Source organism: Lepidochelys olivacea (genome assembly GCF_965140295.1).
Source record: "Lepidochelys olivacea isolate rLepOli2 genome assembly, chromosome: 1".
Classification (NCBI taxonomy): domain Eukaryota; kingdom Metazoa; phylum Chordata; order Testudines; family Cheloniidae; genus Lepidochelys; species Lepidochelys olivacea.
Window position 1 is genome coordinate 50,505,278 of NC_140411.1, and position 565,880 is coordinate 51,071,157.

The 565,880-nt window shown below is 42.7% G+C and overlaps 2 protein-coding genes across 6 annotated transcripts; one reads left to right on the forward strand and one right to left on the reverse strand.

The window, feature by feature from the left end:
* Positions 1-4,903: 4,903 nt before the first annotated feature.
* STARD13 (StAR related lipid transfer domain containing 13) lies at positions 4,904-480,146 on the reverse strand. 3 transcript variants are annotated; one of them, XM_084616651.1, is made up of 18 exons: positions 480,066-480,146; positions 378,023-378,942; positions 330,689-330,835; positions 318,460-318,618; positions 275,894-275,927; positions 58,142-58,213; positions 55,709-55,790; positions 39,462-39,525; positions 32,016-33,400; positions 29,853-30,026; positions 26,293-26,452; positions 22,078-22,276; positions 17,631-17,838; positions 16,357-16,471; positions 15,351-15,572; positions 9,880-10,097; positions 6,961-7,137; positions 4,904-5,368 (listed from the first exon to the last, which is right to left on the reverse strand). In XM_084616651.1, the coding sequence occupies exons 2-18, from the start codon at positions 378,779-378,781 to the stop codon at positions 5,251-5,253; spliced, it is 4,293 nt and encodes a 1,430-aa protein (XP_084472777.1). In that variant the 5' UTR covers positions 378,782-378,942; positions 480,066-480,146; the 3' UTR covers positions 4,904-5,250. The 3 variants fall into 3 exon arrangements, with proteins under 3 accessions (XP_084472777.1, XP_084472779.1, XP_084472778.1); XM_084616653.1 differs by lacking the exons at positions 275,894-275,927; positions 318,460-318,618; positions 330,689-330,835; positions 378,023-378,942; positions 480,066-480,146 and adding an exon at positions 227,770-227,791; XM_084616652.1 differs by lacking the exons at positions 275,894-275,927; positions 318,460-318,618; positions 330,689-330,835; positions 378,023-378,942; positions 480,066-480,146 and adding an exon at positions 178,148-178,412.
* A 49,269-nt stretch (positions 480,147-529,415) lies between these two features.
* RFC3 (replication factor C subunit 3) lies at positions 529,416-546,889 on the forward strand. 3 transcript variants are annotated; one of them, XM_084620906.1, is made up of 9 exons: positions 529,416-529,543; positions 532,573-532,710; positions 534,756-534,823; positions 537,692-537,789; positions 539,191-539,372; positions 539,765-539,901; positions 540,024-540,122; positions 543,492-543,561; positions 546,569-546,889. In XM_084620906.1, the coding sequence occupies exons 2-9, from the start codon at positions 532,642-532,644 to the stop codon at positions 546,758-546,760; spliced, it is 915 nt and encodes a 304-aa protein (XP_084477032.1). In that variant the 5' UTR covers positions 529,416-529,543; positions 532,573-532,641; the 3' UTR covers positions 546,761-546,889. The 3 variants fall into 3 exon arrangements, with proteins under 3 accessions (XP_084477032.1, XP_084477030.1, XP_084477031.1); XM_084620904.1 differs by lacking the exon at positions 529,416-529,543 and adding an exon at positions 529,561-529,777; XM_084620905.1 differs by lacking the exon at positions 529,416-529,543 and adding an exon at positions 529,565-529,730.
* The last annotated feature ends 18,991 nt before the right edge of the window (positions 546,890-565,880 follow it).

A 565,880-nucleotide genomic window follows, 5' to 3' on the forward strand; every position in this document is an offset into this window, starting at 1 on the left:
GTAAAGCAGTAAGTAAGCACCTAGCCAGCACTTGTTCTGCGTGCCCAGTGGGATGAGCAGGTGCTGCTGATAGGGCCACTGATCTATGGTGCCCCCTTTTAAAACTGATAACGCTAATTTGGCATGCAGGCTGTCAAGGAAAGGGAGTCATTCTTACCATGCTCAAGAAAAGAGTAGGAATTGCTTGAGGAGGGACAGATGGCCATTCAGCCACTTTATGCCCATAAATTGCAAGGGGGGGTCAGGCAAGTGCTAGCAAATCATCACTTGTGCCTATTGTATGAGCTGTATTTCAGTGTTTTCTTTGAGCAGCTGTGAACAGGTGCAAAAGGCACTGCAGCGTCTGCAATTGCAGGGTTTTGTGATTGGCTTTGTTGTGCTTCTGCAGACTCTCATGTTTTGTTTACAAAAAATGAACTCTGGCTGGTGTCTGCTGCTGTGAAGATAACATAGTGAGGCTTTATATATGGTGGCGCTGAGGAAGGAGATTTTGGGGGCTTGTTAGATTGGTTCCCTGCTTGCAGCAGAAATTGGTAATGCAGAATCAGGTATTTTCTTTGTTATTTACAAATTGTACACAAGACTGTTTTCTTAAATAGAGGTGGCAACAAACTGCTCAGGCAAAGACGTCAGGTACAGCACTGCTGCTGTGTTCCAAGCTGCAGCTGTCTTTGGCCTGTGACCCCCCCCCCCCGCCCCCGGCTTTAGGACTCAACTAAAACTCAGGAAGATCAAAGGCCAGCCCCTCAAACATATTTAAGCGCCGAAGTACTTTGAGGAGCTGGGCCAAAGTGCTTAAGCACATCCTATGCCCCTTTTCTTCCCTCAGCCCCTGACCTTTACGTTGTCTGGGAATGTGTCCTGGCCCTCAACCTGCCTTGCGTGGAGCTCCTCTAAAATAAAAAGGAAGCGGAGGGCAGGCCTACGCGAGGAAACCCTACACTGATTCTGCTGCCTGCACCAATGCAGCTGCACCGCTGTAGCAGGTCTGGTGAAGACGCTCTATGCTGACGGGAGAGCGCTCTCTGATTGGCATAATTACTCCACCTCCGTGAGAGGCGGAAGCTATGTTGGCGGGAGAGTGTCTCTTGCTGACTTAGCGTTGGTGTGAACAGTGCTTAGGTCTTGTCGCTCGGGGGGGGGGGGGGCCTTTGAATGACATACGTTAGATCAACTTAAGTGGCAGTGTCGACCTGCCGTGAGAAATGGCTAAAGGCTCAACAGACATGATAGTTTTAACTCCCACAAATCCTTAATGACTCCCTGCATAGCACTTTAAACTGTTCCTATGGAGTGTTTAATCCTGGATGCGTCTACTTCATTCACATCATTAGCACCGTTGCTATACCAGTATCTTGTGAAAGCAAGGGCATTTATGAGGAAACCAGTAAGGGAGGAAGCAGGTGTGAGCGAAACAATGAGAAGCAACATTAGTTAATCCCATATGTTTCGTGGTGAAGTCAAAGAGTGCAGCCAACAACCTGCAGCCTGGGCAAGCAGGGGCTGTGCTACTATCATGCGTGGCGTGGTGAAAAAAGGGAAGTCAGAGTGGGGCCCTAATCCAGCATCTTAAGCAGGAGAGGTGAGACATCTGTGTCAGGCCAACCTCTGTGGGGCTTGGAACTTTGCTTCCTATGAAGCCCTGTCCCTCCAATGCTTTCCTTAGCTCCACTCCTGCCTGCCCTAGGTCTTTGACAGCCCTAGGTGGCAGGAACACATATTAATAAGAGGAGTTCTTTGGTTACTTGCAAGGTTGAGTATTGTATTTTAAAGAACAGATGCAGCCTAAGATTCTTAGGACTGGAGCCGCGGGGGACTTAGCCTCATTGTTGCCTTGCCACATAGTGGAATATGGAGCCCCATGTTTAGCCAATCAGGCTCCTGCTACATTGCAGGGGAGAGTTACGTGCCCAAGAACGGGATTCCCAAAAGCCAGCATGCTGTGCAGAGAGCTGCTACTAGGAAATGTGGAGGTGAGGGGATGAGGCAAAATCCCTGTCCTTTAAAGGGATTGATGCTCCGCCCTCGCTGTGTACCCTACCACTTAGTGAAATCTAGAGCCCTGCAGTAGGCTGGAGGGAAGCGCTTCCCTCTAGGTGGGCTTTGCACCCGTCAGCCCTCTGCTGGAGTTACAGGACTGGGTGCTTTCTCACAATAAAATGGTTGGGTCCCCCTTATAACCTTTAGCCCAGCGGTTAGGGCATTGACAGCCAGGGCTCCCACATCCTGGACGAATCTCACCTGTTGAAGCTGTGCAACTTTGTATAAGTAATTAAATATTCATGGTCCCACAGTGAGAGTAAGAATGACACAGTAGCCCAGTGGTTAGGGCACTCATCCGAGAGGTGGGAGATCCAAGTCCCTGCTCTACATCAGGCAGGGTGGGGACTTCAACACTGTGCTCTAACTACTGGGTTAATGGTTATGGGGAGAAGAGGAGGGGGCGGGAAAATCACCATAATTTTGTGTAAGGGCTGAGAAACCTAAGACATTAGACTCACTGGTACTGAAGCCCTCTAGGCATTCCACTAGCAAGGCTCACATCACTGTAGCTCTCATGGTGTGTGAGCACTGGCCGGGAGGGAGCTGCTCCAGGTTTGTTTCCAGTTCCAACATAGAAATAATGAACACACAGAGGTAAAGGAACTCTGAAGCTTTAATGTATGCAAATTTATTCACCTCTGCAATTACTTATCTACGACTGATACCAAAAAATGAGGTAAAAATATGAGGTATTAATATGAGTATAATATTTCAAAATGTGGTTGTCATATTGTATTCCAAATGGCAGCATAACACTTAATACAACATACTGTAGTGTCTGACTGGTAGACATGTGCCTTAAGGCACATTTTAAAAGAAAATGTATTTAATCAGTATATGGCTAAGAGAAGCTGCAAGTACAGCTGCAAAGCTTCTGTTCCCCCCTAACCAGGAGGGGTCCTCTACCATTTTTGTAATTATAATAGGGGGCTTTTGGCAACTCCTCCAACTGATTATCCCCGGATAAGACAACCTGTCCTGGTTTGCTACATTTCTCTTCCACAAATTATTTGTTTCCAGTGTCTGGATAATTCTGTGTTGATTAATACACAGGCAGTCTTGTATTCACTTCTGTAAGCTCATGTACGATAAGGGCATTGAACTCTCATGCTTCAGGGAATAGGCTGTGCCGGGGGTTCAGAGACAGCAAAAATGTCCCTCTCCATGTAAAATACTGCTCAGGTGGCTATGTGCCTTATGAGGGGGCATGCCTTCTTGAATCTTACAGTAGTAATAGTACAGTAGTGATAACAGCTGACAGCAGGACACTGATCTTGATTCACCAATGATCTAATCTGGGATGGAAAATCATATGTTCTTGAACCACCATCACTGGAAAATGACAAGTCAGAATGGCAGGATTGGTTACTGTGGCATACAGCTGTCTTATGATATTTGGAGGCATATGAAGGTATCTCGGTACTCATATCTCTCTAATACTTCTTAATAATATAATTGCACATTGCTGACAACAAACACAACACAACAGATGTAATCTAAGCAGATTCAAAGTACTCGCAGAGTCACTGTGTGAAGCCATTACTCCAGCACCACGGAATCATGATATAAATCTCAGTAGCTACTAGTAGGATGATAAATCTCATAGATTAAAACTCACAATAAATGTAGGTAGAATTCATTTAAAGAAGTGAACTAAAACACTGGTTATGAATGACCAAACTGGCTAATGCAGCAATAAATAAAGTCAAGGTGAACAAATATCTGAGTAATGAAGGAGTGCTGTATTAATAGACCTGTGCTTTTTTTTAAACGGAGTCATGTATATAATTACATTTTTGATCTTATGTTAGTTTAAAAAAAAAAAACAACAAACAAAAACCCTGTATCATAGCTAACAAACATTTTTAAAGCATTCTTCCACTTAGTCCCTGAAAATGAAATGGTCCAGTAGATTTTCTCCTGCTCCCATTGTTGTCAACAGAAGCAGAATGGGTGCCACAGCTAAGATCAGTGCAGTGCATACAATGAAAATGTTCGCACTTCCCAAAAAGGCTATTTTCCCAAGAATTAGTTACTCTTTATAGTGAAAATATATGTAAAGGTGTGATATTTAGCTGCACATATGGGTCCATCTCTGGTGGAAACTCTGCTTTGGACTTTGGTTAACAATTAAATATCTTGACAGAAGAAGGAAAGAACAGCTCCCTAAGTACACACTTAGCCAGAAATCTAAAAGAAAGGTTTCAGAGTGGTGGCCCTTAATAACTTGCCAGTTTGACTCCAGAGGAACAGATGAACAGTTAAGGTTACCCTCTGCAACGTTCCTTTGAACTGCCCTAGACTTAATAGAGGAAGTCGCTTTACTACTACAAATGGTGAGGTCCTCTAACTGCAAATACTTACTTAGTTGTTTAAGGCAACAGACAAGTTTTCAAGAGCTATCACGGAATAGTCACAAACTTCCTACAGCTTATTGTAAATGGTCTTCAAAATGTGCATACCAGTTACAATGTCCATGTTAGTGTTTTTTGGTGATAGTGAACCGCCGTTCATTATTTTTAAACACACAGTTATCCCCTCTAAACTCCCTACATCTATTTCTATGTACCTTCTTGTAGTTTACACACCCCCACACACAACAAAAACGAGAACAGCCAATCATCCATTTTTCTGTGAGATATCACACAGATTATGTCACATAGCCTTGCGATAATAACAAACACAGCTTATGTAGCTGTGAAACACTGAGAAACAAGCAACAAGAACAGGTCCATATAAGGTCAAAATTGATGCAGATGATTTCTTCTAGAAAGCACTAAATTATATACAAAATAATTACTTTACATATACATATATAGATATATATATAATATACATAGATAAGTATATACATACTGTACATGGTTTATTTACAATTAAAATATGCTTCTTAGAAGCTTTTAAATATCAGAATTTTGCAACACACAAGTAATGGTAATAGTCTAATTTTAAAGTAACAATGATAAAAGCTTTTAAAAAAAGGTTTTTTTCAGTAATTGAAATTAACATACAAGGGATGGGGCAATAGGTGGGTGAAGTCTCTGGAATGAGCAGGCCTTCCTGTGAAATCCCTGTTTTGCCACTGTACAGACATCAGGTCAGACTTCTATTACAGAGAATGCTAAAACCTTACTCAAACCTTTGCTTTGGGTCTTTCTGCTGTCTACCATACTCTGCTTTAGGTTCACACATTCCTGGAATATTTCCTCAGATTTTGGTTTCTGGTCCCTCAGCAATGAGAGGTTGAAATGAGTTTCTGATCCTGGCAACTTCTGATGCACACAAATGTCCAAAGCCCTTGTTGTACCACTCTGGGGAATGGCCTCTGAAAGAAAACAAAATTACTGAAAAACTGCTTCATAGGAGTGGGATTCCCATGTGATACCCCAGCCTCACTGAAATCCCACAGTGCTGTTGAAGAACCTGATATGCTTTATCATCATCACTACCATCACCAGTGAACTTTGAAGACTCTTCTGTGCTATATTCAAATTTACATTTCACTCTTATGGTAATGTCAGCTATACAGTGGTATCCGTGGGATGGAAAGATGAGGTTGGCAGGTACTATTTCTCCCCCTCAGCAGTGCTGGCTGTTGTGAACACATCAAATTGGTCCTCTTATTGTTACATTGGCTGCCCATGGATTATCAAATTAAGGTCTCAGGCCTTATCTTCAAGATGCACAATGGCCCAGGGTATCTAAGAGATCTCCTAAAGCTCCATAATGGAGCGTGTCATTGACAGCTTTGCTCCTCTGGGACAATTGAACTCTCCACAATAAGGATAAAGCTTGAATGTATGGTAGACAGAACTTTCTTAGGGACTGGTCCAAGAAATGGAATGAACTCCTCCAGGAATTAAGGACCATCACAAACCTCACCACCTTCCACTCCAAGTGCAACATTTCTTTAACTTTGCCTTATCTAAAAATATATTGTGATATATTAAAAATTATCCAAAACCATAAACATGCCACTGCAAACAATTCATGAGGGAACAAATACATGACAGATGTTAGTCACGTTGCTTAATGTACTATTGAAATGTGCTCAGATACTATGGTGATAAGCCCAGTATAAAAAGCTACGTAGAATACAATTTGTGCTCCATTATTGCCAGACCTGCAGGAAATAAACCCTACATTGAACAATGAACTATGATGGCGCTACCAAAGACTTTTCTTATATGTTAAAAGAGCCTTTCTGCTATAAAATGTGATTCTGCAGAAATGCATACTGGGATTCTCTGTTTGCCTCTCAATTATTTCTACTGTGTTTGGCTTAGAAATTTTTTGTTTTCTTGTAACTGCCATCCCTGCAAATTCAATCTGGTTCTTTCATTTTTATACATCATAACCAATAACAGTTCTCCAGGCCAAGTTAGATCCCCACTTGCTCATGGGCAGCCCCATGATTTTCAGACTAAGTCCCCAGTGCAAACCCACACGACCTTCAGTAGTTTTGCATAAACATAACTGGGTAGAACTTAGTAAACAATGCTGCTAATGAACCACACTAAGAAACAGGATCTGTCTCTCACGGTCTTAGCACTGCAGGTCTAACAGGAGTAAACAGAAGTAAAGCCATATTTTTGTCACTAATGTGAGAGGCTATGCCCCTGAATAAGTACCAAGAGCAGATCTGTTCAGGAAGAAGGTACCATTTTCAGGAAGAGAACAGCACTTTAGTTCTTATCTTGCTTCACTCATCTTTTAAAAGTAACATTATTTCAGAAAATGCATTAAATCCCTATAAACTACTGACACTGACTGCATACAGGAAATAGTACAGTTCTTGTATTACTACTAGGAACACATAACTGCCTTTTCTTGGCTAACCCTGCTGAACTAAGCTTAGAGATTTTTGGTTTATTGACGGGATGTCACTGATCTGCTCTCGGCAGATATGGTACTTACTTCAGATCAATTCTACAGACGTGCGTCAGTCTGGATTTTCCTGAGCCACAAGGCTCTATTAAATACTGAGAATCCATCACAATTGCTCGTACACCTCCTATCAGAGGAGCTTCTTCATGTTCCACAGAGATGGCCACTAGTGTGCACACTCCCTTTGGCAAATCTGTCTTCCATGTCCTGTCACAAGACATTTAAGAAAGAAAGTAGAGAAAGAACGAAAGCTCTGAGCAGAGCAGAAAGCAAGAGCTAGACTCTGAAAGTCTGGTTGATTCACAGATTCATGGTTTTAAGTAGGGCTGTTAAACGATTAAAAAAAATCACAACGTATCGCAGGATTAAAAATAGTCACGATTAATCGCAGTTTTAATCACACTGTTAATAATAGAATACCCATTTAAATTTATTATAAATATTTTTTGTTTTCCTCATTTTCAAATATATTGATTTTAATTACAACACGGAATACAAAGTGTGCAAGACTCACTTATTATTTTTTATTACAAATATTTGCACTGTAAATAAGATAAACAGAAGAAATATTATTTTTCAATTCACCTCATACAAGTACTGTAGTACAATCTCTTCATTGTGAAAGTGCAACATACAAAAATGTAGATTTTTTTTAACATAACTGCACTCAAAACTAAAACAATGCAAAACTTTAACACCTACAAATTGAAGCATGAAGGGACATACAAATGTTTAGTGTATCTGCATGGAAATACCTTGCAACGCTGGCTACAAAAGTGCCATGCAAATGCCTGTTCTCACTTTCAGGAGACATTGTAAATAAGACACAGGCAACATGATTTCCCCTAAAAGTAAATAAACTTGTTTGTTTTAGTGATTGGCTGAACAAGAAACAGGACTGAGTGGAGTTGTAGGCGCTAAAATTTTACATTGTTTTGGTTTTGAGTGCAGTTCTGTAAAAAAAATTCTGCACTTCCACAATAAAGAGATCACACTACAGCACTTGTGAGGATCAATTAATGTTGAGCCTTTTGACATCCTCTGATGAAAGGTATTATATAAGTGCAAAGTACTGTCTATCAATATTTTCCTTCTCTAAGGCTCACATTCATTCCAAAACATAAAGTCAGACATATGCGTTCTTCCACATATCCCATTTATCATTTTTAGAAACATTTTGATACCTTTCAATGATAGCCCTGAATTTAGAAAGTGTAAAATGAACATTTTGAAGGCGAGATGGAAGTTAGCAGTCTTGTACAGTGAATAACTCACTTCTCTAGAGGTTAATAATTTCACTGAACTCAGTTGCTGCCAATCAAGGTGCATTAATTAGGACAGGCAATCTGATTGGTTAACATAGCTCCAGCCTCAAATCAAAGGCTGTAAATAACAAGCCTACTGCTTGGTCTCTCCTACCTGTTTTCAGTGCATCATAAACCAGCCAGGATTCCCTTTTTTGATATATATATTTCAGCCAGTGATATACAACGGTGTTGCTGAGCCATCCTGGCTAGGTTAATGACGAGAATGAAAACTTTTTCTCAAGATTTTGTTTGATTGATGTGACTGCACTGTGGGTGTTTCAGGAACATAAAACACTGTGACGTATGGTGAACTGAAAGGAAAATAATATGACCCAGAATAAAGGCGGTTAAAAACCTCCCCAACTGCTGCTACACAATCTTCTTGGGGCAAGGAGGGGAAACCCACAGTGGACCAAATTAATCTCTGGTGTAAATGAAATGAAGTTCATAGAGTTATGCCAGGGAGGAATTTAGCGCAGTCAGTAAATCTTGGGCAGGCAAAGGAAAATGTGTAATGTAAGGTCTAATATTTTCTGATCATAAAGAAATTACAGAAAGTATTTTTAAACTTCTCTTAGGAATTCCAGTAGTTCTTTCCTTTATACCAATAATGTCTGCAAGTTATTCTGTGACAGAATACAAAAGTTAACAATAAAAGGGATATATTGAGATAATTATATTTCATTGGGCTCTTCTATTACCTTCCATCATTTTTCTCCCTAATGCAATTCTGATTTGCTGGATCATTTCCTTTGTCAAAGCTGCATATCACTTCAGTGGAATATCATTCCAATAAGAGAAAGCAGAGGCCCAGAACAATAATGCACACAATCAATCAAAAGGAAACATTCAACAGCTGATGGCTGAGTTAGGGACAGCTCTTCTGTAGCTGAAATCTTTCTACACAGCATTCCAGCTTTTTGCCCTGATGAGTGGGCCAAGAACCAACCATTAAGGTTTCAAAGGGCGGGTGCATTTAAGAGGGTTTTCTGTTTATCGGTTGTGTATGAGCAGAGTTAAGGCTGTTTTTGGAATGTCCAATTTACACACACACATTTATTTGAGATGCTGCATGAACAGGGAGGATATATGAATATGGATCTACCTTCCATTCGTAGTTCATTTCCATACTTTTAAATATTTAGCTTTTTTTTAAAAAATGGTAGCATTTCTTGGTCTACAAATGTTCCAGCTTTAAATGTTATCTCGTAACCTTGACTTAAAGGTATTAGTATTTTTTCTACTAAACAGCTGGCTCATCAAACTCAAAGAAAATGAGATATTCACGATTCTCCAAACAGCATGGCAAAAGCAGGAGAAAAAACAATTGGGTTTTATCTGCATTATTTTGAGAGCAGCTATTTTCAGGCACCTGGCCTAAGGAATGAACAATATTTATGTTCTGATACATGGGTTCTGCAAGACTGTTGCTCAAATGTCATTGAGAAAAAGATCAGTATGCTCTAAGCACATAGTTTTAAATGCACTTTGAGAAATAAAATATTACAGTCTGTATGTAGATGACATAGTATACTTAGTGTATAAATGTTAAGGAGAAAGCTATATAAGACCAGATCTTTCTAATAACAGAAGCTCCTTGTGGAGAAGTCAGAGGCTAGAAGGTTGCCTTTAGAAAGTTTACCTTAGAACTACAAAGTCTCTGCCAGGATGGGGTGCCATGCTGTTCAATACATACTGGTAGATTTCTGTTTGCTTATCCAGAGTTTCTACGACCTTCCATTGCAAGAAGTCCTCATCCCAAAGGTGACGTTCTCTTACAACTCGATTCAGTACAACTGATGGAGGCGCTTCAACTTCCACTGAAGCTTTCCAAAGCCTGAGTGGGTTGCCATCCCCAACCTTCAGTAAACAATAAAGAAAAAATGGAAATGCTGGATCTGTGAATATGTTCTCGGTATGGACTGCTTAAAGAATTTCCGGTGAGGACTCAGAGCTCAAGTTTAAGATGAAGTTTCACAGCATTTACATTTACAGGCGTGTTCAATGTTATTTGTGTATATAGAAATCTACATGTGCTAACACTTAACAGAAAAATGAGACAGTAGGTTAAACTCTGTTCTCGCAACAACGTAAATCTGGATGAACTCCTCCAATGGCACTGGCATTACTCTCTTTATACTGGTGGGACTGAGATGCCAATTCGGCCCAAAGTTCCTACCTCAAAGATATTACGTGGAACGTGGGATTTTTCCTGAAGAGGTCATAGAATGTTTGAAAAATAGCTGGTAAGAGGGGCTGAAGAAAGGGTAGGTGATATACAATATGATTAGAATAAGACTGATTTCTTGGCCCAGTACCCGAAACTCTGATTGCCCTGAAAGAGTCCCATGTTCAATCTGAAACACTTGGGCAATCTGAGGTGATGCTGTGCACAGAGGATTAGCCCTTTTGGCTAAACTGTGGAGTTGCATTAATAAGAATTTTCAAGAGTAATTGACATGGTGACTCATTCTTGTGTCTGGATGGATAAAGGTTGTTCTTTCTGGGGCCCCAAAAGTAGTAAAATAGCTTTTATAGCAAAAAATCTGCTCTTAGCCCTCGGGTTCTGTTATTTGATACAGCTCTGTAGTGCGGAGAAAACCACAGAGAGCCCAAGATCATAGAAAGGTTGGGCTGGAAGTGACAGCCCCAGTGCTGTGGCAGGATCAAATAAACCTAGACCATCCCTGACCAGTGTTTATCCAACCTGTTTCAAAAACCTCCAATGATGCGGATTCCACAATTTCCCTTGGAAGCCTACTCCAAAGCTTAACTACTCTCATATTTAGAAAGGTTTTCCTAATATCTATCCTAAATCTCTCTTGCTGCAGATTAAGCCCATTACTTCTTTTTCTACCTTCAGTGGAGATGGAGAACAATTGATCACAGTACTTTTTATAAAAAGAACAGGAGTACTTGTGGCACCTTAGAGACTAACAAATTTATTAGAGCATAATCTTTGTGGGCTACAGCCCAGTTCATTGGATGCATAGAATGGAACATATAGTAAGAAGTTATATATATATATATATATATATATATACACACACACACACAGAGACAGAGAAGGTAGAAGTTGCCATACAAACTGTAAGAGGCTAATTAATTAAGATGAGCTATTATCAGCAGGAGAAAAAAAGTTTTGTAGTGATAATCAAGATGGCCCATTTAGACAGTTGACAAGAAGGTGTGAGGATACTTAACATAGGGAAATAGATTCACATATGAATGTATATATATATATCTTCTTACTATATGTTCCATTCTATGCATCTGATGAAGTGGGCTGTAGCTCACGAAAGCTCATGCTCTAATAAATTTGTTAGTCTCTAAGGTGCCAGAAGTTCTCCTGTTCTTTTTGCGGATACAGACTCACACGGCTGTACTCTGAAATCTGTCCTTTTTATAACAGCCCTTTAACAGCTCCCCCCTCCCAGTCTTCTTTTCTCACAGCTAAACATGCACTCTTTTAACTTTTCCTAATAGGTCAGGTTTTGTCAACTATTTATCATTTTGGTTGCTCTCCTCAGGATTCTCTCCAATTTGTTGACATGCTTCCTAAAGTGTGGCACCCCGTATCAGACACAGTGCTTCAGATGAGACCTCACCAGGGCCAAGTAGAGTGGGACAATTACCTTCCATGTCTTACATACAACACTCATTTTAATATAGCCAAGAATGATATTAACCTTTTTTACAGCTGCATCACATTGTTGATTCATATTCAATTTGTGATCTACTATAACCCCAGGTCCTTTTCAGCAGTACTACCACCTACTCAGTCATTCCCCATTTTGTAGTTGAGCATTTGTCTTTACTGAATTTCATTTTGTTGAATTCAGACCAATTCTCCTATTTGTCAAGGTAATCTTGAATTCTAATTCTGTCCTCCAAAAGTTCTTGCAACCCCTCCCAGCTTGGTGTCAGATTTTAAAAGCATACTCTCTACTCCGCCATCCAAGTCATTAATGAAAATATTGAATAGTACTAGACCTAGGACTGACTCTCTGCAGGACCCCACTAGATACGCCCTCCCAGTCTGACAGCAAACCATTGTTAACTACTCTTTGAGTACAGTCTTTCAACCCGTTGTGCACCCACCTTATAGTAATTTCAGCTAGACCATATTTCCCTAGTTTGCTTATAAGAACATCATGTGGGACTGTATCAAAAGCCTCACTAAAATCAAAGATATACCATGTCATGCTTCCCCCCAATCCACTAAGCCGGTAACCCTGCAAAAGAAGGAAATTAAGTTGGTTTGGTATGATTTGTTCTTGACAAATCCATGCTGGCTATTCCTGACAACCCTATTTTCCTTAGGATGCTTACAAATTGATTGTTAGGCTGACTGGTCTATAATTCTCTAGGTCCTCTTTGTTCCCTCTTTTAGAAACAGGTACTATGTTTAACCTTCTCAAGTCTTCTTGGACTTTACCCAGGAGTTCTCAAAGATAATTGCTAATAAGAACATAAGAATGGCCATACTGGGTCAGACTAAAGGTCCATCAAGCCCAGTATCCTGTCCTCTGACAGTGGCCAATGGCAGGTGTCCCAAAGGGAATGAACAGACAGATTATCATCAAGTGATCCATCCCCTGTCACCCAATCCCAGCTTCTGGCAAACAGAGGCTAGGGACACCATTTCTGCCCATCCTGGCTAGTAGCCATTGATGGAACTATCTTCCATGAATCTATCTAGCTCCCTTTTGAACCCCATTATAGTATTGGCCTTCACAACACCTTCTGGCAAAGGAGTTTCAGAGGTTGGCAGTGCGTTACATGAACAAATACTTTCTCGTGTTTGTTTTAAACCTGCTACTTACTAATTTCATTTGGTGGCCCCTTGTTCTAGTATTATGAGAAGGAGTAAATAACACTTCCTTATTTACTTTCTCTATACAACTCATGATTTTATAGACCTCTATCATATCCCCCCTTAGTCGCCTCTTTTCCAAGCTGAAAAGTCCCAGTTTTATTAATCTTATTAATCCCCCATATTTGGGGATATGGGATAGCACAGTGGTTTGAGCATTGACCTGCTAAACCCAGGGTTGTGAGTTCAATCTTTGAGGGGGGTCACTTAGGGATTGGGGGCAAAAATTGGGGATTGGTTCCGCTTTATCTTTTTTGATTTAGTTGGGGATTGGTCCTGCTTGAGCAGGGGGTTGGACTAGATGACCTCCCGAGGTCCCTTTCAACCCTGATATTCTATGATTCTCCTTATATGGAAGCCGTTCTATACCCCTAATCATTTTTGTTGCCATTTTCTGAACCTTTCCCAATATATCTTTTTTGAGATTGGGCGACCACATCTGCATGCAGTATTCAAGATGTGGGTGTACCAGGGATTTATAAAGGGACAATATGATATTTTCTGTCTTATTATCTATCCCTTTCTTGATGATTCCCAACATTCTGTTCACTTTTTTGACTGCTGCGGCACACTGAGTGGATGATTTCAGAAAACTAGCCACAATGACTCCAAAATCTCTTCCTTGAGTGGTAACAGCTAATTTAGACCCCATCATTGTATATGTATAGTTAGGATTATGTTTTCCAATATGCATTAAATTTCATCTGCCATTTTGTTGCCCAGTCACCCAGTTTTGTGAGATCCTTTTGTAGCTCTTCGCAGTCTGCCTGGGACTTAACGATCTTCAGTAGTTTTGTATCATCTGCAAATTTTGCCACCTCACTGTTTACCCCTTTTTCCAGATCGTTTATGAATATGTTAAATAGGACTGGGCCCAGTACAGATCCCTGGGGGACACCACTATTTACCTCTCTCCAATCGGAAAACTGACGATTTATTCGTACCCTTTGTTTCCTATCTTTTAACCAGTTACCAATCCATGAGAGAACCTTCCCTCTTATCCCATGACTGCTAATTTTGCTTAAGAGCCTTTAGTTAGGGACCTTGTCAAAGGCTTTCTGAAAATCTAAATACACTATATCCACTGGATCTCCTTTGTCCGAATGCTTGTTGACCCCCTCAAAGAATTCTAGTAGATTGGTGAGGCATCATTTCCCTTTACAAAAACCATGTTGACTACTTCCCAACAAATTATGTTCATCTATGTGTCTGACAATTTTGTTCTTTATGATAGTTTCAACCAATTTGCCCGGTACTGAAGTGAGGCTTACTGGCCTGTAGTTGCCAGGGTCACCTCTGGAGCCCTTTTTAAAAATTGGCGTCACATTAGCTATCCTCCAGTCATTTGGTACAGAAGCTGATTTAAATGATAGGTTACAGATAACAGTTAGTAGTCCTGCAATTTCACATTTGAGTTCCTTCAGAACTCTTGGGTGAATTCCTTCTTGATTCCAAGATTGCTTCAGCTCATTTCTGAAGTGTCCTATAATGAATTTCATCCAGCCCTACCAACTTGAATATGTCTATCTTATCTATATATTCTTTAACCTGTTTTTCCCTATTTTGGCTTGCATTCCTTCCCCTTTGTTAATATTAACTTCCCCTTATTGTAATGGGGAAAGCCTCCATCTGAATAGAGTGGTGATAAAATTATCCTAAAATCATAGATATAACATTTTCACAACAACTGTGCAGGACTACCCTGGTAGAACAGGCAGGAAGCTATACTGTATCTACATTAACAAAGTATTCCACCCCCCACCTTCCAAATCTCATCAAGCTTTAGCAAACCTCTCTACTGTGTTCCAGTAACCTGTTTGCAGGAGGAGAAGGAGAAGGCCAGGAATGTTACCCATCCCCTTCTCAAAAAACTCACTCAAGTAATACAATCTATTTTTCCCTCTTTTCTTCTCTCTATCTTTTCATGGTTTGCTTTATCACTTCCTCTGCCTGTTGGTTTGAGACCTTACTATGGCTTCTGTGTGCCCACTTCCAGGAATATCATACAAAGATCACTGCCATGTTACATTTCTATTAACTATTTATTTATATAGTAAGTTTTAACAGGATTTTTCCCCCCTAAAGAATTTTACCTGCCTGTAGAAGATTTAAAAAATAGTAAAGGCATTTATTCAGCCATGTAATGAACCAGTGGGTCCTATGGGTAGAAATGGGTAGATTAGATTTTTTTTTTAATTTGTTTTGTTTTTTACTTCTTCCACATCTCTTGAAATTACCTTTTTGTAGGCGAGTTCTGTGTTCTCTATGCTAGAACAGGTGACCCATCCTTTGAATTTCTCTTTTGCTTCTTTCTGAAGGTTCTGCATCAGACTTTCAAGGTACATTTGGTAATTTCCTCCTTCTTCATCCATTTGCTTTCCTAGTTCCTCCACTGTTGGACAATGCACTTCAGCCTCCACATAGGAATTCCGAGATTGGGTTGCCATCTCATGGGGGACCTGTTCCAAAGAAAGCAGGTAAAACTTAGAGGTAGAGGCTTGTTTTGAGAACTGCCCTTTAAGAGAAGCAATCTCTAGCACAATGTATTATCCTGCACACAAGCACAATGAATCTATGAAAGCAGACACCCACTGCTATCTGTGCCTACTGTTAATCATGAGACATCAAGATATGAAAATGAAATAGCCAATGTGTCTGTGTACCACAGCTCTCTACTGGATGGTCTACTCTCTCCATTGTATGTCAAAAGCCCTTTAGTGCTAATGACGATTCTCCTTTAGCTCAAGACGACTAGTGAGGACTTTTGGAGCAGGAGGGTACAAGTTTTATCTCCGAAACGGCAAGCACCAGTGCACGTAGTTCAGTAATCACTGTGTAGTCCTAGGCAACCGCAGCTTTGTTACACTACATACAGAACAAAGTATGTAAGCTCCCTTTTGGGTTTTTTTAAAAGTAAGATACTAAGAGCATATAACTAATTCAATGTTAAAACAACAAATTCTGATATACAGTAAAATTTGTTAACCCAGAATTTTGGGCTGCAAACTCCCCAAGGATAATAAACCAATGGTGCTAATACCTGCATCTCTGAAAAGGTAGAAGGAGACAGTCATAAAGAAATGAGAAATAAACTTCAGCTGCAACAAGCTTATAAATAAGTTAGGAACCATCGCCCTCTAAGCTAAAATGAGAGCGGAAATGTAAGTCTAAACTGTAAATATTTCAAAGGCTGCTCTATTATGTACTGTGGTCTCCATGAATAATGCTGAGTCTTCCACTCACCTCAAAAAGTTTGTTGCATTCTATTATCATGTGGGCAAGTCCCTGAGTAGCTGCCAGGTTTTCACTGAGGTCCTTCTGATCTGGCTTTCCTGTTGCATATTTTTTCTGTATTACTCTGTAATTGAATTCAGTGTCTCAGGTACCATCTTTTTAATATGGAAGTAAACATAATGGCACAATGTTCTCCTGGTCACAGAGAAAATCCTTTTACATTTACATTTCTCAGAGATCATTCAGACCATACAAAACCTTTTTTTTGATTCCAAAGGAGAAAAGTGTTTACCTAAAAAGTGTTTAACTCAAGCCAAAGTTAAAAGCAGGAATGGTTAAAGATGCTGTATATTGCATATGATACATTGTTCAACAGACCCTCAACAAATACGCCCAGTATTCTACCCTGTCATCATTTAAAATGCTTGGCAAGGGACTGGCTACAAGGAGACTTTTCCAGACCCATATACCTGAGCAGATTCAAAATATGGTCATAGTAATATCTTTGGCAGGGATGGGAAGGGAATGCAGAGGGGACATTTAGATGGGCCACCAATGTTTGGATGGCTCTAAGCCCTGTTTAATCTATATTCACCATGTTATGAACCACAGGAACATGGCCTGAAATGAGCTCCATTTTCCAGTTAGCAGAATGCTACTCAAGTATACACAAAGCGAGTCATTGGCAGAGCTGGGATTAGAACACAAGCATTCCATGCTTATCTCTCCTTTCCATGATGCCTCTTTTAATAATGATTTGGGTGAAGTTTAGGGTTGCACAGGATTTAAGCCACAACACACCCATTGACTTTGACAGGAATTGTGTGCCTACAACCTTGTACCATGCACTGAAAATGTGCTTGTTAAAAGCCCTGCCCTATCTTCTGTGGGCCTATCTTCTGCACACTGAAGTCAATGGCAAAAGTCCAATTGATTCCAATGGCAACAGAATCAGGCTTGGTGCCTTCAAAAGCCAAAACTACCCCTACAAAACATACTCACGCCCACTGAATTTACAGATGAAAATGGGCATTTACTTGTGCAAGAATTAAATGACTTTCTCTAATATGTAAATGCCCCTTTGGCTCTGTAATGCCTTCTCAAAGAATGCATACCCAAATCTTGAGGTGCAATATTCAACAGTCACCTTTGAAAATTTGACCCCAAATGTTGGTCTAAACATCAAAAGCATCATTTTGTTTCATGCTAACAAAATATTATTTAAGTTTTAAACTCCAGCCCTTTCTGTAAAAGATAAGGGGACAGCCAAGACAGTTACTTACCTTGGTGAGCTTTCCTTCTTTAATATATTAAGGTGGAAAAGGGAAGGGGCCAGACACACAGCAACATTCATCGGAGTCATTTGATTCTCTTCTACAGAGGAAACGTCACTCAGGAAACACAACAGAGTCTGCAAAACCTCCCTGTTTTCGTCTGACATCAACATGATGGCTGCCTGCACAGCCAGAAGTCTCTGCTCTTTGGGAACATCTGAGGAAAATCAAGTGTCATTCAATGGGATTAATCATAACATCTTGTAAAGACACTGGAACATGATAAAGTCAACACAGGAACTTGGACTGTGGGGACTACTTTTTTTGGAGGGGGAAAACACCTTTTAAATGTCAGACTATGAAAACCTGAGCTTTTCTTTCTTACATATTCTGAGCTTGCTCGATCCTACTTTTCCATGTTTTGGAAAGTGAATACCTATCTGTACTAAAGAGGACTGAGTCCAAACTTTTAAGCTCTATTATATTTTTTATCTTTCCATAGTGCATAGCCTGTCTGGCCTATTTTACTACCCTTCTCTGTCCCTGAGGAGATGGTTCTCTAAGAAGGAGATCATACTTCATTTAGAGTTTATGATGTGAGAACAGTACTTCATGCCATAGCATTAAATGCTATTTTCTATGATTTTTCTGCCCTTGGGAGAGCAGTTCAAAAAGCATTAGGAACGCTTGGGAAAATGCTTGCACTTATGTCCTGAACCTAGGAAGAGTTTAATGAAAGTAGTAATGGATATGCTTTTATAGCATCTTGGACAGAATCATTTCTAAAGCTTCCATAAGTTTCCTCAGGTTGGAACTCCTCTGGGTGTTTAATACATTATATATAACCCTATGAAAGAAGAGCAAAGCCTGAGTTACCATTGATGCAACAGTGAGCTATTAAGTTCTGTCTCTTAGCTCACGCAAACACTTTATTCAAACAGGTTTCAGACAAAAAATGGCAAATTGATATAGTACAACCCTGACTTTCTAGAGGTGGCAAGGGACACAGGAAACCTTCAGAAAACTCAGAGGAATCTTTGGTAAGTCTGTGCAATGTGTCATCCCTCCCTCCTGGATTCTGGCACATAATGAAGAACACAATACAACCCTGAGGGACTTCACTTCAGTTAACTGGGAGTTTTGGTTAAGCAGAGTAACATAAACCACTGCTATGCCAACTATAGGGTAACTGAGCACAATCTGAACTGTGATATGCTCATCCCCCTGCAATCACAGAAATCAACCATTCTGGATATATCAACTCAGCTCCTCAAGTGTCCCAGCTCCTCAAGTTCTTGCCAGTATGTCATGGGGAGAAGAATCCTTCCCAACCCCAATTTTGGTGATTAAGTAAACTACATGCATATAAACACAAATTCCCAAAGTTAAGTATCTATCTAACCCAGGGGTGGGCAAACTTTTTGGCCTGAGGGCCACATCTGGGTATGGAAATTGTATGGCGGGTCATGAATGTTCATGAAATTGGGGGTTGGGGTGCAGGTGGGGGTGAGGGCTCCGGCTGGAGGTGCGAGCTCTGGGGTGGGGCCAGAAACGAGGAGTTCAGGGTGTTGGAGGGGGCTCCGGGCTGGGAGTTGGGATGTGGAAAGGATGAGGGCTCTGACTGGAGGTGTGGGCTCGGGTGGGGCCAGGGATGAGGGGTTTGGGGTGGAGCAAAGGGGTTTGGAGTATGAGAAGGGGCTCCGGATTGAGGCAGGGGTATGGGCTCTGGGGTGCAGGAGGGGCCTCCAGGCTGGGGCAGGGGGTTGGGTGCGGGGGAGGGGGCTCCAGGCTGGGGGGTTTGGAGTATGCGGGGAGTGCAAGGGGCGGTGGTGAGGGCTCCAGCCGGGGGTGCAGACTCTGGGCTTGGGATGAGGGGTTTGGGGTGCAGGAGGGTTCTCCGGGCTGGGATTGAGGGGTTTGGAGGGCGGGAGGAGGATCAGGGCTGGGGCAGAGGGTTGGGGTCCAGGAGGGGGTCAGGGAGCGCAAGCTCCAGACAGCACTTACCTCAAGCAGCTCCCGGCGGCAGCAGCATGTCTCCCCTCTGGCTCCTACGTGGAGGTGTGGCCAGGTGGCTCTGCCCGCTGCCCCGTCTGCAGATGCCACCCCTGCAGCTCCCATTGGCCAGGGTTCCCAGCCAATGGGAGTTACGGAGCCAGCGCTTGGGGTGGGGGCAGCGCGCAGAGCCCCCTGGCTGCCCCTATGCATAGGTGCTGGAGAAGGACATGCCGATGCTTCCGGGAGCTGCGCAGAGCTACAGCACATGCAGAGTGGGGCAAGCCCTGAACCCCGCTCCCCAATGGGAGCACGAGAGCCAGATTAAAAGGCCTGATGGGCCAGACACGGCCTGTGGGCCATAGTTTGCCCACCCCTGATCTAACCCCACACTTTATGAGCTACCGCAGGTACTCAAGTAACTGTTCATTTTTATTTATTTTTTTGATCCAGAAAGGTTGGTTCGTCCAGTCCTGACTGAAGCAGAGAAATATAAATGTTGTTGAATGTATGGAGGAAAAAATCCTACCTGTTTTTAATCTAAACTTTGTTTCTCAATATGTAGGAAAGCCCACCTGTTTCCTTGTTACTGCTTTGTTTTAAACAAATCCATATGGAAGTCCTTGTGAGCTCCTTAAAGTTACTCACACAGTGCAAAGAAATCCTTCCTAGAGCCATTTCTTCTTCTCCCAGCAGTACAGGCTTAAGCTCTTTAGCCTTACTATGCCCTGGAATTAATTTATTCCCTATATATACTGTACATGGAGGCTTTACTATCATTTTCTCAAATGACATTTTATAACCACAAGAATATGGTAAAAGGCTGATCCATAAAATGGAATATCACAACTTCCTTCTTTAAATCTTTTCTCTATGTGCTGTACTAGAGTATTATGGGACCAGCTTTAGTTATAAATAAAATACATCTGACTTCCCAAAAACAGAAGCTCCTACAAGGCCTAGCAACATCCTAAAAGGAGATTTTTTTTTATTGGTTTTGTAGTTTTATATGAGTTTCCACACTCATATGTGCTTTTTAGAGACGTGGGCATTCAGATGTGACAGTTGACTGGCCTTCCCTCCTGTGTTAACACAGGAGCATTCCCAGTTTTCATCAAACCATGGCTATAACACATACTTTTATTAAAAGGTCACTGTGAGAACATAAAATATGGCCCTGGAATTAGATATATCCTCTACTTAGCCTGCTATTTTGGTGATGCAAGTAATTATGGGAGCAATTTTATTGGTGCAAATAATTACAGGTGCTTTTTATAAAGGCTATGAAATGTGCCTGAAGTTCAGTGTGACCCTGCAGCTTCTGGGCATGAAAGCAGAGAGAGGAAGTATGGGTCAACGATTAGGTCACTAGTCTAGGACTAGTGAGACTCAGATTCAATTCACTGCTCCCCCCGGACTTCCTGTGTGACCTTGGTCTCACTGTGTTTCACTTTGTCTCTCTCCATTTCAGCCCCTCACCTGTGAAACAGGGATAACAGTATTTCCATGCCTCATAGGGGTGTTGTGAGGATAAATACATTAAAAATTGTGCGGTGCTCAGATACTATGCTAATGGAAGGAGGGGGGGCATACGGGTACCTTAAATAGACTTCTGAAAACTGGGCTCATACGGTATTTTAAAATACCTTCTCTCTTATCAGTATCACCTGAAATTCTGACAACAGAACATTTTAAGTTGTTAATTTACTTTTCACTATTTCCACTGTTTGTTTACTTTTGACTCCCCCCCCCCTAATTTGGACAATTAGACTAGAATGGTCAGTTTCACTTTCTGGCTCACATTCACTGGTATCTTTCTGATATGTTTGAGGTTCAGACATTGCTGAGGAATGAAACTAAAAGAAAAATCCCTTAAGGTTTTCTTCCACTATTAGCTCTCTTAACAGGACTTAAGTTTGGGATCTAAACTACGGGACTAGAGTACATATAAATGTTAGCAGATATAATGAAAATGCAAACCCTCAAAAGCTATATCCTCATGAAAATTCATTTCATATTAATGTTCTCATTTTTAAGGCCAAGCTGCCATCCTCTCCACATTCAAAAGACTTTTACCAAGATGAAGTGAGTCAGTACTTTTTAAAAAAAATATGATATTATAATATAAACTGTTTCAGGTTATTTCCTCCTCTGGCTTTCCCTGTGCATCTATCTCATCTTCTCTGGGTGCTTCTTTTTGAATGGAAGGCTGTGATTTTCAAAGCTGCATGTGGGATTTGGACACCCAATTTCCATGACAGTTACGGGAACTGCATGCCCAAATCCCATTAGGTAGCTTTGAAAATCTCAGCCAAAGCCTCTAGTAGCAGGGATTGTCTTTATTTTGTGCTGTGTACAGCACCAATCACATTTTGCCTGATCCAAAGCATTTGAAGTTAACTGAATGAATCAGGCCCATGGTTGACACTTCAGTAACATTCAGAATAACCATCATTTTACTTACATTGATAGATATGGAGAAAGGTTTCTCCTAGCTTACTGGTGAGAAGAGGTTCTGGCAAGTCCCTGAAAAACTGCTTCACCATATCTGCCACATCATAGGCTGATTGGTCTTCATAGCTGACGTTCTCAGGGGAGCTCTCGTTCATCTGACGCAGGGCCTGGATTCGGGACTTCACTCCTGATTTTCGAAACAGACCCACCTAAACCAGGAGCCACGTTGGGTTGGTTAAACAGCCATTTCTTTCAAGTATTTCTTACAAGAGGCTTTGCTTACTGAGGAAGTTGTGTTATTTGTTTTACTATTGTAGCTAACAAGATTTCATGCAACTGCTAGATTCTTACATTAATGGAAATGCCAGTAGACTTGTTCACAAGAGAAAACATAAATAGCTACATACTCTTGCTGTGGGACTATAACACCTAATAATTCTTCCCTATTATACCAAATCACACACCAAAAGGTCAGAATGTATGTGGGTATGATAGCGCCTAAAAATTGTGAACCAGTTCCTTAGCTGGCGTAAATGGGCAGAACTAGTTGACTTTAATGGAGATACACTGATTTACCCTTGCTGAGAATCTGGCTTATAATGTCTATCTATTTTGAAGATTAACAAAATGCTAGGATCTTCAGCTAAGTAATATATTACATGTCAAGAGACTGAGACATCCTGGTAGGAGTAACACCCAGATGCTAAATCTATTTTTCCCCTTCCTGTTCTCTGCTCCCCGAAGTTTCCTAAAATTCCACTGAAAAAACTAGCAGTTACAAAGCAGAGACCACAGATGGATTATCTGTGTAGAGACTAAGGGTACGTCTTCACTACCTGCCGGATCGGCGGGTAGTGATCGATCTACTGGGGATCGATTTATCGCATCTCGTGTAGACGTGATAAATCGATCCCCGAATTGATGCCTGTACTCCACCTCGGCAGGAGGAGTAAGCGGAGTTGACGGGGGAGCCGCCACGGTCGACTCACTGCCGTGAGTACGACCAGGTAAGTCGAACTAAGATACTTCGACTTCAGCTATGTGAATAGCATAGCTGAAGTTGCGTACCTTAGTTCGAAATCCCCAGTGTAGCCCAGGCCCAAGATACATTTTTATCTTGTTTGCTTTCTATTCTGAAGGAAGTGGTGATTCTTAAAATGAGCCCTGTTAGTGCCTTCAGAGCAGTGTTGTCCTTTTACAGTAGTTCTCGGAAGTGGAATTCCCCTGAGGTGAATTCCTGAGCATGAACCACATATTTATTCCCAAGTGAGTTTCTGTTGTTCCATTTGGGAAGTATTCCTGTTGTTTTTCTTCAGTTTATAGGAGAAGAGGTGAAATACTGAGAAAATCTATAAAAAGAATAAAGTGGGCATATTTTGGGCTTTAAATTATAAAGCTTGCTTCCTCATTGCCTGTTGTGTATAGCTAGTTATTTGTTTTGTTAACTTGGAGTCAAGGTTACTGGACAGCATATCCCACCCACCAGCTCCAACCATGAAAGGAACTAAATATGCAGTTCAGTCATGCAACATCTTTTGCTTAATTTTGCAGCCTCCATTCCAAGACCCATGTAGCTCCATCCTCATCCTGAACAATTAATGGATGCTCTTGAAGTCCTTCCATGTTCAATGGTCATATACTGAAACGTTTTGATGATTAATATAGAGATGATGTGGCTTTCGTAAATTAAACTGTACGTAGTTCTGTGCATGCTGTGTATTAGTTTGTAAGTGGAATACAGTGTCAGATTGCAAATAGTGGTTTTGAGATTTTTCTGTTATGTCTAGGAAAAGTTATATAAGTGAGTTATGTCTGTGATGTTTGCAATCTGAATTTATATGTAGAAATTACAGAACTGAAATCTGCACTGTGTGCACATTGGTGGATTATGTTTATATTCAGAGGTAAAGCTGCCCTTAGATCTGACAGTGAAATACAAGGAAGCGTCTGGCTCTTCTCATCTGGATTGTCCATCATTTCTTCTCTCCCTTTTGAATGCTCACCCAGCCTGGTATATTGAATGTACTAGACTCATGGCCACGATTGTTTCTGTTCAAAGTATAAAGCTCTGCAGCGTGCTGGACAAATGTGAAGCAAAACCTCTGTGTTTGGGGCAAAGGCTCCTTGCTGGCATAAACAACCTTTAAAAATTCACAGCTACTCTAGAATCGGAGGTCAGACATCAAATATCATCAAAACAATCTCCTGTTGCCTGACATCCAGTTACTGCTAATCTCTACTATTGTGTAATGATGTTACTCCTATTTCCCTTTCTTTGGAAAAATGCTCAATTCTCAAGAGAGGGTAGTTCTTAGTTTCATAAAAGCAGGTGTTTCAGGCTCTCTTCAGTATTAGAGATAAAAGAAAAGGAGGACTTGTGGCACCTTAGAGACTAACAAATTTATTTGAGCAGAAGCTTTCGTGAACTTTGTTAGTCTCTAAGGTGCCACAAGTACTCCTTTTCTTTTTGCGAATACACACTAACACGGCTGCTACTCTGAAACCAGTGTTAGAGATGTATCCTGTAACTACAAGGGATCCATAAACACACAGACACCAACGGATTTACACTAGAGATTAATTTATCCCACTCTCTTTATTTTCTTCATGTGCTGTGGATAGTCTATTCTGCAAGTGCACAGTTGATGTAGGATAGAAATAAAAGCTCAGCCAACAAAGAAAGGTACAGAGACTTCTCTTTGTCAGGGTTGTATCTGAATAATCATTTTCAATCCTTAATGGCCTGGATTTCCTTACTTCATCTCAGAACAGTCACAACTATCCCAAGTGCCCATAGCCATACTTTACAATTATATAAACAACTGCAACTCTGTTAAATACATGCAGTGGCAGACCCAGAAGCGCAGGGCTCTAGGCTGGCTCCCTACACGCACAATGAAATACCTCTAATTAGCCATTGTACAGGGAGGTGCTGGAAGCTGCTTAGGTCTCTAACGAATCCAGTGGCCAGGCATTAGCTGATTCTGAATTAGATGGGATAAGGAGAGGAGGTGTCAAGTGCAGAAGCTGAATTAACAGAACATTTGAAATCCTGTATCTGGGTTTGCGTGCAAGTCTCTGCACAAATATGTTTTTAAATGTTCACAGTCTGGAAGCACTTTGATGTTAAACCTTTCCCTCTACCTTTACCTTTTATTTAATATTTCCTCAATTCTACCATTAGGAGAGCGGAGCTGGCTTTCTCCTGTTGCTCGGACACCTTCCAGTGGCCTCTTGAAGCAGAAACTTGAACGTGTCATAAGAGATGCTGTTCCTGGCCGGCTGGATTCTCTCTGTTGCTTTTTCTGGTCTCTGTCCTGTTTTCCTTTGTTTTCTACTTTCTTCCACTGTTACTCATCATTCTCCCAGTTGTCTCTGTGGTTCTATTTTGCTCTCTGTTCCCTTTCCCTTCCCTTCCCTCTGTTCTCCTTTTCGCTCTCCTATACATATTTCCATTCCCCCAACTCCACTACTTAATCCAGCCCTGCTTCACCTCCTTGCTCTCTGCTCCCCAATTATTTCACTCTCACTATACAAGCCCTGATACCATGGTGATGGGCGCTGAATGAGAACTTAGCTACAGAGAGTTGTGGTATGATTTCCTCCCTGCCCCTAGTTATCTTCCCATTTCTGCCCACAGTGCCGAAACTCTCATTAGGCCATTCCCACAGCAACAGATCCACTCCTGCAGCAAGCACAGTGTCACAAGCAGAGCAAGAAGCAGAAACTCTGGTAAATTCAGAAGTGGGCCTTGGGGCGTGTGAGAAACATGCTACTCCAATGTTAAAACTGGGCAAGCATTGTTGCAATGCAGAACAAAACATCAACTTGCTCTCTGAGCTCTCTGGACACAATATATGCTGTGAGCATGTATCATAGAATCACAGATGATCAGGGTTGGAGGAGACCTCAGGAGGTCATCTAGTCCAACCCCCTGCTATGTATGTACATATACATAGAGCTCTGTCTTTAGGGGAGGAACAATAAAGATATAATAGCTATGTCCCTTGGATAGTGAGTTAATACAGCAACAAAATGGGTGTTAGTAATATGTCAGTCATTGTCCAGTGCTACCATAACCTGCACAGTGCTCTAGAATGGTGTGGCGTTGATGTGGGCTGGCAAAGTAAAATGTTTATACAGTAAAACCATTTCAACTGGCTTGATGCATAGCCTGACTATGGAAAAACCCTTTGAAATTTAGCCAGGAATGTAAAGTCCATACCTGATCTAGACAATTGCTGCGTAAGTAGCGCAGTGCTTGTTGCATGCTCTGTGGAAGGGGTTGCCCCGTCCTCTGGACATGAACTATCAAAGGCACACCAAAGACATTCTTGTCCTTGTAGTCAGGAACTTTCATCCTCTTCATGAACTTTGGTACAGACCTGGAATTCACACCATTAGCATTAAACCGTGAGAGTACTTACATGATCCTACTGGCTAACATTGCTGAGGGAAGCCAGTAGCTCTGACGGCAGCTGAATAACTGGTAAAGACAGCTGAATAAAAGTTTCCTTTCTAATACATGATATATGAATCCTTTAAAGTCTGCACATGCTATGGTCTTCTTGAGAGCCTTTACCAGCAGATTGCCTGTGGCTGTATGCTTGCCTTCAAAATGTCTGGCATGGACGGGCATGAGCAGCACAACAAAACATAGTGGAAGATGTATCTGAAAGAGTGCAAGTTCATTTCTTTAATGTGTCCAATGATTTCTATGATATCAGCTTTGTGATTTAGCATTTCTGTGGTCCAGTAATTTACAGTAATAAATTACAGAGAGAAATCATTATGTGGCAAATGCATCCCTGATGTAACTCAATTGATTTCTGGTCATGTAGATTAACTAAACTTGGTGAACTTTCTTTCTCCCATAAATGATGGTGGAAAAGAGACCAAGAGGCCAGATTCCCTTTTGTGGGAATCTTTGCTTCAGTAGTGTTAAAACATGGATAAACATGGCTGGAGGTTTCGAATTTTGTGTGAGAAGGAGTTAATATTTGGATCTAAATGATCCACTGGAGGAGTATGGAAAACACCACCACAGCTACTTGTAATTCCAATTGTCTACAATGCTGAGCATGAAAACTTAGGCCCAGATCCAAAAAGGAACTTAAGTGTTGTGATGCTCAGCAACCTAACACCTAACTTTTAGCCACCTAGAAAATCACAGGAACACCAATGAGATCCACAAAGCCTAAGGCAGGTGCATAGGCTCTCTGTGCAATGAATGGGGAGAGAGAAGTGCCTAAGAATGCAATCCACAAAAGCCAGCAGGTTACGTGGGGCGCCACCTAGATGCCAACCAGAGCACTCCCCCATAGATAGATGCTTAACTGTGGGTTGCAGGGAGACTCCGATCTCTGGTTGCGATAGCCAGGAACACTTCTCCTGGAGTCAGGAGGCTTAGGCACCTAAGTCATTCCTTGTGAGAATGAGCGAGGCAGGTGCCTAACTCCACGCAAAATGGCTGGAGGAGGAGGTGCCAAGTGACTAGAGCACTCTCCTGGGATGCGGGAAACCCCTGCTCAAATCTTTTCTCCCTGTCAGGAAGAGAGGGGAATTGAACCTGGGTAAGTGCTTTAACCACTGGGCTAAAGATTTTAAGGTGGGTGCTACCAACACCACATGCTCATCCTCATCCAGACAGATTTGGAATGGGAACTGATCCAGTAGGTGGCCTCTGCTGCACTGGGCTCCATGGGTGAGATCCTTCGTGGATTGCTCTGCGGGTTAGACAGGCATACAGTGCCTAGAGTGAGATAGCAACATGCATGCTCTGAAGCAGAAACTTAGGCTTCAAAGGAGCTTTTGCAGCAAAAATTTAGGCACCGAGTAAGTTTACGCATCTACAGGGTTAAGCGGCAGCTGAGCAGGATTTTTGTGAATGGCAGTGGGGCCTAAAAATGGGACTTAGGTGTCTAAGTCTGGGTTTTAGACAGCTGAGTATCTCTGTGGATCTGGGCCTTACAGATCAATTACGTGATCATTGAAAATATTTGTCAGGGGAGAGGGCTCCTTTGCGCAAATCAGCAAGTTCCAGAAACTGCTGAGTTCTAATCACAGCTCTGATACAGAGTCTCCTCCTGTGGCCCTGAGTAAGTCCCTTAGGGCTAGATTCCCAAAGGAGAATTAGCCATTATAATGCCAAGCATTTCAGTGCCTAACTTTTAGGCACCCTGCCCCAGCTCTGAGTTAGGTGCCAAGGCTCCTTATACAAGGCATGGGGAGAGTTAGGACCCTAAGACTGGGATTCACAAAAGCCAGCACGCTCAACAGGGAGTTCCCTAAACCAACCAATACCAGATGCTGACCAGAGGGGTATGTCCTAAATCCCATGCCGCTCAGAGAGTTAGTGTCTAACTCTGGGTTGGAGGGAGTCACCTATCTTTGCTTAGGATCAACAGCCATAAACCCTCTCCTGGAGGTTTCTTTCAAGAAAGGTGCCTAACTTGCTACAAAATGGCTGGAGGAAAAGCCCTTAACCTTTGACCCATTAGGGCACTCAGCTGGGATGTGGGAGACTCTTCCCTCTGCCTGAGGGAATGAGATTTGAACAGGGGTTTTCTCACCTCTCTGCGGATGCCCTAACCATTGGACTATAGAATCATTCACTCCCCCACTGAATATTTATGTATTTGTACACTGTGGAACAGCTTCAACAGGAGACATTGAGGAATAGCCCTATACCAGGATCCCCCATAGCCCAGTGGCTAGCACACTTATTGGGAGAGGTGGGAGAACCAAATGCACAGCTCTTCTCCTCATCATGCAGAGTGGGGGAATAGACACAGAGTCTCCCACATCTCAGCTGAGTTCCCTGACCAGTGGGATACATTTTATAAAAGAGGCTGCCACCCCCGTGCCTCATGCTGTCTGTTTTGTGGTGCATTAGACAGGCCTTGAGAATACTGTTGGATTGGGCCCCACAGCTGAGCTAGGCAGGGGAATGCCTAGTTGCAGCATCCCTGTAGGATCTAGGCACCTGGGCACCTAGACTAAGGTAGCTGTGTGCATTTCCAGAGGCAGAAACTTAGGCAGCTAGGGGACTTTTAATGGTGGAAATTGAGATGCCGATGACCTTTAGGCTCCTCCAGGGTTAGCCAGCAGTTGAGCAGTGGTGCTGACATTTTAGTGTTCGGCACCTAAAGAGGGAGTTAAGTCCTTTTGTGACTCTAGCTTTCTCTCATCTCTCTTTCTCCATCTGTATCTTTGGAGATACCTTAATTATTTTGCCAAGCTCAGAGAGGCGTTTGTGAGGATTAGTTAATGTTTGTAAAGTGCTTTGAAGGTGCAAAGCACTGTCTCACTGCGAAGTATTATTATTATCATTATTAGACTAATGTTTCTGCATATATGGGAGAATAATATTTTCTAGATGACTTCCACCTACCCACTGCTAATTGCTTCTTTTTAATATTAAAAACAACAAAAACAAACTTGTATACTTGATGAAAGCTGCTTCTTTCAAACCACAACTTTAGTTTTAGAGAACCTTATTTTAAAATTTCCTCTTTGTAATTATTCACTCCTACTCTTCTTGTTTATTTTTCTGGCTGCTATTAGAGAGAGGGTGGGTGTCTAGTGGTTAGAGCAGGGAGGTGGATCAGACCTCTTGGGTTCTATTTCTGGCTTTGCCACTGACTCACTATATAACTATGGACCGAAATGCACTTTCTGATTCTCAGATGAAAGGGGCTAGGTTAGTGGAATGATAATAATATAATTGGGAGAAACAATTTCCTTCTAAATATATCTGTTTTGTGAGACACATAATGCACTTACCATGTCCAGCCATGTTTGTTTGACATGCAGTATTTTTCCATGATGGCAGTAAGGCGAAGTAAGGAAAATTTTTGCAGTAGATTCAGTTGGGCTGCTGATTGATTACTGAGCTGTAGCGATGCTGCGGAGTGGCTCGGGCCATGAGAGATCTGGAAACTATGCCAGCGTAATCGCCTTCAGCAAAAGAAAGGAGGAAAGGAAAATGAAGTTAAACCGTGCCACAATTAAGAAAAATGTGATGATATACAGTATTTGTCAATGTAAAATCAGTGATTTCTTGTGAAAAGGACTGTTCTTGGGGACAGAGAATGCAGTGCCTAGCTTCTGTGAGGCTCTAGGAAGCCTGATCCAAGGCCCACTGAAGTTAATGGAAAGAATCCAATTGATTTTAACGAGCTTTGAATCTGACCCAAGATACTTCCTTTATATACCGACTCATTTTATATACTGACTATTGCAGATAACTCATTTGCATTTCCTTTGCATTTCTTCTTCAAGGTATGAACTTTGGCCCAAATTCTGCAAACATTTAGGCATGTGCTTAATATGTGAGTAGTCTCATGTGGAATTCAACACAGTAGTAAGCAATATGGCTGGTTGTAAGTAATTGAAGTGTTAAGCCCTTTGAACGCATATCTGGATCTGTATGTGTTCTTACCCATAGATCAAAAAACATAGGGCCAAATTCTGCTCTTGGTTACAGCAGCATAAATCCAGAGTAATTCAAATGACTGATACCAGAATGTAAGCGATAGCATAGGAGTCCCTCAAAATAGTCTAAGTGCTAAGTTTCTTTCCTTTCGTGACCAGTTGTTTTAGTACACGGTGTTTAGTAAGCAGTTCCCAGGTATACATTCCATAATCTGTAAGAGTATGTGGGTATCTTTTCTTTTAAATTCACTTTCCTGCCTCCTGGATCCTCTCCCACATGATATGTTTTAGTTAGTAACTGTATCCCCTGCTTTGTGGGTTGGACAAAGGCTGCCTAACTGAAGCCATCTCTGACAAAACCTCATGTGCTTGTGGGGTAACCAGTGATGCTTTCATAGGCATGTACAGTGTCACTTGAATGCATCCGATGAAGTGAGCTGTAGCTCACAAAAGCTTATGCTCAAATAAATTGGTTAGTCTCTAAGGTGCCACAAGTCCTCCTTTTCCTTTTGTGAATACAGACTAATATGGCTGCTACTCTGAAAAGTGTCACTTGAGTGAGTTTTCAGTGTTAAGAGAACTATACAGAAATGAAAGCAAAGGTAGGTGTGAGAGGGTGCTGTTTGGGTATAAATAAAACTCAAGTATCTCAAAGCTTGATTTTTTGTGTGGTGTCCAGTGCTGTAAAGAACAAACAGGAGATTTCAAAGATTTCTCATGTTAATTGTTGAAAACAAAATAAAAACAATGGTCCAGTGGAACCTTTGTGGGTGAGCACATGGAAGCGGTTGGCCTCGGAGCACAGAGTGCATAGCACCATGCCTGGCAGCCACACTCCCATTGCACGTTCAGACACCCCCACCCCCGGCAGTGCAGCTTCACAAAGTCCCTTATTCAGGCCTGTGTCTTCAGGGCACAACTGAGCCTCTTCTCTCAAATTCACAAAATTCATTAATAATGCAAAATGATTTTCCAAACACTCGGTGTCACTCAGGGTGGTCCAGCCTTACATTTCCATTAACAAATACATTGGGTGTTAACCAACTAGGATGGGCTTTGGGGTAAACTGTAAATTCTACATAAGAGCACAGGGCCACTTTTTCAAAGCGGACTCTAATTTTGTGCATGAAAATTTGGTGCCTGCCTCTGTTTGCACAAACTGATGGGCACATTTTAGAGGCCAGTTTGAATATACATCCCATTGTGAATATGACACCATGTTTTTTTAACTAAAATACATTGTGGAAGAAAGTGTGCACTGTAGTTTGCTCTATTACGATGACTCTGCACCTTTTTCATACCAGGGCCCCCTTCTCCTAGAAGTCACCTTTTTATCTAGCTGGGTCCCCCCTCCCAATTTAGCAATATGGGCAAGGAAGGGTGATCATGACCCTTTGACACCTGTTCACAATGCTCAGATAGTGTGCCCCTGCTTTATTATATCGTTTTTCACAACCTATCCCATTAATAATGAAAAACAGAAGGAATTATTTAAGGAATTATGCTACCAACCTGTTTGGTCTGGTGAGAGATGCCCCTACACCAGAGTCTCTCCTGTCCCTAATACCAGTGGTTTCTGATTCATTGAGAGATGTTCCATCTCTGTCCATATCACTGGGTGTAGTACGACCATCAGAAACAGAGTTCCCCTCAAAGTCTAATGTGATTTGGGTGGGTGACTGGAATGGCAGCGATGCAGATTCCCCAATCAATAAATCATTGCTTTGCAGCTCTGGCTGTAAATCCTTTGACCAGTGGTTTACAACCTCTTTAAGTCCATTGACATGCTGCAAAATGTCATCTAAATGAGGAAAAAGGTCATCTTTTTCCAAGTCCAAAAGGTCTCCAGTGCTGGCGTACAAGTGGGAACCTGGCACGTTGTCATAAATACTAACTCTACTTTCTTTAGGACAGCAAGCCATGAGTCTGGGCTCTTTAGGAGTAGAGCACTTCTGTTTGCCCAAAGAGATGCTGCCTGTCCTCCAGTTTACACTATTACTGTTGTCAGTAGGTGAGAGACTTTCAATGGAAAGTGCCTTTGGAAAAGTTCCAGGTTTGTGGTCCTTGGGAATATGCACAACCAGGTTCTCTTGGGAGTGAAATTCATTTTTACAGTTTTCGTCTACTTGTCTCAGGGCTGTTCCAGCAAGAACATCCAGGTCCTCCAGGTACATACCACCTCGCTTGTTTGTTTCATAACACTTGCGTTCCTTAAAACATGGCGTGCTCATGCCACTGCTGCTGTTTTCTGACTGACTACTGTCACTGCTGGACTTGGCAGAAAAGGAAAGTCCTCTTTTGGCTGCATCTTGGGTTAAGTTTTGGAGGTCTCCATTCACTATCTGCATATAGTGCATGTCCTTTAAGGATTTTGGCTCATGTTGAAGAATAGGTCCGCTTATCTCTAAGACACCCTTTAGTTTTCCGTGTGCACCTCTAGGCTTTAGCGTCTCCATGCGCTTTAGAAAGGTCTTGGCTCTCGTTCGTGTTGGTTTCTCATTCTTAAGGTTACAGGAGTAATCTGTGATCTCCTTTGGAATCTCGGAGAGGGTACAGCTGATGGGAGTGGTGTAACGTGTAAGTGTGTTTTCTAGACTATGCTGTCCTGAGCAGTCACATATCTCCCTGATAGTACTGTTGATACCAGACTGATGCCGACTGTCACTTCCCCCACTGCTCTCGCTGTGAATAGACGAGACCTCAGGCTCACTTAGATCAGTAAGGACGCTCTCACTGCTAGGGGTGTTTTTCATTTTAATGTCCCCTGAAGACTCATGTCTATCTGATCGGTGAAGGAAAGTGTCAATGTCGTCCACCCGAGACCATCTTCTGCTTGTCCTTTGGAAAGTCCATTTATTACTGATGGCACAGAAGTCTTCTTCATCTGAGTCTTCACTCTGGAAAACAGCATGTTACACTTTGTTCAACAATGCACTTTTTTTTCCTTTTCTGATTACATTGTAACAAATATGAATCCTCTGCTCATACAGTGAAAGCCATAGATGGCAACTTGGCTCTAGAAGACTGCAGTCTGTTCTTAGCATAATGGATATCATCAGCTCTTTTACTGCAGCCTTTCTCATTCCAGAGCAAAGACTCTGCAATTAACATGCTACCATAGAAGGAATAAGGCCCTGTTCCTGCCTTATAGAGCTCACGAATGGACTATGTGCCCATGCAGGGCCTGTTGACTTCAGCAGGGCTTTGAGCAGGCACAAGCAGTCTGCCTGCGCTCTGCGCAATGCAGGATTGCGGCCTAAGCAGTTTTTTAAGAATACGGGGGCAGGGGAGGGGCTTCCTCACAGCAGTGTTGGCTGGACAAATACATTAAAGATTATGAGGTTATGAGATGCTACAGTAATAGGGCCATGTGCATACCTCAAGCAAACTATCCCCCCATCATATTTTGTTTTGCTGTGAGAAGTAAACAGATATTTGCAATGGCAGCAGGAAAACCTAGTTAATCATCTGAATTAACCTGTAGGAAGATTAAGTCTTCAGTTAAATTTGTTCATTTATACACACATACCCTCTAGACAAAAACAAATATTTAGAGATAAAATACCAAGCACGATAAACTATGGCAACAATGTAGTAACCGAATAAAATAAAATAAAAATCATTAAAATAAAAAGATGCAAAGGTCAATATGAGATTCTGCTACTCAGTTGTCCCAGACAAAACGGATACACTGTCAGCATGGGCCATGCAGTTTTTTGTTTAGCTCACTACTCACTAAGCCAAAGCCCACTAAAGTCAATTAGCATCTTTCTATTGACTTTGAACCAGTCCCATACCAAGCTATTCCTGTACAGTTGTTTTAAAGTAGAACAAACTAACTTCACCTATATGACATCGAAACAGTCGTCTTATACTCCCTCATTCCTGGAAGCAGCAGTAAGGCAGTAAAATATAACAGGCTGTCAGACTAAAACAAGGCATAAACTAAAAAGACTATTTTGGGATTGGAAAATTCTCATTTTAAAAATCTATTCTTAGCAGTATTTTTATATGCCATTCTGATAGTAAAGTTGTATTATCTCCCATCTAGAACCTGGCTGCTTAATCTAGTTAGAAAATGTAAAATAATTTGTAAAATACATCTTAAATAAAACTGAAGTTTGAAAGATGTGCATTGTGATGTAATCAGTAAAGTGGCAGATCGCCCTAAAGCCATATTGTTGTTGTAAGCTTTTGCTAGGCCATCACTTAAAGCTTGACACATCAATTTTAGATCTTGTCCAAACTGTAAAATAAAATAAAGCTGCTAAACCAGAAAAGCTGGTTTGATTCATTTCTATATTATGTATAACAAGTAGCACACATTTCTTCTACAGCTGACATGAGTTCACAGGAGTAAATGCCTAAGTTCTGCAGCTAGGGACAACAAACAATTAAGCAGCTGGAGAAGCACTAGAAAAAGAGCTAGAAACCGCTGGTCCTGTTTTGGTCATCTTTTCTGCAGGAAAAGGGACGGACTGTTTGACAGCTATGCCTTCTGGTTCTGTGTGACAGTTGTTACTGAAGGGGGAATTCATGGGGAGGAGGACTGAAAACAAGTGAGGCACTTATAAAATCCACATATTATGGCCTTACTAGGGCCACAACGGGAATATTTAAAAAAAACATTAGGGTAGATATTTTAAATATTTTAACCATTATTTTATAAGAACATAAGAACGGCCATACTGAGTCAGACCAAAGGTCCATCTAGCCCAGTATCCTGTCTTCCAACAGTGGCCGATGCCAGGTGCCCCAGCGGGAATGAACAGAACAGGTAACCATCAAGTGATCCATCCCCTATTCCCAGTGTTACGCCGACAGACCCCGGCCGTTGGCATTGAACCTGGGACCTCTGGAGCTACAAGCCATATGTCTCTTAGCTAAGGCTATAGCAGATTCATTTACCTCTAAGTGGTCTCGGTGCCACTAGAGCGGACAGACCACACCCAGGAGGTGTGTGGGTTACACTAGCTTCTGGCAAACAGAGGCTAGAGACACCATCTCTGCCCATACTGGCTAATAGCCATTCATGGACCTATCCTTCATGAATTTATCTAGTTCTTTTTTGAACCCTGTTATAGTCTTGGCCTTCACAACATCCTCTGGCAAAGAGTTCCACGGGTTGACTGTGCGTTGCGTGAAGAAATACTTCCTTTTGTTTGTTTTAAACCTGCTGTCTTTAGTGACCCCTAGTTCTTGTGTTATGAGAAGAAGTAAATAACACTTCCTTATCTACTTTCTCCATACTAGTCATGATTTTATAGACCTCTATCATATCCCCCCCTTAGTTGTCTCTTTTCCAAGCTGAAAAGTCCCAAACTTATTAATCTCTCCTCACATGGAAGCCGTTCCATACCCCTAATAATTTTTGTTGCCCTTTTCTGAACTTTTTCCAATTCCAATAGATCTTTTTTGAGGTGGGATGACCACATCTGCACGCAGTATTCAAGATGTGGGCATACCATGGATTTATACAGAAGCAATATCATATTTTCTGTCTTATTATCTATCCCTTTTTTGATGATTCCCAACATTCTGTTAGCTTTTTTGACTATCGCTGCACATTGAGTGATGTTTTCAGAGAACTATCCACAATGACTCCAAGATCTCTTTCTTGAGTGGTAACAGCTAATTTAGATCCCATCATTTTATATGTATAGTTGGGATTATGTTTTCCAGTGTGCATTACTTTGTATCTGTCAACACTGAATTTCATCTCCCATTATAAAGCAGTCCACTGCCTAGATGCTGAGGGCCCTCTACCACACAATAATAAAATGGTAAGCTACACTGCAAACATAATAAAAGACATTGGGGCAGATCCTCGGCTGGTAAAAATTGTGAGAACTCCATTGAAGTCATTGGAGCTATGACAATTTACACCAGATGAGGGTCTAGTCCCTTTGTCTTAAAACCCAAAGAAATAAAGCTAAAGTGGTAGAAACAATGCGCAAGAGAATTAAGGGAGATGGGGACTGTAACAGGAAAGGGCAGTAAATATGAAGCCAACAATGTTTCTACCTAAAATATCCTTTGGAGGACAAAAAGCTTAAAGATACTTTTAAACAGTGGCTAGAGATGAACAATGAACATGAACAGTGGTGGAGAATGAATTCCACATCCCACTACAACAGAGCCAGGATTACTTGCTAACTAGAGCTGGCTGGGAAATGGATTCTTCTTCCCGGAACTTTGCAATGAAAATGAGAAAAAGTTTTGTCGTGTTGAAATTTTCTATGGAAAATTGTCAACTTTCCTTGAAAAATCAAAACCACAAAAATTTTGATTCTGTAATGTCACCTTGGTTCCTCATGAGAGGTTCCTGCAGAAGGCAGCTAATCCAAAGGCTAATTTTTATCTGTCCAAATCACTTAAGGGAATATTTTCAGCACAATATACGAAGATTTATCTGTGCAAATCTCACTGAAGTTAATGGAAACTGAATTACTAAATCCCCCACATAGCATATGTATCTCTTCGAGTGATGTGTGGTTGGGTGGGTGGAGGCGGGGAGAGTGAGTGGAACAAGCTTTCACCCAGATTAGCTTTCCCGATAATGCTGTTTGGCAGCTTGCTTAGCTGTGTTTTCATGAATCTGTCAAGCAGCTGCAGACTAGAACTGTGCAAAACGTTCATGTTGAACCTCAGAACCGGGTAATAGTAGGCTGCTTTTGTGTTCCAGTAAGACAGCTTATTGTAAAGGCTATTTGTACAGACAGCATTTAGACCACAGGAACATTTCCCAGATCTGTCGTCGTTGTGTGGAGACTCAGTTATAAGCTCTTCCACGCATTCTTATTGTCCAGTCTCTCCGTCCCCAGTTTCCCACCCAGGCCCCAATATTACTTTGACTTCTAGTCCTCCTCCCCACCCCTCATATTTCTTTGTTCCCACAATTTCCTCTGCTCCAGTCATCCTGCATGCCTGCTGGCCCAACTCTCATTCCCTGCCCCTCCACATTCTCCTGTTCTCTCATCCTCTCTTGCCTCAGACACCTATGGGGGAACGAGTTTACATTGAGCGTTGGTTGTCTAGCTTCTGTTGCGCTGAAATGGTGACTAAGTTTACAAGGGCACTTCCACTTGTCAAGGCTGTAGGGAAATAGTGGCCATGCTAAATAAGGGAAGCCTGTGAGTTCAGTTCCATTCAGAACAATGGGAGATGGTGGCTATCTTCAGTAACAACAAAGATAGTGAGAAAATCATTGTCTCTTCCTGACATAAAGAGCAACTTTAAAAAAAAAAGCCAACCCCCACCCCCAAACCACCACCTAAAATCATGGGGTTTGCAATAATATCACAAGAGTGGCGGTCTCTGCCTCTGAAGAGGCAAGGTTGTGGGGGTGGGGAAGGAGAAGGGCCAGTTGTCCACTCACCAAAGACCCCAAGAAGTGATAGGGGTCAGTTGGCCACTCCTTGAATGTTTTAGGATGAGAGGAGAGAGGTGGGAATTTTAAGTTAACCAAAAAATGACGACAGAAGGCATCTGCACTGAACCTGGCAGGTTTGGCACAGCGACGAACTGCATCTACACAGATTTTGGTGGTGCAGAAACCCCTACACCCCCTGTGAATAGAACCCTAAATTGCCAATCTCCACTTTCCCTTTTGCTGATCTGGAATGGATGCAGGGAAAAAGGCAGGAAGTAACATTGCAACAATTTTTAAATAGCATAGCCAGTGTTCATCCATGTTTTGTTTTTTCTATTCCCTCTCTTGTTTAAGCTGCAATGTCTTTGATAAAAATAAGAAAAATGAAACCACCTGAAGCAGCGAAATGGTGCAATGGGCTTAGTACATTAGGTTTTCACCAATGGAGACTTGGGTGTGTATTTCAACACTAAAATGAATTTGGATGAGCTGAGTCTCTTCCTATAGCACACATTTGTCCACATCATAAAGCCGCCACACTGTTTGGTGGACTGGCACTCTCTGTTCTAGAGAGACCAGAACAGGGATTTAACATGAAGGTTACATACACTTATCAAAGGCAGGAAAACCCCTGCAAGTTTGAAGTTGGAAAAAAGGATGGGACCTCACTGGCGTATACACAGTTTGGAAGAGAATGGCCAGAAAGGATGGTGGACAGGCTGTTTGATGAATGTCGCACACAAGAACAATCTGGTATGAATAGAAGGTAAGAAAATGTCCGGACAGCTTCTGTCTGAATTCCTTTGCACAGACAGCAGGATAGAAAGAGATTAAACTGCCAGTGGTATCAAGAGGAGCACCTCATATGGGCAGTTTTCGAAAGTGTTAGACAAACACTCTGAGGGGAAAAAGTGATATATAGCGATATCTCTCAGAACCAATGATTTCCATCATATGGTGTTGCTTATAAAGTACCCCTGCGCCAATGTCATGAGTAAATTAAAAAGCTCAACTGTTATGCTGGAGCCATCACAATTTTTTAAAAATCAATAAGCATTTTTTGCATTCCTTATCGAAACCCTTTGAGCCTTAAATATTGCCTGTGTTATACAAAGAGGTTGTAAGTACGGCATGGTTTATTTTCATATTGTTAACTGGTAGTAAGTCAGCATGAGAAATAAGGAAAGCTATTGTTTATACAGAAGCTTCCATTTTTTCCTGGAAGGATTTTCCATTATGTGATCACATGATATGGGCAAATGTGACAACACATTATAATACCAAGGCATAATTCCCTTTTCCCCTTGACTGGAATTGAACATATATAACATTTAAATTACTGCTTGTGTCCATGTAAGTCTTTTAACACTGACCCTGCTGTACTATTCACAGCTATTTATTTTTAATTCATATTTAAAGGCCCTGATCAGGAAACCATCCCTATTCAGGATAGCACTTAAAAACATGCTTAGAGTTAAACATGCTTAACTTAAACTTAAGTGCTTTCCTGATTTGGGGCCTGATTGCAGGAGCTCTCATTACAATGGTAAGAACAAAGCCCAGAGGTTTTCATAATGTTTACTTGCCTTTTTCCTTTGGAAGTTCACATCGAGTTTCATTGAGGCACACTTGTTCAATGTGTTCAGTCGTCTAGAGGTAAAGAAAAATCCAAAGATTAGCATCCCACTAATTCAAGGGCATGACTTCTCATGATTTCAAAAGATCCTCTCACCTGCTTGTGGGGTTGTAACTTTACACAGCAGGATTCACTACACTTATTTCACTCCATGCTACAGACTTGTGAATCAGAAGGGCATGTCACCGCTGTCACTACCTAATGTCTAGCTCTTTATCCACACACCACAAAACACTTTATAAAGGCTATAAAGATCATTAAACCCATTTTACAGCTGGCTTAAATGAGGCACAGAGTGAAAATGTGACTTGCCCACTGTGTGTGTAATGTTATCATTCTAAAACCCCTAACGAATGTTATGAGATCCCAAAGGATGTATTAGAACCACAAAAAGTGCATTTAAGATTTGATTCCTCACTTTAGGCATTTAGGGCTAGATCCACAAAGGGGACTTAGAGTGAGAATTGCAAAGCCTAACTTTTAGGCACCCTGCCACCTAGAAGAATACTCAATTCTGAGCTAGGCTCCCAGGCTCCCTATACACTGCATAGGAGAGTTAGTTGCTTAAGAATGGGATTCACAACAGCCAGCATGCTGAGTGGGGAGCCACCTAAGCCTTGCCCCTTAAAGGATGTTTGGCACCTAAAAGAAGGTGCCTCCCTCTGCTTGGGATTCACAGCTGTGAACCCTCTCCTGGAGTTAAGCACCTACGCCAGGTCTGTCCTTTCTTGGAAAAATTGAGGGAGGAGGAGGAGCTGTCACCATGCCCCACTTATACTCACTAGCCTAGCACTTAGAGTCTATCTAAATAAAGTTGCTATGGCGTTATTATCACTTCAAAATGGAATAAGCCAGTACACTCCTGCAAAATCAGCTCATCTCTCTGTGTGGCTGAACCAGGTAGCTCACTGAGAGACTCAAGTTTTTAGAGGTGAACTCCTGATCTGATATTCAGCGCTACTGAGAATGTGCAATTCTCTCTGAAATTGCTCAGCACCTCAATCAAGTCATCAATCTTTAACTCCAGAAGTCAGCAAGAGAATGGGCACTGGAGAGGTATCTGCTGAAAAGCCGAGGGACAGCATAAGCTTTGTGTCTCCACACACCTCAAGAGGTGATTTTGCCAGCAACTTTCTAAATACTTTAAAAAGGAGCCCTATGCTCATCAGCTATTTGCAACTGATGGAGAGGAGAAATTGGAGTAGAAAGAGGAAACATTCCAGATTCAAGGGGCAAAGTCTTTCCTTGCCATCAGTACAATGTGATATGCACTTGAAGAACAAATGAGCAAATAATTATACATGGGAGAAGGGGAAGTAGGATCCTACAGACAGTGGCTTATATTCAGGTACCCCACTGAATTCTATGGAATTGCTCAGGTCTAACCAAAGGCACAATTTGTCTCAATATTTTAAAAGGGGCCTCCAGCTCCCTTGTGGAAAGATACTGAAATCATTTGGTCAAACAAACAATGAAAACAAAAGCAATTCGTTTTTCACTGACCCTATCAGAACACAAGGATTATTTCAGTACTGAAGCGGAAGAGTTGATCTCATTACTTAGCTGGACTGGAGACAGAGAAAGCTACAGTATTATCATGACTGCTTTCTGAACCCACTCCATCAAAACACAGAACTACCTTCTAATAGGAACCAGGAATTCAACCCCTGCTTTTAGATTTAGCCATCTATAAAATAATGACATGCTTTCTGGGGTTCTTCCAATATGGTGAAAAGATTCTGCTGGTGAAATTAGAGGACCAATTATCAGATTTATTAGTTTTCCTGTTACTGGCATCTGAAATTAAATCCAGTCTGTTTGAACTTCTCACACGCTGTTGATGTGCCAATGGCAGCAGACAGCTTTCCCCATCTGCTTATATCCGTTATGTGAATGATAACCAAACCTTCACAGAAACAAAAGGCTGTGACGACAAAAAGACTGTCACTGATGTCCTGATCAAAGAGATAGAGGCCACTGAAATGCTACCTACACTTTCATGTCACTGCCTCAAGTCATGGGAGAGGGCTGTATATTTAGAACTTTAACAAAACATGACATCTGAGCTTGAAGGAAAGACAGTAAAATCCATGCCAAATAAACAATCCAGAGTTTAGCTCAGGATGGTTGGGCTTTTAAAAAATATTTATCAAAACACTTGTCAGGAAAGCTGCACAGAATTTGGGGAAAGCTTGCAAATCATACTATAAAAACAGCAACACTGACGTCAATTTAATGTGTCCTTCACAGCACAATGGCAGCGCAATTTGAATCATCAACGTCATATGTCTCTGATACAGTACCTACGCATTCAATATTTGTTGTTCCTGTCTTTTATACTGTAAGCTCTTCAGACTCAGGAACTGTCTTCCTTTTGTGACATGCACAGCACCAAACAGTGATTAATAAATAAATAACAATATCGTACAGCAGAAGCCGTGTAATTGGAAGCCCAGTGGGTGGCCTATTGTCCCACTTAAACAGCCTTCCAGATTATCCTCAGACATCCTTAAAGTGGCTTGGAACTGTATTAACTCCATTTGGGTCTGGGCTGCAGCTGCTCAGTAGCAGCTGCAGGGGAACCCAGCCAATGGCATACCAAGGTCACGCAGAAGCTATGCTGCCAGGAGGCACTAAGTGCAATTGAATAGCATGGAGGGGTCAGCCACCTATGCCCCTGCAGATCTGGGGCACCCTTTACTGTGACACCTTTATCTCCAAGATACATGGGTTTGAGAGAACTCAGTCCCCCAAACTCTTGTGACTTCTCAAGGGGACGATCTGCAGGAAACTTTGCCAGCAGCCTAGCCTCCTATTATAAGAATTATGGGTTAGTCTATGGGAGGAGGACAGCTGATCCTGTGTTAGGAGACTCTGCATAGGAGCCAAGGACTGAACACTGAGGACACTGTGCTGCTGTAGCACGTTTGGTGAAAACATGCTAGGCCGATGGGAGAGCGCTCTCCTGTCGGCATAATTACTCCAAATCCTTGAGAGGCGGAAGCTATGCCGGTGGGAGAGCGGTGCGGATGGTGCTTAGGTCAGTGTAACTTGCATTGCTCAGGGGGTGGCTTTTTCACAGCCCTGAGGGACTTAAGTTACACAGCTTAAGTGGTGGTACAGACCTGCCCTGAGTGAGGTTCTCCCCAGAGGTGGTGCGGGAAAGCTTGCACTGCCAAGGACCCTGCTGTACTTGTTCAATGGCTAAACACAAGATTTAGTTTTCCAGTGTTATCAATCCAGCACTTTCTAGGAGCTCTAACATAGAAGATTGAGGTATTCAGACTTTACAATATGCTGTATGTTCCTTGGGCTTGATTCAGCCCTCACTGTAATTATTAGGAGCCTGTCTATTGCCTTTAATGGGAACTGGATTGAGCTTTTTTTTCCCCAAAACCCAAGTTTTAAAAAAATCTGGAATTCTGTAATAACACCGTAGAGTATTGAGTATATAATATACATTTAAAAAATCCTCACCAGTATAATAATCTATATATAGTTCCCCTTGGAGCAATTACAAGCTATGAAATAGAGAATAACTATGTAAAGAATGAATGGCCCCAGTTGAATATATTGAATTATAATAATAAATATATAATGAATTATATATTGAATTCAAAAATATTGAATTCAATAGGGGCTGGTGAGTGCTTCACACTTTTGAAAATAAGGGCACTTATTTAGGGGCCTAAACAGTGGTCTAAGATTCAAAAATTGCACACATGTGAAAAAACTTGTTCAATATATTTGCATGAAAAACAATATGTTAAAAGAATGTTTAACATATGAACATATTCATAACATATTAACATATAAACATATGTTTATATCAAGTTGCAGTGGGGAAGGTTTAGATTGGATATTAGGAAAAACTTTTTCACTAAGAGGGTGGTGAAACACTGGAATGCGTTACCTAGGGAGGTGGTAGAATCTCCTTCCTTAGAGGTTTTTAAGGTCAGGCTTGACAAAGCCCTGGCTGGGATGATTTAGTTGGGGATTGGTCCTGCTTTGAGCAGGGGGTTGGACTAGATGACCTTCTGGGGTCCCTTCCAACCCTGATATTCTATGATTCTATGATTCTATGTTATTCAGGTTGCAAAGTCAAGCATTTAGGTGCTAGAGTGTGCAACCTAAATAATGTTCTTTTAAAGTAGTTTATTTGCACATTATTTCCTAGAGTTTTTTTAAAGGAAAAAGGTAAAAACAGAGTATTACACACAGCTGTAACAGCCTCCACCATGCCTCACAAGCAAGTTTTGAATGCTGAATTTTCACCACTGAAGTATATACTTATGCCATTTGAGCGATAGGACTAATTTCAGATGGCAGTAGCAGGAGAAATCTGTTATCTCTCACTGAGGGACTGTCCACTGGGGCCAGGTGGTGGGTCCAGGAGTTGGTTGGGGAGAGCCAGGCCCAGAACACATCAGCTGAGAGAGATCCTGCTCCACCATTGGGCCCATGGAGCCATGTGATGAGTTAGGGGGAAGGCAGGTGGAACTTGGCCTGGCTCTTTCCCTCCAACAGCTGCTCTGAAAGTTCAAACATCTTCCCAAATCAGGGTCCATTGTTGCTGCTTTGGAAGTAGGCCCAGCCACAGAACGTTCATGTTCAATTACCATTTTGGCTATCTGACAAATCTTGCCTCAGGAATGCAAATGAGAGAAAGGAAACGATGATTTCGTACCATTTATATCTCAATAACGCCTGAATAAAATTTCATGGGACGAAGAAAAGGTACTTCTCTAACCTGAGGGCTTTCCCCCTGCCAAATTTCAAAGGCATGTTGCAAACAACAGAGGTATTAGACTAGCTCAAAAAGAAAACCACGAGAATTTATAAAATGTGAAGTGTTAGGCTTTCTGACTAGAGGTTGCTACTAGCTACCCTATAAGAGAAGTGCTTTCTTTGTGGTGTCTCTCATATTCTCTTTTACACTATATTATAACACAAAAAACTTTGTTAAAATAAGGTTAAAGGGCTGACTTCTGTCCACAAAAGCTGAGAAATTCAGAGCCTAAGCTTGAGCGGTAAAAGTCTGTTGGAGAGGGTTCAGAGTTCAAACTCTGCTCATTTTAAAGCGCTGTTCTGATAATTCAGCTTCAAAGTTACACTGCAAATGAAAAATCTATGTAGTTGAGTTAAATACCTCACTAATCAGTCTAAAGGTTTGGTCATGCATTCTTTTGAAGTCAGTGGGAGTTTTGGGTGTCTAAGGAATGTGAGATTGGGCCCTATGAGGGACATTCAGCACATACAAATAATAGTTGACTTTTTTTGTTTTCCAGCTTTTTCCTACATGACACCCCAGCATGCATCTTGTAGTAATGCCCCAGCCATCACACACCACGGAGAGGGTCTGGAGCTTGCCTACGGCGGTCAGATAAGCTATGGGGGGGTTAGAGTATATCGCATAGTTTTGAAAAATGTGATTAGACAGCTAATAAAATACAGATGCTTGTAAGTATGTGACTTGCCAGCACAATTCGTTGTTCCCGTTGAGCACACTCATTCATATGGGCCACCGAATACGGGGAAGTAAAAACTGACCCTTCCCCTGTCCCTCAGAGGTCCCACTAGGTCAGTATAACAATTAAAATATTGATAGTAATGATCTCTTGTTGGGTATGAGGCCTCTCCGTTTGGAGAAATTAAGTACAGCTATGGGCCAGCAAGGTTCCGTTTGCCCGAATTTAACACAGAAACTTGTCAGAAATGTGTGTCTATGTATGGACCATGGGACATAAATATTGACAGCCAGATGCACCCAACGGCTCTCAACTAAGAACTGATCATATTACAATGAATATCTGGGATCTGAAAAGATATCCTTCCAAACAATTTAACCTTTGACAGAATAATGGTTCTGCCCCTGCCTGTATGGTAGATACAGTGTTACTCTCCCATACAACTATGGATTAGACCAGTGGTGCCCAAACTTTTTCTGTCGCTCCCCTCTCCTTACCAGTAATGGAATCTGTCTGCCCCCCTCCCCCCGTTACGCACAGCGAAGGCTTCCACAGCAGAGGGGCTTGGGCTGAAGGTGGAGCTGGGGGCAGAACTGGGGATGGGGAAGGAGCTGGGGCTAGAGATGGAGGCAGAGCAGGGGGCGGAGTGGAGCTGGGGCTGGAGGCAGAGCAGGGGGCGGAGTGGAGCCGGGGCTGGAGGCAGAGCTGGGGGCGGAGTGGAGCTGGGGCTGGAGGCAGAGCAGGGGGCGGAGTGGAGCTGGGGCTGGAGGCAGAGCTGGGGGCGGAGTGGAGCTGGGGCTGGAGGCAGAGCAGGGGGCGGAGTGGAGCTGGGGCTGGAGGCAGAGCTGGGGGCGGAGTGGAGCTGGGGCTGGAGGCAGAGCTGGGGGCGGAGTGGAGCTGGGGCTGGAGGCAGAGCAGGGGGCGGAGTGGAGCTGGGGCTGGAGGCAGAGCTGGGGGCGGAGTGGAGCTGGGGCTGGAGGCGGAGCTGGGGGCGGAGTGGAGCTGGGGCTGGAGGCAGAGCAGGGGGCGGAGTGGAGCTGGGGCTGGAGGCAGAGCTGGGGGCGGAGTGGAGCCGGGGCTGGAGGCAGAGCTGGGGGCGGAGTGGAGCTGGGGCTGGAGGCAGAGCAGGGGGCGGAGTGGAGCTGGGGCTGGAGGCAGAGCAGGGGGCGGAGTGGAGCTGGGGCTGGAGGCAGAGCTGGGGGCGGAGTGGAGCTGGGGGCGGAGTGGAGCTGGGGCTGGAGGCAGAGCAGGGGGCGGAGTGGAGCTGGGGGCGGAGTGGAGCTGGGGCTGGAGGCAGAGCAGGGGGCGGAGTGGAGCTGGGGCTGGAGGCAGAGCTGGGGGCGTAGTGGAGCTGGGGCTGGAGGCGGAGCAGGGGGCGGAGTGGAGCCGGGGCTGGAGGCGGAGCAGGGGGCGGAGTGGAGCCGGGGCTGGAGGCGGAGCAGGGGGCGGAGTGGAGCCGGGGCTGGAGGCGGAGCAGGGGGCGGAGTGGAGCCGGGGCTGGAGGCGGAGCAGGGGGCGGAGTGGAGCTGGGGCTGGAGGCAGAGCAGGGGGCGGAGTGGAGCTGGGGCTGGAGGCAGAGCAGGGGGCGGAGTGGAGCCGGGGCTGGAGGCGGAGCAGGGGGCGGAGTGGAGCTGGGGCTGGAGGCAGAGCAGGGGGCGGAGTGGAGCTGGGGCTGGAGGCAGAGCAGGGGGCGGAGTGGAGCTGGGGCTGGAGGCAGAGCAGGGGGCGGAGTGGAGCCGGGGCTGGAGGCAGAGCTGGGGGCGGAGTGGAGCTGGGGCTGGAGGCAGAGCAGGGGGCGGAGTGGAGCTGGGGCTGGAGGCAGAGCTGGGGGCGGAGTGGAGCTGGGGCTGGAGGCAGAGCAGGGGGCGGAGTGGAGCTGGGGCTGGAGGCAGAGCTGGGGGCGGAGTGGAGCTGGGGCTGGAGGCAGAGCTGGGGGCGGAGTGGAGCTGGGGCTGGAGGCAGAGCAGGGGGCGGAGTGGAGCTGGGGCTGGAGGCAGAGCTGGGGGCGGAGTGGAGCTGGGGCTGGAGGCGGAGCTGGGGGCGGAGTGGAGCTGGGGCTGGAGGCAGAGCAGGGGGCGGAGTGGAGCTGGGGCTGGAGGCAGAGCTGGGGGCGGAGTGGAGCCGGGGCTGGAGGCAGAGCTGGGGGCGGAGTGGAGCTGGGGCTGGAGGCAGAGCAGGGGGCGGAGTGGAGCTGGGGCTGGAGGCAGAGCAGGGGGCGGAGTGGAGCTGGGGCTGGAGGCAGAGCTGGGGGCGGAGTGGAGCTGGGGGCGGAGTGGAGCTGGGGCTGGAGGCAGAGCAGGGGGCGGAGTGGAGCTGGGGCTGGAGGCAGAGCAGGGGGCGGAGTGGAGCTGGGGCTGGAGGCAGAGCTGGGGGCGTAGTGGAGCTGGGGCTGGAGGCGGAGCAGGGGGCGGAGTGGAGCCGGGGCTGGAGGCGGAGCAGGGGGCGGAGTGGAGCCGGGGCTGGAGGCGGAGCAGGGGGCGGAGTGGAGCCGGGGCTGGAGGCGGAGCAGGGGGCGGAGTGGAGCCGGGGCTGGAGGCGGAGCAGGGGGCGGAGTGGAGCTGGGGCTGGAGGCAGAGCAGGGGGCGGAGTGGAGCTGGGGCTGGAGGCAGAGCAGGGGGCGGAGTGGAGCTGGGGCTGGAGGCAGAGCAGGGGGCGGAGTTGAGCTGGGGCTGGAGGCGGAGCTGGGGCTGGAGGCGGAGCAGGGGGCGGAGTGGAGCTGGGGCTGGAGGCGGAGCAGGGGGCGGAGTGGAGCTGGGGCTGGAGGTGGAGCTGGGCTGGAGGCAGAGCAGGGGGCGGAGTGGAGCTGGGGCTGGAGGCAGAGCAGGGGGCGGAGTGGAGCTGGGGCTGGAGGTGGAGCTGGGGCTGGAGGTGGAGCTGGGGCTGGAGGCAGAGCAGGGGGCGGAGTGGAGCTGGGGCTGGAGGTGGAGCTGGGGCTGGAGGCGGAGCAGGGGGCGGAGTGGAGCTGGGGCTGGAGGCAGAGCAGGGGGCGGAGTGGAGCTGGGGCTGGAGGCGGAGCTGGGCTGGAGGCAGAGCAGGGGGCGGAGTGGAGCTGGGGCTGGAGGCGGAGCAGGGGGCGGAGTGGAGCTGGGGCTGGAGGCAGAGCAGGGGGCGGAGTGGAGCTGGGGCTGGAGGCAGAGCAGGGGGCGGAGTGGAGCTGGGGCTGGAGGCAGAGCAGGGGGCGGAGTGGAGCTGGGGCTGGAGGCGGAGCTGGGGCTGGAGGCGGAGCAGGGGGCGGAGTGGAGCTGGGGCTGGAGGCGGAGCAGGGGGCGGAGTGGAGCTGGGGCTGGAGGCGGAGCAGGGGGCGGAGTGGAGCTGGGGCTGGAGGTGGAGCTGGGCTGGAGGTGGAGCTGGGGCTGGAGGCAGAGCAGGGGGCGGAGTGGAGCTGGGGCTGGAGGCGGAGCTGGGCTGGAGGCAGAGCAGGGGGCGGAGTGGAGCTGGGGCTGGAGGCGGAGCAGGGGGCGGAGTGGAGCTGGGGCTGGAGGTGGAGCTGGGGCTGGAGGTGGAGCTGGGGCTGGAGGCAGAGCAGGGGGCGGAGTGGAGCTGGGGCTGGAGGCGGAGCTGGGCTGGAGGCAGAGCAGGGGGCGGAGTTGAGCTGCGCCTGGGGATGAGTTGGTCTGGGGGAAGAGTGGGGCTGGGTGGCACTCCCACCCCGTCTCCCCATGGGGTCTGGCCTGGGCCCCACTGTGCAGCCCCTGAATGTTCCTCTGTGCCCCCATAGAGGGGCATGCCCCACAGTTTGGGGACCACTGGATAAAAACAAACAACAAACAAACGACAAACAAAAAATAAACAAAAAACCCTGTGAAAAAACAGGTGGGTTTTTTATTTTCTGGTTAAAATAATATACAGAGCATGATTAAAACCATAACCTTTAAATATAACCATGTGGTGCAGGCCTTGGACTATACCAGAGTCCAGAACACAGCCCAACGTTATGGTGGATCGACGACACACCTCGCCAGCTGCTACCTTATTCTCCAGAATCTCATCTTCCATTTCAAAAAAGGTCTCTAACTGTTCCGGTTGCAAACAAATCCTCAAAAATATGAGCAGGGTGTGACCTCTGCATGGATGTTTTTGTGAGTCTGCACAGAGCTCGGAACAGCAGCTCTGTAAATGATCTGCCTCATTCATCTCAGTGAGGTGTTAACTCAAACGCCCAATGATCATAATTTAAATGTCAGCACTGTTAACTATTTCATTCCTCATGTAAGAAAGGAGAGGCAGGGTCATATACCTGCATAATTTACTGTGAGTGAGGCCATGTTTTGGTGCCACAAATAGGTGGCATTTGGGTGATACCACCACCACTTTGTTTCTCCCATCAATCAAGAATGAACCTAGATATAGGAGCCTGGAAGACTCCATGGGCACATTCAAGCCCCTCTGATGGAGAGCCAAGCTCAAGGAGCCCAATGGAGCTCAGAGAGCAGCACAGTCTTATGCTGAACATCTACGTAATCTACTGCGAGCAGCATCTCATTTTGGTGACTCTCATGAGCAGAGCTTATTTTGTGGGTGGAGTAGACAAGCACCACTAACCTTTCCCCCCAGATTTGACCCCGGATTATACTGAAACATGCCTTCCTTCATGCCAAACTGGAGTAGTGGGCTTGATTTATGTGTGTTTGTGGGTGGACAGAGGCAGGGTTCAATAGGGAGTGGAAGGAGAAATCCTTTCTACCAGGCTCTGGAACAGCAGGGGTGCTGGTCTGCAGCCGCTCACACTCCCCTGCACTATGGAGAATAGGATTCACAGAGAGTGCACCCACACGTGAGCTGGGATCTAATTTCTAGCTCTGACAGACATACACACACTAGCTTCGACTGAGCTAGAGCACTAAAAAGAGAAGAGAAGTGTAGCTGTGGTGGCATGAGCAGTGTGATGAGTGAGCTGCCTGGGTAAATACCTCGGTTTCCAGGCAGGATTGTACTCAGGGTGGCTGGCCCTTCCTACTGCCTGTGCCGCTGCAGTTACTCTTCTGTTTCTAGCCTGCCAGTGCCTGTACGTCTACCCGAGATGGATATTCCATCCCCAGCTCGAGTGTAGATGTATCTTGAGGGACCTCATCCACTGGCTTCTCCCAAAGCCTGCTCTGAAGTCCCCTGCCGCAGACTCATCAGTCCTTGCATGCATATCACCCCATGTGCAGTGGGTTTAAGATGTCTGGAACCAAGAATCACTTCCAGGCTTAATGTGATACTGAAATTATGAAAGCTGCAGTTTCATGTAGTGGACCCTGCCTTATTATGGGCCTGATGCTCCCTTGTACCCACCCAGCTGGAGAGAAGCAGAACCCAGGCCAAATGGAGCACGGGAGAAGGAAAAGGGGAGCAGTCAGTGCCTTTGCAGTGTCATTTCCCTGCCCCACCCAAAGTCCTTTTCCAGGACTGCCACAAGATAGGTGCTCCGCAGCAGGTGAGGGATTAGGGTGGGGCACAGCGGAAGCTGTGTGTGGTACACTCCCTACAGGCAAAGAACAAAAAGCGACACAAACAGAAACACATTAACTCTCTGGCAAGGGTGGAGCTGTGAGCATCTGCAACTGGGTGTTTATACAGCACCTAACGTAACCCACACACCTCATGGGAGCTATCCCAGAGTGCTCCATTGTGACCGCTCTGGACAGCACTCTCAACTCAGATGCACTGGCCAGGTAGACAGGAAAAGGCCCACGAACTTTTGAATTTCAACTTCCTGTTTGGCCAGTATGGCAAGCTGCAGGTGACCATGCAGAGCTCATCAGCAGAGGTGACCATGATGGAGTCCCAGAATCGCAAAAGAGCTCCAGCATGGACCGAACGGGAGGTACGGGATCTGATCGCTGTTTGGGGAGAGGAATCCGTGCTATCAGCATTCCGTTCCAGTTTTCAAAATGCCAAAACATTTGTCAAAATCTCCAAGGGCTTGAAGGACAGAGGCCATAACAGGGACCCGAAGCAGTGCCATGTGAAACTTAAGGAGCTGAGGCAAGCCTACCAGAAAACCAGAGAGGAAAACAGCCGTTCCGGGTCCGAGCCCCAAACATGCCGCTTCTATGATGAGCTGCATGCCATTTTAGGGGGTTCAGCCACCACTACCCCAGCCGTGTTGTTTGACTCCTTCAATGGAGATGAAGGCAACACGGAAGCAGGTTCTGGGGACGAGGAAGATGATGATGATGAGGTTGTAGATAGCTCACAGCAAGCAAACGGAGAAACCGGTTTTCCTGACAGCCAGGAACTGTTTCTCACCCTGGACCTGGAGCCAGTACTCCCCGAACCCACCCAAGGCTGCCTCCTGGACCTGCCAGGCGGAGAAGGGACCTCTGGTGAGTATACCTTTTAAAATACTATACATGGTTTAAAAGCAAGCATGTTTAATGATTAATTTGTCCTGGCATTCGCGGTCAGTACAACTACTGGAAAAGTCTGTTAACGTGTCTGGGATGGAGCGGAAATCCTACAGGGACATCTCCATAAAGCTCTCCTGGATGTACTCCCAAACCTTTGCAAAAGGTTTCTGGGGAGGGCAGCCTTAGTCCATCCACCATGGTAGGGCACTTTACCATTCCAGGTCAGTAGCACGTATTCGGGAATCACTGTAGAACAAAACATTGCAGTGTATGTTTGCTGGCGTTCAAACAACATCCGTTCTTTATCTCTCTGTATTATCCTCAGGAGAGTGATATCATTCATGGTCACCTGGTTGAAATAGGATGCTTTTCTTAAGGGGACATTCAGAGGTGCCCGTTCCTGCTGGGCTGTTTGCCTGTGGCTGAACAGAAATGTTCCCTGCTGTTAGCCACGGGGAGGGGGAAGGAGGGAGGGGCTAGCCACACGGTGGGGGGAGGCAAAATGCGACCTTGGAATGAAAGCACACGTGCTGTGTATGTAATGTTAACAGCACGGTTTACCATGAAAGAGTGTACCCATTGTTCTATAAAATGTGTCTTTTTAAATACCACTGTCCCTTTTTTTGTCTCCACCAGCTACATGTGTTTCAAGGATCACAGGATCTTCTCCTTCCCAGAGGCTAGCAAAGATTAGAAGGCGAAAAAAACGCACTCGTGATGAAAATTTCTCTGAGCTCATGCTGTCCTCCCACACTGACAGAGCACAGATGAATGCGTGGAGGCAGACAATGTCAGAGTGCAGGAAAGCACAAAATGACTGGGAGGAGAGGTGGCGGACTGAAGAGAGTAAGTGGCGGGCTGAAGAGAGGGCTGAAGCTGAAAGGTGGCGGCAGCGTGATGAGAGGAGGCAGGATTCAATGCTGAGGCTGCTGGAGGATCAAACTAATATGCTTCAGTGTATGGTTGAGCTGCAGGAAAGGCAGCAGGAGCACAGACTGCCGCTACAGCCCCTGAGTAACCAACCGCCCTCCTCCCCAAGTTCCATAACCTCCTCACCCAGACGCCCAAGAACGTGTTGGGGGGGCCTCCAGCCACTCCACCCCAGAGGATTGCCCAAGCAACAGAAGGCTGGCATTCAAAAAGTTTTAAAGTTTTAAACTTTTAAAGTGCTGTGTGGCCTTGTCCTTCCCTCCTCTACCACCCCTCCCGGTGCTTCTCTCCTCCACCACCCCTCCTGGGCTACCTTGGTAGTTATCCCCCTATTTGTGTGATAAATTAATAAGGAATGCATGAATGTGAAGCAACAATGACTTTATTGCCTCTGCAAGCGGTGATCAAAGGGAGGAGAGGAGGGTGGTTAGGGTACAGGGAAATAGAGTGAACCAAGGAGCGGGGGGCTTCATCAAGGAGAAACAAACAGAACTTTCACACCGTAGCCTGGCCAGTCATGAAACTGGTCTTCAAAGCTTCTCTGATGTGCACCGCGCCCTCTTGTGCTCTTCTAACCACCCTGGTGTCTGGCTGTGCATGACCAGCAGCCAGGCGATTTGCCTCAACCTCCCACCCCGCCATAAACATCTCCCCCTTACTCTCACAGATATTGTGGAGCGCACAGCAAGCAGTAAATAACAGTAGGAATATTGGTTTCGCTGAGGTCTAACTGAGTCAGTAAACTGCGCCAGTGAGCTTTTAAAAGTCCAAATGCACATTCCACCACCATTCTGCACTTGCTCAGCCTGTAGTTGAACAGCTCCTGACCACTGTCCAGGCTGCCTGTGTATGGCTTCATGAGCCATGGCATTAAGGGGTAGGCTGGGTCCCCAAGGATACATATAGGCATTTCAACATCCCCAACAGTTATTTTCTGGTCTGGGAATAAAGTCCCTTCCTGCAGCTTTTGAAACAGACCAGAGTTCCTGAAGATGCGAGCGTCATGCACCTTTCCCGGCCATCCCATGTTGATGTTGGTGAAACGTCCCTTGTGATCCACCAGAGCTTGCAGCACTATCGAAAAGTACCCCTTGCGGTTTATGTACTCGGCGGCTTGGTGCTTCGGTGCCAAGATAGGGATATGGGTTCCGTCTATAGCCCCACCACAGTTAGGGAATCCCATTGCAGCAAAGCCATCCACTATGACCTGCACATTTCCCAGGGTCACTACCCTTGATATCAGCAGATCTTTGGTTGCGTGAGCTACTTGCATCACAGCAGCCCCCACAGTAGATTTGCCCACTCCAAATTGATTCCCAACTGACCGGTAGCTGTCTGGCGTTGCAAGCTTCCACAGGGCTATTGCCACTCGCTTCTCAACTGTGAGGGCTGCTCTCATCTTGGAATTCTTGCACCTCAGGGCAACGGAAAGCAAGTCACAAAGTTCCATGAAAGTGCCCTTATGCATGCAAAAGTTTCGCAGCCACTGGGAATCGTCCCAGACCTGCAACACTATGCGGTCCCACCAGTCTGTGCTTGTTTCCCGAGCCCAGAATCGGCGTTCCACCACATGAACCTGCCCCATTAGCACCATGATGCCCACATTGCCAGGGCCCGTGCTTTGAGAGAAGTCTGTGTCCATGTCCTCATCGCTCACATCACCACGCTGACGTCGCCTACTCGCCTGGTATCACTTTGCCAGGTTCTGGTGCTGCATATACTGCTGGATAATGCGTGTGGTGTTTAATGTGCTTCTAATTGCCAAAGTGATCTGAGCAGGCTCCATGCTTGCCGTGGTATGGCTTCTGCATAGAAAAAAGGCGCGGAACGATTGTCTGCCGTTTCCCTGATGGAGGGAGGGGTGACTGACGACATGGCTTACAGGAATTAAAATCAACAAAGGGGTGGCTTTGCGAGAAACTGAATGGCCCCCTCAAGGATAGAACTCAAAACTGGGTTTAGCAGGCCGTTGATTTCACAGGGGGAGGGAGGGAGGAGAAAATGAATAAAAAACAAATCTGGTCTATTTCTTGTTTTGAGCCACTTCATCTATCTTTATACATCTTGCTGGCAGCAGACTGTGCAGTACGACTGCTAGCCATCATCATCTCCTGGGTGCTCGGCAGAAGATGGTGCAGTATGACTACTGGCCATCGTCTTCTGCTAGCTGCAGATTAAAAGACAGCGCACTGCCGGTAGGACTGAATCGCCAAGAGACGAAACAAGGGAAATGACCTGGCTGAGTCACTCCCATGTTTGCCTAGGCGCCTGGTTAAAAGAGCACCCAGGACTACGTCGACAACGGCTACCAGTCATACTGCACTGTCTGCTGCCAAAAGGCAATAAACTGCTGCTGTGTAGCAATGCAGTACTGCGTCTGCCAGCACCCAGGTGACATACGGTGATGGTTAGCTGAGAGGGCTCCATGCTTGCCATGGTATGGAGTCTGCAGAGGTAACTCAAGAAAAAAGGCGCAAAACGATTGTCTGCCCTTGCTTTCACGGAGGGAGGGAGGGAGGGAACGGGGGCCTGACGATATGTACCCAGAACCATCCGCGACAATGTTTTAGCCCCATCAGGCACTGGGATTTCTACCCATAATTCAAAGGGCGGCAGAGACTGCGGGAACTTTGGGATAGCCACCCACACTGAAAGTCGACGGTTGCCTCGGTACTGTGGACACACTCCACCGACTACACGCACTTAGAGCATTTGTGTGGGGACACACACAATCAACTGTATAAAAACGCTTTCTACAAAACCGACTTCTATAAATTTGACCTAATTTCGTAGTGGAGACATACCCTTAGAGAGAAAGAGATTAATGAGTCTGCTCATATGGCTCATATGGCTTTTAGCTCATGCAGCAGAGGCTCATGCATTTAGCTCCAGAGGTCCCAGGTTCGATCCTACCGCTGATGACCAGGGTCTGTTGGTGTTACACTAGCACAATGGGGTCCTGGTCACTGACTAGGGCTCCTAGGTGCTGCAGTACTATAATTAAATAACAACAGGGAGCCAACGGCAGCATAGCAGCACGCGAGCCATCCTTGCTGTCAGAGGGAAGAAGGTTCTGTGCAATGGGGTTTCTGCTGGTTTGTAGTAGTCAGGGGCAGAGTTACCCATGTGTTACTCACACATAGATCCCTAATTTATGCTGGGTTTGCTGGCACTGTTCTTTCCAAAAAGCAGCCAGCCTCACTCCAGTTGATGAGATGGGCTGATAAATTTGGGCCCTTTTTAAATCTTGTGAATTTTCAGAGAGCAAACTGGCCCCTGCTGTAGGATTTTTTGGGAGAGAAATGAATCCAGGTTTCTAGCATTTATTTTGGAAAAACTACAGATTATGCCCATTTAATTGACAAGGACAAACAAACATCTCTTAGGGTAGGCCACTACTTTCAAAACAAAAATCCACAAACATTCTTAAGATACCAAAAAAAGAAACAGTGGATGTTATTTACCTGCAAAGGGGTTCTACAAGGTCCTTGTCGAGAAAGTCATGATCTTTCTTTACAGCCACAATGTCAATAGGAAACTGGGAATCTGTAAAAAGGAGACGTAGCATTAAACCAACTACGTTTTATTCAAATGGAAACAGTTTATTTCAAAGATGCACTGCATGTGTTTTATCAGCAGAAATGGTGTATCGCTTATTTAACTTGGCCTTCGTTATTTCCCTGTATGACATCCAGAGCTAGTTTGGTCACTTCACATTATTTTATTTTTTATATTAAAAGGGGAGTTGACGGTCCTGTGAACCACAGAGAGCAATATGTTTGGCTCTGGCTATAAGAAGATATTAGATGCTTAGAGTTTCTACCTGATCACTATCCCCCAAAAATGAGATCTGAGCATTACCACAACACTTTCATCATCTACATGGGCAGTAGGCCATCCACTTCCATCCTAGCGAGTTAGTGAAATATTTGCTAGACAGACTTTACCATGCAGTAAAAATGGCTTGATTATTTTGTTAGCACACACAATAACAAAGAGTTTAAACAAAGGGTAACTCAAGCAACACGAGAAGTGAGCTGACTATACTAGTCACCTCAAATATTAGTCTGAAATTTAAAAACAAGATGGAAATGATGGAAACTGAGAATTGTAATGAAAAGTTACTTGGGTGCACACAGATTACTGTGCCTTGCATGGTGACAGGTTTCAGAGTGGCAGCCGTGTTAGTCTGTATTAGCAAAAAGAACAAGGAGTACTTCTGGCACCTTAGAGATTAACAAATTTATTTGAGCATAAGCTTTCGTGAGCTAAAACCCACTTCATCAGATACATGCAGTGGAAAATACAGTAGGAAGATATAAATACACACACAGAGAACATGAAAAAATGGGTGTTGCCATAAACACTATAACGAGAGTGATCAATTAAATTGAGCTGTTATCAGCAGGAGAAAAAAACCATTGCTGGCACATGATGGCATATATCACATTGGTAGATGTGCAGGTGAATGAGTCTCTGATAGTGTGGCTGATGTGATTAGGTCCTATGATGGTGTCCCCAAATAGATATGTTCATAGGACCTAATCACATCAGCTACACTATCAGAGGCTCTTTCACCTGCACATCTACCAATGTGATAGATGCCACCATGTGCCAACAATGCCCCTCTGCCATGTACATTGGCCAAACAGGACAGTCTCTACGTAAAAGAATAAATGGACACAAATCAGACATCAAGAATTATAACATTCAAAAACCAGTTGGGGAACACTTCAATCTCCCTGGTCACGCGATTACAGACCTAAAAGTCGCAATATTACAAGAAAAAAACTTCAGAAACAGACTCCAACGAGAGACTGCTGAATTGGAATTAATTTGAAAACTGGACACTGTTAAATTAGGCTTGAATAAAGACTGGGAGTGGATGTGTCATTACACAAAGTAAAACTATTTCCCCATGTTTAATTTCCCCCCCTACAGTTCCTCACACATTCTTGTCAACTGCTGGAAATGGCCCACCTTGATTATCACGACAAAAGGTTGGGGTTTTTTTGATTATCACTACAAAAGGTTTTTTTTCCTCTCCTGCTGGTAACAGCTCACCTTACCTGATCACTCTCGTTACAGTGTATATGGTAACACCCATTGTTTCATGTTCTCTGTGTATATAAAATCCCCCTACTGTATTTTCCACTGCTTGCATCCGATGAAGTGAGTTGTAGCTCATGAAAGCTTATGCTCAAATAAATTTGTTCGTCTCTAAGGTACCACAAGTACTCCTTTTCTTTTTGTATATTTTGTGTTTTCTTTTCCATAACAATTATTTTTCTTTCTTGGATTTCTGAGTGTCCCATCTCCCATCAGTGTGTTAAAAGAACTGAGCTCTGAATCTTCAGCCTCCTTGTCTCTCCTTTCCTCCCTTGTTCCTCCCAATTCACTCATTATGATAAGTCTAACTAGAAGTTATGTCTAAATTTAGGCTGTGATCCGCAAGCAGCTCTGTGCTCGTGAAGGGATTTGTCTGAGCAGAGTAATTTGCAGAAGCAGGACACTGGATACATTATTGTGAATGCCAAGCATTTAACATCATGAGTCGGGCCCCCAAAATCATCAGCTGGCCTTAAAAATTAATCAGTGTTCTTTTTATTTACATCCTGGTTTTTGAACTTTGGGGCTCATTCAGGCCACATTTTCAAGCTTTTCTCTGCAAACATGAGGGCTAGAAACGTACTTTAAAAAAAATGAAAGCTGAGATTTTCACATATTCACATGACTCCAGGAGCTGGCTATCTAAGAAAAAACACAAAATATTGCGAGATTCAGGATAAAAATCAAAACAGTTGGCAACGCGGTAGACTGTAAACATTTTAGACCAGGTCTGTGTCTGCTGAGATGCCCAATACACTTTAGAAGGAATAGAAATAATAACAACATACCCTCATAGAGCTGAGCATATTGTGGAAATCCAGCAGCTCGTAACCAGTCACACGCTTTATTTGCTTCGATTTCTGAAAAGTAAGAGAAAGGAGAATAGGTTCATCCTTGATCCACACTGTGCTGTTTTGCATCAGGAGTTATTTTAATTACAAGGAAGAAACAAGAGAATTTAATGTTCCTTTTGAGTGCCTATAACACTTTTAAATTTAACTGTTATTAAATTTAACTGTTATTATTACGTGGCATCAAACAAACAGATGTCTAGGAAACATACCCACAACACTTTGGAGATTTCAAGCACAATGGGCCAAATCATCACCCTTAGATCAATACTAGAGACGACTGTCTCCACCCAGAGGGCTGATAAGCCAGCTCTGTGGCATTGTTTCCAGTTCTCCACTGGGACCCTACAGAGGGCACTTTGCATGCTCAGGGGTTGGGGAGGAGAGATTGGGCAGCTGGAAGTCGGGCCAGAGAGAACACACAGCATCCCTCCTCTGGCCCCACATACCTTACCAAGGAAAGGAAATGCAGACTCGGGAGTATTTCCTTTTCCATGGAGCTCTCCAGGAGTCCTGAGAACCACTGCAGGCTCTGGCAGCACAGCTCCAATACAGACATGCTGTCAGGGAGCCACACCAGGGACCAGAGCCCGAGCAGAGGAATAGCGATGGCCTCTTCCTCTTCACAGGGTTGGCCCTCATACCCAGGGGATCATCTGCCAGGTTTGTGGGCAGGTCCTACTCTCTTGTGGGGGGAGGGAGGGGAGAAGAAGCAGAACCCTGCCCACCTGGTCAGATAACCTGGGCCCCCTTCCAGAGCGTTTAGTGTGGGAGGGGCTGATCTGTTCTGTATGAGTGCTAAGTAGCAATGAAAAATTAAAGTCTTAATACAAAAATATAATATCAACTATAGGACCCTCTTTTCAGGCAAAGAACCAATAAAGGCCTGCAACCATACGATGCAAATATTCCCACCAAGCCAGGGGGGACTACCCGTGTGTGGAAATATGTACAGGATAAGGGCCCCAAGGGACAGGCAAGCATATCCAGTGCTTTTGCAAAATCTGGATGCATGTTGGCTCCAGGGAGTAGATTTCTATGCCTGTTGCCATATAACTTGAGAGTGCAAACACCAGGGTTTGGCACATGCAGATTTTGTAGATACAATTTAAGCAGCCAGGATAGAAAATCTGGCCCCCACAATGTCTATTAAAGACAGCAGAGGTGGTTGGACTGGAAAAAGAAAAAAATCAAAAACAGACTCTGCTGCTCTTCTGAATGTCCTACCATGAATGCTAAAACCAGGTGTAAATCTGTTTCATACTGAAGTGCATAGTTTCCATCTTGCAGACAGTGGGCCAAATTCACCCCTGGTTTAACTCTGGTCAAAGCAATTGAATCTGGCCTACTGAAGCTCATTGAACAGCCTGCTTGGGAAAATGTGTATATTTGAATATACAGTACAGTATGTGACCCAGACACCCTTTTGCTCCTCTGACTACTGACTCACACCAGTAGTTGTTACCGAAATATCAGTTCAGGATAAAAGGCCTGCTTGTTGAAAGCACAATTTCCCAAATATAATTGGATGGTCAATAACAGATCTGCAATGTACAGGATCATCAGCAGTGCTGCAACCAGTGGTGAGCTGGAGCCGGTTCACACCGGTTTGCTAGAATCGGTTGTTAAATTTAGAAGCCCTTTTAGAACCAGTTGTTCCACGAGGGACAACCGGTTCTAAAAGGGCTTCTAAATTTAACCGGCCAAAACTGGCGCCTTAGGCGCCGACTCCATCCAAGGGGAAAATTTGGTGGGTGCAGAGCACCCACCGGCAGCTCCCCGCCCCACCCCAGCTCTCCTGGATCGCATGCCCTGATTCTCATGGGTGACTTTAATTTTCCTGATATTTGCTGGGAGAGCAATACAGCGGTGCATAGACAATCCAGGAAGTTTTTGGAAAGCGTAGGGGACAATTTCCTGGCGCAAGTGCTACAGGAGCCAACTAGGGGGGGCGCTTTTCTTGACCTGCTGCTCACAAACCGGGAAGAATTAATGGGGGAAGCAAAAGTGGACGGGAATCTGGGAGGCAGTGACCATGAGTTGGTTGAGTTCAGGATCCTGACGCAGGGAAGAAAGTTAAGCAGCAGGATACGGACCCTGGACTTCAGGAAAGCAGACTTCGACTCCCTCAGGGAACGGATGGCCAGGATCCCCTGGGGGACTAACATGAAGGGGAAAGGAGTCCAGGAGAGCTGGCTGTATTTCAAGGAATCCCTGTTGAGGTTACAGGGACAAACCATCCCGATGAGTCAAAAGAATAGTAAATATGGCAGGCGACCAGCTTGGCTTAATGGTGAAATCCTAGCGGATCTTAAACATAAAAAAGAAGCTTACAAGAAGTGGAAGGTTGGACATATGACCAGGGAAGAGTATAAAAATATTGCTCGGGCATGTAGGAATGATATCAGGAGGGCCAAATCGCACCTGGAGCTGCAGCTAGCCAGAGATGTTAAGAGTAACAAGAAGGGTTTCTTCAGGTATGGTGGCAACAAGAAGAAAGCCAAGGAATGTGTGGGCCCCTTACTGAATGAGGGAGGCAACCTAGTGACAGAGGATGTGGAAAAAGCTAATGTACTCAATGCTTTTTTTGCCTCTGTTTTCACTAACAAGGTCAGCTCCCAGACTGCTGCACTGGGCATCACAAAATGGGGAAGAGATGGCCAGCCCTCTGTGGAGATAGAGGTGGTTAGGGACTATTTAGAAAAGCTGGACGTGCACAAGTCCATGGGGCCGGACGAGTTGCATCCGAGAGTGCTGAAGGAATTGGCGGCTGTGATTGCAGAGCCATTGGCAATTATCTTTCAAAACTCATGGCGAACCGGGGAAGTCCCGGATGACTGGAAAAAGGCTAATGTAGTGCCAATCTTTAAAAAAGGGAAGAAGGAGGATCCTGGGAACTACAGGCCAGTCAGCCTCACCTCAGTCCCTGGAAAAATCATGGAGCAGGTCCTCAAAGAATCAATCCTGAAGCACTTGCATGAGAGGAAAGTGATCAGGAACAGCCAGCATGGATTCACCAAGGGAAGGTCATGCCTGACTAATCTAATCGCCTTTTATGATGAGATTACTGGTTCTGTGGATGAAGGGAAAGCAGTGGATGTATTGTTTCTTGACTTTAGCAAAGCTTTTGACATGGTCTCCCACAGTATTCTTGTCAGCAAGTTAAGGAAGTATGGGCTGGATGAATGCACTATAAGGTGGGTAGAAAGCTGGCTAGATTGTCGGGCTCAACGGCTCAACGGGTAGTGATCAATGGCTCCATGTCTAGTTGGCAGCCGGTATCAAGTGGAGTGCCCCAAGGGTCGGTCCTGGGGCCGGTTTTGTTCAATATCTTCATAAAGACCAATTGGAAGATTGGGCCAAAAGGAATCTGATGAGGTTCAATAAGGATAAGTGCAGGGTCCTGCACTTAGGACGGAAGAACCCAATGCACAGCTACAGACTAGGGACCGAATGGCTAGGCAGCAGTTCTGCGGAAAAGGACCTAGGGGTGACAGTGGACGAGAAGCTGGATATGAGTCAGCAGTGTGCCCTTGTTGCCAAGAAGGCCAATGGCATTTTGGGATGTATAAGTAGGGGCATAGCGAGCAGATCGAGGGACGTGATCGTTCCCCTCTATTCGACATTGGTGAGGCCTCATCTGGAGTACTGTGTCCAGTTTTGGGCCCCACACTTCAAGAAGGATGTGGATAAATTGGAGAGAGTCCAGCGAAGGGCAACAAAAATGATTAGGGGACTGGAACACATGACTTATGAGGAGAGGCTGAGGGAGCTGGGATTGTTTAGCCTGCAGAAGAGAAGAATGAGGGGGGATTTGATAGCTGCTTTCAACTACCTGAAAGGGGGTTCCAAAGAGGATGGCTCTAGACTGTTCTCAATGGTAGCAGATGACAGAACGAGGAGTAATGGTCTCAAGTTGCAGTGGGGGAGGTTTAGATTGGATATTAGGAAAAACTTTTTCACTAAGAGGGTGGTGAAACACTGGAATGCGTTACCTAGGGAGGTGGTAGAATCTCCTTCCTTAGAGGTTTTTAAGGTCAGGCTTGACAAAGCCCTGGCTGGGATGATTTAACTGGGAATTGGTCCTGCTTCGAGCAGGGGGTTGGACTAGATGACCTTCTGGGGTCCCTTCCAACCCTGATATTCTATGATTCTATGATTCCTCGGCTCTGCCTCTGCCTCCTCTCCTGAACGCGCCGTCCCACTCTGCTTCTCCGCGCCCACCCCCCCCAGGCTTCCTGCGAACCAGCTGTTCGCGCAGGAAGCTGGGGCAGGCTGAGAAGCAAGCGGCGGCTTCCCGCTCAGGCCCAGGGAGGCGGAGGTGAGCTCGGGCTGGGGGGCGCGAGGAGGACTGCCTGAGCCGCAGCAGAGAACCGGGGAAGGGGGCACGCAGGGGAACCGCTCCCTGCCCCAGCTCACCTCCGCCAGCCTCGGCCTGAGCGGGAAGTCGCGGCCTGCTTCTCAGCCCTCCCCGGCTTCCTGTCTAACAGCTGATTCGCAGGAAGCTGGGGTGGGAGGCGGAGAAGCAGAGCGGGGCGGTGTGTTCAGGGGAGGAGGCGGAGCGGAGGTGAGATGAGCTGGGGCCAGGCGCAGGATGGGGAGCTGCCGGTGGGTGCTCTGCACCCACCAAATTTTCCCCGTGGGTGCTCCAGCCCCAGAGCACCCAGGGCGTCGGCACCTAAGATGCCACTTTTGATGTGATCAGTGGGGGAGCGGCCTCCCCCCCTTCTTCCCCACCTAGCTACGCTCCCCCGCCCCTAGGAGCCAGAGGGACCTGCCGGATGCTTCCTGGGTGCTGCCCCAGGTAAGCACCGCCGGGACTCCCCACCTTGCTCCCTGGCAGGTGCCTCTGGCTCTTAGGGGTGGGGTGGGCACCCACTACAGTGGCCCACAAGACTCTCCTGCCCAGTTCTGGGGGCAGTCAGGGGACAGGGGAGGGGGGTGGATGGAGCAGGGGTCCTGGGGGGGCATCAAGGAACACGGGGGGGGGGTTGGATGGGGCAGGAGTCAAGGGGGGCAGGGTAGGGCAACGACCCTCTCGTGGGGTGAGGAGGGAACCCGTTGTTAAGATTTTGGCAGCTCATCACTGCCTGCAACTGATTCTCTGCCTGGTCATTTTACTTCATTTGCTTTGACATTAATTCATGTCACAGCCCTCTAACCCCCAAAAGCTTTTGCGAGTACACTGAGTTCATACAACTATTCAAAAGAACATAAAACAAGGCTCTTTTTGCTGCACATCTGCATGCTGAAAGTGCACTCTCTCTATTATGTTCCAATGTGACAGAATATTTTCGTTCAGTATTTGGAAAAAAGACAAGGGCTGTTACTTTCTTGGTCTGTTAAATACAGTTTCATGAAACACAAATTATTTGATCCTCTTGGAAAATATATTTCACAACTCACAACAGCTGCGTAGTCAAGTTTCATCTGCACTGGAAGAACAACAAGAAGAAACTGTGTGTAATGGAGAAATCTGCAGCTAGTGTCCCTATGGGCTTCTCAGATTTCAATCTGTTTTTGAGTTTCTACTCCAAGTGTGGCCTGCCAGGAATTTTCTTGTGGCCCAAGTGAAGGTCATGTGGTCTAAAGCAGAGATGTATGAATGTCTGCAAGGTATAACTAATATAGTGAATTTTGCCTTTCTTTCTCTTTGCAAATTGTTTACATGCAGATTGCAATTTTCTTGAATGCATCCATTACCCAGAAAGATTGGCAGAACCATTTCTTGGTCTCTTGCTCCTTGGTGAGCAGCTTGGTGCAAGTATTCCAAGTATAGTCTGCGTGGACGATCATCTAGGACACAGTGGGCTGTGAATTTCGATGCAGCACTGAAGAAGGGCTGCATAAATCACACCACCCCAGGAGCAGCCCTGGGGAGAAACTAGAACTCAGACAGCCTCTGCAATTCCTCCGCTGCTTTTCTCTTGCCTTGGGCAGGGAAGAGGTGATAATTTGGTGGTGGCTGGACCCAGCCCAGCAGCATATTATGACACTGTTCAAAGTGGCTCATTTGCACCGGCCAGTGTTGCTGAGGATTCACCATTCCCTGTTCCTCCTAGCCACCCCCATTACCTGCTCCAGGGATATGTAAGCAGGCATGCAGCACCTGCTTACTCCTCTGCAGGGGCTGACGGGGAGTCCTTATTCCCCTCCCTCCCCCTGGATGAATATGTAGTCCAATATATCATCTAGCCCCTAGTACAGCCCAGTTCCACCACTGGATTAATATAATGGTTAGAATAAGCTCCCTTGTGAAAATGCTCTGAGACAGCAGGTTTAACATTCATTTTCCATGAATATTCTTTAATATTTGCTTAAAATTTCCTAGTTCTGTTAATTTATTGGCTCTAACATTAGTGAAGACTCCTCTGGGAAGGGGCGAGCAGAGAGCTACAATGAATTCCTTAAAAATGTCAACGGAAATTTATAGAAACAATGTTTTGCAGCATTGGCCCAGCTCTATTCCCACATCCAGCCTCTGATCTATTGACTAGCGCAGGTGTGAGACCCAGATTGCAGCAGCTGTGCTATATTCAAAAGGCAGAGAGGATCAAAGCCAGACAGGAAAAAGACAAAGGAACCCTGGGACCTTGCATAGCAGTAAGAATAAATCAGATACCCAACAGAAATTAAAGGCTGGAAATAGGGTGGTGTGTTTCCTTGGAAACAAAGCCAGAAGTGTCCCCGTTTTTGTAATAAAGAGGAATTCTTTCCAGAATGTAGATTTCTCTGTAAGAAAAGCTACTTGTAAGAGGCTGGTAGATGCTACGAAGGAGAGAGAGGGCAATTCTGCTGAGTTATGCGAGGCCAGGGGAGTTTCATTAGCTCGAATGCCCAGTATAAAAGGTTTTGCACATCCCTTGCTTGGAAAGGAAGAACTAAGGCAGGAGGGCTTGCAGGGGACACGCTTAGAAACAGCCAGCCAGCAACGAGGAAGCTTAGGCTATGGTTTATATTTGGTTATTCCCAGACTGAGAATAAAGGAAACTCCAGGAGTTTTGAACGCACGCACATATGTGTGCTGTGATGGGGGGAGGGGAACCCTGCTCATTTACTCGACTCTATATTCTGCAGAGAATCCATTAATAACATGCTTTGCAGCTTTCCACACAAGCGTGTCTTTGACCAGGCACTGAGTAAGTGAAATAGTTAATAACAATGAATGATATAATAAATTAGCCACAAACAGTGACGAATGTAAATATGTAGCTAATGTTATTTTTCAAAAGAACTGAACTTGAAATAATCATGCAAATTGACAGGAAACAAGTTTCACTAAGTTCGTATGTTGACAGAAAAGGGAATTCTGTCACTAAGTGTTCAGCCCCGGGAATTACACCTGTTCTGTGGCATAACAGAGGAGTTTATCTCCAGCTATGACAGTGAAAGCTTCTTTGTGCTGTCCCACCAGTATGCCTCTGTTCTGCTCTAGGAGGTCTGACTCTAGGAAGAGAGGATAGATCACTCTTCAGGTCCATCAATCCTAGGCTTCTTTACTGAGTGCCATCAATCAAAAGGGCCACCAAACAGCTATCCGATGGGAACTACTTTTGGTAGTTTGACACTGTAGTATCAACCAATGCTACAAGGAACAGCTGACATACAGGTGAAAGACTTCTCCTATCACAACCCTCCATAACACCTAGGCACCAGTCATTACATTTGAATTTCTCTGCTCTTTAAAACAAACAAAACTAACCCCCCCAGACTGCTCCTCCTTTGAGTGAAAGGGAGCAGGAGAGCTCCTGAATCTCTCTCCTGGAGAACACTACCCTCTCATGAAAAGATAACCCGAATGAATTCATTTTTCTGCGAGGGACTTCTGAACAGTGCTACATCATAGACCATTAATATTGCTTACCAAGGTCTCGCTACTTCATTCCCTTCTCTCAACATTTTTATTCACTTTCCTCTTTTCTATCCTCCACCTCTGTCTCTTCCGCTTCTCCACTTTCTCCTCAATTCCTACTACAACTTTTATTTAACCTTGCGGTACTCACTGAAGCAACCCACCAAACTGCAATAATGAACAGGAGCAATAACGGGGTACATAATCACCTTGCCTACTGTGTTATTGACACACTTTTGCTTGTGCTTGATAAAATTTATCCTTCCAGTAGGCTGAATTGATTTTCATTCCTTTGCCATCACCATCACTCATGCTCATTTACTTTCTTAACATTTAAAAAAACAACAACATACCTTACCCATTATATTTGACCTCGTTTAAATCTAATTTTAATGGATTTAAAGCATGTTATTTAGCAACTTTTAACATTTTAAATCAAGTTTTTAGACAGGAGCCAGTTTTTCCATGAATAACTGTAAGAGAATCCCTTTGGCAGTTACACGCAGGCTTCATGGAAAGAACAGGCCTCCCCTTAACATCCCAAATTTGGAAATAAAGTAGTAAGTTAGTTACAGCGCATAGGTATTTCTGCTTGCTAAGTCTGATGCAATGTCATGCATTCAACACATTTAATTCTTGGTCCTGAGTTCTCATGCCTTTGGCTGAGAAACAACCATGGCACTGCAGAAGCAATTCATTCAATAGCGACACCTCCAGTTTATTCAGGAGTAGCAACTGATATGTTTAAAATGGAGGCCACTCAATTGTCTAAAGCACTCTTCTGAGATGTGGGAGACCCCTATTGAGATCCTGTCTTCTCCTCAATCAGAGAAGGGAAATTGACTAGTCACTGGGCTAACAGTTATAAGGTGGGTGCTCTTCTCGTCCAGATTTTGAATGGCACCTGACCAGGTATGCAGCCTCTGCACTCATATACTTGATTGGGCCTCACACCTGTGTTAGGGAGAGGAGCGCCTATCTTCCCTGGTTTGTGATTCACTCTGGACCTCTGGTGGGAGATAGGTGTCCAGATGCCCAGAGGGAGGCAGCAGAGCTCATGCTCAGCGACAGAAATTTAGGCGCTGAGAGAACTTTTACCCTGAAAATTTAAGCACCAAGTGAGTTTAGCTGCCTAGAGGGTTCAGTGGGAGTTTTGTGAATCTCAGTGGAGCCAAAACTAGGATTTAGTCACCTAAACAGAGATTTGGGCACTTAAGTACATTGTGAATCCAGGTGTCCGTTCCTCACAATCTTTAATGTATTTATCCTCCCAACATGACTGTAAAGTAGCGAAGTATTATTATCCCTATTTTACAGGACAAATGGGGCACAGAGGGCCAAGTTTTCAGTTATTGAGGTACCTAAAGATTCACATAGATGCTTAGAGGGATTCTAATAGCACCTAAACAGGTTAGTACCTATCTCCCATTTAAATCAATTGGGGATGACCACCCAGGCCCCTATTCTCAAAGGTAGCGAGGTGCCTAACTCCAATTTAACTCAAGTGCCATCTGAGCCAAATGACTTGCCCCAGTTCATGCAGGATGTCTGTGGCACAACACAGACTTGAACCCAGGTCTCCTAAATGCTGGAATAGCACCCTATCCTCTAGCCCACCCTCCTTCCCATCACATAGGTGTTGATTGTGGAAAAATAAAAAGATCCTCAGGATTCCCTTATAGGAAAGCCCCATACAACTTAATAAAGAATGTTACATTTTCTATGGAATGTTTAAACTATGCTATAGAATTCTATGACAGGGATATACTTCTTTAAATTCTATCTATAAGATTTTTTTAAATTCTACACAAAGGATATCATTCTCTATTAAATTACTTAAGTTTTTACAGTCATTTCCATAGAACCCTAATGGTTTATCCCTATTAAATTCTATTCTACAAGGCTTTTCCATAAGGCTTCCAACAATAATCCAGTGGTAACTGGGTGATGAACCTGTAAAATTACCATTTACAGTACAATTCTAGTACAAATAAAACAAAACATAAGCATAGATTGAAATGTATATGGTTTTACTACACCATAGTGCCCACTCTTCTTTACATCCAGATAAGAAGGTTTTCAAAGGCAGAATTGTATTCAACTGATTTTATATTGGGGGGAGGGATAGCTCAGTGGTTTGAGCATTGGCCTGCTAAACCCAGGGTTGTGAGTGCAATCCTTGAGGGGGCCGTTTAGGGATCTGGGGAAAAATTGGGGATTGGTCCTGCTTTGAGCAGGGGGTTGGACTAGATGACCTCCTGAGGTTCCTTCCAACCCTGATATTCTATGATTCTGTATTCTGTTGTATAATTACTGTTAGAACCAAGGTTATGCTTTGCAAGTGGGGAACAAATAAAGCTGTCAAAGCATGATTTTAATAGATCATAAATGCTTTCTGCAGAATATTGTGCTGCCAGTAATAGTACAATAAAATAAGGCTTTTTAAATTACTGATGCTGAAAATAATTTAAATGTCACTATAAAAATCCTTTCAAGCTTAAGAACAATGTCAACAATTCTTTGCTTTGTAGGCCTTCACATTTGTCAGAAATGGGCAACAAGAATGATTATGGATATGGAAAAAAACTTCAATATTATGTGAGACTGAAAAAAATTGAGGCTGTTTACCTTAGAGAAGAGACAAAAAAGAGGACCACGATACAAGTAGGCAAAATAATGAATGATATAGAGAAGTAGAGTGGGAAATTCTATTCACTCTGCCTCAGAACACAAGGACAAGGGGCTATTAAGCGAAAGTGAGAAGTGTCAAAGTCAAACTGATAAAAGGAAATACTTTTTCACACAGTGCACAATTAGCCTGTAGAACTCATTGCCACAGAACAGACATTCATGGATTCCAAGGCCAGAAGGGACCCTTGTGATCATCATTGAGCTGAAGAGCTGAGTGGGGTTTAAAAAAAGAAAAGTTGTATATTATATGGATAAGAAAACTGTCCAGAGTTAATAGGGAATGTAGAAAAAAACATCAAGCATTTTGGAAGGGATATAAACTCATGCTTCAGGGTATAAGACAACCTCTAGTAATTGGAGGGGGGATGTGGCGATTTGGGAATCTATACACATTTATTAATTCTGGTTGATCTCGTGAAGTGGGTATTATGAAATGGCTGTGTCATTGAATGCCTATGTAAATGTGGAATCTACCTTTGCTGACTAGACCTGCAGCAAGTACCCAGCAAACTGCAGATAATGGGGTGTACTTATCTATGGACTACTTGTTCACTGTTATGCTCCGTGTGTTATGCTCAGCAAAGACAAGGTACTTCTGCCTCTTACTTGAAGACAGGGGGAAGAAGAGAGAGTGGGAAATTATCCAAACACAGAACAAGAGAAACCAGGTGACCACTCACTGGGTTACAGAAGGATTCTCAGAGGGGACTTAGAGAGTGACACCCATGAAGTTATGGGCAGGAATAGAATCATATGCTTTGCAGCTTTCCACACAAGCGGGTCTTTGACCAGGCGCTGAGCAAGCGAAATAGTTAATAACAATGAATGAAATAATAAATTAGCCACAAACAGTGACGAATGTAAATATGTAGCTAACGTTATGACACCATGTTTTTTAGCACATGAAACAAAATGTACACTAGAACAGTAGGTACTAACTCCAGCCCACGGAATGCTCTGAAGTGGTGAAGAAACTGAGGCAGGGAAATAGCTGTTATTTTGTATGATATGTACTTCCTTGGGCTTTATCTGTTAAGCATAGAACAGCAATTGTGTAAGACTTCTGAGCAAAGTGCCTCTCTGAGTTATATGGCTCACAACTGCCACATTCCTCCTGAAAGAGTAAAACTGTAGCCAAGAAGTTTACACCTGTGGTAGGATTCTGGGAGAGGTTGCATTTAAGAAATGCAGGAGTCTGAAGGGTCAGCACTAAGCCCAGAGGCTAGGCAGCTGGATAGCAGGTTCCAGCACCTAGGAGGGGTGTTATATGAAAGGTCTGAACCCCAAGAGTGTTCCTAGAGATACGAAGATTGGGGCAGTGACTGGATTCTGTTCAGGTTCAGGGAGGCTTAAAACATGCAGGGATCCAGAAGATTGGCCTCCCCTCACAGTAATTTGGTGGACAGCCAAGAGCGGGAACTCAGCTAGGAGCTGTAATGGAACTAGGGGGAAATTTTTGCCAGGCAGGTTATCCTATACCAAGCTGTGCAATTAATGGATTTTTCAGACAAGTAAAAAAAATTGTTTTGAGTCAAACTGAAAACAATTAAAAAAATATTTTAACAAATCAAAAAGTAACAAATAAATTTGGTTTCGAACAAAACATTCTGTTTCAACAAAATTGAAATGTTTCATTTTGATTTTGACCATTTAAAATATTTTGATTGTTTTTAAACTGAAAATAAAATGGAAATTTTGAAAGAAAGAGTAGTTTCAAACCAAAAATATCAAAAAGTTTTGATTTTTTCATATTTGTTTTTACCAAAACTATTTGGTGAAATTGACATGAATTTGCTAAATGTTTCAGTGTCAACAAATCTGCATTTTCCTGCAAAAATGTTTCACACAACAAAACTTTCCCAGCACTAACTATACCTATATCTATATATGCACAGACACATATATATAGATATAGATAAACACACACACTCAAGCTGATACTTCCCACTACTGGAGACAGGACTGCATGGCCCATTCGTCTGACCCAGTGTGACAATTCCTTTGTTTCCCATAATAGGCCATGCAGAATTTGCTTAAAGGGGACACACTTGTGTCCAGCGTTCGTTTGTTTTTTGTTTTTGTTTGCTTGTTTTTACCATGCTCTCATCTAGACCTTCTCGGACCTAGATCATGGTTAGATAGTAGTAAAAAATGCCTGTATGGGATCTACCCTAGTGCTGTTACTATTGTTAAAACTGATGGGGCTTCATGAATGAATGATAATGCAAGAGCGGGAGAATTGCTAACACTCCTGTAGGAAAGGCTTTTGTGCACGTTACTCCACTGCACTCTGAGACTGCTGGCTAAAGACAACTGTTAGAAGAGCAACTGTTAGAAGCAGTATGGGAGTGAGACACAATCAAAGACCTCAAAAACACTAAATTACCTGAAGGCCTCCCAACTAAGTGGAAATATCATCCCCATCAAGCATCAGTCATTGTCTTCAAGTACCTTTAGGTCTAAATTGGTTGCCTAGGAGACTTCCTGATTATGCAGATTCCCCAGCTAGATGAAAAATCCCTGTGTTGAGATATATAGTAAATGGATGTGGGAGGGGATTTTCAAAGGAATCTAAAGGAATTAGGCACTTAAATCCCACTGAAATTGAACAGGATTTTGGCAATGAACTCTGCTAGGCGTCTTTGAAAGTCTCAGCCCATAATATGCAGTGACAAGAAAACAGTTTACAAAGCACAGTGATCTCCAAAGTCAGGTCAGATAGCTCTGTTTTATCTAAATTACGTGGTTTAGTTAGAGGTTAGAAACAAGGGGATTCAGATCCACCTTTATACATCCCTCATCTTAGATATATTGGAATTGGAAAAGGTTTAGAAAAGGGCAACAAAAATGATTAGGGGTATGGAATGGCTTCCTTTTGAAGAGAGACTAATAAGACTGGAACTTTTCAGCTTGGAAAAGAGACGACTAAGGGGGGATATGATAGAGGTCTATAAAATCATGACTGGTATGGAGAAAGTAAATAAGGAAGTATTATTTACTCCTTCTCATAACACAAGAATTAGGGGTCACTAAATGAATTAAAAGACAGCAGGTTTAAAACAAACAAAAGGAAGTATTTCTTCACACAACGCACAGTCAATCATGGAACTCTTTGCCAGAGGATGCTGTGAAGGCCAAGACTATAACAGGATTCAAAAAAGAACTAGATAAGTTCATGGAGGATTAGTCCATCAATGGCTATAAGCCAGGATGGGCAGGGATAGTGTCCCTAGCCTGTTTGCCAGAAGCTGGGAATGGGCAACGGGGAATGGATCACTTGATGATTACCTGTTCTGTTCATTCCCTCTGGGGCACCTGGCATTGGCCACTGTCGGAAGATAGGATACTGGGTAGATGGACCTTTGGTCTGACCCAGTATGGCCATTCTTATGTTCTTAACTTTCGAATTACCCAGGGAAGAAGTGTGTAATTTAAATTCTTATCACCATATTAATTACTGCCTGATTATACACATCATTGGTCTGTAGATATGCAAATTACTTGTAGGCAATCAGATATGTCAGAGAAATGCTTTATCCATATGAGGTGGTCTTCACACTGTGAATTTATATTAAATGTCAAGAACTCAGATAATATTTTAGATTACAGTCTGAGGAATTCATAAACAAAATCAAAAGGAGTACCTGTGGCACCTTAGAGACTAACAAATTTATTTGAGCATAAGCTTTTGTGAGCTACAGCATCCGATGAAGTGAGCTGTAGCTCATGAAAGCTTATGCTCAAATAAATTTGTTAGTCTCTAAGGTGCCACAAATACTCCTTTTCTTTTTGTGGATACAGACTAACACAGCTGCTATTCTGAAACATAAACAAAATCAGTTGTTTATCATAAATTAATATTCAATTAATTAATTTTGTCTAGTGTCAAGTAAGATGGAAGGTACTTTACAGTATAAGAAAAAGATACACTAAACGGCACTTAAAGAAGAACTACAATATGTAAGCCAGAGGGACAGATCTTCAGCGGGTGTGAATTTAACATGCGGTGCTGAGTTCTCAGCCGGTGTAATCAGCGTCATCCCACTGAAGTCGATGGAACTATGCCGATTAACACCAGCTGAGTATCTGGCATTGTATAGTAGGGTTCAGTATTCCTTTATTAGCCATTATTTTTAAAAAGCCTATCATCAATAAGCAATCCAGCCACCTTAGATTCTGAAAGACATCCCTGGTACGAAAGCAGCCACATGATTTCTCTCTGATTCGGACTCACTATACTGTCTACAGGAGCTGTCATTATCACCATTAAATTATATCTACAGTATTAACATTTCATCATGCCCCAAGACTGTTAGTGGAGAATAATTTATAAAAACCTAAATTAACATAATTAGGGAACATCTGCTTAATTTAAATGACTGCCTTTTTCTTAGTTTCTGGGAGGATTAAACATCAAACACACACCAGTGTTTAACAGTTTTGTTTCAGCTGTTATTTACTGTACTTGTATTACTAATCAGAACTGCCAGAGTATCTTCTCATCAATACATAAAGAAATGAAAAACCAATAACACTAAGATTAAACTTAAATATTAAATGGAAAAAACACCCAATAAAGCTATAAGCCTGATCCAACACCCATAGAAGTTATGGGAGTTCTTTTACGAGCATCAGAGCCCATGTTAATGTAATATTAAGGGGGTGGCTCCACTACGGGTGCTACAGTGTCATAGCTATGGCACTGCGGCTGGGCCACTTAGTGCCATAGTGTGGACACTTGCTACAGAGACAGAAGGAGTGGTTTCCATTGCTGTAGTAAATCCACCGGTCTGAGAGGTGCTAGCTAGGTCGGTGGAAGTGGTGTCTGCACCGTAGCTCAGTTGGTTTAACTACATCTCTCAGGGGTGTCAATTTTTCACTCCTATGTGCAAAATAGCTAGGTCAAGCTAAGTTTTAGATGTAGACTAGGCCTAAAGCTACACAGGTAAGCCCTACAAAGTCAAGAAATGCCTAAGTTACAACTGAGCACACAACCTTAATTGCCTTGTGTGTATAAGATAAAGAACCATTCTGGTTTTGCCTGGGATTGTGTTATTGGAGATATAGTGTGTAGTCATGTAATTAATGGCTGTCGACTAAATTCTGCCCTCTTTTCTGTTTGTGCGACCCCATTCTAGTCAGTGGAGTCACACTACAGTAAGTTTGAGAATAATTTAGTCCACAGCCTTTAATTATGTGACCCTATTTCATTACTAATATAATTCCAGGCAAAATCTTAGATTCCTTTCATTTTAATTTGAGGTTAACTATCACTAATACCAAAAAATTCTCCCTCTTCCACACCAAACAACAAAAAACCCAGCCTTAAGAGTGTGTTGTTCAAGATGTTGGAAAGCTTTGAAAAATCCAAATTGAGGTTGTTTTATTAACCCTTCCAAAATAACACATTAAGTTACCAAAGGAACCTTGACACTGACCTGATACAACTATGCTGTGAACTAGAAACTCAGAGACAACCTTAGCCATCCACCACATCACTTCATCTCAGTATTGACCACAGACCTTACTCTTAATTATGAGTAGATTTTAAAAACTACCTATTAAGATAAAAAAGATGAGCTTTAGGGCCAGATTTTTAAAGTTATTTAGGTGCTTATTTGTGTCTGTATGTGCCTAAATACCATTAAAAATCTGGCCCTTGGACTCTAACATAGGATGACGAAGGGAAGTCAGAGTTGGGTTACAAGATTTGGAGTACTAGATATATTCTACACTGTTCTGAAACTATATATCTAAATGCTGACCCAACAAGTGAGGACTAAGACTAGGGTACAAAACAGAATATCATCATTAGTCAATTGAAACTCGGGAGCTAGAAGTTTAAATTAGAAAATTTCTAGCATTTGTCTTCACATAAATCAGTTTTGTTTACTCAGTTGTTTTTGTCATGGAAATTGAAGTTTGATACAACAGCTGCTTACACAGAAATACATATGAACAGTGAATACTCAGACTAATATGATTGCCACACACAGGCTGTGCATAAACTTTCACCCATCCATGCTATTTGCAAATGGGGAACAGACTAGTCAGCTACCATAGTTATAGCTATTATGGTTTTAGCATTTTGGCTAAAGGTTCTAGTCTCCTTTCCATACTCATGTGCAGATACTTTTAAAGGCAACCAGTGCGGGTTATAGGCTCCTATAAAGATGAGAACAGACTCCTAAATCTCTAACTTTTATATAAATTCAGGGTTTCCCGCTTGCACCTCATTTAGATCCATTCATAGCCACTAAAACACCAATAGAGTAACTGTGCCCTATATGCCTTTGCTAAATTCAGAAAATTTCTGAGTATCTGTTACACTGACACTTCTCATTTCTCAGCCTTGTTACACCAAGGCAACACATGGAAGCCAGATTCATAGGAACTCTTTAATTACTTGCCAGTAATCACTGCCAGCAATAAAGCAGAATTAGCAAAGAACTAATTCTCTCACCACCCAGGAACAGAACACTTGGTAACTGTTATTTTTTAACTATGAGCAGAAAAGAAATAAATTGCTTTTGTGCCAAAACACCATGGACAAGCTCACTTTAAAGTTAGGTGTTGCAATCATCGCTCCATACAGCTGGATCCTCCCTTCAGCAATGTGCATGTATTACCACCGGGGAAGACATCAGGAAGGATGGAGATCTGCCAGTGGCTGCCCCCTGAAGGTGCAGTAAACTGATTCTGTGGGCTCAACAGGAGGGGAAGTAGAAATAGGAAGACACAAAGATCCTATTTTCATGCAAGTGTCTCTAGCAGTATAATGTGAGGGGAAGGGATACAGACCCTGGTACGTTTAGTTTGCTTGCTCACACCCAATATAATCTCACGGCCTGTTAGGGAGTGATGGGAAATCAGTTTCATAGTCTCAGTCTTTCTCCCAAAGGATAAATGTCTCAGTCATGGGCAGTGCCAGTACAATGGGCACCTTTGGTGGTAGTCCCAGCAGAGGCTAAGCACTGAATAGACTTTCTCTTGCCTAAAAGTGTTCCCTGCATGTAAAGGTTGAGGTATGTTGGCAGAACAGCCAGCAGAAGCTTGCATTGACACTGCCCTTGCAAGTGCTTCTGTTGTGTATAATTAGAGCACTTACATTTCCAGGGCTGCCCACATCTTAAACAATCAGATATTCCCCATAAAATATTTTAAAAACAATTAAAAGGCAATGAAAATAAGAGATGAATAGAATTGAAAATATGCCACTCTGGGCAAAGTGTCCCTATCGGAGCTTACGGATTGCACCATCAGGAAAAGAGATGGATGGTCCATTGATCAGGGTGCTAGCATGGGACTGAGGAGATCAAGAGTCAATTCCCTGATCCACCACAGGCTTGCTGTGGGAACCTGGGCAACTCACTTATTCTCTCTATGCCTTAGCTCCCCATAGGTAATGGCGGGGGAGGAAGGGGAGTAACAGTCCTTCCCTACCTCACAGGGAAGGGGATAAATGCATTAAAGATTGGAAGGTGCTCAGCTACTACAGTGACAGGGGGCCATACTGCTACCTAAGATGGATAGACAGAGAAGTTGGCATGGTCACTTAATACCTTTCTGGTCACCTCAGAGGCAGTTCCTCTGCATTTGTCTTCCATGGCTGTAGTCACAGTATGCTGCAGACCTCTTGAGGGCTCCATGCCACTGAGGCATTTGGTCCATAGTTAAACTAGTGCTGCAGTACTTTAAAAAAAAAAACAAAAACACACACCCCAAACAAAAAAAACCCTTAAAGTTTACTTCCTGTGACAGATGTATTGTACATGGAACTATTTAACCTATTCTATTGGTACAAGTTTAATGACTCATTCTGAACTACGTTCTGCTTTCTGATAATTTAGTAATTGGTCACTAACGGATTTTTTAAAAAGTCACTACATGTTCAAGAGTTTTAGCTTTGGCTTAGTTTAATCCAAGATAAAGGCTAGTTGAGTAAAAAAATAAATAAAGATCATGAGCTTTTATAAATATTGACACGAGTGCCCAAGGGCATGCTTGAAATATTTCCTCCAGACTTTACAGCGTTTTTGGAACGCATACATTTTAACACTTGTTGCTTGTTCAGCGTGTGCTACGTGGTTACACAGAGATCAGCATCAATATTTTCCAGCTTTGGGAACATCCATCATCCCTCCCAGCAGAGTCACAGAAGTTATGCGCCTAATTCAGAAAAATGAAGTGTTTACGGTCTACTCAGTTTCAGAATATGTTTCCCGATTTTCTCCAGCCCTCGCAGTATGTTGCTGATGGGTTTGGAACGTACTCCCACTGAACAGAAGCTGCTTTGTGCTCCCCACTGAAGGAACGCATGCAATTATAATGCCATACTGTATTTTGGCAGTAAAAGTTGGAAATAAATTTACAGTGGATTGGAGGGATGAAAGGCAATCTGCCTGATAATATAATTCTGCCGAGTTTTAAAATGGTGTGATTAAAGAGGGGAAGATAAATGGTTTTGTGGTTAAGGCAGTGTACTGGGACTCAGAAGTTTTGGATCCAGTTCCCATCTCTGCCGCTGATTTCTTGTGCAACATTGGGGAAAATGTTTAATTTCTTTTTCACTTAGGAAAAATAAAAATGGGAACAACAATAGCTGCTTATGCCATGAGGATATTGTGAGGATACATTTTTTAGATTGAATCCGGGGCTGTGCTGAGCACGAGCTCCTAGCCATCTTTACATATTCTCCGATTCATGGGGCTGCTCTAACTTAAAGGGGCCAGAGCAGTCCCCAAGGACTGTTCTGCTGCGCTCCCAGGATCACTAGAGTGCTCTCTTCTCTCCCCACAATACTCCTTACATGGAACAGGGTGGCGGTGGGGGCTCTACTGGCTTTATGAAAAGTAAATTGCTTATTGCAACTCCTTGTTTCTTTGGCAAATTTTTACTTTTGGAACATAAAAACAGCCACACTAAGTCAGACCTGTGACCCATCTAGTCCAGTATCCTGTCTTCCAACAGTGGCCAATGCCAGGTGTTTCAGAGGAAATGAACAAAAAAGGCAATCATTGAGTGATCCATGCCCCGTTGTCCACTTCCAGCTTCTGCCAGTCAGGGGATAGGGATACTCAGAGCATGGGGTTGCATCCCTGACCATCTTGGCTAATAGCCACTGATGGATCTGTTCTCCATGAACTTATCTAGCTCTTTTTTGAACCCTATTATAATCTTGGACTTCACAACATCCCCTGGGAACAAATTCCACAAGTTGACTGTGCATTGTGTGAAGAAACAGTTCCTTTTGTTTGTTTTAAACATGCTGCCTATTAATTTCATCTGGTGACCCCTAGTTCTTGTGTTATGTGAAGTAGTAAATAACAATTCCTTATTCTCTTTCTCCACATTAGTCACAATTTTATAGATCCCTATCATATCCTCCTCATAGTCGTTTCTTTTCCAAGCTGAAAAGTACCAGTCTTTTTAATCTCTCCTCATATGGCAGCTGTTCCATACCCCTAATCATTTTGGTTGCCCTTCTCTGTGCCTTTTCCAATTCTAAAATATCTTTTTTGAGATGGACGGCCAGATCTGCATGCAGTATTCAAGGTGTGGGCATACTGTGGATTTATATAGTGGCATTATGATATTTTCAGTCTTATTATCTATCTGTTTCCTAATGGTTCCTAGCATTCTGTTCGCTTTCTTGACTGCCGCTGCACATTGAGTGGATGTTTTCAGAGAGCTATCCACAATGACTCCAAGATCTCTTTCTTGAGGGTAACAGCTAATTTGGACCCCATCGTTTTTTATGTTTAATTTGTGTTATGTTTGCAATGAGCATTGCTTTGCATTTAACAACACTGAATTTCATCTGCCATTTTGTTGCCTAGTCACCCAGCTTTGTCGTTTTGTGCAGTCTGCATTAGACTTAGCTATTCTGAGTAATTTTGTATCATCTGCAAATTTTGCTGTCTCACTGCTTACCCCTTTTTCCAGATCATTTATAAATATGCTGAACAGCACTAGTCCCAGTAAAGGTCCCCTGGGAACCCTGTTATTTAACTCTCTCAATTGTGAAAACTGACCTATTTATTTCTAGCCTTTGTTTCCTGTCTCTGAACCATTACTGATCCATGAGAAGACCTTTCCTCTTATCACATAACTGCTTACTTTGTTTAAGAGCCTTTGGTGAGTACACTATATCCATTACATCACCATTGTTCATATGTTTGTTGAACCCCTCAAAGAATTCTAATACATTAGTGAGACATGATTTCCCTTTACAAAAGCGATGTTGACTCTTCCTCAACAAATCGTGTTCATCTCCATGTCTGATAATTCTGTTCTTTATGACAGTTTCAACTGATTTGCCTGGTACTGAAGTTAGCCTTACTGACCTGTAATTGCCAGGATCGCCTCTGCAGCCTTTTTTTAAAAATTGGTGTCACATTAGCTATCCTCCAGTCATCTGGAGATAAGCTATGACCAAAACATCATAATATGTACAAGTTCTCCATCTATTTACAGGCATGACAGAATGTGTGGGGACATGTGCCTCTTCCAGAAGCACCACATTGTCCAAAGGGTAACATTCCAGATATGATGTTCCATTGACTGACTGACCCTGACTTCGGCATGTCTTTCCTGGATTTACTGATTTTAAGGGTGGCAGACAGGAGGCTCTGCCCTTATGCCTCCTCAGGCCACAAATCAAGGCAGTTGCTAAAAGAAGATTAAAAATTGATTCTGAAAAAACCATAGCCTAAGGGTATGTCTACACTGCAATATAAGCCCAGGGTTACCAGACCCTGGATTTGTTAACCTAGGGCTTGAGCATCTGCTTTCATTTGTAACCTCAGTTTAGGAATTGTTGAACCCTGGGTCTCAACCTGGGGCTCCAGCATTATGTGGGTCCAAGTCCAACCACCTATATTCCAGACTTCCTAGTGCCCTGGCAAAATGTGGCCATTCTAGCCCTTTGTTTGTGGTGCAGTGTGGGAAAACATGACTGTCCACCAAATTTGACTGTCCAGAAAACAAAGAAAGTCAGCCCATGGGACTGAGAGAGATTTCTGGTGGACTCCCAGAGCATGAGTCCAGAGTGGCTGTGTCTATATCGCAAAGCAACAAGGCTTGAACTCTGGGTCCCGGCTTGACTGAGTCTTGGACTGTTCACCCTAGGGGGTCCTGGGACCCTATGTTGAGCCCTGAGTTAGCATGATTTGTTTGTAGATGGAAAGGGGGGTAGAAAAAGGAATGGTCTAGTGGTTAGAGCATTTGGCTAAGACTTGGGAAATGTAGGTTCAATATCCTAGTCTACCACAGATTTCTTGTGTGATCTTGGACAAGTCACTTAACCTCTCTGCGTCCGAGTTCTCCATCTGTTATTTTCCCCCCCTCTATTTGGCACTGGTGAGGCCACATATGGAGTACTGCGTCCAGTTTTGGTCCTCCCACTACAGAAGGGATGTGGACAAATTGGAGAGAATCCAGTGGAGGGCAACAAAAATCGTTAAGGGGCTGGGGCACATGACTTAAGAGGAGAGGCTGAGGGAACCGGTCTTATTTAGTCTGCAGAAAGGAAGAGTGAGGGGGGATTTAATAGCAGCCTTCCACTACCTGAAGGGGGGTCCCAAAGAGGATGGAGCTCGGCTGTTCTCAGTGGTGGCAGATGACAGAACAAGGAGCAATGGTCTCAAGTTGCAGTGGGGGAGGTCGAGGTTGGATATTAGGAAAAACTATTTCACTAGGAGGGTGGTGAAGCACTGGAATGGGTCACCTAGGGAGGTGGTGGAATCTCCATCCTTAGAGGTTTTTAAGGCCCAGCTTGATAAAGCCCTGGCTGGGATGATTTAGTTGGGGTTTGTCCTGCTTTGAGCAGGGAATTAGACTAGATGACCTCCTGAGGTCTCTTCCAACCCTAATATTCTATGATTCTATGACTTGAGCCTGAGTTCAAACCTTGGGCTTACACGGTAGTGCAGACAAACACACACTAGTCTCAGGGTATAATATATATCAGGTTTCAGAGTAACAGCCGTGTTAGTCTGTATTTGCAAAAAGAAAAGGAGTACTTGTGGCACCTTAGAGACTAACAAATTTATTTGAGCATAAGCTTTCGTGAGCTACAGCTCACTTCATCGGATGCATAAGCTTATGCTCAAATAAACTGGTTAGTCTCTAAGGTGCCACAAGTACTCCTTTTCTTTTTGTGAATATATATCAGAACACTTCCTCCAGTCACTATTTGCTGATTCAGGTTTTCATAACCAGGAACATACAAACTTAACAAATATTGTCACTTGCAAGCTCTAATTCCTAGGAAAGAACTTCTTCAGAAAACCAACCATTGCAAATGTTGTGATGAATTTTGCCAGGGAGTGCCAAGTTTTAACATTTCTCATAATGTTTTTCATTTGTCTTCTCAATGAAGAAGAAAAATATCATCTGGCTCTCATTTAAATTCTCAATAGACCTTAAAAAGGAAATTCCAAACAAAACTTTATTCATACACCTACAAGTTATGTTAAATGATGCTAAGGGCTTCTCTTAACCCAGTAACTGCCAGGAAATTCAGAACTAACAAGTATGCAGTATGCAGCTAATGGGAGTAGGGGTACTGGAACAATTTTTATAGTATGGGTGCTGAGAGCCACTGAACCAAACTGTAATCCGTGTATATAATGGAAGTCCCTCCAAGCTGCCGCACCCCCTGCACCTTAGTTCCAGCACTTATGGCTGGAGCTCTGTCCGTAACACACCTCTTTATGCCTCACTGTTGCAGGGGCCTCAGAACAGTGGGTGATTTTACTTACCAGATTTCAGTGGGACTAGTCACATACTTAAAATTAAGCATATGCTTATATCTATCTTGCTGAATCTGGTCCTTAATGCATAGTTATCATTTTGTCATGTAGTTTGGTTGCTTATATATTTTTAAATGTATACACAGGACAAGTGTATATTTCTAGAGATAAAGAGATCTGCCTTAAACAACTGTGACCTTAACCAAGCCATTTCATGTTTCTGTGTCTCACTTTCTCTATTTGCAATTGGGGATAATGATACATACCCACCTTTGCAAAGTGATTTGAGATCTATTGATGCAGAGTACTATATAAGCACTAAGTATTGTATGTAGACAGTATATATTCCCACACAAACGGTGCCATTAACTTTGAATTAGGGTTGCTAGATCTCAGAACCCACCAATGCAAACCATAAAAAGCAATGAAATAAGCACTTACATCATTCACCTCATCCACTCCCCACTCTCCAATTCATCTTCTCAACCTCAATTACCTGCCTTCCACATGATGAACGAATCACATTTATTGTGATAAATACATTGCATGTATCACCGTTTCTCCTGGACTCAGTGCCCCACATACATTTTACCCAAGGATTTTTTAAAAAATATTTTGAACCTATGAGCTGCTTGAAACATTTATTTTTAAAAACTGCCAGAGAAGTGTTTCCTTTTCCCTATAAGATGTTGAGCTTCCCCTGCCAAAGACACTAGTCTAAAGCTCAGGCCAAACTGGTTTGATTCTAGACTAGTGTTGAGTTTAAGGCCCATCTTCTTGTAACCCTAGAGAGTAAGGGATCCCTTTTTTCCACAAGTCTTTTGTTTCTAGACTTTACAGTTTGCTTTGATATCTCACAATCATCTGTCAACGTATGCTGCAGATCCCAATGTGACTGGGGGTATAATGTGACTGAAGGGCTGATGCACAGTTCTCTTATAATTTATACAGAAACAATGTAACTGATGTGAATCTGTCTATTTCAGTCCTATAACTGTTACTGATGTCCTTCCTCCCGCATTCTTTTCAGTTTGTTTGTTACACCTTCTGCAGTTGCGGGTTCATCTTATCTTAAATTTTGGACTGTAGTCTCTTTGGGCAGAGACTGTCTGTTACTATATGCTTGTACAGTACCTAGCACAGTGGTGCCCTGATCTTGCTTGGGGTCCCTGAGCAGTAGCTACCTCAATAAAAATAATAATTAGGGCTGTCAAGCGATTAAAAAAAATTAATCGCACTGTTAAAACAATAATAGAATACCATTTATTTAAATAGTTTTGAATATTTTCTACATTTTCAAATATACTGATTTCAATTACAACACAGAATATAAAGTTACAGTGCTAACTTTATATTATTATTTTTGATTACAAGTATTTGCACCGTAAAAACAAAAGAAATAGTATTTTTCAATTCACCTAATACAAGTACTGTAGTGCAATCTCTTTATCATGAAAGTTGAACTTACAAATGTAGAATTATGTACAAAAAATAACTGCACTCAAAAACAAAACAATGTAAAACTTTAGAGCCTGCAAGTCCACTTAACAAATATTGTCACTTGCAAGCTCTAATCCCTAGGAAGGAACTTCTTCAGGAAACCAACCATTGCAAATGTTGTGATGAATTTTGCCAGGGAGTGCCAAGTTTTAACATTTCTCATGTTTAACATTTCTCACTTCTTGTTCATCCAATCATTCAAACAAGTTTGTTTACATTTGCAGGAGATAATGCTGCCCGCTTCTTGTGTACAATGTCACTTGAAAGTAAGAGCAGGCATTCGCATGGCACTGTTGTAGCCGGCATTGCAAGATATTTACATGCCAGATATGCTAACATTCATATGCTAACGTATGCTAACATTTGTATGCCCCTTCATGCTTTGACCACCATTCCAGAGGACATGCTTCCATGCTGATGATCTCTTGTAAATGTAAACAAACTTGTTTGTCTGAGTGATTGGCTGAACAAGAAGAAGTAGGACTGAGTGGACTTGTAGACTCTAAAGTTTTACATTGTTTTTGAAATCAGTTATGTAACAAACAAACAAAAATCGACATTTGTAAGCTGCACTTTCATGATAAGGAGATTACACTACAGTACTAGTATAAGATGAATTGAAAAATACTATTTCTTTTGTTAATCATTTTTACAGTGCAAATATTTGTAACAAAAATAATATAAAGTGAGCAGTATACACTTTGTATTCCGTGTTGTAAGTGAAATAAATATATTTGAAAATGTAGAAAAACATCCACAAATATTTAATACATTTCAATTGGTATTCTATTATTTAAAAGTGTGATTAATGGTGATTAATTTTTTTAATCACCATTAATTTTTTTGAGTTAATTGCGTGAGTTAACTGCAATTAATTGACAGCCCTAATAATATGATGATGAACTCTAGAAGTGGTAGGCTTAACTACTGCAGTTACTATCAATTCTATCCGGAAAGATCTTTATCTAAAAGTATAACCAACAGTAACTATCATCTTTTGCTGATAAGCAGAAATAAAAACAAGTTTACTGCTCACAAGTATGTATATCCAAGCAGCAAATATGTCCTGTATAGTACACTTCCACTGTAGTACCATGCTTTATAACCACAACACCATCTCTAGTTCAAGACTGTATAGGATAGGAGGAATCTGATTTGGAAATGACATCTCACTTCTTTTACAGGCTGTCACTTTCTATTATGCTGTTACCAGGGCCAATGTTAGATTCGCTGGGGCCCAGGGCAGAAACTAAGGAGTGGACCCCACACCACCTCCTACCGCCTGGGGCTGAAGCCGAAGTCTGAGCCCACTGCCTGGGGCTGAAGCCTGAGTGGCCTATCATTGTTGCTCATCCCCCCACCCCAAAAATGTTCCTCTGCAACATTCCTCCCTCCCAGAGGGTCATGCTCCATACCTTAAAAACCTCTGCTTTAGTGTGATTTATTTCCACTTTTTGAGATTAAATTACTGTAATATTCACATTACATTTACCCTCAGTGACTCTGTAGATATGATGTAACTTAGCTTCACAGAGACCCCTGTGGCATGGGGCCCCGGGCAACTGCCCTGATTGCTACCTCCTAACACCAGCCCTGGTTGTTACCTTCACACAGCTCCGCATTTTGGGACATCATTTGCAGCCAGAATGATGAGATAATTTAGCAGGATGTGGTAAGATCCATAAATGTAAATCTGAAATGCACCATCTACTAAAATTAGGATGGGGAAGTTATTGTTTTAATTTAGTTTATGAGATTGTCAGCAGTTAAAACAAGTAGATGTTAATACTTCCATGCACAATTTAATAATCTATTTTAGCCATTTTTCATGTGCCCATCATTATAGTGCCAATATGAATAAATGCTGCAACTTGTAATACAGGTAGCTGTAAAAGCAGTTGTGAACTCTCTCCTAACAAAACACAAGGATAAACAAATGTCCAACTTCTAGGCCTCTTCAGAGGAAATGCCTTAAAATGAATATTGTTCTTAGGAGATGCTGAGGAAATACTTAACTTAAGCAATGGTGACTGAAGCATAGTGCATATCCTAGGGATTAATGAGCAGCTTGGAGGAGTTGATGGCCTAAATCACAACCTCAGGTCATTAACCCTCAAATGGTTATTAATCCCCAGGAAATGCTTCATATCAAGGACATTAATCCTATTATAAACTGGAAGGTGGGGACGGGGGGGAGAAATAGGTACACATTGTATTTATGGGAGATGCATTCTCAAAAAGTACAGACAGATCATTTTTAGGAAGTTGATGGTGTGCCCATTAACCAGCCAGATTGCTTGAATTTTCTCTTAACTTTCTGTTCCATTTCTAAGGTAGGTTGCCCCTCTGCAGGGCCTCAGAATATCAGCAAGAGGGACTTGCAAAGAACAATTAAATCAGGGACTTAGCAGGAGTCCAAATAATAAGATGAATAGAAACGTACACCATTAAAAAGGTATTTATAGAGTTTTGTTTTGACCTGTGTATACCTGAATCGTCACTGCTTTATTTCAGAATAAAAATAGAAACTTTACTGCAACTGATTCATGTGTTATTTCATGGTGAAGGTAACTTTGGATTGAAGGGCAAAGCAGGACAGGTAAATATTTCAGATAGTTAACCTTTGTCTTATTACAGATATCTAGGGTCCAGGTCTCTCATTAAAGTTAATGGTAAAACCTCCATTGACATCAATGGGAGACATACTGGGTACTAGTAAGAACAAAATCTTCTGGTTTTGGTAGTCTGTACTGATGGCAAAAGGAGAGGCAGAAGATGGGAAGGGTGAAGATGGCCACAATGCACTCCTCCATTCCAGGCTTGCTGGGGACTTGGGCAAGTCCCCTGCATAAATAAGAGTGGCCGGTCAAGGCAGCTGGGGCAAGTCAGCCACAGCAACTTCCCAGCCAGGCCCCCTTCTTCCTGGCTACTCTCCCTGTGTTGGGCCCCCAGAGGGTTACAGCACAGGGGCTATGACGAGGGCAATATGCTCTGATGCTATCCTTCTATGCAGGGTGGAGTTGTCCAGTGCTTGGATCCACCATGTCTATGGCTGCTTTACAATCGGCATTGATCTGGGTGGATGCGTTTCTCTTATATTTTGTGTGGTTAGTTAGTTGTCAGGCCTGGAATTCAGAGCACTTGGGGCATTTTCCAGGTTCTGCAAATGATTTACTCTGCAACTTCGGAGGAATCACTAAGTGTCTGAGCCTCACTCTATCTATAAAAGGGGCATCACAACACCCACAAGGGACATTTTGAGCCTTAATTAATTAATAATGTTTGCAAAGAGTTTGGAGATCAATACTATAAGAGTCTTAAATATTCCAGCTCATTTTTTATTGTGATAGCAAAGACTGTGACCACATGAAATTGTTCCCTCTGCTCTAAACTAAAAGTACAAAGTAGAACTTTGTTGCATAGTAGAATCATTCTGATTGCATTCTTGTGGCTGATCTCGCACCCCCAATTATGTAGCTGTCCAAATTAAGAGAAGAAATCATTAAAAAAATCTTCAAAGATTTATAATGCAGTAATACATCATACTGAATAAAAAGTAAGAACAAAGAGGATATTCACTGCATGTCATATTTTTCTTCTTTTGACAACTTCTGCATTGAAAAGCCAAGGCTTAGAATTTTACCAATTTTTATTGTTTGATTAAATTCCATGTAACCTGGTGGTACCAGCCAAATACATCCTTGTTAAATAGAATTTATGTAAATATTATCCCAATTAAGAGTCTCTACCTAGTTATCTGTAACATACCCATCACTATGATATCCAAAAGGCAAATTCATTGTTATTTTCCAACTAAATTAGTTCCCTGGGAGAAATCTATGAAATGAAATTCTCAAATAAGTGAAGTATAGAAAACTATACGTACAAATACAACATTATGAAAAAAGCATTATACATTCTGAATACATCTAAATCTCATACAACATATATGTCCTGATTTAGTGGCGCATACAGAACCTACATTTATGTAGCTATACTAAGAAAAATGAGTTGCACATTGTACACTGAAATATGTCTAAATCTTTCTGGAATGAAACATTCCTGGTTTTTACATCATTCTTAACAGTGACTACCCAGAGACGCATTGCATACAAGTAATTCTAAAGATGATGTTATTTGGCACTACTGCTTTAAACATGGCTGGTAAGCCATAAATCAGATAAATCCAGCATCTAGGCACTAAATTGTCCTCTCCACTTGTAGCTTCTACCTCACTTATTATAACTTTATTGCTTTGATATTTTACAAAATTTTTGATAACAGTCTGGCCCTCACCCTCACCGCCAATCCTGGAATGCAGTTAAGTACGCACTTAAATCCAACCTTGTTTCTTCAGGATACATTAGATCCCATTGACTTAAATAGGGGTTAAGCACATATTTAAATGCTGTCCTGAAAAGAGATGCTTTCCTGAACCTGGCCTTAAGCACAGGCTTAAGTCCTACTGAAATCAATGGAATTTAAGTGTAAGTACATGCTTAACTTTAAGCATAAGTATTTGATGAACTCAGGCTACAAGGAGAGCACCATGTCATGGACAAAAGAGGTGCATTTTCTAAACAACATCCCCCTCCACTTCCCTCCTGCTTTCCACACAATGTTTCACTCCCTATTTCTTGGTTCTACTCCTGTCCCTCCAAATGCAGTTTCATGGTCTCCATATCCACATCTCTCCCACTAATGGTTTATATTCCTCAACTAGGACCACAGAATAAGGCATGGGCAGTCAGAGCTAGACCTGGAAACCAAGCATAGAACAGGATTAGGTCAGGAAAGGCACAGGAGCAATCACAGCTGCACTTGTGTCAAGCAACTAGCAATTTGTCACTGCTGCTGAACTTAAACAGAGACTTGTAGGCTCCCTGCAGCTAATTGGGTGGTCCGACCAATCAGGTGATTCTGCCTCAGCCCAGCTGGGCTCATTAGTTGGCCTAAGGGCTCAGCCAGCTAACAGGAGGCTCAGGTGAGGGAACTCAGGTCCATAGTTCCTGACAACTGGTCCTTCTCCAGCTTCTTTTCTTCATCTATACTAGTGACTGGCTTCTGAGTTTGGGGCATCAGAGACTATCAAGACATTGGAGCCTTCTTTCCTTGGTTGGTTACCTGGCTCTTAGACATATACACTTATCATACATGCAAACATGTTACAGTCATCTAACTCGGAAAGTTTGGGCTGACATTACTTCTATTAATTTCCCATAATGTTACTAGTTCAAAAAGTGGGGTGGACTCTTAGCCCTCCCCAAAATTAAGATCCTTCATTTTACTTAGCAAAATAATTGGCTTTATCCAAGAGCTCTGAAATAATCACCCTGTATTAATATTTATTCTTAGACAAATCTGGAACTCTAAAACAACCCTGAAAAAATACATTAGTAGGCTACACCTGACTGAACTGGGTGATTTGGTTTAAAACCAGCCAGGTAGCAAATTTACTGATCTATACACAAGTAGACTTTTTTTTATGATACAGTTCCAGCTCTGTTCTGAGACAGACCGTTCAGCTGAACAGTCTTCAGTTGCTGCTGCTGGACCATACTGCTTACTTTTCCAGTCCTTACGTTTATCTACTTCTGGATTTCCCCATCTGTGGCCATTCAGCAGAAATTTACTAAAATTCTCATCTACTTTTTCTGCAAACATTACCCTGCATTCCTTCTCCCTTCCTATAACTAACAAATTCTGGTGTAGCAACATTTACATTGATGCTGATGGAAATGGTCACATTTTACCCAACATCACATTTTGAAAGGGTTTGCTGGAGGGTAACATCATCTGCAGAGTCAAGATAGTTAACTCTCATTTAATCTAATTCACAGGAAAGTTCTGCCTACGCCATATGACTGTGAATTTGTATGGATGAGAGATTTATATTACTCTGAGTTTCTGGAACCAGAAGAGTATGTTCTGGGCAAATAAAAAGATGAGAATATACTTTTAAGTTAAATTTAGAAGAGAACTTTTCTCATTCATCAAATGATTTAATGTTTATTAAACAGTTTCCTTCCCTGTGAGGCTGCTTGGATTCTGTGTAACCATGACTCCACTTAAGACATGATGATGCACTGGATTAGGTCTGCTGCAAAAGGGAAAAAGTTGTGACAGGCATATATCGCAATTCTAAATAGTTAACCCATGATTATACCAAAGATCAGAGGACAAGATGATAATCATCCCTCAAAAACTGCACTATGAACAATAGACATTTTTTGCCTGATACTGGGCAGTGCATTATTCAATGAGACAATTCAAAGAGTAAGTTGTGTGACGGGGCAAGGCCAGATGGCTATAGAAAAGTAGTGGGAGATAGATATATTAGCTCCAGGCTAAACAAATCCTTGGTACCAGGATAAGTGAAATGGCAGCTGCTCCAGGTTAATTAAGAAACCTGGGGCCAATTAAGAACTTTCCAGAAGGCAGGGAGAAGGCTAGGTTGAGTGGGACACCTGAAGCCAATCAGGGGCAGGCTGAAACTAGTTAAAAGCCTCCCAGTTAGTCAGGTGGGTGTGGATGCCAGGAGCTGTGGGAGGAAGTTGTGCTGTTGGAGAGGCTGAGTAGTACACACCATATCAGGCACAAGGAAGGAGGCCCTGAGGTAAGGGTGAAGTGGAGCTTGAGGAAGTGAGGGCTGCTGTGGGGGAAGTAGCCCAGGGAATTGTACGTGTCATGTTTCTAGAAGGTCAGCTACCATAGCTGATACTATTAGGGTCCCTGGGTTGGAGCCTGGAGTAGAGGGTGAGCCTGGGCTTCCCCCATCCACCTTTGCCCCCTGATTAATCACTGAGACTGGGAGACAACAAAGACTGTGCAAGGAAGGATAGCTTCTCCTCACCTCCCTCGCTGGTTTAGGATGAAAATGGCTCAGTAGACTGTGACCCTTATCTCTAGAGAGAGAAGGGTTATGTGCAGGGTCACAGTCAGCCTCTGAGGCTAGCGAAATCCGCCAGGAAACACGAGACCCACGGGGGCAAGGACAGAGCTTTGTCACAGTTGCTACATAACATGAGTAAAAATGTCTGAAATTAGCCTTAAATAGGGTATTTATTTATATTCATATATTGAAAAACAAGTTAAATATATAAAGAACTACAGATAGTTCATGGATAATGATGATTGACTTTTAATCTGCTTTTTGCAAAGAAAAATCCTTCTCAAACTGTATATTTACAAACAACTCATAGAATCATAGAAGATTAGGTTTGGAGGAGACCTCAGGAGGTCATCTAGTCCAATCCCCTGCTTAAAGCAGGACCAACCCCAACTAAATCAACCTAGCCAGGGCTTTATCAAGCTGGGCCTTAAAAACCTCTGAGGATGGAGATTCCACCATCTCCCTAGGTGACCCATTCCAGTGCTTCACCCCCTCCTAGTGAAATAGTTTTTCCTAATATCCAACCTAGACCTCCCCCACTGCAACTTGAGACCATTGTTCCTTGTTCTGTCATCTGCTACCACTGAGAGCAGCCGAGCTCCATCCTCTTTGGGATCCCCCTTCAGGTAGTTGAAGGCTGCTATCAAATCGCCCCTCACTCTTCTTTTCTGCAGATTAAATAAGCCTCTCCCTCAGCCTCTCCTTGTAAGTCATGTGCCCCAGCCCCCTAATCATTTTCATTGCCCTCTACTGGACTCTCTCCAAATTTGTCCACATCCCTTCTGCAGTGGGGGGCCCAAAACTGGACGCAATATTCCAGATGTGGCCTCACCAGTGCTGAATAGAGGGGAATAATCACTTCCCTTGATCTGCTGGCAATGCTCCTACTAATGCAGCCCAATATGCCATTAGCCTTCTTGGTAACAAGGGCACACTGTTGACTCATATCCAGCTTCTAGGCCACTGTAATCCCCAGGCCCTTTTCTGGGGAACTGCCAATTACCCAGTCATTCTCCAGCCTCTACAGTACATGGGATTCTTCTGTCCTAAGTGCAGGACTCTGCACTTGTCCATCTTGAACCTCAGATTTCTTTTGGCCCAATCCTCCAATTTGTCTAGGTCACTCTGGACCCTATCCCTACCCTCTAGCGTATCTACCTCTCCCCCCAGCTTAGTGTCATCTGCAAATTTGCTGAGGGTGCAATCCATCCCATCATCCAGATCACTAATGAAGATGTTGAACAAAACCAGCCCCAGGATGAACTCCACTTGATACCAGCTGCCAACTAGACATCGAGCTATTGATCACTATCCGTTGAGCCCAACAACCTAGCCAGCTTTCTATCCATTTTATCATCCATTCATCCAATCCATACCTCTTTAACATGCTGGCAAGAATACTGTGGGAGACCATATCTAAAGCTTTGCTAAAGTCAATGTATATCACGTCCACTGCTTTCCCCATATCCACAGAGCCAGTTAGCTCATAATAGAAGGCAATCAGGTTGGTCAGGCATGACTTGCCCTGGGTGAATCCGTGTTGACTGTTCCGGATCACCTTCCTCTCCTCCAAGTGCTTCGGAATGGATTCCTTGAGGACATGCTCCATGATTTTTCTGGGGATTGAGGTGAGGCTGACTGGTCTGTAGTTCCTTTCATCTGGAACTTCCCCGGATCACCATGATTTTTCAAAGATAATGGCCAATGGCTCTACAATCACATCAGCCAACTCCCTTGGCATCCTCAGATGCATTGCATCTGGCCCCATGGACTTATGCAAGTCCAGCTTTTCAAAATAGTCCTTAACCAGGTGGTGGGCAACCTGCGGCCCATCAGGGTAATCTGCTGGTGTGCCGCGAGACAGTTGGTTTACATTGACCGTTCGCAGGGAAGTGGCATGGGCGCAGTGACGTGCTGGCCGCCGCTTCCCACAGCTCCCATTGGCTGGGAACGGCGAACTGCGGCCACTGAGAGCTGCAGGCAACCATGCCTGCGGACAGTCAATGCAAACAAACTGTCTCATGGCCTGCCAGTGGATTACCCTGATGGGTCACGCGCGGCCTGCGGGCCACAGGTTGCCCACCACTGCTTTAGCTCCTTCACACTATACACTATACTAAGTTAATCTTTCTAGGTCCTGATACCTTGGAAACTACCACCTACCATACAAAAAGAACAGCTTAGACATATAAAGAGATTAGGGTGACCAGGTGTCTCGCAGCCCACCAGCAGATTACCCTGATGGGTCGCGTATGGCCCACGGGCCACAGGTTGCTCATCACTGCTTTAACCTGTTCTTTCACCACAGAGGCTGCTCACCTCCTCCCCATACTCTGCTGCCCAGTGCAGCAGTCTGGGAGCTGACTTTGTCTGAGAAGACAAAGGCAAAAAAAGCATGGAGTACTTCAGCTTTTTCCACATCATCTGTCACTAGGTTGCCTCCTCCATTCAGTAAGGGTCCCACACTTTCCCTGACATTCTTCTTGTTGCTAACATAACTGCAGAAACCTTTCTTGTTACCCTTCACATCCCTTGCTAGCTGCAACTCCAATTGTGCTTTGGCCACCCCTGCACACCCAAGCAATATTTTTATACTCCTCCCTAGTCATCTGTCCAAGTTTCCACTTTTTGTGAGCTTCTTTTTGTGTTTAAGTTCACCGAAGGTTTCTCTGTTAAGCCAAGCTGATTGCCTGCCATATTTACTATTCTTTCTGCACATCGAGATGGTATGTTCCTGCACCCTCAATAAGGCTTCTTTAAAATACAGCCAGCTCTCCTGGACTGCTTCTCCCTCATATTAGCCATTTAACTGTTTAAAGACATTGAGATTTAAAGAATGGAAGAATAGTTTCAGTCTTTTGAATTAGTTAATATTTATATTATACTACAGTAGTACTAATTATCATTATACTGTCATGGTGGTGTTACTATTTCTAGAGTGTTTCTTGCAACTAAGAGCCTGAGCAGAACGGCACAGTTCCCAAACGACCTTTAGAACATGAGCATAGAGATTCCACACCTCCCCACTTCCTTTTCTCTTTGTTTTCTTTCATTTAAAAATGCCCAGTATGCTTTGCAAGGTTTTAGATAATGTCACATATGAAAAGATAACATCATCTGTCCTCTGCAAAGTAGGCAGGCTATGAAACTATGCAATAGATCTACCTCAAAACATGTGAGAGGGCGCAGTTTACCACATTTCACTTCACGGATACTGGGCTTGAGTGTCTCTGAACACAATTCTTGCCCTCCAATGAAGCAAATTAGCTCCTTTCCTTTATACCTGTTGACTTGATTTACAGCTTGTCCTAGTGATATAACTATGTGTGCAATGAATAGACTTGGACTAGTTTTTTGCAGTAAATTACAAAGCAAAACAAGAGAGACAACTGTCCCTGTTGTTGTTTTCCACTTCATTTGTGACACAGCCTTTGGCTATGTCCTAAGATAGTTCCGGAAGGAAGAGTTTTAATTAGCTTCATTAAAAGGATCTGCACCTCCTGCACCGATCTGAAGGGTCAGTGGTCATTTGTGTGGGGGCGGGGAGGGAGGGATGGGAGGAGAAATGCAAAGGCCTGGATCAGACACTTGGCAATAGGGCACATGCTAGGAACACTTAAGAAGACAGTGTCAGGAAAGGTTTGCTATTTGGGAGCCAAAAAGGGATCAAGACAGACTACTCTGCTCCCTTTAAATGGGATAAGATGGTCAGCCTAAGCCCTTCTTTGAAGAGGGCAGCAGGACTAAATGCACTGGTAGCACCTCAGGCTTTGGGAGAGAGCCAGCACCCACCGTAAGCTGGCAGTAGTGTCCCACCCACCTCCTAAAGGGAGAGCTCCAGGAGAAAGCCTCCTTGTGCTCCACAGGAGCACATTCCCTAATTGTCAGCGTGAATCCACTGGTAAGCAGTTCATGGTACAGATAGGAGCATACAAGCTAGTTTCAGATCCCTTCAGCTGGGCCACCAGGGTAAAGCTGAGAGGAGCCATATGTTGGACAATGGGTGTGCTGCACCCAAGTTGGCTTTGGGTATTTATTGACCGTCACCTCCCCAGGAGTAGCCCAAAGCTGGGAACAATAGCTCTGAACACAGCAGACCCATGAAAGGATGATGCAGCTGGAGTTCCCAACCATTATATTCTAAAGGCCAAGGCAAGTTTGCCTCCAGGAGAGGGACAGATCTGACGGGACAAGCCAAGATGCAAGTCCTAAGAAATTTTAAAGAGTAAGATTATTCCTGACCCACATCTACTGGGCTACTACCCTGTGGGCTTTCATTAGGAATTAAAATGTGTATCTTTTTTTCATAACTGCCTAGATTGATCTATAACCACTTAGTGAGTTCTTAAGGTATTTAGACCCTTCCTTTTCTGTCATTCCTAGCAAAGATTATTTTACTATTAGATATGTCTGAGAGTGTTTGCTAGGAATCCAAAAGGATTTAGAAAGCCCTAGCCCCTAAACAGGATGACACCCTTCTCTTTCCAGGAAGCAGGATCATACCACTTCTGTCTTCTGTCAGCATGATTGGTTTCTCATACTTCTAATTCAATTAAAAAATCCCCTGGTCTTCAAAAACTTTCATGAACTCACTCCACTATGATCTCAGACCCACCTAATCCTCCACTCCATTTTTGGATACATTTTATCCTCTCCTCACAACTGTTCGGTAGGGAGGGTGGTTCTTCAACTTGTGACTGGGCCCCTCCACCACTCCCACTTGAAGTAACTGAATCATCTCTATTTAAGCGTTGCCTTCACATTAGTGATGGGGTCAAAACTGGAAAATGTGGATCTGACTCCAGATATGAAACACCTTGATTTGGGGGGAGGGGTGAAAAGGAGGGGTGTGAGTCAAAGGTTTTGGTTTGATCACTGTAAAGACAGGGGACATTTGCAAAATTTGGATTCAGATCCAAATTTTGCACATGTCCAATATTTGGAGACATTTAGACTCACCCTTGTGGGCTCTAACCCAGCCTTCTTTCTTTAGCTTAGTATGTGTGACTCTCTCAGTAAGGCATTTGTGTTTGTACAAACATTGTTATATAAAAACCAAATAGTATAGCAGCTTGTCAGTTAAATTCCTCACTCACCCATGTCTTTTATGTATGAACATTCTACAGCTGGAAAATTCCACAAACCACTATACACAGCGAGCTGAGTTGAATTTTGAAATATGTAGCTTAACCCACCTCAAGTTTCCTGACGGAATAACAAGGGTCTTTCTTTGTATCACTATCCTCATCTATTCAGAAAGGTTATTTTGCTGTCGGTTTCAGAGAAGAGCATCAAGGAGCTTTTTAAATTAATGCTTTGAGCTTTCAGGTTCTGATGATGTTCAAAGCGCATGCCCCCAAGGCACCCTAAGAGTACAGGGCATTGCTCATACATCTCATGTTGGTGCTCACTGTTCTCTTCTCCAGGGGAACCTCCTGCCCCCTGTGGATTATGCAATAACTGCACATATTGTGAAAATACAGTAAAAGTCTCTCTAGATAAATAATAAAATAAACAGCTATATTTTTACTAGTGTTCTCATCAGTAACTTACAATTGTCTGGTGTGAAAATATCACAGATTGTGATCCTGGACACTATCTCGTGCCAGCCTTTACAAACAGATGGGAAAATTCTTCGCTGAAACAGTTCTCCCCTGAAATCTCATGATTTCAGTAAAAGATGCACGTAAGTTATTATTAATTGAGACCTGACAATGATTTTGGTGCTTTTCTACTTGAACATTGAGACCGACATAGTGCCTCTCCATGTGTGTAATTTAATTTTAGACACAGGCATTGCGATTTAGACACACAATACACTAGGGATAAAATCTTTAAAAGTGCCTAAGTGACTTAGGAGGCTAAGTAGCTTCTAAGTGCCTAAATTACTTTTGAAATTAGGACTTTGACTCATAAGTCACTTGGCATCCCAGGTGTATTGTGGGTCTCAGAATATGATAATGAGCAAGTACAGATTAGATAGCATCCATTTTGAGTCTGCACAATCTAAAACCGATTTTAAACAAGTTTGTCTGCCATATGTGAGTGCAAAACATGTCCCTCATTGTAATACTTTAGTGGGACTAATGTTTAGGCAAAACAATGCTGAGACGTTGATTTCCATTGATTTTGTAGAATTACGGCTTAATTTTAATTCAATATAGTTTTTTGTATCTCATTTCCTAGGCATTTTCATAATTATGGTATACATTTCCACAAGTGTCCACTAATGGTGGGTGATGCAGTTTTTGGGTCCCCTAGTTGAGATTCTTAAGGGCTGATTTTCAGAAGAGCAAAGAACCTGCAATTCCAAAGAGTTAAATTATAGTGGTTGGCAGTCAGCACCTCTAAAAGACAGGCAGCCAAAATGGATACAATGTTTTGATGATTTGGACCCATACAATTTAGAGACCCTTTGACAATTTCATAACCTCATTAATAGAAAAACTGCTATTTTTCAAAATTAAACTGTTTCTTTACAGTGTGAAAAAGCCTAGGCCCAAGTTATGATTTTTGTATCTCTATAATGGTGGCAGAGAGATGAAGAAGCTCAGCACAACATCTTCTGACTTTATCATTCAATTTAATGTATGGGTCATTCCTTATTATTAAATACTAGTTTTGCTTGCAAGACGTGTAATAGTCCTAACCCGTTCTGTCTCAAAGATAGATCAAGGTTGCAACAGCTCAGGTTGAATGTATGCAGTGGTATGAAGTAATATATAAAGCCAAGAGACATTTCAGGGTCTAAACTTTCACTGATTTTATACACATTTTAATGTATTTTAAAATGATACATACACACAAATTTATAATTCTTTTAGTAAATGAGCTATAAGGGTATATAGTGTTAATAAAAATGTTAAGATATCAGTGAAACAGCCTATACTAAAACAAATGCTATTTTATCAGAGTAACATATTAGTGTAACATTTACCATTGTACAGTGGTCTAGTTATTCACTGTGCTTGATCAGCTCCGACCAAATTCTTCCCCGGTGACTCCTCTATCAGCGCTCGCATACCATGGTGCCAGGCATTTGGAAACTAGGAGGCTAGCATAAGGCTATGATCCTCTATTCCAGTGGTCTTCAAACTTTTGTAGTGGTGACCCCTTTCACACAGCATGCCTCTGAGTGTGACCCCCACTTATAAATTAAAAACACTTGTTATATATTTAACACCATTATAAATGCTGGAGGCAAAGCAGGGTTTGGGGTGAAGGCTGACAGCTCACGACCCTTATGTAATAACCTCGCAACCCCCAGTGTGAGAGCTCCTGCATAACACAGACCATAGAACCTCATCCACTTATTTCTACATCAAGCCCATAACTTCAGATGGAGCTTGAGCATCTCTCTTAGAGATATCCAATCTTGGTTTAAAGATTGCAAGTCCCATGAAGGACAGAACCTCAGCTTTCATTAATTAAAAAACAAACAAACAAACTCTAGCCCTTTTCCTTGTGCAGCCAACCTTGAAAATGTAAATGTATCTAAACCAATTATGATGGTGAAAAGGAACAAGCAGCTGTGGGTTCCATTTCTGCAAGAACCTGCAGATCCTTCCCATCAACTCATGCCCTTTTTAATGTAAAAGGAGTCAGTTAAGTTTGGCTTTGTCATAAATATAAAGGGAAGGGTAAACACCTTTAAAATCCTTCCTGGCCAGAGGAAAAACCCTTTCACCTGTAAAGGGTCAAGAAGCTAGGATAACCTCGCTGGCACCTGACCAAAATGACCAATGAGGAGACAAGATACTTTCAAAGCTGGAGGGAGGGAGAAACAAAGGTTCTCTGTGTGATGCTTTTGCCAGGAACAGAAAAGGAATGGAGTCTTAGAACTTAGTAAGTAATCTAGCTAGATATGTGTTAGATTCTGTTTTGTTTAAATGGCTGAAAAATAAGTTGTGCTGAATGGAATGTAGATTCCTGTTTGAGTCTTTTTGTAACTTAAGGTTTTGCCTAGAGGGATTCTCGATGTTTTGAATCTGGTTACCCTGTAAGGTATTTACCATCCTGATTTTACAGAGGTGATTCTTTTACTTTTTCTTCAATTAAAATTCTTCTTAAGAACCTGATTGCTTTTTCATTGTTCTTAAGATCCAAGGGTTTGGGTCTGTGTTCACCTATGCAAATTGGTGAGGATTTTTATCAAGCCTTCCCCAGGAAAGGGGGTGTAGGGTTTGGGAGGATTTTGGGGGGAAAAGACGTTTCCAAGTGGGCTCGTTCCCTGTTATATATTAGACGCTTGGTGGTGGCAGCAATAAAGTCCAAGGGCAAAAAGGTAAAATAGTTTGTACGCTGGGGAAGTTTTAACCTAAGCTGGTAAAAATAAGCTTAGGGGGTTTTTCATTCAGGTCCCCACATCTGTACCCTAGAGTTCAGAGTGGAGAAGGAACCTTGACAGGCTTGGATTGCAAAGAGTCGGTTCACCAACCCCAAAATCCCTAGGCCAACCATTTGCACAGGACTGTGCTCATGGAGAAGAGCTGGTGACACTTGTTGGACAGGTGAATTGTTTTGGAGACTGCCGAAAAATGCTAGTGTCAGCTCAGATTGTTGACTTTCAGTCCTCTCTAAGGCTGGAACTAGACCAACTGCTACCCATGCATGCAGATGCCGAGCTATAGGTTGGTCCTGCTTTTGCCATACTCACAGCAGCTCCTCCTAGGAGCACACTACTCCTGCATCCCCCAGCAGTGCTGCTGGGGTGGCTGTGAGATGCACCATGCTGTCCTCACACTTCTACCCACACACTGCTGGCCACTCTAGATACAAACAAAGAGGAGGTGGAGCTGAACAGCAGTTGCCCTGAATGGGAGTCCTGCAGCCCACTTCTTCTCTCTCCCCCCCCCACCCCATTCTCACCTGCCCAGCCCCAGCCAAGAGTTTAAAGAGCCAGTTATTGGGAAGGACCCTTGAGCCCCATCCCAAAAAAACCCAGAAGACAACCTATACTGCTACCTGCCCCCGCACCAAGTCAGCTAAAGGACACCACCAGCAGTCAGGGGAGACCCACCCATGTAAAGAACTAAAGGAGACTCTTTCCCCAATCAACCACTCAACATCCTAGCAGAAGGGACTCTCTCCCCACTCTACTAACCACCCCACAGCCCAAGGCTGCAGGACGCACATCTGTCACTGATAGCAGGTGAAAAGTATACAGAACAACTAGTGAAATCGTTACCCCTGAAATTTTGTGGGGTGAGGGGAGAAATATGCACAAATATTATTACTTGTAGTCCAGTAGTACCCAGCTGCCACAACTGGGATCAGGGCCCCATTGTGCTGGTGCTGTACTAATAGTGAGGGACAGTCCTTGCCCTGAAGAGGTTACAATCTCAATAGGTAAGGCAGACGAAGGATGGGAGGGAAAACAAAGGTGCAGAGACTTATCAAAGGCAGAAAAAGAAGCCTGATCTCAGAGTCCCAATCCAATACAATCCCATCTTTAATTTAGATGACTTTTCAAACACTTGGTACAATAATGCTAATTACAATGGGCCTGAGCTTCAACTACACAGCAGCCAATGGAGCTGTCGATTTACCCCAGCTGAGGAGTTGTCCCAACAAGTTGGTGTAAAATCTGCAACTGCCTTGTAGAAAAATGAAGATCCATATTGTGCTGAACCCCGTTGCCAGGAAAGCTTGTTGCTGAGCTGTTTTAAGCCAAAATATTTTTAAAATGATTTCATATTGTGGTCTCTGACTTAGCATGGCAAACAGCCTTTAAAAGCCACAGTCTCAGACCCAGTGTCTTTGTCACGGCTTGCCATCCATCCCAGTCTTTCTTCTCTCTTTTTTTCAGTGTTATCCGTGAAAACAAAATACAGAAGAAAACCAGAAATCAAGCATTTGGCTGAGCACAATTCCATCTTTAAGGCATACAGTAAAAAGTGTGGGTTTTCTCTGACTGTGCACTTCTCATAATTTAGCTGAAGATAAATATTTAGATAATAACTAATAGGATGTGTAATTGCCAGGAACAATTATATTTAAAGAATGCTAGAGATGTTGAGCCTTGTTTTTTCTGCTGTGTTTTGACAACCAGTTCTCACCAGATGCACTCTTCAATGGTGTGTAAATAAAACCATTGTAATAATTTGTAAATTGTTAATATTAAGATTGTATATACGATTATGCTTTGTTTCCAGTTCCTCTATCACATTTAGCTTTGAATAGAAATAATTTCTTTTTGGCTAAACATTTACTTTTACATTTATTTACTCTTTCACAACCAACATTGTGATTTTTTCCATGCTGCCTCCTGTGCATGGGACACCCTCCCTAAATTAATCTGTAAAGTCATTATACGCTTCTTCCTAAGAGCTGAAGATAGAGAAATTCAGACTGGAAATAAGAAGCAAATATTTAATAGTGAGGGTAATTAACCATTGGAACAACTTACCAAGGGTTGCAGTGGATTCTTCACCACTGACTATTTTTAAATCAAAATTGGAGACTTTCCTAAAAGATACGCTCTAGTTCAACCAGGAATTAATTCAGGGAAGTCCTATTGTCTGTTATACAGGAGGTCAGACTACACCACAGTGGTCCCTTCTGGCCTGAAAATCTATGAATTTCCCATTCCCTTCTGCTGTGATGCCTACCAGAAATCAACTGTCTAATGGTGGCTGGGCCAGGGCAGAAGGCAAAAAAGAAAAAAATGAATACAACAAAAACCAAGAAAAAAATACTAAAAGCAAATCAAAATAACCAAATAGTATTTTACACAAATTGGAACCTCCAAGTTCTGCACTTAACTGGCCTGTGTACTCACATAAACCTATTACTGTTACCCATGTCTTCCCCCTTCCTCCCTCTTGTTTATCACACTTACTTGTGCTCCGTGTAAGCTCTTCAAGGCAGAACCAAGTCCTCCTACATGTTTGTACAGCAACAATGGGACCTTGATCCTAACTGGGGCCTTTGCACACCATAATATTATTAATAAATAAAGAATTGGTATGACACACCTCTAGGCATAAGTGGAAAGAAGGAGTCTTGTGGTTAGGCAGACAAGGTGGGTGAGGTAATATCTTTTATTGGATCATCTTCTGTTGGGGGGGGGGAGAGAGAGAGAGAGAAAAGGTTTTGAGCTTACAGAGAGCTCTTCAGAAACATATGCAGAATGTCACAGCTAAATACAAGGTGGAACAGATTGTTTAGCATAGGTAGTTAACACTTGTTTCAACGGACCATTCAAGATGAAGTGGCCCATTGTGGTTAGAGTAGGGAGCTGGGATTCAGGTCACCAAGACTGGCTGTATTCACAACTCTACCAGTCTCACTCTGTAACCTGAGGACATGTTTAAACCTTTCTAAACCTCAGCTTATCCATCTGTAAAATGAGTAATATAAAGTACCTACTTCACAGGGGTTCTGTGCGGCATTATTAAAAGAGCTTTAAAATCTTTGGATGAAAGACTGTATAAAGTATAGAAGTAGAATTATAACAAGAAATCAGTATATAAATATATTTTCCATTATAACGCATACTTTTGATACATTAATCTTCGTCAGGTTCATAAAATACCACAAAGAGCAACTCCAAAGGACTCAGTGTTAGAATTATGTTTTCTACCTCAGAGGAATGATCTTATTTAGAGTCCAGAAAAGATGAAAGCATTTCTCAAAAAGAAGAATGTGTAAGGTGCTGCAACGCTGAATTAGATTGTATATTCTGCTACATCAATAAGTGTGATAAATGGTGGGGAGGGGGGGAAGACTCCCTTTTATGGACACCCAGTTAACTATAAAATCCCTGTTAGTAGATGTTCTCTACTTGCTTTACCTGTAAAGGGTTAAAAAAGTCCATAGGTAAAAGGAAGGGAGTGGGTACCTGACCAAAAGAGCCAATGGGAAGGCTAGAACTTTTTAAAATTGGGGAAAAAACTTCCTTTTTCTGCCTGTTGTTCTCCAGAGAGAGGGGACAGAGCAGACAGGGCTGGAGCTATGCTGTAAAAAGCTGTGGGCCAGGTATGAAAAATCACCAGATCATACCTAGAAACTACTCATTTGAAACCCCAGATATGTAAGTAGATCAGGAAATGTTTAGGAAGATGCAATTAGGTTTCTCTCTTATTTCTTTATGGCTTGTGGACTCCTCTGTGCTAACCCCAGGTGCTTTTGTTTTGCTTGTACCTTTAAGCTGGACTTCAGGAAAGTTATTTTAATGCTTAATTCTTATTAGTGGTTCTTTTTAAAATCTAGCAATAGTCTGAGTTTAGATGCATTTTCTTTTTTTGTTTTTAATAAAATGTATCTTTAAGAACAGGATTGGATTTGTGTCCTAAGAGGTTTGGGCACATCTTGTTTAATTAGCTGGTGGCAACAGCAGATTTCCTTTGTTTTTCTTCTCAGCTCTTCCCTGGGGGGGGGGAGGGTGAAAGGGCTTGAGGTACCCCACAGGAAGAAATTCCCAAGTGTGCCTTCCTGGGTTCTAAAAGGGTTTTTTTTGCACTTGGGTGGTGGCAGCATCTACCCAGCCAAGGTCAGACAGAAACTGTAACCTTGAGACTTTAATACAAGCCTGGGAGTGGCCAGTATTAATTTTTAAAATCCTTGCGTGCCCCCACCTTCTGCACTCAAAAGTGCCAGAGTGGGGAATCAGCGTTGACAGTAAGAAAGTAGTTGCCATGGTGACTGACATCACACTTCCAATTAGAGCAAAAGCTCTGTCTTATATAAAAACACACACATACTGATATGCTATGTGACCTATTGCAACTAGCAGCGGCTTCAAAGGAAAATATGTTTTTACAAAAGAACACATTTTCCCAGGCTTGATATATTCTTGTGTAAGAGCATTTTATGAAATTTTAGCCAAGTTATACTTTGTTCAGTTGCCTTTGTCGTCATTTCTTTTTTTACTGGAAATGAAGCAACGTTGGAAAATAATTGCTTTCAGTGAAAATTAATGCCCTCTTTCAAAATGATTTCAGACAGTGGACAATTGGAAAAAAAAAAAACCAACACCACTATTAAAGCACCAGAGGCTTAACCAAGAATATGGATAGGATTTGAAAGTTTGGGTTTTTATATTCTGTTAAACATATTAGATAGATTAGGGTTGTCAATTGATTAAAAAATTAATCATGATTAATGCATGATTAAAAAATCACAATTAATCGCACGGTTAAATAGAATACCATTTTACATATTTTTGGATGTTTTCTACATTTTCAAATATATTGCTTCCAGTTACAACACAGATACAAAGTGTACAGTGCTCACTTTATATTTATTTTTTATTAAAAGTATTTGCACTGTAAAAAATAGTATTTTACAATTCACCTATTACAAGTTCTGTACTGAAATCTCTTTATCATGGAAGTTGAACTTACAAATGTAGGATTATGTACAAAAAACTGCATATTCAAAAATAAAACAATGTAAAATTGTAGAGCCTGCAACTTCACTCAGTCCTACTTCTTGTTCAGCCAATCAAGTTTGTTTACATTTGCAGGAGACAATGCTGCCCGCTTCTTGTTTACGTCACCTGAAAGTGAGAACAGGCATTCGCATGGCACTGTTGTAGCTGGTGTCACAAGATAGTTACGTGCCAGATGCACTAAAGATTTGTATGCCCCTTCATGCTCCAACCACCATTGCAGGGGACATGCGTCTATGCTGATGACGGGTTCTACTTGATAACAATCCAAAGCAGTTTGGACCGATGCGTGTTCATTCATTATCTGAGTCAGATGCCACCAGCAGAAGGTTGATTTTCTTTTTTGGTTGTTTGGGTTCTGTATTCTCTGCACTGGAGTGTTGCTTTTTTAAGACATCTGAAAGCATGCTCCACACCTCATCCCTCTCAGATTTTGGAAGGCACTTCAGATTCTTAAACCTTGGGTTGAGTGCTGTAGCTATCTTTAGAAATCTCACATTGGTACCTTCTTTGCGTTCTGTGAAATCTGCAGTGAAAGACTTCTTAAAATGAACAACATGTGCTGGGTCATCATCCGAGACTGCTATAACATGAAATATATGGCAGAAAGCAGGTAAAACTGTAGGGGACATACAATTCTCCCCCAGTTCAGTCCCACATTTCATTAATGCATTATTTTTATAATAAGAATCAGCAACATGGAAACATGTCCTCTAGAACGGTGGCAGAAGCATGAAGGGGCATACGGATGTTAAGCATATCTGGCACATAAATACCTTGCAATGCAAGCTACAAAAGTGCCATGCAAATGCCTGTTCTCACTTTCTGGTGACACTATAAATAAAAAGAAGGCAGCATTATCTCTTGTAAATGTAAGCAAACTTGTTTGTCTTAGCGATTGGCTGAACAAGAAGTAGGACTGAGTAGACTTGTGGGCTCTGAAGCTTTACATTGTTTTGTTTTTGAGTGCAGTTATGTAACAAAAAATTTACATTTGTAAGCTGCACTTTCATGACAAAGATTGCACTACAGTACTTGAATGAGGTGAATTGAAATATACTACTTCTATTGTTTATCATTTTAGTGCAAATATCTTTAATAATATACACGTTGATTTCAGTTACAACACAGATTACAATATATATAAAAATGTAGAAAAACATCCAAAATACTTAATAAATTTCAACTGGTATTCTATTGTTTAACAGTGCAATTAAAACTGCGATTAATCGCGATTAATGTTTTTAATTGCAATTAATTTTTTGAGTTAGTCGCACGAGTTAACTGTGATTAATTGAGAGCCCTAATATATATGTGTGTGTGTAATATACATATGGACAAATTCTGCTTTTGTTTGCACGGGTGTGAATGGTAACAGAATTTGGCCAACAATACTTATATTCGGCACATTATTTTGATTTTAATTAAAGTCTAAATTCTACCACTCTATTAAAGATTAAAACCTTATACCAAGAGGAATCCCATTGATTTCAATGGGGCCACTCACAGAGTAAAGTACTATTCATGATGAGTAAAGATGACAGAATCTGGCCCACAGTGTGTTTTTAATCTCTAGTCTTGAGTTTAGTTTAGAATTGTTTGCAAAATATATTTCACACGTCACTATGTGCATCTTTCAGCAGAAGTGGAGATTTCCAATTTAGACATACAGAATTCCACTCTTGACACAACTAAATAAAGTCCAGGTTTTCCAGCAATGTAAACCCAATAATGTCCCAAATTCCTTACCCACTTAAGCAAAAAACCATGGAGAATATTTTTACTCTTTGGGTACCTCCTCATGACTCCCTAAATTACTCCTCATGTTCACCCAACTAAAGCCCAGTCTGTGCTCAGCCAACTGGAGCTGACAGATATTTTTCTAATTTTGATGTCATAGCAACCAGGCCTGTGGAATTAAGACAGCACTATAGCTGTCTGCTGAATCTGAGTCAAGAAGCTAGGATGAATAATATAAATGTACTACAGCCATGGTGTTTCTACAGCTGTATTAAAGGTCTGGCAGTGTTTTTTTTAATTTTCAGGACCCTATTTTTATGGCTTGATTTTTTTGAAGGATGATGATTTTTAACAGTTTTTTTTTTCAAATAAAGCAGTTTAGCTCTTTTTAAAAGGCCTGATACAAATCCCATGGACATACTACCATTGACTTTAATTGGCTTTGGTTGAGGCCCTTAATTTTCAGAAGGGTAAAAAAATTAAGTTAACTGGTTCTGGTACTTTTTGATGTATTCTCTGAAGTGCAGAATGGCTGTATTTTCCCAAATGATTAGCTTAGCATATGGAATAGTAGCTTTGGGTATATAAATGACAACAAACTAAATAAAATAGTGTCTTTCTTCAGAGGTTTCAGTAATGAAAAGATTGGCAATTGTATCTGATTACTAACCATATGCTAATATGGTATATGTACTAATTAGTCAAGTTTCTACAGTCCTTTGAAGATGTAAAGCACTGTATAAGTGTTAAACATTATTATGTGCCTATGTTCTGTGCTCATTGGCTGAGAAAAACAGGGGAAATACACATCATAATTTTCATTTAAATTTTGTAATTCTTACTTACTCCTTGTTAAGAGATTGCATATTCTGATAAAGCTCAGATTTCTTCATAATTTAGAGGACAGAGCTGCATAAATAGCTCTTTCATTTCTGCTATTCTACACAGCATCCTCTTATTTGAAAACTGCTTGAGTTCACTAGCTGCTGGGGGGAGCATACACATTTACAGCAAGCAAAGATATGTCCAGCTTTTCCAAACAAGCAAATTATCATCATTTTCCTCTCAAAGGAAAAAGGGCGCCATGCTCCCCTTTGACTCCATGACAGCCCTATGAATCCCTGCCAGGGGCAGACACGAAGGAAGGAGTGATGGCTCCACGACATGCTCAACTGGGTTGGGAGAAGAGGCAAAGCCCTTTCCTGGGGTCTGAGCTCAGTGGGTGGGAGAGAGTGTAAAGGGAGGGTGTAGGCAGGACAGGGGTCTCAGGAGGAGGTAGCAAGGGGGGGAAGGAGTAGTGGTTAGAGGAATGGAGGAGTACTGAATGGGAGAGGATTGAAGGGGGACACTGACATATCTAGCCTGCAGCTGCTGTGTAGAAGGGAGAGGGGCTGCTAAAGGCAGCACTAAGGGAGAAGCTACTGGCTGAGGGGATTGGGAGGAGTTTTTGGAGGTATGGTGGGTTAGGGCCATGCTGGTGGCCAAGGAGCACGGGGTGATGCGGGGGGGGGGGGGGGAAGAGATCCAGTCTTAGTGAGCTGGGAGGGAGGTTTGGCTAGTGGCCGAGCTATTGCTGGGATTACTGAGCTGTCAGGGCAGCTCTGCTGGGAGGTTCAAAGAAGCAGCTGCTGGCTCAGCCATCTCAGCGGGGAGGTGGTGAGAGGCGACTGGGGCGGTGGTTCCTCCAAACACCCCCTGAAAGTAGGCCTGATGTGACAATTGTATGACACTTTTTAATGTTCTAATTTAGTGCTCGTGGAAGGCAATGGATTGGCAGCTTCCATCCTCTAATCAGAACAAGTAGAGCACAGGCAGCGACACATGCCACTGACACTCTTTTACAAATTTCAGGGTAGCAGCCGCATTAGTCTGTATCCACAAAAAGAACTGGAGGACTTGTGGCACCTTAGAGACTAACCAATTTATTTGAGCATAAGCTTTCGTGAGCTACTCCAAGCCTGGCACGAAGGACCATCTCTAATAGGGAAAGGTTAGTTCAGTCTTCCTTCCCATTCACTGTTAGGCCTTTCTGCCAAGACTGCTAACAAGGCTGCTCATGTGATAGTGGATTTAGTCATTTGGAGCCCCCATCCATTAGGGGCTAGGCTGAAACCACCAACTCATTTCTCATAAACCACTCAACAGCTGTCAATCAGTAATCCCTTCCAGCTCCATTGACCTGGGGAAATTTTTTACCTGTAGGTGAAATGCTGTATCTCATTAGCAATGCCTTCAGCCACCCATTGCATACACAGATTTAGTAGAAGCTGTTACAATATTGAAGATTTGATTTAAACACACAAAAGCTAGAAAATTCAGGACTCCTAACCTCAATCCCTGTTTGTGCCTCACCATAGAACAGTTCTTCAAACAAATAATGGATGCTTTTAACTTGTCTTAATGTGTTGCAACGGATGGAAACTGAGCCTTAATAATGACAGGTTTCAGAGTAACAGCCGTGTTAGTCTGTATTCGCAAAAAGAAAAGGAGTACTTGTGGCACCTTAGAGACTAACCAATTTATTAGAGCATAAGCTTTCGTGAGCTACAGCTCACTTCATCAGATGCATATCGTGGAAACTGCAGCAGACTTTATATATACACAGAGAATATGAAACAATACCTCCTCCCACCCCACTGTCCTGCTGGTAATAGCTTATCTAAAGTGATCATCAGGTGGGCCATTTCCAGCACAAATCCAGGTGTTCTCACCCTCCACCCTTCCACACAAATTCACTCTCCTGCTGGTGATAGCCCATCCAAAGTGACAACTCTTTACACAATGTGCATGACAATCAAGTTGTTGACAATCAACCTGGATTTGTGCTGGAAATGGCCCACCTGATGATCACTTTAGATAAGCTATTACCAGCAGGACAGTGGGGTGGGAGGAGGTATTGTTTCATATTCTCTGTGTATATATAAAGTCTGCTGCAGTTTCCACGATATGCATCTGATGAAGTGAGCTGTAGCTCACGAAAGCTTATGCTCTAATAAATTGGTTAGTCTCTAAGGTGCCACAAGTACTCCTTTTCTTTGAGCCTTAATACTAACTCTCCTGGCTTATTCCTGTTTAAGTCAGAATCCCGTTTTAACTTTTTGGTTGTTTAATTAAAGCAACGCCCTAGCAAAAACCAACTGCTTGGATGGCCTGAATATTATACCAATGCACTTTTCATTAGATGACCTTACTTTTGAGTTTAAGAAACCTTGGGTTACCATTGGGTTTGGCTGGAAGTCTTGCTTGTGAAGATTATGATCACATAATATACAAAGCCTGCTTGATCTATGCATGAGTTTTAACTAAATGTTCAGACAAAGGGCTGTCAACCCTCCAGATTGTCCGGGAGTCTCCTGGAATTTAATCTTTAATTGAAGATGATGTCATTTGATGAAACCTCCAGGAATACGTCCAACCAAAAACAGGCAACCCTAGTTCATACTGAGTGGTAATCGACTTAACACCATTAAATTTACTAAACTTGGTAGATTGGGGAAACTTGTAAAGGTTTACTGGAGCTTTTAAAGTTTCACAAACAGTCATCCTTTTCATAAGATAAGAAAATGTCATGATTCTTGTTAACACTTATAAAAGCATGTGTACATGTACTTTATAGTGAAAAACTAAACAAACAAACAACCTAAAACAACAAACCTCCTCATACAGAGATTTCCTTTCTGAAATGGCTTTGCTGTTGCCATATATTTCATACACAAAGAGATTCAGTGGCATATTACATAAGATCTCAGTTTTCAGCCCAGTCATGTTTTACAAGTATACTCAACTTGTCTGTTTTTAATAATTCTTTGCCTTAGCCTGATAAGAAAACAAGAGAAAGCTGTAACTCTTACCCCTTGTCATATCCTTTCCCCACACTATGTCATGAAACACAAAAGGATAAACTTTAACTAGTCAAGTAATGGTTGCGATAAAGTGATGATGTGCCCAAAGTACAGGTACAATATGTTCCAAAACATTTCGCTTGTAAAGAGTAGCCATCTTAGATGTTGGCAGAAGAATACTTTATTTTAGGGGAGTGGGTGTCTTGCTCTATAAACAAACTGTTTTAAGTGGTGGTGGGGGTGGGAGGGGGAGAATAAACACAGGGAAATAGTTTTACTTTGTGTAATGACACATCCACTCCCAGTCTTTATTCAAGCCTAAGTTAATTGTCACAAAGTTCAGCCACCCAGTTTGCTGTGACATTATCGGGGTACTGTTCCTGATGGCTTGTAGTCCATCTGTGTGTGGAATGTTGGTGTAGAGGGCTTCTACATCCATAGTGGCTAGGATTGTGTCTTTGTCCTCACCCATAACTATTTCACATTTGGGGACAATGTATACCTTCAAATCAGCGGCACTGCTATGGGTACCCGCATGGCCCCACAGTATGCCAACATTTTTATGGCTGACTTAGAACAACGCTTCCTCAGCTCTCGTCCCCTAAAGCCCCTACTTTACTTGCGCTACATTGATGACATCTGCATCATCTGGACACATGGAAAAGAAGTTTTTGAGGAATTCCACCGTGATTTCAACAATTTCCATCCCACCATCAACCTCAGCCTGGACCAGTCCACACAAGAGATCCACTTCCTGGACACTACGGTGCTAATAAGCAATGGTCACATAAACACCACCCTATACTGGAAACCTACTGACCGCTATGCCTACCTACATGCCTCCAGCTTTCATCCAGACCACACCACACGATTCATTGTCTATAGCCAAGCTCTATGATACAACTGCATTTGCTCCAACCCCTCAGACAGAAACAAACACCTACAAGATCTCTATCAAGTGTTCTTACAACTACAATACCCACTTGCGGAAGTGAAGAAACAGATTGACAGAGCCAGAAGAGTACCCAGAAGTTACCTACTACAGGACAGGCCCAACAAAGAAAATAACAGAACGCTACTAGCCATCACCTTCAGCCCCCAACTAAAACCTCTCCAACGCATCATCAAGGATCCATAACCTATCCTGAAGGACGACGACTCATCACTCTCAGATCCTGGGAGACAGGCCAGTCCTTGCTTACAGACAGCCCCCCAACCTGAAGCAAATACTCACCAGCAACCACACACCACACAACAGAACCACTAACCCAGGAACCTATCCTTGCAACAAAGCCCATTGCCAACTGTGTCCACAGATCTATTCAGAGGCCACCATCATAGGGCCTAATCACATCAGCCACACTATCAGAGGCTCATTCACCTGCACATCTACCAATGTGCCAGCAATGCCCCTCTGCCATGTACATGGGCCAAACTGGACAGTCTCTACGTAAAAGAATAAATGGACACAAATCAGACATCAAGAATTAGAACATTCAAAAACCAGTCGGAGAACACTTCAAACTCTTTGGTCACTCAATTACAGACCTAAAAGTGGCAATTCAACAAAAAAACACTTCAAACACAGACTCCAAGGAGAGACTGCTGAATTGGAATTAATTTGCAAACTGGATACAATTAACTGACTCTTCAATAAAGACTGAGAGTGGATGGGTCATTACACAAAGTAAAACTATTTCCCCATGTTTATACCCCCGCCCACACTGTTCCTCACATGTTCTTGTCAACTGCTGGAAATGGCCCACCTCGATTATCACTACAAAAGGTTTCACACACACCTCCACTCTCCTGCTGGTAATAGCTCACCTTTCCTGATCACTCTCATTACAGTGTGTATGGTAACACCCATTGTTTTATGTTCTCTGTGTATATAAAATCTCCCCACTGTATTTTCCACTACATGCGTCCGATGAAGTGAGCTGTAGCTCATGAAAGCTTATGCTCAAATAAATTTGTTAATCTCTAAGGTGCCACAAGTACTCCTTTTCTTTTTGCGGATACAGACTAACATGGCTGCTACTCTGACACCAGAGAAAGAAGCTTCATTTTCTATTTTTGCTGTTCTTTTCTCCTCTCTTTTGGGTGTTTTTTTTGTCTTCTAGGAAACGGGATCAAACCTTAACAACCTCAAACATCTTAACTAACTTTTTCTCTTTTCCTCCTATAGGGAAAGTGGTTCCCATCTAAGAGACTATTGATAAAGGGTTTTTTCTTTCTAAAGACTCTCCACAGTTAAAAGAAAACAAGGGATGTTGTTAAAATGAAAACCTTACTTAACATTTTACATTTCAAATGCTTTAACCTTTTCCTCCCCTTTTCTGTATCTTCAGTAAAAGGTTTAAAAGATTTTTAGTGCTTCAGACTGCCATGGTACTAAGCATGCTGATATCTCCGTATACCAAAACCTGAACCTGGTTTAAAAAAAATTTAATGTTGGACAGTTACTCTCTTATGCTTCTCTTTTCCATGTGGAACATAGGGCCTTCTCCACCACTTGCCATATTTGGTTTCCTGCTGCTGTCTTAGCTTCTTCCCATATCATTTTGATAGCTTTCTATTTCTGTTGTGTGTTTCCATGTTTTCCTTGATCTACTTTGTCACTTCTTGCCCTCGGGGATCCAGTCCAACACCTATCTTGTTATGTTATTCTTGTCTTGCCTCCATGTATGTCCTAGCTCTTTTCGTTCCATAAATTTCCTGTACTATTGGTTTCTGTTTCATCCTCTTCCAGAGTTCTTTGTTTGTTTTTTCTGGCCATCCGATATGGAAGATTTCTATATGCAGCATTTAGGAAAACTTGGAGTTTAGATAGTAAGGATCTAATAAGACTCCAAGTTTCAGTGCCATATAGTAAGACCAACTTTACAATGGTGTTAAAAGATTCAAAGTTTAATTTGCAAGGCAAGTTTTCTGTTTCTCCAGATTGGCTTTAGAGTTATGAAAGCATGTCTGGCTTTCACGTCTTTGTCTGTTCCAGCTGTTGTACTTATAATGAGGCCAATATGTGAAATATCAGAACTCTTCTATGTTAGTCCTAGAAAGTATTATTAAAGTCCCCTGTTGGATGTTCATTCTCATAGTTTTCTCTGTGTTGATTTTCAACCCTACTAATTGTGCACAGGCCTGGAAATCACTCGTTTTGGCTCGCGTGTCTATAGGGGTATAAGATTACAAGTTGTCGTCATCTGTTAAATCAAGGTTGGACAGTTACAGGGTCATGTTAACACCTGTGTCTCGCTGGGCCTATATATTCCCAGGGCCGTCCTTACCCATACGCAAAGTACGCAGCTGCGTAGGGCACCAGGAAACTTGGGGCACCACATTTCCTGGTGCCTTGCGCAGCTGTGTGCTGCTCCAGCTCTTGCCCAGGGCCCCCGCCTCTTCCCTGCCCCCGCTCCCCTGAGCTCGGCAGCCAGGCCTGCACCCACCGGCAGCAGGAGTGCAGCGACCCAGCCTCAGCCACGCCACCGGCGAGTGCTGTGGGGTGGTTCCCAGCTGTCCCCCCAGCCAGCCCCTCCCCTCCCCCCCAGCAGAGGCCTGGGGCCTGCCCCCACCGTGCTCCGCAGAGGCCTGGGGCTCCCCCTGTAGGGGGGCTGCGTAGGGCCCCAGAATTGCTAGGGACGGCCCTGTATATTCCATCAAAATTAATACAACAGTGGATGAGGTGAAGATGAACCCAAACTCATAAAGGGAAAAAACTATCAATGCAGGTATAGTTAACTCTGCCTCAGGATGGGGGAAATAGACTACATGACCTCTTGATGTCCCTTCCAGCCTAAACTTCTCTGATTCTATTTATACTCTGCCAGTGTAAACTGTCATTGCTCCATGGAAGTCAGTGCTGAAAATCTGGCGGTATATATTAAACCAGGGCTGGAAAATAATGATCAGACACCTACTAGCCAAAGAAATCAACTTAGTATCCAGAGGTCAATACATAAAATCATATTAGCAAACAAAGAGAAACTGGTAATAAGCAGCATGTTACAAATATTTAGACAGAGGGGGTAAGTTATCCAAGGCACCTGGCTAAAGAACTCCCCAGGCACCTGGGTAGCACAGTGACAGAATCTAGACAGAAAGAGGACCAAGGCCAACACTCTGGGATTCCTATCAGGGTGCAGTTTCTGGACACTCCTAAGGAGTCCTACCTCTAGCTAGTAGGTGCCTGATAAATATATGAAGCCCCCTATTCCTCTCTGGGGTAGGAAGAAGGTGGGAGCTTTTCCTCTCTCTCTCTCTCTTTCCCCCCCACCCCCAAGCTATAGCCTCCTGAATGGTTTGAATGGGTATGTATGGGAACTGAGTGTATGTGGGGCAATCCACTACTTCACTCTTTCCCCAGCCTTCTGTTTTGCTACTTCTTTCCTGCCAGGTATACTTTAGCAGAGGACCTTGTGGTGAGATTACTGGGAATAAAATAAAATAGCGCTGACATTTAAAAAGGCTGATTTTGCTTTTTTTTTTTTTTCCACTTTTACTTTTGTTCATCTTTGAAAATAGCAGCACTCTGTTTGAGAGTAAGTGCATGTACCACTCAACTCCTATTCTCGTTTCATTCTATAAAAATGTTTGTACTGGATTCCTGTGATATTAGAGCAAGTGCCTATGGATCTGGCTGCTATATAACCCACACTGTGACTGTATAGCAGGGACAGAGCCAAGTGAGGAAACTATGATGTGGGAACAATTGACTTAAATGCAAATACCAGGAAGGCAGGCAGACAGCACCATCAATAAAAAGACATTAAGATGTGGCAAAGAAATGATGTTAAGGTGAATCTGAGTTGTTTCTAGGATGCTTGTCAAAATCTAAAATGAATAAAGAAAAACCAGGAATTATGGCTATTTTAACAAATGTCAGTATTGGCCTGTATCATCTCAGTGCATGGGATTGCCACAGTGTAATGCAGCTATTTAAGAAATCCTTGCATATTGAAAACAGACTTTGTTCCATGCATAGGAAATCAGACCGCCTCTCTCTCCAAACAGCTGTGCATACTGTATGTGGCACTCCCACAAAAGGCTATGTAGAATGTTATCAATTTCCATTTCTTCTCTTTCCTCCAGACTTCTGCAATAATTTCCAAAATGTATCCCATGCACTGCTGGAGAAAGGCTAAGCTAGTGAAAGAGATGGGCTTGTCGAGACCCAAAACGAAGAGGAGAAAGATGACATTTTATTAAGAAACCAACAGAAAGATCCACATGATTGTCAGGGATGGTCAGATCACATTTAAAACTGCCAAAAACCTAACCAGAACAGGATGTCAGGGTTACTGTAAAGGATTCACTTTTTTTCCATTTGTCCCGATAATCAGTCTTTGTGCCCCCTCCCCCTAAGTAAATGAAATCAATCAGCAGGGATTTCTGTAAAATACATAAAACAGTCATCTTCCAGACTCTACCAGAAGATAAATGATTCCAGACATTGGACTGCAGCCATTTTCCCACACATGCTACAATGTTTTGTCATCCATATTGGGCCATAATGTTGGAGTGTTTTTTTTTCTTCTTTTAAGTCTACAGCCAACGCTTCCACTACTGGCATGGAGCAGGCAGTACATTAGAACTATTGCAACAAGTTATTTTTCTGTACAAATTGTAATAGAATTGTCAAATTCCAAATAAAACAGCTTCCTAGCGTCTTGCTTGGAACTTTCATGCACCTCTGCTATTGCTAATGTAACCTTATTATTCCAAATTGGAGCCTCAAAAACCTTTTGGAATTAGGCAGACCAGACCAAACAAACCACCAAATTGAATGGAACACATACCTAGTGCAAATAGTGCAAGCCCAAGTGAAAGCGTATCAACATCAAACAATATAATTGCTTATAGCATCATATACAGTGCTTCATACGAGGGATGGAAGCTCTCAGAAACATATGACAAAAGGTGCTATGCAACGTGCATTTTAAAAATATTCTGATTATTGTTTTTAAGCAAGTCCTCTGTAAACAGTAAAATATATTTTGTGAAGCACTATAGGATTTCTTCTGCTTTAAGAAATGTGGAACAACATTCTACCCTGAGTTAAATCAGGAATAGTTTTCTGTGGACTTACTCCTGATTTTGCACCAATATAAATAAGGGCAGAATTTAGCCCCAGGTGTTTATACATTGTAGTTCTAGCTAGTCTATAGTTATTTGGGTGAGAACTCTCTCCTCCTCTCCAACAATAGTATTCTTGTCTACCCCCTTCAGCTCACATCTGGGACCAAGCAAGCTTTTCATCAAAGATGCCTTTCAGAAAGATTACAAAATAATTCTTGTTCACTACAGGAGGTGACCTTCAGTTAATTAAACAAAATCCCCCCTTCTGAAGTGGAGGATACTAGCAATTTGAAAGTTTGTTTGCAAGTTTTTTTTAAACAAGCCATCTCAAACAGATAAGCCTCTTAACATCTTTAAAGTAATTCAAACCTTTTAAGTAAAAGATAGGCTACGAAGGAGATAGGACTGTTTTCAAAGCTGAAAAGCTCCTCAAAACAGTGTTAACTGTTGTACTAAACACCCTTACTACAATATTTAAACTACTGTCTACAAATATCCTTAGACTTCACTGTACCTTTGAACCAAAATCATTTTCTTCTGTACTTCATTTTCTGGTTTCTTGAAACCTGCTTCTCAGATTCTGACAGATGGCTTCTCTGTCACTGAGTGCAGCTTCCTCCTCGTTATTTTGCCAGCTAATGTTTCCACGATGCTTAGCTGTTGTCTGTGGGGCTGTGCTCTACATCATTTCTCGTCTGATCAATGCTCTGCTTGGTTTTAGGTTGGTTTCTAGTCCCGCCTCCTGCTCTTGAAGAAACGAAAACTCACAGCTGGATTTTCTATAAATCATCCCTTTAAACACTAGTTGTACAACTATGGCAAATACTACAGGAAAAACCTGCTGCTCCATCTCAAACTTGAAAAACAATTCTTCTTCTTAATGGTGTATACATGAAAGTCAATCATGTATTAAAATCACTAATACTGGAAAATAGTGGCCAGATCATTGTGACCTTCAAGGTTTAGGAACTAATTAATGTAGCACAGTACTCTGCTCTATTCCAGTGGGAGGATATGGCAAAATACACTGCTTCAGTGAATTGTATTATATAATGATCTGCTCAGAATCAGAGGCTGCCGTTCTTAAGAGATAAATTTACACATACAATGCAAAGTACTTTTGACAGCCATTATATTGGATATGCTCTTATTCCCTACCACTAACAAGACTGATTAAACCAGAGGATATACTGTATATGCTGGAAGCTCCAGCTGTAAGGAACCCTTACCATCATATTGACTCAGTGTGGGCAGAGACTCTTTACTTTTCTTGTGCAGCACTGAACACATTATCAATGCTTAACAAATAACAGAATACAGTATGTGCTACCACTTAATTAGCACTACAGCCTATACGCCAAAGGACAAAAGAAATCAGCTCTTCAGTTCATATCAATACTCTACAATATCTTAATTTTCACCAACTCCTGTCAAGAGAAAGTGCTACTGAAACAAAGAATTAGTGCAGAGACCTATGTTAGCCACCAGGTATAGTCTGAATGAAAAAATAAATTCAGCTAGACCAGGGGCCTCAAACTTTTTCATACTGTAGATCACTTTTTTCCACAGAGAGAATGTCTGATGGCCCATCTCTCCCTCCTAATCCTATTGCATAAACTACCTCTATTAGCAATTGAAGAATGGCCCTGTGGAAACTGCAGCAATTGTTTGTAATCCACTGTTTGATGTACCCTATTTGCCCTCCACTCAGTTAGGATCAATAGTAGGTGAATTACCCACAAGCAGCTATAGGTAGCCCTTTAGCTCAAGTAGTAACTGTCTATATTACAATGTTGAAGGTTTGGCATTCAACCCTGCTTCTGGCCCATGATGGACATTGCCACATTTCTATGGAAGTACTATTAAGAAAGAGGAGAGGAAAGTGATCAGGAACAGTCAGCATAGATTCATCAAGGGCAAGTCATGCCTGACTAATCTAATTGCCTTCTATGACGAGATAACTGGCTCTGTGGATGAGGGGAAAGCAGCGAACGTGTTATTCCTTGACTTTAGCAAAGCTTTTGACACTGTCTCCCACAGTATTCTTGCCAGCAAGTTAAAGAAGCATGGGCTGGATGAATGGACTATAAGGTGGATAGAAAGCTGACTAGATCGTCGGGCTCAACAGGTAGTGATCAACGGCTCCATGTCTAGTTGGCAGCCGGTATCAAGTGGAGGGCCCCAAGGGTCTGTCCTGGGGCCGGTTTTGTTCAATATCTGCATTAATGATCTGGAGGATGGCGTGGACTGCACCCTCAGCAAGTTTGCAGATGACACTAAACTGGGAGGAGTGGTGGATACGCTGGAGGGTAGGGATAGGATACAGAGGGCCCTAGACAAATTAGATGATTGGGCCAAAAGAAATCTGATGAGGTTCAACAAGGACAAGTCAGAGTCCTGCACTTAGGACAGAAGAATCCCATGCACTACTACAGACTAGGGACCGAATGGCTAGGCAGCAGTTCTGCAGAAAAGGACCTAGGGGTTACAGTGGACGAGAAGCTGGATATGCGTCAGCAGTGTGCCTTTGTTGCCAAGAAGGCCAATGGCATTTTGGGATGTATAAGTAGGGGCATTGCCAGCAGATCCAGGGACATGATCGTTCCCATCTATTCGACATTGGTGAGGCCTCATCTGGAGTACTGTGTCCAGTTTTGGGCCCCACACTACAAGGAGGATGTGGAAAAATTGGAAAATGTCCAGCGGAGGGCAACAAAAATGATTAGGGGACTGGAACACATGACTTATGAGGAGAGGCTGAGGAAACTGGGATTGTTTCGTCTGCGGAAGAGAAGAATGAGGGGGGATTTGATAGCTGCTTTCAGCTACCTGAAAGGGGGTTCTGAAGAGGATGGATCTAGACTGTTCTCAGTGGTAGCAGATGACAGAACGAGGAGTAATGGTCTCAAGTTGCAGTGGGGGAGGTTTAGGTTGGATATTAGGAAAAACTTTTTCACTAGGAGGGTGGTGAAACACTGGAATGGGTTACCTAGGGAGGCGGTGGAATCTCCTTCCTTAGAAGTTTTTAAGGTCAGGCTTGACAAAGCCCTGGCTGGAATGATTTAGTTGGGAATTGGTCCTGCTTTGAGCAGGGGGTTGGACTAGATGACCTCCTGAGGTCCCTTCCAACCCTGATATTCTATGATTCTAAGAGTTTAAGGTTTTTTTAGTTTCCTTGAACATGATTGCATAGATGGAAACTGAGGTCAGCCAGCACACTGGGACCAGTAAGCTCTACACGAACCACCAGTAAGTGCTTCATATACCACAGTTTGGAAACCATTAAGCCAGGCACCTATTCACATACTGATCTTCCGGGAAGGCTTGGTAGAATATTAGGAGACAACCCGTGCCTGCCGATAGTGTGGGGGGAGGAGTGAGGGCACCAGGCTTCAGCAGTGTTACTGAGCATGCTCGGTCCATGTAAGCATGCTCAGTACAAGCAAAGCAGCAAATCTGGTGGAGGCTGATGACCCTGCATGCCCCCCCACGCATCCCCTGATAAAGCTACTGCTTTGTCAGTGGGCAGCCATAAGACAAGTGCTGAGGGCACTGGTCCAAAAAGCTGTGATTTAGATTTGAAGTGCTGCAGCTATAGGGCACTCCTGTGGATGGACTGGCTGATCCATGCCAATAACATGACGACGGAGCAGTGCATATATTGAAGGGAGGCAACACCATCCCTATCCCATATTCGTAGATGTAAAGAAAAACCTTTTTAATAAACTTTCTAGGGCCATTGTGTGTGCAATAATTATCTGTCAAAATACATGGGACTGATTAAAATTATTTGCTTTACCTTTAAAATGTACTTGAAGTTACATAAATGAGACCAATCAGTAGTAAATACCCATTGGAATAATATTTACAGAATTAAAAAACTAATGTTAAAACAGAGCAGATTAAAGGCTTGCTCCCATATTGTGACATCCTTTGTCTACACCCAGGACTGGGTACTGACCTTCAATTGAGAATGTTCTGAGCTTGCCTCCTTACCCACCAGTTCAAATCTGGCCTCTGTAAACAGCATCTACTCAATGTAGCTGTTGTGATTAGGTGCAGAATGAGAGATGGCCTCTGAAATCCTGTTCTTCACTAATTTATAATTCTAGCAAATGAGGACCAGGATTTTAAATGAAACTGGAACTTAACTGGCAGATAGTGTACAGAGCAGGACATTGGTATACTATGCTTTGTTGGTCTGTTCTACCTAAAAGGCCAGCTGTGGTTTATGGGTTGTCCTCAGGATCAGTCCAAGGTAAAGCTCATGGCAATAGTTCAAGCTTGAGGTGATGAAGATGTGGCTCACTGCACAGGTCAGCAGCTAAGAAGAATGAATGTATGTATCTCTTGCCAGCTGAAGTTTACACTGATTCCTGTCCACTGGAGTCCAGGAGAAGATACAAGTCCAGTAGAAAATAGAGGTTGTGTATCACCTTTACAGTATGAGGCAGATATTAGAGCTCGTTGAAATTTATCAATCAAAAAATTTAGTGGTGGAAAAATGGGATTTCATTGAAAATGAAATTCTCCACAACGAAAGGTAATTCTGGATTACATTTTGACACAAAACAAAACCTTTCATTTCAGTTTGCAAAAACCAATTTTTTTCAAAATTTCACATTTTTGTTGTTTCTTTTTGCCACTGAATGCAAAGAAATGAAAAATGTCTACAGTTTGGGGTCCTCCCCCTAAATATACAATTTTCCCTTTCTTTTTTACCTTTCTCCACTCTGTAACTTTTCCAAAGTTGGAGAAGTTTTGAAAAGCTACAGAGTTGAAGAAGGGGGCAAAAAGGGGAGCTGGAAAATAGAGGCATCTTTCAGACACTCTGTCACATTCACCGGCAAAGAAGAAAAAAGGGAAGAAAGTGGGAGACAAAATCTGAAATTTTGAAAAAAAAAGTGTTTTGGTTTTCGAAAACTCGGTTGAAATGAAAATTTTGATTAAAAATCAAACCATCATGTTCATTTCAAATTTTACAGTCAAGTAGAGATTGACTGAACATTGTTGAAAAATTTCACAGGAAAATATGGGTCTTTGGCTACCAGTCATAACAGACCTCCCTCCCCTTAGCTGAGGGTAAAGGTCCCATCTCCCTGCTCCCATCAACTAACAGCACTGTTGTGCCAGAGGGCTCTTGCGGGAGCTAGCTAGATTTTTTTTTTAAATCACTCACAGTCTCAATGTCTATGTAAAGTAGGACAACAGTACTATCTACTTTAGATAAAGAGATATAAACTGGGATGCATTTGCATTTTTGATATTATAAAATTTGTACTGTGAAGGATTAAAGTATGCACAACACATCCCTTGCCAAAACTCCACATTTTTTCAAGACCTCTCATTTTTTATTTCCTGTATTAATTTGTGCCTTTCAATTATTTGTCCTGCTGGGAAAAAAAGAACCCATGGTGGGTTTTTTTTTTTTTTGGCATATCTCTATGTCACATGTAGTCCCTTTACCAATCAATATAAATGTTTTCTAACTCTAAATTCAGCAGCTTGAGTCTGGCATATGAAAGTTAAATGGCTTCTCTCCGCTTTACACATCATCCTTCAGAACTACTACCGCAAAGCCTGCATGATTGCTAAAATAAAAGAGACAAGACTGCAAGATTTGCAAACCACTTCCATCAGAGACATCCGATACACAAAATGAGTCACTAAAACTGCAGAATGTAGTAAAACTGTAAGTAAATTCTATGGCAACTTTTCTTGCATGCGGCCACTAGGAGCCTTTTCTTGCAGCCACAGCCTTCTGGGTGGTTATTGGTGCAGGGGCAAAGAAGTGGAGATACAAAAGCTGGAGGAGTAGGTAGCCAGTGAGTTTCTCAACTTCCCAGAGGCATTGGGCTTCAGCCCTGGGGTGGCAGGCTCCAGCCACGGGGCTTTGGGCTCTGTTCCCCAAGGTCACTACCCCTCCCCCCCACTGCCTTCCCTAGTGCCCCATTACCCCTGGCTTCCGCTGCCTCTGTGTCCACCTCCCCATCCAGGGCTCAATTTGTCCCCAGGATTGACAGGGCTGAGTAAGTCTGCTGTGAAAAGTGATATTTGTGTTCGTTAAAAAAAAAAAGCAACTAAAAAAGCAAAAGAAACAATAAGAAAAAAGACAAGAATTTGCAATGCACCTTATCTGTGCTTCTGTTCTGTTTAGGTCCAGTAAAGAACAGAGACAACTGTACATTCTTTTTTTTTTCCAAACTCAATAATAAAAAAAAAGTCCTACATAAATAAATTACAATGATTTGGGCATGTATATGTGCATATTTATTTGTTTTTCCTAAAGTTAATTAAGTATTTTAGGAAAAATGGTCAGGGCGGCCACCAAAACATTTGTTGTGAGAACCCCTGCTCCCAAGGCCTAAAATATCACTTAAGGTATTTAAATGACATGAGCTAGTTTAATTTGTAAATGTCAGAGCATAATAATTTGAGAGAGCTGATCCAAATGCTCTACAGAGCTCAGGGACAAAAACTCTTGGAAGTGTTGTATGATTCAAACATTTTTGAAGGTACATATTCAAATGTTAATTTCTGGTTTGCTCAAGGGGATAAACATATCTTGCTCACAGCAAAAAGTTAATTGGGTGTCATGAAAATCAGTAATTAAAAACCACCACAAAAAAGTTCCGCATCAGCATCTGTCCTCAAGACCCCAATGCACTAAGGGGCTGGCATGGTATTGCAGTTGCCAAGAAACTGCATCTAGTAAAGTTATCTTTTCTATTGTGAGGAAAGTTGGAATTCAAGAGCCATATGCAAATGAAACGTGTGATGACACCAATCATAAACCTAACTATGGCTTAAAACTTAAGCCTGATATATCATCATCAGTCATCCTAAAGCAATTAACACACAATATGCAATTCTCTTCTTCTACCACTGAAGTGAAGCTGCCTCTGGTGTGAAACAGGCCTGCTATTTACCATATGCAGCAATGCTGCACAACAGTGTAGGATAGGAAGTTAAAAACAATGTATCCAAATTAAACCGTAAGGGAAATACAGGTAGTCAGAATGTAATTACTCCTACTCCTGCACAAAGTACTGGGGGACCTTTAATAGTCTGAAGTAGCTGTCCAATTGCAACACCTGTAGAAGCACAATGCTCCCTAAACACCCCACTGGACATTAGTTCAGAGCTACCTAGAAAAGTAGCCGCCTCATGAATTAGCAACAGTAGCACCTCAGGTTTTCTTTGAGATGCTTGCACCAAGTACTGCGATAGCCGGCTCTTGCGAAATCTGAGCAGATCATAGCCCATGCTGATATTTCCTCATTCTCCACCCACAGCAGAACTACAGTTAATGATGCATCATTGATTGTGCAATATCCCTAAACACTGATTTTTAACAGTAGCTTCTTGCTGCCTCAGGCTGTAAATTTGATATTATTTATTTATCTAATGAGTCTACTCTATTCCGGAGTATTGTGTATTAATACATATATAAATAAATATGGCATTGCCTTATCTAGTCAAGAGCTCCAGAACTTATGGTATCTTAAAACAAACGTTTCCTTAAGATGTGATCAAAATATATTTCCAGAGCATAAATTCCAATGCAGAAAGGTTTTTATTATGGCTAGTAAGTATTCTAGACTGCTAAACCCCTTGCAGGAAGAGCTCAGCACTTCAGGACTCAGATCTGAAGTATGCATGGCCCTAAATACTCCATGGCAGCTCTAACAGTGTACTGTACTTGCTTTTAAAAGTTCTTAATCATACTTAGTGAGACTGGAACCAATACTGCTTGCGTAAGATCAGCTACTCAGTTGCACTCATAATCCTAATAGAGAAGTCGTTGAACCTATATGACACCAACATTTTCCGGTTCTTCCCCTCTCACAACTTGATAATCCTATTAAAATCTCAGCTTTCACAATACTGCCACACACATAGGACCTACCGCCCTCTGCTATGACAAAAGCAACCCTGAGCTAGGCTAACAATTTACAGGACCTCTTTAAGAACTCTCACCAACTGGAAACTACCATGTGCCCTTGAGAGATTTCAGCATGGATTTTCATGGAAACAACTCATCACGTACAGAGATTATGTATAAAAACAGGAAAATACTTGCTCTTTGAGAACATGGTCCTACTTCAGTCTTTAAAGAGAAAATCTGCCGACAGAGTAATCACATAAACATTCATTCTGACAAATTGCTTACACTGTAACTTTATGATGTAATAATGATCCCATCATGGGTTTATTTTAAACAAGCATCTGTAAGAAGAGAACAAATGTCTGGGTTACCAGTAGTGCCGATTAGGAATTTTCTGACAAAATATTTATCTGTAAAAAAATATCCATTAGCTGAAACAAACTTTTTGTGGAAATATTCCAATTTCAACTAAGCTTTCATTGGAAAGGTTTCTGAAATCCAGGATGGAATTTCTAATCAAAACCATAGAAGGAGACCAAAACCCCATAGTAACCCACTATTGAGGGCACTCTGCTGGGATGTGGGAGATCTTGCTTCAAGTCCCTGCTCTGAATCAGGCTGAGCAGGGACTCCAGCCTGGATCTCCCCCATCCCAGTTGACTTATTCTGGGCTGGGACTTGCTCTTTTTTGTGAATGTATGCACACATGTGGAAAAAACCTTGAAAGATCTTAGTTTCATCCCGATGTGGAACAGGAAAATATTTGAAATCTTGAAAATTTTCACAGGATGGAAAAACCATTTCCTGCCCAGCTCTAGTTGTCAGTGAATGAGTGATTCCTCCAAACTCATGTTGACTGAAGACATAGGAAAGGAATTTGGTGTGTGCTTATTTCATAACTTATGATCTTTTCTTTAAAAGAAAATATTACATTACTTGCAGACCCTCTGCATTTTATTGGAGGTAGACAAAGTTTCCTATGCCTGTGGTATGACCTTTCACAAACTAATAGAATATTTGATTTTTATTGGTAATCTATATTATTGACATATTTGTTGTCTTCAATCACAAGCATGCATTCAGACACCCCCCCCCAAAGATTTGCTAATTATATTTCTTTTTCAATGATCTTTCAGTTTTCCTTTCAATCTGCTTTAAAGGCAAAAATAAAAAACTGACCGAGCTCTAGCACCAGAAAAGTATTGATTTTCACTAAAATGTTTCATCTAAAATAAGTCTTGCTTTAAAAAAAACTTAACTACATACTCTAGAACTACAGAAATAGGTGTCATGCCATCATTTATAACTGCTACAGCCAACTTACAAGACCTCACCGTAATCTAAACATTAACAGACTGAAAGAACCTTTGGGGAAAGAGTTTGAAGAGCTGTATGAACAGTTAGGCACAGGGAGATTTTACTTCATTTATATCACTTTCCTACCTTAGATTTTCACAAACAGGAGTGATGTCCATAAGAACGTCAAGTCACATTAGCCTTTCCCTGCTCATGTCACCTTTCACTCTTGGGAAAGGCACAACGTTTTATTTTCAGTGTAGTTGTAGCCATGTTGTCCCAAGATATTAGATATTAAAGAGATAAAAATGGATGAGGGGCCTTTTATTATAACATGGCCTTTTAATGCCATCAAACTTTTTAGAGAGACAAGATGGGTGAGGTAATATCTTTTTTTGTACCAACTTCCTGTTAAGTTTGACTTCCTCTTTCTTCATTTTGTCGAGTTTCCATTTCAGACTGTAAAATTCTATAGCTACCATTGATTTTTGGAACATTGCAAACAATGGAACATAGAGAATTTTGTAGTTTGAAATGGAAACTCCACGACATGAAGAAAAAAGGAAGTCAAACACGGGAAGTTGGTCCAATAAAAGATATTACCTCACCCACCTTGTCTCTCTAAAAAGTTTGATGGCATTAAAAGCTCACACTGTAGCTTTACTTTCAAAAATTAGTCTTTAGAAAAAAAATTTAAACCAAATACCAAATATTCCACAGCCAATGGAAAGAGGAAGGATGATCCAGAATTTAGGATATAAGCTAGGATGTGGGAGACCTGCACTCATTATCCCGCTCCACTATAGACTTCCTGTGTGTAGGCAAGTCACTTCACCGGTCGGTGCCTCAGCTCCCCCTCTGCAAAATTAGGATAATACTTCCCTACCTGACAGGGATGTTGTGAGAATAAATACATTAAAGATTGTGGAATGTTCAGATACCTGGATGATGGGGGTCATATAGGTACCTAATATAGACAGCTGAACCACAATCCATAGACATGGTACCCAATGCTACAATCCATAAGAGACTTTATTGGTCAACACTCCATTTTAAGCATTAGGAAATAGAAATGCTTTTGAAACCGAGAATAATATTCTAATAATTTCAGGGGCACCTAGTGTTCCTCTTTATAGAAAACCTGAGCAACTATGCTGAAGCCAAACTACCGTCATATAGGGGAGCTTGTTTGACTTTATAAGTTAAACAGGGGCAGACTTGAACACAAGACCTCCAATGGAAAAGCCAAGTATTGCAGAAAGTGGGATGGATGACCTAGTAGGTGGCACTCGTTCCTCTAATTTGCATTAAACCAATGCCTCAGCACTATGATAATGGATATTGATACTGAAATTGGTGTGTGAAGACAAGGAATAACTTCGAACTCCAATGCCTCTTGTGTGATCCACAGTTAGAAAATATAGCAATCCTATAGTGCATAAAAAACTAAATTTTAAACACAGCTTCCTTAGCCTTAGTGCATTTACCATTAACTTGTACCTAAATTACACTGACGCTACACCCTTCACCATGATAAAATGACAAGTATAAGCATTTCTAGTATCTCTTCTTGGATGTATTGCTAAAAGATATGATCTAGTTCAGCTCGAAGTTATGGGTTTGCCCTAAAAAAAAAAACAAAAAAAAAAAACCTATAAATTCTTCTCAAAGAATCTCATATACATGTAAATATGGGTAGACAGGATAATTATAATGACTTAAATTTAGAATGTGTTCTCCCTGTATCAGACTATTGTTCAATTTTCTGGCTCTAGCACACAAATTAACCACAACTTTCTCTTTCTGCCCTTATCTTTGCATACTTTTTGGATTCTCCCAAGGAAAGACTTACAGGCTAACAACAACTTCTCTCTTATTTTACCATAGACAACTAAAAACAAGGAAGAGAACAGGTGCCATCATGTTAACTGGCTTAATCCCACATCAGTTCTTCAGGTACAGTCTTTGTTCCAAGTAGAGTAACCTAATGGGCTTATCCAACTTAACACTATTAACACTAAAGCAAGGTGTTTTCAATGACATGCAGAGACAGTTCCTCCTACCTCTCATGAAATATTTGTCAGTAAGCCCCATTTATACTCTGGTGTGTTTGTAATCACTGCTGTTATAAACTGTGGACAATCTAAAAGTGAAAAGGCAGAATAAGCCTTGTTATGTGCTACGTACTGAAAACGTAGAAGTTGAACTGGACATTGCCAGTGTTCTGCTTATAGCACTGATCTTCACCTGGCAGTTAAAGGACAATAATCAAAAGGAAATCAAGACTTCATTCTCAGCATCCCTTCAGGTTCATAAGTGGTGACAAAGAATTTTCTTGTAATGATATAGATTATACTACAAAAAGACAAGGAGGACTTGTGGCACCTTAGAGACTAACAAATTTATTTGAGCATAAGCTTTCATGGCTACAGCTCACTTCATCGGATGCATACAGTGGAAAATACAGGAGGGAGATTTTATATACACAGAGAACATAAAACAATGGGTGCTACCATACACACTGTAACGAGAGTGATCAGGTAAGGTGAGCTATTAGCAGCGGGGGGGGGGGGGGGGGAAGGGGAACCTTTTGTAGTGATAATCAAGGTGGGCCATTTCCAGCAGTTGACAAGAAGTTCTGAGGAACAGCGGGGGGAGGGGCGGGGAATAAACATGGGAAATAGTTTTACTTTGTGTAATGACCCATCCACTCCCAGTCTCTATTCAAGCCTAAGTTAATTGTATCCAGTTTGCAAATTAATTCCAATTCAGCAGTCTCTCGTTGGAGTCTGTTTTTGAAGTTTTTTTGTTGAAGAATTGCCACTTTTAGGTCTGTAATCGAGTGACCAAAGAGATTGAAGTGTTCTCCGACTGGTTTTTGAATGTTCTAATTCTTGATGTCTGATTTGTGTCCATTTATTCTTTTACGTAGAGACTGTCCAGTTTGGCCAATGTACATGGCAGAGGGGCATTGCTGGCACATGATGGCATCTCTCACATATACTAGCAACCCGAAATGCCCTTCACACCTCCCACCCCCACGTTTATCTTCTAGTGTTATTTGAGAGACTTATGTTCTTGGGAGCCTATATCAATCAGCTTTAACAATGATCAAATAATATTAAGAAAAAATGTGTACTGGTGACACCCAGTTTTCCCTCAGATCCATTTATAGGTTAAAAGATACCTGCAGTTTGAACTGTTGTCCACTAGAGGCCGTGAAGAGCTTATATTCTTTCATAACCAGGATTCTGAGAACCAAAGAAACAGGAAGACACAAGAAATGCTCTCTCCAAGCACTAAACATTTCCATACTAACAGCATGACACATTGTTGGCAGCTACCTACTCTCATATGTGCAGGAAGGTTCAAGGGTGCTCTGGATGAGAATATAACAGTATGGTGCAGCTGGTATTAAAGAAGCTCCCCTTTCTAGACAAGACACATTTTAAGGAATGAGCAGCCATGTGTAATTGGCCACTTTTAAAATAAATGATTCCTTTTGAACTAATTATATAAGGCTACTGCAGCCTTCAAGGAGGGTGTAAAAATAGTTAGGATTTAACAAGAGCAGGTTGAGCCAGCTTCAGTAGAGCACTATAGTAACAACAATACATACGCATAATAATTGAAGTGAGGGTTGACCTCCTGGGAAGATTCCTGAAGATGTTTTTATAGTATCCAATGGCAGAAGAGTATGTGCACTGGGGAAAGAATAGGTACCAATGAATCAGAAGAATGTAAACAATATATTCAAAGATAGCAGTCTCAGATGGACTGCCAAAAAAGGGGATATCACATGAAGAGAGGCTGCAAAGGCAAACAAGAAGGAAGCAGATGAGAACCCTCAGGCAATGGGAGAGAACTAGAACAGCTGGAGGATGTAGAAGGAAGTCAGATGCTGCACACATGACTGAATGGGACTTTAGTCAAATATAACTTGAGGGCAAAAATGACACATTGCAAAAATTCAAACAATAATAGGTTGAACATGATACACTGTTCCTGATGAAAAAAATAGCAAACAAACAGGGCATGTGAAGGTGGGTGGCTGGAGAAAACAGAGTAATTGAAACAAGATCCCCAAATAAATCTTATCAAACCAACCCATTAGCAACAAAACAGGCCGCTCCCCATGCCCAGAAAACTGGAACATCAAGTTGTTATATCTGCATAGAGTTGTGTGTGCATGGTACTGTCCAGACAAACGGACACCAACCCAAGGAGCTTATGATCTATGGGCACAATCCTGCAGTATGCTAAATGCCTCCTTGGAGAACTGGGTACCCTCAATTCCTTTTGAAGACAATGAGAACCAACAACAACAAAATCTGCCTTTACAACAGACCCTTTTCAGGATTACATGGGCCAGGTCTACATTAGGAGCTTTGCCAGTACACCTATGCTTATATATTATACCAGCAAAGTGCTCCAAGTATGGATGCAACGTATACTGGCAAAACTGGTCTTTTGCTGGTGTAGCTTATTCCAGCCCCTCAAATGAAATAAGCTATACTGGCAAACGTGCAGTATTGCTGGGATAACTGTTTCCACATGCTTTTGCCAGCATAGCTACGTGGATCAGGATCACACCTCATCAAACCCCTGACCAACTGAGCTATGCCAGCAAAAGTTTGTAGAGAGACCCGACAGCTGAACATCTGAGGTCATTTCTGGGGATCAGGCCATTATTGGGATATGTTATTGAGAGATAATATTACAAACTGACTTCAATAGGAGTTGGAGGAGCACAGCACCTGGCAAGCTTGGAGTATACAATCTATGTTGATGCATTTTCAGAAACTTTGTTACAGATAAATTAGAAATGATTAGGTATAAAAGTAGTTCAGATTATTCCTTTCAAATGTGCATTAACTTGCATTTCTAAACACTGAATTTCATCTGCCATTCCGTTGCCGACTCTCCTAGCTTAGTTACGTCCCAGTGAAGTTCCTCAGTCTTCTCTGGTCTTGAGCCACCTAATAATTTGGTGTCCTCTGCACACATTGTCACTTCGCTGCTCACTTTCTCCAGATCATTCATAAATATACTAAATGACATTAGTCCTAACATAGAATGTTGGGGCACTCCGCTAATAACTATTGGCCATGATGAAAACTGCATTTATTCTTAGTCTTTGTTTTCCATCTTAGAAAGTTTCATTTCCATGACATTATTTTGTCTCTTAGACCATGAGTAATAAATTCCCTTAGTAGTCTCTCTTGAGAGACTTCATCAAAAGATCTAAAAGTCCAAATAAATATAATACTGTCTTAACTCCATTTGTGAAGATGGTGAATTTTTATTTGCTAGGTTTGATTAATCTGCTAGCAGAATAAAGATGTAGGAAGTTGCATGAACATTTATATATTTAGAAAAGGGTCTAAAAATATTGAGACAGAGTCTCAGCTCATGCTAACTGCTGATTTACACCAGATGAGGATCTGCGTCATTATCTCTTATTGACTTGTAAGTACCTCAAAACTATGGCCTGGACCCTGAGAATGAGCACAGGTGTTCAGGTACTATGTAATCCAATTAAGGCTCTTTAAAAGAAAATTATTTTTCTGATGTCACTGAAGTTACACTTAATGGGTTTACAGTTATTAGGCAGTGTGGAAAGTTTGCACTTAGCAGCTTGCTGCCAGAAATGGAGCAAAAGACAAGCACTGAAGTCCTTGTGAATCCCACAGCTGTTGTGATTTTTCCATATGAGGGAGGAACAGTTGCCTAAGGCATTTCAGAGACATGCAAGAACACATAAAGAGTATATTAATATTGGAAGTGAATTTGCAATTATTGAGCGCAGATGGTCAGTCCACATGGTGAATGAGCCTTAAACCATCCCTATTTAAGACTATGGCAAATGATAAAACAAGCCCAATTCACAAAAATAAACCCTTTATGTTAATAGGGTATAATTAAACATACCTATTTTCATTCTGTGCTAAAGAGCTCAAACCAGATTCTGCTCTTAGTTACACTTGCATACATCCACATCAACTGATCAACTGTTAATATGGACTTGACTCAACCTGTATGACAGAGTTAAGAATCTAGCTCCTCTTTCTGTCCCCAACAAAAAGCCTACAAATTAACATTAATCTGGCTGAAGTAAGTAATATGAACATTAAACAAAATACATAACTATTGTATCATTAAGAAATGTAAGGGTCAATTTCTGCCCTCAGTTATACCCATTCAATCCCACCGAATCCATCAGTTGCACATGTGTAAGTGATGGCAGCAGAATTTTTTTTTTTTTTTAAACACATCCATCATGAATACAGCAGTATCTGGGACTTTGTTCAATATTGCTAAGTAGTGATGCAAGAATCTGTAACTGTGGCTTGCAAATCAGAGTTACAGTCATTACTATTATAGACATCTATATGATGTCCTTTACCATAGTAGCGCTCTTCTATAAGCTTTAAACTGAGACTTTAACAAAGTGTCATGTTCACTTTCTACCTGCAGCTTTTCATCTGACAAGTCATCTAGGAGTTTAATCATTTTGGAAGGTTTAAGCAAAGATGTTTGTTATACAGCTCTTTCTACAAGTGTGTAGGGAGTAAACACCTGAGGCATAGGACTGCCAGGGCTGGCTCTAGGCACCAGCAAAACAAGCAGGTGCTTGGGGTGGCACATATGTAGGGGTGGCATTCCGGCACCGGCTCTGGCACCCCTAGAAATGTGCCCCCGCCGCTCCAGCTCACCTCCGCTCCGCCTCTGCCTGTTCCCTTGAGCGCGCCACCGCCACTCCGCTTCTCCCCACTCCCTCCCAGGCTTGCTGCGCAAAACAGCTTTTGGTGCGCAGCAAGCCTGGGAGGGAGTGGGGAGAAGCCGAGCGGCAGCGCACTTGTGGGAGGCAGCGGTGGTGGAGCGGAGGCGAGCTGGGGCAGGGACCAGTTCCTCTACGCCCACCGTTACTTCCTGCACTCCTCCCCACCCTCGCTCACCTCCGCTCTGCCTGCTCCCCTGAACCCGCTGCTTCTTTCTTGCCTGAGAGGGAGGGAGGAGAAGCGGAGCGGCGGTGCATTCAGGGGAGCAGGCGGAGCGGAGGTGAGCTAGGGCAGGGAGTTGCAGGGGGGGAGCCACAGGAAGTAATGGGGTGGGGCACGCCTGGGGGAGGAGGCAGGGCCAGGGATATGGGGAAGGGGTGGAGTTGGGGCAGAGGGGCATGAAAAAAGAAAAAGCAGGGGTGGCCAAAAATTGTTTTGCTTGGGGTAGCAAAAATCCTAGGGCCAGCCCTGAGGACGGGCAATGAGAATGCCATGTGTCCGGCCTTCAGAAACTTCATTCCTGGGTCACTGAGAGCATATCTACAATGCCCTAAAATTCAGGGCGTGTGAATAGCAGTATGCACTAAAGTGCTGCACTGCAACTCCCATGTGGATGCTGTGGATGCGAACTTAAAAGTCCCTCATTTGCAACATTGTCCTGTTTGAAGAAGGCTACATTAGTGAGAACAGGGGACCTTTAAGTTTGCACCTGCAGTGTCCACATGGGCGAGTTACAGAGCAGCACTTTGGTGCGTTCTAATATTCATCCTCTCATAGTCCGAACTGGGGGGCAGTGTAGACATAGCCAGAATGCTGAAACTCAGGGCAAGAATAGAGAAGTTGAGGATGGTTAGGTGGTCCATAAGGTAACCTGGACCATTTAGGGCCTTGTATATGGTAATCAGTGCCTTGCATTTCAGATGGCAGACAAATGTATACAACATGAATTATGTGCTCTTGTTGGCCCACCCCATTCAAAAGATGGTGGCTGCATCTTGGAACAGATTGAGATTCTGAAGGCCAGCTAAGAGGTTATGATGGCATGAATGATGGAGACAAGATCCACATTTGAGAGGGGAAGTGCAGAGCACTTGCTTTCCCATAGGTGAAAATATGCTAGTCTGGTGCTCAATGCAACTTGCAAGTCTAGGAATAACGATGAGTCTAATAAGACCCCAGGACTCCAGATCAGCTGATGATGAAGCAGTTGTATATTTTGCAAGGTCCCTGGAGGGCTTTCCCTTTCTGATCAGTATCACCTCAGTCTCATCTGGTTTGAGTTCCAGCCAGCAAGCTTTCATCCCTACCCCAATTTAACTGTGAAGGGCAAATCCAGCCATGATGGTTTTGAATCTTCATTATGTTGATACTGTTAACCAAACATACCAACTTCAAGTTTAAATGAGTACATAAATTGACTTTCATTTTGAATACTTAGGATGTTTTAATATTGATACTGCAGTTGTGCATTGTGCATACAGGTTATATTTCTATCTTTCTTAAGTATTCTGTGGCCTCAATTATCACAGTAACTGAGCACCTCAGGTATGTATTTATCCTCAACACCCTTTTCAGGTAGGAAAGTGCTCTTATCCCCATTTTACAGATGAGGAACTAAAGCAGAGAGATTAAGTGATTTGCCCTTCAAGGTTACACAACAAGTCTGGGATGGAGCAGGGAATTGAGCCTGGTTCTCCTGCGTCCCTGCCTTTGCCCTAACTGCTAGACCATCCTTCCGGATACTTCAGCAGTATCCTTAATGGTGCACACAGGCATGTGCATGCTTTCTTGTTTTTAAAAGCAGAACGTGAGTTTTGAGTTAAGAAGCCATGTGAGTTTGAAATCAGGAAACATGCTGCATTGGACACATACAATCTTCTGAAATGCCAGATTCCTAAAGGTACACCCTCTTATGTGCCAGATGTTCTCCTGTTAAGGTAGGCAGCGCAGGGGTGGGGGCGGGGAGCTCCATTACTATGTGCCTTCCATGTGAGCGTAGCTTCTCTGCTGCAGGCCTTAGGATGGATTTTGCAATGGTGCTGACCTCCTGAACACTACAGGAGGATGGCTTTTGTGAGAATAGCTGAAGTTCCTGCCCTGATCCTTTCGTATAACAATGGAAGAGGATCCTTGTACTTACTCCCCCTAAGGCATCCACATAACACAGAGCAGAATGTGATGGGTTGGATCACAGAAACCCCTTGGGAGCTGCCACCTGATGTGCCAAGACTTCTTCTGCTCCTGCTTTCCTGCCCAGTCAGCTTAGGACCTCAGTGCCCTGCCTGGTTTGAGCCAGGCCCGCTAGCCTGCTGCAAACCCAGACCCAGGTCTGAACCACGTCCCCTAACAGCTGGTAGGCTTAACTGAAAGCAATTTAAGAAGGGTTCCTGCCTTTAACACTCAGAAGCCCAACTCCCAATGGGGTCCAACCCCTAAATAAATCCGTTTTACCCTGTATAAAGCTTATACAGGGTAAACTCAAATTGTTGGCCCTCTGTAACATTGATAGAGAGATATACACAGCTGTTTGCCCCCCCCCCCCCAAGTATTAATACATACTCTGGGTTAAATTAATAAGGATAAAGTGATTTTATTAAATACAGAAAGTAGGATTTAAGTGGTTCTAAGTAGTAACAGACAGAAGTGAATTACCAAGCAAAATAAAATACACAAGTCTATGTCTAATCAAATTGACTACAGATAAAAATCCTCACCAGTTCCAGTAATCTTTTACAGACTAGCCTCCTTGTAGTCTGGGTCCAGCAAGCACTCACACCCCTTGTAGTTACTGTCCTTTGTTCCAGTTTCTTTCAGGTATCCTTGGGGGTGGAGAGGCTATTTCCTTAGCCAGCTGAAGACAAAATGGAGGGGTCCCCCACAGGCTTAAATAGACTCTCTTGTGGATGGAGACCCCCTCCTCTCTCTGATGCGAAGTCCAGTTCCAAGATGGAGTTCTGGAGTCACCTGAGCAAGTCACATCTCTATGCATGACTCAGTTTTTACACGCAGAAGCCATTGCCCACATGGTATCTTGACTGTCTCTGGGAAGACTTCTTATGTGGGTTGGAGTATTCCAAGATGCATTGTTCCTTAAGTGCTTCTTGATTGGGCACTTAACTTTGCAAATTTCTTTTTCTAGGAACTGACCAAATGCTCTACTAAGGTTATTTAGAAATCAAGCCAGTACACGGCCAATATTCATACTTCGAATACAAAAATGATACATGCATACAAATAGGATTAATAGATTCAGTAGATCATAACCTTTACATAGATAGGTTACATGGCATATGTAGCATAGAACATATTCCAGTTCACAGAATATCAGGGTCGGAAGGGACCTCAGGAGGTCATCTAGTCCAACCCCCTGCTGAAAGCAGGACCAATCCCCAACTAAATCATCCCAGCCAGGGCTTTGTCAAGCCTGATCTTAAAAACCTCAAAGGAAGTAGGACTGAGTGGACTTGAAGGCACTACAGTTTTACACTGTTTTGTTTTTGAGTGCAGTTATGAAACAAAAAAAAAAAAATCTACATTTGAAAGTTGAATTTTCATGATAAAGAAATTGCACTACAGTACTTGTATGTGGTGAATATAAAATACTATTTCTTGTTTATCATTTTTACAGTGCAAATATTTGTAATAAAAATATAAACTGTACACTTTGTATTCTGTGTTGTAATTGAAATCAATATATTTGAAAAATGTAGAAAAACATTCAAAATATTTAATAAATTTCAATTGGGATTCTATTGTTTAACAATGCAATTAAAACTGATTAATTCTGAGTTAATTGCATGAGTTAACTGTGATTAATCAACAGCCCTAATTATTTTATTTCCCTTGTGTGATGTTATCTGATTACAATAGAGCATTGTTGCAACCACTGTTATATATTTGCAGCATATTTTGTACAAAGGTTGTCAAGTGAGGTCTGTGACAAAGCTCTGTCCTTGTCTCCATGGGTCCCACGTTTCCTGGCATATTTTGCTAGCCTCAGAGGCTCACTGTGACCCTCCCCGTAACCCTTCTCTCTCTACAGAGAAGGGTCACAGTCTACTGAGCCATTTTCATCATAAACCAGCAAGGGAGGTGAGGAGAAGCTATCCTCCTTTGCACATTCTCTGTTGTCTCCCAGTCTTAAAGTAATTAACTGGAGGGGGGGCAAAGGGGGGAGCCCAGCCCCACTCTCTACACCAGGCTCCAGCCCCACTCTCTACACCAGGCTCCAGCCCAGGGACCCTAATAGTATCAGCTATGGTAGCTGACCTTTTGGAAACATGACATGTACAATTCCCTGGGCTACTTCCCCACAGCAGCCCCCACTTCCTCAAGCTCCACTTCACCCTTACCTCAGGCCTCCTTACTTCTGCCTGATATGATGTGTACTGCTCAGTCTCTCCAACAACACAACTTCCCTCCACAGCTCCTGACATCCACACCCACCTGACTAACTGGAAGGCTTTTAACTAGTTTCAGCCAACCCCTAGTTGGCTTCAGTGTCCCAATCAACCTAGCATTCTCCCTACCTTCTGGAAAGTTCTTAATTGGCCCCAGGTGTCTTAATTGACTTGGAGCAGCTGCCATTTAACTTATCCTGGAGCTAATATATCTATCTCCCACGCCTTTTCTATAGCCATCTGGCCTTGCCTCGTCACAGGTGTCTATGGAAAAGTTATGATTTGCTGGTTAGAATTGTGCTATCTGAATTCATCTATAAATTTTTGTATGTGAAGTTATAAGCATTAGCTCTATACTTGGATTTCAAATGTTTGCTCCTGGGGTAACGCCCAAAAGGTAATGCCCAGCACATCTTGGAGAGACTGTTCAAATTAAGTGGCTCATCAAGAAAAACTTGGTTTACAATGTACAATGGGAGATGCCCATCTACACTGAGTGCACTGTCATGTAAACAGGCTGTCTGGAGTGTAGGTAATGGTTTCCTTGCAATGACTAAGGGAAATTGGGCATGAACATGTGACTTGCCCATGTGACTCCAAACTCCATCTTGTGCTGTAATTTTCCACAGTAAGAACAATGGGATGTCCGCCACATGGAAAAAGCTATAAAAGGCCCTGGAAACACCTCCATCTTGTCTTCAATCCTGCTACTTACCTCTGGAGGAACTTTGCTACAAACTGAAGCTCTGAACAAAGGACTGAATGACCCATCCAAGCTGAGGATGTCCTCCAGAGACTTGAATTAAGCCAGCAGTTTATTCCTTCACTGCTATAGGCCTGAACCAAGAACTTTGCCATTACTGTGGGGTGGGGGGTCTGTCTGTCTGTGTGATGCCTCTGCTGGGGACAGATCAAGAAAGCAAGCAATCCAACACCTATAGAGTTAGTAAGTAATCTAGCTAGAAAATGTGTTAGCTTTTCTTTTGTTTTTTGCTTGTGAAATTCGCTGTGCTGGAGGGAATGTGTATCCCTGTCTTTGTGTCTTTTTGTAACTTAAGGTTTTGCCTAGAGGGACTCTCTATGTTTTGAATCTGACTGCCTGTGGGATTATCTTCCATTCTAATCTTAGAGTGTTTCTTTTATTTTTTTTGTTCTTCTAATAACGTTCTGTTTTTGAGAATCTGATTGGGGTTTTTAGTGTCCTAAAAACCCAAGGCTGGTCTGTGCTTATCTTGTTTATTCTCAAGACTCCCCAGGAAGGGGGGTGCAAGGCTTGGGGGGATATTTTGGGGGAAGACATCTTCAAGTGGTCTCTTCCCTGATTCTTTTTTTAACTAGCTTGGTGGTGGCAGCATACTGAATCCCAGATACGGGGAATTTTGTGTGTTGGGAAAGTTTTAACCTAAGCTGGTAGAAATAAGCTTAGGGGGTCTTTCATGCGGGTCCCCACATCTGTACCCCAGAGTTCAGAGTGGGGAAGGAACCCTGACAGTATGTAATCGATTCCTTTAACCAAACTCTCTCCTTCTTCCTTTCCTTGTTTCCTTCTTTCAACCTTTAGATTTTAGATACTAAAAGATTGGCACAAGAGTGATTTTTTGGGTAAGATCTAAGTTATATATTGACCTGGGTGTGTGGCTGGTCCTTTGGGATCAAAAGAACCTATTATTTGATGAGACTGGTTGTAAAGAACCACTCGTCTCTGAATCCAGTGTTTTTGGTGGTGATATAAGAACTGAAATGCCTGAGGAAACTGCCTTTGTTTTCTTGTAAGCCAGGAGTTTACTTTTGTGGCTGGTTTGGTGTATTTTATAAAAGAATAATTACCAGTTCTGGGTTGTTTGTCCTATTTCTCTGCAGTTCATCCTGAAGTTGGCATGCTCAGTTGTGACCCACTAAGGCACGGTTACACTTTGATTTTATGAAACCCTGATTTTAAAAGACTGAGTCCCTTTGGGACCTTGGCCAATCTGAGGTGTCAGTATGGACAAAGAAGGAAGGGATGCAGAACAAACTGGATGACTGGGTAGGGATTTTTAGCATGTGCCTTGATAATGCCATGATTTTTGTTTGACATTTTTTTGTCGCCATCATCCATTTAATTAACACTCTCTCGCAGGGAGATGGAGCGTAAGCAGGCCCTGGTGAACAAGTATACAAAACAATAAAATAATAATAGTTGGCTGTTACAGCATCTGACATGATTAAGTAGCTCTGAAGGAGCATACATGAGGTTCCTGCTATGATTAACCCCTCGATATCCTTCATTTTGATCTCACGTTAGGATTTCTGTCCATTACCACAGGGAGATTTGGATCAGCACCAGTCTGTGCACTCCTCAGCTCTCAAGTAACCCTCCTTTTCCAGGCATGTCCATAATTTTGCATAAACCTTTCTTCTTGTCCCTTCTAAATCTCTTATCGTCCCCCATTAAGGGCTGGGATGTGAAAAGCAGAAAATCCTCTAGGATTTAAAACGATGCTGTTTTAAGCTTCCTTTATTCCAAAATGATCAGCTCTTTAATTATCTGAAAATCCAAAAAGGAATCCTACAAAAAGTGGAAACATGGATGAATTGCTAAGGAGGAGTAAGAAAGAATAGCACAAATATGTAGGGATAAAATCAAAGGCTAAAGCACAAAATGAGTTACACTTAACAAGGGATATAAAAGGCAATAATAAGGTTCTTTAAATGCATTAGGAGCAAAAGAAAGATGAAGGAAAGTGCTTAGCAGGGAAGGAGAGCGAATAACTAATGACATTAAGAATGCTGAGGTATTTAATGCCTATATTGCTTCAATCTTCACTAAAAGACATGAATGGTGACCAGAAACTCAACAAAATCAATATTAACAACAATGGGGAAGGAACACAAATCCAAACAGGGAAAGAACTGGTTAAAGAATATTTAGATAAGTTAGATGTATTCAAGTTGGCAACGCTTGGTGAAATTCATCTGAGGGTACTTAAGGAACTAGCTGAAGCAATTATGGACCAATAGCAATTATTTTTGAGAACTCATGGAGGACGGGTAAGGTCTCGGAGGACTGGAGAAGGGTAAACATAGTATTCATCTTAAAAAGGGAGAACACAGAGGACCTGGGGAATTTTAGTCCGGTTAATCCAACTTCAATACCTGGACAGATACAGGAACAATGAACAATCAATCTGTAAGCACCTAAAGGATGATAGGGTTATAAAGAATAGACAACATAGATTTGCCAAGAACAAATCATGCCAAGCAAACCTAATTTCCTTCTTTGCCAAAGTTGTTGACTTAGTGGTTGGAGGGAAGCATGACATGATGGATTTTGATTTTAGGAAGGCTTTCTGACACAGTCCCACATGACATTCTCATAAGCAAACTAGGGAAACATGGTCTAGCTTAAATTACTATAAGGTGGGTACATAACTAGTTGAAAAACCATACTCAAAGAGTAGTTAACAATAGTTTGCTGTCAAACTGGGAGGGTGTATCTAATGGGGTCCTGCAGGGAGTCAGTCCTGAGTCCTGTACTAATCAATATTTTTAATTAATGACTTGGATAATGGTACGGAGAGTATGCTTATAAAATTTGGGGATGACAGAAAGGTGTGAGGGGTTGCAAGCACTTTGGAGGACAGATTAGAATTCAACACAACCTTGAGCAATAGGAGAATTGGGCTGATCTTAACAAGAGGAAATTCAATAAAGACCAGTGCAAAGTACTTCCTGTAGGAAGGAATAATCCAATATCATTGCAAGATTGCAAATGCTTTCCATCAGGGAGTCCTGGGAGAGACCCTTAGCAAACTGGGGAAAGACTGGAGAACTCTCCAGGGAGTGGAGAAGCCTGAGGCCTTACTGCAGAAGGAGCTGCTGCTGGAACCTAGAGACTTTTTTGGGGGGACTTTTAAGTTTTATCTGGCCTCTCCGGTAAGGCCTTTAAACAGTTGTATAAGAGCTCTTTTCAAAAGGCTTTGTTAAAGGGACATATAGTACTGTAAAGCTAAGTGTTTGACTTCTCCTTGACTGGCTGTTTAATGACCTCACTGTTACCCCACTGAGGGGGAAAACTGAGGCAGACCTCAGCAGAGCCACTCTCTGCTGCAAGGGGGTGCTTAAGAGGTGACAGTGCCCCTTCTACAGGGTTGAACTGAGTTGGTTGAGGTGTTAGATGGTGAAGGGGAATAATTAGTGAGCTTGGTAGCTGTTGGGGGGGGGGGGAAGGGCTCAGAAATGTGGTGGGTGAGTTTCTGTAGGTTAGCCAGCCAGGAGAGGTTTAGATCCAAGAGTCTCTTGGGATAGTTCTGGTGATGGGGTTATGCAGCTGAAGAGTGGTGGTTGGGGTGAGGGGAAGTCTAGTCATGTTGCCTCCTTGGGAGAGGAGGTTTATAATACCAGGAATTCCCACCTATTAGCGCCTTTGACTAATCTGCAAATTTCAAGATTTTGACTCATGGCTAAGGTAAGTTCTTAATTACAGGACAATTAAACAGCAGAGCGGATGGTGCTGTTTTGACTAGAAAATGCCTGCTAAAATTGGGATACCATGCACATGGAAATTTGGAAACCTGTGCAAAATCAAATATTAAACACCTGCTAAAATATTCAACTCCAAAGGCATTTCAGGAAGCATACATCAAGGATCTCTTCTCCCTTTCAACCTTCAGTTCTCAAATATCATAATTTTGCAAACCAACTGGCAACTTTCACTTGTAAACTGTAGCCTGTGCAGCCACTCTGGAATTCTTGGGTTTACACCTCCTCTTTTAGACTGCTTTGTGTCACAAGAAATTAAGTGGAAAGTAGTTGGAGGGAGAGCAAAACTGTGAAGGTGATGGACTCATTTATATCTGTCTCCAAGAAAGCTTTGTGAAGACCATATTTTTGTCCTACAATCCTTATGGACAGGACCCATGCCCTGTACATTGCTGCAAGCTTGCTTTACAGAAACTATGCAGAGATTTAATCTGGGGAAAAGATATTTGCAAAGAAATTAAATTAAAAATATTGCCAGCAGCCTATATGCACTGATCTGGAGAAGTAGGTTACTGCGAAAAGGGGCAAACAGATACCATGTTTTTTAAAAAGTAGCCGCAAATTCTATCTTTCCCAAGAGCGTTCATGAGAAAACCTGATGAGTGAAAAGAGAACAATTGGGAACCATAAAACATGCTGTTAATGTGCTAAGCCTATGTTCTGGGAAGGGACTGACATTCAGCAATAATTGAATCACTCAGAGTTGTACTCAGTTAATACCCTAAGGTGATTATGTTCAGAATAGAAGCTTTCAGAATGTCATTTAGTAAATGAAAACAGAGTGGGATACCAGTAATAAACCAGTGCCCTCAAGCTACTCATTTTTATGGCAACTTAGTAATGAAACATACACACAGTTTAATGCTTCATGCCTAGGCGAGGGGGCAGCACTGAGACACAAATATTGATTCTGAAATGAGCCAACAAAAATGGAATTTAAATTCTACCAGACAGCAGTTCACTGGCTTCGTTTTCTTACATACAAGACAAGTGAGACTGTCAATCTGCCTACCTAGAGGTAGATTCTCTGGACCAAGTTCTGCTCTTGGTGTAAATCTGGAGTAACTCTGTTGTCTTCACCAAAGTTATTCCAGATTTACACTGGAGGAGAATTGGGCCCGCTATCTTCCATATGACAAGAAAAGTGTGACTCATATTTGCTCCCCAATCACAGGAATTCTATTAGTTAATTTACAGAGAATACTTTCATGCATTTAAAAGGTATTATGAGCATACTTTATCATTTACATGATTTGTAATAATTGCATTCTGGATTCTTGCTCTCTCATATCTATCTACATCTATATGGTAGTTTTCCAACAAAATTCAAAGAAAACGCCAGCAAGATGCATACAGCATTTTTCAAGCTAGTATCTATTCCTTTTACACCAATGTCGCTAATGTGCTCATTGTGTTGAACTGTATGCTATACGAATGATGTTAGCTTTAGAAATGAAAGATTTTCTGAGAGGGCACTTCAAAAATATGTATTTTTTTTTTTGCACATAACACTACATTACTTGTGCCTGCTAAATAGGGAAGTGGTCTCTTTTGGGGGTGCGGGTGGGGGGGAAGAGAGAACACATCTTCCATCTTTCACCACAGACAATCCTGCTTTACAAATGTACACACTATCCATACATACAGGAACAGCTTCACCCACCACTCTAGTGCAGCTGACTCAGAAGAGCAAGTGAGAAAGGAGTGGTCTGAGGCCCAGGTACTCCTGAGTTCTAACACTGGCTCAGACACGGACTCCCTTTGTGGCTTGGGGCAATTCTCTCTCTGCACTTAGCCTAAATGAAAGGGCTTTGTGAGGGGTATTCTGCAGTGGTCCGGAAACTGTATTCTCTCCTTTCAAAGGTTAAGGAGTCGCCCCCGCCCTCATCAGCTAACGGAGCCCCCTGGTACCATACCATCGTGCCTCAGGAGAGAGATTTGGCAGGTGGATTTGCAGAACGTCAGAGCCACACTCAGGCTATAGCTACACTACAGAGCTTACAGCGGCACAGCTGTGCCATCGTAGTGCTGTTAGTGCAGCCACACTAAGCCAGTGGGAGAGAGCTCTCCCGTCAACTTAGGTCCTCCAGCCGCCACAATTCTGCGAGCGGAGGTAGCTATGTTGGTGCCAGACGCTCTCCCACTGACATAGTACTCTGAGCACACTGGCGCTCAGGTTGGTGTAACTTACATCACTCGGGGTGGTTTAGTCACACCCTTGAGCAACGTAATTATACTGATGTAAGCTGTAGTGTGTACATAGCCTGTGTCCCTGCCTCTGTTCTTACCTATCCCAAGGCCCCTCTTCATATTACTGAAGATCCATCGCCCCACAAAACACATATCTGTGGCACAAAGGACCTTGCCTGCATGAGTTCTGTGCAGCCTGACCCCCCTCACAGACTGAATTGCACTGACGTGTGGAGTAAGGATTAGCTATTGTCTGTAAAAAGCTTTGAAGATAATTTGGAACTCAGGATCAAGCAGTTAAGTGCTTAACCCTCTTTTACAGTTGCTGGAAACCCTGTCAGATTAATTCCTTTGGGGTTGAAACTTTATCTGCTTAATCTCAGCCCAGAGGAGATATTTGTGCATATATGTAAAAGCTCAAACAATTAATCTGTTCTTGAACTATGAATGGAAAAATAAGACAGTTTTCCCTAAAAGCTGCAAACAAAAAACTCAATAATTGCTGAAATTTTTTTTATAGATTTCACTGAGATCTAAGGAATAGGCCAAGTTTGAAGAAAATCCAGTTTTAAAGTTATGAGGATTTGAAGTTGGAAATTTAATGCAGAGTAAGTTTTGCTATCTGCTAGCTATAGCAATACAGGATATTAGGGACAATTAACCATTTTAAGATCTGAGATGCCCAATTCAGTCCTTGGCCTTTCTAGTGGGACTATCAACAACTCCATTCTATTAAGCACTCAAACATCTGAATACCGGTAATATTCATAGCCTTACGATGGCTTGTGCTGAGTGTGCTCATGTCTCCTGCACTCAAACTGAGAATCATATGGGTGGGTTTAGTGCCAGCTGTGGTGATTTTTGTGATGTGGACACCTGCCCAGTACATATTGGAGTGAGACCACAAAACTCATTCCACATAAGTCACCAAACAGCCATTAAAATGGTAAGTTTTCTGTCACTGCCTCCCTGGTTGGATTTGAATAGGTTAAAGGCTCTTTTCTTTCCTTGAAAACTACTGCAGTACTGTGGAAGCTGGGATATCAAATATTCATTCACAATTAAAAAAGTCAATACATGGTATACGACTTTTATTTATATATCAAAGATAAGAGAGGGGACCCTCAATTTAATTGTGGTGACTGGTAAGATAGAATAAAGGATCAGCAAAAATCATATAATGTAAATCAATACTTTTGCCTCTTTCCTCAAATGCACTTTGGCTCGGTAGTTATTTATAGTTATATTAGATATTTCTTTCATCCTGTGAATATTAATAAGATGGCAAAGATAGGATATACTACCAAGGACTTGGAAACGAGGATTTCATTATGAATCTTTCTGCAGCATCTGAAGAGTGAAAGCTTATAGAAAGCTACCACCCAAATAATTTGCGGGATGTTAAACAATGTGTTTGGTCTAATTCAATCCTTAGTTTTCTCTGTCGATTTCTGTTTACTTCTATCACCATTTATTAAAAAACTGTTCTACCATAATTAAAAATGACACAGCAACAATAACCTTTAGCATCTAGTTTCCATGATAAATGAGTGACTTCAGCTTGAGCTTAACCATTGAGCAGCTAAGTAAAAATGTTGCTAAATTAACTCTGATTAGCTACGTAATGGATACTCTCACAAATTAGAAACAATGGAAAAGCAGGTCATTCATAACTACCCCTGCTGTGGGATGACTGGCACACACAGCTTTTGCAATCCCATTATGCTGACTACACAGAATCAAAGGCTCTGCTGATTAACACATGATTAGTGGAAAGGCTATATGTTTATAGACCACTCTTTGGGCATAGGACTGCCTGTTCAGCTAAATATGTACAGTAGGTAGCACAATGGGGCCCGGATTTTCATTGCAGCCTCTGGGGCTATTTATTAAAGAGAGGAGTACAGTTTTACTTAGTGCAGACATTAATTTTCAGGGTGAGGGAAGAATGTAATAAGATGGTGTTAAGATTGAGAGTATATATCGTTAATGGTGTAACTGTTACAAACTCAACCATCATATTAGAAACCTTGGAAAGTCAGAGTTAGTTACATTTAAAAGAAATCCAAACATTGCTGAAGTAAGAAATGCCCAGTTAAGGCATTTAACCAGCCTTAACTCTGCCCTGTTGTGACACTACGCAATAACTATACAATTATGATTATGGTACTTCAGAGCCTGTGGTTTAATTTTTAAAGACATGTTAGTTTGTTTTCATATTATCTCTCTCATGGTATCACTACAGGGTGGAGCTAAGGTTATTTGGCTGCCTAAATTTACTATCCATTCACACAACCATTCAGTACAGTTTCTTACATAAGAGACATATTTCCTACCTGATAGTTAATTTTTACCTTGTTGAAGTATTTAGCAAAGGAGAGATACACTGTAAGTACATATCATAAGCCCTGCTATAGGAAACAGATTGCTTTTACTTGCTGATGACACACATTTCATTGTCACCCTGGGCTCCTCCTATGTGTTGGCTGTATCCACCTACTGACTTGAAATGCTCTAAGAATGATTTTGGGGTGTTATTATTGTGTGTGCTATGCAGGAGGTCTGAACAGATTACAATGGTCCCTTCTGGCCTTGGAATCCATCACTGTCTCTAATCTTATACTTAGGCCCAGATCCTGCAAAGACTTAAGCATGTACTTAACTTTACACACTGTGAGTAGCCCCTTTTGGCTTCAGTGGAACTACACACAGTGCATAAAATTAAGGATCAGGGCCTTACTTTGTAAGCTTTTTAAAGCAGGGACCATATTTTGCAATACGTGTGTACAGCGTCTAGTACAGTGGAGCTGAGGTCCCCAGGCACTACTATAATACAAATGCTTTAAATTGAACCACTGAAGGGTGAATTGTCATGCCCTTGCTCACACTGAGTTGTATGTAACTCCACTAGTATATCCTTTGCAGTAAATGGAACGCTGGGTTGGTAAAATGCTAGACAACATGAATAATGGTATCACAATCTGACGCTAAACTTGTAGGCCAGCCAGCCATGTCAACTAAATACAAGTTACAAAGCAGATCCCACTTCTGCACCTTCGTTTTTTCTCTTTAAAGACTCTTTCTCTTGAATAAACACTTAATCTGTATTTCAGGTCACTATGACTTGGCTTTTCTTCATGCGTCACTTGAGAAGCAAAAGAAAGTTGTCACTTGTGCTGGGCTAAAGCACCCTTTTAATTAGTTTTTTTTAAAAAGAAAAGAAAACCTGCTCTGATTTTCTAGCAAAACTTGTAGAGAATCAGATTAAAGAGGCCTAGTTCACAGTTCTTCCAAGGAGGTGTTTGTGCAGTGTCTTTTGCATTAACAATTACTATGGAAACTTGATCATGTTTACAACTGAAATATGAAGCTGAATTTTAACAAGGACAGCCCTGAGAGAGTGAATATGCAATGCAATGATATTCACGAATATAACAGAGTGAGTTTATAATGGATACCATACCTAGTAACTCTGACTCAGAATTTGAAGAGACCACCAACACGACATCTAGGGTTCAGCTCCATACCAAGATGCAGAGCAATCTGTGGCAGCTACAGATCTCCCCACAGCCAGTTTTGCATGGAGTAAAGGCTACTCCACAGTCAGCACCAGTTGTGCAGCCTCCTCTGCAGCCCATATGGAGAAGCAAGCTCCAGGGGTTGCAGAGGAACAGAGATGGAGAGGCATAAGTGGAGCGGGGAGTGCCCTGGTTCCTGCAGCATTACACCCCATGTTGTACTTGAGTGCAGCAAGAGTAGACAAATTTTTACAGAGAGTAAGTAGGGCTGCGAAGCAGTGCACTTTAGTGGCAGCATCCCTCTGGGGACTAACAGACACTCCAGCAACTACTGTTTTATTGTTGCAATTTTGCGAGGGTTACATAGGTAGCAAGTTTACAACAGGTAGTTTCTTTCATACAGCAACTTCCTGATCCACAGAGGAAAACTGCTGTGACAGCTTCCCACTCAGGGCATGCTGTGTTTGTGTCTTGGGTTTGCATAGCTGAGAGGTATCATCTGTGCAGAGGTACCCATTCACTGACAGTCTTGCTTTATTGGGCCTAGAAGGATAGCTCAGTGGTTTGAGCATTGGCCTCCTAAACCCAGAGTTGCGAGTTCAATCCTTGAGGGGTCCATTTAGGAATCTGGGGCAAAAACTGGGGATTGGCCAGGGGGTTGGACCACCTGAGGTCTCTTCCAACCCTGAGATTCTATGATTCTGTGGAGCACTACAATCATGGGCCGGTAGCTGGCCAATGCAGACTAGCTGTTTCAATACCACACCTACCCTTTGTGGGTACCTCTATTATGACAGGTTGTTCTCAGGCCCAGGGACTTCAGAATTGGTAGCACCTGAATCACAAGTAGGGGGAGTTTGCCATTACCCTTTGGGAAGCTTTTCCCAACTTGCATCAGCCCCTTCCTTCTCCGGCTACGTGCAAGCCTGCAACCTGGCTGCAACAACAGCATTGATTCTGGAGTAGTATTTATGGTACTGTGCCGGCAACCATGCTTGTCTAATTTGTGCTTTTGTAGCACAGTGCTATATAGCTATGTTAGACTTGTGATAAAAAAAATCCATTTTAAAAATTTTTTGAGACAATTTAAGGTACATTTCCATCTCCTGGGTATGGGGTGGGGGTAGGAGAATGGAAAGGAGGAGGTGTACAAGGGATTCACACAAGACCTCTGAACAACCAATTAAAATATAGGTATTCTATAAACTGCTCAAACAACACATATACAGTTAAATGAAAATAATGCTTCCTATGTGATGCTTATGTCTAAACAGCATTTTATTCCTAGATCTTATGCATTCACAATTCTATTTCAGACAACTACAAAAACATTTGTTAGCATACTTTGTAAGGAGATTTGGAAGAGGTAGCATAAATGTAGAGTGATAAGGAAGGGAAAAAATATCTCCAATGTGGAAAATGGCAATCACAGAAAGTTATTTCTGTAGACAGATGTAAAATATAGGGCCAAAATCAGTGGTGTTCATTCTTGTGGGAGGGTGTGATAAGGCAAGGATGTAAAACAAACTGGCAGGAGAAAAATCAGACTAGTAGAGAGGTAAGCAATTAAAATAAAAGGCGTAAACTTGTTTTCCCCCCATGTATTATAAAGGCCTCTACAATGTTAAGTTATTGGCTTACTGCAACCCTATAACTTCTAATGTGTTTCTTTAAGAATGAGCCAAAAAGACTTTGGCTTTCCTCTGCCTGTCCACAATGTGTTTCACTTCCAGTAATCTGTCTTGAAATGTTAACTTTACAGCTTCAATATCCATAAGAAACTCTTAATAAAAAGATATGATCTGTATTTCAGAATGAACCATCTAATCCTTTAGCAATGCCAGTTTCTAGGGAACCGTTGATAAGAATGATGGACTTTGCCTTAAAAAAGACTGTTTTCCAACACTAATGAACTGTATTTTTTCAGTCACCAATGTATTACAAATGCATCAAGGGAAGATAAACATGCTGAACTGATGATCTGAGAATGGCTCAACAGTGAAAATGACATGGCTGGATTGGATTTTTGTACAAGAAAACAGAGCAGAAGTTTGAAATTTGTTACATGAATAATCTTGCTGTGTTTGTAATTTAGTCAGTTTTTAAACACATCTTTTAAGTTGTCCATTTAAATTAATTATTTTCTATGAAAAATGGAGACAGCAATGTGTGAAATAGATAAGATAAATATAGTAGCCTTATTTTTCTCTGCACAGCACCTTTGGCTATTTATATCTATGCAAAGTGCAGTGTAGTGGAAAAATCAGAGCCACTGAGCATAGATCCCTGGGTAGCATGGTGGTCTCTTCTCTAAACAGTCATGAGTTCCTGTCCCACACCAACACTTGGGTCAGCTCCTCTGCTGGTGTAAAGTGGCAACACTACATTGATTTCAGTGAATTTACACTGACTTAAACCGCCTAAATGGACTGGTCCTTCAACTCCAGGCCATTGCTAATACTGTAATCAGTGCAAGATGCAGCTGCATTTTACCAGTGCTGCTTCAGATGAAATGTTTAACTGAGCTCCTTTCAGCTCATCTCTGATTTCTGTTCAGGTGAAAGCCCTAGATGTTATGGAACTTTTCAAAAAGTACCATAAGTACCAGCGCCCCCAAAACACCAAAGTATCAAGTACAAAAAATACCAAAGTCCCAGGGTACTTCAGGCCTGTCTCAATCAACCAGGTTCTAATGTATGAATGTAGGATATTACTTGCCTTATCACACCCTCCCTCAAAAGTGTATAACAGCTGCCACACTTGTCACAGTTATTGCATTACCTTAACTAATTACTTTGTAAAGAGTTGCAAGATAGCTTACAAATGACAGGCACTGTATAAGTATGTGTTCTATTCTTTCTTTTATTCTTTTTCGTCAGTTATCTATTCTAGAACAGCAATGTGGTCTACTGGACTGGACAGAGAACTAGGAAGTCCTCAGTGCAAATTCTCACTTTCATGGTCAATTACCATATCTCCTTGGTCAAGTCTCTTAACCTCTCTTTAAAGTGGGGTAATACAGTAACTATCTCATATGGCTACTGTGAAAATAAATTTGTAAGGACATGATTTTCAGAGATGCAGAGCACCTGTTGCTCCCATTGACTTCAAGGGGAGTTGTGGGTGCCCAGCACCTCTGGAAAATCAGGCCTTCAGAGTTGCACAGAGCTTTCAAAATATAAAGCACTGTAAATTGTAAGTGCAAAGCATTGTTATTACTGCATTTCTACTTTGGTAAATTACCATTTCTACTAGGGAGTAGGAAGTACTTCTAGTTTTATATATGGTAAGAAATGTCCAAAGTTAATCAGGCTTTAATAAGTATTTCTAGATTACAATGGAATCCCTTTATCTTAGCCAATATTTCAGTAGGGTTTTTATTGAATGACTCAAGTTATGAAAAGCAACAGTGGCAAACAGTAAAAATTATTTATCTGGTCAGGAAAATTCATACAAACCAACTATACTGGTCACATATAAGCAGTGTGCTACAGTATTTTAAGTGTTCTCTAGAAAAAATAAATCAATAATTATTTCTAGGTATTTGGGGTTTGTGTTAATTTTTGTCCCAAAGACATGAACTGTTGCAGAAGCACGTGAAAAGAAGAGTAGCCAGCAATAATTAGATGCATATTTTTATCTCCAAACTTTCCTGTTTTCAAAGAAAAAAGCCAAACATCCAGGCTCACTCTCTTATTTGTGTACTCTCCAGGCAGCATGGTAGACCTGCACGTACTAGTCCTTATTCAAACTATGAGACCTATTTGTATTGTTGACTAGGTAGTAGCAGTTTAAGCGTGACTCCCCATTGCTAATGGTCAGATGTTTCGGTCATAAACAATGTCTAATTCAGCAGTTCCCTATTTCCTGGTAGAGTGCCTGATCCTTCTGCAGTGGCATGGCAGATGGGCAAGAATCCACAGTGCCTTACTTCATTTCCCCAGAATTGTTGCCTTAGTCTTCCCTTCTTATGCTTATTCCCTTTTTTTGGTCTCTTTTCCCATGTCTTTTTTCCCCCCATCTGTGTATTTTTCCATTGCTTTCTTATTTTTCCATTTGCTCTCTATGGTGCCACCCTCTAACTTTTCTCTTACCTTGATGGTCTGGACTGCAGGGCTTTTCCTCCCTCCTCCTTACTCTCTAGGTGACATGCTGCTCAGGGCAGTGAGCTTAAAGGTAGCAGTGAGCTTAAAGGTGGCTGGGGAAAGTAAATTAATCTCTCAGTGGTTGGTGGTGCGGGGCCACACATACTTTTGCAGCTGAGCTGAAACTGGGTTGATGGTTATTGTTCCATCATGTAGGCATATGCATTAATTGCTCCCTAGCCTTCTGTGTAGCCACAGGTTAAGGGAGGGAAGTGCACTGAAGGGCAGTCCTCTTTAAGTTTATGCTGGGAGCAAGTTTGCTCAGTAGGGTGAGGCAGATGTGGCATCATGCAGCCTTCCCCACCCTTCCTGTATTGCTCCTTTGCCCTGGACTAGTCTGCCGTTCCTCAGGCTGGGATACAGTGCTATAATTCAAACTCTGTGAATACACTGCACTTATTTGTATCGACTTATGGGAACTATAACCAGCTTACAGAGACAAATGTATCTGAACAATGTTTCAGAGTCAATATACATTCCTCTGTTTTCATCATATTTTGCTACATAGAAATGCCCCCAGAGGAATTATTCCAAGTGTTCCTACAAAGTGATGTTCCAAATCCTATTTATACCCCTTTCCGTAGTAACTGTATCTCCTCACACTAACAGCTCTATTTCTGTCCAATGTCCCAGAAATATAACAAATAGCAGGAGTTGTGTTTTAAGTCATAGACGTAAACAGATGGAAGACACCGATGCCAGAGTTTGCGCCACTGCCAGAGCAGGATATAGTCTCTAGATGTAATGCTTTAAGTTTTTAAATTGATAAGCTTAGCCTAAAGACCAAAAAGATGTGAAAGTGAAAACTACCCTATAACTATATATTCAACAGAAGTAAGTTTTAAAAATATCTTGCATCCTGACTACAAGTTAAACTTTATCCTTGTGTGATGCTACTAGGGTGGCATTTCACTAGCCTTTAAGACAGTCCAATTAACATGGAATCCCAACACACTCATTCTCATACATACACACAGGCTCAGGGCTAGTCTACACTAGACTTTTTGTCCTGCAATTTCCCACCATCGTTACCAGCAGCGCAACTATGTCGGTGGCAGGAATGTCATGAGCCTCAGTGCAAACCAGCCCCTGGTCACCACCAACACATTAAGTGCTATGTTGGCAAGACCTGTTTTAAATAGCATTAAGCGATGGAACAGCAGTTAAAACTCCAGGGGCTGGCCTGGTCCACACTAGTGTTCCTCCATTGCTTCTACTGGCATCGCTGCTGGAGTGGAACCAGTGGTAGCAACAGTGAGGAATGTTAAGAAAAATGTCTGTTGTAGACACAGCCCCCTCCACACACCTGTGACACTAATTACATCTCCAGCCTTGCTGGCTTTGTGTGAAACATCCTGCTGCAGGTTAAGCAGGCAGGTTGAAATTAAGAGACTGAGCCATTAAATAAATGCCAAACCACAGATTTAGGGCTAAGCTGTGCTACTCACTGACACTCAACGCTGGCTTCTATGGCGTAAAAGTGAAGAATGCAGGGTGCAGTACCCCTTGAGATGGTGCAGCCTACTCCCATTAGTATGCCCAGCCAGCTCTGTGGCAACTATGGCAGGGTGGGACTATGGCCCTAGCTTCTCTCTCTCTTTGGGGTGGTTTGCATCCCTTGAGTTCATGCAGAGAGCCGTCCCCTGTACATACACAGGGAGTGGGGTTGTGTTTGCCTTTGTGCAGGGTGCATGAAAGGCAGGGAGGAACCTAGGGCCAGATTTTCAAAGGTCTTTAGGAGCTTAAAGATGCAAATATCAATGGGTATTTGGTGTCTTACCTGCTAAGGTACTTTTGTAAATCCCACTAGGTGACCATCTGCATTTTTAGGACCTAAATTCCTTTGAAAATCTGGCCCTTTATGCCCACCCTGTCTGAGTTAGGCTGAGGACAATCTTGTCCTCAGTGAAGAAGCTGGAAAAACATATGCTGTTCCACTGAAGTCCCTGCGTACATTGCTGCACAGCAGATTTCTACCCTGCAGGTTTTATTCCGTTTTCTACCTCAGGTTGGTGTAAAAATCTAACCAAAGATGAGTAAGTAAAGTGCAGTTTTTTCCAGGTTCTGAGTTTTACAAGAACCTGTTTCAAAATCTCAACATTTCTCATAGATTTTTTTCCACATTAGATAAAGGAAAGGAAAGCTAATCAATGCTAAAGAATTTGTTGGTTTATTGCCCCTGAAGGGAGGGTTCGTGTCACAATAGATCCTTTAAACTGAGCAATAAGAGCCGTGATGCAGAAGAGAATCATTCAGTAATTTCTATAAACTGTACCGAAGCATCCGAGCAGGCAAGATTGCAATCAAATCAACTTCCTGCACATCAGATTGCACACAGGAGGTCACAGCTTGTAGCGCCTCAGCACAATTTACAGGCCTGTAAATTATAGCAATGCTCTTCAGAGAAGGGTTTTTCTCTGCTTTCCTGAGTTATGCCAGTGGGTGCCTTTGGGTCTCAGAAATGCTCCAAGATACATGATATACCATCACTGGGGCTTCAAATGAGCTATGGCAACTGCCATGGAAACAACGATGTCACTGACTTGGGTGGAGCCTGGGTAAATTAAATGCAAAATTGTAGAGAAAAGGAAACATCAGGGATAGAAATCTTATGTTTTCCCCCTTCGGTAATATTAAATCAAGTATATTATCCTTTATAGCACAGATCACAAAAAAAACAACCCACAAAGAAATAATAATAATAATTTGCACTTCTATAGCACCCTTCATCAAAGGATCTCAAAACAATTTAAACTAGTTAAATAAACCTCACGTTGCCCCTGTGAATCTTGGTATCTTAGTAGTCTTTAGAGATGGTGACAGTTTCATATGAAACCAATCCTCCATTAGTAAATAGGACAAGACTAAATTCAACTTCACCTGCCTCTAACTTAAAATCAAGGTTTGAACCATGTCTCTAAAGGCTGTTTTTGGGAGTTCATAATTAGACAGGATCAAAAACTAATGACAAAAGTGAATCAATTTATCAGTAAACAAATCATAGGTATGTAGGGTAGAATGTTTTGTTTTTTTTAAATTCAGATCTATGGAAACCTCTGGAATATCAAGAGTCCAGCCCTCAGGATGTATTACATCCTTCTAGTCCCAGAGTGCAACAGATCACTCAGTGAGGGTCTGAACTAACTCACAGTGAAGTGAATTGATTTTCCCATCTTTACCCTTATACAAAGTGAATGCAAAAAATACTACCAAATGAGCGTGGTAACATTTCACAGCTACATTGCACAGGAAGTTGAGAATCAGGTTTACAGGAAATCTTTCCATTAACTTTATTGGGAGTTGGATCACACAATAAGTATGTTGACAAGTGTTCTATTAAACCTACATTATTTCTATAGCACACCCAGTCAAAGAAGTTTGAAGGTGCTGCTGATTTTGAAGTGCATATAAATCTGATAAAGAATTTTCAACCTCTTTTTAACTGTGAAACAAAAACATAGCATCTAATTTTGAAATATCCATGGTCCTAACAAAACAATTTTATAGAATTATAGAACCATATGGTTAGAAGGGATCAAGGGTCATCTACTCTAGCCCCCTGCCAAGATGCAGGATTTACTGGATCTAAACCATCCAAGAGAGATAGCTATCTGGGCTCTCTTTGAAAACCTCCAGTGAAGTAGCTTCCATGACCTCCCTAAGCAATCTGTTCCATTGTCCTACTGTTCTTACAGTTAAGAAGTTTTTACTGAGATTCAATCTAAACCCATTGCCTCTTGTCCTGCCCTTTGTGGCAAAAAACAACTTTTCTCCATCTTTTTTATGGTAGCCTTTCACGTATTTGAAGACGGCTATCATATCCCTCCTTAATATTTTCTTTTCCAAACTAAACATACCCACTTCCTTCAGCCTTTGCTCAGATGGCTTGCATTCCATCCCTTCAATCATCTTTGTCACTTGCCTTTGTATCCTTTCCAGTTTCTCCACATCCTTTCTACACAGCAGTGACCAAAACTGGACACAGTACTCCAGCTGAGGCCTAACCAGCACCGGATACAGCGGTACTATCACCTCCCATGATTTTCATGCTATGCCTCTGTTAATACAATCTAAAATTGCTTTTGCTTTTTTTGCAACAGCATCGCATTGCTGACTTATGTTGAGGCTGTGATCTAGCACAACTCCCAGATCCTTTTCATCAGTGCTGCTGCCAAGCCGGTTATCCCCCATTCTGTACTTGTGCATTTGGTTTTTCTTCCCTAAGTGTAGCACCTGACATTTGTCTTTGTTGCATTTCATTCTGTTGCCTATAGCCCAGTTCTCTAATTTATCAAGATCCCTTTGAATTTTAGCTCTATCCTCCAAAGTACTGGCAACTCCTCCTAGCTCTGTGTCATCTGTAAACTCTATCAGTGTGCTCTCTATTCCTACATCCAGGTCATTAATAAAGATATTAAATAACACTGGACTCAGAACAGATCCCTGTGGAACCCCACTTGAGACCTCCCTCCAACCCCTCATCATTCCATTGATAGTTACTATTTGTTTGTGGTTCTTAAATTAATTATGTATCCACTTAATGGTAGTTCTGCTGAGCCTGCATTTCTCCAGTTTACATATGAGAATATCATGTTGGATTGTGTCAAAAACCTTGCTGAAGTCCAGGTATGTCATGTCCACCGCATTCCCCTTATCCACTAAACCAGTTACCCTGTCAAAGAAGGAAATCAAGTTGGTTTGGCATGATTTGTTCTTGGTAAATTCATGCTGGCTGCTAGCGATCATCCCTTCATCTTCCAGCTATTTATAAGTTGAATGTTTTATACATTGTTCTAGTAGCTTCCCAGGTATCGAGGTCAGGCTGAAATCTCTTGAAATCTTCTACTACAAGGATCATTTATGAGAGTTAAAGAATTCTGTTAATCTAGGCAAACAATGAATTGCTGGGACAGGAAAAAGAAGTGGTAATCCCCACTGAAAATTGAAAATAAAACTTATTCATTTATACACTGGTTGAAAGCCTGACCACAGTGAAAATGGTGTTTTGCTTGCCAGTTATATGAAGCTGTGTAAAGAGTCACAAAATAGTATTTTCATACAGGGTCCTGTTCCGCACCATTTTGTACCTGTTATCACAGAAACATTAATCATTATTTTGTATAACTTAATTATAACTGAAACAAAGATGTGAAATCAAATTCAGTATGAATGACATTAGCAGTTAAGCATCTAACAAGAAATGATCATTGCTGTAAATATAGTCTGCATTTTACAATGATTGTCTAAAACAGCTGAGCCTCATGTGAGCTGAAAGTGTATGTCAGCATATGACAGCTGCGTGATAATAACCAGCTTGTTGGCAAGAGGGTTTTGTTTTCTGAAGATAATTAAAATTTGCTATAATTTTCCAGCTGCTACATATAGTCAATAATAAATACTTATCTTTAAAATGTATGCATTGTAGTTTTGATTCACTTTAAATGGATGGTGCACACTTCTACAAAACACTTGTTTAAAGGCACATGCTCTGATTTTGCTATTTCATATTGTTTCAATAAAATAATCTGTGAAAGACAACTTTTACCAAGCAACTGTCAATGATCAGCTTCATTTGTGTTGGAGGAAGAATGACATTTACTTTTGTACCATTTTTGTTGTGCTTTATACACACACACATATATCTACACATACATATATACCTACACACATATATACATTTATCTGTCTATCTATCTATATATATATATACACACACACCCTATATACATATCTATTCACTTCTACATCTATATCTACATATATATATATATATACACAGTTTATATGTACATATAGTTTAAAACTGTAAAAATGTTGCATCTTTGTCCTTTAAAAATCTGTATTCAGAGTGACATTTTGAAATTTTCCATAGGTGATTCACTGTATTTCCCTCTCCTCCTTTACTGTGTGCAGTTTTCCTGAAGCCTGTTACTTCTGCTCTGAATGTCAGCCAGAGCAACACAAAGCAATATAAAGTCCTGCCAGACCAAGTGGTTAAGAGTCTGTAGATCTACATTTTGAAATGTAAGTAATTTTTCAATGGTACTCAGTTCTAGTAAATGGGATGGTCTCAGCCAATTGAAGCATAGTGTGCTCTCGTTATTTCTCATTTACGCAATTTCATACATTATGATTGGCTGAAGGTGTCTTATTTGTATAATATGTTTGTGCAGTATGTAAATCCCTGGGCTCCGTGGTCCATTAGCAACAAGTGAGAGTGCAGATCCTTATACAAAAGTACTCCAGCTTTCTACAGCTGTGGTCCAAAACACTACTGTTTACAATAGTGCTACTTTAGAGCTCTGGGCTATTTCTGATTAATATGGTAGTATTGCTTTACAAAAAGGGATGAAGGAATGGTTATTTAAATAACTTCAAAGAATCATAGACCTGGAGAGGTCATCTAGATCAGTCCCCTGCACTCGTGGCAGGACTAAGTATTATTTAGACATTCCTGACAGGTGTTTGTCCAACCTGCTTTTAAAAATCCCCAATGATGGAGAATCCACAATGTCCCTAGGCAATTTATTCCAGTGCTTAACTATTCTGACAGTTTGGAAGTTTTTCCTAATGTCCAACCTAAACCTCCCTTGCAGCAATTTAAGCCCATTGCTTCTTCTCCTATCCTCAGAGGTTAAGGAGAACAATTTCTCTCCCTCCTACTTGTAACAACCTTAATGGTTCTTACTTGTGAAGAAATAACTGCATTTTGGACTGAAAGGTCTGATGTCAAAGATTATGATGTCTGCTACCCCAAAGTCCCATGATTGCCAAGTGAACAAGAAACACCCTCAGAATTAATTATAAAGGCAGTCTTAACATTTTCTAAAAGCAGTGTGTGTGTGAGACCCCACCATGGTATTCTTCTCCATACACATCACACACTTGGCAGGCTGTGTAGCTGGCAGACCTCAAAGGCACTGGGAGTCATTTGCCAGTATCATTCAAGGGGCCTCCTTTCCAGCTGCTTTTGGTGGGTGAATGAGCAAAGCTTTATAGCAACCAGTTTACTCAGGTGCCAGCAAAGTGAAGGCAGGAGTTCTGTCAGAAAAAGAGCAGATCCGCTGTCGGGATTAATGTTATACTAAGATGTGTTCTCTGTTCTCTTACTCTTGCACTCTGCTTGGCTACTATAAATCTATTACACTCTGCAGGATGGCTTAAAAATACTATTAAAATGATAGAATTCTGAATTAAATGCTATACTTTACACAAATATTAATGCTTATGGAAATCAGTTTAATTCCTGTACTGTTGTATTGGCTCTATCCCTGTTAAATTCTGTAGGATATTTCTGTAAATGAACTACATAAATGGGAAACAGTGCTGGGTCAGTTACTGTACAGCAGCCCTGCATCCTGCTGGCTGAAAGAATTCCAGTTCATTGCAAATTCCAACTGTGCAATAGGCAAGTCTCTGCACTCTGAATAGCTAGAGCCTTCCGAAACCCCATCCTGATACCCACACCAAATGCAGCTGCCTTAACTTCTAAACCCTGCCCCTATCTGACCATGGGACCCCACTCCCCCCCCCCCCCACACACACACCCCTTTTCGTTGGGCAGGCAGAACCAACCCACACACACACACACACACACACACACAGTGTGCAATTTCTTTTAACATTGTATTTAGTTCCCTCTCTACAGCAGCAGCACAGGTGGGGGGCTTAGAAGAGGGTCAGATCCCCATTTCCCCCTTCAGGTTTTAAATAATCTCAAATGAGACAAGCACACTTTTTGAGAAGAAGGGATAAAGAGTATAGAAAGTTGGGGCAGGCTTAATGCCTCTGCACAATCCCTAATCCCATTGGTGGTCTCTGAGTAGCACAGGCCCAAGATGGGAACCGAACTAATCACTAAGGAGCCATGTACGTATTAAGAGAATGGACAAGAGATCTATGTTATTCATTCATTTTCACATTTTACAAAATCCAGCCTCGAAACAGGAACTGAAAACTCTGAGGTGTTGGGCACTTCCAGAGAAGTTCTTGTTGTCCTCAGCTCCCATGGAGCACACAAGAGGTGCTCAGCAGTTTGAATCACTAGGCCCTAACATATAATCCACATGACAGAACAGGCTCAATTTCCTCAGCAATAATCCAGTTCTCTTATCACGATAAACAACTCCAGTGTTGATGTCAGGAAGCAGATTATTGCCTTCAAATATGGGGCATCTGCTTTTATTATTCCTAAAACAGCTTTTAGTAGGAGATCATTTCACAGGAAATTAATATTACAAGCTATAATTTTCATTTAAAATATGTCATTTGTTTTACAGGCCTACAGTAATTGAAAGAGTTTTTCTTCTCCTTCAGAGGACAGTACTGATGAGCTGACGATTAAATCCCAGAACAGCAGAAATAATAAGACATTCAGTAAATAACGCTGCCATTATTTGAGCGTGTGTTGAGCTCATAATATGCAATTCAGCTCAAACTGAAAGATACAAAGCATTTGACATGAGTGGCAGCAGAAAAAAATCTAAAAATGTTTCAGCACAAAAGAGAATTAAAATGTCACAGGAAATTTTTTTCTTCAAAATGGAGCAGCTTATGAATGGATCATTCTTCCTTGAACAGACAGAACCCTGTGCACTAGCTGTGCAAATGCAATGCAGGCCTGTTTCCCCTTTTGTTCAATTCATTTGCACTCAGAATTCTTTCACTGATGAAGTCGGGACTGTAAGCTACTGACAGGCAGGGAGGAAAAATCCTTTTCTAAGAGAACAGTCTGCTTCCCATTTGGAAAAAGAGAGGAATGGCCTTAAATAACTCATGGATGAATAAAAAGCACAAAATGAAAAGATACTATATTCTGAAGTGCTTGGCTAACATTCACATTACATTTTAACTGCCACCACTTACTAGAACTTCATTTTTTCTGGGCATAAGAAAGAAGACAGTTTTGGACTTTGACATGAAACACAGAATGAAGAATGGCTCCATCAGAGGGGATGACTCACAACTAGAGTTACTAGATGCATGATACATTAATCAGACAGTGATGTGGAATACAGCCTGGCCTGCAATGGCTCTGCTTTTTGCCCGGTTGTATAATTTTCACTGTAGTACAGGCTTGAAGTGGCCTCTTCCTTATTTACATGGGGCCTGATTTTGCCACTCTTAATTTTTCACAGAGGGCCTGACCCAAAACCCACTGAATTTAATGGGAAAACTCCTTTTGACTTCATTGAACTGTTGATCAGGCCCACAGCAATACTACATAAGGGTGGTAGAACTAGACTTAGATTTTTCTAAAACTGCCAAAGACCCCAGGCAGGTTTCGTAAACATAAAACCGGCCATAAAGAGATTTTGAAAACAGGGACTGGTACACTCTCTCATCAGCTGTGGCCAAACACTGGCCTTGGATTTCAAACTATTTCCCTTCTAAAAGTATTTTTAGGAAGAGAAAAACATTATCTTTGAAGTTACAGATGATTAGATATTCAGCTGTTACCGTCAGTTGCAATTTAAAAAACAACAACTAACCAACAGGCCGTTCCCCAAAACACTCAGGTTTGCCAAATACATTATAAACAAGCCATTGCCTGCCACTAGATGAGTCCTGTTCTCTTGTGTCTGCCACTTTCCTACCTACTGGAAGTCCAGACAAAACTAAGGGCTAGTTCCACAAAAGGATTTAGGTGCTAAACTGCCACTTTAGGTACTTATATCCAAAATTTACATCCTCAAAAACTGCAGCTCTGATTCTGGCTAACCCTGTAGTCACCTAAATTTCTGCTGGTTTGCATGGGCAAAGACACCTAAGTCCTGACAACATCAAACTGTTCAGTGCCTAGGCCCCAGCAGGATCCTCCAACAAGGTGTTTTTCTGCCTGTCTTGCCTGCAGGGCCTCATCGGGAAGGCATGCTCAGAGGTGGCCTACCAGATCAGGCGCTGCACAAAGCACAGCCTTGTTGTTCATATTCACTGGAGCAGGGACTGGAACGTGGGCTTCCCAGGTTAGTGCCCTAACCACTGGGGTATATAAAGTCATTTTCACTCTCCAGCCCAATTAATATTGAAATATTTCATTCCCAGTGGAACAGCTTCAACAGGAGAGGTTGAGAAAGCCCCACCTCAAAATACCCACTAACCCAGTGGGTTGGGCACTCACTGGAAGTCCTGGATTCAAGTCTCTGCTCCAAATCAGGCAGAGGGGATATGACCCAGGCCTCCCACTTAGCAGGTGAGTGTTCTAACTACTGGACTATTGGGAGTGGGGGTACTGCTTCCTTGTCCTAATTTTTTTCTGAAAAAGACTAAGCTGATTTAGGTGCCTAGCTCCGGGAAAGAGTTCAAGGCTGTGAATCCAGAACAGAGGATTCACAGCCTTGAACTCTTTCCCGGAGCTAGGTACCTAATTTCTTTTGAGAGGTGGGCATAGGCACCTATTGGCTAGCTTTGGCAGCTTCCTGCTCAGCTTCCTGGCTTTAGTGAATCCCATGCTTAGGTGCCCGACTCTCCCCAGGCATTGTATAGCGTGGGTGGGTACCTAATTCTGGGAAGTGGGTTGTATTAAGTGGCAGGGCACCTAAAACTCAGGAGTTGAGATGCTAAGTTCCCTTTGTGGATCTAGCCCTAAATGTTCGTCTTCTGCTATTTAAAGATGTAACTGTTCTATGTCCTTCACAACAACTTTCTACAAAGGGAGCTCCATGGATTCCTGACAGCTTGTATGTGATCTGAATTTGTAAAGCAGTTTTTCTTTTCCTTCCTCAAGAAGAATCTGGACTGAAATACTTTGAAAGGATTCTTGTTAATTACATGATCGTTAGGAGATACAACATACTCTAATTATTTCAAAAAGTCTGGCAACCAGAGGTACACCCGGATTTTGCTTTAAGTGAAATGGAGTTTTGCCCTCAACTTCAATGGAAGGAGGACTGGGCTGCTGCTGACTTTAGCTAACGTGAATTCAGTCAGCTCAGACTCCGAGTGTACATGAAAGTAATGAAAGACTTTTTCACTAACCAATATTGCTCTGTAACAGAATTTACTACTGAATTTATTCAATAACGTTTGGAAGCTCATGGAGACAAGTTGCACTGGATTTTGAAAACTTCCCCCAAAAGATTTAAACATTTAAAAATTACTTTATGGTAAGACATTTCCTTTTCTTGCTGAAATATTAATGTTTAAATTCTGAGGCCTTTGGGGCAGAGACTCTCTGTAGTCTGTGTCTTCTATAGCATTGTCTTCTATAAACAACATCACAAGAATGTGTTGAAAAAAGAACAGGTCTCCCTGAGGAACACTGCTTATAGCATTTGTCCTAAAAGGCAGAGATAGAACACAAACCTTTGGTTTTTGTTCACCCTGGATTATTAATGCTGTACCAGAGCAAGTGTTGCAGGCCTGGGTGGTACTAGAGATTGGCTTGCTAAGGCAAGGGAGATCTGGGAGATTAAAAACTCCCTTGCCTTAAAGGGCCAAGCCCCAGAGCTACCTGGACTGGTGGCACCTGCTCTTAAAGGGACCAGCTTGCTCTGGTAAAAATGCTTTCCGATAATTAAACTGCTGGAAACTGTCTCTTACTTCATATTTCACTTTGCTATTAAGTTATCTACAATAGAAAGAGAAAAACCCAGTAAAGGTTTCCATCCTGCAAGGTGCTAAGGACCTTCCAAGAGTTCCCGAATGCTCTCAATTCCATTGGCTTCAATGGAAGCTGAGGATGCTTAGCACCTTGCAGGATCAGGTAAGTCTTTAGAACAGAAGGGCTTTGTGCTTTGCAGACCTGGAACTTTCAGTGAGGCAGCAAAGCTTAGTGTCAGTGTGCATCCAGGCCTACTTACAACGTGCATCCTTGGCACCTTTCCCAACCACGTGTTGTATTCCACGTCTGTATCTGCAAAGGAGCTAATTAATGTGTTTTTCTTTAAAAAAAAAAAAGGCCAAGATTTTCAAACCTGGGTGTTGGCAGATAGTAAAAGTGCCTGGATTTTTTTTAGAGGTGATAAGCATTCAAAACTCACAGTAACTTCATTGGGAATTGTGGGTGCTCGGGATCTCTGTATATCAGCCCTCTTATTTAGATACTTAATGGGGTTTTAGATTTAGAACATTCAGTTCCCACATTTGAACATTTTAACCAATATTTTATCAAGTGGCAGCAGTCCCATCAGAATCAGGCACTCCTTGCATATGACTTTACTTTGGAGTAGGGCTGTCAATTAAATCGCAGTACACTCATGCAATTAATGCAAAAAAATTAATCGCAATTAATCGCAGTTTTAATCGCACTTTTAAACAATAGAATACCAATTGAAATTTATTAAATATGTTGGATGTTTTTCTACATTTTCATCTACATTGTATTCTGTGTTGTAATTGAAATCAAGTGTATATTTTTATTACAAATATTTGCACTATAAAAATATAGTGTGCACTGTACACTTTGTATTCTGTGTTGTAATTGAAATCAATATATTTTAAAATGTAGAAAATATCAAAAAATATTTAAATAAATGGTATTCTATTATTGTTTAACAGTGTGATTAATCGCTTGATAGCTCTACTTTGGAGTCTCAAATTTCATGCCTAAATTCAGCCTTTTTTTAGGTCCTGTGATTTTCACTTTGAAGTTTGCTGAAGTGAATTTTTAGTGTAACCTCTTCCTCGTTGGCTTCCATCTCCCATTTTTTACCACCCCCATACATCCAAAATCCAGCTGCCAAGATTAGCTCTTCTTTTTCCTCCTCTCTGGCCTTGTCTCTCCCTTCTTGAAGCTCTGCCCTCCTTGCTTCCTAAAAACCATCTAGCTCCCTACATCATACCCATGTTTCTCTTTTTTTCTGACCATTCCAGACTTTTGTCATATATCTGCAATGGCTTCCCAAGAAAAGCACCATGCTGCCAAGTTCTCCTTGAAAAGACTCCTAAAAATCTCATCTATTCCATGAAGTGTTTCAGCTATAATGGCCAGTCAACATTCTGCATTTGTTAATTGCTACACTCGTGTCTCTAGAAACCGATAACTGATGAAAAGGTGGGTTTCGACCTGGTATGGGCAACATCCCCCAGAAACAGCTTGTGTAAGTCAACATTAATCTGATTTTAATAAAGCTACTTTCATTTTCACCAGCTGAAGATCTGGCCTAAAGTGTAAGGTGATGAGTCATTCCTCTGCCAGGCTCCAGCCAATCCACAAGCCTGGAAATAGTCACGTGCCTCCCAGATCAAGGCATACAAGCCCCACAGGAGGAACAGCAGTTCAGTCTGCTCAGTGTCACTCCAGGGCTTGGAACTCTCTCCTGCCTGCCTGTGGCAACAGTCTCCCTGGGTCTTAACCTGCTCCAGCTCTGCTCCCAGTCCTGTTTCAGCCTCACTCCAACACTGCTCTGGACACCTTATTCCTGCTCTGACAACTAGGCCTGACTGCTCCAGCTACAAACACTAGGCCTGACCATCTTCATCCCAATTTCTGCCACCCAGTGCATATGTGGATGGTGTGGGTCAGAGTGTGGAAGGAAAGTTGCTGGAGGCCTGGAGAGAAACCCTGGGATTCAGCAGAGACTACAAGTTCCACAGAGTTGGCAATTCTGGTATGTAAAGAGGGACAGACAAGTGCAACCTAACTGCACCATTCTCCAAGCTCCCCCATGTTTTGGACAGTAAAAGCAGCACCACCGCCTCCAAGGAGACTTCCTGCCTTTGAGAGGAGAATGCAACATTCTACTGCAAGGATAACCTCACTGAAAAAGGAAGGAAGACACACACAGAAGAAGACATCAACAGGTCCTGGGGTAAATTCAAGCATCCTCACTTGTGTCACCCCTTCTTTCAAACTCCTAAGCCACTCTCTAATATAGTGATTTAGAATTGGACATAACAAATTAAATAAAATAACAAGTAGCATGTTTCTGTAAATTCAAAATATATTATGGAGCCAAAAAATCATACATCTTTTGGGACAATGGTGCTCAGTGTGATAAGAGTTATATACAGCTCTTCCTCCCACAGAATGTTCCATTGAAACTGAGAGCAGCTAGCCCTAAAGGTATGTAATTTCTAGCTCTTTAAATTAGGACTAATGGACATTTTTATGATTTATTCAGAGGTGAAAGTAAACCGGTATGCCCCGGTACGGTGTACAGGCAAGAGCCGGTGCACCGTACCGGGGTGGATCGGTTTCCCCAGGTGCAATTTAAAAGGCCTGCAGCTCCCAGCAGCGGCTGGAGGCCCCAACCCTTTAAACTGCTGCCAGAGCCCCAAGGCCAGAGCCCTGGGGAAGCAGCGGCGGGGCTGGGGCGGCGATTTAAAGGGCCCAGGGTGCTAGTGGCGGCCGAGCCCTGGGACCTTTAAATTGTCCCTGGAGCCCCGCCGCTGCTTCCCTCAGGGCTCTGGCAGGCTCCGGGGACGATTTGAAGGGCCTGTTGTGGTAGTGGAGGCCGGAGTCCCGTCCCCGGAGCCCTGCTGCCAGAGCCCTGGGGAAGTGGTGGCGGGGCTCTGGGGCTGATTTAAAGGGCCCACGGCTCCGACTGCTGCTACCGCCCTGGGCCCTTTAAATTGCTGCCAGAGCCCCCAGCTACCGCTGTTACCCCAGGGAGGGGGAAGGAGGCCCTTGCCGGTACAGGGTGGGCTGGGGCTGGCTCTGACCTCCCCCAGCCCCACTCCTTCTACCCAAGGCCCCACCCCTTCCGGGGGCCAGAGCCGGCCCCAGTCCAGTCCCGTACAAGTAAGTCACTAGACTTACTTTCACCCCTGGATTTATTCCTTATTTTATTTAATTATAGAAGAAGGTTCAAGTAAGTTACAGGACTGAATCCTTCTTTCACAGAGGGTTAAACAGAGAGGATGGCAAAATGCGATTTTTTTTAAACAGTCAGTCTCCACACTGGGCACATGATGATGATTTTGACATACTGAACTGCACATATGTAAAACTAAGCTTTTCCCCGTTTAGTATACTTACTGAAGGACTAGGAAGGAGTAAGTTTAGTTTGTGTGTGTGTGTCCATGTAGTCTGAAATGTCATTCCATGATTTTCTTCCCCAAATAGACTGAACCAGCCCAATCCCAGTAAAAGATCTGAAATGAAAAGCCACAACATGTTTCGAGACTGAGTCATGCACATACTTTTCAACTAAGCATTAATGCTCCTAAATTCTCTGAATCATGGTGCCTCTTCTTCAGTAGTTTCAAGACAATCTAGCTCAATGTGGTTGTAAAAAAAAAAAGTAACAATGAGACTATTGTAGCATATATGTTAGCGACACTGGCTGTGATGATTCCCTGTGTGCTCTAGGCAAGTACAACTGACTTGGGATCAGAGCGGGAGAGGGAAGGGAGGAAAATGCAACAGTTCCTTTGAACAGAAATGTACCAGTCTACAAATGTTTATAAAACAAAACAATGAGGTTTCATTGAACAGGAAAGGGCCTGGAACTGCCCATATTCACCTATTTGTAGGTGTGTAAATTAGAAGTGTAGCAATTGCTACACATTGTATCAGACCCATGGTCCATCTACCCCAGTATCCTGTCTCTAACAATGATCAGTACCAGATGCTTCAGAGAAAGGTGCAACAAACACCACAATGGACATTTATAGAACAACCTGCCCACAGGAGAAGTTTCTATCTATCCCTTTTAGTTACTAGCTGGCCTATGCTCTATGGCATGAGGATTGATATCCCTTCTGAAAATTGTTTTATACTATCTGAAGTAACTCTGGATGCCTTCTTCGTTAGCTGCATAAATGCCTACATGAATCTAAAAATCTAAGAACTAATATTACACAACTGAAGTAAGATAAAAGACTTACTGCAGCAAGATGCTATCAACAACTTTCAGATATTCTATGGTAGATACGCTGGAGGGGAGGGATAGGATACAGAAGGACCTAGACAAATTGGAGGATTGGGCCAAAAGGAATCTGATGAGGTTCAATAAGGATAAGTGCAGGGTCCTGCACTTAGGACGGAAGAACCCAATGCACAGCTACAGACTAGGGACCGAATGGCTAGGCAGCAGTTCTGCAGAAAAGGACCTAGGGGTGACAGTGGACGAGAAGCTGGATATGAGTCAGCAGTGTGCCCTTGTTGCCAAGAAGGCCAATGGCATTTTGGGATGTATAAGTAGGGGCATAGCGAGCAGATCGAGGGACGTGATCGTTCCCCTCTATTCGACATTGGTGAGGCCTCATCTGGAGTACTGTGTCCAGTTTTGGGCCCCACACTTCAAGAAGGATGTGGATAAATTGGAGAGAGTCCAGCGAAGGGCAACAAAAATGATTAGGGGACTGGAACACATGAGTTATGAGGAGAGGCTGAGGGAGCTGGGATTGTTTAGCCTGCAGAAGAGAAGAATGAGGGGGGATTTGATAGCTGCTTTCAACTACCTGAAAGGGGGTTCCAAAGAGGATGGCTCTAGACTGTTCTCAATGGTAGCAGATGACAGAACGAGGAGTAATGGTCTCAAGTTGCAGTGGGGGAGGTTTAGATTGGATATTAGGAAAAACTTTTTCACTAAGAGGGTGGTGAAACACTGGAATGCGTTACCTAGGGAGGTGGTAGAATCTCCTTCCTTAGAGGTTTTTAAGGTCAGGCTTGACAAAGCCCTGGCTGGGATGATTTAACTGGGAATTGGTCCTGCTTTGAGCAGGGGGTTGGACTAGATGACCTTCTGGGGTCCCTTCCAACCTGATATTCTATGATTCTATGATTCTATGATATTAGATGTAGAGCCAAACTTAACCCCTTCTGCCCCCAAAAGAACTAAGGATCTATTGCCCAGAATGGAAAATGATATCTCACTGCAACATAAAACTGCAGAGTTTTTTAATCATCATTTATGGTTCTCAGGGTACAAATACTGAACTTCCTTTCCAAGGATTTATGTATAAATGAGGATGAAATTAGCCTGAGCTTATTAGACTACAACATTAAAGTGTCTCTTGGTAACAAAAATGACAGTTAATTAATGAAGGTATCCTTGTGTGCAATTTCTAATTTTACTTCTATTCTATATAATTTTATATGCCCCAATGACTTAACTTGCTTTAAACTTTAATCTTAAAATAAAAAATTAATTCACTTTTTCAGCATATATATTTCACTTATTGGACCATATGTTGCTTTTCATAATGGTGGTTCAAAGGATAACAGTAGTGTGAATTTCAAAATTTAAAATCTTCATGACTCACCGAGATAGAACAGATAACTGCTACTATACAGATCATAACATTTTTCAAAATAAAAATGTCTTACATTAGTCCGTCAGACCACAAGTAAAATCCTGGCTCTGTTAAAGTCATTGCCAAAACTCCCATTGAGTTCAATAAGGCCAAGATTTCATCCCCCGTTTTAATCTGAATCTAACAGCAAAACTAAAGACTGACACTTGATATATGTTCATAGATTCCAGTGCCAAAAGGGACCATTGTGATAATCTAGTCTGATCTCCAGCACAGCAGATAGGCCATAGAATTTTAATTGCCACATCAAGCATATAAGATCTGGGAGAGATAGGGCATATCTTGTAGATAGTCTGCGAATTATTTTCTATCTTGGATATTTCTTGGCAATTTGACAATTCTAACTATTCACATTACTATATGTGGTACAGGTAGTGACACCAGTTAAGGTTTCTCAACACTTCGTACTGTTGGCCTTATTTTCAATTGCTTATAATTTTGGGTGGAATTCCATGTCCGATATCTGCTGCAGACTGAATCTTTTTGAGAAAGTTTCAGCTAAAGTAGTTCAACCATTTCTGAGAACACATTTAGGTAACAACGTATTGCTGTGTTAAAAAAATTCTTACAAACGTTTCTTTGAGAAGTTCTATTGCCTCCATCTTTTGGAGATGGGACTGGGGCTAGAGGGGCTGAGCAGAACTTTTCCCATAAGTGCTCCTCCCACTAACTGAGGTCTGCTGTGGGTTTGTCTATATTGCACTGAAAACCCAGGCTCAGACTCAAGTTTATACCCAACCCTCCACACATAAGTCTTTCTGACTCAGATCAGCAAGCCTTAAGGACCCAGGCCTGTGGACCTACCCAAGGGGCTGAGCTCAAGTCTCACTGTGGCTCAGTTCCAAGCCCGGTCTTTTTGCAGTGCGGGTACAGCACAAGCCATAAACCTGAGTAAGAAGGTCTGCACAGTGCAGTGTGGATGCATTAGCATGGCTGTCAGAACTGGGTCCAGCAACTGTAATCCCAGGTTTGCAATGCAGTAGGGATGCACAAGCACAGGCTTGGAAACACCAACTCCACAAGCACAAGTTCCACGGACCCAGGTTTACAATGCACTGTTGACACAAACTGTGGTGCCAAGCAGCCGAACTGAGAGCAGGGAGACTGTCTCTCCCATGCTTTCAATGCTCCTGCTGCAGGCGCCCAGACAGTCAGGAGGAGGAGAAAGAATCATAGAAGGTTAGGGTTGGAAGGGACCTCGGGAGGTCATCTAGTCCAACCCCCTGCTTGAAGCAGGACCAATCCCCAATTTTTGCCCCAGATCCCTAAATGGCCCCCTCAAGGATTGAACTCTCAACCCTGGGTTTAGCAGCGGCCAGACTGGAATACAGAAGGTGACAGGATGGGTGGGTGAAGGGGAAGAGAAGTTGCAGGAACCAAAGGAGGAGCAGAGAGGGAGGCGAACATGAACTGAGGGGGTTGGGGACTGGACAGGAACAGAAGGAGGGGGATGAGGAGTGTAGGGGGGATTGGATAAGAGCAGAGTAGGAAGGGGCAGAGGCCAAGTTGGGAGAAGAGGGGGAGGAGGAGGACAGGATGGCGATGGGTGGTTGAATAAGAGCAGAGTGGGACAGAGAAAGGCTTGTGACAAAGGGGCAGAAGGGTCTGTCACCCCTAGAGCACACTCCCCTACAGAATCTGGAATTAAACCCACAAGTCCTCAGTCTTACCATTCTTCTGCTGTCAGCAAATAGCTGCTAAACCTACTGGCAAAGTGTGTCTCATCCTCCCTCTAGTGACTGGGCCACATAGATGACAATAACCTAACATTGCTACCAGTTACTCCATTAGTTCAAGTGGTGGAGGTCTATGCTGTGGATGAAAAGGTCTGAATCCCAACAGTGACCCAAACTGAGGGTAAATATGGCTCCACATGATGGATTTTCTGTTTTCAATTAAAAAAAAAAAAAAGAAAAAGGAAATGACACTGAAACAACTAAGTTAAAAAATTGCTAAGGTGCAAAGTTAAGAAATGTTAGAATTAAGGTTGCCTGTAAAGCCTTAATTTGGCTCCCTTGTACATATGGATTATAATACAGTCTTTTGTTACATGATAATGTATTTTTTCCACAGGATCACAGCTTCGTTCAGTTATTCAATATTTCTGTTTATATTCCGTGTGTGACCTGAGGCCTTATTTTATGCACACTATCCAAACTCTGAAGTGAATACAAACACAGCATAGGGGGCTGAATCAAGGCTGCACAGGCAACCTTAATTCTGGCATTTCCTAATTTTTAAGCGCTTGACTTTGCAACCTTAACATTCTTTTAGCATAGTTTTTTGGATGAATTATAATACTGTATTATAATTTGCTTGTGGCAGTTCAAGATAATGAATCCTTCCCCATGTGTCAACAATACCAATGCCACAAAAAGGAAGTGTAGCCACAGAGTACAGGGAGGAGCTTGAGAAGAGCAAAACATTGTGTTAACCTTACCTAGAACGACAAGATTTCAGACCGGAAACCTGGAGTCGTTAATGTTACTCCTGTCCCCACAAAGCAGGCAAACACAAGTGTATTTACATGACACTGACAATTTGTTAAAGTTTCATACCAAGCCTTACAGTGTCTGACATTTTATAATCATCTGCAGCGTGTTGCACTGCAATGTTGCTTTCAAAATGTACAGTATGAGATCACTCTTATGAAGGATTTTCTTATGCTACCCCAGGTCATTGAAACCATTAGAACTACTCATGAAGTAAGGTATTACTTATTGTAGGTAAAAGTATTATTACTCTTTTATTGCACTAAATGTGTAGTCCAAGGTCCAGATTCAATCTGCAGATACACGTGGACAGATTTCACTGACAGGGGTGCATGGCTGCTTGAGGGCAGAATTTAGCCCTAAATTTCTAACTCTACCTATATTATCTCTGGGCATTCAATACTTTTGACTTCATATTTCCAGTGTGTGACCTTAATTTTACTCATTCTGTTTGACAGATCATTCTGTTTTTTACTTTCTATTGTGCAGTGGCTTTAGTGAAAGGCTCTGAAATCATGACAATTTTCTGACTCTCCTCATTTGAGTTACTGACAGCCACCACCTTATTTACTTTAAAGAGAACATGAGTAATCATTAATGAATTCTCACACAATTATGGCACAGTCAGTTTGAATAAATATTCCAGACCAAACATGCTATACCCTGTTGATTTATGCCAAAGCATGCTTCCCCTGCAGCATGGAAAGTAACAGAGTTATATGGGAAAATAAATCATCTAAAGATTACACTTTGAAAAAGCCGACTTAATATCAGGCAGCTCATCACTACTCACACTCTCAGGCCACCGCCACAGTCTGTCTCAAGGAGTTGGTGCTGAAAACAAACCAGATATCTGGGACTTGTAAAGTATAATCTAATTTAAATGACAGTCCAGTTTGTTTGATTTCCCTGGTGGTAGAATTACTAAGTGGGTTAATTCTTGGAATAAACCATATTGTTTACTTTAAACTAACACCTTAAAGAAAATACAAAGAAATGCTTCTGCACAAGAAATATCTTTAAAAGGTGAAGAAAAACTGCACCACACAATGCCATGGCAGCAAGGATGTAGTAACCTAATGTGGACTTCTCCAAGCAGTAATTCAGCATCATTTGCAAAAGTGCATGTTATTAATGAGCGACGGATCAAGTATCTGAAATTATTATTATTATTACTACACTACATTAGTGCTTAGGTTCATATCCTGTAATGAGAGCTCTGAGTGCTCCCTATACTGCTCTATAAATAATTTCTTGGACTATTGGAAAAACTGACCTTAAGAAACATCCTAGATCTAAAATGCTCAGTGGTTACTAATGCAAGGTCAAGCCTTGTTTATCATCCAAGAACTGGAAGATACATGAGCAAGAAGTAGAGGGTATATTCTCAAACAGGCCCCAGTGCAGCATACTACTTACACCCATGTTTAAGTCCATCTTTATTCAGCAAAGCACATGAGCAAAAAGTCTGAAATCAATGGCAGTAAAGCATGTGTTTAAGTGCTTTGCTGAACCGGGGGCCACAGTAAGCAACCTATGACTTCCATTTTGCATCATCATCTCCTGATCTGCTTTCAGATACTCTCTTGTTAAACTGTCTTGTGGAACTTCATTATTTAATCATCATCAATCGGGTAAAATCCTACAGCAAAAGACCTCAAAATAGGACTTAAATGGGGCACAGTCCTTGCGCAGGACCTCCACACAGCAGTGAATCTCATCCTCAGGTTTTTTGGTTGAAGTATGGCTAGTTGGGTCCTATGATGGTGTCACTAGAAAAGGACCGAGCCACACCATCAGAGGCTCATTCACTTGCACATCTACCAAAGTGATATATGCCATCGTGTGCCAGCAATGCCCCTCTGCCATATACATTGGCCAAACCAGACAGTCTCTATGTAAAAGGATAAATTGACACAAATCAGACATCATGAATGGTAACATACAAAAGCCAGTAGGAGAACACTTCAGTCTCCCTGGACACTCAATAACAGATTTTAAAAGTAGCTGTACTTCAACAAAAAAAGCTTCACAAAACAGACTTCAAAGAGAAACCGCTGAGCTACAATTCATTTGCAAATTTAACACCATCAATTTGGGCTTGAATAGGGACTGGGAGTGGCTGGCTCACTACAAAAGCAATTTTTCCTCTCTTGGTATTGACACCTCCTCATCAGTTAGGAGTGGACTACATCCACCCTGACTAAATTGGCCTTCAACACTGGTTCTCCACTTGTGAGGTAACTGCCTTCTCTTCATGTGCAAATATATATATTTATGCCTGTATCTGTAATTTTCACTCCATGCATCTGAAGAAGTGGATTTTTTACCCATGAAAGCTTAGGCCCAAATAAATCTGTTAGTCTTTAAGGTGCCACCGGACTTCTTGTTGTTTTTGTGGATACAGACTAACATGGCTACCCGTGTGACACATAGAATGTAGACAGGAAACCTAGAAGAGTGAGAAGTGTAATAGCTAGACTTGTTTTTGTTCACATTATTAATAAAATGATTTGTACTGATATGATTGGCTCACTTCTTGAGGGCACTGCAGAAGAAGTGAGTTTGTAGGAGGAACTGAACTGAAGAGAAGGCACTTGCGGTAAGAACGTAAGTGGTTAACCTCTCACTCTTCTAGGTTTCTTGGATTCTCTACAGGGTGAATAGCCAAGCTGACTATCCAAACTGCAGGCCAGCTATAGCGACATGTCTGGCCAATAGAAGCATACGTCTCAAGATACCTCCAGACATGTAAATATGCTCCTAATAATTGAAACCATAGAGTCAAAATGATTTTTAGGGACTATGAGGATAGGTATTTGCATGCATATAGCCTGGCGTACACATACCAGCCTATTCTCATCTCTACATGTGCATATAAATTCATTATTGCTAATTACTTATCCAACCAAAAGAATATATACCCTGAATCCTATACATAAAAGATTGGAGGTGAGAAGTAATAAATTCCTAGTAATCCAATATGTAGATCTGACTCTCTAAAAATATATGTATAAATTAGCAATTAATTGTAACATTTAACATCAAAACATGGTACAAAAATGAATTCTCAAAGCTCGCTGTGAAGATAAGTAGTTAAATGTTATCCCCATTTTATAGACGGCAAAAATGAGGCGGAGTGGTTAATGAATTGTCCAGTGCCACCCAGTGAGTAAATTGTAGATACAGGATTAGAATTCAAGTCTCAACCCATGATTTAAACAACTGGATATGCTGCCTCTCTATCTTTGTGCAGAACACAATGCCATCCACAGCCTCAGGAACAACTCTGACATCATAATCAAAAAGGCTGACAAAGGAGGTGCTGTCCTCATCATGAATAGGTTGGAATATGAATGAGAGGCTGCTAGGCAGCTCTCTAACACCACATTCTACAGGCCATTACCCTCTGATCCCACTGAGGGTTATCAAAAGAAACTATACCATCTGCTCAAGAAACTCCCTGAAAGAAGCACAAGAACAAATCTGCACAGACACACCCCTAGAACCTCGACCAGGGGTATTCTATCTGCTACCCAAGATCCATAAACCTGGAAATCCTGGACTCCCCATTATCTCACGCATTGGCACCCTGACAGCAGGATTGTCAGGCTATGTAGGCTCTCTCCTCAGGCCCTATGCTACCAGCACTCCTAGCTATCTTCGAGACACCACTGACTTCCTGAGGAAACTACAATCCAGTGGTGATCTTCCAGAAAACACCATCCTGGCCACTATGGATGTAGAAACCCTCTACACCAACATTCCACACAAAGATGGACTACAAGCCAGTACCAGTATCCCCGATAATGTCACGGCAAACCTGGTGACTGAACTTTGTGTGACTTTGTCCTCACGCACAACTATTTCACGTTTGGGGACAATGTATACCTTCAAGTCAGCAGCACTGCTATGGGTACCTGCATGGCCCCACAGTATGCCAACATTTTTATGGCTTCCTCAGCTCTCGTCCCCTAATGCCCTTACTCTACTTGTGCTACATTGATGACATCTTCATCATCTGCACCCATGGAAAAGAAGCCCTTGAGGAATTCCATGATTTCAACAATTTCCATCCCACCATCAACCTCAGCCTGTACCAGTCCACACAAGAGATCCACTTCCTGCACACTACAGTGCTAATTAGTGATGGTCACAAACACCACCTTATACCAGAAACCTTCTGACAGCTATACTAACCTACATGCCTCCAGCTTCCATCCAGACCACACCACACGATCCATTGTCTACAGCCAAGCTCTAAGATACAACCACATTTGCTCCAATACCTCAGACAGAGACAAACACCTATAAGATCTCTATCAAGCATTCTTACAACTACAGTACCCACCTGCTGAAGTGAAGAAACAGATTGACAGAGCCAGAAGAGTACCCAGAAGTCACCTACTACAGGACAGGCCCAAAAAAAAAAGTAACAGAATGCCACTAGCCGTCACCTTCAGCCCCCAACTAAAACCTCTCCAGCGCATCATCAAAGATCTATAACCTATCCTGAAGAAAGATCCCTCACTTTCACAGATCTTGGGAAGTAGGCCAGTCCTCGCTTACAGACAGCCCCCCAACCTGAAGCAAATACTCACCAGCAACCACACACCACATAACAAAAACACTAACCCAGGAACCTATCCTTGCAACAAAGCCCGTTGCCAACTCTGTCCACATATCTATTCAAGGGACACCATCATAGGACCTAATCACATCATCAGCCACACAATCAGAGGCTCATTCACCTAAACATCTACCAATGTGATATATGCCATCATGTGCCAGCAATGCCCCTCTGCCATGTACATTGGCCAAACCGGACAGTCTCTATGCAAAAGAATAAATGGACACTAGTCAGACGTCAAGAATTTTAACATTGAAAAACCAGTTGGAGAACACTTCAACCTCCCTGGACACTCAATTACAGACCTAAAAGTCGCAATTATTCAACAAAAAAAACCCTTCAAAAACAGATTCCAACGAGAAACGGCAGAACTGGAATTAATCTGCAAACTGGACACCATTAAATTAGGCTTGAATAAAGACTGGGAGTGGATGAGTCATTACACTAACTAAAAACCATTTCCCCATGCTAATTTTCCCCCTATTGTTACTCACACCTTCTTGTCAACTGTTTGGAATGGGCCATCCTGATTATCACTACAAAAGGTTTTTTTTCTCCTGCTGATAATAGCCCACTTTAATCGATTGGTCTCGTTAAGAGTTGGCATGGCAACCCCCATTTTTTCATGTTATCTGTATATATACAGTGGAGTTGCATCTTACGTAGGGGTTAGGTTCTAAAGTCAGCGCGTAAGGCTAAAATTGCGAATAGTCAAAACTACCCTTGAAAATCCCTTAAATCGCCCATAAAGTACAGTATACTGTACATGGTTTTGTGTATACAACCCTGTACAGTAATATGTATAAATGTATACAGTAATGTAAGTATATAATAAAGAGTACATATGGAAAATATAATTTTACAGTACTGTATTTTTAATTACAGGGGTAATTACAGGAGGGTAATTACGGGGTCATCGATCCAGGAGACGGAGGTGACAGAGAGCCTGGGTGACGGAGAGCGAGTCGTAGACGAAGTGGTTGGCTCTGGTTCAGCTCCAGAAGTTGATTGCATAGGTTCATCTGCTGCTGGTTCCTTTTCCTTGAAAAACATGGTGATCTGCAACTGTTGCTGTTGTCTCTTGAGCTTCTCAAACATTTCTTGATACGGTCTCAAATCGTCCGTAATACTACCTATGATTTTGAGGCTTCGTTCCATAGAGGGATTGTATTCAGAAATTAAATCATTCTTCATTGCCAGATGCAGCTTCACCAATAGTCTGCACGTTTTTGAGGTTGAAGCAGTTCCTAAAACTGTTAAGCCAACCTTGGCTGGCTTTGAATTCCTTCTTATCAGAAGGCTGTCCCTCTTCGGCAGGAGGTTTGAACAGTGCATAGAGGCTAAGAGCCTTTTCTCGCAATGTGTTGCCATCGATAGGCACACATTTATGGTTCATGTCTCCCAGCCATAAGTTCAATGCCTTTTCAGTCTTCACTAAAGTCTTATCACACACCTGGCTCATCACCTTAGCAGTTATTGGAGCACTTGATGCCATGGCTTGACAAATTTTCTCTCTTTCAAATCTTGATGGCACAGCAGCTAGATTCGTTGCAGCCATATTTACACGCCACACTGGAGACCGACATTCCGTCTCTCAATAAATCCAACACAGCCAGTTTTTCCTCCAGCATTGGAACAGATAGTTGTTTCTTTGGTTGAGCACCAGATGAAGTAGTTGGCTTGCATTTAAGGTCCATGTTGTACAAAAAATGCGTATCTTTAAACACTAGAATCACACTCAGCGTGGCAAGATGCTCACACTATGAGAGGCACAGCAGATTCATGTCTCCCATCTCACGCTCACTCTGAGGCATACGCTCATTGAGTGGAACGGTGGGTGGAATTGCCTGCACTATTTATAGGTATCTTGTTCTTTTTTTTTCCCGAGCGCGTGTAGTTGAATTCGCGTAAGTTAAATGCGCGTATGATGTGACTCACCTGTATATATCTTCCTACTGTATTTTCCACTGCATGCATCTGATGAAGTGGGCTTTAGACCATGAAAGCTTTGCTCAAATAAATTTGTTAGTCTCTAAGGTGCCACAAGTACTCCTTGTTCTTTCTGCTGATACAGACTAACATGGCTACCACTCTGAAATCTATCTAGATAGATATGTATGGCCTAAATTTTCAAAAGTGAGGAGTGATTTGGGGTGCCTCCATTTTTGGGTGGCCAACTGGAGACTCTTTAAAAGGGACCTCATTTCAGAGGGTGGGTGCTCAGCACTTCCTACAAATCAGGTCCCTAGTTAAGTGTCCCGTGTTGGCTACCCAAAAACGAAGGCACCCAAAATCACGTGTTACTTTTGAAAACGTAGACCATTATTATATGTATTCATTACGCACACATTGCTATCTCGGCACACACTCTAGGCACATATATAGGTTTAGAGGAGGAAAGTCATACAGTCAGAAAGACAGATAAGGGTGTCTTGTTAAATAATTTTGTCTGTAGCTCAGAGGTGCTGGAACAATTTGTATAGCGGGGGTGCTGAGAGCAACTGAACCAAACTGTAAACCTTGTATATGATGCAAACCACTTCAAGTCAGGGGTGCGGGAGGATCCCCAGCTCCCCTAATACCAGCACCTATGCTGTAGCCCCTTCCTGAAAATTAAGCTGGGTCTAATACTGTGCCACATGTATTCTCAAATAAACCCAAAGGGAGAAAAATTGTCTTTTCTTTGCATTCAATTAAGACTGAGGGTATATGGAATGACATAATATCCTTCCTGATATCAGAGCTTCAGTTAGAGCCAATATCCTTCAAACATCACCAGGTCCTGAAACTCTGTTGCAAACAACTGAGTTTTCCTAATTGCCACAGAAACAATCTCTTTCATCAAACGCTGGGCAATGAAATATGTATTGTTCCTTCATAAATACAATAAGGTTTTCATAATTGCATCCTTGACCTTTTTCCAGAGCTCCACAGCCACTGACACAGAAAACATTTGAAAGCGACAAATTAAATTGGCCACTCCGTTTTAACTGCTCATATGCAGAGACTCACATTAACTTCTACATTATATTCTGGGGATTGAGAGTAAGTAATGTTAGAGTAATATAGGGTAGCTAACAATACTCTGTCTGTTTTTAGTTAAGGGAATGCAATACCTTGGGTGTAAGCTAGCAGGAACTAGACAGGAATTAACATTTTTTTATGCATCTTCCAGATTTTTTCACCCAGGTGAAAAATACATAGCATTCTCTTTCTATATGACTGTAGGTCTATATCTGATTTGGAAAATGAAAAGCTTCAGTTATATTTATATTAATATATTATATATTTATTTAAATATATATATAATATAATATTATATATATATATATAATATATTTATATATAATGAAAAGCTTCAGTTTAACCTAGAAAAATTAACCCAGGTGGCTTTTAAGTCATGTTTTTCTCATTTGTTCTAGGGAGCTTTGGAAGATGATTTCTTTTAAAATGCACACAGGCCAAAGGCTTTGTTTTGAGGCTATGTATATATTTAGCCCTAACACTGTACATTCTAAGGAAAGTGTAGTGGCTGCTGGATAAATAGATATAGATAGATAGATATAGATATAGATATAAACAGTGACAAAAAGACAAGCCAGCAATTATCTTCAAATACATGTGACAGAAGTTCTATAATTCTTTGACAATCACACATGAGTTTTTCTGAAGAGTCTCATCAGAGCAGCCCTTTTCTAACCCTCTTGCAGTCTTAAGCAGTTTTGTAAAATTGATCATTTGTACAATACATAATATGTTTTACATGTATAGGTTTTACATGTAGTAGAATTATACACAGCCTGGTGTCATGACATTCAAGCAATTAGACAAGAGGAATTTCAGTCCCTTGCCCACATTTAAGTTACATAGTAGTTTATGATTAAAAGGCAATATAGTTAAGTCACTGATCACACACTGCTGTGAATCTTTATGTTCCTGGTCTGTGAATATAAAAAAAAATTACCTAGCAGTAGAATGCTGTCACTGACTAGTTTAAATTGAATCTGTTAGACTCAGTTCAGAGTACAGAAAGGTAAACACTGAAGTTTCAAATATTAACTAAAGTTTTAGGATGCAGAAGCTGACCTGCGGACATTATATTAACAGTTAGAAGCCAGTTAGATTCAGTAACTCACCTTGCTGAATTTTAGTTAGTAGCTGACGGCGTGCAAGAATCCTACTCATCCTGTATGGAGAGCGTCTCGTAGTCTGATCAAATCGTAAGTACATCTCTTGGCCCTCAGGTGACATGGAATTCAAATAGTAACAGCCTGAGCCTGAAGTTCTGGACACCTGCCTAAACATCTCTGCCCCTTTAAAAATCACTGCTTTGGTCCCCTGTATGGTTATTCCAGATTCTAATTAGTGAAATGAAAAAAAGAGAGGCAATAAGCCCAAGGAAGCTGGAAAGAGCAAGTGCTTTAAAAAGAAAAAGGAGTGGCAAAAGCTATAACTGTGGATTCCAGCTCCCCTCACATGATCTAAAAGGGCCAATCAGCCAAAGTAAAGACTGTGGAAGTACAAAGTCTGCCTTACAGAGGAAAGTGAAGTCTGTTCAGGCATTTCCAATCCCACACAAGCTGAAGGCAAATACAAATGGCATGCTTCTGAGCTGACTAAGCATTGAAGAGCTGTGATAGGAGAGTTTGAAAAAACAAAACACACCATCTAGGAATACCTATTTTAGCTGCAAAATTCCTTAGCATGCAAAGCTGTGGAAAACTGCATCCTCCTCCACTCTCTGCCACAAAGCTGCCTACTCATTTCTTCAGAAGATGCACATGCTAATTTTCTTAACATCATACCACACAGTTTCCCTAAAAAAAAGAAGTTTAAGGATGGGCTGTCTAATCCAAACAACCACCTAGTACAACCAGCACCAGAGCAAATGAAATCCTTCCAATGAAAACATCATTTAGCAGCATTCACATAGCAGAAGTTAACAGAAATGAAATAATCCCTAAAATTAATGTTACTGAGAAGTAGCTACCAAATGAGGAAAAATGTTTCATCCTATTGGTTCCCCAAACAAGTATTTTTTTGTTTGATACACACATGGGCACATTGTTTTTTAGATATTCTTAAAAACCAGCCATTTGCTTTTGCAAAGCATCACATTCCCTCTGTGTTTAATCACATGGAAGCAGACTGCTGCCATTTGTTGTTAGCATCTGGATAACAAGTCTGAGTAATTCAAAAAATGATATGCCATGTGGTGTATGGAATGGGTTAGCCTGTGTGTCAGTTAATTTTTTATAATGTCTGTAAATATCAATGATTTGGTTCACTACCTACCATAAGGGATAGCTCATGTCTAAAGGAGGAGAATCATTAACATGAATTTTTGTGATCATGACAGTTTCCAGCATGTGCACTGCTAATGCATAGGGAGCAGCTTCACAGAATTGGAAAGCAATTTCATTGAATCACAGAAATTAGAAAGGAAAAGGCCTATAAACAGCTCATTTTGTCCATCCCTCTAAATTTGTTTATTTGCAATTCACCTAACAGCAGGAGGGCTGTGGAAAGCCCCAGATGCTGTAGAACTATTATATTTACACAGCATGAAGTGAAGGCATCTCTGATGTCAGGCATGCAGGTGGGCTCTGGATTACCTGCACATCACACAGTTGATTCTGTACCAGTTTTAAATAGGCCACTATGGAGGCTGTATCTGCACTTACATATTCCTAGTGGTTAAGACCCTCCAAGTATGAGGGGCACAAGGAGGTTAGCTCTCATTCCAGCAACTGTGGATTCTATCGCCTCAACCCCTATATAGCTACTCCCCCATAATAATTACTGAGATTTTTGGGGAAGAGGTAGCATGTGTTGCCACTGAATGAATGTCACCGCAAATTATTCACTAATTCTCATCCTGTACAATAGATTCTAGGAGAGTTTTTGGCATGTTATAATTTATTGATATTTTGTATTTTATTAATGGTTGACTTAGGGTTACCATGCAGGGATAGGAGTTTGAGCAGCTGGGTCCTTGGATTGCCTGGTGCTGGGAACACTACGGACATTCAAACCAGTGTCTTAGAAGTGAAAGACCCCAAGACCATAACCAATACCTGGAGCGGTCTGTACAGTCCAATATTTGCTGCATTCCTTCTCTGTTTTCATGAAGGACCGAGGAACCTTTGGAGAGTCACAGAAAAGACTTGACATTCAATTAGAAAAAAAAATAACACTGGGGAATAGGCCTGGGTATATTTTACTCTTTCACATCCAGAGAAGGGGAACCACTTTTCCTTGTCGTGTGGAGTTCAGAAGAGCAAGAAGGGCTCAGCTGCAGCTGGGTGAGACAGCAATGCTTAGCTCTCCTTTAACTCAGCCAGTTTCCCTAGCTAGGTAGAGTTATGATCCCAGAAACCCTGGATAATATGTGTTCTGAATACTCCTGAATGTCAGCAATATTCATGCTATTTACCCAAAGTGATATCACTGCTAGTTGGAAGAGTTATTGTTTGATTAGTCCATCCCTGCTCTATAGTCTAGTCTGTATTTGTTTTCCCTTTTTATTCTCAGTATGTTTATGTTACATTTATTAAAAAAAATATGAGTTTTCTTTTAGCCACATATTACTTATGCAACTTCACAGATGCTAATCACAGAGCCTTATGAAGCCTACTGGATAAAATCGCTATATATTATATTTCAAAACATGCAGTTCAAATCCCATAGGGATTTTCAGTTTTCATTAAAATGTCAAGAAACTTTTTCCATCAGTGTGATTATAGCTCATTTCTCATTAATTTTCCAAGGACAAAAAAACAGTTTAACAAAAAATTTAAACCATAAAAAACCCCCGCAACAGTTCGGCCCTATGTCAGTGTGTAACAACTAGGAAACAACCTCACTTAGGACTCTGTGATGATGAGCCCAGCTGCACACCTACACAGGGGAGTAAGGAGATATAACAAGCCTCGTCCTTCCCTGTAGGCTACCCACAGCACTAGAACCCGGATGGTAGGGAGAGCAGCTGCCACTTCCCACCTAGGGTTGCCAACTTTTTAATAGCACAAAACCAAACACCTCTGCCCCGTTCCCTTCCCAGAGCCCCTGCCTCTTCTCCAAGGCCCCGCTCCCTCCATCACTCATTCTCCCCCACCCTCACTCGCTGGGGCTGGGGGTTGGGTGTGGGAGGGTATGGGCTCTGGACTGGGGGTGCAGGCTCTAGGTGGGGCCAAAAGTGAGGGGTTCAGGGTGTGGAAAAGGGCTCTGGGCCGGGGGTGTGGGCTCTGGGGTGGGGCCAGGGATGAGGGGTCTCAGGTGTTGAAGGGGGCTCAGGATCAGGGCAAGGGAGGTCGGATGCGGGGTGTAGGGTCCTGGCAGTGCGTACCATGGCTCCTAGAAAGCAGCAGCCAGGTCCCTGCAGCACCTAGGCACATGGGCGTCCATGCACTGCCCTTGCACCCACAGGCTCTGCCCCCGCAGCTCCCATTGGTTGCAGTTCCAGGCCAATGGGAGCTGCGGAACTGGCACTTGGGGTGGGGGCAGCCTAGAGCCTCCCTTGCCACCCATGCACCTAGGGGCACAAGGACCTGGCAGCTACTTCCAGGAGCTGCCCAGAGCTAGGGCAGGCAGGGAGCCTGCCTTAGCCCCCACTGCGCCACCGACCGGACTTTTAACAGCCTGGTCGGTGGTGCTGACCAGAGCTGCCAGGGTCCCTTTTTGACTGGATGTTCTGGTAAAAAAAACAGACGTCTGGCAACCCTACTCAGACTACATTGTATGGTTACAATCCAGTCCTTACACAGTGGTCCAATTAAAGAAGAAAAAGAAATCAGAGTTAGTTGCCCCTCCAGTGTTCTGTTTAGAGCTGCCATATTTCCATTTATGAGCACTAGAAGAGCAAAGCTTGTTCTAACTGTGTGCCATTTAATGTAACTATCAGCTCATGTGTTTATTTTTGAATAAGTACAAAGAGCACCCTGAACCACAGATCCTCTAAGTGAAAGCTACTACATACTAACAATTATATTTCAACGTTAATTAACACCCCAAAGGAAATTCTGTAGACTGATTCTTAAATACACAGTTTAATGAGATTGGACATTTGGTCACAAGTTGAAAACTTCCTGCTGTACTATACAAAGGTTGCATAGTAACCTACAGAACTTCTGCACAGGTATAAAACAGATTTTTGGAAGGCAGCATGATCCAGGGGCTGGGGAACCAGACCTGACCTCTGTTCTGTTCCCAGCTCTGCCACTGGGTCATAGGATGGGTTGCTGAGCTCGCTTTGTCTCAGTTTTCCCATATATACAATGGGGATTTTTTCATAGGAAAACTGAAAATGCAAAACTGAAAAATTTCAGCCAAAACCTGAAATATTTCAATTTGGAAATGCCATGACACTGCCTTGTGGGAATTGTCATTCGGTTGCCTCATGTCTCAGTTCTCCTTATGTGATGAGTGCCACAGCTGGACTACATCGCCCAGGATGAACACTTGGGTTTGGCAATGCTGTAGTTTTTTAGAAAATCATGCGGGAGGCTGGCTTAAACATTTATTTAAGGACAGCATGGTGTTTCTAATGTGCTTATCATCACAGTATCTAAGCATTAATGAATCTGACAAAGCCACATTATGGTTTGCCCCATACTGAAAGATGGGTGTTCTTTGCATGTGTGAATGCATAACTAAAGAGCAGTCATCACCAGCACTGGAAATCTGCCTCCATTTTGTTCAGCACAGGATTCTGTAATGGAGTGAAGAGCACATCACACAATATACTGTAGAAACTCTAAATTATATTTGATTGAAGTCTCCACTTACAATCAGACTTTCTGAGCATACAGTTAGTGTAAGATTATAAATCCGTTCCTGTCCTGTAGCTTGGGCTGGCCTTAGAATGCTGGTGCTTAACGTGAGGCACAATTATAGTATCCCCAGTCTTTTCAGTGTGAGAGAGGAGTATGGTGCCCTAGGTGGGAGAAGTTTTTTTAGCATGGAATTTATGGTTCTTGTACAACAAATGAATAACCATGTGATCTTACTGCTGCAACGTCTTTCCCCCTCAATTATTACTTACATTGAGATGTTATGTCACATCTAAAATTAAATCGTAACTATGATTTCTCTTAATTTTAAAGCACTAATACCATGAGAACCTCATTGTTTCCTTGTCAAATTACCCGCACAGATGTTATTAACATGAAATCATAAAAAGCTGGAAACCCCAAAACTCCACTTTCAAGTCACTGAAGACATGCACACTTTTTCTGTTAGTTTGTTGCTTTTTGTATAGTTCTATTTGTAGTAGGACATTTGAGTTGAGAGATTTTGGTCATATCTAGTACCTGGTACACATCTTATAAGCATCTCTTTTTTAAAATAAAACTACAACCTAGTTTATGAAGCACCAGCAAGCAGCAACCTTTTTCAAATTCAGATCACATTTTTGTGGGAGATAAATGAACCCCTAAAGCATAGCTGCGTTTGTGACTAGTGCTCCCACTTTGATAACCTAGGTGGCTACCTGTTTAAACCTTGACCATGTAAATACTGCATTTACAATCAGAAGCAATTCATTGCTTAATGTTTACTGTTTGAACAGTAGAGTTCCTTTGAGAGCTGAGCTAGGATTAATGCAGGCTGGAGGCTGGTTTATACATGGCAAAAAGCAGTGGGAACCCTGCAGCAGCCAGAAACTTTTTACTCTGCCAGACTGCAGCTTCCAACCTCTTCATAAGGCTGTTCTGTTCCTCCCGCTTTTCTGTGAGTTGAATTTTATTGGGGGTGGTAGGAGGTGAGAGGAATAGTTTATTAAGGATTTCAACACAGCTGAGAGGTAAAGAAGTCACTTCAGTAGAGCATTGCACCAGAGTACGGTCTAACTGGAATGCACAATATTGATGTGTTTTGGAGACAAGGCAACTGCGGTGTAAACTGTCTGATAGTGAGTTTGTAAAATGAATACTGCTATGCGAGGCCTTTTCTCTGCATGAAAATGAGGCTCATAGACACGATTAAGTAACCTCAAATCAACCAAGGAGGCTTCTGAATCGTACAGTACTTCTCATCTCCCCTCCAGTCCTAATATCAGAGGATTATCCATTTGTATTCTAAGAACCTCATGTTTAAAAGCTAATACTGCTATAAAACATATGCCCTGATTAGAAGAACATTAATGCCCTGGCCACACCACAGAAAGGATCTCTAATGCAAGCAAGGAATTTAAATGAGATGAGGACTCAGCCTCGGGGTGATGTGTTTATAGGCTCACCAGGTGGGGGGGGGGGGAAGGCAGGCGGCAGGGGGAGGGAAGAATTGCAACTGCCTGATTTGACTCATTTCATTGGCTCCCTGTCACATGCCCTAAGGCCCGCGAGAGAACAAAAGAAGTTACTCAGCTTATACCAATAAGGGGATATGAAAAGCACCAAGCTTACCAGCCCATACATGTCAAAACCTAGAAATGAGTATATTGCTAGGCCATAAAAGCATAAAGATAATCACTCTGGGCCCCATTGTGGTTTACAGCCATAGCCCATAGCAAGGGGGGATGCAGAGGGAACACTGGCCAACTCCCAACCATGCAGTCTCACAACCACACGTCCTTGTAGTACCCCCAGCATCGTCAGTTAGGTCTGCTGGCTGGTGCATGGAGGTGTGGATTTGCTAGTCCCTGCATACTCCCAGGGGAGCTGGAAGCTGCAATCCCTGCAGTCTAGAGTGTAAAGTTACACAGGCGTTTAAGTGCTTTGCTGAATCAGAATCTAACAACTGAATTAGACATTTTGGGCTGATCCTGTTAAGTGCTGAACACTCTGGCCCTGATAATGATATGTGACAAAGTAGATATACGTGGAGCCCTGGACATTTTGTTTGAAAACCTTTAAAGCTCATATTGCTATAATACTGTTTTTAAAATAAACCTACTGCCACTTACTAGCAAAAGATCATGTGGTGAGAAGTAATTTTTGCCATGAAACCCGTGAACGATATGGAAATAGCCTTTTAAAATAACATTAGTGATTTTAGGGATTAGAGAGTTCCAATAGATTATAAATGGGATACAGCCCTTTCCGCTGCCACCCTGGCTCAAAGGAGGCCCCACTTGGAAGTGAATGAGGATTCACATCATAAATCCCATCATCACTTTGTCCCTAATTGGCACCCTCGTTAACAATATCAGAGAGGTCCAGGATTTAACAACATGAAGACAGAGATAACCTCTGTCTCCTAGACTTGATTATTCCAGGGCGAGGTTTAGTAGAAGTGACGAATAGTACAAAAGCTATTCATTAATATTTGTTTTGATTTACAAGCAAATCCCAATACAAGTTTTTGCAACTCTTGCAAATTCATTTTCCACAAACATTCAAGTGCTCAGCTTTAGTAGTAAATGCTTGTGAAAAATGAGCTGTTAGCTCCAATACTGGCAGAAAGCAAACTTCAGATAGACTAACAACTAACCAACAGTGTGAACTGTGAATCTTTAAATTTACACTACAATATTTAGTACAAAGTCTGTATTGCTCTTATGTTTGTTGCCTAAGTAATCCAACCAGAAAACCAAAACAATACCAGGTGACTTAGGTGACTACAAATAGAGAGTGAATTGTGAATTCTATGGAATTCAACTACAATACCCACCTGCTGAAGAGAAGAAACAGATTGACAGAGCCAGAAGAGTACCCAGAAGTTACCTACTACAGGACAGGCCCAACAAAGAAAATAACAGAACGCCACTAGCCATCATCTTCAGCCCCCAACTAAAACCTCTCCAACGCATCATCAAGGATCTACAACCTATCCTGAAGGATGACACATCACTCTCACAGATCTTGGGAGACAGGCCAGTCCTTGCTTACAGACAGCCCTCCAACCTGAAGCAAATACTCACCAGCAGCCACACACCACACAACAAAAACACTAACCCAGGACCCTATCCTTGCAACAAAGCCCGTTGCCAACTTTGTCCACATATCTATTCAAGGGACACCATCATAGGACCAAATCACATCATCAGCCACACTATCAGAGGCTCGTTCACCTGCACATCAACCAATACGATATATGCCATCGTGTGCCAGCAATGCCCCTCTGCCATGTACATTGGCCAAACTGGACAGTCTCTACATAAAAGAATAAATGGACACAAATCAGACGTCAAGAATAACAACATTCAAAAACCAGTCGGAGAACACTTCAATCTCTTTGGTCACTCGATTACAGACCTAAAAGTGGCAATTCTTCAACAAAAAACTTCAAAAACAGACTCCAACGAGAGACTGCTGAATTGGAATTAATTTACAAACTGGACACCGTTACATTAGGCTTGAATAAAGACTGGGAGTGGATATGTCATTAAACAAAGTAAAACTATTTCCCCATGTTTATTTCCCCCCCTCCCCTCTACTGTTTCTCACACGTTTTTGTCAACTGCTGGAAACGGCCCACCTTGATTATCGCTACAAAAGGTTGATTCCCCCCACCCCCTTGCCGATAATAGCTCACCTTACCTGATCACTCTCGTTACAGTGTGTATGGTAACACCCATTGTTTCATGTACTCTGTGTATATAAAATCTCCCCACTGTATTTTCTACTGCATGCATCCGATTAAGTGAGCTGTAGCTCACGAAAGCTTATGCTCAAATAAATTTGTTAGTCTCTAAGGTGCCACAAGTACTCCTTTTCTTTTTGCAGATACGGACTGACAAGGCTGCTACTCTGAAACATGGAATTCACAAACAATCTACAGACCAAGAATTACTTGCTGAGGAAAAAGAAGAGCAAATAATTCTGAATGAATAAACATTTTGCAAATGGAAAAAGAAGCAAAATAATCAAATACATTATTTGTGCAAGGTTTAAACATGTTGTGCGGGTGGTATTGGGAAGCTTACCTTTAAGCATGTGTTTAAGTCCTGTTGGAGTCAATGGGAGTTAAACATATGCTTAAATGCTTAGTTGAATAGGGTCCTTAAACAGCACTAAGACGGAATGAAATAAATGGATACAATCCCGGATATTAAAGTATGGGTCTACCCTGACAATGACTTTGTAAATATGGTACCATAGGGTTTTGTATTCATTGTGTCTCACTGACCTCTATACCAAATGGGCTCAGTCTGCCAGTAAAAGATGCTCCTTCCCCGCCCCCCGCACCTGTCAGCCATACAGCTTCATCTGCAAGTTAAATTATACCTCCACTTACAACTATGCAACCCCACTCGTTTTGAACCACACCCTCATGAACACCTGTGCCAACCCACTTACATCTAACAGGTGTCACTAGAAGCATAATCTGGAGCCAGTAGGTGGCAGAGGTGTTGCTGAGGGCACATTTGGCCTGTAGGAACTCTGGCCCACACGCACAAAGGTACTTACGCACCTAAGCCCCAGATTCAGTACTGGGTTTACAATGGCGCCAATGGTGCTGTGGCACCAAGCCCACACTCAGAAGGTCCCCGCCCCCCACTCCACCCATACTCTGCCCCGAGGCCCCACCCCTGCTCGGCCTCTTCCCCCTGAGGCCCTGCCTGCACTCTGCCCCAAGGCCCTATCTGCCGCTCACTCCTCTCCACCCTCTCCCACCGTGTGAATGGCGGGAATGGTCTCGGGGGAAGAGGCTGAGCAGGGGTGGGGCCTCAGGGTGGAGCACAGATGGAGCGGAGGGCAGGGCCACGATCCAGGTGCTGCAGCACACAAAATATTAATCTGGTTCTGCCCAGATTTAGGTGCCTAAATCCAGTTTTTAGGCCCCACTGAGAGCCGCAAGACTCCTGTTCAGCTGCTGCCTATCCCTGTAGTCACCTAAATTCACTCAATGCCTAAGTTTGTGCAGTAAAAGTTCCCTAGGTGCCTAGTTTACTGCCTCTGGGCATATGCACATCTGCCTCCCTCTAGGTTCCTGGGCACCTATCTCCTGCCTAAATCCCAGAGTAATCCACAAACCAGGGGATGACAGGCATTCTTCCATCTAACTTGCATGTGGACCTGATCCAGTAAGCGTGCTCAGAGACCACCTAACTCCACACAAAACAGTTAGTCTATAATATCAACACGATTACTGTTAGCAACCAAACTTATAATCTCATTAAAAAAAAAGATATCGTTTGCTTGACAGAAACTATTTTCTGTAAAGACATATTGATTGGCATTATGTTACCTTCCATTAATTCTTTATTGAGTCCCATATCAGCCACTCCATTATCTTGCCTGGAATCAAGGTCCAGGAATTCCCAGGGTCACCCTGTTTACTCTTTTAAAAATATTGGCACAACATTAGCTTTCTTCCAGACTCCAGTTTTCCCTTATTGAAAATCAACATTAATGTCCAATGAGCTCCTCAGCCAACTGATTTAAAACTCTTGGATGCAAGTTATCTGGACCTGATGATTTAAAGATGTGCAACATCCTCCTGAGATTTTAACGTCCTCCTGAGATTACTAGTGGAATGAAAAGAATATTATTGTGTGATATGACACATCATCTGTTTTTCCCCAACTACATACAGAAATATTTATTGAACACTCCCACCTTCTCTGCATTAATATAAACAATTCCACATTTTCATCTTGTAGTAGACCAATACCATTGTTAGGAGAGTGACAATCACTACATAGCCTAGTCATTGGAGCACTCACTTCAGAGGTGGCAGATCTCAACATGCAGAGGGGGGACTTGAACCAGGAGTCTCCCGTAGCCTGGGTCAGTAACCCAATCACTGGGTAAAGGTTATAAAGGAGGGCTTTCTCTTGCCCCACCATGACTGTTTTGTGTGGAGTTAGGTAGCCTCTGAGTAAGCCTACCAGATTGGGCGGCACATGCAATTTAGGAAGAAGAGTACCCATCTTCTCCCACTTAGTTGATCACAAGCAAAGATAGGTGCCTAAGTCCAGGCTGCAGCAAGCCACCTATCTCTGTAAGGGGGGCAGGGCTTAGGTCACCTCCTCTCGTTGGCATCTCCCATTGGCTAGCTTAAGTGGCTCCCTGCCTAGGGTGTTGCATTTTGTGAATCGCATTCTAAGGAATCTATCTCTACTCATTTGTTGTGGAGGGAGCGTAGGTGCCCAGCTCAGGCTTTGTAGATCACAGTGTTCTTCTTGTGATTCTCTATGCCCTTAAAAGTTAGATATCATAACACTGAGCGTTGCAAAGTCCCTTTGTGGATCCGGTCCTTTGTTACTGATGTGAAAGATGCCCAGAGTACGTTGGAAGAAGCGGCAGTTGGAAAAAAATTTCTCCTTGCAATTTGAGCTACACTTTCTAGCTCCTGTAGCCCAGTTCAGGACTGCCTGGACAGAGAACAGGGAATGCCTACATTTCCTGGGACTGAGTGGAGCCCAAATTGGAGGAGCATGGAGGCTCCCTTTCTGATGTCTCTCTACTATTCTGCATGAAGTGTGACTAGCTTAGCTGATTCTGCTGCCAAATTCCCACCTTGGCCCCAACCTTCACTTGAGGAGCCAAGGCTGAGGAAGTGTTGGGCTGAAGGCACAGAGAGGACTCAGAAAGGGCTTGGAGTCAGGCTGGTGGATGCATATCATACCTTCCCAAGAGCCTCAGAAAAGACACTGAAATGTTGGTGTGGGTGGCATTGCTGTTTTCTGGCCCATGCTGGGAAGCCAATTCATCTTTTTCAGGCTGCTGTTCCAGGGCTCAATGTCTTCAGCTTTCTTATTACACTAGCATGATTTGGATAGGAAAAAAAATGCCAACACTGTTGCTGAGAGGACTTGGGAGGAATAATGAAATATGTTAGCTTTAAGGGTGATCATTGTTTCCCAAAACTTTCCTCATTTACAATTAAAGGGAGTTTGATCTACAAGCTATTTTCCCACTCAGTTCTTAGTGCTGATTATTTTTGTAGTTAAACTGTGTTGATTTACAAATTTTACACATGCAGCTAATGGCAAAAAATAATCAAGAGAGAAGAGTTCCATTATAAAACAATGAATTATATTAAAGCAATGATGTCACGTAATCAAAACATCCATAAACAGAAACTGTAGTAAAAAAAACACAAGTAAGGGAAAGCATCTGGCATGCTGCATCTTTGCACTATTTGCAGTAGCTAAATCTGGACTCAATTAATGACCTGTGTGTTTTCCAAACTTTCAATAAAATGCCTTGACAAAAAGTTAATCTGTCTCAGGAGACTGTCCTATTTCCTCCCATATGTTGCCTGATCCGGCCCAGCACTAAACCTCTCCCTGTTTTAAGGAACTTAACAACTGCACCAACTGATCCTTTCCATAAAAGGGGCGATAATTGTTCCAAACCTCAGCGTCACAAAGCTTGCTAAAGAGAAAGCAACACAAAGAGTGTTATGGCGAGAGCTCTTCATACAAGGCACTATGGTGACCTAGAATCCAGAGATTTAAAACAGTGGATTTCGGTATCTCATCTAGAATTCACTCCAGCCATTTTATAATCCCTCTCAGTTTGGTACCTTCTGTGCAACACTACCACACCAGGATTAATGCACACTCTTCTGCTTGATTCATAGATAGAAAGGTCAGAAGAGACCATTATGATTATCTAGTCTGACCTCCTGCAAAATGCAGACCACAGAATCTCACCAGCCACTCCTGCAATAAACCTCTCACCTATGTCTGAGCTACTGAAGTCCTCAAATCATGGTTTAAAGACTTCAAGGAGCAGAGAATCCTCCAGCAAGTGACCCATGCCTCATGCTACAGAGGAAGGCAAAAAACCTCCAGGGCCTCTTTCAATCTGCCCTGGAGGAAAATTCCTTCCCGACCCCAAATATGGAGATCAGCTGAACCCTGAGCATGTGGATAAGATTCACCAGCCAGATACCGAGGAAAGAATTCTCTGTAGTAACTCAGATCCCACCCCATCTAACATCCCATCACAGGCCATTGGGCCTATTTACCATGAATATTTAAAGATCAACTAATTGCCAAAATCATGTTATCCCATCATATCATCTCCATAAACTTATCGAGTTTAATCTTAAAGCCAGATAGATCTTTTGCCCCCACTCCTTCCCTGCAAGGGCTATTCCAAAACTATTCCAAGGCTATTCCAAAACTTCACTCCTCTGATGGTTAGAAATCTTCGTCTAATTTCAAGTCTAAACTTCCTGATGACAAGTTTATATCCATTTGTTCTTGTGTCCACATTGGTACGGAGCTTAAATAATTCCTCTCCCTATCTGGTATTTATCCCTCTGATATATTTATAGAGAGCAATCATATCTCCCCTCAACCTTCTTTTGGTTAGGTTAAACAAGCCAAGCTCCTTGAGTCTCCTTTCATAAAACCAGTTTTCCATTCCTCAGATCATCCTAGTAGCCCTTCTCTGTACCTGTTCCAGTTTGAATTCATCCTTCTTAAACATGGGAGACCAGAACTGCACACAGTATTCCAGGTGAGGTCTCACCAGTGCCTTGTATATTGGTACTAACACCTCCTTATCTTTACTGGAAGTACCTTGCCTGATGCATCTCAAGACCGCATTAGCTTTTTTCATGGCCATATCACATTGGCAGCTCATAGTCATCCTGTGATCAACCAATACTCCAAGGTCCTTCTCCTCCTCCGTTATTTCTAATTGATGCGTCCCCAGCTTATAACTAAAATTCTTCTTATTAATCCCTAAATGCATGACCTTACACTTCTCACTATTAAATTTCATCCTATTACTATTACTCCAGTTTACAAGGTCATCCAGATCTTCCTGTATGATATCCCGGTCCTTCTCTGAATTGGCAATACCTCCCAGCTTTATATCATCCGCAAACTTTATTAGCACACGCACACTTTTTGTGCTGAGGTCAGTAACACTTGCCCTGCTATCCTTGCTGTTTAGGATGCTTATGAAAAACACAGCTTAGACCCTCTTTTTTGTAATTATACATTTTACATATTTCTATCAAACAAAATGGATGCCCCAGACTCAATTTTACTTAGTGTACTATTTTTCTAACCTAGATTCCAGCATTCCTTTTATTTCTATTTAAATCAAATCAGAATGCTGAGATCAAGGGGGACTTGAGACAGGGTCTCCTACCTCCCAGGTGGGTGCCCTAACCACTAGACTACAAAATTATTCACACACATATGTTCACTTGCTCTTTATTTATTTATCCAGAATGCAACAGCTTTGACAGGAGAGACTGAAGGAGCTTCCCAGCTATCCCACAGCTCAGTGATTGGTGCATGCATCTGAGGATTTGAACAGGGGTCTCCTTCTTTCTCCCCATCAAGCAGAAAGGGAGGGAATTGAATGTGGGTTTCCTACACCCTGGTGAGTACTTATAACATTCAGCTCAGTTGGGTAAAGATAGGCTCCTCCTCCACCACCCACTTTGTATGGAGTGAGGCAGGCTTCTAACTCATTCCTTCAAGAAACTACATAGGCACCAAGGCCAGGAGAAACAACGAGGAGTATAGCACCTTAAGAGAGGGGTTGCTCTTCATGGACCAACCCCTAAATGACCTCCTGAGCTCCCTTCCAACCCTGATATTCTATGATTCTATGACCACTATCAGAGCTAGCTACCTATCTCTGAGAACAGGATGGACTTATCGCAACAGCATCTCGCATTGGGTAGCTGAGGCAGGGTGCTGCCTAGCATGCTGGCTTTTGTGGATCACATTCTAAGGAGCCTCCCTCCCCCCATTCATTGTATAGGACCCGAGGTACCTGTCTTAGGCTTTGTGGATCGCTGTGTTGTTCCTGTGATTTACTAGGCACCTAAAAATTAAGTGCCATGACACTCAGTGTTGCAATGCCTAAGTCCTTCATGGAGTCAACCCTTAGGCACATGTTTAAACAAGTGTTTAAGTGCTTTGCTTAACTGGAGCCATAATCAAGTTATCAACTTTGTATTGAAATAAAAGCATTTGCCCACACTAATGAGCCAGTAATTATGGGGAGGGACAGTAGCTACCAAAATATTCATTTGCAAAATTAACGTAAAGCTATTTGCTCCTGTTCTTTTATGAAACCAAAGCTTCCTTACCTTCAGAAGTGATACTGCGAAGCAACCCAGGCTGATAAACTACCATTCTTCTAAAAGAATCCAGAATATCTCTATTAACTTTAATGAAAATATAGAGTAACTCCACTGATGTAACTGACAGCACAATTTGGCCCAACATTTCTAACTGCTGAAGGAGATTTTAATGCTTTTTGTAGGAAAGAAAGTGGGCAAAAAACAGAACATGCCAACTTGAGTTGCCAATTTTCTAATTTTTCAAAATCAGACACTACAGGCCCAACCATTGCTCACTGCTATCCCCTCCCCTGGGACTCATCTGCTACCTGCAGAGCTGGGCTGGGAGGAACTGATGCAGAGCCTGCCTGCCTGTCCTATTGGGGCATGGTGGGGCAGAGCGGAGTGTCAGTTCCTGGAGAGAGAGAGAGGCCGGGAGCCATCCGGGCACAGCAGAGCAGAGGGTGGAGGTCAGTCCGTGGAGCGAGGGGTCGGAGAGAGTCAGGGCCCCAGGAGGTTGATAAGGTGTGACAGGTGGTCATGGGTGGCAAGCCCGGCCACTGGCCCCACTCCTCAAACGCCACATGCTGTCAGGATCCCATTCCCAGGCAGTGCCAGTACCTACCTCTGCGCCAGAGCCTGGAGCCAATTCCTCAGATTAAGTTTCTCTCCACCAGCTGAGCTCCTTCACCAGCAGCTACTCTTCCCACCCTCACAGTGGTGAAGGTGGATTGCGGTTACTGTGGTAACCAGATTTTGGGGTCCAGTCAGCAGCACTGACAAGAGACTGCACAGGTCCCTTTTCGACCAGACTTTCCAGTTAAAAACTGGACATCTGGCACCCCTAATGGCAATGCTGACACCAACATGTGGCAGAAACAGAAAAGCTTCAGAGAAGGACAATACAAATGATCAGAGACATGGCAAAACTTCTGTCTGAGGAGAGATAGAAAAGACTGACTGTGTACTTAGAGAGGAGTTTTAAGATTTTCAAAGCTGACTACAGGCTTTGGTCATACAAATCCCTTTCATTTCAAAGGGAGCGGGGAGGCTTGATCCCTTGCATGGCTTTGAAAAGCTCAACTGAGACAAATAAGAGAGGATTTGATAGAGGTAGATAAAATAATGAAGTGCTTAGAGAAGAAAAATTGCGTGCTCCCATTAACCTCCTGATACAAGAACAAGATGGCATTCAATTAATTTGAAAGACTACACATTTAAGCCAGATAAAAGAAAATACTTTGTGCCTCCCATTGGTTTTGCCATAGGAAGACACAGTACAAGCCATGAATTCTATTATCACAAAGCAGCCCTTTTCCCATCAGTTTTCTCATCATTCCCATGAATTCCTCTAGCACCTTCCATTATGGTCTAATTTTATTCTGTGTCAGCTGCTTTATACAGTTATTCTGAGCCTGTGTGCTCACTTTCTCTAAACAGTGATTTCTACAGATGGAGATTATTTAGTGTCTGGAGGAAAAAAGTGAAACCAGCTGTTGTGGAAAGTGCTCACTTCATTACATCTACAAACACCCTCTGCTGCTGTCTGTTCTCAATTCAAAAACTTTATTGTGGAAAGCAGGCCTGATTATATACTTATCAGGGCATTGCTTCTTGAGCTGCGAATGGATATCATCATATCTTCAACTCAGATTATTTTAAAGTCACACTTTCATGCTTTGTACCTGATGAAGGAAATTCCGTGTTTGTTTCTGAAGTAGCATTTGCAATTTAGGGTTGCTGCAGAACATTTGCTAAAAATGGTGTGAATAGTTCACAGACTTGTCAGCATCCATCTGTTTGAGTGCAATCCCAGCTGTAGCCTTTCCAAAGGCCTAAACAACACAAGCTTCTGCCTTATTAAAAATCCAATAGCTGAACTCTCACTCTAGAACTGGTTTATTTATGTAAGACTGTAAAATCTGTTTTATGATTAATTAAAGAAAACATTTAAGACTAACAAATCAGTGAGGCATAGATTACATATTCTGAACCATATGCTCCTCTTTAGTAGTAAAATGGTGCAGAGAAGGCTGAGAGCCTCAAAGAATTTACTACACAATTATTCTGGATAAGTTAATATAGATCATGCCATCCAGACTGGGAGGGGTGGCGGTAACTGTAGTAATCAGTGGGCATGTGAGTCACATTGAAAGGATATATTTAAAAAAAAAATCAGCTTCATGCCCCTGCATATAGTAGACTCTACAGTAAAGGGCCATAGCACATGCAACAGACTTCTCGGAGTCCCGGGCAACTTAAGATGAAGCTTTCACAACCCCGCTATTTGCCCTGGATGCTTAGGCACCCTCTGAAACTTATATTTTGCTGTACTGAAGTGTGATTTCTGTCAACAAGAAGTTTATACTACTCAGGGCCACATTAACTTGCTGTCATTTTTCTAGAGTAATGTAAGGATTGCATACTCAGAACTCCCACAGAGTTAATTAAACACTGAAGTGAGTGGGAGTTTTAACTGAGTAAGAGCGGCAGACCTGGGCCCTCGCTTTGGTACCCCATAGTAGCACTTATAACAATCCAAATATAAATTATGCACCATTGTGGAGCTGGCAGAACTTCTCTGTGAGATCATCTCTTTTTTTTTTTTTGTCCTAAATTGTTACGGCAGCAGGCTAAGTACAAACCCATAACATCCAGATAATGCCAAGCATAGACTCGATTAAAGTGGACTATAATTCCAAAATGTATCACACATTTGAGTTCGGTTCCATTGCTGAACATATTTTCCTCATACATTCTTCTTACAGCAAGGCTAATCATCCAGGCTTGAGTGGGTGGTAATAGGTATCATGTGCACCGTGTGCTACCCAGGTGGGGTGAGTTTGATTTCTGTTTATATCCTTCATAGATTTATGATAACTTTATACACTGTTATATTTACTGCAGGCATATTTGGTTCTAGAGTACCTTTTCCTTGACTGAAAACAGAGTATGAGGCTCTCAGAGGGTGGTTGACTACAGTAAATGAAGCCAGTCCAGCATCCCTGTGCCAGAACAGGTGTTCCCAGTTTGGCCAGTTAACCAGATGGGGCAGTGACTGGTGCTATAAAGGACCAGAGAGATTCTAAAAGAGAGAAACGCACAGACACTGACACCCACGGAGAACTGGTGAATTGGAGAGACCAAGTGAGTCAGGGTAGTGGGTGAAAGTCAGTTAGTAACAGAGCAGGGGAGTGTGCCTGGGAAGTCAAGGGATTGGGGATGATCTTCAGGGAAAGCTGCACAGAGTAGAAAACTCTCTGCAGGCCCTCCCTGGAAAGAGGGAGGAATTATCATCAGGAAGCCAGAGGTGGGACTGTCCTGCTAACTTTCAAGAGCCAAAGTCAGTACTGGGCGGGAGGCTGAAAAAGGCTGAGGGCTAGGAAGCCCAGAGGAGGGGCTAGCCAGCTATCCTTCTTGAGCCAGGGAGCCATGGCCAGAGAAGACTGGCGAGGGCTGTAGGCTGAGTGCAGCAGAGAGAAAGCAGAACCCAGAAAGTCAGAGAGAACTGAAAGCTAAAAATGCAATGTAAGGAACGTCATGGGAGCTCTATTGGAGAAGTGGGGTTGAACTTCTTGGGAAAGGAAAAGCCTATAACCTAAACCAAAATGGAAGCAGACTGCGTGCATGTAAAATTAAAAAGGTTGTACAAGAATTTTTACACTAAGGGCTGTAGGAAAGCCGACAGCTGTGGAGGAGCACAAGGTTCAGACAGACATATCCGCTGGGGAGAATTTATTAAAGGGGATACTCTATATCCCGGTAAAAGGATAGAAATTGATAAAGTACAGATAGCACTGAAAAACAGTCAAACAAAAAAGAGTCCCATTCAGTCACATCACACGAAGGCAGACAGCTAAATATTGACAAATTTTGTAAGCGCTTGTATACAAATGTAAGAAGTCAAAATAGTAAGATGGGTGAACTTGAATGCCCGATATTAAATGAGGATATTGATATAACAGGCATCACAGAAACTTGATGGAACAATGACAATCAATGGGACATTATAATAGCAGGGTACAAAATATACAGGAATGACACAGTGGGTCATCCTGGTGTGAGTCGCACGATAATGTGAAAGACAGCATAAAGTCAAATATAGTAAAAATCTTAAATGAATCTAACAGTACTACAGAATCTCTATGGACAGAAATTCCATACTTGATTAATGAGTCTAGCACAGGAGTGGGCAAACTACGGCCCGTGGGCTGGATCCAGCCCACCAAACATTTTAATCCAGCCCTCGGGCTCCCCTTGGGAGCAGGGTCTGGGGCTTGCCCCACTCCGACACTCCAGCCAGGGAGCAGGATCTTACCTCAAGCGGCTCCCGGAAGCAGCAGCATGTCCCTTTTCTGGCTCCTATATGGAAGTGCGGCCAGGCGGCTCTGCACACCGCCCCATTTGCAGGCACCGCCCCCACAGCTCCCATTGGTCAGGAACCACAGCCAGTGGGAGCTGCAGGGGCGGTGCCTGCAGATGGGGCAGTGTGCAGGGCCGCCTGGCCGCACCTCCACATAGGAGCCGGAGAAGGGACATGCTGCTGCTTCCAGGAGCCGCTTGAGGTAAGAGCCTGCACCCCTGAGCCTCTCCCCATGCCCCAACCCCCTGCCCCAGCCCTGATCCCCCTTCTGCCCTCTGAACCCCTTGATCCCAGCCTGGAGCACCCTCCTGCACCCCAAACCCCTCATCCCCAGCCCTACCTCAGAGCCCACATCCCCAGCCAGAGCCCTCAGTCCCCCACACCCCATTCCCCTGCCAGAGCCCAGAGCCCCATCTTGCATCCTGAACTCCTCATTTCCGGCCCCACCCCGGAATCCGCACCCCCAACCAGAGCCTTCACCCCCTCCCGCACCCTAACCCCAATTTTGTGAGCATTCATGGCCCGACATACAATTTCAATTCCCAGATGTGGCCCTTGGGCCAAAAAGTTTGCCCACCCCGGTCTAGCAGTAGGAATATACTACAGACCACTTGCCAGTATGGTGACAATGATTGTGAAATATGAGGGAGATTTGAGAGGCTACAAAAAAACCCAGAAAACCCAGTATTTCAACTACCACCATATTGACTGGGAACACATCACCTCAAGATGGGTGCAGAGATAAAATTTCTGGACACCATTAATGACTGCTTCTTGGAGCAGCTAGTTTTATAATACACCAGGGGAGAAGCAATTCTTGATTTAGTTCTAAGAGGCACCCAGGATCTGGTCCAAAAGGTGACTGTAGCTGAACCATTCAGTAACAGCAACCATAATGTAATTAAATTTAACAACCTTGCAGGGGAGAAAATACAGAAGAAACCCACCACAGTTGTATTTAACTTCAAAAAGGGGAACAATACAAAAATGAGAAAGCTAGTTAAATGGAAATTAAAAGGAACAGTCGCAAAAGTGAAATGCCTGCAAGCTGCATGGAAACTTTTTTAAAATGCCATAATAGGGATACCGCAAATTTAAAGAAAAAGAGTAAGATGACCAAAACAATGTCACCATGGCTAACTAACAGAATGAGACCATTAGAGACAAAAAGAAATTCTTTAAAAATGGGAAATAAAATCCTATTGAGGAATATAAAAGGAACAAACTCTAACAAGTCAACCATAAAAGTATAATTAGGGAGGCCAAAAAGAATTTCAAGAGCAACTAGCAAAAGACAACTATCAGCAAAAAAATTTTTTTAAGTGCATCAGAAGCATGAAGCCTGACAAGCACTCAGTGGGGCCACAGGATGATTGAGATGCTAAAGGAGCACTCAAGGAAGTCAAGGCCATTGCAGAGAAACAAAATGAATTCTTTGCATCGTTCTTCACTGCACAGGATGTGAGGGAGAACCTCTTTCTTTAAGTGACAAATTGGAAGAACTGTCCCAGATTGAGGTGTCAGAGGAGGTTTTAGAACATGTTGATCAATGTCACTAGGATGAGATGGTATTTACCCAAGAGTGCTGAAGGAACTCAAATATGAAATTGCAAACTACTAACTGTTTTATGTAACCAATTCCTTAAATCAGTCTCTGTACCAGATAACTGGCGGATAGCTAATGTGATGATTTTTTTAAAAGGCTCCAGAGGCGATCCTGGCCATTATAGGCCAGTAAGCCTAACTTCAATACTATGCAAATTGGTTTAAACTATAGTAAAGAAGAGAATTATCAGACACATAGATGAACATAATATTAGTCAACATAGCTTCTGTAAAGGGAAATCATGCCTTGCCAGTCTATTAGAATTCTTTGAGAGGATCAGCAAACATGGACAAGGGTGATCCAGTGGATATATTATACTAGGACTTTCAGAAAACCTTTTAGAAGATCACTCACGAAAGGCTCTTAAGCAAAGTAAGCACTCATGGAGTAAAAGGGGAGGTCCTCATGGATCAGTAAAAGACAGGAAACAATGGTTAGAAATAAATGGTCAGTTTTCATAATGAAGAGGTAAATGACGGGATCTCTCAAGGATCTGTACTAAGACCGGTGCTGTTCAACATATTCATACATGATTGGGAAAGAGGGGTCAACAGTGAGGTGATAGAGTTTGCAGACTATACAAAAGTCACGAAAGATAGTTAACATCAAAGCAGACAGAGTTTCAAAGGGATCTCACAAAATTGGGTGACTGGGCAACAAAATGGCAGATGAAATTCAGTGTTGATAAATGCAAAGTAATGCACATTGAAAAACAATCTCAACTATGCATACAAAATGATGGGGTCTAAATTAGCTGATACAACTCAAGTAAGAGATCTTGGAGATATCATGAATATTCTCCAAAAACCATCTGCTTAGTGGGCAGCGGCAGTTAAAAAAGCTAATAGAATGTTAGGAACCATTAGGAAGGAATACATAATCATATAGTACATATAATAATGTCACTATATAAATTCATAGTATGCCCACACCTTGAATATTGCATGCAGATCTGGTTACCCCATCTCAAAAAAGATATATTAGAATTAGAAAAAGTACAGAGAAGGGCAACAAAAATTATTAGGGATATGGAACAGCTTCCTTCTCTGTACCTGTTCCAGTTTGAATTCATCCTTCTTAAACATGGGAGACCAGAACTGCACACAGTATTCCAGGTGAGGTCTCACCAGTGCCTTGTATAATGGTACTAACACCTCCTTATCTCTACTGGAAGTACCTCGCCTGATGCATCTCAAGACCGCATTAGCTTTTTTCATGGCCATATCACATTGGCAGCTCATAGTCATCCTGTGATCAACCAATACTCCAAGGTCCTTCTCCTCCTCCGTTATTTCTAATTGATGCGTCCCCAGCTTATAACTAAAATTCTTCTTATTAATCCCTAAATGCATGACCTTACACTTCTCACTATTAAATTTCATCCTATTACTATTACTCCAGTTTACAAGGTCATCCAGATCCTCCTGTAGGGTATCCCTGTCCTTCTCTAAATTGGCAATACCTCCCAGCTTTGTATCATCCGCAAACTTTATTAGCACACTCCCACTTTTTGTGCCGAGGTCAGTAATAAAAAGATTAAATAAGATTGGTCCCAAAACCGATCCTTGAGGAACTCCACTGGTAACCTCCCTCTAGCCTGACAATTGACTTTTCAGTAGGACCAGTTGTAGTCTCCCCTTTAACCAATTCCTTATCCACCTTTCAGTTTTCCTATTGATCCCCATCTTATCCAATTTAACTAATAATTCCCCATGTGGCACAGTATCAAATGCCTTACTAAAATCTAGGTAAATTAGATCCACTGCGTTTCCTTTGTCTAAAAAGTCTGTTACTTTCTCAAAGAAGGAGATCAGGTTGGTTTGGCACGATCTACCTTTTGTAAAACCATGTTGTATTTTGTCCCGATTACCATTGACTTCAATGTCCTTAATTACCTTCTCCTTCAAAATTTTTTCCAAGACCTTGCATACTACAGATGTCAAACTAACAGGCCTATAATTACCCGGATCACTTTTTTTTCCCTTTCTTAAAAATAGGAACTATGTTAGCAATTCTCCAATCATACAGTACAACCCCTGAGTTCACAGATTCATTAAAAATTCTTGCTAATGGGCTCGCAATTTCTTGTGCCAATTCCTTTAATATTCTTGGATGAAGATTATCTGGGCCCCCCGATTTAGTCCCATTAAGCTGTTGGAGTTTTGCTTCTACCTCAAATATGGTAATGTCTACCTCCATATCCTCATTCCCATTTCTCATGCTACCATTATCCCTAAGATCCTCTTTAGTCTTATTAAAGACTGAGGCAAACTATTTGTTTAGATATTGGGCCATGCCTAGATTATCCTTGACCTCCACTCCATCCTCAGTGTTTAGCGGTCCTACTTCTTCTTTCTTTGTTTTCTTCTTATTTATATGACTATAGAACCTTTTACTATTGATTTTAATTCCCTTTGAAAGGTTCAGATTGAGAAACTGGGACTGTTCAGATTGAGAAAAGAGACAATTCAGGGGGATGTGCTAGAGGTCTATACAATCATGAATAGTGTGGAGAAAGTGAATACGGAAGTGTTATTTAGCCTTTCACATAACCCAAGAACCTGGGGTCACCCAGTGAAAATAATAGGCAGTAGGTTTAAAACAAACATAAGGAAGTATTTCTTCACACAATGCAGTCAGACTTTGGAACTCATTGCTAAGGTTGTGAAGGCCAAAAGTATAACTGGGTTCAAAAAAGAACTGGATACGTTCCTGGAGGATGGGTCCATCAATGGTTATTTGCCAAGGTGGTCAGAGATGCAACCCAGTGGTCTGGGTGTTCCTAAATCTCTGACTGTCAGAAGCTGGGACTGGAAGACATGGAGTGGATCACTCAATAAATTGCCTTGTTCTGTTCATTTCCTCTGAAGCATCTGGCACCAGACACTGTCAGAAAAAAGGATACTGGGCTAGAAGGACCATTGGTCTGACTCAATATGCTATTCTGATGTTCTGATTAGAGTTGCTGGAGCTCTACTTGGTGTGTTACATATACTGTTTCGACTATGCTGAATTCTGGACTATGTTTGAGGGATTTATGTCCATGGGGCTTGTCATAAATATAAAGGGAAGGGTAAACCCCTTTGAAATCCCTCCTGGCCAGGGGAAAGCTCCTCTCACCTGTAAAGGGTTAAGAAGCTAAAGGTAACCTCGCTGGCACCTGACCAAAATGACCAATGAGGAGACAAGATACTTTCAAAAGCTGGGAGGAGGGAGAGAAACAAAGGGTCTGTGTGTCTGTCTATATGCTGGTTTCTGCCGGGGATAGACCAGGAATGGAGTCTTAGAACTTTTAGTAAGTAATCTAGCTAGGTATGTGTTAGATTATGATTTCTTTAAATGGCTGAGAAAAGGATTGTGCTGAATAGAATAACTATTTCTGTCTGTGTATCTTTTTTGTAACTTAAGGTTTTGCCTAGAGGGGTTCTCTATGTTTTTGAATCTAATTACCCTGTAAGATATCTACCATCCTGATTTTACAGGGGGGATTTCTTTATTTCTATTTACTTCTATTTTTTATTAAAAGTCTTCTTGTAAGAAAACTGAATGCTTTTTCATTGTTCTCAGATCCAAGGGTTTGGGTCTGTGGTCACCTATGCAAATTGGTGAGGCTTTTTATCCAACATTTCCCAGGAAAGGGGGGGCGCAAGTGTTGGGAGGATTGTTCATTGTTCTTAAGATCCAAGGGTCTGGGTCTGTAGTCACCTAGACAAATTGGTGAGGCTTTTTACCAAACCTTGTCCAGGAAGTGGGGTGCAAGGTTTTGGAAAGTATTTTGGGGGGAAGGACGCGTCCAAACAGCTCTTCCCCAGTAACCAGTATTAGTTTGGTGGTGGTAGCGGCCAGTCCAAGGACAACGGGTGGAATATTTTGTACCTTGGGGAAGTTTTGACCTAAGCTGGTAAAGATAAGCTTAGGAGGTTTTTCATGCAGGTCCCCACATCTGTACCCTAGAGTTCAGAGTGGGGGAGGAACCTTGACAGGGCTTATGTAATAAATTAACCCCATAGGGGATACAGATAGTCAGGAACGACTGTTTGGATGATTTCTGGAGAATCAAAAGAGGGAATTGAGGCAGATGCACTTGTCATGTTGTGACCGCAGGAGGGCAGCCTATGACAGGTGTGAAACTAGGGAAGTGTTCTGGATCTCTGCCAATTACATCAGATAGTAAATCACTCAGTGTATACAGAATGACACACAATAAGACCAGGTAGAATAATAAATGGTCTCAATTCCAAAATACTTGTAAGATGTCATCACCAAAATGAAGTGGAAGAAATGCAGATCCTTTTATTAGAAGGATGGATTAAAACCTCCAGACCTAAAACCTGCTAACGAGTGAACATATGATATTCAACAGCTGTAAAAATAGCTTGACAGGAATCTAAAGTTAGGACTGCTATATTCAGTCCTGGACCAGTGTTTAAAAAGCACTGCTATATGCAATGGCTAGTGATAGGGTTAAAGTCTGCTATCTTGTCACTGGGCCTAGAAATAAAAACCTCTACTGCATTGGAAAGCTTGGTCTCTAGGTTTCCAGTGGAGATGGAGGTGTAATATGTTCATTCTAATAATAGAAGACAAAGTATATCATCTTAAATTTGTGTCAGCAGATAAAACAGTCAAAAGCACTTTAGTCCTATTTTCAAAAGCATTTGGCTTCTTTGTCTCATTGAAAGTCAATACTGCCTAAGTCACTTTTGAAAGGGGAACTTAGATTCGGGTAGTTATCAATGGCTCCATGTCTAGTTGGCAGCCGGTATCAAGCGGAGTGCCCCAAGGGTTGGTCCTGGGGCAGGTTTTGTTCAATATCATCATTAACAAGCTGGAGGATGACGTAGATTGCACCTTCAGCAAGTCTGCAGATGACACTAAACTGGGAGGAGTGGTAGATACTCTCGAAGGTAGGGATAGGATACAGAGGGACCTAGACAGATTAGAGAATTGGGACAAAAGAAATCTGATGAGGTTCAACAAGGACAAGTGCAGAGTCCTGCACTGAGGACAGCAGAATCCCATGCAATGCTGCAGACTAGGGACCGAATGGCTAGGCAGCAGTCCTGCAAAAAAGGACCTAGGGGTTACAGTGGACGAGAAGCTGGATATGAGTCAACAGTGTGCCCTTGTTGCCAAGAAGGCCAATGGCATTTTGGGCTGTATAAGTAGGAGCATTGCCAGCAGATCGAGGGACGTGATCATTCTCCTCTATTCAACATTGGTGAGGCCTCATCTGGAGTACTATGTCCAGTTTTGGGCCCCACACTACAAGAAGGATGTGGAAAAATTGGAAAGAGTCCAGCAGAGGCAACAAAAATGATTAGGGGGCTGGAGCACATGACTTATGAGGAGAGGCTGAGGGAACTGGGATTATTTAGTATGCAGAAGAGAAGAATGAGGGGGGATTTGATAGCTGCTTTCAACTTCCTGAAAGGGGGTTTCAAAGAGGATGGATTTAGACTGTTCTCAGTGGTACCAGATGACAGAAAGAGGAGTAATGGTCTCAAGTTGCAGGGTCGGGGGGGGGGAGGGTTAGGTTGGATATTAGGAAAAAAACTTTTCACTAGGAGGATGGTGAAGCACTGGAATGGGTTACCTAGGGAGGTGGTTTTTAAGGTCAGGCTTGACAAAGCCCTGGATGGGATGATTTAGTTGGGGATTGGTTCTGCTTTGAGTAGGGGGTTGGACTAGATGAACTCCTGAGGTCCCTTCCAACCCTGATATTCTATGATGCTATGATTCCCAAGTCACTCAGGGCCAGATTTTTAAATGTATTTAGATGCCAAAGGAGAATAGAGGCACCTAGTGGGATTTTCAAAATCACTTAACTATCTAATTGTACTGATTTAAATCATTTTAGAAATCTGGCCCTGTGGCACTTTTGAAAATTTTACCCAGCATCTTCAGACAAAAGTTTAGCAGTTACGGTCTTACAAACTGCTTGAAAATAACATATTTAGACCATTTGAAGGAAGAGTTCGAATTCCATCCTTCAAATGTTGCTATTATGATGAGTGCTACAGAAGTGTTTCTGGCGTAAAGAATTTTTTAAAATGGAAGCATTAATTTCTAACAATAGAAGCTGGAGAGAGATTAGCTGTCAAAATAATCTCAAGACTTGAAAGAATAAAAACTTCTCACTGAGAATGATGTGACTTTAAGGTCCAAAGTCTCAAATTCTGCCACGTTAGGGACACTTTGTTAGATCAACAGAAATGGTTTTAGAATCTGGGAACTTTTCTAAGTACTAATCCTAGACCAGCCATCCGAAAGAATAATGTTCCTTCCTGAATGATATAAATGGTCTGCAGGAAATACAGACCTCTTGACTTGTTTATAACAGAGGGGAGAGAGGACACACTTTGTGTGTGTGCGTGCGCCTATGTGCAACCTGTTTGTTTTTACCTTGTGATGTTTAGAGTGGCACAGGCCAGTGACAGATATGTGCAGGAATAAGACAAATTCCAAACCCTACTGCTGTGTGCTAACAAATGGATTATGAAGCTCAATGGCGATTACCAACTTTCAATCATAAACAATTACACCTTCTTGCTGTGACTTTTTTGTGTGTGCCTTCTAACATAATTTTTGTAATTCCCTATGAAGAAATGTAGCTAAGTGTGTATATAACCTCTGAAAAAAATCAGGAGATATCAGCACTTCTGAAAGGTTGGTCCCATGACATGCAAAGCTACACTAACGCATGGATTTTTAGCTTAGTGCACTGGGAATTACATGCATAAATCTCAGTGCAATGAAACTTTCTAACTTGTACTTACAGAATCAGAGAAGTTCAGAGTTATGGATGTCACTCTGTGTACCTGACTCCCTCAGCTATGCCTCTTGTACTGCAAAACCTCAGTGTAATGGGCAATCCAGCACATCGTATTGTGATGCCTATTGTGTTATAGATATTCATGTATATTATTGCCCTCTGCTGAAAGGAATGGCAGAGTAACTGTGTAAAAATTCATTTGAGCATAAGCTTTTGTGAGCTACAGCTCACTTCATGCATCTGATGAAGTGAGCTGTAGCTCACGAAAGCTTATGCTCAAATAAATTTGTTAGTCTCTAAGGTGCCACAAGTCCTCCTTTTCTTTTTGCGAATACAGACTAACACGGCTGCTACTCTGAAACCTGTCATGTAAAAATTGTTTACTGCTTAAATTAGCTGAATTGCTCTTTCAGCTGACCTAGTGGAGGTCTTTTAGAGCCAACAATCATGAATTTTACATGATCCTGATTGCTGCATGTATACTGTTACTTACGACAGTGGTCTCAGATTATTACAATATACGCTGCACTTCCAAGGCATAATGGGATCAGGTGAAGGCAGTTTCATATCTAAGCTGTAAGGAGGACAGGTGAAAGAGCCACTGAAGTGCAGTGCTCTTGCTGATGCTCCGAGCCCAGCTGAACTGCCTCTAATACTAACATCTTTTTCAAGCCTGTAACTATTGGGGGAGAGAGACCACTACTACTACTTTATTAGTTTTAGGAGGGCAATATTGCCAAACCCAAGCATTCCAAAAACATGACTGGAGCTCCAAAATTCATGAGATGGGCTTAAAAATCATGAGATATTATAAAATAAATGTTGGATTTTTTTATTTGCCTTGTGTGTTTTTTGAGTCCTTAAGGTTCACATTTTCCAGTTTTTCTTTGCAGCCACGATGGCTAGAAACTTTTTTTTAGATGAAATCTGAGACTCACATAATCACATGACTCCAATAGCTGGGGTTTTAAGGGAAACACATATCACAAAAATTGGCAACACTAGGTAGAAAAATAAGAAAAGCAAGATAAATAGCAAGAAACGCATAGGTGATACAAAATACAGAGAAAGCTTAGGAAGACATATGTACCTCAAACATTCACCTCTTCAGTAAAACCATTCTGGTCTCTCTGGCAAATAACATATAATATAAGTATTCAGAAACTTTAACAATGGCTTCTTTTTTAAAATGAGAAATACAGTAAGCACTGTAAAGAGTTAATTTACCTTTTAACCCAAAGTGACATGAGACAGAATTCACTTCAAAACTAAGATTCACTCAGTCCTTCAATTTGAGATCAGATTCTACTGTACTGTGGAAAGCAAGGAAGTGGGAAGATGATGGAGGACACGTGACCTCCCCACCTGTCTTCCCCCTGCCCCGCCCCCAGCCTGAGCCCCCCTTGCTCTCCCTGTCCCACGTTACTTGGGGCTCTGTTCTCCCACTGCGCTGCCCTCCCACCCCCGCTACATTCAGCTGCTCTTCCTGGCAGCCAAAGCCAGGCAGGGAGCAGGACAGAGCACTCCTGGACACTGCCTCCCGCACCGGGCTTCGCTTCCAGGATAGCTGGCTGTGAGAGAGCCTGCGGCCTGGCTGGCGGGAAGGGGGGAAGAGCAGGGCTGAATTAATGCAGGGGCTTTTGGGGCTGCAGCCCAGGGCCACGGGCTAAGTGGGGCCCTGGTGCAGCAGGGCTCAGGCAGGCTGCCTGCATGGCCCCATGCTGTTCCCGGAAGCAGCCGGCTACTAGCACATCTCTGTGGCCCCTGGCGGGGGCGCGAAGTGGCTCCATGTGCTGCCCCCACCCCCGGCACCATTTCTGCAGCTCCCATTGGCCAGGAACCAGACAATGGGAGCTGCGGAGGCGGTGCTTGTGGGCAGCACAGAGAGACATGCTGTTCCCCTCCCAGCGGGGTGCACAGAGACGTGCCAGCAGCCGGCTGCTTCCGGGAGCAGTGTGGGGCTATGGAAGGCAGGCAGCCTGCTAAGCCCTGCTGTGCCACCAGCCGGGAGCCACCTGTTGTAAGCGCCTCTCAGCTGGAGCCGTCACCTTACACCCCCTCCTGCACCAGGTCAGAACCCCATCCTGCACCAAATTCCCTCCCAGACCCTGCACCCCCTCCTCCACCCCAATCCCCCGCTCCAGCCTGGAGCCCCCTCCTGCACCCAGACTCCCTCCCAGAAAGAAACTAATATACCAGCTGTTCTAAGGTAAGAAGTAGGCTATTTTGAATTAACTCATGTTTTAAGACTGAAATGTAACCACAGACCGGCTTTATGTTAATTAAAAGGCAAGTTTAGTATAGCGTTAATAGCTTTGATGCCATAATTATGGTCATTTTGTTTTAAATTAGGAAAAGACTTGTGCGATGGGTTCGGTCACAAAGACCCCCTTGTGACTGCCACCTGATGTGCTGACACTACCTCTGAGCCCATTTTCCCTGCCAGCTTGTGACTTCAGAACCCTGCCTGGTTGAGCCAGACATGCTAGCTTGCTGCAACACAGACCCAGGTCTGAACCACATCCCATAAGCTGCAGACTTAACTGAAAACAGCTTAAGAAGTGCTCCTGTCTCAAGCACCTAGATACCCAGTTCCAATGGGATCCAAACCCCAAATAAATCCGTTTTACTCTGTATAAAGCTTATACAGGGTAAACTCATAAATTGTCCACCCTCTGTAACACTGATAGAGAGATATGCACAGCTGTTTGCTCCCACAAGGATTAATTACTTACTCTGGGTTAATTAATAAGCAAAAGTGATTTTATTAAGTACAAAAAATAGGATTTAAGTGGTTTCAAGTAACAACAGACAGAACAAAGTAAGTTACCAAGCAAAATAAAACAAAACACGCTAGTCTAAGCCCAAAACATTAAGAAACTGATTACAGATTAAATCTCACCCTCAGAGATGTTCCAATAAGTTTCTTTCACAGACTGGAGTCCTTCCTAGTCTGGGACCAATCCGTTCCCCTGATACAGTTCTTGTTAGCTCCAGCTCAGGTGGTAACTAGAGGATTTCTCATGACCGGAACCTCCTTTGTTCTGTTCCACGCCCTTATATAGCTTTGGCACAAGGCAGGAATCTTTTGTCTCTCTGGGTCCCCACCCCTCCTTGTAAATGGAAAAGCACCAGGTTTAAGATGGATTTCAGTACCAGTCACATGTCCTGTGAAACCCCCAGCCTTCATTCTTCCTGGCCTGACTCACAGGAAGGCTTGCAAGTAAACAGAGCCATTTAGATCCAACTGTCCTAGTTGATGGGAGCCATCAAATTCCAGGCCACCATTAATAGCCCACACTTTCCATAATTACAATAGGACCTCAGAGTTATATTTCATATTTCTAGTTTCAGATTCAAGAATGATACATTTATACAAATAGGATGCCCACACTAAGTAGATTATAAGCTTTGTAATGATACCTTACAAGAGACCTTTTGCATGAAGCATATTCCAGTTACATTATATTCACATTCATTAGCATATTTTCATAAAATCATATGGAGTGCAATGTCAGAACTTGTATACAGAGGCCCCACAAAATCTAATAGCCCCAGGCCCACAGGAGAGTTAATGTGGCCCTGGTGGGGTTCTGGCTCGCTGGCCGCTGTCCCCAGAAGCTGAGCTTGGGCGGGGCAGCCTGCTGCTGCTGCAACCAGGTGCTCTCCCTTCAGCCACTGCACTGCACCGCACCGGGCAGCGTCCCAGGAAGCATGGCTGGAAGAGGTTCTGGCCCCGCCCCTTGATCTTCCCACCTGGGCGGGCTGCTGGGGGGGGGCACTTGACCCTTTGTGACTCTCCCACAAATCACCTATTATTTATATTGGGTATTTGCCTCAATTTCAGCCACTGGTGAAGCTGCATTGGTGCAAACCCTCAATGTAGCTGCTATAAAACAAGATGTGCATTGGCTTGCAGTAGGGGTCAATTGTACCAGGGTAAGTTGTGGTTTACTCTATGTACTCTAGGGGCTTTCATTGGTGCAGCTTATACTGGTGACTAGTCACACATGGCTGAAAATTCCCAGTGTAGAGAAGGCTAGTTTGTTATAGGCAGTTAGCATGGACTGTCTATTGTTGTAGCTACACTAGGATTTTTTAGACCTAGAATTCCCCAAAAGTGTAGTTCCACTGGTGTTAACAGGATGGAGGCTGTAGCACAGATAGGGCTCAGGTGGATTTTTCCACTGTCTCATCTAATGCCTGAGCCTTGTCTACACAATAGCTTCCACTGGTGCTACAACTGGTGGAGCTACATAGAATGTGAATTATCAGTTCAAAAACATCCTTGATTAGACAAGGCCTCTGTCTCTATTTCACCCGTCTGGGAAAGGGAAGTAGTAACATCTAGCAATCTCACTCAGGTAAGAAAACTGTAGATTTTGACTGCCATGACCAATATTAGGAAGGAGTCTGAATGAAAAAGATTGTCATTGTTTAATACCAGACAACCACAATACTCTGCAAACTGTACATTCCCACCAATCTATTTTTAGCTCCTAAATATAATGGAAAAATATTTGAGTGACAGTATAGAAATCAATATGTGCTCTTAGTTTTTTTCTGGAAAAAGACAGCACATCAATATGTTATAAACTTTAGTGTTCAGATACACTGGAGATAATTTAAGTTTTTTACAGTGTGCCTTCCATAAGCCTCTATCAATATACCCCTTACCTTAGCATATTGACCAAGTAACAACTTTTACACATTGGCCCAGAATGTCCCCTCACTAGGAGAGCTGGGAGAGTGGCAGTGGGGAGAGGGAGATTTATTTACTGGGAAATGAGATGTGATTCCATCCCAGAACCCAGTGGATGTTGGGAGAACCACAGGAAGTCAGTGGCAAAAATACCAAAATAGGTCTCACCCTTGAGAGACCCAGTTATAAATGGCTATTCATACTATCTGCCAGAAATGCTTATGGGTAAATGCTACAGCTTAGCAAGTGAACTATCAACCTCTGGAATGAACTGACATTTATCAAAGAAGTTCTGTAAATAACAATTGGGTAGAATTTGATTGTGATTTAAAATATCCCAGTCTTACAATCCCGACCAACTTGCCATCTTATCAGCATAGCTTCTTGTGATGTTTGTGTTTCAATGTGTGGAATTTGTTTAGGTAATAAATGTTCAAGTGGGGAAGTAGGGCTCATGGAGATATGAAAATAAAATGAGCCTCTCTGTCAACTTCAGAGTTCCTGCTGACTCTCCAGAGCCAGTCCAAACCCCAAAAGTGGGAGCAACAAGGGAGCCCACAGGGCAGGGATGGGTATGTAGAAGTTAGAATGGTACTGTGAATTTTGGGATGGTTGGGAATCATGCCCTCTGTAAAATCCCAGGCTGGCACAGAAATACTCAAGCAGAATGGCTTCTATGTCACTTTATTTCTGTAATTAAATATTTGTTTTCTTGTGTCTTTAAGTGATGCTAGCAAATTTAGCAGTCGAGTGGGAAGGATAAGAGGGGACCAGAGCCAATGAGAACCTGGGAAAGGAAGCAGAAGTCAGAGTGCAGAAAATCTGACAGAATCAGACCCACTGGGGTCATGAGAAGACAGTAGCATCAGGAGTGGGAAGGCAGAGGTATTCTTAGAATGGCTGATGCAATGACACTTTGCCACCATCTCCCCCTTTTCAGACTCAGGCTGCTACTCATTGGTGTTAACTCACTGTGATGAGAGAGAGAGAGAAAGAGAGGAGTGTAGTTTGGGGAAACTGAATTGTTGTGGGGTACTGGAAAGGACAGCCATTATATCTTTGGGCAGTCTGCCCATCACTACTTAATACAGTATTGGCATTACATACATGATATAAAGGATACCTATATTTTAAAAATTATTTTCACCACCTAAACAAACTCCTAGCATTAACATACAATTCAATTTTGACATGATTGAGACTCCCACAGAAATTCTCTGGCACACCTCACCAAAGGATTAATCATAAATGTAATTTCTTTTCTTCCCAGAAACACCTCGGACTGAATTATGATCATCTTTCAGAGCTTTTGTCTTTAACAATGAAATCTTTTCCCACTGCTATGTGGGGGATTTAAACATGTCAATCCCATTAACGTTAATAGGAGTTTGTACTCTCACTCTCTCAGTGGAGGTACAGTGACTTTGGTTTGTTTCCTTAACATGTGGGTATCATTTCAAAACTAGTCATAGGAGGGTAGGTACACAAAATCCATCATGATAAATAGCAGGTTTTCTGTACACATCTCCGAGGCTCATTTTGAAAAATGACCCTGCAATGAAATTGTCTTTCAAAATAAATTCAGTGGTTTTATTGAGCTACTTTAATTGGGTTAATCTGTTTCATTTGCACTGCACACAAAGGTCTTAATTAAGAAGAAAAATTATAATATAAAGACTAGCTCCGATGGAAACCAATGCAAATTCATTTAAGGTCATCACTCTGTTATGAATGCTCCCTTTGCACTTACATATATTTCTAAAACCTGTAACCTATTTCCTTTGTCAAATAATGATATATATGTTAATATATGTTTTGCTTTTAAAATTCAGAACATGATTCATTCACACTGATGTCTTTATTAGCCAGAAATAATGTAAACATGGAAGTACTGACTTCATAATACCACTTCTGGAAAGATAATGTTCTTTAAAAAGAGCTTGCAGGGAAAAACAATGCTCAGACATTCCCATTGCACGTTACTTGCAGCTTCACCAAGTCACCATCAATGAAATGAGATGTTTATACATTTCTACCTTGATTAGGAGACATTCAGTTGTATTTTTCATGGTATAATGGCAATGGAAGTTATGATGCATATTACAATTACAAAGACAATTAGTTTGCACAAGATATGTTCAAAGACATTGTATCAAGTCCCAACTCAGCCCTGGTCTACTCTAGGAGTTGAGGTCAAATTTAGCAGCGTTAAATCGATTTAACCCTGCACCGTCCACACGATGAAGCCCTTTTTTTTGACTTATAGGGCTCTTAAAATCGATTTCCTTACTCCACCGCCGACAAGGGGATTAGCGCTGAAATCGGCTGGGTCAAATTTGGGGTACTGCGGACGCAATTAGACGGTATTGGCCTCTAGGAGCTATCCCACAGTGCTCCATTGTGACCGCTCTGGACAAGACTCTCAACTCAGATGCACTGGCTAGGTAGACAGAAAAAGGCCCGCAAACTTTTGAATTTCAATTTCCTGTTTGGCCAGCGTGGCAAGCTGCAGGTGACCATGCAGAGCTCATCAGCAGAGGTGACCATGATGGAGTCCCAGAATCGCAAAAGAGCTCCAGCATGGACCAAACAGGAGGTATGGGATCTGATTGCTGTATGGGGAGAGGAATCCGTGCTATCAGAACTCTGTTCCAGTTTTCGAAATGCCAAAACATTTGTCAAAATTTCCCGGGGGATGAAGGACAGAGGCCATAACAGGGACCCGAAGCAGTGCCACGTGAAACTTAAGGAGCTGAGGCAAGCCTACCAGAAAACCAGAGAGGCGAACGGTTGCTCTGGGTCCGAGCCCCAAACATGCCGCTTCTATGATGAGCTGCATGCCATTTTAGGGGGTTCAGCCACCACTACCCCAGCCATGTTGTTTGACTCCTCCAATGGAAATGGAGGCAACACAGAAGCAGGTTTTGGGGACAAGGAAGATGATGATGATGAGGTTGTAGATAGCTCACAGCAAGTAGCGGAGAAACCATTTTTCCCCGATAGCCAGGAACTGTTTCTCACCCTGGACCTGGAGCCAGTACCCCCTGACCCCACCCAAGGCTGCCTCCCGGACCTGCCAGGCGGAGAAGGGACCTCTGGTGAGTATACCTTTTAAAATACTATACATGGTTTAAAAGCAAGCATGTTTAATGATTAATTTGCTCTGGCATTTGCGGCTCTCCTAGATGTACTCCCAAAGCCTTTGCAAAAGGTTTCTGGGGAGGTCAGCCTTATTCCATCCACCATGGTAGGATACTTTACCACTCCAGGCCAGTAGCACGTACTCAGGAATCATTGTAGAACAAAGCATTGCAGTGTATGTTTTCTGGCGTTCAAACAACATCCGTTCTTTATCTCTCTGTGTTATCCTCAGGAGAGTGATATCATTCATGGTCACTTGGTTGAAATAGGGTGCTTTTCTTAAGGGGACATTCAGAGGTGCCTGTTCTTGCTGGGCTGTTTGCCTATGGCTGAACAGAAATGTTCCCCGCTGGAGGGTGAAGGGGCTAGCCACACGCTGGGGGGGGGGGGGGGAGGCAAAATGCGACCTTGTAACGAAAGCACATGTGCTATGTATGTAATGTTAACAGCAAGGTTTACCGTGAAAGAGTGTACCCATTGTTCTAGAAAATGTGTCTTTTTAAATACCACTATCCCCTTTTTTCTCTCTACCAGCTGCATGTGTTTCAAGGATCACAGGATCTTCTCCTTCCCAGAGGCTAGCGAAGATTAGAAGGTGAAAAAAAACGCACTTGTGATGAAATGTTCTCTGAGTTCATGCTGTCCTCCCACACTGACAGAGCACAGACAAATGTGTGGAGGCAGACAATGTCAGAGTGCAGGAAAGCACAAAATGACCAGGAGGAGAGGTGGTGGGCTGAAGAGAGGGTTGAAGCTGAAAGGTGGCAGCAGCGTGATGAGAGGAGGCAGGATTCAATGCTGAGGCTGCTGGAGGATCAAACCAATATGCTCCAGCATATGGTTGAGCTGCAGGAAAGGCAGCAGGAGCACAGACTGCCACTACAGCCCCTGTGTAACCAGCTGCCCTCCTCCCCAAGTTCCATAGCCTCCTCACCCAGACGCCCAAGAACGCGGTGCAGGGGCCTCCGGCCACCCAGCCACTCCACCCCAGAGGATTGCTCAAGCAACAGAAGGCTGGCATTCAATAAGTTTTAAAGTGCTGTGTGGCCTTGTCCTTCCCTCCTCTACCATCCCTCCTGGGCTACCTTGGTAGTTATCCCCCTATTTGTGTGATGAATTAATAAAGAATGCATGAATTCTCATGGGTGACTGATTCTCATGGGTGACTTTAATTTTCCTGATATCTGCTGGGGGAGCAATACAGCGGTGCATAGACAATCCAGGAAGTTTTTGGAAAGCGTAGGGGACAATTTCCTGGCGCAAGTGCTAGAGGAGCCAACTAGGGGGGGTGCTTTTCTTGACCTGCTGCTCACAAACCGGGTAGAATTAGTGGGGGAAGCAAAAGTGGATGGGAATCTGGGAGGCAGTGACCATGAGTTGGTTGAGTTCAGGATCCTGACGCAGGGAACAAAGGTAAGCAGCAGGATACGGACCCTGGACTTCAGGAAAGCAGACTTCGACTCCCTCAGGGAACGGATGGCCAGGATCCCCTGGGGGACTAACTTGAAGGGGAAAGGAGTCCAGGAGAGCTGGCTGTATTTCAAGGAATCCCTGTTGAGGTTACAGGGACAAACCATCCTGATGCGTCGAAAGAATAGTAAATATGGCAGGCGACCAACTTGGCTTAATGGTGAAATCCTAGCGGATCTTAAACATAAAAAAGAAGCTTACAAGAAGTGGAAGGTTGGACATATGACCAGGGAAGAGTATAAAAATATTGCTCGGGCATGTAGGAATGTTATCAGGAGGGCCAAATCGCACCTGGAGCTGCAGCTAGCCAGAGATGTCAAGAGTAACAAGAAGGGTTTCTTCAGGTATGTTGGCAACAAGAAGAAAGCCAAGGAATGTGTGGGCCCCTTACTGAATGAGGGAGGCAACCTAGTGACAGAGGATGTGGAAAAAGCTAATGTACTCAATGCTTTTTTTGCCTCTGTTTTCACTAACAAGGTCAGCTCCCAGACTGCTGCGCTGGGCATCACAAAATGCGGAAGAGATGGCCAGCCCTCTGTGGAGATAGAGGCGGTTAGGGACTATTTAGAAAAGCTGGACGTGCACAAGTCCATGGGGCCGGACGAGTTGCATCCGAGAGTGCTGAAGGAATTGGCGGCTGTGATTGCAGAGCCACTGGCCATTATCTTTGAAAACTCGTGGAGAACCGGGGAAGTCCCGGATGACTGGAAAAAGGCTAATGTAGTGCCAATCTTTAAAAAAGGGAAGAAGGAAGATCCTGGGAACTACAGGCCAGTCAGCCTCACCTCAGTCCCTGGAAAAATCATGGAGCAGGTCCTCAAAGAATCAATCCTGAAGCACTTGCATGAGAGGAAAGTGATCAGGAACAGCCAGCATGGATTCACCAAGGGAAGGTCATGCCTGACTAATCTAATCGCCTTTTATGATGAGATTACTGGTTCTGTGGATGAAGGGAAAGCAGTGGATGTATTGTTTCTTGACTTTAGCAAAGCTTTTGACACGGTCTCCCATAGTATTCTTGTCAGCAAGTTAAGGAAGTATGGGCTGGATGAATGCACTATAAGGTGGGTAGAAAGCTGGCTAAATTGTCGGGCTCAACGGGTAGTGATCAATGGCTCCATGTCTAGTTGGCAGCCGGTATCAAGTGGAGTGCCCCAAGGGTCGGTCCTGGGGCCGGTTTTATTCAATATCTTCATAAATGATCTGGAGGATGGTGTGGATTGCACTCTCAGCAAATTTGCGGATGATACTAAACTGGGAGGAGTGGTAGATACGCTGGAGGGGGGGGATGGGATACAGAGGGACCTGGACCGGTTGGAGGATTGGGCCAAGGGGAATCTGATGAGGTTCAATAAGGATAAGTGCAGGGTCCTGCACTTAGGACGGAAGAACCCAATGCACAGCTACAGACTAGGGACCGAATGGCTAGGCAGCAGTTCTGCAGAAAAGGACCTGGGGGTGACAGTGGACGAGAAGCTGGATATGAGCCAGCAGTGTGCCCTTGTTGCCAGGAAGGCCAATGGCATTTTGGGATGTATAAGTGGGGGCATGGCGAGCAGATCGAGGGACGTGATCGTTCCCCTCTATTCGACATTGGTGAGGCCTCATCTGGAGTACTGTGTCCAGTTTTGGGCCCCACACTTCAAGAAGGATGTGGATAAATTGGAGAGAGTCCAGCGAAGGGCAACAAAAGTGATTAGGGGACTGGAACACATGACTTATGAGGAGAGGCTGAGGGAGCTGGGATTGTTTGGCCTGCAGAGGAGAAGAATGAGGGGGGATTTGGTGGCTGCTTTCGACTACCTGAAGGGGGGTTCCAAAGAGGATGGCTCTAGACTGTTCTCAATGGTAGCAGATGACAGAACGAGGAGTAATGGTCTCAAGTTGCAGTGGGGGAGGTTTGGATTGGACATTGGGAAAGACTTTTTCACTGGGAGGGTGGTGAAGCACTGGAGTGCGTTGCCTAGGGAGGTGGTAGAATCTCCTTCCTTAGAGGTTTTTGGGGTCAGGCTTGACAAAGCCCTGGCTGGGATGATTTAGCTGGGAATTGGTCCTGCTTTGAGCAGGGGGTTGGACTAGATGACCTTCTGGGGTCCCTTCCAACCCTGATATTCTATGATTCTATGATTCTATGAATGTGAAGCAACAATGACTTTATTGCCTCTGCAAGCGGTGATCGAAGGGAGGAGGGGAGGCTGGTTAGCTTACAGGGAAGTAGAGTGAACCAAGAGGCAGGGGGTTTCATCAAGGAGAAACAAACAGAACTTTCACACCGTAGCCTGGCCAGTCATGAAAGTGGTTTTCAAAGCTTCTCTGATGTGCACTGCGCCCTCCTGTGCTCTTCTAACTGCCCTGGTGTCTGGCTGCGCATAACCAGCAGCCAGGCGATTTGCCTCAACCTCCCACCCTGCCATAAATGTCTCCCCCTTACTCTCACAGATATTGTGGAGCGCACAGCAAGCAGAAATAACAATGGGAATATTGGTTTCGCTGAGGCCTAACTGAGTCAGTAAACTGCACCAGCACGCTTTTAAACGTCCAAATGCACATTCTACCACCATTCTGCACTTGCTCAGCCTGTAGTTGAACAGCTTCTGACTACTGTCCAGGCTGTGTATGACTTCATGAGCCATGGCATTAAGGGGTAGGCTGGGTCCCCAAGGATAACTATAGGCATTTCAACATCCCCAGTGGTTATTTTCTGGTCTGGGAATAAAGTCCCTTCCTACAGCTTTTGAAACAGACCAGAGTTCCTGAAGATGTGAGCATTATGTACCTTTCCTGGCCATCCCACGTTGATGTTGGTGAAACGTCCCTTGTGATCCACCAGTGCTTGCAGCACTATTGAAAAGTACCCCTTGTGGTTTATGTACTCACTGGCTTGGTGCTCCGGTGCCAAGATAGGGATATGGGTTCCGTCTATGGCCCCACCACAGTTAGGGAATCCTATTGCAGCAAACCCATCCACTATGACCTGCACATTTCCCAGGGTCACTACCCTTGATATCAGCAGATTTTTGATTGCGTTGGCTACTTGCATCACAGTAGCCCCCACAGTAGATTTGCCCACTCCAAATTGATTCCCAACTGACCGGTAGCTGTCTGGCGTTGCAAGCTTCCACAGGGCTATTGCTACTCGCTTCTCAACTGTGAGGGCTGCTCTCATCTTGGTATTCTTGCGCCTCAGGGCAGAGGAAAGCAAGTCACAAAGTTCCATGAAAGTGCCCTTACGCATGCGAAAGTTTCGCAACCACTGGGAATCATCCCAGACCTGCAACACTATGCGGTCCCACCAGTCTGTGCTTGTTTCCTGAGCCCAGAATCGGCGTTCCACCGCATGAACCTGCCCCATTAGCACCATGATGCCCACATTGCCAGGGCCCGTTCTTTGAGAGAAGTCTGTGTCCATGTCCTCATCGCTCACATCACCACGCTGACGTCGCCTACTTGCCCGGTATCACTTTGCCAGGTTCTGGTGCTGCATATACTGCTGGATAATGCGTGTGGTGTTTAATGTGCTCCTAACTGCTAAAGTGATCTGAGCCGGCTCCATGCTTGCCGTGGTATGGCGTCTGCACAGAAAAAAGGCGCGGAACGATTGTCTGCCGTTTCCCTGACGGAGGGAGGGGCGACTGACAACATGGCTTACAGAGAATTAAAATCAACAAAGGGGTGGCTTTGCGAGAAACTGAATGGCCCCCTCAAGGATAGAACTCAAAACCTCAAGGACAGAACTCAAAATTGGGTTTAGTAGGCTGTTGATTTCAGAGAGAGAGGGAGGGAGGAGAAAATGAATACAAAACAAATCTGGTCTATTTCTTGTTTTGAGCCACTTCATCTATCTTTATACATCTTGCTGGCAGCAGACTGTGCAGTACGACAGCTAGTCATCATCAACACCTGGGTGCTCGGCAGAAGATGGTGCAGTATGACGACTAGTCATCATCTTCTGCTAGCTGCAGGTTAAAAGACAGTGCACTGCCGGTAGGACTCAATCGCCACAAAACGAAACAAGGGAAATGACCTGGCTGAGTCACTCCCATGTTTGCCCAGGCGCCTGGTTAAAAGAGCACCCAGGACTACGTCGATGATGGCTACCAGTCATACTGCACTGTCTGCTGCCAAAAGGCAATAAATTGCTGCTATGCAGCAATGCAGTACCGCGTCTGCCAGCACCCAGGTGACATACGGTGATGGTTAGCTGAGGGGACTCCATGCTTGCCGTGGTATGGCGTCTGCACAGGTAACTCAAGAAAAAAGGCGCAAAACGATTGTTTGCCCTTGCTCTCATGGATGCAGGGAGGGAAGAGGGGCCTGATGATATATACCCAGAACCACCCGCGACAATGTTTTAGCCCCATCAGGCACAGGGATTTCTATCCAGAATTCATATGGGCTGCGGAGACTGCGGGAACTGTGGGATAGCCACCCACAGTGCAACGCTCTGGAAGTCGACGGTTGCCTCGGTACTGTGGACACACTCTGCTGACTACGTGCACTTAGACCATTTGTGTGGGGACACACACAATCAACTGTATAAAAACGCTTTCTACAAAACCAACTTCTATAAATTCAACCTAATTTTGTAGTGTAGACATACCCTCAGACTCCCTAGGCAATGTTAAAATAACCACTGTTGGCCTGATTTTCAAAGGCACTGAACATGTACAACTAAACACTGAAGTCAATGTAGGTTCTTGGAAAAATCAGACCATATGTGCTTATTGTAACAAACTGTAATGGCATACTGGAAAATCCGTCTTTGCATTCTCTGTCTACAGTCACAGGGGCCAAATCTCACTAATTTTACACAGGAGAGTGCCCAGATTTTAATTTGTGTGATTCGGATGTGATTTTTTTTTTTTTTTTTTATAATCACAGATTTTGTTTACTACATTGGAAACTGCTACAGAAAAATGCCAGAAAGAATGTTCAACATATCGTGGTATTAATCAGTAAGATAAATTGTTTGTGAAATCATTTTTTCTAAAAAGAAATTAGAAGGTAGATTCTCTTGTTCTTTAAAACAAGTCTTTAAAGGAAAACAATGTGTTACACACCACCATATTCTTTAACTGATGTTAAATATAAACATTGACCATGAATCATGTCCTCAGCTAGTGTAAACTAATGTAGCTCTATTGAAGTCAATGGGTTTACTATACCAATTTACATTTGCTCACGTGGTACCAGATCTGCAGCAACTTCTTTTGGGCTGCCATAGCATTCCTACACTGCAGGTATGCTGCACTCATATTGTATCAGAGCTGTATTTGAAAGGAGACACATGACCTATAAATCAGTTCCCTCAAAGTTCATAACTGCTTAATTTTAATTGATAAGTAACAGTTATAAGGCATCCTTAACACCTCAGTGTGGCTGGGCCTGCTCCATAGATGTATGAGACTTCCAGATAATTCAGGAAGTGATGCTGGCAGTTTAAGAGGCATTCTGCCCTTTGAGATGGTACAGAATCAGCACCCCAACTTGGTGCTAGAAACCACTACTGCCAGAGGTGCTATCAGCATACAAAACAAAGGTCCTGGTCACTTGCAGTAATCAGAACAAACCAACCACAAGGGGCATTGTCTTTATGGATGTGCCAAATTCCAAAGGGTAATTACTTTCTGCCTTCCTAAGCAGAGCTGGCTGGAAAATGGAAGTCCCTTCCCATGAAAACTCTCATTTAACAAAAATAAATAAAAAACACCCTGAGTCAGGACAAAATGTGTTTTAAAAAATAAATCTGTGAGATGGGATTTCCAGAAAACTTGCACTTCAAGAGAACCAAAACTGACTTTTTCAGCTTGCCAGCTGTCCACCTGGAAGGCTCTTGTCAACTTCACTTTCCTCCTGCAGGCAGAAAATGAAAATGACAAGAGCCATCCAGGCCAGCCGATGTAGATTGAGTGCCAAGGCTCTCCACATTTCCCCCATCCGACCCCTGCTACTGGAGGGGTAGCCAGGTTGCGGGGCAGGGAGCCAACCAGGGCACTCAGCCTGATTCACATCCCCCCAGCCAGGCAGCAGCTGTCTGCCTGGAAGACTCTTTTCAGTTTTGCTTTTGCCATACAGGCAAAATGTGAAATTGATAAGATCCTTCCTGGTGAGCAGCCAGGGAGATGTCACTTTGATTTTCCTGACAAAAAATAAAAATTTTCCAATGGAAATATCTGATTTTGTGAAAAGGGCATTTTCCATTGGAATACTGTTCTGATGCAAAATTCCCACCCAGCTCTATTCCTAAACCTTTACTAAAGATTCAATTGGACAAATTATGCTTTCTATCCTAAGCTATCCCATCCCTGAGATAGTTGCATTTCAATGGTGATTGAAGTGATCCATATAGTTGCAAATCAGAGTCTAAAGTGTTTTTAGATTATTGCAGGTGGAGCTGATAATGATGCTTATAGTCAAACTTGCCTGATATCTCCCTGTTTTCAGTTACTTATAACTTGGCTAAACTCTTCTGTGACAGGTGACTGCCTCAGGCTGATTTAATTTTTTGTAGTTTCAGCAAAAAGAGTTCAGCCATTTTCAAGAGAAAAGTTAGAAAAAAATGTTTTGCCCATGTTAAAAGTATTCTTACAGCTGTTTCACAGAAAAGCTCTTGTACCTCCATGCTTTGGAATAAGGACTTGAAATTTGGCATCAGGGAAGCGCCTTTTGCTGTTTCCACGAGAAGCTTCCCAAATTTGACCAAGTTGAGCTGTTGAAAAATTGCAGAAGCCACGGACTTAGTAAGGACTTGTTGCAGTTCCGCAGCTAAATTATCCAAAGATTTCATTGCACTGAGCATGCACCAGCCCAGGGAAGGACAGCTGAGAAGGATTCTGCCTGTGATTACTGCTTTGGGCTGCTGTAGCAAGGGGCACTGTAAGTGAGAGAAGGGAGACTCACTCTCTCCAGTGCTCTACCTACCTACTGGTGCCCAGGCAGTGGTGGAGGAAGCAGTCTGACTCAAATGTAGGAGGAACAAGAGGTGGACCTGAAGGAGGAAGGCAGCAGAGGGAGTAGGTTGGGTCAAGGAGCCTGAAAGGGGCAAGATTAGGACAGGCGTGGCAAGGAAACTGGGGCTGAGATGATGAGCATCAGGTGGGGAGGACAGGGACAGGTTAGGCGAGAAAACTTAACGACAGACAGGTATTTGGCTGCCTACTTTGCCCAACTGGTCTGATCTGAACACATCTAAATAATGAAAGAGTGATTGGAGCAGGGGGACTTGACCCAGGGTCTCCTGCCCCACAGGTGGGTGCCCTAATCACTGGACTGCAGTCATTCGGTCACTCTCTCATTATTTAATCCACAGGGGAACAGCTTCAGCAGGCGTTCCCATGGCTCAGTAACTCGAGCACTCTCCTGAGAAGTGGGCAAGCCCTGTTCAAATCCTTTCTCCCGCTTTTCCAGGGAGAGGGAATTGAACCTGGGTCTCCCACATCTCAAGTGAGTGCTCTAACCACTGAGCTAAAAGTTACAAGGCAGGTGGCACCCCTCCTCCAGCCAGTCTGTGTGGAGACAGACAGTGAGTAGACTGGCTAGGTTAGGCAGCTCCCTGCACAGTGTGCAGATTTTTGTGGGTCGCATTCTTAGGTGCTTCTCTCTCCCCATTCACTGTACAGGGAACGGAGGCACCTAGCTCAGCTTTGTAGGTTGCAGCAGTGTTGCTGCAGTGATTTTCCAGGCACCAAAAAATTAGGCACCATGACGTTCAGCGTTGCAATGCTTAAGTGCCTTTGTAGGATTCAACCCAAATTGCGTGCTCCTCATTCTGGGTGACTAACTTCAGATCCTGGAGTCTGATTTGAAAAAACGTGCTGAGTGCTCAGCAGCTGCACCTGAAGTCAATGGGGGCTCTGCTTTGACCATATAAAGTGCTATATAAAACTACATACTCTGAAATATTAGGTATTTTGAATCTGGCACCCAAAATTAGTGGCCACTTTTGACCTTTAATCTTTCTGTGACTCAGTTTCTACCTGCACAAGGGTAATAATCCCCTCCCCCGGCCCCACAGGGATATTGTAAAACTAAATACATGAATGTTTGTGAAGCACTCAGATACTATGGGGATGAGCACCACAGAAAAGCCCATGAGGAAATTAATAATTCTGTATTCAAAGCAGCGTTTGAATAGCATGCAGTAAATAATATCTGCGAACAATGAGGAGAAAGTAAAATACTGAATAGCTGCTCATTCAGTAAGCGCTGTCTGTCCTGTGCACTGACAGAGGCAAGGGGTCTGTGGGGAAAATATAGTATGGGATGATGTAACTAAAGACTGCATCATAATACATATGCAACGGAGGACAAATTAAGGTTGCACAGACAACCTTAATTTTGACATTTCCTAACTTTCGAGTGCTTAACTTTGCAACATTAACAATATTTCTGTTTTGTTTTTTGGATGTAATTATTTATAGCATGCCAGAATGTGCATAGCACTTTTCAATTGCATACAAGTTATCCTTCTGAAACAAAAGTGCTAAATAAATTTGAGAGAGACAGAGTGGGTGTGGTAATATCTTTTATTGGACCAGCTTCTGTTGGTGAGAGAGACTGTGTGGAAGCAGGAAAACTTGTCTCTCACCAATAGAAGCTGGTCCAATAAAAGATATTACCACACCCACCCTGTCTCTCTAGTATCATGGGACCAACATGGCTACAATACTGAATAAATACATGTAAGCTATTATTATTACTATAACTTTTACAATGGCAGGTGATCATGATTTGAGTCAGGATTTCAGTAAGCATTATAGGATCATAAGTTTGTTTGTTTTTTTTTAAACCAATATAACTGAGTTTCAAGATGTGAAGAAAAACACTCAAATCCATAAAGCAATGGATTTCAGTCAGTCATGCTTCAAATGTGGTAGTCTGATGGTCCAGATTTACAGCCAGGTTAAAACTATCCAAGGTCTTTCTATATATGGTCTTTTGGACAACCTGATCATCAAGGCCCAATCCAGCAAAGCACTTAAACATATGGTTAAATTCAGTGATCAGGGACTTCAATGGGACTTAAAACAGGTGCTACGTAAGGGCCTAACTTCTCCACTGAATTGTCTTCAGAGTAAATTCCAGTGTACCAGATCGTCTTTAAAAATTAGATCATCAAATCAATAGTGTATTTGATAACTTTCTCAAAAGTAATGACTGAATTTATTTTTCCAGTCTTGGACTGACACTGACAATAACAAAGTCACACCAGAGAAGGAACCTGTTAGTGAATTCTAAACAGTCAAATAAAAATGTTAGTGTAACAAGAATCTTACCTGAACATGACCTGCCTAGGTAAGAATAATAAAAAGCACATAAACTACTAAAAGCACCACTTAAGTCATTATATTAAGTATACTCACTAATTTAATAAACAAGTCGGGGTCAGTGGAACAGAAAAATAGAGTAAGAGCTGGTTTTGCAACTTGCAATCCAGCCTGAATAAGGGGCACCACATAATTGTCCAGTACCAGAAGCAGAGTAGGAACCAGAGCATTACTCTTGGTCACACATTGCTTCCTAATCACCTTTGCTTAAGTGGGGGTGTGTGTGTGTAGGGGAGTAACACTAAACAAGCCTCTTCCTAGCATAGCTTCCTTCCCCCTCTAGTGCACAGCACTCCAGCTGGGCTGGCCCAAGCAGTGAGGGGAGTAGAGCCAACACTCTGTCCACTCCCTGTTCTTGCTCATCCACTCCTTAGCTAACTGCATGGGAGGGGGAGTAGCAACTGCTTTCCCCTACAACATATGTTAATACCAATAGCCCATTCAGGGAAGAAAGAGTGCCTTACATTCTCCTCCCCTGTGAGGCCCATGTTTGAGCCTTAAATAAAAGGGTGAAAAGGTAGAGTAAGACATAGGAGTAAATACATAAGAGCCCCCAAACCTCTTCTACTTTCACTGATAATAATGATGATGATTTGCTATGTAACTGTTTCATTTAGCTGGAAGTCAGGGGGAAAAAACCCCCCAGTAAGATAAGGGTTAAAAGTGTTCTTCCTGTCTCTGTCATTCTTCTGAAGTCCTACTTAACTGTCAAGGACTGCTGGTGTGATTGTCATTCAGAGCTACAGCATAAATATCCGCTTTGGAAAGAAGGAAAGTTGGACAACTGTTCACCTCAGTGTGATCTCATTTATTACTACAGATGGCCAACTGATTAGCCAGCCAGCAAATAATGAGGTATTTAGACCAGCCTAAATTCTATGCCTTTCATTAATGGAAGAGGAAAAGAGAGGCCACAGGGATATTTACTGGGACCACAGAGGCCAAGACTAAGATAAACACAAAAGACAAATAAATACAAATGCAAGGGCAGAAAGCCAAGAGACATAAAACCATCTGAGGAGCAGGATATATTTGGAATCTGCTAACTCCATAGGTATTATTTGTACACATTTTGTTATCTTGTCAAATGAACCATGTAATCAGATAAAGGGCACCTTTACCACAAACTCACCAGCATATTATAATGGTATTAACAACATATAAACTACAGCAATGCATTAAGCCAGGACTTGAGGGTTTTTTAGCTAAGAAACCTGACTCCATCAATTTTAATCCAAGTTCCTTTAAAAAGTCGGCTGCTGCTCTGTGGCAGTCTGCCCAGGCCTTCTGCTCACTCAAGCAGTAGTTGAGGTTTGTTTGACAGAAGATGGCTAACCCAGTGTCCCAGCTGAATGCCCTGCTGGTATGTGCTTTTAACAAAGTGCTAACCAGATTACATGTAAGGAGATATTAATATTCTCTATTTTTATGCTTTCTCAGAACTATCAAGTTTAGAAATAAGCAAATAGGATTCTGGGGCTCTGTGTCCTTACCTACAACCAGACTCTACTCCACAAATACCAGTTCTTTGCCATATCCAAATATTCTGTACTAAGTCTTCAAAACCAAGCATGTAATTTGTATCCATTATTTTAACTATTTGAACCTGTGGACAATTATTTTGTGGGCACAATTTAGATGCCTACATTAGAAAAATGTGCCCTATATACTCCAATACCAGCATGTTACAAAGTCCTAGATGGTGTCCTTCAAACGATTTACAAGACAATAGAATGTAGTTGAAGAATCCATGTTTTGCAAATTAATCTTCATTACATTTGACACATTCGTCTTGCATTTATAATGTATCTAGTTATCTAGTGTGCTCATAAAATTATCTTGGTGCCATTTAGATCTTTTCATCTTCAAGGTGTTTTATAAACATTAACTAATCATCTGTTTACATGTGTAAAATCAACATGTTACTGCCATCTTGTTCTCAATATGACGCGAGTCACTCCTGAAGGGGGTGATTTATTGAATCTCCTCTGACTTTATTTGAGGAGATTAAAATTCTAGGGGCCAGATTTTCAAAGGCATCTTGGTGTCAAAAGTTGCGGACAGATTGCAAAATGAGTCAGGCACCTAATCTGCTTAGGAACTTTTGAACATCCCACTAGGAGCTTATTTATATCATTAGGAGCCTAAATACATTTGAAAATCTGGCCCCAGGTCCCCCATCCTCCAGGTAATTAGAAATATAATGGGTGGATGTTGGAATGTAATTGGGCAGTTTACTTCTTAATTTGGATCTGGTAATTTTGAAGTCTCCCCTTGCAGAGTATGTCTTCACTGCAGAGTTAACCAGGGATCGTACCCAGGTTTTAACCCTAACCCCCTACCATCCACACACAAAAACCTTTCCCTCAGTTTCCACCTGCTTTGAATCCCACCTGCTTAGCCAGCTGAGGTAGAGCTCACAACGTTCTCTATGACTGGGACACTGCCCCCACTGTGGGTAAGGAAGGGCATGGGAGCGGATTGTCCTCCTCATGACCTGCTCTGGCTTTGTAACATCCAGGGGATGGACCTCCCTGCCTCCTCCATATGGGGATCTGTCTCCCTTCTTACTGCTTGGTTCGCTAATAGTACCTCAAAGAGCCATCAATAATTGAGAGCTGTCACATATAGGAACTCTTAGAAGTTACAAAAACAGAGCAAAAAGAAAAGGAGTACTTGTGGCACCTTAGAGACTAACCAATTTATTTGAGCATAAGCTTTCCTGAGCTACAGCTCACTTCATCAGATGCATACTGTGGAAAATACAGAAGATGTTTTTATATAGACAGACCATGAAAAAATGGGTGTCTATCACTACAAAAGGTTTTCTCTCCCCCCACCCCACTCTCCTGCTGGTAATAGCTTATCTAAAGTGACCACTCTCCTTACAATGTGTATGATAATCAAGGGGGGCTATTTCCAGCACAAATCCAGGTCCCCCCCCCCAAACCCACTCTCCTGTTGTTACTCTGAAAAACGGAGCAAGAGTACTTCGGTGCTTCAGCTGTAGACGTGGGTGTATAATATGCAGACACAGCGCCATAGGGAGGGGACACAGGCCAAAACTGGACAGAGGACAGACACTCAACTGCTCAGGGGGCACACAAAGCGCTGCCTAGAGCACAAAGCTAGTGAACACAACACACACTCATGGCTGTATTAGGCACCAATGCACACCCACGCTACTCACAGCTGGCTAAGGCACTAGGGCACAGCCACTAGGCTGTATAAGCCCCGCTCCCACAGCTGTAGCCCGCACTAATGCCCCGCGGTGCAGGGCGCACTCGGCGCTGTACGAGCCCCGCACAGAGCTGCTGTTGCACAGCGGGAGCCGCCAGACAGGTGACCCCAGGACCCCCCTGGAAGCGGGCACTGCTCCGGCAGGAGAGCCAGGGCAGGGACCCCCACTCCTACCCGCGGGGGGCAGTGCGCTCGCGGGACTGACCTGCCAGCCGTCTCTCTCGGACGTTTCTCCACAGTAAATCCCAGGCTTTGGCGGTGGAGTCCCGCAGCTGCTCGCTGAACGACCGCCGGAGCTGGGGCTTGGCAGACCCGCGCTGGCCGCTCATCATTGAGTCCCCCACATCGCCGCGGACTCCCCGCGGCAGGTCCGGCTCCGCGCGCGCGGGCTGCGGCTCAGGCGTCCCGGGACGCGCGGCGGCGGCGGCCAGGCACCGGGAGCGGCAGGCGGCGTGTGTGTGTCAGACCCCGCGGCGTCCCCCCGTGTCACTGCAGCTCCGAGAGGCTCGGCTAACCTGTGCCTGTCTCCCCGCGGGCGCTGACCCCAGCCTGGCTCCTCGCGGCCCCGCTCGCGGAGCGCCCCAGCGCACGGGCCAGCTGGACAGCAGCTTATCCCCCCGCACAGCAACTCCCCTCCCAGCGCACCAGGGGCTCCGCGCTCTTCTTCCTCTCGCTGCCTGCCCGCCTGGCTGTCCCCGCAGCCCCTTGTCGCCAGGCTCGGATCACTCCCGAAGGTTTGCCCCGTCTTTGCGGGCCATTCCGGAGCCTGGCTGCTGCATGGCCACGCAGGGAGCCTTGCCCCCGGCCGAAGCCTGGCAGAGACTTCCAAGCACCAGTCCCCGGCCAGCTCGCATGGTCCCAGTAAGAGCTGCAGGAACTGGCCCCAGCTGAGAGCATTTTTGGTCTTTACTACCGGACTCGATCGGCTGAAACACCTCCAGGAGGTTCTATTTACCTGTTACACAACCCAGCTAGGCCCTGGGCTCCCTCCCAGCAGGGCCCCCTAGCTCCCTGCACTGCCACAGCCCCACCACCAGAGCCCCTGCCTGCTGGGGTGCTAGTGGCAGGGGTCACCCCCCAACCATGTAATGGGGACCTGCCACTACTCCTGGGACACAGCAGGCTAAGCCCTGGTCTACACTGGGACTTCAGGTCGAATTTGGCAGTGTTAAATCGATGTAAACCTGCACCCGTCCACAGGATGAAGCCCTTTTTTTCGACTTAAAGGGCTCTTAAAATCGATTTCCTTACTCCACCCCTGACAAGTGGATTAGGACTTAAATCGGCCTTGCCTGGTCAAATTTGGGGTACTGTGGACACAATTCGACGGTATTGGCCTCCGGGAGCTATCCCAGAGTGCTCCATTGTGACTCAGATGCACTGGCCAGGTAGACAGGAAAAGAACCACGAACTTTTGAATCTCATTTCTGGAGACTGCGGGAACTGTGGGATAGCTACCCACAGTGCAACACTCCGGAAGTCGACGCTTGCCTTGGTACTGTGAAAGCACTCCGCTGAGTTAATGCACTTAATACACTTAGAGCATTTTCTGTAGGGACCCACACACTCGCATATATAAAAACGATTTCTAAAAAAACGACTTCTATAAATTCGACCTAATTTCGTAGTGTAGACATACCCTAACAGAAGGGAGGGCTCGGCCACTAGCTGCCAGAGGATTCAGAGTCGGGGATCCTCACTTTCACCCCCAACAGAGGTGCCCGTTGTGCGTGGGAGGGGGCTTCAGACCACCGCCAGGGAGAACTCACGCACCAACGCCCCCACATAGCCATGATGGGATGGCAGCAGCAAGGCATCCCCACCTTCATACAATGTCCTCTGTTCCTTTCCTCAGGGGACTCCCCTATGTAGGAAACCATGCTCCAAGGCCCTTCCCCTACTCCCTAAGACCATGCACCAAGGGGGTGGGGGTGTCAGCCCTTCACCCACTCTCCTGGACCTCTGCTTCAAAGAAAGGTTGGCAACCACTGTTCCCTTCTAGTTTTGTGAGTGTACCAACTGCCTGGCATAGCTCAAATTTATCACTTCTCCCCAGCACCTTTTTCCTTCCCCTCTTCCCCATCCCTTTTCCTCCCCTCCCTCTTCATTCCTTCCACACCCCACTTTCAGGATTGCCTCCTCCACAACCCTCACTCAGGCAGCCACTCCTTTGGTACACAGGGTCAGAGGGGGCTCACCTCCCTTAGCCCCTGACCATCCAGGGAGCAGCTTCAGGTCCTGGACTCCCTCAGACCAAACAGCCAGAAAAATCGAGTGGCTGGGGGCTCCAGTGGCTGCAGCCCCTTCCCTTCTCTGGCCCCTAGCAGAGCACCAGTGGCTGCCTGTCTCCCCACTTCACTGGGAACAGGGACAAAGCCTGAGGGAGATAGGCAGAAGGGGGCACCCCTTCTGCCTTTCTGAACCAATGCAAGTAGTCCTTTTAGCCCTGGTCTACACTGGGGGGGGGGAAGGGGGAGGGGAAATCGATCTAAGTTATGCAACTTCAGCTATGTGAATAACGTAGCTGAAGTTCACGTACTTAGATCTACTTACCACGGTATCTTCACTGAGGTGAGTCAACTGCTGTCGCTCCCCCGTCGACTCTGCCTGTGCCTCTAGCAGCAGTGGAGTACAGGAGAGTCGAGGGGAGAGTGCTCGGGGATCGATTTATCACATCTAGACTGGACATGATAAATCGACCCCCGCTGGATCAATCGCTGCCTGCCAATTCAGCAGTTAGTGTAGACATACCCTTAGTTGTAACCTTTGTTAATTATGACTGTGTTGGAGAGTCTGAAGGAACTCAAATGTGAAACTGCAGAACTACTAACTGTGGTTGTGTAATCTATTATTTGAATCAGTTTCTGAAGAGATGACTGGAGGATAGCTAATGTGATGCCAATTTTTAAAAAAAGCCCCAAAGACAATCCTGGCAATTACAGGCCAGTAAGGCTAACTTCAGTACCAGACAAATTGGTTGAACTATAGTAAAGAACAGAATTATTAGACACAGATGAACACAATTTCTTGGGAAAGAGTCAACATGGTTTTTGTAAAATGTCTCAATCTATTAGAATTCTTTGAGGAAGTCAACAAGCATGTGAACCAGGGGGAGATCCAGTGGATATAGTGTACTTAGATTTTCAGAAAGCCTTTGACAAGATCCCTCACTAAAGGCTTTTAAGCAAAGTAAGCAGTCATGGGATAAAAGGGAAGGTCCTCTCATGGTTAAAAGATAGGAAACAAAAGGTAGGAATAAACAGAGAGTTTTCAGAATGGAGAGAGGTAAATAGTGGTGTCCCTCAGGGGTCTGTACTGGGACCAGTACTATTCAACATATTCATAAATGATCTGGAAAAGGGGGTAAACAGTAGGGTGGCAAAATCTGCAGATGTTACAAAACTACTCAAGATAGTTAAGGCCAAAGCAGACTGTGAAGAGTTACAAAGGGATCTCACAAAACTGGATGACTGGGCAACAAAATGGCAGATGAAATTCAATTTTGATAAATGCAAAGTAATGCACATTGGCAAAGATAATCCGAACTATACATATAAAATAATGGGGTCTAAATTAGCTCTTACCACTCAAGAAAGAGTAGATGTTTTTAGAGAACGATCCACAATGACTCCAAGATCTCTATGTGCAGTGGCAGTCAAAAAAGCTAACAGAATATTGGGAATAATTAAGAAAGGGATAGCTAATAAGAGAAAATACGATATTGCCTTTATATAAATCTGTGGTATTCTCACATTTTGAATACTGCATGCAGATCTGGCCATCCATCTCAAAAAAGATATACTGGAATTGGAAAAGGTTCAGAAAAAGGCAACAAAAATGATGAGGTATGGAACAGCTTCCTTATGAGGAGAGATTAATAAAACAGACTTTTCAGCTTGGAAAAGAGAAGACTAAAGGGGCATATGATAGAGATGTATACAATCATGAATGGTGTGGAGAAAGTAAATAATGAAGCGTTATTTACTCATAACATGAGAGCTAGGGGGGTCACCAAATGAAATTAATAGGCAGCAGCTGTAAAACAAACAAAAAGAAGTATTTCTTCCCACAACACACAGTCAACCTGTGGAACTCTTTGCCAGAGGAGGTTGTGAAGGCCAAAGCTATAACAGGGTTCAAAAAAGAGCTAGATAAATTCATGGAGGATAGGTCCATCAATGACTATTAGCTAGGATGAGCATTGATGCAAAATCATGCTATGAAGTGTCCCTAGCCTCTGTTTGCCAGAAGCTGGGAATGGGTGACAGGAGATGGATCACTTGATGATTACCTGTTCCTTTCATTTCCTCTGAAGCACCTGGCATTGGCTACTGTCGAAAGACAGGATACTGGGCTGGATTGACTATTGGTCTGACCCAGTATGGCCGTTCTTAAATTCTTATGTCTGTGCATCAGTGCCAACGCTTGGATTAGTGGTATCTAAAGTGAGTGCCCTGTACCAGGAGCAGTGAAAGCTCAGTAAAAGTGGAAGGACCACCGGTGCCTGAGCCAAACATCTTGCCTCTGCAGCGCCGCCTCCCTTTCTCCCCAAGGCCCTGCTCCTGCACCGTCTCTTCCCCCATCGCTCACCCTTATGGCTGGGATAAAGTGATGGGGTCCTGCCTGTTCTGGTACTCCTGCCTTGCACTATACCAGGTACCTAGCTGGGTAAGAAGCGGTCACATTGAACATTAACAGGGATCCCTATGTAGTGTAAATCAAAATAGAACTTGTTATATCAGCCTTACCCAGAGACTGGGGGCTAAAAGCAAACAAACAGATGGAGCAGGTGTTACTGCTCAATTAGTTTTAACAATCCAAGGATGATCTGTGCAGAAGTTTTTGCATAGGGCTGGTGTCTCAAAAAATAGTTGAGATTTGCCTGGATTCCTGTCCGAGCTTTACGTTTTAATTCAGTATTGCTCTGAAATAGTTTTTCTGTATTTTCCCTTATAATCCTGAGAGAACTGTTTGTATAAGGTCCCTCTACTGTCAAGTCCCAACTTCATCTACAGTAATGGTAGAGCAGAGACAGAAGCCATACAGATTTCTGCAACTCCAAGCCCCCAGGCACCTGAACCTAGATTGGGAGACAGCTTCTAGGGAAGATGGATGCTTCTGCCTCTCTGCCCATTTAATTTGTTTTCCTACTGATACTGCCAATAAAAGTGTGTGCCACGTAAGATGTTTGCTTTGTGACAGGGGTTCCTGGAACTAGACTGACATCAGCAATTCATTTCCCACAGAATACTGAACAGCCATTCAAGGGTCACTAGGGACATGCGCTGGATTTGAAACCATAACCTAGATATGAAATGTTCTGTATCACTTTACCAACTTGTTACTCCAAATAGTCATTCAACGCCCCCAAATATTGTTAATGGTTTTCCTCCCACACCATTTACATCTCATCTTCTTTTATGTCCAGATGTCTTGTCTGTTACCAGTCCTTGTTTCTTCAGCTACTCTCTAAGGTGACCAAAAGGGGAGTAGAGAGATGTTTGTATCCGATACCTTCACCACAATCTATTCCTTGTTTTTTCAGCAGCTCCTCCTAGATAAACTTGTGGGTTGTTTTACTGTTCAAAAAGCTAAATCAGGAGTTTACTATAGTTCCACTTTAACCTTCTGACCAATAAAGCAAGCCTCAAATCCCAGCCCTTAATGAAGAGCTGTAAAAGAAATGGGGGGCCAGCACTCTGTGGAAGAATTAGAGGGGCACAACAGGACACAAAAGGAGATTGTACTTAAGTGAATGAAAGTATTAAAATTCAGGGCTTGAAAAAAAACACTACTTCTTGGTGAATCAGAAACTTTCCTGGAAGAATGACAGGGTTTAATTGATCAGTTTCAGAAATATTTCAATTGTCCTTTTAAAATGTCAATTTAATCCGTTCAAAATGTTCCTAGCCCTTATGGTGTTAATGAAATCATCTTTATAAATGTTAATCAAAATTAAACCAATGCAGTGCTATCTTCCTGGAGTTGTACTCCACCTTATAGCTTTCCATGAGCAGCAGCAGAATGAAACTAACATGACTATTCCCAGCTGTGTAGGGTGCAGGGAATCTGACAAGAATCACATCTGTTTCATGCTCCTGTTGCTGATGGGGGAGTGGGGAATGAGGGAGATCAGCAGCAAAAGCAGATACCATGCTTGTATACCCAGCAGGGGGACAAAAATGTGGATTAACTCTCCCATTCAGTAGCCAGCATATTTAGATATTACCCCTTCAATGACCCAAAGAAGAGCTCTGTTGAGCTGGAAATCTTGTCTTTCAGTTTACTGGTCCAATAAAAGATACTACCTCACCCCCCTTGTCCCTTTAATGAAAGTAGGCTGTAATCTGATTGTAAAAAAGGGATTAATTTTGATATATTTCACCTATATCAACAATTACCGTAAGGGCACAGAATCAAAGAATATCAGGGTTGGAAGAGACCTCAGGAGGTCATCTAGTCCAACCCCCTGCTCAAAGCAGGACCAGTCCCCAACTAAATCATCCCAACCAGGGCTTTGTCAAGCCTGACCTTAAAAACTTCTAAGGAAGGAGATTCCACCACCTCCCTAGGTAATGCATTTCAGTGCTTCACCACCATCCTAATGAAAAAGTTTTTCCTAATATCCAACCTAAACCTCCCCCACTGCAGCTTGAGACCATTACTCCTTGTTCTGTCATCTGCTACCACTGAGAACAGTCTAGATCCATCCTCTTTGAAATCCCCTTTCAGGAAGTTGAAAGCAGCGATCAATCCCCCCTCATTCTTGTCTTCCGCAGACTAAACAATCCCAGTTCCCTCAGTCTCTCCTCATAAGTCATGCGTTCCAGTCCCCTAACCATTTTTGTTGCCCTCCGCTAGATGTTTTCCAATTTTTCCACATCCTTCTTGTAGTGTGGGGCCCAAAACTGGACACAGTACTCCACATGAGGCCTCACCAATGTTGAATAGAAGGGAACAATCACGTCCCTGGATCTGCTGGCAATGCCCCTACTTATACATCCCAAAATGCCATTGGCCTTCTTGGCAACAAGGGCACACTGTTGACTCACATCCAGCTTCTCGTCCACTGTCACCCTTAAGTCGTTTTCTGCAGAACTGCTGCCAAGCCATTCGGTCCCTAGTCTGTAGCAGTGCATGGGATTCTTCCATCCTAAGTGCAGGACTCTGACTTGTCCTTGTTGAACCTCATCAGATTTCTTTTGGCCCAATCCTCTCATTTGTCCAGGTCCCTCTGTATCCTATCCCTACCCTCCAGCTTATCTACCTCTCCTCCCAGTTTAGTGTCATCTGCAGACTTGCTGAGGGTGCAATCCACACCATCTTCCAGATCATTTATGAAGATATTGAACAAAACCGGCCCAAGGACCGACCCTTGGGGCACTCCATTTGATACCGGCTGCCAACTAGACATGGAGCCATTGATCACTACCCGTTTAGCCCAACAATCTAGCCAGCTTTCTATCCACCTTATAGTCCATTCATCCAGCCCATACTTCTTTAACTTGCTGGCAATAATACTGCAAGCATGCTCCAAGGTGCTCCAAAAAGTGCATTTGTAACTGACAATTCATATGTCTACATTTTTCCCCACTTCCTGTTATGATTTTAGTAAACATGATTAGGAGGTAAATTTTTAGTTCACCACCTTCTTAATTTTCAGCAGTAGACATTAGAATGAATGAGTAGACAACAGATCAATGCTACTGTGTCTACAGCATAAAACACTTTTCATTTTCCAAAACAAGCCAGATAACCTAGCCAGAGAAAAAGGGGCACGTTTTCCACTGAATCAGCATTTAAGCTGCTTGGTACTAGTCATTCCAAAATGGTTTAATTTGTGGTTATTCAATAAAAGTACATGATGAGCAGAAAAGGAGAAAATTCCCAGCTGCCCCTAGAGTAGATTGCACTAGTACACAGTGATTTGGCTTTGCTTATTGCTAATGAAACATATACAGGAATGAAAACTATTTCATTTTTTTTTAAACTTCTAGTCAGTCTTCTCCCAACCTTTTACATGCCATGGGTGAAGAACCATGCTATAACTGCAGCTCTGTTCTGCTGTTATTGTGGCACAAAAGATCTAATTTAGGTATATAGCTATTTATAGTACCCCCAATCACCATGGTAACTAGATGCCAGGATAATCAGCATGAGAAGATAATCTGCCCTCAAACTAAGAGTATTCTTTAATTAAAAAAAAAAAAGTTACAGTTTCTGTTATGGGGCCTGATCCAGCTCAAACTGAAGTCAATGGCAAAACTCTCACTGACAGCAAGTTCAGGTCCAAGGAGTGGAAAAATATGATAAAACTTCGGCTTGCTATTTGCAAGTTTCTGATAGAACAAAACAAAAGTAAAGCTGCTTTTTCACTTTCATCTACTGTTTTGTTATTACCAGTTACCCAAGATTTATAGTTGAATAACCACTTTTAAATTTATTTATAGAATAGGATCGATTTTTATAGGGGAAAATACATCAGATACAGAGGTACAATTATAACACCCTGGGGATACAGCACCCACTTATTTACTTTTGCATTGTTTTAGTATGAAATAAGAAAGCAGTGGAGAAAAATCAATTCCTAGTAAATGATCATGAAAGCATAGTCCTCCAAAGGCTCAGCAGTTACTACTGGTGTACTGCCAGTTTACAGTATGCCAACATTATGGAGGAGGGGAGTTGGGTGTAGAACACTGAAGCTTTTTAAATTGTTGGAGGGAGAACTGGATTGAAGCTTTTGAGGTAACTGGGTTGCTGATGGCGCATTGTAGTGAATTTTGTTGCTGAACTTTAGCTATGTTTGGATATGGCTTTTTTGGTATTTTTAGGTTACGTCAAAGGTGCAGAGAGCTCATGGATAGCTGACCTCTTTTATAGTGTGGGTCTACATCTAAACAAACCATTTGGACGGAGAAAGACATGAGTCATTGTTGCAATCACTAAATGGCCCAGCTTGTTCCCCGGTATCCTCTCCTTGCTTGTTATTCACATATGCACTCACATAGAAGCTGAAACATTTCTACCAAATTTTTAAGGTAGTTTTTATGGGAGGGAGCCAGCTGATACATATGTCAGCTGTGAAACAGCTTCTCTTGCCCTTTGGACCTGGAGATTAGCATCTATATCTCCATCTCTTTCCATTTCACCTTTCAAAGCTCTGGAAAAGGATCACTTCAATTGTGTCCAACCAACCTAATAGCTTTCTTTGACAGGGTAACAAGCCTTGTGGATAGGGGGAAAGCAGTAGATTGACTTTTTGATAATCTCACATGATCTTTTTATGAACAACCTAGAGAAATACAACCTAGATAGAGCCACTATAAGGTGTGTGCATAACTGGTTGGAAAACCATTCCCAGAGAGAAATCATCAGTGGTTCACAGTCAAGCTGGAAGGGCATATTGAATGGGGTTCCGCAGGGATCGGTTCTGTTCAATACCATCAATTATTTAGATAATGGCATAGAGAGTACACTTATAAAGTTTGTGGACATTACCAAGTTGGGAGAGGTTGCAAGTGCTTTGGAAGATAGGATTAAAATTCAAAATGATCTGAGATCAAACTGGAAAGATGGTCTGAAGTAAATAGGATGGAATTCAATAAGGACAAATGCAAAGCACTCTACTTAGGAAGGAACAATCGGTTGCACACATTAAAATAGGAAATGACTGCATAGGAAGGAGTACTGGAGAAAGGGATCTGGGGGTCATAGTAGATCACAAGCTACACGAGTCAGTGTTACACTGTTGCAAAAAAAGGAAACATCATTCTGGGATGTATTAGCAGGAGTGTTGTAAGCAAGACACAAAAAGTAATTCTTCCACTCTACTTCGAGCTGATTAGGTATCAACTGAAGTATTGTGTCCAGTTCTGGGTGCTACATTTCAGGAAAGATGTGGACAAATAGGAGAAAGTCCAGAGAAGAGCAAAAGAAAACTATTAAAGGTCTAGAAAACATGACCTGTGATGGAAGTGTTGTCGGTAGCTACTGGTGTGGTGCTCCACTCTTGTTCGATGATAAGTCAGCTGCGTGAGTGTTCCCTCTGCGTGCTTCCCCAGCTCTGCGCAGATAGCTAACACAGCAGACCCGAAGAGAACCCCCCCAAAAACACAGACTCTAGTAAGGTACAAAGGAACCCGAGCCAGGTTTATTGTCAAACAAAGCACAGTAATAGTTCCCTATAGACTATAGAGGGAATACTACAGATTTGTGCTCCCTGGACACAGCTCAGTCAGTGGCGGGACACTCCACTGCCCCCTAAGCTGGACAAAGCTATGCACTCTGGGACCTACTTTTATACCGTTGCAGGACAGATTACTCATCATAGTTCAAACGAATCTATCAATCATGTTGTCCTTTTGACCCTGTCTTTAAGATGCACCTGCCTGTTCCTTGTTATGTCTGTTGAGTGTTCTGCTGCCGTCTTTGCACAAGTTCCTCTCATTAGCACTTGTGTGTCCGTGTGTGTGTGCACGTGCTTCTAACAACCTTTTCTTGCCAACTTCTGTGAGTGGGACCTGCCTCTGGCTCACAGCCCAGCTTTGCTTATCACTGCCTGGAAGTACTTTGGTTCAGGCTTCAGGCCTCAGACTGGGCCTCTGATACAAGAATTTATGTTTCAGGGCCTCCTCTTACTACAGGAGGATTGAAAACATTGAGTTTGTTTAGTCGGAGAAGAGAAGACTGAGATGAGACATGATAACAGTTTTCAAATACATAAAAGGTTGTTACAGTAAGGAGGTAAAAAATTGTTCTCCTTAACCTCTGAGGATAGAAGAGGCAATGGGGCTTAAATTGCAGCAAGAGCAGTTTAGGTTGGACATTAGGAAAAACTTCCTAACTGTCAGGGTGGTTAAGCACTGGAATAAATTGCCTAGGGTGATTGTGGAAACTCCATCATTGGGGATTTTTAAGAGCAGGTTAGACAAACACCTGTTAGGGATGGTCTAGATAATGCTTAGTCCTTCCATGTGTGTAGGGGATTGGACTAAACGACCTCTTGAGGTCCCTTCCAGTCCTACAATTCTATAATTCATTTCTGCCAACAGCTGAGAAAAGAAAATCCCCAATCTGCTGATTTTCACCAATTAAGGGCCAAATTCTTTCACCCTTGCTCACAGCGATTAATCTCATTCTACACATTGCCTCTTTGAGATAAAGGGGACTTCTTGCAAAGTAAAGCACTATTCAACTTGAGTAACGTGTGTGGCAAATTGCCAGCACTATTATGACGGGTCTCACACTTTTTCTTCTTGGGCGAGGGTTCAAGGCACCATTTCTTGCCCCTGAACTGGGGTATTAACTGCCCCACTAGTGTCCTAGAGGAGGCGAGCGGAGACGGAGGGACCTGGGCCCGCCCTCTACTCCAGGTCCCAGCCCAGGGGGCCTAGGGATAGTGGTAAACCACTAGAACTAGCAGTTCCTTCCCCTGAGCTACTTCCCTCTCCTGCCCTTCAGCTTGTGGGGCTTCCTGCCCTCCCTCTGCACAAACCAGGTGTCCCTTTACTAGGGTCTTGGTCTTCTTAGCCCACCGCAGCACTTCTCCAAACTCTCCTCTGCTTCCCTCCAAACTGCTCTCTGCTCCAACACCAACCCACTCTGCTTCAACTCCTCCTCTTGTCTGATTGAAGCAGGGGGGTTTTATCATGTGACTGGCTTCAGGTGCTTTAGTTAATTTAAAGCAAACTTTCTTCCCCCTACAGGGAATAAGGCTCCCTTCTAACACTCTCCTGCTGGTATAATAGGCTTTACATTTGTTCAGAAGTGGAGCACTTCAATGTCACACTAACTCTTTTGCAAGGCTCCATCTCCCTCATTCCAACTCTTTTTTCTCTGGGAAATAAAGATATTCTTCTATATATGGCATGAAACAGTGGCTCTCAGCCTTTCCAGACTACTGTACTCCTTTCAGGAGTCTGATTTGTATTGCATAACCCCAGGTTTCACCTCATTTCACAACTACTTGCTTACAAAATCAGGCATAAAAATACAAAAGTGTCACAGCACACTATTACTGAAAAAAATGCTTACTTTCTCATTTTTACCATAGTTATAAAATAAATCAATTGGAATATAAATATTGTACTTACATTTCAGCGTATAGTATATAGAGCAGTATAAACAAGTCATTGTATGAAATTTTAGTTTGTACTAACTTTGCTATTGCTTTTTAAGAAACCTGCTGTAAAACTAGACAAATATCTAGATGAGTTGATGTTCCCCCGGAAGACCTCTGCTTGTCCCTAGGGGTATGTGTACCACTAGCATAAAAGAATAGTGCAGGACTCTCCTTCATAATTACCACACTGTAAGTGCAGGTCTAGAATCCAGTTACTATTATTAATTTGTATTACCATAGTGCCTAGGAGCCCTCATCATGGACTAGAGCTCCACTGTGCTAGATGCTGTACAAACACAGAACAAAAAGATGGTCCCTGTCCCAAAGACCTTACAATCTAAGTACCAGAGAAGAGACAACAGACAGGCACAGACATATAAGATAGCAGTGGCGGCTAATGTATACAGGGTGTTGGGATACCGCCCTTCCAAAGTAAAATCAACATTTATTTTACACTTTTCTACCCACTCATCAACTTATTCCCTTTGCATTCTCCCTCCTTCACCATGCTACTCTTGCCCACCCAAAACCTTCCTACTTTCTACTGCTCGCCCCCCACTGGTGTGTGTGTAACTAAATATTGACCAAAAACACAGTAAATTTGCTATGTTTGTGATTTGTATTTAGTGGCAGGGTGTTTCTTTCCACCACCCCCGTGGCAAATGCAGTTATGATTTCCAAGATCACAGGAGGTGATTTTAAGTGGGGTTTTGGATTCACTGCCCAAGCCCCATGCTGCTGTATCTGCAGAGCCGCTAGGACTGGCTTGGGTGGCAGACTCTCTCTCCTTCTCTTGGGCTCAGCTGTCTGCGACTGTGCAATTCCGTGCTGCAGTGAAGGTGAAGAAGCTGCTGGAGGAGGCCTTGCCAGGCAGAGCAAGAGGAGGAGGTGGTGGTAGTAAGAGAAAACGCAACAGAAGGAGAAGAGGACGAGGATCATACGAAGGAGGTCCAGGCTGGCCCAGGACTGGCTGCCAATGTAATTAAAGGCCCTTGGCAGCATAGGAGGGCAACTTTCCTAGGGCTGATCCTCCCCTTCTCCATGTTTGGACGTGTGGGTGATCCCCTGGGGGCAAGTGGGCATAATTTTTTCTGCTATGCCCTACTTGCCCCAAAATTCACCAGTTCCACTACAAGGGAGCACAAGGAAAAATAAGACAATACTGGTCAGCATGGCAGGCAGTGGTCTCAACACACCAGTGGCTTAACCATTGTCAAATTTCTTGTAGGCATGGCAACAAAGGAGAGCTGTAAGGAGGGATCTGAAGGAGCATGATGAGGTAGCTTTGCGGATGTTCACAGGGAGAACCTCCCACATGTGAAAGGCAGCATGGGGAAAAAAATTCAGACAAGCACCTTCATTCTAATGACTGGGTGATAGAGGCTGGGATCAGGGTCCGACTAGAAGTGGGAGCTTCACAGATTCCAAGTCCAGAGCCACTGTGACAATCTAGTTTGACTTCTGTACACTGGCCCTAGAACTTCCCCAAAATATTTCCTAGAGCAGATCTTTTAGACAAACATCCAGTCTTGATTGAAAAATTGTCTGTGATGGTGAATCCACCACGACCCTGGGTAAATTGTTCCAGTGGTTAATTACCCTCACTGTTAAAAATGTAGACCTTATTTCCAGTCTGAATTTGTCTAGCTTCAGCTTCCAGCCATTGGATCATGTTATAACTTTCTCTGCTAGACTGATGAGCCCATTATTAAATATTTGTTCCCCATGTAGGCACTTACAGACTGTAAACAAGTCACTCTTAACCTTATTTTTAAGATAAATAAATTGAGATCCTTGTGTCTATCAGTACAAGGCATTTTTTTAAATCTTTACTCATTCTCATGGCTCTTCTCTGAACCCTCTACAATTTATCAGTACCCTTCTTGAACTGTGAGCACACAAACAGAACACAATATTCCAGCAGCAGTTGCACCAGCATCAAATACAGAGGTAACATAATCTCACTATTACCCCCTGACATTCTCATTTTTATGTATTTCGGGATCTCATTAGCTCTTGTGGCCACAGTGTCCTACTGGGAGCTCATGTTCAGTTGATTATACACTATGACCCCCGAATCTTTTTCATAGTTACTGTTTTCCAGGATGAAGTCCCCCATCCTGCAAGTCTGCCCTACATTCTTTGTCCCTATATGTATACCTTTACATTTAACAGTATTAAAACCCATTGTGTTTGCTTGAATCCAAATTGCTCGGAATCAGTGACCTGTCCTCTTCATTATTTACCACTCTTCCAATTTATCAGTGATGGTTTTGTGTTTTCTTTCAGGTCATTGATAATAATGTTAAACAGCACAGGGCCAAGAACCAAGTCTTGCAAGACTCCATTGGAAGCACACCCACTTGATGAAAATTCCCTGTTTACAATTACATTTTGAGATCTTTTATTTAGCTGGTTTTTAATCCATTTAATGTATGCCATGTTAATTTTATATCATATTTTTAAATCAAAATATCATGGGCTATCAAGTTAAACATCTTACAGAAGTCAAAGTATATTACATCAACACTATTGCCTTTATCAACCAAATTTGTAATCTCAAAAAAAAAAAAAAAAAAGTCAAGTTAATTGACAGGATTCGTTTTCATAATCATGTTGATTTTCATTAATTACATTACCCTCCTTTAATTCATTATTAATTGAGTCCTGTATCAGCTAATGCATTATCTTGTCTGGGATCGACGTCAGGCAATAAGCATATAATTATTCAGGTAATCCCGTATACCCTTTTAAAAAATTCTGACAGCATTAGCCTTTTTCCAGTCTTCTGGAATTTACCCAGTGCTGCAAGACCTATTGAAAATCAACATTAATGGTCTAATGAGTGCCTCAGCTAGCTAGTTTAAAACACCTGAATGCAAATTATCTGGACCTTCTGATTTTAAAATGTCTAACTTTAGTAGCTTCTGTTTAACATCCTCCAGAGAGACTAGTGGAATGGAAAGAATATTATCACCATATGATGAGACTATATCTGTTTTTCCCCCCAAATACAGAACAGAAATATTTATTGAACACTTCTGCCTTTTCTGCATTATTATTAATAATTCTACCATTTCTATCTAGTAATGGACCAATACCATTGTCAGGATTCTTTTTGTTACTGATATATTTAAAAAATTCCTTATTGTCCTTAACTGTGCTGGTCATAGATTTCTCCTTGCGTCCTTTTGCTTCCCTTATCAATTTTCTACAATTCCTACTTCTGGTTTATATTCATTACTATCAACTTCCCCTTTATTCCACTTGTTATATATTTTTATAGCTGTCTTCACTTTCCCTATAAATCAAGTAGCTTTTAAAACTAGTACAACCTTCTTCCTTGATTGTGGCTTTTGAAGCATCCAGTAAGATGTTCTTAAATGATTCCCAATTATCGTTCATATTTTTCTTCCTCCAGATGATTTGGATCATAACTGTTTTCCTCTTTTGAAACTATCCCTTTAAATCCCCATGTGTGTATTGTTTTATATATTACTGGTCTGGACTTTATTCTGCTTCCACATTATAAATGTGATCAAGTCATGACCACCTGTACCTAAGCTATCATTACATTTTAGTTTTATGATCTGTTCCTTTTTTTCTGTGAGGACAAGGTCTAATAAAGAATTCCTCCATGTTGGCTGCAATACTTCCTGAATTAGGAAATTGTCATCCATAATCTTTAGACATTCCAAGGATGTTTTAGTACAGGCAGCATAAGATGTCCATTATATGTCACTCAAATTGAAGTATCCCATGATTATACAGCTTTTTTTCCTACACATTATAGAGAGGTATATAAGGAGGGTGTCATCCTGTTCCCTACTGTTATTTGGTGGTGTGTAGCAGACACCAGTTAATACCCCATCTTGTGATTTAATCTGTTAGGACATTGATCCATAAGCATTCAAGGTCATTTTCTTCCAAGTTCTCAATGTCTTGGAAACAGGTAATGCCATTTTTTGACAGAGTGCCACTTCCCTCCCCTTTTGCACATTCAATCTTTCCTAAATAGGTTAGAACCATTGATTTTAACATGCCAGTTGTGCAAACCATCCCATCAGGTTTCAGTAATACCAACTAGATCAAATTTAGACTCATAAATGAGCAATTCCAATTCCTTGTTTGTTACCCAGGCTCCTAGTATTGGTGTGTAGGCAATTTGAGAATTTATTTCCTTCATTTCTATATTAAATCAGATAGTAAATGAGAGATGGTAAATAGGTTGAGGATAAGACATGAAGAGTCTTAAAACTGAAGTAGCAGCTTGTGTTTGATGTGACAAAGAAGAGGGAACCAGTAGAGGGGTGCAAAGAGAGGGGTGACAGGATCAAAGTGACGGGCTCAGAAAATTATCTTTGCAGCAGCATTCTGAATGGATATGAGCAGGACCAGACTGGAATGATTTTCTGACAGAAAAGTCACTTCTTGCAAAATGAAAATAGTCCATGGAAAAATTTCAATTTTTCTAGAAAATTGTTCCCAGCTCCCTGGCTCTCTCTAGCTTTCAGGCTCCCGAGAAGCCTCACCTCCCAAGCTCTCAAGCTTCCCAGCTCAGCAACTTTCCAACAGGTTGGAACAAAATGTCATTTTGACTTTTTCCTGAACAAAAACTTCAGATTTCCCATTCTGTGGGAAATAGCTAAATTGTGTTTTTTATTCTGTTTCAGAACTTTTTTTGTATCCCCTCCAGAATTCCCCACACAACAGGAATTACAGCTTCTGGCCAGTTCTAGTTTTAGTTGTGTGAATGGACAAGAAGGGCTATATCTTAGAGATGTTAGGCAAAAAGAATTGGCAAGATTTAGATGCAGTCTGGATAGGAGGACCTAGAGAAAGGTGTGAGGTGAAGGTGATATGCAGGTTATAGGCCTGAGTGTTGTCCACAATGACTGAGAAAAGAGGTAGGGGAAGATTATTGGATGGATAATATTTTAACCATATAGAACAATGTGAATGGATACTGGGAAAGCAAGCCTGACACTTCAAGGTAAATTTAAATCTTCCCTGAACATCCTCAGCACAGCAATCATTGTAAACCTGTCAGTCCCCATCAGTTATCAGAGGAAAAGGAACAGACAAAATGAACGATTTCCTTAAAAGCTCTCAACTTTCTAAAATATGTCTCACTTTCTTTGTTAAAATGCCCTTTGCGACGCTCTTGTATGCTGTACAGTGCAGGTATAAAAAGGCCTGGGGATGGGGAAGGAAGAATCCATCCTTCAGTGACTGGGCAATTGTCTGGAAAGGTGAAATATATTTAACATGTGCACATGTGTTTGTTACTAAAGTGGAGTTTTTATATAAGGGTGAGACAGTGATATTTGTACTTTGGTTATGGGGATTGGTATCCTTGAAAAATGCATTAAGTAGTTTGCAAATTTGATGTGCTTAATGTTCTTGAAAAAATGAGCAGTTATCTTGAAATGAGAAATGTGTCAGCATGGAAAGTCGTCTGCAACTCATACCTGACTCTCTCCTTTCCATTCCGGCTTCTTGACTTCATTTATTCTCTATTAGTTGCCTAACAAAAACAAGCTATATTAAATTACATCTCCCTTTTTTGCAACTTTATTAATAACACATTGGGGCTTTATCTAAACTGGGATTTTTCACCCCAATGACACTGGCATTGTAACAATCAGTTGTCTGGACACTAGTTCAGAGTCATCAGGAGTTTGTTTGCCACCAGGAGTTTTTTGGTAACCCTCATGTATCCTGGTCTACTCTACAATACATATCCATTGCCAACAACAGGTTCCAACTGTACAGTTCAACTGCAGCCCAACTTGGTTTAGTTGCAAATTTAAGAACCTCTCTCAGACACACACACACTCTTGTCCAGTAATCAGGGTATTGACTGATGGAAATGTCGCCAAATAATTACATATTACAAATTATGGACATTTACAGAGCACGTTTCATCCGAAAGTACACATTGCACAGAAATCACTTCAACCAACACTCAAATGCAGCCATGTCTGTGGAGGAGCATGGCAGAAGTTTAACAGCTCAAAGCAACACTACGTAACATTTTAGGATGAAAAGTGAGGAACCCAACTGCAACAGCAGAGGGCATTTTAGGTAAGCACAGTATAATTACCAGAGTTGGAATTTGGCCAACACCCAAGCTAACATCCCTACAAATATAAAGTACTATAGGACCCCTACTGACTACATTAAAATTGTTTTATGTTTCATCTGTGCTCCAGCTGTACAGAAACCCCTATCAGCAAGTTACACATTGATTCAATAGAGATTCAAAGTGAAGACTGGCACCTACTGAATTACCAACATAATGTCCTGCAACCACTTCATGTAGGTTTCCCAGGCAAGTTCTGAACCAGCTTCATCTGTGATATCTGGGATCACAGCACAATATGGTTTAGCAGGCTAAGTGTTACAGCAGTTCCTGCTAGCATGATGGATGCTTATTTGGTGACATTTAACATATCCGTCTAGTCCCACTGAGAAACAGGATATTCATGCTGTGAAGAAGAGGTGGGATTAGGTCAATCTACAATTCTTTCCATCCAAAAATATGTCCGTTTCTGTGAGAACATTTTGGTAGCGTCAAACAGCACCTGTATTCCATTAACTCCAAAAGCATTTCACTGTTTACAGTAACCAGGAAATGTCCATGTCTGTGTTATATTAACAAGTCAGCAATAACAACTGCAGTCTTATTTTTTAAGGTTTAGTAGAGAATGGTTTACTGTGACTCATGCTGCATGTTTAACTTTTTAGCTGAAGACATACAAACATGCAAGCCTGTCCTTGAGACCATGACAGAAGAATTAAGGGGAAAAAAAGTTTGCTAGGAGAAGTCAGATATTAGTCCAGAAATCGCTATCTTGGTCCAGCAATCGCTATCTATCAGCATGCCAGGTGAAAGCCAACAAAAGCAAAAATAATTGTGAACTGAAACATTAAACATGTTTGTGACAGTAAAACTCATGCTTCTTCAACTTTATTTTATATGTTTTCTTTACCTTGTGCATGTGTGTTCAGGGAATGGGACACACACAAACACACACACAGTCTCATTCAAGGTCGAATTTCTGGGGAACAGGTATATATTACATAGATACTGGCAGAGTGATAGGCTTTGGGGTATATTAGAGGCATGTATGATAATACATTTTATAAATTCATGGACATGTTACTGTGTAACCACATTAAATAAAAAATTATTTCAATGTTAGAAGTGAAATCACTGAAGCAGATCATAATTTTGTTGTAGGCTCATACATATAATTTGAAATTTTGGGTGTGTGGTGCGTGGGTGAGGAGGAATGTAGGGGGCAAAAATGGCTATTTTCCTTTTGCAGGACTTCATTGGTATAGGCAACGTTTTGTTGGCATTGCCTTTATATTCACATGACACAAGTCTTCAGCCATGAAAGCTGTAAAATACTTGTGTTCCCTCTCTCTCTAGGGATTGAAAATAATATTTTTCAATGCGGGCTGAACAATTCCTAAGAGCAACAGCAGTGAGGACCATACTAAGGCTGGCCTAGGTCAAGCGCACCAGGGGTAAGTTGTGGGAGAGAGTGTAACCTGAAGATAAGTTTCGGAGTAACAGCCGTGTTAGTCTGTATTCGCAAAAAGAAAAGGAGTACTTGTGGCACCTTAGAGACTAACCAATTTATTTGAGCATAAGCTTTCGTGAGCTACAGCTCACTTCATCGGATGCATACTGTGGAAAATACAGAAGATGTTTTTATACGTACAAACCATGAAAAAATGGATGTTTATCACTACAAAAGGTTTTCTCTCCCCCACACCCCACTCTCCTGCTGGGAATAGCCTATCCAAAGCGATCACTCTCCTTACAATGTGCATGATAATCAAGGTGGGCCATTTCCAGCACAAATCCAGGTTTTCTCCCCACCCTCCCCAACAAACCCACTCTCCTGTTGGTAATAGCTTATCTAAAGTGATCACTCTCCTTACAATGTGTGTGATAATCAAGGTGGGCCATTTCCAGCACAAATCCAGGGTTTAACATGAACGTCTGAGGAACAGGGGGTGTGGGGTAGGAAAAAACAAGGGGAAATAGGTTACCTTGCATAATGACTTAGCCACTCTGAGTCTGTATTCAAGCCTAAGTTAATTGTATCCAATTTTCAAATGAATTCCAATTCAGCAGTCTCTCGCTGGAGTCTGGTTTTGAAGTTTTTCTGTTGTAATATCGCAACTTTCATGTCTGTAATCGCGTGACCAGAGAGATTGAAGTGTTCTCCGACTGGTTTATGAATGTGTTAATTCTTGACATCTGATTTGTGTCCATTTATTCTTTTACGTAGAGACTGTCCAGTCTGACCAATGTACATGGCAGAGGGGCATTGCTGGCACATGATGGCATATATCACATTGGTGGATGTGCAGGTGAATGAGCCTCTGATAGTGTGGCTGAAGTTATTAGGCCCTATGATGGTGTCCCCTGAATAGATATGTGGGCACAGTTGGCAACGGGCTTTGTTGCAAGGATAGGTTCCTGGGTTAGTGTTGTGTGGTATGTGGTTGCTGGTGGGTATTTGCTTCAGGTTGGGGGACTGTCTGTAGGCAAGGACTGGCCTGTCTCCCAAGAATTGTGAGAGTGTTGGGTCATCATTCAGAGTAGGTTGTAGATCCTTAATAATGCGTTGGAGGGGTTTTAGTTGGGGGCTGAAGGTGACGGCTAGTGGCGTTCTGTTATTTTCTTTGTTAGGCCTGTCCTGTAGTAGGTGACTTCTGGGAACTCTTCTGGCTCTATCAATCTATTTCTTCACTTCTGCAGGTGGGTATTGTAGTTGTAAGAATGCTTGATAGAGATCTTGTAGGTGTTTGTCTCTGTTTGAGGGGTTGGAGCAAATGCGGTTGTATCGTAGAGCTTGGCTGTAGATAATGGATCGTGTGGTGTGGTCAGGGTGAAAGCTGGAGGCATGTAGGTAGGAATAGCAGTCAGGAGGTTTCCGGTATAGGGTGGTGTTTATGTGACCATCGTTTATTAGCACTGTAGTGTCCAGGAAGTGGATCTCTTGTGTGGACTGGACCAGGCTGAGGTTGATGGTGGGATGGAAATTGTTGAAATCATGGTGGAATTCCTCAAGGGCTTCTTTTCCATGGGTCCAGATGATGAAGATGTCACCAATATAGCGCAAGTAGAGTAGGGGCGTTAGGGGACGAGAGCTGAGGAAGCGTTGTTCTAAGTCAGCCATAAAAATGTTGGCATACTGTGGGGCCACGCGGGTACCCATAGGAGTGCCGCTGATTTGAAGGTATACATTGTCCCCAAACGTAAAATAGTTATGGGTAAGGACAAAGTCACAAATTTCAGCCACCAGGTTAGCCGTGACATTATCGGGGATAGTGTTCTTGACGGCTTGTAGTCCAACTTTGTGTGGAATGTTGGTGTAGAGGGCTTCTACATCTATAGTGGCCAGGATGGTGTTATCAGGAAGATCACCGATGGATTGTAGTTTCCTCAGGAAGTCAGTGGTGTCTCGAAGGTAGCTGGGAGTGTTGGTAGCGTAGGGCCTGAGGAGAGAGTCTACATAGCCAGACAATCCTGCTGTCAGGGTGCCAATGCCTGAGATGATGGGACACCCAGGATTTCCAGGTTTATGGATCTTGGGTAGTAGATAAATATCCCAAGTCTGGGTTCCAGGGGTGTGTTTGGAACCCCGGCCTGGGATATTCTATCTATTCTATCAAATCCGGACCTAGACTGTGGAAGCGGATTGCGGAACAGCTTCCTGGCCTGTTGAGGAGTATGGAGGCCCAAGGAGCAGAGAGTGGCACAGGAGTCTTTAAGGCTGTAGAGTCTCAAGTCCATGAGCTCAGAGAAGAGCCCCACTCCCTCAAATGGGAGGTCCTGAATAGTGGACTGCATCTCCTAGGATCTGCTCCTCATGGCCACTGCAGAGGCGACCACCCTGGCTGCTGAGTCCGTAGTGTCCCAGGCCATTTGGAGGGCCCTCTCGCCACCGCTGTGCCTTTGTCCACTAAAGCAGTGAACTCCTGGGCCGCTCATGTGGGAGGGCCCCCATTGAATTTGTTAAGGGAGTCCCACAGGTTAAAATTATACCTGCCTAACAGGGCCTCGTGGTTAGACACCCGAAATTGCAGGCTGGCCATCGCATAAACTTTTCTGCCAAACAAATCCAGCCTCTTGGTGTCTTTGTTTTTCAGGGTGCCACTGACTTGGCCCTGCCTGTCCCTTTCATTAACAACGGACACGACCAGTAACGCTGCTGGAGGTTGTGTGCACAAATATCTGAACCCTTTTGCAGGGACAGAAGACTTCTTTTCCACCTTCTTAGAAGTAGGCTAAATGAAAGAGGGGGTCTGCCACAGCGATTTAGCGATCTGAAGGACCCCTGGGTGGACGGGCAGCACGACCCAGGCTGGGGTGGAGGAGGATATAACATTAAAGAGGTCGTCGGACTCCTCCGCGAACTCCTCAATTTTTAAGTTCAAATTGGTAGCCACTCTTTTAAGGAGAGCCTGGTGCTCCTTGAAGTCATCGGGGGGCTGCCCATTTGGGAGAGACCAGCCACCGCTTCATCCAGAGACAACGATTGCACTGCCAGGGGAGGGACGGGTTCCCCTTCCTTTGAGGACGGCTCCTTAGGTGTTGGAGCCTGCTATGCTGCCTTCATGTCGGATTCGGTACCGTGTTCTGACGCCGGTGCCAGAGGCGGCTTGTCCAAGGCACTCAGGGAAGACTGGAGGGAATATAAGACCTGCATTACGGTTACGCCCCACTGGTTCCAGTATGGCCATTGAGTGGGCCACTGTCCCTGCTGCAACGCCACCACTGCAGATACCGCACAAGTCTCACAGATTGGCAGCGAATCACCCCTCCTTGGTGAGGGGCTGAAATATAGTGGCCCAGTGGCTTAATGGAGAAAGTATTGGCTTCTGAAGCCAGAGATTGTGGGTTCAAGTCCCATCTGGGATGAAAAACTACTTCCTTCCTGTAGACAGCAAAGAAACCTTGGTCTTATTTTGGGGGCAGGGATAGCTCAGTGCTTTGAGCATTGGCCTGCTAAACCCAGGGTTGTGAATTCAATCCTCAAGGGGGCCATTTAACAATCTGGGGCAAAAATTAGGGATTGGTCCTGCTTTGAGCAGGGGGCTGGACTAGATGACCTCCTGAGGTCCCTTCCAACCCTGATATTCTATGGAATCCCAGTCTGACTCCGCCCATTGCCCTTCCAGTGACCAAGGCGGGGCCATCGAGGACTGTTTGCTGACTGACCTTGGTCAGTGACTGGTGAGATAAGGGTGAGGATTGGTGTCTGCCTGATGAGTGGTACCAGGGAGGCAGAGACTGGTGCCGTGATGGGGAGCGATCCCACCCTGGTGAGGACCGATGTCTGGGCAAAGGTGACCTGTGCCGCAGTGATTTTTGTCAGGAAACTTGCCAGTACTGGGTGTACAGGGACCAGGGCCTCGACTACGGTGTCCCATGCCTTGTGGGGTTGAAAGCGTGGTGTCGGTGACCTGGGCCTTCTGACTGGAGACCAAGGTGCAGTGCCGGGGTCCTAGGCTGCAGAGATGGGGGATCTACACCTGCAGTCCAGGGACAAAGGGTTCTCCTATGGGGCAGTCCCATGACCAGCTTGCCCTTTAGGTGTTGGGGTCTTCGCAGAGTCTGGAGCCTGGAGCAGTGATCGCGGTGCCAGTCACACTGTTCGCTCCTTAGCCGCTGGGGGCCGCTTTGGGCAGCAAGGCCCTAGGAGAAGCCAGAGTCCCCTGCTGCTCCTGGGAGTCGGAGGCGGATCCTTGGCTGGGTTGAGGGGTTCAACTGCAGCAGGACCCCCCTGAAGCCCCAGGGCAGGCACATGGCCTGACAGAGGTCCTTTGACTAAAGCCCCTTTCCCCTCTGGTGCCACTTCGTAGGCACCGGCCCGGGGGAATGGTGCCAGGTGGAGCCTGGTGCCGGTGGCATGATCTGCAGTGATGCCGACAGGGTCCAAGCATGGGGTCCAAGCGGGAGGGCTCCGACACAGGATGAAGCACAGCCTCCATGAGGAGGGCCCTCAAGTGGATATTCCGCTTCTTCTGGGTTCTACGGTGAAAGTTTTGCAGATTCTGCACTTGTCCTTTCTGTGGGACTCCCCTAAGCACTTCAAACAGCTGTTGTGGGGGGTCACTAATAGGCATCGGACTGTTGAATGACAAGCATGGTTTGAAGCCAAGAGAACGGGGCATGCCCTGCTCTGGGGTGAAGTCCCAGCCGGGACTCTAACTACCAAACTAACCTAACACCTAACTTAATGGCTAACCAAATACCTACAAACTATATACTAAGAAGATAGCTGTTCTTTACAGCCCATTGTCTAACATTCTTGCAGTGCAAGATGAGGCACTCTGACCAACCGTCACAGGCGGTAAGAAGGAACTGAGAGGGTGCAGGGTCGGCTGCGTCTAGTATACCAGTGTATGAGCAAAGCATTCCAGGGGGAGCCAGAGCTGACCCTGTGGATACTAAGGCAAAAATCTTGGACGACTGTGCATGTGGGCGCGCACACACCTAGAATCGAATCGACATGAGCAAGCATTCGAAGAAGAAACCCAAGCTCACTGCCTTCCTAATGATTATCAGAAGCATATGCCCTGCTCCAAAGCTTTGCATTTCCTCTCAAGCCAGAATTTTTCTAATTATATTAGTTATTACCATTTTTTCTCTTTCCCTTCCCAAGACCAGTCAAGGTATAATGGCTCAGCACACTGCATTTGAACCAGGAGGAGAGAGCAGGCTACTGAGCCATTACATTTGTGGTCCAAAGGAAGCAGTTGTTTGATAACTCCCCGTAAAAGGAGGAATGGTCTTTGAATCCAACTAAAATGCACATGGTATGCGAAGGAAAGAACCCACAATGTTTAATTGTTGAGGTAAATTTGAAACTCACCTATGGGGTAACAGGAAGAAAAAAGAGCCAGCCATTTCCTCGGAGAAGGGGGATAGGGCTGAAGGGTTTAAATAGAGGAAATCATATTTTCTCTTTCTCCCACCCCCAAACCTGCAGACTCCATGGTCTCCGACTCAGAGGCCTGTAGTAGATCTCAAGCAGAACAGGTCACAAATATATGTATTTACTTATTACTTGTAACCAAGTTTCCTGCCTAGATTGCTGAACATTTTTAGTTAACTTTCAGTATTTTTTCTTCAGAATATGAAAATAAAAGGGTGGTTCCTCTAACACATGTTGGCCCTGTAAATAATGCAAACACTGAAGCTCTTAGCATTGGCCTAACTCTGCTGCCATTGATTTCCATGAGAGCAGAGTTGGCGAAATGCTGGGCGCTTTTGAAAATCCCATCCTTTGGTGAAGTCATGGTTCCATTGAAGTCAATGGCAAAACTCCCATTGACTTCATTAGGGTCAGGATTTCACACCTTATGTATGAACAGTATTGCCTTTGACTGTACTGATCTCTCTCAGGGTGTCTCTTGAAGGCATGTACCAAAGCTTCCAAATCCAGACTGATCTGTTTCCTTGGATGCACCCTTGAGCATCCTATCACATCACTTCTGATTCATTCTCTCTTTAACCGAAGTAATTCTAGCCTTTCCACGCATCTCATTTTCTCTGACCCTTTTATATTCCTAGATCATTGTGAGATGAGATGACTAAATGGAATACAGTATTGAAAGGCAGAGGGGCGTAGTTCCATTGACTTATATAACGGCATTATAACATTCTCCACATTATTTTCTAGTATTTATGTAACTTGCTATTTTATTTGATTTCTAGACTAGGCTGCAAATTGAGCAGATGTTTTCACTGAGCTGTTTTAATTAAGCTTTCCAAAATGATGCCTACATTTTTTTCCTAAATGGCAGCACTTCATTAAGAAATTAGTGTATGAGTAGTTCAGATGTTTCCTGTACATTACCTCACACTTATCAAAATTGAAATTTCATCTGCTTTCATGTTGTCCAATCACCTAACTTTGTTAGGTTCTTCTGAAGCTTCTCACAAGCCTCCCTAGCCTTGAGTATGCTAAGAAATCTTGTGTTTGCCATCTGTTCACTACTTTTTCAAGGTGATTAATATTTAAATAATACTTGTCCTAGTAAAGGTCTTTTGTGCAACCTACTATTAAACATTTTCTATGCTGAAAACTATTTATTTATACTTTGTTTTCTATTTTTTAACTGGTTTCTATTCCATGACCAAAACTTCCCTTCTCGCCCTGTGACTCCTTAGTTTCCTTCATAGCTTCTTGGGAGTGCTTTTAGAAGATGTTTTTGGAAAGTCTAAGTAGGTTATATCTACTGTTTATTCTTATGAAAGAAATGTTCTTTTTCATAGCCAAGCTATCACCCTGATTTAGGTGTTTGATAGCTCTCTTTAATTGTTTCAGCAAATATACCTGATAATGAATAGAAGGTTCTTTGGTCTGTAATTCCTGAATCATCTTGTGACAGAATGTACACGTGTCCACACTCTACACACTATTGTAATAATATTTGTACAAAGTATGCCTTGTGAGGTATCACTTGAAAATTCATAATTTGATGGTTATTATGATCCTGATAGAATGTGTATGGCAACATTGTATGTGAAGTTATAAGATCCCACTGTATGATATTCTTAACATGTTCCAAACTGAGGTTAGCAAACAGGCCGGCCTCAAACAAATGAATGTGTGCTCTGCTTAATTTGCATGTAAGCAGTAAACAGAGTCATCAAGCAGGAAGGGAAACAAAAGAAGCTCTAACAGATGAGGAAAAAAGCAGCAGGGAACATCCTTCCCTGTACACTCTGTCTTCTGAATCTCAGGTGGAAATGTTTTCCAAGAGGGGGACTGACACTATAAAAAGGAGGGACAAATACCCCAAGGCAGCCCTCCTCTCTCTCTCTCTCTCTCTCTCCCTCTCCCTCTCCCTCTCCGTCGATTCACTGCACCCGAATAGACAAAGGAAGCAGCCACTGAACTGGAGAAGCGGTCCAGGGTCCTGACCTAAGAAGTTTGGTCAGTAAGACTAGAGAGCATGTGGTGAGAAAACTTTGCTTTGAGTTTTGCTTAGCTTTTTAAATTAGGCACCTCTTGTGTTTTATCTTTATTTTTCTCACATCCATTTCTGGCTTTTATGCCTCATTACTTGTACTTGCTTAAAATCTCTCTGTAGTTAATAAACTTGTTATTAAACCCCTAAGCCAGTGGGTTTAGATTGAAATATCTGAGAAACTCCATTTAGGGCGGCAACTATGTATATATTATTTCTATTAAAGCAATAACTGACTTCAAATAAACTTGTATTGTCCAGGAGAGGTTTGGGCAGTACAGGGCATACATTTCTGGGGGGCAATCTAAGAGCTGGGGTCATCCTGCAGTATAACCAAGGCAGGTAAGAGCAAAAGTGTGGTTGGCTGGCTGGTTGCAGCACACAGAGAGACATAGCTTGCAGTGACTTGCATGCTGGAGCTGTTTGTGAGCAGTCCAGACTAGAGGTTATAGCAGCAAGGCATTGTAAAGGGCACCCCAGGTTAGAGAGAAGGGGTGACACAGCTGCTCAGTCTGGATTGTACTCTGGTATGTTACACACCTACAGCATTTCTTTTAGAAAAATAGATACAACAGTCACTGGCCCATATAGTACTGAAGTCTAATTCTACTGTATATTTTTGCTTAGCAGCACAACCATTTAACTCTTAACATCTTTGAACTCTTAGAGGAAAAGCATCTAGTTTTGATGATTAATTGTAATTAAAGTGTTCAGTTTGTTTCAACACTTCCTCTTGTGATACCTCAGTTTCTGACAGTGCTTCATCTTTTACTTGCAAAGAGTGACTCCAGAATGTCCCCACCTCTGTACATCAGGTCTGAAAATACCTGGGCCAGGCACGTTGGCCAAGATTTTCAAAAATGGGTGCCCAACGTTCAACTCCTAAGTTCATATTTGGGCACTTCAATTAGTACCTCATTTGCAAAAGTCCTTAATGCCCATCAACTCCTGTTGAAGTCCCTTTTGAGAATCAGGTCACTTATTTAGGAGGGAAAATAGGGACTTTGAAGTCCAACTTTAGGCACTTATTTTTGAAAATCTGTCATGTAATCCTCAGTCAGTCCATATAAAGAGCCACCATCCACATGGACACTGGACAGCTGTATTAACTAGCTGAGAGTAGACAGGGAAATTATTTTGATGGGAAAACAGGATGGGAATGTGCTATATTGCTTTAGGGCACACTTCTGGAGATGGAGCTCTTGAGGGGATGTAATTAGGAACTGAAAGTGAGAGTGGAGTTCTGAAGGAGACAGAGATGTAGGATGGAAGCAGGAGATGACAAGGAAAATGAGGATGGATCAAAAGGAAGAAAGATGGTAGAATGACACCATTGGACTAAGGGAGAACGGAGAGAGCAAGAAGGCTGGGAGGTGACAGTGGAAAGTGGGGGAAGAGGAAAGTGAAGCGTGGGTTGGAATGGTAGCTGAAGATTGGAGTTGCAGGATAGGCAGGGAAAGAGGGTAAGAAGGGAAACGTGTAGCCTAGAAGTACACAGAAAACAAGGATGAATACTATAGTGGGAAATGTGAACAATCCAGAGATTTTTGCACACAAGACTAACAGGCTGCTCTGGGTACATTTCTGGATATTTACACTGCAAACCACAGGTTAGCTGTTAACCTTTGAAATGTTTGATTTTACATTTCATAGATTTTTTTTTAAGTGTATCTGTTAATCAGAAATATGAAGGCTGCACTTTTCAAAGGCAGGTAAGGGAGTTAGATGCCCAAATCACATTGAACTTCAATAGGATTGGAGTACTTAACTCCTTTAGGCTCATTTGAAAATTCCAGCTTATGTGTGTTTGGTTTTGCATCATGGGGGAGATTTTCAAAAGCCTCTAAGCAGGGATTTGGAAGCACAAGTCCTAATAATTTTCAACGGAATTTGTTCTCTGAAATCCTTTAGGCATGTTTGAAAATCTCCTGTGCCTTTACTAAGTAGGACACTTTTAAAAAATCTGGACATTGGACTTTTTTTTCTTTTAAATAAGAACAATTTTTCTTATGCAACACTAGCCGCAAACTCTAAACTCCATAATGCAGCAGCATACTCCAGAACTCTGAAATGTGAACCCTGCCACAGCTCTTAGCTTCTTATTCGCTTTCTGTGTCTTCACTACTCTTGGTTTTGTTACTAGCACATTCTTACCACTTGTGTCTCTCAGACACCTTGGGCCAAATCCACCCAGGGCATAATGTCACTGAAATCAATGGAGCTACCACAGGCATGAATTTGGCCCTGTGTGCCTGTAAATTAACCACAGTCACTTAAGTTAGAGAGTGTCGTTGATAAGCAATAATAGCACAAGAGTGATGAAAGGAATATATCTCCTAGTTAGTTTTGGACAGTTGACACTAACTCCATTGTCAGATAAGTCTTACGGACTGTGGGAAAAGCTGAGGAAGGGGGGAGGGGGCGCGGGAAATCACACTAGCAGACTGCTAACCTTAGGAGGAAAACAGATCTGGAACGCAGTGGAAATCTTGACCGTATCTGATCCCCATACCCCACAACTAAGAGGCAATCAAAAATAACTAGCTGAATCTCAGCTGCCTCAGTTCCTAGTCCAAACATACATTTTTCCCTGAGAGAGCTTTTTGTTTACTTTTAGGTGCAAGGGAGGAGGGAAAGAGAAGAAAGGCGTCCAAAGTAGGTGTGTGTTTCCAGCCAAAGAAGAGAAGTCTCTTTTCTGGCTCACCTAAAAGAATAATCATTAGAGAAACCCAGTAATTCAAACAGAAGTGACTCTGTATTTTTAAAAGGATAGCAATATGTACACCACACCCCGAATGTACGCTGTATTGTAACCCCACTTAGAAGAGTATTTGTTAAATGGCTTGATCTGGCACCCACTGATGTCAATAAGAGTTTTGCCACTGACTTTAGCAGGAGCAGGATCAAGCCCAAGGGAAGGAAGCAGATGGAAAAGAAAACATTTTCCCTGCACCAGACCAAACCATTCTGTGTACACAAATAAAGTGAAGCCCTTTCAAGTGAATACCTGAAGGCTGAGCACATTTTCTCCACAGCATTCCAGGGGCCTAATTAAGAGCTGAGTCTAAGTAAGTCTATGCTAATATAACATATACTTCTGGGCCCTACACATGTACATCACACCAACGATAACTCCACACACACACCCCCACTCCTCTGCATGTGGTCCACAAGTTGGTGGTGAGTCTAAGCTGGTGCAACACACATACTGCAGGGCCAAACGAGACGAATGTTGCAAAAAAGCAACTACAAGGAGGGCACAAGTTAAACTAAGTCACCCCTTACTTTAGCTTATAACCTTCCAACCCCTTGTTAGGCTCATCAGCATGTAACTTAGACTCCATTGTCTCATTCATCAGTAAATAGGGCAGAGGGAATCTGAATCTAGGGCTGTCTAGCTTCCAGTGCTTCACATCAGCTCCCAGTTTGCCCTGGAATAGCTCGCTTACTATTTAATGAGGTAGCACCTAAGGACACCAAGCAGGGATCAGGGTCCCATTGTGCTAGGCACTGTACCAATAACTGTCACAAGCAGAGTCCTTGCCCCAGAGAGCTCACAGTGGACAATTCAGACAATACACAACAGGGAAATAAACACCAGGCGAAGTGCATGAGAGGATGGCAGAACAGTTGAGAAAGTTCCCAGAGTCTCAGTACTCAGAGGGGGCTGCCAGCATGATCAATGCCAGCTTAGTCCTCCATCCTGCAATGAGCTCTGTGTGGGTACAGGTCTCCAAGCATGGAACACATTGTAGGACAAAGGCCTTATTCTGCCATTTAAATGTCCTCTTTAAACCAGTGTGTCCTTTGCTACAGGCTCCGAAAAAGGTATTTTACAGATAATTTAAGTGTTGAAATTAGAAACAAATGTTAATACTTTAGGGTTCACCCTTGTTGGAGCAAAAAGACAATAATGAATTAATGGTTACTTAACCTGTCGGCTCTTCAGGGTAGGGCCTGTCTCTCACTATGTTAGTATAGCATCTAGCACAACAGGGCCCTGATCCATGACTGGGACGTTAGTCATCACAATAATATAAATAAATAATAATAAATTAAACTAACAGTCTCCTTTTAATTTTTCATTAAAAAGCTTGTTAAAACAACTTTGCATATAAGAAGAAGTAAAAAGTTATAGATATTTAGGTCAGAAGGGACCATTATGATCATCTAGTCTGACCTCCTGCACAACGCAGGCCACAGAATTTCACCTACCACCCCTGCAAAAAGCCTCTCACCTATGTCTGTGCTATTGAAGTCCTCAAATCGTGGTTTAAGAACTTCAAGGAGCAGAGAATCCTCTAGCAAGTGACCCATGCTACAGAAGAAGGCGAAAAACCTCCAGGGCCTCTTCCAATCTGCCCTGGAGGAAAATTCCTTCCCGACCCCAAACATGGCGATCAGCTAAACCCTGAGCATATGGGCAAGATTCATCAGCCAGATACTACAGAAAATTCTTTCCTGGGTAACTCAGATCCCACCCCATCTAAGTTCCTGAGCTTCACATTCTCTCTTAGAGAAATAGAGTAGTTATTCCATTCTGAACTGTTGTGAACTCAAGGAAGATTTTATTTTAATATCTCTACAGATCTAAATGAATTCTACTTTATTTTTAAGAGGCTAATCCAACTCCCACCTAATTCTGTGGGAGTCTTTCCAGTGACTGTAATAGGCACTGAATCAGGCTGTCTAATGAAACGAGCCTCTGGTTTTCACACACTCCTTACTGCTGCAGAAGATAAATTAGTTTGCAGAATTAAAGCAGATATTTTTAAAAATGAATAATCAAATGTCTTACAAACAGCTCACCCAATCTAATTAACTGCAGTGATGCTTGCACTTTTTGTATTTTCATATCTTCTAAAAGGGAAGCACTATATCACTGGGAAGTGTTATCCCAGTGTTAAGACTCTTAATTGCACATCACTTGTAATCATATATTAGCAGTAAATATTGCCTTTCATGTTAGCAGAAATCCTTACACCTATTACCATCTAAACATTTGAGCAAGCGACAATAAAATTACAGCCAGGGAATGGACTGTCATCTTATACAGTCTTTTAATTTGGAGAGGTATCAATCAGTGTCACTCTAGCTTGTAGGAAAATTCCTGATAGTCTGATATTAACATGTTTGAAATTTAGCACATACAAGTTTAATTCTAAATGGAAACTAAAAGGAAAGCACAAATTTATTGTTAAGAAAAGCTGATTAAAAGTGTAGAATGGGTAAGGTTGCCAACTTTCTAATCGCACAAACACGAACACCCTTGCACTGCCCCACTTCTTCTCCAAGGTCAGATCCTGCCCTGCCCCTTCTTCAAGGCCTTGCCCCCTGCTCCCTCCATCCCTCCTTCCTCCATTGCTTGCTCTCCCCCATCCTCACTCACTTTCACTGGGCTAGGGCAGGGAGTTGGGGTGCGGGGCGGAAGTGTGGGTGAGGGCTCCAGCTGGAGGTGCAGGCTCTGGGATGTGGCCACAAATGAGGGGTTCAGGGTGCAGAATGGGGCTCGGGGTGTGGGAGGGGGTGCGGGCTCCAGCTGGGGGTGCAGGCTCTGCAGTGGGACCAGGGATGACGGGTTTGGGGTCCAGAAGGGGGCTCTGGGCTGGAGCCAAGGGGTTCAGAGTGCAGGAGGGGGCTCAAGGCTGGGGCAGGAGTTGGGGTGCAGGCTCCACGAGGGAGTTTGGGTGCAGGAGGGGGCTCAGGGCTGGGGCAAGGGGTTGGGGTGTGGGGGGAGGTGCAGGGTACAGGCTCTGGGAGGGAGTTGGGGTGCAGGAGGGGGCTCGGGGCTGGAGCAGGGGATGGGGTGAGGGACGGGGTGAGGGCTCCAGCTGAGCGGTGCTTACCTTGGGCAGCTCCTGGAAGCAGCTGTCTTGTCTGGTTCCTAAGTGGAGGGGCCAGGGGGCTCTGCACGCTGCCCCTGTCTGCAGACAGTGCCCCTGCAGCTCCCATTGGCTGTGGTTCCTGGCTGATGGAAGCTGTTGAGTTGGTGCGCGGGGGCAGCCCGTGGAGACCCCTTGGCTGCTCCCTGCGCTGAGGAGCCACACATGCCATCTGCTTCCGGGAGCCGCACAGAACCAGGGCAGGTAGGGAGCCTGCCTTAGCCCCGCTGTGCCACTGACTGGACTTTTGGCCTATTAAAATCTTCTGGATTGCTTTTAATAGTCACTGAGAGATTGAGGCTGATTCCGGTAGACTCCCAGCCAAGCCAGGAGGAGTGGCAATCCTAAGAATGGAACCAACTGCAAAATATATTCACAATTAATTAAGGCCCTAATTCTGCAAACCATTAAGCACGTGCTTAACTTTACAAGCAAAATAGTCCCACTGAAATCAAAGGGACTGATCCCATGAGCAACATTAAGCATGTATGTTTCTGGTGGGAGGATCAGAGTCAAAATCCCAAATACAGCGAAGTCCCAGACTCATGTTAGGGACTACAAGACATATTGGAAGGAAACATTTAAATAGTGCATTTAACTAATTTATGCATCATGGTGGACAGTTCAGTGAAACAACAGTTCAGTGAACTGTAGTTTTAAGAAAGAATAAATGTTAAACTCTGTTAAGAAGGGGAGAGAGGATCGTATGAAAAATAGCTTAATGACATTACATAAGTCAATAGGTCTCAGCATGAACACTGCATTCATGCATGGCATGAACAGAAGAGAAGTGACTGTAATTTGCTCTTGCGGGCAGGGAGAAGCTAGAAAACTAGCCCCCTGAATATGGCCCAGGGTTCTGGAAAGGGGTGATGGTGTGATGGAGGCAGCTGATGAAAGCCTTCCCCTTTTACTTAAGAAGGGCCAGCTCCATTTATGGAAACTCCCTTGGGGCAGGATAACGAGGGTGGGGACAAAGTGATCAGGCCCTGTGATCTGATTTTTATAAGAGAAAACAAATAACCCACCAGAAGCCGATGTGTGCAAGTTACCCAATATAAAACCATCACACATATAAAATCTTCATTGGTACTGAAAGGTTATAATGGCAAACAAGCTTAGCTAGGTTTTGTACAGCGTATGCTTGACAGCTTGAGCAAAAATCTTAAAATGTTTAATCATATTGCTTAACTTTAAATCAAGATTAAAACTGAGCCAAATTCACCCCTAGCATAAATCCCACTGGCTTTTGTGCAGTTATATCGGGGCAGATGCAGGCTTGTGCTTTAAAATAAACTCTCCTGACATATATATTGGCCTTATATAACAAAGTCCTTGAGAACCAAGAAATATTTCGGGTAGGTATGCACCTAGTATAAACATATTTCAAATAAAAGCCTGAAGCCATTTATGTTCCCTCCTCCCACATTGAAAAGCTGACACCTCACCAAGAATGGAGTGAACAATTTCAGATCCCTGCTGGATGATTCAGATACATCCCCACCGTTTTGTCCGCAGTTTTTCTGAACTTGCCCTTCTTTATTGCTCTCTCTTCATAAAACACCGGGCCACATTCATAGCTGACAAAAATCCATTCACTTCAATGGGCTTGTACACTGGGGATGAATTTCTATTTTGCATGCAGCTGCAGCACCTCTGTACTGCTGCCTTCAGCTGTGCTTTGACAGCACTGAGGTGATTACTAATTTGTTCCTGCCTTCTGCTGCAGAGTGCTCAATAAACATCAGTAACTATTAGTGCATTTCTATCAGAGATGCATGCTGGCCTGGACAGAATCTAATACACAACAACTGGAAGGGCAGAGTCTGTATAATATTTTAAGTAAAAACCTACTAAAAAAAGTGCCCATTGCTTTTTTTAGAAGCAGCACTTCTTTGGCTGAACGTGTGTAACCCACGTTAATACTTTACAGCTCTTTGTCCCCTTCTAGTGGCTACACTGTATAGAGAGGTTATTGAGTCTACTTCTGCCCTTGAGCTACAGGACTTAGTTTTCTACCTCAAGCAATGGAGGCTCATGCTTTTAGATCAAGAGGTCCTGGACTCCCACTCACAACCCAGCCGAGGGTTTCGTTACCCTAGCATTACACTGTGACAAGCCAGGCACAGTCAGGCAGGTCTTGTGTCTGCTTCATCCTGCCTGGGCGGTGGAACGGGGGAGAGAATGGAGGCTGGGACTCAACGCCCCACATTGAAAATATTGTGAGGACTGGTCCATGCTTCTGCTCCAGCACATTGTTGTTAAGCAAGTTGCTTTGCACACTCAGGCTGGGTGGGCTCTGTGGCTCCAGGGGACAGAACCTAGAGGGACTGGAGCATGCTGCTGTGATGCCTGGGATCGAGCTGGGGTAGCCTGTAGGAAATGGAGTGATGGGCAGAGACTGGGAGCAGCTACCCTCAGCAAGAGAGATGTGAATGGCTGGGACCCGCCTGGAGCCAGCTCTCCAACACCCCCTCCCCAAGACCCAATAGTTCCCCTTGCTCCCCATGCAGTGCACCCACCCCACTCCCCCTGCTATTCCTCAGACCCCAACCTCTCCATGCTGTGTTGCTGCCCAGTGCTCCTGAATGCCTCAACTCCCTATGCAGAGCACAAATCTTTCCATCCCCAACACCCCAACTTCCCCCCTCTGCCCCAACTCTTCCTGCTCCCCCCATGCAGGGCAGTATTCCTGACTTCTCCCCAAAGCTCCAACTTCCTCCCACCCCCCCGCCTCTCCTCGCCCCCCATGCTTAGTACTGTGCATAGTACATTTAGGTTTCACTATGCACCTCCACCCTCCTCATTCAAAGGAAGTTTCCACTACCTCTAGCACCTGTGACACCTTTCACAAGCTTCTGAGCAGAGCTGCCAATTGTGCCATATTGCTTGGGGATTCTCCCACTGTAACCCACCATTCTGTTCCGACAAGGTCACGCCTTTTGTATAAGGTCAAAAGTTACCTACTTCCTGGGATTTATTACCAAAAATAACTTGAACTGACTATGAACTCCAGACTAAGCCATCTTCCCAGATTTGGTTGCCCTAAGGCTCTTACTTCAGCATCCAGCTGTACTAGACCCAAATGTCCTTTCCGAAAGCTACCCCCTACCTCCATTATATTCCAGATGGAATTTGACATCTCACACCTGCCTCAAGGAGTTAGCAGAAATTAACTAGATGAAGCAAAAGGATAATCCTGCTAACCTGTCAGAGGTGGAAACAGTCATCCAGTACGGATCACCAAATTTATTTGAACTATGACCTTCATGAACTGCTCATTACAGAAGTAGAAGGCCAATGCTATGACCACACTCTTCCATCTAGTTCCCTCTCATTTAAAAAATGCCTTCACTCTCCATTAAAAAACACTTCAGAGTTAACTAATTGCCTGTAAGTGTAAATACCGTTAACCCCCTTTTAATTTTGAATTAAATTTGAATCAGGACACCTCGCCCAGTGCAATAATGTCTAACAATGGATTGTTACAGTATATCTATCAGAGAGGTTGAGGGAAAGAACTACAGTACTTTAAATAGAAAACAGATATACAAGATTACATTGTTTTATTTTATATCATGAAATGATTCAGTTTATTTTTGTTTAAAAGTTACCTTGAGGCACAGAATATATAAACTGCCAAATTCTGCTCCCTTCATTTACACCTGGGAAAACACTACTCCAGAAGAACTGGTTGTTCAGGTGTAAATAAGGGCAGAACATGGCTCTATGTTGAAAACCCTCGTTAACTGTTCAGACATCAGAATAAAATCACGCTGCAGCCCAAGTTTGATGTCAGATGCTGCTTGCTGTAAGACAGTACCCCCTAATTCCAATAGAAGCAAGTTTAAGAGCAGTTTATCAACCTACATTAGATCGTCATTTACAGCAATGTTCTTGTCAGGTTTTTTTTAAGTCTCCAGAGAAGTAGCGGATCCCTCTCTCATTTATCAGTTGTTAAGTGTCAAAGTCTCGTTGGCAGCTCTAAGCAAAAATGATTTAAAGTAGAAAAAATGTTTACAATACCTTAATTTCAAGTTGTCTAATATATATTGTTTTTCATGAACCATAGAATATCAGGGTTGGAAGGGACCTCAGGAGATCATCTAGTCCAATCCCCTGCTCAAAGCAGGACCAATCCCCAATTTTTGCCCCAGATCCGTAAACGGCCCCCTCAAGGATTGAGCTCACAACCCCAGGTTTAGCAGGCCAATGCTCAAACCACTGAGCTATCCCTCCCCCGATACAAGTCTTCCAAATATTTTCCTTTTTGATTGAAAATGTGTTAACTGATCTATAGAAATGAACTATGGTTATAATTTATTTTCAGCTTAGTGAAAAGGAGACAGTAATTTGCTAAGACACCGAGTTTTAGTAGGTAGGACGGACATACTGAAATTTTACTGGTTTCAGAGTAGCAGCCATGTTAGTCTGTATCCGCAAAAAGAAAAGGAGTACTTGTGGCACCTTAGAGACTAACATTTATTTGAGCATAAGCTTTCGTGAGCTACAGCTCACTTCATCCACTGAATGCATCCGATGAAGTGAGTTGTAGCTCACGAAAGCTTATGCTCAAATAAATTTGTTAGTCTCTAAGGTGCCACAAGTCCTCCTTTTCATTTTTGTGAAATTTTACTGTTTCACTGCTGGAGAAGGTTTTGTCTCTTAAGTAATATTTAGAGGATTCCATCATAGACTACTTGATCAGGTTATTTTGTGTTCTTCCACAGAAACAAGCACAATTCCCAAATTAAAATTGAGACAATAAAAATTCATGTTTATAACTTGCTCCATCTTTTTTCCATGAACTGCAATATCTTAGGATACCACATTCTTCACGTTTTGTTTTTTAAGAGTCAATGGACCTCAGTCCAGTACATCAACAAGAGCAGAATTTTGCACAGGCTTATTTGGATAAGCAGAGAGGTCACTGGGGAGATGTCATATGGACACCTCCTAGGGTGCCCCCTAAGGGCATGAGAGGGCCCTACACTCCAGCAGTGTAGTCCTAAATCTGTACACCATTAAAATATTGATTTTCTTAAACAAAAATTTTTGTTCTTCTGAATTGTTATTCACATTTGATTTGTATACTGAACTTCTAGTACAGTAATCCTTGGCTAAACTGGGCATGTCTGCAGACATGTAGGTTATCTGAAATAACGAGGTGTCTGGTTAAAAAAAAATTACACACACACACATACTTACTTACAGGAGGTGAGCCACCAAACCTATGTGGATCAGAGAGAAACAAAACGAAAGCTGTCCTGGGAGCTTTGGAAAGCTCTGGCTGCCTATCCTGACTGCTCTAGGGTTACCCTGCTTGTGACTTTCCCAAAAAGATTTCCTGCCAACCTCTTCACTGCAGCTTGCCCTGCCACCCCAGTCCCATGCTCAGTAACAAGCTGCGGCCTCAGCAACCTTTAGTCTCTGATCCCCAGCGGACTGACCCACACCTACCTTTGCCCACTCCAGAGTGCAAGGACCCCCACACACAGTCAGCCCCAGAGCTGAGTTGCCCTGATGTGGTGGCTCATGTGACCTGGTTAGAGGAAGAGCCAGAGCTGGCAAGTGACTCCCTCTTGCTGGCTGCTGCCCCTATGGGAAGGATTGGCTGAGCCCTTGCCCTGCTTAAAAGGGCCCAGTGCCCTGGATGAGGTGGGACTGCAATGTACCTACGCTGGCTGTGATGGGCCCCACTACTAGCTCTGAAGCAGGGCCAAGCCCACAATGTAGAGCCCATCATGGGTGAGTGCGTCCCTCCAGCACCCCAGGCGGCTTGGAAACTACAGGGTAGGGGGACCAGGCTGCCTTCTGGTTCAACTACAATACTGCTGGTGCTTAATAATACTGGCCCGGCCCTTGGACGTGTTCCCACTCGACTACACCACTGTGCACTCTCCTGGCCTTAGGTCTTCAATCTCTGGGCAGCCAACATCATGGTCTGGTTGCAGGAGACTCAGCCCACTGGCAGAGTGCCATGGGAGTCCGCCCCTTTGGAGTTATCGAAGGTCCAAAAGAAAACTGACAAGCCCACAGCAGGACTGTCCTCCTTCAAAGATTCTCCAGCAGGCCGTAGCCCTGCTCGGCACCTACAGGTGAGTCACTGGTAACCTTCTGAAGCACTCGTTATTCAGCATGAGGCCCATCTCCCCTAAGTGGGCTCCAAAAGGCAGCAGTCATACGAGCAGTCCCTGCTCTCAGCTGAGCTCCTCTCCAGGAGCCGAGGGCTGAAGGTCTGCTCTCCTCCCAGCTCTGCAGCTGAACTTCTCCCTTTTACATCTTCCTACCAGGGGCCTTATGTCTTGCAGTTGTGGTGCAGTGGGGGTGCTCATACCCTGAGTGGGTCATTTACCCTCGCTCAGCTGGTGCGAGGTTTATACACCCCGTCCCAGGTGGGGAGCAAAGCTGAGCAAATAACTGATTTTTCATTCCGGATTAACCCTAAGTGGAAACTTTTCAGGTTTTCTCACCAAAATTAACAAACAAACAAACATTTCATTTTGGGTCAAATAAAACATCGTTCCAGCTGAAATATCCCCCCCTTCCCCATTTTTCATTTTATTTTGTTTGAGGGGGTTTTTACTCCCTTTTTGATGATGATGATGATGATGAGGTTGTTTATTTACAATAAATCTGCATTTTTCAGTGCAGCTATGTTGTGCCCCTGGCGCAGGGACTGCAGTAAAGCCACAGCATATTCGGTAAGCCTGAAGCTTTGTACCACTGAAAAGCACAAGGTGCATGTAGTCAGAAGGACCTGAAGAAAAGAATGGGCCTGATCTTGAGTTGAGCCAAGCACCTGCAGTTTCCACTAAGGGCCACAGGTGCTAGTATCTCCCAGAATAAGGCCCATTTTTTGCAGCAGGTCCCTTTTACAGCATGACATATATAACTGCAGATATGCCATATGGCCCCTATTTCTTCAGTGAGAGTTATCCTGGAAGTCACCTGGAGGAGTTTTGCCTGGAAAAGTAGGATCAGGCCATTTGTTAAAGCCATAAGGCTTTAACATCTGCTTCTCTTCGTATCTCATAATGTATCAGTCAAGGGCACACGTCTATCCACAGAGCATCTCACAAACGGCCAAGGTCATGTAAGGATTTCATTGTATTACTGCAGTGCACCATCTTCTCTGCCAGCCCCTCGCTGCTAGAGACTACATTACCCTGCATCAGCAAATATGACTATAAACTGCTATATTTAGTTTTTCAGACATCATTAAAATAGCTCTGTCAGCTCTTAAGATGACTTCATTATTTTGTCAGTAGAGTAAATTCGCTTCCTTTATCCACAGTCTAGAGTGCTTTGAGTTAACTGTTGTCTTGTGCTGTTTAGTGATAACTTTAAAATACATGAAGGAACCAAAATGCTCAAGCTGAGTAGAATAATTGCTGCTAGGAGATATACTGGGAGAAATTAGCTTGCTTAGTTTCATCCAGTGATGATTATACTTTGGCTGGAGACGAGAAGCATCCCTCTCCTTCACTCAGACACACACATCTATCCGTGATTATCCTCCACAGAACAGGTGCTCTGACTTGCCCAGAGGAGTAACACAGATGCGGTCATGAAGGTTGGAACAAAGTCACAGGGGCTTCAGTAGGGCTGCCTGTTCCTTTGAAAATTTCTTTCAAGTGACTCCACGCTCTCCTTTTTCTTTCTGTTATGATCTCTTGCTCATACCGCACAGGTCTCTGTACTCAGCATTTCTAATGGCAAGAGCCACATCTTTTCATCCTGGATCTCTGATAAGGGAATGGATTGCCTTTAGCGGTGGTAGAGCAGGGCTGTTTTGGAGGAGACTATTTTAGTTTAGACCTAGTGTATGGAGAGGGACCTTATGCCTTGAAAAATTAAATGATGTAAGTACCTTATGTTTAGCGCAGCAAGTACTGGTGTAACACCAACAGACCCCGTCTTTGGGGGCAGGATCGAACCTGGGACCTCTGGAGCTTAGTGCATGAGCCTCTAGTGCATGAGCTAAAAGCCCACTGGCTCCTAGAGCAGACTCATTAATCTTTAAGTGGTCTCGGTGCCACAGAACACCACACCCAGGAGGTATGGAGGTTACATACTTCCCCTAGCTGAGGAAGCGCATCCCGAGCTTCAGAGACTTCCCAGTTGATATCCCCGATGAGTCCCCACTTGTAACACTAACAGACCCTGGTTGTTGGCAGGCGGGATTGAACCAGGGACCTCTGAAGCTTAGTGCATGAGCCTCTAGTGCATGAGCTAAAAGCCAACTCTCCCTTAGCTAACCCTATAGAGCAGACTCATTAATCTCTAAAAAAAGAAAAGGAGTACTTGTGGCACCTTAGAGACTAACCAATTTATTTGAGCATAAGCTTTTGTGAGCTACAGCTCACTTCATCGGATGCATACTGTGGAAACTGCAGAAGACATTATATACACAGAGACCATGAAACAATACCTCCTCCCACCCCACTCTCTTACTGGTAATAGCTTATCTAAAGTGATCACTGTCCTTACAATGTGTATGATAATTAAGTTGGGCCATTTCCAGCACAAATCCAGGTTTTCTCACCCTCCCCCCCCCCCCCCCCCCACAAACTTACTCTCCTGCTGGTAATAGCCCATCCAAAGTGACCACTCTCTTTACAATGTGTATGATAATCAAGGTGGGCCATTTCCAGCACAAATCCAGGTTTTCTCACCCCCCCCACCCCCAGCAGGAGAGTGAGTTTGTGTGTGTGTGGGGGGGGGGGTGAGAAAACCTGGATTTGTGCTGGAAATGGCCCACCTTGATTTTCATACACATTGTAAAGAGAGTGGTCACTTTGGATGGGCTATTACCAGCAGGATAGTGGGGTGGGAGGAGGTATTGTTTCATGGTCTCTGTGTATATAATGTCTTCTGCAGTTTCCACAGTATGCATCCAATGAAGTGAGCTGTAGCTCACGAAAGCTTATGCTCAAATAAATTGGTTAGTCTCTAAGGTGCCACAAGTACTCCTTTTCTTTTTGCGAATACAGACTAACACGGCTGTTACTCTGAAACCTGTCATTAATCTCTAAGTGGTCTTGGTGTCACTAGAGGGGACAAAACACCACACTCAGGAGGTGTGTGGGTTACACTGGCTCATAGACAGATCCAGGGGATATGAACATTACTGGGCTATGGCACCAGCTTTGTTGCTGAGTTTTATTGTCACCCCAATCCTCCCCCTCACCCACACATACTTTTTTAGAGTGTGAAAACTTAATTGCTAATTATTTAAGAAAACAGTTTACTTATTTTTTTTTAACCTGCACTTTAAGTTCTTTAGGACAGGCGCTATCTTTTCGATAAATGTTCCTATAGTGCCTAGCATAGCAGGGCCCTGATCTTTGGCTGAGCCCCTTAGGCACTGCTAGATTGAAAACAGTAAGTAATAATAATGCAAACTGCATGGGTTCTAGGGACCTCAGGGTTTCCTGGGGTTCCAGTTCTGGGGAAGCTCACCATGCTGACTGTCCAAGTCCGACACCCAAGAATTTTGTGTTTTGCAGAGAATTTCAAAATTTGAGGCTTTTGTTCTGAATTGGAATGAAACAAAGTTTCAGAATATTAGAATCCTCTGTGAAATGGAATTACTGTACCTCTCTCTGTAGAACTCTACCCAGGACCTTTAATTTCTCCAGCACAGACCTCTAGTACTTGAGTTAGAGGAACATCATCTTCTATGTGGCATTTACTAGAGAGGCATTTACTAGTGGATTACAAACTATTATTTATGTCACTCTTCTTAAGCAGCATTCAACATCACCCAAAACCTCATTTATAAATAGTTTTCTTAAGAGGTACTGTTAAGAACAATCAAAGTGCAATTTGTTATCATATGGAATAATGATGGGTCTGTCAAAATGGATATTCATTTTTCTCCCCATAATATATTTTCTCTTTTGTTTTTGTTGGCTATTTTATTACGGTAATTATATCCCAGCAGGGCAGACAAGCAGCTCCCCTATGAAATGACAGCAACAATATAGTTGACAGAAGATTTCAGGAAGCAACTGATGTTCTCATTATACAACATTTGTAGCATGGTTACAACTTTTAATAAGAAGTCATTAATTTAGCGCCACAAAATTACACAGGCCAAATTTGAAAAATTGGCCTCCTAAAAAAGTGGCCTGTTTTTTCAGGAATGCTGGTCTCCTATTAGTCAATGGGAGCAGCAGTTACTCAATACCTCTGACAACCTGGGCCCTTACTTGGGTGTCTAAGTATGGTAAGTTTGAACATTTTGGCCACGCTACTTTACTAAACGATTAAAAGCTGCCAGGGCTGCAAACGCAAGTTGAATTATTGTAGCTAACTGTGGTATAGGAACATGCACTCACAACTGTACAGAAATGTGAACTCCAAAGCTGGAGAAAACTCATCTCCTCCTCTGGAAATGAGTATCCTCTAATTTACTGTTTAAGTTATTTGAAAATCATTTTTGGCGGGTTTGGTTCAAAAGTTTAGATTTGTTGTTTAGAAGTGGAAACTCTTATAGCACAGCATACAATATCAGGGAAATAAATCAGAAAGTAGAACAGGAAGACCAAGTCATCCCTTTACTAATTCACCACTTGCCAGTATTTAATATTTTCTCCTAAGGTATATCATATTTAATGTGCAGAACGTTATTTACAATATTCATACTCATAAAATATTGCCATATTCTTGAGGGTTGAACATGTCACTACATTTCTAACAATGCTGGTATGCCATAAAAGGTTTCCCAGAGGGGCCAAGTGACTCTGTGCATTACAATGTTTTCTAAGAAAAGCTGCAAGTGTTCTGATAAACATATTGTGAGGAACTCACTCTGAAACTCCAGGAAATGGCATCCCAAACATCTTTTAATTTATTTTTAAAAGCTAAAAAATACAAAAGAAAAGAAAGAAAAACAGTACAAAGAAAAGTATTTTCCCCTCACAGACAAATGTGGTTTTGTGGAGAGATGACTAGAGGCCAAGGAAAACAACATATGTATGCCCCTGACCTGACCAGAGGAACACTGGTGCCAACCAATGACAGGGAAAGGCCTTGATTTCCACTCCAAACTCCTACTGTCCAGTATTCTAGTAGCACTGTCTCTGATCACTAGCTCCTTCTTTATTCAAGGCTGGAAGTGAGGACTCCCTACTAAACAACTGGTAGCTTCATAGTAGGTGGGGAAGAAGATGATGAACCGCTGAGCAATTCTAGCATTACCTGGAATTCACTTTTTTAGGCCATGACAACCCTAGAGGGAGAGAATATGGAGGGTGGGACACCGAAGTTGAAAGAAAAGGGAAGGGATCTTTAAGGAGGAAAGGGCCAAGGAAAGAGAAAGAAAGGATAAAGGGAAAATGAGAGGAATGTGGAAGTGGTGACCAAGGAAAAAGAATGAGGAGGAATGTCAAGGAGAAAGAAAGGAGTGCAAAGAAATAAGCATGAGAGGTGAAGTTTGGGGACTTTCTTCTCTGCTTTTGTTCTTCTTTTATTAAGAGAGCTTTAACACACTAAAGAAACCGAATGCACAAATTCTATTATTGCAACTTTAAGATTTTGAAGTTAAACACAAAACAGTCAGGAAATGCAAAATTAAGTAGCTGATTGCACATAGCTGTTTGGTATTTTTGAAGACTATTTCGTAAGAACATTAGAACGGCCACGCTGGTTCAGACCAATGGTCCATCTAATGCATTATCCTGTCTTCTGACAGTGGCCAGTACCAGATGCTTTAGATGGAATGAACAGAACAGGGCAATTATCAAGTGATCTATTCCATCATCCCATCCTAGCTCCTGGCTTCAGAGGGTTAGGGACACTCGCAGCATGGGGTTGCATCCCTGATCATCGTGTCTAATAGCCATTGATAGACCTATCCTCCATGAACTTATCTAATTATTTTTTGAGCCCAGTTATACTTTTGGCCTTCACAAACATCCTCTGGCAACAAGTTCCACGGGTTGACTGTGCATTATATGAAGAAGTACTTTATTTTGTTTGTTTTAAACCTGGCATCTATTAATTTCATTGGGTAACCCCTGGTGTGTATGTGATATGAAGGGGTAAAAAAAAAAAAAAAGTTCTTACTCGCTTTTTCCACACCATTTGTGATTTTATAAACCTATCATATCTCCCCTTAGTCATCCATTATTTTTGTTGCCCTTCTCTGTACTTTTCTAACATTTTTTTTTTGAGATGGGGTGATCAGAACTGTGTGTGTGGGAATACTAATAATTTATATTTATATTTTCATAATACTAATAATTATGATTTTTTTTATTATCTATCCCTTTCCTAAGGGTTCCTTACATTCTGTTAGCTTTTTTGACATTGAGCAGATATTTTCAGAGAACTATCCACAATGAATCCAAGAGCTCTTTATTGAGGGTAACAGCTAATTTGGACCCCATTGTTTTGTATGTATAGTTGGCATTTATGTTTGCCAATGTGCATTACTTTGTATTTATCAACACTGAATTTCATCTGCCCACTCACCCAGTTTTGTAAGATCCCTTTGCATCGCTTTGCAGTCAGCTTGGACTTCACTAATTATGTATCATCTGCAAACTTTGCCACCTCACTGTTTACTCCTTTTCCAGATCATTTCTGAATATGTTGAACAGCACTGGTCCCAGTACAGATCCTGGGGGACCCCACTACATCTCTCCCTGTAAAAACTGACCATCTATTTCACCTGCTAAAGATACACCTTAATAAGTAGCATGCCCATTATGGGAAAGTACATTTTGCAACACAAACCTTAAATTCCTTAAATTCACAACCTTGACATTGCATTAATATAGGTTTTTGCAAATTCTGTTTGCCTTTAAAAATATTCCGCTTTAAAAAACAACAACAAAAAGTATTGCCTATAATGGATAATGATAAGGAAACTTACAATGGCAGGGAAACTCCAGTGTTTGTGTTTTGATCAGATCCATATTAAACAAAAAGTACTGTATTGCAGTACATAACAGAGCAGGGTAGGAAACTGGTTTCCCATCCGGACAGAATTTTTCAGATTTCAACATATTTTCCCAACCTGAATTGGGACAAAATGTCAAAACTTGAAAATTTTTGTGAACTAGAACATTTGAAAAAATTCAGCTCAGGTCAATTGAAATGCTTTGTTTCAGTCATTTCAAAATGTTTCATTTTGATTCTGACTTTTTACATTTTGTTTTACTACAATGTAACTCAAATTTCAAATCAAAGTCAACACACTTTTCCTTTTGAAAGTATCAAAACATGATGATATTTTAATGATATATAAATTTTTCAAAAAAAATTTAAATGGGAAATTTGTCAAAACAGATTTTCTGTCAGAAGTTTTGGTTTTGATGAATTACAATTTTTGGATGAATTTTTGGATGAATTTTTGGATGAAAATTTCCCAACCAGCTCTACTACATGACAACATGCCATGGTTAAACTTCAGTGATCAAATTATGTCAGGAAATCACTTGTCACAAAGCCTGTTGGTAGCCAGTTTGCAACAAGCATTCCCCAACTGTAAGATGGGTGATAAATCTTATTTCTCTTGCAGAGACAAAGGATATATTACTGTAAAAGAAAAGCAATTAAGAAATGTATCATAGTCAAAATACTGGAAATGCTGTTTAAATACTCCATTTTGTTTAAAATGTACACGCTTGTAAATCCTTTAAGATTCCCAGTCTTCAGTGCAACATATAGATTTTGATTCAAGTAGATATTTCAGTAAAGAGCTGAAGAAAATATTTCATCACTAAATCAATACCAGCATCTGATGGAAGCTGTTCACCTTTAGAATAATGTACACTTATTTTTCATAGGCAAGTATCGACATTATTTACTGAAAACACAATTGATCCAGTAGATAAAGTTAACGTGCACAAAAACATAATAGAACTATACTACATTTAACAACCATCACATATCATTGACACAATGGTAAAGTAAATGGGCACAGAACTGCCAATTAAGACCTCTGTTTTCTAGGCCAGATTCCAACCATTGTGCTAAATCAGCACCTTTGCCAGCTGATCCGTTGAACTGGTGACATTGGCAATAAAAATGATTCCCTCATCTAGCAGAGTTAAAATAGCCCTTGGAAAGACAGAAGATGCAATTTGGGAACTGAAGGAACGGGGGCACATGTTAATTTAAACTAGAAGAGATCACAGGGTTAGAGGACCTGTTCAAACCAGTCCCCCAGCCAGATAAAGAGGAGAAGTAGGGTAATATGGAGAAAAAAATCATTAAAATAATGATCCACAATTACTTTATGTTTAATCAGAGTGTACTGCATATTCACTGTACTTTGCACTGTAAAGGAAATTCATTTTTTTTTCTGATTTGTGCAGATCCAGAAATCCCATACTTCATGATTTTTAAAAGGGTTCGAACGGACGTAGGGTTATGTGACAATAAGGATTCACCAAGTCATTCTTTGGGCTTCTTTGCAAAATTCTGTTACTGCTATTAAATACTAATATCACATTTGGAAACACCTGCCGTTTTCTACATTTCTTCATTGCTCTCAGTTACAATATAATAAAGAACTCTGGACTTACTTGGGCAAAGCACTGATGCATAGGCTTACATCTCACTGAAATCAATTGGATTCATGAAGTCAATGTGATTTAAGCATATGTTTAAGTGCCATGCTGAATGAGGACCTCTATGCACACAGATGCATATCCAAACCTTTATTTTAGCTCCTAGTAGTCACACTGAGTGAGTTTGGATTTCTAGTTATTTATTTCCACAAATGTAATGATTATTGCCATAAACTTGGGTGCCTCAGATAATTAAAATTAATTACAAGAGAAATAATTTCCTATGTACTAATCAAATAAGCGGGTATCATTAATATTTAATGGCCACATCAGTCTGCCAGTGATCCCTCCTTAATGTCCCATAAATGATTTGCAAAAGTCCTAGCTAAATAAATACACTTTAAATAGTTACAAGAAAGAGGCCAGATTAATTCCACATCACTAACACTGACTCTCTAGAAATATATATTTTATCTTATTATTTCAGAACCCACTTTACAAGCTGTAAATCCAAAGTAGCAGAATTTGCAACTTCCTTATGGCCTAACGGTGGCTAAATAAATATATATACACCGTGTTCATGGACAATAGTACAAAACTGTCCAAAACAACAGCACTGAAAAAAATACAGAACCCGAGTCTAGTATAAACATCAGAGAGTCCCACAGATGTTCCATCACGATGTATATTCTTTTAACATGTTTACCTTGTTTCTCAAGAAACTTTCAATAGGGTATAACTTGTAAGTAGCAGAATGTCTTTTTCAGAAGATTATGGACTTACCTGCTTTCTCTTTGCTCAGCTTCTGAGACAACACCTGTAAGAAATAATTCTTTTTTTAGTTTAACATTTTCCCAAAAGGCTCAGGATATAATTTTATGACAAAAGTAAGAACGGACTTTAAACTTAGAAACATCACCATCTTGTTTGGGTCAGTACAACCCATAACTTTAATTTAAAGGCCCTGGGGACAAGATAAGCTTAATTTTCACCCAATTTATGTAAAGTCAAAAGACTGAACTGATCCTTCTGGATACCAAGAAGATTCCAGATGAGAACCTCACAGAATCCGCAATTTGCTTGAGATGCAGCCATTCCCATGTCTTAGAATCATAGAATATCAGGGTTGGAAGGGACCTCAGGAGGTCATCTAGTCCAACCCCCAGCTCAAAGCAGGACCAATCCCAAACTAAATCATCCCAGCCAGGGCTTTGTCAAGCTAGTGTGCATTCTTTGGTCCTGCTACATGAAAATCATCTGCAGCTCTCTCAGAAGCACTAAACTGCTACATTGCCTCATCCATTAAATGCTGCCTCTCCAGCCTTGATGAGGATCACTCCATACAAACTTAAGTTAAAAAAGAGAGTCCTCAGCTCTTAATTTATATGCACGTTTTACTGAAACATCAGAAAGGTCCTCCCTTAAATACAAAATGTAATTAAATTTTCTACTTTCATACTAGTGTGAAAGTAGAATGAATTATATTGAAATTATAATTCATTAAAGAAATGCTGCTTGAAGAGTTTGTTGAAATATAGTTGTCAGGAAGAGAAACATTAAGGAGTGTGAGACAATGGGTCCTCAAACTAATTAACTTACAGCTTCTACTGAGCTAGAAGATTGGTAAACGTTAGTATGCAAATAAGATATGTACGTATATTTGTCAGTTTCTGCTTCCTTTTGTCTCCTATGTTAAATTGGCTTTGGCTTATCTGTATCAATAAGTTAGCTTGAGCTTTTGCAGAAGGCTCACATATATCTGGGTGCATTGGCAAAGCGCTTTGCTAATAAACAGAGTGGTCTGACAAATTCAGTGAGTCTTGAATCTGATTTTGACACTAGAAAAAAAACCACTCTTTCTAGGTGAGGCAGCATGGAGTTGTTTTCCCAACCTAAGAAATACTGCAAGACAATTTTACTTTGTAAAAGCCCAGTTATGATCACAGTTTAGGTTTTGTCTAGCAAAAGTAGTCAAGGTTAGGTTGGGTTTAGCTTAGCATGGGAGTGAGATTTGACGACATTTAATTAACGTGTATTAGCTAACTCTGACCTAACCCCAACCACTTTTAAACATGGACAGAGTTGGGTTCTAAATAACCATGTTTATTAACTACATACAAACATACACGGCCTAGTTACATATATACACGGATACTCTGTTAGGTCCTGGGGGCTTCTGCGACAGAAGACAAGGATGCCCTCTAGAGGGCTCACAAACTACTTAAAGGGATACTACCCAATTCCTAGGCAGTACAGGCGGAAGAACTAGCTGGCTGTAAACTCAATCCAGTGATTTAGGTGATGGTGCTCAATTGGAGACAGCAACTGGAAGCAATGTTGGAGATATCATCACTGGTTAGATCCCCAAAAGCTGTTAGATGAGGAGATACATTTGGTTAGAAGGTTGCAACCTCTTCTTCTGGAGCTGAAACCATTTCTATTATCTAGGATTTTGTCATCTCTGGATCAGACTATAGCAACGGAACAAAAACTTGAGTCTGTGCAGAAATGGAAGGTGGTACACGGTGTGGCCGCCTGCTTTTGGTGCAGTGTGTCTCACTGGGAGCACATTACACCAGCGCTTCATGACCTGCAATGAGCTTCTAGATGAAATCTGAGGAGTTTGTGTCAGCCTATAAAACCCCAACATGGTCTTAGTCTTGCCTGCTTGACAGAGCACTGCTCTCCCTGAGCCATACTCTCACAGATGCAATCAGCAGAGGTGCTCAAGCTAGGGACCTCCTCAGTTTAAAAGGGTCAGTACTGGTGGTATTCTCCATAAAGAGCCCTCAGCTTTGTAATTCTCGCTTACCTCTGGCAAGGTCTGAATTAGGGCAAGGTCTATCTATGTTTCAAAGCTGTTGGAGAAAGTTGAGATGTATTTGGGACTGAGGTCAACCATCTAATACCTTTAACTTTAGAGACTAACCAATTTATTTGAGCATAAGCTTTCGTGAGCTACAGCTCACTTCATCGGATGCATACTGTGGAAAGTGTAGAAGATCTTTTTATATACACACAAAGCATGAAAAAATACCTCTCCCCACCCCATTCTCCTGCTGGTAATAGCTTATCTAAAGTGACCACTCTCCTTACAATGTGTATGATAATCAAGGTGGGCCATTTCTAGCACAAATCCAGGGTTTAACAAAAACGTCTGAGGGGCGGGGGGGGGGTAGGAAAAAACAAGAGGAAATAGGTTACCTTGCATAATGACTTAGCCACTCCCAGTCTCTATTCAAGCCTAAGTTAATTGTATCCAATTTGCAAATGAATTCCAATTCAACAGTCTCTCGCTGGAGTCTGGATTTGAAGTTTTTTTGTTGTAATATTGCAACTTTCATGTCTGTAATCGCGTGACCAGAGAGATTGAAGTGTTCTCCGACTGGTTTATGAATATTATAATTCTTGACATCTGATTTGTGTCCATTTATTCTTTTACGTAGAGACTGTCCAGTCTGACCAATGTACATGGCAGAGGGGCATTGCTGGCACATGATGGCATATATCACATTGGTGGATGTGCAAGTGAACGAGCCTCTGATAGTGTGGCTGATGTTATTAGGCCCTGTGATGGTGTCCCCTGAATAGATATGTGGGCACAGTTGGCAACGGGCTTTGTTGCAAGGATAGGTTCCTGGGTTAGTGGTTCTGTTGTGTGGTATGTGGTTGCTGGTGAGTATTTGCTTCAGGTTGGGGGGCTGTCTGTAGGCAAAGACTGGCCTGTCTCCCAAGATTTGTGAGTGTGTTGGGTCATCCTTCAGGATAGGTTGTAGATCCTTAATAATGTGTTGGAGGGGTTTTAGTTGGGGGCTGAAGGTGATGGCTAATGGCGTTCTGTTATTTTCTTTGTTAGGCCTGTCCTGTAGTAGGTGACTTCTGGGAACTCTTCTGGCTCTATCAATCTGTTTCTTCACTTCCGCAGGTGGGTATTGTAGTTGTAAGAATACTTGATAGAGATCTTGTAGGTGTTTGTCTCTGTTTGAGGGGTTGGAGCAAATGCGGTTGTATCGCAGAGTATGGCTGTAGACAGTGGATCGTGTGGTGTGGTCAGGGTGAAAGCTGGAGGCATGTAGGTAGGAATAGCAGTCAGTAGGTTTCCGGTATAGGGTGGTGTTTATGTGACCATTGTTTATTAACAGGGGGGAGGAAAACCTGGATTTGTGCTATAAATGGCCCAACTTGATTATCATACACATTGTAAGGAGAGTGATCACTTTATATAAGCTATTACCAGCAGGAGAGTGGGGTGGGGGGAGGTATTTTTTCATGCTTTGTGTGTACGATGAAGTGAGCTGTAGCTCACAAAAGCTTATGCTCAAATAAATTGGTTAGTCTCTAAGGTGCCACAAGTACTCCTTTTCTTTTTGCGAATACAGACTAACACGGCTGTTACTCTGAAACCTGGTTAACTTTGTTGTTTAAGTCGGGGATAAACTGCTAGATTTTATTTGTTTAGTTTAGTTTGTGCTTTTAAATCAGAGCACCTAAGTCCAGGAATAAGTACTTTCTCAGAGTATATAAGTCAAAATAAATAACAACACAGTCCTGCCCTCATCCTCAGTTTTAGTGTTCTAACATAGCCCTAGGGGCACCAGTTATTTTCCAATCAAAGTCAGGCTACAACAACTTCCAGTGTCTTTTTCGAACAGCATACAACAAAAGATGCAAATTGTAATTGGAGCAAACCCAGATGGCAACAGAAATCTTCCAGACTAAAAGTGATTTATGGAAATTGTAATAGTAAGGCACTATATAACTGACTGTCGAACAAAATACATTTGTTGGAGCACTAGCATCCCATCTGTACTGCATGGCAATATCCAATCAAATCCACAGAAACCATGGACTAGATTAGTTCAAGTTTCCAGCACCTGCTGTTCTCAATAATGAAGAAAATTCACTAACAACTCCAGCTGTAGTAATTTTGCAAATGGAAGTGTTAAATAGAATCCAAAGACAAATATCTTGCATTGATAAAACCATTTACCTGAGCTATAAAAACCAGAATACAGAAACCAAGAGTTTTCCGATAGACATTGGCCTCAGTCCTCCTCTCATACCACTTTTACACCAGTGACCTCAATGGATTCACTTCTAATTCACCTCTGTGAGAGAGGACTCAGACCCGCTTTGTTTTATAATCACAGGACATTGATAAAGTCTGGTTTATGGAATCTGAGAAATGTATGATCAAGGGTGGGGCCCTGAGTTCATTTGGGGCCACTGTGGAATTAAGTTAAAAACTCAGAGTTCTTGGTCTTCCAGTTCCTACAAAAGAAAAGGACGTGTAATATGGGAAACTTGAGTGGGAGGTCCTTCTCTAGCTCTGTTTTAAAGCACTTGGCATGTGTGTGTCTTATCTCTCTGCTCTCAGAACAGCCAACAATTTAGTAGACAGCTCCTCACCTGGTGGGTCTCCGGTCTGAGAACACTGATCCCTGCTCCACTGGCAGCTGTATCCACTGTGTCTAGTGTAATCTCTGCTAGCTCACTCTGGGCAAAGTCCTGGCTGCCAGGCCTTTCCCAGACCATGCTAAGCAGGAGAGGGAAAAGTCTTGGTTTAGCAAGATACTTTAAAACAGGCATAACTTTAAGCACATGATTGGTCCCATTGAAGCCACCTTTCTGAATCAGGGAAAGAATATTTGGGGTATGTGGCAAAAGAGAGCAGGAAAGATGATTCATAGTGTGTGGGCAGGTAAAGAAAAGGAGACTGTGTAGACGCACCCCGCAACCCCCAAGAATAATCCAAAATTCTAAAGATATCCCTGAAAGCAATTTCACATATATAAGTTATGCAAACAAACAATTAAAATGATGTGGAAATGGATAGGAGGAAAACACCAGTAATATAAATCCAGCAATGAAAACAGATCAACATGCTCAAAGATTTTTTCCTCAAATATACACTATTTCTGACATGCATAAATTGTGTGGGCATGAAACCTACATGGTACAGCTGGATTAGATGATTTAATAATGTAAGATTTTGTCCTAGTAAGCTTCTTGTCACATAAAAGCCTTTTTTGACAATGAAAATGACTACGAAATGGGAACTCTAATGAACTCAGGATTATTGTAATCTGCAACAGCACAATGATTCTGCAATGCTAGCCAGTCCTGTAACTTCATCTGCCACTTTCACAAAAATAAAAATGACAGTTGTGTCCAAGAATTTTACTTCCCTCTTCCCCCATCAAATTTCATTAGTTATTAGCCATTTTAAAACCAAATTGTAAACATTTCAATCTGACAGTGGTATTTGAGAACATCTGTCAAACTCCAATCACTGATTCCAAGCAAATCACTCCATCAAAAGAAGAAGAAAAATAATTAGGTTATTTGTACGACATGAAAGTGATTCTTTCGACATTTAATAAAAAGCCAAGAAGTTAATTCAACATAGATAGGGACTCAAAAATATCATTGTTATCTAATAAACCCTGGCATTTTGACAGGCCCACTTGACATCTGATGCTAATAAAAACAGGGTTTTCTATTCTATGGGTTTACATTCTATGGAAAAAAATTGCAGCACAGTTATGAAGCGTAACGTTGTCTGAAGATGGCATATGATATAGTTAGATGACTTTTCTTGTTGATTAATAGTTATGGAAGGACATCACTTAACTTTGCTTGGAATAGACTGGAAATCATGCTTGTTGTTAATATTATTGATTAAATAGTTTGTTAGACCTTAATTTAAAACTATACATATATATACCCTGTTCTAAAGGAGCAATCTAGAAATTCACATACAAAACTGAGTCACCAGATCAGCATTTTTGCTAGACATTTTTACAAGATTGATAGAAAAAGAAAACTCAACAGATATCAGGACTATATAGTTGTGCAAAATAAGGGACCTTTGCCCAGATCCTCAAACTCCTAAATACCTTTGAGGATCTGTGCCTTATTATCTTCTGACACTTATAAGACAAGTCAGTCACTCAGGATTTCATCCTGCCCTCCAATGAGTGGTATAAACAGTGTCAGGCAGTTTTTCAATGCACATGCTGTTCTGCACCACACAGAGAGTTGAAGCTACTAATGGAGGGTAGAAACACGCCCTAAGTAATAAGGAACAGTGTGTAACACATTACTGTACTCAAGATTTTTCTCAAAATAAAGTTTTTAAATAATGTAGCATTAAGAACATATTCTACACTGGTCAGGGAAACCATCTAGAAGGTAACACTACCATTGGACCAAATCCTGGTCCCCTTCCTTCTGTGAATAATCGACTTCAGTGGGATTATTTACGGCAGGACTGGGCCCATGGTATCCCTAGACCAGCTTCAGAGAAAATGGATCATGAACCACATGACCTTCATTATAATAACCAACAACCACTGGTTCCTAAATAAACCCATCCCCTAAACATAATCCATGGAATTCATGTAAATTTCCAGCTGTAGGCCAAACCAAGTGCTGTTCACTGCAGATTCTGTTGCATGGCACCACATTTAACAAAAATCCTGAACAAGCACTAAAAATGTTTTCTCCATATCAGCTTATGACAGAGCTATCACAGTGGCAGATGGTTACCTTAGGACCCTAGACATAAGCACCTAGCACACTGTTGATACTGTACAAATAATAAAAATTAATACTACTCTGGCTGCTGTGGAAAAGTCACATGACCGGAATTTCTAGCTGTCAAAGTCAAATCTAGATGGATCAGTACACTTGAGTTCAATGGGTGTACTCACTAGAGAAAGGCATGTAGGATTTAATCCATTGTCATAGGTGAATATAAAAAGATTTTAAAAAACCCCACTATAGACATCTTTAATGGATGACCCTAAAGGCACTTTTATTGCTTAGGAAAAGAACTAATTGAGATGGGGGCATCTAGCCGCATGGATCAAACCTGCATTCTGCAATGTTATCAAAATAAAAACCTTTCATAAATATATTCAATTCTGTATAAGCATTGAAGTGACAGTGTTTTAATGGAAGTCACAAACATTTTAAAACTCCACCACTTCATATTGTTTCCCCTATACTCATGAAAAGTTTCAAGTAGCAATCAGAGTAAGAATGTACATAAAAGGAAGTGGGTTTCTCTTTTGGTGTCTTGGCAAAGGGTTCAATTTAAAGACCATAAATTATTTCTTATTATAGTGGCAAAGTGACACAAATTGCATTGCCCTTCCTGGTTTCTGTCTCACAGAATCCAGATATCTGCAGCATGCAGAATTTTTTACATTGTGCAACAACAGAAAATGGAATTGAAGTTAATATTTTAGGCTAGGATTTTAAATGATCCTAAAGGAGTTAAACGTCCAACTCCCATTCAAATTCAAAGTTCATTGAAACTTCCTGGACATTTCAAAGTTCAGCTCTAAAAATCCAGAAAATTGTAAATTTTGCCTGCAAGTACAAAAATAGAGTTAGTCACTGTATGTAATTTCAAAGGCTTCAGGGTAATTTCATCATTAAATAATGTATTAAAATAATTTGTTCCTTATTAATAAAGATCTAAATACAGTTTTCTCTAGCATAATATTTTAATTGGTAAGGTGAAGGACATACCCTAAAAATAAATCCCTGTACTAAATGACCCTTGTCTCTTAAAGCTTGAACATAGCCTCCATTGTTATTACCTTTTTTCCACTACAAATGTTTTCTTCAAGTTCTTCCCCTAGATTTTCTCCAAGCCCAGATCAACTGTCAGAGAAGACCAGATTTGTATGGTTCTTTATCCTCTACCTACTACTACTTTGTATATATTCTGATCCACTGAATCATGCAGATATGTAATAGAAGGTTTTTAATAAGCCATGTACTGGGGACAGTTGGCCAGCTAGTGTATTCATCATTGAGATGAGGCAGAGACGTGGGAGCTAAGGCAACGTTTAGTGCTGGTGTAGTGTTTGAAGTTTTGATCAAATAGAAATGTAGCTGAAAAGGACCTCAGAGTGACAATTTTTAAATAACCTGTTAATTAGAGGGAAAAAAGGTTTGCAATAATTGAAGCAGAGTAACAATAAAGTCTATAAAAACAACAAGGAGTCCGGTGGCAACTTAAAAACTAACAGATTTATGTGGGCATAAGCTTTCATGGGTAAAAAATGCACTTCTTCAGATGCATGGAGTGAAAATTACAGATGCAAGTATTATTATACTGACACATGAAGAGAAGTGGAGAACCAGTGTTGACAGGGCCAATTCAATCAGGGGGATGTAGTCCACTCCCAGTAATTGATGAGGAGGTGTCAATTCCAGGAGAGGGAAAGTTGCTTTTGTACTGAGCCAACCACTCCCAGTCCCTATTCAAGCCCAAATTAATGGTGTTAAATTTGCAAATGAATTTTAGTTCTGAAGTTTCTCTTTGAAGTCTGTTTCTGAAGGTTTTTTGTTCAAGTATGGCTACTTTTAAATCTGTTACAGAATGTCCAGGAAGATTGAAGTGTTCTCCTACTGGCTTTTGTATGTTACCATTCCTGATGTCCAATCTGTGTCCATTTATTCTTTTATGTAGAGACTGTCCGGTTTGGCCAATGTACTTGGCAGAGGGGCATTGCTGGCTCAGGATGGCATCTAACACATTAGTAGATGTGCAGGTGAATGAGTCCATGATGGTGTGAATGATGTGGTTGGGTCCTCTGATGGTGTCGCTAGAGTAGATACGGGGACAGGGTAGGCAATGAGGTTTGTTACAGGGATTGGTTGCTGCGTTAGTGTTTCTATGGTGTCTAGTTGCTGGTGAGTATTTGCTTCAGGTTGGGGGAGGGGGGGAGGCTGTCTGTAAGCGAGGACTGGCCTGCCTCCCAAGGTCTGTGAGAGTGAGGGATCGTTTTCCAGGATAGGTTGCACATCGCCGATGATGTGCGGGAGAGGTTTTAGCTGGGGGCTGTATGTGATGGCCAGTGGTGTTTTGTTATTTTCCTTGTTGGGCCTGTCCTGTAGTAGGTGACTTTTGGGTACCCATCTTGCTCTGTCAATCTGTTTCCTCACTTCCTCAGGTGAGTATTGTAGTTTTAAGAATGCTTGATAAAGATCTTGTAGGTGTTTGTCTGTCTGAGCGATTGGAACAAATTCTGTAGTATCTTAATAATGTCTACAATGATGAAAACCATTTTTAACAATATTAAAACTGCCATCAAAAGAAAACAAAGCGAATATAGTTTATACTAGAAGAGCTGCCATTTTAGTAAGTTATCATTTATCACGTTTGAACATCAAAAAGTTCTCTGATTAATTTACAGAATGGAATTATGCAGATTTTCAGCAGTTGATAATCTTCCTCATAAACTTCCAGAAATTATAACAATAGAGGTTAGATCCAAGTTTTAAGAGCCAAGGCCCATTTAGTACAAGGATTTACTTTTAGTGCATCAGGAACATCTACCTGCTATCAGTATAAGAAGCATAAGCAGAAAGTACTCCAAAAAAGGGGTTTCATTAATCCCTTCCATCATACCTGTCACAACTGACTTGATCCTTTCTGTGACTTGTGGCTCTAATGTTGTATTTGATTTGGTGGTTTTGTCTTGCTTTCAGAAACACTGCTTCTCTGTCACCATCACTCTGCAATACTCTTGCTTATCAAGACTGATCTTCTCAAAAGGCTAACATGGCACATTTCAGTTAATGCTGTTCCTCATGGATCTTGTCACGTGGGATTTAGTATCAACCCACATGCCTCTGGCCTTGACCTATTTGGCTAATGCAAGTGAATGAAGTCACAAAAGTTATAGGAGGATAGGGATGGCAGACACGAACTGCTTTGTCTGCTAAATTTGAACCCAAGCTGAATACAGTTTCAAAGTATTTAATTATGTAACTAGTAGTGAAGTGTTTTTTTCTCTTACTAGTATGTTGGCATAATGTTCAATACACTGTATCACTGCGATTTGTTCAAGATACCACCATAATGTGTATACTGTGGAAAGAAAATGTTCCTGTGGTTTACAACAGATCCATAAATTCCAAAAGGGGTTGATAGAGAATGATCAAGAGTGACAAGTTGGGTCAGGCAATATCTTTTATTGGACCAACTTCTGTTGGTGTGAGACACAAGCTTTTGAGCTTACACAGAGCTCTTCTTCAGGTCTGGGAAATGAACTCAAAGGAAGTGTCCCTGCTAAATACAAAGGTTTGAACAGACTGTTTGTCATAAGCAGTGAACACCTATTTCAAGGGACCATTCTCTGACACCATCTATTATAAAGGACTCAAAGAAGACCCCACACCATATTTGACCCAGGAATTTAAAGTCCTTTCGCAAACAACTCCAAGAGAAACTCTACAAACATCCCCCAGGAACCCACCCCAAGGACCTTCTACATACTTCCTAAGGTACACAAACAAGGGAACTCAGGCAGACCCATCATATCTGGCCACAGCACTCTTACTCAAGGAATACCAGGACTCATAGAAACCATCCTCAAAGCACCCACTGCACAAAGGGCCAGCTTCCTCCAGGACACAAGTGACTTCCTCTACAAGCTCCGTAACATTATCAACCTCCCTGAGAACACCATCCTCGCCACCGTGGGTGTCACCTCCCTATACACTAACATCCCTCACAATGACCCTTGCCTGCCTTAAATATTTACAAGACAACGTACAACCCTCAGATATCCACCCGAAACACATTGCCAAATCCATCCATTTCAATCCTCACCCATAACAATTTTACATTCAACAACACACACTTTGTCCAAATCATGGGGATCAGCCCTGGTTACTAGGATGGCTCCCTAATAAGCCTCTTAAGGGCCACCTCGAAGTAGATTTCTGGACAAATGTACCATGAAACCAATGATATACCTGAGATACATCAATATTTTCATCCTCTGGACAACCACCACCCGTCCATTACACTCTTTCTGGAACACACCTACAACAGCATCAACTGGGATACCATGACCAGTTTCAACAATGGAACCTTTCAGATAACTATATACAAAGAATCCTCCCCTACCTTCATAAATCCACCCCAACCACACCAAAAAGTCTGTTATCTGCAGGCAGGCACTCAGATACCATGGAATATGCCCCAGGGGGAATAACCAGGATATACGCCTTATCACACTCAAAACTGCTCTTCCCAAACAAGGACACTCTACCAGGGAAGTAGATTGCATCATGGAAGGACCACCCAAATACCCTGAGAGAACCTGCTTCAATACAGAAATAAAATCCCCTCCGATCACACACCCCTAGTTGTCACCTACCACCTCACGCTGGAACGGTGTATCATCAAACAACTACAAGTCATACTTGATGGGGACCCCATCCTGAAAGAAATCTTTCCTGAACCCCCGCTTCTGGTCTTCAAACACTCCCCCGAAACTCTCCAAGCTCATCATCAGAAGCAATCTGCCCAAAGACCAGGACATAGCAACTCAAAGTGCCACCAGACCATGCCAGAACAAGAAATGCAAAACCTGTAGACATATCTCTACTGCTACAATGATCAAGTCCCCTCCGTCCACAACACACCTTTCAAGATCCATGGATCTTATCACATGTGATATACTTCATCCAGTGCACTAAATGCACCACCAACAACTATGTGGTTGAAACCAGACAATCACTACTCTCTGGAATGAACTCACACAGGAAAATGATAGAAGACAAAAACCACCATTATCACCTGCGGGTGAACACTTTTGACAGTGATCACTCTATATCTGACCTATCAGGTCTCATCCTCAAAGGAAACCTGCACACTCTCAAAAGACGAGCTGGGAGTTTAAAGCCACAACTTTGCTAGACACTAAAAATCATGGACTGAATAGAGACCCTGGATTTATGGTTTATTACAACAATATATGACCCACTAAGAACCCCCAGGTTAATGGGCCACTTCACCTTGAATGGTCCATTGAAATATGTGTTAACTACTTATGCTAAACAATCTGTTCAAACCTTGTATTTAGCAGTGACACTTTGAGTTAGTTTCCCAAGCCTGAAGAAGAGCTCTGTGTGAACTCAAAAGCTTGTCTTTGGCCTTGTCTACATTACAGTTTTGTCAACAAAAGTTATGTTGACACTCAAAAAGCCCTGTAATAAAAATCAGTATTGCAGGTTCACATTCACTCCCTCTGTCAGCAGAACGTGTCCACACTTGGGGACCTACCATCGAGAGCATGAGCAGTGCATTGTGAGTACCTATCCCACAGTCCAGCTCAACACCTTCTGCTGCTAGGTCTTGTGGGAAGGCAGAGCAGATTGTGGCACTTCTTGGGACTGGGCTCAATGTCCCAGGATGCACTGCTTTCTGTCCCAGAATTCCATGGGCTTCTGGTTTTCTTTGGTGGCATTTTTTAATGGCCCTTCTTTGCTAGGCACCCCAGCATCTTTGTGAGAAGGGATGGATCCTGCACTGCTCTCCTATGTCCTGATAACTGTCATGAAGACATAGCGGATGGCAGTGCAGTTAATCAAGATGTTCCTAACTGAAGATGACTTCCAGTTGCCTGACATGCTGTGTGATATGAATAGGAGCAACTTTAGGTTGTTTTTGGCATTCACGGAACAGTTGCAGGGGCGGACCATCACTTTTGGGCTTGGGAAACAAGCACTGAATGGTGAGATCGTATTGTCATGCAGGTGTGGGATGATGAGCAGTGGCTACAGAACTTTCAGATGTGAAAAGCCACCTTCCTGGAACTGTGCGGAGCTCGCCCAAGGACTGTGGCACAAGGACACCAGAATGAGAGCTGCCCTGTTGGTAGAGAAGCTTGGGGCAATTGCTGTGTGGAAGACGGTGACTCCAGACTGCTACCGGTCAGTCGCAAAACAATTTGGAGTCAGGAAGTCAACCGTTGGGGCTGTGTTAATGCAAGTGTACAGGGCAATTAATCGCATCCTGCTATGAAGGACCATGACTCTGGGAAATGTGCATGAAATAGTGGATGGCTTTGCAGAAATGGGCTTCCCTAACTGTGAAGGGGCAATAGATGGCACACATATTCCAATTTTGGCACCAGACCACCTTGTGACGGAGTACATCAATAGGAAGGGGTACTACTCCAAGTTGCAGGCACTTGTGGATCACTATGGGCATTTCACGGACATCAATGTGGGGTGGTCCAGGAAGGTACATGACGCATGCATCTTCAGGAACACTGGCCTGTATAGAAAGCTACAAGTGGGGACTTTCTTTCCAAAACAGAAGATTGCAGTGGGGGATGTTGAAATGCCCACAGTGATCCTGGGAGACCCGGCATACTCCTTACAGCCGCGGCTCATGAAACCTTACACAGGAAACTTGGACAGCAGTAAGGAGCAGTTCAACAACAGGCTGAGTAGGTGCTGGATGACAGTGGCATGCACCTTTGGCAGATTAAAGGCACACTGACAATGCCTTTATGGCAGCTTAGGCCTCAATGAGGATAATATTCCCATGGTCATGGCCGCATATTGTACATTGCATAATCTTTGTGATGCTAAGGGTGAAAGGTTTGCTCAGGGGTGGAGTGCTGAGGCAGACCACTTGGCTGCTGATTTTGATCAGCCAGATACCAGGACTATCAGAGGAGCCCAGATGGGGCAATCTGAATCAGGGAGGTTTTGAGGCAACTCTTTGAAAATGAGAACCAGTAATGTATCTCTCTGTGATTGGTGCTGCAATGTTACATTACGTGTAGTTTTTCTAGAAAGTAATGGTGATATTTGGGGCCTTACATTCCAGTAAGAACATGAATAAACTGCCTGTGTATGTATTGGTAGTGCCTGCTATCTCAATTTGTAGGAAACAAATAAAGATGAGGTACCATTCAAAAACTTTGCTTTTATTTAACAAGAACAAGAACACACACAAAGATGCTTGGTGGGAAGGGAGGTACCAGGGAAGGGCAGGGAGAGTTTCAGAGCTGAAGGTCCAGCTATCATTTTGAAAGTTGTTTAAGGGGACGGAGTGAAGGGGAAACCGAGAAGTCCTGGAAAGCGGAAAGGACTGTGGGGGCAGAGTTGGGGGAGGCATGGAAAAGATTTCTGAACGTGCTGCAGGCGAGGACGGGCACTCATCTGCTTAGTCTGCAGCATTATTAAGGATTTCAGCATCTGCATTTGCTCCCTCCATGACTTTAATCATCTGCTCAGTAGTGTCCTTAAGAAACTCCTCATTTTCTTTTCTGTCCTGCCTATCGGCTTCCCTTCACTCTTTGCGACCCCTTTTCTCTTCATTGGAGAAGTGCAGTACCTCCCGGAATATGTCTTCTTTGCTCCATCTTGAACACTTGCTTATCTGGCAGAGACACTCTGTGGTGTGCCTGGGTGTTCCTGAAGGCCACATCGGCTGAAGCAGAAGGAACAATGCACAGAAGCATGACTGTTAAATTTACACACAGCATTGAAACATTTCAGTAAAATACACCTTTTGAAACATAATCACTTTCTCACTGACCCTTGGCAAGCACACATATCTGTGAACACAAAAGCATAGTGAGTGTTGGCGACGGAGAGGGATGCGGGGGATAGGGGGCGCTCTACACGGGGAAAACAGCACTCTTCAAGGGTTGTGGTGCAGCCAACTAGGGAAAAAATTCTAAAATTTTCCCACACTTGTCCACAGGCCAGGATCATTGTAGCAGGTATCTGACTGCTGAGGATAAGCAGGGAAACGAGGGCACATCTACTACATGCTTGTTGCTTCCACCCTGGTCCCTATGCTGCTCGCCTGTGTGCCGCTTTGGTCCCTGCACAAGTGATTGTCAAGTGGCGCAGAAAGTTTCCAAGAATGGGGGAAGGAACAAAGGAGCTCTGCCAAGGAACCTGTGGCAGAGGATTGCCAAGTACCTCTAGGAAACCTTTCTGGAAATTTCTCTGGAGGACTCCCCTGAGATCTCGACATGCATCAATGCCCTGTTCCACCATGCACAGGGAAATGTCCAGCACAGAGAAACACAGCCAGCCTTGTACATTTCTATACCCTGAACCCACCTCCGCACTACACAAACTACAGCCACTTACCAAGCATCTCTTCTGCTTCTTGCTTGCCGGAGAGCAACTGCTGAAACTGGCTAGATACCTTTGGAGCGGTGAACAGTTCCTGGGTGCCTGGCCCACCAGGAGCTCCACATCATCGTCTAACTCCACCTCTTCATCCATGACTTCATCCTCCGGGTTAGGTCCTCTTTCCACCATTTCCATGCCTGCCGAAGTATCCACAGGGCTCTTGGCAGTGGAGGTAGGGTCACCACATAGGATAGCGCCCAGCTCCTTATAGAACCAGCAGGTCTTAGATGCCTCACCGGAGTGACTGTTTCACTTTGCACTGCATTGTGTCCTGATCATAGCCCTTTTTGCACAAGCCTCAAGAAATCTGCCCTTAGATCTCAAAATTCCCATGGCTCAAGCGCAGCTGGGACTGCATAGCCTCCTCTCCCCAGATACTGAGCAGATCCAGCAGCTCCGCAGTGGTCCAAGCAGGAGAGCATTTACTGTGATAACCTGCCATGGTCACCGGGGAAGATGCGATGAGACATATCCACGCCGAGCAAACAGGAAATGGAATTTCAAAAATTCCCAGGGCTTCTAGGGGGAGGGGTGGATGGTTATTTACCTGGCTGCAGGGCAGAGGAGTTCAAACTGCTGATCAGAGCAGTCACGATGGGCACTGTGAGACACTTCCTGGAGGCAAAGTGATAAACTCAAGCATGGTGTCTACACTGGCACTTTGTCGACCAAAATTTTGCGCAAAGAGTCTTATGTCTCTTGTCTTATTTTGCTGCCAAAAGAGGGCATTTTTGCTGCCAAAAGTTGCATCACAGTGCTGCCTTTTGTCAACAAAACTTTGTAGCGTAGACAAAGCCTCTCTCACCAACAGAAGCTGCTCCAATAAAAGATATTACCTCACTCACCTTGTCTCACTAATATCCTAGGACCAACACGGCTACAACACCACCGTAAGTGCAGACTCTGTGGGTTCTCCGGGAAAAATAAAAGTCAGTGCCTATGAACAACACTGCATAAAATGATCAACAACGTCTTCCATAAAGAAGAGACATGTTGGATACCACAAAGGAATGTAATAGGGTTGGATACCTTCTTGGTAAAGTATTGATGAAGAGCTTTAAGGATGCTTCTTCCAATTTTAAAGGTGAGGGGAACATTTATCAATTAGTTTCTCTTACAAAGAAGTCAGCAGCTTCAGCATTTAAAGATGTAGGATGTGAATTTCCTGGAATATATCATAATTATTTTACAGTGTTGTTGGGACTTCTAAATTTTATCTGTGGAGACTGTTACAATCCATCGGTGATCTTCAAGAAAAACACCATCCTGGCCACTATGGATGTAGGAGCCCTCTACACCAACATTCCACACAAAGATGGACTACAAGCTATCAGGAACAGTATCCCCGATAATGTCACAGCAAACCTGGTGGCTGAACTTTGTGACTTTGTCCTCAACCACAACTATTTCACATTTAAGGACAATATATACCTTCAAGTCAAAGGCACTGCTATGGTACCCGCATGGCCCCACAGTATGCCAACATTTTTATGGCTGACTTAAAACAACGCTTCCTCAGCTCTCGTCCCCTAATGCCCCTACTCTACTTGCGCTACATTGATGACATCTTCATCATCTGGATCCATGGAAAAGAAGCCCTTGAGGAAGTCCACCATGATATCAACCTCAGCCTAGACCAATCCATGCAAGAGGTCCATTTCCTGGACACTACTGTGCTAATAAGTGATGGCCACATAAACACTATCCTATACCGGAAACCTACTGACCGCTATACTTACCTACATGCCTACAGCTTCCATCCAGGACACACCACACGATCCATTGTCTACAGCCAAGCTCTAAGATACAACCGCATTTGCTCCAATCCCTCTGACAGAGGCAAACACCTACAAGATCTCTATCAAGCATTTTAAAAACTACAATACACACCTGCTGAAGTGAAGAAACAGATTGACAGAGCCAGAAGAGTACCCAGAAATCACCTACTACAGGACAGGCCCAACAAAGAAAATAACAGAACGCCACTAGCTGTCACCTGCAGCCTGCAACTAAAACCTCTCCAGAGCATCAAAGATCTACAACCTATCCTGAAAAATGATCCCTCACTCTCACAGATCTTGGAGGACAGACCAGTCCTCACTTACAGATAGCCCCCCCCAACCTGCAGCAAATACTCTCCAGCAACCACACACCACACAACAAAAACACTAACCCAGGAACCTATCCTTGCAACAAAGCCCATTGCCAACTCTGTCCACATATCTATTCAAGGGACACCATCATAGAACCTAATCACATTAGCCATGCCATCAGGGGCTCATTCACCTGCACATCTACCATTGTGATATATGCCATCATGTGCCAGCAATGCCCCTCTGCCATGTACACTGGCCCAATGGGACAGTCTCTATGCAAAAGAATAAATGGACACAAATCTAACATCAGGAATCATAACATTCAAAAATCAGTAGGAGAACACTTCAACCTCTCTGGCCACTCAGTAGAAGACTTAAGGGTGGCAATTCTGCAACAGAAAAGCTTCAAAAACAGACTCCAATGAGAAACCGCTGAGCTTGAATTAATATGCAAACTAGATACCATTAACTTGGGTTTGAATAGAGACTGGGAGTGGCTGGGTCATTACACATATTGAATCTATTTCCCCATGTTAAGTATCCTCACACCTTCTTGTCAACTGTCTACATGGCCATCTTGATCATCACTACAAAAGTTTTTTTTCCTTCTGCTGATAATAGCTCATCTTAATTAATTAGCCTCTTACAGTTTGTATGGCAAATTCCACCTTCTCTGTATATATCTATCTATCTTCTTACTATATGTGCCATTCAATGCATCCGATGAAGTGGGCTGTAGCCCACAAAAGCTTATGCTCTAATAAATGTGTTAGTCTCTAAGGTGCCACAAGTACTCCTGTTCTTTTTGTGGATACAGACTAACACGGCTGTACTCTGAAACCTGTTACATTATTCTAACAAATCCATGGTGGATAGGGGTGTAGGGCTTCACAGTTGTCATTATACTGCACTCTATGGCCACTTGAAACTACCTAGCAACATCAGGGACAGAGTGAATAGCAGCTAAGCAGATCTGATTCCATCCTGCAGAAGGCAGTGATGCACATCTCTCTTTCCATGCATGTGCGCATACACACACACACACACACTTATTTCTAACTTTTTCTTTGTAATAGACTTTGCTAGTAGATGACATTTTAAAAATCTTATCTGATACATACTTTAATATTGATCTAAAATAGCCCAATGAAAATTCAATAAAGACAAGTGCAAAGTACTTCAGTTAGGAAGGAAAAAGCAACTTCACAACTACAAAATATTGGCTAGGTGGTAGTATTGCTAAAAAGGATCTGGGGTTTACAGTGGATCATAACTGAATATGAATCAACAATATGATGCAGTTGTGAAAAAGGCTAATCTCACTCTGGGTAGTATTAACACGAGTGTGAATTAGGGAACTAGGGGACCAAGCTGACCAGTACAAATGTAAGTGCTTGCTGGCAGCAGGCAGAAGCACACTTTCTACACTGAAGGGCAGCAATCTTCGTTCTCCAAGAATCACTCAAGACACCCTGGACGGCAGAAGTCCTTTTGTAGGGGATGTATTAGGCAGCATCTCTGCTTCCCCGAACGTACCAACAAAAGCAGGATTTGTGGGTGGCTTTATGAATGTTAAGACCAGTGTGAAATTTCTTTACTGGAGTCCTATTTTACAACACTTGCTATTTGTATTCCGTTTTCTCTGATTGCCTTGGAGTTTCCTGTTTGTTTAGCAGTTGGCAATAATGCCAGATTTTAAAAGAAACAATTCTTTTGTAAATGACATGTTGCCTCTTTTGTAGATTTCATAAGCTCCGCCTTCCTCATATAGAATTTAATGTATTCCAGCAATAGAGGTATCAAGTATCTAAAATGGAACTGTCTTTCTAGTTCATAAATTCAAAGTGAACTCCTTATAAACCAAATTCAGAAACTGCCAAACAATTGGAAGTACCTAGTTTTGCTCCAGGCCAAAAGAGAATAAGCACAGAAGTCAATTTTCTCTTGTGATGTATAGTATACAGTATTTAATAGTGATTGTTTTACAAATAATCCTCTCTGCCTCTGTTCAAGGACATTGAACTTTTGTGATAATTGAAAATTAATATTTTCACGGTGAAAGTGCAAATTTCACAGTGCAACAACATCCATTGGTGGTAATAGATACAGTTAAGTCTGAAATGCTTCATGCAGCAGACCTAGTGCAGTTTAGATAGCTGCAATTTATATTTCCAAGCAATACTTTGGATAGCTGTGATTCTTAGCTTAGGAAAGGGGAAGCATGCTGCAAACTCTTGATAATGTATGGCAATAATATCCCCCTGTTGGGCGCAAGAATTCTCATTACTCAGTATGGCAACTCTAAGAAGGTGAGACCAGCTGTGTAATTTTATGCCATACTGGGTAATGAGAATTCTTGCGTGCCCAATAGGGGGATATTATTGTCCTGATTCAACAAAGTACTTAAACATATGCATAACTAAGTGTGTGAATAGTCCAACTGAAGTCAATGGGGCTATTCACATGCTTCATGTTAAGCATGTGCTTAAGTACCAACTATATTTGTATCCAATACTGTAAACAAAAGAGCTAAAAGCTGCATGCTTTAGGGCAAAGCTTAACTGAGTCAGTACACCTGTACATAGTATGTACAAAGCAATTCTCATCCCTATATCTCTAATACTGTTCAGCTACACATATTTAAAAAGCTTTTAGAACATATACTAAGGCCAACTCTTAAATCAACTTCAATACTGTTATTTTGTCTAATAGGCAAAAATCTTTCATGGCATGATTTGGATGCATCTCTAATAAGTGCAGAGTAAATTACAATATTTTGAGAACTGCCTAATTTATGATAAAAGACTTTAAAGATCTAATTATGCAATAAATCACAAATTCAAGGGTGCTAAAAACAATGGAAAGAAAAAATATACTGTCTATTTCAGTTTATAATCTGAAGAAGAGCTCTGTGTAGCCCAAGAACATGCGTCTTTCACCAACAGAAGTTGGTCCAATAAAAAAACATTACCTCATCCACCTGGTCTCTCTAATATCCAGACACCAACATGACTACAACAATACTGTTTATAATCTGACACCTGGGTGGCAGCACAGCCTTCTGCTGTGGTTACCGCAGGGGACTCAGAGTTGGGAGACTTGGAAAGAAATTTCCAATCTTCCTAAGAGATTTGGGCAGAATGGGAATTGGGTGTCCAAATCCCATAGGCATCTTTGAAAATTTCAGCCTTTGTTTCTATTCCTGGATCTGCTGCTGGCTTGCTGTGTGGCCTTTGGCAAGTCAACTAGGGCCGAATGCAATTCCCACTTAAATGAACAGTAGTTTTTCAATTGATGTTAAAGGGAGTTGGATTAGGCTTTTGAGTGCCAAGCACCGCAGCTCCCATTGAGACACTTGTGACTAACTCCCTTTGTGAATCTAGCCCCAATGCCTAACTTTGAGGCGTCTGGAAAACCACTGGGATTTACAAAGACTGAGCCAGGCACTCAGGCTCCGTATACAATGAATGGAGGGAGACAGGTAACCAAGAATTCACAAAACCCAGCATGCTAGGTGGCTCCCCACCTAAGATAGCCATTGGGAGAGACCAAAGAAAGGGGATATGTCCTAATCCCTGCTCTCCCCACTCGGAAAGTTTGGTGTCTAAATCTAAGCTGCAGGGAGGCACTGTGTTCTGCTTAGGATTCTCAGTTGTGAACCTAATTCCTCTGGGAGTTAGGTGCCTAAGGCATTTCTTGAAAGAAGCAAAGAGGAGGAGGAGCTTCCCTCATAACTTTTAGCTCAGTGTATAGGGTACTTGCCTTGCTGGAGACATCCAGGTCAAGTTCCTCCTCCACCTGAGGAGAAGGGGTTAGAACAGGGATTTGCCACCTCTCAGGTGACTGCCCTAACCACAGGGCTATGGGGTATTCTCATGTGGGGTTCCCTCACTCTCTCCTGTTGAAGCTGTTCCACTGCTAACTAATCACGAAGCAGTGTGATTGGATGCTGGGTCTCCTGCGTTCTGGGTGAGTATTCTAACCACCAGGTTACCAAGTCATACACATGCTCTCTCTCTGTCTCAGTGACTCTGAGCACGCCTACCGGATAAGGCCCCGCAGGGAAATTAGGCAGAGGAAAGCCTATCTTCCTCCTATTCATGCATTGCACGGGGACTTTGGCACCCAGATGCCCTACAGTGAGGCAGCTGTGTGCATGCCCAGAGGCAGAAACATAGACACCTAGGGTACAATTACTCTGCTAAACCTTTGGTGCCAAGTGAGTGTAGGTGCCTACAGGTTTAGGTAGCAGCTGAGCAGGAGTTTTCTGAATACCAGTGGTGCTTGATTGTAGGACTTAGGCGCCTAAAATGGTAGTTGGGTATCAACATCCCCTTTGTGACTCTAGCCCTTGGTACACTGAAAGACTGAGCCTTGATCTCTTTGAACCCCACTTTCCATGTGTGTAGACTGGGAATAACAATAATTGCCCATCTTTGCAAAGTCCTCAGAGTCTCAGCTGAAAGATGCTACACACGTCAAAGCATGATCATGGCTTTGTTATAATTTCTTTAGATTTAAATTATAATTAAAAAGCCCACACCAAAAGCTGTAAGCACCTTAACAACTACTTAGACTTACAGTTGCAAAGCAGGTTCACCCTGCAGCAAAATGTAATCATATATAATCAATTAACTTAGCCATATAACAAATTAAAGTAGCCCCTTTAGCCCTTCTAACATACCTCAACCTGCCCCAAAACCTGGTCAAATAAATGACTTTTGGAGAATACTCAGGTTTGGGTGGTCTGGTCCAAGGCAGCAGCAAATTCTAAAGTCCCAAGCTCTCACAGAGATCACCTAGCAGGTTGCTCCCTCTCTTTTAACGAGGATCCAGCTTGAGCACCTCCATTGACCACAGCTTTTACAATACGTCAAGGGGAGAGAGACATTATCTTAGGTAGGCAAGTCCTGTGCTTTATGGACCATAACCAACATCTTACATTTATCTTAAGTATTTGTGATGAGCTCTTTAATTGCCTGTGCTCCCCACTCCTCCCCAAAAAAGTAAAGGTTGAGCTTATTCATCAGATTGTACATAAACTGGCTGGATCTCTCTCTCACACACACTCCCTTGTAAGCTGCTTGAGACCTATTTATATGCATGAACTATTCGCTCTCTCTTTTTTTTTTTTTAAGGCATACAGGATTTATCAAATCAGAAGAAAAAACTAATGCTCCCTTAGAGTGCTTTAAAAAAATTGGCATACGTTACATCTCAGATGTAGAAGATTGCCAGGCCAATGTATTCATAACACAGTCATATTATTGCCATACCTTTTGCTCCTTGGGGATGAAGCCATGTGATCAACTGATTTTATGCCTCTCTGCAATGCAGATAAACATATCTTTCTCTCTCTCTCTTTTTTAGCTGAGCAAAATGACCTTCCCGAGAAAGATTCAAGGATCCTTTAGAGAAACACACCGCAACCCTTCTGCAGTGTTACTATTCCTGGCAACCACAGGACATTTCTGAACTGAATTTAGGTTATATAATTCCAAGTAACTGATTAGGGTAAGTTTAAAATAGAATATAAGAAAAATACCTCATTTTGGATGAACTGCATAGCATCTATGACAAGGTTGATACTGTATGTATATCAGTGATTACAACTAAATGCTATCAGAAGGAAATGATGAAGAGTTTTATCATCTGATATAGCTCATAGTCTTTAATCAAATTGTTAGACATATATCCCCCTTCTCCATTTTCCATTTCATAATTCAACTCAATGGCCAGCACCTGATTTAAGCCACAATGAGCAGCCAGATTTAAACCATGATTCCTCTTTAACTTGTATGAGAAGTCATTAGACAAAAGGACCAGAGCCCTAGCTGGGGTGAATCGGTGTTGCTCTGATTTATGGCAGATTAAGATAAGGTCCAAAGAGCACACATTTTTAAAGCAAAAACTTTGTTGCTGTCAATTTCTCACCCATATATGTCCCACTTAAATGATTATAGGATTTGTTTTCCCTCCATCTAGTCTCATGGAGCAATCCACAATGGATTAAAAAAATAATAATTCATAATATGATAGAGGAACTCAGCAAATACCTATTGTTATTCAATTTTAATACTATTTCCAGACAGCTGGATTCTGACGTTCCAGGAATAACTAGCATATGTGAAACATTGTTTAAAGGGCATTACTGTAATTACAACTTGGATCCCATCTTGTTATTCTGGCTTGCACCTGGCAAAAATTGCTTTTAATTAAACTTAGAAAAATTTTTATATTTATGGAAGTTCTGGATGGCAACATTTGCTGTTGCTAGCACAGAACCCCAGACATGCTCAGTGGCTTGCTGTGATAGCAGCGCTGGCATTTTAGGTTTGAAAAAACCTATACTACATCTCTGTTAGCTCAGTTAGTAGGCACAGAAAGGACGAGTATACATCACATCACACATGTTTGTGGGCCAGATCCTCAGTTATGTATGAAGAAATCTATGGAGCGATGCTGATTTACAACAGATGAAGTTCTGGCCTTGAGTCTCCAGAACCACAGTGAAGAATTGGGGATGCCTGAATCTCCTTTGAAACTGGCAACTTGTCTTTGAGGAGTGAAGTCTCAGAGTAGCTGTTATTAAGGTCTGGTATCCAGATAGCCATATCTGAACCTAGAGCCCAGCACCTTTTAGAACCTCCCTGCAAATATCCACTGCTAATTAACTCAAATTTCACACATTCTGAGACTTTATTTTCCAAAGCATATTGCATATCCTAGAACACACAAGGTTTTGATTAAGTAGCGCTTGTAATCCTGCACAAAGTCTCCTAGCTGTACTCAATCAACGTTTTCTAAGAATTAAGAGAGATTTGGTATAAATTGAATTTGAAAAATATGCAGAGGCTTATTATCTGAACTGAACTATAAAACCCATCTGTCACTGTCACAACACCCCATTCAAGTTCTGCAACTGATGAAAAGGAATGACATTACATTAAAATATTAATTGAAACAACATTAAATGTTTACACTGGACAAGGTTCAACAGTAAGAAAAAAGGGTCAAGGAAGCACGTTATGCCTACATGTTTCTGATCAAGTGTCAATGATCATCAACTGTTTCAAGACTCCTTCTCATTCAAATGATTAAAAGAATGGGAATATGTAGGGCATGGCCAGGTAATTTAAGAATGGAGAAGCAGCCTTAGCTATGAATTTATTAGATTTGTGAGTTTAGGAAATCACCATTATTTAACTCACTTTTTTCATTTATATTTTTTATTTTTCATTTCATCTCCATACATAGTTGTGCAGCCCGCTATGCTATTCAGGAACTAAAGTTTGATCACAGAAGAGAGTATTTAATCCCATAATATTCAAGTAACCATCCTAACAAATACTATGAGGAATTAGTCCAGTTTATATTTATCTTAAATAGACCTAAGAGGTTTTGGTTTTTTTTATAATGGAGTCTGTCTTTTTTAAATATTTTATCTCTGGACAAACTTTTCTTTAATTTTTCTTCTGGTGTTTCAAAAGAGATGAATCATTTCAGCCTTCTTTGATAATTACATTAATACCTAAGGAAGATGTGCAGCTTTGGTGAGGAGTACACACCTCTTAAGTGATCCAAGTGCCCAGTGTTGCTGCTGCAGTCCTTATTTAAGACATGTCTGCACTACAGACTTCTGCACAGATAGCTATGTGGGTGTGAGGAGGGGAGATCCCTGACTGACATAGCTGTGCTGGAAAAATATATACCAGCAAATATGTGCTTTTACCAGTATGGCTGAGACAAAGAGTCACAGCGTCCAAGGCCTGTGACCTCCTGTGTAACACAGGCCATAAAACTCCCCTAAAATAAGTCCTAAACCATATCCTTTAGAAATCCATCCAGTCTTGATTTTAAAATTTTATCAATGGAGATTCCACCATAACCCTTGGCAAACTGTTCCACTGGTTAATTACTCTCACCATTAAACATTTTCACCTTATTTCCAGTCTGAATTTGTCTAGCTTAAACTTCCAGCAATTAGCTTGTGTTATACCTTTCTCTGCTAGACTGAAGAGCCCATTGTTAAATATTTGTTTCCCATGTAGATACTTAGGCTGTAATCAAGTTACCCCTTAACTTTCTCTTCCTTAAACTAAACAGATTGAGCTCTGTGAGTTTATCACTATAAGGCGTGTTTTCTAATCATTTAATCATTCTCTTGGCTCTTCTTTAAACCCTCTCCAATTTATCACCATCCTTCTTGAATTATGGGCACAAGAACTGAACACAATATTCCAGCAGCGGTTGCACCAGTGCCAAATATAAAGGTAAAAAAAAAAAAACAACTTCTCTACCTCTACTTGAGATCCCCGTGTTTGTTCATCCAAGAATTGCATTAGTGCTTTTGGCCACAGCATCCCACTAGAAGCTCATGTTCAGCTGATTATCCACCATAACCCCCAAATATTTTTTCAGAGTCACTGCTTCCCAGGATAGAGTCCCCCATCCTGTGAGCATGGCCTACATCCTTTATTCCTATATGTATATATTTACATTTAGTCATATTAAAAACACATATTGTTGGCTTGTGCCCTGTTTACCAAGAAATCCAGATTGCTGTGAATCAGTGACCTGTCCTCTTTGTTATTTATCACTCCCCCAATTTGTGTGTCATCTGCAAACTTTATCAGTGATGATTTTGTATTTTCTTCAAGATCATTGATAAAAATGTTAAATAGCATAGGGCCAAGAAGTGATCCCCAAGGGAATCCATGGGAAACACATCCATTCAGTAATGACTCTCTGTTTACAGTTACATTTTGAGACCTATCAGTTAGCCAGTTTTTAATGCATTTAATATGTGCCTCTGACGCTGCAGCTACCTGTGGGCTGGTTGCATCCTAGAGCAATGCTGGGCTTGGCGGGGGGGGAGCAATGTGTATGATAATCAAGGTGGGCCATTTCCAGCACAAATCCAGGGTTTAACAAGAACGTCTGAGGAGGGGGGGTGGAGTTAGGAAAAAACAAGGGGAAATAGGTTACCTTGCATAATGACTTAGCCACTCCCAGTCTCTATTCAAGCCTAAGTTAATTGTATCCAATTTGCAAATGAATTCCAATTCAACAGTCTCTTGCTGGAGTCTGGATTTGAAGTTTTTTTGTTGTGATATCGCAACTTTCATGTCTGTAATCTCGTGACCAGAGAGATTGAAGTGTTCTCCGACTGGTTTATGAATGTGTTAATTCTTGACATCTGATTTGTGTCCATTTATTCTTTTACGTAGAGACTGTCCAGTTTGACCAATGTACATGGCAGAGGGGCATTGCTGGCACATGATGGCGTATATCACATTGGTGGATGTGCAAGTGAACGAGCCTCTGATAGTGTGGCTGATGTTATTAGGCCCTGTGATGGTGTCCCCTGAATAGATATGTGGGCACAGTTGGCAACGGGCTTTGTTGCAAGGATAGGTTCCTGGGTTAGTGGTTCTGTTGTGTGGTATGTGGTTGCTGGTGAGTATTTGCTCCAGGTTGGGGGGCTGTCTGTAGGCAAGGACTGGCCTGTCTCCCAAGATTTGTGAGAGTGTTGGGTCATCCTTCAGGATAGGTTGTAGATCCTTAATAATGCGTTGGAGGGGTTTTAGTTGGGGGCTGAAGGTGACGGCTAGTGGCGTTCTGTTATTTTCTTTGTTAGGCCTGTCCTGTAGTAGGTGACTTCTGGGAACTCTTCTGGCTCTATCAATCTGTTTCTTCACTTCCGCAGGTGGGTACTGTAGTTGCAAGCATGCTTGATAGAGATCTTGTAGGTGTTTGTCTCTGTCTGAGGGGTTGGAGCAAATGTGGTTGTATCGCAGAGCTTGGCTGTAGACAGTGGATCGTGTGGTGCGGTCAGGGTGAAAGCTGGAGGCATGTAAGTAGGAATAGTGGTCAGTAGGTTTCCGGTATAGGGTGGTGTTTATGTGACCATCGTTTATTAGCACTGTAGTGTCCGGGAAGTGGATCTCTTGTGTGGACTGGTCCAGGCTGAGGTTGATGGTGGGATGGAAATTGTTGAAATCATGGTAGAATTCCTCAAGGGCTTCTCTTCCATGGGTCCAGATGATGAAGAGAAACTGTTGAATTGGAATTCATTTGCAAATTGGATACAATTAACTTAGGCTTGAATAGAGACTGGGAGTGGCTAAGTCATTATGCAAAGTAACCTATTTCCCCTTGTTTTTTCCTAAGCCTCCCCCCACGCCCTCCTCAGACGTTCTTGTTAAACCCTGGATTTGTGCTGGAAACGGCCCAACTTGATTATCATACACATTGTAAGGAGAGTGGTCACTTTAGATAAGCTATTACCAGCAGGAGAGTGGGGTGGGAGGAGGTATTTTTTCATGCTTTGTGTGTATAAAAAGATCTTCTACACTTTCCATAGTATGCATCCGATGAAGTGAGCTGTAGCTCACGAAAGCTTATGCTCAAATAAATTGGTTAGTCTCTAAGGTGCCACAAGTACTCCTTTTCTTATCACACTGAGGTGATTTAAACTTCAAGATTCCTTATAAGAATGGAAAGGGAGGTGGATATTTTTTGCTGTTTTTAAAATTAAATGGGCAGCTAGTATTGTTTTTAAAATTATTATGAACAACAAATTTAAGCTTTGTTGTAACGTGCGCAGTTTGCCTGGACTGGTCAAGATCTCAGTGCTTGTGTAGGAGGAACTCCGAGTTGGCTTCTTAAATACCTTCATGCTGTTTCACATCTGATACTCCTTGAAACATAGGAGCCCTTATTAAGGGGCTTATTCAAAGTGATACAAGCTACGAAAGTGAGATCTTGGAAGAGTGTTGCCATTTTCATAACGTAATACAAATACTGTAATAATAATAATAGTGTGTAATAAGCATGTCATAAAAACAAATTTTATATTTCCAATATCACTGCTTTTACAATGTATACTCAGGTAAAGGAGAAAATCCCTGGAAATATTCATTTTTAGGAGGTGGTTTGCGAGACTTGACATTTTAGTGAAAGGGGTTCACAGCCTGTTAGAGTTTGAGAACCACTGGCCTAGCACATCTTCACCAGACACACTACAGCAGCGCAGCTGTATCAGTGCAGCTGTGACGATGCAGCACTCGAGTGTAGATTTTCCCATAGGCTCTGAAGTGCCTGAATCACCTCTGAAAATGGGATTTCACTGTTTCAGAACAATGCCTAAATACCTTTAAAAATCTGGGCCTGAGTCTCTGTAAAGCAGGTGTTGATTAACATCCTGCTCTTTTAAAAAGCCATGGGATATTACCTCAAGTGTTCAAGACCTCAATTTTGAGTCTCGTGTACTGTACTAGATGTATCAAAGATATTTTCCACTCTTTTCTAGTATCCCAGAATTGCCAGAAATTGATGTTCTTTCTAAATAGTTTAGTTTTTGTTTGTTCTGCATCCAAATGAAGATAAAAAATATCTTATTGGGGGAAAATAAATCAATAAAAGCAGAGATCTAGGAAAGCTTTTTAGGGTAAACTAAAAGAATAACCCAAACCTGTGGGTATTTACCAGTCATCAGAACTCATGGTTTGGGGAGTGTCAGAGATTTTAAAGCTAGTGTAGTTTGGAAAAACAAGTATGTTACTGTAGAACATGGAAGTGTAAGAGATCCAGCTACTAGAGCTGATATACAACCTGCCCTAAGTACCCAGGTGTGCTGATGTTTCATAATACAAACATCCATGCTATTTTGAAATGTACTGTGTGAGGATTCTTTTGTTTTAAATAGCTATTTATTGTAAAGGTGACAGAAGCTTAGCAAAGTATCATTTAACACAACAACTAATAAAAGAAGAGCTGTGTCACAATTTCTATTTCTGGAAATGGCTTTCAACTGACTTTGCTATTCTTAAATGTTTTATACCAAAAGATTTTTTAGGCACAGGGTTTTTCATAAGCACAGATTAAAAATAGATATCTGCCCTTGAGCCTTAAGCCAATATAAAATATTTACAAGGATAGCATGGCAACAAGTGTGCTTCAGTTGGTGTAAGAATTTGGAATTCTCCTGGTAAGTTGAGGCTCTGAGAAGTGTTATGACACTATTTATACCAAGTGTTATAAGGCAAATTCTTACTCTGAGGTATATGCATCCAAAGAAAATTCAACCTACTATAAATTCTCAAGCAGAGACGAATAAAAATCCTTTTATTTCACTTGTCAGCAGATTCTTTGTTACTGCTCTGCTCTACTTAATTTTCTTAAATACCATATGGAATACACAGAAATAAATCATTTTCCACTGTGGGTAAGCTGAATCCATGTCTTTAAAATTCGTTGAACTTAAAATGAAATCACACCATATCCCAAAGAAAAAACATATCTGTAAAACAAAGGAATACTACTGTGATTTTTTTAAAAAATGCTTACTTTAAAGTCTAAATGTATTTTTTTTTAAGCTCTGTACTGTAGTTCTGTTTTCTCTGCCTTGGTCTACTATTTAAGGCCCCTTTTGTGCTTTTAAGCCAAAGATCCTGATAACAGGGTGAAAACATACCACGTCCTGCCCCCTTGAAGCATAGCATCTCTCCTCCCTGCGCCAACTCAGCCAGTGGAATAGGGAAAAATGAGGACATGGCCTACTTCTTCGTTTGAGGTTTCTAGGGCTGCTGGCCATGCTAGATTCCACAGGGCCTTGTGCCCTAAAGGTCGTGATCCAAGTCCCCCTGAAATCATTGGAAAGCTTGCACAACACAATGACTGGAATTGTGGCTTTCCCATGAGCAGCATCTTCTTGTAGCCTGTCACCACATTGCACATCCATGGGTGATACTAGTCACAATCTACCCCGCATTTCCACAGTGAGCAAATTGTGTGCATGTGCACATTGTGTGTATGTGTGATAAAGGGGTGGTTCTATTTTATATGACCAAAGGGAATAATTTAGCACTTTTATGAAGTCACTGGACACATATGAAGAGCAAGCAACTAGTAACTGACAGATTAAGTGTCCTCATGCTAACTAGGGTTGCCAGGCATCCAATTTTCAACCGGAATGCTTGGTCAAAAAGGCATCCAGGTGGCTGCTGACCAGGCTGTTAAAAGTCTGGTCAGCGGCGCAGCAGGGCTAAGGCAGGCTCCCTGCCTGCCCTGGCTCCACGCAACTCCTGGAGGCAGCCAGCATGTCCCTGTGGCCCCTAGGCACAGTGGCAGCCAGGGAATCTCCGCACGCTGCCCCCGCAGCTCCCATTGGCCAGAAACTGTGGCCAGTGGGTACTGTGGGGGCAGTGCCTGTGGGCACAGGCAGCACTGCACCGTGCAGAGCTGCCTGGCCATGCTTCCGCCTAGGGATCGGACATGACAGCTGCTTCCAGGAGCGGCACGGAGCCAGGTCAGGCAGGGAGCCTGCCTTAGCCCCACTGTGTCGCCGACCGGGAGCTACCTGAGGTAAGCGCCACCCAGCTATACCCCGCACTCCGAAGCCCCTGCCCCAGGTCGGAATCCCCTCCTGCATCTTAAGTCCCTCCCAGATCCTGCACCTTTAATCCCACCCCCTGTCCCAGGTCAGAATCCCCTCCTGTACCCTAACTCCCTCCCAGACCCTACACCCTCTCCCGCCTCCAACCCGCTACTCCAGCCCTGAGCCCCCTCCCACTCCCAAACTCCCTCCCGGAGCCCGCACTCCCTCCTGCAACACAACCCCCTGCCCCAGCCCCATCCCATCCCCAAACTCCCTCCCGGAGCCCGAATCCCCTCCTACACCCCAACTCCCCGCCCCGAGCCCCCTCTCTCACTCCAAACCCCTTGGCCCCAGACCCACCCCAGAGCTTGCACCTCCCGCTGGAGCCCTCACTCCCTCCTGCACCCCAACCTCCAGCCTAGTGAAAGAGTGAGTGTGGGAGAGAGCGAGCGAGCGACGGAGAGAAGTGGGGCTGGAGTGGGGGTGTGGCCTCAGAGAAGGGGGCTGGGCAAGGGTGTTCAGTTTTGTGCAATTAGAAAGTTGGCAACCTTACCTGTATAATAAAGTGTGGCAGTACTGAATGCACAGAAAGTGAAAAGCTGTATAACTAAAAATATATAGATCCCAGTAGCCTCATTTTGGGAGGTGCCACTTTGTTTGGGTTTCTCAAGAGGAAAGGAAAAAGAAAAAGGAAAGAACAAGCAGTTCTGACAGATCACCTGAATGCTTTGTGCAGCAGGATTTGCTTCACAGTAGCTTCCTTACTTGTGATTTGTGTCAAGTTCTATTTGGAAGGAAATTGGAGTTCAATGAAAATGTGCAAATGCTTATGTGTACGATCATAAGAAAAAGTTTATCAAAACATGCTTTGCATTTAAAACTAACTGATTTATTAACAGAGGGAGTATTATCTGTAGTTAGTGAATTGCAGAGATCGTTTCTGGCCACCATGTCCTTCATAGTTTTAGAACTAGTAGATCTCATCCACTCACACCTAGTTTTTATTCATGGATTGGAGGAAGAAAACAAGCTTTCCTCCTTGTGCCTACTCCCAATTTTTTTTTTTTTAAAACTTTGAGTGAAGTAGTCATTGAATTGTACAAGTTGAATAGACTGAAATGAAGAAAACATTCTCTCGGCACCTGCAGTAGAGGAGACTGCTGTCAAAAGCTGGTTTAACACTTCAGCAAACTCTGGATCCAGGTGCTCAGCTGGTGACCTTCACCAGATCAGTGGGTCTTTCTTTCTTTAAAACTTTGGCAGTAAATATGTACGGCTAATATTAATTGTTTTATTTCATTTAAATTATTTTAACAGATTATAGTGTGTTTAGGCTTTAACATTTAGGGTTAAAATTTTAAATAAGTTTATTCTTAAAAACAAAAGTGTGTAATTTAAAAAAAATATCTAATTTTTAAAAAAATTTTACCCATCCTAAAAAAATATTGCAACCACGCTCCTTGCAGATAACCCCCTCTTCTGCAAGCACATAGTGGGTGAGATGCGAAATGCCAGTTTTTTGTCCATTGTGGTGAATACAGCCCGGTATTACAAACATACTAACAGGGATATTTTGAATCTAAATCCACTAATATTTTTTTAAGTGCTTGCAGATCTTTGCATGGATGGTACTATACAAATGCCAAATTATTATTAGTTTCTGTAGTTTCAAAAGTTCTGACACTTGCTTCTCTACAATGCAAACCGCCCCACCCCCGCAACCCACACACCAACCACACACCATACAACCAGGCTCAGTTTGACAAAATTTTCATTTAAGAGGAAGCAATGCACAAAATACATTGTAATCCCCCGTCCTCTTCTATCCAAAATGACTTTTAAGCCCTGAAAGATTCACAGCCTGGTTAATCTAGAACATTTGTTTTCTCTAAACACTACTTTAAACTTCTTCAAAATACTGTACAGGGTTGCCATACAATGCATACTATTTGCTTCCACATTATGTCTCAGATGTCCCTAAGGTGCAGAATTTATGTTAACATTTGATGCCACTAAAACATTCCAGAGCTAGGGAAACATTTAATCATTTATGTTTTAGTGCAACAACTGACCAAAGGGAAAATACGGTAAACAGTTCTATAATATTATAGACTGTGAATGGCTAGCCAACTACAAAAGCAGTTTCTCTTCCCTTGGTGTTCACACCTCAACTGCTAGAAAAGGGCCTCATCCTCCCTGATTCAGCTAACCTCATTATCCCTAGCCTGATTCTTGCTTGCATATTTATACCTGCCTCTGGAAATTGCTACTAAATGCATCCGACGAAGTGGGTATTCACCCACGACAGCTCATGCTCCAATACGTCTGTTAGTCTATAAGGTGCCACAGGACTCTTTGCCGCTTTTACAGATCTAGACTAACACGGCTACCCCTCTGAAGCTATAATGTTATGTTAAGAGTTGAAAATACGATTCAAGTTAAGAAAAATATTTTAATTTACTGTTTAGAGTGATTTCATTGCCAGAAAGATAGGATATATTTATACCCTTTGTAGATTTTAGAACTATCAAGAACTTAAAAAAAAAATACACAAATATCTTAGTTGCTGTTAGGTTTTAAAACTGCAAAAAAAAAAAAATTTCATCTGGATTTTTTAAATCAAATTTAAGGCAAAAAAAACCCTTTAAATAGGCAATTTAAGTTTACTCTATGATTGGTTGAAGATCTCAGGTAATAATGTCAAAAAACAGCTTATAGTTTGTACAAGACCTTGTATCTCAAAACACTCAACACACTGTATATAAAGAATCATTTTACCCATTATGGAAATGCAATCATTTCTGAGATCAAAGCACAACCACCATGGGACAGCATTTTTAGAACAAGATATAAAGAATAACTTAACTGAAGCTATAGGGAGAATTATAGGTAGGCAGATTATTGGAGCTGAAATTTGGCAAGGGACCTAGTGTTAAACTACTCTTAAATGTAAATCAAGGCCAACTCTCGAAAATTAAAGATCAATGCCTTGATTTCACATCTCATCCAGAAGTAAGCACTTCAAGCTGTATAGAGTTGCTTAATATTTTTCTGGGACATTGGTTCACCACTGATTCAGAGGGAAGAGTGCCACCTACTGAGTTATCAATTATACTTCCTGTAACTTGCGGGTGGTTTTCAGCCCAACTATCCATTCTTAAAGCTGCTCCTCTCACAGATTTTATGAGCTCACAGAGGCAGAGCTACAGATACCAATGTACTTGCAATCAATAAACCTTATCTGCTGTACTGTATCTACACAGAATGCAACATAAACAAATAAAAGGGTGATTGACTATCATCACTTACAGGAGTGTAAAACTGGCACAAGATCTGAATCAGGCCTCAGATCTCAGGGATCTCTCTGTCCACGAATAACTGTTTTGCTGAATTTCATGTTTACATAAACAATTAAGATACCATGCCATATTATTCAACCTTTGCATAAGCAGGTGCAACCACACTGATTAAATTTGGTCAACCAACAACAAACAAGTTACATTTCTTAGGACATTAACGGGATAAGCTAATGACACACAGGATGTTAGAGTCCACAATGCTATTTGCCATTAATGGGGAATTTGCAGCTACTACAGCCATAAACATGGAGAAGCTGAGAATATACCCATAAATTTGACCACCATCTCTTAAGAAAAAAAAAACAACAAAACCAAAAAACCAGGGTTCTCTAGTTTTGTGCCAGCCTGGTTATTTTAAGCCCTTCTCTGTTCTTCCTCTCTGATTCAACATCAGTGTTGTATTTACTGGTCTTAAAAAAAGACTTCACTTCCGTCTCTATACACTGAACAACAAGTGATTTTTTTTAAATGAAAGAAGGTTACACAGAAAACATCTAACAGCACAGTTTGCTCGACTCATCCTAAATGCCATGTCTGGGATGCTGAGCTCCACATTACACCTAGTGGTTGAATGTTGACCTTTCCACCCAGAATCTACATTCCACTTCTGCTATTTTACGGTCCCAGTTACCTACAACAAACAGTGAATATGTCCACACGTGAAAAAAAGAAAAAAACAACAAAAACACACCAACAACAACAAGGCAGTGAGTCTCAGAGCTCAGGTCTACAGACTTGGGCTCATACTAAAAATAGCCATGTAGAAGTTCGCACTTGGGCTGGAGATTGGGCTCTGAAATGCAAGGAGGGAGATGGGTACTCCAGCTACTGGAGAAGAGTAAGGTAAGTCGACCAGAGAGCATCTCCCACTGACGCAGCACGGTGAAGACACGGGAATAAGTCAACCTAAGCTACGTTGACTCCAGCTACATTGTTCATGTAGCTGGAGTAGCATAATTTAGGTTGACTTACCCCGGTAGTGAAGACAAGCCTTAAGAGGTAACTGGGGTAATTAAAATGTGCATAGTCGTTTCAAATTAGGATTTCATAGTAATTTCTGCTCTTCACCTCTGAGGTTCCAGGTGGCACTTGCTTTTTCTTTTGTATGAGTGTCAATAATTCATTGAAAGTGCACAGAAGTGTGTACAACTATACAATTGTGTATACAGGTAACCCACTGTGTGTATTACGCCACCCTTTTCTGTGCCTAGTGGACAGAGGATGTGATTCGGTTACAGCCCCTAGCTACAGAGCTTGCTCTTTTGCTTAAGCTGTTGGAGACACTCGCATATTTAAGTCTGGAAGTGCCTAGTTCAAACCCTGGTGTGCTGGCCAAGATGACAGCCATCAGAGACAATTATGATGCTCTAGTTCAAAGGCTAGTTTGTGGCCTCTTTAACAATTTGAACCAGTATGTCCTTCAGTTCAGTAGGCTTGGGCTTCTGTAGTTACCAGACACTTTTTGCTTATATGAGATGGTTAATCACTGTAACACTGAAATTGCTGATGTAAAGACGTTTACAATTGTGACATTTGGTTGCTTCAAACAAATGTAAGCTTCTGCCAGGCATGGTCCACAGCATCAAGGGTCAGGTTCAAATGTCTACAGGTTCTTTTTATAATTAACACACACCACCAGCTTGAATGCCCACTCAGAAACATGGGAAAAACTAAGTATCTTCCCTGAGTGCCCCTAAAAGCAATACTTCCCCTCTTGCAAGCACTGAGTCTGAGTCTAAAACAAGGAAATACTTTATTAAGGGACCAGAGAACACATCATCAACTTCGGAAAACACAACAATATATGAATAACAACAAGTAAAGTACCCATAACAAGAGTATCATTAGTCATAGTCTTTTATTTTAATTTGCCACCCAGGGGCATGAACGTTCAATACACAAATATCTCTTTAACACATCACTCCCCCCCTCCCCCCCTTTTTCCACTGCTTCACTCCACTTACAGTTAGGGGTCAGTAGTTAGTGTAGTCCCAGAGTCTAGGAATGTACTCAGCCAGGCCTGTCTTTAGCCCTTATAGGAAACGCTGTCTAATCTTGTCCTTCAGTTCAGTCTCAATAGCCCACCAATTTGGAGTTTGGATACATTTCTAAAGACATCCCTTAAGTGTCACTTGGAGGCTTTCTGGGTAGAAAGCTTATGCAAATGAACTCTGTAGCGATACTTTCCCCAGTTCACCAACAGATGGTGGCAGATAGCTCCTGCCCCCATGGAGTTCTGTTCGCTCTTTCCCCTGGTCATCTACAGTTAGCTCCCTATCCTCTACAGCTTCAGGCTACATGGCTTATACAGAAAGAAAATGTCTAGAGAAATATCCAATTTTGCAATGAGTAATAATGCAAGCTTTGAATACTGGTAGCAATAGTTGATAAATATTGTAGGACACCATATTTTGCTGCAAGATACCATCTATGTGCAGGACTGGATTGTGGCCTTTATGTAGAGCTGAACCTCTGCAAGAGGAGCACAATCTCTATTAAAAGCTACTCCATGGGCAGTGGGGTGTGCAATCTGCTCTATCCCTTAGTGGAACATTTGCTCCCTCCACTGTGTATGCTGGCCTCTCTCTCTGGTCATCTAGTGTGGAGAGTAGTCTCTGCTTGTTCCTTAGGGTGGGGAGCAGGAGCTAGTAGTCCTTATGCTCCCCAGAATTCAGGGAGCATCGGGACTGCTATTAGCAGAGGTCCTGACACAGATGCACAGCTTCTTGTACACCCCAATGTCCTGTGCAGCCCGGCAAGGACCATTGCCACTGTCCCAGATGATTTTGTCTAAACAATCTCTGTACTAACTTTAAAATCTCTCCTCTTTTCTCTTCCTCCAAATAACTACTGTTAAAGACAAAGGACCAACCCTTACTCATGTTGCAGTCCCACTGAAGTCCCATGCAAACAAGGATTACAGGATTGGGCCCCCAAATAGGGACCACTGCAATAAAAATGCATGATGGTTACATTGATGAGGAAATGTCTTTGATTAAACTATATTAACAGATAGAACATTCTCACTCCGTTTTCTCACATTGGAGCAACAAATACATTACAGGGGCAGACCAAAAGTAAATAGAATATCGATAGCTAGTTAGACAGATAAGACACAGAGTGCAGCAATACCTTCCTCCCAGAGGTATGCACACAGGTCATCTTCAGATCCAACTAACAAGGCCAGTGTTTACAGGATCTCTTAGGGCCCAATCTTGTGAGCATCTTCATGTCTCACCAACAGGAGCTGAATGTGCTCAGCACCTCACAGGATATGGCCCATAGTCTATCCTTTATTTGTGGCTGCTACAAAACAGCTGAGAATTGCCTTTGTCACCCAGTCAAAAACCAGATGTGCTGAATCTAAAGAAACACGAGTTCAGCTGCTTATGTATAGTGCCTGAATAAACGAAAGGGGAAATAAATTTCTTCCTTTGCTCACTTGATTGAGTACAGTATATAGTCATCTGTCAGGGAAATGAAGTTACTTATCTTATTTATTTGCATATATACACAATATTATCTATCAGTACCATTCCTGTTTACCTCTTGCTCTGGATTTATAAAAGAAATTAGTCTGACAACTTACACCCCAAGTCTGTTGATACGGAGTCTGTAAATTGCCTTTGAAAATTAACAATGTATTTCTAAGACTGAGTGCAGTAAGCCTGAAATGTAGCATAGCAACTTTAATGCGTCTATCATTTACAGTACCTGACATAATATTCTTGTGAAAAAAACAATGTCATGAAAAATCCATCTACAAAAACTGCATAAAACACACACTTTATTTACTTGGAACTGACAGTTATTCAAGATTCTAACTAATCATGAAACCACATGATCTTTTCAGTACAGAGGGAATCTAAAATTACCACTCCGAAAACATAGAGAGAGAGCTCTTTACCAGTACAAACAGACTCAAGAGACAGAAAAGACCTCTTAGGTCATCCAGTGTCTCTCGCTACCAGAGATGGCATTGTTCCCTGCACTACACTTACTGACGTTTTGTCCAATCCAGTTTTAAAAGTGCCAAAATCATGTAATGTCCCTTTGGATTCACTTCCTGGTCACTCAACTTTGGCCTGTTTGGAAAGACTGAAAAACTTGCAGGGAGCAACTTTCCTATACAGAACGTTTCATTTTATTAATTAAAATAATGACAAACTTGAAGCAAAACAACTTCTGCTTAACGCCAATAAAAATGAAACCCTGAAGCCTGAGGAGTGGAGTTCAGAGCTTGAGTTCCAACCTGAGTTGCAACTTCAAAACCCTGTCTATACTGCTATTTTTAGAGTGCCAGCATGAGCCCCGCTAGCCCAAGTTTGCTGACCTGGGCTGAAAGGTTTGCTGCTGTGGGCTGTGTAGACACACCCTAACTATCCTCAATCACTCGTAGGCCATGTCTACACAACAGACTTCTGCCATCAGAGCTATGTTCATCAGGGGTGTGAAGAGGGGTAATCCCTGACCAATGGGCCGGTCTCAGCAAAAACCCCCTAAAGTAAACACCGTTTTTCTGACAAAGCTGTGCTTTCATCAGCATAGCTTGTTTTGCTCAAAGGTTGGGGGAGGGGGAGGCGCGGAGGGGTGCAACATGCTGGAATAAGCTATGTCAGTGAAAGTGTAGTTTTGCCAGCATAAGCCACATCCACCCTAGGAGCGCTTTGCTGGTATAATATACCACTATAGCTATATTTCCAAGTATTCATATCATAGACCTGGCCTAAATGACATTTCCTATGCCAGAATAGCTGTAGAACATTAAATGCAATGTGCTCTGTTTCGTAGAGAAAATTGTGCATGAAGGAACAGAAAGAACGCAGATGCTGAATGTGTGGAGACAAGTGAACAGAGAGAGAATGGGCTTGATCCTGCAGTCCTTAATCCTGCAAAAATCTCACTGAGTGCAACAAGATTTTTGCAGAAGCAATGCAGGCTTTCCTTCCCCCAGCTGAGGGTTCAACCTCCTCCCCATAGTAAAATGGAAATAATACTTACCTACCTCATAGAAATGTGGTGAGAATCAACTGAGTATCAGTAAGCATTTTGAGATCCTCAGATTCTGGTAGAAGGATTTATTTAAATAAATCACCACATATTAATTCTCATTTTATATGTTTACCTTAGCAAATATTGTGCTGGCCAATAAGGGACCTGTAACACACACTGACCAGTGGGTTACAATATCATTAGTTATACGTATCTAAACAATGGTAGATAACATCAGCCATCTCTACACTCAGCGGCGGATTAATGATTTTGCCACCCCTAGGCCCAGAAATAATTGCCGCCCCCCACCCCGCCTCCACTCTGTCGCCTCGCTTGAGTGCGCCGCCAGGTCCTGCTTCTCCCCGCTGCCTGCCAGTGCTTGTGCGCCAAACAGGTTCGTGAAGGAAGGGGAAAGGGGGGGGAAAATGTGGCGCGCTCAGGAGAGGAGGCGGGGATTTGGGGAAGTGGTAGAGTTGGGGTGGGGCCGGGGGCAGAGGGCGTAAACTGGCACTGCGGAAAGCAGCCTCTGGCTGCTACTATAAATTTGCCGCCCCTTGAAATTTGTCAGCCTAGGCATTAATATGTCGCTGTCTACACTCCTTGTGGACATCTCTAAAACACCAATTTTTTTTTTAAAACATCTAACTAACGTCTTCCAGAGAAACAATTAATAGTGATATTTGCTATAGAAAAAAAAGAGCAGAAAGTCTTTCAGCACAGTACATTGCAAGAAACCATTTTTGTTTTCCTTTTTCTGAACCAGGTGGTTAAGGAAATCCAAGCACTGGCCTAACGTTAGAATAGTGATAACTGTGATACTGTATCTAAGTGCTAGCATTACAGCTAAAGGAAACTAACTGGTCACAGCATTCATAACCTTGTTTTCTTACTGGTCACACTGTGTGCTACACACACCGCAGTTGTGTAATCTACAGAAGTAAGCAGAGCACTGAGTGCCTCACAACTAGTATTTCCCATATTAGTTTATACATTGGAACTGGAGGAGAAAAATTAACATGATGAAACTTTCAGTTAAGTCTTCTATTGTACTTGTGTCTAGGATATGTCTCATTAAAACAACTATTATGCTCTCTTTTCTAGGACAAGCCCTCTCATAGCCAGGGAAACGTTCTGTTCAATAGTATTTCATCAGAAATGTTGCAATGCATTTATGTTCTTCCTTTAAAAATATCTAAACAATATAGTTCCTGAACTGTGAATTTTCCACAGCCACTTATTCTTTTTTATAGTTCTTAAACAGTCAGTGAACTTTGTAGTCATGAAAATGAGGGGCTAACAGCACTAGCTTGTGTCAGGTATTGTACAAGAACGCCCTTGCAGAGCTCTGCCAATACATTTCATTCCTGACTTGCAATTTCCAACATCGGTCTCTTGAGCTGCACTTGCTAAATCAAGACAAAATTATTTCAGGTTTGGGGCAGTGTAGGGGATTTGTGTGGGACTATATAGGGAGAAGGCTGAGAAAGCTAAACTCTTTTTGACTCATTCCAAGATTTGAACTCCAATCTTGAGAGATAATAGACTCGTGCACTAAAACATATTTGCTCTGATTTACCACTGCATTATGCCAGTTTTCTGCCTGTGTAACTCCATTCAAATCAGTGGAGTTACGTAGGGTTAAAACTGGAGAAATACATTGACAAACCAGGCCCATTAATCCCTCTTTTTTAATGTAAATAGTTTTGCTATGTCCATTTAAAAATACATTATTTTTATGCCTTTTAACCATAACAGAAAAACGTTTTAGAAACAGCCTTTTAACAGATGTACAGAGTCTCTGAAACTAGAGAGCATTATTTTCATTCTTCCCTCTTGGCCTGAAAAAGGACCACTTGAACTAAAATCTAATTTTGAAAGAAAAAATAAGATGTTTTATCCTCCAGACAAAATTAGCGAAGTCAAATTTCATTATTTATGTCCAAATTACAGCAGTGGCTAGTACTATTGAATTATTAAAAAGACCACTAGCATTTTGCAGAAATCATGTCGTAAGCTACTATGCAGCAAAACGCTTGGAACTTTGATCAAGTGTTAAAAAAAGTGTACGGTATGGAAGAGTTCTACTTGGACCTTGGGGGATGGATTGTGTCATCTAATAAGTCTTCTCAATTTCTAAACTGTATGATTCTAGGGACTTCATTGTAAACAATGGTAAGTACATTCTAACTTACATTATTGTTATCACTGACACTGTATGTACGTATCACCTGTATCAGTGAAGTTTTCTGAGTTTGGTATTAATTATACCAACATTCCTTGAAGTACAATACTAGGAGGGATTGTAGAGATCAGGAAAGAAGAATAAGATATGTTCACACTTATTCCTTCTCTTCCAGCATCTCCCACCGCAAACACACAGTCACTTGTGGACAAAAACCCAAAATTACTGTAACATCACTTCAAAGTTATATAGATTGTATTGGTAGGGTGGAAACATAAGCAAAGATATTAGTGCTTGCCTGAACATCTGACTTAAAACAATTAAGTGCAATCAAATATCTCATTTTCTCTAGTGGATTCTGAGATCTAATGTAACTTGAGCAAATTAAAGTAGCTGGGCAGCTGCAAAAGAGAGAAGCAGAAAACTATTTAACTAAGATGAGAATCTCTTCTGAAAGTACATTAGTGTATTTCAAACAAACAAGTCAGCTCCAATGTTTCAAACTTCAGTCTGAGTGACAGCAGCAGACCTTCAAGCTGTAATGGAATATAGAATTTACAGAGAACTATGTAACTTCATGCTAGGATAAAAGGGGCATATTATAGTTATCTTTCTTTTAAGGCAATATACCTTTACTTGAATCAAAACACCTTAGGCAACGTATCTTAAGTGCATACATTTTACTTGACATTAGTAGAAAGAGAATGTCTTAACCATTGCAGGCACCAAAGAAATTTACAGAGGACAAATAAAAAGGTTTGCTATTTTGTAACTAGGAGCTTGATCTTAGAATTACTTTCCTTCCATAGATCTACATAAATATCACTATCTACTTAGCTTATTATGGGCCTGTTCCAAAGTCTGTTGAAGTCAATTAGTGTCAATAGGCTTTGGATGAGGGCTTATACCATCTCAAAGGCAAAGAAACAAAGTGAAATTAATACTATTGATTAGAAATGGGCCCAGACTAAAACTCTTGATTTGAACAGTCCTGAAATTTGGGGACATTCAGATGTGGATCCAAATTTTGGGCCTGATCTACAACCAGTTAAAGTCAATGGAAAGACTCCCAAGAGACTTCAGGTCTTCTTAAACAGTGAATGAACAAAATAATGCAGATAACATGCTAGTAAAAAATAGTGACGGGACTCAGATTCTTGACCTTGAATACTCTGTCATATTGTATTGGGAACACTTGCCAGTCTTATTGTAAAAGATTTACAGTTGTGATGCATTGTATTTATAGACTGTATTTTTATTTTAAATTAAATACAATGAAGATTTTAATGATAAATAGCAAGTCTTGTGGTAAAGAATTGAAGCCAGAATATGCTGTAATATAAAAAATAGCTACTTACTTCAGTTTTTGGTCGTGCTCCAGTTGACACTGAGCTTGGCAAACCATCTAAATCCTGGTAGCCTGCCCTCTTATTCCCACAGCTTCCCTTTCTCTGATGATCTCTGTGAACAAGGCCTGTCTCCACCTTAACAGGGGACTGTAAGGGGATAAATGAGTCCTTTAATAAAAAAAAATAAAAAAATAAAAAGTCTTTTAAAAATGCAAACAAAGACAAAAATACAATTGAGATTGTGTCCATTAAGTTTATATGATGTATAGTATAAGGTTATTTTTTTTAATTTCATTTTTTGCATCTGTTTATATTAGAAATTCAGGTCTTGTCTACGCTGTTTTTTCTAGAAGCCTCTGTGGAGAACTAGTAGGATTACATATGACATCATAAACACTAAGCAAATGAAACCTGGTATTTTGAGAGGGGAAAGTTACGTGGAAAATTGGGGTTTCTTCCCCCCCGCCCCCCTCCCCATCCACTTACTGTAACTCAAGCATCCTACAAACAGTTAAGAGAAAAAGCTCTTTTTGTTAAAGAATCATCATCCATGCCACTTCAAATTAGAGACTAAGAATGCTCCTTATCCACTTCTTTAGATCCTTTGAGGACTAAGAAACCTACCCCAAACCACGACAGGCCAGATTTGACAGTCTTGGCAATTCTGAAGTACAAAAACAGCTTTTAATTCCCAGCTGCCACAGGACATAGCTCCTCTCCCTGCAGAAACTGCATGGACTCCAGAGGCTGTTCATTCACTGTGCCCTTTTAAGTTACCTTCACCTTTTCCACAACAGCCTATTTACAGCACCAACAGCACTTTCTGACCATCTCCCCAGGACCTGAGGGAACACATGTCTGTCTCCCTCCCTTGAGGCCTCCATGTTACTGAGCTCAACTAGCCCTGGTCCCCTTTCTCTCTAGCACTTCCTTCCTTCCTTCCTCTTTATCAGCCCTGGGCTGATAAGCTAATTGGCTCCTTATCCCATCCATCCAGCCAACCTGATTCTCTAATTACCTCCATCAGATTTCTCCAGGGGAACTTAATTAACATCTGAGAGATCAGAGTGCAGGTTCATCTATTCGTTCTCTGCACTCTGTCACAACAGCAAACATTAAAAAAATGCTTCTAGTTGTCTTGTTACAACATACAAGAAAAAAAATACAAATCTGTCTGGAACATTAAGGGTTTAAAATAACAAAAGTCAAGAAATGCAACAATTTATGTTCCAACAACAATGTTAACTTAGCCATATCCTACGTATCTAGTACCTTCCGTTCCAGTTTTTCTGGTTATGTGTGTGGCTTAATACATTATTGTGTTTGCTGAAAAATGTCTACCTTAAATAATACAAAATGGGCTAATATGAATTGCTATAATCTAAAGATTTCCATTTTCTGATTTATTATTTTAACTCTGAATCTTTGATACTGCAGCAACAACTCTATTTTTGCAATGAAAATAAAGTTATTTGTGTTTATAAATAATTAATATACAATCCACATTTGGTTGATTTTTGATGATTTTAAAACTGTATGTGAAATAGCATTTTAAATAAAAATATATATGTATTTGTTATAGTTATTCATTAAGGGCTAGATAGAAAGTTTACTTTAATCTTATAAAGAAAAGGAGTACTTGTGGCACCTTAGAGACTAACCAATTTATTTGAGCATGAGCTTTCGTGAGCTACAGCTCACTTCATCGGATGCATGCCGTGGAAACTGCAGCAGACTTTATTTATACACAGAGAATATGAAAATATACCTCCTCCCACCCCACTGTCCTGCTGGTAATAGCTTATCTAAAGTGATCATCAGGTGGGCCATTTCCAGCACAAATCCAGGTTTTCTCACCCTCCACCCCCCCACAGAAATTCACTCTCCTGCTGGTGATAGCCCATCCAAAGTGACAACTCCTTACACAATGTGCATGATAATAAAGTTGGGCCATTTCCTGCACAAATCCAGGTTCTCTCACCCCCTCACCCCCCTCCCAAAAACCACACACACAAACTCACTATCCTGCTGGTAATAGCTCATCCAAAGTGCCCATTCTCCCTACAATGTGCATAATTAAGGTGGGCCATTTCCAGCACAAATCCAGGTTCTCTCACATCCCCCACACCCCCATACACACACAAACTCACTCTCCTGGAGAGTGGTCAGTTTGGATGAGCTATTACCAGCAGGAGAGTGAGTTTGTGTGTGTATGGGGGTGGGGGGGCGACTTGAGACTGTTACTCCTCGTTCTGTCATCTGCTACCACTGAGAACAGTCTAGATCCATCCTGTTTGGAACCCCCTTTCAGGTAGTTGAAAGCAGCTATCAAATCCCCCCTCATTCTTCTCTTCTGCAGGCTAAACAATCCCAGATCCCTCAGCCTCTCCTCATAAGTCATGTGTTCTAGACCCCTAATCATTTTTGTTCCCTTCGCTGGACTCTCTCCAATTTATCCACATCCTTCTTGTAGTGTGGGGCCCAAAACTGGACACAGTACTCCAGATGAGGCCTCACCAATGTCGAATAGAGGGGAACAATCACGTCCCTCGATCTGCTCGCTATGCCCCTACTTATACATCCCAAAATGCCATTGGCCTTCTTGGCAACAAGGGCACACTGCTGACTCATATCCAGCTTCTCGTCCACTGTCACCCCTAGGTCCTTTTCCGCAGAACTGCTGCCTAGCCATTCGGTCCCTAGTCTGTAGCGGTGCATTGGATTCTTCCGTCCTAAATGCAGGACCCTGCACTTATCCTTATTGAACCTCATCAGATTTCTTTTCGCCCAATCCTCCAATTTGTCTAGGTCCTTCTGTATCCTATCCCTCCCCTCCAGCGTATCTACCACTCCTCCCAGTTTAGTATCATCCGCAAATTTGCTGAGAGTGCAATCCACACCATCCTCCAGATCATTTATGAAGATATTGAATAAAACCGGCCCCAGGACCGACCCTTGGGGCACTCCACTTGATACCGGCTGCCAACTAGACATGGAGCCATTGATCACTACCCGTTGAGCCCGACAATCTAGCCAGCTTTCTACCCACCTTATAGTACATTCATCCAGCCCATACTTCCTTAACTTGCTGACAAGAATACTGTGGGAGACCGTGTCAAAAGCTTTGCTAAAGTCAAGAAACAATACATCCACTGCTTTCCCTTCATCCACAGAACCAGTAATCTCATCATAAAAGGCGATTAGATTAGTCAGGCATGACCTTCCCTTGGTGAATCCATGCTGGCTGTTCCTGATCACCTTCCTCTCATGCAAGTGCTTCAGGATTGATTCTTTGAGGACCTGCTCCATGATTTTTCCAGGGACTGAGGTGAGGCTGACTGGCCTGTAGTTCCCAGGATCCTCCTTCTTCCCTTTTTTAAAGATTGGCACTACATTAGCCTTTTTCCAGTCATCCGGGACTTCCCCGGTTCGCCACGAGTTTTCAAAGATAATGGCCAATGGCTCTGCAATCACAGCCGCCAATTCCTTCAGCACTCTCGGATGCAACTCGTCCGGCCCCATGGACTTGTGCACATCCAGTTTTTCTCAAGTTGCAGTGGGGGAGGTTTAGATTGGATATTAGGAAAAACTTTTTCACTAAGAGGGTGGTGAAACACTGGAATGCGTTACCTAGGGAGGTGGTAGAATCTCCTTCCTTAGAGGTTTTTAAGGTCAGGCTTGACAAAGCCCTGGCTGGGATGATTTAACTGGGAATTGGTCCTGCTTCGAGCAGGGGGTTGGACTAGATGACCTTCAGGGGTCCCTTCCAACCCTGATATTCTATGATTCTATGATAATTAATTAGCAGTGTGTATTGTTTTCTGTACACGGTAAGTAAGTTTTACTCCTCCCACACAAAAATTCGATGTAACAGAGAATTATTCATGAAATAAATTTGTGAGAAAGGAAGACCTAGAGAATCACAGAGTTCTTCAATTAACAGAAAAAAGACACTTCACAAAACAGTGGCCTGATTCAACTACATGATTATATCATGGGCTATACTCCTGAGACAGCATCTGCTGTGCAAAATAAATGTTCTGTCATTTGTTAAAAATTTCCCACATCTTCAAGAGAGCAATCTTCAGACTAACCGCTCCAACAAACATGCTGTTATGTATACAGTACAGTTACCTGCCTCTGAGATCTTGTACTTGTGATTTGCCCCATTAAGTAAAATCAGTTTATTTATGTCTGAATATTTGTAACATCATAGTGGAATTTTCAGGAGCTTTCTCAATCTATCACTAGCTTCAAGCTCTCAGCAGCTGCCCTCCCAGGGATCTGCTGCACACCATCTATCCATCTCTTCGCTGGTCATCTCCCGCTACGATGACCCACCACCATTCCTTCCACGATAATTTTCTCACCCTCTATGCCTGATGTGACCAACGAACATGATGTTGATTTCAGACACCAGGGTCTGTTTCTCTATACTAATATTTCTAACACAAGCATTTGTCTTTTTTTCAGTCCAGGAGATATGCAAGCATCGTTGTCAGCACCACATCTCACAGGCTTCAATTTTCTTTTGTCAGCACCATTAATTCCCCACGATCCACATGCATAAGTTGTAATATAAAAAATTGAAGTTTTTACCAATCAAATCTTTGTACATTTCAAGATGCCATGGTTTTTCCAAACTTTCATGAGGGAAACCAAATCATTCCAAGATTTCTGCCAATTTCTTTGGAACAGGCTCTTCGTTGGATATGATCTCAGGTAACTGAATTCATCTATTGCCTCTACTACCTGACCATTAATTGTGATGTCCATTTGCTTCTTGTTTTTGTTAATCGTGTCAACATGCATGCATTTCATTTCTGCCTCATTGAGGGATAGTCCCTAATCCTCACCCCTTTTTACATACTCCAACTTTTGTTGAACTGCATCAGTCGTTGTAGCAAAGAGTGTGACATCACTGGCATAGTTGACATTGGTTAAGAGGTGTCTACCAATAAAAATTTCAGCTCCTACCATTTGTCAAACTTCTAGGTCTTGTCTCATAATATTTTCTGCGTTCATGTGGAAAAGGCTGGGGACAGAAAACACCCTTGTCTCACACACTGCTCCGTGGAAAATCACTTGCTGTCACCTGTGTTGTTGATGATAGAGACTAGTGAAAAGAAAAGGAGTACTTGTGGCACCTTTTCTTTTTGCGAATACAGACACGGCGGCTACTCTGAAACCAGAGACTTGTGAATGAATTCAATGAGAATCCCCACATCTGCCAGTATTCAGCATGTGACATGAGCAGGCCAGATGCCAGCTCTTGCCCAGGCTGCAGATATTAGCTAAGAACTGACAAACTCATAACTGGAGACAAGACCAGTTCACCTGTATGTCAGTTTTGCTCAAAATAGGTATTATTCTTTAAAAATGTACTTAGTATTTAGACTCCATGAAATGCTTTTAAGTTGCTGCATGCATTAATCTTACTTGTAATGGCAATATTCCATGCTATAAGAAAATATGTAAGTTTTGCTTTATAGCTTTAAAAGTGTTTGCTGTGAATTTATGAACCCAGGCAAGGGAATTGTCATCTCCACCCCCAACCCAGAAGGACTATCAAAATCACACAGGCCATCAAGGAACATTGCAACACAAAGGATTGGTTAATGGCCCTATCACACCTTGGAAATGCTACCAGTGCAAGGAAGCTCATCCTGTGGCCTTGGAAGCTGAATGAAGGAAATAAAACAAAGTCACAGGAAAACGTTCCATCTCTTTACTGTTTGAACTCTCACACAGCCAGAGCTACCAAACTGAAACCAGAGATCCCCAGAGGTTACCTCCTGGGTCTGGCCTGAAAGACACTTTGAACTGACAGTTCACTACAACTCTGTAACTCTTAGGATTTAGACAGTAACTCATTTGTGTGTATATACCTGCTTGCTTTAACCTGTAAATAACTCATTTCTTTTTCCTAGTTAATAAACCTTTAGATAATTTATTACAGGATTGACTATGGTGTTCCTTTGGTGTAAGATCCAGGGTATCAGAGACTGGTCTCTGGGGATTGGAAGCATCTGAATATTGTGTGATTATTTTGGTGTAAGTGACCATTTATCACTAAATCTAGTTTATCTGACTGGCAAGACAGACTTGAGACTGTAAGGGGACTGTCTGAGACTCCACGGTAAGACTGTTATAATGATCCAGGAGTTCACATTTGCCACTAACTTGGGTAAAATCTAATCATAGAACATACCCCCAGTTGGGGTATCTGTCTGCCCTGAGATAGGCACTCAGGGTTGCAAGGTACTCTAGGCAGCATGACACTCCAAACACGGTCATGTCAGACATATCAAATGCTTTTGAGTAGTCAATGAAACACAATCAATGGGTCATTAAAATCCCTGTATTTTTCAATGATGAGACAGATTTTAGTGATTTGATCACATGTACTTCATCCCTCTCTGAAACCAGCTTGCTGTGATGGCACTTCTGTTTCTAATATTAGCATCATATGATCCTGGACTATGTAAAGCAGTACTTTGCTCACCTGAGATATCAGGGCTATGACTGTTACGATACTTTCTTGTGTTGCCTTTCTTTGGTAAGAGCAGAAGGATTCCCTCTTCCAATCATCTGGCTAATTTCTTTCAAATTTTGCATGTGACACTACTCCTGGGGGAATTCTGAGCCACTGTGCATGTGCAGAATTTATGTCCCCTACAGATTTTGTTGCTTTCCCGCAGAAAAATGACTTTCTGAAGGGGAAGCAAAGGGAAGCCCCAAGAGCGGTCATGCATCCCTCCCCAGCAGTATGTTTCAGGTGCCCAGGGCAGCCGGCAGAGAGGTAAATCATTGTGGGGAAGGGGTCAGGACGGGGGAAGACCCAGTGGGTGGCTTCTACCCTGTGCCAGGCTCAGCTGCTAGTCCCGGCCTGGTCTGGGGAGGACAGGACTTCCTCTTTCCCTGAACAGCATCCAGGGCCATGTCAGACCCACCACCAGATTTCTCCCCTGGCTGTAGGAAGCTCTGCAAACTCCCCTGTCCTGTGATTCCTGCATCCATTGCTCCTCAGCTGCAGGGGGAGGGATCCCTGTACAGGGAGCTGCTCCCCTGTCCACCCAACCCCTGTGCATCCAGGCCCCCTCGTACCCAGACTTTCCCACTAAGCCTCACACACACACACCCCGCACCCAGAACTCCCCTGACAAGCCCACTCCCCCTGCACCTGGACCACCCCAACAAGCCACCCACACCTGGATCCCCACCTTAGCTAGCCCCAACCAGCTGTACCTGGATCCCCACCCCACTGAGCCCCACTCTCCCAGCATCTGGACCCCCTACTGAGCCCCCCACACTTTTGAGCTCTATCCCCTGCAAACCAGGACGACCCCCCCATGCTGAGCCCCAACCACCTGTACCTGGACCCCCCTCCAGAATCCCATTACTGTTGCACCCAGAACCCTCCAACAACTCCCTGTGCGTCCAGATCCCTCCTGCACCTGGATCCCACACTGAGCCACCCGCACCCTCTCACCCACACCTGGATCCTCCCATAATAAGCCCCTCCACACTTGGATCCTGCCTTGCTGAGCCTGCCTGCCCACACCTGGTGCACCTGGCACGGAGGGGCATGGCCCTGGGGTGTTTTGGAGCCAGCCCGGTCCTTGCACCTTGTCAGGGTTGGGTGCAGCCTCACTACTGAGTCTATATCCCGGGGTGGGGGGGGAAGCTGCACAATGATCTCCAGTGGCCTGTGCTTCCCAATGCCATGCAGGGGCATCCACATTTATTTGACAAATAACATTTGCAGAATTTTGCAGAATTGTAAAATATTGTGTGCAGAATTTTTAATTTTTTGACACAGAATGCCCTCAGGAGTAATGTAAGATCAATACAACAGTCACCAAATCACTTTTAACAATTCAACCTGTACGCTGTCTATCCCTGGTGTTTTCCCGGGCTTCATTTTCATAATAGCGTGCATCACTTCCTCTTGCAGGATTGATAGCTCTTGTTTCATACTCTCCTTTCCATACTCTCTCCTCACGTGCTGTATTGCAAGTGGCTTTGATGAAGCATACAGATTGGCACAGTAATCTCTTCATCAGTGTTTGATTACATCACCTTCATTGAGGACTTTGCCATCATGATCCTTTATGTTTGATTGCAAAGAATATTTTTGGAAAGAAGTCTGACTACTGTGAACATACCTTTTGTATTATTTGTCTGTAATAATCAAGTTCTGTGCATTTTGCCCTTATGTATTCACTCATGTCTTGTCTAGTCTACCTTTGGATCTGTCTGTTCAGTTCTTTGTGCTCTCCCCTACATCTTTCAGTGTCCAAGCCATTCTCTTTCACTCTGCATCATTTTTTCACAAGCCAACACTGACCTTTTGGCTTGGGTGCTTTGGTGCCTTTGAGCACAATAGTTTCCATTTTGTTCCAAAGTTCATTCCAGTTGTTGCATTCTTTCACTGATGAGAATACTTCAAACCCATTCTGGACAGAAATCATGTAGTTTTTTTTTTATTCTGGACAAGCCCAAATGCAGTGAACCTGCAGGTTGTTCAGGTTTCCTTTGAGGGGAAGTACCTAAATGTCAGGTATGGAGTGATCATTTTGTGAAAAGTGTTCGCCCATTGATGATGTCATAGAAAAATGATAAAAGACAAAACACCACATCATTAGTGTCTCGGGTGGAAAGAAAATTTGTATCTGCATCTGATCTGCAATCCGCAAACATGGTCCGCAGATAAAAAGCAGATATCTACAGATTTGCATGGCTCTAGATATAAAATTTGGATCTGCATCCATCTCTGATCTGCATACATGGTCCACCGATATCCGCAGATTTGCAGGGCTCTACATATCACCAAAGGGCAAACGCTTTTCACAAAATAATCACTCCATATCTGACCTGAGTCCTTGTCTTCAAAGGAAACCATCACAACTCCTTCAACAGATGAGCCTGGGAGCTTAAATTCATAACTTTGCTAGACACTAAAAATCATGGTCTAAACAAAGACACTGGATTTATAGCTTATTACAACAATCTGTAACCTATTAATCCACCTCTTTTGTGCTATGACTGCATAGGTATTAACTGGCCACTTCACCTTGAAAGGTCTCTTATGTGTTAACTATTTATACTAAACAATCTGTTCCACCTTTTATTTAGCTGTGAGACTATGGCCAGGTCTACACTATGGATTTATATCGGTATAACTACAAAAATCCATAGCCCTGAGCAATATAGTTATACCGACCTAACCCCCAGTGTAGACAGTGCTATGTCGGTTGGGATAGCTTCTCCCGTTGACATAGCTGGCCTATTGCCAGGGTATCTATTTTATCCTTATCCTCTATCTCTCAATGGTTTGAAGACTGTTGAAGAGACTGGGCAAGTACAATGGGAGGTGGGAGTATGGGAGCTGGAGTGACAAAAAAGAGTGAGGGAAATAGGATTTTATGTGTTCCTTTAAATCTGGAGCAGGAGAGATGGGGGGCGGGGGGGGAGGGCCTGGGGAAAAGCTCTACAGTGAAATAAAGAGAAACAGATTACCTTTAGAGATAATATTGTTTTCCATATTCTAGTAAAACTCCTTGTTCAGTTTCTCTGTAATTTTTAGCATTGTCAGAAAAGAAAATAGAGACATCCAAAGACGGGAAAGGTAGAAAGATTGGAAGGGACACAGGAAAAATAAGAGAAAAAGATAGGAACATATAGATCAGAATGAAGAGAAGAAAGAAATGAAGAAACAAAAGGAAAAACTTAATGATGAAAAAACTGTAAGAACTTTAAAATTAGAGCTGGTTAGGAATTTTTCAATGAATGGAGGTGGATTAATTATGCCAACGGGAAAAGCTCTCCCATCAGCATAGGAGAGTCTTCGCTTAAGCGCTACAGCAGCACAGCTGAGCTGATGCAGCATTTTAATTTAATAGGCCTGCCCTATGAGTACCTTTCTCAGACCTGAAGAAGAGCCCTGCATAGCTCGAAAGCTTGTTTCTTTCACCAGTGGAAGTCTGTCCAACAAAAGATATTACCTGACTCATCTCGTCTCTGTTTTATTACATAGTTGATTTGGTGACCTCAATGGGTGTAAATGTCTACAATGTTGGGAGAGAATGGTGTTTGTAATGACAAAGTAATTAGAGCAGGAAAATTCCACTAAACACCTTCCTCTCTCATTTTGCAAACAAGACCACTGTTTCCCATTACTTCTTTATGACAGCTTACACTTCTAATTGTCTTGTTCGGGTCCCCAATTACAAAGGTATCTTTGTTTACTTAGGATTTCAACGAATGTCTCTTCAAGCCTTTCATAAAACTAATCAATTGTGTAGTCATCCAGTGCTGTAGCAGGAGTGTAAACCTGTATAGCGGACATATTGACTGGCTTTGCTCAAAGGCAAATTGTAATGATTCAATTGCTGACTGAGTTATATCCAAGCACAAACTTTGATGTTTCCTTGGATAGGGTAAATGCAACCTTATTTTCTCTCATTTTCTCAGCTCCTGAACAGTATACTGCATATCCATCCATCATCATCAAATGACCCCCTCCCTACCATCACAGGTCTGAGCCGCCCCATTGTCTGCACTTACTTACTTTGCTCAAAACATTTCTTTACCAGCATTCCAGTTATTTGCCTCTCTCACAGAATTTATGCAATCAAAAGAAGAGTGAAATATATGAAGTATCCACAATCGATCTGCCACACAGTTTCCATTACAGAAGCAAAAGATTACACAAATAAGCTGAAATCATTAAATTAGCATTAAAACATAAATGTAGATGACAAGAATAAAATATTTAATGGATATAGAACAAATTACTGCCTATATTAAATTAACAGATCTCTTTGAAGAAACATGGACCAGGTGGGATGAATAGTTAAAGACAAATTACATATGCAACTTAAAATAACAGCATGTTTCCTTACTGTAACACAGGATATGTCTACATTTTGAGCTTGGGTTGTGATTCCCAGTTAAAGAAGAAATACTTGTGCTAGCTCTCATCTAGCTAGTAAATGAAAAATAGAATGTAGCTGAGAAAGTGTGAGTTGTGGGATGGGCTAGATGCCCTGAGTATCTGCCCATTCAAAGCCCTAGGCATGTACTCAGGGCAGCTAGCCTATCCCGCCACTCACACTGCTGTGGCTACACTCTATTTTTCACTTGCTAGCTAGAGGAGAGCTAGCGCAAGTATGTCACCTTGAGCTGAGAATCATACCACCTACTCACTGTGTAGATATCAACATCTACTATACACTGCTTTGATTCTACTGCATTCTCTTATGTTTGTACATCTGACATCCTCTTTTGTATTGTTTACATAAGAAAGCTTGTGCAGTCAACCACCAAATCATCTAGTTTGATCTCCTGTATATCACAGGCTACCCATACCACCCAGCACCCGCACACTAAACCCAACAAACAAAATATTACAGCTCACAGGGAGACTAAACTATATAGGCCACAGGCAGAGAATAGGAGGCATGGTTACAAACAGCATTGCAGTCAAACCCTTCTTTCAGGCATCTCAGCCCAACACCAATGCCCAGATCTCACAGACCAATTCTGCCTCAAGAATTAACTCTAATCAGACCAGACTCTCCTGCTACTTCCCCAGCTGCTTCTCCAATGACCTGCCTCTATGCAGAGTCTTGCCTAACTAAAAACTACCAACAATACAGCATGTCTTCCAAAGACTGAACATATGCTCACACACTAAGAAAAAAATTGGGAAACTATGTGTAATAGCACCACATAGTGACACCTGCCATAACAATGTTCACACAGATATTGACAAAATACTATTCAAGTCAAATAAAAACCAAAAACTAATTATACCCCTAATCAAGATAGATATCATCTCCCTTGCTGTTAGATCTGTACAAAAACTATTACAAGTGCAGGAGGGCTTGAATCAAAACCTCAGATTCAAACCCCTTAATTAGGGAAGTGTGTCCATATTGATACATCTGAGTCTGAACCCACCTCTACAGAGGGGACTGGAATTATTAATACAGCCCATGAAAGCAGAAAGAATAGGGATCACATGAGATTTCTGCCAATTTGGGCTGCAATAGCCTGAGAACAGCTCATCATTTTTCAATGTTATTGAACTTGAGCTGTAGCCTGGATCATCCTTGAACCTAATATCCAAAATATAGCCTAAATCTGGATCTGAACACCCCTCCTTGACTAAAATCTAATTACAAGGTTTTAAAAATCAGTCACATTCTGTAAATGGGGTGTGCATTCTTACCGGCTGTTTGCGCTTTTTGGTAGAAGGAGTGCTGGAAGGAGAAGAGCCAGCACTGAGAGCCTCTTCAATATCTAAATTCAATTGTTCCAGTTTCTTCATGAGAGATGACATAGAGTCTGACCACTCAGATCCTTTTTCTGGTTGGGTCTAAAAGAAAACCAAACACATATGAAGTCTGAAAACATTAAAGCTCTTCATGATTTGTAGATTTGTTTTTAAACTACACTGCAAAAAACCCCAACAAAGTCTGGATGATCAACTCTCTGCCTATCCTGGGTTGACCTCATCTACTTAGAAGACTTCAACTATCATTTCTATCCTGTTGACACACGTGTTAGATGCTCTTTATATCTGACCAATCAAACTCCATCCAGTTGTGCACATCCAAATATCTCTCTGACATATGATCTGGGATGATCCACTGCCAGTTCAAGCTCAGAATTCCCCCTGAAGAACCTCCTTATTATTTCTAAAGCCCTTTCTACTTCCAACATTCTCCATCAGAGTGGACAACATCCCCATTCTCTTTGTCACTTAGACTCATAACTTTGAAGGTCATCCTGAATTCCTTACTTTCCCTCCTACTATACATCCAGGCTATCATCAAATCTTGCTGCTTTTTCCTTCACATCAATTTGAAATTCTGTCTGGTCAAAACACTACTCTACTTCCTGTTGATTTTCTGCCTTGATTGTTGCAACCTCCTCCCTGATATATATATATTGCTTCTTTCCATGTGGGAGTCTTTAATCCATCAAAGCACAACTGTTAAAATCATCATCTTTGGACATCTATTGAACCACATCATCCCCATTGAAACCCCTCTGCTTATTCCTCTTCAGCCATCTTCCTATACATGCAATGACTTTAAATCCCAAGAGCACCAAATCCCTTTCTCATTCAAATCACTCCTAAAGGCCCACTTCTTCCCAGATGCCTATAAAGAGTAATTCACACCATTAAATGCTAGCATTATGACTCACACCAGTGAAGGGGGCATGGTGGTGGGCTATTGCACTTCATTGAATGCCAACTGCCAGAATGACTTTTAGGGAGAATATGAAACTGAGCACAAATTAGACTACTCTTAATTGTGGGGGGGGGGTAGCAAATTGGGCTCTGGGGGAATCACCAGATTAGGAAGATGCAGCAATGCAAAGGTGATGGATCTTAGACCTGAGAAACTAGCTCCTGTTCTTCTGTGTTCAAATTGTTAGTTACATGAAACATTTCTAAATATGAGGCTACAAGAATCACATCAATTGCAGCTGAAGGATTCCCTTGTCATCAAGGCCAGCCCCTTCTGGATAGTGCAAACTATTCCCCCATCTTGAGCTGCTTTGATTTATTCTTCTTTCACCCATCTTACTTTGGCTATATATATTTTCACATAAGCATCATTTCACAAGTCAATGTTAACAGACTGCACACTAATATTAACATTACTTTGCAGCACAATAGCACTGTCCTTCCAAAGAGCTCGAAGTACCTTACAAACATTAAAGATCCAAGCCATACTACATCCCTGTGTGCGAGGTAAGTATTATTATTCCCATTTTATACATCCTCTTGCTGAATCATTTCCTTTATGGGGGCTGGAAATTGGGACACAGAGAGGACAGTAACTTGCTCACAATCACAAAACACAGGCAGAAATAGAACCTAGGAGAATCATTCTCATCTTACAGCAATATTACACCACCGTAACTATCCTGTCCCTGATGGAGTTACTCCTGATTTGCCCCAGAATAAAGGAGAGAAGAATAATGCCCTAGATCTTCAGACTCCCAGTCCTGTGTCTTAACAAGAAAACCATGCTTCCTTACTTAGGGAGATAGTTTTGGCTCTATTTGTATTTATTTAGTATTTGCTTCAGAGAACAGAAAACTGGACATAATGTCACTATTTTTTCCAAGCACAGTTTAAATATTTTTATAATTCATAATAGTGAATGTTTTTTCCAGGAGTGCTGTCAAAAGTCCTAAACAGTAGGGAAGATCAGATTTGTACCTATTCAAAATTACATTACTTGGATATATTCCTATACTATTCTTTATTGTATTTTACTAAACTTTTTATATTGTTTTTAGGGACAAGTATAATATACATATGCAGAATACACAATATATATATGCAGAAAGAGACACTACAAAAAAGAATCTGTCATGCCACATTCTGTTTGAGATGGTCTTATACAAGATATAATGTCAATATTTGGTACTTCTACAAAGTCAATTTCTAAATCAAAATAAAGGTCTTGCATTTTACTGAATTTTTGCATCTTGATAACTTTGTCTTTACAAAACTAAGGAAAGGGTGAATATTTTCTTCAAAATGCCTCAAACAAGTAAAAACAAAAAACACATTTAGTTGTCTACCAAAATCTAATGGAAAAATCCAATCGGAAGTTTTTATTATTGAGATATAACTTGACAAAACGGTTTTATAAAAATTTTCTTCCTCATATGTCAGTGGTAATCAGATATAGGATAATACTAATGAGTCAGTTTAAATACAGAAATTAGAAAATTGTGTCTGACCTCAATGAGTCCTATGAAGACTATATTGACCATCCAGGTGACAAGCATGCAAAGATTCAATTAAAAATCCAGAAGAATAAAATAATGTTTTTTCTGGGTCTCTAATCTCTCTTTTGGAAAGTTAGTGAGAAAAAAAAAAGTCCTCTACTTTTGAGATGTCAGTCCATAAAAGAGAGTGAGTACAATTTACAGATATTTCTGATTAAGACATTCTAAATGTCACAACAGCCAATATATTAACTAATATGGCAGAAAACAAGATTTATTGTCCTGGGAGGAACGTATCAACCTTGCCTTTGTCTTGGTAAGTATTTACCTCTTGAATCAATACATCTTTGTATTTATTCAACAATTACAGTAGACCCGTTTACGCGTGAATCTGCTTAACACGCAATAGTGCCATACCTCCCAGCCCTACCTATTTAACAAGCGAGACTCATTAACACACGGTACAGGAACATGCTATGTAGCACTACAGATTTGCTCACTAATTCACTGACATAGAAATCGAGAGTAAGTGTGGAGCAGAAACATGTTGTACGTCTTTACCGCCGACCGGGGGGGGAGGGGCAGCAACGTTAAAGTGCTGCCGCGGCAAAGGACCCTGCAACACTTTAAGGTCCCTGCCCCTTTTGCGCCCCCCTCGGCCACCGAGCTGCCCCTGGGCTGGCGATTTAAAAGGGCCCGGGGCTCTGGACGCTGCAACCACAGCAGTGGCATCTGGAGCCCCGGGCCCTTTAAATCGCCACGGGAACCCCGGGCAGCGCAGACCAGGTGGCCTGGAGGGGCTGGCTGGGGGATGCTGACCCCTAGCCCCACCCCTTCTGCCCGAGGCCTCACTCCTTCCAGGGGCCAGAGCCACCCCCACCCCGTATCGGTAAGTGTCTTGAGTTACTTTCACCCCTATGTAGTAAAAATAATGTTTTTATTAGATTACACATTTGAATTTATATTCTTGCAAAGCACCGCTAACAGATAGGCCTGCAGCATTTGGGATGCTGTGAATACGTATGTAATCCTAGATAATTATGCACGTATATATAGATATCTTAAGATATTTCAGCTTGGACCTCTTAACCGGCAATCCGTTAACACTCGGTTGTGACAGCTTGACTCCCGACATCTGCACGTAAACGCGTCTGTACTGTACCAATAGCTGATTAATATAGTATGCTCCAAAAACCATTTTTACAAATAATTTTACTTTTTCTTTTAAACAAATACCAAGAACAAACCATTGCATTCTTCATATAAAGTTTATTAGAGGAGAGACAGAAATTGTAGTTAAGGAGCTAAGAAATATAAGGTGTAAAGAGTTCCCAAAAAGTAAAACTGTCTTTGATTCCTCCATTAATATTTGTTCTTTTCTAGTTCAATAAAACTCTAAATTATGTCCATTAAATTAAGGGAAAGAGGAGAAAATTATTTTTCTATTATTTATAGTTTTCATTATTGTATAGGATAAAACTAAATAGGCCTAGTTAATAAAATGGCATCCACTAATTGGAATTTGGCACAAAAACTGCGTTTGGAACAATTGTTGATAGCCCATGTATTTTCTCAGGATGCCTCAAGTTATTGCTGACTTGCAAAAAACTAATGGTACATACAGCTTCCACAGTAGGACTTGTAATAGAAGACATTGCACTGAATGCAATCGTAAAGACCAAATCCACTCCCTAGTACCTAGCCTGGATAACTGACTTGGGTGCCTGAGATCTCCGAGTACAAGAGAAATGGCAGATTCACCTCACAAGCTTTGGAGCAGCAGTGAATCCATTCCATAGCTACTATTCAGGCCTTCAGGCTGGATTGTCTTCAGTGGTCTTTGTGCCCCCGCCCTACTTTGGTAAAGGGCAGAGTCAACAACATGCCTTTGTCCATTGTCTGCCCCAGAGGTGGTGGGAGCACACCCCTGCATAAGCTCTCAAAATCTCCCCCATTCATTGGAACCAAGTTGGTCCAGCGGGGTCTGCGACTATATCTGTGAATGCAGAGGGCCTCATGGAAATGGAGCTGGTGTAGAGTTTTGGAGGGGGCATATAAGAACACTTCCTATGTTGTGTGGAGCCTAGCTCCACAGGGCCTCCCCTCACACCAGTATGTGCTTGGGCATAGTGTAGGAACAGAAGAGAGAGGCCAAAGGATCCATTTAGATGCAGTTCTTCCAGGCTATCTGCCCTTTGGAGTGGGCACACTTAGAGCATGAAGTTTACATCACTAGTAAGCAAGAGCAGGCACACTGGCCTGGGGGTGTGGATTCCTTTGTACTGTGGCTCTCTACCACCTAACTGAAATAATCAGGCTGCACAGTGACGACTGGATTTTCCACTAAATGTGGGGGGAAAACATTCCTCTGTCATAAGTATAAAACCAATGAAATATGTAATCACTTGCTAGTAAAAATAAGATCTGTGCTTAATCAGAGAACAGAAGAGTACCAATGTATTATTGTTGGATATTAAAGAAGTTCTGTATTAAAATCACAAATGAGTTTGATTCCCCAGAGTTTAAATTCCAGGGTATTACTAATTAAGAGGTCTCTTGGTTTTTGGTACTGTTTCTCTCCCTCTATGTGTGAAACTTGCAAGCTAATTGTGTTCGTACATTCTAAGACAGAGTCTATTCTCAAAGCAATTCACAGAGAGAGAGACTCAAAGCAATACTCTAACAACAGAAACAGCACCCAGAGACTTTCATGCCCTTTTGTTGTATTAACAATTGTGATTAAAATAGAGATAGAGGATGTATGTGGATGGATGCTTGGTGTGGATAATAACTGAATGATCAGGGAGGTGCCAGCCTAAGAATCCAGTGTCCATCGGCTGAAGAAGGCGTCAAGTGGAAATAACCAGAGGACCCCCCGGAGGGCAGACTGGAATCCACCCAACAGCCTCAAGAATGGGAGAACCAAAGAACAAGATAACATCTTGGAGCCGTCAGGAATGTGCTATCTGCTGATTGATTCAGCAACAGCATGATGAAGCAATTCCCATAGACTGGCATAGGAAGAAATTCCTATAAAAATAGACTCTAAAAAGTGAGAACTTTGGGGTCTGATTCTGCAAACCAACTTCCAGGAGCATCAGATGAGCATCTGACAAGGCCCTGCTCCCTCCTCATGTCCAGGCCACCTGGCCAGTGGCTTGGCATGAGCAACTCTAAGGATGGCAACTATGATAACAACCTTGCAGAACGTGTGTGTGTGTGTGTGAATAAATATGAGATTGAATGGAATGTTATAACTATAACTAACTGCTTACTATGATTCTTTCTTTATTCACAATAAATGTGGTATTTTGCCTTTTTCCCTTTAATAAGATCCTGCTGGTTTTTATTTTATTGATATAACATTATTATGCTTCAGATAGTTACTACATATGTAGAATTAACCTAACTGCACCAAACTTAGTGAGACATATTGGATAATCAACCAAATATAAAACATAGTTACAGCCTGTTGTCTCCTAACAGAGATTAACATTGGTTTGGGGGGGGGGGGTTGTTTTTTTTGTTTTTTTTTTTGAACAGCAAGCGAATCTAATCTAAGAAACATTAAACATGTAAGACTACATTCTGTGCTCACTTGCACACATAGAACTCCACTGCAGTCAGTGAGAATGCATGGGTGGAAATGAAGACATGAGGGTTTTTCCCATAATCTACAAAACAATTTGTTATTTTCTCAGAATGAGAAGTAAACACATTCCAGACATTCAGTATGGCTGTTTATGCCTCCGGGACAGAAAAGGTTCTGCACCCTGTTTTTCGGCTGCTTAGTTTTCTTCAGTAATCCTATTCAGCAAAAACATCTGCGATAAAAGGAACATTTATTTCAGTATTTTGCCTGTGAAGCTTGTTGCAATAGGCATGCTGGCTGCCAGCAAATCTAAACTTAAACTGAAGGAATGAATACATTCTTATAGAATATGCCGAGGTGAGGGTTAACCTTGCAGCCAGATCTCATCACATACTTAAATTAGAAAGCCTTTTGATTTGAGCTATACATGCATTTGGGTTATGAGAAGGTTGCAAAATTCTAGATTTTGTTGATGTCTCATGTTTTTCACTTCAGATAATTTCAATAAGCCAATTGTTTTAATGTAACTGTAATGTATAACTATGTAGTCATTCACTAATAAAATAAATTACTGAACCCTAGATCAAAAACACCAATGCCATATTCTGTGTGTGAGTGTGTGTTTATATATACACATATATGTAAAAATACAATACAAACATTCAAGGGCAAATTCTGTCTGATCTATGGAGAAAATCCCAAATAAATGACTTACTGAAAGTATTCCAATGACTCAATACCACATCTGCCTCTTGTTCCACTCACGCATTCCCAAGATTCTCAAAGGGAGTTTTGTATAAAGATACAAACCAACCCTGCAATCAGTAGCAGCAGTTTTGCCTGTAAGAAGACAGCAGGACCAAACCCAGAGAGGATGTTCTCTGACCATTTTCTAAGTAACTGGGGCTACAGTGCATTCTCTTATGCTCAAAATAGCTTTATATAAACCTTCCATATAGGGCTATCGATTAATCCCAGTTAACTCACGTGATTAACTCAAAAAAAAATGAATCCCAATTAATCGCACTGTTAAACAATAGAATTCCAATTGAAATTTATTAAATATTTTAGATGTTTTTCTACATTTTCAAATATATTGATTTCTATTACAATACAGAATACAAAATGTACAGTGCTCACTTTATATTATTTTTATAACAAATATTTGCACTGTACAAATGCTAAACAAAAAATGGTATTTTTCAGTTCACCTCATACAAGTACTGTAGTGCAATCTCTTTATTGTGAAAGTGTAACTTACAAATGTAAATTTTTTTTTGTTACATAACTGCACTGAAAAACAAAACAATGTAAAACTTTAGAGCCTACAAGTCCACTCAGTCCTACTTCTTGTTCAGCCAATCGCTAAGACAAACAAGTTTGTTTACATTTACAGGAGCTGCCTGCTTCTTATTTATGTCACCTGAAAGTGAGAACAGGCGTCCGCAGGGCATTTTCGTACCCAGCATTGCAAGGTATTTACGTCCTGGATATGTTAAATATTCGTCTGCCCTTTCATGCTTCGGCCACCATTCCAGGGGACATGCTTCCATGCTGATGATGCTCATTAAAAAAATGTGTTAATTAAATTTGTGACTGAACTCCTTGGGGGAGAACTGTACGTCTCCTGTTCTGTTTTACCAGCATTCTGCCATATATTTCATGTTATGCCAGTCTCGGATGATGACCCAGCACATGTTCGTTTTAAAAACTTTCACAGCAGATTTGACAAAATGCAAAAAAGGTACCAATGTGAGATTTCTAAAAATAGCTACAGCACTTGACCCAAGGTTTAAGAATCTGAAGTGCCATCAAAAACCTGAGAGGGACGAGGTGTGGAGCATGCTTTCAGAAGTCTTAAAAGAGCAACACTCGGATGTGGAAACTACAGAACCTGAACCATCAAAAAAGAAAATCAGCCTTCTGCTGGTGGCATCTGACTCAGATGATAAAAATGGTCTGCTCTGCTTTGTATCGTTATCAAGCAGAATCTGTCATCAGGCTGGTTGAAGCATGAAGGGACATATGAATCTTAAGTACATCTGGCACATAAATATCTTGCAACACCTGCTACAACCGTGCCATGTAAACGTCTTTTCTCACTTTCAGGTGACACTGTAAACAAGAAGCGGGCAGCATTATCTCCTGCAAATTGCAACCGAACTATTTTGTCTGAGCAACTGGCTGAAGTAGGACTGAGTGGACTTGTAGGTTCTAATGTTTTACATTGTTTTATTTTTGAATGCAGTTTTTTCGTATGTAATTCTACATTTGTAAGTTCAACTTTCATGATAAAGAGATTGCACTACAGTACTTGGATTAGGTGAACTGAAAAATACTATTTATTTTGTTTTTTAGAGTGCAAATATGTGTAATAAAAATATAAAGTGAGCACTGGACACGTATTCTGTGTTGTAATTGAAATCAATATTTGAAAATGTAGAAAACATCCAAAAATATTTAAATAAATGGTATTCTATTATTGTTTAACAGCGCAATTAATTGTGCGATTAATTGCGATTAATTTTTTTCATCACTTGACAGCCCTACTTCCATAATGAGCATAACAGATTTCTAAAGGGAACTTTTATACATACCACACAGTTACATTAATTATTTATATTTAAGGGCAGTAACATGAAATAAGGGGTAGGGGAAGCCCAGTCCCTGATTCCCAGGTCTTTTTAAGGAATCCCCCATTGTTTGTGACTTAGTTCCCCCAGAAGTGCTCTCTTGGTGGTAAGCAAAGCCTTTCAAACATTAGCATGCAGCCACAAAGCCTTTAAAGAGCGATACTCTATAAATAAGAACTCTGATTTTTAAAAAGAAAAATAATTTTGGTGAAGGAATTTTCTTTTTAAAAATTACAATGGTTGGAAGTGTACGTGGGGGTTGTTTTTTAAACAGAAAATAGAAAGTTTCTTTGTTCTAACAAGTTTATCAAAAATATTTTTCTTCAGTTCACACTGCTTGCAACAAAACATCCTTACCTTCTAACAAACAATGATGTCAGGCAACAGTGAATTTCACAAACAGGCTGACAAATTTGCATTGTGAACACACGCTATGGAATTGGCATTCGAACAACCAGAGAAGCTGTCTTTATTGACATCTGCTCCTGTTCAGCATATGAATGATCCTCTTGGGTTATCCCATCTTCAGCTACCTCAGAACCAATGCCCCATCAGCATTATCTATTCCACTATTTTTTTTACCTTTAAACAATTGAACTCTGCTTTTCACATCCCATCTACACCTGCACCACACTCAAACTTCTAAGTTTTGCCCATTCACACCTCTCTTGGCATGGTCTTCAAGAGACATTAGATTGCTCCTGAATATCAAAATTAGTGACCAAGAATGCCCAGATGTTTTACTGCTCAGGAAGGTACCAGACTGCACCAGTTATGCTTCACTCCATCAAAAATTACTTACTACAGCAAAATGGTAACTTTGTCATCATGACCACTATGAAATATAATTGAATACCATACTCCAATTTACAGAAGGGTATTTTCCTGCAAGTGTTCTTGGGCCACAAGAATGCACATATAACCAGTCATCATTCACAAAAGGTGGGGGATGTTAGTGACATAGTCCTTTAAAAAATTCAGCAAAGCTCTGAATATATTCTCAGATCATAGCAAACCAAAAATATCACAAGAACATGACTTGAAAAAGATCTTCATGGTGGGTACCAAAAGGAATATCTGACATTTGTAATCATCTTAATTAAATCAATTATAATAAAATTGAAAGGAACAGAAAGATTCTGTATGGTCAGCTTTGAGTAAAACAAAAAGCACAAGCACAGAATTATAGTGCCACACAACTAACTAGCTGGTGAAGGAGAGATTAGCCTCAAAATTTTGATGAATTTGACAAAAATCTCTGCAAAAGCAAATCAAGTAGGAAGAGATGTTGGCTTAGGGTTTTAAAAGCCCCATATTATCAAATGCAAATATCAACACAATGTATCATTGAACTCTGTGCAGCAGTATTATAGATGCTCACTATATTTACTATTTATGAATGCTTCACTCATGCAACTAAATGACAAATTTGGAGCTCACAAGGTAACTTCTAGTTCTATTGCTTTGCTGCCTATGCAGGTCAGCAAATACAACCAGAGTGAACTTCGAACAATCCATTAGCCATGATTTGCTATATTTTCCTGATGATAAACATCAAGGGACTGAGTCTTCATTCGGTTACACCATTTTTCACAGGTGTAACTAAGTGGAGCATTAGGTCCCCTGTCTCCAGTGACCACTACCAATGCAAGAGATATACTGACAAGGAAACGAACCTGAGCATTTCTCTTTGGAATCTCCTCTCCAAACAGTGATCAGCGAACCATGCATAACTCATAAGAGCTAAAAGAAAAGAAGGACTTGTGGCACCTTAGAGACTAACAAATTTATTTGAGCATAAGCTTTGTGAGCTAATGAGTCCACAAGCTGAGGCATTATAGCTGCATGCTATATACAGCCCCTTCTGGTGTAAAACTGGTAAAATGGTGCAAACAGTTTATGCAGTAAAGTGTCTTGACATTTTACTTTCTGGTTAGGTTAGTAAATAGGAAGTGCCATGTTTCCTGTCTTCATGATGTGTCTTTCTAGATGTAAAGACGAGATTTCCCTCGTGCTAAAAATAGAAATTGAAGAACCAACTTATCAGCTAATAGCTTTGTATTCCACGTCCAGGAAAAAAACATCAGAGAAACACATACAAAAAACGAATCAGCAGAAGCAAAGATTTGCCATTTTCCCAAAAACATCCATGAAGGGTCAACATTTCAATCAAAATACTCCAGGCCAATGGTATTTAGGCACTCCCAATCAGAGTTAAGTGCCTAAGCACTTTTTAATATCCCACTATCTGTATCTTCAGCTGCCTATATACCTTTAAAGACTCTCCCCCACACTCCTTGTAAGGAACTGTAATATTAGATTTTTGTTCTGAAAATATTGCTCTTATATACATCTGTATAACTGTCTCAGCTGCATATATATGAATTTTTTAAGTATGACATAGTGCAGATTGCAAGAAAATTAGAATAGCAATTATTTCAGTTATTGACCATTTCTTGGAATACAACTAATATTGCATTTATGTGCTGTCTACAACATTTACACAAAAATTAATTTACAAAATACTACATATAAATAGAAAATAAGTAAAGAGATGTCAATATTGTTCTTGGGACCTCTTCACACTATGAAGAAAGACAAGACATTATAAGTTACAAGAGGAAATGAGGAAAGCCTATTCTGAGGTTTACATTTGACTAAAGAACTTTACAGAGAAATCCTAGTTTGAAAAGTTCTGTGGTAGTTTACTGATGATTTCCTAATAACCGTTAATGCTTTAGAATCTATTTCTTACTAAGTATATATTATAATATTTGCAGCATACAAATTATTCTTAATATTTCTATAGGATCATGAATATTCACAGTGCCCTACCGAAGACATTCCTTACCCTCAAGATCTTGCAGTCTAAAATTGAGAAAAAAATATAAAGGCAAACAAATCAGTTAAGAGGCAGCATTCAAAGTTTAACAGTGAGAAAACAAATGAAGGAAAAATTATTGAAGTTGAGGGATATGAATAGGGTGACCATATTTCCCAAAGGGAAAATGAGACACTCCCAGCTACTTGCCTGAGCCCACCCCCTGCGATGCTGTTACTGGTCACTGGAATCCTGCCAACCCCCCTCACCCCAGGGGCTGTTGCTGGTCGCTGGAACCCTGCCTCCCCCGCATCTCTGCTTGCCTCCCCCGCACCGCACTGCACCATACCCCAAGTCGGCAAGAGCAAATGGGACAAATGCCCACTTTTGCAAAAAAAAAAAAAAAAAGTTGGGACGTCTGGGAAAGGGCTTAAAAAAGGGACTGTCCCCGCCAAAACAGGATATATGGTCACCCTAGATATGAAGGGGGAGAGAATGTTTGACAGAAAAGAAATATGACACTGTCTGTAGTGCTAAGGAGGAGATTTAAGGGAAGAGTACTGGGAGACCTAAAGGTGTTAAAGGGAGTAAGACAGAGAGAAAAAAAGATGTTGGTGAGATCATGTAAGGCTTTGAAGTTAGTTGCATAAAATTCAGACTCTGACAACATCTAAGAAAGGACTTAAGGAATTCAGGACTGTTCAAATATACACTGAAATAGATCTACATATTTGCTTTGAATCAAATATCTATTGATACCTTTCAATTCACATGAAAGAAAGATAAACAATATATTACATATACTTAAAAGTCTCTTGAAGTTTTTACAGAAATATAAAAAATTACTGTTAAAAAGGTCTAGGGGAAGAGAGGGATCAGTTTGATCTTATATGCTATGGGCTGAATTCTCCTCTGTTACGTATCAGTATAACTCCACTGAAGTCAGGTTTCAGAGTAGCAGCCATGTTAGTCTGTATCTGCAAAAAGAAAGGGAGTACTTGTGGCACCTTAGAGACTAAATTTGTTAGTCTCTAAGATGCCACAAGTACTCCTTTTCTTTCTGCTGAAGTCAGTGAGGTTGACCTAGTGTAATACAGGCCCAACGCTGTCTTGTAACACCTAAGTATAATTGCTCCAAAAAAGGTGCTGAATCCATTAATTTATATGCATTTATCACACACTCATAACATTATTTAATAACTAAATACCAAGTAATGGCTTTCAAATGACAATTACTTTTATTAGAGATAAGGTGGGTGAACCTAAGGCAATATCTTTTATTGGACCAACTTCTGTTGGTGAAAGACACAAGCTTTGGAGGTACACAGAGCTCTTCTGTATAGGTCAAAAGCTTATCTTTCACACCAACAGATATATATTGTATATTATATAATATATATATCTGTTGGTGAAATATATTACCTCTCCACCTTCTCTCTCTAAAATCCTGGGATCAACATGCCTATAACACTGCAAACAATTACTTTTATTGAAATAAGTTGTCCTACAGATAAACAGCACACTGAAAATTAATTCTATTTTAAAAAACCCAGGACTTAGACCTAGCAGAACTATTTGTTTATTATATTAATTTATGTCCACTGAAAACTAACAATGACATTTTTCCTTCTAGTTCTACCTATAAAAATTTTATAAAAGAGAAGCAGGAAAGGTAGGCATTATAATGATACATCACACTTCTAGAGTACTTTCTGTCTGAGGACCTCAAAGACCTTTACTAACATAGTTTAAATAAGCCTCACATGCCGTATTATTATTTCCATGCCACAGATCTGAAGTTTAGAGGTGGTGATGTCATGCCCATGGTCAAAAACTGAGTCCCTGTCACTGCCAGTTTGTGCTCTGAGTTCATCACTCCGTGTGCAATGAGCACAGGAGCGCGGGTGCTGGAAATTAGCCGCAGTTCTCAGTGCCCGCCTTACAGGAGAGGGACGTGGTTGAACATGAGTATTTTTGCCTATCGATGGGGGGGGGGGGGGGTTGTGTATGAACATACGGGGACCCTGTTCCTCACTACGTGAAACCCTCAACAGGGACCTGCCAGTGGGAGGCTCTGTTGCGACAGGTCATCTGAAAACATGGCGGCCCCAGCCCACAGACTGGCTGGAGCACAGGGTGGAAGACACTGGCAGGGACGCCCGTGTTCTGTCTGGTTACAGGCCCCTGAACACCACAGCGCTAGAGGAGAAAACAAGGCAGGAACATTAACACAGGCTGGGGTAGCGCCAGGTCCCCCCCCATTAGCGCAGGCCGGGGCGGCTCCAGTCCCCCTCCCCCACATTAGCACACGCCGGGGCGGCTCCACTCCGCCATTAGCACGGGCCGGGGCTCCCGCTTAGGGCTCCTCCCCCCATGACCAGATTCCCCCAAGACTGGCGAACGGAGAGCCCTGGCGACCGGCGTCTGCAGCGCATCACGGCAGCGGGCGGGCAGGCAGGCAGGGGGACGGGACAGCCTGTAACTACGACTCCCCTTGAGCGCTGGGCGAGTAAGGCGGCAGCCGAGCACAGCCCCGCCCTGCCCTTTCCACATAGGCGCCTTAGTTCGACAGTGTCTGTAACGGATCCCCCCGCCCCCCGCGCGCGTGCAACCCCTTCGAACAATAACAGTAATTTCTTCCCAGCCTGTAGCGCGCCTGCACGGCCAGAAAACTCCAGCTCGAGCCAGCCCTGTAAAATAAGTTTGCGTTCGACCCCTCCGACTGAAGGGCGGGACCGCCCTTCTTCAGGTGCGCGCGCACTTCCTACGGCTTCTGCTTCCTCTTCCAAGCGGCTGTGCGCTCCCGCGCGCGCAGATCTTGGCGACGTCATGTGATAAAAGGCGTGGTCATAGGCTGCTGTCTCGTGGGGAGGTAGCGCCACCGGGTGGTCGGTCGGTCGGTCGGTCTCGTGAGACAACGGCTGCAACCCTACAGCGCGACCTAACGTTCCGGAAAGGAACCGCCGCGCCGCGGAGACAGGGCGGAGTCCCCAGCCCGGGGGGCCGGAAGGGAGAGGGCGCGGCCGGAAGGGGAAGGGATGGGAGAGGGGCCCCCAGCCGGGGGAGAACGGAGCGGGTACAGCGGGGAGGCGCTACCGGACTCGCGGGGAGTGCGGAGAGAGGGCATGGCAGGGAGGAGCCCCCAGCTCTGTTGGGGGGAAGGAGGCAGGGAGGAGCCCCCAGCTCTGTTGGGGGGGGGGGGGAAGGAGGCAGGGAGGAGCCCCCAGCTGTCTGTCCGGGCGGGGGATGCAGGGAGGAGCCACCCCCGGTATGTGAAGAAGTGAGGATTCCTTGCAGTGAAGCAGCAGCAATGAGCCACGCTGTGGATTTGGGGTGGGGGAGGTGGAAGTAGGGTGACTAGACAGCAAATGTGAAAAATCAGGACAGGGGGTGGGGGGATAATAGGAGCCTATATAAGAAAAAGACCCAAAAATCAGGACTGTCCCTATAAAATTAGGGAAAATTAGCCAAAAGTAAAAAGGTGAAAGTAAAAAACTGCCAACACCTTTACCCCTCTCAAAGGGAGCAGGAGTAGCAGCAGCCACCATATTTTTCTTAGGGCCTGTGATTTGGAGACCCATTTGTGGTTCACTACTCTGCATCAGCAACTCCTCAGGCCTGGCATACTGCACCTCACACACTGGTATCCTTATATTTATTTAAAAGATGACATGTAGTAAATATATTGTTTGAAAGTCAATAAGATACTGGTTATTAATGTCACTGCAAAATGTTTGTAACAACTAAGAAAAAATATGGATGTGCTGTGATATTATCTCTGGGAGACTGTAAACAGACAAAGGTAGCAAAACAAGTTTCTTTTTTAAGGGAAAGAAAATATGATGGGAGGGCCCTATCCAAGATAGAGGTGCCTCTGACTTGATCTCTGTGGGTCAGCTAGTAGCTAACCCTCCTGCAGCTTTGTAACAGGGGAGGTGTGACCCTAAGAGCATCCCAGTGCCAGAGGCCAAGGAGCTTACTGGTATCAGGTAGTGAGGTTTAGCTGCCGTGACCAATATACCCCAAATTACTATAGTTATACTCTAAAAGGTGTCATGTAATATATTACTGGAAAACTAATAATGCACTGGGCATTAAACTTGTGTGTTGTATATTCAGCGTATTAAGAGTTCTGGATACATTGGAATAATGACTTAGGCTATGTGTACACTATGGACCTTACAGCAGCATAGCAGTACTGCTGCAACTATGCTGCTGTAAGGTCTCCTGTGTAGCCACTCTATAATGGCGGGAGAGAACACTCCCTCTGGCATAATTAAACCACCCCCAACGAGTGACAGTAGCTATGTCAGTGGCACGGGCCATCCACGGATGTCTAATTACAATGTAGACATACTCTTAGGGGGTGACCTGCATGCTTGTAGGCTGGCTGTGAGTGTTCCAAATGGGGAGGTACAGCCGCAAAGCACTGTAAGGCACCCAGGATTGCAGGGTAAGTGGTGACCCTTTACTGGTCTGAACTGTATCCATAGTGTGACAGGCCTAAATTCAGCTCCCAAATTCACCCTGTCCCCTGTAGTGGCAGGAAAGATGGCTAGATATTTGGGTATGTCTGCCACCACAGAGACTAGACTGGCATAGCTGGAGTGCCATAGCTATACTGGCATAACCCTATAGTATAGATGGAGCCTACACAGACAGAAGGGATTTTTCTTGTTGATGTAGGAACTCCATGTCCCTGAGTGATAGCAGCTATGTCAACAAAAGTACTATTCCATTGACAGAGCATATTTATACTGGGAGTTAGGTAGGCATAGTTATGGTGACTACAGATGTGGGTTTTTTTACATGTCTAACCAATGTAGCTGTCGAACTAATGTTTCAGTGCAGACCAAGCCTTAGTGCACCCAACTGGAAATCGGGATTCCTGGAGCTTCCATCCCTGCTGTATGCATATCACAACTTCTCTGACTTTGTCTTGAGTAGGAAAAGTGGTAGAGTTTAGGTCAGGCTTAGCTAATATCTACTAAACTTAAGGCTGAGACTTAGTCTACACTTGGAAGTTATATCAGCATTGCTATGTGTGTGCACTGGGGGTTATGTCAATGAAAGAGAACTTCTTTTGATATAGCTAACATCATTTGAGGAGATGATGTTCGCACCCCAACAGAAACTCCTGTCAGTGTAGGCTGCACGTATATCACAGAGATGTGCTGTTATAGTCTGTGTAGTGTAGACATACCCTAAGTGTCTCAGTTTCCCTATATGTAAAATAGAAATCATAATTCCAAGTACGGTTACTCAAGGGGGAATTCTGCACCACTGCGGAATACAGAATTTCCTCTTTCCTCCACACAATTTCTGGCTGCCACTAGGGGCCACTGGACTCTGCAAAGCCCAGCTCACAGAAAGCGGAGTGCCCAGCCTGGCGAGGCTGGAGGCTGCACGCTCTTTGATCCTCATGCTCTGGGGATGGGAGAGGGTCTGGGAGACCCAGTCAGCTCTGGCAAAGGGTGAAGAAGGGCAGGGCCACACCTCACCATGTTCCCTGGCAGGACAGTAAAGAACCTAGGGGGAGTACAATACAATTACATGCTCTCAAATAAGCAGGATAGTTGCTCACACAATGGCTACTTATATGTTTAAGTGGTCTTTTGCATATATTCATTACACACACATTTCTGAAAATCAAAGCTATAATATCTTGAATGCGCAAACTGTTCTCATGGCACTGAAGAGAGTTGTCAGAACAAATATATGGTTATAGAGATTGATTCTGCTCAGTTTCAGGGCAAAACTCTCAAATCCCTATGGTAATTTGATTCAGATATTCTGCCATCTCCATGTGTGCAATACTTAAGGATCTGAATGGATAATTTAGACAATATTTTTACATATGAATGTCAAATTTAACCAAACTCCGAGATCAGTGCCACACTGGCTATCATAGCTGGTATCTGTCCAGTGAGAGAAAAATAACCATTTACCTCTGTTATAGAATATACTAGCTCCTATGAATAGTGAGATTGAGTTGAGCTCTGTCATGTGGGTTGAAGAAGACTCTTTAGGCACAATTTACACAAACTCCCTGTGAGTTCTGCACACATAGGCAGAGCAGAATATGTAAGTTGTACGTTCCTTGAAGGAACTGAGACAACTTTTTTGTTCTGACATATTTAACTAGAAGTTATAGGGCCATATTCTCTCTTAGTGATCTGGCCCCTTTGGGGTGCAATGGGCCAGAGAACAGGCTGATCTGCCTAGTGGGTGTACACAAGGTGTGTGTCAGGAACCGGGACGTGTCCCAGCTGGAGGCCCTGGCCCCTTTAGAAGCCATAGTCAGCCACTGAAGATTAGCCTGAGAGTTACACAAGGGGAGGGAATGGTGTAGAACTAGCCCCAGAATCAGGCAGCCCCAAATCCCTTGCAGCTCATCTCACACACTGCCTAGGAGAAACTGGCAGCAGCAAATCTAGCCCATGTTATTTAAATTAGATTGTAAACTCCTCAGGGCAAGGACCTCTGTATTGTACAGCACTTAGCACAACTGATCTTAACTGTATACTTTAGCCACTACTGCAATACAGATAATGCCCCAAATAAAACCCAAATCCCTATTTTTTCCTCTTGTAGTAAAAATCAAATGTATGTGACTGCATACATCAAAATTAATTAAAATAGTTTTAAAAAAAGCCACTCAATGTTTGTTTCAAGATGTTCAGCTGTATATCCACTTTTTGTAAGGGACCTCTCATTTTCATTATTTGAGATTTACATCTTGTAATTAAAGTGATAGAAAACAACTTAGAATGTATATTTTTAATTAAATTTATTTGTATGTACAGTAAGCATGACTTTTAATAATTCTTTCACAATTTCCAGGCCAGTGCTGCATTTTTGTAGTGTAAAATTTGTACAAATGCTCTTTGAATAAACCTGCAAATCTTGGCTTGTCCAATAAGATCATCATGAGATGGAAATACTCAGGGAAATCCTGTAGAAACAGGAGTTAAATAGTTTTTTACTTCCTAACTTCAGACATTTGATTCTGAGTAGGTTTTAGGACAATTAATTCCTGGTCAAGCCTCTGAGTGTGACCCCCCTTCTAAATTAAAAGCACTTTTAAATATATGTAACACCATTATAAATATTGGACGCAAAGCCGGGTTTGGGGTGGAGGCTGATGGCTCGCAACTCTCCATGTAATAAACTCGTGACCCCCTGAGGGGTCCCAACTCCCAGTTTGAGAACCCCTAGATTAGAGAATAAATGCTACTAATACTGGTAGGGACAAGTTATTCTTGGGTGTGAGTTTACTGGATAGATCAGTGGCTGTCAACCTTTTCCGACTACTGTACCCATTTCAGGAAGCTGATTTGTCTACCCCCAAGTTTCACCTCACTTAAAAACTACTTGATTACAAAATCAGACATAAAACTACATGTCAGAATACACTATTACTGAAAAACTGGTTACTTTCTCATTTTTACCATATAATTATAAAATAAATCAATTGGAATATAAATATTATACTTACATTTCAAGTGTATAGTATATAGAGCAGTATAACAAGTCATTGTATGAAATTTTAGTTTGTACTGACTTCGCTAGTGCTTTTTATTTAGCCTATTGTAAAACTAGGCAAATATGTAGTTGAGTTTATGTACCCCCTGTAAGTCCTCTGCGTATTCCCAGGGGGACGTATACCCCTGGTTGAGAACCATTGGGATAGATGACAGTTTACTTCATCAAATCGTCACTGAACCAACCAGAGGTGATGCAATTTTAGACACGGTTTTGGTAAATAGTGAGGATATCATAGAAGAGCTGGTCGTAGGAAATAACTTTGGATTGAGTGATCATGAGTTGATTCAGTTTAAATTAAATTGAAGGATAATCAAAACCAGGTATTCAATTATGATTTTTTATTTCAAACGGGCAAACTTTGGGAAAGTAAGGGAATTAGTTAAAGAAGTCAGATGGACAGAAGAGGTCAAGGACTTCAACATGGAGGAGGCTTAGAATTTCTTAAAATCAACTATACAAAAACTGTTTGAAATTTGCATCCCAAACAAAGGGGAAAAAATGGTAGGAAAAGGCTCCAGACCCAGGTGGATGAATAACCATTTCAAAAAGGTTATTAGGAGTAACTAGAGAGCTTGTAGGCAAGAGAAAAATGGGTAGATCAACAAAGAAAGCTACATCATGGAGGTTAGAAAATGTAGGGAGAAGATGAGAATTTCTAAAAGTAAAGATGAATTAGCTCTTGCTAATAATATGGAGTCTTGATGGGAGGGAGATTAAAAATAATCTAGGTATGGCCCAAAAACTAAATGAATAATTTCTTCTTTTCAGTAATGATGATAAAGTGAAACATATCCATAAAGGCAATATGGCTGATGGAAATAAGTGTCTAGAAATGGAAATTACCAAATCTGAGATCGAAGAAAAACTTGAAGAGTTTAATGTGGTCAACCTTGGGGAACTGGATAATTTCCATCCCAGAATACTAAAAACTGGCACATGAGATTGCTAGTCTGGTAGCAAGGCTTTTTAGTAAATCTATTTGGGGTAGTGCATGTCTGGCGAATAGCTAATATATCTATATTTAAGAAAGGGGGAAAAAGTGATCCAGGCAATTGGAGACCTGTTAGTCTGACCTCAGTAGTATGCAAGGCTTTAGAACAAATTATGAAGGAAAGAATAATTAAGTTCATGGAGCTAAATTGTAAAGGAGATGCAATTCAACATGAGTTTATCAAAGGTAGATTATGACAAACAATTTTTATTAATGACCTTGGCACAAAAAGTCAGTGCGCTAATGAAATTTTCTGATGGTACAAAGTTGGGAGGCAACGTAAATACAGAAGCGGATCAGAATATTACACAAGAAGACCTGGATCACCTTGAAGGCTGGAGTGACAGAAATGGAATGAAATTCACCAGTACAAAGTACAAGGTCATAAGAATTTCTGCCACAGGCTGAGGTTTATCAACTGGAACTAACAGAGGAGGAGAGAGACCTTGGTGTGTGGGTTGATCACAGAATGACTGAGTCACCTATGTGGTGTGGATGTGAAAAAGGCAAATGTGATCCTAGGGTGCATCAGATGAGGCATTTCCAGTAAAGAGAAAGAAGTATTAATGCCATTGTAAAAGGCACTGGTAAGACCTCGTTTGGAATATTATGTACACTTGGAATAATGTTCAGAAATGAGTAATTTAAACTGGAACAGATGCAGAGAAGAGCCACAAGGATGATCAGGGTAATGGCAGGCCTATAGATTCATAAATTATCAGGGTTGGAAGGGACCTCAGGAGGTCATCTAGTCCAAACCCCTGCTCAAAGCAGGGACAATCTCCCATTTTTGTCCCAGATCTCTAAATGGCCCCCTCAAGCACTGAACTCACAACCCTGGGTTTAGCAAGCCAATGCTCAAACCACAGAGCTATCCCTCCACCACCTTATGCAAGGAGCTTGGAAGAGCTTGCCTTGTTTAGTCTAGCAAAAAGAAGGTTGAGAGGAGATATGATTGTGCTCTTTAAATATGTTAAGGGAGTAAATATCAGGGAGAACTGCTATTTAAGATAAAGAACAATGTTGGCATTGTCACAAGAACAAATAGATCTAAACTGGCCATGAACATTCAAGGTAGAAATTAGAAGAAGGTTTCTAGCCATCGGAAGGGTGAGGTTTTGGAACCAACTCCTGATAGGAGTTATGGGGGAAAACAGCGTAATTAGTTTTAAGAGAGAGCTGGACAATTTTATTTATGGTATGTTGCGGCTGCTTGTCATGGTAGGGAGCAGGGCTCAGCTGCTCTGTGACTCATTTCTGGTTTATGTCTTATGTTCCTAAAAGCTCATGTTTCAGGGTTTCAGCCAGCCACTGCAGCAGTCAGGGATTCTTCCCCGCCAGCCCCCGCCCCCCAGTTTATTCTGCATTGTTTGTTTATTTCTTCCTCCTGCCTCTGAAGCATCATGGATGGTCACAGCTGGAGATGGGACATTGGGTGGGGAGGGCCAGGGCTCTGTGATGGCACCAAGCATCCTCTCAGGTGCATGTCTGGCTGGTTTGTGATAACATGTTCAGGGTCTAACTGATTGCCATATGTGGGGTTGTAAAAGAATCTCCGCCCAGGTCAGATTGGAAGTGACCTTGGGGTATTTTCACCCTGCTCAGCAGCTTGTGGCTGCAGGTCACTTGCCAGTATTATTGGGGTATATTTCGTGTAATTATTTCCCTGCCTTTTTGGAGGCCTTTCCTTTATACTATGTAACAACTCAATCAACTATACTGGCATTTCTTTCATAAACAGACAAAGGATCAAGAGTTGAAAGCCTACCAAATATTTTTTTAAGCAGCTAACTGTCTAGGTTCTCCCCATTTCCCCCAACCTCCAAAATTCTAAAATAGACTTCCAGTAAAGGTGAGAGGTGAGATTGTCTTTGCAGTTAGGCTTGTTTGGGGATTTTGGGTACTTTTGCACAGAAATAATATTCATTGGAACTGATGGAATCTTTCAAACTACAGAGGTAGGGTGGTCCAGTGGAAATAGCACAGAACTGGGAGGAAACTCAGTGCACTCAAGTTCTAGTTTGGACTCTACCGCTGATCTACAACAGTCCACTTCTCTGTGCCTTTGTTTCCTCTCTCACCATTTGTCTGTCTTGTCTATTTAAATTACAAGCGTTATAAGGGATTTGCTCTTTTACTATGTACAATGGGGGCATAATCTCAGTTGTGGCCTCTAGATGCTACCGTGATACAAATAAGAAACTCATGAATAGCACCTTCTGTGCTATTGAATAGCACTTCCCTTTCCCTTGAAAACAGTGGAAATACCTACACCAAAATTTTATCCAACGAATTAAGAAGCAATAGAGATTGAAGACTAGATCCCGTGAGGTTCTGAGCTCAATGGGTGAGTGCTTTCAGTGCCTTCAGGAAGTGCTCAGCACCTCAGATAATCTACCCCTAGGAACATAGGATTTGCCATCTCAGATCTGATCAATGCTTCATCAAGTTTGGCTACCTGCCTCCAACTTATTAGTGGCTTATTAGTGATGCTTCCAATTAAAGCTAAAATATCCCACAGTGCACTTGACCTTGTGCAGAACTATGCCTGAGGAAAATGGAAAATTCTTTCTGACCCTGCACAATCCTATTTTTGCACATTATTGGTTATAAAATTATCAAACCTTTAAATCTAGCCGCTGTATTTAACTGTATGATTTCCTGCAGTACTGAATTCTAGAGGCTGACGACTCCCTACAGAAAAAAAATTACTTTTCTTTTAAATTTACCAGCCATTATGTAATCAAATAACCCCTTTCTCTCTTATGGCTTTTTACTAGAGGTTCTGATCGATGCCCCTGGGGAGTCTTTCCACTGATTTCAATGGGCATTGGATCGTGTCCCAAAATTATTAATGTACTGTATTGCCACCCCACCCTGCAGCAAAGACAACTGCTTATTGCTGCTACAGTTTAAATGCAGAATTTAAGATAATTTATATTAAATGCAGATATAGTCATCCTCCTCTATGTAGATATGGCCCTTAGCCCATTGTTACCACATGCAAAATGTACTTTGTATGGCTTACACTTTTAAGTTGTTTCTGTAGTAGTATATCCAAAACTTTTGTAATCTTAACTGTGTTTCTTTCAGAAGTTACAAATACCATGTTTCATGTTAGTTTTAAGCAAGAGAAGTCCCCTACTGATAAAATTATAGGCAACAGTGAAGGGTGAGCTAATATTCCAGGATATGTAAAATTGTTTATTTTACTCAGTAGGATATCCTATTTTCCAGGCGGTTTTTATATTTGCTTTTCAAATGATAAACAGAGAAATACAACACTGATCACACTTTTTTTTTTTTTTTTTTTTTTTTACTATAAAAGGAGAGCTAAAAAGTACCAACATTTTCCTTGATGGAAAAAAAGTATTTCAGTTTGATTTCATTTCTGGTGAATGGTTGTTTTGATAGTTCTGATAGGATGCCTCTGGCATTACAGTTTCAGGAAAAGAAAGATTTCTGAATCCCCAGAGCATGGACACACACTGTATTATTCAAAAATATCTGTATTGTATAAGCCAGGGCTGCAGAATCAGCCCACCGTTGAAGAAATCTGTTACAGTCTCGCTATTGTATTAATTTAGTTTTGTTGTAAAGACCATAGGCATAAAACAGTTGCCATTTTCAACATAGAAGAGCACTTTAAATTGTTCAGAAACTACACTTTGAATATGTTTCTGTAAAATTTGCATTTTGATGCCTTTTTGTTAGGGCAAATATAACAACAATTTTGTTTCTCCAGACTAGAATAGATGATATAGCAGGGGTAGTCAACTGTTTTTTGTCAAGGTCCAAATTTCTTGGCCAAGGTATAGTCAAAGTCCAGACTCCAGAGAAAATAATTTAAAAAATGATAAATAAAAAGATTTTGGGGTCCATTTAGAAGCATCAGGTGGTCCAGATTTGACCTGCGATTTGCCTGTTGACGACCCCTGGGATATAGTGTGACCTTTATTTTGAAGGAAAATAGTCATACCAAGACAAATAGATAAATACCATGGTGTCAAGGCTGATTCCCCACTCTGGCACTTCGAGTGCAGAAGGTGGGGGCCCCGCAAGGATTCTAAAAATTAATATTGGCCATTCCAGGCTTGTATTAATCTCCCAACGTTACAGTTCCTCTCTGACCTTGGATGGGTAGATGCTGCCATCACCCAAATGCAAAAAAATCCTTTGAAACCAGAAAAGCACACTTGGGATTTATTCCTGTGGGGTGCCCTCAAGTCCTTTCACCGCCCCTCCTGCAAAGAGCTGAGAAAAAGAACAAAGGAAATCAGCTGTTGCCACCAGCTAATTTAACAACATATGCACAAACCTCTTAGGACACCAAAAATGGAATCCCGTTCTTAAAAAAGGTAAATTTTATTAAAAACAAAAAGAAGGAAAATACATCTGGAACTGAGGCTTTTGCTAGATTTAAAAAAACCCACTTACAAAATTTAAACATCAAGAATAACCTTCTTGAGGTCCAACTTAAAGGTTACAAGCAAAACAAAAAGCATGTAGGGTTAGCACAGAGGAGTCCACAAGTCAAAAAGAAATTAACAGAAATAAGCCTAATCACGACTTCCTAGACATTCCCTAATTTCCTTACATATCTGGGGTTTCAGATAAGGAATCTCTAGGTATGATCTAATCGTTTTTCATATCTGGCTTAAGCTTCTCACAATATAACTGCTCCCTGTTCCCCTCTTTCCTGGAGAACCACAACACACAGACAAAGGGAAGTTTTTTCCCAATTTTAAAAGGGTCTAGCCCTCCCATTGGCTCTTTTGGTCACGTGCCCACTCCTTTCCTTTTACCTGTGGGCTTGTTAACCCTTTACAGGTAAAACAAATAGAGCAGAGGTAGGCAATCTATGGCCAAAGGCAGCATGTGAGCTGATTTTCAGTGGCACTCACACTGTCTGGGTCCTGGCCACCAATCCCGGGGGCTCCGCTGCTGGCCTGGGGTACTGGCTCTCTGCCCCCTGCCAGCCGGGGTTCCATCCGCTGGGCCTGCTCAGCCCGCTGCCGGCCCTGGGTCCCAGCCACTGGTCCGGAGGGCTCTGCTGCCGGCCTGGGGTCCCGACCGCCAGCCTGGGGCTCTGCAGCCGCCCCCAGCTGTGACCCACTGGCCCCAGCCTGGGGCAGTGAGGGGTGCAGACAGGAGCAAGAGGGGGTGCAGCTCAGCACCCCCACCTTAAAAATTGTTCCAGCACCACTGTGCTGGGATATTTTTAAGTCTTGATTTGCTGCTTACATCACTGTTACGCCACTTGGAACACTGCACTGCATTTGACGTTGACATTAGAATGTACATGCAAGAACTGGCTGAATTTTCTGACAGATTTCAAGATTTCCAGTGATTTGGCCCAATGCTTTCTTTTCTAATTAAACCTGAAAAGTTCAGCAAAAGCAACTTGGATTTGTCTGTATTTCAGTGGATGGGTGTTGAAGATTTCAAAATGCAGCTCATTCAGTTAAAAAGCTCAGAATTGTGGGCATCAAAGTTTGGAGATCTGCGGAGTTCACTTGAAGCTACTAAGAGAGATCATGGGGCCTCTATTCTGACCTGCTGGACGTCCCTGCCAGTGAAATTTAACTGTTTGAAGAAAATTGTGTTTGCAATGCTTCCAGCATTTGGATCCACATACCTGTGTGAACAGGTATTTTCACACAAGAAATCTGTCCTCTGTCCCTCTCTGAGCTGGTTAACAAACTGATCACTCGGAAGCCTGTGTGCAACTTAAAATATCCAAATACGTTCCAGACATTGGAAAACTCAGCAAGGAAAAGCAAGGGCAAGGATCACACTAAACTGATAAGAATTGCATTTTAATTTAATTTTAAATGAAGCTTCTTAAACATTTTAAAAACCGTATTTACTTTACATACAACAATAGTTTAGTTATGTATAATAGACTTATAGAAAGAGACCTTCTAAAAACGTTAAAATGTATTACTGGCACACGAAACCTTAAATAAGAGTGAATAAATGAAGACTGGGCACACCACTTCTGAAAGGTTGCTGACCCCGGACATAGAGAACAACTACCAAGAGTGATTCTATAGCTAACTGGCTGGCTGGGTGTCCACAAAAGGGAACTATCCCCCCTCTCATTTATCACACATGGTTTAAAAATACTAAGAGGATTTAGTGTGTGCAAATCTTCAGCAACTTGATTATAATAAAGTCAATACTGATCAATCTTTATGGAATTGGGCATATATTTCATTATTATATGTCATAAGAAAGATTTCAGCCTATCATAGCCTTCTCCCCAAATAAAAAACAAACAACCACAACAAAACCCTTCTGGACCTTTTGAGCTAAATTCTGGCAAGAATCTAGAAACTGACACATATCTAGAAACTGACTTCAGTGTGGCCAGGATTTCACTCAACATTCTCCAAATGTGTGCATATACATAGCAAAAATCATACTGTAGAAGGTAAGAGAGCCACACACAGCACCAGTGATCAATATCTTTCTATAAATAGGAGGAATAAGCTAGAATTATCTAATTTACAGATGCAATAGACCTATTTGAATATCTAGTCCATCCTGCAAGATCATTCAATATCGCACTATCACCCACAGTTAAAAAGCCTCAAGTGATGGTGCTTCTACCAGTTCCTTTAGGAGTAGAGTTGGTTGGAAAATTCCAACTAAACAATTTTTCATTGGAATTTGTCAAAAATCAAAATGTTCTGTGGATACAGTTCAATTTCTACAACGTTCCTCCAGAAACCAAGCAGGCTTCCAACAGAAACCTGCTTAGTTTCCTGCCAGCTCACCCACCCAGCTCCTCAGCTGCTGGCCTGGTGGGCTGCTTGAGGACTTCAGCGCTTCCAGGGTTTCTGGCTCCAAAGCAGCCTGCCAAGAATCAGGCCTACCTAGAGTCATAAAAACGTAGGGGTGGAAGAGACCTAGAGAGGTCACCTAGTCCAGCCTTCTGTACTGTGGCAGGACTAAGTCTACCTAGACCTCCTTGACAAGTGATTATCTCAACTGCTTTTAAAAACTTCTGGTGATGGGGATTCCACAACGGCTCTAGGTAATCTATTCCAGTACTTAACTATCCTTACAGTTACAAAGTTTTTCTAAATATCTAATCTAAATCTTGCTGCAGATTAAGTCAGTTACTTCTTGTCCTATCTTCAGTGGACATGGAGAACAATTGATCAGCACCCTCTTTTAACATCCCTTAACATATTTGAAGACTATCAGATTCCACACACAGTCCCTACCCCCAAGACTTCTTTTCTCGAGACTAGACATGTCCAGCTTTTTAAACCTTTCCTCAGATTTAGGTCAGATTTTCTAAACCTTTAATCATTTATGTTCCTCTCCTTTGAACTCTTTCCAGTTTGTCCACATCTTTCTTAAAGTGTAGTGCCTAGAACTGGACACAGTACTCCAGCTGAGTAGAATGGACCAGTTACCTCCTGTGTTTTACATATGACATTCCTGTTAATACAACCCAGAATGAGGTTTGCCTTTTTCGTAACTGCATCACATTGTTGATTCATGTTCAGTTTGTGATCCACTATAACCCCCTGCCCTATCCTTTTTTGAAGTATTACTGCTTAGCCAGTTATTTCCCATTTTGTAGTTGTGCATCTGATTTATCCTTCCTAAGTGTAGTACTTTGCACTTGTCTTTATTGACTTTCATCTTGTTGATTTCAGACCAATTCTCCAATTTACCCCAAGGTATTTTGAATTCTAATCCTGTCCTCCAAAGTTCTTGCAGCCCCTCCCAGATTGATGTCATCCACAACTTTTATAAGCGTACGTCCCATCCCCATTCAAGGAGAATTTTAAAATTTTTGGTTTTCATTCCAAATAGGAATAAAATCAAATTTTAGAATAGCAAAATCCTGATGAAATTAAATCCCTTTTTCTGCCCAGCTCTGCTTAGAAGGCTATTGCCCAGCCTTATATATTTGTACTCTCAGGAGGCTTTTCCCTGATACTCAGCTTAATTTTACCCTTCCTTTATTTTATTCCATTTTAGATGTGATCCTGCCTGCTGCTGAGCTCCCTTTTGGGGTCCCATTAGAGGTGGTAAGTGCTGAGCACCATCAGCTCTTTGCCTGATCAAGCCTTTATGCGTAAGACAAAGCAAGCACCCAGGCACAATTTCTGAATAAGATGGGAATTTGCTCGGGAATATCAGAAACTCCAGGTGTCAGAGCAGCAGCCGGGTTATTCGGTATCCGCAAAAAGTACAGGAGGACTTGTGGCACCTTTGAGACTAACCCATTTATTTGAGCATGAGCAGCTTATGCTCAAATAAATTTGTTAGTCTCTGAGGTGCCACAAGTACTCCTTTTCTATTTTCAGAAACTCTAGTGTATTTTTTTGCTAGCGCAGACATCTGCTTTCAACCTAATGTGATTTAAGCTCATCTTTTTAAGAGGAACTTTGTGCAAAACTGCAAATCACTGCACGTAAGATAATGTAATTAATGTAAATTAAAATACTACAACGTTATATATATTTATATCAAGCATTATACAGCATTGATGGTTTTTATTAAAACATCCCTATAGAATTTGCAGTTATTTTTTATTCATGTAAATAAAACAGAGGGCTCCAACCTATATTAGAGCATTACAGTAGCAGTTATAATTAAAGCTAGGGTGACCAGATAGCAACTGTGAAAAAACAGGACGGGGGTGAGGGGTAATAGGCGCCTATATAAGAAAAAGTCCCAAAAAATGGGACTGTCTCTTTAAAAACGCAACATCTGGTCACCCTAATTAAAGCTGTACTATTGCCTCCCCCCTCGCTCCCACCTCGTGTGTGAAATGCATGCTTTGACTTGTTTGCAGACATTTGGTTTTGAAATAGTTTTCAGCACATGTATAATGCATTTTTCCCTTATCTTCAGAAGGAACCATGAACCTCAGAGTTTGTACTGTCATGTTTAGAGTATGGGGTATTTCCCAGTTTGTTTTGTCTTCTCTTTCTTTTTACCTCAGTGGTATTATTATTAGTGTGAGTATTAATGCTCCCCAAGGTAAGGCTTTCATTGTGTCTTTTGTACAGGACCAAGGATGTTGCTACAGCTTTACAAGTAAGAACTTTTCCTCAGGGTAACTGTGTTTGCTTTACACTTTTCTGTTTCTGGAGTTAGCCTTTTCACTTTTCAGTTTACCACCTCTGCAGTGATTTATATTTTAACAAGTTCAGGTAATATTGCAGATGTATGTACAGTGTGAGGTAAATAAATCTTGAGTCACAGTTGCAATCAAAGAGGAAGTAGTCTCTTACCACAGCTACAGATTTGCTCTGCTGCAAAGCCCCACTGATACTCCTGTTTCACTCACTATAGTCTCTACTCGGGGTCAGGTACATTGCTGACAAACAGCACATCTCACTTTTGCTTGCTATCTTTATACTGCCACCTTACACAGCATTGTACGCTTCCAATCCCCGATACAGGTTCTGCACATTTTGCCTTTAGTTTTAATGCAATGAATGAAAATGTTTTTAAAAAGATGAATACAATTTAGTACTTTTTAGTGAAAGCTCTAGCAGTATTTTAAAAGTTAATTTAAATCTTTCAGTCATTTGCACAAGCCTTGGATCCTTAGTCTATAGTGGTAAATCCCTTTGCAAATCTTTGACATTTAACTTATATTATTTGGATAGAAATAGACAATTATACACCTTTATAAAGGGGCCTGTCTCCATGGTATCAGGGCACGCTTACAGAATTTAGATTAAGGCCACGCAACATTTCTCCAAAAATACAGAATAGATGCTCCTAGACCTTCTCCAGAACTGAAACAAATACTCTGCCTAGACCAAATACTTGGCTTATTAGCTAGGAGACTAAATGCCAGGGAATGTCAAGATCTGAAGAAAGTATGAACAAAGAAGGGATAACACACTCTAAAAACCTGGCCACATATGGCTTACGTGTATTTCTGGAGGAAATATATGCCGAAGGCTGGTGCTTGCCACTCAGAATTTTCTGTCCTTTGCTCCCATCTCTGGAAGTCTCCAGAATAACCCAGAGGAGGGTTTCCCTTGCCTTGAGCCTAAAAGTCTTAGTTTTAAACTAGTTGAAATCTGGGCAAGACTTTTAATTTGGACAGTGTATAAGGCAACCATTTTCAGCCCAGAAATAGGGGTAGCATAGCAGCAATCAATACACCTTTTAATTACAATTTAAAAATATTCAATAGTTTTCATAGATTCATAGATATTAAGGTCAGAAGGGACCATTATGATCATCTAGTCTGACCTCCTGGACAATGCAGGCCACAGAATCTCGCCCACCCACTCCTGCAATAAACCTCTCACCTATGTCTGAGCTATTGAAGTCCTCAAATCATGGTTAAACGACTTCAAGGAGCAGAGAATCCTCCAGCAAGTGACCCGTGCCCCATGCTACAGAGGAAGGCGAAAAAACCCCAGGGCCTCTTCCAATCTGCCCTGGAGGAAAGTTCCTTCCTGACCCCAAATATGGCGATCAGGTGAACCCTGAGCATGTGGGCAAGATTCACCAGCCAGATACCCAGGAAAGAATTCTCTGTAGTAACTCAGATCCCACCCCATCTAACATCCCATCACAGGCCATTGGGCCTATTTACCATGAATAGTTAAAGATCAATTAATTGCCAAAATCATGATATCCCAGCATAACATCTCCTCCATAAACTTATCAAGTTTAATCTTGAAGCCAGATAGGTCTTTTGCCCCCACTGCTTCCTTTGGAAGGCTGTTCCAGAACTTCACTCCTCTGATGGTTAGAAACCTTCATCTAATTTCAAGTCTAAACTTCCCGATGACCAGTTTATATCCATTTGTTCTTGTGTCCACACTGGTACGGAGCTTTAATAATTCCTCTCCGGTATTTATCCCTCTGATATATTTATAGAGAGAAATCATATCTCCCCTCAACCTTCTTTTAGTTAGGCTAAACAAGCCAAGCTCCTTGAATCTCCTTTCATAAGACAAGTTTTCCATTCCTCGGATCATCCTTCTCTGAACCTGTTCAAGTATGAATTCATCCTTCTTAAACATGAGAGACCAGAACTGCACACAGTATTCCAGATGAGGTCTCACCAGTGGCTTGAATAACGGTACTAAAACCTCCTTATCTCTACTGGAAATACCTCGCCTGATGCATACCAAGACTGCATTAGCTTTTTTCACGGCCACAGCATATTGGCGGCTCATAGTCATCCAGTGGTCAACCAATACTCCAAGGTCCTTCTCCTCCTCCATTACTTCTAATTGATGTGTCCCCAGCTTATAACTAAAAGAAAAGGAGTACTTGTGGCACCTTAGAGACTAACCAATTTATTTGAGCATAAGCTTTCGTGAGCTCACAAAAGCTTATGCTCAAATAAATTGGTTAGTCTCTAGGGTGCCACAAGTTCTCCTTTTCTTTTTCCGAATACAGACTAACACAGCTGCTACTCTGAAACCAGCTTATAACTAAAGTTCTTGTTATTAATCCCTAAATGCATGTCCTTACACTTCTCACTATTAAATTTCATCCTATTACTATTACTCCAGTTTACAAGGTCATCCAGATCCTCCTGTATGATATCCTGGTCCTTCTCTAAGTTGGCAATACCTCCCAGCTTTGTATCATCCGCAAACTTTATTAGCACACTCCCACTTTTTGTGCCGAGGTCAGTAATAAAAAGATTAAATAAGATTGGTCCCAAAACCAATCCCTGAGGAACTCCACTGGTAACCTCCCTCCAGTCTGACAGTTCACCTTTCAGTATGACCTGCTGTAGTCTCCCTTTTAACCAATTACTTATCCACCTTTCAATTTTCATATTGATACCCATCTTTTCCAATTTAACTAATAATTCCCCATGTAGCACCATATCAAACGCCTTACTGAAATCTAGATAAATTAGAGCCACTGCGTTTCCTTTGTCTAAAAAATCTGTTACTTTCTCAAAGAAGGAGATCAGGTTGGTTTGGCACGATCTACCTTTTGTAAAACCATGTTGTATTTTGTCCCGATTACCATTGACCTCAATGTCCTTAACTACTTTCTCCTTCAAAATTTTTTCTAAGACCTTGCATACTACAGATGTCAAACTAACAGGCCTGTAGTTACTCGGATCACTTTTTTTCCTTTCTTAAAAACAGGAAGTATGTTAGCAATTCTCCAGTCATACGGTACAACCCCTGAGTTTACAGATTCATTAAAAATTCTTGCTAATGGGCTTGCAATTTCGTGTGCCAATTCCTTTAATATTCTTGGATGAAGATAATCTGGGCCCCCCGATTTAGTCCCATTAAACTGTTCGAGTTTTGCTTCTACCTCAGACATGGTAATATCTACCTCCATATCCTCATTCCCATTTGTCATGCTACCATTATCCCTAAGATCCTCATTAGCCTTATTGAAGACTGAGGCAAAGTATTTGTTTAGATACTGGGCAATGCCTAGATTATCCTTAACCTCCACTCCATCCTCAGTTGGAACCATCAGTAAGAAAAGAAATGAAGGTAAAATCATTTTCTTCTACAGAGAGAGAAGACCTCACTATGAGTTGAAATTCAGTTTTCTGGCACTCCTGAAGTGGAGTTTCCCACTTATGCTTCTACCAGATGTGCAGGGTTTGCTCCACTCTACTCCCACCAGAGCCAGCAGGGGAGGGAATTGGCCTCCCTACCTGCAGATGTGCCATGGTCAGTGGGGAAATAGCACAGATCTCTGCACATGTGCATAGGGACAGAACATTGTGCAGAGTCCTAGTGCTTAAGTTCCCTCAGACACTGCACCTTAGGGGAGGTTTTCATGCGCAGAGCTGGAGTCTGAATAAGCACAGGGCAATTCCTATGGTTTGTAGGGAAAAGTTATGCAGAGTAGCTCTCCTCAAGGCCTGCACCTTCCTTGCCCAGCCATGTTCTTCCAAAAGTCATTGGAATACAAAATATGCTGCAGATTTGGAGGAAGAGGTATGATGTTGCTGCATTTGCTCAGTTTCCACATGACAAAATGTATGCAGAAAGCATTGGTTTCACATACACACCCTAGTAACCATGCAGGGAATAGTGTGGCCCTATGTAGATTCTAAGGCACCCATTACATTTTCTGAGTGTTTTTGTTTCTCCGAGTTGGATTCAAACTTTGACCTTCGTATTTCAGTTGGACACTAATACAGCAACAAGCTATGAGGTAGTGCACATGAATAAGCAAGTGTGTGGCACAAGGCTAAACTTAACAATATTTGTACATTGAGGCCCAGATTTTCAGAAGTGACTACTGATTCTGGGTGCTTCCATTTTTAGGTGCTCAACCCAAGACATTTTAAAGGAGGACATTTTCAGAATGTGCTGATCATCCTCATTCTGAAAATCAGGCCCCAATATCTCGACTGGAGCATCCTGAATTTGAGCTACCCAAAATCACTAACCACTTGAAGAGTTCACCTTGAGACCATATGTAGTGGTAAATTATTTTTCTAATGTTTTCTATTTCTTCCAACTTTTCTGAACTATTTGCTCCCCCACCACCACCCTTTTTCCAGCTGCATCCATCTGCTAGCTGCCTTTTTATATGCACATATCATTTTTGTATCTGAAGTTATGAATATTGACTATGCACTGGTATCTTACATGTAACATATCTTACATATGTGCTGAATTCCTAAGCAACACCTACCAGATGAGATTTACATCTAGGCTAGACAGCTTTATATTGATGGCCCATTAAAGACACTTAGCTCTCACAATGGCCCATAGAAGAAACTCAGTCTGCCCAGATGCCTCTTCCTGCAGATGCCTCACCCTCCAAGGTGCCAATGGCTAACCCTTGTGAGTCATCAAGCCATGTAAGGTCATATGATATACTCATGTGACCCTAGACTCGATCTTGTGCCAGTAAACTTTCCACAACTGGACTGTGAGCTTTGTTTGAAACAGAAAATTTCCAGGCACATGGCAAAGGATATAAAAGACCCCTGGGATGACTCCATTTTGCCTTTTTTCCTGCTCAGATTCTCTGGACTGTGGATTTACAACTAAAGGAGCATATTGAACTATGGACTGACGACCTTCCAACCTTTTGGAAGTTACCAAAGAGACTTTACAAGCCAGCAGTCTATAACATCACCGCTACAAACCTTATAGAAGAACATTGCAATTATTGTATGTATATGACCTATTAACCATTTTAACTCTATTCTTTTATTAATAAACCTTTAGATTTTAGTTACTAAAGGATTGGCAGCAGCATGATTATTGGATAAGATCTGAGTTATATATTGACCTGGCTATGCGGCTGATTTCTTGGGATTAGTAGAACCCTATATGTGATAAAATTGGTTTTCAGTAATCACTCATTGTAAAGTCTAGTATCCGGGTGGTAAAGCTAGGGCTGGCATGCCTAAGGAGACTGCATCTTTGACTTCTTGTTGACCAATGGGGTGAGACACAAGTTTACCTTTGTTACTGGCTTGTGTGACAGACCCATACCAGTGGGATACAGGAGTCTGGTAGAAGGCAAATATATTGGCCACTGGATGAACAGTTTTCTGTTCCCTGAGTGACCAGAGCAGGGGCTGCCCTAGAGCAATCAGGAACCTGCCAGAACCAATTAAGACAGGCAAGCTAATCAAGACATCTGGAGCCAATTACGAACTTTCTAGATTCAATTATGGCAGGCAGGCTAATCAGGACACCTGGTTTAAAAAGGACCTCCCATCAGTTAGTAGGGGGGTGTGCCAGGAGCAGGGAGTGAGAAGGTGTGCTGCTGGAGGAGTGAAGAGCTCAAGCGTGATCAGGCTTCAGGAGGAAGATCCTAGAGTGAGGATAAAGAAGGTGTTGTGGGGAAGGAAATGGGGAAGTAGCCCAGGGAATTGTAGCTGTCACGCAGCTGATACAGGGAACATTGTGGACAGCTACTATCCACAGGGCCCTGGGCTAGAACCCGGTGTAAAAGGTGGGCCCGGGTTGCACCCCATCCCCCCCAACTCGGACACAAGAGGAGTTGACCTGGTCTGTGAGAAATACCAGAAGGGAAGGTCTAAATTGGAAAGGGATCTGCCCTGTCCCCGACCCACTAGGTGGGACACAGAGACTGTGGGGATTGTTCTCCGTTTTCCCCATGCTGGCCAACGATGAGGTTAGCTGAGTGGACAGCAGGTTTGAGCCACTAGCAAGAGTGGCCAAACTGAGGGCTGCTGTGAATCTCTGAGACAAGCAAATCCGCCAATAAGCGCAGGACCCACCGAGGCAGAGGAGGAACTTTGTCACACTTGGTATAATCTAATGATAAAATAACCACTAGTTTGGGGTGTCTGCCCTATTTTTCAGCAGTTTGTCCTGGTATTTTCAGCTGTGACTCACTGAGGCACGGTGACACAAAGCTTGAGAAAATCATCCTCTCAAAACATTTTGGTGGTATAAGCCATTGAAAAGGGTTAATTAGAACAGGGGCCATTTCACTTCTGACCTTCACTCTACTCTTTCCGTATGCAAAGCTGCCATGTGGACTTCAGTGGGATTTCCATACAAGGAAGGATTGCAGGACTCTGGGTATCATTACAGTGTTGCTAACTAGTGCTATCCACATAAAATTTTCAAAAGTAACTAAGGGGCTTAAATCCCATTGACTTTCAATGGTACTTATGGGGCATTTGAAATGTGCATACCTAACTCTGTGTCAAGAATGGTCTCCTGTTTTGAAATCTGGTTTCCAAGGTTGTTAATTTACATTTAGATTTCAACTTTTATAATATATTGCAGTTCTATTACTGAGATCCGAAAGTTTGCAAAAGCTGCCTCACCTGGAAGGCAAACAAGCACCCTATCTCTCCAGTTCCACAAGTTTTATTTCCTGTATTTCACTTAGAATCATAGAATAGAATCATAGAATATCAGGGTTGGAAGGGACCTCAGGAGGTCATCCAGTCCATCCCTCTGCTCAAAGCAGGACTTAATCCCCAACTAAATCATCCCAGCCAGGGCTTTGTCAAGCCTGGACCTTAAAAACCTCTAAGGTAGGAGATTCCACCTTAGGTAACCTATTCCAGTGCTTTAACACTCTCCTATGAAAAAGTTTTTCCTAAGATCCAACCTAAACCTCCCCCACTGCAACTTGAGACCATTATTCCTTTTTCTGCCATCTGGTACCACTGAGATCAGCCTAGATCCATCCTCTTTGGAACCCCCTTTCAGGTAGTTGAAAGCAGCTATCAAATTCCCCCTCATTCTCCTCTTCTGCAGACTAAATAATTCCAGTTCCCACAGCTTCTCCTCGTAAGTCATGTGCTCCAGCCCCCTAATAATTTTTGTTGTCCTCCACTGGACTGTTCCAATTTTTCCACATCCTTCTTGTAATGTGGGGCCCAAAACTAGACACAGTACTCCAGATGAGGCCTCACCAATACCGAATAGAGGGGAATGGTCATGTCCCTCAATCTGCTGGCAATGATCCTACTTATACAGCCCAAAATGGCGTTAACCTTCTTGGCAACAAGGGCACACTGTTGACTCATATCCAGCTTATCGTCCACTGTGACCCCTAGGTCCTTTTCCGCAGAACTGCTGCCTAGCCACTCGGTCCCTAGTCTGTAGCATTGCATGGGAGTCTTCTGTCCTAAGTGCAGGACTCTGCACTTGCCCTTGTTGAACCTCATCAGATTTCTTTTGGCCCAATCCTCTAATCTGTCTAGGTCCCTCTGTATCCTATCCCTACCTTCCAGAGTATCTACCACTCCTCCCAGTTTAGTGTCATCTGCAAACTTGCTGAGGGTGCAATCCACACCATCCTCCAGCTCTTTAATAAAGATATTGAACAAAACCAGCCCCAGGACCGACCCTTGGGGCACTCCGCTTGATATTGGATGCCAACTAGACATGGACCCATTGATCACTACCCATTGAGCCCGACGATCTAGCCAACTTTCTATCCACCTTATAGTCCATTCATCCAGGCCATACTTCTTTAACTTGCTGGCAAGAATACTGCTTTCCCTTCATCCACAGAGCCAGTTATCTCATCATAGAAGGCAATCAGGCCAGTCAGGCATGACTTGCCCTTGGTGAATCCATGCTGACTGTTCCTGATCACTTTCCTCTCCTCAAAGTGCTTCAAAATTGATTCCTTGAGGACCTGCTTCATGATTTTTCCAAGGACTGAGGTGAGGCTGACTAGCCTGTAGTTCCCTGGATCCTCCTTCCCTTTTTGGGCACGACATTAGCCTTTTTCCAGTAATCCAGGACCTTGCCAGATCACCATGAGTTTTCAAAGATAATGGCCAGTGGCTCTGCAATCACATCCGCCAACTCCTTTAGCACCCTCAGATGCAGTGCATCCGGCCCCATAGACTTGTGCTTGTCCAGCTTTTCTAAATAGTCCCGAACCACTTCTTTCTCCACGGAGGGCTGGTCACCTCCTCCCCATGCTGTGCTGCCCAGTGCAGTAGTCTGGGAGCTGACCACTTCTCTCTTTAGTTTCACAAGTTTCTCTGCTTACTACCACCTCACAGTGATATCTGTCTGGCCGGTCCTCCGTACACATGTTCACTGCTGTGGCTACGCTTGGATCCCTCTAGAGAAGATAAACCTCCAAAGTGGAGAATGTCTATCTTTTGCAGGTTTCTCTCTGCTGGTAGATCTTGGAGCTGTAATTCTCTTTCTCTCACACACACCCAGCTTCCATGCTATGCTGAGTGTGTCTCTTCCTGATGTAATTAGTCCACCACAAAGTCAAGACTTGAGAAGGATTTTATTTTTCTGTTGAATCTTGGCCACTGATCCAGACATTAACTAACGATTAAACAGAGGATTGTAAACAAGAAATTGATCCTACTGGGGTTGTTCACCTAAGTTAAAATATTTGGCAAACAGCTCAGCTGTAGCTTTATTCTGCTGTAGTGATAAATGAATTACTTGAACAGATCTTCCACTGCACAGTTTACAACTATTTCCATCAAACATTTATAAAGGACATGTTTATTGCTATAATTCCATGATATTACCATGCTGACAAGTACTTCACATTCTGAATGTTTTCTATGAATACAGTAATGCCGTCATTTGCCTATAGTGTTACTGCTCCTCTATGTTCCAGTTACATCACTGTGTGTATGAAATGTAGAGCTTTCAGAAGGCAGCACCACTTTCATAAGCTGATTTCCAAGAACTGTAACAACATGATTCTGAAACATTCCAATATAAATCAAATGTAAATGTCTTAATATTTTAAACCTCTAAAATGGTCACCCCTTTTACATGCTAAATCCTAAACAAATTACACCTGTAACTACATTACCTAATCCTCCTGCAGTTCAAAGATGTAAAATTAAACACAGTAAAACCTTATGAACAATCTAAAGGTAATTCACAGTGTTATTGAAACAACTCTGAGGGCCATGGTTATTACACATTAACCCCAGCCTGGGGCTACATATTGTGCCACATAACTCATCAAGATCCCACCTCCTGTCATTCCTTACTACTTAATTGCTGCACCACGTTGAAAAATAACTCTTTTTACACTTCAGTCTTCTTGGGCAGTTTGAAAATCTATAGGTATGTTTTTCTGTTGCTACCTGTTACATTTTCTTGGATTTTTTTTCTTCATTTCTTTGGCATTTTAATTTTGTTAAAAATATCATAGTTTAGATAACTGATTACTGATACTTGCAAAATGATGGTGATTTGTAGACTCAAGCTAACAGCACAAAAGAACGTATTTCAACTAAGAAACTGTTGAGAGCTGTTCCAAAATAAGTAAATAAATAAATAAATAATAAATAATTGACTTGTTAGATGAGTAGTACTCATAGTGCTGATGCAGGCCCCATTTTAGAAAAGAACTGAAATGTGCTTAAGTGCTTTGCTGAACCAGGACTACATAGGGACATATTCTACTACCCTTACTATTATTGAGCAGTATCTTATCCCATTTTCTTCAATGTGACCACTTGCAGAGTGAGGTACTATTAAGCATAAGGGCAGCAGAATCTAGCCCAGATATTTACTCAACTATGGCATGTGGATGACCAAACTCCGTTCTTTTTCAATTCCTCACCAGGAGTTCTGAAAGATAGTCATGTGATTTGTCTTCTTAATGTCTTAGGGTACAGGTTTCTGCAACTTCCCAGAAAGGTGTATTTTTTTTTGTTTGACACATACACATTTTATAAATCATTAGTTCTTCTGCATGTGTTGTACTTTGTATGGCAGCTGTCATACAGAAGCTGCAATAGGTACCATACATGTTTATTGAGAAGAGAGAGACAGTATTCGGACTACGCACATGCTCTCCTACACAGCCACAGTATGTCTTTGCACCTCCATCGTGACAAGCTCTTAATATTATGATGCTGGATCTCCAAGAAATACCGCTACCAACTGTATCAATATTTTCCAAACTGCATGAGATTTTTGTGATGAACAGTTGACTAAGTACAACATTCGTCCTGCTGATCTCTTCTGCAATAAGAAGCAAATTTGAACCCACACCTCTGTATGACCACAGTAAGCAGCACGTCACAAGATAGGCCATATCCGGTTGTGGAACAGGTATAGTATTGAGAACAACAGGATTGCACCAAAAGGGGGAAATGTTCCTTGTGTACAATCATGTTCCACACTAGATGTGTGGAATTCTGAAACTTGTGAAAAGTTAATTTTTAAATTCAAATTAAAGTTTCTGCCATTTCTGGAACAGAATGTGTCTGGTGTCTATTTTTTCTAAAAGTCACATGCTTTTGATGTTAGTGATCAAGTCCAGTGAGCTAATCCACAGTGTTTTCCTCCAAGTCCTTCCTCCATGTGAGGGAAAAACACATCTAGAAGCTATGAATGCCACAAATTTCAACTCAGAAAGTTTCCTTCTATCCATTCCAAGGTGCTGTGGCTGAGGTTTGTCTACCTGTGGAGTTGGCAAGGGAGAAGGAGACCCACTAATCCCATAAATCTTGAGACACATAAAAAGGGGAGAAGAACTCAGAGGTCCAACACCTCCAAACCATCCCTACAGTTGCACCACCCCTTCCAGATCTTGCTGCCGTGTTTTCCCTGACAATTACTATTCCAACACTCATCCACTCACCATGCACAGGAGGAACCCAAGGGAGGATAACATAGTCATTGTTATTTTTCATAAGGGAGTCCCTAGGGCCTTGCAGCCATTCTCCCTCAACAACTGTGGAGTTTTAACTTGATGTGGGGTGTGAGGAGGCAGAGCTCCCATAGGACTGGAGAAAATGAGGGAACAGGACATGGAACCTGTGCCTCCCTGGTCCTCTGGCCAATCTCCACTGGCTTTGCCTCTTGCATAACTGAATTAGAGAAGGAAAGATTTTGGCAATAAAACTCTTAACTGGCAGCCCTATGATAAGCGTAGGTCTGGTTGCTGCCCTATTTAGATAATTTACACTGAATTAGTTATTCCCATGCTGATGGTTTTTTCCCCTTTAATGGTTCCTCTGTGTTCACTTGCTGTCAAAGGTCCAACTCTGTAAGTGAAAACTAACTTGTTTTAAATGGGAGATGTTTAATTGATTAACATATCCAAAAGTTACACAGATTAAATGCATTTCTTTTGGAGAATCATTAATCAACTTCAAAGAATATAGTTGTAGAATCATGGGTTTCTGTGGAATTTATTTTTTCTTATCTACATACTTTCCCTTCATTTGTTGAGCTTTTTAGTGTTTGTGAAATAGAAAAATGAAACAGAGGCAAAATGTAGGACAATGCCATGAACACCTTCTCATAAGATCCTGACCCATTTGATCAGCCTTAATCTGAACTACCCTTACCATCATGGTCTAATCCTAAAAATGATCTGTCGTGCTATAATGCTTATTAGGCTTTGTCTCCCAACAGTGATTATATAATGAAGACAGTTTTCTACTAAATATAGTATCAGGATGGAACTACCAAATGAACAGACATCAGATAATCAAGACCAAGAGAGAGATCATACACTTCAACTGCCTGCCAATGAAGGATAGTTCTTTATTGCATATTTTCCAGGGTTATTCCCAATCTAGTTTTAAATGTCCCAAGTGATGGGCTTTCGCCACTTCCCTTTGGAGACTGTTCCAACAGATTTTAAATTACTTTACAGGAGAACCTCACAGTTACGAACACCTCAGGAATGGAGGTTGTTTATAACTCTAAACAAAACATTATGGTTGTTCTTTTAAAATTTTACAACTGAACACTGACTTAATACAGCTTTGAAACTTTACTATGCAGAAGAAAAATGCTGCTTTTAACCATCTTAATTTAAATGAAACAATCACAGTTTCCTTACCTTGTCAAATCTTTTTTTTTAAACTTTCCCTTTATTTTTTTAGTAGTTTATGTTTAACACAGTACTGCACTGTCTCTGCTTTTTGTTGTTGTCTCTGCTGCTGCCTGATTGTGTACTTGACAAGGGAAGAGCGGGAAAACCTTTTTTTTTTTAAAAGTCTATACAGTACAAAATTGTTTAGAGTGTTTGTTTCATTTATAAAAGAACTGATGTGCAGTTTATGCAGTTTTAGCAATTTCCTGTATTTACAGTGATTTTCCTCTGCTTAATATTAATTAGGCTAAAACCGTTTAAGGCCAAGTACAAAGGCATGTATTGTTTTATTTAATTTTAGAAAATAGTATTCACTGTATATAGCTTGTCAAGGTTCCTCCCCCACTCTGAACTCTAGGGTACAGATGTGGGGACCTGCATGAAAATCTCCTAAGCTTACTTTTACCAGCTTAGGTTAAAACTTCCCCAAGGTACAAATTAATTTTATCCTTTGTCCTTGGAATATCCACTGCCACCACCAAACTCTAACTGGATTTACTGGGAAACGTAGTTTGGACACATCTTCCCCCCAAAATCCTCCCAACCCTTGCACCCACTTCCTGGGAAAGGTTTGGTAAAAATCCTCACCAATTTGCATAGGTGACCACAGACCCAAACCCTTGGATCTGAGAACAGTGAAAAAGCATTCAGTTTTCTTACAAGAAGACTTTTAATAGAAATAGAAGTAAATAGAATTAAAGGAATCACCTCTGTAAAATCAGGATGGTAGATACCTTACAGGGTAATTAGATTCAAAACATAGAGAATCCCTCTAGGCAAAACCTTAAGTTACAAAAAAGACACACAGACAGAAATAGTCATTCTATTCAACACAGTTCTTTTCTCAGCCATTTAAAGAAATCATAATCTAACACATACCTAGCTAGATTACTTACTAAAAGTTCTAAGACTCCATTCTTGTTCTATTCCCGGCAAAAGCAGCGTACCGACAGACACAGACCCTTTGTTTCTCTCCCTCCTCCCAGCTTTTGAAAGTATTTTGTCACCTCATTGGTCATTTTGGTCAGGTGCCAGCGAGGTTACCTTTAGCTTCTTAACCCTTTACAGGTGAGAGGATTTTTCCTCTGGCCAGGAGGGATTTTAAAGGGGTTTACCCTTCCCTTTATATTTATGACATAGCTAAAAACTCAACATTCATTACCCCAGACACCTGCAGCAACTACTTAAGGCCGGATTCTGCCCCTTTACTCACTCTGAGTAGTACCTCCCCATTTGATTATTTCAATGGAATTATTTGCATAGCGAGGTGCTACTCAGTGTGAATAAGGTGCAGAATGTGTTCCTTGGTATGCTTATTAGCAGTTACCACCACAGTTCTAGCAACACTATGCAATGGAGCCCACGGTAAAGAAAGCAAAGCAGCACCCAATATTTTGTTACCATGATAAGAAATAAATAGTAAATCTTTGTATATTAAGAGCCTTTAGTTTAGTTTTCCCTTAGCAACTAAGCTGTGTCTTATCCTGTTTGGATCAGTATTGACATCTAATGCTGGGTAGTTCAATCACAAGTACATACTTAGGAATGCCCCATAGGATAGAGCCTAATCATGATTTCATAGCCATCTTTGGTAGTGTGAGGTTAGTCAGGATATCAGTCACACTATTATGTTTGGTAGGCATGTATCTATATGGTAAAGGTGATTTGTTTGTTACATTATTTTTAAGTTTCAGGGCTATTGATAGTGGTTGTACTCCTACACCCTCTTACTTTGTTAAAGTTTTTCCATTAGAAAGACATCACTCCATAGCCTTACCCCAAAATAATGGGAATAACTAGATAATAACACATTGGACTGGGGCTAACCTAGAGTCATGATGAAAGCATCTAGTATTAATATAACGTGTCACTATTGCTAAAATTGCACAAACTTTTTTTTTTTAAATTACTGGAACCTTTCTTACAGTGATTTCTGCCTATTTAAATGGAACAAGAGTCAGAAACAAGCCCTGCGTCATTAAATCTGCAAAGGTTTTTAAATGTTTAGATATATTCTCCAAGATTTACTATGTTATTCCACCAGCTTGTCCGGAAATGTACAATCCATTATTTTGTTCTATGAACCGCATCCTTGTTTATTTTATGGCCTAAGAATAAAGTAAACTAAATGACAACAATGCCTGACTTTTTCCTTTTATCTACAGGAATGACCTTTAGTATATTAAATTCCGGGGATGTCACTCTTGCATTTCGATATATGTTTAGATTAGCTGGAATGTAGGCAGTAGTGTTCTTCACTGAATGAAGACGCAAGACTTGGAATAGATGACTATGGTGACAACATAGCTATTTAATAAACTGAACTGAGTGTCACTGGATCTTACTGAGCAGCTTTCAGAAAAAGCTCAGTTCTTGGGCTTTCTAACAGCAGAGGTTGAGAACAGTTCTTAATCACTGAGTTTCATCTCTGTGAGCGGATGGGGGTATCTCAATACAGTTAAAAAAATGAAACAATGATTATGACGACGACAGGAGAACTGCAGACGTTTATGAAGCCAAAGCATCCATTTAGATGGAGTGGCAAAGAGTCAGATACTAATCACATCAGCCACACAATCAGAGGCTCGTTCACCTGCACATCTACCAATGTGATATATGCCATCATGTGCCAGCAATGCCCCTCTGCCATGTACTTTGGCCAAACCGGATAGTCTCTATGTAAAAGAATAAATGGACACAAATCAGATGTCAAGAATTAGAACATTCAAAAACCAGTCGGAGAACACTTCAATCTCTCTGGTCACTCGATTACAGACCTAAAAGTGGCAATATTACAACAACAAAACTTCAAAACCAGACTCCAACAAGAGACTGCTGAATTGGAATTAATTTGCAAACTGGACACCATTAACTTAGGCTTGAATAAAGACTGGGAGTGGATGTGTCATTACACAAAGTAAAACTATTTCACCATGTTTATTTTTGCCCCCTTCTATTCCTCACACATTCTTGTCAACTGCTGTAAATGGCCCACCTTGATCATCACTACAAAAGGTTTTTTTTTCTCTCCTGCTGGTAATAGCTCACTGTACCTGATCACTCTCGTTACAGTGTGTATGGTAACACCCATTGTTTCATGTTCTCTGTGTATATAAAATCTCCCCACTGTATTTTCCACTGCATGCATCCGATGAAGTGAGCTCTAGCTCACGAAAGCTTATGCTCAAATAAATTTGTTAGTCTCTAAGGTGCCACAAGTACTCCTTTTCTTTTTGCGGATACAGACTAACATGGCTGCTACTCTGAAACCTGAACTTAAACTATTATTACTTCAAGATAAAACAATTACTTCAGCTGAATTTACTGATACATCAGTAGCTCGGGCAGGAGGACGTGTTTCCCTCTAGCATTGGGGGTTGAGTGAAGTATTAGAGTGAATGGGCTAGTTAATTCTTCCTCCCCACACCCCACTAATTGCCCATCCAGTTAAAACTATTATCATCTAGATTACATAAAATTACTAGAAACCCATGTGATGAGTACAGTATTTGACCGAGGCCTTTTGGTAAAGGCCAGGAGATGAGCAGTGCCAAATATGGAAAAGTATTACATTACTCAAAATGAATACTGGATTGGATTTGAATCAAAGGCATGACTAGATAAAAATCTAACATTCTGTATCTCCCAACGTTTGTAACTGCTGTTCCAGTTTATTTTATTAATATTGCAAATATATAAATACGACCACACAGATGCCTTCATAATCTTATTTTAGAAGAATGGAAACAAGTGGTGGGTCTGATCCTTCTTCCTGAAAGTCAACAGCAAAACTCCTATTGACTTCAATGGGTGCAGAATTGTACCCCAAGAAACAAGATGAGATTCAAGGTGCATTGGAATAGAATTCAAGCAGATGAGGGAAAAGGCTAAATATTATACAGATCATATTTTTGATGTAAAGAGGCTAAAATCATATACACACTTCCAGACTCAAAATAATTAAGCAAGAGTATTTTTAAAATGTCTTCAAGACAGTATGGTGTCAGAATCCTCTCACTTATACTGGTGTAAATCAGAAGTCAATAGAGCTATTCTGATGTAAAGTCGGTGTAAGTGAGAGGAGAATCAAACACAGTGAGAAAAATGGAGCAACAGAAGTGGAAAATGCTGTGGCCATCAGTAGGTCACGTACTAGAGGCTATACCATGATTTCAAAGGCACTGATCTAATAACAAAAAGGGGAGGGGGGGATGAGGTGTAAGAGTATGATTGAACAGGCAGTTTAAGATTAACTTGTGCCACAAGGTTCAAGAGTGTTGGAATTTGTGGGTTTGGTTTCTCCCATTACAGAGATAGCTGTGTATTTCCGATTCAGACCAAACTTCTCCAAAGTTCAGCGTGTTTGGATCCACATGCCTGGTCTGTGACCAACTATAAAAGAATTTGTTTGCTAATTCTCCAGACTACTGAGAGTTCACTTGGAAAGCATCTATGAAATTCTTTTATACTCCAGCAGTTCCAGAGAAGATGGGTAATTACTCTCTTTCTGCTGGAAAGAATATTGTTAGGTGGTTCACATTACTGTATGTTTTTGCAGTTGTCCTAAACCTCTCTAGGTTTTTTAAAAATAATAATAAAATCCATGGCACAATAAATCGATAGAGGATATTGCTTTAATTTAAATATATTATGGGCCAGCAAAGGGGAGTAAATGGATAAGATATTGACTATGTGCATGGTAAGTGGGAAGCAGCTTCCTCAGAGCCACTACTCTTACTTCCTCTTAGGAAACTGTTGAAAAAAATCAGGAAAACGAAAGTTGCAGTATACTCCATCCCCACAAGGAAAACTCAACTCTGCCCCCTAGAGCTGGCAATACTCACTGGGAATGGTTTCCACTGCTGGCTAGCACAGCCACAACAGGGCACAGGCAGATATATTTTGCACCAGCTATAGAGCTGGTGCAGGGTATGGCCTTACCACATCAGGGGAAAATGAGAGAGCCAATTTCCCCACCTTAGAAGGAAACAAGAAAAATGACACAAGTTGAAAGCTCAGATTAATGGAAATGTAGGAAGCATAAGTGCTGGACCTAGGGCTGCGGGGGGTGCTGTAGCACTCTCTGGCTTGAAATGGTTTCCATTATATACAGGGTTTAGAGTTTAGTTCAATGGCTCTCAGCACCCCCGCTATACAAATTGTTCCAGCACCCCGGCAGGAAGTTTGAAGAAATAGAATTGGTTGGTTCAAAAGCTTTTTGTCTTATTACTCTCAATGTATGATATAATGTTTTGCACTGGCCTTATGCCATGTTATGTTATTTTGAGAAATCATGAAGGGAAACTCCTATACGTAGCATGGGATGCACTACAGGTGTAATTACCATTTTTCCTATTAGAAATATGAATGTTTCTTAGGATCAAAAATATATTCATAGAATGTTTATATGCCGATTGGAGGAAGTTTTATTTTTGACAATTTTTAATATAAAAAATATTGGGCCAATTTCATTGGTACTTTCCAGCTGCTTTGTGCCACTCTGACAGTGATAAGCAGCTGCAAAATCCTCTTAACCAGCCAGTTAAAATGGGTTTACAGCTGCTTTGTGTCACCAAAGCAGCATAAACCAGCCAGAGCATAATAAATGAATGAATCTGTCCCGTAACTTTTTCTGTTAAAGATTTAGCAGTAACGTGTAAAACATAGGCCTGATCCATTTATACAGAGAGGGATGGAGGCCCAACTTTTGAATATTCTCTATGGTGAGTTTCCAGAAAAAATATGATTAAAGGCATTCCTCAAGTGAACTATAACCATTCTGTGCTTTAAACTACCCAGTTAGTTGATTGACTCTGTACCAGTGACAGCAATATAATCCATTAGTAAATATATAATAAAATAACCAATCCCCCATTAACCAAGCTGCTAAAGTACAGATTGCCTGTTTGGAACAAGAAATTAGTTCATCTTACCACCATGTCCATTTGTTTTTCTTCCTTTTCATGGTCATTCAATTTCTTTCCAGAGTGATCATTGCAGACATCTAAATGACAGACATACTGGCTTCTGGTATGCTCACATTTATCTTGTTTCCCAAGGAGAATAGTCCTTTTATAAAGACCACTGTAAAATGCCCCATACAGTGGCAGCTCTGTAAAAACGTCATCATCATGATCACCTTCCTCCTCCTCTTCAGATGAAGAAGGCTCTGTGTCTGTGACCTCACAAATATGGAGTTTAGAGTTAGCGCTATGTGATAAAAATTCAAAATCAGAAAAAGTGATCGCACTTGGTTTGTGCGTTATTACTCTGATCTCTTGAACCCTCTCTGATTTCTCAGCTGAGCTTTCTCTTGGAAGGAGCGGTGAGGGAAATGCCTCATGTGAGGGCAGGTGTGTAGGACTGTCCTTAGGTTTGTGCCCTGAAGAATACAGTAATTTTCCACAAAGATGCTTTATTTCAGGCTCAGCAGCAGCAGCAACATGTCCTGTAACTCTGCTAGGTTCCAAGGATGTCTCAGTGTAGCTTACTACCTGTGACATAGATGAAGAACTCAATTCGGATTCAAGCAGAACATTATGGAACTCAAGATGGCAATCACAGTCTTCTACCTTTGTTTCATATTTTGCATTTTTTGACTCCTCTGAAGTCCCCAGACATGTGGCATATATAAAATAAGGTGACACCTGCTCCTCTTCAGAGAGCTTAGCTTCCATTCCAGTAGATTTCATCCATCAGAGGTCATACTCCACTTCATTGCTGGATGTCTTGAGAGCCTCTATTTTCCATGCTAAGTCAGAAAATGTCTTTGTATTATTCCTTCAAGACCATGGTCAGAGCACCATTCTTAATGCTTGGAGACTGATGCAAATGATCCAAATCTTCTCTGTTCCTGAAATACAAAAAGGTAGGTTTTATTGATGCTACTACACTTGCATTTTGAGTGCAACAGTGGAAGCAATCTGAACATTTAAAATTCCATACAAAATTTAGGGCTAGATCATCTCATAACATTTTTGCCGCAAACAGATGAAATTGAAAACTTGAGCAGCTTTAGTCTATTACATTATTAAGAAAGATTAAAAAAGATTTGCGATGTGACGGATAGACTGCTGAGACTCATCAAGCCCTTGGATCGCTACCCCTTCCTGCTTCTCCACGTGGGCACCAATGATACTGCCAAGAATGACCTTGAGCGGATCACTGCGGACTACGTGGCTCTGGGAAGAAGGATAAAGGAGTTTGAGGCGCAAGTGGTGTTCTCGTCCATCCTCCCCGTGGAAGGAAAAGGCCGGGGCAGGGACCGTCGAATCATGGAAGTCAACGAATGGCTACGCAGGTGGTGTCGGAGAGAAGGCTTTGGATTCTTTGACCATGGGATGGTGTTCCATGAAGGAGGAGTACTGGGCAGAGACGGGCTCCATCTTACGAAGAGGGGGAAGAGCATCTTGCGAGCAGGCTGGCTAACCTAGTGAGGAGGGCTTTAAACTAGGATCACCGGGGGAAGGAGACCAAAGCCCTGAGGTAAGTGGGAAAGCGGGATATCGGGTAGAAGCACAGGCAGGAACGTCTGGGAGGGGAGGGCTCCTGCCTCATACTGAGAATGAGGGGCGATCAGCAGATTATCTCAAGTGCTTATATATGAATGCACAAAGCCTTGGAAACAAGCAGGGAGAACTGGAGGTCCTGGTGATGTCAAGGAATTATGACATGATTGGAATAACAGAGACTTGGTGGGATAACTCACATGACTGGAGTACTATCATGGATGGTTATAAACTGTTCAGGAAGGGCAGAAAAGGTGGGGGAGTAGCACTGTATGTAAGGGAGCAGTATGACTGCTCAGAGCTCCGGTACGAAACTGAAGAAAAACCTGAGTGTCTCTGGATTAAGTTTAGAAGTGTGAGCAACAAGAGTGATGTAGTGGTGGGAGTCTGCTGTAGACCACTGGACCAGGGGGATGAGGTGGATGAGGCTTTCTTCCGGCAGTTCGCGGAAGCTACTAGATCGCACGCCCTGGTTCTCATGGGTGACTTCAATTTTCCTGATATCTGCTGGGAGAGCAATACAGCGGTGCATAGACAATCCAGGAAGTTTTTGGAAAGCATAGGGGACAATTTCCTGGTGCAAGTGCTAGAGGAGCCAACTAGGGGGGGAGCTTTTCTTCACCTGCTGCTCACAAACAGGGAAGAATTAGTGGGGGAAGCAAAAGTGGACGGGAATCTGGGAGGCAGTGACCATGAGTTGGTTGAGTTCAGGATCCTGACACAGGGAAGAAAGGTAAGCAGCAGGATACGGACCCTGGACTTCAGGAAAGCAGACTTCGACTCCCTCAGGGAACGGATGGGTAGGATCCCCTGGGGGACTAACATGAAGGGGAAAGAAGTCCAGGAGAGCTGGCTGTATTTCAAGGAATCCCTGTTGAGGTTACAGGGACAAACCATCCCGATGAGTCGAAAGAATAGTAAATATGGCAGGCGACCAGCTTGGCTTAACGGTGAAATCCTAGCGGATCTTAAACATAAAAAAGAAGCTCACAAGAAGTGAAAGGTTGGACATATGACCAGGGGAGAGTATAAAAATATTGCTCGGGCACGTAGGAATGAAATCAGGAGGGCCAAATCGCACCTGGAGCTGCAGCTAGCAAGAGATGTGAAGAGTAACAAGAAGGGTTTCTTCAGGTATGTTGGCAACAAGAAGAAAGCCAAGGAAAGTGTGGGCCCCTTACTGAATGAGGGAGGCAACCTAGTGACAGAGGATGTGGAAAAAGCTAATGTGCTCAATGCTTTTTTTGCCTCTCTCTTCACTAACAAGGACAGCTCCCAGACTGCTGCGCTGGGCATCACAACATGGGGACTAGATGGCCAGCCCTCTGTGGAGAAAGAGGTGGTTAGGGACTATTTAGAAAAGCTGGACGTGCACAAATCCATGGGGCCGGACGAGTTGCATCCGAGAGTGCTAAAGGAACTGGCGGCTGTGATTGCAGAGCCATTGGCCATTATCTTTGAAAACTTGTGGCGAACGGGGGAAGTCCCAGATGACTGGAAAAAGGCTAACGTAGTGCCAATCTTTAAAAAAGGGAAGAAGGAGGATCCTGGGAACTACAGGCCAGTCAGCCTCACCTCAGTCCCCAGAAAAATCATGGAGCAGGTCCTCAAGGAATCAATCCTGAAGCACTTACATGAGAGGAAAGTGACCAGGAACAGTCAGCATGGATTCACCAAGGGAAGGTCATGCCTGACTAATCTAATCGCCTTCTATGATGAGATTACTGGTTCTGTGGATGAAGGGAAAGCAGTGGATGTATTGTTTCTTGACTTTAGCAAAGCTTTTGACACGGTCTTCCACAGTATTCTTGTCAGCAAGTTAAAGTAGTACAGGTTGGATGAATGCACTATAAGGTGGGTAGAAAGTTGGCTAGATTGTTGGGCTCAACGGGTAGTGATCAATGGCTCCATGTCTAGTTGGCAGCCGGTGTCAAGTGGAGTGCCCCAGGGGTCGGTCCTGGGGCCGGGTTTGTTCAATATCTTCATAAATGATCTGGAGGATGGTGTGGATTGCACTCTCAGCAAATTTGCGGATGATACTAAACTGGGAGGAGTGGTGGATACGCTGGAGGGGAGGGATAGGATACAGAAGGACCTAGACAAATTGGAGGATTGGGCCAAAAGAAATCTGATGAGGTTCAATAAGGATAAGTGCAGGGTCCTGCACTTAGGATGGAAGAATCCAATGCACCGCTACAGACTAGGGACCGAATGGCTAGGCAGCAGTTCTGCGGAAAAGGACCTAGGAGTTACAGTGGACGAGAAGCTGGATATGAGTCAACAGTGTGCCCTTGTTGCCAAGAAGGCCAATGGCATTTTGGGATGTATAAGTAGGGGCATAGCGAGCAGATCGAGGGACGTGATCGTTCCCCTCTATTCGACATTGGTGAGGCCTCATCTGGAATACTGTGTCCAGTTTTGGGCCCCACACTACAAGAAGGATGTGGATAAATTGGAAAACGTCCAGCGGAGGGCAACAAAAATGATTAGGGGTCTAGAACACATGACTTATGAGGAGAGGCTGAGGGAGCTGGGATTGTTTAGCCTGCAGAAGAGAAGAATGAGGGGGGATTTGATAGCTGCTTTCAACTACCTGAAAGGGGGTTCCAAAGAGGATGGCTCTAGACTGTTCTCAATGGTAGCAGATGACAGAACGAGGAGTAATGGTCTCAAGTTGCAGTGGGGGAGGTTTAGATTGGATATTAGGAAAAACTTTTTCACTAAGAGGGTGGTGAAACACTGGAATGCGTTACCTAGGGAGGTGGCAGAATCTCCTTCCTTAGAGGTTTTTAAGGTCAGGCTTGACAAAGCCCTGGCTGGGATGATTTAACTGGGAATTGGTCCTGCTTCGAGCAGGGGGTTGGACTAGATGACCTTCTGGGGTCCCTTCCAACCCTGATATTCTATGATTCTCATTTTAATGTGTGTGTCAGGATGTCACATGTGAGAACAGAACAGAACCTATTCAAAATGTTAATGGATGCTTCAACCTTTAATGCTATGTGGCAAGCCACAGAGAAAAGGCGTAATAGAAGCCAGCATTATGACTGTCAAAGTGAAAAGCAGATAAAGTACAAAACTGGCACATGACATGCTTTTCACTGCACATATCAAAAATAACCAATGGACATAGGCCAAGCATATTTTATTGCTGGGCTATACATACTGTTATTGTAACAGTCATGATTAGGATATGAAGAATAGAGAAAATATATGCACAACATTTTCTTCATTAGGAGCTTTATTATACAAGCTTCAACTTGTACACACACTCCATTTCTTGGTTAGACAGGATGAACAGGCCAACATTTGCAAACGTAGGTGGCTAACCTTAGGCATCTGCAGTGCCGATGCTAGCCCTTTGGAGACCCTGAGCAGGAATATTCCCACCACCACCACACATACTAATAATTGGGGGGCGAGGGGTGGCTAGTGCTGCTTGGGGCCCTAAGCCAGTTCATGTGAGTATTGTTTATTCCTCATTTGAACAAGAACATAAGAATGGTCATACTGGGTCAGACCAAAGGTCCATCCAGCCCAGTAACTTGTCTGCCGACAGTGGCCAATGCCAAATGCCCCAGAGGGAGTGAACCTAACAGGTAATGATCTAGTGATCTCTCTCCTGCCATCCAGCTCCACCCTCTGACAAACAGAGGCTAGGGACACCATTCCTTACCCATCCTGGCTAATAGCCTTTAATGGACTTAACCTGCATGAATTTATCTAGTTCTCTTTAAACCCTGTTATATATATTTGAAGATGTATCTTTGCCCTCCACTCCCCTGGCACCGCATATCCTGATGAAGGGCATACCCTTATGAGCCACTTTCCTACCCTACCATACATGTCACCTAAGGATTACTATAATGGTACAGACCCAAGGTCTGTCTAATCCTGTAGCCTATCTCTGACAGTGGCCAGTACCAGATGTTTCAGAGGAATGTGTAAGACCCCTCTAGTAGGCACATATGGGATTAGCTTAAGTCTTGAAGCATGACATGTAATATCTCTCACATTTTTTAAATCAAGTATAACAGCTCTGGCTATTCTTGCTAGCCATATACATAGCAAGATTCAAAAAGGGATTGGATAAAGTCTTGGCCTCAGTGATAGTGAGGGAACATATTTCCTTGTCTCAGTTCTGAATTTCCCACCTTTTATTTTCATTGAATGTCTCCCTGTTCTTGTATCATCAGACTGGGAGAACAGAAGAACCTAGGACTGGGCTTTTTCTGTGCTGCGATGGAGGGTACTTCAGAGAGAAGCAGTGGGGAGAGGAGAGGATGTGGTTCTCCAAGCTTCATATTTTACCCCTCTCCCTTCCCCAGGGGTGAGTGAATGTAATGACCAAAATACAGTAAAACCTGCCAAGACTGACCACTCACAGGAGTTAGCAAAAAGTGGTCGCTTTTAAGAGGTGGTCTCTCTTCAAAGGTTTGCACACCAGAGAGCAGTGGTGTTCCAAGGCCTCTGCAAATAGTCGCTCGTGACCAGTGGTTCCTCTTCAGAGGTGATCTCCAAGGCAGGTTTTACTGTACAAGTAAGTGGGGATTGACATATAGACATTTATAGGTTAAACAATGATCATATTTGGCAGGAGTGTGGATTTAGAAGGGCCCACCCATTGCAGGATCTTAACGTACAGATCTCTGGAAATTCAGAGGTGAGTCAACCTAAGTTCTGTTGCTTTAGTCACTCACATAAAAAGCTCTGCAACACGGATCTGCAAGACAGCAGAATTAGTAATACAGGTATGAATATCTGAACTTACAGGTTCTAAAATGCAATAGTAAACTTGCTGGAAAAGGTCCTTAAACCTTGATGAATGGAGACATTAACTTAATCATATTTGGGAGAGCCTAAGTCTGTATTCTAATGCTTGCTATTACCAGGCACTAATGTAGGTAAAAATTTTGAAGAGAAATAAAAATCTTTAGGACATGCTTGTTTTCTTTTAATCCAGGAGAAAAACAAAACAGACGCTATCTCCAAGTTTCTCAGCTAGCCTACTTTGAATTGACTGGAATCAAACTAAGATTCCCCCCAAAGCGGCTTAAGAAAAATCACAAAAGAAGCTGCACAGAAGCATTACAAGAGGTAAAAAGTGCAATACAATAAGCATAAGAACATATACCACTCATTACATAATAAGAAATTTATACTGGCAGCCTCAATTTTATTTTCTAAAGAAAACTTCATACAAATCAACATTACATTCAGTAGGGATTTTTAATAGCGCAATTAAAATGCTAAAGAATATTAAATGTCTTGCAATCTGATGCCTGGAAATGTGTATGTACAAGCATACACACAGTCACAATCATCATGATATATTGGCCTGATCCTGTTTTTCTTTCACACCCAAAACTCTTATTCAAGTCCATCAAATTTTGGATGGAGACCATAACCAGTGTACATATTAGTTTTAACCATAAGCTGAGGAAAATGGACAAAAACATCTAATATACATATTCTCAATTGCATTTTCTTTATTTAATAAAGAATTATTTTCTGTAGCAAATGTTGCATTGCAAATGAGCATACTTTTTCATATGGTAACTCTAATAATAGATAACTTATGTTATCTCTGCAGGCATTAGTTAAATTGGTACATTTTAGTATTTTCATTTTCAGTAAAGTTGGCATGTTAAAAAAGTTGACAGAGTAGATCAGTGTGTGGAATTTCTTTACTTTTCATGAAACGACCTTAGGCTTGAGCTGACAAACTAAAGTAATGAAACAAGCACCGACCTAGGCTGCAATAGCACACATCTCCTTTTAAATAACTGGCTTTAACCCCCAAACTGTCTTATACGTTTGTCTCCATTTTACAGTAACTTTGTTTAAGGACTACTATTCACTTAGAAACTCTCTTTCCTTACAAATGAAGCAAAAAGATTTGAGAAATACAGACCAGTACAAACTAGGTGGTCAGGAATACTTCTGATACGGAGGATATTTTTACCTGTTTTGTAAGATAACCCCATATTTTTCAAGTCAGTTAATTTCCATAAGCGTAACAACAGGAATTCAGTAGACAGAAAGATCCTCCAAGTCTTGGGGCAGAACAGAAAAAGAAGTGAATAGATCCTTAACAAAAGGCATTTCAGCTAGCTTGCTGCACAAGGACTCTGTCAACAGAAGTATGTGTGAGAATCCCTGGGGCTAGAACAGCCTTCTGCAAGCACTGGCCAAATTATTCAGAGAAAGAGACAGACAGAAAAAAAGGGGGAGAAAGAGAGGGAGAGAGCATGCTTGGTAGGAATACCAGCCACTTCTAAAAATACAGTGTGACCTCATTCTTCATATTATGCCAGACCCTAACATTGCCTTTATCACCTGAAGCACCTGGAGTCAGTTTCATGTTGACTGCAGGATGGTTTTGTTGCTGTCAGTTTTTGAAAGGACAGGCTGAGAAACTCCTTTGGAAGCTCTTTCGAGCCAGCATGAAGGAAACCAAAAGCAGCTTCCCAAATTACTTCCATTACTATTTTGTTTGTGTTGAGAGTGACTTTAAGAGCTGCCTTTACAGCCCAAATTTCAGTAGCTCTCCCTTTTTGCAATCATAGTTTTACAGATAATTTTGCACCCACTATTAAGTGTGCACACAATTTAGGTCACTGGGACATCCAAGTCCCTGACAGTATTTACAAATCAGAAATTTGAAAATCTAGTCTGAAAAGTGTAACCATGAAGAGAACACAGAACATTATGTAGGAGAATTCTAATGAATTAGAAATTATAAAAGAATTTTCTGTGTTGCTTTTGATCAGAACAGATAGTACAAATGGAAAAGCTGCAATACTAGTTCTCCTCTGAGGAACTTTAACTTTTCCTTAGTTTTTCAGATCTATACAACATCTTTCATCCTTAAATAGCCAAAAGCACGTTACAGACTGTGGCAAATTATACAATTCCACCGACTCATTTCACCGAGTCAGAATAGATCTCTAGGCTAGAGGGAGAGCTCTAAATGTTGGGCGTATTTAAGCCTGATGCAGCCAGATTGACTTGATTAGGGCTACACAGGGTGTCAATCACCACAGAACTTGGCATATATATGAATGACTCACTCAGCAAAATGCAGCCATCTCTTGAGTAGAACAAAGCAGCCATTCTTCAACAAGTATACTACACAACAGTTTTAGTTGTTAGCAGAGGAAGTAAAGAATCTATTTTCCACTTTAAACTTTAAGGGACATTTTTCATAGGCTGAACATACATTAGACATGTTTGAAGTTAATTTGGTCAGGGATGTTAACACCCTTGCTGCTGTGAAATCTGCCTTGGATTTGTGTTTCAGTTTAAAAACAACAACATCCTCAACAGCACTGCCAATGCCAATGCAAGGATTGTGGGGACGCAGTCTGTACAATTTATTAATACTGGCTGATATTATAAAGTTATGACATTTCTGTATCACGGATGGCCTCTCTGTCTATCCACCATTGCTAACAAACCTTGAAGCATCTACCTTTCAAACCAGGGACAAAAGTGAATACTAGCCAAACTTCAATGAGAACAAAAAAGAGTGACTGTGATCTAAGGGAACCCAGTTCTCTCCAACTTTCCTCAACAGAGGACTCAAGGTTTGGAGAGTAGAAATTCCCCAAGAAGGACAAAGAGACGGGGTGACAAAGCAGGAGGTTCTAAAAGGACGAACAGGTGGAAGGTTCAAGAGACACACACAAGAAGTTTTGGGCAGGAGATGGACTGGCCAAGGTCAAAAAAGGCTCCATGTTTCAGAACCCAGGCCACGTACTGCAACAGAATGACCCTGGATGACCCTGATCCCAGCCTAAAGAATGCCCTGGAGTGGTCAGGAAATTGAAGCAAGGAAATGCATTTAGGGTTTATTATTTTTGTAACAGAGCTTAGACAGTTTGACTGCAAAGATCTCAGCTCTCAGGAGGGGACCCAGATAGAAGATCTGTACCCGGAGAGTGTGCCTAAGGACCCCAAGACAGGGACAGTGCCTGGACTCTGTTGAAGCTCTGGAGGCTTAAAACTAATGGGATTGAGCAGGTGGATCCTCTCACAGCAATCTGGTCAGTGGTCAAGGGGGGAAGCTCAACTGGAGCTATACCAGCTCCCTAACACCATGTTGGAACAATGGTTTAGTTGTGACTTAGAGGGAAGAATGACACCTACACAATCACTGACACTACTTGGAGAACCTAGATATTTACTGGATGAAGCTTTTTCCTTGTTAGTTTATGTAATCTGGGTCTTGACCTTACAAATCTTTATGATATGTGCAGCTGGGAGACAAAGGTTGTTGTGAAGTAGAGCAAAGGAAGCAGCAGCTTTGCAGGGGCACAAGTAAACTTAAGCACTAGACATAGTGATTTGCACTTAGCAGACATCAGTCTCAAGCCCCTTGCCTACCTGATCCCTTACTCTCAAGACAGCAAGAAAGAGGCAGGGTATAAAGGAGACAATTGGCTCCTGAGGATACATGGTTTTCAATATGATCCTCAGCATGTAACTAGAGCACTTACCTATTCAGGTCCTTCTCTGCCTTACTCCTGCCACTGGGCAGGAGTAAGTTAGTGGCCATGCAGCACTGTATTTATTAATCCAGTTTCAGTTCCCATACACTCCCTGTCCTATTCAGCATATTTTATCTTGCACTTATGATTAAGGCTAACGTTTTGTCACAGATATTTATAGTAAAAGTCACAGAGGGGTCATGGGCAAAAAAGAAAAATTCACGGAAGCCATGACATGTCCGTGACTTTTACTAAAAATATCCAGGACAAAATGGGGATCTGTTGGTCCCCACACTGCCTGAAGCGGGGCAGCTGCACAGGAGCTAGGAGCCACCTGCAGAAGCTGGGGCCTGTGGGGTACCCCTGCTGCCTGCAGCTCCGAGGGCTTGCATTGGCTGGGAGCTTGAGGTTCCTCCACCACCACGAGCTCGGGGGTTCCCCGCTACCCCGGTGAGCTCAGGGGTTCCCCCACCACCCCTGGCAGCTGAGAGCTCGGGGCTTCCCCAGCTGCCCCCCGTGGTCAGGAGCTTGGGGGTTCCCCTGCCTCCCGTGGCAGCTGGGAGCTCGGGGGTTCGCCCGCTGCCCCCGCGAGCTCAGGGGTTCCCCTGCCACTGGCAGCTCCGTGGAGGCCAGGAGCCCCGGAGTACCCCACTGCCCGTGGTGGCTTGGAGCTCCAGGGGCCTCTAGAGGTGAGAGGGTACCCCACAGCTCCCTGCCTCCATGGGCGGTGTGGGGCGGGGGTGACCCTGCAGCTCCAGAGCATTGCAGGCTGAAGTCACAGAGGTCACTGGAAGTCATGGATTGCATGACTTCTGCGACCTCCATGACTAAATCGTAGCCTTACTTATGATGTACAGGATCAAACTCTTATAAGATTTTGGCTTGAGTGGTATGGCTACAGGAACTTCCCAGTGGGTTAGTCTTAAAATCTGAGTTACCTTAAAACTATCATCTCGTGGGATCATTGCTAAAATTCCGAATACTTTGGGGAAAGAAGGTTAGTGTAAAATATCTCATTTTGTCTTTAAACAAGTAAGATGGTAGACACTTTATTCATGGCCCTATAATATCTTTGCTTTGTTTTTGTACAACCAGCACAAGGACTATAAGGCAACTGTTCCTAGAGTCACATGAACCAATTGTACCTTATAATTTAAAATGAACCCTGGATGAGCTATGCAGGAAAATATCTGTCTCCCTCCAGAATGATAACCGTACCATTGTTAAAATCCTAGCTCTTCATCTGGAATGCCAATCAAAAACAATTCCAGGACACAGAGTTTGTTACAACTAGGAATGTGTGTGAGTGAATCTGCTGACCCTCTACTCTACATACGGCCTCTCCTCTTGAAACTGTTAAGAGAATTGCACTAAGTTTGTTTCTTGGTTGCCCAACAGATGTGCTGGGATCTGACCACTTTGGTTAGAAACTGGAATACATTTTTCCTGTATTGAAAAATGCTTTTATATAAAGTGGGCTAATTTAGGGTCATGTTGCCCTTGACAAAGTATCTTCAAGATGCTCTTAGGACTGATGAAACAGACATGGAATAAGACAGCCACCTCTGACTCTGAATTATCAAACACATAGATGAACATGATATGTAGTGGAAGGGTCGACACTGCTTTTGTAAAAGGAAATCATACCTCACCAATCTATTAGAATTCTTTGAGGGGGTGGGGGGGTCAACAAACATGTAGCCAATGATGATACAGTGGATAAAGTGTACTTAGATTTTCAGAAAACCTTTGACAAGTTCCCTCACTAAAGGCTCTTAAGCAAAGTAAGCTGTCATGCATAAGAGGGAAGGTTCTCTCTTGAATCAGTAACCAGTTAAAGATAGGAAATAAAGGGTAGGAATAAATGTTGAGTTTTCACAGTGGAGAAAGGTAAATAGCAGAGTCTCCAAAGGATCTGTACTGGGACCAGAGCATCTTCAAAATATTCATAAATGATCTGGAAAATGGGTAAACAGTGAGGTGTTTGCAAAAGTTTGCAAAAAATACAAAATGACTCAGGATAGTTAAGTCCAAAGCAGACAGCGAAGAGTTACAAAGGAGTTTTACAAAACTGGGTGACTGGGCAAGAAAATGACAGATGAAATTCAAAGTAATGCACACTGGAAAATGTAATCCCAACTATACATACAAAATTATGGGATCTAAATTATCTGTTTCCACGCAAGAAAAATCTTGGAGTTATTGTGGATAGTTCTCTGAAATCATCCATTCTTCATGCACTGGCAGTCAGAAAAAGCTAACAATGTTAGGAACTTTTAGGAAAGAGATAGATAAGACATAAAATATTGTAATGCCATTATATAAATCAATGGTATAGTCACACCTTGAATACTGTATGCAGTTTTGGTCACCCCATCTAAAAAAAATATTAGAATTGGAAAAAAGTAAAGTACAATAAAAAAGCGCAACAAAAAAGATTAGGAGTATTGAAAAGTTTCCGTATGAGGAGACATTAAAAAGACTGGAACTGTTCAGCTTGAAAAAGAGAGAAGGGAAGGAGAGGGGGAATATGCTAGAGGTCTATAAAATCATGAATGGTTTTGAGAAAATGAATAGGCATGTGTTATTTACCCCATCACATAACACAAGAACCAAGAGTCACCCCAGAAATTAATAGGCAGAAGGTTTAAAACAAACATAGGGAAGTATTTTTTCACACAACGCACAGTCAACCTGTGGAACTCATTGCCAGGGGATGTTGTGTAGTCCAAAAGTACAACTATGTTAAAAAAAAAAAAACCTAGGTAAGTTAATGGAGCATAGGTCCATCAGTGTCTATTAGCCAAGTTAGTCAGGGATGCTCTGGGTCTCCTTAAACCTCTGAATGCTAGAAGCTGGGACTGGCCAACGGGATGGATCACTCCATAAATTACCCTGTTCTAGTCACTCCCTCTGAAGCATATGGCACCTGCTACTGTCGGAAGACAGGATACTGGGTAGATGGACCATTGGTCTGACCCAGTTTGGCCATTCTTATAAATTACTGTAATTGGCTATATATAAGGATGAACACATTGACCTTAAAAAGCTTCACTTGGTCCAGAATGCATCAGCCCCCACAGTGCAACACTACCAGCCTCCAAAAACACATCCCTCCAGTGCTCTGCTCACTACTTGGGCTCCCCATAAGGCATCAGGTTAAATTCAAAGTCTCTATCTGTTAATCTTCAAAGTCCTTCATGGAATTGGCTCAAGATACTTAGGAGATCACCTTCCTCTTTACTATGATGATCTTCCTCAACATTTGTGCTCCTTGGGAATAGGCATATGTCAAATTGCAAAGGTAAAACCCATAAGAAAATGGGAGAGAGATTTGTCAGCCTTGGCCCAAAGCTATGGAATGCCGTTCTAAAAGAAATTGGAAAAAAGATAAATCTCACTCCCTACCTTCAGAGCAAAGCATAAAATTTGCTTCTTCAGTTTAGCCTTCCCACAGTTACAACAGAAGGGGCAGGGGAGGAATGAAGAAAGGAGAAGATGGAAGAGGAGGAGATAAAAGGAAAGAGAAAATATAGAAGTCTTAGCTGCGTAGGGGAAGTAAAAAGGAATGTAGACCACTGATCTTATATGGTTGTAATAGTCCTTGTAAGGTACTCAGATATTATAGTATATGGTAGTATCTGACAAGATATCTAGGGATCAGCTAAATAGATCAATAGACTCTTAGTAAGAAGCTATATTTTTTTACGTCAAAGAAGTGTAAATTAGGGCCACAGACTTGGAAAAAAGAAGAGAGCTGAAATAAGAGAGCACTTGCTTTACTGCGCCAGATAGATCAACAGGTTAAAAAAAAAAAAAAACCCTCTCATTGGCAGTATTCTGCGGTGTAGAAACCTGTATCCACACCTCAGCATTACTATTATTGTGGAAAATGTTAGGGCTAAAGAGGAATACAATAAAAAGTCAGAGAGAACAAGACCATTAGTACTATATGTATTAAATCCGTTCATGATAGCTTAACTTCCCAGGTTTATACACTACTGGTCTTTTAAAACCTCTGCAGTATTTGTGGCACCACATTACATTTCTCAAATGAAGTAGACTGTTTAATACAATATTTGCAAACAAAGCTTGAATAAGCAGAGCTTTGATTTATGAAATGCATCAATATGATAATGAGGATTTTAGCTGGACAATTAGTTTTAAATTGTATAAGCCCACACCAGCTCTTGTTATTAGGAATGCAAAGGTTTATCAGGTCAATTCTGAGTTCAGTATTTAAGAATTCTTTATTATTCTTGTACCTGGTAATTCAGAGCTTGTAACAAAGTAAAGTCTTGGTGATACTTTCCAAATCCAATAGCACACACATACTGCAAAACAGATTCTGATAGCTCTTTACATGAAAATATCTGCAGGTGCTTACACAATAATTTAATTAATGTGCCATTTCACATAACAAATTTTCCCCACTTCCAAACTGATTCTGGACACTGGTAATGTCTCTCCTCCTCCTCTCCCATCAGTGATAATGGATTCTATAAAGAGGTGACCCTAGAAATAAACACCTCCTAGTACAATGATTCAAGCCTAAGGGCAAGCTCCTTCTCTGAGATCTGCTTGGTGGATCTGAGATAACTAACAGAAGTGAGGGCTTGTGTCAGCTGCTATGAAAATGTCTGGTTTCAGTGGCTCTCCCTATGCACCCAATATGTATGTGTATGGGAAGGGAGGGGCTCCCTGGACCCCTCTGCGTCCCACTGTCCTTCATTTACCTCCTCTTCTCCCCCAGTTGATAGTCTTTGGGGATGGGGGAAATCTCTCTGTAGGCTACCACACACTGGCCCCGGTTTGGCTCTTGTTCCTCCTTCCCTTTCGCAAGAGAGGGAAAATCTGGCTGGAACAAGGACCAGTCTCTCAGGCAGCCCCTAGAGAGTCAGCTCTAAGGGCTCAGTCTAACAGAGTCTATTGCCCTTTCACGGGGTGTGTTGGTCTACTGTCAGTCAGGACGTGCACAAGTCCATGGGCCCGGACAAGTTGCATCCGAGAGTGCTGAAGGAATTGGCGGCTGTGATTGCAGAGCCATTGGCCATTATCTTTGAAAACTCGTGGCAAACCGGGGAAGTCCCGGATGACTGGAAAAAGGCTAATGTAGTGCCAACCTTTAAAAAAGGGAAGGAGGAGGATCCTGGGAACTACAGGCCAGTCAGCCTCACCTCAGTCCCTGGAAAAATCATGGAGCAGGTCCTCAAAGAATCAATCCTGAAGCACTTGCATGAGAGGAAAGTGATCAGGAACAGCCAGCATGGATTCACCAAGGGAAGGTCATGCCTGACTAATCTAATCGCCTTTTATGATGAGATTACTGGTTCTGTGGATGAAGGGAAAGCAGTGGATGTATTGTTTCTTGACTTTAGCAAAGCTTTTGACACGGTCTCCCACAGTATTCTTGTCAGCAAGTTAAGGAAGTATGGGCTAGATGAATGCACTATAAGGTGGGTAGAAAGCTGGCTAGATTGTCGGGCTCAGCGGGTAGTGATCAATGGCTCCATGTCTAGTTGGCAGCCGGTATCAAGTGGAGTGCCCCAAGGGTCGGTCCTGGGGCCGGGTTTGTTCAATATCTTCATAAATGATCTGGAGGATGGTGTGGATTGCACTCTCAGCAAATTTGCGGGTGATACTAAACTGAGAGGAGTGGTAGATACGCTGGAGGGGAGGGATAGGATACAGAAGGACCTAGACAAATTGGAGGATTGGGCCAAAAGAAATCTGATGAGGTTCAATAAGGATAAGTGCAGGGTCCTGCACTTAGGACGGAAGAACCCAATGCACAGCTACAGACTAGGGACCGAATGGCTAGGCAGCAGTTCTGCGGAAAAGGACCTAGGGGTGACAGTGGACGAGAAGCTGGATATGAGTCAGCAGTGTGCCCTTGTTGCCAAGAAGGCCAATGGCATTTTGGGATGTATAAGTAGGGGCTTAGCGAGCAGATCGAGGGACATGATCGTTCCCCTCTATTCGACATTGGTGAGGCCTCATCTGGAGTACTGTGTCCAGTTTTGGGCCCCACACTTCAAGAAGGATGTGGATAAATTGGACAGAGTCCAGCGAAGGGCAACAAAAATGATTAGGGGTCCGGAACACATGAGTTATGAGGAGAGGCTGAGGGAGCTGGGATTGTTTAGTCTGCAGAAGAGAAGAATGAGGGGGGATTTGATAGCTGCTTTCAACTACCTGAAAGGGGGTTCCAAAGAGGATGGCTCTAGACTGTTCTCAATGGTAGCAGATGACAGAACGAGGAGTAATGGTCTCAAGTTGCAGTGGGGGAGGTTTAGATTGGATATTAGGAAAAACTTTCACTAAGAGGGTGGTGAAACACTGGAATGCGTTACCTAGGGAGGTGGTAGAATCTCCTTCCTTAGAGGTTTTTAAGGTCAGGCTTGACAAAGCCCTGGCTGGGATGATTTAACTGGGAATTGGTCCTGCTTCGAGCAGGGGGTTGGACTAGATGACCTTCTGGGGTCCCTTCCAACCCTGATATTCTATGATTCTATTCTATGATTCTAGGACGGCTTCAGGTGTGGTGTGTCTCCCAGCTGTCTCCTCCTTGGCTGGACTCACTCTGTCCCCAGCAGTTCCAGGACAAAGCAACGTTCTTGTTTATTGCCCCTTTCTGTGGGGAATTTGTCCTTTTAAGCCCCTTTCCATCCAGGCTGAGCAAGCCTTGCAGATGTGCCTCCTTAGTCTGGAATAGGCCCAGAGGAGCTCATTAGCCTCCATACCAAAGTGAGGGCATGTCCTTTCACATACCCCACCCCTCAAGACGGGAAGACTGTCCGGGGTTGGGTTGTCTCCCACAAAAAGAAGTCTGCATTAGGAGTACAATTTTTCCCTAAGGAATAGTTTTCTACTTAGATAAAGGACCAGGTGTTCTTCCCCTTCAAAGTCTTATGAAAGGACGGTGCCAAACCCAACATCCAAGTGCAATAGGAATTCCAAAGAGAAATAGGGGCTGAATAGCATGGGTGCCAGGCATAGTCATGCTTTCAGTTCTCTGAATGCTTCCTCGCACTGCCTATCCCAGTGGATCTTCTTAGGATTGTTGACTTAGGTCCATAACTGGGACCGTGATTGAGGCAAAGCCAGAGATAAACCACGGGTAATATCCTGCCAGACCAAGAAAACGTCTGATTTGCCTCTTCGTCTGGGGGATGCACCATGACATGCTGTGAGGCCTTGCACCTTATCGATCACTGCCTTCACAAGACCACCTCCTATGCAGTACTCCAAATAGGTCACTTCGCTCAGAACCACCTTACACTTCGCCAGGTTGGCTGTAAGTCCTGTCTCCTGTAGGGCTTTTAACACCTCCCTTAAATACTGTAAGTGGTCTTCCCAGGTGGGACTGTAGATGATGTCATCAATGTAGGCCACAGCGTACTGATAGTGGGGGTTCAGGATCTTATTCATAAGTCGCTGGACGGTAGCGTCAGCTCCATGGAGAAGAAAGGCATGGTCTTAAATTGGAAGTGCCCAAAAGGAGTGGAGAAAGCAGTTCTCTCTTGTGAGGAAGAGGATAAGGGAATCTGCCAGTAACCTTTTATCAGGTCAAAAGTGCTTAGGTATTTTGCTGGTCCCAGTCATTCTAACAACTTCTCCACCTTTGACGTTGGGTAGAGGTCAAATTTTGTGATGACACTGACCTTCCTGAAGTCGATGCAGAATAGAACTGTACCGTCTGGTTTGGGAATCAGAAGTATGGGCCTCTTCCATTCGCTTTTGGATTCTATAATCCTCCCCTCCCCCCAATCTCCAGCGTCATTCCCACATCTTTCGGGGTAAGATCTAGGGTTCTCTTGGACTACCTGGCCAGGGGTAGTCTCTAGGTGATGTTGGAACAACTGCGTCCTCCCCGGGAAGTTGGAGAACACTGTGGCAAAGTCTCCAATTACTTGGATCAGTTGTTTCTTTTGTGCAGGGGAGAGCCCTTTGCCCCTGATACAGTTGCTGGGGCCTTGCCACTAGACACCTGGGGCCCCAGTTTGGGTTCTGCTGAAATAGGAGTTATCAGCAGGACCTTTCATGCCCCCCAAGATTTCAGAAGGTTCATGTGGTAGACCTTGGTTTCCTTCCTTCTCCCAAGTACTCTGATCTCATAGTCCACAGGCCCTACCTGCCTGACCACTTCAAATGGACCCTGCCATCAGGCCATTAATTTAGACTTGGCTGAGGTCATTAGTAGAAGAACACTGTCATCTAGCTGTAAAGTTTGTAGCCATGCCCCCTTATTGTAATTCTGTTCCTGGGTGTGCTTGGCCTTTTAATTCTCCCTGGTGAACACCCCCATGTTTTTGAGTTGCTCCCTTAACTGCAGGATATATTGGGTTGCGCGTAAGGCCCCCCACATCTTGCTCTTCCCACCCTTTTCACAACAGGTTCAAGATGCCCTGCGGTTGGTGACCGTAGAACAACTCAAATGGGGAGAATCCCATAGAGGCCTGTGGGACCTCCCTTGTGGCAAATAGGAGTGGTGGGAGTAGCTGGTCCCACTGCTTGGGGTGGTCACTAACAAAGCACTTCAACATCACTTCAGGGTCTTATTAAACCGTTTTTCAAGACCGTTGGTCTGCAGGTGATACACCAAGGTCTTCGGAGACTTGACCTTCAGAAGGGAGCATAATTCCTGCATCAGTTAGGAAGTGAAGTCAGTCCTTTGGTCCAACAATATTTCATGGGGAAATCCTAAGTGTGAGAAGAGCTTTAAGAGCACTGGAGATATAGCTGTCATTTTTGGGGAGCAGAGAGGAACGGCCTCTGGATATCTGGCTGCGTAGTGTACAATCACTAATATATACTGGTGCCCTGCGGCGTTTTTTTTCCTAGAGGTCCAATCATGTCCAGCCCAATTCTTTCTAACGGGGTCTCGATCAAGGACAGGGGGACCAAGGGTACCTTGGGGTTCCTCTGCTGCTATCTAGTTGACATTCTGGGCAGGAGGAACTATATTTTCTCATTTCATGGTGTACGCCTGGCCAGTAGAATCAGGCTAATATCCAAAGTCTTTTCTCTCCCCAGATGTCCCGCTGGGGATGTCAACACCGCTCAGCAGTAGCAGCGCAGAACTAGCAGCTGGTCCCACATCACCCCCGTTTGATGATTCTTCTTGATATGATATGATACAACTGCTCGTTCTTGAGTGCAAAGTGTGGATACAGATCGTCTCCCTGAGACTGTCACTTTTTCATCTATGGAGTCCAGTTGTTCGTATGCATGGCTTAATGTAGGGTCACTCCTTTGTTCTTCAACAAAATTCCTGTCCAAAAAGAAGGCTTCCAGGTCCCAATGGTCTGTCTCTTCCTCCCCCAGGGGGTCTGTGGCTGCATTGGTCAGGACATCCCTTCCCCCGGGTCATCGGCTTCTCCAAGGTTTACCAAGCTCCAGGGAGCTGGGGTCGCCACTTGGCTCCCTGTTCTTGTTTTCAGTCTCAATCTGGCTATTAATGACCTGCCAGAAAAAAGGCCAGTCTCAGCCTACAATCACAGTATGGGCTACCGCTAACAGCTCTAACTGCTGGCTCGGGTAGGTCTTCACATTGCCATGGATACACTGAAGCTGGATCATGTTCTTGGGAGTCGCATCGTTTCCCACCATGGAGGCCTGGACCACCACCTGGCTGCAGCCAGAGTTCCTGAACCAGCTTCCCCTGGACTGTCACCAGTACAATCAACTTAGAGGGAGTTTTTTTTACGGGCCCAGTTTTCTACTGTCCAGCCTTGGGCATACCCACATTCCATCACTGGGCGTTCTCTCTTATGTGCCCTGTCAGCCCACAAGACTAGCATATTATTGGGCTGGGAATCACCAGCCTGTTGCCTAGGTCTAGGGAGGCCAAACGGCAGGATGCTGGCCAGACCTCCATCTGTGAGCCCTTCCTCCATCATCTGGAGTGCCGGGCGATTCCACGGGCTGCATGACCCCCAAGTTCGGCCTCCTTGTGCTCCTAGGCCTGTCTCAGTCCCAAAGGCCAGTCTGCCTGCCTGGGAGGACCCATTTCGGATTGGTCCCTTGTGGGGGTCTGCTGTAGGTGCTAGCTCACATCCCCTCTCCCCTGGACCCCTTGCCCTGCTGATGTTCACAGTGAATCTGCCTTGAGTGACCCACCAACTTCTACAAAGTCATCCATTAATCTGACTGCTTCTGATAGTGTCCCTGGGCAATGCTCTAGTACCCATTCCCTGCCTTCCACGAGCAATATCTTTATAATTACTCTGTAACAATGGTCTCAGCCGCTTGGGTGAGTGTTCTTCTGAGTGGAACCACTTCTAGCAGTGCTCCTTCAATTGCTTTGCTACCATGCAGGGTTATGCTCCCTTGGGGTATCTCTTGAGCCTAAACCATTGGTGGTGGATCTCATCTGAAATATCCAGATAGTCTAAGATGGCCTACTTAACTTCTTTTTAATCCTTCACTCATTCCAAGTCTAGATCATGGTAGGTGGCCTGTGCCAGACCTGTTAGGCACAGGGCTAGGATTAGGGCCCACTGTTCCGGGGGGGCCACTGGACTGCCAGTTCTACTTCTCAAATGTGACTAAAAAAGCTTCAGGGTCATCCTCCAGTCCCATCTTGGTGAACTTCACTAGTATAGGCAGAGGTACCAGTGTAAGCATGATCCTCTGGCACTCCCTGCAGGCGTATGGCCACTACAATTTGCTGGAGCATTTCCTTTCAGAACTCTTGCTGCTGGGTCATCAGTTCCCTCAGCAGCTGTTGTCATTGGGTGATCTGAACCTACTGCTGCAGCAACTGGTGTTGAAACTGCTGCTGCTGTTCTGTAGCTTGTTGCCGCTGCATTTCCACAATGTACAACTGCTCTGGCTCCATCTTGTATGGAGCAGCTGAGCTGTATTACCTCCAAGTCTTTTTTTTTTTTTTTTTTTTTAGAACCCTTGTATCAGGCATAATACTGCCCATATTCTCCACCAATTTGTGGGAGGGAACATGCTCCCTGGATCCCCCTGCGTCCCCTGGTCCTAGGGTGACCAGACAGCAAATGTGAAAAATCGGGACGGGGGTAGGGGGGGTAATAGGAGCCTATATAAGAAAAAGACCCCAAAATCGGGACTGTCCCTATAAAATCGGGACATCTGGTCACCCTACATGGTCCTTCAGTTTCCCCTTCTTCTCCCCGGTTGACAGTCTTTGGGGCGATCTCTCTGTGGGCTACTGCCCACAGTCCAGGGTTTGGCTCTTGCTCCTCCTTCCCCTTTGCAAGAGAGAGAAGATTTGGCAGGAACACAGATCATTCTCTCAGGCAGCCCCTAGACTACAGAGTCAGCTCTAAACGCTCAGTCTAAAAGAGTCTATTGCCCCTTTACAGGATTTACCTTCTACCCCTCTTCCTGGGGCTTGTTGTTCTACCGTACGTCAGGATGGCTTTGGACATAGTGTGCCACCAGGCTGTCTACTCCTTGGCTGGACTCACTCTGTTCCCAGCAGTCCCTGGGCAGAGCAACCTTCTTCCTATTCACTGCCCCTTTCTGTGGTAAGATTCCCCCTTTTAAGCTCATCTCCCTCCAGGCTAAGCAAGCTTTGCAAGTGTGCCTCATTAGCTCGTTAGCCTCCTTCATACCAGGGCAAGGGCGTGTCCCTTCACAATGTGCATGAGTGGCAGTTGCAGTGAATCCTTGCATGGTCCATTCCCAGAGACAAGTGCAAAACTCAAACTTTTATTCTTTTGCCTAAGTTAGACAAAAGCTGTTGAGTCGTCCAGCAGGACCAAAATGGCCAGCTATCCCTAGTTGAAAAACACTCTCATAGTCAGGAATTACCTCCTGCTAAGTGCAGTCTTAGTGCTAAAGCTGGCCTGGATTCCTATCTAAGATGTCAGTAACCAGTCAATTCTGAAGCACTTTGAGGAGAGGAAAGTGATCAGGAACAGTCAGCATAGATTCACCAAGGGCAAGTCATGCCTGACTAATCTAATTGCCTTCTATGATGAGATAACTGGCTCTGTGGATGAAGGGAAAGCAGTGGACATGTTATTCCTTGACTTTACCAAAGCTTTTGATACGGTCTCCCACAGTATTCTTGCCAGCAAGTTAAAGTAGTATGGGCTGGATGAATGGACTATAAGGTGGATAGAAAGCTGGCTAGATCATCGGGCTCAATGGGTAGTGATCAATGGCCCCATATCTAGTTGGCAGCCGAGATCAAGTGGAGTGCCCCAAGGGTCGGTCCTGGGGCTGGTTTTGTTCAATATCTTCATTAACGATCTGGAGGATAGCGTAGATTGCACCCTCAGCAAGTTTGCAGATGACACTAAACTGGGAGGAGTGGTAGATATGCTGGAGGGTAGGGATAGGATACAGAGGGAGCTGGACAAATTAGAGGATTGGGCCAAAAGAAATCTAATGAGGTTCAACAAGGACAAGTGCAGAGTCCTGCACTTAGGACGGAAGAATCCCATGCACCGCTACAGACTAGGGACCAAATGGCTAGGCAGCAGTTCTGCGGAAAAGGACCTAGGAGTTACAGTGGACGAGAAGCTGGATATGAGTCAACAGTGTGCCCTTGTTGCCAAGAAGGCCAATGGCATTTTGGGATGTATAAGTAGGGGCATAGCGAGCAGATCAAGGGACGTGATCGTTCCCCTCTATTCGACATTGGTGAGGCCTCATCTGGAGTACTGTGTCCAGTTTTGGGCCCCACACTACAAGAAGGATGTTGAAAAATTGGAAAACGTCCAGCGGAGGGCAACAAAAATGATTAGGGGACTGGAACACATGACTTATGAGGAGAGGCTGAGGGAACTGGGATTGTTTAGTCTGCGGAAGAGAAGAATGAGGGGGGATTTGATAGCTGCTTTCAACTACCTGAAAGGGGGTTCCAAAGAGGATGGATCTAGACTGTTCTCTGTGGTAGCGGATGACAGAACGAGGAGTAATGGTCTCAAGTTGCAGTGGGGGAGGTTTAGGTTGGATATTAGGAAAAACTTTTTCACTAGGAGGGTGATGAAACACTGGAATGCGTAACCTAGGGAGGTGGTGGAATCTCCTTCCTTAGAAGTTTTTATGGTCAGGGTTGACAAAGCCCTGGCTGGGATGATTTAGTTGGGGATTGGTCCTGCTTTGAGCAGGGGGTTGGACTAGATGACCTCCTGAGGTCCCTTCCAACCCTGATATTCTATGATTCTATGGGATTGACTAAAATTGCTGTCTTAATCACCTTCCCTAAAAAGGACAAGGGGTCCAGCAGCAAAGAATGGTTTCTTGAAGAGGGGGTTGGACAAGACACCTTGTATTTGCAAGAAATGATTAAATACAGCTCCTAGTAAGTGGATAACTGTTACTTAACTCTGATCCTATGTTTTCTACCAACTTGTCCCAGAGATCTCCTCCACACATATTGGTGACATGTAACCATACTAAAGAATCTCTGAGTAAAGTATGTGTCTAGTTCTTGAGCCCTCATTTTCAAAGTGTCCGCTGACTTCTAGGGCCAAGTTTTCAAATGGGCTTCTGTCAGGGGGCCAGCAGTTGTCCAAGGTGCCACTTTGCTTAAGGGCAGTAGTACCCAGCGGTGAGAGTCTAAGAAGGTGCTCCTCTGGCAGGAGTAAGTAGCTGAAGTACAAGGCACCGCTCTCTCTAGCGGTAGTATTACCTGGTGGCGGAAGTCCACTGGGGTCTGCTCTCTCTTGTGGATGTAGCACCCAGTGGCAAGAGTCGAACAGGGGCTGCTCTCTCTAGCAGCTGTAGTTCCCAGTAGCAAGTGTAGAGAGAGTAGGGGAACCCAGGCTCACCCTACACCAATGGGTTCCAACCCAGGGCCCTTTAAAACCAGTTACCTTATTACAGGGCTCCCTATCCCGAAGCGCATCCCCTGGATCGCTTCCTACCCTTTGTTCCATCTCTGGTAGCTCTTTTGCTTTTTGCAGCACATTGTCCCCTTCAGTCCCTGTGGTTGCCTGGCTTCCCGTGGCATAGTCAGGGTGCTTGGCTTCAGTGGTTTGGAGTTCTGGCAGCTTCTTGGCAGGAGCCTGCTGCACATAGCCGCTGTCCTTCTCAGCCAACCCAGACTGAGCTGAGCCGCTTCCTTCTGTATGCTCCCTACACTGGGAGCATGGCCAGCAAGGGTATGCCTCTAGGGCCCAAAGTACTTTGTTCACCACTGCATTGCCAGTGTGGGGTTGATATACCCCATCACAGCCTCATCTTGGCTTCCATTTGTACATATGCAACTTTCCACACGTAAACCAGCTGCATGCAAAATATTTTGTACATTTTAAGCCCAGAAGAGTCTGTTATGATCATCCAGTCTGATTCCTTGCTCAACACAGGCCACAAAATTTCATTCAGTCATTCTTACATTGTTCCCAATAACTTGTAGTTATTCAGAGCCTATCTTTTAGAAAAATATTCAAACTTGATTCTTTAATTTTTATTCCAAGTGATGGAGAATTTATTTCTATCCTTACTAGCTGTTCCAATGATTAATCACCCTCAGTGTTAAACTCTAGCATCTTGTTTCCAGTTTGAACTTTTTAGCTTTAACTTTCAGTCATTGAAACTTGTTATGTCTTTGTTTGCTAGATTAAAGAGTATCAAATTTCTTTCTCTGGAGGGAGCACTTAGACTATTATCAATTCACCCTTTAACTTTCTCTTTGATAAACAAAAGAGATCTAGCTCTTTAAGTATCTCAATGTAAGGCATGTTTTCCAGACCTCAAATAATTTTTGGAGCTCTTCTCTGAACCCCTTCCTACTTTTCAACATCACTGACCCCCAACCCCTGCCCCATGATTCTTCTTGGCCTCCTCCTGACCCCTGGGAGCATGACTCCAGGCAGAGCAACATTTCCTTTGGCTTCTCGACATGTTTACTATGATATGGAGCAGAACTCAGACTCAGATAGGCAAGTGGGCCCAATCCTCAAAAGGTATTTAGGTGCCTAACTCCCATTGACATCAACATGACAGTCATATACACCAAACCCCATGGACTTTGGTATGCATTTAATTTCAGACACCAAGTCCTGGAAAGAAAAAAATGGTTGTTTCTGTAAGTAGAGCCTATACACCATCATTAAATATAAAGGCCACCATTCTTCTTTCAAAAGCCAACCGCTTTGGCAGCTCTAACTGTATTAAATTACCACTGAGAAAAATTATTCCCTTCATCACCAACTACACAGTGTGCTGTACTATCCTTAGAGATATTCCTTACATCAGAGCCCTGCAGTTGAGAGTCATTAATCCTATTTTGACATCAGAGCAGGGCAAAATTAATTAATTTCTTCCCTGGAGATAAAAAAGAGAGACTAGCTGCATGGTTTCAAGTCCTGACCCAGCCTGAGAAGTGTCAAGAATCCAGATGCAGTCTTCATTCATTAAAAATCCTAGTGTGTTCATCTGTATATTTTACGTGCTTATTATAAGCACATGCTTTTATAGGATAGCATGCCCGCTAGCACCACTACACCGAGTTAACGATTTGCAAGTAAACCAGTTTTCTTATGGATGTATAACTTAGCTATTTTTAGGTTTCAGAGTAGCAGCCGTGTTAGTCTGTATCCACAAAAAGAAAAGGAGTACTTGTGGCACCTTAGCTATTGTAAATCAAATAAGGCTGAAACCTTTGCATGTATTTGTCATCCTATATACAGACTTTTTTTAACCAAAAGGAATAAAGATCACTTAAGTCATTTTTAGTTAAAAAGCAGCTCAATGGATAGATTTTTGACATTTTCATTAGCTTTCGTTTCATTAGTTTGAAAGTAGCTTTGCATGGATAAAGGCCAAAATTTTCAAAAGCAACTTGTTGGGTCCTCAACTTGAGACACCTTAAAGGAGCCTGACGAGAAAGTGCTGAGGACCCACATTTTGAAAAATCAAGACCTCTTTACGGTATCTCATGCTGGGCACCAAAAATCACTAATCACTTTGGAAATTCTTGACCTGATCCGAGTTGAAAAAAATATCAGTGAGCATTCAACAACATGTATTTTTTTAAGATTGTATCAATGTGTTTGCAAAAAACTGGTTTACTTGCAAATGGTTAACTCAGTGCGGTGGCACTAGCGGGCATGCTATCCTATAAAAGCATGTGCTTATAATGTCCAAGTAGCATACTACTGTATTTTTAATCTAGTAAATCTTCAACAGAAGTTTATTTATGAAAAGTGCATTTTGAAGCTAAATTACAAAGGATTTGCTGATCATAGGGAAGCTGTAGAAAGATCAAAATAGTTATGAAGGATTGTATAGCAGTGGGAAATTGGCTGTATCCCTTAATTGTTCATTTCCAGACTTCGTAGGGCTTTTTGTTTTGGTTTGAGGGTTTTTTTTGATGTGTTGAACGTTTATCAATAAAGTGTCATAGTGTTGTTTGGGTGATAGCTGGGGTCCCTTGGAGCCCCACTTTCAACCTCAACTTTTTTCTATCCAAGTTTTTTGTTTATACATTTCCTTTTTTTAAAAAAAAAATGAGCTCCCAAATGCAAGAGGAGCTGCCACAGAAGGTCTGCAGGAGTGGAATCCTTCTCCAACAGATGTTATAACACCATCAAAACAAGACTCCCCTCATCCGGGCATTGTTTAATCTAATGTGTTATGTAGTGACAGGAGCTGGTGACAGTGGATGGTTGATTGGAATAAAGTAGGAAGTGGAAAATTTTATCCACATGGAAATCCTTTAAGCCTTTTCTTGTCTTCTATATCTCCCCAGGTCCCCGCTACATTTACCCTAGTTTTTACAACTACTTTCCATGCCCGCCTCCTTTATGCTGCTGGGGTCACCTGTACCCTCCCTTCATGACCATTCAGTGTTCTGCCCTCTTCTCCTGACTCCACACATGCCCCTACCATTCTGAGACTGGGAGGCATGATTTTATGCCACTCTTCCCTGGACCTAGCCATCCAAGTCCCTTTCAGTCCCCTGCCCCCATCTCCAAGCCACTGCTCCATGCCCCTTCCCAGGCTTCTGCTATGTTTCCCCCCTGTCTCCCACCCATTCACTACCCCTCCAATCATCTCTGGCTGAGGCCAGTAGCTGAAGTCAGATACTCAGTTTACACATATTGACATTTATATACTTTAAAATAACTCTTTAGATTTTTAAAGTCTCCCCATTCCCCCTCCCCAAAAGACTAAAAGGCCCATCTCAGCATGGCCTACAAAACCAAATCATATTTAAGATTTCTAGGCCCAGCCATTTATGAGATATGATGAGCCCAAACAGTATTAGAATAATTTCTAAAAGCAAAGTACAGCTAAATATTCACAACGCCTTAAATTTAACACTCTGTCAGAATGTTACTACATTTCTCAGAAAAGCAAACATATCTCATATCTTAGGTACAGCATGTAACATTTCAGGAGAATTGGGTTCTTTCTGGAGAAATTAAGGGAGAAGGGGGTTGTTTGAAAACCAGGCTTTTAAAAGAGAGCTAGCTTCAGCCTTAAATATGGAGCTTGTAATACCAATGTATAGTATATTCTGGGGGTGGTAGAGAGAATGCATCATAGGAGCATGGGTTTAGGAAAAGGAAGTAAAGGCAAATGTTGGAGGGAGAGGAAGAGAATATAAGGGGAGTGATGGCACCTGGAGAGGATTTTGGAGGGTAGGGCCAGTAAGGGAGGGACTATGAGTGAGAGAAGCAGAAGGAAGCCTCAACAAATAGCCAGTCAACAGAGCGGAAAGGTCACTGGTTTAGTTCCACCCCAGGCGAGTAGTGAGCTACTGCCAGTTAGTAGGTAGTCTTTGTAAAATGAGTTGGTGGTTTCAGTCCATTTACCACCACCAGTCCCAAGAGGTATCCTTCTCTCAGCCCAGGGACAGAAGGAATGCACATGGGGATTTAACCAGTGATGAGCTGCCAGAAGCTGAAGAACCAGTTCCTTCAGTTGCTCCGGGTCTTCGGTGGCACTGAAGGACCCGCCACCGAAGTGCCGCCAAAGGCTCGGAGCGAGTGAAGGGCCCGCCGCCGAACGCTCGGAGTGCTGCTGGGTGAGTAAAAATTCACAGAGGAACCTCCCCAGCCGGAACGGGCAGGACGGTCCTGCAGGCCGCATGTGGACCGCGGGCCTCGGTTTGCCCACCCCTTTAACGATCGGTTCTAAACCGGCTTCTAAATTTAACAACCGGTTCGCACGAACCAGTGCAAACCGCCTCCAGCTCACCACAGGATTTAACTCTCCTTCCTGCAAACAGTCCCCTGAAAGTCAGGCTTGCTGATGGAGCAGCGTGGGGAAGCTATGTTTTAACCCATGCTGTGTTTGGTTTGTGGAATAGGGACTTACATTTCTATTTCTTTGACTTTATACAGAGTAACACCAGGGGAGCAGAGAATCGGTAGCTGAAGTGCTGAGAAGAACAGAGCAACATAAAGGCAGCTGAAAGAATCAGAGAGGAAAGAGAACGGTAGGACACTATTGTGCTTATTTCATTACTGTCTGATAGCACATATTTTTAGTTAGCCAAGCTCCTTTTGATTTCTAAGCACTGAGCACATTTGTGAGCTGAAATACAGAGAATCAGAAGGGCAGGAAGAGCAGAAATAGAATCATGTTAAAAGAGGGCTCAAGGCACACACTGTGCTATGACATGTTTGTAGTTTACTAACTCCCTTTTAAATGAAAATTTCCAGATGAAGATTTTTAAACCTTTCAACACACAAGAGACCGAAATAGCTGCTACGGGAGAACAGCAAGAGCATAACATTCTGGAGACTTCCACCTGTGTTTCTTTAGTGGGGCTCTCGATAAAAAGCGAGAGCCCTTCCAAGCCTTTACACTGAGCCCACTCCATGATGAAACAGGGTTCTGTGAATATGGCGAGGGTGAAATTCATAGAATCACAGAAGTTTAGACTGGAAGGGACCTCAGTAGGTCATCTAGTCCAGTCCCCTGCACTCATGGCAGGACTAAATAACTAAACCATTCCTGACAGGTGTTGTCTCGCCTGTTCTGAAATACCTCCAATGATGGAGATTCCACAACTTCCCTAGGCAATTTCTTCCAGTGCTTAGCTACCCTGACAGTTAGGACGTTTTTCCTAATGTCCAACCTAAACCTCCCCAATTTAAGCCCACTGCTTCTTGTCCTATCCTCAGAGGTTAAAGAGAAAAAAAAATTTCACCTTCCTCCTTGTAACAACCTTTTATGTTCCCCCTTAGTTTTCTCTTCTCCAGACTAAACAAACCCATTTTTCCCCCAATTTTTCCTTGTAGGTCCTGTTTTCTAGGCCTTTAATAATTTTTGTTGCTCTTCTCTGGACTTTCTCCAATTTGTCCACATCTTTCCTGAATGTGGCGCCCAGAACTGGACACAGTACTCCATCTGAGGCCTAATCAGTGTGGAGTAGAGTGGAACAATTACTTCTTGTGTCTTGCTTACAATCCTCCTGCTAATACATTCCAGAATGATTGCTTTTTTTTTTTTGCAACAGCGTTACACTGTTGACTCATATTTAGCTTGTGATCCACTATGACCCCCAGATCCCTTTCCGTAGTACGCCTTCCTAGGCAGTCATTTCCCATTTTGTATGTGTGTGGTTGATTGTTCCTTTCTAAGTGGAGTACTTTGCATTTGTCCTTATTACATTTCATTTTATTTACTTCAGACCATTTCTCCAGTTTATCCAGATCATTTTGAATTTTAATCCTATCCTCCAAAGCACTTGCAACCCCTCCTAGCTTGGTATAGTCCACAAATGTTATAAATATACTCTCTATGCCATTATTTCAACAATCTATGAAGATATTGAAGAGAACCAGACCCAGGACTGATCCCTCCGGGATCCCACTTGTTATGTCCTTCCAGCTTGACTGTGAACCACTGATAACTACTCTCTGGGAATGGTTTTCTAACCAGTTATGCACTCACCTTATAGTAACTCCATCTAGGTCGCATTTCCCTAGTTTGTTTTTGAGAAGGTCATGCAAGACAGTATCAAAAGCCTTACTAAAGTCAGGATATACCACATCTACCACTCCCCGCCATCCATAAGCTTGTGACCCTGTCAAAGAAAGCTATTAGGTTGGTTTGATACAATTTGTTCTTGACAAATTCATGTTGACTGTTACTTATCACCTTATTGTCTTCTAGGTGCTTGCAAATTGATTGCTTGATTATTTTATCCATTATCTTTCTGGGTACTGAAGTTAAGTTGCCTGATCTGTAATTCCCTGGCTTGTTCTTAGGCCCCCTTTTATAGATGGGCACTAAATTTGCCCTTTTACGGTCCTCTGGAATCTCACCCACTTCATGAGTGTTCAAAAATAATCACTAATGGCTCAGATAGCTCCTCAGTCAGCAACTTGAATATTCTAGGGTGTATTTCATCAGGCCCTGCTGACTTGAAGAGATCTAACTTGTCTAAGTAATTCTTAGCTTGTTCGTTCTCTCAGATTGTACCTCATTTTCACTGGTGTTCACTATGTTAGATGTCCCATCACTACTAACCTTCATGCGTGTAATCCCATTGACTTCAATGACATTTGTGATGAATTAGTTAAACAGGGCACTACAACTTCCATCAGCCTCCACCCCACTGCACTGCTCTTTCCCCTTGCTATAAGGGTCCTGATCAGGAAGTTCCTGGGCTCTTCTTCCCAGCTCTTTGGGGGAAGCAGCAGCAACATGGCGAGCCATGAGCTGCAGAAAGCTATCCCCAGGAAGTGTATAAAGAGCTGTGTATAGAATAGGCTGTGACTGCCAGACATTAAACCTAATTGCTTTAGGAGCCTAAATCTCCTTTTCAAGAGTGATTTAGGAACTTAGGAGCCTAAATTCCATTCAACAATGATGGGATTTAGGCTCCTAAGTGCCTACATCCCTTCTGAAAATGAGACAGGATCCTAAATCAGTTAGGCATTGCAATGCTGACCAGAGCAACAACTATCTACCTTTAAAAATCTGGGCCATATGAACTAAAGGTCCTTGCCTGGGACCCACATCCTGGAGTAATTTGATTTCATCAGAACATCACCTTTCATTTTTTAAAAAGAGAGTTTCAAGTACTCATGGTCACAGGTGCCGACTTTTCAAATTGCTCAACCCCCAGCTCTGCCCCAGGCCCCACCCCACCCATTCCCACCCCTGCCCTGTCCTCGCTTCGCCTCTTCCCGCTCAGTTCCACCCCCTTCCCTGAGCGTGCTGTGTCCTTGTTCCTTCCCCCTCCCTCACAGCCTCCCTGCATGATATGAAACAACTGATTGCGGTGGGTGGGAGGCACAGGGAGGCGCTGATCCGCAGGGCCCGCCAGTGGGTGGGAGGCGCTGGGGGAGGGAAGGGGGAGCTGATGGTGGGAGCTGCTCAGCACCCACCATTTTTCCCCTGTGGGTGTTCCAGCCCTGGAGCACCAACGCAGTCGGTGCCTATGCTAATGGTTGTGAAGAAAAGCTTGAAAAGGTGAAGCAAGCATGCAACAACAGCTGTTTCTGCGGAGAGAGGGAACTAGCTCTGAGAGGTGTGAACTACCGCATACATCTCAATAGGGTGTTAACCCCAAATCATGCCAACTTGCTCTCTGAGTTTCAGGAGGGGAAAAATGTAGGTGGACTACTCCGCTGACCCAAGCAAAAACACCCTGGGTTCTGAGGTAAGTACTATGGGGAAGGGGGGCTCCTCTGTCTTCACCCCTGCCTCTCCAAGGTGGTGAGGGGAACATTCCCTGGAAAAATCATGGAGCAGGTCCTCAAGGAAACCATTTTGAAGCACTTGGACGAGCGAAGGTGATCGGGAACAGTCAGCATGGATTCACCAAGGGCAAGTCATGCCTGGCCAACCTGATTGCCTTCTGTGATGAGATAACTGGCACTGTGGATATGGGGAAAGCAGTGGACGTGATATATATCTTGACTTTATCAAAGCTTTTGATACGGTCTCCCACAGTATTCTTGCCAGCATGTTAAAAAAGTATGGATTGGCTGAATGGACTATAAGGTGGATAAAAATCTGAGTAGATCATCAGGCTCAACAGGTAGTGATCAATGGCTCGATGTCTAGTTGGCAGCTGGTATCAAGCGGAGTGCTGCAGGGGACGGTCCTGGGGTCGGTTTTGTTTAACATCTTCATTAACGATCTGGATGATGGTATGCATTGCACCCTCAGCAAGTTCTTGGATGACACTAAGCTGGGGGGAGAAGTAGATACACTGGAAGGTAGGGATAGGTTCCAGAGTGACCTAGACCAGTGGTCTCCAAAGTGGGGTGTTCACACCCCAAGGGGTGCACAAGATGATTGATTGGGGGATCCAGCAGGAGGAGCGCCGCTGGAGCAAAAGGGCAGTGCGGCAGGAGTACCGTCGGAGGGGAAAAAAATGGGGGGGGTGGCCCCAAGTCCTCCAGCCCGTGGAGGAGCAGGGGCAGCCACGCAGCCAGCAGCCAGAAAGAAGCGGCACTTTCTCCTTCAAAGCCGGCCGGAGAGAAGCGGCGCTTTGAAAGGGAAAGTGCCACTTCTCTCCGGCCGCTGGCTGCGCGGCTGTTCTTGCTCTCCTAAGTCCTCCGGCCCATGCTCGCAAGGCCGCATTCCGAAAGGGGCTTTAGAGCTGCAAGCGAGGGCCCCGGGGCCCACTTAGCCCAGGGACCTGAAGCCCCTAAAGTCCCTGCGTTCCGGGTGGTCCTGCCTGCTGTGGGGGGGGGGCAGTTCCCAGAATAGTGGCTCCCAGAATCGTGGCCATGGGGTGGTGCAGGACTGCGCAGAGCCACCTGCACACCCCCTGCACCAAACAGGAGCTGCCCCAGGTAAGTGCTCTGCACCTCCTGCCTGCTCCAGCCCTGAGCGCCCTCCCACACCCTAACTCTCTCCCAGACCCTGCCCGCCACCATGAGCGCCTGCTGTATCACAAAGTGTTAAAACAAGATTTTCAAAAATAATAAAGCATTTTCAATCACATTGCTCTCACTAAAAATAGTAAATTTTTTAGTGAGAGCAAATAAAATAAAATATTAAAAATATTAATCCAGTCCCCTGTTATCAAAGGCAACCACATCATATAATCCCTTTTATAAACGTATGAAGCTCCATCTTAAAATTAGTTCAATTGTTTACCGCCACTGTTCCAGAATCTCCCCCCGTCTGCCCCCCAAAGGTTAGAAACCTTCTAATTTCCAACCTAAATATATTCATAGCCAGCTTGTACCCATTTTTTCTTATGCCAACATTCTCCTTTAGCTTAAACAGTTCTCCTCCTCCCTGGTATTTACCCCCTGATGTATTTATAGAGAGCAATCACATCCCGTCTCAGGCTAAACAAATCAAGCTCTTTTAATCTAGTCTTACAGGAAAGGCTCTCCAGTCCCCTGATCATCATAGTAGCGCTTCTCTGCACCTGTTCCAGTTTGAATTCATCTTTCTTGAACATGGGTGACCAGAATTGTACATAGTATTCCAGATGAGGTCTTACCAGTACATTGTACAATGATATTAGTACTTCCCTATGGCTAGTGCAAATCCCTTGCCTCAGACATCCTAGGATCTCATTTGCCTTTTTCACAGTCTTGGAGCTAATGATCATGGAATCAGAACTAGCTTTAGCATTTTGGGCCTGCAAAACAAGTCTCCCATGCAACGTTAACTGGCTCCTGTTTATGAATCTATTTCCCGCAAATTTGGGAACTACTAGACTATTGGTGAATATTTTATTGGTTCATAGTAGAAAGTTTTAGTATAGCTTGCTTTTTTCACTGTTACTCCAGGATATAGTGGAAAGGAGTCTAAAATTATTTATTTTCACTTGATAGATATGACTTTTAGAATGCAAATCCAGTCTTTTTTCAAAGACTCATATGATGATTTAATTGAATAGAAGGAATTTTTAAAACATAATTAAAAAGGCTGGGGACTGTTAACTGAGATGGAGCATTTTAGTTATTCATGTAATTTTTCAGGATTTCTAAATGCTCCTTTGCAAAGCCTTCATTTGGCCAAAACACTGTATCTACCTTTTTTCATTCCTCCTTAATAATATACGGTCAGACTATATTTTTCAGTAAAATTTAATTGAATGCTTCAGCTAATTTTATGTATTAACTTTTAACTTATTTGCTCATTGATGTTACTCAGATCTAATACCCAGATTTCAATTTGTATATCTTGTTAGCAAGAGGTTTTGAATGTCCTTACTTTTTAATAGGACAAAAGGTAGGTGATCCAGGTGACAGAGGGAACTGCATTATCAGAGAAGGAATCAGAAAGCAGGAGTATCTTAATCTGTCCCATTATTCCTCCAGAAGTGGCCAGAAGGTCAAACTGGGCCTTCAGCAGAGGAAATAATTCAGGCTATGTTTACACTACAGAGGCACAGCTATAACACTGTAGTGGACAATTGCTACAGAAATTGCTGTAATTAATCCCCCTTTCTGAGAGGCAGCTTCCCTCACCTAGCAGTATCTATACTGGAGCTTAGGTTGGCTTAACTTTGACTCTCAGGATTGTGAATTTTTCACAACCCTGAGCAATGTTGATCTAACTTTGAGGTGTAGACCAGGCCTCAGTTTCAGGCAGATGTCCAGGGGCTAGCGGGGGAGACTGTCGTTGCCCTAGCACCAGCAGCAGCAGCCCAAACGACCCCCTGGCTATCTGTTAATTGGTCTGATTCCCCACCAGAAATGGGTTTTATGGGACTTTTAGGAAAAGTGATCATGTTACACTTTTAACCCTAGTAATTGGTTTACATTTTCAAGGCTACCTGCATAATGAAAACTGCTACAAAATAAACTAAGGATGAGATTAGCATGAAGAGAGTCCCAAAAATCAGCAAGTGTGGTGGGAGGAAGGTATTTAGTGCCTCTGGTCTTGAGTTTCAGACTGTCTTGGCCTACGATACATGCAAACCAATACATTGTACTAAGTATTTTTATGTAACCCTGTCATGATCTAAGAGCTGATTAAATGAAACTTTTTATTTTTCAAGTCATAATGTTCCTAATCAGCAGATAATTTGAGCAATTTCAAAAAGTGATTATACACAAGAGAACCTTTAAATTCTACTCAAAAGAGATAGATTTAGAAACCCTGTGGGTATAATAAAGAAAACTTAATGTCTAAAATGAAGTTTCTTTTCATTTCAATTACATTCTGGATCTTTCACATTTTTAATTGTGACAAAGTTCCTCCTCTGCCTTGGTGGGTCCTGCACTTATTGGCAGATTTGCTTGCCTCAGAGGTTCACAGCAGCCCCCAGTTTGACCACTTTCGTGGCTCAAATCTGCCGTTCACTCAGTTAGCCTCATCACTGGCCAGCATGGGGAAAAGGAAGAAGAACAATCCCCGCAGTCTCTGCTGATCCACCTAGTGGATCAGGGAGCAGGCCAGAGACCTTTCCCTCTGGTGGAACCCACAGTCCAGGTCAACTCCTCTGGTATCAAGTAGGGAGTTGGGGGAATGAGGGGAACCCAGGCCCGCCCTCTACTCCGGGTTCCAGCCCAGGGCCCTGTGGATTGCAGCTGTCTACAGTGGCTCCTGTAACAACTGCATGACAGCTACAACTCCCTGGGCTACTTCCCCATGGCCTCCTCCCAACACCTTCTTTATTCTGACCACAGGACCTTCCTCCTGATGTCTGATAATGCTTGTACTTCAGTCTTCCAGTAGTACGCCTTCTCACTCTCAGCTTCTTGCGCCTCTTGCTCCCAGCTCCTCGCACGCACACCACAAACTGAAGTGAGCTCCTTTCTAAACCCAGGTGCCCTGATTAGCCTGCCTTAATTGATTCTAGCAGCTTCTTGATTGGCTGCAGGTGTTCTAATCAGCCTGTCTGCCTTAATTGTTTCCAGAAAGTTCTGGAACCTTCCCTGTTACCTTACCTAGAGAAAAGGGACCTATTTAACCTGGGGCTAATATATCTGCCTTCTATCACTCTCCTGTAGCCAGCTGGCCTGACCCTGTCACATAATACAGACCATAAATCCAATAAATCAAATGAGCATACATAGATTAGTTCCCATTTAAATGAGCTAACGATCTGTCATATAAAGTACTCATTCATTAAAGACATTTTCTACTCAAGCAAAAAGTTCCATTCACCCAGATTCTGATCTCAATTACAGTGGTGTAAATCCAGAATAACTTCACTTACTGAATTTACACCTATGTAACTAAGATAATAGGCTGGCCCACTTACTTCCAGGCTTTGGCTCACTGAAAGACAGAGTTAGCATTTCATTGTAGGATAATAAGCATTGTTTTACAACTGTTTGTACATTCTTCATTTTCAGGGAATATAGTATCAATAATAATACCTAGCTTTTATAAAGTACTTTTTATTAGAAAATATTCATAGTACTTTACAAAGGAGGTCACTATCATTATTGCCATTTTCCAGGTAGGGAAACTGAGGCACAGTGAGGTTAAAGTGACTTGCTTAAGGTCACCCAGCAGGCCAGTGGCAGAGCCAGAACTGAACCCACCTCTCCTGAGTCCCATCCCAGTGCCCTATCCATTCGGCAATGCTGAACAAAAGAAGTGCCCTACTGGGTCAGACCAATGTCGAACTAGCCCAATACCCTGTCTCCATCAGTGGCCAGTCCCAGAGCTTTAGGTGGAGTGTACAGAACAGGGCAATTCTGGAGAGATCCACCCATCTTCCTCTTCCAGCTTCTGACAGTCAGAAGTTTAGGGTCACTCCGAGCATGGGGTTGCATCTCTGACCTCTTGGCTAATATCCACTGCTGGACCTATCCTCCATAAACTTATCTACTTCTGTATTTGACCCAGTTATAATTTTGGCCTTCACAACATCCCATGGCAACAAGTTCCACATGTTAATTGTGCCTTGTATAAAAAAGTACTTCCTCTTGTTTGTATTAAACCTGTTGCCTATTAATTTAATTGGGTGATGCATGGCTTTTGTATTGTGGAAGAACGTAAACAACACTTCTCTATTCACTTCTTCCACATCGTTCGTGATTTTATTGCCCTCTATCATATCGCCCCTTTATCATCTCTTTTCTAAACTGAAGAGCTATTTTTTTTAGTCTCTCCTCCTCTTATGTACAGGTTATGTCAATCAAAGCAGCAGTCCAAGTGTTTTTTAAATTTGATCTTAAAATGCACACTGTATGAGAATATTCTATTTTTAGGGTAAAATTGTAGGGTGGGGAGATACCTGGACAAGTCTGCCAGCTATCTGAAGACTCTGCTCACATCTGGCAGTGGCAATCAAACAAAATTATGTCCAGTCTGCAATGCAGATTTTTCTGTGTCAGCATCACTGTGAGATGGGTTTCTACATCAGCACTGCTACAGCACATGGTCGTTATGTAACCAAGAGCTTGCTTTAGAGTTGGGGCTAGATTTAAGCATGTGTTTGTGCCTTGTTCTAGATGTGAAGCACAGAAGTGTCTCCTTATTTCTTCTCTTATTGGAAAATATACAAATGATCATAACCATGAGTAGTGATATCTGAAGGACTTTTATGCTTGTGGTGAACTAGGAACATATCTAAGGAGGCTGTCTTCCCAATAGGAACATATCTAAGGAGGCTGCTGCTTGTCAGTTTTTCCAAGTATAGGCTACAATAATTCCTCTGGACTGGCCTTCAATCAAACCTTTATCTGGACAGAAAAATCTGTATGACTAGGGCTAACCCACTCTGCTTTTTGGACTATCTACTCTGCTCTACCATGGAAGACTCCATGTCTATCCAGCAGCAGTACTAAATATACTAGCTATAAAGCCAAACACACACATATCTGATACCGTTAATATCTAAAGGTGGAATTTAGTTCACAGTCCAAATGGACTGAATCTTCTTCACTGTATTGCAAAAACCCATATAATACTCAAGATCCATGCATAGACGTATCATACGGGAAGACTGAGGGCCTGACTCTACATTCCTTGCACACTCAAGCTCCCACTGACTTTTATCAGAATTCTTTAAATATGTATATGGCATTTTACAGACAAATCATGTGACCAGTCCCTCAGGGAGTTTAAAATTCGACATTAGTCATAAAACAGAGCAAGTGATGGACAAAGAACAAGGAGGTATGGGATCAGGGCTACAACAATAAGAGATCATGAGCCATATGCATCTTGTGGATTCAGATTTTTCTCTCTGCTTCTCCTGAAATACTCTCTGCTAAACAGAATATGAGCCAAAAATAATATTAAACTTCTGTACAAGTTTTCAAACCTACAGTGTTTGAGGAGGTTCAAAATTAGGCAAAATAAAAATGTTAGTGTCCCCCATGCCTTCCATCCCCTCTCAACTGGCAGAGGAAAGGTATGTGTGACAACAGGGCATACTGGGGCATTGCTGAGCATAGGCAATCTTAACTTTGCATTTCCTGGTTTTTCAGAAGTTGAAGTTTTGCTCAACTCAGCACTCTGCAAAGGGACAACACACCACCAAGCAACCTTAACTCTGCACTAACATAATTTTTTGCCATTGGATTTCCCAGGGTTTTGTTTTTGTTTTTTTTAAGGAACAGATGTTGGTAGGATTTGGTAGTCATTTAGGGAGTTGTAGATCTCATGTCCTGCAATTAACATAGTGAGCTATCCAGCCACCTCCCTCACTCCCTTTCCCCCCCTTCCCCTCAACATCAGCTGTGCCCTACCAGCCCTGCTTTGGCACACTTCTCCAGCCATGTCCCTGATCCATATAATGTGTTCCCTCCTCCAGCCTGGGCTCTTCCCACTACTCCACCCGGACTTGCCTACCACAAGCAGGGAATACATCTCTGAAGTCTTCTTTTATTGCCATTTCTATTGCTGTTACTTCCCCCTTCCTATAACCCGAATCACTTGTAGTGCCTGGAGTAAAGGACAACTAGGTCACCGTGGAATGGTGTTCCTAGTTGTGTTTCACAATGGTTGGAGGGTGGAGTTTGTGGAAGAGCCAGCAAAAGAAATCACAGACAGGGTATCTGTTCCAAAATACTGACTGTTTTATGTCTGAGAGAAAGATCCTCTGACCTCTGTCCAACCCCAGCCCCATCTCCACGAAACACTGAGTTGTCAGAGCTTGTAATGCCACATTGTACTTTTTCCGGTCAGCCACAAACCCTCCAATTTCGCAATTAATATTCTTCCAACACTTATTAAATAGCTTTTATGTAGTGTTGGGGTGCATTGGCAGAGGTATGCAGTGCCGGAAGGGTGGGGTGCAGAGTAGTTGAGGTGTACTGGCAGAGATGGAGCATTAGGGTTCAGGGGTATTGGCAGAGCTGAGGTACAGGGTGGTTGGGGTGCCATGTGGTTGGAGTACACTGGCAGAGAGAGGAGTGCATTCAGGATGGGGTGCAGGCACGTTGGTGTGCACTAGTAGAGGTGGGATGTACAGGAGGTTGGGGTACACCGTAATTGGGGTCCACTGGCAGAGCTGTGGGGTACAGGGGGTTTGGGATGCAGAGGGGTTGGGATGCACTGGCAGAGTTGTGTGGCATAGGCAGATTGGCATGCAGGGGTGGTTGGGGTCTACTGGCAGAGCTGCGGGGTTCAGGTACAGGATGGTTGGGGTGCACCAGCAGAGATGGGAGTTGGAATGTTGAGGTGCACTGGATGAGCTGTGGAGTGCAGGGGATCAGGGAGTTGGAGTAAACTGGGAGAATCGGGCTTGCATTGGGGTTGGGGTGCAGGAAGTTTGGGGTGCACTGGCAGAGCTGGGCCTGCCCAGAGGTTGAGGTGCAGGGGAGTTGGGGTGCACTAACAGAGCTGAAGGGTGCAGGGGGGTTGGGATGCACTGGCAGAGTTGAGGGGTGCCACACCTCCCCCACCTAAGCCCCCAACCTCTCTCGCCTCCCCTACTACCCATTCCTATTTAACGCTCTCCCTGTCTCCTTCCCAGAAGCACTCACATCTCCTTTTTTCTTCCCAAATACTTTGATTACATTCCCTCCAAAATGAAATTGCCACCCATGACTCACAAATTGCAGCAACCTCCAGCCACTCAGTTCAACACTCCTTTTGTCTTAGGTGAGCAGTTGTGATTAAATTATTTTAGCTATGTTAACAAAAGGGTGCGTTCACAGCCAGCCAGAGGTCTCTGATTCATCCAGTCACTTGTATCTCTCTGTTTAACCATACAAGCCAGCAGAAGGAAACCAGTTTTTTGGGAAGGTGATTGTTGTTCATCATTTACTTCTGTTGTAGTAAACTCGGTTGTGACACAGTGCAGGCAGTTAACAGTTAGCCTGCACTCTGATCACTCTGCCACCCGTAAGTTCCCAGGAGAGGGTCGGTTGGGGTAATTTAAATTAATGATCTAATCAGATGGTGAGGCTACGTAAGCTAAAGAGCCAGTTAGCCCATTGACTCAAGACTAATAAAAAAGGGGCGAAGGAAGTGTGTGTGTGGGGTGGGGAGCTAATGGCACAGAGGAGACTGCCAGGAAGGGAGATCTCTTGGGCCCTGGGGAAAGGGCTGAGGATACAAGAGACAAATGTACATAATATTGTTGTACAACACTGTAAAGGTGTTAGTGGAGGGATCTGAAATAAACAGCTCAGTGTGGCTATCCACCCAATGAAGTCTGAGCAGGTTGCTGTGCTGCAAAACAGCCAGGGCTGAGTACCACTCTGCTACATGGGTGCAAAGTTCAACTTCCGCAGACTTTAAAAAGTTTGGATTCTCTAATATACAATAAGCCCAACCTCACCTTTGGTCTCTGTATCACCCTCAGAGCTCCCCATCCTCACACCAGTGCCAAACCCCTCAAATCTAAAAGCTTGTTTCTAGATACCCAGAACATCCAAAATACAACACTGATCTCTGAAGCAAAAGTAAAAAGGTCTGGCTTCTGCACCTGACCCAAAATGTTTGTTTCAGAACTTAATTTATGTTGTCATTTTTTATGATCTCTAAAGCCTAAAAACCAAGCCTAAAAACCTTCTCTTCTTTGCAATGCATTTATCTAAGTAAGTTATAGCACTGCAGCCTTTTCTATTACAGTTCGGATATGTATAATGCAAAGCGCCTCTGATCTATAAATCTTAACTGGGCTTGAGAGACTGCACTTCAGTACCTGGCACAGCCAGTAGAAGTGGGAATTGTAACTACCTTTTAGTTAGCAATGTAATTTAAGATCCTGCCAATAAGAAAGTTACTTCTAAAGAAAGTGATTGGAGAGGAAGAGAATAAATCAGACAGTTATTTAAATGCTTATTTTGTACACATTATCATTTGTTACTAGAAACTTGTACCTGTATAATAGGTTAGTAGGAGATCTTGAACTGCAGATTTTGTGTACAATGAATGCAAAATCAGGGCACACTGGACAGTTGTTTCTTCTGAAGTCTTCAGAAAGTGCTTTGCTTTTTTATTATTGTTGTTGTTGTTGTTCACCGTGATTAGCAATAATGGTATCTACTCAAGAGAAGATCATGTCTACAACAGCAGTATGGTTATAGGGCAATGCTGATTACATTATTAAGAGATATATTAAAATGCACATCTCAGATGAAAGTATGAAATTAATATCAACAGGAATTACTGGCTTGGTATAGTATGTTGACAACACATTAATGTTAAGTATGTTATATTATGTCACATGTGGGTGTATATTCATCTGTCTGGTACAAGGGTACCGAGAAAAAAATATATTAGGGGCAGAATTAGAGATGAGTGAACTTGTTCAAAAAATACAAGCACTAACTCCGTATTTCACCCATACCCTGATCAGACCAAAGTCTAACTTCTCAAATCCATTAGAATAGTTCCCCTCTCTCACCAAATCAAATCTTCTCTGGTTCTCTCTCCCTTTCAATCCCCAACATTCCATCCCCACTTCTGCTTCTCTCACCTCCCTTGTGATCCCCCATGTTCTACAGATCTCAGATTTGTTCATGTTCTAAAGGTTCCCCTTATAACTATATTCTGGGGCACAAGGGAGTGAGGAAACCCTATAGTGCTGGGAAATTGGCAGTGCATGATACACTGTGGCCCTGGGGAGGCTACTAGATCCATTGTTTCCCCATCTTAAAATGCAGATGAGATGAAAGATAAAGGAGAAAGGGAAGAGGTTGAGGAGTAGAATTCGGAGGGAAGTAAGCAGGGAGGGGTTTTTCAGAAGGGTCATACAGGCCTAATGTGAGAGGTGACCTCCAGAGACTAGGAAGTTTGGTGAAGGTTTTGGGTAATCATTCATATTTTTGAATATATAAAACACCATGCACCTGGCATTTGAGGACCTCAGTGCCATTAACATACAAAGTAAGGGCCAGATTTTTCCCCCTTACATATTCTAATACCTTACTTTGGTAGCCTGACATGAGTTTCTCAGGACCCATTAGTGTGCCGGGCCCTAAGGATGCACACAGTTCTGCAGAAGCAGGCCCGTGCTTTTGACACCAGCAAACCCTGTCTGACTCCATGGCTCACTGCAGCCAAACCAGAGTTCTGTGGGAGGCTTGTGCTGTACCCTTCGGAGTGCAATGCTCTCAGAGAATATTTGCAGTGACACAGGCAGCCTTTTCAGAACAATGTAGCCATTCATAGTCACTTAGCACACAGACTCTTATAGTGCTTAGGTTAGCAAAGTAAGGGAAAAGTCATACCAAACTCCCTCCTGGGCAAGCGTGCATTCGATGAGCCAGCCAAGCTGCTGGCTCTCTAACCCTGTCCCTCTTTGTCTCCACAGGTCCAGACGCCTGAATCCCTCCAAAAGGAAGCTCTTCCACCCCATCACCTGACACTTTTCCCCCTTTGCTCTCCAGTTCAGTTCACATGTCCCATCTGCCAGGGTTTCCTGCTGTTATGTGTGGATTGTTCAATCACTAGAGGCAGAGTGTCTTTGTCTTGCTGGATCCTCTGTTGATTTGTGTTGGTTTCAGCCTGTTCTTTAATGACCAGGCAGCTGGGTGACACATGCCCATCTATGTTTCCTGCTCTGCCTCAGAGCAGACAATCCTTTTCCCCACTGGATAGTCATGCATGGTGTAGGTGTAAGAAGAAAGTGAGGTACACATAGGAATTAAAAAAAATTACAAAAAATTCCCACTTTGTCACAGTTCATCAAGAAATTTCATGGTGGATCTCCAAACTATAAACAATAGAAAATAGATGGTCTATGAATAAACTGTAAATTAAATCATATCATCTTCTTTCACAACTCTGCTGTAGGGGACTATCTTTAGATTACCCACGGGTAATGGAGAAGGTACAAGACATACTGCCGGGGGAATTCTGTGCCACTGTGCACATGAAGAATTCATGTCCTGCGCAGAATTTTTTTTTCCTCAGCAGAAAACACATTCTCCTGGAGAAGTGCTGCAGTTACGTCTTTTACCCACCAGGGGCTGCTGTGGCACAAGAACTGACAACAGGTACTCCCAGGTGGGAGCAGCCCCAGCTGTAGATAGGGAAGAGAAGTGGCCCCATGTGGCAGGTCAGGAGGCATATAATATGGGGGGAGTTGGATAATGGGGAGTCAGAGACTGGGATTCAGAAGGGCTAGTTGGGGGGAACAGACTGGGGCAGTGGCTGAATGGGAGTGTGGGTGAAGGGACACATGGGGAGGGGAGGGAGTGGCCAAGTGGGGATACAGAAACACTTGGGGACGGGGGGCATGGGGACAAGGGGAATAGAGGTGGCTGAGTGGGGGTGCAGGGACACACGGGGACAGGGCAGATATGCCTGACTGAATGAGATGCTAGGGGTCAGCCAGGGTCTGCATGGGGAGGCTTCCTAAGAATCCCTCCCTTCCCTCAAAAAAAACCCCCTGTTCCATACTTTCACACTCACACGCAAAGAACTCTCCAAGTTCATGCCCAGGCTCCTGTCCAGTAATTACTTCCCTCTCCCTCAGCTCCTCCATTACCCCTGACTCCCCGAAGCCTTTGCACTGCTTCTGAGAGGAGCAGGATATATTATTACTCAAACTTCTGTATTAATATGCCTACTAAGGAATGTGTTTGTGAAAAAACATTTCATGAATCTTTTTTGTTGTTGTCTGTATTGTTACAGACATACTTGCCGACAGGTATTTTGAAATAAATTACCAAAATTGAAACTGGTGTGATTATATTGTATTATTTTAACAAATAAAATGTGCAGGATTTTAAAATATTATGCACAGAATTTTTAATTTTTTTGGTGCAGAATTCTTCCAACTACCCCACACAGCTCTTCAACAACCCCTTCCCCTAAAACCAGGGGGGAAATCTGACTATCTTATCTCTGTTGTACACTCCTGTAAATGTTATAACGAACAGGCACACTTCGAAAAAAGCAAGTTTTGCTGCTGCAAAAGAGAAAAGATGAGAGAGCGAGGAACAAGAAAAAGAATGTAAGCCCATTTATCTTTGAAACAGTAAAATGGTTGAAATCATATTTCAGGGTTAGTGACTTGAATGTAGTGAGAAGACCAATACAAATATATAACTCTTATTAAACCAAAAGATTCTGAAAATGCAGAACTGAAGATGATGTGATGTGAAGATGACTCACATACAGTGCTTTAGCCTGAGCTGGCACAGATAAGTAGCATCCATTCTAAAGGGAGCTGAAGATTTGTCAGTGCCAGAGGGCAACAACAACTGTATAATTGCTTTAGCTCCATATGCTCTACACTAACAATGCTGCACCTACTGATAAGGGAGCACCAGGGCAAATCAGAAAAGACCTGGGACTCTGCCCAGAGGAATAAAATGAGTGATTTAAGCCACTCTTATAGCATCCTCAGTCAATGTACTAAAAGCATCAGATTTACTGTTTCACTCTGCGGTTTAGAAAAAAAGTGGCCGAAGGCATATTTTTGCTATCATGTCAATCCATAAAAAGGATCAAAATGCATTTAATTCTAGCTGGATGGAGGTTTAAACAGTGTTGCTAGCATTTTCAAAATAAACTTTCTGAGATTTGCTGCCCCTCTAGAAAAACAAACCCACCTCACCAGAAGATGTGTTACAGAATTACGATTGCTAGGGGCCTAAGGGGATGTCCACACTTAAAACGCTGCAGTGATACAGCTGCACTGTTGGACTATTTCAGTGTAATCACTCACTGCAGCGATGGGAAGGGTTCTCCTACCACTGAAGTTAATCTACCTCCCTGAGAGGTGGTACCTAGGTCAATGGAAGAATTCTTCTGTCGACCTAGCACTGTCTACACCAAAGCTTAGGCTGGCTTAACTGTGTCTCTCAGAAGTGTGACAAAGCTATGCCAATGTAAGTTTTCAGTATGGACCAGCCCAAATTCTCCATGAATGCACACACATGCACACACTCCACCTTTCCACTACTCCTTCAACTCAGTGAGTGGAGTAGTGCCAGATGGTAGAGTCAAAAGGCTCCTACCGAGGATTAGTGCTTCATTATGCTAGGTACTGTTGACACATAACACAAAAGACAGTCCTGGCCTCAAAAATTTTCCAGTCTATACATATGAGGAGATAAAATGGGTGGATAAAACAAATAAATGCAAGCGAGGACAAGTGAAACAACCTTGATTAGCATAATGAGTAAGAAGAAGTGCTGGCTAACCAACAGGAGGAGAATTTGGCTCTACGTACTGATGGGTCACAGGGAACTAGTGAAATAGTCATATCAGGGCTCAATTTTAAAAAATGCATTATTAGGCTGTTCTGATTCCCCCCACAACTTAAACTCCTGTAGAATCAGGATCTATAAGCAGAAAAATAGGAGCATACCGTGCAGAACATTTCTAGTAAAAAAAACTGGAAGACTGGTTGGTTGGCTGATTGTTATAGATGCACTATTTTCAAACAGGTCGGTCTCAGTGAGCATTTGGGTTGTCTAATTTACCTGAACTAATTTTCCCATCCCAAATAAGTATTTTCAACCTGCTGATGGTTAATACAACCCCACTGTGTTCTATTGTGTCTTTGGTATCTCATTTCTTCTTCTGTCTGATATAACCAGAGTTCTCAGTCTGACATGTTTAAGATTAATGAACGAATCAGCCACAGGCAAGAAATTAGTTAAAATTCATTCTTTTCGATAATGTAAATTCATACTACTCCAGACCATTTTCGAGATTTGTGCCTCTTTTTCCTGCAGCTCCATAAAGTATAAGGAGAATAAATATTGTATTCACACTCTTGGGGCAAAGGACTCCTAGGAAAGCAAGAACATGGAGATTTATACAGTGTTCAGGACAGTTTGGCATCTAGCTCCCAACTTGGCACTAATTACAAAAAGCTTCTGGAATTAAATTTTACATCAGCCTTAAGGCATAAATCCTTAGAGTTTTACATGCCACTGTTATTAATGTTGCTAGAAATCTGGGGAGACTCAATTTCATAAACATGATTTTTTAATTATTAAGAGCAAAACCTCCCCAGAAATACTAAATTTGTGCAAATGCTAAGTAACAGAGAAGGCGTCCCAAATTAACATGTGCTTTCCTAATATTAAATGCTGAATTGTCTATTGTCCAAGTTGGATTGTGAATACATATTCTCAGTCTGCCAGTGTAGAGTTACTTATGGATTTTGAAAAATAAAGATATGCAAAAGGCATCAGTGGAGTTACAGCAGGGCTGAACTTTACCTATAAAGAATATCAAGCAGTATTTTCAGAGCCTACATCCTGTGTTAATTTGTCTTGTTCAAAAAAGAAAAAAGGCTAAATCCAACAGATAATTTGTTCACAATAAATAAATGAATCAGAGCCAGTAGAAAGTTGGTTGCAGATGTCTGCCTTCTGTTTAGGATTGTAGATCTTGGTTCGGCACTTGTACAGCTGTGCCTTCAAGATCTGTTTTGCCGAGGTCTACTAATTTATCTAGATCTTAATTAGCAGGACTTTCAGATTCTAACATTCATATTTCAGCTAGTAAGGAATTCCACAGCCAAAATGTTTAACATGTTCTAAGAAAGTTTAACATTACTTTACTCATGGCATTGACTTCCAAGTCACTACATTAATAACTATGAAGCAAAAATCAAAAATATATGTATTTATATTACAGTACTATCTAGAGGCCCCAAATGAGATCGGGACCCCTGTGAGGGGCAGAGAGGCTCCACACCAGTAGAGAAGGGGTTAAAGAGACACTATGGGCCCAGCTAGCCCTGCCCCATTATACCTACAGCCAGTGCCAAGTCTGGAGGGGGAATAAAAGGAGGGCGCATGGCTCAATTCAGGACTGACTGGCCATGAAGGAGGATGGGGCTCTGCCCCTTTGCCTGAAGGGAGTTTTGCCTGCAGAGTTGTGGAGTGATGGACCTGCTAGCCAGAGCAGCCACTGGGGAGGAACAGTTAGACACCAAGTAGCAAGTGATGCACAAATCAGAAACTGTTTGGAAACTACACCTGAAGGAAATGGCAGGAATGGCCCCCTGGCAGGCGAGGGGATGGCCCACTATTGAGTTAGGTTTGCTTTTTGTCATAGGACATTTTGGGACTAAGCCTCTCAAAACCATGCAGAAGGGGATGAGACTGAAAAAATAATTAGCCATTGGGCTGGGGCTTGTCTCAGTGGACACCTGAAATAGACATGACTCTGTCATGAGGGAGACCTGTGGCTGTGTACGGGAGTCTGGAAGTGCTGCAAGGGGGCACTGCTCCAGCCATGCCACTACAGCATTATTGTGCTTGGCACTCTACATACACGTAGTAGAGACAGTCCCCACCCCGATGAGCTTACACTCTAAATGAACAAAAACAATAAAGGTTGGGATAAAAGCAATGTTGTGATCCCTACTCAAGAGGTGAAGAACTGAGACCCAGAGCCTGGCCCAAAGACAGATACACACAATCTGTGACAGAGCAGACTCCCAGCCCAGTGCCTTAACAAAACCAGCCAGATTGTTTATGCTCTTTACTGTTCTTTTACTATGTATAAAAACAGCCTTAAGCTTTATTTAGGTAGAATGTTTTTATACTTGTCTTTAACATTTGAAAGCCCAGGTCCTCTCCTCCCTGAAGGCCACTGACAAGACCCTTGGAGGCCCTGAATAGTAATGTGTCACACACCTGTAATCCAAGCAACGGTCTGCACATCCCTGCAGCATGGACTGTGCAGGGGCGAGAGGTGAAGTGCAGCACATACTAAAATATTGGGCTGTAACTGCCCAAAGAAAACCATGGTAGCATGAACTAAAAAGGTACCTCGTTTGTGTTAACATAATCCTGTTTCAAACTGTTTTGAAGGCAGGACTGTGCAGACGGCCCTAAACTGCACCTCTCCCTTTTCCCCTAACAGGAGAAAGGGGATGCTGAATCTTAGCTTAAGACTGGATCAAGAGGATCAAATACTCCCAAGCCCTCCTCTGATTTCCCCTACACCTCAGTGTAATCTCCCTTTTGGTGCTGGCCTAATACCTGTGTGATGTGCAAACTACAGAGAGCTACCTCACAGTTTCTGGACAGTTCCAGTCACATGTAAACACGTTCTGTTAGTAATGTTTTAAGAAAAAAAGAAGAGTACTCACAGATATCAGTGAGATGGGTGTACCTGCTTCTTATTGCAGAGTCTATCTATCCTTGGTGTGATGGTTGACAAGCAAACTCATAAATCATTCTCCACTTCCAGTAGGGACCTGAACTTTGTCATCACAGCTGGCATGGCAGAGAATGATGCTTCACATATATATATGTGTTGTTGGGAAAGGTAGCAAGTAAAACTGGGTGCTCCCGGGAATCAGTTGGCCAAAATTGGCAAGGTGTCTGTTCCTGAAACTTAATTTTCAGTGTGCAGTCACAGGATAGTTCGAGCAGCTCCTGTTCTGCAAGATGACATAGCAAAGTTGAAAATGGATCTGGAACCCAATTATATTCTTCCATGTTTATATTTTTAAAGTAAATACTGAAGTACCCTGCCAAAGTTGAAAGGTGAGCAACAATCCTGTCTTTGACACAGTTGATTGTCTTGCTGTTAGTATCCAGAAATTCTGAACAGTAATGGAAACATAGGAGATTCCACTGCTCAGTCTAATTTTCCAAATCTGTACTTTCTTCTGAAATGCTGCAATCTTGTCATTCACCTGAAGTATGGTTGTATCTCTCCCTTGTGTGGACAGTTCAGTACATTCACAAGTTAAAATTGTCTGCGAGATATGCAAGCTTCGCGATCCATATCAGGTCAGAAAAGTTTGCAGCGATCTTGGGATTTTGCACAGAAAGAAAACCCAGCCACTCTTTGCGAAGCTCAAAAACTCTTTCCCACACTCTGTCACGAGAAAGCCAATGCACTTACATATGAAACAATTTCTCATGTCCTTCACCCATTTCTAAACAGAGCTTTGCAAAAAGGCATGAATTTAAAGCCCAGAACTTTACAAAATTCACAACTGTCACAGCTGCATTTATAACATCATGATACTTGGGTTCCATTTTCTTTGATGCAAGGGCCTGGCGATGCAACTTACAGAGCATTACAATTACCTGCGGGTTTATGGCTCATACTCTTGCTACAACACCACTCCTACTGTTCGTCATAGCAGCAGCATCGTTCACACAAACAGCAACACACTTCAAAGCGATTCAGCTTTTATGAAATCATCCAGTAATTTCAATATTTGCTGACCTGTTTTCTGTTCTGGTAACTCTTGACAAAAAAGAAAATCTTCCAAAATTTACCCCAGCCGAACATAATGAACAAAAACTAATAATTGTGCTGCATTACCAACATCGGTTGTCTCATCAAGCTGAATTGCAAACTGTTCACATGGATGTAGGCTTTCAGTTAGTTGGCATTTTCGATCATTTGAAAGCTCTTCAATTCTCCTACCATATCGTTAGAAAGTGGTATGGCCTTAAGTTTCTTCACTGCATCTTCACTTACCATCACTTCCCACATTTCTATGGCAGATGGAAGAACCAGTTCTTCTCCAATGGTATGGGATTTTTTTACTCTTTGCAATCCAAAGATACTCCAGGTGCCTTGTTGTGAGGTGTCATTTCAACTTTGCAGGTTTCATCGCTTCATTTGATAGGATTTGTAAGCATACAAATCACTGCAGTCGTCAATCGCTAAATTCCATATAACTTTCATCAAACTTTCTGTTCTTCATTTGTTTCTTACTACTTGACTCTGCATTGTCCGTGGCTTCAGCACAACAAGCAGTACTAGAATGAGGATGTTTTAAAAACTTACCCATTTTCAATGGAATTTCCTAACACACTGTAAAAATATATTCCACTTCCACCGTGCAATGTGAGTATTACCATGTTGTTCATGCACTGTGGAATAGGTTGTATAAACAGAAACAACAGATTTATCAGTAACTCAGTTTTAATCATTAGGCAATATAGACACGTGGTAAGACAATTAAAATTTTTTTAAAATATTTTGTACACCCCCAGTGTGGTCTCTAAGGACTACCTGGAGTCTGCAGACCCCAGTTTGAGAACCGCTGTGCTAAAGAATAAAGCTACTTGGCAGTGCTTCCAGCGAGGCAAGGAGTTAACCATGCTAAGTCAGTGGCTACTGCACTTGAACTCAAACAATTAACTATAAACTTCCTGTATGGATTTGATTAGAGAAATATATGACCAATAAAAACAGTAAATGATTAACAGGATTAGAGAATTATCAATAATGCTTTTTAATTACTAAAGGCTATGCCAGTAAGCATACTATGTCACATGACCACACACTTCCCCAGCGTTTCTAAATACAAGCATCTACCTGCTCAGTTCTGTCTGTCCCCTATGTCTGAGCTACCCAGGTGACGCATGTGGGGACAGGTTGCAGGCCTGTAAGGAGATGCTGTTAGAAAAACACTATTATACTGGGAATTGGCAGTGCTGGTCTTGATATTCAAGGTAGATGAAAGCTCTTTTACAGGTGCAACGTGCCTTAACAGTGCAAAATTAATCCCTAACTACCTACCTACTACACTACAGGGTACTATTCAGGTTCCTTTTCTGGAAGAGCAGTCAGGAGACTGATGCAGGCAAGCAGATCCTCCCTGAGGGTGGCTGGAGAGGGACTAACCACCCACTCCCTCCTGAAACAGTGCTGGCGGTCTGTAAAGCTTGGAACCCACAGGTTCAGCTGTAACAGATCAAGTCTCTGGATCCAAAATCCCAGATCTGCTGTGGGCTGGCTGCAGGGCAGGCAGGCTTCAGGCAGTGAGGGGCTGGAGAGATAGGCCATCTCCTCCTGTTGCTAGCAGGCTGGGGGCAGGAGCAGTTAGTTGCCCCCTCCTGAGGCTTTTCTGCAAGCTAAGGTTACAGGCAGGAGGCTGTAATCCTGGCAGGCAGCAGGGAGACCTCTCCCCTCCACTCCTCAGCTGGTCTCTGCCAGGTGGAGGTAGGGTGACCAGATGTCCCAATTTTATAGGGACAGTCCTGATATTTGGGGCTTTTTCTTATATAGGCACCTATTACCCCCCACCCCAATCCTGATTTTTCACCCTTGCTATCTGGTCACCCTACGTGGAAGGAGCATGGGACTATTGCTAGCCTCCTTCCTGCTTTCCCAGCAACTGGGGCTCTGCACAGGCCAGAGCCAGCTTGCAGTCTGCCTGGCTGTCTCCTGCCCTCTAATTGGCTGCTGGGGACTGCTGTTGTCCTCCCCTCATCCCACTGGCTGATGGAGAAGGGTTGCTGGGGTGATGGGGCGGGTCACATCCCCCACCCCTCCCCTCTTGCTGCAGGGGAAGTCAACAGTCCAGGAGGACTCTGCGGTGGACCCCACAGGGGCCCAAAAGTTGTGCCTCTTCTCTTGGGGCACAGCCCCGTTGGTAAGGGGAAGTAGACGGCTACATCAAGTTCACATCCCCTCACAAAGCGAGCCCACCACAACCCTAAACCACAAGGCAACTCCAGAACCCCCCCTTATAGTATCTGGAGACAGAACACATATAGATAAGATTGATAACATAATTTTCTTACATTGGTTGTGTTTCTCCAAACTGCACTGTTTGTGTCAGTCTTCACTGAGATTATTTTCCCCCAAACTGCATTGATTTTATATTTTAACTATATACTTGAATGTGGACATTTTAGAACTTTACACATAAAGAAAATCCATTTGAGTCTATTTCTTGAATTTGTATTTGCCATTTGATTTTGCTGTTTCTAGCAATTTATTATTTTTAAAGGCAACATTGTAGAATTCCAGACTGGAATAGCTGAGGTTGCATCTAATGCAAAGCTCACTTTTGACCACTTCAACACCTAGGCAATTTCCTCTCATCAGTCCAAAGGCTTGGTGGTGGGCAGACAGCTGCTGTATTTTCAGCAGTTTTGATCTGTTATTGCTTAAACTGCAGAAGTGGGAACACTGCAGCGTCTTTAGCTGGACACAGAAACTTTTAACATTAGATATCCCAGTGCATTTTGATGATAACGCAAATCCTTAGACCCACATAAAAAAAACTTGGCAGATTAAATTATTTTTCTGTCAACTGGCAAATCCGTAAAAAACCAGCCCAAGCTAGTCAAATAATGGCCAGGTGGTAACCCTATCTAAAACCCTAGAGAAGCAAAGAACAACAACATTGAGGCAGCATTGGCATAAACAATCACTAGGTATTACTCATGTTTTTTCCTGTATTTGCAGTGGAGTAATAAATCCATTCGGAGAGCTGCTTAGGGTACACACAGCATGAATTTAGATTGTCCTAATGAGTAAATCAGTTTATTTTTATTGATTTCACAATGCTTTGCCTAACCTTTTACCTGAACAATTTTTTTCCATTAATATATTACTTAAAATGGGCGGAAGGAAAGTGGAAATAGTTACTCAGCCTGTTGGTTGGCAGCCAAACCTCCAAGTGGTCCTCATGTATCTGATATTTTTCAGAGCCATTGCACTCAAATATAACAAGTTCCACCAGAAATTGTACATCCCTTTGCATAAAAGTACTCAAAGATTTAAATAAAAGGCATGGCAAATTAATGAAGGTAAACAGATATATTTCTTAAGACAGTCTAAATTCATGCTGTGTGTGCCCTATACAGCCCTTCAGAATGCATTTATTTGCTCTGCTGCAAATACAGGAAAAGAATGAATAATGAATATGCCAATATTACATTAGTCTGTTGTTTTGTATAACAGAAGATAGTGTTCTTCAGTCCCTTTTTGACCACTTTAAAATAGAATATTTTTGGAATATTCTTTATATTCTCCTACAGCACTAGCATATGCAAGGATTAAGGCCTCTGCAAGGTTTAAAATACTGCATACACTAAGCTTCAAAGAACTGTACAAAAAACTACATAATCCTTACAGTGCTCTTTACATATTAATATTAGAGTTGATTGAAATGCAGAATTTCTAGTTTGTGGGAAATGTTGACATTTCAAAATTTGTTTTTTTATCTGATTCAGAACCAAATCTAGTTTTTGGAAATTTCCTGCAAACCAAAAATTCTGAAAATGTTCATTTTTGAAACACCAAACATGGTATTTCTGGAAGGAACTGTGCTCCACAAAAGGAAATGATTGAAATGAATGTGTTTTGTGTCAATTGCTACTGCAATAGAACTGACAAGAATTATGCCCATCAGGAGCAGCCAGGACTCTCAAGGCTTCCAGGCTCCCTGCAATGGAGCCAAGAGTCTGGAAATCCTGGGATGGTCTTCCAGCTTCTGCTGCTCTGGAGCAGCCCCACCATGTGGACTGCCCCATTGTAGGGAGGCCAGGGCTTCCAGACTCCTGGACCAGCTCGTCCCCTGGATTGTCCACTCATTGGGTAGCAGGAGGAGGCAGCTAGCCTGAGAGGCTAGAAACTCTGGGGTCTCCAGTCACCAGAGCAGTTTGCATCATTTTCTGATGTATTAGCAGGAGTATTATAAGCAAGACACAAGAAGTAATTCTTCTGGTCTATTCCAAGCTGATTAGGCCTCAACTGAAGTATTGTATCCAGTTCTGGGTGCCACATTTCAGGAAAGATGTGGACAAAGTGGAGAAAGTCCAGAGAAGAGCAACAAAATTTATTAAAGGTCTAGAAAACATGACTTTTGAGGGAAGATTGAAAAAAATTGGTTTATTTAGTCTGGAGAAGAAAAATTGTTCTCCTTAACCTCTGAGGATAGGACAAGAAACAATGGGCTTAAATTGCAGCAAGGATGGTTTAGGTTGGACATTAGGAAAAACTTCCTAACTGTCAGGGTGGTTAAGCACTGGAATACATTGCCTAGGGAGGTTGTGGAATATCCATCACTGAAGTTTTTTTAAGAGCAGATTACACAAACAGCTGTCAGGGTTGGTCTAGATAATACTTTGTCCTGCCATGAGTGAGGGGGCTGGAAGAAATGACCTTCTGAGGTCCCTTGCAGTCCTGTGATTCTCTGGCAGAGCTGACCTGGAGCTGCAGGACTTCCATGGCTACACGGTAGGGAGCCTAGAAGCTCTGAGAGCCCCGTCTCAAGTTGGGGTTTTCTCACTTTCCAGGTTCCCCACTGCAGAGGCAGTAGCTGAGCCCTGGTTAGAGCTGGGGCTCCCAGCTCCATGGCAGGCAGCCTGGCAGCCCTGGCATGGTGATGCTGCCCTGGAGCTGGGGACTCTGGAAGTCCTGGCTCTTCAGCCCAGAGCAGTCCACATGGCAAGGCTCCCTCAGAGCCATGTAACCTGGTAGACCAGTCTTGAGAAAAGGAAACTGAGGGGTGACCCAACAACTGTCTTCAAACATGTTAAAGGTTGTTATAACACGGTGATCAATTGTTCTCCATGTCCTCTGAAGGTAGGACAAGAAGCGATTGTCAATCTGTAGCAAGGGAGATTTAGGTTAGATATAGCGAAAATTTTCTAACTGTAAGTGTAGTTAAGTTCTGGGATCAGTTTCCAAGGGAGACTGAGGAATCCTCATTATTGGAGGTTTTTGAAAACAGGTTGCACAAACACCTGTTAGGAATGGTCTAGGTATACTGCCTCAGCACAGAGGGCTGGAATCGATGACCTCTTGAGGTCCTTCCAGCCCTACATTTCTACAATTCTGTGTTTTACCTTTATCCTGTAGATTCACACCCAACTTCTTGTTTCTCCCCACCGATATTTGTACACCATAATTAGATCCCATTTCAGCTACTGCTTTTTCACAGGTCAACATGTTAAGCTCTCAAAACCATCTCTTCAGAAACACACTCTCCATCTCTTAAATTAGTCTTGTTCTCTGGACCCATTCCAAAACTTGGGAATGAACCAAATTACACCTCTCTTGAAATAGCTAAGTTTGATCCTTAGGTTCAGCTGAGTTCCACCTGGTGCACAACTCAAAGAGTGCCTGGGCAGTAAAGGTGGCATTATGTGATACTGACAGGCAGGTTGAAGTCAATGGGAATTCAACTTGAGAAGACTACAGGATCAGGGCCAAAGGCCCAGATTCACAGAGGTATTTAGGCACCTAATCCCCAAATGTAGGCACTTAAGTCCTAGGTTTAGATACAACTGCAATCCACAAAGCCCCTGCCTGGCTGCTGCAGAACCCTGTAGATGCCTAAACTCATTCAGCGCCTACATTTTCACTGTAAAAGTTCCCTAGATGCCTACATTTCTGCCTGTGGGAATGTGCACTGAAGTCTTTAAGTGCAGAACATTCCTTAAAGACTTTACCATGGAAAGTTGTATGCATTCAAAATCCTAAGTTTAGTGTTATTGTAATGTAGGGGTTTGTATTTTAATATCCCATGGACCAAATCTTCAGCTATTGTAAGTCCGTGTAGCGCCACAGCAGACAATGGAGCTATTTCAATTTACACCAGCTGAGATTCTGAACCAGCACGCCCGGGTGTCCCTAGCCTCTGTTTGCCAGAAGCTGGGAATGGGCGACGGGATGGACGACTTGATTACCTGTTCTGTTCATTCCCTCTGGGGCACCCGGCATTGGCTATCGTCAGAAGACAGGATACTGGGCTAGACAGACCTTTTACTGACGCAGTATGACCATTCTTGGGGGGAAGGGGGTATTTAATGTGAAATACTTAACGGGAATAAAAAAAATGCAAATAGTAAAGTCAGTAACTATAGTTACATAAGGCAAAAAAGTTGTTCAGAAGCAAAATAAATGTCCTGCTAGTGTTTAACCACATCACGTTATTCAGCTATTACAGTGATCACATGCTTTGTGCAGTGACATTTAATAGGATATAGTGTGTTGGTCTTGAACATTCCCCAAAAATTGTTCAACTCTTATTAATAGTTAATAACTGTGTGCTGAATTGTAAATACATGATATAATGGTGTTTGATACTGGCAGCTTTACTACACCAGTTTCTCTAGTTTTATAATATTTAGCTCCTCGAGACAGTTGTAGAGTGCTGGTCTACTTTGTATAAATAGAAAACAATCTGTGTGCTGTTTGTCAAAGGAGATTAAGCTTTGTTCTTCTTATAACTATAATACTATTTCCTATGAGAGAGGATGGTCTAACCCCAATAGGAATTTATTTTTTTCTGCTACTGTGTTTTCCTTCAGTTATATTATCAGTTCACTCACCTGCAAATCACCCTGTAAAACAAAGTTATTTTATAAAAACAAATCACACAATCACAATACGGAGGAGAATTTTTAACTATATGACTCAGTAGCCTTGTCTATAATGAGGAATAGCTCACAAAGCTAGACAGCACAGTGGTAAAAATTCCTACACCTGGTCTATACTAGCCCTTTCAACATTGCTAGCAACTGTGGAGCTTCATGGGTGTTATATCAATAGAGGGAGTATTTCTGAAAATCCCTATTGTATGTGCAGCCAGCAAGACGTACAAAATATATCTTGGGTTCAATATTGGGCATATCAGTCAGATCTCCTCCATGCATGCAGCCTGGACATGGGTCAGCTGGCCTTAATTTAATCTTTATACAACAGTTAGATCCTCAAGTTCTTGGAGTAACTTTTTCCTCCTAGCTTTTATCTTATTTCTTTCTGCATTTTCTGTCCTTCATCATTTTCTTTTGTATTGTAGATCCCTTCACTCCACAGCCCTCCCCAATAAGTCAGTATTTAAAGAGATGTTTCCTGCGCACACCACCCTGAAATAGTACAATAGTAAACTTCCAATTGTGGTATATAATTGTCCTTTACTGGTGTAATTCGCCTATACTTGACCAGTGACAAATTATTGAAATTTTAATTTAAAAAAAGCTAAGTAAAAAACCCAAAACATTTAATGAAACAAACTCCATAAATATTTAGGATTGCCACCTTTGTAAAGCATTAACATTTTCATTGCATGACTCCTCTTTGGTATTGCTTCTTGGGCTAAATGCACTCCAGACTCAACATTGGCTTTATTTATAGATTGCTAAAAAGTACTGCTAGAACTGTTTAAATGAAAAGATATTACATTTACTTGTATTGATTAACATAAGAACGGCCATACTGGGTCAGACCAAAGGTCCATCTAGCCCAGTATCCAGTCTTCCGACAGTGGCCAATGTCAGGTGCCCCAGAGGGAATGAACACAACAGATAATCATCAAGTGATCCACCCCCTGTCACCCATTCCCAGCTTCTGACAAACAGAGGCTAGGGACACCATCCCTGCCCACCCTGGCTAATAGCCATTGATGGACCTATCCTCCATGAACTTAGCTAGTTCTTTTTTAAAGCCTGAGGTCTTTTTTGAACCCTGATTATTTGTCTCACTATAGACCCCAAATAAGGTGAGGCCTCATTGCGCTAGGCACTGTACAACCATAGAGTGAGGAAACAGTCCCTGCCCCAAAGAGTTTACAATCTACATAGACAAGACAAAAGGGTTGGAAGAGAAACAGAAACATGCAGAGGTAAAGTTGCTTGCCCCATGTTACACAGCAGCTCAGTGGTAGTGGCAGGCATTGCATATGCCCATGTACCAATATACTTTCAGCAAAGGGTTGCAAACCTTAGTTAATTCTCACAGGACCCATAAGGTGTACGTAAAATTGGTAAATTAAGGCAAACAGATTAATAAGGGCTATAATCTAAAGCCTACCAAAGTCAAAGAAGACTCACAATGACTTCAATGGGTTTTGGATTAGGCCCTAAGTGAATTGCCTATGGTCATAGAGCAAGTCAGTGGCAAAACCAGGAATATAACCTAGGAATGCTGTTATCCAGGCCACTGCATTTACCACTAGTTCACATACTAACAGTGTGTGTGTTCTTATTTCAGCTCTCTTAACCATAGTCTTGTTTTTTAGTGCTCTCCCTTAGCTCTGCATGTCGGGTTCTAAAGGGCACGGCAACAATAGTCGCTTACATGTATGCGGTGCCTTTCATCTAGATAAATTTCTCTGGTTTTCTAAAAACATTGTCACTGTTGTTTGCAAAAAGGAAAATGCTTTATGATTAAATAATCTTTTAACAGACTGGAAAATGTGTTCAGTTAAAAAATCCCTATGATGTATTCACATATTGTTTAGATAACCTTTTCCCCATCTTCCCTGCAATCAGAGGGTTTGAATTCTAATGCAACACATTCATGCTAGAACCTGATTATATCCCAGAGCTAAAATTCTGAGTGGCATCAGTCCATGGTATCTAAAGGTATTTGCCAAAAACATGTCAGGACTCCCCTACAGTACAAATCACCCCATAAATTCTATGCTTACACAACACTGCTGACCTCATAGTAAAAGCATGCCTGAATGATCAAGCAAGTGGAAACGTTGGTAAATACACTGAGTGTTTTACATTGGTATCACTGGGTGTTCCCTAGATCTCTTGAGAAAAAGTCCCAAGATTAAGGCAAGGCCAAGTAGTGTCAGCCAAATGAAACCTTTACAAGTTATTTATGAAATTTAAATAGACAACAATAACTTTTTCCTTGTTAAGATTCAGCTAAATGTTTCTTAAAGTACAATCAAAACAAAAATATAATTTTGTGAAGTGTGAATCATTTTTCAATGTTTTTAGTCAGTGCATTTTAAGTTACTTATTTTTATGTTAAATAAGAAGGGAAGAAATATACAATGGGGAAAATACTCTAAGCAAAAAAACAGTTCAGTACAAACTTCCAGAGATCATGCAAAACCAGACTCTGACAATCTATAGGAAATGCTGCAAAATCTTGCCCTTCGAAAAAGCCTTTCCAACATAAGAATGACACTCAGTAATGGCACTCTCTTCTACCCTTAAATTCCTACCAACCAACCCACCCCCTCAAAATAACGCTACCCCAAGCAGCATGTAACCGCCAGAGACTTCATGAAGTCCACTACAGACTTTGCCATTGCTGTTTTACATGGAAGGCACTCAGATACAGATATGATGGGCAGCAGTATAAAGCCAGCAGACCAATAGGCAAACAGAATACCTGTGATGCATTTCTCCTGTCCTTCTCTTTTTCTTCCCTCTAGTTAGAATTTTTTGTGTATGCTGATACATATTCTCTTCCACTTTAAGTACAATCTAAGACACCTGATCCTGCCATTGGATCTGTGTGGAAGATCCTTGTGCCCACAGTGAGCTCCACTGAAGTCAATGGGGTCTGCCCGCATTAATCCAGTGGCATGACTGCTACCTAAAAGAGGAAACATTTGACAAATCAAAAGCATTGCCTGCATTTACACCTCTATTTTCAGTTAGGCCCTGATCTTGCAAACTCTTATGCAAATGTTTGACCATAAGCACACAATCTGCTCCACTGAAGTTAGTAGGACTCAGATGCTGAAAGTTAAGCATGTGCTTTCTAGTTTGGAAACTTCACTTCAGGCTCTCAAGGCAAAAGGCTTAACACCTTCCTTAACAAAGCCTATCAGCATGCAAGAAATGCAAAACTATGTTCCCGTTTGACATTGATTTCCTGCAGTGTTTGGCTTGGCACTGATCCAAAAGCATTGACTGGTTACCTACACACTAGAAAAACCTCCTTCCAGATGACTCTCAGACATAAACAAGAGAACAGAAAAACAGCAGAACAAACACAAATGAAGGATTTGCTACTGGACTGCACTGAAAAGAACTTGCTGATTCGGAACACAGATGTCTGTACAGCCCTACAGGTTGGCTGCAATCCTATTTATTTCAAAGGGTAATAAAAATGATGCATTGCAATCACATGTATATTTGCTACAGTACTAAGCAATGAGCTGCATTGCACTGTATGTTCTGCCACCGGTAAAATCTACTTAAGTCACACTTTGCATTTTCTTTTCTGCAGCACATCACCTTGATTTGCTACATCTCAACCAATCAATCAGACAGTTTAATAGATAAAATCCAAATGTTCAGGCACCAGAAATACAGATACTTTAGGTTTCAGTTGGGTGCTGTATTCTGCAGCATCTTCTGTCTCTAATATCGTATAAAAAGTGTATTTAAATAATTGATTCTACAACCTGCAAAAATGAAACAACAACCACCAGCACCAGTTCCCCATTTACCTTTCTGAGGTTATATTCAAAGCTTCGATGTGATAACTGTATTTACTATTGACCAGTTAAGACTGAATACTCTACAGAACAGAGTACCCAACAGCCCCCATTGTTCTCAAAAGGAACTGCTGGGTACAGAGCTTTTGAATATCCAGCCATTAGGGGCCAAACCTGTCATAGAATCATAGAATATCAGGGTTGGAAGGGACCCCTGAAGGTCATCTAGTCCAACCCCCTGCTCGAAGCAGGACCAATTCCCAGTTAAATCATCCCAGCCAGGGCTTTGTCAAGCCTGACCTTAAAAACCTCTAAGGAAGGAGATTCTACCACCTCCCTAGGTAACGCATTCCAGTGTTTCACCACCCTCTTAGTGAAAAAGTTTTTCCTAATATCCAATCTAAACCTCCTCCACTGCAACTTGAGACCATTACTCCTCGTTCTGTCATCTGCTACCATTGAGAACAGTCTAGAGCCATCCTCTTTGGAACCCCCTTTCAGGTAGTTGAAAGCAGCTATCAAATCCCCCCTCATTCTTCTCTTCTGCAGGCTAAACAATCCCAGATCCCTCAGCCTCTCCTCATAACTCATGTGTTCTAGACCCCTAATCATTTTTGTTGCCCTTCGCTGGACTCTCTCCAATTTATCCACATCCTTCTTGTAGTGTGGGGCCCAAAACTGGACACAGTACTCCAGATGAGGCCTCACCAATGTCGAATAGAGGGGAACGATCACGTCCCTCGATCTGCTCGCTATGCCCCTACTTATACATCCCAAAATGCCATTGGCCTTCTTGGCAACAAGGGCACACTGCTGACTCATATCCAGCTTCTCATCCACTGTCACCCCTAGGTCCTTTTCTGCAGAACTGCTGCCTAGCCATTCGGTCCCTAGTCTGTAGCGGTGCATTGGATTCTTCCGTCCTAAGTGCAGGACCCTGCACTTATCCTTATTGAACCTCATCAGATTTCTTTTGGCCCAATCCTCCAATTTGTCTAGGTCCTTCTGTATCCTATCCCTCCCCTCCAGCGTATCTACCACTCCTCCCAGTTTAGTATCATCCGCAAAGTTGCTGAAAGTGCAATCCACACCATCCTCCAGATCATTTATGAAGATATTGAACAAAACCGGCCCCAGGACCGACCCTTGGGGCACTCCACTTGATACCGGCTGCCAACTAGACATGGAGCCATTGATCACTACCCGTTGAGCCCGACAATCTAGCCAGCTTTCTACCCACCTTATAGTGCATTCATCCAGCCCATACTTCCTTAACTTGCTGACAAGAATACTGACTTGCTGACAAGAACACCCTGATGTTGAGTATTACTAAACTACATGAATAGTTACAGGGATTACTTAAGTAGTAAGTTACTATTCAACATGAGCCAGGGTGGCAGAATCTACTTCATTTCTAGTTCTACTTCTACTTCATTTTTAGTTGCCAGTTCATGGTAGAATGGTACTAGACTGCTCAGACCTTAACATTTCTTAAACATACAGGGCCCACTTGGAAACATATTAAGTCAACTGTTCCAGTTACAGTAGAAGCTCAGAGTTACTGAAACGACCAGTCAACCACACACCTCATTTGGAACTGGAAGTACACAATCAGGCAGCAGCAGATACAAAAAACAAACAAACAAAAACCCACAGTACAGTACTGTGTTAAACATAAACTAATAAAAAAATAAAGGGAAAGTTTAAAAAAAATTTGACAAATTAAGGAAACTGTTTCTGTGCTTGTTTCATTTAAATTAAGATGGTTAAAAGCAGCATTTTTCTTCTGCATAGTAAAGTTTCAAAGCTGTGTTAAGTGAATGTTCAGTTGTAAGTTTTTGAAAGAATTGTTTTGTTCAGAGTTACAAACATTTCAGAGTTACGAATGACCTCCATTCCTAGGGTGTCCGTAACTCTGAGGTTCTACTGTAGTTTTTATAAAACAACATTTATGGCACTAAGCCCCCTCACCTTTCATTTCAGATACATAGCGCTAGTTACCCTCAACTATCTGGTGGGAAAGCTTGGAACAACTTGTTTACAACTGTTTTTCATTTCTACTGTACAACACATGGTATATTTTTAACTGGACTGCTATTAACCACAATAAAACCCTGGTCTAGTGGAAGGATGGTCTAGCAATTAGGGTGCTAGCCTGGGAGTCACGAGACTCAGGCTCATTTCTCTAATCCACCAGAAATTTCCTGCGTGACCTGGGGCAAGTCACTTCGGGCCAGATTTTCAAAGATATTTAGGTGCCTGAAGATGCAAAGAGGCACCTAGCGTGCTTTGCAAAAAGCACCTGAGTTACCTAACTCTCACAGGAGTTAGCATGCAACCTGCCTAGGGCCTTTTGTACATCTCAGTAGGTGTATAGCTGCATCTTTAGGCACCTAAATACCTTTGAAAATCTGGCCTTTAGTCTCTCTGCATCTCAATTTCCCATCAGTAAAATGGGAATAATGGTACCTCCTTCCCTCACAGGGATTTTGTGAGGATAAACATAAAAAAGGTTATGTGGTGCTCAGAATTTACAGTAAGATAAATAGATCCCAAACTGACACATGACAAATGCTAGTCACACTGCTTAAGGTACTATAGGAAAGTGCTTTGATATTCATCGGCGGTCTCTTGAGGTCAAGGATGATCTCTTTCACCGGTTTTATTTTTCATGGGTCCTTTGGTGACTGAGGAGTCCAATTCCTGAGCCACAGGCTCGTTGGCAGACACTGCAGGTAGTGTTGAAAGACAGGGTTGGGCCACGATTGCTGAGTGACTGTTGTCTTTCCTTTCTTTTCTGGCATTTTTCTGTGACCAGGGCAAGGTGATTTTCCTCAAAAGTGGACATTCCTTCTTTCACAACTCTTCACCAGTTATCCCCATCCTGGGCTGCTGTCTCCCAATGTGTGGTGTCAATGCTACATCTCTTGATGTTTATCTTGATGGTGTCTTTAAAGCGTTTCTTTTGGCCTCCCCCTTTCCTTTCTCCTTTGGTGAGCTGGGCATACAGCAGTTGTTTCGGTAAGCATATATCTGGCATGCGCACACAGTGCCCGCTCCACCTCAGCTTGTGCTGGATAATCAGGGCCGCAACACTGAAGATGTTGGCCTCTGTGAGGACACTGATATTAGTGCAATGATCCTCCCACTTTATGTTGAGGATCTTCCGAAGAAAGTGCTGGTACTGGCATTCCAGGTGTTTTCAATAGGTCACCCAAGTCTCAGAGCCGTGGAGGAGAGTTGGGATTACCACCACTTTATAAATTAAGTCTAGGATATGTTCTGATGTTGTGATTGTTGAACCCCTGGTGAGACAGTCTGCCAAAGGCAAGGCTGGCACAGCGGATTCTGAATCTCAGCATCTATGTTTGCCCTCTGTGAGAGTTGGCTGCCAAGATAGGCAAAGTATTCTACATTTTCCAGTTCTTCTTTGTCAATGTACATCTTCCTTACTGGGTCTGATGATTGACCGGGGACTGGCTGGTGGAGAACTTTTGTTTTCCCCATGTTCAGAGTTAGACCTAGGCTTTTGTAAGCTTCAGAGAAGCAAGTAAGGGCTGTTTGTAGATCCTCCTTTGAGTGTGAAACTATGGTCTTTGTCAGCTGTGAGGCTCTGTGGAAAATCATGTCAAAGCTTGGCTGCCAAAGCAAATTTATCACCATTGTAAGACTCCTCCGCAACCAGATGACTGCCTCCATCCTGTGCAGTGGCTCTACCTTTCAGCCCTTTGTCATCCGAACTGGTGTAAAACAAAGCTGTATACGGGCACCCACCCTTTTCTCCATTTTCTTAGCAGCTATGAAAACACTAACCCAAGACCATCTACCACAGAGCATTGGAATCCAATATGGGACTGACAGCAACCTCTTCAACCTTTCCCATCTCCATGCCAGAACTAAAGTAATATAGGTAACAATAACCAAACTCCAGTACGCAGATGATTGTGCTTTGATATTACAGTGATATAGATAGTATATGAACATGAATAGAAGAGAATAAATTCTGCCCCTAGAACTGCATGAACAGATCTTTGTGCCCATTGGAGTCAAAGGGGCTACACTAGAATACAGGAATCTGCCTGCATCTCTCTCAGTGGAGGACTGGGGCATAAAATAACTATTTTTCTCATTTCTTCCCTATTTCCTCAGCAAATGTAGAGGGTTATTTTTGTTGAGGTTTTTTTTTTTTAAATACATCAATTTTCTTCAGCTAGGGCATGATACATGGAATACCCCTTACTGTAAGAACTAACACCAACCATTACAGATAGATTGTAATGGCTTGCTAATGCTTTTTAATGTGGGTAAAATGCTGTATTACAATAAATGGAAAATCTGTTAATCCTATTACGGTCAATGCCAAGGATAAAATCCCCTGTGATTCCACACATATGCAAACCAGACATGCACATCCCCAGGTGCAGTCTCCATTTTGCCCATTTTATCCAGTTCTCCATCTGTGAATAATTGCATTAGGTCCTTTTTTTTTTTTGCATAATTCCATCCACTCTCCAAAATGAGTAATTTCCAAAGATATAATAAAAATGTGGGAATGAATGCATAAAACAAGAACCATACAAGTCCATTTCCAGAGATGTGTATGCATGATTTATTTATTTCATTTCATCTCAGTGGGTCTCCACGTGCTGTAAAACAACATCAATGCAGGGCAAAACAAAAGACATACAATCCATTCTCTGAATGCTTGGTATTTATGAATCCCACATGGCAAGACACAGCAGGATGTATCACATGATTTCTTGTAAGTAACAGTTTCATACAGCTGATGTAAATAATGTATAGCTTAACAACACTGCTGAACTGTATATGGAAGTTAGTAACATTCTCTTGCAGCCACTCTGATGCTAGTGTCTCATGCACTCTTGCATGCATCCTATGCAAAAACAGTTGCAGGGGAGAGTGCAGCTACAAGAGGACACACATAGGGAAAATTATTCCTTTCATTCACGAAGGTGCAGCTGAGAGGATTTTAGCCCATTGTGTCTGGGAAGGTATAGACAATGTCTCCCTATATGGGGGGAAAAGCAGTCTCGCAGGATCGCATTATTCATTGCTGGAGAAGAGAGAACAGGCTTCCAGTGGTCTGTCCTCCCCACCTTGTCCCTACAATGCTTCTGTCTGGAGGGAGGGAGAGGTATTTTAGCAGCCTTTCTAGAAATATCTCTGTCATAAATATAAAGGGAAAGGTAAACCCCTTTGAAATCCCTCCTGGCCAGGGGAAAGCTCCTCTCACCTGTAAAGGGTTAAGAAGCTAAAGGTAACCTCGCTGGCACCTGACCAAAATGACCAATGAGGAGACAAGATACTTTCAAAAGCTGGGAGGAGGGGGAGAAACAAAGGGTCTGTGTCTGTCTGTAGTCGTCTTGGCCGGGGACAGAACAGGAATGGAGTCTTAGAACTTTTAGTAAGTAATCTAGCTAGGTATGTGTTAGATGATGATTTCTTTAAATGGCTGAGAAAAGAATTGTGCTGAATAGAATAACTATTTCTGTCTGTGTATCTTTTTTGTAACTTAAGGTTTTGCCTAGAGGGGTTCTCTATGTTTTTGAATCTAATTACCCTGTAAGGTATCTACCATCCTGATTTTACAGGGGGGATTTCTTTATTTCTATTTACTTCTATTTTTTATTAAAAGTCTTCTTGTAAAAAACTGAATGCTTTTTCATTGTTCTCAGATCCAAGGGTTTGGGTCTGTGGTCACCTATGCAAATTGGTGAGGCTTTTTATCCAACATTTCCCAGGAAGGGGGGGTGCAAGTGTTGGGAGGATTGTTCATTGTTCTTAAGATCCAAGGGTCTGGGTCTGTAGTCACCTAGGCAAATTGGTGAGGCTTTTTACCAAACCTTGTCCAGGAAGTGGGGTGCAGGGTTTTGGGAAGTATTTTGGGGGGAAAGACGCGTCCAAACAGCTCTTCCCCAGTAACCAGTATTAGTTTGGTGGTGGTAGCGGCCAGTCCAAGGACAACGGGGGGAATATTTTGTACCTTGGGGAAGTTTTGACCTAAGCTGGTAAAGATAAGCTTAGGAGGTTTTTTCATGCAGGTCCCCACATCTGTACCCTAGAGTTCAGAGTGGGGGAGGAACCGTGACAATCTCCTACTATGAAGACTGAGCATACACTATGCAACTATTTCTTCCTGGTTACCATCATCCATGGATTGGTGACTCCATCTGCCAGGAAAAAAAGAGAAAAAAAATCCTTGTCTTTGGGGAGATGGTGAGGCGGGGACAGAAACTATAGATGAAAATGCAAGGAGTCCTCCCTTCCAAAGGCATAAATTAGCCCTTTAAATTCACCGCCTCAAGGGAACTACATATGCTATCCATAAAGTCATATTGTTTATGAAATTGTATGGTTGTTTAATTCATCAGTGAGCATATGCCTCATTTACTATAAATCTTAAATGCATAAATCACGAAGGTACATAGATTTCATCAGGTTTAGAATTAGAGCTGATTTCCAAAAAGACGGCATTAGAGAATTCCCAATTTAATCATTATTACCTCATCTTAAATGTGTGTTTTTAGATTCAGAAATGTGTTTCAGCTCCTTGCATTCTGCCAATGGCACGATGTGGATGCATAAAGCACACAGAATGAGGCCCTCTACAGTTTGGCCCATAATCAGGCCCTGGGCACAGATTTTTAGAGTTGTATGCATGTGGTTGCCAACACTACCTGCATACAAGATAGCTAACTTGATTGCACGTTTACTGCGAAGAATTTGAGCCATAATGCACCAACATAAGAATCAGCACTATACTAAATTAAAAGATTAGTTTTTATCAAATGACCTCTAATCCCAGAGGGAAAGGCCTTCTCTAGACCCTACAGACTTTTGCAAAAAGCCTTGGTTGCCCTTCACTACAAGACTGAATGGGTACACTAAAAGTCAACCAACAATTTGTTAACCACACAGCTGGTGGCCTCAGATAAATGGGTTGTGAATCATTTATCCACTTAAACACCATAATGGAATCAAAGTATTTCTCTTACGTGTAACCCTTCTGCCTGTCAGAGTTGGCAGCAACAAGGGCCGGGTTCAGTATCTAGGGGTTCCATTCCAATAACACAATGCAAAACCAGCGAGAGCCCCCACCCAGTGACCTGGGACAAATATATACCACCTCCACTGGGCGCCTCTAAGAGGTGATACTTCCCCTCTCGCAAGCACAATGTCTGAATGTAGCAAAAGCCTTTTAATAACAGAGAGAAACAATGTGGTGTTATGTTGGGGAAACACCACCAACAGGATTCATAACACAACCCATGAGCAAAAACCCACCGCAAGCAAATTGGGCCTTTGGTTCTTGAATCCAGCAACCCAAAAGTCACCCGAAGTCCCAAAAGTCCAACAACCCAAAAGTCTCTGTCCCTGGTCAGTACAGCCCCAGAGTTCAAAAGTTTATCTGCAGAGTTTTACCTCCCAACCTGGGTAGAAATGGGGGGGAGGGGTTAAGAGGCACCTTACGTGGTCCAAAGCCAATGGCCCCACCTCTCCGTGGGGCTCTGCTCTGCTCCACCAGCCGTCTCACAAATCGCTCTGCTCTGCCAGCCACTCCGCTCCACCAACCATCCCATGAGCCGCTCCAGCCGTCTCACAAATCGCTCTGCTCTACCAGCCGTCTCACAAATCGCTCTGCTCTACCAGCCGCTCCGCTCTACCAACCATCCCATAAGCTGCTCCAGCCGTCCCGCAAACTGCTCCGCAATATAGCTTCAGGGCCCCCCGCTATTTAACACAACACTCAGTGATTTCAGCGCTTAGTAATTTTAACTCTTTAGTGATTTCAGCTTGCAGTAGGGGAGCCTCAGTGCTAGTCCACCATTAGCCCAAAATGAATTCAGCTTAGCAGTCTGTAACTAGATTCCTAGTGGAATCAAAACTAGCTCTGATATTCCATAGTGGAGAGAGGAGACACAGCAATTACCATAGAGAACCCTCACCAAGGCCCCATACCACCAGGCATTAATACCTACCCCCCAAACTCTCTCTCAAATCACTGGGTTTTGGAACCCATGACCCTTGCCTAGCGAGTGCTGCTTAGTTGATGGTGAGTCCCTCCATCATAACAAAAGGCCAAGTACAGTTCCACTGTCCTTGATTCACATAATCAGGATAATAACAGTTTATTCTTCCTGCCCCACTTACAGAGAAACTGGGGCTCCTACAGCAGCCAAAGTGACCATCTAGGCGGGGTGGGTGTGCCTATGCAAATGAGATCAGCCCCTGAAGTTCTTTTCCACAACCCACCATGACTCGCCACCAGATGTCAGGGTAGAGCTCATCCTGACTCTGCTTACATATGTAAATACTAACTAGCAATTCTTGAAATGTGAGAGATATATATGTGGCTATGGTATGGTAATGTTTCCTTCTAACTCAGCTTGATCTCCCCCCCACAAATACAAGACATGTATTGCTATGTGTCAAGGCTTTTCTTGTAATTTTATTTTGTAACTTACAAGGGTATCCCCTGTCCCCCACAAGATATTTAGCTCAAGAGTCTGCATATGGTATCTTACAAGGAATAGAGTCTTTATGATCCAATCCTGCTTCTATTGAAATCAATGGGAGGTTTACCATTGACTTCAATATGATCATGAGCATATTCTTAAACAAATGTCTACAAAATCTGATATTTATACTGTTAGTTTAGGTGTCTTTAAAAATCTCAAAGTCAGGATTCTGATGAGCTCATTCATCTTTTGGAATGCAGCAGCATAACTGATCATAAGAGGCAGCAACTGACAAGAAAGCAGTTGTGAAATTAATTTCAAAAACAAAGCTAAACATCTGCTCTGTGAATCAGCTTTCTAACATGTATATGGGAGCATTAAACTTTGAAGTGTTATAGTGTTTAACCAGTACTACACCAGCTGTTACAGATTTTTGGCTATGGTGCAAATATTATCTGGCAAGTCTACATGAGCAGCTGACAAGGATGAAGAATGACAGTTATGAGAAACAGAAAAACCAACCATATGGCACCAATAGTAAGCTAATACTTTGGGTGTCAGGCAAGATATGGTTGTGCTTGATTTGAGTGCTCACAATTTATAGACAATTTAATTATTGTGCAATTTTATACACAATTACATTTAACACTCCATAGTGTTACAACTGTAATCTTGCCATATAACTATAATGCAGACTGCACAAAGCCTTATTCTGCATCTCTGCCACATGTGAGTAATCTTTATCCACATGATAATGACACTAAAGTCAGCTGAACTACTTGTAGAAGCGAGAGATATTCATGTGAGACAGGGCTGCAAGATCAGGCAGCTGTGTTCCCTGAGTTATGCTAATGATTGGTATATTGGAGGTGGTCAGAATACAATAATTCTATTTTATGGAAAACGTTGAGGTTTCACAATTTGTTTTTGTTCTACACTAGAACCAAAATGAGTCTTTTGAAGTTTATCATGAAAAAACATGAGTAAGCAAATGACCCTCCAGAGAACAGCCAATAGCCCAGGGCATGCATCCGGTATGTGAGAGACCCAGGGTCGAGTCCCTGCAACTGCCTGATTAGGAGCAGTAATTTGAACCTCCATCCGTGAGTGCCCTAATAACCAGGCTATAGTCAGTCTCTCCCAGTGGAGCTTTGTATAAATAATTAAATAAGCACTGGGCCAGAGAGAGAGACTGACTGTATGGCCTGCTGGCTAATGCTCTTATTGAGGATGTGGGACACCCAGCATCAAGTTTCTGTCCTGAATCAGGCAAAGCAGGGCCTTGATCCTGGTCTCCTACATCTCAGGTGAGTGCCCTAATCACTGGGCTACTGGATATTAGAATCATAGAATATCAGGGTTGGAAGGGACCTCAGGAGGTCATCTAGTCCAACCCCCTGCTCAAAGCAGGACTGATCCCCAATTAAATCATCCCAACCCTCTAAGGAAGGAGATTCTACCACCTCCCTAGGTAACGCATTCCAGTGTTTCACCACCCTTCTAGTGAAAAAGTTTTTCCTAATATCCAACCTAAATCTCTCCCACTGCAACTTGAGACCATTACTCCTTGTTCTGTCATCAGCTACCACTGAGAACAGTCTAGATCTATCCTCTTTGGAACCCCCTTTCAGGTAGATGAAAGCAGCTATCAAATCCCCCCTCATTCTTCTCTTCCACAGACTAAACAATCCCAGTTCCCCCAGCCTCTCCTCATAACTCCCCAGCCCCCTAATAATTTTTGTTGCCCTCTGCTGGACGTTTTCCAATTCATCCACATCCTTCTTGTTGTGTGGGGCCCAAAACTGGACACAGCACTCCAGACGAGGCCTCACCAATGTCGAATAGAGGGGAACAATCACGTCCCTCGACCTGCTGGCAATGCCCCTACATATACAGCCCAAAATGCCATTGGCCTTCTTGGCAACAAGGGCACACTGTTGACTTGCTCTCTCTAATCAGAAATTCCATCTGGGATCTGTGAAACCTTCCTGTCAAAACCGGTAAGTTGCTGTAACGTTCAGATTTTAACAAATCAGCATTTTCCACCCAAAAAAAAAAAAATTGCACCAACACATTCCAGACCAGCTCCCCTGTATATTACTAGTAAGTCGCAGTGAGCCAGCTTCAGTCCTGGTGTAAATGGGGGCCTCTCCAGTGAAGTCAATAAAGCCAATTTTGGTCCCAAACTTTTCACTGTTCCTATTGTGGTTGTACCTACTGTGTATTTGCAAAGAAGGGCCCTTCTGTGGAGCAAATATTTTTGAGGGAATTTTTGAGGGACCTACCTCTGGGCAAGGGAGAACAAGAGCCCTGAAAGTTTGCACCAGAAAATTAGCCCACAATTGCCTCCATCAGGTGACCCACCCACCCCACTTATCCTGTACGGACTCATTGTCCATCCAGTTTATAACAGCAAGCCCTACGAGAAAAAAAAGGCATCACTCAGCAGCAGTTTGTGTCTGCTTGATAATACAGCAATGACCTGCTCCAACCGCATGCTGTAGCCATGCCTGGATGCTTGAAAATGTAAGAGGAAGAGCCCCTGGGATTATGCAAAGCCTGTGGGTTATGGGTTTGATTCCTCCATTTATCTGACAAAAATTTGTCCTAAAGGCATGCACAAGTTATCTTGAACCATAGTGAGAAATTACAGTGGGATCACAGAGGAATCAAGCTACATGGTGGTTAAAGACACCTGTCTGGAAGTATATGACAGGATTCTGTCAGAAAACCATCAGGGACAGTATTGCAAGCCAGTCTGCCACTGCAGTCTGCAGGCAGAAGTGGTTGGGTGTTACTGTCAAGTAGATGAGTCACTACATTAATTTACTGCACGGCGGGCAGCTCTGTCAGGAAACTACAAGAGCATTCCAGTTTGCAGACCAAAGCTCCCATCTTCCCTGGATGTTATTCACTCTGTTCATGTTCCCTTCCAGGCAACCTCTTTTGTTTCCTCTGTCAAGTCTCCAGTGTCTGCTCCCGAGCACTGGAGAGCTTCCTGTGACCTGGCACTGCTAACCTGTACTAGGACTCCTAATTCCGCACAATCAGGCTATTCCTATTGCCTGTACATTTTTGTCCATGTTACTATTGCCATCCATTAACAATGCAACACAAACCCTGAGTAGCAGACTTCTGTGAATTACCTTTTGCACCCACTGCTTGTGCTTACACCTGTGTTTCTGGAGGGCACAACGAAGTAGTGCCCCAGCATTTCTCTCTCTGAAAGTCCATGGTCTTACTATGCATCACCATTTTCTCCCCCCTCTGTACTCTCAGTTTTGCACTTTAGAAAAGTTCACCTGAAGGTTTTGAATGACATGGTCAATTTGTAGTTCATAGTTATACATGCTTGGTGCAGCAACCTTCAGGACAAGCTCCAAAAAGAGATTTTTCATATTCATATGGGCCCCAGTCAGGCCACCAAGCATAATACTTAGAAGAAGAAAAATGCAACCCAATTACCCCATTTACACTGCAAAGACAATCTAGCAGGGGAAGTGGTGTGCGTAGCCAGAACTCAGCTGTAAGCCCCAATAAATGGTAGGCTAAAGTGCAGCTGTATCTTAGAGTTGAACAGTTGATCAAGGGAAGCAGTGCAAGCGCCGATGTCCATAAGAGAGTGGACTAGCAGAAGGTAGCATAGTCAAATGGCTAGAGCACTGGGCCGAGATCTATGTTTTATTCCTGGACTGTTTCCTCACCCACCTTTAGTTGATTTAGACTGCAAGCTTTTAAAGGCAGGGACTATCTTTTACTACGTTTACACAGTGACTAGCATGACGCAGCCCTGATCTCACTTGAAGCCTCTAGGCCCTACTACTAATATAAATAATAATAACTAGCAAGGGAGAACGCAGACTAATATCTTCTACATAACTCATGGTTGGTTATGCAGCAACAGCAGCAGCTCAGAGCTGGCAGGACCACAGAGAGCCAAAAGAAGCCTGGCTGAAAGGAATGTGGGTAATACAGAGGACAAGGGACAATACTGAGTCTCTTAAAATATTTTTAATGGATCTATCCTGGTAGTATCTCAGTACCAAATCACAGCTTGTTTCCCATGCCGGTACCACCCCAACACTACAGGCACGGACAGCAAAGAAATTTAGCTACAGATCACAGCAGGAAGCAGTAGTTGGTACAGGGAATGGTTTCCACAACCCTGTGAACAGAGAAGGGGCATGGATTTGTTGCCAGATGCTGCAGATCACCAGCTGTCCATGGTTTTCCCACTGTGTCCCTCAAACCATACTGACTCCCTCGTGGTAATTAATGCCAATAGCTGCAACAATATCTTAGTCGTGGTAGTTTCTTTGCCTTTCTGCTATTTAGTCATTGTATGGCATAGTGTTATGTCCCTCTCTGCCCTCCTCTCTCCCTTTTCCCCCACGGAAGATGGCTGTGTGGCCTTCTTGTGCCAGGAACTTCATATAGGATGGGAGACTCATTCAATGAGTAAGACCAAAATTATACAATAAAGTTCTTCCTTTTGGAACAGCTTACACACCTGGGCATACTGGTAAACTTCCATACAAACCAACCATCACTAGGCATCAGTACGTGTCAATTGCAAAAGCTGTCATCACAATGACAGAGTTACACCATTCTTCAATGTCCCCTAATCTGCAGAGGCAAAGAGTTTGGGGGCATAATAGAAGAGAGATGCCTGCAGGGATGTAAGGAGCTGACAGTACAAAAGAGCAGTTATGTTCATTCACAGCACGTCCAGTAAGCATAAAATGATTTTAAAAATCATTTTTTCTGGAAGGAAGCCATGCTGTGTCTTCAGCAGGGTGCGATGTGCAGAGAAAGTTTACGTTTAGTAACCCAAGCTCACTCTAGAAGCTGAATTTCAGATGAAACTGAAGCACCATGTAAGGTACAACCTCTGGGGCTCATCACATAATGGAAAATAAATATTTTGATCTCAATTACTTAAGCTTGGATCAGTACCCCTGTAGCTTCACCTCTTCTTCCAGATCCAGGGATCTCAGCATCCATTACATTCCTCAGATAAATTTGAAGAATACTTTTTGAAAAACTGAGGTGGCTGACAGGGCTCCAGAGGAAGTCAGATACGATCTGCATGAGTCAATTGCTAAGTCTTCATTGTATATATGCTTCTCCAGCCTGCCCCAGATTCCATTTAAAGTTAGTGTGTTAAACAGTAAAGATCTCATCTGACTTCTAGTTGTCAATGGCCTGTCTGAAACTATTTAACTGCTCCTGTTTGACAACTGATGTAGGTTAGTAGCTGTATTTCATGAATAAGATACTTTTCAGGATCAGCATCATTCTGCAGATTTTAAATTCAACATTAAACTCTCTAAATGAAGCAGATTTGATATTGTTAGTTACCATAAAACACATTCATGTATTTACAGAAAGAAAAAAAAAAAAAAAGGTCTAGACTCTGCCTCTGGTTACATCAAGGTAACTCCAGAGTAACTCCTTTGACTTTTATGAAGTTACTCCAGTGTAGTCAGGATGAGAATCTGCCTGTGCTTCTTGCCCTAGGGAGTTTACAGTGCATGTTAGACAAACATAGGGAATTAAAAGAACAGAGCACGAAGGGAAATGAAAGAGGGTAACATCAAATAAAGGAAACAGATGTGCTTGACCCTTTAAAGAACAGATTTGGGAAGCAGATGATAGCACTGGAGCAGAGGTACCTTTCCAGGGACAAGACAACAGTAGGGGGTTTTAAGGAGGCATTTGAATGTAGAGAATATACCACAGTATGTGTCAGACCCCCAGAGAGGGAAGTTGCTTTAGTTACATGGAGCAGCATGGAGAAAGGGACAAAGGGAGAAGACAAAGGGAATTTTCAAAATGAGGCGAGCTGGCAGTATGTAGGTCACAAGGGGGAGACCAGGTAGAAATCAGAGATACAAATGGAGCAAAGTTGTACAGCACCTTGTAAATGAGCAGGAATTCAGTCTTCATGTACAAAGTCATTCAAGTAATTTGGGCCCCAATTCAGCAAGGCACTTAAGCATGGTGTAAATGGGGCTACTCCTGTGCTCAAAGTTAGACAAAGGTTCAACATGGCTAAAACTGAACTTTCCCCTCTCCATTTTTTAAACCATCCCTTCAGTCTATACCCCATAATCTGAGTGTCATCTTTGAAACAGCCCTCTCTCTAGACCCACACATCCAGGCCATGTCCAAGTCTTGCTGCTTCTACCTGTATAACATTTCTATTGGCCTTTTCTGTCTGTCCAGACTACAACAGCTCTCATTCAGGCCCTAGTCATCTTATGCCAGCCCTCAATTACTGTAATCACCTCCTCTCTGGACTTAATGGTAGTTGCAATACCCCCTTTGACGCTCTGTGCCTCAAATCAACACTCTGGAAGCCCCATATTCACCACTGTCATAATTATGATATGTTTTGCACAAATTATGCCCTGTGAGGTATCATTTTAAAAGTCTCAATCTGTTGAACATCAATATCCTGTTGGACTATATGGTGCTATCATTGTATGTGAAGTTATGCTGTATGTTACTGAAATATGTTGTGGGATTGAGAACACACATAAGAACACACAGCCTTTCAGATACAACAATGGAATAGCCAGACATGCTGGTGACCCCTTGAAGGGAATCCATACTCCCAACTACTATCCAAGGAACTGTTTACAATGAACATGTCTCAGTGAGACATATATATATAATGGAGGCTGCTTGATCCATGTCATAGCAAAAGATATTTCCAGCAAGCTGGAATAAACTATAAAAGAAGGGGAGTGACATTATGCCTTGATCTCACTCTCCCCACAACTCAACATCTGGAAACACGTGTGGAGGACAAAGACTTTGAACTGGAGAGGGGGTCCTGGGCTGAAGGAGAGTTCCAGCCTGTATATTGAAGATCTGTGACCCATTTGTACTATCAGGGTAAGACTCTGCTTGATTCAAATCCTGCTTAATTTATAGAACTCACATTGTGAATTTAATTTTATTTCTTAGGTAACCAACTTTGATCTCTATGCTTACTATTTATCACTTAAAATCCATTTCACTCTAGTTAAGAAATCTGTTTTATATTTTATTTAAAACAGTGTGTTTGGTTGAAGAGCTTGGGAAATCTCAGCTCAGGTTACAAAGGCTAGTGTGTCCCCTCTCCACATCAAGGGAGAGTCAGACTGAGTAATGAGCTTACACTGGTCAGGCTTCTGACCAGTACAAGAAGGTACACTTCTGGTGTACCAGGCTGGGGAGAAATTGGCTGGAGCCTCCCTATTGTTGGTTCATGAGTGGGTGGGAGAAGCATTTATGTAACTCAGTTGGGTGTGTCCCTGCCTGTGGATGTCTGTGTAAGTGGTTTGTAGCTTGTCACAGCATCACAGTGTGAGAGGGATACCACAAGTTGGTAAGACAGGGCTCAGTGGTCCCACGGTTCAGGTTGCACCCTGGGAAAACCTGTCAAACCTCTCAAGTAAAAAACACAGCTGTTAGGATCACCTCTGAGTCAGTGCACTCTGGGAGGATTGATCTCTTCACCCCCTCCAAACCCCAGCCCTTCAGCACAGCCCTGTCTGCTTCCCCTGTCAGGCTCTGGGCCCCACTGAAGGGATGGGATTGGGGGAGGGGGTGAAGAGCTCAATCCTCCCAGAGTACCGTCTTTGTGTTCCCACTTGCAGTCTCTTCACTGGCCTTGCCAGCCCAGGAGGATAACTGCTGCGGCAGTGGGGGAGCAAGACAGCCAGGGACCCTGGTCCTGACAGCCAAAACTGCCTGCACAGAGCTCAGTCCACTTCCCCTGCTGGACAAGACATGGCCCCCTTTAGGTCCTCGCACACTCCTGATAACCTCGTCATGCCCCCAGGGGTGGGGGTGCCCCACAGTTTGAGAACTTTTGATCTAGCAGCACAATCTGATTATTTGTTTTTATTACAGTGGCCTCCAGGACGGCTGTAAACATTATTGTTGAACCAATTAAAAAACAAACAAACAGTTCTCCATTTGCCCTCCACCTTCCCAGCTGTAGACCCCACCCTGTTCCCTCATGAACAGTTTAAACATAAAAATACTGTTCCCTTTCCCTGCCTCCAACCAGCTGGAGAATCTTCCCTAATCGAGCATGAATCAGGCCTACTGGCCCTGGAGTCCCAACATGTGGTAACTATACTGACTGTTCTTTTCCAGTCTGTTGAACTCAACAGCTTCCCTTGCACTCTGCCTCTTTGAATAACTGAATTCTGGGCTAACTTAACCTAGGTTCAACAGTTGGGTTGTATAACTAGAGCTACTGGTGCAGGAAGTGAAACCAGCTATTATAGGGATAAAAGAAACATGGTGGAATAGTCATCATGACTGGGCTACAGGTATTGAAGGGTATGTGCTGTTTAGGAAAGACCGAAATAAAGGTAAAGGTGGTGGAGTAGCATTATATATCAATGATGAGGTAGAATGTAAAGAAATAAGAAGCGATAGATGGATAAGACAGAGTCCGTCTGGGCAAAAATTACATTGGGGAAGAAAACTATTAGAGCCTCCCCTGGGATAGTGCTTGGGGTGTGCTATAGACCTCCGGGATCTAATTTGGATATGGATAGAGACCTCTTTAATGTTTTTAATGAAGTAAATACTAGTGGGAATTGTGTGATCATGGGAAACTTTAACTTCCCAGATATAGACTGGAGGACAAGTGCTAGTAATAATAATAGGGCTCAGATTTTCCTAGATGCGATAGCTAATGGATTCCTTCATCAAGTAGTTGCTGAACCGACTAGAGGGGATGCCATTTTAGATTTGGTTTTGGTGAGTAGTAAGGACCTCATAGAAGAAATGGTTGTAGGGAATAATCTTGGTTCAAGTGATCATGAGCTAATTCAGTTCAAACTGAATGGCAGGATTAACAAAAATAAATCTGCAACTACGGTTTTTGATTTCAAAAGGGCTGACTTTCAAAAATTAAGGAAATTAGTTAGGGAAGTGGATTGGACTGAAGAACTTATGGATCTAAAGGCAGAGGAGGCCTGGGATTTCTTTAAATCAAAGCTGCAGAAGCTATCGGAAGCCTGCATCCCAAGAAAGGGGAAAAAATTCACAGGCAGGATTTGTAGACCAAGATGGATGAGCAAGCACTGTAGAGAGATGATTAAGAAAAAGCAGAAAGCCTACAAGGAGTGGAAGATGGGAGGGATCAGCAAGGAAAGCTACCTTATTGAGGTCAGAACATGTAGGGATAAAGTGACACAGGCTAAAAGTCAAGTAGAGTTGGACCTTGCAAAGGGAATTAAAATCAATAGTAAAAGGTTTTATAGCCATATAAATAAGAAGAAAACAAAGAAAGAAGAAGTGGGACTGCTAAACACTGAGGATGGAGTGGAGGTCAAGGATAATCTAGGCATGGCCCAATATCTAAACAAATACTTTGCCTCAGTCTTTAATAAGGCCAATGAGGATCTTAGGGATAATGGTAGCATGACAAATGGGAATGAGGATATGGAGGTAGATATTACCATATCTGAGGTAGAAGCGAAACTCGAACAGCTTAATGGGACTAAATCAGGGGGCCCAGATAATCTTCTTCCAAGAATATTAAAGGAATTGGCACACGAAATTGCAAGCCCATTAGCAAGAATTGTTAATGAATCTGTAAATTCAGGGGTTGTACTGTATGACTGGAGAATTGCTAACATAGTTCCTATTTTTAAGAGAGGGAAAAAAGTGATCCAGGTAACTACAGGCCTGTTTGTTTGACATCTGTAGTATGCAAGGTCTTGGAAAAAATTTTGAAGGAGAAAGTAGTTAAGGACATTGAGGTCAATGGTAATTGGGACAAAATACAACATGGTTTTACAAAAGGTAGGTCGTGCCAAACCAACCCGATCTCCTTCTTTAAGAAAGTAACAGATTTTTTAGACAAAAGAAACGCAGTGGATCTAATTTACCTAGATTTCAGTAAGGCGTTTGATACTGTGCCACATGGGGAATTATTAGTTACATTGGAAAAGATGGGGATCAATATGAAACTTGAAAGGTGGATAAGGAATTGGTTAACAGGGAGACTACAGCGGGTCCTACTGAAAGGTGAACTGTCAGGCTGGAGGGAGGTTACCAGTGGAGTTCCTCAGGGATCAGTTTTGGGACCAATCTTTTTATTACTGACCTCGGCACAAAAAGTGTGAGTGTGCTAATAAAGTTTGCGGATGATACAAAGCTGGGAGGTACTGCCAATTCAGAGAAGGACCAGGATATCATACAGGAAGATCTGGATGACCTTGTAAACTGGAGTAATAGTAATAGGATGAAATTTAATAGTGAGAAGTGTAAGGTTATGCATTTAGGGATTAATAAGAAGAATTTTAGTTATAAGCTGGGAACGCATCAATTAGAAGTAATGGAGGAGGAGAAGGACCTTGGAGTATTGGTTGATCACAGGATGACTATGAGCTGCCAAGGTGATATGGCCGTGAAAAAAGCTAATGCGGTCTTCGGATGCATGAGGCGAGGTATTTCCAGTAGAGATAAGGAGGTGTTAGTACCGTTATACAAGGCACTGGTGAGACCTCACCTGGAATACTGTGTGCAGTTCTGGTCTCCCATGTTTAAGAAGGATGAATTCAAACTGGAACAGGTACAGAGAAGGGCTACTAGGATGATCCGAGGAATGGAAAACTTGTCTTATGAAAGGAGACTCAAGGAGCTTGGCTTGTTTAGCCTAACTAAAAGAAGGTTGAGGGGAGATATGATTGCTCTCTATAAATATATCAGAGGGATAAATACCAGAGAGTGAGAGGAATTATTTAAGCTCAGTACCAATGTGGACACAAGAACAAATGGATAAAAACTGGTCATTTGGAAGTTTAGACTTGAAATTAGACGAAGGTTTCTAACCATCAGAGGAGTGAAGTTTTGGAATCGCCTTCCAAAGGAAGCAGTGGGGGCAAAAGATCTATCTGGCTTTAAGATTAAACTTGATAAATTTATGGAGGAGACGGTATGATGGGATAACATGATTTTGGTAATTAATTGATCTTTAAATATTCATGGTAAATAGGTTCAATGGCCTGTGATGGGATGTTAGATGGGGTGGGATCTGAGTTACTACAGAAAATTCTTTCCTGGGTATCTGGCTGGTGAATCTTGCCCATATGCTCAGGGTTTAGCTGATCGCCATATTTGGGGTCGGGAAGGAATTTTCCTCCAGGGCAGATTGGAAGAGGCCCTGGAGGTTTTTCGCCTTCCTCTGTAGCATGGGACATGGGTCACTTGCTGGAGGATTCTCTGCTCCTTGAAGTCTTTAAACCACGATTTGAGGACTTCAATAGCTCAGAAATAGGCGAGACGTTTTTCGCAGGTGGGGGTGGGTGAGATTCTGTGGCCTGTGTTGTGCAGGAGGTCGGACTAGATGATCATAATGGTCCCCTCTGACCTTAGCATCTATGAATGTCGGTTGAACTCGTGACAGAAAGTGTATTGTAGGAAACTGTAACATGCTGCTGGGGATACCCACAGCTATGAGCCACTGTACTACCGCTCTGCCTCTCATGAGTGAGTTTTGCTGGTGATTAGACTGTGTCAGCTCCTTCCCACACCAGTCTGTTTTCCTCACCAGCAAACTCCTCAGGGCTCTCCCAGTCCAAACCCCACCTAGTATGTAACAGTGAACTTAAGCCCCCAAACTCTTCAGAGATATCTCTCTGCAATGCACAGCTCTTACCACTGTGCATTCACAGAACATAGTAAGTTTGCTGCTCTGTTAAAGAGTCAGTACATCATAGCTTAGCAATTTAACTGGGGTAAATACACCTTTCCCTTGAAACACAGCATTGAATTGGTTTACAGTACAAGTAAAACAGGTTTATTAAGAGTGGGGATTAAGTGATACCAAGTTGAAGAGATAAAGGTAGAGATAGTTACAAGCAAATAAGAGTGAAGTGAAAGTCTAAAACTTAATCTAGCAAGTCTAAAACATCTAAAGTCTAAAATTTAATCTAGCAAGATAAAGTCTTTGTTCAAGATTATTTTTTACACCCCGGTCACCTTTCCATCTTTCTACTGGCTAGGACCCATCACTGAGATCAAATTGCTTGGTTTCTTCATCTCTTGAGGTGAAGGATAAGGATAGAGTCTATGTTCCTTATATCCCCAAAGGGGGAGTCAGGAAGGCCTCCTGGGGATTCAGGCTCCAATATCTCTCTGGGGTGCATGGAACATGTTAATTCTCCATCTCTTGAGTTCAGGATCAGGATAATCTCCACTTATTAAGCTTGATTCCTTTCTTTAGAGCTAATATATAAATTGAGGTAAACCCACATTGCTTTGTCTAGGACAGACCTGTTTATTACCTTTACCTCAGCCATCTTGTCTTAAACATATTCTAGAAACATTGCAGGGAATTCATAAACTTTACATATAACATTAACACCTCCATTATACAATTATATTAATAACCAGCGTATTATGCCTTGTGAGATATCAAATGAAAGTAATATTTTGTACAAACACCATTGCACTCGTGTGCAAATATAGGGGTGATTATAGTCACAGGAACTATCCTGCATTGGCAGAGGGTGGATTAAATGTCCCAACATTTTTTTTATTGATATATGATTTTGTGCTGTAATTAAGACAAGCATTAAGCTTGTCCTCCCCGTCCAAATTCAGATATTTGTTGCTCTATTACAATTTAGTTTTCCAGTTGAATTGCACGGCCTGGATCCAGGAGAAAATATTCTTGGCCTTTAGAGCTATGGGAGCCCCTGAAGCTGGCTCAGCAGCAGGCCAGTCATTTTACAGCTGTCAGCCCAAGAGCACACTTAAAGAACTCTGAATTTCCTGTTTCCCCAGCAGATTCCAGGCAATGAATCAAGCCTGTAGTCATTAATTGCATATAGAAAAAAGAGAGAGAGAGAGGAAAGAAAACAGCATGCAGTATTGTAAATTAGAGGACTATATATGTCTTTCAGAGTTTAATAAGCGCACCACCATTTTTTAGATCTCTGAATCATCTGTTAATTTTATTGCATTATGAGATCTATGCAACACAGCAAGGCAAGGTCTCAGACAGGGATGAACCACCTTCAGATAAATGGGGAAGCGGGGGAGTGGGTTTTACTGGGATTCCCACTGACTTCAAGAGAAACATGATTGGACCTTAAAAGTGCAACTTTTATTTTGGATAAACACAACTGCTTTGTCTCTGAGCTGTACACTAGATCTCAGGTGTAGACAAAGAATCAGTGATGTTAATTTCAAAGAAATGTTTAGTTTGGCCACATTAATTAAGAAGAGGAAAAACAATTGACTAGTAATTTCTACAGGGACTAAAATATGACAGGTTATTAAATACACAAAACAACACCTGAATGCTCTGACACACATGGGTCTCATAATGCATTTGGTAATAGGGGATTTCAAATGATTAAACAGCTAATAAAGTGTGAGCTCTTTGTAAGGATGGCGGGTGGGTGGATAAAAAGTATAACAGCAATGATTGAAAAGAAATGACTAAGGTGGCCCTGATTATAAACTCCGACCACAAAGACTTTAACTTGACCCGAAATACTTTTTCTGAGCTCAAATTTGACATGCTTGGTCTCAGCCACAGAAAATACTTTCAAAAGAGATTTCCAAATTTGCCTGATTTTTGTGGCTTTAAGTCTTGACCTTAAGGTCCCATTAACTTTGTATTGGACTAAATATCCCTTTTGTTCAAGTTAAAGTCTCTCCAATGGTCATCTGAGACTATTTCTTCCATGAAATTTCTAATCACCATATGTTGCTTTCTGGGTGTCTGAGGATATATGGCATCAGGATGTTTCTGCTACTTGTTCTAGTTCATGGACACTGCTACAAATCACCTTATCTGAAAGTATTCATATATGTCTATCTAAAGTTGCAGTACAGTAGAAATAGGTCTACGCAGTGATACTCAGACTGAGGCTCACGAGCCACAAGTGGCTCTTTAATGGGTCTCCCGTGGATCTTTGCAGCACCTGATATTAAAACATTTCTTTAATTTTAAATGAATCAGGATCCTTTAGATCCATGACCTTTTCCCCCTCCGCATGAGGATCATTAGGAAAACACAGTTCTCCTTTATATCCCCCTTACATTATGATATCCCCTAGTTCACGGACTGCAGTGAAAATGTTTACGCTAGGAAAGTGTCTCATTACCAGAAAGCACACATAGCAAAGCTCATATTTGCACTGACGCTGGTTAGTCTCTATTTAGAATTCTCTTTACAATTTAAAGTACCACATTCGCTCAATTGAGTTAACAAACTGCCCAAACAACTTTTTTTTATGGTACCCACATCTCCTCTGCATTTCCTGATGCCAACCTCTCAGTTTGTTTGCTTCTCCCACAAGCACCTTCATCCTCTCCTCTCCTCATTCGCAGCGCCCACTTCTACCATAACAAGAAGTCAATCTAGCCATTATTCAACTTTGGAGGAATCAGGGATATTTTTTAATGAATGTATATAAATGCGTGCCTTTTGATTGCATTCCTCTGTCCTACCTATGGCATAGTGGTTGGTTTCTGAGACTGAGCTCTTCAGAGCAAAGACTGTTTTTGTATGTGGGCATGCATACGTAATGGTTGCCACCAGAATACGTATTCAGAATAACTAACCTATTTCCCCTCCCCCTCATTCCCTAAAGAGAATAAATGTTGTTAGGTTCAGAGATGGGCCTGAGCAAAAAAGTTGGATCCAGATCAGGATTTTGATCCCATTGGCCTATTACAGAAATAGGTTCAACTTGTGAAATATGGATTCTGGGATTTTGACCCACCATCACTTTTGAGGTGGTAGGTTTGGTTCATGCCGATCTCTAATAAAGTTTGAGACTACTAAGAACATTTTGACCTTTATTTAGTGCACTAAGCAGCACCATGTTAGCTTATTAAAAAATAAACAACCCTAGATCTTTTGTTCCTGTTGTCAATTACAACAAACTGGTGAAGAAAAAGAATGTTGTCCTAGCTGCAGTGTTATTTATAATCACCTAGATGCAGAAAAGTGTCATTTATATTTCACGGTGAATAACAGTCAGACCTGGAGCTCCCTAATACACAATTTATAGTGTTTTTTAAATTGAAGTCATTACTCATGTGCTGAAAAACTGTTTGTCATGATAATGGAAATTACTTTTCTATCAATTACTCCTGGAAGATTAGTTAATTTACATTTGTAAGGCATAACAGCATCTCACCTCCCAAAGAGGATGCTTCTCATGAGCATGAGTTAGTTTAGGATTTTTTTCAAAAAGCTAGTGGAAGACAATTTGAGAATAGAAACAAGTGTACCTAACCGCAGAGTATAAACTCTTCTTGAGCTACATACACCACTGCATGACCTACCAGTTTGTGCTATGACCTTATAGCGGGGTGGTCACCCACTCCTGCCTTAAAACAGTCTGGGGAGAGGGCTGTGGCAAGGAAAGAAAAGCCTCAGGTGGGGGCCATGCCCCAATCAGGCTGCAGCTGGCTTAATGAGGGCCCAGGTGGCCCTTATAAGAGGACAATGGGCCAAAAGTACAGAGTCTCTTCTAGCTGTGGAGGAAGATGGGCCTGGCTGTTGGGGAGCTTGAGAAGGTACCTAGAGTGGAGCAGGACTGGGAAAGGCTAGAGGATCTGGGAGGCTCCAGACTGGAAAAGCCCCAGGCTCCAGGCCTAGCAGATGGCCTAAGCCAGGGTACTGGGGTTGCAACAGGGTAGCCCACAGGTAGGCAGATGCAGGAGGTCTAAACTCCCCTTGCCTGTGATGAGTGGCTTATATGCTGCAGTCCGCCCCAGTGTGTGTGGGCTCAGTGGTGACTGGCAGTAGCCAAGACTGAGGTGGGGATAGTGGGTGGGGGTACCCTGGGGAGGGGAGACCAGAGACTGTGGGGTACTGCCAGGGGGCAGCACCCTGGGTAAAAGGGGTATCAGGGTCTGGGAGGGACATGGGGGCCAGTGGGACACCCTGCCTGCAGAGGGTGCTCCAGAAGCTGGAAGAGCTAATTCTCTGAGAGACCAGCAGGAGGTGCCGCAGGGGTGAGTCTCACACTGTGACATACCTCAGCAGGACTTACTACTGGGACAAAGACAGGATATCGATGGGAAACTTCCAGTAAACAGGTGCTGCAGGAAATTGTATGGGTGATTCTGTAAGAGGCATGCTTCCCTTGGAACTAACACTAAACCAAGGTGTATTTAAACTCAGATTTAAAGTCCTAAGGGACCATCATGATCATCTAGTCTGACCTCCTGCACATAGCAGGCCACTGAACCTCACCCACCAACTCCTGTAATAGACCCATAACCTCTGGCTGAGTTACTGAAGTCCTCAAATCATTTATAGGCTTCAGGTTAGCGATTCTACCATTTACATTAGTTTAAATGTGCAAGCTCTCTCTGCTGTGGAGAAAGGCAAAAAACCTCAAGATTTCTGCCATCCTCACCAGGAAAAATTTCTTCTTGAACCCAAATATAACAATCAGTTAGAACCTGATCACGTGGGCAAGATTATTCATGTGAACAATTCATAGACAGTCTATGCTAAAATGTCCTGTTATCCCAGCCTCTCTTCCCCACCCCCCCATTGCCAGCAGGTTTGTTTCATCCACCTGTTATGTTTGGTCTTTGAGATTAAGTTCTTTAGGGCAGGGTCTCCTCATTTACTATATGGTTGTACAGTAATTAAGACAACAGGGGCCTTTGCTGGTCGAGACCTCTAGCTGTTACCACAATATAGATAAAACAAGAACAGCCCAATATGGTGTTCATTTGACAGTGATGCTGTTTTTTAAGAGTAAAATACTAGGGTCCTGATCACATGTGGACACTAAAGATTCAAAGGCACTTTGTAAAACATGACATGCTTAACTTCTGTCCAAACTAACACTACTCATGACATTATTCTGTTGAAACTGTAGAGGGCTACCTTAAGTAACTTCTAATAAAAATAAAATAAAAAAAAAATCACTGTGCAGAATTGCTATGTTTCGCTGCAGAAATAGTTGCCTTTCAGTGGTGGCCTATGTACAGTGCTTAAGGATAGAAGAGGCTACCTCAATTATGTATTTTTACAGGCCCACCTTTGGTGGTGTTTATATTTTCCTTCTGTTATCTGAGATTTTAGGGTGCATTTAAGTAATTTTCAACCTTTTCTCCACAACCATAAAGACTAGAATCTTTCTTTTAAAAATAGTGTCTCAAAATTGTCTCCAGGATCTGGGCCTTTAACTAAAACTAAAAATAAAAGATAAGCGGGACTGTATCTGGGTAAAACTTGTCCCTCGATGCTTTTTTCAATCTCCTTTGTGCATGTTCTGTTTGATGCACAGAGAAATTTCAGATTTCTAAAAACATTTTGATCACTGAAATGTTCGGGGAAGAATTATGAAGATCTTTGCAAAAGTGTGTCTTACATTTTAAAATTCCGGAATTTTAAAAGTTTTCAGACTGGTTGTCAAACTCAAGGGGAATTCTCTCCTGTTCCCCATTGTGAGACCACTCAACATTTTTCAAACAGTTCTCACATACACACGCTTATAGTACCTTACCTGAAAGGCTCAAAGCTCTTTAGAAACATGAATGAATTAATACCCCCAACACCCCTGTGGGACAGATGTGTTTCCTGTATTAGATAGGGATACTGAGGCACCAAATTTACTCATTGGCCCACACAAGAAAGCTGTAGGAAAGATAGGAAGAGAACCCAGATCTTCTGACAAGTCTTGTGTATTAACCACTACAACAGTGCTTTTCTCCTCATTTAAAATATAACATCCAATATCTAAGAGACCATTCATTTTAAATCCTAAGCAATTAAAGTCTTGGAAATACAATATATCGCTATATTAACAGGCTAACGTTTGTATGACTCTAAAGATACTAAAGTGCCTCTGTGTAAGTGTTATGTTATATTGTACAGACAGCAAAAGCTTTTTCTAGACAAGTATGTGTGCACATGCACATTGAAGGGGGAGGAGGAAGGAGAGGAGTTTGCTGTGACACTAGAAGGGAGGTGGCTAACTGAAGTGAGAATAACCTCAATAAAAATCCCATCAGTCAATGCTGTGTGCTACACAACCTCTGCCAACAGGATGGAAATTGCTACAGCATATCCTGGCATGGTGCAGCAACAGTTATTCGATCAGTTCATGCCTGAAACTCTTTCACTAGGGGGTGGAAATGCAGTAGTTGCTGGTTGTAAGCAAGCCAGCCTGTGTAAGGGATGCCATTATTTTCTTAACAGTGACCAAAAGATGGGGGCAGGGTGCAGAGGACTATTTTTATTTATGTTCAATAAATTCATACATTTCTATTTGAATTCAAATTGTCTGTAGTGATCTGAGCTAAAACTGTGTGTGAAGGGCTTTCTAGATTCCCTTTGATCAATTAAAGTAAATCTGTCCTATAACTGGAAATAAAACCATCTGGACTTTGCCTCATCATCCCATGACAACCTATATGCAGTTACAGAATTTAAGGCTGCGCAATAGCTACTGATAAAGATGGAGCAAAAAGTCTTTAAAAAAAATAAAGGTTAACAACCAATCACAAGAACATGCCCAAAAGACCAACTCACAATCAGGTAAGTCCATTAGCAAAATCAGAGCTCACTAATTAGAGATGTCATCTATCACAGGTGTGCAAGTGTGTGTACCATCACTGTACTCCTCTGTAGCACTATTGTGGACTGGTGCTTGGGAGGACAAGTTTGACACGTAGGCGAAGCATTAGACAGTATTGTCTTGGAGTACTCTGCTGTAGGGTTGGTGGGGAAAGAGGAACTGAGTGCCTCACTATGGCAGTGATTGAGAGGGTTGTCTGAAGTCTCCAGTTTGGTAGCAAACACGTAGGACTGGGTTCTTTTTCCAGGGCCACTCTGCTTCTATATCTTTCTTTCCCCTTTTCTGTTTCTCTCTCCTCCCCAGGGCTGTAACCATGCCAGGACAAGTATGGCAGCTACCCAGGGTGCAAAGCTGCAGGGCAGAAAAATGGGGTGTGTGAGGGGGCGCGGCACATGTGGTCCATTCCACCCCCTGATTTCCATTTAGCACAGAGGTTTTCAAGTTGTGGGGGTAGGGACACCCCACAGTTTGAAAAGAGGAGGTTACTCACCCTGTGCAGTAACTGACATTCTTCGAGATGAGTGTCCCTGTGGGTCTCCACTCCAGGTGTTGGTCCCTGCGCCTTCACTCGAGATTTTTACAGCAGTACTTGTACCGGTCGTGTATGTGCAGAGCCTACCACCCAGCTCCGGGTGTACCTTCATAGTACACGTGCACAACCGGTCTCCTCAGTTCCTTCTCTACAACGGAGGCTACCCCAACTCCAAAGTAGAGGGGAGGAGGGTGGGTAGTGGAGCACCCACAGGGACACTCATCTCGAAGAACATCATTTACTGCCCCTCTGGCGGAGGTGTAAGAGGGAGCAAGTGGTTAGGGGTTGAATGGTTGTTGAGTTAGTATTATCATACTTAAGTGATATCATGCACAGGGTGAGTAGCCTCCTCTTCTTCAGGAGATGTCCCTGTGGGTGCTCCACTCCAGGTGACTTAAAAGCAGGTGTATCTCAAGGAGGTAGGGACTTCGGATTTGGTAAGAATGCAGTAGATGATACAGCTCTGCCTAATTGTGTATCAGAGAGAGTGCCTTGAGTAAGGGCATAATGCTTAACAAGTGTGTTTTCAGAAGATCAAGTGGCCGCTTTACAGATGTCAGCCAGAGGAACTTTGTGTAGAAAAGCCACGGAGGTAGCCACAGATCTAGTGGAGTGAGTTCTGACTCCAGCAGGAGATGTAGCTTTCTTTATCTGGTAGCACAGTTGGATACACTCAGAAATCCAGTTTGAAAGTCTCTGGGTAGAAATAGGTGACCCTTTGGAGCGCTCCGCAATGGAGACAAAGAGTCTAGAAGAGTTCCGAAAGGGCTTGGTTCTATCCAAATAGAAGGACAAAGCCCTGCGTACATCTAACATATGCACTGTGGATTCAAAAGAGTTTGCATATGGTTTAGGAAAGAAGGTTGGTAGATGTATTGGCTCATTGATGTGGAATGACAAATGCACCTTTGGAAGAAGCTTTGGGTGTTGTCGGAGGGTAACCTTGTCCTTGAAAAATAGTGTATAAGGGGGGGGGTCTGCCATGAGAGGTGCTATTTCGCCTTCCCCTTTGGCAGACGTGATTGCTACTAAGAATGCTGTTTTCATAGAGGTGTAAGAGGGAGCAAGTGGCTAGGGGCTCGAATGGTTGTTGAGTTAGTATTATCATGCTTAAGTGAAGGTCCCACGGAGGGGTAGGAGGTTTAATGTCCGGGTATAGGGATCGGAGCCCTTTGAGAAAACGCTTGGTGGTTGGATGAGCAAAAAACAGAGGTATCATCGATCTTGTCATGAAAAGTTGTAATAGCAGTGAAGTGGACTTTGATGGAACTGAAAGAAAGGCCTGATTGCTTAAGATCTAATAGGTAGTCAAGTATGAGTGGAAGAGGTGCAGAAGTAGGAGGATGTTGTTTAGTTGAGCACCATTGTGTGAATCGCTTCCACTTTCAGAGATAAATGATTCAAGTAGATTGTGTTCTGCTATGTAGGAGCACTCTTTGAACCTACTCGGAGCATGCTAGTTCGTTTTGGGAGAATCATGTAGGAACCAAGCTTTGAGGTGAAGCATGGACAGGTTGGGATGAAGAAATCAGCCATGTTGCTGCGATAGGAGGCTCGGTGTGAGGGGCAACAAAATTGGTGGGTGAATTAACATTCTGGTGAGGAATGAAACAACGGTCGTCTGGGTCATGACGGAGTAATCAGAATTACCGTGGCACGATCTGTTCATATCTTTGTCAGGACTCTGTGGAGAACTGGTATTGGGGAAAATGCATATAGTAAGTCCTGGTCCCATGAGACCATGAACACATTTCCCAGGGAATGGTTGCCCAGTGCCGCTCTGGAGCAAAATTTGGGACATTTTGTGTTTTTTACAGTTGCAAAAAGGTCTATGGTTGGGTAGCCCCAAATGCTGAATATGTTGCGGATGACTGTGTCGTGTATCTCCCATTCGTGATCCCAGGGAAAGTGTCTGCTTAATTCATCCACTGTGGTATTCATAGCTCCATGAAGATAAGTGGCTAATATCCAGATGTTGTTCACAAGGCACCAATTCCAGAGCTTCATAGCTTCTGTGCAAAGCAAGTGAGAGCGAGCTCCTCCCTGCCTGTAGAACATGCAGGCGACGTTATCTATCATTATCCATACATGTTAGTTCCAGATCAATGGGAGGAAGTGACAGCAGGTGTTGTGTATGGCTCCAAGTTCCAGGACGTTTATGTGTAGGGAGGTTTCAGTTGAAGACCATAGCCCCTGGACTGTGTGGTGGGACATGTATGCACGCCACCCTGTGAGGGATGCATCGGTAGTCATTATGAGGGATGGAGCATCCTGGAGAAAGGGGACTCCAGAGTAGGGGTTGGAGGGAACTGTCCACCACAGGAGAGAGTCTTTGACTCTGAAAAAGTATGGATAGAAGCTTGTTCAGAAAGTGTGTACATTTGGTCTGTAAACCATGGCCAACCAAGCTTGGAAGCACCTTGTGTATAGTAGTGCATTTTTTACCACAAAAGTGCACAAGGCCATGTGACCTAATAGTTGTAGACAGTCTCGAGCAGTGACCTGAGGACTGTTGCGAAGTTTCGTGGCCAGTAGCTTTATGTTGTTGAAGCAGTCCAGCAGGAGAGATGCTAATCCCATCTGGGAATCAAGGTGTGCTCCTATGAACTCCAGGTGCTGGGTAGGAGAGAATGTGGATTTGGTTTTGTTTATTTGTAGGCCGAGGGATAGGAAGCAAGTGACTGTGAGCTGGGTGAATCGAAGCGCTTTGTTGAGCGTTGAGGCTTTGAGGAGACCATCGTCGAGGTAAGGAAATATTATGACCCCTTGTCTCCTGAGGTAGGCAGTGACTATGGCTAGGAGCTTGGAAAAAACCTTGGGATGTGGTGTATAGGCCAAAGGGTAGCACCCTGTATTGAAAATGTGTCGGGCTGAGGGTAAAACAAAGGAAACGTCTGTGGGCCAACGTACAGTCACATGAAAATAGGTGTCCTGTAGGTCGAGGGCTGAAAACCAATCACCCTGCTCCAGCGCTGGGATTATGGTGGTGAAGGTAAGTATTTTGAACTTTTGCTTTTGATAAATTTGTTGAGCCACTTGAGGTAGAGGATCGGTCACCATCCCCTGGTTTTCTTTTCTGTTAAGAAATAATGGGAGTAAAACCCTTTCCCTCTATGTTGTTCAGGCACGAGTTCCACTGCTCACAATTGAAGGAGGCGTTGTACTTCTTGGAGGAGCAGTTGCTCGTGAGAGGGGTCCCTGCAGAGGAACGGGGCGGTTCGGTGGGTAGGAGGTAGGGATAGGAAAGGGATGGAATAGCCAATTGTGACGACCTCTATAACCCACTTGTCAGTGGTAATGTTCCGCAATTGATGGGAGAATGGTCGTAGGCAGTGTCCAAAATTAGGGACTTGGCATGTAAGAGCTGAAGTGGGAACGTTGTTTTCCATACCCTCGACCAAGGCTTCAGATCTGCTTATAAGTCCGAGGGGATTGAGATGCTGCCGAGGAATTGGGATGGTGATGCTGATATCTGGGTCTCTGCCATTGCTGGTGTTGCTCATGTGACCTGTGGAGTTGCTGGGTGTGTGCAGGGTTGCGTGGACGCTGGTAAGGTTGCGATCTATATTGTCGCCTTCTGGTCATAAGGGTTTGAATTCCTAGGAACCGAAGAGTTGCCCTTGCGTCCTTCATTGAGTGAAGTACGTCGTTCTTCGTGGAGGCAAGGAGTCTGTCACTGTCGAAGGGAAGATCTTCAATGGTACTCTGGACCTCGAGGAAAGGAAGAGGAGGAGAGCTGTGAACCTCTGTGCATGACAACTGCTGTAGCAATGGATCTTGCTGCTGTATTGGCTGCATCGAGGGCCGCTTGAAGAGCGGTACGTGAGATGATTTGTCCCTTGGAAACTAGAGCCATAAATGTTGTTTCGTTTCTTCCGGAATGTCATCAATAAAGTCCATGAATTTGTTTTAATTTTTGTGGTCGTATTTTACCAGAACGGCAGAACGTTTTAAATAATTAGCAATGCAAAATTGTAATGTAGAAGATGCGTATACTTTACGTCAGAGCAGATCTAATCGCTTACTGCCCTTGTTGGATGGGGTGGAGCGGGGAAACTGGAGCTTGGTCTTTTGGTTCACTACGTCTACTACCAGTGAGTTTGGCACTGGATGAAAAGGAATTCAGAGCCCTTGGAAGGGACGAAGTACTTGTAGTCCACTTGCTTACAGGTAGGTAGGCTTCCAGGGGGAGTCTGCCAGATGGCATTAGCAGGTTCCAAAAGGGCTGTGTTGATCGGTAATGCAATCCTAGAAGAAGAGGAGGGCTGCAGGATGTCCATTAACTCATGCTGCTGTTCAGGAACCTCCTCCAAGTTAATTCTTAACTCACTAGCAACTCTTTTGAAAAGGTCTTGAAATTTTGAGAAGTCGTCCAAAGATGATGGGGGAGGAGGAAGTAGGGCTTCATCAGGCATTACTGGGTTGGAGGCAGGTGGTGACTGATCCTGCAGTTGTGACGATGCTGCCTGGTCCCTTCCCAGCTGATGAATCTTCCACTGATGTGGTGGCAGGCAGGTGTCGTGCCTGGCTGTGGTGGCATAGCAAGCGTGGTCTTGAGGATAAGATGCCCATGGAGCCCAATATTGCCACTGTGGTGGAAAGGGCCTGGGTCATGCCATCCAGGGGTTTACACACCATGGGGCAGGCTCCTGAGAGTAGGACAAAGTAATTTTTCTGTGATCTTTATTGATTGGGGTCTGAGGATGGGAGATTTGATATGGTGAAAACTCTCCCTGCAGTCCAACTTCCTCATCACTGGAGGAAGGCTGTCCAGACCCTGACTGAGCAGTTGGAGAGAAGTAGGCATTGAGTAGGAGTGACTGCAGGATCGGTGACACCAGCAAGTCCCTTGACTGTGTAAACTGCAGTGCTGGAGCCCCTCTGTGAGGTGAGGGCTGTGCGAGAGGAATCTGCTGCACCGGTGTCCTGATCATTGTTTCACTGCTGGCCAGCTCAGCGGGTGACGGTGCTGGGACAGCAAGAATAGCCTGCGGGGTGCGAGGGATGTCAGGCATGTTGACATGGGTTGGCACCGCGATGGAAGCGGTGCCGAACAGCGCCATGAGAGAGGCAGACAACTGGAAGCCTGAAGCCTCGGCACCAGAGCTTTGTGCTACCACCGCAGCTGCAAGTGGGTTTTGCCTGGCGCCGGAGGAGCCCAGCACGTCAAAAGTGCTCAGACGGGGAAGCGCCGGGAGGGAGGTGGTAGACCTGCCCAGAGAAGTCTTGCCCTGTGAAGAACTCTTTGTGGGTGAGAGCGGGTGCCGCTTTTTAAAGTTTTTTTTTGTCTTTCTTTGAGGCAGTGGTGGAGGGTGGGATTGCAGCATATAGCAGAGTCGGCACATGGGTTTGAAGCTGACCCTAAAGATTTCTGAAGGAGGAGTTTTAATCTCAGCTCCCTGTCCTTACATGCCCTGGATTTAAGCTTACTGCAGTGGCCACATTTTTGGCAGATGTGGGACTCCCCAAAACGTTTTAAATTGCCATCTGAAAGAGGGATGGCATCATTGCAGTTAGAGCGGCGCTTAAAGCCAGGCATATCGGAAGCGGCTGAGGCTGACACGAACAAAGAAATTTTTTTTTTTTTAATTTTAGTTTTAGAGAGAAAAAGACAGGAAAGTGGTATCTAAGTACTACTGGTAACTAACAGGGAAGGTATATGAACAAAGGGGGAGAGAGTCTCTAACAAGTCTGCTGAGCCCTGTCTCAGGATAGGGACGGAAGAGAAGGAACTGAGGAGACCGGTTGTGCACACGTACTATTAAGGTACACTCAGAGCGGGGTGGGCCAGGCTTTGTGCATGCACAACCGATATGAGTACTGCTGTAAAAATCTCCGAGCAAAGGTGCAGGGATGCACCCACACCTGGAGTGGAGCACCCACAGGCACACCTCTCCAAGAAGAAAAGTCACTTCCTTCCTGGAGCCAGTGGATTGGAAGCTGCCCGCCCCTCTTGGGGGGGGGGGGCCCTGGCTCTCCATGCTGTGGGAGTCGGGGTGCTGGCTGGCTGCCCGGCAACCCTCCCTGCCCTGCTCCCGGAGCCAGGCTGCCTCTGCTCTGCAGGGAGGCCAGGTGGCACAGCTCTGAGCTGTGCCCTGATGTGCTCCTGCCTCTCCTCTGAAGCCCGGCACTAGCTGGCAATGCCCCTGTCCCCGGCCCCTGCCCCTGGAGCCCAGATGCCATAAGATGCTTCCTGAGGTGCTGGCTCATCACTACCCTGGTACTCCTGGCTCTGCTGCTGGCAGCCAGGCTCCATGAGCAAGAGCTGGCTCCAGGGGGCATCACCAGCCAGTGCCGGGCTCCTTTGAGGGAGAGGTAAGAGCGTGCCAGGGACGGAGCTCGAAGCTGTGCAGCCCGCCCTGCTCAGGGAGTGCCCAGCTGTGCAGAGGCATTGCATCTTTGTGGACACAAATGTGCTCACTTGCTCTGGGTGCTAAAATGCCTTGTTATGGCTCTGTTCCTCCCCTCTGTGCTGCTCTTTTGCTTCTCTCCTAAATTCCCAAGCCTCCCTCGATCTTCAACAGTTGAGCATCTTGTTGTCATCCACTACCTCCTGCAAATAGTTCACAAGAACTTCTTGTGAATTGTCTCCTGCCCTTGCACAGATTGCAAACAGCTTCAGAAAGCAGCACACCTCTCCTCCTTGCATCTGTCTGCAAGGAGGGCTCTGTACGTGCATCTTGTGATTCTTACACTTCACCGACACCAACCACTAGGTTAGTGCCTGGGACATCCCCCTCACCCTTGTTTTTTCTGCTCACAGACTGTGCTGTCTCAGCAAGTCAAGCCATATGCTTTTAAAAACATATTTGTTGCAATCCGTGAAATGAGACTCCTGTTCCTATTATTTCAGGACACCACTTATGACAGACATATTTGTGTTTCAGATTATGTTGAAAACCCTATTCTAATAGTTTATTTCAAGGTAACACCTGAAAACTATTAGTTCACTCCTGTAACAGAATCCAGATACCAGCATAATGACACACACACGTAGGCACTCACTTCAATTATCTCTGTGGTTATTTTGTAATTAGGGGGCATTTGTGACATGCATGCTTTGTGTGGCAGGCAAGTCAGCAGGGTGAGCAGAAGGCCTACCCAGTTAGCTGCATGCCTTACATACAGCTAAGTATCCAGGAGTTAGTCTACAGACAGGTAGATGAAAAAGTTGACCACCACCAAAACATTACACATTCTTGCAATGTTTTGACTAAGACTTACACCAAGATAATAGATAAATAAATTGGGATAGGTGGGACTGTAACACTATCATTTAACCTGATTCAGATGATTTTCAAGTGATCTGCTGTTACTGGCAAGAGATGCACATGAAAACTTACCTCAACTGTTGGTGAATCACTGGGCCTATCTGAGACTAGGGCTTTGAATAGCACTAACTGGCTACAATGACAACATCCCAATGCCAGCAGTCCAATTGTCTCATATCACAGGTCTGCTCACTGCAAGAGCACCTCCTTCTGGCCACCCTTAGGATTAGCTCTTTCCAGGTCCAATGCCCTATTCTACTGCTTGGTCACACACCCTACCACGTTCTCTCTCTGCATCTCAGAGTTCCTCTCTTCATGACTTTGCCCTCCAGCCAAGTTTCTATCATCCTCCCCTGCTGGGGTATCAAAGTCTCTCCATACAAACTGTCTCAGGCAGTCTTCCCATTCACTGCCCAGACTGTGCCACTTCTCCAGTGGCTGGCAGGAGAACCTGGACCCACCCTGTATTCCAAATTCCAGTCCAGAGACCCTATGTCTAATAACTGTGATCTGTTTTCTCCCAGACTCTGTTGCTATTTCCCTAGACTCCTTCCTACAGCTTCTGGCTTCTCCCCATTTCCGTTTACCAGCTTAAACTCCCTCCTCCTGGGGAATAACTGCACACTACTTAACTCCATAGGCCCCCAAATACACCTTCCTTCTCACATAGAGTGTCTTTCTACTGCTAATTTCCAGGCTTTATACCAGCCTCACCTGTGCCCTCTCAGCTGGGTTCCATTATCAATCAGTTTTTCAACCCCTCGCTCACCCTCAGGTGCAGACTAACAGGCTAATTAACCTAATTTAACCTGATGTGCCTTGTGTGGGGTGCACACCCTATCATGTCTCAATATATTGATTCACTTTTGTTCTGTTTTTGGTGTTTTGAAACCAGTGATACCTGAACATTATTTTAGAAATAGGAGTCAGTGGTTTGTGGTAGTCCAGGGCATGGCACAATGCTTCTGTCCAAACTGCTGGTTGGTAACAAAGGGCAATAGTGGACTCTAGAAACGTCTGTTTGTTGGAATGATGGAAAATTTGGTCTTAACATAACACTGCAGATACACGGATAGCAGCAGACCTGGCTGGAGAGGGGGCGGGGCAGGAATATCAACAGATTTCTACTTTCCCCAGCAACTGGTTCTGCTATTAAATTAACAATGTGGACAGGGATGCTTTCACACAGGAGTATCCTCCTGTGTTAATACTGGTTCTGCCAGGCTTTTCCGTAAACCCCACTCTCACACCCTCTAAATGAAAGAACTAGTAAATACTTGCAAAGTGCACTGGTATCTTCTCATCATCATGACCATGCTGAAGACCAACTCTTCATTTTGGTTGCCACCTTGGAAATGCAGAAAACCAGCCACTGCCCACCTCTTCTCTGCCTGCTCCCAACAAAATGGATACTGGTGCAGACTATAGCTAATTATTAGTTAAGTGTGGCTGGGGTGTGTGCAAGAGGCTCTGAGTAGGACTCAAGGTTATGGGTGGTGCCAAGAACTCTGTAAAGGGCTGTGGGTGATCAATACATGAGGAGAGCTGATGGGTGCTGGGTGTCTGAGGGATGCTGGGTGTCTGGGGGTAGTGGATGCAATGCACATGCAACTCTCCAAGTAAGGCTGCCAGCAGCCTGACTGACCATCCTGAACTCAAGAAGACCTCTGTGAAAGTGGAAGGGGGGAGGATACCACTTACTGGGCTTCCATATCTCTCTCCAGAGCAGGGAGCTCACTTGTGCTTAACTGTCTAATGGAAAAAAAGAAAAGGCTTCTGGCACTTATTCACCAGCCACTGCTGAGGCACTACAAAGAACAGCCAGTTGGCAACCCTACTTCTCACCATCTCCAACAAGCACATAACTCCCCAGTACATTGACACAATGAGAGTGTTAGGAACTGGAACATAGGCAGTATGGCCTAGTGGGCAGAGCAGGCATCCAGGTCCGAACCAGAGTCAGCTAACAAACAGCAGAGCCTGGGGTACATCCAGCATCAGAACTGGAAACGGAAGGTGAGGATCAGAGCTGTGGTCAAATACCAAATGCCAGAACCAAGGGTCAAGCCAAGTGGAAGTCAGAGGTCTGAGCTGGAGGGTTAGAGCCAGGAATGGTAGCTGATGGTCAGGAGCAAGGCATAAAGGCAGGAACCAGAGGGGCAGCAAGGTGGGAGCTAGGAGCAAGGGCAGAGATGAGGCAGGAACAGGGCTAAATGCAGATTGCAATAGTAAGTCTGCTCAATTTCTCAGACAGCCAACCCAGCTCATTTCCTGGCTTATGCAGCAGGAGCAAGCCAATCAGGTGGCTGCAGACCTTGGGTACTTTGATAGGACTGCCTGTAGGTCATGACCTTCCAGGATTGTTGAGATGGCACTTTACCTATCTGCCTTAGTGGTGACAAGGGCATGTCAGAGATTCAGGGTACTCACAGCCCCGGGTTCTAGACCTGCTTCCTCTGATCCTTACACCACTCCCCCTTCTGAGCTGCCACTGGGACTAGTTAGTTAGGATGATGCTGGTGAAACTTTTTCACTAGCTCAGGGGGGTGAATATGGGTTGCAGGCTCCCCGGATTGTTCCCATTTACCTTCCCAGTGTGAGGTATTGGAGGCAACCTTGCCACAAACAGGAGTCAAGGATCTCATGCACTATATATTCTTTGTGTCCCTGAATCCCAATTGGCAGAGGGGTTGAGACCCATCTGGCAAGGGACTCTCTATATTGGGCTTGAGGAGTGACACATGGAATACTGGATGTATGTGGAGGGACTGGGGAAGTTGCAACGTAAACACAACTGGATTGACCAGATTGCATATTTGGAAGGGACCAACGAACTGGTGGTTTAACTTCTGGGAAGGCTGATTTTTCCTAACCTGTTTTGCAGTGAGCCAGACCTTCTAGCTCCCAGCAAATACTGGACGCTCTTGGCATCATCATTCTGCAAACCATTTGTAGGCTTCTTTAGCCTCCTCCAGGTACCTCTGGAGTTCATCTTGGAGACGGTGAATTTACTAGACCCAATTGATGGTTCCCGGGTTTGGGGAGTCGGTGGCATTGATGCTGGAATAGGGTAGGCCCAGGGCCGGTGCAAGGATGTTTTGTGCCCTAAGCGAAACTTCCACCTTGTGCCCACCCCCCTCTCTGCCCTGAGGCGCCCCCGCACCATGGCAGCTCCACACCACGCCCTCCCTCCCCTCGGCCCGGGGAGCCGTGCGGCAACTCCCCACCACCCCCTCCCTCGGCCCGGGGAGCTGTGCGGCAACTCCCCGCCCCAGCTCACCTCTGCTCCGCCTCCTCCCTGAGCACGTCGCTGCTTCTCCCGCCTCTCAGGCTTGCACGCCAAACAGCTGTTTGGCACGCAAGCCTGGGAGGGAGAGAAGCAGAGGGGGGCGGCATGCTCAGGGGAGGAGGCGGAGCAGAGGTGAGCTGGGGTGGGGAGCAGTTCTTCTATGCGCCGCCACCCCCTCCCCCCAGTTACTTGCTGCAGGCGGCCCTCCCCACACCCCCTGCCCCAGCTCACTTCCGCTCCACCGCCTCCCCAGAGCGCGCTTTTGGCCGCCTCCAACCACTTGGCGCCCTATGCAACCGCCTAGTTCGCCTAGTGTTTGCACCGGCCCTGGGTAGACTTAGGCCAGGGGGCCATGGCCCTCCCACTTTTTGAAAGTGGATGGGCCTGGCGCATCTACTTTTCGCCATGCCCCTCATGTAAAGCCTGAGAGAACCATAATAACCCTAGAGACTCTAGGCAAAGTGGCAAGGGTTGCCACCTCTGACTGAAGATATTCCAGGAGATTTTTTTCCCCCCAACATGACGTAATGTCATTTTCTTAAAATCTCCTGGATTGCTTTCAACAGTCACCGGGAGAACGATGCTGATTCTGGAAGTCTCCAGGGCATCGTAGCTTAAATGTAATACTTTTAAACGAGTGCACCCCTGTGGAATGTATATGTGCCTGTTGATGTATGTTAATCCATCCTATATGGATTGTTGCATTTTAGCCATTCCCTTCTCAGGTGGAGACGCCCTGGCAGAGTTACTTTCCTGAGAGTCTGTCTGAAGCAGTGTCATTATGTATAGGCAGGTTGCAGTGTCGATAAGTTATGAGGCTTCAGAAAATGGGGTGGTTCCAAGTTGGGTTTCTTCATTCCCTTGCTAATATTCCCCTTTATGTGATACAGCATCTACGTTTCCATTTCTGGTCCCCGGACTGCATGAAATGGTGAAGCTGAATTGGGAGAAGAATAGCGCCCACCTGAGCTGTCTTTGGTTTAGGGTCCAAGACCCCCAAAGATACTTAAGATTTTTGTTTGAATTAATCTTTTCAGTTGAAATGGATGCAGGGGTGATTTCTATGACCAGCAGTAGAAAAATAAACTTCCCTTCCACACCTGAAACATAGTCAGCATATCCCTACAGGATGGATTGCATGCCCAGCTATGCACACAAACCGTCCCTGAAATTTGTGGAGCAATGCACTTTGGGATATCATACTGCACAGAAAGCTGAGAAGTCAAAGTCACAGTTAGGACATCCCATCCATGCTGCAAAATAATCATGTTAGGGTTTTCTAGCACAAATATCTCACATGATTATCTTGCAGAGTGGATGGCCACTGAAAAAACGCAATTATCACCTTCAAGAATGAGACTTCTGTGGGCAGGTAACAGAACTTTCCTTGTGATTGGCCCATCAATCTGGAAATTGTTTCCAGAAGGAACTAGGAAATCATGAACCTCAGCACTTACAGAGAAAAACCCAGAATTCACTCTCTAACTTTCTTACAATAATAACAACAAAATAAAGAGAAAAAAAACCCTCCCAAAGTCAGTCCCTGCAAACTGGAAGAGAGAGAGAAATATAAGCATGTGCACATTTTATAACTTGAGGTTATACATACAATGGTGACGGACATGGTGTAAAACCAGAATTAAATATGATTTTGCAGGGTGCTGTTAACAATAAATGAAATTCCCAGGAAAAGAATTGAGAGAACACAATCTTGTGCAGAATTTTAACTATGCTGTTCAATTTAATCTTTTCTTTTGGAAGAAACTCTAACTAGAAAAACAACTGCCAACCCTGTAGTTAACTGGCAGCCCTTCTATTTGTAATATTTATAATTGCAGTACTGCTTTGTTTATTTTGTCAAAATACCCTAGCTTGGCACACATACCAGCTGGAAATATTAGACCAGATTCTGATCCTAGTTAAACTGAAACAAATCCAGAGTAATTTCACTGACTTCAGTGGAGTTCTTGTTTATTTACACTTGTGTAACCAAGAATCTGGTTCACTGTATGTATATAGCAATAGCCGACAGTGAAAACGCTATCAAATTCATTGAATAAAAGAACCCAAGTGAGCACTCATATAAAGAAGAAACACTCTGTAACATAAGGATTATAGAAGCCCTTCAATTTGGAGACTTTTTAAATTAACATTTAAAAACTATATAACTTAACGCATATCAACATATATTCTATTATTTATACAGCTGTTTACATTAATTTACTAGTGGAGAAAAGGGAAAGAAAATGGCTGAAAAGACATTTGATTTTAACATTATTAAAATGTAGTGTGGTTTGTGTGATACACAGGGTTAAAACAATTCTAAATATTTACCCTTAAGTAGATGTTGGTGTTTGTGGATTTTAGAATAAGAATCTTCTTCCAATTAAAAGTGCCTCTTGATGTCAGAACAGCAGCACACAGCACTGGGGCATTTGTCTGGTTGGAAAATATGTGTTGTTTTTATTGTTCTTCAGCACCTCCTGCTGGAATGTCTTCACATAAATACCAATTTCAGATTAATGGAAAACTACTACTTTTTTTTCCCTTTTGGCCAAAGTTTAAATGTTCATCCTGTAGTGGTCAGCAGAAGGTGGCGAATAAATGGGAAGGAAACACTTTGGACCAAAGTCAAAGATTAGTCAAAGATGGTGTAATGCACATGTTAAAGGGCAGAAGAGAAGGGTGAAGCTGGAAAAGCAACTTATTTGAGGAAAGATTGAAAACAACCTTGTTTAATAGTGTAACTTTCAGCTTTTATCAAGGACTTAGTAAACCAAAAAAAGCTCCAACACATTAGCTTTAACTACATAGGAGAAAGTATAAAGTAACATTTTAGGACCAAATTGCCCCCCAGTTTCAGTTATTCTCTAAGTAGGAAACTGACACTCCTCAAGTTTGGACTCAGAATTTTTGCCCAGTCCTGCAGAACTGGATCCTTAAGAACTGGTGTTCAGCCCCAAAAGCTCTACTGCGGAAAAACATTTAACAATTCCTATTTATTTAAAAAATAAATAGAAAGGGATTTTTGGGGGGGAAGGGGGCAGTAATTTGTTTTTAACTGCCATGGATAATTCTCTCACACATTAGTAAACATTCTGTATCATTTTGTCATAAAAAGACTTCTGTAAATCTGCATCATAATGAGCTATAATCTCTCAAGCTAATTTGCCACAATCATTATTAATTGGCCAGCTTGCCAACACCTGATATGAACAGATTTTTCATCTAAGTGAATGCAGTGCCACACAATTGTGACAGCAGGATTTAAACTAATCCCTCTTCACACACAAGCAAGCACCAAATGACCGCTCATGACAAAGACACACACAAACCAGTCTGACATTTGCTGACAACTCCCATGGGATTCCCCCCTCAGCAGGACTGGCCCTGCACATAAAACCATTTTCAAATGGCATAGATAATCGAAGTCATTTCAATCTAGACTGGTTACATTCACTGAAAGAAACCTCCTCTTCCTACTACACATTTATTATCACAACAAACACAGCTAACCTTTTGTGGAGTTTTTCAAAGCAAGAACTGTTATCAGCTGAAGATTCACAATAGTTTGTCAGGGAAATGTTATTATACAGACAGTTTATCATATACATGTCATGTAAAGTTGCACATTAAAGTGTTTAAAGGCTGACATGCTAATTACACTCCCAGTTTTAAAGTTCAGGCATGAGACTTCTTACCTTGCAGTTGCAGCTCCAAGCTGTCCTTAAAGATAAAGCAGCCCATAAGACATCCTGGTTTTGTTTTCTTGCTTAAAAATATAATCTGTCAGAGGCACACAAGATGACTTGCAACGGGCCAGCCCCTTCTTGCTGAACACACCAATGGGAAGATCAGGGCAGCACATGTGGGAAGCTGCCTCCCTGAGAGCCTGTCACAATCAGCATATGCTCTTTGTGACTGAGGTGCCAAATTAACCTTGGTGTTAGTGTCACAAAGCACTTCACTGTGGGCGCCCCATGCAACCATAGCGTCCGGCTCATCATCCTAGCCATACAACAGCAGAGGGTGACAAAAATAAGGCCTCCCCCATGTTTCATTACTCATGTCAAGACAGACCTACAGGGGAAAGCTGAAGGGTTATGCCGCCTTTAAAAGTGGAAGCAAAATAGTGCTTCTTTTCATAAACTAAACCACTATAATTACTTTTAATAAAGTAAGTTTTTGTAAAGCCACACCATGGCTCCTGGGGCTTTGCTTCATTTCTGTCCTTTTTCATACATTTTTAATGAAATCTTTAAAGATTTATCTTTTTCACCCTCTTTCTGCTGCATTGTATCTTCCTTTTCAGTATTTTTCTTTAGGTTTTTTCCTGTTTATGTTTTCTGTCCTTAATTTTCGGCCCTGATCCTGCAAAATCATGTGGGGCAGACCCCTGTGCTGCATGGAGTTCCACTGAAGTAAATGGAGGTCTTCCTGTGCATATGGACTTGGAGTTTTGGGCCTTACTTTGTTTCTTCTCCCTCAGTATGCTCGCTCTCGCTCTCCTCCTCCTTTCCCTTCCCTTCCCTGTTAGCTCTCCACCATGCTCTGTCCCTTTTAGGTTTTCCCTCCAAAAGAAGGTTCTTCATCTCCCCCCTTTTCTTCTTACCCCCAACAGCATAGGTTAATTCTGACCATGCCCTCCCCAGAGAATTTTACTATATGTTTGTTAGTAAAGGGTTTGTTTCTGAATCCGTTTACCTTGACAAAATTTAGATCAACTGTTTCTCAGATAACTTGCAAAACATATATAGTGACAGACATTCACAAGTTTCAGACTAGCTGCTTGCCAAGCCTTCCCGTATATCCAGGGAGTGGAAAGATATGAACACACTTATGTAGATGTAAAATGTAATAATAATACAGTACAATAAATTAGCCATATGAAATCAGGCTGTAAAACTTTTAGTATGATGAATAAATATCTGCACATTGTTTACATCTGTAAATTTATTTACAAGTGTCAACATGCTGAGAGGGAAAGAGACTAAACACATCTCAGTGCTAAAGTCATTCATTCCAAGCAAAAATACAAGACCTACAAGCCTTAGTAGTCACCTTATTCTTAAACCATCCTCAGTGTTATCTTTACTGATCCACTATGTTGATTTTATTTGATCAGATATTCCTACTTGTATGTAGAGGATTTAGGTCATGCAGTGGACTGGCTCTCAGAATGCCTAGCAACCAAAAGTCAAGGTTACGGCTTGAGGAGAATCCTGCCCTAAATAAGCCTAATCTTCTAAATCAAGAAAGTTGTACATTCAATATAGGAACATCGTATTATCCTCACAGTAGATTGTGATTGTAATTTATTAGTAAATTTATTAGTGAATTCTAGTAATGCAGCAACAAATAAATTAGTAGGCTGTAGTCACGGTAACAAGTAATTCTAAAGTGACTTTCCCATAGCACTCATAGTAAGGAATTGATCCCAAAAAATCATCTAAAAATCTTAGCAGTTAAAGATAAAGCAAGCCTGATGGCTTAACCAGCCCATCTACCTGCCAGTTCAGGATGGTCACCATAGGACATTTGTTCCATCCATCCTAGCCACTATTTCCCTAACGTAATGCCTCTTATGGCATTTTTTTAATGCCATAAAAAACCAGGCAGTTTTTCTTAATACTCAGCATATATCTTTCCCTCTGCCATTAGCCCTAGTTATGCTCTCATGTATCATACTAAATTCCTCTCCTTCCTTGGTGTTTATAGTCTGCAAATATTTGTAGATTTACCACATCTCCACCTGTTAGCCAACCTTTACATTTAGTTGTCAATCTTTCCTCATTAGTCAATACCACCAACCCTTTTATCTTTGTTACTCTTTTGTGAACTTGCTCCAATTTGTTTTTTTTAAATGGAAATAGGCAGAGGGAGGTTTTACAAAAATGGACTGAGGCGGAGATTTTGTTTTTTTTTTAAGAAAGGCAGTAGTTGGGTGCAGGTAAAGGCAGAGGTGTATTAAAAACAGAAAGAGAGGTTAAGATAAAGTTGAGCACCAGCCAACCTATGTAATTGTCAACTTACTACTGTTCCCTTCAAGATTGTTACAGACATTAGTTGTCTAATATCAATCCCCAAATACTTACACATGCATAACTTTAGCCCCACAAGAAATCCATTGACTTCAGAAAGACTACTCACACAAGTAAAGTTAAACATGTTCATAAGTGTTTGCTCAGTCAAAGTTTGAGAGTCTAAGCTTTTCAGGGTGGGGATCATGTCTCCCTATGTGTTTAGATAGCTCGTAGCACAGCAAGGCTTCTGACCTCCTTGTACTGAAATACAAATAAATACTAAGTAATTTAGCACCAAATTCCATTGTCATTACTCAGGTTGAGCAGTGCAGTACATTCAATAATGTTTTTCTGCCTCTAGCTCTCCAGTACTTTGTCCTCTGGGCTTTTACCGATAAAATAAAATGGCTTCTGAGTAAACAGAATGCATGTGGCAACGCTTCCAGTGTTGTCTCCATTATTTGTCTTTCCCCAACCTTTGCAATCAGGCATAGCTTAGCTGCTCGTAGTACTTTACCCTGTAAATGCCCCAATGAAATCCCATCACATCTGGTAAGCTTGAGAGGGCAGCTGAATTAAAAAAAATTAATCAAACAAGTATTGACTGAGTCTGTGGGCAATAGAGGAATATTAATTCCTCCTGGGTTTGCTGGAGGCTGCTGCTAGTAAACATGATCATGGTCTCTTCCCACTCAATCACGTTCCGTTAAAGCCAAAAAAACTTCAAATTTTCAGAGTTGACACAAAGGGACATCTAAAGGGCCAGGGCCAGGGGAAGGAGAGGAAGCTGCATTTGTGGTCCCTCCATGGCAAAAATCAGAAGGGATGAATTTACACTCACACCCTACATTTCCTTGCCCCATCAGGGATTATTTGCATTGGGGCACAGATTGTCAACATTATGTAGAAACTGGCAAAAACCTAGAGTGAATGTGACCAATGGTTTAATACTGGCCATATTAGGCCAAATTTTATTTTAGTGAACTACAACAACCTGTAATGCTCTACTGATGTCACTTTAGCTGCCTGAGTAAATTGAGCCAGATGCAATGTTAGCAGAACGCTTTTAATTAGGCTTGCATTACCATTTTAAAAACACAAAAGAGAACCTAAACAATAACTTGTTGAAATAAACCTACAGAACAACTGTATGAACATGGATGACTTAGCAGTCATTTCACATTGTTCGGCATTTTTTCAGTAGGCTATTAAGTCATAGACTCCATTAAAGTAGGAATGATTTATAATCCCTATGATTTCATAAGGTGTGTGATGCATACTTTCAATGGTTCCTCCAATTCGTAAAGAAAGTGAATATAATTATGGAAGGCATATACAGTACTCCCTCTAAAAACCCTCGTAATAAATCTCAAAAGCATAGTTAACTGCTAAAAATAATAAGTTTCAGTTACCACCTTGTTCTATTACACTTTCTAAATAGACTATGAATGTGGACAAGCATTCTCCTGTCTGTCTAAAATTCATTCAAATTCATATCACCAAGAAGCCAAAACACCATTTAAGTGATTTGATTTCTAATTACCACTTTATACACCACTGCCAACATTACAGACAAGTTTTATGTTGCATTTCCCCCCAGATTTTTGCAGTTATTGACTAGGAACTGCACCAAACTCGGCCTAGAAAAGAAACTTAAGTCTAGCAGTTACACGGGACTGTATTTGTTCTGCAAGTAAACTCAGTTATAAAGCTACCATTTCTTTCACGAACTAAGAGCCAAATGCAATTGACCTCACACACAAAAATGCGTTCTGAGAGACTACCGGGGTGAGCGATTAAGGTGAGCAGGATGTGGACCCACGATTAGTATTCTTTTGGACACTAAATATTTTTAGAGAGAGAGGACTGCTGGCTGTAACCAGTTACATAAAACAGAAAATATGAGGTTAGTTGAACAATGTCTTCTCTTCAGTTCAGTGACATTTTAAACATGATAGTGTCTTTCAGTTTCTTTCAACAGCCAGCTATCAGTTTCTGACTCACATTATAAAGCATTTAACAACTGCGCTCATAAATACCACACGCCACCTGTTAACTGAATCAAAAGCCTGTGTGCCAAAATCATTTCTGGACTGAAGAGCTATATCTTTTTAAAATTTCTTGCATGGTCTCAAAACAAGCAGATCTTATAACATAAATGAGTATTGAAACATATCATTTCATCTAATTCCGAAAGAGTAGAGGTGAGTAAAATTCAGAATTTCTGGCCCATGGGAAATTCCAACATTTCAACATTTGTTTTCATCCCAAATCAGGACTGAAAAGTTGAAGTCTTTTGTTGATGGAAATACTACAAATTTCAATTTGGAAGTGTCAAAACATTTTGTTTCAGCCATTTCACTTTATTGAATTGACATGAAACAAATTGTTCTGGCTGGGTCAGTTCAATATTAAACTGCATTTTTCCTATATAGGTACACTGCTTTATGGGAGGTTTCCTGGGTGGACTACATCTCCCATAATGCATCTTGTTAGGCAACTTCCATGTTGCACCAGCAACTCAGTCAGAGGGCATTCCATATTGCATTATGGGAGATGTAGTCCTCTAGGGAGCATGGTCCAGAGGAGAGAACGGAAACCCAAATTACATCTTCCATAAGGCAATGCATATAGCGAAATGCCATTTATGTTTTGTTAAACTGATTCAAAATGAAATGTTTTGGGTCAGTTCAAAAAATGGAAATTTTTGATTTTCTGGAAACTTTATTTTCTATCAGAAAATCATTCCAACAGAAAATTCCTGACCAGCTCTAGTAAAGAGTAGGCTTTATAATGTTTTTACTGACAAGAACTAATTTTTAAGAAAATTCAAACATTAGTTATTCAGTATACTTTAGGGCAGTGGTTCCCAAACTTGTTCCGCTGCTTGTGCAGGGAAAGCCCCTGGCGGGCCGGGCCAGTTTGTTTACCTGCTGCGTCCGCAGGTTCAGCCGATCACGGCTCCCAGCGGCCACGGTTTGCTGCTCCAGGCCAAGGGGAGCTGCTGGAAGCGGTGCGGGCCGAGGGACGTACTAGCCGCCACTTCCAGTAGCTCCCCTTGGCCTGGAGCAGCGAACCGCAGCCACTGAGAGCTGTGATCGGCCGAACCCGCGGACGCAGCAGGTAAACAAACCAGCCCGGCCCACCAGGGGCTTTCCCTGTACAAGCGGTGGAACAAGTTTGGGAACCACTGCCTTAGGGTTTACCGTCCTTAGATTGCACTAGTGCATATCTCCTTTCACCAAATTAAAATAAAGACGGGGATATAGGACCAGAGCTGTTCAACATATTCATAAATGATCTGGAAAAAGGGGTAGTCAGTGAGATGGCAAACTTTGCAGACAATACAAAATTAGTCAAGATAGTTAAATCCAAAGCAGACTGCGAAGAGTTACAAAGGGATCTCACAAAACTGGGAGACTGGGCAACTCAATGGCAGATGAAATTCAATGCTGATAAATGCAAAGTAATGCACATTGGAAAACATGATCCCAACTATACATACAAAATGATAGGGTCTAAATTAACTCCTACTACTCAAGAAAGAGAATTTGTGGTCATTGTGGATAATTCTCTGAAAACATCCACTCAATGTGCAGCAGCAGTCAAAAAAGCTAACAGACTGTTAGGAACCATTAGGAAAGGGATAGATAATAAGACAGTAAATATCATAATGCCATTACAGAAATCCATGGTACACCCACACTTTAGATATTATGTGCAGTTCTGGTCACCCAATCTCAAAAAAGATACATTAGAATTGGAAAAGGTACAGACAGAGAAGGGCAACAAAAATGATTAGTGGTATGGAACAGCTTCCATATGAGGCGAGATTAAAAAGACTGGGACTCTTCAGACTGGAAAAGAGACAATTTGGGGGATATGCTAGAGGTCTATAAAATCATGAATGGTGTTGAGACAACAAGTAGTTATTACATGTAATTTACGCCTTCAAATAACACAAGAACCTAGGGTCACCCAATGAAATTAATAGACAGCAGATTTAAAACAAAAAGAAGTACTTCTTCACATAATGCAGTCAACCTGTGGAACTCATTGCCAGGGGATATTGTGAAAGCTAAAAGTATAACTGGGTTCAAAGAAAAATTAGCTAAATTCATGCAGGATAGATCTGTCAATGGCTATTCGTCAAGATGCTCTGGGTGTCCCTAAGCCTCTGACAGCCAGACATGGGGAGTGGACAACAAGGGATGGATCACTCGATCTGTTCATTCCCTCTGAAGCATCTGGCATTGGCCACTATCAGAAGACAGTGGGCTGGATGGACCACTGATCTGACCCAGTGTGGTCATTCTTATGTTCTTACGTTTTTTTCTCTCCAGAAATCTGTACAGAAGACAGATTCCTCAGAAATTAAAAAGGTTCAGTACACAGAAAACAAAACTACCCTATTTCTTAGTTGTTCTAGCATGATGGCCATATTCTAAATATGTGCATGAGGAAAGATGGCCTTATATTTAGGGTACTAACTATATAGGGACTCGGGAGATGTGGGTTTAGTTCCTGGCTCTGTCACATACTCCGTCTGTGATGTTGAGTAAATCACTTAATCTCTCTGAGCCTCATTTCTCCAGCTGTAAAATGGAAATAATATTTCCATTCTCCCACCATTTATCTGTCTTGCCTATATAGGCTGTAAGCTCTTCAGGCCAGGAACTAAGGACAATCAGGCTCCACCTTCTGTTATGTGCTAACATAATACAAATTTTATTATTAATAATAAATATTGTATTAATTCGCACATTGTAACTTAAGTTTATTAATTGTATTCATTGACGTATTTTAGACTTTTGTCCCATTATTGCCTCCCTTTCATAGTCGCCACACAAGCGCTCATAACAATGCTAGCTCTAGATACAATAGCTTACTTTTAACAGCACTCTAAATAGGACTCTCATTTTCCTTCTAACATACACTGGCTTCAGTTTTCATCTTCCAAGGAGTGATCTGTTAAAAATTCACTGGGTGTGTTCATTTTAGGACAAAGGTCCGCTAGTATTGGAGAACAAATTTGAAATTTCAAACTTCTCAGTTTAAAATGTGGACATAGAACTGAAAACTTTGAAAGATCCCTGTTTTACGAATACAACTGTTTTAAATATCAAAGCAGCACTGGGGCAGCTTCATCACATCATCTTCTAGGATGGATGCCAGTGAAAATAATCTGCCGTTCCTTGCCAGGAAAGCACCATCAGCATGAGTATGGGAATTGCATTTAGGGAGGGAGGGAGAGAGGGAGGGCATAAGTCATGAGTCCTGGCTCTTAGTTCCAGCTCTGTTCCATTTCCTGTATGACCTTGGATAAACCACTTAGGTCCCAGTTTTCAGAGGTGCTGAGCATCTGCAGCTACTCACTGACTTCAACTGGACTAGTAAGGGCTCAGAACCTCTAAATAACCAGGTCTTTAACTCCTCACTGCTAAACTACCATGCTGATAAGCAGAGCATAAATATCAGATCGGTAAAATAGGGATAATTATGTAAGCTGGATGAGGTTTTCTGAATTTCAATGATTCCACAAAATTGTTTTCAAAATGTCAACAAAAAAACAGGGTGACATTTTTTTGGGGAAAAAATAATCCTATTTTTGAACGAGGTACAGAGCTGGTCAAAATACTGACCCCTCAACAAATCTGTAATATTTTAAATTTAGATAAAACTGGTCATATATGTTTTGTGAACAATTTCCCCTTTTCAACCAGTTCTTATAGGTATATGCACCCACCTCTGCAAAATGTTTCAGGATCTACAGATGAAATCTATATATTGGTATGATAGACACCCTTAAGTTCTCTTATCTTTTTCCCCATAAGGTAAGGTTCTGCCAGTCTGAACAGTGTTCCCTATACTTAGAATGGGAATCCTGGTAAAATCATTCCTAATAGTAAAGATGTGAAAGGAAACTCTTAAGGCACTCACTCACTCTAAGTGCAAATTATTAGTGGGGCATCCGTGTTGGGAATGACAGGCAGTGAAGCTAACAGTGCATGACTAGGTGTGGAAGACATAGAGGTAGGAAAGAGGGTTTTAGAGAGTAATGGAGGGAGTGATGGAAGAAGACAGGAAAGGTAGTATCAGAAGAGAAACAGTTAATAATAGAGACAGTCCTGGAAGTAAACAGGCCTGAAAGAACAAGGCAACACAGAATGAGATGGCTGAAGTTCTAGGAAAGCTGCTATGGGAATATAAACTGGAGTCTATTTGTAGTTCAGCACTGTGGCAGGTTTAGGAGTGAACTTGGAGCAATCATTTCCCATGACAGTGAAGCTTCGACATGTAATATCAGAGATGTGCTGATTTATTTAATTGTGCCAAAAGCTCTTGCAGCTGCTCCAATGAGCCACAGACATCCAGCTCAGAGAAGCACATCTGCCCTCTGAGTATCATAATTGTAGAAATCTGGTAGCAATAAGATTCATCACAAAAGAATGGGGAACTCTCAAGTCTGTGTCAGTACCACCCTTCAATGAAGGCTGCATGCATTTATTCAAATGTTGGGGACCAGGGAGGCAAAACCTTCCCCAAATAGGATTATATTTTCTTTGGACTAATTTTCCAGATAACTGTTTACAGATTTTTATACTGATAGGAAAAAGAAAAGATCCAGATATGATATCAGCATCATCCTGAATTTAAGACAGCTCAATACAACAAATGGCCACAGCCAAGGATAAAAAAATAAAAACAGCTATTCCTTTCTTAACATGTCTTCTTTTCTCTATCTCTTGAAAAGGAACTGACAAATTCTGTCAGAAAGGACAAATAAAATCCTGCCAAAACCAACTGGAGTGAAAGGAATCAGGCTATCACATCTCCCCTTTCAATCTCTCTCAATCTTTGTTTGGCCTTTCCTTTCGCAAAGCGACTAAAAGAAGTACACCAAACCTCTCAGGTGCCAGTAGCATGCCAGCTGTACCACAGCTGGGAGGCAAGCAGAGTAGGTGCTTCAGCAGCTAGGTCTTGTAGGTGCTAGCTCTGGTGGATACCAATAACCACCCAGACACGTGGCCAGATAAAAGGGTATTTTACTAGGGCTGACGGAAAGAGATGCGGGTGCAAATACCCTAGGTACGCAGGCTTGCCTAGGCAACATGTGGGGAGGGGCATGTGGGGTCAAGTGCCCCCCTCAGATTTCTACTTGGCCTACTCGGGTGGGGGGAGGGGGAGTCGGGGGCTGATTTTAAAATTGTCAGTGATGAAAAATCCACCACAATACTTGGTTAGTTGTTTCAGTGATTAATTACTCTCACTGTTAAAAATGTATGCCTTATTTCCGGTCTGAATTTGTCTAGCTTCAACTTTCAGGTGTTATACCTTTCTCTGCTAGACTGAAGAGTCCATTATTAAATATTTGTTCCCCATATAGGTACTTATAGACAGTAATCAAGTCACCCCTTAACTTCTCCTTGTGACGCTAAATAGATTGAGTTCCTTGAGTCTTATCATTATAAGGCATATTTTCTAATCCTTTAATCATTCTCATGGCTTTTCTCTAAACCTACTCGAATTACCTGTGGGCATCAGAACTGGACACAGTTTTCTAGTAGTGGTTGCACCAGTTCCAAATACAGAGGTAAAATAATCTCTTTACTCCTGTTCAAGATTACCCTGTTTATGCATCCCAGGATCACATTAGCTCTTTCGGCCACAGTGCCTACAGTTTGGCAGCACGAGTGGGAATTTGGAGTAGTACATCAGTGATGTCTAAATGTTGGACTTTAGTGCCTAAACTGGGCACCTAAGTCCTTTTGTGAATCTAGCCCTTCGTTCTCACAGTTAGCATATCTTCCCAAATCTTCCTTTGCTGTATTTCATCCCATTACTGCTAGTTATCCAAGGTTCCCTTGGATCACCCTAACAATTTCTCTTCCTCCTTGGTATTCAGATCTTGTCAGTACTTGCAGCAAGTTATATTCTCCTCAGTAATCTGCTAGCCAAACTACAGAAACAAGTTTTAATCTCGTTCTTTAATGGGCTTGTTCTCTCCAGAACCTTACTCTCCAAAGGCTTGGTGCCCAGCTGATACAAAAATGTCCCCATGCTGCAAAATTTAGATCTATATCTGGATCAATATTTTGAACCCACCAAAATGTGGTGTTTTTAGAATGAGGGGGAGCAGCTGCAAAATTCAGGGCTAGATCCTGGTTCAGGCGTTCTCTTAAATTCCTTTTCATTCATACAATATCCAGCCAGAGTTTTAACTCAGGCCTATTTGTCATACTGAGGTTTTGGGAACTACCTGTAGCACGTGCAGTCTCTCAGGAGCCATCTGAAGAGGAACAATCACCTCCTTTGTCCTTGAGGTGATACCTCTGATCATGTAACCCAAAATTATCTTAGCTTTTTTTGGCCACCTTACTGCATTTCAAGCTTATGTACAACTTGCTGTCTACTCTCACCCCTAGATCTCTTTCAGCGTATGACACTGCTTGTTATCATATGACCTTCTCTCAGTGTTTTGGATTATTTTGTCCTGTGTAAAATAAATCCAGGTTTACACACAGGAACAATCCAGCACTTTTCTGTTTGCAGAGCTCCAGCAGCAGCCCACTTCACACTTGTTACAGCTCATATACTATTGACTTATCCTACCAGTAGTACTAGTGTTCTCAGGTTACTGTTGTAAGATAGCCTTAAAGAGATACCTTTACAAGCATGGATATAGAGGCCCTAAATGTAAGCCAGTGGAATTCAGTTAAGATCTACAGTGCCCACTGAACTTGACACTCAGTAAGGCATCCAATGCATACTATAAGTATTATGCTGATCATAACTCTGTGGGTTTCCATGTTTCCACTGCCCTTACTATTAATCATAAATATTTAAGCAAGACAAGGTGGGTCAGATAATATCTTTTCTTGGACCAACTTCTGTTGGTGGAAGGGACAAGCTTTCGAGCTTCACAGAGCTCTTCTTCAGGTCTGGAGAATGAAACTAGGGTGGTCAAACTTAGTGCAAGGTATTCAAAAGCTTGTCTCTTCCACCAACATAAATTGGTCAAAAAAAAGATTTTAGCTCACCCACCTTGTTTTTCTTATATTCTGGGACCAACATGGCTACAACATAAATATTGCAAAGATAAATATATAAAACATTATGAATCAGAAATTTCAGTTCAATCAATGAAGTAAAAATCTATATGAACTATTCAATGTAAATTATATTTCAGTCTCATTAAAGCAAACAAAGAAAGCCCTCCAAAATGTTCAGGGGGCGGAGGGTTTGCTGGAAAAAAATGTGATTTTATAATATAGCACAGATGTAACTAAATATTTACTCATTTCCTAGTTTGACATTTTCCAGGTCCTTTTTTCTGTTCTTTGGATAATATCTTGATCTTCAGTAAATTCCAGTGTGATGTCAATCAGTATTGTATACATGGATCAAGGGACACGAACAGTACTGACGATCAGGTGAAATCCACTTGACTGAATTACACAATCTGTTGTATTTCATAAGCTTAGCTTTGACAATGGTATTAGGACAGCTGCAGTGAGGTCAGGATATTTTGTTTCCAACATTCGGTGTCATTCATATTTTTGAGATAAGTCTGATACTAAACATCTGTAGTTAGCCTGACAACTCTCATATTGATTTTTTCCCCCTCCTTTAGCTGTTGGTGCTCCATTCCTCTTCTATCATTAGCAGAGAACGAAATCACTAGCTAGGAAATGTTAGCATATGGACTATTTAAACAGCCACTCTCAGTCTGCCAAAACTTTAACAGATGTACAATACACAAACTGAAGTTATATGATATAACAGCTCAACTATTTATTGAACTGATGAAGAAAAGTCCTGTTAGTGACAATAGCCTATTCAGGCCAACTTTTATTTTTGGAGAAACTCTATAAACCAAAAAAGAAAACTACTGAAATTTCCATTCTTGGAAATAAAGATGAACTGATTTTGGTTCTTACTGTAGATTGAGAAAATGTTTGCTGCTTTTTTCGAAGCATTTTGAACTTAATTTAACTTTTAAAATGAGTCCACAGATCATTTCCTTAGTGAAACAAATTTGGCACTCAGGTTACAGAAAAATCTTTAAATTAATTTTGCTGTGCTTACTCATCTTCTATTTTCAAGACTACAACTGTAGTCCATTTAAGAAGCCAGAAAATGTAAAATTATGCCAGTAATTCTTATTCCAGTACATGTCCAAATTTGTAATGTATAGAAAAGTTCATTGCAATATAACTCATGGTAATTTGTATTAAATTGGCATTGCAAGCCTTTGATTCATCAGATTGAAAACAAGAAGAATGGAACAAAACTGCTGGGATTTGTTAAGAGAGACTCAAATTTAATACACTGTCACATTTTAAAGAATGTTTGAACATTTTAAATGATAAACAGAAACAACAAACAGTGCAGTTAATTGTCTTAATGATGTAAATCAATTGTATACTGTAGTCTATGTGAAATTCTCAGCGATGCTAGAAAGGTCTGTGCCTTCAACGTTTCTGAGAAATACAGACGTTAGAAAGGTGATATGGTAGAAATAATAAAAGCCTCTGTCAAGATTTCTAGATTCCACCTACTGATCACTCTAATAAAACCAAAAATCTTACTATCGCCATTGAATTAGAAAAGAACAAATTGAGCTTACCAGTTCTAAACAGTTTAGCATTGATCACACATTTAACTTCTTTGTGCAAAGTGCACATTCAACTTTTTTGTGTCATTTCTAAGGGGCTTCTTGTGGAGGATTCACCTGTATAAACAATCAAAATTCAGCCAAATGACTTAGGTGTTTATCAACATAAAAGTACATTTTTCCATCTTGTAAGAAACCACTAAATACAACAGAGAGCATAATTAGAAAGGAAAATGTACAGCAGGCAGGAAAAAGCAGAATAGCAAGAAATATGATGCTGTGATATAACACAATAGCTCTTTTATATGAGAAGTTCATGATAGCACATGATCACAAACTGTCTTTGTTTGGACACATAATAAAAACTATTTAAAATAAATACATTAAATTATAGAATCATAGAAATGTAGGGCTAGAAGGGCCTTAAGAGGTCATTAAGTCTAGCCCCCTCTGCTGCGGCAGGACCAAGAATACCTAGACCATCCCTGATAAGTGTTTATCCAACCTGTTTTAAAAACCTCCAATGATGGGCATTCCACAACCTGCCTTGGAAGCCTGTTCCAGAACTTAACTTATAGTTAGAATTATTTTCCTAATATCTACCCTAAAATTTCCTTTGCTGAAGATTAGGCCAATCACTTCTTGCCCTACCTTCAGAGGACATGGAAAACAATTGATCAGAGTCCTCCTTATAACAGCCTTTAACATATTTGAAGACTTATCAGGTCCCCCCGGTTTCCTTTTCTCAAGACTAAACATGCCCTGTTTTTTAACCTTTCCTCATAGGTCAGGTTTTCTAAACTCTGTCATTTTTTTTTTTTTTGCTTTCCTCTGGAGTCTCTCCAGTTTGTCCACATCTTTCCTAAAGTGTGGCACTCAGAACTGGGCACAGTACTCCAGCTGAGGCCTTACCAGTGCCAAGTAGAGAAGGACAATTACCTACCATGTCTTGGATATGACAATCACTTTAATACAGCTCAGTATGATGTTTGCCTTTTTCTCAAATGCACCAAATTGTTGGCTCATCTTCAATTTATGATCCACTTTAACCCCCCCAATCCTTTTCTGCAGTACTATTGTTTAGCCAGTTATTTTTGCACTTGTCTTTATTGAATTTAATCTTGTTGATTTCAGACCAATTCTCCAGCTTCTTAAATTTGTTTTGCATTCTAATTCTGTCCTCCAAAGTGCTTGCAACCCCTCCCAGCTTGGTGTCATCTGCAAATTTTATAAGTGTACTCTCCATGCCATTTTCCAAGTCATTAATGAAAATATTGACTTGTACTGGACCCAGGACTGACCCCTGTGGAACACCACTAGATACACCCTCCCAGTCTGGCAGAAAACCACTGATAACCACTCTTTGAGTATGGTCTTTCAACCAGTTGCGCACCCACCTTATAGTAATTTCGTTGAGACTACATTTCCCTAGTTAATGAGACTATCATGTGAGACTGTGTTAAAAGCCTTACTAAAAAGCAAGATATGTCACAACTACAGCTTCCTACCTATTCACTCTAACCCTGTCAAAGAAAGAAATTAGGTATGTTTGGCATTATTTATTCTTGACAAATCCATGCTGGCTATTCCTTATAACCTTATTATCCTCTAGGTACTCACAAATTCATTGTTTAATAATTTATTCCAGTATCTTTCCTGGTATCCAAGTTAGGCTGATGGTCTATAATTCCCCGGGTCCTCTATGTTTGCCCTTCCCCGTCTCTGGGACCTCATTCATTCTCCATGAGTTCTCAAAGATGATTACTAATGGCACTGAGATTGCTTCAGCTAGTTCCTTAAGTACCCTAGGATGACTTCAACCTGCATGGGTTCTGGACTTGGTTTACAGTCTTTGGCATAGGTCTGCCCCTTCTTTCCTCCTTCTACTTCTGCAACTAAGAGTTCATGCATAGGGTGAGATCAATAAAGGCCTCTAGGGTTTTCAGGGTGGGCTAGCTCATCTTTTACCTCCTCACTGAATTGGTGTATTGAGCTGCCTCATTCCATTCAACATCAGCCACAAGTTGTTTGAAGCAAGCAGCAGAGGAAGTGGCTGGTCCTTGCCTCTGCAGAGCCGATGCAACGGGGGTCCTCAAAGATGGTCTAGAAGGCTCACAAGAAGGCATCTCAGTCAGAAAGCACTGGGCTGTTCTGGTCCAATGGGGGGAAGCCCAATTGAACACTTAGCTAATGAGAAGGCTGACTATGAGTCCCATCTTTGGTCTGTCGTGTTCATTCTGGGGCAGAGCAGGAACTTGCAGAATTTCCGATGGTTGCCATCAAACCATTTGGGCAGCTACACTGCAGGAGCCTGTTCGGACAATGGTGGTCTGCTCTGGCACACAGTATAGCTGCTTCTTTCTGTGAGTGGGCTAGCTGCTCATGTAGGGTCTGTGCTTTAGTTGAAAACTATGAAGCTTGGGTTTGTAGCATAAAGTTCTCCAGCTGCAGATGGGTAACTTAGTCCTGTAGGCCCTTGGCCCTCAGGGAACTTCTGGTTGGAAGGCAGCCAGCCTCTTCCATCTTCTGTGGAGGGGTTGGTTTGGGGGAGGTGGGTGCAAAGGAAGCCTGAGCAAAATGTCAGGGCTGGACCATGGGTGACCTGCATGCACAGGTCAGTTACCAAGCTTCAGTCTAAACACAAGAAGCGGGGTCAGAATGAGGCACCAAGACGCCGACAGGAGACAAGTAGCAGTGTCAGGATGAACCAGAGTCTGGGGTTCACAGCAAGGCAAAGTCTGGGGTGGAAGCAAACAGGCTGTCTGCGTCGTTGCTCAGGCAGCTCTTGGTGATGATGGTTTCCTGCTTTACATACTGGCATGGGCCAATAAGTGGGCTGGGAGGGGGCCTGCCACTCCGGGCCTGCTGGGCAGTATGTCCTACAGCATCTAGCTTCATAGGGTTCCCCCAGTGGAAACCTAGTGTAAGGTTCCAATGGTTATGTGGATATATCAGTCACCTGGCACCGCCCCCCCCGCCCACAGTCCCAGGTCCTAGTCCAGTAGGTTCTTATACCTACAGTGCATAGATATTTCTCTTGAGTGGCTCTCCTCTTCCTTTCTGAGAGATTATAAAGGGTGTTTCAAGCAAAAATTGCTCATCTGACCCAAGTCCTCTTTTTGTGGGATTCTGCAGGGTTCTATTCTGTCACCTCTCCCCTCCAACATATACGTGAGGCCAATGGGGAGAAACAATATCTATTAGGTTTACATTGTATGTGCTACCAAGATGGTGGCATGTATGGTTTCTCAGTCCTCAAACAGAAACAAGGTAGACGAAGCTCAATTCAGACAAGCCTGAGGTGATGTTAGTGGTCTGGGGAAAGGAGCTGGAAAGTATGGTGAGGGTGAGGCCTGAAGTAGTTTTTCCACCCTTTGTCCATGGGGTTCACAATTTGTATGTTTTGGACCCTTTGCTTCTGGAGTTCCAGGTGCCATTAATGGGCAAAAGCACCTTTTCTAATCTACATGTGGTGGGATCATGGTGAGTGGTGACCATTCTCTCACAGGACCATGTGAAACCTAGCTAGATGGACCAAAATGCACTGCCAGCCTGTTGAGCTGAAACTGGAACAGCTATCTGAAGACTGCATTGCCTTCCCTGTTGCCTATGGGTGCTGTTCAAGGTGCTGACTGATTTATAAGGCCTTATACAGTCTCTAAGCCCAGGCTATTTAAGAGATCGCCCTGCTCCCTAGGTGCTGCTCTGACAGCTGAGGTGAGATAGGGAACTCTCACTAATAGTTCCTAGATTTGAACATCAAGGAGCTGGAGGCACAATTTTTTCATTAGATTCTGGGATTAATTTTTGTACTGATCCAAAAGAGACCAACACTGTTGACTATCTCCTCTGTCGCTCTTGCCTGAGGGTTTAGGTGTGGGGTCAGTATATATTTTGTAGAGGGAAGACTTTATTGTTTTCTCAACCACTATGATATAAGTGTTGATTTAAATACAGTACACAAACACTGAGACTTCGTAATGGGGCACATTTTATATAGTTAACGTGCAAGAAAGTTTTTTGTTTATAAGGTGATACTGCAAGAAATAACTAGCTACTGAGAAAGAGCAGCTCCTGCTCCAACATGAAACGCCTTAGAAGCAGTTCTTCAAATTATTTTTGTGTCCTGCTCTCCTCCGTTTGAAAGAGTTCAAAGGAGGAAACTAGATTTCTTTGAAAGAAGCCACAAATTCTGAAAATAAAACAGCAGGACATTTTAAAGTGTGCACGACAAGAATGAAGATGCATTTCCTGAAAACTTAGAAGAAAAGACAGCTCACAGATTACAATTTAATTACTAAGATATAAGAAAACAGCTGGGGAAGTTGCTGGATAGTAGCTTTTGAAGGAGTACATAAAGTGATTTTACAGCAAAAAAGATTTATTTTTATTTATTTATTTTTGTCTAGACCAGAGTTTCTCAAATGTGGCCACCGTGGCCACATGTGTGGCCATCAGGGGCTTTTCTTGTGGCCACAGCCTCCTGGGTTGTGATTTGGAGGGGGGCAAAGCAGCAGCCCCTTCCCTTCCCCCATGTTCCTGGATGCACTGCCTTGATGTTGGTTGCTGGGGCTCCCAATTAGTGAGAGCTCCCTATCTCGCCTCAGCTGTCAGAGCAGCACCTAGGGAGCAGGGCGATCTCTTAAATAGCCTGGGCTTAGAGATTGGGCCCTGCCCACCTCTGGAGACACCTGGGCACAATGCTGGAGGAGCAGGCAGCTGGTGAGCTCCCCAGATTCAGCCCTGGGGTTGTGGGACAGAAGGCTCTGGGCACAGGGCTTCAGGCTCCAGCCCTAGGCTCCGGCTGCGCAGCTTGGGGCTCCGTCCCACACCCACGGGCTTCAAGCTCCACCCCCTTCTGCCTCCCCCAGCTACCTGCCCACCCCCATCACCCCTGGCCCCTGCTGCCTCCCCTGACCCCCCATCCAGGGCTTAATTAGCCCCCAGACTTGCCGGGACTGAATAAGTCTGCTGTGAAAAGTGATACTTGTATGCTTATTAATATCACTTTTCACAACAGATTTACTAGCTAGCAATACATAAATTACAATGATTTAGACGTGTATGTGCACATATTTATTTGTTTTTCCTAAAGCTAATTAAGTATTTTAGGGAAAAGTGTGAAAGCAGCCACCAGCAAGAGTTGGTGGCCATACTCTGAGGCTACCAAATAATTTGTCCTGAGAACCCCTGGTTCAGACAATGCTCTAGATTTCCCTTCTAGCTACATCTTTATAGGGAAATCAGTTTGACAATATTTTTGGATGTGAAATTAATAAACCAAAAATTAAGGCACAGATCCTCAACTAATGGAGTTAAACCAATTTATACCAGCTGAGAATCCATCCCTGTGGATCTATTCTTTCTTTTGGGAATTATCAAATGAGTTAATAAAGGTCTAGGGAAATGGTCTTCAGTTGATATGATGAACTTTGCTAACAGTAGAAATTATCAGTCTTCAAGCTTTTAAAAAATTCACTGAGGAACTGGCCTATGATCTGTGATATCTTCCCATAAAAAGTATTAGTGACTTTTCTAATGTAATGCTGCTGGATGTACTATTTAACAGATATCTTTGTTGCTGAAGCAGTTCATTACAAAAACAAAGGAACCGCTTATCTAATTTCTCCCCCTCCATTCATAATCACAGATTTGTCAGTTATGACTTTTGTCACTACTGTATTATTCCTGTTTTGTGCTGTTGTAACGCCATTGATTTTAATGTGGGTTATTCTGGTAGAAAATAGTGTAATAAAATGAAGAATCAGGCCATATATATTAGGGTTTTCTTTTATCGTCTCAGATATATGTGTATAAAAATCTCATTTATTTTGATGTTTAAAAGCCTCTCTAGTTGTTTATCTAATGATAAGGCATTTATTTCATAAATGTGAAATATATAATACAAATAATACAATTCAAAGGACTATTCATCCCACTTGGACAGATGAATAAATATTCATTAGCAAATATGTAAAAGAAACCTAACTCTTCAAGCCTAAACACAGCCCCAACCCCAAAACCTTTGGGAAATGATGGGCTTTATAGCATGCCCAGAAGGCATACCCTACCTGTTTCTTGATCCTCGATTCTTGGTTTGGACAATGACCTCATGGTATCTGACCCAGCCTGACTCCTGCTTTGACCACTATATCAGATTGCCCATGTCCTGGTCCTGACAATATTTTAAGAACATAGTTTTCAATACAGATACACAATTCCTGAAATATCATCTGTACATACATTTCACAATTATTATGATGACCAATACACTACTGGCTCTCGGTGGAGACTTCACATGACACTCTTTGGTGAATTATTACATAGAGACCCGCCCAGGGGATCTCTGTAACCCCCTTATGACCTCTCCAATTAGCACCAAAGGATGCTGGGGTCACAGCTCCCCCTATTTCTTGGTATATCAGAGAACAGATTTGTTAACCTTAGAACACAAGAACACTGGGTCAGACCAAAAGTCCATCTAGCCCAGTATCGGAAGACAGGATACTGGGCTAGATGGACCTTTGTATGTACAGATGCCACACTGCTGGAGGCAGAGTCCGATCAGGACAGCTCCAGAGCTGGTGCCAGCACCAACTTCATAAAGGGTGCTCAGAGACCTATGTCTCTCTCCTTTTTAGTCCGAGATTTGAAGCCTTTAGAGATACGACACTTGTCGCTGATATGGGTTTCGCCCAGGCACCTCAGGCAACTACTGTGAGGATCGCTGATGGGCATCGGCTTTTTACAGCGGTCACAGGATTTGAAGCCTGGGGACTGGGGCATGCCCTGTCCCTAGGTTTGGTCCTGTCTGGGACTAACTAACTTACTAGTAGCTACTACCCTAAGGGAAACTATTAACAATTTTCAGCTATTTACAGGAGAAAAGTCTGTACAATGGTTTGAGAGAGAAAAGGCTTGTCAAAGCAAGAAGACGTTCCAGCACCGTCACTGGAGGTAAGAAGGAACTGAGGGTGGGGGGAACTGGTGGTGCCCCTTATACCGTGGCATACAGGCACCACTTTAGAGGGCGCCAGAGCCAGTCCCCTACGGATACTGCTGAGGGAAAAACTTCTGGTACTGGTGCATGTGGTGAGCACACACACCTACAATGGAATGGACATGAGCAAGCACTCGAAGAAGAACCACAGATTGATGAGTCAGGTTGGGTCAGGATACCAGGAAGTCAAGCCAGAAAAGCAGGAGCAGGAAGCACAAAGTCCAGAGAAGGGTGGATCCCACTTGTATGGACAGCTTCCTGTGCTTGTGCTGGGTTTATGTAGGAGCTGTGGACCAATCAGGACCTCCAGCATCCTGCCAGTCAGATTCCATGATTGGAGTCCTCTATTGGGTTTCAGCTTCTACCTTAGCCCCTGTTATCAGGTAGCTGGATGGCAGATTGAACTTACTAGCTTCTAAGATTCCTGTGGACCCAGGTTTGAGATCTATAGTCCCTGACAGATAGATAAGTTAAGACAGGTCAGGAGAAGTGATGAACTGGTTCTGTTCAGGCTGGGAGTAGTAAATACTTATCTCTCTGGCTGGTCATTGTGTATCTCACAGTGTAAGTCTATTTGCATTATTGAGTATAATGCTAATGAAGAAGTTGTGAATTCACATAAGAGAAGATCTGCAGGAAAAAATAAAAACAGCAGGCGGTGTTCAGTTTTTGAGTAAAGACAATGGATTTTGGGGGCATAACTGGGGGTACTGAGGTATGCCCAGGATCCTTCAGCAAGGACACATCCTGTCAGTTTGTTCTGTCCTATGAAAGTAGCGATACAGCCAGTCTGACTGGAAGAGGTTGCAAAGACTTTGGGAAGCTGGCCCACAGAAGGCACAGACAAGATTTCCTCTGGATAAGGGCAGGTGGTAACGACGTGCCTCACAGCCTTGGGTATCCTGACCGTAGCTAACCTGTAAAGAGAGGAAAGGGTCTGCGTAGGCCTCGAGGGGAGTGCTTGTGTTGCCTGTGGCCGGTGGGGTTGGGACACTGACCCCTGGCAGGCACAGACAAGGCCTACTTACACTATTGGCAGGTGGCAGTGATGTGCATCACAACCCTGGGAATCCCCAGGAAATGTCACAGCAGTCTATTCCAAAACTGAGGATTGCTCACAAGTAAGACCCCACCAGCAGATCCCTTCTGTTCATAACAAGAAAACTCTGTCTCAAGTACCCCATGTGGCCATATGACATGGAGAGAGAGGTGACTTCTCAATGAAGCCAGTCCCAAAACATATAGGGCTTTATAGGTTAAAACCAGCACCTTGAATTCCACCTAGAAGTGTACAGGCATCCAATACAGTTCTTAGAGGCACTTGTGTAAAGTGCTCCATTCTGTGCTAGCTTATGTTTCTGAGCAGTCTTCAGGTGAGGCCCCTACTGCTCTTCTTACAGTGATGAGGGCTGTCTAAGAATCTGGACTGAATGTGCTCACTGCAGCTTGATGTGGTGGGTCCTTGCTACCTGACAGAAGACAAGGGTTGTTGCCCTTTTAAGGACTCCCACCTACAAAGAATAGCAGAGGGGGAAAAGGGAGAAAGTTTACAGGGATGGAGCAGGGAAGAGCAGGAAGCAGTTGGCCAGGTCAGGAAAGGGGCACTGACTGGAAGAGTGTGTGTGTGTGGGGAAAGTATTTATACCCTGTGCAGCCCCAAAGAAGCCCTATTTTACCTGGATCATGCTGGCAGCACCCATTCACCCATGAAATGTGCAAAAGGACAGGGTTTCCTCAGGAACTGCTACAGGCATTATGCTAGTTCCTCTTTTTTACTTGGGTGCTGGGAAATTTTTTTTACCTCATTGCAGATTGGCCCAGACAGTGTGTGGTTTTCTGCCTTCCCCACAGCTGTGTGAAGCCAACTCCACTCCTTTTATAGTCCCCTTTTACCTCATGATGGGAGGGAGACAGGGTCCCAGCAATGGGATGGCTGGGACCAGGTTGGGGATTATGTGGAAATTATTAAGAAAATGATTATAACCTGCACTGTACAATTTATTGCCAGGTGCTTCCAGATCTTTTAAGTGAATAATGATGTTGCCTAATTAAACCACATCAGTTGCCTCCTATCTTTCTACCCGCATGGCCGGACAACAGGATGTTTCCATGTAAAATGCTTTACAGTAATCCATGTTTGGGGTGACAAAACACAGGATGATTGTGGCAAGGCCCAAACTGGAGAGAAAGTGTCACACATCTGCACACGAGATACAGATTAAAAAAAAGTGTCATTGGCCACAGCTGGCACCTGAGCATCCAAAAGCAGCCCAGGATCTCATAACACCTAGATCAGGGGTCGGCAACCTTTCATTTATTCATTCTAATTTAAGGTTTTGCATGCCAGTAATACATTTTAACGTTTTTAGAAGGACTCTTTCTATAAGTCTATAATATATAATTAAACTATTGTTGTATGTAAAGTAAATAAGGTTTTTAAAATGTTTAAGAAGCTTCATTTAAAATTAAATTAAAATGCAGAGCCCCCCTGGACCGGTGGACAGGACCCAGGCAGTGTGAGTGCCACTGAAAATCAGCTCGCATGCCGCCTTTGGCACGCATGCCATAGGTTGCCTACCCCTGGTCTAGATCATGCACACCTTTATAGATGGTGGTTACTCTAAGAGGCACCAGTACAAATTTCACCAACTCTCCCAGTTGCTTGCCCAACCCACCAACATTATTTTAGTCTTGTCGGGATTAAGTCACAGACTAACCCTCATCCAAATCCCAAATGCACTGGTTTCTTTGTTCCATTACTCTGACACAATCAGCATATTGAACACACCACATCCCATGTTGTCTCACTAGCCACCCACCACAGTGGCCTCAGATAATTGTTGAACAGCAGGAGAGAACCCTTGGAGCAAAGAAACAATTACCCACAACAAACCATCTGGATTATGTCAGAAAGGTAAGGGTGAAGCCACTCAGGAGCAATTTTACCCTGCTAGAATCATAGAATCATAGAATATCAGGGTTGGAAGGGACCCCAGAAGGTCATCTAGTCCAACCCCCTGCTCAAAGCAGGACCAATTCCCAGTTAAATCATCCCAGCCAGGGCTTTGTCAAGCCTGACCTTAAAAACCTCTAAGGAAGGAGATTCTACCACCTCCCTAGGTAACGCATTCCAGTGTTTCACCACCCTCTTAGTGAAAAAGTTTTTCCTAATATCCAATCTAAACCTCCCCCACTGCAACTTGAGACCATTACTCCTCGTTCTGTCATCTGCTACCATTGAGAACAGTCTAGAGCCATCCTCTTTGGAACCCCCTTTCAGGTAGTTGAAAGCAGCTATCAAATCCCCCCTCATTCTTCTCTTCTGCAGGCTAAACAATCCCAGCTCCCTCAGCCTCTCCTCATAACTCATGTGTTCCAGTCCCCTAATCATTTTTGTTGCCCTTCGCTGGACTCTCTCCAATTTATCCACATCCTTCTTGAAGTGTGGGGCCCAAAACTGGACACAGTACTCCAGATGAGGCCTCACCAATGTCGAATAGAGGGGAACGATCACGTCCCTCGATCTGCTCGCTATGCCCCTACTTATACATCCCAAAATGCCATTGGCCTTCTTGGCAACAAGGGCACACTGCTGACTCATATCCAGCTTCTCGTCCACTGTCTTACTACAAATCAACCAAACTTTTGTATCAATAGTATCAGAAAGAATCAGTTTGGGACACTGTGGGCACAACTGCAGGATACAGCCACGTTTATGCTCAGCACAGGACTTGATTTAGGAGATGGCTTTTCACCACCTTTGCAGTTTCCTGGATCTGAGTCAGTGAGGTCTGAGCTAGGGCTGGGCTATGCCATGATAACTTAGAGCAGCCTCAGGTTATGCTTGGCTTTTTTCCACTAGTGGTTTCCCCTTACAGAAGTAGGATCTCCAATATGGTATTGGGACTCAGTAGTGGGTTTATGGTAGTGGGACTCAGTAATAAATTAGCCTCATTTGAGGAATCAACAGGGAAACTACGGCGAGGAGCCACTTGCACGCTGCCTTGAGACCACAAGGGAGCACCTGGGAGGAAGTCCCCTATTTACACTTCCACTGCATTATTATTACCTATCATGGATAAAGGGACAGTGTGCTTGGAATTATACAAACAAATGAGGAGAGACCTGCCCTAAAGAGATTGTGATCAATTTCAAATACAGACAAAATAATTCATGGTGGGTCTTTTTTCTCTCCTTTCACTCCTATTGGATTATACCATACTGGATCCTTATTAACTTTTGCTAGATCTCAATCTACTGGGATTTTTTATTTCTTCCCCTCTTACTTTTGCTGAATCCTGTCCTGAAATAAAACCTCTCTTTCAAGTTCTGCCTCACCAGATCAGTTGAGGGTTGCTTCCAGAGGGTGATGTTAAAGCCATAATCAAGCCGTTTCATTCTCATTTTGGATTCACTGTTTAATTTCTAGTCTTAATTCTAGTAAGCTCCTCTCCTGAAAGCTGCTCTTATTTAATGTCTTCACCAAAAGGTAAAATGATTTCCTTGGCCTCCAGAACACTGTATTGTCTTAGAACCTGATCTTGCTAGCTTGTTGATATAAACTTCCTGCAAGATGCAAAGCATCCTCAACTGACATAGACTTCAGAGGAAGGGTCACATTTGCAGTATAATTCTTTGTACCTGTAAACTGGTGGGCAAAGATATTGGCTGGGGAAAGTTAGAATAAAGCCCCCAACAACCATTCAATCCAAGACTCTTTCCTAGGACTGGCTTTATTTTCAAACAAGAACTCCAAAACAAGAGCAAATAAACTCAAAACACTAGATGCTAATAGCTTAGGACATTTCCAGTTTCCACCATGCCATCTATCCCTTCTTAGCTACAGTGAATACACCCACCTTAGGGCTAACCTGATACCTGAACCTAAGTTTCTCCTGTCTGCTATCCAGGAAGCTCCATATCTGACTTCCTGAATGTCACATTCATGCTCCTAATCATCTGTTCTACAACTACAGCTCCCAGTTTTAAAGAGCTCAGGGCTGTAACAAGACCAACGTCCTGTTACAATATCTTGACCCACTATGTTATACTGATGATTATTCTGTCTGCCCTGGCTAATCGATCCACTTGTAACAATCGTTCACTTGTAATAATCAGTTCCTCTTCTATGTTCATTAACTGTGACTTTATCCTATTTGTTTTTTCCTGCCTATCTGTGACAGGCTAAAATAAAATTGCATTTCATAAACTGTCAGCTCATCCCAGCCTCAGTTTGTACATATACACCTGTATATATGTTTTTGCATCTAGTTTATGAAAACTCTTGCTACAGTTTCTAACACATCATGCACCCTTAACATTCTTAGACCTGTGATTACACAAATGTTGGCATGGTTTTGCAGGTGCAAATGCTTGTGCTGGCTCAGATGCTTGATTATGGCATGTGCAAGTGTTGGTGGACCTGCAGGCATTTACATTTGCAAAATGCAGGCGCAAGTATGTGCAACTGCAATTTTAGGTGTGATTCAAGTAGAGGCCAGTTTTTGAAAGAGCCAGTCCCACTTCTTACATCAGTTGTTCCATTTACATATTCTGACAGGCTGGTGGAACTAGACAGCCAAAAGTGATAAACTGTCTCAACAGATTACAATGTAAATTCTACTGAAGAAAACAACATACAAAATTATGCTTCTGTATAATCTGTAAAAAGAAAAGGAGGACTTGTGGCACCTTAGAGACTAACAAATTTATTTGAGCATAAGCTGTAGCTCATGAAAGCTTATGCTCAAATAAATTTGTTAGTCTCTAAAGTGCCACAAGTCCTACTTTTCTTTTTGCGGATACAGACTAACACGGCTGCTACTCTGAAACCTGTATAATCTGTGTGATTAAATGTTACTTGTTTCTAAACTAATGTTTCTGTCACTTTCAATTACAGCTTTTGGAGGCTTTATTCCACATCACTTAACCTCTCTAAATAACTCTCCTGTTCAGCCTTCTTATAGGGATCTACAGACTTAGCATGTATATTGCACTCCTACTACAATACTATTCTGTGACTTTAATTTAGAATTATTTTAGTGAAATCTGTAAACTGATACCCCATAATGCCTCTAAGTTGTAAAAACAGAAAGGAACATTCAAATTCAGTCATGTTCAGTTACCTTTGTATTGCTCAAATTAGATAAACTAGGCCACAGATACAGTCTTTGCATGGGGAGCAGGGCAAAATGCAATAATATCTAAATGACAAATAGTTCTACTTCGTAAAATGTTTCCAGAAAACCACTGAAGGTATTCTAAAGCTGAACAGTTGGACAAGTTTTGCATTTATTGATGTTAAATGGGGTTAAACAAATTCCAGTTTGTTTAACTAGTTTGAAAATATAATGAGGTAAACACTTAAAATTATGCACAACTCCAATTTTGTTTAAAGAAAAGTCTTTGAGTCAGAGGCTGTATCAAAACATGTCCCCACCCCTATATTTGTCCAAATATTTTTCCTTTGTTAGTTTAAGGAAACTATGAGTTATGTGCAAAAGAGGAAGCTACACTTTTTAATTAATCAGTAACCGGAAGACTTGGGAGGAAGGTAACTCTGTGCTTGCTAAACAGTGGTTTTGCAGCAAGACAGTTACGCTATGATGAACTATGCCACCTTGTGGTCAGCTACCTTCTCGCAGATGAGAATCTAGGAATGGATATGGTAGGAAGAACAAAGAAACTTTTAAAAAGGAGAAGTAAAGATCAATAAAACAGAAGTCATAAACATTAGAACCCGTATATATCTACGGAAGCATTTTCTTTAACAGAATCATGTTGAACCACAGATCTTAAATACAGTTGGAATTTTGTGTCAGTACCACTATTACCACTGTAGTACTAACAGGTTTATTAGAAGCTGTGATATTTCCAATTGAAATGTGCAACATATACATAACTACCACTCATCTTCCCCTCCCATACCATAATTAAATGTAGTAAATACAACTCCCTTTGTCACAAAGGAAACAAGCAATACAATCATTCCTGCCTCTTGCAAAAGCAACTTATACAGAAGCATATCTTATATATGCTCCCAAGGAGCTTATAGTCTACGAAGACAAGGGGCATACAGTCCTCTAAAGCAGGGATTGTCTTTTTTCTGTGTTTGGGCTCAGCACAATGGGAAAGGATGAAAGTACGAGGACCAGGAAGGAGAGCAGGGGGACTCCTGGGTCAAGGAATGGACTCTTGCTTGGACTATCCCACAGGCCCTGAAAATAGCCCTTTGTCTCACTGGATCCAGAGACCTACAGCCCTCTTTCCCAGAGCCTGTGGGATAGTCCTAGCAATATTCCACTCCTTGACATATGAGTCCCACTACATTCCTTCCTGGTGCTTCTACTTACAACCTTTCCCAGACTCTCTTCATCCTCTTCCTATCAGCTCCTCTGGGCTTCCTTGGGGTCCTGAGCAGCAACTCCCAGGGTTTGTTTCTTTCTCTGGAATCTTTCTTTCTCTCTCCTACTATCCAGGAATCTTCCTTAGTTATCCCAAAGGCCATTTTCCCTACCAGTTAATTGTGTCACAGGTGGGGCTAAGACCTCTCTCTCCTTAAAGGGCTAGCCTCCCTGTGACAGATCCAATAGAATGAAAGACACAAATCGTAATATATCTTAATGTACCAGGAACAAGGACGTGTATTTTTGTAAAGAAATGATTTCAGAGGATAACTTAATCAAATCTACTGAAAAGGGAGACGTGCCAGAGACTCCGTGACTCTACCAGGGACTTTGCTATTACTATTGATTTTATGTAGAAGATGCTCAGATAACTACAGTTAATGGGCAGCAGTATAAATCCTTAAGAGAGATAGGTAGGTAAAGCAAATGTAATTCCAATTTGTCTGTGGTTCAAAAGTTGATGTAATTATATGCTGTTCTCTCACCTCTTGTAATAATGTGTCCCTGCAGAGATCAACAATCTCCATTCTCTGTAACTGAGGACACTTTTTGCTAAACCAACACATCCTCTGAAGAGCGTGTTAACTTGCAGTTTTTCTGAGAAGGGCCAAAGGCCCGACAGATTTCTATATTTTGATAAAACTAGGTAATCTTGCATTTCTGTGTAATCTAAAGCTTAGAATAATTCTAAAGATACTGTAGGCCCCTGTTCAATAAAACACTTAAACACATGCTTAGCTTCAAGCACATTGTAAAACATGCACAAGTGCTTTGCTGAATAGTGATGGACTTAAGCATGGGCTGAAGTGGTTTGCTGAATCAGAACCTAAATTTCTATCTGCTTTCTGTTCTGTAAAAATGCCACCGCATTACTCTGCTCAGGTTAAACTGAATTGGTTGTTAGATGTGAGTTGCTTGCTGATGATTGTAAACAGAATGTTATCTCTGTCTTGTGAAAGCAGGCAGAGCAAGACCAATGGCATGACCTATGTACTATGGGTCAAAGGTCCAGAAAAAGCTGCAGTTTCCCTTAGGAGTAGTGTTACAGAAGGGTGCCTGCATGGGCACAAAAAGAGCTGAATTAAAGTGCCATTACAGAAGCATTTAGATTTGTGTTTATGTAACAAAGTTATTGCCTCCATTATCCACGCTCAAAACTTTCCGTAAACAAAATGTTTATTTAAAATAGCTACTACACAAATTCATGTGGTAAACTACAGAAGCACTGCAGCTTTCGTCTGTGACATTTCTTTACATTGTTATTTATTTTTATAATATTCTCTTGATGTTAGCAGAGTTGTGAGATAATTGTGAGGTTGGGGGGAAGGGAAATATAAATACAGTAGCACAAATCAGGGGCACCAAACTATTATTTAACACTACATTTATGGCAGGCAGAGTAGAGTTCTCTGAGGTGATATGGCAGAAAGTTAAAGATCTTCTCTAGCAACTGATTACATAGATGAAATGTGTAAGCATTTGAAGCTACAGCACCTATTTTGACAATTAATTGAATCCCTGTCATTACATCTTCATTGTTTAATACAGATGTCCAATAACAGGGCAGTGATAGGGTGCGCTGCCTTCCCCAGACATCCTAGCAGGGCTGGGTTGATCCCCATACTGGGGAAGTTTACATTTGTTCCTCTCTTTGTTTATGTCCCCTTGTTTGGTTATGTCACTCTTTGTTTATGTCCGATTTGTATCTATAAAGGTTGTTTCCTGCTGAACAGAATTTACTGGTATGGTTTCTTCTGCTTAGTCATCCCACCAGTTCACAGTGACATTGTGGCCAGTTTCTCTTTAAGTAGACCCTTCCATCTCTAAGACAGCAGTTAAATCAAAATCGAATCTGTGGGAACCTTAGGTTACAGCCCTGCATAGGAGATAGGGAGAATATACACTGTACCAGTGGGAACTGGGGAGAGAGACCATGCCTCAAAGGCACAGTCCCACCCTGAGAGCTCCTACGTGCAGTGTGCAATACAGCTTGCTCCTCTTTCCATATACATAGAATCATAGAGGATTAGGGTTGGAAGGGACCTCAGGAGATCATCTAGTTCAACACCCTGCTCAAAGCAGGACCAACCCCAACTAAATCATCCCAGCCAGGGCTTTGTCAAGCCAGGCCTTAAAAACCTCTAAGGATGGAGATTCTATCACCTCCATAGGCAACCCATTCCCATGCTTCACCACCCTCCTAGTGAAATAGTTTTTCCTAATATCCAACCTAGACCTCCCCCACTGCAACTTGAGACCATTACTCTTTGTTCTGTCATCTGCCACCACTGAGAACAGCCTAGCTCCATCCTCTTTGGAACTCCCTTTCAGGTAGTTGAAGGCTGCTATCAAATCCCCCCTCACTCTTCGCATCTGCAGACTAAATAAGCCCAGTTCCCTCAGCCTCTCCTCATAAGTCATGTGCCCCAGCCCCCTAATCATTTTTGTTGCCCTCCACTGGACTCTCTCCAATGTGTCCACAAATACAGCCAAATCTGGAGTGTGCCTCCTTCCTTTCTCTGTTGGGGAGGATTGGGCACCCAGAGACATGAAGGGAGCACTCCCTGACTCCTCCAGAGCACAGTTGCTGAGATTGTCAATGGCCTTTGTGCAGGGAACACAGGGAGGCAGAAGACTCTTTGCTCCTTTCCACACCTAGACATCAGCAATTGGTCCTACATAACATTTCTCTGATAGCTCATTTGAAAGGATTTTAGTGGACTGCCCCCACTTGACAAGTGTCCACATCACAGAAACCACCATGATACTAACTGGCAGCTTCATTCAGCAGAGGGGACAGGGAGTGAATGGGCACAGAGACTGTACCTTCTCATTTCTAGAGATGGTATCTCCAGTTCAGGGTTGAAGCATGTTAGAAGGGGCAGTGCAGAGACTGGGAAAACTTGCATCATTGCAACAACTGCTGCATTGTTTTCTCTATGGGTAATTGGAGAGCATCCATCTCCAAAGCTGACCATCATTAACCTTTCACAAGCAATAATTTCACTAAAAACTGGAAATGGGTGAGTAACAGCAATTGCAGTGTAAGGAGCTAATTTGGTTCCTCCTCTGTAGATTCATGGAGTTTAAGGCCAGAAGGAAGCATCTGATCTCCTGTACCTCATAGGACCTTAGACTTTGCCCAATTTTCCCTGTACTGAGCCCAAGAACTTGTGTTTGGCAAAAGCGTATCTTCTAAAAAGGCTTCCTGTCTTGATCTGGAGACATAGAATCATAGAATATCAGGGTTGGAAGGGACCCCAGAAGGTCATCTAGTCCAACCCCCTGCTCGAAGCAGGACCAATTCCCAGTTAAATCATCCCAGCCAGGGCTTTGTCAAGCCTGACCTTAAAAACCTCTAAGGAAGGAGATTCTACCACCTCCCTAGGTAACGCATTCCAGTGTTTCACCACCCTCTTAGTGAAAAAGTTTTTCCTAATATCCAATCTAAACCTCCCCCACTGCAACTTGAGACCATTACTCCTCGTTCTGTCATCTGCTACCATTGAGAACAGTCTAGAGCCATCCTCTTTGGAACCCCCTTTCAGGTAGTTGAAAGCAGCTATCAAATCCCCCCTCATTCTTCTCTTCTGCAGGCTAAACAATCCCAGCTCCCTCAGCCTCTCCTCATAAGTCATGTGTTCCAGACCCCTAATCATTTTTGTTGCCCTTCGCTGGACTCTCTCCAATTTATCCACATCCTTCTTGTAGTGTGGGGCCCAAAACTGGACACAGTACTCCAGATGAGGCCTCACCAATGTCGAATAGAGGGGAACGATCACGTCCCTCGATCTGCTCGCTATGCCCCTACTTATACATCCCAAAATGCCATTGGCCTTCTTGGCAACAAGGGCACACTGCTGACTCATATCCAGCTTCTCGTCCACTGTCACCCCTAGGTCCTTTTCCGCAGAACTGCTGCCTAGCCATTTGGTCCCTAATCTGTAGCTGTGCATTGGGTTCTTCCGTCCTAAGTGCAGGACCCTGCACTTATCCTTATTGAACCTCATCAGATTTCTTTTGGCCCAATCCTCCAATTTGTCTAGATCCTTCTGTATCCTATCCCTCCCCTCCAGCGTATCTACCACTCCTCCCAGTTTAGTATCATCCGCAAATTTGCTGAGAGTGCAATCCACACCATCCTCCAGATCATTTATGAAGATATTGAACAAAACCGGCCCCAGGACCGACCCTTGGGGCACTCCACTTGATTCCGGCTGCCAACTAGACATGGAGCCATTGATCACTACCCGTTGAGCCCGACAATCTAGCCAGCTTTCTACCCACCTTATAGTGCATTCATCCAGCCCATACTTCCTTAACTTGCTGACAAGAATACTGTGGAAGACCGTGTCAAAAGCTTTGCTAAAGTCAAGAAACAATACATCCACTGCTTTCCCTTCATCCACAGAACCAATAATCTCATCATAAAAGGCGATTAGATTAGTCAGGCATGACCTTCCCTTGGTGAATCCATGCTGGCTGTTCCTGATCACTTTCCTCTCATGTAAGTGCTTCAGGATTGATTCTTTGAGGACCTGCTCCATGATTTTTCCAGGGACTGAGGTGAGGCTGACTGGCCTGTAGTTCCCAGGATCCTCCTTCTTCCCTTTTTTAAAGATTGGCACTACATTAGCCTTTTTCCAGTCATCCGGGACTTCCCCGGTTCGCCATGAGTTTTCAAAGATAATGGCCAATGGCTCTGCAATCACAGCCGCCAATTCCTTCAGCACTCTCGGATGCAACTCGTCCGGCCCCATGGACTTGTGCACGTCCAGCTTTTCTAAATAGTCCCTAACCACCTCTATCTCCACAGAGGGCTGGCCATCTCTTCCCCATTTTGTGATGCCCAGCGCAGCAGTCTGGGAGCTGACCTTGTTAGTGAAAACAGAGGCAAAAAAAGCATTGAGTACATTAGCTTTTTCCACATCCTCTGTCACTAGGTTGCCTCCCTCATTCAGTAAGGGGCCCACACTTTCCTTGGCTTTCTCCGTCAAGAGACGGAGAATCCACCATTTTCCTTGGTAGTTTGTTGCAATGTTTAATCACACTCATTGTTAAGAATTTGTGCCTTACATCTAAAATTTGTCTGACTTTAGCTTCCAACCCATCGGTCTAGTTATGCCTTTCTCTACTGGATCACAAAAGCTCTTTAATACCCAGTATTTTCTGTCCATTAAGGTACTTATACACTGGAATCAAGTCCTCGATCTTTTTTGACAAACTAAGCAGATTTCAATCTAAGTTTCTCACTGTCTCCAGGCATTCTAAGGCATTGTCTCCAGAATTCAAATCATGTTGGTGGCTTTTTTCTGCACTCTCTCCAATTTTTCAACATCCTTCTTAAAATATGGACATCAGAACTGCATGCAATATTTTAGTATTGGTCTCACCAATGCCCTATAATGCCACCACCTTGCTCCTACTGATTACTCCCTTGTTTATAAAAAGAAAAGGAGTACTTGTGGCACCTTAGAGACTAACCAATTTATCTGAGCATAAGCTTTCGTGAGCTACAGTTCACAAGTACTCCTTTTCTTTTTGCGAATACAGACTAACACGGCTGTTACTCTCTCCCTTGTTTATGTGTAAGCAGAGTCAGGGTGGGCTCCACCCTGACATCTGGTGGTGAGGTGTGGCAAGTTGTGGAAAAGAACTTCAGGGGCTGATCTCATTTGCTTAGGCACACCCACCCCGCCTAGAATGAGGCCATAACTGCCCAAATGGTCACTTTGGCTGTTGTGGGATCCCCAGTGTCTCTGTTATTGGGGCGGGAAGAATAAATTGTTATTACCCTGATTATGGGAACTGTGCTTGGAACTGTACTTGGCCTTTTGTTATGATGGAGGGACTCACCATCAACTGAGTAGCACTCGCTAGGCTAGGGACATGGGCTCCAAAACTCTGTGAATTGAGAGAGACTTGAGACAGGTATTAGTGCCTGGTGGTGAAGGCCCCTTTGTGAGGGCCTGAAGAACCAATTGCACCTCTGTCTCTCTCCACTGTGGAATGTCAGAGCTAATTTTGGGTCTATTAAGAGTCTTGTTACAGGTACTGTGCTGAATTCACTTTAGCCTTATGGTGCACCAGCACTAACGCTCCCACTACTCTGAGTTGAAATCACTGAGCACTGTGTCAAGTAGTGGGGAGCCGGAAGATCTAGTGTGCAGCGGTGCCATTCGTGAGACGGCGGTTTGTTTGTGAGACGGTGAGCTGAGTGGAGCCGGTCGTGAAACAGCGGTGTGTTTCACAAGCTGTGCAGAGCGGAGCCGGTCGTGGTGGAGCAGAGCCGTTCGTGAGACAGCGTAGCAGAGCAGAGCCCTGTGGGGCAGTCAGCTTCAGGACACGTAAGGTGCCCCTTACCTCTTTCCCCCCCACACAGGCACATTTTAGCCAGACTGGGGAGTAACACTCTGCAGATGAACTTTTGAACTCTGGGGCTGGACTTTTTGGACTTTGGGTGATTTGTGGATTGCTGGACTCAAGAGACGTTTGGGTTCTGGGACTCAAGAACCCGAGGGAAAGGATGTGGCCCAATTTTTCTGGGGTGGGTCGTTGCTCATGGTTTGGTTAATGAACACTAGTTGTGGTGTTTCCCCAATTTAATGCTGATGTTGTTTACCTCATGTTATTAAAGATTCTCTACTACACCAAGACTCTGTGCTTGCGAGAGGGGAAGTATTGCCTCTTTGAGGCGCCCAGGGGGTGTGTAAAATTTTCCCAGGTCACTGGGTGGGGGCTCGAGCCAGTTTTGCAATTGCTTTGATGAGAGGGAACCCCTATGTACTGAACCCGGCCCTTGCTGCTATCAACTTGGCCTGGCAGAAGGGTTACATATGTAACACAGGATTGCATTAGGAGCTCATGTTGAGTTGCTTTTGCACTACTAGCCCTAGATGGGGGGGAGGGATAGCTCAGTGGTTTGAGCATTGGTCTGCTAAACCCAGGGTTGTGAGTTTAATCCTTGAGGGGGCCACTTAGGGATCTGGGGCAAAAATTGGGAATTTGAACAGGGGGTTGGACTAGATGACCTTCTGAGGTCCCTTCCAACCCTGATATTCTATGAGATCCACTCTGAATCCTAGATCCTTTACAGCAGTGCTTAAATTCTCACTGAGTATTTCCCAGAGCCTTGTGGCCCAGGGCTTCTCCCCAGGAGGCACCAAGGCTTGGGGCTTCAGCCCTAGGGGGTGAGCTGGGGCTTCAGCTTTACTCCAGTCAGCTTTGAGCTGAATTTAAGCCCTGCTTTTCAGAGTCCCTGCTTTCCACAATGCAGTTCCCCATTCTGAAGGTGTGGCCTGCATTCCTTGTTCCTAGATGTATTACCTTGCATGATGCATCATGTACCAAAATGCATTTTATTTGAATGAGCCCAGCTTCTCAAATGATCCAGATCACTTTGTTTGTCTTCACTGTCCTCATCCTTATTAACCACTCTTCCAGTCTTTGTGTAATCTCCAAATTTCATTAGCAGTGATTTTATATGTATTTCTAGATCATTGATTAAAGTGTTCAATAGCACTGGGCCTAGAACTGATCCCAGCAGAACCTCACTAGAAAAACCCCCATTCGATGATGATTCCTCATTGATAACTACTTTTGAGATCTGTCAGTTAGCCTGTTTTTAATGCATTTAACATGTGCTTTATTGATATTGTATAATGCTAATTTTTTAATCAGAATGTCATGTGGTTCTAAGTCATACACATAACAAGAGTCTAAGTATATTCCTGTTTATGAAAGACAGAGTTGGTAAAAGAGGTGGGAGTGTCACTTTATATTAAAAACGCCATTCCATGTTCTAAAGCCACATATAGAGTAACTTTTCCCTTTTTAAAACCAGGGACTCTGCAACCATCAATTTACAGCAGAAATCCATAGGGTTAACAATGTACTTTTCTTAAATGTTGGGTAAATAGTCTCCTGGCTGTCAAATGCTGACAATGAAAAAAATAGCAGCATCAGTTGCAATCTATTCACACAGCATGGTATTACTCCTGCTGAGATTTTAATTTGTCCCAAGACTGTAAATATCAGCAGTTTTTCAAAACTGCAGTATATAAAGTTACTTCATAATTTTCATAAGGTTAAATCCCGCCTCTTCCTCCCATGGTGCAAAAGCTCCCCTGACACTGGAATCAGTGTAGTTCCACTGGGCAAGGGAAAGACATGTGGATTTTAAGGATTCCAAGGGTACACTCAAAGATTGCCCAGGTTGGTGGTGATGGAACCACACATAGCTTGGCGAATGTCAAGGGAAAGGGCTGCTGGAGGATCTGCTCCTACAGATTTCCATATATTCACCTGTGAGATGCCACAGTAGATTCTGTAGCCAGTCCATATCTTGGGAGAGAGGGGTGGGGAAAATTCACTCACTTATACCCCTGGTAGTAGGCTATATCTCTCTAGTGCCCTCTTGGGGAGATTGTGGGCACTGTTGTGTTGTGGGCACTGTTGACATATAAGCTGTTCAAGGTGTCAGCCCCCTTGCGGGGTGGGCAGCAAGTTAAAGTAGTCCAAACAAAACAGCAGTATGCTTCCGCAGCCCACAAAAAGCAGGGTTCTAGGCCTCTGGGGAGCCAAAGAGGAAAATAAAGAAAAGTACCTGCCCTTTTAATAGGAACCGGATGGCCAAAGCTATAAAACCATTTCCCTGGTCAGCAACCTTTGTGTCCAGAAGCGAGGGAGCTCTGAGTTGCAGACTGGCTCTGTCAAGGTTCCTCCCCCACTCTGAACTCTAGGGTACAGATGTGGGGACCTGCATGAAAAACCTCCTAAGCTTATCTTTACCAGCTTAGGTCAAAACTTCCCCAAGGTACAAAATATTACACCTTGGACAGGCCGCTACCACCACCAAACTAATACTGGTTACTGGGGAAGAGCTGTTTGGACGCGTCCTTCCCCCCAAAATACTTCCCAAAACCTTGCACCCCACTTCCTGGACAAGGTTTGGTAAAAAGCCTCACCAATTTGCATAGGTGACCACAAACCCAAACCCTTGGATCTGAGAACAATGAAAAAGCATTCAGTGTTTTACAAGAAGACTTTTAATAAAAAATAGAAGTAAATAGAAATAAAGAAATCCCCCCTGTAAAATCAGGATGGTATATATCTTACAGGGTAATTAGATTCAAAAACATAGAGAACCCCTCTAGGCAAAACCTTAAGTTACAAAAAAGATACACAGACAGAAATAGTTATTCTATTCAGCACAATTCTTTTCTCAGCCATTTAAAGAAATCATAATCTAACACATACCTAGCTAGATTACTTACTAAAAGTTCTAAGACTCCATTCCTGTTCTGTCCCCGGCCAAGACGACTACAGACAGACACAGACCCTTTGTTTCTCTCCCTCCTCCCAGCTTTTGAAAGTATCTTGTCTCCTCATTGGTCATTTTGGTCAGGTGCCAGCGAGGTTACCTTTAGCTTCTTAACCCTTTACAGGTGAGAGGAGCTTTCCCCTGGCCAGGAGGGATTTCAAAGGGGTTTACCCTTCCCTTTATATTTATGACAGGCTCCTTCAAGGTCTACCCTGCACAGGGATCCTTCCTTTTAAAGACCAGCCCATCTCCAAGCTTGACAAGCCTAACAGCTGCATTGGTTGAGGCTGAGTGTGCCCAGAGGAGCTCTTTAATCCTTCCTGACTGGGGTGGGTGTCTGCCTATAGCAACTTCTGTGAAAAGGGGATTGAGCAGTAATCCCAGAAGATTTAAGAGCTGTCATAATCTGATGGATACATGTTTTGCAGCTGGAGACACAGGCATATGTGGGACAAGCCAATGAGAGTATCTACTAATCAGGCATGACTATCCAACTGAGAACATACATGGTACAGTGCATAGGCGCCGACTCCATGGGTGCTCCGGAGCTGGGGCACCCATGGGAAAAAATTGGTGGGTGCTCTGCACCCACTGGCAGCTCCCCGCCCCGCCCCAGCTCACCTGCGCCTCCACTCCACCTCCGCCTCCTCAGCGAGCACGCCGTGTGTCCACTTTCCCCCCTCCCTCCCACCACTTGCCGCCACGAAACAGCTGTTTCACATGGCAAGCGCTGGGAGGGAGCGGGGAGGAGGGGGAATGGGGCACGCTCAGGGGAGGAGGGGAGGGCCGGGGTGGGGATTTGGGGAGGGGTCCAATGGGGGGGTGGAGTTGGGGCGGGGACTTTGGGGGAAGGGGTTGGAATGGGGGTGGACCCAGGGGGCGGGGGGAGGCGCGAGCACCCACTGGCACCATGAGAAGTTGGCGCCTATGGTACAGTGTAAGCTGTGTACAGAGAGTAGTGATCAACAACAGATGGAGACTCCACAGTATCATGAATTCCCAACCTGACTTCAGAACAAACTTGTTCACTTTTAATGACAGGAATTACATAGTCACAGTAGATTAGCACACGTCACAGAAACTGCAGTAGTATCTGGAGGACCCTAAATCAAGAACCAGGATCTGGAAACTGAAGGTGCCTTTTGCAAGATCTAGAGTAGCTGACACACTACTCTCAGACAATGGGCCACAGAACACTGCAGCAGTAGTCAAATGATTCAGTGCCACATGGAAATTTGAGCACAAGATGTGTTCCTGTGGGTACCATAAAAGCAACAGGAAGGCACTGTCAGCAATAAAGACAGTCAAGAGACTGATGCTAAGGGTAAGATAGACATGAAGGGATCCCAACCTGGTGATGTTGGACCATTGCAATACATCCTCCCAGGGACTAAATACAAGTAGCCCAGCACAGGGTCCCTAGGCAGAAGAAACAAAACTCTGCTTTCTGTGACAGAAACAAGACTTGGCTTTCCAGCCCAGCGGAGGAATGATGGATAGGACACAAAAGCATTAAAAGAACACCAAGTTAGACAGGTAGCACACTACAACACAAGAGTCGCTGTTCACTGGTGAGCAAGTCTGGATCCAACCACCACATAGGCACACAAAGGAATGGCAAAAGGCAGCCATCCAAACTGCAGTGGGATGCACAGCATATGAAGTAGCTACAGACTCAGGTCAGTGATGGAGATACAACTTAAGATAGCTTCAGAGTAGTGTCAGACAGCTCGCACACCTAGACAGACAAGACCAAGAGCAAGGACCAGGAAAACTTAGAAAAAGCCTCAGTCATCAGCTGGCCTGATGTACGAGTTAGAAGAAACAAGGTATATGAGCTGCATAAAGGACCACCAGGACAGCAACCAATAGAATGAAGGCAGCAATAAGATGGAAACAAGTGCCCAACCAATAGCAATAACACAAGCAGGAAGCCCCTCTTCCAGTTCCTCCAGAACCTCTTACTGAGGTTCTGGCTGCACTTTTCCCTGCACCTCCTGATCTTGGCACACCCAATCCATGGCACTACAAAGTCATGGGATCTCCTCATCAACCTCCTCCTGGTGCTAGCCAAGATGGCCATCCATCATATCTGGAGGAGGAAGTTGAATGGTGGCGGGGGGGAGGAGGGGAAGCAGATACTCTGTGACTGCAGGGCCTATTTCAGTTCCCTTGTTCAGTCATGCTTCTGAGCACAACTCCTTTGGGCAGTGTCCACTGACTCCTTAAACATCTTTGAGAAGTGGGCACTGTTGGGAGTTCTCTGCTCAGTGTCCCTCTGGTTACCTGATTTTTGCCCTATGACCTTCACTGCTGTCCCTGCTTTTCATTTGTTTTCCCCAGTATTCAGTTGCAGCCTGGGTTCACTGGCCTCTCCCCTCCAGCTAAGAGACAGGGCCTTTAGCTATATGCACCCATAGGCCCGCCCTTTTCCCAAAACCACATAAATAGAAAAACATAAACAAGAAACGGGAGATTGATTTGAAAACCAGCATATCTGAAGGACCATGAGGCCTCTGAGGGGGCCACATATTAGGGGCAAGAAGGTTAAGAAGAGAACTCTGGACCTAGCTAATCCCGTCCTGTTACATCTGCAGCCAGTGTAAGCCATGAAGAGGGAAGATAAGAGTTGGAGGCCTAGCTCAGTTCAGGGCTGACCAGGGAGGAGAGCAGAGCTCTATATCACTCCCAGAGAAAGAAGTCAGGTTTCAACCTGAAGTTTGAAACAGACTGCTACCTGGAGAGAAGCCTGGGTCCAGCCCCAAACCTGAGATGAACTGTTACCTGGAGAAGCCTCCCAGTGAAGGGGACAAATGGATCCAGGGAGACAGTCAAAAGAGACTGGCTGCACAAACCCTGAGAAGAAGGCTAGGGTCTCACCAAAGGTTCCTCAGATGACCCTGAGTTTTCAGTTCACAATTTGCCTTTGTTTTTCTTGGACTTCAATAACCCAGAAGAGTATGCCCACCTGCAGGGCTCAGGCACTACTACACTGGACCAGAGAGAGGCATCAGCTGATTGTCAGAGTCCCATGGCTAGGTGGGTTGTGCCCTGATAGGTCAGAGGGATGGCTTAGTCAATCCAGTTACAGGCCTAATAGGCTGGCGGTAAAGCCCATGTCCCTAGAGTGCACTATGTACTAGTAACCTTTGGCCCCAGCAACTAAGTAAATGTTCGCACAGAAGACTCGACGACTGCTAAAAGGAAAGATGTAACAAATTACTTGGAGGAGGAGCACAGATTGCAGGAGGGAAGAGTTTGGAGGAGGTTCTAGGAAGTCAGTCTGTCTGCACATGGCTAGAATGCTAGCTACAGTTGCAGCATCTCTATAGTTCTCTTAATAAAGAGCCTGTTTAGTTTGAGACATATGGAGTCCTCTCCTATTACTACCCAGCATGTGGTACATGAAACAGGCCAGCTAAACCCCCTAAAGTGCTGTTGTGTGCCTACCTACATAGAAGGGCAGAATAAAGTTAAGAGCTGGACTACGGCAAATAGCACTTAAATACCATCCTATATTAAGCATACTCTGTCCTGGACCCCTACCACATGCAGCCAGTACAGTTTTCCACATGTGCACTTTAAAAACAAAACCCTAAATGTTAATTGCTGCATATCTGAAGCCCGAATGAATCCCTAAGGGCCTGAATATCATAATATTTTTAGCTGAATCATTCTAATCACTGAGATCTGGGGTGAAAAAAGAAGAGTGAAATGGTCCCCATGTTTCTGGCAAACTATTCATAAATGCTTGATACAACCCATTAAAATCAATAGGAGACTCTCAAACGAGGTTCAGTACCTGAATGACTCCAATGTACCAAATCTCCAGTATAGTATGAGAAACCTAAATTAGGGCAACCTTGAGGTAAAGTGGAAAAATGGAGCACAAAAAGAAATAAGACAGTGATACTTAACACATTCCCTTAGCCCTGGTCATTAAATGCAAAGGACTATGTCTGACAAAGATTTCCTTAATTTCAGTGTTACAGCAGAGTAGTACGTGTCTATAGTGACAGACGTACTATCAACACTCAGTGCCTGCTCCTGCTTTCCTCAGTCAGGAAAAACTCTGACTAATTTCAAAGTGAGCTTTATCTAAGTAAGAGCTGCAGGATGGGAACCTTCAGGAGTTATTTGGCAACCTTCTGACATAGGATCCTTTTTTTCTGGCAGTAGAAATAAGAGTTTTCTTTGTAGCAATACAGATTCATCACTAGAGATTTACAACATGAGAGATGAGAAATTCATTTAATCATCTAGACTAGTAGCTCAGCTAGTAAAGCTTCTCAACATCAGAGCCCTGGGATTGTGGTTCATTCCACTTCCAATCTATAGTAACATAACTGTAAGAAAAGCCATATTAGTATTGATGTTACTACTACTTTTCATGCTATCTATTATTTTGTGATAATTTCCCAACAATTATATATTAGTGCTATGTACTGACCTATTTTGGTTACTGAAGTTCAAAGCCAGATATATCTCTAGTAAATGTTTTCCAAAATTATTTTGTTAGTTCAGTTTTTTAATACATATTGGACTTCCATTACTATTATAAACAAGCAATATGCATTACATATGTAATAGCAGTATAATCTATCACATTCTGTTGTTTTTGCATATATTTACAACACAAATATATGAATTTTTATTAAAAGTGTGAGGTTTTACAGCTTCTAACTAAAAAAATAAATTATGGGTACAAATTGTGATAGGTTAGCATAACACCTTGCATAACTTCACATCGAGATTTCAAATGGTCTGCTCCTGCTGCCCACTTAAGCCTATTGGAGTTTGTCACTGACTTTAATAAAAGCATGACTGGAACCTATAATACCAAGCATGCTGAAGAAAATGTCAGAACTTGAAAGAAAAGTGAATTTTTCTGAAACTGCCCCTCAACTTGAGATGAAACCTCTTTTTGAAAATGAATCTCTCATGTATGGAGAAGGGTTTCAGGAGAAACTGGAAATTCAAAAGCTTCTAAATGTCAGTTGATCCAACAAAAATGTAATCATTCCTCAAGGGAAAAGACCTGAAAGAGTACTATGGCCCAAAGAGAAGAGATCCTGCTAGTATAATTGGTTGCACTAGGAATAGTAAATTTTATAGGAAAATGGAATTAAGGTTGTTAATCCCTAAAGTTTTGTTGAGTTTATAAAATGTATTAGATACCATAAAACATTTAGATTTTAGTAAATGTATGGAGAGTATGATCAGGGAATACCAGTATGTTCTGCCAATCATACAGAATGGATGAAACTTGAAGGAAAATCAAGACTACAGCACTATACTTCTTAAGAATGGAAGAGAGGATTCATTTTTATGTCATACATTATACGTTCATCTTTGGAAATATGCCAAGATGCAGTCAAAAGTGTTTGCATTTCAATCTTTAGGTGGCAGTTGTTAATCTCTAATTTTTAAAGGAATTGGGTAATTCATCTACAGAATTCATCTACAGAAAAGCTTAAAAATATCACATACTCTACAAATCCAGCAAAAGCCTATTATCTGAGTTATATCATTCAGAATATCACAGAGTCCTGCATCAGTTACTGAATAATTCTTAAGGTATAGAGAATACCTGTATTTTCTATCCTGTAATCCTTTTGAGTGGACACAGCTTCCTTTGTCCTTCTGTTACTATCAAGTGCAGGCTGCAAGGAAATAAAAGAACACAACTATCTTTTAGTCAGTGACCTTGAAGATCTCTGGGGAGACAATCTAAATTAAGAATCAAAATATCCTATAGTTTTTATCAAAACCTTAAGCAGAAAATAAGCACTTAGTCAACGTAGCTGCAGTCCATCTGAAGAAAGGCTTTGTAACTCTAAATGTTCTAAAAAGATATGTTTAGATTTATGTTCTGAACGTTTACAAAATTTAAACTGTCACCTTACATTTTTCTATTCTGATTAACTGTGCTGCAGTAAATCCTACTTAAACAGATAGTTTGACAGTCCCTAATGGTAGAAGAAAAGACATTTGCTTTGCACAGCCACACACAATTGAGGCCATGGCCTACTGATAGCAGTGAAATATATCCCATCTCCATTTCTTCTCACTTTCCAGGCACACCAGAGAATCGAGAACCTGAACAGGTCCTGACTCTTATTAATGGGGAATTAGAACACAAAGAAGTACTCATTAAATCAGAACCTTTTGTAAAATAGCCAATTGTCCCGAATAGGGAAGCAAAATTGTCCTGTTTTTTTTTCCTATTTCCAAGTGCTTTGCCTCTTCTTTACACAGGGACATATTTTTTTAAATCCTCTCTCCCCAACTCTTTTTAACAAAGGGCTACTCCTAATCTTTTCCATGTCAACCAATGCACCTAGAAAGCTTCTTCAGTGCAGACAAATGTGCAGGACATGGTATGGCTTGATGTTCCACACGAATCCACACAACCATCTGTTGTAAATTGCTGCCTGGACACATGCTCTTTCCAGCAGCTGTGATGACATCACTTTGCAAATTCTCCCCTGTTGTATCCCTTGCCATTGCACAGAAATGTACTTTTTTCTTTGTCATTCTCATTATTTTGCTTTACATGATTAAGTGAAAGGATGTGAGGTAAACCTATCCAAATGGAGAGTGAAAGAGGAACTCTTGGTTTTTAAGCCCTTAAAGAGCAGGTGCTGCTTCAAGTGCTGCCTTTTTGGACAAAATATTTTTGTTGCTGCTGTTTTTACATATTTATTTGGCTAGCACCACTAATGTTGCTCTTTTCACTGTCACATTCAATCTGGGTGACATCAGCCTATCACCAGAACAGCTGTCAGTTTGTTAGGTTCACTTTGTGCTGTGTAATTAGTGGCCCAACCGCTCTGAGGCACACTACAATTCACTTGCAGCCAGACTGCCACTGTGGCAGGGCCAGGGTGATATAACTTAGCGTGACAGCTGACAGAATGGCAACAATCCACTACAATATTTGAACTTGAAAGGAAAATCCATTTTGCTCAGTTTAGCGGTCTGAAAGATCAAAAAGTAATGCACAATTTTCTATATGAAGAAATAAGGCCACTTTTCAGGAAGACAGTCCTTGGCCCTCTTGCCGGTGACAGCCATCTTGCTGAAAAGGTATTTGGGAGTTTACAGTAACAAGGTTCTAATTTGCTTTAATGTTATTTTAACAATAAGGAGAAAAAACTGTTTAAAAGGTATATAAAATTAAACATTACTTTTTTATAATTCTGTGACTGTAGGATGGAGACTCTTTTTTTCACTCTGCATGACATGTTGCTTTTGCAACATGGTTGGCAGCAGCAGGAGGCTCAGAAATGCCATTTCTAATTAAAATCTTTATTTTCAAATACCTTCCACAGTTTATTCATGCAGAGCAGAACATTTTACTTTCTTGAACTTTCTGCTGGGTTGAGCAAAATAGGGGAAGGCATTCATACTGGAGTCAGTTCTGATGGTAATAGAAAGTACTACATATCTTTCTAGCATTTTTGTTCACTTACAATACACTCCCCTGAACCATTCCATGCTACACAATCACTCCTTTTTATTTAGACTTACACTGGAATCAGAAAAACAGATGTAAATAAAAAAGAGCTGGTGGCAAACTATGTCTTTCTAGCGCAGTGGTTTGCAACCTGTGATCTGCAGACCTCTGGGATCCGCAGACTATGTCTAAGATTTCCAAAGCGGTCCATACCTCCATTTGACATTTTTTAGGGGTTCACAAATGAAAAAAGGTTGAAAACCACTTAAATAAGACACAGAAGACTAATAAGGCACAAACCACACAATGCTTCATACCATTTAGAATAATAACATAAAATGGCCACAGCGGGTCAGACCAATGGTCCCACTATCCTGTCTTCTGACAGGGGCCGGTGCCAGATTCATAAAGGAGAATTAACAGAACTGGACAATTTATCAAGTGATCCACCCCATTGTCCAGTCCCAGCCCCAGCTCTGACAGTCTGATGTTTAGGGATGCTCAGAGCATGGGATTGTGTTCCTGACCATCTTGGCTAATAGGTCCATCAATAGCTATCCTCCATGAACTTTTCTAATTCTTTTTTTGAATCTAGTTATACTTTTGGCCTTTACACTATGCCCTGTCAATGAGTTTCAAAAGTTGACTGTGCATTGTGTGAAGAAGTACTTCCTTATGTCTGTTTTTAAACCTGCTGCCTATTAATTTCATTGAGTAACCCCTTGTTCTTGTGTTATATGAAGGGTTAAATAACACTTTCTCCACACCATTCACGATTTTATAGACCTCTATCATATCCCCCCTTAGTCTCTTTTCTAAGATGAAAAGTCCCAGTCTTTTTAATCTCTCTTCATATGGAAGCTGTTTCATACCCCTAATCTTTTTGTTGCCCTCCTCTGTACTTTTTTCCAATTTGAATACATCTTTTTTTGAGATGGGACAACCATGATTGCATGTAGTATTCATGTAGTATTTTTGAGATGGGACAACCATGATTGCATGTAGTATTCAAGAAGTGGGCATTGTATAGGGACATTGTGGTATTTTCTGTCTTATCTATTCTTTTCCTAATAGTCTCTTAGCCTTTTGACTGCCGCTGCACATTGAGCAGATGTTTTCAGAAAATTATCCACGATGATTCCAAGATCTCTTTCTTGAGTGGTAACTGCTAATTTAGACCCCATCATGTTGTATGTATAGTTGGGATTGTGTTTTCCAATGTGCATTACTTTGCATTTATCATCACTGAATTTCATCTATCATTTTGTTGCCCAGTTACCCACTTTTGTGAGATCCCTTTGTAACTCTTCACAATCACCTTTGAACTTAACTATCTTAAATAATTTTGTATCATCTACAAACTTTGCCACCTCGCTGTTTAGCCCTTTTTCCAGATCATTTACGACTATGTTGAACAGCGTTGGTCCCAATTACAGATCCTGGGGGGACCATGCTATTTGCCTCTCTCCATTGTGAAAACTGACCATTTATTCCTACTCTTTGTTTTCTATCTTTTAACCAGTTACTGATCCATGAGAGGACCTTCCCAACCCAACAACTTACTTTGCTTAAGAGTCTTCGGTGAGTGGGCACCAAATTGCAGGTCCAATCCTATAAAGTGCTAAGGCCCCAATTTTGCAAACCATTTAAACACACAAAACTGTTGTTATGATTCCCTCTGAGACCTTTTTCACATGGCTTATCCAGAACAGCTCATACAGTTCTGGGAGAACACTTTGTCCAGTTCTTTGGAATCCAATGAATCAATTGATCTCCAGACTCATCAGTGAAGTTTACCAGCATACAATCAAACTACACTTCAATTGATCAGGCTCAAGTGTAGGGGATGAGTACAGGATATTCCACACATCCAATGTACAGAGTCATGAATCAGCTTATGTACACGCTTACACTTAATACTATTTATGACTGGTCTACTAATTTTTATAATCAATCCCTGTACAGATAATGAACTGTCCACGAGCTGCAAAGTATGTTAGTAAGCAAAGCTCCACGTGCAAGCTTATCACACATCACTCTTCTTACTATTTCATTATGTATTAACTACATGTTATTTATAGGGTTGCCAACTGTTTAATCACACAAATCCAAACACCTTGCCCCGCCCCTTCCCCAAGGCCCTGCTCCCACCCAGTCTCTTCTCCAAGACCCTGCCCCACTCACTCCATCGCTTGCTCTCCCCCACTCTCACTCACTTTCACTGGGCTAGGGCAGGAGGTTGGGATGCGCAGGCTCTGGGCTGCGGCCAAGGGGTTCAGAGCATGTGAGAGGGCTCCGGGCTGAGCCTGGGGCAGGGGGTTGGAGTGCAGGAGGGGGTGCAGGGTGTAAGCTCTGGAAGGGAATTTGGGTGCTGGAGGGGGCTCAGGGCTGAGGCAGGGGGTTGCGGTGTAGGAGGGGGTCGGGGTGCAGGCTCCGGCCAGGCAGCACTTACCTCGGGTGGCTCCTGGTCGGCGGAGCAGCGGGGCTAAGGCAGGCTTCCTGCCTGCCTTAGCCCCGCTGTACTGCCAGACTTTTAGCAGTCTAAAATCTCCCGGTTTGGCTTCAGTAGCCTCTGGGAGATAAGAGTCCAATTCTGGGAGACTCCTGATCAAACCAGGAGGGTTGGTAATCCTAGTTATTTACAAGGCCATTTATGAGTTCATTCTTTGTCCACTGTTAACCTCTAATTCCTTACTTCTCCTTGCATTGTTTATCCAAGGTCTACAACTTCAAGCCTATGCTTAACTGCTTTGCAAAAGAAGGATGGACTTTGTAATAGGGTTCTCAGTGGGCCAAGGGGCCTAGTGGTTAGTGTCCACTTAGTTATGAGGCAGTGATAGGGGAGCCTGGGTCCACCCACTTCACTGGTCTCCGACCCAGGACCCTTGGAGGGTCAGCGGTGTTTGGCCTAGGGGTGGGCTCTGAGCTACCTTCCCTGGGTCACTTCCTACCACTGCTTTTCTCCCTCCGCTTCTGGTCACAGATAAAGAAAAAGGAAACCAAACTGTCCGCCACTGAGCTCTGCATACAAGGATTCTTCAAGGATTCTTCTCTAGCCTCTTCTGACAGGAGCCTTTCAGGATAAGTCTGCACTCCTCCCCACCCTCCTCCTTCTGATCAGGGCTGCTTGCTTCCTTTTCAACCCTGTCTCCAGTTGAGCATGCTCTGCAGGGTTGGAGGAGTGAGGCTGGCTGGCCCAGTATAGTCCTTTAACCCCTTCCACTCCAGTGTGGGGTTTGTGTAACTCATCACAGACTTAAGCACATGCTTAAAATTAAGTACATTATTAAGTGCTTTGCTGAATCAGGGTATGAATGCCACCATCTTCTTCTTAGGAAAGACTTTAATATAGTCCTAAAGAAATTTGATAATGATCTGATCCCGCAAGGTGCTGAGAGCTGCTGAATCTCTTCAGTTCTCCTTGATTTCAGTGGTCATCAAGTGCACACAGCACCTCCCACATAGGACACATTATCTCCCAGGATTGAGCCCTAGATACTTAAGACTAACCTCATTCATAAAGGTTTTGTTTTCATTAGTACTTTCTGAAGCCTGTGGAATCTGTCAAAGCAGTTGTTAGCTGACATGAGTTAACAAAAAACAGTATCTTTGCGCTGGGAAAAGTGAATAGATTTGTGACAACACTAACTGGCATTTCCGATAAGGAATTATTACAGAATCTGCAATTATAAATCTGCCATGACACTGACAGATGCAAGAGAAATGGCACATCACTTAGAAATTATTAAAAAGTCAGGTAACTGATCAAAGGGCTCTGAAAGAGCTTTCAGAGATCACTCATAAATACTGCTGTCCAAGAAAAGTGCATAAGCAAAACAAAAAATGCAAAGCCAAATCATAATGGAACTTGGTAAAAAAGCAGCAGGTAGTGATGTGTGATAGCGCCCACATGTGAGAATAACTGCTGAACCAAAAATGCAAACCTGGCACAAAATAGGTTACTTTGGAGCGCTGTGCATAACTAAAGGGACTGAAGAGTGAAGCACTGTACAGGATACTGATGCATCTGTCTCCACAAGCTCAGACTTGTGTAGTGACAATGCAGAAAAGCAGTGCAGGGTGAATTTTCTAATTCATAGCAAACTACGCAACTAAAACAGATTCTAGAATAAATATGATAGACGTAACTATTTTAGATGGATAAAACTATATTACTGACCAATCCAAACAATCCCTGCCCCCACTTAATTTAGATAGCCTTGGAGAAACACTTAGATAACTAAGGTAGTGATTTGGGTGGTTGTGTAGATTGCAGCACTTTGAAGATGTGACGTACTGGAAAGTGGGCCAGGTAATATTGGTCTGGTCTAATAAAAGATATTAGCTCATCCACCTTGTCTCTCTCATATCCTGGGACAGACACAGCTACAAGTACACTGCATACAACTAATAACAGTCACATATGAAATTGTGAAGCAGTTCAAAACCACAGGAAAGTACTTAATTCCAAAGATGGTGGGTGCACAAGTATTCTCAGTACTTGGTGCTTCAAGTGGATTTTGTGCTCTTAATTTTTCCAGCAGGAAACAAATAAAGTATATAATGCACAGAAAATGGAGATGATTTTTTAATAGTGTTACATGGGAATGACTTGAATTTACCCAGAGATGGAAATCAATTGTGAATAATGGTAAGAGATTCCTTGACCACTTTATGGATGAGTGAGAACATTTCCTGATACCGGCAGAGTGCTAGATCCAGGTGGAGCTGCCATCAGTGCTGTGGTAGTGGGGCAGGGCACTGGTTTGCAGGGGTTTTGCAGCTGTGATGCGGAGGCACTGTTTTGGAGCTGCAGCATCTTGTGCAGCGTGCCAGGCTGTGGTGTTGCGACGCCACAGAACTGGGATGTTGTGCCGAAGCGCTGCAATCTGCCACACTGCGGGGCAACGGGGGCTTGGGCATTAGGTGTGTTAGGAGGCACAGTGTTGCACAGCGGTCGGGGGGGGGGGAGAGGCGATGCCAAGGGGAGTGTCACGGAGTGGCGCTGCAGACCTTGGCCTGCCCGCGCGCTGCAGGAAATGGTGCTGCGTTGCAGAGGGCGGCAGGCAGGCTGGGCGGCGGGAGGCACCGGCCGCAGGCGGCTGCGGTGGCTCAGGGCGCTGGGCTCTCGCGGCACTAGGACACTGGCCCGGGCGGGGGCTCACGGTGCTGTGAGATGCCCGGCGGCGGGGGGAGGGGGGCGTGTTCTGCGCTGTGGTGCGGGGTCCCCCTGAGGGAAAGGCCGCGCCCTGGGCACGGAGCGATCTGCCCCTCCCCAGCCTGGGCGGGGCGGTTCCGAGCCCCCGGCGCCTTCGCTCTCCTCCCCGACCCCGCCCTCGCGGCCTGCCTGGGTGCGTTCCGTCCGCTCCGCATGTCGGTTAGGTCTGTCCCGAGGCGGCCTCCGTAGTGGGGCGGCTGTTCTCGGCGGGGCTTGAGGGGAGCGGGAGAGCCGGGGCGGCGCGCGCTTTTCAACTCCGCTCTGCCTGGGCCTCGCAGCGATGAGTCTCTGGGCGGACAAGTACCGGCCCTGCGCCCTCGGTAGGGTGGATTATCACCGCGAGCAGGCGGCCCAGCTCCGCAACCTGGTGAGGGACCCGCCCCTCGGCCCCCCTCACCTCCGGGCCGCGCGGGGGCAGCCCCTGCGACCCTCCTCTGGAAACCCCTCCTCAGGACCGCGGCCCATCTGCTACCCCCTCCCCCGCTGGTACTCTCCCCTCCGCGAGGACCACTGCCTCCCTGCTAGCCCCGTCTCCCTCGGGGACCCCCCTCCGGCCCCCTCCCCAAATCTCTCAGCATGGCACGGGAACCGCCCCCACCCCCTTGGGGCAGCAGGGGGCGCGCTCTTTAAACCAACACATGCCCCGCGGTAGCCGTGTTACGCGTCTCCTGGGGCTGGGCCAGGCGCCTCTGCTTTACTGGTGGGAGGCTGCTGTCCCCTAAGTGCTGGCTTAGAGTCTGGTGCTGTTCCCAGTCACGCACAGCTGCCAACCGAGCAGACTCTGCCCTCCAGTTATTGGTGCTGAGTTCCTGCTTGCTTTGCTTAGGGAGGCGAATAAGGAGATGAAGTTTTGCAAACTCTGTTTGTGCATGTGACTTTGTTTTATTAAAGCAAGGGGTAAGAGCTACAGTTTGTGTTACGTTTCAGAGTAGCAGCCGTGTTAGTCTGTATTCGCAAAAAGAACAGGAGGACTTGTGGCACCTTAGAGACTAACCAATTTATTTGAGCATGAGCTTCCCTGAGCTACAGCCCACTTCATTGGAACTGTGTGTTAGGTCTGTCTCAGGTAGCAGGATGTTGACATCAGACTTGCCTGCTCTTCACTACTGTATATTTACTTCTGTTACAATACAAATAACAATAAATGTGTTAGTCTCTAAGGTGCCACAAGTACTCCTCGGTTTTTTTGCTAATACAAAATGAAAAGTGCAATATCTGAATAAAGATAAGTCTGGTTGGGAAGAAACTGTGCACTGTAATACAGTCACCCTATTGGAAATGTATATCCCAATATGAAAACTGATAATGAGGAAATCATTTGCGAACAGTCCAAATAGTACTTTCCTGGCTCTCATTATGACCATTTAATCCCTGCCACAAACAATAAACAGAACTCTTTTAATCTTCAGTGTGCTTTACAAACAATTAATTGTAACAGCTGATAGCCAGATTTAAAATGACACCTGTTCTTTGACCCAGGATGGCACCTTGGTGTGGTGTCTTCACAGCAGTGTTAGCTCAAGGTACAACTGAAGTTTTGCCCAACTTTCTTTCTACACACACATTTCTCTAGCTTGAGTTCTAACTGGCTTGTCTGATGTGGGTGGGATGGGATGGGGGTGGTGTTTGATGTTCCTGTGCTTTAGTAGTGCAGTGGGGATGAGCAGTGAGTTACAACTCATCAGATGTTTATCCAATGAAGCTGCTAATACAGTCACCATTTTGCTGATCAGATTGCTCTGGGTGTTTGAATGTTGTTTCACAGTGTCGTCATTCTCAGGCTTGGTCTGCACTTAAGTTACGTCAGCATAGCTACATTGGTCTGAGATAGGGAAAAAATACCCATACCCTGACAAACATAGCTATGCCAACAAAACCTCCAGTTTAGCTATGTTGATGGAAGAGGGGTTTGTCAACATACATAACATTGTTCATGGAGGTGATGTTCCTACACTGACCTACTCCTGTAGGTGTAGGCTGCATCTACAGCACGGGGCTGTGTCGGCATACCTATGCTGACATAGGCTCTGTAGTACTGTAGACATACCCTCACTTGAGTTAGACTAGCAACTCATATGGACTAACTCAAACTAACTTGCAGTGAAGACAAGCCCCGATGTGTAGGGGAAAAAAACATTTCTCTTCTTTAGAATGCACTCCATGCAAAGGTTTGCAAGCATTTTACATGTGTTATTGAATTAAGCCTCACACCATCACTATTACCATTAAGCAGATGGGGGAGGAAAGAAGCACAAAGAGATTTATTAGTATGATTTTCAGAAGTGCAGAGCACCCACATCATCCATTGACATCTACGGAAACTCTTGGTGTCCAGCACTTCTGAAACCATCAGATCATAAATGACTTGGTCAGGGTCACAGGGATTAAGGTCAAAGATGGGAATAAAACCCATGGATACAAAACTGAATGTATGTTCAAGCCCCCAGATGTCCTGAGTATTATCCAGATTGTCTAACTACTAGATTCACTCTTCGCATTCTGTGCTTGGTATATCTAACTAAAACTAACTTTGAAGGTAGATATTAGTGAAATATATTTTTAAAACTGACTACTGGCGCTCTCAGAAACAAAAACTGGTTTTGTCGTTGTAAAGAGACACTCAACTTAAAAATTATGCTTTTGTTTGAATATCTTTATATTACAAGTAATACTCATAGTATATTGTAGCTGAAAGAGAGCAGAGACATAGTTTTCTCTATTAGTTTATTTTGTGGATAATTTTACTGTTTCCCTGTGTCAGTCTGTTTCCCATTTGTGAGAGCTTTTCACTTAGCAACAAGCACGACAGAAACATTTTTTTAAAAAGATGAAAGTGATCGTGTAACCACAAAAATTGGCAGGAGTCTCAGGAGCAAATATAATACCTGAAAGTACTTCAAACTCTTTCTCAAAAAAACCAAAACAAAACATCATTTTTAATTTTCAGAGGCACACAGCATATATGATGGAAGTGTACCTGGAAGAAAGAAATTCAAGGAGCCACTAATTCTGGGTTATATTTTAAACTGAAGTACTGTAGAATTGTATATGAAAAATTATTTAATAGTAATGTTGTAAGCAAAGTCCTCATCTGATGCAGTTTGTTAATTTCCTAACATAGGGGAAACATTACTATAATTAGTTTTATTGTACTGTTTGCAGGTTCAGTGTGGTGACTTCCCTCATCTGTTAGTGTATGGACCATCCGGAGCTGGAAAAAAGACCAGGATAATGTGTTTGTTAAGGGAGCTCTATGGTGCAGGAGTGGAGAAACTGAGAATTGAACATCAGAGCATAACAGTAAGACATTTATCATGTGCATTTTTTAAAGAAAGTAATTGTGTATATATACATCCTCTCTTTTATATACTAACATGCTGAGTATGTATTCCTATAGAGAAGTCCACAATAGCAAAAAGAAAGTCAATAAAATTCAAAAATGTTCATATTTCTTCACCTCGGTAGAAAGTTCAAGCTCACTTGAAAAATTGGTCACTTGAACATTTTCCTCTGACCAAGTGAATTTTAGTTTGTCAGTCTCCCTCACACTTGCACTTTGTGGCCAGGCTGCACCGCAGGGTATGTCCTTAGCATTAAGTACTGAGGACCAGATTCTGAGGTTGATTTCTTTCATGTTCCTTTTATTGGCATTACTTTGAATGTACTCGTGTATTTGAGATCAGAATTGGGCCCAGCGCTTGAATTTTTGCTTCATGTTAACTCAAATTTAAACTAACTTTCAATTGATAGAATTCAGTTCATCTATGTTGTGGCCCTTACTTATAAACCATTAACGTTATCTTTCTCCCATTTATGTTTGTGATAATTTGTTATCTAATCATTCCCATAGTGACAATTTCAATAGGAGAAGAGATTTGTTTCAGTAATTAGCTGCCCCAGGAACAAGGCAGCCACTTGAAATCTATTGTTTAAGATGCTGTGTTATCAATTAAAAGTCCTTATTGGGAAGGGGTTTTAAAGGGTGACTGGATCAGTCTAAGTACTTACTTGGGAAACAGATATTTGATAATAAAGATCTTGTTAATCTAGCAGACAAACGTATAACAAGATCCATTGGCTGGAAATTGAAGCTAGAAAAGTTCAGACTAGAAATAAGGCACAAATGTTTAACAATGAGGGTAATTCATCATGGGAACAACTTACCAATGGTTGTTGTGGATTCTTCACCACTGGCAAATTTTAGATCAAGAGTGAACTCTAGAGCATGTCTTTTAGAAAAACATTCAAACAGGAATTAATTCAGAGACTATGGCCTGTGTTATACAGAAGGTCAGACTAGATGATCACAGTCGTCTTGACTACATAATGAATGTATGAATCAGCAAAATCGTCAGAGGAACACTAAAATTTCATAGTATGGTCAATAGAATTTCTCCCGTTATTACTTTTTAATTCCTTCAGCAGTGGTCTGAATATCATATTTGATATGGTAGGTAGAGCATTATCACTGATTCTAACATCTTATTACAAGGTAGTTTTTCTTTTTCATTGCTGTTACTTAAAGGAAATAATTTAGTAACGATTACACCTATAGTATCCTTGCTTGACTAGTCATTTCCTTCTGTGTTAGAACAGGCATATGACAGTGGAAACAAACTAGTAGAATGTTCTGGGTATTGGTGTGAGGATAGGCGCATCAACTGTACTACTTCCTTGTGACTCAGCTAGAAAAGAGAAACAGATTATGATGTTTATAGGGAAAAAAAACCCCATCTAATTAGTCCTAGAAAAATTTTCTGATAAGTCACTTGAATTGGAGGAGATTCATTGTCACCATAATAGGAAGAAATACACTTAAACACTGTTCTGGACATAGTGAGAACATATCCTGTTAGTGGTAGAAATATACCAGTTTGGATCCAAATTCAGAGGCAACATAAATGTTCTTATAAATTACATCAATAACAGATTTGTAATTACATACTGTGATAAAGGGACTTCCTCCCATGTCCCCACACTTCCCTCCAAAAAATCATTGAGAGGAAACCTTCCTGATGTCTGCAAACTATTTCTCTAAAATGATTGTTTGAAAGAGACAGCACATTATCATGTCCAGAATCTCTATTAATTCTGATAGTAGATCAACTCTTGTAGTAAACAGCCATCGTTATCTTTTTTGAGGTTTAACCACATCCCAATACTCCTGACCTCCACTCACGTGGGGAGAAAGATGTACGAACCTAACCCCAAATCCAGGTCTTTTGCCATAATGCTGCTGTCAGGCTACCAAATCTGCCAATTATAATTCTTCAAATCCAAAAATTGACTTTTTTTAATATTAAAATAAGATGCTTTGAAATCTAACTTTTTTATTTTCTACACAGACACCCTCTAAAAAGAAAATTGAAATTAGCACCATTGCAAGCAATTATCATCTTGAAGTTAACCCAAGGTAAGTTAATAATAAAAAGGATATTTAATTTAGATATTGTACTTGAATGACCACATTTTCAAAAAGCCTTGACTTCTAAGGATTCAACCTCTTACTCAAGCAAGTAGTTTGTTTAAAGAAAAACTTTTGTTTGGAGGTTTAGGCCCTAAATGTGCAGACCAGGTTTTTGAAATACATGATTTTGGATGATGAAAAACTTGGATTTCCTATGTTAATCGAGTAGTTTGCTGTCTTACCAGCAGATTGTGCATACAAATGTGAGTGCTGGGTCTTACAGATAGGTGGATCTGCAAATTCAGAGGTCAAGTTAAGACAATTTTGAAAACATGGCCCTGAATGATTTTTGTTTTGTTTTGTTCCTCCTTTAATAAGAATGCAAAAACTAAAGTTAAAAGTAAGCATGGTATACAAAGTATTTTGTAGTAAAAAAAAAAAAAAGCTCAAGTGTGTTTCTGGTCTAAAATACAGAGAATTTTAGTGTTTCTCTGATGATATTGCTGATTCATAGATTCATGATTATATAGTCAGAAGGAGGATTGTGGTCATCTAGTCTGAACTCCTGTATAACACAGGCCACAGGACTTCTGATCAAATAAGTTGACTTTCTCCTAATGTTTTAGAAACTACTTGTAGATATACGAATTTAAATATTCTACTCCAAATGCAAATATCCTAAAATGTAGACTACCTATTAAATGTATACAATACCAGTGCCTACTTTAGTGTTTTTTGGTTAGTATCAATGTTGTTTACCATTGTGCTTTATTGATCGGAGCTAAAACCTAACAGTTTGAATAATTAGGTCTTGAATTGGCCATCTGTATCTTTCTATGTGTATGTTACTGAACAAACAGCATATAAATCTGTGTTCTACTAATGTTCATGAATGTCAGTATCAGTACAGCCTATAGAATTCTGATTGAATTATCACTCCATGTTCAGGGAAGTAGTCTGGTACATTTAAGTAATATGGAGCACAGTAAAAGGTCAACAGAGAGAAAATGAACTTAAAGGAAGGGGGTGGAAACATACAGGTATTAAATCTATTATAAACGTTTGTTAAACAAAGCAGTTTTATTTCCTCCAAACTGTTATACAGATTTCATCTGTGACACTCAGGGCATTGCCTGCTGGTTACTTGATAGTTGGCTAGATTGTCGGGCTCAACGGGTAGAGATCAATAGCTCCATGTCTAGATGGCAGCCGGTATCAAGTGGAGTGCCCCAGGGGTCGGTCCTGGGGCCGGTTTTGTTCAATATCTTCATAAATAATCTGGAGGATGGTGTGGATTGCACTCTCAGCAAATTTGCGGATGATACTAAACTAGGAGGAGTGGTAGATACGGTGGCAGGTAGGGATAGGATACAGAGGGACCTAGACAAATTGGAGGATTGGGCCAAAAGAAATCTGATGCGGTTCAACAAGGATAAGTGCAGGGTCCTGCACTTAGGACGGAAGAATCCAATGCACCGCTACAGACTAGGGACCGAATGGCTAGGCAGCAGTTCTGTGGAAAAGGACCTAGGGGTGACAGTGGACGAGAAGCTGGATATGAGTCAACAGTGTGCCCTTGTTGCCAAGAAGGCCAATGGCATTTTGGGATGTATAAGTAGGGGCATAGCGAGCAGATTGAGGGACGTGATCGTTCCCCTCTATTCGACATTGGTGAGGCCTCATCTGGAGTACTGTGTCCAGTTTTGGGCCCCACACTACAAGAAGGATGTGGAAAAATTGGAGAGAGTCCAGCGAAGGGCAACAAAAATGATTAGGGGACTGGAACACATGAGTTATGAGGAGAGGCTGAGGGAACTGGTATTGTTTAGTCTGCAGAAGAGAAGAATGAGGGGGGATTTGATAGCTGCTTTCAACTACCTGAGAGGTGGTTCCAAAGAGGATGGTTCTAGACTATTCTCAGTGGTAGAAGATGACAGGACAAGGAGTAATGGTCTTAAGTTGCATTGGGGAAGGTTTAAGTTGGATATTAGGAAAAACTTTTTCACTAGGAGGGTGGTGAAACACTGTTACCTAGGGAGGTGGTAGAATCTCCTTCCTTAGAAGTTTTTAAGGTCAGGCTTGACAAAGCCCTGGCTGGGATGATTTAATTGGGGATTGGTCCTGCTTTGAGCAGGGGGTTGGACTAGATGACCTCCTGAGGTCCCTTCCAACCCTGATATTCCATGATTCTACCTTCTTATAACAATTTCAGATAAAAAGAAAACAAGCAATGTTGGGGGCTGAGTAGGCGTACTTCAGAAACTTTCAAGCTGACACTAAACCTGCAGTTTCTTTTGAACAAGATCTCCACTTATGAAATCTCTAGCCCTTTCCATGGCCACATGATATGGAGGACTTCATAATGCTGGAATCAGTGTTTGTGTTTAGTGAAAGCCATGTGTACAACTGGCTGATTTAGCATTTTGCCAAAGACAAAATGACCTTTTAGAAAGCTGAGAAACAAGAAATACTGGATTTATATGCCTAAATTGTTGGTAGGAAGAGATGTTAAAAGCGGATTTCTCATACCATTACATTAAAATCATGCAGGCACAAACATCATTTGTTGCAGTTACTAACTGGTCTCCCTCCCCACATACGTATAAAATGCAAGTCTATGTAGGGTATGAGTTTCAAAATGTTAGGACAATAGCTTGTCAATAGCCACTTAATGTACAGATTAAAGATTAAATGAATTCTAAACTCAGTCCATCTTGTGTTCTTTCTTTCTTTAAAAAGCTACATTTTAGGCTTTTTTTAAAAAAACAAACTGCCTGAGTCGCTACTTAAAAGAATGTACTGTAGATATGGTGTGGGCATTTTTAAAAGAAATAAGTGTTCTAACAAAATCAATTATCTGAACTCTTTGTACAGTGATGCAGGAAACAGTGACCGTGTGGTAATTCAGGAGCTATTGAAGACAGTAGCACAATCCCAACAACTTGAGACAAGTACTCAAAGAGATTTTAAAGGTTAGTAAAACAAGTTAAATGTGGGCCAAAACTTTGGAGGAGAAAAGTTCTGTGACTGTTTTGACCAGGTCTGAAGATGTACTTGAGAAGTAAACATGTCTCTCTTCCACCTTGTATCTTCATCAGTTGCCTCAGACATTTCTCTCTTTATGGCATTGGTTTGTATTTGACAGTGAAGAGTAGTTCTATGATTGTAGCAAAAGATGTTGACGTCGCATAGATGCAGCTCTTGATTTGCTTATTGTTACTGTGAGCTACATATCAGCCTTCCCAAAACTTGGTCACCTTTCATGCTTCTTTGTCAGAGAGTGGTGGCCATTATGGATGTATGTGTGATGGTTGATAGACAGCCCATCAGTAGCAGCCTATTTCGTGTGGCATTGGTAGCAAAGGGAAATGAAGTAGGACTGAGTGTCCTTCATATATATTTGTCACTTTCAGTTTCTTTATGCTGTCCTACTATGTATGAAGTGTTCAGTGCAGAAATACTTCATACGTGGAAGAACTACAGAGAGAAGGTGGCTGCTAATCTGAAAGATATCCATTTTCCTCTTCACTGTTTCCAAATATAAATTGCTACAGCTGCTTTCCTCGCAAAAACCAAGAAACCCCACAACCAGATAAACGCAAAAGGAAAAATGAGACAAACCCAAGAAAGATGAGAGAATAGAGTAGAAATAATGTACTAGTGGTCCTACCTTTGATATGCTATACCATTTTCTTCACCGTTCTCAGGGAAACATTAAATTTGAGCTATTACCAAATTTTACCAGTCTGCTACAATCCAGTAAAATATGCCCACTAACTACTTTGAAACATCTTTGGATAAACATGGAGAGCAATGTGCATGGAAGGGCCTCCTACGTTCAGCACAAGGGGTTTTCTACCTCCCCCACTCATTAAAATTAAAGTATGAGTTTGTAATCAAAGGAGTGTACTGATAAACTATTTGCTTTAATACTTCCTTACACCATAGGTTCTCAGAAAATTCAGCTGCAACCCTTTCTTAAAATTCTTGGGAAAACAAGCTAGCTACTGTATTAGCTATAGTATAAGCAGTACAGTGACTGTCTTGGCCTTCAAACCTAATTTGATTATTTGCATCACAGTAGCACTTACAGTCCCTGTCTTGAAGAGAGCAAAATGTAAATAGGCAAGACTGATGAAGAGTAGGAGGTAAACAGATGTAGAAGATGAAATGGCTTGAGCAAGGTATCTCCTCATCTCAGTGACAGTTGAAGATAGAACCCAGGTCTTCTGAGTCCCAGCCCAGTGGTCCATGGGACCACATTGCACCTTGCTTGCTGTGCGCCTTGCTTCATTATCTTTCTAAAATTACTTTTGTTTACTGTGAAACTCTTCTAATAAAGATAATTTAAACTTTTTTTTTCCCTCTGGCAGTGGTGCTGCTGACAGAAGTTGATAAACTTACTAAAGATGCTCAGCATGCGTTGCGAAGAACCATGGAGAAGTATATGGCCACCTGCAGATTGATCTTGTGTTGCAATTCCGTTTCAAAAATCATTGCACCTATTCAAAGCAGATGTCTGGCAGTGCGAGTGCCTGCTCCCAGTATTGAAGATGTAGGTTTGGAAGCAAAAATGAGCCTCCAGTAGAAACTTAATCAGACAAGTTTTGACTGTGTGTATGTTAAGTATATTACAGAAAATGACCCGTCTCTGTAGTCCAGGACTTGCCTTTGATCAGTATGCACAGTATCCATTGACTGGGCAAACTGGAGCTGCTCCCTTATACCTGGGTGACCTTTGCAAGAAAGCAGTGGCTGTTCTAGAGATGCTTAAGCCTGAAAACGGTCTTTGGGCTTTGAACTGTTTCACTAAAGAGAGACAAGATGGATGAGGTAATATCTTTTCTTGGACCTCATCCACCTTGTCTCTCTAATATCCAGGGACTGACAGCTACAACTACAATACATATGTTAGCTATATCGTCATGGTACCTTTTTCCCATCTAGATCTGTCATGTGTTGTCCAGTGTGTGCAAGAAGGAGGGGCTAACTCTTCCTCAGGATCTGGCTCGGAGGCTAGCAGAAAAGTCTGGTAGGAATCTTCGGAAGGCACTGCTTATGTGTGAGGCTTGCAGAGTCCAGCAGTAAGTCACTGGAGAAACTAATGTAGGTTACTCCTTGTAAAAAAAAAAAAAAAAAAAACAAAAAAACCCCCACATTCGCTCTAAGCTTGTTACTAAAATATGAGAGATTACTTGTTGTGCAGGTATCCTTTCACTTCAGATCAGGACATACCTGAGACAGACTGGGAGATATATCTGAGAGAGACTGCAAATGCTATTGTCAGTCAGCAGACTCCCCAGAGGTAGGTGGAGCTATTTGGTTCTGACTGTAAATTATTAGGGTATCAGAGTACTTCTGAGCGTAAGAAGTGTTTTATATTAAATGTTTTATGGCATTTTAATAGCTTTGTACTGGAATGCCTCTGCTTTGCATCCAAAGGAAATGGGTTTAAAGCCTACGGAGGTGGGTAGATTGGATTTCAGAAACTAATAAAGTTAGCCTCTGTCACAAAATAAATAAGCAGGACACACAGTTATGATGTGATTGTGCTGAATTTATATATTCATTATAAACACAGACCAGGTACCCTGGAGTTCAGTAGCACTAGTCTGAATTTGGAAGCCAGTTCTGGTCTGTTTTGCTCTAAATGATAAAGTGGTAAACAAGCTAAAAGTTATTTACCTCATGAAATTTAAATCATGACTGAGCTTTGTAGCCAAAAGTATATGGAAGTTTTGGGGGAAAGTATTCTGATAATTTGCCCACAGACATATAAGACTTCAAAATTGAGTTAGACAATAAAGTTGTCCTAGTTTCTGGATGTTGTCTCATTTCTTAGTTAAAGTGAAATAAAACACTGTTGCTACTGTGATTGTCTAACATAATTTCTCTGTATTTTCCTTATTCTGTTTTGGATTATTGTGCCAGTGTTTCAAATTGTTCTGACCCTCGCTTGGTCTTATGCTCCATTCAGTTTGTCCTCTGCTTAGTATACGTTAAAATGCCACTACCACCACCAGTCTGAAAACATCTAGTGCTGCCTAATGTTGCTTTGTTTATGAATGTTTTGTCCCTAGTCTCCCTTCAAGTCAATAGATAGTATCGTGATGGAGCAAGAAAGCATCTTTACTAGAGCCATTAACACATGCATAAAGTTCTGGAGTGTGCTTTACTTCTTTGGGCTTGTTTTAATTAAGTTGGTGGGTAAAACCCATATTCTACAACTGCAGTGTTGTAGGACAATGACAATATTTCCACTAACTGCAATATATCCTGGAAGACCTGGTAGCTAAAAGATTTTTTGATCATATACCTGTACTACTATTGTGGATTTGATTCTGATATGACATTTTAGATGCAGTCACTGATACAGGGTACTCTCCTTTTTCCCTTTTGTCTCAATGCCTGTGTAAAGTTATTTAGAAGATTTAAACTTGTACATTGCAATAATGAGCCAGTTCTTTTTCTTTCATCAAGCCATTGAGTGGCGTCAAAGCATTGAAACCATATGAATGGTGGAGGCCATATAGCCTGGGGAATCTGGCACTGATCTATTAAATGGCAGTTTCTAGCATACAGATCTGATTTTTCTGCTGCATTGTCTGTAAAGACCCCAAAATATGTACTACTTCAAATCTGTCATCTCTAAGGCAAGTTTTTCTTTAGACATAAGGAACAAGGATTGTCTTTTGTTGCTGAGAGTTCCAGCATATAATTTTTTACTTTTTTACAAAGTAGAAATGTAACACTTCAGTTACCCTGGCAATTAAATCTATCACCAAATGCAATGCGTCCACAAATTTTCGTATCTTAATCTTCTTCAGGATGTCTCTAATTTGGGCTGCATCATCCCCTGAATCACTTTCTGTAGTTTGTACCAAATGAGTGACAGCCAAATGATGATGATTTTTGAACATTATCTTCAGTACTCTGGCTTGCGTAGTAACCTAGCATACATAGTGAAATCCATCAACAACAGACATATTAATGAACCCATCAGCAAGCACAATAACAAAAACTGGTAACTGGCTCCTTTGCGGCTCCCTTTCAGTTGGATTCATGCAGTTAAAGTTTTTTTTTAAAATAGTATTGACTCACTGGGGATCACAGAAGAAATGAGTTGAATAATGGAATTGTAGATACTTATTTTTGGTTTTGCTGGATCTAGAATAATTTCAATGTGTGTGTGCGTCTGTCCTAGTGAGGCAGCATGGTAGATGTGATTTTTAGTTGCTGAACAGCTCTTTGTAACATTGTACAGTATCAGGTAACAAACTGGCTTGTTCACAGCACTGCTATTTCCAGCTGAAGCTGATGGATGTGGTTGTTCTTTTTCCATAGTACTATGAAACTTCCCTCTTTAGCTGTGAAGAGCAGTAGTGTTGGCACTAGTTCTCTGTTGCTCTGGTGCATTTATGGTCACTGGAAACAGTTGCCCATTTTTTAAATATATAGTGCTGGCAGAAATAGAATTGCACTATTTTGAAGCCCTAATGGGAGGCATGCTCCCTATGATTCTATTTAAACTCAAGTGCCTAGCCTTCTCCCTGCACCTCATTTAACTTGCCTAAATTAATGTATTCCGTTTTATCTGTGTATTTATTTATTTATTTTTAAAAATTCACATCAATAAGTTGTTGGAATATAGAGACCAAAGGATAACTTCCTCCAAGCCCTCCCTCAAATCTTCGGCGAAGAATCCTTTTATTTTTGTAGGTGTAATTTTTAAGGAAGAAAGCTCTTGTGTTGTCACTAAGAGTCTGACTCATAAGTTAGATATCGACAGTAATTGGAATGGAGTCACAACTATATTTTAAAAAAAACCAACAAAAAACAATTCACAAGGCTGAGAACACACATAAGTGACATAACGGTAAAAATAACAGATGCCAAGGCACAGTAACTGCTGTAAGATCAAATTGTCCCTAATAAATTTTCTTTGTAAAGGACAAGCTTATTCTGTTATTTCCTCTACCTATTCACATTCCTCTTTGCAAATTACCTTCCTTTTGTAATGTAGATTTTTTTTTCTGTGATCTGTGTCATTGCTGTATGATCTAGAGATGGGGAAAAAACAGTAATCACCTACAGTAAGTGCTAGCATTTCTGGGTATCAGACTTCAGATAAGATGAGACAAAGTGGCTATCAAGAGACAGTTATTGCCAGAGGTGAATTTGGTGGGAATTTATCACTGGCGATTCTTCAGTTATGTGGGCAAGATGACTGAAAGGTGTAAACCAGCAACATAAAAATGAATCCTGATTTCTAATCATTTTGTGGCAACTTCTCATTGAACTTGGACAAAAGTCACACTAAGAGTTAAAAAAAAAAAAAAAAGTGGGGGGGGCGCCAAGAACAGCTTGTTCTGGAGCCTTGTATCTTCCAGATTCATCCTGAGCATATCATAACTACTGTCCAAAACTTTTTTATTAACCCCCTCCCCACTTCTGAGTTATGTAACATGCATATTGAGACTGACTTTACATCGTGGGAGTACTGCAGGTTGATTAATATTAGAGGAAGGCTTCAGGCTAAGGGAACTTAATTATGCTTGGCAGTCCATGTCTGGGATTTCAATAACATTGTCTAATAACAGAGCAAATGTTTTTTAGAAATATAAAATAGGCTTTGTGGACATTATTGTAACACTTCATGATTTCATTCCAACAGGTTACTTGAAGTTCGTGGACGGCTTTATGAACTCTTAACCCACTGCATTCCTCCTGAGATAATAATGAAGGTAATTTAATTCGTCAGCACTTACTTTGTTCACCTCAACCAGAGCTAGGAGAATCCAAACTTGGGGCAAAAGGATTAAAATTACATTTTTTAAAAACAGTTTTCAGGATCTTCAAAGGGACAGCTCAAGTGCTTAAAGTTAAGCATGTGCACAAGTGTTTGCAAGATCAGGGCACAAGATTGTATGCTCCTGAGGGCAGGAAATTTTGTTTTCTTCTTTGTTTTGGAAAATATCTAGCACAAGGCATGGTTCAACTGTAATCTAAATAATTCAACATTAACAATAAGGTCCAGCTTTTACAAGACACAGATCAGATTGTCTGTGAGCCAGAAGTCTTTGCTACTCTATCTAGTTCAAATCCGTTTATTTAACAAATGTTTTTAGTTAATATCTGTGTGCCAAAGCCAGTGACAGCTTGATTGCCTTTGTTAGATTGAATTATCCAAGTTTTGGGGACTGGATAAGTGGGTTTAAAGCTGGACTAATTTGGAATGCTAAGAGTGTCTACTTAGTTTACTAGATAATCTGCATTTTGCTCAACTGAACACAACAAAAAATACAGGACTCTTCTACTCTACCTGATAATTGCATGCTAGAAGGCATCCCCATGTTTTTTGAATTGCTGGTGGCTGATATGCTATTGATTATGGGGTGTTATTGGGGAAGCTCCATAATTCATAGTGTTCTTGCCACAGCATTTTAGAGGTGGCAGCCACCTGCTCGCAAAAAAGATTGAGGAACACCTACAGGGTCAGCACTGAAACACCTGGACTTGCCCTGGAGGATAGCGTCCCAGCCTGTACGGTACATGGATGGTTGCCTGAAATAGCAAAGGTGCAAGACTGAAATGGGAGACAAGGTGCATTATTTATTGGGAAAAAGGGAGGTAATATCTTATTAAAACAAGATCATTCTTTGAGTACCAACGGTATGCTCAGAGCTGAGAAAACATAGTGGAAGACATAGTCCCTGCATCCGAAGAGCTTGCAGTCTAAAATAGAGGCAGACATTACATCTAAACAGATGTGATACACAGGTTGGGAGTCAACTTCAAGAGTCAGTGCTTTTTTGTAAGTGTAAATGGTATCGAAAGGCCTCATGAAGGAAGTGTGACATTTTAAGAAAGGGACAGTGATTCAAGCATAGAAGTTGCTATGGGAGATGGAAACAAATGGAACAACCAGGCAGGAGGTGTGGAGTGTAGTCAGCATGAAAGGATACTGGAGGAAATGAGGGCAGAGTTGAGATTAAAGATAATATTGGGAAAATGTAACAACAGCATTAACCTCTATTTATATTGACAAAACACAGCTCTGATTAAATTATGGTAAAATCCTTGACATGTCAACTGACTCGTGTTCCTGACACATTCTGTTCAGTTATGCTTTTCCTTGTCCTTTTTGCTCTATTGTGGGTTGATGCCATTGAGAGCTTCAGTTGTCTTGCTGTGCAAGTGCTCTCTGTCTTAAAGATAAATTCAAATACTTGTTACTAACATGTTTGAAGACACCAATATTTGGCAGTGTCCTTAAGTGCTTAACTAACTTAAACTCTTTGTATGCAGTCCACTTGTAGCCGTGTTGGTGCTCACTGACCTTGTCTCTTACACTTTTTATTGCATTAGAGCTGCTTCTGCAATAGCTTTATCCCCTTCTTCCTCAAATATAAAATTTTAATATTAAGACCTTTGTCATTTTTGAGGTGAAGTATTGCAGTAGTCTCTCTCATGGATTTGTTTTTTTAAAATAAGTCATTCTGTTGGGATGAGCTTATTTACATCCATTCCTGATTAATGCTATTGAGATTCACTTCCCTTGTCAAATGAAGAATCCTCAAGGCTATACACTTACTTGCAGTTCGCAATGACATTAGTAGGGGTTGTGCACAGTCAGTTTATTAATCTATTGTTGTTAGTGAGGCAGAAATTGTTCAGTTGCACCATTGTGTCACCTGATTTTACAGGATGAGGAATTTATCCTGAGAGAGAAGTTTCTGAAAAGACAATGTTCCACAAGTGTTTATGGAATTCAAAGTTAGTTCTATTGGATAAATGATGTGATAGCTCTTGAAAACTTCTGCTCTGCTGGATCACTGAGTGAGTTCAAAATCATGATGTTACTTGCTCAGCTATTTCTGGGAAAATGATGGTGTTGAATAGCATAGCCAATTGATTTTGGTTACAGTTGTGGTTCAGTATTAAAAATGTTCAAGATCAAACAACCAGGCTCAGGCAATTTATTACCTACAAACAAAACAGTATGATACAGGAAAGAAAGTTAATACACCACCAGTTCTTCCGGGACTTCTCTTCTCGCAGCATGTTCAGTTCAGCTTACAAGGAGAGATAGCTCAGTGGTTTGAGCATTGGCCTGCTAAACCCAGGGTTGAGAGTTCAATCCTTGAGGGGGCTATTTAGGGATCTGGGTCAAAAATTGGGGATTGGTCCTGCTTTGAGCAGGGGGTTGGACTAGATGACCTCCTGAGATCCCTTCCAACCCTGATATTCTATGATTCTAAGGCATGTTCCCAAAATACACCACTTTACTACCTCTATTTATAATGGGGCTATTCACCAGCTAAAACCCTCTAACATCATCTAAGACTCTACCCATCAGTTTCAACTTGTTTTCTGGTACCACGGCATACCCCTTATTCTTTTTGTTTTGGATACAGCATTTTAGGTACTAATAGGCATGAAGGCACCTCCTGAGCTTGTACCTACGGCAGAGCACTAATGTATCTTGTCTTTGATAGGTTTCCTATTTTCTAATGCCAAAGCTGACTGAATTTAGCTTTGCAAGGTATTGTAGGGTACTTGATTTGCGTGAACAGAATTGTGGGGAGAGCATAATACATTCAGATAACATAATTTCCCAATACCTGCACATATACCATGTGTAATACTAGTGAATATAGTATATGCTATGCCTAACAATAGTATCTGTCATGCTACCCTGTTTTTGAAATATTTCATCCTTTTAAAAACTGCCATATTTTTCTCTTCTAGGGCCTTTTGTTGGAACTTCTAAATAATTGTGATGGGCAACTAAAAGGAGAGGTTGCACAGATGGCAGCCTTCTATGAGCACCGACTGCAACTGGGCAGCAAAGTCATTTATCATCTGGAAGCATTTGTGGCAAAGTTTATGGCACTTTATAAGAAGTTTATGGAGGATGGACTAGAAGACATGATGTTCTAAGACATCACTGAACTTAAATAGTATAAAATATGTCACAACAGTGACAGTTCTGCTAATAACATAGTCTACTCCTATGAGACTTACGTTGTACAAGCTGTAGTCAAAGTCAATAAACTCTCATTTACTTCATTGCATTATGATCATTGCATTTGGTAATAATAGCCAAATAAGAGCAGAACTTTGTTTATCCTGAACACTTACGTCTTCAAGGCAGCCCAGTCATCTTTAACTAACTAGAAAGCATGTAAGCTTTCCAGAAAGACAGTTATAGACTTTAGTTATATCTGGCAAGGTCACATTCTAAGCTCAGCAGTGTTAAGTCTAGCCAGTACCTGGCTTACAGAGAGTAACCCATGTGCTCCATGAAATGAAATTGATTTTTCCAATGTCTAATGACTGTGCATCTATGCACTCTCTAAGAAGACCCGCGAAGAACTGTTCTACTCTGAAAATGTACTGTAAAAAGGCTTTGAGGGGATCCCATGTATGCTGTCCCTTAATAGCTCCCATATGTAGTTTTTGTCAGTTTATAAGTGGCTTTTCTAACTGTCACACCTGCAAAACTTATCCTAGGATCTGAAAATCCAGTTGGATTCTTTCCTTGTGTAATAAAGATGGTGGTGGTTAAACTATGATTCCATTGGGATTGCAGAAATGTAACTGGGAGCATAACTTGGCCTGCAACATCTCTTTTGTTGGTGATATATGAGCCGGAGCTGAAACCAATTAAAGGATTCATTTTTTATTGCAGTTGGCTTTACATAAGGATGTATGTGAAAAGGCAAGAACCCAGCTAGACTTTCAGGTCCCACACCAAGTTTACAGGGCTGGAAAATTTGATGATGACAGTCAGTGGGAGACAAACAAAAAATCCCACAATGCCATTTCTTCAGTTCTTTTTCAGAGTAGAGGCGTGCTTTAAAATGAGTTCTTGCCACTTGTGTTCACTGAAGAACCAATGACAGTTTTGCATAAGAGAGATTTGCTCCAGTGTCCTGGCCAATTCCAACTCCAACTACCAGAGGAATTTTAGGTAGACAGAATATAGTTGCTGAAGTTGTTCTTCCTCTTCTGAAAGTTTCTGGCACAGAATATCTTTTGCATTTTACTTGAAAGCAGCTGCATTGAAATGGTGGATGAATAATCACAGAAATGTGGATCTGGAGGGGACCTCAAGAGGTTATCAATCCCAGCCCTCTGCTGAAGCAGGACCAAGTAAACCTAGACCATCCATGACAGGTATTTATCCAAAGTGTTAAAAACCTCCAATGATGGGGATTCTACACCCTCCCTTGGAAGCCTATTCCTGAGCTTAATTACCCTTATAGTTAGAAAGTTTTTCCTAATATCTAACCTAAATCTCCCTTGCTGCAGAGTAAGCCCATTACTTTTTGTCCTACCTTTAGCTGATATGGACAACAGTTGATCACAATCCTCTATAACAGCCCTTAAAATGTGAAGACTTTTCAGGTGCCCCCTCAATCTTCTTTTCTCAAGATGAAATTTGCCCAGCTTTTTAACCTGTCCTCACAGGTGAGGTTTTCATAACTGTTTATCATTTTTATATATGCTCTCCTCTGGACACTCCAGTTTGTCCACATCTGTCCTAAAGTGTGACACCTAGCACTGGACACAATACTCCAGCTGAGGTCTTAGCAGTGCCGAGTAGAGTGGGACAATTACCTCCTTTGTCTTACATGCAACACTCTGTTAATACACCTCAGCATTATGTTGTCATAGTGCAAGGTGTTTCATTTCTTGTAGGACGACTACAGTAGATGCTGAGCCATCATTTTATCATTGTTGTCAATACTGAATTGGATTAATCCACCAGAGTAGATACTGTGAAAATGAACATTTCAACTGTTTTCTACTCCAGGGACAAATAGAGCATGATGAAAACAGTATGATAATTAATATTGGTTCTAATACCTCATGGCTTTTTCAGAAATCAGTCAGTTTCATTGTGCATGTTTAAATCCAAAAACCCCTTTAACTTCTGCACAGAACAGGGGGTAGAACATCAGATTTAATCTGCATTATTGTATTCAAAATTGAAATTAATCACATATTGGATCAGTCCAGCTCTGCATCTAGGCTCTAGTAGTGGATGTTGTAGTGCTTCAGAGAAAGGTGCAGCAAACTCACCACTGTAGGCAGTTATGGAATAACATACTCTCAGGAAATCTTCAAAACCATGAGACAATCCTCCTACCCAAAAATCATGTCACTCTAAGCTAAGAAGGGTTTTTGGTCTCATGGTTATTTGCAGTATTTGGTTCTTCATAGACTCTTAACTGCCACTTCATTCCCCAGTAGCAACAGCTGCCAAGACAGGATGGTAAAACAACAGCAAAGTTATATCACCACCTTTCATCCATCTCTTGCCAGAAAACTATAGTTTACCTTATCAGATGCCAAGTTGGCCACAGGAAGCCAGGCATTCCTGGCCTCCATGCTCACTACTGCTGCACATCTCTGCAAATGCCTAATTGATATAAAGAGTTGGCTGGTTGCAAATACAGCAGTGGAGCTGCAAAGCAACACAGGATGGTATGAGTCTATTGCCCTCATGCACTAGATGCCACTGGCTCCTCGTTGAATACCACATCAAATCCCAGGTTCTAGTCTTAATGTTCAAGGCTCGCAAGAGGCTGGGCCCAGCTTGCATCTGGACCTGCCTGTCCCTGACCAGTGTTGCTCAACAGGTTGTGCTCCTCAGAAACAATGGCATTGTTAAAAAAGGTGATCACACAGTTGGGAGCTGCTTCCTGGTTGGGTTTGATGCCCATATCATGCTCCTCAGTCCATAAATAACACAGCTGCTAAGGTATCTTCCTGGGATAGTGCTCTGACCATATCGTACCCCCACCATATGGTACCCCCACCTCTACTGGCTCCTTTGTTTTCCACCACATCAAGTTCAAGCTTCATGACCTCCTTTTCAAGGTCCTTCACAGCTCTGCCCCTTCCACTTATCTGTTCCTCTCTCTTATTGTAACAAACCTTCTGATCTGTTGATTATACCAGCCATCAGCTGCTTTTTTGTTCACATCTTCTATCACCATTTTTAAACTGATTCACAAGGCCACTACCCTCTCCTTCAAATCTATCTGCAAGAGCTCCTTGTTCAGGTGTCTACAAGAACGTAGGCAATTGGTGGCTACCTGGTGGCAGGTTGGGGCAAAAAAAAAACCCCACTTCCTGAGACTGACTCAGCTGTAATGAGGTTAGGATTCTTAGTATCACTTTTTCTGCTGAAAACCATGCTGGACATGGAACTGAAGTGAATCTGTGTAGGCTGTACCCTATAGCTGCCTACCACCACATATGCATATTGGTGTATGACTCAAATTTTGTAACTTTGTTTGCAAGTGGTAGGCCTGTCTTAGACGCTGTTGCAGTCTGCGCATGTTCAACTGGCCTGAGCAATTGTGGGTGTTAAGCCTGCCCTGCATTGGCCTCTTCTACCAGGATGGACTAAGTGGGCAATGGAGTTTTTTTTAATGCCCTGCCTCTAGGTGATATCACTTCCTTCAACTTACCTGGCCTCTGAGACCATGTGGGATTCCATACTGAGACATACTTGGGCAGGAAAGTCTTTTTTGCTGCAGTGGGCCCTTGGAAATACTCCACACCTCCCTCTCCCTACTGGAGAATGAGAACTTGGAGGTTTTTTATTTGGAAGGGTCATTATGGCCACTGTTGTCCCTTATTGTTATGATATTTCAATTAGTTTTGTTATGCTGGACAATGCCCCAAGAATGATGGTGAGGAAGGGGGTTACGGGGGATTTAATTGTCATCTTAGTTTTTATCTTGTAAACTGCAACCTTAGGCTCTTATGGGTCATTGACTGCAATAATTTTGTGCAGCACTAATTGTTAGTGCAGGCAAAAAACTGTTAAGCACAAAGGATTAAAGATTGCTGAAGCATACTGGAGCGCTATCCAACAAGATGAATTACACCAATTACTTTATGTCAATGAACTGTAATAATCTTGAATTTCCTGTGCTGGAAAGAATTTGTGATAATGAATTCTTCTCTTATCCACCTGGCTTTCTAACCTATAGTAATTAGGCTGCTTCTTTTATAAAGAAGAGGACGTATCTCACATCAGTCTTGGTCAAATTATTTATTTAATAAACTACATTTTAAAATCAAACTCTTTCAGCCGATTAGTGTCCTGTATTATAGAATCGTAGGATTGGAAGGGATCTTGAGAGGTCATCTAGTCCAGTCCCCTGCACTCAAGGCAGAACTAAGTATTATCTAGACCATCTGACAGGTGTTTGTCCAACCTGCTCTTAAAAGTCTCCAATGACAGTGATTCCACAACCTTCCTAGGCAATTTATTCCAATGCTTTATTACCCTGACAGTTAAGAAGTTTTTCCTAATGTCCAACCTGAATCTCCCTTGCTGCAATTTAAGCCCATTGCTTCTTGTCCTATCCGCAGATGTTAATAAGACTAATGCATCTCCTTCCTCCTTGTAACAACATTTTATTCACCGTTATGTCTCTCTTCCCCCCCCCCAGCCCCCTCAGTCTTCTGTTCTGCAGACTAAACAAACCCATTTTTTTCAATCTTCCCTCATGTTTTCTAGACCTTCCATCATTTTGTTGCTCTTCTCTGGACCTTCTCCAATTTGTCCACATCTTTCCTGAAATGTGGCACCCAGAACTGGACACAATACTCCAGTTCAGGTCAGCGCAGAGTAGAGCAGAAGAATTACATCTTGTATCTTGCTTACAACACTCTTGCTAATATATCCCAGAATGATGTTTCCTTTTTTTTCAATTGTGTTACACTGTTGACTCATGTTTAGCTTGTGATCCGTTATGACTCCCCAGATCCCTTTCTGCAGTACTCCTTCCTAGACAGTCATTTCCCATTTTGTGTGTGTGCAACTGATTGTTCCTTGCTAAGTGGAGTACTTTGCATTTGTCCTTATTAAATTTCATCCTATTTACTTCAGACCATTTCTCCGGTTTGTCCGGGTCATTTTGAATTTTAATTAGGGCTGTCAATTGTAGTTAACTCATGTGATTAACTAAAAAACATTAATTGTGATTAATCGCACTGTTAAACAATAGAATATCAACTGAAATTTATTAAATATTGTTTGAATTTTTTCTACGTTTTCAAATATATTCATTTCAATTACAACACAATACGAAGTGTACAGTGGTCACTTTATATTATTTTTTATTACAAATACTTGTATTGTAAAAATGACAAACAAGAAACAGTATTTTTCAGTTCACCTCATACAAGTACTGTAGTGCAATCTCTTTATCATGAAAGTGCAACTTACAATGTTTTCTCACCTCAGGAATAATATTAAAAGAATACAGTTAGCACAGATCAGCCATATACTTCCCCTTCCTCCAAATTATTGCAGTCAATGACCCGTAACAGCCTAAAGTTGCAGTTCACAAGATAAAAACTAAGTGACAATTAAATCCCCCGTATCCCTCTTCCTCACCATCATTCTTGGGGCATTGTCCAGCATAACAAAACTAATTGAAATATCATAACAATAAGGGGCAACAATGCAGTTCACAAGATAAAAACTAAGATGACAATTAAATGTCAAATTCTAAACATTTCACTATTGATCTTTGAATATTTTGTTAATGTGGGTAGAAAGAAATAAATGTATTAGCAAGCAATAAGGAATTAACTTTCCACTATTGGGTATGTCCCATAGGATTATCAGCAATATTTTGTACATATTTACCAATGTAATATATGATAATTTGGTCATACATCTCCAAAAAGACTAAGATCAAGGAGGCTTGCCATTTACTTCAACGGGGCTTGGAAATCATGCAGAGAGTTTTCTGTGGTTAAATTGAAAGGATTTTCTCTCAAAATTAGCCAGGTCACTCAGGGCCCTAAGCCAATCAGCATTTTTTTTTAAGCACTTTGCTTTCCACGGCTGAAGAATTAGTCTATTTGCAATTAAGAAGGCCTTTGTCAGATTTGCTTGTACCACATTTACATGCAGTGTATATGTTGAACTCCTAAAGAGTGATCAGGAATAGCTGCATGTTTTTAATGTGGTGAGAGACAAATGGGATGATGTAGATACAGGATGCTGTATCATGTAAACGACTTTATTTACAGGAAGGTACGCTCTTAGGCTTGAGACTTTAAAGTGCTCCCAATGCTCACTGAATGCAATGGAAGTTTAGGGTGCCCAGCATCTTGCAGGATCAAGCCCCTGAAGAGGACACAAGGGAGGGGATGCAAAGCTGTAACAAGTGTTGTAGTTGTGCTGGTCCATAAGACGTAGGAAAACATTTTCAAAACTTTCAAGTAGAGCCTTGTGTGGGATTATTCTTTAATCCTGCTCCCACCCGCTCCTGCTATTATGGCAGCAGATCCTGTGGGATCCCCAGCTTGCTGCAGGGCTCTACTTCCAAGTTCCTTGTTCAAAAGCACTGAGTACCACTGTTTCTCTGTATCCTCTTTTTCCAACCACTGTGGTGTGGTAAGCGTTTCCTACCACAACCAACTAAATCCTGTATCGCTGAGCTATTCTTGTCAAAGTCATCGTTCCAGTCACACTGGTGAGGTCCATCAGACTCACTCTTAGGTCTGGTAGGCAGGTACCAATGCATCTATAGTTGCCTACATTGACAAAAGGGAGCCATTTGCAGCTCAGAGAAGTGTCTCCATTCATAGAATAACAGAGTTGGAAGGGACCTCTGGAGGCCATCTAGTCCAACCCCCTGCCCAGAGCAGGGCCAATCCCAACTAAATCATCCCAGCCTGGGCTTTGTCAAGTCCTTTGTCAAGCCATTCTTCCTCACCAGGGGAACTTCTGCCCCTGAGACATTAGAAAGAAGCTTAATCAGCTGTAAGTGTCTCTGTTCCTCTTTTTAATAGCTGTAAGCACTTAGGCCTGGATCACCACAGGGACCTGGGTTTTGCAACACACAGTGTTGTGCCATCTGATTTTCAGGTGCCTAGAAAAATCACTGGAACAATTTGTGTCACAAAGCCTGAGTAACACTCCCTATACAACAAATGGGGAGAGCTAGGTGCCTAGGAATGCAGTCCACAGAAGCCAGCATGCTAGGTGGGGAGCCACCTAAGTTGGCCACTGAGAGATGCTAATGACAGGGGTGAGTGCTAAGTCTCACCCCTCTCAGGTAGGTGCCTGTCTCTGCTAGCAAGCCACAACTGGGAACCTGTCTCCTGGTGTCAGGTGGCTTAGGGACCTAAGACATTTCTTATGAGAATGAGTTAGGCTCTGCCTCACTCCTTGCTGAATAGCCAGAGGAGGTGATACCCACCTGATAACTTTTATCCCAGGGTTTCACAGGCTCATCCAGGCTGTGGAAGACCTTGGTTCAATTCCCCCCTCTGCCTGACTGGGGAAAAACAGATTTGAACAGGACATCTCCCACCAGTGAGGAGCATAGACCCTGCTCTAACCACAGAGCTATGGGCTTATCTGATGTAAGGCTCCCTCAATCTCTCCTCTTGAAGCTGTTCCAGTTTGAATAAATAATTAAAGAGCAATTGGAATCAATGTAGTGGATCCTAGGTCTTCCACCTCCCAGGTTAGGGCCCCAACCACCAGACTATAGGGTCATTCTCTCTCACTCTCTGGCTCAGTAACAACTCACAGTAGCATCTAAAACTAGCCTAATTCAATTAATTTTATTATATTTGTTACCTTTGCTATGTTATTCACAATGTTCCCACTGTGATTATAATTGCTCTGATACTAGTTCCTGGCATTAGTATTGAAGTCTTACTACATATGCTGTGCTCTGTTGAGGGTCACTTCAAACTGTCTCTGTGCTACCCGATTCTAGTGACTAGCTAGCTGCGGAAGAGCATGAACCCCAGCTGCTTTACAACTGAATTTTAAATGTTTTAATTGATTGTCAGTAAATGGGGGAGGGGAGCAAGAACAGATGGTTTCATGGAGAGCAAGCACCAAACAGGAGGGAAGAAACAGAAGCGGGGATAGAACATGTTGATGGGAGGGACAGTCACAGGCCAATTCACTGTAATTAGTGGGAGGCTCCAGCTCAGAAAGGCTGGGAACCACTGCTTTGTAGCTATTTCTGAAGCTCATCGGGCTGCTGTTCACTGTGCATTTCAAGCTGGTTTCTGTTTTGCTGAGAAAGGTCACATGCCACTGTGCAATAAAAGCCATTTTCAATTAGCGTTGTACCAAAGTTGTCTGGAGCTCTCTTGATCCAGCTGGGAAAAATGTAGGAAAAAACAAAACAAAACAAAATTGCTTCTCATGAACATTTCGCTTCTTGCTAGTGATATCAGACAGCCCTGGAGTAAAAGACAGTTACTTTTTCCATAATTGGTGTTCTTCAAGATGTGGTGCTCATGTCCATTCCATATTAGGTGTGTGTGCTCGCCACATGAACTGGTGCCGGAAGTTTTTCCCTCAGCAGTATCCATAGGGGACCGGCTCTAGCACCCCCTGGAGAGGAGCCCTCATGGCACGGTGTAAGGGGCACCGCCAGCTCCCCCCACCATCAGTTCCCTCTTGCTGGAAACTCCTACAGTGGGGAAGGAGGGCGCATTGAGGAATAAACATGAGCATCACATCTCGAAGAACACCAGTTACGGAAAAGGTAACTGTCTTTTCTTCTTCAAGTGCTTGCTCATGTCCATTCTATATTAGGCGACTCCAAAACAGTACCCCTGGAGGTGGATAGGAGTTCACATACGTGTAGATTGCAACACAGCTCTGCTGAACTCAGTGTCGTCCCTGGCTTGCTGAGTGATGGCATAATGAGTGGTAAACGTGTGGACAGAGGACCACGTTGCGGCTCTACAGCTATCCTGGATAGGGATGTGTGCCAGGAAGGCCGCCAAAGACCCCTGCGATTTCAAGTGGGCTCTGACAATCGGCAGCAGCAGAACACCCACCAGGTGGTAACAGGTCCTTATGCACGAGGTAATCCAATTGGAAATCCTCTGCAAGGACACTGGGTGACCCTTCCTCCTATCCGCTGTAGCAATGAGGAATTGGTTTGATTTATGGAAAGGCAGGTATGCTCCAAGTAAAAAGCCAAGGCCCTCCAGACATCCAGGGCGTGGAGATGCCTCTCTTCACTGGTCTTGTGCTCTTTGGGACAGAACCCTGGGAGGAAGATGTCCTGGTTCATATGGAAGGGGGACACCACCTTTGGCAGGAAGGCCAGGTGGGGCTGCAGCTGAACTTTATCTTTGCAGAACACCATGTATGGAGGCTCTGAGGTCAAGGCTTTAATTTTGGAGACCCGTTTCACCGACGTCATCGCCACCAGGAACACAACCTTCCATGAAAGAAGTTAAAGAAGTATGAGCTGGATGAATGGACTATAAGGTGGAGAGAAAGTTGGCTAGATTGTCGGGCTCAATGGGTAGTGATCAATGGCTCCATGTCTAGTTGGCAGCCGGTATCAAGTGCAGCGCCCCAAGGATCGGTCCTGGGGCCAGTTTTGTTCAATATCTTCATAAATGATCTGGAGGATGGTGTGGATTGCACTCTCAGCAAGTTTGCAGATGACACTAAACTGGGAGGAGAGGTAGATACGCTGGAGAGTAGGGATAGGATACAGAGGGCCCTAGACAAATTGGAGGATTGGGCCAAAAGAAATCTGATGAGGTTCAAGAAGGACAAGTGCAGAGTCCTGCACTTAGGACAGAAAAATCCCATGCACCGCTACAGACTAGGGACCGAATGGCTAGGCAGCAGTTCTGCAGAAAAGGACCTAGGGGTGACAGTGGACGAGAAGCTGGATATGAATCAACAGTGTGCCCTTGTTGCTAAGATAGCCAATGGCATTTTGGGATGTATAAGTAGGGGCATTGCCAGCAGATCGAGGGATGTGATTGTTCTCCTCTATTCGGCATTGGTGAGGCCTCATCTGGAGTATTGTGTCCAGTTTTGGGCCCCACACTACAAGAAGGATGTGGAAAAATTGGAAAATTTCCAGCAGAGGGCAACAAAAATTATTAGGGGACTGGAACACATGACTTATGAGGAGAGGCTGAGGGAACTGGGATTGTTTAGTCTGCGGAAGAGAAGAATGAGGGGGGGGGGGATTTGATAGCTGCTTTTCCTGAAAGGGGGTTCCAAAGAGGATGAATCTAGACTGTTCTCAGTGGTAGCAGATGACATAACAAGGAGTAATGGTCTCAAGTTGCAGTGGGGGAGGTTTAGGTTGGATATTAGAAAAAACTTTTTCACTAGGAGGGTGGTGAAACACTGGAATGCCTTACCTAGGGAGGTGGTGGAATTTCCTTCCTTAGAATTTTTTAAGGTCAGGCTTGACAAAGCCCTGGCTGGGATGATTTAGTTGGGGATTGGTCCTGCTTTGAGCAGGGGGTTGGACTAGATGACCTCCTGAAGTCCCTTCCAACCCTGATATTCTATGATTCTATGACAGGTGGGAAAGAAAGCAGGAACCCAGCGGTTCAAAGGGTGGGCCAGTGAGTCTAGAGAGGACTAAGTTAAGATCCCACTGTGGGACCAGTGGGAAAACCTCCTCCACTTGGCCAGGTAAGTCAGTCTAGTTGAGGGTTCCTACTTTCCAGGAGGACCCGTTGGACCCCTTCCAAACAGGTCCACTCCTCTGGGTTCAGCCACGCTGAGAGGGGGAGGGAGCCAAGGTTGGGGTGTAAAAGCCAACTGTAGTCCTGTGACAGCAAGGTCAGTCGGTTGGGCGGGGCCCAGAAAGGGGCTGCTGTCAGGTTCATGAGCGTGCCGAACCAATGCTGGTGAGGCCACGCCGGGGTGATCATGACAATCTGGGCTTTGTCTCTCTTGATCCTTGCCAGGGCCATGCTGATGAGTGGAATCGGAGGGAATGTGTATATAAGGCTCCCTGACAGGAGGAAGCCATTGCTCAGACTTTGCCTTGAGCAAAACCGGTGGCATATCCTGTTCTGTCTGGTAGCAAACAGGTCCACTTTGGGAGTTCCCCACCTTTGGAAGATGGTGCAGGCTATCTCTGTATGGAGTGACCACTCGTGGTGAGAGGAGAATTGCCTGCTGAGCTGGTCCACCAGCATATTCCTGATGCCGAGAAGGTGACGAGCTTCCAGGTGGATTTTGTGGCTGATGCAGAAGTCCCAGAAATGGAATGCCTCTTGGCAGAGAGTCAATGGATGTGCTCCCCTTTGCCTGTTGATGGAGAACACCGAGGCTCTGTTGTTCATCAGGATTTGTACCACCTTATCCAACAGGTGGGGCAGGAAGACTCTGCATGCCATCCGGACTGTTCGGAGCTCTTTGACATTTATGTGCAACTACGCCTCCTCAGGGGACCGCATCCCCATAGTTTGGAGAATGCCAAGATGCACACCCCAGCTGAAGTCCGAGGCATCTGACATCTGCTTGATGGAGTAAGGAGGGTTGTCGAACGGAACCCCCTCCAGGACTGTCCTCCAGTTGGTCCACCATCGCAGCAAGGTAAGTATGCCTGGGAAATGGTAACTATCTTTTCCAGGGGTCTCGGGACTTGGAATAGACGATCCCCAGCCATTGTTGCAGGGGCGCATCCAGAGCCTGGCATGGTGGACCACGTGGCCCAGCAGGCACAGACAGACCCTGGCTGTAGTCAGAGGGAATGCGGAGACTTCCGTGATGAGTTCGTCAACGTATGAAATCTTTCCAGTGGCAGGAACGCTCTGGCGCAGGTCGAGTTGAGGACAGCTCCGATAAACTCTACCCTCTGCACTGGCACTAACGTTTACTTTTTGTCATTTACCAGTAGGCCCAGAGAGCGGCACGTGGCTTGAAGTATCACAACATCCCTCTAGACTTGAGACCTGGAGCTACCCTTGACAAGCCAGTCGTCAAGGTACAGGTAGATCTGGATGCCCCAGCGCCTGAGGTAAGCCACTGCCACTGACATGCACTTGGTAAACACCCTCGGTGCCATCGCCAGACCGAATGGGAGGACTGTAATCTGGAAGTGGTGGGGGTCCCACTGTAACCCGGAGGAAGAGTCTGTGTCCTTGAAAGATCACTATGTGGAAGTATGAGTCCTTCAAGCCGAGGGCGGCATACCAGTCTCCCGGATCCAGAAAGGGGATAATAGAAGCCAGAGACCATGCGGAATTTTAGCATCTTTAGGGCTTGCAGATCCAAGATGGGCCGTAGACCACCCTTGGCCTTTGGGATCAAGTAGTACTGGGAATAGAACCCCTTGTTCCTGTACTCGAGAGGAACTTCTTCCACTGCACCCAGCTGGAGCAACCACTTTATCTCCTGTGCTATGAGGCTCTCGGGAGAGGGGTCCCTGAAAAGGGATGGGGAAGGCAGGTGCGAAGGGGGATAGAAAGGAACTGTAGCATATAATCCTGCTCCACTGTGCTGAGGACCCCGCAGTCTGAAGTTACAACTGCCCAAGCAGGGAGGAAAAGGGAAAGGTGGATCCGGGAATAGTTTGGTAGGTTGCTCTCGGGCGCACCCTCACAGCAACCATTTGGCTCCTTGCTTGTTGTGGGTCGATCCCGACTGGGTAGAGGGTGGAGGCAGGTGGCGCTTGTAGCCCTTGGCTCGTTTGTGGGGCTGGTCCTGCCAAGGCTGGCTACCTTGGCTCTCAGGCTGCTGTGGTTTGAACTGCTTACACACTGGGGCTGGGACGTAGAGACCCAGGGTTTTCAGGGTTGTGTGGGAGTCCTTGAGGCCATGCAACTTGCTGCCTGTTTGCTCTTCAAATAGGGCACTGCCATCAAAGGGCAAGTCCTGCAAGGACTGCTGGGCCTCGGTGGACAACCCATAGAGAAACAGCCAGGAGGCTCGCCACATAGACACAGCAAAAGCCATGTTGTGGGCAGCAGCATCAGCAGCACCCGATGCCACCTGGAGGGCCGCCCTGGCCGCGGTTGTGCCCTTATTGAGGATCGCTTGGAAATCCTTCTTAGAAGCCTCAGGGAGCGACCCTTTGAACTTGGTCATGGCTTGCCACAAATTAAAGTCATATTGGCCAAGGAGGGTTTGGTGGTTGGCCACTCTCAGCTGAAGGCTGGAAGACGAATAAACCTTATGTCCGAAGAGATCCAGCCTCCTCAAGTCTTTATTTTTGGGGGTGGCCCAGGTTGTCCTTGACTCTCCTTGTGGTTAACTGCTTCAACCACAAGGGACTTAGGGGCTGGGTGGGAATAATAGTACTCACGCCCTTCGGTTGGGACGAAGAACTTGTGTTCGGCCCTTTTAGAGATAGGGGCCAGGGAAGAGGGGGTCTGCCACAGGGCATTAGGGATTTTGGAAACCCCTTCACAAAGGGGTAGAGCCACCCTGGCAGGAGCTGAGGACCAGAGGACATCAAACAGAGAATCCGAGGGCTCTTCCAGTTCCTCTGCCTGAAGCCCCAGGTTAGAAGCGACCCTCTTCAAAAGTCTCTGGTGTGCTTCAGCGTCATCCTGAGGAACTGGCAGAAGTAGCCCCGTGATAGCCTCATCCAGCGATGATGATGCTGCGGGAACCTCCATGTCCATTGGTGGTCCAGCAGCTTACTGCCCTGGGTCCTCCTGAACCTGTGCAGTCTTACCCCCAAAGCCTTGAGCACTGGAGGGGGATGGGATACCGAGGCTGCTGGCCTCTTCGAGGCTCCCGACACAAATCAGGCAGCCTGGGAAGGTTGGGTGAACCGCCAAGGATTCCATGGATACCATGGCACCAGCCACTGCACTTGAGGCCATTGGACAGGTTTTGGTGCTGATAACATAGTCGGCACTGCCGGTACCGGGGCTTGTCCCGCAGTCAGGGAAACATGCTCCGAGCCGGAGCCACCAGTGGAGTGGTCGGTACTGGACGACCAGGACTGGGCTGAGCGGAGGTTCTTGTCCGACTGGTGCTGGTCGCTGCATCCCGAAGCTGACCTGTCCGAGTGAGACTGACTTGGTCGGGTTCTCACGGATCGATGGCGTTCGGTGGATCTGCAGCGTATACCCAGCGATTCATGCCTCCCGCTACTCGACCGGTACTGGGACGTTGAACGGGACCAGGAGCTACTACGGGCTGGTTGCCGGATCGTCTTGAGTAGGGCGACCTCCTTCTTGGAGATAGGTGATGACGGCCCAGCAATCAGTGGTCTCTGGTGCCCAATCGGTCCTGGGATCATACTGGGCCCTTGGAGATGGTCGGGGCTGGTCCCAGAGTTCTTGCCAGGTGGCGCGTGCCTCACAGGGTCTGCGCCAATCTACCAGCGAGGTACGCCTCGAGTTCCTTGATCGGTGCCCCCGATGTGGGGACTGAAGAGGGCTCCACTGAGCCTGCATCTCCATTCCTGAGGCTTGGCAGCTGTGGGCGGGTGAACACTGGTGGGATGTCCCTCTCAATGGGGAATAGTGCTGCTGAGGCAGGGACATACACACAGGTCCTAACACAGGTTTTCCCTGAGACCAGGGTACTGCTGGAGCTATTGTGGGCAGCACTGGGAGCGTCAGGATCTCCTGAGCCGCTTGAAGAGCTTCAGATGTCGATGACACCTGAAGCTGGCTTGGGCCTGCACCGCTATCTGGGGTCTCAGGCAAAGCATGGGATGGGCTGCACCACTTGACTTGAGCTGGGGCCTGAGTTCCCAATGGGGGCTTTGAGCTGTCCAGCACAGGTTGTGGCTAACCCCCAGCCCTCTCCTTTCCCTTACAGGAGATAGATCTTCTCCTCCCTGTGTTTTTCGGCTTCTTCACCAGAGCCATGGAAAGGGACTGGTGCCGGCTTGTTTGGAACTAACGGAGCACTGTGCATGGAGGCTGCGGTGCTCGGTGCAGAGTCGGACTGCTGCTCTGGTGCCAGAGTAAGTGCCGACTCCATTAGGAGCACTCTTAGATGGATATCGCGCTCCTTCTTTGTCCTAGGTTTAAAGGACTTGCAGATACGGCACTTGTCACTTATGTGCCCCTTGCCTAAGCACCTTAGGCAGCTGGTATGTGGATCGCTAATGGGCATAGGCCGTTTGCAATGATTGCAGGGCTTATAGCCTGGGGACCAGGGCATGCCCCGTCCAAGTCCTGTTTGGGACTAACAAAAAGTTGAGAACTACTACTAAGGGTAACTAAGAAACTACTAACTATATATATATTAAAGGTTTTCAAAGTTCACAAGAACAGAAAACGAAACAACGCTAGCCGAAGCAGCAGATGTTCCAGCACCATCACTGGCAGCAAGAAGGAACTGAAGGTGGGGGGAGCCGGTGGTGCCCTTTATACCGTGCCATGCAGGTGCCACTCCAGGAGACACCAGAGCCAGACCCCTAAGGATACTGCTGTGAAAGCAGAAAAAGGGATAAAGGAAATTTTAAACGCAGACAACTTAGTTTACTTATGAATAGAGCAAAAGTCAGGCTAACTCTAATAACAGGAGACTTTACGGCAGGGCCTGGGCGAGTGGGAAGTGAGTGGAAAAACTGTAAGAGATGCTGTTTTGACCTTGTGTTAGATAAAAATGAAATGCAGACTGTAGCAGGAACTGCTTAAAACAGTAAGATATCAGGAAGGAATACGTATAAACAAGACTTGGCTGTTGATCATTTTGTATGCAACAAAAGGTATAAATGCTTGCCCTAATTGTTTACCTGGCGGAGACCTGCCTAGGAAGCGGGAAGCCATGACCATGCACACTCTCCCCCTTGCAATTGCTTGAAAATAAACTGTCTCTGACTTGTTGCAAACAACCTAAAAGTGAAAACTGCGTTTTTCTTCCACACTGCTGAGAGAAAAACTTCTGGCACCAGTGCATGTGGCTAGCACACACAGCTACTATGGAATGGACATGAGCAAGCACTCGAAGAACTCCATCTTTTCTTATATAGAAAATGCATATTTAAATAAAAGAAAAGGAGGACTTGTGGCACCTCAGAGACTAACAAATTTATTTGAGCATAAGCTTTCGTGACCTACAGCTCACTTCATTGGATGTGTTTAGTGGAAAATACACTGGGGAGATTTATATAAACAGAGAACATGAAACAATGGGTGTTACCGTACACACTGTAACGAGAGTGATCAGGTAAGGTGAGCTATTACCATCAGGGGAGCGGGGGTGGGGGAGGCCTTTCAATCACTACAAAAGGTTTTTTCCCCCCCTTAGGTCCTTTTCTGCAGAACTGCTGCCAAGCCATTCAGTCCCTAGTCTGTAGCGGTGCATGGGATTCTTCCATCCTAAGTGCAGGACTCTGCACTTGTCCTTCTTGAACCTCATCAGATTTCTTTTGGCCCAATCCTCCAATTTGTCTAAGGCCCTCTGTATCCTATTCCTACCCTCCAGTGTATCTATCTCTCCTCCCAGTTTAGTGTCATCTGCAAACTTGCTGAGGGTGCAATCCACACCATCCTCCAGATCATTTATGAAGATATTGAACAAAACCGGCCCAAGGACCGACTCTTGGGGCACTCCACTTGATACCAGCTGCCAACTAGACATGGAGCCATTGATCACTACCCGTTGAGCCCGACAATCTAGCCAACTTTCTATCCACCTTATAGTCCATTCATCCAGCCCATACTTCTTTAACTTGCTGGCAAGAATACTGTGGGAGACCGTGTGAAAAGCTTTGCTAAAGTCAAGGAATAACATGTCCACCGCTCTTCCCTCATCCACAGAGCCAGTTATCTCGTCATAGAAGGCAATTAGATTAGTTAGGCATGACTTGCCCTTGGTGAATCCATGCTGACTGTTCCTGATCACCTTCCTCTCCTCTAAGTGCTTCAAAATTGATTCCTTGAGGACCTGCTCCATGATTTTTCCAGGGACTGAGGTGAGGTTGACTGGCCTGTAGTTCCCAGGATCCTCCTCCTTCCCTTTTTTAAAGATGGGCACTATATTAGCCTTTTTCCAGTCGTCCGGGACTTCCCCGGATCACCATGAGTTTTCAAAGATAATGGCCAATGGCTCTGCAATCACATCCGCGAACTCCTTTAGCACTCTTGGATGCAGCGCATCTGGCCCCATGGACTTGTGCTCATCCAGCTTTTCTAAATAGTCCTGAACCACTTCTTTCTCCAGAGTGCGCTGGTCACCTCCTCCCCATGCTGTTCTGCCCAGTGCAGTAGTCTGGGAGCTGACCTTGTTCGTGAAGACAGAGGCAAAAACAGCATTGAGTTCATTAGCTTTTTCCACATCCCCTGTCACTAGGTTACCTTCCTCATTCAGTAAGGGGCCCACACTTTCCTTGACTTTCTTCTTGTTGCTAACATACCTGAAGAAACCCTTCTTGTTACTCTTAACATCTCTTGCTAGCTGCAACTCCAGGTATGATTTTGCCTTCCTGATAAAGTGGTAAATCCTGAGATAACTGATTCTTGGGCTTTGTCAATGGTAACCACAGAAAACACACTCCTTTATAAATGGCAGTTTCGGCTTGCGAACGTTTAGAAACATGCATCGATGTTTGGACATTGTCCTATAATATTGCCTTTTTCCTCTGTCCATGTTAATGCTGTTTTTATTTTCTCTACTGCAAACCTCACATAATTAGGGCCCTATCCTGTGAGGTGCTGAACATCATTTGTGACGGATTAAGTACCCTAAACTGCCCCTGGACTTCATAGGAGTCGAAGGCACTCCCCACTTCAGCATTGGACCAAAAGTCATTATTTCTTGTTCTTCTCTAAGGCTGACTAATCAACATTCTTAGTAGCACCATGCGCATGAAGGTAGGCCCTCACTCGAGAAATTAATTTCTCTGAGAAGCACACATAAAGAACAGAAGTTGCTAGAAACCTAAGTATTTCTACAGAAGGTAAAATTCCTTTAAGATAAGCTGGCTACCATCTGTCACGTGGGTGCGGTTCAGGCACATGTCTGTGGGAGGAGGAACAGCAGCAGGACCAGAAGTATTAGAACTCAGATGGTGGCATATCACATTTTGGAGCAGGGAGGGAGACAACTGGTAGCTGGGGTGGATGGTACCATTAGTAAGAGCAGCAGGGTGCAACTTTGTAACTGGGAGAAGAAAGTCAAGATGAGATACTTTAGTTGGTGTCTGGGAGGACTGAACATTTTCTGGGAGAACAATGGATCAGATTGCTCTGGAAATACCAGAGTTCAAGGGGAGAGATTGGCTGCTCCAGACAAACACACTTATCCATAGCTTTTCTGCAGGTTAACAATCTGTTAAACAATGGGAAAATGGATGACACATTAGTGAAAGTCTGTAAAGTAGAATGACATCACTGCCACTTAATACATTATAAAGTCACAGTTCGGGAAACTATTAAAATCCTTTCACTGTGGAACAATGATATAACATAATTATAGCTGTATTTATATTTTGAAGCTAATAATGATTTTTGTTCATTTGCACAAAAGTACTAACATCATGGGAAAAAGCCCAGTATTGTGGAAACAGACACTATGGATGGAAGAGACCAATTAGATTAAGCAGTCTGTTTCCCTGCAAATATAATATGTAGCACAGTACTCTGCAGATTACATAAATTCTATTTCAGGAAGTAGAGAAAATTTCATTAGAGATATTACAGCCAAATTGAATTAAAGTTACATTAAAAACATTGATTACTGTACAGTTCCTTACTACTCTTTAAGATACAACATACATAAGGCTAAATTCTTAGTAAGACACATTAAGAATTTCCTAAGGCACTGGACATGACAGTGTCTTTCCCCAGTGAGAAAACAGGATTACTTTTTAGTTTCGTGATTCCAGAACCTAGTGAAAACCTTTGGAGGAAGAACACAAACCACCTAAAGCAGTGACCATTAGGGACAGCAATAACTGATGATTTTTGCCACTGACTTGCTATGTGGCTTTGAGCAAGTTTCCCTATCTGTAAAACGGGAATAATGAAACTTACCTCCCCTGCAGAAAACTTTGTCTATAGATGAAAAAAGTCTTAAAAGCATAACGATTGCATGCTAGTGTTGATAAATACTATTTCCTTGCATTCACCTGTTGTCATCCAAGCATTTTTCTGTATCATCATCATCCATTTTAGCAATTTAAATGGCTTATTAAGAATTCCCTTGATTCTTCTCCCAGATTTTGTGACAGAGAAGAAGAAGATTTTTGTTTTGAACATACATGTCAAACTCAGAGAAATACACAGATTTAAGATTTATTGGGTGGTGGTGGTGGGAGGTTATGTTGTGATATATACTTGAGTAGGTCCATTG

What these genes read in the sequence shown, in the direction of transcription:
- STARD13 (XM_084616651.1), bottom strand. Translation starts at nt 378,781, where the DNA reads ATGAAATCTACTGGAATGGAAGCTAAGCTCTCTGAAGAGGAGCAGGTG. An exon ending in GCAGCAATTGTCTAGATCAG is followed by an intron (nt 22,277 to 26,292) that starts GTATGGACTTTA and finishes CTCCTGGTTTAG; the next exon opens with GTGGGTCTGTTTCGAAAATC. An exon ending in AATGCAACAAACTTTTTGAG is followed by an intron (nt 15,573 to 16,356) that starts GTGAGTGGAAGA and finishes TCTTTGGAACAG; the next exon opens with GTCCCCCATGAGATGGCAAC.
- RFC3 (XM_084620904.1), top strand. Translation starts at nt 529,691, where the DNA reads ATGAGTCTCTGGGCGGACAAGTACCGGCCCTGCGCCCTCGGTAGGGTG. An exon ending in CATCTTGAAGTTAACCCAAG is followed by an intron (nt 534,824 to 537,691) that starts GTAAGTTAATAA and finishes CTCTTTGTACAG; the next exon opens with TGATGCAGGAAACAGTGACC. An exon ending in GAGGCTTGCAGAGTCCAGCA is followed by an intron (nt 539,902 to 540,023) that starts GTAAGTCACTGG and finishes CTTGTTGTGCAG; the next exon opens with GTATCCTTTCACTTCAGATC.